This window comes from Lutra lutra, chromosome 13, assembly GCF_902655055.1.
Source record: "Lutra lutra chromosome 13, mLutLut1.2, whole genome shotgun sequence".
NCBI lineage: Eukaryota > Metazoa > Chordata > Mammalia > Carnivora > Mustelidae > Lutra > Lutra lutra.
Genome location: NC_062290.1, coordinates 33,331,715 through 33,908,430, shown reverse-complemented (window position 1 = coordinate 33,908,430; position 576,716 = coordinate 33,331,715). Strand labels below are relative to the sequence as shown.

The 576,716-nt window shown below is 38.5% G+C and overlaps 1 protein-coding gene, 2 long non-coding RNA genes and 1 pseudogene across 16 annotated transcripts; 3 read left to right on the top strand and 1 right to left on the bottom strand.

The window, feature by feature from the left end:
• The first annotated feature begins 40,386 nt into the window (after positions 1-40,386).
• Positions 40,387-53,409, top strand: LOC125083147 (uncharacterized). Its single transcript, XR_007122182.1, has 4 exons — positions 40,387-40,551; positions 44,242-44,243; positions 52,276-52,417; positions 52,808-53,409. It is a non-coding gene; the product is annotated as an uncharacterized LOC125083147 (long non-coding RNA).
• A 36,244-nt stretch (positions 53,410-89,653) lies between these two features.
• KDM4C (lysine demethylase 4C) lies at positions 89,654-559,768 on the bottom strand. Of its 14 annotated transcripts, none has more exons than XM_047699136.1 (25): positions 559,649-559,768; positions 526,720-526,880; positions 519,789-519,964; positions 500,175-500,289; positions 466,356-466,549; positions 452,357-452,406; positions 429,773-429,876; positions 425,533-425,670; positions 293,539-293,732; positions 290,372-290,610; positions 287,987-288,300; positions 284,395-284,515; positions 256,975-256,981; positions 255,333-255,519; positions 253,067-253,280; positions 251,069-251,145; positions 228,385-228,440; positions 226,065-226,173; positions 214,842-214,952; positions 153,770-153,955; positions 134,677-134,727; positions 132,207-132,377; positions 98,744-98,863; positions 95,442-95,534; positions 89,654-90,731 (listed from the first exon to the last, which is right to left on the bottom strand). In XM_047699136.1, the coding sequence occupies exons 2-25, from the start codon at positions 526,861-526,863 to the stop codon at positions 90,555-90,557; spliced, it is 3,348 nt and encodes a 1,115-aa protein (XP_047555092.1). In that variant the 5' UTR covers positions 526,864-526,880; positions 559,649-559,768; the 3' UTR covers positions 89,654-90,554. The 14 variants fall into 14 exon arrangements, 13 of the variants coding, with proteins under 13 accessions (XP_047555092.1, XP_047555094.1, XP_047555091.1 ...); XM_047699138.1 differs by lacking the exon at positions 214,842-214,952 and adding an exon at positions 150,773-150,820; XM_047699135.1 differs by lacking the exon at positions 256,975-256,981 and adding an exon at positions 150,773-150,820 and having other exon boundaries at positions 255,333-255,514; positions 284,407-284,515.
• Positions 309,708-312,573, top strand: LOC125083148 (uncharacterized). Its single transcript, XR_007122183.1, has 3 exons — positions 309,708-309,784; positions 310,345-310,353; positions 312,483-312,573. It is a non-coding gene; the product is annotated as an uncharacterized LOC125083148 (long non-coding RNA).
• LOC125083146 (40S ribosomal protein SA-like) lies at positions 514,462-515,356 on the top strand (annotated as a pseudogene).
• Positions 559,769-576,716: the final 16,948 nt, after the last annotated feature.

The following is a 576,716-nucleotide window of genomic DNA, read 5'->3' as shown; positions in this document are numbered from 1 at the left end:
AACATGGCAGGACTCCGACTACCAGGTGTCAGAGTGGGGCCTGGGGCTGCAGGTTGAGGCAAAATATGCTTCTGCCCTTCCCAATCCCTAAGTGCCCTTCCTGACTTCCCTTCACCTGAGCTTCCTTTAGCCTCTTCATTGCCCTGAGCTCTAGGGAAACAGAAGCCAGACACAAAAGGCCAGCTATTGTGTGATTCCATTTATATGAATTATCCACAATAGGCAAACCCACAGAGACCAAAAGCTGATTATAGGTTGCCAGGACCTGGGGGAAAAGGAGAATGGGGATGGACTGCTTAATAGGTACAGTGTTTCCATCTGAGGTAAGGAGAAAGTTCTGGAATTAAAATAGAAATGATAGTTGCACATAATTGTGAAGGTACTAAATGCCACCAAATTTTGCACTTTAAAATGGTTAGAATATAAGTTTTATGTTATGCATATTTTACTACAATTTTTTTTCTTTTTTTTTTTAAAGATTTTATTTATTTATTTGACAGAGAGAGATCACAAGTAGACAGAAAGGCAGGCAGAGAGAGAAAGAGAGAGAGGGAAGCAGGCTCCCTGCTGAGCAGAGAGCCCGATGCGGGACTCGATCCCAGGACCCCGAGATCATGACCTGAGCCGAAGGCAGCGGCTTAACCCACTGAGCCACCCAGGCGCCCCTACAATTTTTTTAAATATGATTGAAAGTTATAATGGAGGAAGGAAAAGGATGGATTTCCTTACTCCTGAGGCCCCAGAAGACAAAACTGAGACCAATAAGACAGTTTTCTGGAAGCAGATTTCGGCTCATAGTATAAGTAGAGAAGAAAAGTACCATTTAGAATAGGCCTACTGTGAGCCAGGCACCCCTGAGACCTCATTTCTTTGAAGCCCACAACTCTGGGGGCTTGTCCCAATTCTAAAGCTAAGGAAATGATGGCTCCAGGAGCATTTTCCCAAGGACACGGATCTAATAAAAGGTGGAAGTAACTTTGAACCTAGGCTTTCCTACTCTGCAAGCCATGCCTTTTTTAATACATTGGTGCTCTGCAACTAATCTTTTTACCAAAGTACCCCTAATGTTCCTTAGGACAAGTGAAATCATGCATCAGAGTGAATGGGCAGACCCCAAAGGAGTTGCTGAGTGTAAGCCTCATGTCTTAGCTTACAAATTCGTATAAATTTCACATGCCTACTCTATTATTTTATATGAGGGTTTTTCTTAAATATTTAAATAAGTTTCTGACTAAATTTGCTAGTGAAAGCATCACTCTGGAAAAATGGTCTGTGTTTATCTTAGAGACTCCCATCCCCCTTCACATACCTCAGAGGTCAGCTTATTCCTTTGAGAAGCTGGTACCAAACTGGCTGCTTTTCTAGACAGAAAGGGTAAGGAGAAGGGAGAAGTAGGGAGGCGGGGAGGGACAGTCCTTCATTCCTTCTCCTGATGACAATTGGATTTTGCTACCTTTAGGGATGTTGTAACTTCAGCTGTTTACAGAGAAATGAAAAGCAAGAGGTCTTATTATTTCTTCTCAAATCACCCCATTTGGATAGCTACTTACCTGATTGTACATGAAGTCAGTGTCCAGCTAAAAGGCATTTCTGGTGGGAGACTCAATAAAGCATGACACTAGACTTGCAGGAGTTACATACAAGAGTGGACTTCACCACTGCTTACTTCTCCTGGGAGAGTCGATGACATTGACTTGAATGATTTTAAATAATGACTGAGGCTGGATAGGGAAAGAAATTTCACAGGCTTCAAGAAAGTGAAAAGAACACTAAACTGACAGCCAAGAAAATTCTGCCCAGCACTGTCCCTGACTCAGCTGATTAAATAGGACAAGGCAGTCTCCCTTTTTAAGCCTTACTTATCTATACTTATCTTCCTCTTCCCATCTAGAATGCAATTTATATGAGGCAAGTATATTTAGTCTGGAACATTGGTAACAAATGACAGAAATCAAACATAGCCTAACCTCAGTAAGAAATGACTATATTGGCTCTGTTATGAGAGCAGTGAGATAGCCCACAGGATAGAAGTAGCAGTCTGGCTTTGGAAAGGAATCTAGAGCTGCTGTCTGGGGACTTCTGAAGAAATCTCCCTCTTGAGCTAAATATTACCCAGATTTGCCAGTCACCATCTTTGGCCCCATTAGACTAAATAACACTAAAAGAGAGCTCATTAGTCAAAAAGAGTTGATAAATGACAAATTCAGAAAAACCTAATATGAGTTATAGTTCCTGGTGATTTTCAAAGTTCGATTCAAACTGTGACAGAAGTCTTTAGAATAGCATCACTGCACGAGGTCTCATCTATCAAAAAATAGAGTAACATGGACAAAGATTGGGGTTGGGGTAGGGAATTTAAGTCATCAAAATTATTCAGAGTAATCAAATCAATCATGCGTGACACTGTAAGTTGCCTCCCTTTCTCCTTGTTGGTGAATGCAGAATTTTTTTTGGCTCTAGTCTTTTAAAGGAAGGTTTTATTTATTTACTTATTTTTTTAATTATGTCTAGTTAGCCAACATACAGTACGTCATTAGTTTTTGATGTAGTGTTCAACAGTTCATTAGTTGTGTGTAATAGCCAGTGGTGAGTCTAGACTTTGTTCAGACATTTACCCTTCCATGTGATCATGGAAAGGAGTGATTCACAATGGATTTATAGGCTTAATACAATTATGGTAATTCTATTCTCCCTCGATATTTGATCCAATCCTGGTCTCTGGGGTGGGAAGGGACATGGAAAAGGTTCTCTCTGCTAATGAAAAGAAGATCATCAAGGGATAATCCCTTCATTGTCTAGACATTGGTAGGTATATGAGATGCCTGGAACTGAGGCAGCCATTTGGTAAATAAGAGAATATTGGCCTAAATACCTAGTTTATATGCCAAACATAACATGTAAAAATTCTACCTCTCCACCCGGGTCCTGACTGATATCTGTGAGGTGGAGAATCATTCTGGAACTGTTCTGTTTTGTTTGTTTGTTTGTTTATAAGAGGGAGAGAGGTGTGGGGGTAGGGCCAGAGAAAAACGGAGAAAGAAAATCTTAAGCAGGCTCCATGCCCAGCACAGAGCCCACCATGGGGCTTGATTACACAACCCTGAGATGATGACCTGAGCCAAAACCAAGAGTTGGACACTTAGCTGACTAAGCTAACCAGGTGCCCTTCTGTTTTAATAATAATAATAATACAATCATATTCTTCTTGGCTTTGTTATCATTGCTATCCCCTCAGTTAATATAACAGCAAAACACTGAACTGGCTCCCTGACTTTTACTCTTCCCTGCCTATAATTATTCTCTGTAAAGTAGCCAAACTAGTGCTTTCTAAATTCAAATTTTTAAAAATTTTTATTTATTTATTTATTTATTTATTTATTTATTTATTTATTTGAGAGAGAGAGAGAACATAAGTCAGGGAGGGGAGGGGCAGAGAAAAGGGTGAAGTAGACTTCTCACTGAGCAGGGAGCCTGACACCAGGCTGGATCCCAGGACTCTAAGAACATGACCTGAGCTAAAAGCATATGCTTAACCGATTGAGCCTCCCAGATGTCCCTAAATTCAAGTTTAATAATGCTATTCAGATGCTTGAAATTCTCCAAAGTCTTTCCTAAGCACCTAGATAAAATCTCATCACCAGGTCAAGGACCGTAAGCCTTATACAGTCTCCAATCTCATTTTACTCCACTTTCTGCTTTCTACTTCCCTTGTTTCTACCATCACTTTTTTTTTCTGCCTTTAACACCCTAAGCTTTTTCTCATCAGGAATTTTGTTCTGGCTTTTTATTCTGCTGGGCTTCTTGATCTCCAGATCTTCACATGGTTAGTTGTTTCTTGTCCTTCAGACATCAACTCAAGTATCAATACTCGATGAAGTTTTCCCTGAACACTCAGGCAAAATTAGCTATCTCCCATACATTGATTCAGGCTTTATCACATCACCTTCAGTGTTATTTCTTCATAGCACTTATGCTATTTGCAGTTATCCTGGTTACTTATTTGCTTACTAATCTGTTTTTATTCCCTCTCCCTAGCACAGAAGAACAAAAAAAAAAAAAAAAAAAAAAAAAAAAAAACAAGGACTTTGTCTTATTCCCCATAATTTCACCTACCCTTAGAAAAATGTCTCTAACATCATCAATTCTCAATAATAATTGTTGAATGAATGAAAGGAAGGAATGAAACAAAAAAGAAAAAGAAGGGAAGGAAGGAAGGAGCTAGAGAGAGGAAGGTAGGAAGGAAGGTAGGTAGGTCTGTAGAGCCAAGCAGGCTATGAGTACCATAGTTTCAGGGCCTGAAATTAGGGATTTAAAAGATCTCCAGATTTAAAACACACTGACCTCTAATTTATTTCATCAGAATAAGTCCTTGTCTACACAACCAGAGCAATGAAAGGGCCTATATGTGCATATATGGCTTTATTTTGGGAGAGGAGAGACAGTAGACTTTAGCTACCCACTTTGCTTTGGAAGCATCTCAGGCTAACTATTGGCCAATGTCTTTCCATCATTCCAGAGTATGCTCTGTTGTCTATCAAAGTCTTTTTCCCCTCGGCCATCAGGGAAAGATGGCTGCTTCTATCATAAAGGCAGCCTCTATTTCCTCTATTCAGATAGTTATTCAACCATATGAGCAGCCATTGTGATCACAACACCAATACACATAGTGGATGAACCACAGTCAGACTGGCAGTACAATGGCACAAGAGAGGAAGACCTACTTTGGTGAGGAGAGGTCTGTCATCTTCCATATAAAGGGACAGTAACTTATAAGGAGAAAAACATGTTCTTGGCTCCAGATTAGTCTTTGGTGGTGTATTTTTGAGGAATAATTATATTGGTGTGTTTCCCTTCCCCTAATAAGTTCATTTACAAAAATATTGAGCATGCATTACACATCAACATAAATAATTCCCCCCATATCTTTGTCCTCCAAATTTTTCAGTTAATTAAACTAATTTGTCTGTTTTTGTGAGTTGGAAACTCTTACTGTCATCCTTTCCAATCACTACTTATTTAAATTTCATCCTTGGCCAGTTTCATGATAATGTTTATCTGCTCCAGAGGATTTGAAATGAGAGTAACACACAGGAATCCCATTTAAATTCTTTCTTGAAGCTGAAAAAAGCCAAGAATCAACTGGCCAGTTAGATAACACAATTTCCCTTGTAGGATATTTGCTTAAGATAGCTGGGAGCTAATTTAATTCCAGAGTTGCTTATTTACAGTTTTCTGTGAGGGATTCCCTGCAGTTAAGAGTGAACTGAGTAAAGATTCTGAAGAAACATTCTTCGAGACCATTCTCTAAAGCAGGTTAAATACGTTATTTCTAAAGAAAATAAAAAGCAGTACAATTTGCTGTCAACATTCCACTCTGGACAATTCCCAAGTAGAAAGACATCTCAAGACCACTTAGATTCATGTTTGGCATTTCATTAATTCATTTGGAAAGAAATGACTCTATGATCTTGACTCTTTGAAGTGTTCGCTTCAAATGCTCAATCTGTGCTGGACTGCCATAAAGAGCAGAAGAGAACCATCCAGAAGACCTACGGAGAGGAAGATCAATGTTCTACATTGTTTTGTTTTTCTGTTGAGCTTTCAGTTCCCTAGCCATGCCTGCACAGTATACCCCTGCCTACCTCACCTTTTCAGCTTCTCTTGAGCCTCACTTCTCCATAGCTCTCAACCACCCACCTAACCCAATTCCCTCAACCCCTCCTCATACATCCCACTCCCATCCAGCCACCCTGATGCCTTTCAGGTCCTTCACCAAGCTCATTCTAGCTCAGGCTCAGATTTCAACCCAAAGCCACTTCTCTGAGCTGCCTTCCCCAATATTCCCCATCTACCTCAGGTTCCCTGTACTCACCTGCAGAGCTCTCCTGTCTCCTTATTGCCACTTAGCACCATCCTGACTGATTAGTTATCTATGAAGGATCTTGCTTAAAGGAAGCCTCCTTCTCCTTCTAGGTTGTAAGTTGCACAAATAGCAAAGACTGGGTCATTATTGTTCACTGCTATGGCCAATTCTTAGCACAGGGACTAGCACATAGAAGGTGTTAAATAGGTACTTGTTGACTCAATAACAAGTTGAAAGATGTTGAGTAATTCCCTTAAACTCAATGATCCCTTCCATGTCAAAGATTATATGATTCTATAACTCTGTGCAACACAGAAATACAACACCTGGAACAAGCCAACACCTGAATGAGGGATCAAGGAAATTGGCCTGGTAAGGAGGTAAAGGTGAGTGGGGAGCAAACAATCAGCTTTAGCAGCTACTGTTTCCCGGTACTGCGTTGTTTTGGGATAGCTTATCTCAACCCATTATCACAAAAATCCTTCAGCTTAGCTCATCACTTATGCCATTATGAAGATTAGAAAATTGAGGCCAAACAGATAGTAACAGGTGAGGCTGCTTGAATCCAAAACTTGATCATTTGCAGTATACTCAAATTTAGATCTGAGCTTTTAGTTTAAGAGAAGGAGAAGTGGTATAGAGACTGAAAAGAAAGTGACAGAGTGGGAAGACTTCTGTTTTGTTTTGTTTTGGTTTGGTTTGGTTTTTCCCAATCGCTATACTTTGCCTGTTCTCTCATATTACACAGCTCCACACCCACTCCTTCCCAAACACACACGCATACATAAACACACACTTAACACTGCAGATCTCCCTCTGAGAAGGTCATTTCCTGAATTCTTGGTGCTCACCTCCATAGCTGACTTGGTGCAACTCTAACCAGAAACTTTGGTCCTCTCTCTTCATTGTTACCCCTTCTCCACGTTTTTCTTGGGTCTCTTTTCAAGCTTTGCATGATTTAACACTCATTTGTGTGCCTGTTAAGTCATTATCCCCATTTCATGTTCTGAACAGAATTGCACTTTTAATAAATTATAACAATCCGCTCAATTGAGTTTGAGGATAAGCCTCGCTTTTTGTTCCCACAAAGCCATCTTTGTTCTCACCTCCTGGAAGAGAGATGGACACAGTGTTCTACCCCTGCCAAAAATAATTCAAGCACAAACAAGACACCACAGAAAAGCAGACAGCACTCAGTGTTGCTGAAACAAGCCCAGGGAACCTGGAGGGGGATGAGAATAAGGAGGTTAATGCTACCTTGATGTAGGAGCTGGGGCCAGATTCAAGGTCTTCTACTGTTTCCAGCCCCTCCAGACTGTGGTTTTAAGGATCTCTTCCTAGAGGTGAGTCTATGAGCTCCTTTCCCTTGAGCCCTAGAAGTCTTCACTTTTTTCTTCCTTCTTTGTTTATTGGGTTTGTTGAGCTATATCTACTCTACCCATAGGGCAAGGTAACTTTGCTAAGGGTTCCAGACCATATCTAGGACAGGACATGTAAACCTCCAACACAAACTCAGAAATGAAAGCAGTGGACGTTGAGGTCCAGTTCTCCACAGGAGAAAGTTCACCCTTTCAGCCAGAACCACCATCTTCCAGTAATTCACCAAAATGACCAACACCAAGGGAAATAGGAAAGACACCCCCATTGTGCTCTCTAGGCCTTTTAGAAGCCATGGCTTTGTTCCTTCTGCCACATACAGCTGAACCTGGAGGAAACACGATCCTATACACATCAAGGGGAGAGGCTTCGTCAGAAAGGAGTGTTCCCACAAATGTTACCACAGCAAAACAGGAAGTGTCTACAATGTTGCCCAGCATGCTGCTGACATGTTGGGCAAATTTCTTGCCAAGAGAATTAGTCAATGTATTGAGCAAATTCAGCCCTCTAGGAGCCCAGATATGTTCTTGCAACACGTGAAAGAAAATGACCAGAAAAAGAAGAAAGCCAAAAGGAAGCCAAAGAGAAAGGCGTTTGGGTTCAAGTGAAGCATGGGCCTGCTCTACACTTTTGTGAGAACTGATAGAGAGAGGCCTGAGCTGCTGAAACCCCTTCCTATGAATTCATGATGAGCATAAGAAAAAATAAAAGACTCCTGGACTGTGAAAAAAAATTTCTGGAAAAAAATTCTTAAACAAGTTTACTAAAATTATAGCAGATACATTTGTATTAATATTTGTATTAAATTCCTAATTTAATTTAATTTAATTAATTCTCTTTTAAGATAGATAATATATTTTTACAAATTAAAAAGATAGATGCTAAGTGTCCATTTCTGGTAATGCATGTCTGAGGATCATCCACCAGACCAAACATACAAAAGTGTCAGAGTCACCAAAATCTGACAGAAATTGGAGAGGTGTTACACTGGGAAGAATGGACTGACCCTGGGTAAGGTTTTTTTAATACAGTCTTGTGGGAAGGCAGTCCCCAGTAAATGTTGCAGAGTGGCAGGGTTCTTGTCTCACAGAGTCAAAGAATGAACCTCCTGGACAAAAAGGTGAAGTGAAGTGGAAGTTTATTAAGGGAAGGTGAGAACAGAAAAGGAAAAAAAAAAAAAAAAAAAAAAGCTCTCCAGAGTGAGAGGAGTCCTGAATGGGTTGCCACTGTGGACTTTTATGGTTGGTCCTATATGGAAATCTGACCAGGGAACTTGGTAAATTTCATGTCAGTAACATGATAGATTTGTAAGTATTATGAGAATATCCTGTCTCTATTTAGGATGAACACAGTGTTCTTGTAAATATCATGAGGATAAACAAGGTATTCCCTTCTCTCAAGTTATTTCTTCACAGCTGAGACTTCTGTGAGCCTGATTTCATAGGCCCGGGTGTGAGCCTAGTCAAGTAGCCCCCTACCTGTCTCTCCCTATCTAGCCTCAACTGTCCCTTACTCATAACCACCACTTGGGGTGCTGAATTTGGGGCTACTACAACTGAAAAGTGAAGAGGCAGACAGGAAGATGAGAAGTCTAGGGAGGACCCAGTGGCTGGATCATCTTAACGCTCCTTCATTCACTGCTCTGGCTCCTAGGCTGGGAGGACCCAAAAGCTAAGATTGCTCACTGGAACACCTCTACGTGACCACTCTGCATGGCTTGGCTTTCTCAAAGCATTGAGGACTCAAGGCTATTGGCCTTCTTACATGAAGATTTGGATTCCAAGCAAAAACTTACAGCTAAAAGTCAGAAGCTGCATTGTTTTTCATAACCTAACTCAAACTCACATACCATTTTATCTGTTCCATTATATTGGTTACAAGTGAATCACAAACCCCCAAAATTCAAGGGGAGGGAAATTTTACTTCATGCTTGATGGAGTGTGGTAAAGTTCTAGAAAAAACATACCTTAAGACCATTTTGGGAAAATACAGTCTGTCACAAAAATCAATGACTTAAGATTCCACCATGAGAAGTCAAAAGGGAAAAGCAAAATAAACCCAAAGGACATAGGAGAAAATAAAAGATAAAAGCAATTGTAAATAAATAAAATAACATAAAAACCAAAAAGCCAAAGCTTGACTGTTTGGAAAACCATTATAAAACTCAAAATCTCCAACATGACCAGCTAAGAGAAAAAGAGAGAAAACAGAAATTACTAGTTCCAAGAATGAAGGTGAAAGAAGGGATATCATTATTGATTCTACAGACATTAAAAGGACAAAAAGGGAAATTATGAACAAGTTAAAATATTTTCTACAACTTAGTTGAAAGTACAAATTCCTTGAGAAATACATCTTACTAAAATGATGCAAAATAGGAAATATGAACAGTCTCCTACATATCTGTTAAAGAAATTGAATCTATTATCAAAAACTTTCCCACAAAGAAACCTCCAGGCCCAAATGATTTTACTGATGAGTTTTAATAAAGATTCATAGAAGAATTAACATAAATGTTAACACAAACTCTTTAAGAAAATAGAAAGTAATAGATTGCTTCTCAATGCATGTATGAGGTTTATGTAACCTTGATATAAAGTTTGATAAAGAAATTCCAAAAAAAATTACAAAATAATATCTCTCACAAACATAGAAAAAAAACTCCAATGAAATATTAATAAGTCAAATACAGCAATATTTAAAAATGGGAATATATGTCATGATTAATTAGAGTTTATCTCAGATATGCAAGAATGGTCTAACATTGGAAAATCAATGTAATTCATCATATAAACAGATTAAGGGAGAAAAACTCTTATCCTTTCAACAGACACACAAAAAGCATTTGATAAAATTTAGTGCCCATTATGCTAGAATCTCTCAGCAAATTAAGAACAGAAGGGAACTACCTCTACCTAATAAAGGGCATCTAAGAAAAAAAAAAAACCTTTATCATTATACTAAATGTTAAAATATTAAATACCCATATGATCGGGAAAAAGTCATTTTTATTACTTCTTTCAAGTATTGTCCTGGAGATCCTAGCTAGCATAGTAGGCAAGAAAACAGGAAAGCATAATGATGAAAAGGATTAGAAAAGAAGTAAAACTGTCTCTAATCGCAGATGACATCATTCTTCACTTAGAAAACTTTGTTTTTTGATGTTCTACACATCAACATCAGAACTACTAAGAGAATTTTTCAGGGTCAACATACAAAAATCAATTATATTTTCATACATTGATAGCAAATAAATGGAAAATAAACAATTTTAAAAGTCTATTTAAGTTAGCTTCAAGAGTCATAGAATACTGAGGAATAAATGTATCAAAATATGTGTAAGACATAAAAACTGCAAACTATTACTGAAAGGAACTAAGGAGAAAGACACTAATAATGTGGAAAGTTTTATAATATTTAGAAAAACATGTTAAAAATATATCATGTTCATTGATCAGAAGTCTGCATTGTTATGGTGCCATTTCTTCCAAAATCCCAGTAAAAATTCCAATCTTTTCTGTAGAAATTAACACACTGGTTCTAAATTGTATATGGAAATACAAAGTACCTAAACTAGCCAAGACAATCTTGCAAAGAGGAACAACTTTAATAGTATTTACACTGACCAACTTCAAGATTTATTCCAAAGCTATCATAATCAAGATAGTATAGTAGTGGCATACAAATAAAAAATAGATCAATGCCAGACACTCATAAAATCATTTGATTCTCAACCAAAGAACCAAACAATCAATGGGGAAGGAAAGTTTTTTTTAACAAATGGCCCTGGCAGAGGACATGAACAGACATTTCTGCAAAGAAGACATCCAGATGGCCAACAGACACATGAAAAAATGCTCCACATCACTCGGCATCAGGGAAATACAAATCAAAACCACAATGAGATACCACCTCACACCAGTCAGAATGGCTAAAAATTAACAAGTCAAGAAATGACAGATGTTGGCGAGGATACAAAGAAAGGGGAACCCTCCTACACTGTTGGTGGGAATGCAAGCTGGTGCAACCACTCTGGAAAACAGTGTGGAGGTTCCTCAAAAAATTGAAAATAGAGCTACCCTATGACCCAGCGATTGCACTACTGGGTATATATCCTAAAGATACAAACGTGGTACTCTGAAGGGGCACATGCACCGCAATGTTTATAGCAGCCATGTCCACAATAGCCAAACTATGGAAAGAACCTAGATGTCCATCCACAGATGAATGGATAAAGAAGATGTGGTATATATATACAATAGAATACTATGCAGCCATCAAAAGAAATGAAATCTTGCCATTTGTGACGACGTGGATGGAAGTAGAGGGTATCATGCTTAGCGAAATAAGTCAATCAGAGAAAGACAACTATCATGTGATCTCCCTGATATGAGGAAGTGGAGATGCAATGTGGGGGGGTTGGGGGGTAGGAAAAGAAAAAATGAAAGAAGATGGGATCTGGAGGGAGAGAAACCATAAAAGACTCAATCTCAAAAAACAGACTGAGGGTTGCTGGGGGGAAGGGGGATGGGAAAGGGTGGTGGAGATATGGACATTGGGGAGGGTATGTGCTATGATGAGTGCTGCGAAATGTGTAAATCTGGTGATTCACAGACCTGTACCCCTGGGGATAAATACATTATATGTTTATTAAAAAAATTAAAAATAAAATTAAATTTTAAAAAAATGGCCCTGGAACAATTGGATATCCATATGGGAGAAAAATATATTAGACTCAACCACTTCTACACACCATCCATAAAAGTTCATTTAAAAGAGATGATAAATCCAAACACAAATGCTAAAACTATAAATTTTCTATAAGTAAAAAGGAGAATATCTTCACAAATCATGGCTAGGCAAAGATTTCTTAAACAGGAAAGAAAGCAATAGCCATAAAGGAAAAATGATAAGTTAGACTTCATCCAAATTAAAAATGTCTGCTCATCAAAGTCAATGTTACAAAAATGAATAGGTAAGCCACAGACTGGGAAAAAGTCATTTCAGAGCATATGTCAAACAAAGGACTTACATCTAGAATATATGAAGTACTCTTTGACCTTAATAATAAAAAGACAATGCAATTTTTCAAAGTGGAGGAAGCATAAGAAATAAAGATTAAATTTAGTATGGGACCCTAGATAGAATCTGGAAAAGAAAAAGGACAATAATAGAGAAACTGATCTATTTGAATCAAGTCTATAGTTTAATTAGCTGTACTGTGCCATTCATTTCCTGGTTGTGATAATTACACAGTGATTTCATGTGATGTTAACCAGTAGGAGAAGCTAGATGAAACATAGAGAGGAACTCCGTACTATTTTTGCAACTTTCCTGTAGGTCTAAAATTAGTTCAAAATAAAAAGTTTTTTTTAAATGGATAAATGATTTGAACAAACACTTCCCAAAAGAAGATATATGAATGGCCAATAGCACATGAAAAAGCGCTCAAGTAACTACCAGTTAGAAAAAGGTAAATTAAAACCACAATTCTAATTCACAACCAAGAGAATAACTAAAATGAAAAAGATTGATAACACTCAGAGGTGGCAAAGATGCAGAGGATTTGCACACACAACACTCACACATGTTGGTGAAAGCATAAAAATGTCAAATCACTTGAGGAAAGGTCTACAGTTTTTATAAAACAAAACATACACCTACCCTATCACCCAGTAATTTTATTCCTACATATTCATCTACCCAAATGAAAGCATATAGCCACAAAACGATCTGCACTGGAATGTTCACAAGAGTTTTATTTGCAGTAGTTCCAGACTGGACACATTTCAGGTGTCCATCAGCAGGAGAAGAGCTAGACACAGTGTTATAGTCATATACTGTAAGACTACTCGTAAATGAAAAGGAACAGACCTACGAATACACTCAACAGTGTGGATGAATCTCAAAAACATTATGCTGAGTGAAACAAGTCCTGTACAAGAGAATAAAAACTACATCAACATATTTACATTAAGTTTTAAAGCAGGAAAAATTAACCTATAGAAAAAACAAAATCAGAACAGTGGTTGCTTCTGGGGGTTGTGGCAATGGTCATCAATGAAGGAGGTGCATGAGAAATTTTCTGGGTAATGACAATGTTATATTTCTTGATGGGGGTTTTGGGTTATCGCACTGTATGCATTTATGTTGGTTCACAAATTGGTCCCCAGACATGGAGGGCAGGGAGAGACCAATGAAAGAGGTAAACCAGTCCAGATTGGTAGGTTGCAGGTGTAACAAACAAGGAAGTATACTTAAGAGTAAGAGTCTTGTCTTGCGCTGCCACAAGAGAAGTAGCTCTCTTCACCCACTTGCTAGAATCTTAAAAATTTATGTCTAAGCCTTAACTGGGTTCAGTCATACTTACTGTATGGGTGGCCTCAGCAATACCTTACTCTCTCATGGCTCCCACTGTGGAAAAGAGTGGGTGGAACATACATTCCAAAGACAAGGGAAGAGGGTAAGGTCCCTCTAATTTCCCAGGTCCTGGCAGGTCAGTCAGAAGTCCTGTTCTCTCAATGACCTTCTCCCTCAATTTGTCAAAACTTACCAAAAGATACACTTAAACTTTGTATACTTCATTGCATGTAAATTTCACTTTAAAAAAAAAAAAGGGAAAAAAAAAAAAAAAGAACCACACCAGTCAGAATGGCTAAAATTAACAAGTCGGGAAACCACAGATGTTGGCAAGGATGCAGAGAAAGGGGAACCCTCCTACACTGTTGGTGTGAATGCAAGCTGGTGTAGCCATTCTGGAAAACAGTATGGAGGTTCCTCAAAAAGTTGAAAATAGAGCTACCCTACAACCTAGCAATTGCAGATACAAATGCAGTGATCTGAAGGGGCACATGCACCTGAATGTTTATAGCAGCAATGTCCACAATAGTCAAATTATGGAAAGAACCTAGATGTCCATCAACAGATGAATGTATGAAGAAGATATGGTATATATACTATGGAATACTATGCAGCCATCAAAAGACCCTGAAATCTGGCCATTTGCAATGACATAGATGGAACTAGAAGTTATTATGCTAAACAAAATAAGTCAGTCAGAGAAAGACAATTATCATATGATCTCTCTGATATGAGGAATTTGAGAGGCAGGTTGGGGGGATGATGGGGGGAAGGGAGAGAAAAAAATGAAACAAGATAGGACCGGGGAGGGACACAAACTGTAAGAGACTCTTCATCTCAGGAAACAAACTGAGGGTTGCTGAAGGGTGGTGGGGGAGGGATGGGGTGGCTCAGTTATGGACATTGGGGTGGGTATGTGCTATGGTGAGTGCTGTGAGTTGCATAAGACTGATGATTCACAGACCTGTACCCCTACAGCAAATAATACATTATATGTTAATAAAAATTTTTTAAAAGAACTATAAACAGTGAACTCTAGTTAATGATAGTCCTGCTAAAGTTTAAGAATGAAGTATACTGATACATTTATTCTACTTTGAAATGCATTTTGAAATGAACTGATAGATGGGGGGTAGGTAAATAGATATGTGAAAAAACAAATACGAAAAGTACATTTTTAAAAAAATTTTGTTTATTTATTTGACAGAGAGTGAGAGAGAACACAAACAGGTGTAGCAGCAGGCATAGGGAGAGGGAGAAGCAGGCACCCTGCCAAGCAAGGAGCCCAACATGGGGTTTGACCCCAGAACCCTGGGATCATGACCCGAGCCGAAGGCAGTTACCCAACCAACTGAGCCACCCAGGCACCCCCAAAAAGTACATTTTTAAATCGAGATTGTGGTCCATTGTATAATTCTTTCAATTTTTCTGAATGTTTGAAATTTTCACTGCTGGAAGAAAAAAGATTAAGGCAGAATTTTTTTTAATCTTGAGCATTTTTTCATTTTTTATTTAAATTCAACTAGCCAACATATAGTACGTCATTAGTTTCAGATGTAGCATTCAATAATTTATCAGTTGCATATAACACCCAGTGCTCATCACATCACAAATTTATTTTTTTAATATGAAATCATTTTGCAGTTCAGACAGTGTAACACAAGTTTGAAGTTAATGATAACTTCATTATATAATAAGTATTTCTTTGCATAACCATCGCTTTGCATGCTGTGTCAGTATCACTTCATTGATAAACAGTAATAACTAACTTACTGAGTTTTCTCTGCATACCTGCATTATTCTAAGTACATAGGATGGGTTACCTCATTTAATCTTCACAGCAACCAGTCTCACCACTAACCCATATGGCAACATATTGCAACTTAGAAAACAGCATTCCTTCCTTGAGATATTTTACTGCAGTCTGCCAGAAAATTGTCATTAGAACTCCACACATCTACAGTGGCTCCAAGCCGAATGATGTCCCTGATGTTGAGCAATGCATGGCAGCTTACACAGTAGTAACTGGTGGCCCTGAGAAGAACCCTGTGAAGTACAATTCCTATCACCAGGGTTAATATTTAGCCAATGCCACGAACAGAGCAATACAGGTTGCTTAAAATATTGAAATATTTACTGGTGGTAAAAACTTTAAACTTGAGACCAACCATGTGTCTGTGCCTGCTCTGATCCTGTGGGCTCATTACTTAGGACCCTCTTGATTCCCCATGTTCAACAACTAAAGGATTAGCAGAACAGAGGGCTCCAGATCCTTGCTCCAGAGCCATGGCCAATGTCTACTGTGATTGCTCTAATTGTTCAGTACCTGTAAAGATTATTAAAGTTTAACAGTATGCTTGATTATCCCCAGCTTATGCTTATGGCTCAGGAAACTGTGACCCACAAAGATAAATTATGAGAGCTTTCAAAGGTAACAAGCTGTAAAAAAGAGTATTGAGGGGCGCCTGGGTGGCTCAGCGGGTTAAAGCCTCTGCCTTCGGCTCAGGTCATGATCCCAGGGTCCTGGGATCGAGCTCCACATCGGGCTTTCTGCTCAGCAGGGAGCCTGCTTCCCTTCCTCTCTCTGCCTGCCTCTCTGCCTGCCTCTCTGCCTGCCTGTGATCTCTGTCAAATAAATAAATAAAATCTTTAAAAAAAAAAAAAGACATTTGAACTCAGTAGTCGGACCACAGTTGGCTACCATACTTCATGGCCTCAATCACAAAACTTTCACTGAGAGGTTCCCCCCAAATTGCCTTCCTTACTTACCTTCATCAGCCCTGGCGGCCAGTTCCATGGACTATCCTAAAACAGATTGGCTTTCAGGTGACTCTAACTAGAAGAAATGCCAACAAGAGGTGCTAAGTGGACAGTCTGCTCTCAGGAGGCCTTTGGGCAGAAATGCTGGTACGTGAGTCTGGGTGCACTGAGGCCACATGCACAGCTCAGGCTCTCTCTCTGACCAAGGAAGGCTGGAATACATGCTTGCTGATTCCAATTTAACCTGCAATGGATCTGCAGCAACTTCCAGATGCCTAGGGTACATGTTGCTGTTGACAGTGTTTATTTTTTTTTATTATGTTAGTCACTATACAGTACTTCATTAGTTTTTAGTGTAGTGTTCCATGATTCATTGCTTGCATATAACACTCAGTGCTCATTGCAATATGTGCCCTATTTAATACCCATCACTGGGCTAACTCATGTGACTTTGCCTCCCAAGAGCTCTGGGGTCCTCAAATAAAAAAAGACCCCAGTAGCCCTTTGCAATCTGTCTCTTTCCTGGGAGTGGGCGGGTCTAATGAGTCTTATTCTAGCTTTTCCTCACATTAATTAAAGCCAGATCTGTCTAACAGGAGAATACAGGTGTGATTGCTTCCCTCAGGAATTGCGCACTAAGCTGTAGGTGATAATTAACACAGAAGGAACAAGAATAACCAATACAAAGGTCTTTCTTATCCTTCCCAAAACAAGACTAGGTCAATTATTTTTAGAATAATCTTTGTACTGGTTACTATTTCTTTTTAACCCACATACCATGCACCTTTCTTAGAGTAACTGGTCACAAAGATGGTCTTGGGATCATCAGAATAGACCAATCAAAATCCTTCCTTGAGATCTTTTCCTTCTGTGATTACAAAGCCAAAGGGTGTAAGTCCAAAGTTTATACAGGTCATATTCCAACTCTACCCACTGGCCCTTTAGTGTGCTCTAGAAGTGAAGAAAAACAAGCTCGGCAGAGAGAGAGACAAAGCCAGAAATAAAGACAGGAAAACAGAGAGCCCTAGAGCTTTCAACTTCCTTACTTGGAGTAACTCCAGGAGTCCAAGCTCCTGAACTTCCCACAATTTGACTATGAGAATCTATACAACCTCTTTTGGCTTAAGTAAGTTGAGTTGGGTTTCTATCATTACACTCAAAAGAATTTTGACTAATTGCATCACACTCCTCTAGGCATTCAGAATCCATCTGTGAATGCGGCAGGGGTGGGAGGATTAATTCCTAGTAGCATTTAGAGTAGAATCGGGCCTTGAAAGATAATAGAATTTAGGTAAGCAAATTGGGGCAGGAGCAATCTACATCAATTGGAGCAATGCAGCCTTGACAGTAATAAAAATAATTCAGCAGCTACCACAATGCCTAGTGAATAGAAAATTCGGGGGGCAGGGATGCCTGGGTGGCTGGGTCAGTTAAACGTCTGCCTTTGGCTCAGGTCACCATCCCAGGGCCCTGGAATTGAGCCCCATGTCAGGCTCCCTGCTCAGTGGGGAGTCTGCTTCTCACACTTCCTCTCTATATGTTCTTCTTCCCTTGCTCATGTTCTTTCTCTCTGTCTCCAATAAATAGAATATTTCTAAAAAATAAAAATAAAATAAAATAAGAAAGCTAATAGGGCTATACAATTATATGAAATAATCCGCATAAAAGACACAATAGGCCTTTATTCTACTGGGGGGGCACAAATGTTAAAATTAACAATTTTTTTCAGCAATATAAAAAATAAAGCTGAAGTTTGCCATCTTACAGAGAAATCTAACATCCTCTGTCTGAGTAATCTGTACATTCATCCTCCAACCATTTTCATTGTTATGCCTATGAATAAATGGATAACTTCATGAAAACAAGAAGTAGTTGAAGAGTTCTAACCAGGTGTGGAACAGAACAAAAACTATAGTCAATGAAAATCTATCTGCTCTGCCCAGTGGGTAGGTTAGTTAAGATGAGTGGATACCTGTAGAATGTTAGTCGGGGTTGGAGGGGGTGATCCAAACCCATTAGCAATGCAACCAGAGAGGAAAGGATGAAGGCAGGACATATTTGAAAGAAAAAGAAAAAAAAATTATTGATTGTGTATGAAGGATAAAAGAGAAGAGAATTGGAAAGATCTTGAGCCATTATATATGATATTTTCCTCAGAATGTCAGTATCTTGTTCCAGTTGCATCTTCCAAATAAGAGAAATGGTAAATAACATTCTCTTCTGAAATTCTCCAGAAGTCAGCCACCCTGAACTTTGGTGCTAAAACAACTGTCATTGTGAAGGGCTTTGTCTGGCCTTGTGTTCATAAAAGAGGAGAAGAGATGAGAATTACTGCTTGGAGCTCCTTTGCTGTTACCCACAGCCTGGCAGTAATTTATCATGTGTGCACAGCTGCCAGCTGGGTTGTTTGTCTTTGGTATAAACCTCCTATCTCCTATCTCCCACACTGGACCATACAGAACCTCAAAAACTTCCCTTCTGTGGGGCAAAATATGTTTATGCTCACTAACCGACAGAATTTAAAAAAAAATCCCAAGTTGCTATAGGAAAAATACCTACCTTCTTTTGGACAAGCCCCGCCCCTGCCCCGCCAACACCTGACCAATACCCCCTATACCCATTGAGGTCTGGATTGTTGCCTGTGGCAAAAACTGCTGGGAGTTGACCCAATATCCCTCTCCTCCTGCCATGCTGCCCTTACTCGGTAATAGAATATGTGTGTATTAGAATATGTGTGTATTAGTAATAGAATATGTGTGGCCTAACTAAAAGATTACATTTCTCAACCTCCCTTGGAGCTGGCTCCATGGTGGGTATGGTCTTTTTGCTCTTCCCTCTGTTCTACCTTCTGAAAGTCAGAGAAGAGGACCGGAGTTTCAAAAACTTTCTTAGACTATGAGATGACATTGAGACTGGCAACCACATGCTAACAAGATAGGGCAGAAAAGTAAGGGGCCCAAGTCCCTGAAGACAGACCCATTGCCATGACAACTTGGGACTGCCTATCATTGGGTGTCTATTATCAAACATTCAGGCTAACTGCATCTGACCCTGTTGAGATGACCACTTCATAGATTTGGAAACTGAGTCTCAGAGAGTTTTAAGAGATCTACCCAAAGTCTTGTGTCCTATCAGTGACCTGAAACCAGTCCCTGATTGTTCAATGCTTCTACATCAGAAGGACTTAGAGAAAAGTCCTACAGGTAGCTTTCTGCTGCAGAACACTATGGATAAGCTTTGGTTTAGTTTTTCCCTCTCACCATGCCCTGAGTTTCCTCTAGAGAAGTCTTACCACCACACACAGGTGCTTCCCAGCAAACATCAAATATTTGTTCTGCCCTATGAGAAAGGAACTCATAAACTGTGTCACCAAAAGGTGAGAAACCATGAACCAGTGTTCTGGCCATAAAGTTCTGTGGGTAAGCTTCAAAAACCATGGCAGACCTTCTCCATCCACACCAGAAAAAAATGGAAAGTCTGATCAGTCTTCTCAGAAGGAAAAAGAAGAGATGTCATCACTAGAGTTTGTAACTGTCCCATTGACAGGGCTCTGAGGGCCTTTCACTTGTTCTAAGAAAAAGCCACAGCAACAACAAATTGAATGCTACACACCCACTGGTCCATCCAAAAACAAGGACTGCAGCCTATGGTCAAAATCCCAGATACTAATATATTCAGCCTTACTAAGGGAATATCTCCATCTTTAAACCTTTATTGTATTATTTTGTATAATTCTTTCTACTTGTTTTTTGTGATTATAAAACAATTATCAAAACAACTTATATTTGTGGGGTTTTTTTTCTCTTCTGTCTTCTCCCTTGACCCCATGTTTTCCTCTCCCTTAAATTCATTCATTTAAAAAAAATCTGTTGGAGACATATATGTTAAAAAGGAGAAGGAGAAAAAAGAGAAGGGGAAGGAGGAAGAAGAGAAAGGGGGAGAGAATAAGGAAGAGGAGCAGGAAGAGGGAAAGGAAAAATCCTCCCATTTGTGCCAGCAGTTGTAGAAGATCTGAGAATTGACCCTATTTGCAAACTAACCAGTTAGGCTGCCACCTTTTCATGGATGCTGATAGAAGACACAAGATTTGTAGGTCAGAGACAAAGGATTTTATTATTCAATGTAAGCGGCATGAGCTCCATGTTTGCATTGACTCCGCTTAACCTCCAAGTCTCATGAGATTTAGAATAGCCCAGATGGCTCTTGTGCCTGCAGTGGGTTTGCATCATAGCTCAGGAACCCTAATCTTAGAAAACCCCCAATCTTATAATGGGGCTAATAGCAAACCTGCCTAACCTTTGCCCAGAGGGAGACATTTTTCTTATACTGATCAAGAAGCAATGCTACCTTCTGCCCCAGAAGGAGATACTGTATTTTCTGAGGCTGTTTGCTATACAAATATTCTTGAAAAGATCATCCAGCACAAAAGCTATCAGAAGACATGCAGAAACATAAAGAACCCATGAAGAATGATCTCCCAACACTCTTCACTCTCTCATGAAACCATATTTCTTTGCTTCTTTTAATGCTAATTTCAGCTTGGAAGTAAAACCAGAGTGATTTTTTGATGAAAATCTGCCTCTCCACAAAATTGTAAGTTTGCAAAAGTTGTTGACACTTGCTACTTTTGTTCCATGAAGCTCAGCTCCTAGTAAGTGTCTAGCACACTGTAGGAACTCAACAAATCAATGAATAGCCTAGCTAGGGGCAGCTGGCAAAATGCAGAGTGCCCAGTTTGATGTTCATCTGTGACATAAAGCTAACAGGGCTTAAAGCGTGCATAGGAAATTTGCATCATTATCTGGCAATGTCTGCACAATCCTGCCTTTTTCCCTTGCTTTTTTGCATTCTTTCCATCAATGTATCAAAGCACAAAATCATCTTTTTTGAGGGTTACATAGGAAACTTACTCATCTTTAATTTGAGCAAACCATCATCTAATTAAACAATTTAGATTGAATATGCTGATACAGTTCTTTTTTAAAAAAAGAATAATTACAAAGGGACTTCAAGAGGATAATTACAAATGGGAAATATTGAAACTGAAAGAAATTTCTATTTTCTTTAATTACTGAAACCCCCTCCTAACAAGATCCTGAAATAATCTATATTTAAGTATTATATGCCATGAGGTCTCTCCAGGCATCAGGGAAAATATAATTAAGTTATTGGTGAGGCATTGCCCCCATTCCCTGTCCAGGCATGCAAATTTGGGATCTTCTGGGCTTCAAAATGTTACTCAAACTATTCTATGAGAATTAGTCCTCAACTGGGATCTCTGGAGGGAATGGCTGGACCCTTTGACCACTGCAATCAGCAACACAATTGCTCTGCCTTTTTTTAATAAGCTGAAAAAATTCCCAGTCTTTTGACTGGGGGTAAAATTTCTAGAGCATTACTTCTACTCAGTCCCTAGGATTTCCTCAGGAAGTGCACTGGGGAAATGGTCTTTCTAGAAATCTAACTCAGTCTTATACATCAACTTTCTCAAAGTACAATCTGGGGCTCCTAGGGCTTCCCTAGTGGCTGCAAACACATAAAAATACAAGTCATTTGTTTAGATATCAGAATGCTGCTCAATTCAAGAAACTTCCAATATTTACCTGCATCAGAGGGCTTCCTAACAATAATCCACTGAGGGGCACCTGGGTGGCTCAATCATTAAGCATCTGCTTTCAGTTCAGGTCATGATCTTAGGGTCCTGGGATCGAGCCCCATGGTGGGCTCCCTCCTTGGCGGGGAGTCTGTTTCTCCCTCTACATCTATCTCTGCCACTCCTCCAGTTTGTGCTCTCTCTGTCAAATAAATAAGCCTTAAAAAATAATTTTTAAAAATCCACAGAATGAGTTACTGAGGGTGACTAAAGTTTGGTATTCACAAATTTAAATTAGCAGATCACCACAGTTTATAAAACACACTAAGTCAGCACTCTGAGAAGTGTGGCTGCCACGCAACACTTGGAAATGTCACAAAGACTACTGCGCAATCAGTGATGAGCATGCTGTGGTATTGTTGCCAAGGGAACTAGGGAGACCCCAGGCCCAGAGGCCTCAACCCAGCCCACTGCAAAGATATCGTTGAAGGCTCTTGATCTCACCATGAGAAAAAATTCAAGGATAGTCACAACACACACACACACACAGCTTATAAGCAACACAAGCAGGAAAGATTATGAAAGTAGAACTACACTCTCTAGATGTGAGAGCTGGTAAACTTAAGAGAGAGCTTTCTCACCCTGGGGTTTCCATTTCTATGTTTCATTGACAGTTTTTAACTAGGAGATGGAATTTCATCACTTGGAACAGGGAGTCTTGGGAGCAGGGTTTTGTGCCTTTTCTTCCTTTTTTGCAGGGGTTTCCTGTCATGGCACTTGCCATCTTGGGCCTGTCGGATTTGATCTGACTTGTTGTGGAATGCTGCCAAAGACAGGTCTCTGACTTTTCAGATAGCTGGACATGACTTCCTCTTTGCTGACCCACAGAGATACTGTTAGAACCTAACTGCCTTCAACAGTATCAGGCATCATCAATAATGTTTTTAGTTCTAGCAGAGTATGATTATTAGGAGGAGTCAATGAACCTGGATTTGAAATCTTATCTCTCCTATACTAACTGTGTAACCTTATCAAGGGACTTATCTTCTCTCTGTGTCTTCATTTCCTGTGTGTAAAGTGGAGATGATAATAATAATAATTCCCACCTCATGGGTTTTGGGTGAAGTAAGACATAAAACATGCAAAATGCTCAGCACAATGACTAGTGATAATACTTGATAAATGAAATTGTAAATATATGACTTTTTCAGTTGCCAATGTTCTTATGCCATTCATTATTTTAATGACATTACTATAAGGTGTGGCTTTTTTTCATGCTTGTGTTGTATAGTCACAGTATTATTGCCATTTTGCTTTTAAATACTTGCTGTGTTGTTACATCTTAGTCTGGCCCATTGGTTTTACCAAGTTCACTTTCCACTGGGAAGAGAGAAAAGGTGGGATAGAGGGGCTCTGAAGGCCGCTGATGCAAAGGTACCACCCCTGTCCCATCTGCCCCACACTGGTGAGCAGCACTGAGATGCCTGTGGTCTCCTACTGTGGGCCCCAGAGGCCAGCGCAGTAGAGGGAGCAGGCAGAGCACAAAGGTGACAGGCCAGCAGCATGTACTCACAGCATAAGTCATACACTCTGTCCTTCGGACTTGGAACCAAATGCCAGACAGATGTCAGCACTGGGGGGACCCAGAGGAAGGTCCTGATAAAGCCAGAGGAATCAGTATGACTTGGGCTTCAGAAAGATTCTGAAAAAATCATTCCTTTTTATTTTTGTTCAGGAAGATTCACTGACACAGCTTTTCTTTAATTCCACTGTCATTCAAATTACCAGCTTAAAATTTGGGTTCATAAGGAATAACATGGAGGACATTAGCAGAAGGAAAGGAAAAGTGAATTGGGGGAACTCAGAGGGGAGGGGGAGATGAAGGATGAAAGACTGTGGACTCTGAGAAACAAACAGGGTTTTAGAGGGGAGGGCGGTGGGGGATGGGTGAGCCTAGTGGTGGGTATTAAGGAGGGCACAGATTGCATGGAGCACTGTGTGTTGTACACAAACAATGAATCTTGGAACACTACATCCAAAACTAATGATGTATTTTATGGTGATTAACATAACACAATGAAAAATTTAAAAAAAAAAAAGAAAACTTGGGTTTGGAAAGGAAAAAGTCCTTTGGTTTCCTTTCCTGTCACTTCCTCATGAAGAACTCATGAAGATAAGCTGGAGGCACCATAGCTTTCAAGTTCAGGAAGACCTGGTTTCAATACTAACTGCTACTCTCTTGTTATGAAACCTAAGGCAAGTCACTTTGCCTTACTATGCCTCCATTTCCTCATCTGCAAAAAGAGGAAAATAAAGCCTGAACCACAGGATTGTCATGAGGATTCAATAGAATCATGCACATGAAAGCAACTAGCCAACACCTTGCTGGCCCATTAGAAATTTTTATGCACATACAACATGCATGTATATAACACTCACACTATGTCCTATCAGTTTCATCTGATCATGTGACTCAAACTGGCTCATTCAGAGCTGATCAAGCCCAACCTGGAATAGTGTCCCAGATTCCCAAGATGCTGAAAGACAGTTGAAACCATGAATGAGAGCCTCCAGAACCACATTCTTCCCTCTTACACAGAGCCATGCTAAGGTGATGAGGCTGACTGTTCAGTCAGCATAGAGCTGACCCAGGTGATGAATGGCAATTCTCAACAGTCCCTGGGAGGCTGCACATTGTCCTAGTCTTGCCACCCCCATGCCAAGTACTTCTCTTCTTTCATGATGGCTTTGATACCATTGAGCTCATCCTTTGGAATACTCCCAGGGGCAATAAACTTCTATCCTTCTTGAGTGAGTATGACTTTTACAATTGTTTATGTTGAGATAACTGTTGATTCACATGCAGTTATAAGAAATAATGCAGAGATACTCTGTCTACACTTTACCCAGTTTCTCATCAATGGTAACATCTTAAAATATCATAACACAACATCACAACCAGGATATTGACTTTGATACATTCAAAGTACAAAACATTTCCATCAGCATAAGGATGCCTCATGGGGCGCTTTTATGGCCAAACCTAACTCCCTCCTATACCCACCCTCTCCTTAACCCCTGACAACCACTAATTGGTTATCCATTTATATAATTTCAAGAATATTATATATACAGATGCATATAATATGTAACCTTTAATATTGGCTTTTTCACTCTGCAAAATTCCCTAGAGATTTACCCAACTTATTGCATGTATCAATAGTTTACTCTTTTTCTGCTGAATAATATACTTTTTTTTGAATTTTATTTTTTATAAACATATATTTTTATCCCCAGGGGTACAGGTCTGTGAATCGCCAGGTTTACACACTTCACAGCACTCACCATAGCACATACGCTCCCCAATGTCCATAATCCCAACCCCCCTCCCCCCATTAACCCTCAGTTTATTTTGTGAGATTAAGAGTCACTTATGGTTTGTCTCCCTCCCAATCCCATCTTGTTTCATTTACTCTTCTCCTACCCTCTTAACCCCCCATGTTGCATCTCCTCTCCCTCATATCAGGGAGATCATGTGATAGTTGCCTTTCTCCGATTGACTTATTTCGCTAAGCATGATACCCTCTAGATCCATCCACGTCATCACAAAGGGCAAGATTTCATTTCTTTTGATGGCTGCATAGTATTCCATTGTGTATATATACCACATCTTCTTTATCTATTCGTCTGTAGATGGACATCTAGATTCTTTCCATAGTTAGGCTATTGTGGACATGGCGGCTATACACATTCGGGTGCACGTACCCCTTCAGATCACTACGTTTGTATCTTTAGGGTAAATACCCAGTACTGCAATTGCTGGGTCATAAGGTAGTTCTATTTTCAACATTTTGAGGAACCTCCATACTGTTTTCCAGAGTGGTTGCACCAGCTTGCATTCCCACCAACAGTGTAGGAGGGTTCCCCTTTCTCCGCATCCTCGCCAGCATCTGTCATTTCCTGACTTGTTAATTTTAGCCATTCTGACTGGTGTGAGGTGATATCTCATTGTGGTTTTGATTTGTATTTCCCTGATGCCGAGTGATGTGGAGCACTTTTTCATGTGTCTGTTGGCCATCTGGATGTCTTCTTTGCAGAAATATCTGTTCATGTATTCTGCCCATTTCTTGATTGGATTATTTGTTCTTTGGGTGTTGAGTTTGCTGAGTTCTTTATAGATTTTGGACACTAGCCCTTTATCTGATATGTCATTTGCAAATATCTTCTCCCATTCTGTCAGTTGTCTTTTGGTTTTGTTCACTGTTTCCTTTGCTGTGCAAAAGCTTTTGATCTTGATAAAATCCCAATAGTACATTTTTGCCCTTGCTTCCCTTGCCTTTGGCGATGTTCCTAGGAAGATGTTGCTCTGGCTGAGGTCGAAGAGGTTGCTGCCTGTGTTCTCCTCAAGGATTTTGATGGATTCCTTTCTCACATTGAGATCCTTCATCCATTTTGAGTCTATTTTCATGTGTGGTGTAAGGAAATGATCCAATTTCATTTTTCTGCATGTGGCTGTCCAATTTTCCCAACACCATTTGTTGAAGAGGCTGTCTTTTTTCCATTGGACATTCTTTCCTGCTTTGTCGAAGATTAGTTGACCATAGAGTTGAGAGTCTATTTCTGGGCTCTCTATTCTGTTCCATTGATCTATGTGTCTGTTTTTGTGCCAGTACCATGCTGTCTTGATGATCACAGCTTTGTAATAGAGCGTGAAGTCCGGAATTGTGATGCCACCAACTTTGGCTTTCTTTTTCAATATTGCTTTGGCTATTCGAGGTCTTTTCTGGTTCCATATAAATTTTAGGATTATTTGTTCCATTTCTTTGAAAAAAATGGATGGTACTTTGATAGGAATTGCATTAAATGTGTCGATTGCTCTAGGTAGCATAGACATTTTCACAATATTTATTCTTCCAATCCAGGAGCATGGAACATTTTTCCATTTTTTTGTGTCTTCCTCAATTTCTTTCATGAGTACTTTATAGTTTTCTGAGTATAGATTCTTAGTCTCTTTGGTTAGGTTTATTCCTAGGTATCTTATAGTTTTGGGTGCAATTGTAAATGGGATTGAGGCCTTAATTTCTCTTTCTTCTGTCTTGTTGTTGGTGTAGAGAAATGCAACTGATTTCTGTGCATTGATTTTATATCCTGATACTTTACTGAATTCCTGTACAAGTTCTAGCAGTTTTGGAGTGGAGTCTTTTGGGTTTTCCACATATAGTATCATATCATCTGCGAAGAGTGATAGTTTGACTTCTTCTTTGCCGATTTGGATGCCTTCAATTTCCTTTTGTTGTCTGATTGCTGAGGCTAGGACTTCTAGTACTATGTTGAATAGCATGGTGATTCCCTGTCGTGTTCCTGTCGTGTTCCTGACCTTAGCGGAAAAGCTTTCAGTTTTTCTCCATTGAGAATGATATTTGCGGTGGGTTTTTCATAGATGGTTTTGATAATATTGAGGTATGTGCCCTCTATCCCTACACTTTGAAGAGTTTTGATCAGGAAGGGATGCTGTACTTTGTCAAATGCTTTTTCAGCATCTATGGAGAGTATCATATGGTTCTTGTTCTTTCTTTTATTAATGTGTTGTATCACATTGATTGATTTGCGGACGTTGAACCACCCTTGCAGCCCTGGAATAAATCCCACTTGGTCGTGGTGAATAATCCTTTTAATGTACTGTTGAATCCTATTGGCTAGTATTTTGGTGAGAATTTTTGCATCTGTGTTCATCAAGGATATTGGTCTGTAGTTCTCTTTTTTGATGGGATCCTTGTCTGGTTTTGGGATCAAGGTGGTGCTGGCCTCCTAAAATGAGTTTGGAAGTTTTCCTTCCATTTCTATTTTTTGGAAGTTTCAGGAGAATACTTTTTGGTATTTCTTTAAATACCAAAATGTTTTTCTTTAAATGTTTGGTAGAATTCCCCTGGGAAGCCATCTGGCCCTGGGCTTTTGTTTGTTTGGAGTTTTTTGATGACTGTTTCAATCTCCTTACTGGTTATGGATCTGTTCAGGCTTTCTATTTCTTCCTGGTTCAGTTGTGGTAGTTTATTTGTCTCTAGGAATGCATCCATTTCTTCCAGATTGTCAAATTTGTTGGCGTAGAGTTGCTCATAGTATGTTCTTATAATTGTCTGTATTACTTTGGTGTTCGTTGTGATCTCTCCTCTTTCATTCATGATTTTATTTATTTGGGTCCTTTCTCTTTTCTTTTTGATAAGTCTGGCCAGGGGTTTATCAATCTTATTAATTCTTTCAAAGAACCAGCTCCTAGTTTCGTTGATTTGTTCTATTGTTTTTTTTTTTTTGTTTTCTTTTTTTTTTTTTTTGGTTTCTATTTCATTGATTTCTGCTCTGATAGTTATGATTTCTCTTCTCCTGATGGGTTTAGGCTTTCTTTCTTGTTCTTTCTCCAGCTCTTAAGGTGTAGAGTTAGGTCGTGTACCTGAGACCTTTCTTGTTTCTTGAGAAAGGCTTGTACCGCTGTATATTTTGCTCTCGTGACTGCCTTTGTTGTGTCCCACAGATTTTGAACTGTTGTGTTTCCATGAATTTTTTCAATTCTTCTTTAATTTCCTGGTTGACCCATTCATTCTTTAGAAGGATGCTGTTTAGTCTCCATGTATTTGGGTTCTATCCAAATTTCCTCTTGTGATTGAATTCTAGCTTCAGAGCATTGTGGTCTGAAAATATGCAGGGAATGATCCCAATCTTTTGATACCAGTTGAGGCCTGATTTAGGACCAAGGATGTGATCTATTCTGGAGAATGTTCCATGTGCACTAGAGAAGAATGTGTATTCTGTTGCTTTGGGATGAAATGTTCTGAATATATCTGTGATGACCATCTGGTCCAGTGTGTCATTTAAGGCCTTTATTTCCTTGTTGATCTTTTGCTTGGATGATCTGTCCATTTCAGTGAGGGGAGTGTTAAAGACCCCTACTATTATTGTATTATTGTTGAAGTGTTTCTTTGATTTTGTTATTAATTGGTTTATATAATTGGCTACTCCCACGTTAGGGGCATAGATATTTAAAATTGTTAGATCTTCTTGTTGGACAGATCCTTTGAGGATGATACAGTGTCCTTTCTCATTCTTATTATAGTCTTTGGCTTAAAATCTAATTGATCTGATATAAGGATTGCCACTCCTGCTTTCTTCTGATGTCCATTATCCTGGTAAATTCTTTTCCACCCCCTCACTTTAAATCTGGAGGTGTCTTCGGGTTTAAAATGAGTTTCTTGTAGGCAACATATAGATGGGTTTTGTTTTTTATCCATTCTGATACCCTGTGTCTTTTGATTGGGGCATTTAGCCCATTAACATTCAGGGTAACTATTGAGAGATATGAATTTAGTGCGATTGTATTGCCTATAAGGTGACTGTTATTGTATATTGTCTCTGTTCCTTTCTGATCTACTACTTTTAGGCTCTCTCTTTGCTTAGAGGACCCCTTCCTGTAGAGCTGGTTTGGTGTTTGCAAATTCTTTCAGATTTTGTTTGTCCTGGAAGCTTTTAATCTCTCCTTCTATTTTCAATGATAGCCTAGCTGGATATAGTATTCTTGGCTGCATGCTTTTCTCGTTTAGTGCTCTGAATATATCATGCCAGCTCTTTCTGGCCTGCCAGGTCTCTGTGGATAAGTCTGCTGCCAATCTAATATTTTTACCATTGTATGTTACAGACTTCTTTTCCCGGGCTGCTTTCAGGATCTTCTCTTTGTCACTAAGACTTGTAAATTTTACTATTAGGGGACAGGGTGTGGACCCATTCTTATTGATTTTGAGTGGGGTTCTCTGCACCTCCTGGATTTTGATGCTTGTTCCCTTTGCCATATTGGGGAAATTCTCTCCAATAATTCTCTCCAATATACCTTCTGCTCCCCTCTCTGTTTCCTCTTCTTCTGGAATCCCAATTATTCTAATGTTGTTTTGTCTTATGGTGTCACTTATCTCTCAAATTCTCCCCTTTTGGTCCAGTAGCTGTTTGTCCCTCTTTTGCTCAGCTTCTTTATTCTCTGTCATTTGGTCTTCTATATTGCTAATTCTTTCTTCTGCCTCATTTATCCTAGCAGTCAGAGCCTCCATTTTTTATTGCACCTCATTAATAGCTTTTTTGATTTCAACTTGGTTAGATTTTAGTTCTTTTATTTTTCCAGAAAGGGCTTTTATATCTCCCGAGAGGGTTTCTCTAATATCTTCCATGCCTTTTTCGAGCCCAGCTAGAACCTTGAGAATCGTCATTCCAAACTCTAGATCTGACATATAACCAATGTCTGTATTGATTAGGTCCCTAGCCTTTGGTACTGCCTCTTGTTCATTTTTTTGTGCTGAATTTTTCCGCCTTGTCATTTTGTCCAGTTAAGAGTATATGAAGGAGCAAGTAAAATACTAAAAGGGTGGCAACAACCCCAGGAAAATATGCTTTAGCCAAATCAGAAGAGATCCCAAATCGTGAGGGGGGAGAAAGGGGATAAAAAGAGGTTCAGAAATAAAAACAATTAATAAAAGAAAACCAATAAAGAAAAAATATAAAAAGGAAAAAAAATATATATATATATTAGATAAACTAGTTAAAAAACGTTAAAAAAGAAAAGGGTAAAAGTTAAAAAATTTAGCAGAAGAAGAAAAAAAAATTGAAAAAGAAAAAATAATTAAATTAACTGCAAGGCTAAAGAATAATGGGGAGAAAGCCAGGAGTTCCATGCTTTGCTTTGTCCTCCTCTGGAATTCCGCTGCTCTCCTTGGTATTGAAACTGCACTCCTTGGTAGGTGAACTTGGTCCTGGCTGGGTTTCTTGTTGATCTTCTGGGGGAGGGGCCTGTTGTAGTGATTCTCAAGTGTCTTTGCCCCAGGCGGAGTTGCACCGCCCTTACCCGGGGCCACGCTGAGTAATCTGCTCATGTTTGCTTTCCAGAGCTTTTGTTCCCTGAGCGCTTTCCGTAGAGTTCCGGAGGACGGGAATGAAGATGGCGGCCTCCCGGCCTCCGGCCCGGAGGAGCCGAGAGCCCGGGGCCCCACTCCTCAGTGCACCCTCAGAGAACAGTCCCCAATTACTCCCGTCACCCTGGCCTCCAGCCGCGCTCCAAGCTTGCCGAGCCTGCGACGGGTTCAAGGTAACCCCGAGCTTAGAGATTACTCCTCAGCTCTGTCTCTGTAGCCAGCTTCCCCGTTCTAATACCTGCAAGCTCTGCGACACTCAGACACCCCCAATCCTTCTGTGACCCTGCGGGACCTGAGGCCAGGCTGACCCCATGTGGGCTTCACCCCAGTTAAGCCTCTGGAGCGGTGTCCCTCAGCGGAACAGACTTTTAAAAGTCCTGATTTTGTGCTCCGTTGCTCCGCTGCTTGCCGCAAGATGGCCCCTCCCCCTGCGGTCTATCTTCCCGTCGCTTTGGATTCACTTCTCCGCCAGTCCTACCTTTCAGAAAGTGGTTGATTTTCTGTTTCTAGAGTTGCTGTTCTTCTTCTCTTTGATCTCCCATTGGATTTGTAGGTGTTTGCAAATCTTTAGATAAGCTATCTAGCTGATCTCCCGCTACCTGAAGTAGTCTCAGCCTGCTACTTCTCCTCCATCTTGACTCCTGCTATCCTGCTGAATAATATTCTATTAAAGGGTTGTACCACAGTGTCTTTAACCATTCAGCTATTGAAGGACATCTGGGTAATTTCTAGTTATTGGCTATTATGAATAAAACTGCAACTAACATTCATGTACAGATTTTTGTGGGAACATAAGTTATGATTTCTCTGGGAAAAATCCACAAAAGTGCAAATGCTAGGTTGTATGGTAGTTATACATTTAGTTGCATTAAAAACTGCCAAGTGGTTTTCCAGAATGACTGTATCATTTTACATTCCCATCAGCAATGTATTAGTGATCCAGTTTCCATGCATCCCCCCAGTCACTACATTTTATTTTAGCCTTTATGATAGGTGTGTAGTGATATCTCACTGTGGTTTTAATTTGAATTTCCCTAATGGCTAATGATCTTGAGCATCTCTTCATTTGTTTATTGCCATCTGTATATCTTCTTCAGTGAAATGTCTATTCATGTCTTTTGCTCATTTTCTAAATGGATTGTTTGGGATATTTTATTGCATATAAATTTTTATTAAGTAATTTGAGCTAAGTGTTATGAATGCCTTGAGTAGTATCGTTTTTTTGCTGCACCAAACACACCAGTAGCTACATACACACTATATATAAACTCATACAAACAACCGAAAATGTATCTATAAATCAATGAGCCTCCTTTTCTTGTAAAGACCTCAAAAGGGCTCAGAGAAGTTGCCAAAACATACTGCTGAGGTTCTCAACCTGTTATAATCATGGATCTCTCTGTGAATCTGATCAATATAAAAACCCTCTCACCACCAAAACACAAAAATGTGTGAAATTTTACTTTTAATTTTATGGGATTTCTGGGGCCACTGAAGCCAGCAATGAAATCCAGGTTAAGAAAATCTAATTAAGCATTATGCCTAAGTGGTTGACTAGAAGTGGCTCTGAAGAACTCCACACTCACTTAGAAATTAGAGCTTCAGTGCAAGTTTAAAACTGCCAGCAGTGGACATCAGTTTCCTGTGAGTCGAAATTATGTTGTTGCTCATTACTGAGATGCTCAGGCCTGCCTCCATATCTATCTGACTCAGAAAGTCTGACAGGGAGCCCCGAAGTCTGTATTTCTTCCAGCTTGCAGGCTGGGGCTGGGAAGCTCAGTGGGATTTGGCAAACTTCAGTATCCACCATCCTTCCCTAATAACAGACATTTTCCTTTTACTTAAAGTACTCGGGGAAGGAGATTATACAATCTCCAGAGTGTAATTCCCTTTCAGTGAGAAAGGAATTTTTCCTTTAGACTCTGACCTAAATATGTTCAGGATGTCCCTCATTTCCTATTCTCAGGACAAATGCATCTTTAAAGTGCCACCAAGGACAGTTTCAAGTTCTGAAGTCTGGTTTGGAGACAGCTCTCTAGGCTTCACTCTCCTGAACCAAATCCCTGCAAGGGGCTTCTAACATTCCCCATCATGTTCATTTTCCAAAGTGAGCATTTGGTTTCTCTCTGCTGTATCCTGTTCTGTAAAATCCCACCCACCAGTTATAACACCATACTGAATAACTCTCAGGCTACCTACAGAAATCTGCTGACTCACCTCAGATAGGTATCAGTGAGGTGTACTGGTTTACTTGCACAGAGCTGTGGGGTGCATTAGATTGGGATCCACAGTCACCCATGACTTCTAAAGATCAAATCCCAGCTGATCTCAAATCCCAGTTCTTCCTTAACTAGCTGGGCATCATTAGGTATATTGCTTAACCTCTCTGGGCTTATTTCCTTATTTAAATGAGAACAATGTAATACCACCATCCTCACACAGAAAGTTGAGAAGATTGGATGAGATAGTATATACACAGTTCCTAGCATAAACAGGACACTGGGTAAGTATTAGCTCCCCTTATTCTCCATGGACATTGACTTAATGATATATTTTCACCTGAAGTAAGGTTGCCCTAAACTCTGGGTGGGTTCACCTGCCCCTCTGCTTCTCTCCCAAGGAGACCTCTTGCTCAACATACCTCTTTTTACTTTTCTAGGATACCCTGCAATACAAGGCTGGACCCTCTTCACCCTTAGTGTTGAACTGTGAACCTCCCATGCACAGATCAGGTGGGACTTTTGGAAAAAGGACAGAGAACAGAGCTTGTAGGCTGTAAGTCAGGGAGCAAGCTGGTGCATTCACAACTTAATCATGCCACTCCTCCAAATTGACAACATCTGCTGTCCCTTTGGCCCAAAGGGAGCTATTTCCCCTGACAGCCACCAAAGTAGAATCTTGAAAGAAGGAAACCAGACTATTTCAGAAAGCAGATATTACTCACACATGTGGATCCCCCAGGCACCAAAGAATGCTCCAGCCACAGCTCACCCCCACTCCCCTGTTCACATGTCATGCGCTGCTCCAGCAATATTATTCTCCTTGACTTAAATGCAGAATAAATATTTCCTCTCCACTGCTCACATGCATAACTCTTTACTGGGTGCAAGGACTTCACATTCAGCAGCATCCTTGACATCTCTCAAATGGCAAGTCCCTGAGGAGACGAGGTATTAAAGCCTTGGACTCCAGTGCTAGACTACTTGAATCAAAACCCAGCTCTGCATCTCTCTAATTAGGTGACTTTGGGCAAGTCACTTAACCTCCCTATACCTCAGTCTCCTCATCTGTAAAGCAGAAATGATACTTACCTCATAGGTTTATTGTCAGGATTAAGTGGTTAATATGGCCAAGCACTTAGAATACTGCCTAGTGTCTAATAAAACACTATATGCATAGTAGCTTTATTACCAGGAACTTGACACCCACAGGAAGGGCTGATGATGACAAGGACAATAACAGGACTAGGCTCTCTGTGGTCCCAACCACTGCTTCCTGTGCTGCTGCAGCTGCTGATTCTGATTCATCGTATTCCAGGCCGGGCACTCTGAAGGTTCTGGGAAAATGATCTCCTCTCCCCACCCACCTGATGCAATCTATCTTCAGTGAGCAGAGAACTTAGGGGTCGCATCATTTTTGCAGACTGTGGAATGATTTAAAGACCCAAAGGCCGTGACATTTCTCTTCTAGGTCCTGCTTTGGTGTTCTCCTAAGGGTGTGGGCATGGTTTATCCCTGCCCATTAGCAGTTGCCCATTTAAAGCACTTCTATATCTGGGGCTACCCCCTCTCCATTTTGCAGCCTGCCAATGTGGCAGAGAAGAGTTCAAGCTCAGAAGCAAGATTGCAGAAGTTCAAACCCTGATTGTGTAGCCTCTTCTCTGTGCCTCAGTCTCTGCCTCTGAAAAATGCGTGCACACAATATTGCCTCCATCATAGGGTGGTTAGGAAAACCAAATGAAACAGTCCATATAAACACTGCAGGTAAATCACAGTGCCTGGCACATGGGGGGATACTCAACAAATGTTGGCTTTATTGCTTCCTCAATTCTCCCATCCTCACTCAGTCCCAGCTACATTCTTACAGCATGGGAGCCCCTTGATTTTGATGCCAGTATGAGGCAGGATCATCACTCCATACCCACTCCCCCAACATACACACACACACATACACACATGCTGCCTCGGACACCCTTTAGAGGCTAGATGACTCCAAGCAGAGATGATCATGAATGGGGTGCTAAGGAAGCCCAGCACTCCTTTTTCTGCTCATAAGTGACTGTTTGAAGCTGGTATTTCTGGGGCAGTGGAGGAGTAGCTGGTCCCTTGCTGAATGGGCTCTCATGATAGGGTCTGTATCTCACATCCCCCTCACAGGGGTCCACAGTGCACTGTGACTTAGATCAGCTGTTGTTTTCCAATTTCTTCAGTTGCCCACCTGCTGTCTAAGCTAATTTAATAGCCTCCATAGCACTGGGGAGCCAGATGTTCAGATGTTCACAGGAATGGGGAGGATGCTCTGAGACAACCCAAGTGAGGAAAGTTAGCACTGGTACAGCCATACATCCAGGCATTAAATAAAATAAGCACATAGATTGCAAACCCTAGAGGTTCTTCCACTAACATCCAATTAGCAAATGTGTCCCTATAGGGAATATCTGTCTTTCCATGTCTTCCTATGAAGTGATCCATAACATTAGTGAGGGAATTCAATCCCTTGCTCTCTGTGCCCTGGTGGTCAGAGTTCTGTGTTTTTGACTGGGAACTGGAGGGTGTGAGGGATGAGTGTGGGTGTGTGTATGCATGCACATGTTCCTGTTGGGGGAGGATTGGTAACAGGGAGTTTTAATAAAAGATGCATTAAAAAATAGTAACTCTCCCCTCTAAGCACTCAGCAGTATCCCTTTCAGCAGTCCATGAAGATATTTACCCAGGACTCTGTCTCCCTGAATTTGAGGATATAGGACAAATGATGTGGAGGAACTTTAAATTGGCTGCTCTGGTCATGACAAATCTGTCCTGCCAGTGACATGGATTCAGTTTTGCTCCAATTGTCTCCACTGTGCAAATATGCATTAGACTTGGGCTCTACTTTATATTTCTCTGTGACTTTTCTAGAGTCCTTTAGTCACAGGCACATTAGGCTTGGTTTTCCCGTGTGGAATACTGTGCCTATAGGTCCCCTCATCTTTGTTCTGACTAGAGGAACTTTAAACCTAGCTCTTCTACTCATTACCTCCCCTCTGAATCCATGGCCATGACCATTTCTTCCTCCTTGTGGGGCTACTTGCTTGCCTTGCTTGTTTGACTCTCTTCTGTGCATGCCTCATCTCGCGTGTCAGACTGAGTTCCCAGGAGGGAAAGGCTGTGTCCTCACTCTTATTTCTCTCCCAGCATCAGCACAGACCAGGACACTGAGAAGGTGTTCAGTGAATTTAGTGCATTGACCAGTTTCTGTTTCTCTTGTCCCAGTGCTTTTATTTCCAGAAAAGTCACTACGATTTCTCTCCATTAGGGACCTGAAAACACATCTGTCTGTCTTGACATAGTACTCCATTGCAATATACTTCTGTGACCTACCCACCCACCCAGTCATCCCACTTAGAAATTAGGCCTCATCCTTGAGGTCTCCTGATGATTCAGAATAGCCTGGGTTGTGCTGTGATGACAAACCAAAATGGCCTAATCAGAATGATTTAGTTTTCATTTATACTACGTGTCCATCATGGATCAGCAAAGGTTGATATATATTTCATATATCACTCCTAATTATAGCCCATGGGATAGAATTAGTCACAGACCCCACCTAATTTCAAGGAAACTGGAGAATGTAGGAACAAGACAGAAGTTGAGTGACAATATTATCTGCAATATTTCCCTCTGCCCCCAGCTACCCACCTCTGATCTATCTTTCATCTCAATGCATATCCACTCTACCTTCCCCATTTCTAGAAAATTATGTCCATTTCTTCCCATCCCCAAAGACAATGCTTTTTTCAAGATACCTTCATTGCCTTCGGTGTTGACCCCAACCCTAAGCTCCTCTGCTCAGAGCAGACATAAGATTCTTAAAACACAAATCTAAAAAGAGACAGACTCTATACATAGAGAGCAAAGTGGTGGTTACCAGAGGGGAGGTATATGGGAGATGGGTGGAATAGGTGGAGGGGATTAACAGTACACTTATCCTGATGAGCACTAAGTAATGTATAGAATTGTTGAATCCCTATATTGTACACCTGAAACTAATATAACACTGTATGTTGACTACACTGGAATTAAAATTAAACACACACACACAAGTCTAATGATGTCAACCTTCACTTACAACATTTAAATAGAGCCCTTTACCTACAGGATACCCAGTCAGCACAACCCATGGGCCCATCCCACAGTTGCTCTGTCTACCTATTCAGGCTTAACTCCTCACACCACACAAGGTCAAGACCAGGCTGAAATCCAGTCCAACCCATGTGCTAAGCCTTGATCTCTGGTGATGGGCTGTATCTCCTTTGCAGAAAAGGTGTCCCTTTTTCCCTGTGCATCTATTTCTAATTCAGACAGATGTAATGTATGCTGACAAGCTGCATTTGCCCAGAGAGCAGCACATTGTTCTGTCCTACACGAAGGAATTGGCTAACAACATAAACTACTAACAGTTCCCCAAATTCAGCACCCCATTCATTACCTCCAAGCATTGACACAAACTAGCACTCTGCCAGGAATGACCACCCAGCCCACTACACTCCATACTGCAGGCCTCGTGTGATCTTTATCCTTGAGGACCCTTCTGACATGACTTCAAATATTCCCAGTCAGAGGTAATCATTTCCTTGGTTTTAATTTGGATTCCTCCAAAAACAAGTCCCAAGACAATGATTCAGCCCTGGTGGTTTATGTGGATCCCAACAAGCATAAATAAAGAATGGTGAGAGTGAGATTGGTTAAATGAGTAAGTTATTACCATGGACAACTATGGCTTATTCCCATGGAGAAACCTCTGAGGAGCCATGAAGAATATGATTACCAAATAATATGGAAGCCAGAGTATTTACCCACTGACTCCTGTTCCTCATGGCCTAAGGTATGTCTTTGAGAGCATTAAATCTCTTGCATATCTTGGATCTCCTGAATGCACTGAGCAAGCTCCATGTTACTGGAAAAAGGCATCAGGCAGAGAGTAAGGCATCCGAGGCAGCCCTTGGCTTGGTCTTCAGGGTTCTCAGCCCCACACTCTGAGGCATTCTTTTCCACCAGAAACGGCTTGAGTAGCTTTCTTGGAGGACTTCCAGCCTCCTTCCTTCTTGCTTCCAGTTTAAAGAGCCCTCTTCTCATTTCAAATTATCTCTATTCATTTCAAGTTAATACATTTCTTTTAAAAATATATGTTTCTTGGGGCACCTGGCTGGCTCAGTCAGTAGAGCAAGCAACTATTGATCTTGCAGTTGTGAGTTCAAGCCCCACATTGGTCATAGAGCCTACTTTAGAAATAAATAAATGAAAAAAATTTTTTAAATATGTTCCTTATGTGTCAAATGATATTCCACTCTATTGAACAAATGCCATATTCAAATTTCTTTCTATAATAAACCCTTTTCTACCCTGTAACAAGCTGCTATAGGATAAAGCTCATAAAAATCTTAGAAGCTGTCTCCAGCCAAGAACACATAAAAGGGATGCCATTAACATCTATGAGACTATAAGACACACTTTAAGTGCTTCTTTTAAAAAAGAAAAAAAGATTTTATTTCTTTTACAGTTGAGAGAGAGGGCCAACTCACAAGCAGACGGAACAGCAGGAAGAGGGAGAGGGAGAAGGAAGCAGGCTCCCCTTCAAGCAGGAAGCCCAACGCAGGACCCTGGGATTGTGACCAGAGCTGAAGGCAAAAGGCTTAACCAACTCAACCGCCCAGGTGCCCCCACCTTTAAGTACTTCTAAGTTCTTAACATCAGGTTTTAGAATCACACCCTTGACTGTATTGTTAACCTAAGACAACGTTTTACTGCCCTAAGTTTGTTCCTTTCCCTAAGACCATTTCTTACTTTGAGGTCCTTCTGCAGACTTGGTTAGATCCTCTGTATTTCTTCTAAATTCTGCTGAAAAAATGTAACAATTCCCTCTTTACCTTATCATACACTGCTAAAATAAGCCAGTTGGCAAATTCAGTATTCTTCCTAGATCTCCTTAGCCAAATCTACTATTTCATTAGATATATTTTGTGTTTTCCAATTACTGCAAACAACATTGCCAACTTCTCACCAGTACACACCATGGGTTGTTTTTTCTCTATTCCCCAATATCCACTTCCTGACTGTCCTTCAAACTTTCTCCTTGAGACCCTTTGAGCCTCTGACAGTCCCAAAATCAATGTCACACAAATGATGTGGAATAAGAGCTTGACATTACAGATTAGACCTTAAGCAACTGTGGGAGAAACCAGTGAATTACATGTCCAGAAGGGGATAGGAGGGTCAGAGAAAATCACTCACAGAGACTGCAAGAATCTGGTGGAAAAGCCAATGGAAGGCTGTATATCTGGGGGTCTGGAGTTGCTGTAGGTCAGCAGGGCCAGCAGGCTGAAAAGCTGGACATGAAATGGGGAGAGACAGGAAAACTTGCAACCCATACGGACAAACCTGAACCCATGAGACAAACTAAACCCACCTGTGTCTTTCATCACCTCTACCTCAAAGATATGTTTCCCTTACCACAAAGATGTGAATATATCTGGTTCAGGAGACTAAAAGACAAGATTCTGCAAGTGCCAGATCTGCAGGCTCAGCTGCTGTCCCACGCCAGCGAGGCAAGCAACAGATCATGACAGCACACACCACCCCAGAGCACACCTGCTGCTGTTCAGTCCTGCCTTCCAAATCCCATGCAAATTTCTCTTGTCCTCAGCCCTAACCCACAACCCACAACCCATAACCATGCCAGGAAGGAAACCGAGAACCACAGATACAGCTCAGCTAAGTCAACAAAGTATAAAAGCACCACAGACGCTCTTAGCACATGGATCCTGTCTTAAAGAAAACACTTGATAAATGTTAAATATTTACTCGTATTCTTACTACCTAGCCCAAAGTTCAACATATAGCAGGTGCTCCAGTGATGTTTGTTCAACAGAAACTTGATTTAAATACCAAATTGATAGCTACTACTATAAAACATGTCTTTCTTTCAGTAAAGAGATAAAAATCTTCGGCACCAACCTAATATTTTATTAACTTCCCTCTTCGTGGGACAGTTTATTGTTTAAAACTAAAGTCATCTGCATACTACTTACTCCCCCAAATAGCAGCATTAAAATTCATTAAAACTTAGCAGTAAGAAGGATGACCTCATGGTGTTACCATTTTCAATGGGGCCTGAATGAGAGGGCAGGATCCATGCTTGAACACTTTCTCTTCATTAGCACTTCTGTTCCTGCATTCAGCTCTGAGCCCCACCTCTCTGGCCCTACTCAGACAAGGGGAACAGAGTGATGAGGTGATAATGAGGAGAAAATGTCCCACCCTGTTCTGGGCCTGGCTAGTTCAAAGCAGGACCACAGGGACAAGACTGTACCTGGCTGTTTTAAGAGCTTTCTTCATTTGGGAAGCAGCATGATGAAAATTCATCATCATAATGGAGAGGAGGCTGCGGCAGCAGTGAAGGTAGGTAAGAGTGTAGATAACAATGTGCTAAAGTAGGCTCACTGGATAAACTCAGATTCTTGCTAAGATAGGTCCTTTAGAAAATCCTAGCATTCTCTCTGCTGCTCAACAACACTGAGTACATGACTATATTGGAAGGAAGGAAGGAAGGAAGGAAGGAAGGAAGGAAGGAAGGAAGGAAGGAACAGAGGAAGGGAGAGAGTAAAGGAATGAATGGAGGAAGGAAGGAAGGGAGCAAGAGAAGAAAGGAAGGGAAGGGAAGGAAGGAAAGAAAACACAGAAGGAAAAGGCTTTCTCCAGGACACAACAGGTGAAAAGAGATCTTTTCATACCCTAAGCCATAAAAAGGCCCCAGTCTCATGTGACTTATTTAAACTCTGTTCCAAACCATGTTTTTTGCTGTTTTTGTTGTTGTTTTTTGACTGATTATTTTTTTGTGAGAAACTTCACAATTGTTCTTTGACAGCACTGATTCTCCAAGGAATGTAGAATGTCTACAATATGCAAGTGTCTCCCTAGACTCCCAGACCTAGGCTTGAGAGAAAAGCAACACATGAAAAAACACTTGCTCTTTCCAAGGTGGCTCCCCCTAACAATCCAAGGGTTTTGCTAGTGCAAAGGAGGGGAGAACAAAATTTCGGTATGGGAATAGCAGTCTGCTGTAGCCCTGAGAAACAGTTTCAGAAAAACTCCCTCTTGTCTTTCAGATGGAAGAGATCCCCCTCCACCTATAGTGCCTCTAGGCCAGTTTGATTCCATTCTCTATCCCTCCTGCCCCCCATATTTACTTCCCTTTCCTACTACTCTCCTTCTCTCTTCCCACTGACTTCTAGCCCCATCTGCCCCTCTGTCTCCAAGGTGTTTCTATCTTATTTGGTCTCTGAGCAATCAAAACATTATCATGATCCAATTTTTTAGATGAAGAAACTAAGGCCCAGAAAAGATAGATGACTTACCCAAGGTCACTCATTTAATTTGCAACAGAAGCAAAACTAGAGAAAAACCAGGACTTTAGACTTTAGATTCTTCAGACTCTTCTTCTAACTCTTCTGAAAGACCCTTACCCACTCTAATGAGTCTGTATGTGAGGTTGCATGTTAAAGGAAGGACAAACCTTTTCACTTACCCACAGTTTAGCATTGAACATGCTTTGAACATATTCTTCCAACACCATAAGTGCATGTGTCTCTAGGTTATAAGTTAAACTGCTGAAGAGCTGTGTTCCTATGGATGGTCCACAGCACACCCCAATCCTGAAGCTCTAGCAGAGTTCCCATGTATCTCTAAAGGGAGCTTTTTTTTTTTTTCTGTTTTGACAGATAGTGTATCTATTGTGAGCAGTTCACTAATTAATTTTTTCACTGACTTTTGGCATCTACCGTATCCAAGATTCAATGTCAGTTATACAGAAGAAAGAAAATGGATGCTGAGATATGGTCTGGTCTTTGAGTCTACAATATACTTAGGAAGACGTCTGAGTAGACATTCATTAGGCCAAGTCATAATAGAAAGGATGCTCTCAATGCAGAGAAGATTTCAGATGACAAAGCAATATTTCTGCAGTGAGTCATTAGTAAAATCTTCATTGAAGAAATGTAATCTGAATAGAGTCCTGAATGATGAGCAAGATTCTGGTAGACAGAAATATAAGATCCCTGCAAGCAGAAAAAATAGTATAAGTAGTGGCCAGAGTTAAAAAAAAAAAATCAAAGAGAAGAACAAACATTGCAAACTGGTAGTGGTGTTAAAATATTGGGAATACAGTAGAAAAGTAGAACCAGAAAGTGAAAAACCTTCAATACGAGAGTCTGAGGTCTGGAATTTTTCCCATAGACAATAGTAAGACATTAAAGGTTCCTGAATAGTGTGAAGGAACTATCAGAGCAAGGTAAAAGCCACTATCTAGGATCCTGGGCCTGAAACATTCTACCTCATGTACTCAGAAACCTGGAACTCATCAGTGTACCAGAGTGAACTAGAATTAGGAAAACCAGAATGCCCTTTATTATTTACAGTAAAAAAAAAGAAATGTCTACCCAAGTAAATCAAGATTTTCAGGTGCAAACAAACAGAACTAACTCTAGCTAGTTAAAACAAAAAGTCAAATGGTTACAGGTATTGTGAAATTCACAAAATTTTGAGAAACTCAGAACCAGTGAATCAAGCTAAGAGACTCTATTGCCAAGACCAGAACCTAAATGTCATACCCCGTTGGTGGTGTGGATGCAGCAGCCAAGTTCACTCAGTACACACAGAGCAGGGGGCACTGAGAATGGCACGCCAACCAGAGAATTTTACTGCTAGGAGCTTTGCTGCTGTTACTACTCCTAAAAAGCCCAATCACCTCCTGCCATTCTATCTAGAAAAGTAGATTCTGAATGTGATCTTCCTCTTATGTGGCCCCTTTCCTGGTGGAACTTGATTGAATGTGGCTTAGGACACAAGTATGGCTTGGAATGCAACTTTTCCTACCTCTGATGAAGTTTTAGACTATCAGTGAGGTCCAGTGGGGTGGAGTCTGGAGCCAATGTACAAGAAAGAATTCTTGAGACATCTTCTTTTTGTTTGTTTTTTAAATTTTTTTTTATTTTTTATAAACATATATTTTTATCCCCAGGGGTACAGTTCTGTGAATCGCCAGGTTTACACACTTCACAGCACTCACTATAGCACATACCCTCCCCAATGTCCATAACCCTACCCCCCTTCTCCCAACCCCCCTCCCCCCAGCAAGCCTCAGTTTGTTTTGTGAGATTAAGAGTCACTTATGGTTTGTCTCCCTCCCAATCCCATCTTGTTTCATTTATTATTCTCCTACCCCCCTTAACCCCCCATGTTGCATATCCACTTCCTCATGTCAGGGAGATCATATGATAGTTGTTTTCTCTGATTGACTTATTTCACTAAGCATGATACCCTCTAGTTCCATCCACATCGTCGCAAATGGCAAGATTTCATTTCGTTTAATGGTTGCATAATATTCCATTGTGTATATATACCACATCTTCTTTATCCATTCACCTGTTGATGGACATCTAGGTTCTTTCCATAGTTTGGCTATTGTAGACATTGCTACTATAAACATTCGGGTGCATGTGCCCCTTCGGATCACTACGTTTGTATCTTTAGGGTAAATACCCAGCAGTGCAATTGCTGGGTCATAAGGTAGTTCTATTTTCAACATTTTGAGGAACCTCCATGCTGTTTTCCAGAGTGCTTACACCAGCTTGCATTCCCACCAACAGTGTAGGTGTTCCCCTTTCTCCGCATCCTCGCCAGCATCTGTCATTTCCTGACTTGTTAATTTTAGCCATTCTGACTGGTGTGAGGTGATATCTCATTGTGGTTTTGATTTATATTTCCCTGATGCCGAGGGATGTGGAGCACTTTTTCATGTGTCTGTTGGCCATCTGGATGTCTTCTTTGCAGAAATGTCTGTTGATGTCTTCTACCCATTTCTTGATTGGATTATTTGTTCTTTGGGTGTTGAGTTTGCTAAGTTCTTTATAGATTTTGGACACTAGCCCTTTATCTGATATGTCATTTGCAAATATCTTCTCCCATTCTGTCAGTTGTCTTTTGGTTTTGTTAACTGTTTCCTTTGCTGTGCAAAAGCTTTTGATCTTGATGAAATCCCAATAGTTCATTTTTGCCCTTGCTTCCCTTGCCTTTGGCAATGTTCCTAGGAAGATGTTGCTGTGGCTGAGGTCAAAGAGGTTGCTGCCTGTGTTCTCCTCAAGGATTTTGATGGATTCCTTTCTCACATTGAGGTCCTTCATCCATTTTGAGTCTATTTTCATGTGTGGTGTAAGGAAATGATCCAATTTCATTTTTCTGCATGTGGCTGTCCAATTTTCCCAACACCATTTATCAAAGAGGCTGTCTTTTTTCCATTGGACATTCTTCCTGCTTTGTCGAAGATTAGTTGACCATAGAGTTGAGGGTCTATTTCTGGCCTCTCTATTCTGTTCCATTGATCTATGTGTCTGTTTTTGTGCCAGTTCCATGCTGTCTTGATGATCAAAGCTTTGTAATAGAGCGTGAAGTCCGGAATTGTGATGCCACCAACTTTGGCTTTCTTTTTCAATATTCCTTTGGCTATTCGAGGTCTTTTCTGGTTCCATATAAATTTTAGGATTATTTGTTCCATTTCTTTGAAAAAAATGGATGGTACTTTGATAGGAATTGCATTAAATGTGTCGATTGCTCTAGGTAGCATAGACATTTTCACAATATTTATTCTTCCAGTCCAGGAGCATGGAACATTTTTCCATTTCTTTGTGTCTTCCTCAATTTCTTTCATGAGTACTTTATAGTTTTCTGAGTATAGATTCTTAGCCTCTTTGGTTAGGTTTATTCCTAGGTATCTTATAGTTTTGGGTGCAATTGTAAATGGGATTGAGGCCTTAATTTCTCTTTCTTCTGTCTTGTTGTTGGTGTAGAGAAATGCAACTGATTTCTGTGCATTGATTTTATATCCTGATACTTTACTGAATTCCTGTACAAGTTCTAGCAGTTTTGGAGTGGAGTCTTTTGGGTTTTCCACATATAGTATCATATCATCTGCGAAGAGTGATAGTTTGACTTCTTCTTTGCCGATTTGGATGCCTTCAATTTCCTTTTGTTGTCTGATTGCTGAGGCTAGGACTTCTAGTACTATGTTGAATAGCATGGTGATTCCCTGTCGTGTTCCTGTCGTGTTCCTGACCTTAGCGGAAAAGCTTTCAGTTTTTCTCCATTGAGAATGATATTTGCGGTGGGTTTTTCATAGATGGTTTTGATAATATTGAGGTATGTGCCCTCTATCCCTACACTTTGAAGAGTTTTGATCAGGAAGGGATGCTGTACTTTGTCAAATGCTTTTTCAGCATCTATGGAGAGTATCATATGGTTCTTGTTCTTTCTTTTATTAATGTGTTGTATCACATTGATTGATTTGCGGACGTTGAACCACCCTTGCAGCCCTGGAATAAATCCCACTTGGTCGTGGTGAATAATCCTTTTAATGTACTGTTGAATCCTATTGGCTAGTATTTTGGTGAGAATTTTTGCATCTGTGTTCATCAAGGATATTGGTCTGTAGTTCTCTTTTTTGATGGGATCCTTGTCTGGTTTTGGGATCAAGGTGGTGCTGGCCTCCTAAAATGAGTTTGGAAGTTTTCCTTCCATTTCTATTTTTTGGAAGTTTCAGGAGAATACTTTTTGGTATTTCTTTAAATACCAAAATGTTTTTCTTTAAATGTTTGGTAGAATTCCCCTGGGAAGCCATCTGGCCCTGGGCTTTTGTTTGTTTGGAGTTTTTTGATGACTGTTTCAATCTCCTTACTGGTTATGGATCTGTTCAGGCTTTCTATTTCTTCCTGGTTCAGTTGTGGTAGTTTATTTGTCTCTAGGAATGCATCCATTTCTTCCAGATTGTCAAATTTGTTGGCGTAGAGTTGCTCATAGTATGTTCTTATAATTGTCTGTATTACTTTGGTGTTCGTTGTGATCTCTCCTCTTTCATTCATGATTTTATTTATTTGGGTCCTTTCTCTTTTCTTTTTGATAAGTCTGGCCAGGGGTTTATCAATCTTATTAATTCTTTCAAAGAACCAGCTCCTAGTTTCGTTGATTTGTTCTACTGTTTTTTTGGTTTCTATTTCATTGATTTCTGCTCTGATCTTTATGATTTCTCTTCTCCTGCTGGGTTTAGGGTTTCTTTCTTGTTCTTTCTCCAGCTCCTTTAGGTGTAGAGTTAGGTTGTGTACCTGAGACCTTTCTTGTTTCTTGAGAAAGGCTTGTACCGCTATATATTTTGCTCTCAGGACTGCCTTTGTTGTGTCCCACAGATTTTGAACCGTTGTGTTTTCATTATCATTTGTTTCTATGAATTTTTCCAATTCTTCTTTAATTTCCTGGTTGACCCATTCATTCTTTAGAAGGATGCTGTTTAGTCTCCATGTATTTGGGTTCTATCCAAATTTCCTCTTGTGATTGAATTCTAGCTTCAGAGCATTGTGGTCTGAAAATATGCAGGGAATGATTCCAATCTTTTGATAACGGTTGAGACCTGATTTAGGACCGAGGATGTGATCTATTCTGGAGAATGTTCCATGTGCACTAGAGAAGAATGTGTATTCTGTTGCTTTGGGATGAAATGTTCTGAATATATCTGTGATGACCATCTGGTCCAGTGTGTCATTTAAGGCCTTTATTTCCTTGTTGATCTTTTGCTTGGATGATCTGTCCATTTCAGTGAGGGGAGTGTTAAAGACCCCTACTATTATTGTATTATTGTTGAAGTGTTTCTTTGATTTTGTTATTAATTGGTTTATATAATTGGCTACTCCCACGTTAGGGGCATAGATATTTAAAATTGTTAGATCTTCTTGTTGGACAGATCCTTTGAGGATGATACAGTGTCCTTTCTCATTCTTATTATAGTCTTTGGCTTAAAATCTAATTGATCTGATATAAGGATTGCCACTCCTGCTTTCTTCTGATGTCCATTATCCTGGTAAATTCTTTTCCACCCCCTCACTTTAAATCTGGAGGTGTCTTCGGGTTTAAAATGAGTTTCTTGTAGGCAACATATAGATGGGTTTTGTTTTTTATCCATTCTGATACCCTGTGTCTTTTGATTGGGGCATTTAGCCCATTAACATTCAGGGTAACTATTGAGAGATATGAATTTAGTGCGATTGTATTGCCTATAAGGTGACTGTTATTGTATATTGTCTCTGTTCCTTTCTGATCTACTACTTTTAGGCTCTCTCTTTGCTTAGAGGACCCCTTCCTGTAGAGCTGGTTTGGTGTTTGCAAATTCTTTCAGATTTTGTTTGTCCTGGAAGCTTTTAATCTCTCCTTCTATTTTCAATGATAGCCTAGCTGGATATAGTATTCTTGGCTGCATGCTTTTCTCGTTTAGTGCTCTGAATATATCATGCCAGCTCTTTCTGGCCTGCCAGGTCTCTGTGGATAAGTCTGCTGCCAATCTAATATTTTTACCATTGTATGTTACAGACTTCTTTTCCCAGGCTGCTTTCAGGACTTTCTCTTTGTCACTAAGACTTGTAAACTTTACTATTAGGGGACGGGGTGTGGACCCATTCTTATTGATTTTGAGGGGTGTTCTCTGCACCTCCTGGATTTTGATGCTTGTTCCCTTTGCCATATTGGGGAAATTCTCTCCAATAATTCTCTCCAATATACCTTCTGCTCCCCTCTCTGTTTCCTCTTCTTCTGGAATCCCAATTATTCTAATGTTGTTTTGTCTTATGGTGTCACTTATATCTCGAATTCTCCCCTCATGGTCCAGTAGCTTTCCCTCTTTTGCTCAGCTTCTTTATTCTCTGTCATTTGGTCTTCTATATTGCTAATTCTTTCTTCTGCCTCATTTATCCTAGCAGTCAGAGCCTCCATTTTTTATTGCACCTCATTAATAGCTTTTTTGTTTTCAACTTGGTTACATTTTAGTTCTTTTATTTCTCTAGAAAGGGCTTTTATATCTCCCGAGAGTTTTTCTCTAATATCTTCCATGCCTTTTTCGAGCCCAGCTAGAACCTTGAGAATCGTTATTCTGAACTCTAGATCTGACATATTACCAATGTCTGTATTGATTAGGTCCCTAGCCTTCGGTACTGCCTCTTGTTCTTTTTTTTGTGGTGAATTTTTCGTCTTGTCATTTTGTCCAGATAAGCGTATATAAAGGAGCAAGTAAAATACTAAAAGGATGGCAAGGGCCCCAGGAAAATATGCTTTAAGCAAATCAGAAGAGATCCCAACTCGTGAGGGGGGAGAAAGGGGATAAAAAGAGGTTCAGAAAGAATTAAAAAAAAGAAACAATTAAAAAAAGAAAACGAATAAAGAAAAAATATAAAAAAGAAATATATATATATTAGATAAACTAGTTTAAAAATGTTAAAGAAAAAAAAAGGGTAAAAGTTAAAAAAAATTTAGCAGAAGAAGAGAGAAAAAAATTGAAAAAGAATAAAAATTAAATTAACTGCAAGACTAAAGAATCATGGGGAGAAAGCCATGAGTTCCATGGTTTGCTTTCTCCTCCCTTGGAATTCTGCTGCTCTCCTTGGTATTGAAACTGCACTCCTTACTATGTGAACTTGGTCCTGGCTGGATTTCTTGTTGATCTTCTGGGGGAGGGGCCTGTTGTAGTGATTCTCAAGTGTCTTTGCCCCAGGCGGAATTGTACCGCCCTTACCAGGGGCTGGGCTGAGTAATCCGATCACGTTTGCTTTCAGGAGCTTTTGTTCCCTGAGCGCTTTCCGTAGAGTTCTGGAGGACGGGAATGAAGATGGCGGCCTCCCTGTCTCCGGCCCGGAGGAGCCGAGAGCCCGGGGACCCACTCCTCAGTGTACCCTCAGAGAACAGCGCCCATTTACTCCCGTCTCCCTGGCCTCTGGCCGCGCTCCGAGCTGACCGAGACTGCGACGGGTTCAAGGTAACCCCGAGCTTAGAGATTACTCCTCGGCTCTGTCTCTGTAGCCGGCTTCCCCGTTCTAATACCTGCAAGCTCTGCGACACTCAGACACCCCCGATCCTTCTGTGACCCTGCGGGACCTGAGGCCACGCTGACCCCACTTGGGCTTCACCCTGTCTTAGCCTCTGGAGCGATGTCTCTCAGCAGAACAGACTTTTAAATGTCCTGACTTTGTGCTTCGTTGCTCTGCCACTTGCCGGGAGCCGGCCCCTCCCCCCGCAGTCTATCTTCCCGTCGCTTTGGATTCACTTCTCCGCCAGTCCTACCTTGCAGAAGGAGGTCGATTTTCTGTTTCTAGAATTGCTGTTCTCTTCTCTTTGATCTCCCGTTGGATTTGTAGGTGTTTGCAATCTGTATATAAGCTATCTAGCTGATCTTCTGCTACCTGAAGTAGTCTCAGCCTTCTACTTCTCTGCCATCTTGACTCCTACCCTTGAGACATCTTTTGTGCAAATAGTAACTTATTAAAGCAGGGGGACATGACTCGTGGGCAGAAAGAGCTGCTGCCACTGGTTTGTGAGGGGTGGCAGGTATGATGGGGTTGGGGAGGTAAGGAAAAAGGGAGGTTTCAATAGAACTTTCATATGCTAAAGAGGACCTATAAGATACCAGATGCCTTGAGGCCTTGTCATTGTCAAGGTTTTTCCCTTCAGCAAGGTATTAACATTAAGATACTTGGGAGATTCCTAAAGAATGTCACCTGTGTCCCACCCAGGAGTGCAGTGGGGGAAGGTTGCAGGGTGTCAGCTTTTGCTTTGTCTTCAGCCAGCCTTTTGTTCTCTCATCACCTCTACTGTTGGAAGGAGCAAATCTTAATGAGAAAAATCACCAAAATGTAAGAAGGGGAAGTCCAAAAGATGTAGGATGGCATTGATTTTGATGATTGTCCTCTGCACAGCATGATCTGGAAATAGGTTTATCTTGTCATACCATCAGAAACTTCTTGTTTGGGGCCCCTGGGTGGCTCAGTCTTTAAGTGTCTGCCTTTAGCTTAGGTCTTGATCCCAGTGTCCTGTGATGGAGCCCCGTATCCGGCTTCCCCTGCTCTGTGGGGAGCCTGCTTCCCCCTCTCCCTCCACCTGCCACTCCCTTTGCTTGGGCTCTCTCTGTGTCAAATAAATAAAATCTTTTAAAAAAGAAAGAAAGTTCTTGTTCAACATGAAGTTAGAGAAAAAGAACTCCTATGTATGACTTGAATTTTTTCCTTGCTCTAATAACCTGTTGAATTCAGTGCCACAATTCATTCATCCAATAATGAACATTCACTCATTTGGTTTGCCCCACACCACATGAACTCCCCAGAGCTCTAAGGAGGGACACTACCATCCTCCCTTTGTCAGCCTTCTTTAGGGACTTTAGCTTTTCTTCCTTTTTTCTTCCCTTCCTAGTCTACCTCCCAGGTCATGTCTGTTCTTTTATTTGCAATCCACAGAGCTAGTATAATCTTTCTGAACTTGGCCTGAAGAGAAAAAAAAAGCATTTTTCCTATTAGCATATATATCTCTAGGGCAAAGAACTTGAAATCACCTTCCACATGCCAGAGTGAGTCCAGCTTTGACTTCTCTCCCAAAGCACCAGTAATAACTCCGACTCCCTGCAAAAGCTATAACTTTAATAAAAAACAGGTCACACATCAGACACCAGTATTGCCAGAACATGCAAACACACACGTACTCTCTGTCACTGATAACTCATAAAAGAAAATGAAATTTCCAACAGTATCCCTTCCCACCAGTTTCCCCCAAGGAATTCCCAGGGGAGAGGGGAAGGAGAGGGTTCTTAAATGCCCTCAACCTTCCCAACACAATGCGCAATGTCATGGGTATAATTCTGATCCCTGGAGAGTAACTGGGACGCACAATCTTTGTGTCTTTACTGAAACACAGTTGAAGGATAGGTGATGAGGCTGGTAGAAAAGGTACATATTTGAGGTCCTGCTTTTGTCTTTACTGACTGTATGACATAAGGTCTCTTCCTGCTCAGTCTCAGTTTCCTCCTCTATAAAATGGGCATGAGATCCCTAGCTCACAGAGTTGTTCTGAGACATAAATAAAGAGATCTAAGCAAATGGTATCTTGTACTATCCTTGCTGTTGGTGATGTTTTACCACCATCCCCTTTATTATGAACCAAAGAATCCTATTAGCTCAGAGTTGAAAACAGAGAGATCCTTATGCCCATCCTGTGGGTTCATCTCTGATAGAAAAGCCACTTCTTTGTCATTTGGGTAATGGAAGCATTCAAATTCTATTGAACATAATGACTAGCCTGCAAGTGGACAGGTGACAACTCACAGAGGGAAAGGCAAGCACTCTTAGGAGGCCTGTGTGCAGGCTTGACCCCTTCTCACCCTTCCTCACTCACACTCATTGCCTCCCCCAGCCTCTCCTTACCCAGAGACTTGCTTTCTCATTATGAGCCGTCTGGAAGTGGAGGGGACTCTCCCTCACTCTCTGCAGAAAACAGTGACTGTACTTACGCATTACCCCCACGGAAAGTGAAACTGCATGGCTGGGAGAATCCCATCATCACTCCACCCCCTAATGAGAGAGATTGTTTGCAGGCAGATGAAATTAAATTGTAAGCTCTATTGACTTCAACAACAAGTGCCATTTGGGCAAACCCAAAGGGGGCCATTGAACTGTCAAAAAGTTTTAACTCTTCCTGACACCACAGCGTTGGGTAATAGCCTCCCTCCAGTTCTGCTGCCAGAAACTTCGCCACTGGAGATCCATTCCACTATGTTCTTGCCCTGAAATCCTTTTAAAAATGTTAATCCTCAGGGAGAGGAAACAGACAAGTCAATCATGCTAAGGTGGCTGTGTAGAACCTGAGTCCCGATCCTAGCTGTTCCTTGGCCAAGTTTCTTCTCTGGAAAATGAGGAATGCTGAGAATTATAGCCATATCTAAGACTTTGGGGAAGATTAAATGAGAAGTTATAGGGAAGATACTTAGCACAGGACCTAGTGCAATGTGAGTGTTGCACAATTCATTCATCATATAAGGAATTTCTTGAGCTTCCTCTCTCACAAACACTCTTGTGCTTAGAAAAATGCAGACCCATGAAACTCGCCCAGAAGATCCCACAGCAGGAGGTCGGGGCTGGGCCTGTGATTGCAGGCCTTTAACAACCCTCCGGCTAGTTTGTAGTCAGACCATCCTCCTCAGAATCCACCCCACCCCCACCACAGGGCCAATCCTAGGGTCTGGCTGATAGAGGTTACATCTCCCCTCTCTCCCCACAGGAAGAGCCTGAGGAGGACGCTGAGTGGCTAAAGGAGTGAACACTAAAGAAGGTCAGGGAAAGGAGTGATAAACCTTCTCCAAGCCGAAATGAGCGATTTGTAATTTGCCTCCTCCAGGCTGAGGCCTTGCTTAAGGAGATGGGTGAGTAGGGATTGAGAGTTAACTTGGGGGAAGAACTGAGAGAACAAATAACAGTCTATACAAAAGAAAGCGTTTTTAGAAAACCATTGTGCGAATCCCAGACACCAGCCACAGGCCCTGAAATTCCAGTTTAAAGCAATTCAGTTCCTGTTCCATTCAGCAGGCAATGAATTGCAAGCATTTGCACTTCTGTGGTACCTTTCACGACAGAGCTTCAAAGCCCTTTTCAAACACAAATCTGTTCAGCTTCATAACCTCTCTGAGAGATTTGGCAAAGGGATAGTGGGGATCACTTCCCTCCCTACCTTAAGGGCAGCCTTTTGGGTGGTGGGAGACAGAAGGTAGGAGGCAAAGGCAGTTTAACTGTCACTTAACCAGGCATCTTGACAGCTCACAGGAGAAGGAGCCACTTGGGATCAGACATTTCTGGGACACCATCTGAGGCACGGAATTGCAGAATTACCTGGATATCCACCTCTTCCTCTTCGGCTTTTGCATCTTCTCTGTGTATCCTAAACAGTGTCTGTTGATTTGGCAGACACTGAGAGTTCCTACCCAATGTCATCCTCACTTCCTCCTTGTAACCAAACCCCAAGTTTTTCTGGGGTGACATAGCCCAAGGGGGTAGACTATGATTCATTTAAGCCAAATTAACAATCCTCTTCCCATTTTTCTCAGCCTTCCTTGCCGCTGTGAAAGACTGTGTAACTTAGGTTTGGCCAGTGAGATGTAAAGGGAAATACTGCTGAGGTTCTGTTTGTCAGAATTTGCTATGCAGCAGTAACAAATTACCCCATCTCAGTGACTTAACACAACAAAACTTTATTCTTCTTTCACGTTATAATTGCAATGCAATCAGTGGGGACACTATTCCACACTCACCAGGGAGCCCAGGCTTATGAAGTCTTTGGCATTTTAGAATGGAACAATCTAAATCTGGGGTCTCTAAAGTCCCCGTGAAAGAGACAGAAAATGTTGGATTTAAGAATATTGGGTCTGGGTGGCTCAGTGGGTTAAGGTCTCTGCCTTCAGCTCAGGTCATGATCCCAGGGTCCTGGGATCGAGCCCCGCATCAGGCTCTCTGCTCAATGGGAAACCTGCTTCCGCCTCTCTCTCTGCCTGCCTCTCTGCCTACTTGTGATCTCTGTCTGTCAAATAAATAGAATAGAATAGAATAGAATACTGGGTCTCAAATTCCTATGCTTAGTAATGACACATGTCACTTTCACAGTCACACAGAGTCATGTCATGGTCATGGGACACTAATCTAACAGGCTTGAAAGTGCAGGATTACACATAGAATGGTGAGTGACACTGCCACAAAGGTGACCTCACGACAAAGATGATGTCTCCTGATACTTCACAAACCCTCATATGCCATTCTTATAGGAAGCCCACCTTACAGATGGTGATCATTTGAAGCTAAAAGTGCCTAACCAAGCTAGTTTTCTGTCAGCCCAGCAGCTATACATCTACAGAGTATCCTACAGTTGTGCTAGTAATACTGGGAATCATAACAAAAATGGCATTGTGGGAAATGGGCTAGTCATTTCTTTACTCAACAAGAAAGGCACATCATTCCCATGCCTGACTCTGTGCTAGGCGCTGGAGGCTCAGAGTAAATAAAACGGGGTCTGTTCTTCCATGAAAGTATCATGGGATTATGGAGAAACCAGGAAGGACTTGCAAAAATCAGCTGCTGATGTTACGCATTCTAAGCAAACACCGAAAATTAATTTTATTCACAGCACAACTCCAGACCAGAGACCTGCTCAATAAGAATTTGTGGGAAGGGGGCAGGGGATGGAATTAATGGCCACTTTAATGGCAACTTTAGAGGCTATTTCAAGGAATTGAAGTCTTTGACAAAAAGGGACAATCAAAGAGAAAAAATACTGGCATTTTGGTCATCATCAAGTACCCAGTTATCTGGAATCATAAAACAGAGAAAACCTGCTTTGAATACTTGTTGCCAAGTTCACCTCCCTCATGGGAGCACTTAAAAGGCCCCCCGTGGAGCCATACCCTCTTTCAGTTCCTACAGATGCCCTCCTCGTGGGCCCTGCCAATCATCTCAGTCACCAATGTGTCTTCCTTAATCTGAGCTGTGACTTGATATGTCAGGAGTGTGAAGAACAATTATCCACTTGAGTATTACATAACTTCAGAAGTCTCTTGAGATGAAATGTATGCAAATGATAGTGTCTATTATTGGTCTGATAACCATTCTTTAATTCTAACTTAAAAGAGAAGAGATTTCCAGACTTCGTGATGCATTTGATCCAATGAAACATTCAAATAACTTTATATCACTTGAGTGGTAATTTATCTTCTCTGCCTGGAGCAGCAAGAGGTTTCAGTTCAGTAATAATGAATTTATGTCATTTCTCCCAAGTTGGTTTCTTTCAGTTGGAGCACAGCTATTCAAATCTGTACAGTCTTTTTAGCGTGGACTTGCTCTGGGCATGAAGCTGTTCAAAAGATCCCGAGATGAAGGTTGCCACCTAACCTGATAATTTTTGTGTCCAGGTTAGAAGTCACAGTTCACAAGAAAGGAAGCCATTCCTTGATCAGGGATACGCAGCAAGAGAAAACAATGTGAGGGAGAAAGGAGAGACAAACAGGAGAGATGATGGGGGCCCTGAAAAGCACAAGCCATAAGTTGACAGGCCATGCTGTGCTTTCGGAAGACGGAACCCTCCCTGTTAAAGCCACCACCTAGGCATCTTTCATTCCTCATCACATTCCCCTGGATATCTCTGCTCTTCCCTGACTTGCTTTCAACCACAATGCCTCCCAGAATCTGAGCCTCCATCAAAGCCAGTCCAGAGAAGGCTGGAGTCACGTGGCACCTGGTGAGATAATGCCTGTTTTATTTGAATACGGAGGAAACTGTGTTAATAAATGCCCATGACATTTAATGATGTGGCTTTCATTTTGAACACATCATTGCTCGATATTGAATCCATCCATTTTGATAATAAACACCAGGGCCACGGAACTCTCGCTTTTCACCCGCAAATAAATAAATAATAGGGACTTGCTCTGTGTGTTGGGAATGAGGGAGGATTGCAACTCCCCTGCATGCGTTTGCATCTTATGAACTCTATTCAGCCGCATGGCCTCCCATTCGTCTCTCTGGAAATCCAATTTCCCTCTTGCAGCTTCGTCTGCCAGTTTTCTAATTTTCACATCAAACTGCATATTACTCATTGTCAGGCTGGTTGTTCTGGAAGAATCGTTAGTCTTAAACCCTTTACCAGTATTTTCAGTCCTGCCGCAGATGGTTGCCAGGCATCATGTTTTCCAAAAGAGCACTAACCACCCGCAAAGAGCTCAAAATTTCAAACCTGCATTCTCTTGGCCCAGGCCAGGGCCAGTGAGAATAATACTCTCTGAAAGTTAAATCCAAATTCTTTAATACAGCAAAACGGCCCCTTGCAGTGTACCCAGGAATGTGTGATTCATTTTTTCATCTAGCACTTAGCACGCAATAGACCTTTAATAAATCACTGATTTAAAAAAAAATGAATAACAACTAAATGAATGGTATGTTTTGTTTTGTTTTTTAAGATTTTATTCATTTATTTGACAGAGAGAGACACAGAGAGAGGGAGCACAAGCAGGGAGAGTGGGAGAGGGAGAGGGAGAAGCAAGCTCCCCGCTGAGCAGGAAGCCTGGGCTCCATCCCAGGACCTGGGGATCATGACCTGAGCTGAAGGCAGATGCTTAATAGCTGAGCCACCCAGGGGCCCCTGGATGGTGTGTTTTATACAAACGCACTTCTACAAGATTACATAGATATATGTTACACACATACCAAATCAAACTTTATTGCATCTAGTACAAGTTAATCTTTATCTAGTGTATTTATGCTAACAAAAATAAACTTTCTCTTTATTTTAAAAAGATCACTAATTATACTTTAAATGGTAGCTTTAATTGATATAATTAATTTGTCATGAACTAATTCTTAACAACGTACCACCTTGGACCCACCCCAGATCTGTAGCTTCCAAATCTGTGCATTTGGTTCTAAGGTTCTGTTCACCCCATTTCCAAATTCTCAGGCTGATGGAAGGGTATAACACATTTCCTTTTTTAGGGCTGGGGTCCATCATGGAAAAAGATATCTCAGGTTCACTGCAGCCAGAATAAAGAGGTTTGACTGGAAATCCGACTCCCTGGGGGTCATTTGAATACTCTCATGGTCTCCAAATGTGTGCCATTGCTGCCACATTCAGAGGATGAGCAGGCACCCAGAGGAAACCGCCTTTCTAGAAACCCCGTTCCACGGACATCTCTCCTGTTCCTGGAAAATTCCTCCAGGCTCTTGTAGATGGTTGCCAGGTGTAAGCACTAATGGACCAGAGAAAATGTTGACTTTTCCTTACAGTTTTCCAGGAGATGAACTATGAAACAAGTGCTTTCTTCCTTAACAGAATCAAACCTCAAAAACCTGAGGTTCATAACAGGTAAATGCAATTCCTTACCCTGAATGCTATACTGGAGGGGGAAAAAATGCTACAAAGGAAATCCACTGATGTCCTGATATGAACTAAAGTTGAAATTTGTTGTGAAAAGAGAAAATCCAAATTCTTAGGAAGACTGTACATGTACATGTACTATTCTAATGCCCAGAGCTTTGATACATATTGACTAAATAGATTTAGCCCAAGGGCCACAGTATGCTGACCCCTGAACCAGATAATTGGGTGTATGGGATCTGGCTTTCTCCCATCCAGTTGGGGTCCCCTGGAGGGAAGTGTCCCTGCTGAGCACCTGCAGCAGACTTTACCTGTAACCCCTGCCACTCTGGAACTCCCTCAGCACTATCCAACTACAGTGACTGACATCAGTAATCTCCACTCCCTTCAGGAGAAATCACAGTGGGAAGTCCTCTAGTTCACAGGCTTCTGCAAGTCGCCTAGAAAACGCAGATGACAATCTCTACCTTCATGTGGGAGACAGAAAGGGATATCATTACAAATGCCAATCAGGAAAGGAAAGGGGGGGAAGTTGCCCCTCCATGCACACACAGGAGAAGCCCACGCCTCAGAAATCATAATCCAAAACTGCACCATGAATATTTTGCTTTATTTAAAGAAAAAAAAAAAAGTAAGTTTCTACTTGGGTCCATTGTCCAATCTGAAAATGACCATAGAAGAAAGGTACCACATCAAGAAATGGAGAGTAAGAGAAACAGTGGAGATGGGTAAGGATGGGAAGAAGGGTAGGGAGAGAAGAAACCCAGCTGAAGTTAAAATGCCTTTTGCTGCTGCAGAGTCGTCACTGGATTGTTGCCCTCGCATGCCCCTGCTGGTACCTTGATGCTCACAGTCATCTGGCTTCTGCCCTGTCTCATTACACTTCCTGCATTGTGTTATGGGTTCCCGTGGAGAAAACAATGCACCTGCCCCTCCACAAGCTGTCAGAAGTCCCCAGAGAGGGGTATAGAGTTGGAGCTCAGCCAAACCCCTTAGCTAACACAGAGCCTCCACCTGCCCCAGTTCAGCTGTCTATCCTGTCCCAGAGCACAGAGCACATCCTTAAGCTAATGGTGCTGGCCCAGGGCCCCAGGACCTCTGCTTCTTGAGAGTCAATTTTATTTGGAAGATAATGAATCCCCAGGCAATGCAAAGAAGCAAACAAGCAAGCAAAGAAACAAACAAAAAGGTTGGAGCATTTAGTGTGGCTGAATTTGGGGTGGTGCTGGGGTAGGTGAAAGCATCCAGGTGGAGGTTAGACACTTGGCAGTTCCCTCTGATCACATGCTCTCACTCACTCTTGCCTTTGTCTTTTGGATTCCACCCAGGAGAATTGAAAGAGCACCTACTGTGGGCTTGGCAGACACAGAGGTGAATAGGACAGGTGTGGCCCTCCCCTGTGGAGCCCATCTTCAGTGTGGGATCTAAACAGTAAACAAGCAGTGCATCAGACAGAGCCGTGGTTCCCAAACCGAGTGAACATCTCGGGGGCTTATTATAGTCCAGGTTTCGGGGCCAACCCAGAGTGTCTAATTCAGGAGGTGTGAGGGCAGCCTGTGAATCTGCATTTCTAACAAATGCCCAGGTTTTGTGAATGCTACCTGAGGACCAGACTTTAGAACCATCACATTATAGCATGACTAGTGTCATGCAGGTGAAAGTACAGGGTGTGATGGGAGCATGTAAAAAAGCATTCTATCCAGGCTCAGTCAAGGGAAGCATCCGTGGGCATAAGCCAGGTGAACTGTGCTCCGGGCAGAGGGAAAAGCCATGCAAAAGAGTAACTGGAGTCTTGAAGGGAAGCTAAAATCCATTCACTGTGGCTGTCATGTAGAGGCCATCCAGGGCCACGTTGAGAACCATGTTAAGGAAGCAGTATCTTCTTTGGATTTACCCACATACCTAGTGGAAGCACATTGTAAAACTAGGAAAAGTAAACATCCATTTCTGTGTAAGCACAGAGGTTTCATTGCAAATACATAGATAAATAAATAAATAATAAAAATAAAACGAAAACTCTCCGACTCGGGCATTGTGCCTGTTTCCTTCCTAAGATTCAAAATGTGGCACCAAATTGCTCTCCCTTTTAAAATGAGACAGACTACTGTTTCCCCTCTAACAAACAGAAAGTAATGTTACACCATTTTTGAGGTTGGATCCCAAAAAGGATAGCTTCTTCCTAGGTTTCTCTTTCTCTTGAATCACTCACTACAAAGGAAGCCAACTGCCGTGTTGTAAGGACCCCATGCAACCTGTAGAGAGGCCCCCTCTTGAGAAACTGAGACCTACCACATGCAGCCATCTCCAACTTGCTAACGACATGAGTGGCTACCTTGGAGGTGATCCTCTAGTTCCAGTCGAACCTTCAGATGATAGCTGCCCTGGCTGACAGCTTGACTACAAGCTCATGAAAGATTTAAGTCAGCACCAAGATACCCCCAAAATCCTGAACCATGCAAATGTAAGGATAATAAATGTTTACTGCCACTTTAAGTCCCTAAGTTTTAGAGTAACATGCAACAATAGATAAACTAATAAAGATAACCCCTGTAGTCATATCAAAAAATATCAAAAATCTAGAAATAAATCTAACAAAACATGTCTAAGAACACTGCAAGGAAAATTAAAATCATTAAGAGATATTAAAATATCTAAGTGAATGGAGAGAAGTATATCACATTCATAAATATGAAAACAATACTGTCAAGATGTTGATTCTTCTCAAATTTGTCCATAGATTTAATACAGTTCCAGTTAAGCCCAGCAATGTTTGTCACAGAGCTTGATAAGCTGACTGTAATGTTTATATGGAAGAATAAGGCCCAAGAGTCATCAGAACCTTTTTGAAGAAGCAAAGCAAAGAAAGAGTCTTCTCCCAGCATCTATCAAGACTGAATAGGTACCTGGCTTAAAGCCAGTATGATCCGAGAGCATCTCAAGGATTCAACCAGGAATTCCAAGCTCTGTCTACAGAATGTGAATCTGAAAGGACCTAGGCTTGGTGGCTGGTGGCAGCCATTTTAGGACTCTAAGAACCTAACTGAGAATGCCCTCAACAGAGGAAAATGTGGGCCCAAAAATGAGGGAAAAAAGCAGTCATTTAAAACTGCTCCTAAAGCAGTTCTACCTCTAGATTTTCGGTTATATAAATGAAAAATTCCCTTTTGGCTTTGGAAGCTTGGATTGTCTTCTAGCAGTTCCAACTGGTAATATTCTGACTGATAGTCTCACCCACTTGTCTCCTTGTCAAACAATCTGAAATTCTACCATTCCTTAGCATTGCTAAGGCAGCCATCTTCAAACCACTGTCCGTGGGCCACATCTGGCCCATGGTCTATTTCTGTAGATACAGCTGCGTTGGAACACAGCCATCCTCATTCATTCACGCACTGCACGGTGCTTGCGTGCTAAAATGGCAGAGTCGAGCACTTGCGACAGTTCACATGGCCCACAGGGTCTCTGATCTTTACTACCTGGTCGTTCTGAAGTCCTGCTCAATACATTACATGAGAATCATCCTGCCTATTTAAATTTACTCTTCCCAGTCCCACATTCTGAAGAGCTTGAGAGGACTTTAAAATATAAGGAAAGAAAGGTTTCCTGAGGGTGACTATGGAAACATCTCTCGTAATCTTTTCAAATGAGTGTCTGTTCCTGTGGACTAATTTGACAGTTGTCCTGTGTCCCTGGATCCCCACTCATCCTCCACTGCCTGCTTGCCCCCCCCGCCCCAGCATCCCCTCCACCCGCCCCCCACACACACTTTTCCTAATTGGGAGGTACTGCTCATTTCCCCAGAGTCTAATGACTGTGGAGCAGTGAAGGTCACTAACAGGGCTGAGAAAGCAATTTATCAGCCTTACCATCCATCCCACTGAGAATTGCCCAGAGTGGTGGAGGAGGCAGCTCCGTACATTGTGTGGCTCAGGGATGACCAGACAGAGCTTCAAGATCAAATAGCTCGTTCTCATCCTTTGAGGCAGAACCGCTTCAAGGAGGCCAGCTTCCTGGGTCAGTGAGATCCTGAGGTGCCCACATCTGCCCAGTGTATAAATGATGTGTGCTGAGGAAAAGCCCACGGCTAAAGATGCCTTCCCTTTTCCAGGGCAGAGGCAGCTATGCACCCCAACCATTGCTCCCTCCTCTACCATCCAGCACAGGCTTTTAAATCTGACAGTACCAGGGAATTTCATGTTCTCGAGATGGACTTTTATGCAGAGAAAAGGATATTCAGAAGTTACTTAAGTTTTTGTGAAATAATATTAAATTTATTCAAGTAAATTGAACGTAATCCTTCCTTAGGCTTTTATGTTTAACTTATAAACTTTATTATTTTATATATAGTTCCAGGAAATCTGACAGTCACCTTTAGGGGCCTTTGGTTAAACCTGATCCCATTTACAAACTTAATTAAGCATAATTTTAAATAACATTTATATATTTAATATATTCTATTCTATTTTGTTAAATTATTCTTTATTTTTGTTAAAGTAACTCATGCACATAATTCACAGTCAAATAATACAAATATGCTTGTAACAAAAAAAATGGTTCCCTTGACCCCCCACCCTGAAACCCCCTCTGCTTTTCCAGAGATCAGCTACTCTTCTTTTTTTTTTTTTTTAAGAAATTTTATTTATTTGACACAGAAAGAGAGAGAGAAAGAGACTATAGGCAGGCGGGGGGGGGGGGAGTGGGAGTTCCCCGCTGAGCAGGGAACCCGATGCGGACTAGATCCCAGGACCCTGAAACCATGACCTGAGCAGAAGGCAGACTCTTTAACCAACTGAGATACCCAGGCGCCCTATTTTTTTTCTTTTTAAGATCAACTACTCTTGACCCCTTCAGCCATTTCTTTTGGAATATTCACCTCTCCATATATCTAAATATATATATCTATATACTGCTAACTTTGGTAGCGCAATTTGACCCGTTTCTCCTGATCTACAGTAACAGATGAGGACTTTGCTTTCTCATGCCACCTTCCCCCTTTGCTTCTCCAGACCACTGTTTCACTACAGTGATATCAAGATCTTTGTTTAAGCAATTCTCAGTGGTCACATTATTTGTCTATGTAAACATTATTCTAAGCTGAGCTTTGTAGGGCACTACAATTGTTTTATTTCTTATTTTTTGCTTTCCCTGAACTTCACAATTGCTTGCCTTTTAAAAAAAAAATTGCTTAGTTTTTTGTTTGTGCATTTTGTTAATTCTACCATAATTTCTACAAATATCTCAATACTGTATTTCATAAATTTTATCATGTCAGGTCTAACACTGACTTACTGCCTTTTTTTTCCCCTTTGAAACCTCCCTCCCAGAGAATTTCATTCTCCTTCAACCTGGGCTGGTTTAGGTCAGCCACATAGTAACACCCATGACTTCTCTTTACTGTCATCCCAGGAATTCCCTTTGTCTTCTCATGGGTAGGAAGCCTGTTTCCTGGAACTCAAGTCTTCCTTCTTCTTGAAAGAAACAGGATCTCATGTCCTGAATCTCATGTCTCCCTCTATCCCCTATTCCGCTGGAGTACATCCTTTACTAGTTTAGCAGATTTAGAAAGAGGGTATGCTGGCCAGTGATGTGCTGATGTCAGTTTGTCTACTGCTTGGGATATCCCTCCTGCATGGTGTTCCCAGCATCTCCCTTCACTGCCATCCTGATGATTCCCTCCACTGTGTCTTGTGCTGGACCACGGTTTTCTGTCCCTGTACAAGTTATTATGTAAGTTATCTATTATATAGAACACTTCAGAATTATTTCTTCCGGGGCGCCTGGGTGGCTCAGTGGGTTAAGCCGCTGCCTTTGGCTCAGGTCATGATCTCGGGGTCCTGGGATCGAGTCCCACATCGGGCTCTCTGCTCAGCAGGGAGCCTGCTTCCCTTCCTCTCTCTCTGCCTGCCTCTCTGCCTGCTTGTGATCTCTCTCTGTCAAAAAAAAAAAAAAAAAAGAATTATTTCTTCCTATTTAAATCCTAATCATCCTCAAATGTCCAACATTCTAATACAGAGCTGAGTGACCTACTTTCTTACCCTAAATGAAAATCAGAATATAGGACCCACCTTGATGGGGTGGACTAATTCCCTTACTTCAATGCTCACACACATCCTCCACTAGCTTCCTAAGAATGTGTGCTTAGGAACTAAATGTGTAGATATTTCTGTGTCTGAAAATATCACCTTTCTTCCTTCACATTTAATTTTGGTTAATCTTGATAGAAAATTCTAAATTGGAAATTATTTTGAAGTCATTGTTTAGTTGTCTTCTAGCTTCTATTATAGATGTTGCAAAGTTTCATTCCACTTCAGTTATTAATTCTTACTATTATTTCTTGAAACCCTATTTTTTTATTTCTAGCAGCTATGTATCTGTACAATTCTGATAATCTATAGTGTTGTGATTCCATGTAGATAATTTTCATTGATCCTGCTGGGAACCTGATGAGCCCTTTTAATCCAGAAACTCCTATCTACAGATCTGGGAAATTTTCTTAATCATATGTTTCATGATTAATTCAGCTGTTTTTCTTTTCATTTCTTTCCTTCTAGAACTTTTGTTATTTGGATGTTGGTTGTCCTATTGTTTTCCCCTTCCCCATTATTTTGTTTATCACCTTCATTTCCTAATCCTTTTGATTTCTTTCGTGCTATCAAGTTTTTCATTTCCGAGAGCTCTGTTTTATTCCCTGAATGTTCCTTTTATCCCACCTTGTTCTTTTTTCATGGATGCAGTATCTGTGCTTTTTTCTGATTATTGTAACAATTATGTTTTTTAAGTTTTTTATCCCTGTGTAGTCTCTGCACCATCCCACTGGCTGGTTTCTTTGTGTTGGTCTCTGTTTTTCATATTAGAGCCATTTCTTAAATGTCTGGCAAACCCTGTCTGTCTGTTCATGTCTGAAAGTAAGTAAAGAGCAGATTGAAGTCCTGAGCATATGAGTGAGGACCTGTTGACTCTGAGTTTCCCTTAGGTGGGTTTGTGTGGGCCACACATCAGAAATCTCTGATGCCACCATCCCAAGGTCTTTATTCTTGGATTGGTCAGATTTCCCAGAGTATACACTTCCAATGGCGAGAAGCTTAGCTTTTAGTGATTCTTGGAGTTGAGTGGGAGAGAAAGACTGGGGTGGGAGTGGGGAGGTATGGGGTGCTGTGGGGGGTCATGTGCATATATTCATTTACTCTTTCTTCAGTACACTCATGCTGTCACCTCCAGCTTGGTGTTCTCCAATCCAGAGTCCCTCTGATTCTTCTCAGAGTAGAAACTCTGTGTGTATTGTGCCAGGGAGAGGCATTTACCTGGAGGCTTGTGATCCCTGACTACTTTCAACCAAGGCTTCTTTTTTGGCCACTACCCCCCACCTTCCTCCCCAGTTTCAGCTCTAAGTCTTTTGAGGGTTCTGTGGTTTAGATCAGGATATTCTTGGCTTTTTTTCATTTCAGGCTTAAGATTCAGATTTCTAGCTTATGCTAAGTAAATTAACAGTCATCTGTCTGCTTTTCAGCTTCCAAAATTTATTGCCATTGTTCCTTGCTTTTTCTCCCCATCCTTGTGGGCTTCTATTGAAAAAAACAAACAAAACAAACAAACAAACAAACAACAAAAAAAACCCTTTGCTATAGTTTTATTAGGACTTCAGAAGAGAAGTTATATGGGGTGTTAGATCCACCATCATTACCATCCTGTAGCCTTTTTAAGTATACCAATTGTCTGATTTAGCTTATAAAACTAAGTGCTTAACCCTTGCAAAGCTATCAAATTAAGTCTTAATTTTTACATGTTGCAATATTATTTATAAAATAACTTCAACTTAAAATCATAAATTTAAATAAGTTAACTGAAATATACATATTAAATTAGAATTACCACACAGGTCTTTATTCTAATAGACTAGGTTATTTTTAAATTTTGTAAATGATAAAATTTTCACAGATCCCTTAATGCAAAAATATTAATAATGTATATTTAGTTTTCTTTAAAAATTCTACTGTTAATTATATATCTGAAGTTAAAAGATGCTCATTTTGTAATTCCAAACAATTTTGGGATTATCTTCTCAAGTACTTTCAGAGTTGGCTTTTTTTTTTTTTTTTTTGCTGTGATTCATTAACTACAGAAGAGGTTCCTTGTGAGATGACGACTGAATTTTTGCCACAGCATTGATGGGACACATAGATTCCCATGTGTCTCTGGCAGGGATCATTTCTCAATTCTTCCATCTCCTTGGGCAAAATTTGCCATATCTATCATATTTTTTTTTATTTTGCATTTCTTTGGCTTTTAAAATATTTAAATTGTTTTTATGTGTATCCCTAAACACCTTTGAACTGGAGGAAATCCTATAGTCTTTTTGTCTTTGCACAATTAGGGCTAAGCCTCTTCTAGGGAGTAAAATGACCTCCAATTACCCTTTTGATTCCCTCATTGGCTGCAGCTTGTTATTCTGTAAACATAATTAAAGGCAAAAACTAGAGGAGCTAAGGCAAAAACGAAGATTCGATATAAAACAGTGTCCGAGAACATGTGATCTCTGTCTCATCCTTTCACATGTAACCCCAGGGGGCTTTATTACCGAATGTAAAATGTGCTTAGAGGTGTGTGAATCCACCAGGCTTCCCACTGGAGGATTGAGGGAACACAAGAAGGGAGATAAGTGCCTGTCTAATTGTCAGGCTGTGACTCAGTATAGACCAAATGCACTAATGGAGCCAAAAAGAGAGAAAATGGGCACTACCCCTCATGTCATCTTCATGGAAGCCCCACAGAAGCTCAACGGAAAATAGCTTTATGAAGGGTCAAAGGTGGTCAGCGATGAGCAAGGTTGGCTGTCAAGGCTGATTTTGAACACTGAAAATGTGCTAGCAATGTTTGCTAGAAGATCGAGGCCCCGGTGGGACACTGATACCAACTTTTATATGTACTGCAGAAAAAAAAGATCTGGCAAAACTAGCTTTAGTCTCTCTATGACAAGGCAATTTATGGAGTTGGTCAAAGTTATGACTATGAAATAATCAAACCCACAAACAATTCCATGGAAGGAATCCAATTCTGAGTTAACAGTTTGTCTACTGATGTCCACTCCTCTTCTAATGACCCAACGGCTGCCTCAGCACCTTTAATGTACGTCTTCTCTATGTAGTGCTTTTTTTTTCTCATAATTTTGGTTTATCCCAATTTCAGCTGGTTAATGATCCCTCATGTCTTGTGAGATGCGTACTTTCAGTCTCAGATCTTCTCCATTTCAACTTCCTAAGGGCAAAAACCTCACTGCCCTTGCTCTTTCCTGTCAGAGCAGAGTTTCTAGTACCACATTAAGTCATGGGCCACTGTTTTTAGCCAAGGTTTTATCTGCCTCCACTCCTGGCCCAGTAAGCTGTCACTGGCATGAGAACATGGTACTGAGTTAAAGCATGGTACTAATGTAGGGCTTTCTAATGTAGAAACTACTACTGTAGTGGTTTCTAATTAGAAACTACTAATGTAGTTTCTTTTAGAAAAATGGAAGGATATGATAGACACCATGATGGCTATTTCTGATCACATGGCTTGGAGGCCAAGGAAGGAAAAAAGCCTGCCCTCTCTCCTTCTCATCAAGAAAAGCATTCATAAGACTGAAAGATAAGATCTGTAGGAGTGTCTGTAGGTGAAAGGTTTTCTTTATCTGCTTTTACTTATGCCTAGGGAGAAACATTTAGGGTTCAAGGCTTGGAAAGAGATATCTTTTGGATTTGAAGACATTTGGCTAATCAGAGGTTTTGCCCAGTGACCTTTGTCCTCCTCGTTGCTGCTCTCATTTTTAAGGGCTTGGGATATTTTCTAGTTAGAATGACTCTGGAAATCCTATAGGTACAAGGATGGACCCCAGGTCAGGAAGAGGGAGCTTCCTGCTTAAGGCTTGTTCCAATTTTAAAGGAGAAAGAAGGAGCAATGCCTCCAGGTTTCTCTCTAAATTAATTTCACTGAGCTTCCCATGGTGGGATGTTGCAGGATTCGGGCCAGAAGTGTTGTCAGAATTAACAATTAAAATATTTTCTGGTGGGCTCTCTAGAAAGCCAGTAGGTGAACCATGAAGTACATCGTTGTGATTGACATGAACATGAGTTTTGACCAAGATAACTATCACCATAAATCTATGACTAGCAAATCACCCTTTGCTGTTTGAGCTCAAGGATGGCATAATGAGATTAGAATTTGTGTCCCCCCAAGTCTCTGGGCCAAGGCAAAAGAGTGCTCCTGGTACTGGCACTTGGCCCAAGGTGGGCACGTCGGGCTTCTGGTAAGCTCACTGCAGCTTTTCTTCCCTCCAGCAGATCCTAGTGCTCTCACTGATTGCTCCCAGAGCCTCATTGTTCTTTTACATAGATTTCCTCTATTACAAGGCCAGTGGAGAATAAAGGAGAGGGTCCCTCCCTTCTCTTCCTGCTCACTTTCATATGCTATGGAACATATGAAGTGGGGAAAGCCACAAGTTCCACTTGGAAGAACCAAGTCTCAGATGCCTATTAAGCATGCAAGCAGATATATGTTGAAACTGTAGATATCATTCTGAAATTTACAGTGTGTACATGATGTTTAAAACCATACACCTGAATGAGATTCCCTACAGAGAATACAGAAAAAAAAACAAAGAGACCTGGGAGCTGAACCCTAGAGTAAAGGAACATTAAAAAGTAAGGAAAATTAGGAGAATCTGCAAAATTGTCTAAGAGGCCACAGAAGTAAGGGGAAAGCCAGCAGGGTCTCCTGTCCCAGAAAGCAAGTAAGAAAAGTGTTATAAGCTGGTATGATCAGCTGTAACAGGCTGCTGAAAGGTTAAATAGGATGAGGTTAAATAAGACTGAACATTTGACTGACAAAGTAGCACCAAATAGTTTTGGTGGAACAATAGGAGAACAACATGATCTGAGTGAACTTAAGAAAGAATGAGTGGAAGGAAGTAGAGGCAAATATAAACAATTGTTTCAAAAAGTTTTGCAATGAGAGGAAGCAGAGAGATGACAAGGTAATGGGTAGGATATGGGGAAGTCAAGAAAGGTTGTACATTTTATTTTAGCTTTTGGATGAGTAATAGTATGGTAGGTTTTTGAGGTGATGGTTATAATCCAGTAGAGGGAAGGGATAATAATGAAGGAAAGAGGAGATAACAACTGGATCTATGCCCCGGATGATGAATGAATAGAATTTTGTGCACAAGCAGAGTGATAGGTCTTTGCTAGGATAATGGACATTTATTAATTGTAATAGAGGGGAACTTACAAAAATTTGTAATAGGCTGAAATTTGTAATTGGCTGTATTATAATGATACTACTTCACAAATAAACTTAGATCAGTACCATGGACTTATCATATTTCAGAGAATGCCTCTTCCATTATTTATTTATTTATTTATTTTTAAAATTTATTTGACAGGCAGAGATCACAAGTAGGCAGAGAGGCAGGCAGAGAGAGAGAGAGAGAGAGAGTGAAGCAGGCTCCCTGCCCAGCAGAGAACCCAATGCAGGACTCGATCCCAGGACCCCGAGATCATGACATGAGCCGAAGGCAGCTGCTTAACCCACTGAGCCACCCAGGCGCCCCCCATAATTCATTTTATCAATCCCCTCTTCTTGGACATGTATGTTGTTTCCAATTTTTCACTGTTAGAAACGATGACATGCCTCCTAATCTCCAGTACTCTGACTGTGTGCTGACTGCAGGTCACCCCAAGTCAGTTCTCAATGTGTAGCATCCCTGCCCAGGCACAATCCCACCTCTGAGACTGGAACTCTGCTCTACGTTCAAGATCCAGTGCATGGATGGCAAGAATTACTTGGTCCCCTACTAATCTTGTCATTTCCATCACCCTCAGCTTCCACCAGCCAGAGGGATATGCCCATTCTGTGGCAGGTAGGACACAGGAGAGTTGAAAACAGACACTGCTTCTCTCCCCTCTGGAATTCACAAGTGCTAAAAAATTTGGAAAGTGCCATGAGGCCATAGCCTCTAGCCCCAGAAGTTTTAAAAACATTTTTAGGCCTAGTTGTATTAAATATTTTCCTTTAAGAAACTGAGTTTTAGAGATGGAATATGTGAAGGCAGGGAAAACCTAATAGCTTGCTCTGAATTTCTCAGCAAAGCAAAAAGATAAGCTAAGAATTCCTCTCTGGCCTGTCTGACTCCAAGCATACCCTTCTCCTCCCTTTTCATTGCATGTGTCTCACAACCTCCCCTCCCTGCCCCCCATCACTAGTCTTTCTCAGGCTTCCCCAGACATAACAGCAAAGGAACCTCCCTCCTGGGATCCAAGTCCACTCTGAGCCAAAGCCTCAGGGGCTCTTTCAAGTCAAGGCCAGAGCCCTTCCAGTTTTATCTCCAATCTTTCCTTCATAAGCTCTGTGAAGCTACACAGGCCACTTCCTAGTCCCCTAATGTACCCTCCAATTTCCTGTCTCCTTTCCTTTCTTCATGTCCTTCTTGGTTCCATCTGCTGGGATCCTACACATTCTTTAAGGCCTGATTCATTTGTTACTTCCTCCAAGAAGGTTTTTTCAGTGTCATTAGCCTTCCCCACCTCAGAACTCCTAGAGTACTATATCTGTTCTTGTCTTATGAGCCGTAACACTTACCATCTTGTTTGGTGGTTGTTTTTCATATATCTTATCTCTTCTTCCACCAGACTAGAAACTCACAGAAGGAAGGGATCATATCTCAATCACCTAAGTAACTCTTATACTCCTGCCCAATATCAGGCACAAAATAAGTCCTTGTCATAGGTTTTAAGGATGGATGAATGGGTGAATGAATTCCCTACCTATTTCTGGCTTGATAACTTTTTTGATTAATGCATTTTGTTTTACTTAAATTTTAGAACCTGTCCTTAATGGTGTGGTTATACAGAGGTATCCCTAAGTGCCTGGAAATTCTTCATACAATGTCCCTCTTCCATTTCTGTTGCTGTTAGCAGCCCTTTTCCTCCAGCTCACCCCCATCCTATCCTCTTAATGTTCTGACTCTAGGTGTCCCATAATTATCTCACTCAAACATTCCTAGCTGAGAAGTCAGGTAATAAGTACTTAAAGTATAGTCTTTGCCAGGGGGATCTGAATTTTAATAGGACACTCCAGAGGCAGAAAGTATATAGGTTACTAGTAATGAAATTTTAGACACTATGATGGAGATGGGGAGAAAGCCTGTCTAATTGCCTGCTTCCTGGCTGGTAAGAGTGGCCCTGTCGCCAGACCCCCTGTGAGGGAGTAGGATTTAACATGAGGAGACCATATCACTACCTCCCACCCCTACCTTGACCCAGCAAATGAGGGCAGAACATCTCAGAGCTAATGTCTCTGCAGATAGATACCTTTGGCCATGCCACAGACCTCAGCTGGCATCTCCTTAGAGCTGCAGAGGTCACAGCCTCCAAAAGCAGTACCCTCAAGAGTTAAAGAACACTAGCTTGGCTCAGTCCCTGCTCTAACTGGATATCTAGAAGCCAAGAGCAGGGTTAGGGACCGTTTCCTGAGACCTAGTAGATAGGGCAGGCAGATACCCGTCTGCCCTCTGGACCCTGTCCCCAGAAGTAGGACCTCAAAGGGTCCTTCCTAGTTGAGTTTCCTGAGCTTGAGAGTGGGCAGGAAAAACAAGCTAGGAGACATGAGTTGGTCCTATCCTTAGCAACTGAGCCCCAGCCTATCCCCCGGGATGAAGTACCCCTTGCCTGAGTCAGCCTGGTCTTCCCTAGCATCACACTCTGGCAGTCAGGGTCCATCTTCTGAGCACCCGCTCTGCACTGATCTTTGGGTTCAGTAAGGCTTTAGGGGCTTCTTCACTTCAAGAAGGGCAGTAACTGCTAATGAACAGAATGCATGGGGCTGGATTCTAAATCTGATTCCATCATTACTAGCTATGTGACCTTGAACAAAAAAATTACTAGCTATGTGACCAACTTTCACTAGCCTTCACTTGCTATAAAATTATCCTAAAACAGTACTTATTTCACTGACTTAAGAAATGTAAGGCACCCAGTACAGTGCCTGGATTCATAATAGGAGTTCAAGTAATGTCAGCAGTTGTTAAGGAAATTACAGTCTGGCTCTGGGGACATTGAAAATGATACTTAGGCAACAGACACAGGGGAGAGAAGTGACATTCTTAACACTCGTATACAACCACTAACATCCCACTTTTGGATCTGTATCCCTACCATTGTCCGTGAGAGCAGACACCAGCCACTGATGACTGCTGTTCTTCTGTCCTGGAATTTAAGACCTTCCAAAGCAAGTTCTGATCTTGCCTTCAGTCTTCATCTCTCAACTCTCTTCCAACAACAGACACCTGGCCACACCTAACCACTCCCCCACTGTTATCTATCCTGTCCCTGAGTTCTTGGCTGTCAAAGTTGCCACTAGCTCCAACGTCCTCCACATCAATCAAGCCTAAATCCTAAAGCCACCTCCTCCAGGAAGTCTCTCCAACTTCCTAAGTGGAATACAACTTGTCTTCCTTTTAGCTTCTACAGCATATTTAAGGTTAGTGAATCCAGAAGGCTCCCTATTTTGTTAAGATTTCTTTTGAAGAATAAGCACATCGAAGTCTTAACAAATTTTCTACCAAGATTAGAATACTCTGAATATAATGATACACTGACAAGGGACACAGGACACAATTAAGCCTCCCCTGCTTAGTCATCAGACTCTGGGCCACATGCTTTGTTCCCAACAGCAGACGCAAGCCTTCAATGACTACTTCCAAGCTACCTATGGCTTTTCTTTTTCCTTCCCAATCCTTGGGGGAAGCAGAGATCCTTCTATCTAAACCTTAGATCACTTTCTTTGCTGGCAGCCCGGATATATCCCGGCTGTTGTCACACCCACCAGATGCTCCTCTCACTTTCCTGCTTTACTTTTCTGGCTGTAAAGCTGCTCCCAATGCCTGCTTCATTTGCTGTCCATACCAGTCTCCATGCTCCTCAGATATTTTAAACATATTCCTCTGTCTTTGATACTTAGTCAACCCCAGAACCAGACATCCCTGGGCACCGCTCAGATCAAGCCCTGCATCCAGGCTACGTTCACCCCTGTAAAGCTCTCTGCCTTGGGCTTTTGTCAAAGGAAGCACAGGCAACTTATCTCGATGGCTCCAGTGGCAGCATTATTGAGAGCCTTATCCCTACATCACTGCATATCTCCTATAAGAGCCCACATGAGATATTTCTTTAGAATTTACTGCTAAGAAAAGCTCTTCCGTCTTCCCTGAGGAACTTTCCATAATTCTCTCTGATCATAAAGACTATGTAACGGTTCATGCCCCAGTTTTGGTTTTTAGCTACCAGGAGCTTGGCAACAGATTTGAGGCCCTGCTGAAGGAACTTGGCTTTCTGTATAATTCCAGGGCTCCTTCCTCTAGGGTTACCTCTTGATGTCTAGAATGGTTCAGCCTGTTCTGCTTGAGTTCTTTGATTATTTTACTTTGAGCTTCCTTGGGTGCAGGTTCCATCTGTTCTCTCCATCACTGGCAGGTTTTTAGCCATCCCAATAGAATGGTACCCCACACAAAGTTTTTCCATCTTCTCTACCTCCTTGCTCCTGGACCTTTTTTGTTCTTAAGTTCTGTTCTTCTGGAAGGCAGTGTTGGAGTTCAGGGAGTTCTAGTATTTCAGATAAAAAGAGAGAATTGTGAAATTAGTTGCCTTTCCTCCTTTTAAAAGAAAAATCAGTTTTATTTTTATCAAATGTATACCTGACCATAGTTTAGAGGCAATAGGTCTGCCTGTTATTTAAAAATAAATAAATAAAAATAAAGCCAGCAATTATCTACTTCATTATTCTTTCCCCAAAGGCAATTATCTTTACCTCTTTTAATGGATTCTTTTGGTATTTCTTTAGATAATGTGCTTATAGATTATTTATACCATTTATATTATGGTTTTTCTTTGGTTTTTATTTCTAGGTATTGGCTTGCCACTGAGGAAGATGAGGATATAAATCTCACTGGGCACCACCACTACCACCAGCTCTCAGAAACCAACAGGAAATTTCGTGCCCCCCCCACCCTCGCTATTCCAAGTCCTATTGTGATTTTAATTAGATCACCTTCAGTTACATTATTATGATTATAAAAGCATGTAGTTGAGCCATGTAATACGCAAAAATCACTTTTCCTTTCCAGCCCAACTTTTTATTTTTCCTGAATTTAATATATATATTGTTTTACATTTGCCTGCTTTTTATGTACCTGATACTAATTCAACCCAAATCTGCCCTCCAGTTGTGTATCTCTCCTCAATACCTTCAAGCACCTTAAGGATCCTATTGTTTTCATCTTCTGGATGAAACCTCTCCCAGAGTCTTTTGAACTGCTCAAATCTAGATGGTCTTATCTCAAGATCTATGTAGCAGCAGTAGAAAGCCATAATAGCAAAGGGAAGAAACTGATATTTGAACCTGGTAAGAGCCATGGTACAAGGGTCAGCCAAAGAGAATCATGGTATTAGATGGAAGACAGCTTCTGACCAACTGAGGTCCAGCAGAGAGGAAGCATGGGGAATAAATATTATCACCTCAGTTTCTTCCTGCTTATCTCTTGCCAGCATCTCTAGTGGTCAAACCCACTTATAAATCCCCCAGCAAGTGAGCCCAGGTAATGTAGTATGGTAATGTAGATCAGTTTCCTGGGGTACCAAGAACAGACAGAAAATAGAACTGAAGAAGTAAACTAAGAATATCTAGCAAGCTATGTCTTTCTATTTTGGTTTACTCTGTTATTTTGGTAGACCCCATTCTCCAGTAACTTGATGAGAAACGGCACATGAGAGATAAATTACTTAGGTGTTTATAAATCTTGAAAACACCTTTATGTCTCAAGCTAAATTGATAGTTTGGCTGGATATAGAATTCAAGGTTGAAAATAATTTTGCCTCTCTATTCTCTCGTCCTCTAGATTTCATCATTGTCAAGAAGTTTCCTGCCAGTCTAAGAGTTTATTCTTTATATAAAATCTGGAAGCTTTAGGGTACCTGGGCGGCTCAGTCCATTAGGTGTCTGCCTCCAGCTCAGTTCATGATCCCAGGGTGCTGGGATTGACCCCAGGTTGGGCTTCCTCCTCATCAGGGAGTCTGCTTCTCTCTTTCCTTCTGCCCTCCCTGACACTTGTGTGCCCATGCTCTCTCTCCCAAATAAATAAATAAATAATTTTTTTTTTTTTAAGTCTGGAAGCTTACATGAATTCTTAGTTTTTCTACTTATGTTCTGAAATTCCAAAATGATGACTTTTGTATGGCTCTTTTTTCATTACTGAATACTGAACTTAGTTGATCTTTACCCTTTAGAACTTCTCTCTCTAACTTTGGGGGAATTCCTTGAATTATTCCCTTCATGATTTCTTCACTGTTTTCTCTTTCTGGAACCCCAATAATTTGTATCTTCAACCTCCAGGACTAGTTCATTATCTTTTTGTTTGCCTTTTCTCTTAGCTTTTACATTGTTTTGGTTTTTAGAGATTCACTTAACTTTATACCAATTTTCAAGTACTCATAGATTCTCTGAATGTTTCTTTTTGTAGTGTCTTGTTCTTGTTTTCCTGAAGCTCTTAATAGTAGGTAGGTTTAAAGGGTTTTTTGTTTGTTTTTAAATTTCTCTAAGTACAATTAATTTTCTCAAACTAGTTTTCTTGTTGGTTTTGTTTTGTCTATGATTTTCATATTAGATGCTCTAGTGATCCCTCACACACATACAGGTGAGATAGAAGCTCAGTGCACCTCGGAAGGGATTGGCAACTCTGGAATTTTCTGTTGGGTAAATGTCTTGGCCATTTTGTCAGGGACTTTTCTATTGTCAGAATCTTCAGATGTTTTCTTTTGGGCTAGATTCCATTCTCCTGCCTATAGACTATAAGCTTAGTTGCCAGTACATTGAAAACTAAGTAAGGGAAGAAAGCAGAGTCTCAGTTAATCTGTGATCCTTCATTTAATATTCTTGTTTCCAACATGGTTCTACTCTCAGTTGTGCCTGTCATTCTCTAGCCCAGTTCTCTGTCTTATATTTTGCAGAAATCATACCTTCAGTCTTCTCTTGGGGCAAAAAAATGCAGTCCTCCCAATACAAGGGATTGGAAAAGGTGTCCTTAAATAATCTTTGAACAATTTTCCCGTTTCCAGTTCTGTCTTCACCCCCACTTCCAGAAAAATGGAATCACTAATTCTGAAGCCTTTGGGGGAAAATGCTGGGGTGTCCACTGCATTGTTTCTTCATTTGTATTTAAATAATCTTTCAACAACTTTTTTAATTTTCAACCCTTCCCTCATGGCCATTTTTAGATGTATACAGAATCACTAATTCCTGAGCCTTGCAGGGACAGGAAGGTTCTGTGTGTTTAAGTGGCATTATTCCATGGCTTTCTGCCACTGCCAATTTAGGACTCAACTTCCTCAAGTCTACCAAATCTTTTTCCATCCTATGGCTATCTAGCTTTCATTTTTTAAAACACTGTCTTCTCTCTCATTTCTAGGTCCTTGTATTTTTATATTATTAAAAGTCAATTTATTATAACTTTACTAAGTAAGCTTAAGAATAGGGAAGAGAATAAATGCATGTACTCATTTCTCCCATCTTCATCTGGGAATCAAGCAACTATTTCCCCAATCCAACCCTCTACCCCACATCCCGGCCCTCAACTTTATTGTGGTATAACTGACAACGAAAATTGTAAGATAATTAAAATGTCCATCCTGTGATTTGATATACATATGTATAGTGAGTGGATCCTTACCATTTACTTAATTAACTCATCCATCACCTCACATATTGATCTTTCTATTTTTTATTTTTTGGTTGAGGACATTTAAGTTCTGTTCTCTTAACAAATTTCCATGATTTAACACATTTTTAGAATTATGATCACATTTTATATTAGATCCTCAAAACTTATTCATCTTGTAGCTAAAGTTTTTAACCTTTTAACCAACCTTTCCCTATTTCCCCCACACCCAAGCTATCACTCTGTTTCTAGGAGTTTTACTCTTTTTTTTTTTAAATTTATTTCACATATAAGTGATACTATGCAGTATCTACCTGGTTCATTTCACTACCTAGTTTATTTCTCTACCTGGTTTATTTCACTTAGAGTAATGCCTTTCAGTTTCATCTATGTTGTTGCAAATGGCAAACATTTCTTCTTTCTCGTGGATAAATAATATTCCATTGAATATACATTGCACATATTCAACTATTGATGGAAACTTAGGTTTTTCCATATCTTGGCTGGTAATTGCTTTTTGTTGATAGGGCCAAATAAACATAGTGTAAAGAGTTTAAATAAATGTGTCTTGCTTGTGCACTTTTTGTACATGGGGCAGAATGAGAGGAAGTAATATACAGTGGTATTTGTTTCATAAGATTTATCGCAAGTTCATTAAGAGAGCACAAATAGCATTACTCTAGAGTTCTACATCATATATTTGAATATTATTTTCCAGTTCTCAAAGCATTTCCCTGTATTTATCCTCTTTGATCCCTGAAACAACTCTAAGAAGTAGACAAGGCAGGTGTTACTATTCCCATTTTACAAAAGAGGAAAATGAAACTCGTAGATATCAAATGACTTATCCAGAAGAGTCCAGGTTAGTGGCAGAGATGAGACTCCAACACAGGCCTTAAAATGCCAAATCTAATGCTTTTCTTTAGGTCTGTATTTTCTCCAAGTGGTAAATTTCTGCTTTTATAACTGACCCAGGATGGTGTACAACCCAATAGGATTGCATCCGTCTCCCACATAGTCCCCAGACTGGCCCAGAATGGTCTGCATTGGTACCATCTGTGGAAGAGTAAATCGTCGTAAGATTTTTGGGCCCTAACTCCAAGAGATTCTGATATATAAAGTCTGGAGTGTGGACCAAGAATCTAGATGTTTTAAATAGCTCCCTAGATGACACTGGCATGTAGCTTGATTGAAAACCACTGCCCTGAAGGGCCTGGAAGTGGTCCAGAGTTGTCCCCCGTCTTCAAGTTGGGGATAATCAAATGCCAGTTCCTGGAATGTAACAATTTAACTGTCTAGACAGCAGCCATCCCAGCATGCCACAGTCTAAACTAATAGTTTCCTCCTTTCTGCTCCTCCCTATGGCCCTTGACAGAGCTCACTTCTGTCCTCATTACCTGGCTGCCCACTCACATCATGGAGACTCCCTTGCCATTTCCCTCGGCTGCTCCATTTCAGCTTGTGGGACTTTAGGGACTCAACTTCCTGAAAAAATTAAATTGAAAAACTTCCTCCCAGATAACTTAGGACCTCCTGTGGAATTTAGCTCACCTAGGAGCCAGAGGGAAAGAATAATAAGCAGTTGTATTCATTATCTAATTGGTGGCCCCAGAAATGTTATTCCTGGCTCTCAGGTGGCCTTCTAGCAGAAAAATAAACCACAAATACCTTTAGGTTAAAAAGGGAGCATCTTGGCATCATAATGCAGGTCTATATGTATATGAATGCACAGTAGTGCACAGTGGAGAAGGCCTCTTTTCTAGAACCTGAAGGTCCCTCAGCTGAAGAAGTTCAACGAATAGACAGGAAGAAAGAGAAGAGAGCTGTATAGCAAGAGCCCCAGCATTTTATTTACCACTGAGAATAAAAGAAGACTGAGCCATTTGGCAGGCCAATGGGAGAGACCAGCACACACATTTTAGCACGAGAGACAAGAGCCCTTCTGGGAAAGAACTGCCCTAAGGAAGGAGCTGATACATGAATTTGTAAACAATAACTCAGCCAGTGGAGGATAGAGATGACCGAGTGTTGGGTGAGGTCCTCACCAGATCAGACAGGCATGACCCAGAGTACCTACAAGTGCAGAGACCTCTTTTAAGAAGTTTCTTCTACATAAATCACTTTTGCTTGTAACACAAAACCTCAAACTCCTAGTCAAGCAAATGGCCTGGAGTGGAAACCTAACCTAAGAGTTAGGTTTAAAGAAGAATGTGAGGAAGACTGGTACAAGAGCTTTCAAATAGGGAAGGAGCAATTAAGCCAGTCTGATTCTTCAAGAAACTTATTTAATCAAGGCAACAAATATTTTTTGAGTACCAACTATGTGTAGACATTTTACTGGATTTTTTAAAAAGATTTTATGTAATCCTTACACTCAGTGTGGGGTTCGAATTTACAATCCTGAGATTAAGAGTCTCATGCTCCACTGACTGAGGCAGCCAATCATCCTGATGTTTTATCTTTAAATTGTATTGAATAAATGCTTCCACTGAATGTATTCTGTGCAAGACACTTAAATTTTATAAATATTTATTTAATTCTCCTAACAACCCTGCAAATTAGCTGCTATTAACATGCCTATTTTTGAAGGTTAAAAAAAAAATACCCTCAGTGTAGAGAAAGCCTAACTAACTTGCCCCTAGACTACACATTTTTTTGTGGTAGAGCCAGTCTTTTAAGTTCTGTGACTATATCAATAAACAAAAGAGACCAAAATTCATGTCCTCTTCAAATTTATTTCTACTAATGATTTTGGCCTGGACATTTGGAGAATCAGTGGTACTGGGAAGAGAAGCTAAAAAAATCAAATGGTGAAGGCCAGCAGCAAAAGCTATGTGGCAGCAGAAGCCTTAGAAGGAACTGTGAGGACGTGGTTGTGGATGATAGAAAAAATTAAAGAGCAATGAATTCAGGGTGAGGGCCCATTGGAATAAAGAGATCCCAAGAACTCTCTCATTCCCAGCCATGTTCGTATCCATGAGGCCCAGATTCTTGGCTATGTTTTGCATTCTCTTAACTCTGCAATAAAACCATCACAACTGAAGTAATCTGAGTGGATCTTTGCTCTTCACATTTTTAAGAGCTCCCAGCATTCATAGGTTAGGAGCCCTAACCCCTCACAAAAGCAAGGACTATAAGAAACAATACCCAAAAAAGGCAGTGTACACAACTCAGTCTCCTTGACAGGTTAAGCATATGAAGTTGCACTATGAGATGAGCACAGACACAGGAGACACCAGGACAGGATGACAAATCTTTCTGCTTCAGGGACGTGTCAGGGCTAGCAGAGTGATGTCACTGGGTGTCAACCTCAGCTTATAATGGTGGTGGCTGCCCTGGCTCTACAACTCCCAACCTCAGGCAGCAGTGGGGTCCCAGTATAACCTCACTACATCTCAGAGGTTACAACAGTAGTATCACTCACACTGATTTCTGGGCATAATGTGGGGGTAGCTTCAGCATTATCAACAGGACGTAGAAAAAAGTTCCTCTCCCTCAGCCTGGAGGGCAGTGACAGCTGAGCATGCTAACATTCTTTTTTTTTTTAAAGATTTTTTTTTATTTATTTATTTGACAGAGAGAGATCACAAGTAGACAGAGAGGCAGGCAGAGAGAGAGAGAGGGAAGCAGGCTCCCTGCCGAGCAGAGAGCCCGATGCGGGACTCGATCCCAGGACCCTGAGATCATGACCTGAGCCGAAGGCAGCGGCTTAACCCACTGAGCCACCCAGGCGCCCCAAGCATGCTAACATTCTTGAAGTCATATTGGAAAACACAGGAAAATGGCAGTTACCAGGTAGAAACCAAGAGGATTTATTTATGAGCACATCAAGATGCTCCTTGAGGACTCTCAGAAGTAATTGGGAAGCACTTGATAGGAGTCTGGAATATTGCAATAGCATTTTATACTTAAGACATAAGTATGCTGTTTTTTAGATTTTCACTGAAAACCCATTTAACAATTCAGGCTGATGAGACCAAGGTGAACAAGAATGATTCTTTTGATGTTCTATTGCCTCACCTTGGTCAATGCTGTGTTGTACAGGGAAGGTGATGTTTACTAAGACTGTGCCAAATCCCTCTGGTTATCATCCTCACCTCAGCTGTGTCTCAGGAAACCACATTCCAGAGCACTGAGTCAATACTCACACTGGTAGGGAACATTCCACAGGAAGCTTCAGCAATCTTGATGCAAGCAGAAGAGTTTTCTTGGCAAGGGCTGGCCCACTGGAATGCAGTCCATTAAGCAGGAAAGATGGCAGTAGTTGCAGAATCGTAAGCTCTTTAGAGCTGGAGGTCCATAGAAGTAGCCTAATTCCTTCACATCACAGATAGGGAAATTGATAGCAGTGTTTTGTGACTCTCTGCAGGAATTTCATGTGACCATGCCCTTCCCCCACATCAAGTTACCAACTCCTCCTGCTCTTTCCAAGATGAGGGCCAAGCCTCCCAAACACCTAAGAAAACTGGTTTTCTCATCTTACCTCCTCTTTCCAGTTGAGTAAGATAAAACTTGGAAAAGCTTATTGTTGACCAGAAACACTAACCTAAGTTAGGTGGACTATGTAGTTTTCAGCACATAAAGCAAGGACTCCGAGGTTGTAAGAATGAAAATGAAGATGCAGACCATGAGAATGGTGATGGTGGTGATGATAAAGACTAGGAACAGTTGGCAGCGCCCACTTGTTAAACTGGCCAATATGTTGATTACTTGATACATATTCTCTCACTGAATGCTTAACATCACTGTCAAGAAATAGGTATTATTATGCCTATTGTACTGATGGAGAAACTGAGGTCAACTGTGAAGAGACAAACACCAAGTCACAAAGTTATTAGTGGTAAAGGGGAGCTTTGCACTCAAATCTGCATGACTGTAAAGCCCATCCTTCCTTACTTTTTGTTAGATGTGGTCAATATCCACTTTTTCATCTCAAAGAGGGAGGGAGGGAGGTTAGGTGTGTAAGGAGGTAGGCCACACTGGGCTGGGAGAGTGTTTCTACCTTAATTCTTTGTAACTGATTCCCACTGGCCAATTCCCTTTGGCTCCTTGTCCTCACCTCCCCCCCCAACTCCACCTCCTTGAAGGTCACAGATTTTTTGTGTTGTCTGGGGGGAAAAATTGGCAACTCAAAGGTCTTATTAAATTACAAAAATATTAGTCTCTTATTCAATGGAGGGAGAAAATGTAGAGGCAGAAAGTGGCCTAGAGAATCAGTCTTGAGGAAAATCAAGTCAACCACATTTCCCATCCTATTCATTTTCTAACCCATTGAAATGGGATTCTAATTGCGTAAAACAACTAATTTTGTTCATTAAGGTTCAATTAAATTAATCTGAAATTCAGGATAATGGCATTGTTGAACAGCCATATTAAAGATGAAACATAATCTCTCTTGACTCCATTTCCTTTGACAAAATAAAGTTCAGCTACTAATGAGCTTGTGCTACAAGGTCTCTTTTATAAACGGCAACAAAGGGTGCAAATTTGTGAGCAGCGATTTTTATTATCATCAACAACCATTTCCTTTGTTATCAAAATATGCAGAAATTATTGTGTGTCCTTTTTTCTCATTCTGGCTTTGATGGGAGGAGGCATTAAATAAATAGCTTCATAATCATATCACACTGGAGTTACAGAGTGAGAGCCTGCAGGGGGTGGTCTCAAAGCTTTGAGGCAGGGCATTCTGTGGACTAGGCAGACATTTCAATTTTCAGCTTTTAAAGGCCTCAGAGAATCGTGTGCCCTCCCTCCCCCACCCCCAAAGTCCAAATCTCTGTTTCTGGGCAAACAAGAAGCATTTCTCCCTACCTAGGTAGCCTAGCCCATGGCTTTTTCTGACCTAAGGAAGAACCTGCTCTCTAGAGTCAGGGAAGCAATTGGCAGGCTGTCTAAGTAGTATGAGTCAGCCTCTGAGAATGAGCCTTCCCACCCTCTGGCGATACCAGGCCCTTTCCATTGGTAGCTACCAGAATGGCTCAGTGCCACCATTTCCCTCCTCAGGGCCGTGTTGTGTTCACAGTTAACTTCAGTTGGCAGAATGTCTACCCCTGGTGAGTAGTGCTGAGACTTTCAAGCCTGATAAGGTTAACTTACTATCCAAACCTAAGACAAATGCCATCAGTCCCCAGTGCAGTGACAGCATAAGTGAGTGGCATTCAACCAAGCAAGTGGCTGGCATTCAACCAAGCTTAGTGAGGGTGTTATGTGCAGGGGATCTCAGGGAATATGGAGATGAATAGGGGCTTATATAGCAGGGATGAACAGTGGGTGTAAAATAAGAGATCCACATCTTCATCCCAAATCCACAGGGCTAGATTTTGTGTGAGTTCAGAGTTTTCAGTATTTTAGAAAGGCAATTTTATACCTAATATCCCATATTACCTAACACCCAACATGACTATCCTATAGTGGTATGTTTGAAGGTTCATATTAAGTGAAATAAAGAATATAAAGAGACTCCTAGCAGTTCAGGTCAGGTCAGGTCAAGTTTCCTACTAAATGATTTAGGAGTTGAAAAAGAATCTTCTGGGAGCAAAAGAACAGCCACCAGGAGAAGAAAGGGCCCTGGGAGGGAAGGGGGTAATGAGATCATCCATAATATTCCTGCAAGGGGCCAAGTTGCCGTCAACTGGGAGAACTGACCTCTATGGAGGGCCTGAGGACATGCTGGGGTGTGAAAGTCCCATCAGTGAGTGTGGGGCCAGGGATTGATCGTTCTCCAAAGTCCTGTTACAAAAGGGCTGTGCTCTAGTATTCCCAGTAGCTGTTGGAGCCGAAGGCCACACTTCCTCACAGTTTCCTGGGCTCTACCTTCAAGGGCAGCTCTGTGGCCAGGATGTGCCTCCCCCCCATGCCTTTGTTACCAATATGTCTTCCACGAAGAAGACCCACCATGACCACCACCACACTCGCAAACCTGAACAAACCAATCTCTCAAGTCTTCATTTGGTCAAGTGTGTATAGTCTTCTCAAATGGGTGAGTATATTAAATAATATGTCCAGAAGAACTCTTCATACTCAAAATGTCGTCCCATGAAAATATTCTCTTTATGCCTCTCAGTTTCAGAAATGTTCTTTAAAACACCATAATATATGAAGACAGAATGAAAACCGTTTAAGTAATTCTGTAATTAGGGAGTAGTGGTGGCTGCAAAATATACTAAAACACACTAGATTGTACATTTTAAAAGGGTGAATTTTATGTTATATGTACTATCAATTTTTTAAAAAAATAGTTAAAAGAAAAAGCTTATTCAGTGAAATGAACTTCAGCTCCACTCCATTCTCATGACCATACCCTGAACTTTATCAACACTCAAATGTAGAAATTATCAATGAACCCCTCTTCCTCTGACCATTGGTTCTGATCTTGAAAACCTCCTCTCGTCCTTTCATCCTCTGCCCTGCAGTTTAACAGTTGTCTGTTTCACATTGATACTGCAACATACTACACAAACTTAGAGGCTTACAGCACCACCGTGAATTTTTTTAACTTTCTGGAGGCCAGAAATCTGACATGTTTCACTGGGCTAAAATTAAGGTGTCAACAGGGTTGGTTCCTTACAGAGGCTTTAGGGGAGAATCTATTTTGCCTTTTCCACCTCCTACTAGCCATCTACATTCTTTGGCTTCTGGCTTCTGTCTCTGTCTTCAAAGCAGATCATTTCACCCACTTCTTCAACACATCTGCTTTTCAGTCTCTGAACCTCCTGCCTCCCTCTTACAGGGACCCTTCTAATTATATCGGGCACATCCAGGTAATTTAGGATAATCGCCCCATCTCAAAATACTTTACTAGCAACTATGAAATCCCTTTTTACCATGTAAGGTAACATATTCACAGGTTTTGGGGATTAGACTGTGGACATCTTTGGTGGGGGATGGGGTATTAATCAGGATCTTATAGCCATCCGTTTCCTACATCCCTCTTTTCTCCCAGTCAATTCCCTTTTGAAATCAACTACCTTTCTTTTTCAACCAAGACTAATGGGGAGGAAGAAACTATTCTCTAGCATCTTTAATTCTCTCATACCCTTTTCCATACACCGAACCCACTAGAAATCCCCTTCCTGAAACAATTCTATTATTTCCTTTTCTGCTCTTATGATAAAGAATTCAGTCTCTGTGGATGAAATCTCCTTTTGGGTGTGTAAGACCAACCATTTCACCTCTGTTCTCAATCTCTTTTCCTTCTTTCAGGATTCTTCCATCAATTGTTCTCTTTAGATCTTCGATTTCTAGACCCTGCCATTAGCAATACATTTTTTTCTCTCATCCTAAAGAAAAAGTGAGGACTCTTCATTCTGGATAATGGGGAGAAGATTTAGTTCTCCGTACTTTTCCTGGCTAAGTTTAATTAAAAGTCATGGACATAATAGAACCACCATAAGAAGACTATGAAATGCTGAAAGAAGCAAGAAGACTTCTAGGAGCTTCAAGATTTAAGAACTACATAGGAATGTAGTTGAATAGCAATGTGTTTGAACAAGAATGTGTTCTCTGGAGTTTTCTTCTTATCTCCCATATATCCTGGATTTGGAGATGGAGAAGTCTGAAAACTGGATCTACCAAGAGGCATAGGGGTTAAAACCAAACCAAAACAAAAACACTTAAAACCTGCTCCCTATAGTCAAAGGACCTAGAAAGGAGCAGCATAGCAGGACAAAATCCTTTTTGACAATATTGTACCCCAGTCAAACATAATGAATGGTCCCTGCCTGTATAGTCTCAGGAGAGACCAAATGGAGAGTTTGGATTTCTGTCCCTCACATGATGGCAGCAAGAGAGCCGGGGTGGGACTCTCCCCTCACCCTCAGTGTTGTGCTGATGGAGACCGAATGAGGAATCTGGACTTCCACCTTCCATCCATCCTGAAGCCTGGATGTCCTGGGTGGCATTTCCCTCCCTGTCAGCATGCTATTAGTGGAGACTGAGTGGATTTTATGAATAGTATGAGGCAGTGTTCCTCACTTTTTCAACTAGAGAACGGAAGGGTAACTTTAGAGAACAGAGATCTACAGAAAGAAATTCTATAAATATGCACACGAATTTGGTGACTGACTCACACACGAAACTGATTTACATTAACTCACCAAAAAGTCTGAGAACTGAACTAAAGTGAGGAATAGTACCCTGGTTTACAGAGTGGACACTGAGTAGCACACAAAGCAGATCAGAAGAGTTCTGAAAACTAAACTGTCACTGGAACCACAGCCCACAAAAGTAGGCCACGACCTAAGCACTAAACCAAAACAGGGTGACTGCCATGACTAACAGCAAAAAGAATATAGATATAATCCAAAGTCTTCTAACATAATATTCAAAATGTCCAGGTTATAACTGAGTCATTTGCTATGACGAGAACCAGGAGAATTACTTGAATGAGAAAAGACAATCAACACACTGTAGTACCAAGATGAATCAGATGCTGGAATCATCTGACACAGATTTAAAGTAGCCATCAGTAAAAAATATATATATATATTAAAAAAAATAAAATAGGCATCAGAAAAACGCTTCCATGAATAATTAATCATGCTCTTGAACAAATGAAAAAATAGAAAATTTCAGTGAAGAAGTAGAAACTACAAAGAAGAACCAAATGAGAATTATAGAGCTGAAAAATACAATAACCAAAATTTAAAAATTCGTTCAGCGAGCTCAATAAAAGTTTGGAGATGACAGAGGATGGAATCAGTAAATTTGAGGACAGATCAATAGAACTTACCCAATCTGAACAGAGATAAAATAAACTTAAAAAAATCATTATTGGGGATACCTGGGTGGCTGAGTCAGTTAAGCATCTGCCTGTGGCTCAGGCCATGATCCGGGGTCCTGGAATCAAGCCCTACAGTGGGCTTCAGTGTGGAGTCTGCTTCTCCCTCTCCCAGGGCCCCTCCCCCAACTCATGCTCTCTTCTCTCTCAAAAAGTTTTCATTTCTTTAAAAAAAATTATCAGAAACCCATGTAACAACAATAACAAAATATCCAACCTTTCTGTCACTGAAGTCCCAGATGGAGATCTCGAAGAGTATGGAATTAAAGATATTCCAAGACATAATGGCTAAAAATTTCCCAAATTTGGTGAAAGGCCAAGAGGTTAAACAAATCCCAAATGAAATAAACCCAAAGAAATCAAAGTCAAGACACATTATTGTCAAGCTCCTGAAAACTAAAGACAAAATCTTGAAAGGAGAGAGAAGGGGAGGGGGTGTGATTGACGGAGGAAAGGAAGTGGGCAAGAGAGTGATGCCTAATAGGGAACACCGATTTTTTTTTTTAAGATTTATTTATGGGGGCACCTGGGTGGCTCAGTGGGTTGGGCCTCTGCCTTCGGCTTGGGTCATCATCTCAGGGTCTTGGGATTGAGCCTTGCATCAGGCTCTCTGCTTAGCAGGGGAGTCTGCTTCCCCTCTCTCTCTGCCTGCCTCTCTGCCTACTTGTGATCTCTGTGTGTCAAATAAATAAATTAAAAAAAAAAACTTTTAAAAAATTATTTATTTATTTACGAGAAAGAGAGCGAGAGCGCGCGCACGAGCACGCACGTGCGCTGGAGGGGGAACACAAGCAGTGGGAGAGGGAGAAGCAGGCTCCTCACCCCAGGACCAGGACCTGAGCTGGAAGGTGCCTACTGTCTGCATAAGGACTGAGCCACCAGACACCCCTAGGGAACACCGATTTGAATGTTAATAGATTTCTCATCTGAAATCACTTGAAATGCTCTCCCCAAGGTCACTGTTGGCCTGCTCAGAAACAACGACCTGATCTTGCTTGGACTCTGCAGCACTTTCTCTGTCAACCACTCCTCATTATTAGGAGCACTGTCTTCCCTTGCTGTCCCAGACATCAGAGCATCCTGGTTCTTCTTCCCTTTCAGTATTCAGGCCCAGGCTCTTCTTCTACCCATCTGTTTAGCTATCTCAGACTTCTGAGCTCTTCTCACAGGACATCCTCTCTCTGCCTTGCCCACCCTTCACCTAGATTTTATTTAAGTCAGGTTTACTGAGGTGATATTTATATCTAGTAAAATCCACCCATTTTAGTGTTCAGTTCTATGAATTCTGACAAACATATAGGCTGTTACCATCACCACAATCAAGAAAAATATTTCCACCCCCTAAAACTTCCTTCGTACCCCTTTGCTGTCCAACTCCCCCCGCCAAATTCTTGGCAAGCACTGATCTTTTTCTGTCCCCACAGTTTTGCTTTTGCCAGAAGGTAGATTCCATGTATTTTTAAAACATCTGCCAATAAAAATGATGCCTTCCTCATTTATACCTCTAGTGTTGATCTGTCTTTTGAGCTTCGGAGCTGTCTATCCAGTGTCTTTTGTTTGGGTTAGGTTTATAATACTTTTCTTCTTCATGCATCAAGGAGGTTAGGAGATTCAGAAGTTACTTAACCTCTCTAAGCCTTAGTTTCCCTCCATGAAAGCGGGTAATGGTACGTTGTTGATTTCTTGGGGAGGTTAAACAAGGTAAACAAATGCCATTAAGGAGCCTTCCAAGCTCAGGATTCACAATAGATACTCAAGACATCATTAATATCAGCGGCTCTTGAGGAAGTTCAATTTCTTCAAGGGTCCTGCACCTACTGAGGACGGAGTGTGAAGTTTCTGAGTTGTCAGCCCACTTGCTGGAGAGTTCAGGCTTCCTCAGAGGCCAGGAATCCTTCTCCCGACCAGTGAGTGCTCTATGTCTCTACAACATACTGCGTGAAAGAATGAGTAACATTTGCAGTGACTGCAAATCTGAATTCTCAGAGTTTATAGTACAATTGAGTTTTGCAACCAATTACAATTACTTTATGTAATGAGAATACCTCTACTTAGCTTCAAGTTTATGAGGCTGATCAATATCTGAAATAAAGTTTCATTTCAGATCCCTTTTACTTAAAGACAAAAAAAAAAAAAAAGTGCCCAGTGTTATTCTGCAGCATATACTACTCCAATATGATACTCATAAGACCTCCCAGTCATTTACAACACCATATGCACTTCAGCCTTGTTTCACATTGGATGGGTACAGGGAGAAGTGGCAGACCCATTCACTCCTACATCTTTTTGTATTCTGAGTCTACATGTTTTCATATACTATTAGCCAGTAGCAATTTATAATGTATTCCAAGAAGCCATGTGATATTCTAGTGGATGCTTCTTCTCAATTTCTCTAGATGAAATAAACAAAAGTACCATAATAAAAGTAAACTGACAAGAATCACACTGTTCTCATTTCAAACACACATAAAGGAACTAAAATGTTGTGAAATATACCAGGCAGTTTTTATTAATCCTCTAACCTCCAGAGAAAGGGCTGGCAATTAGATTTACATTAGAATTGTCACAGCTAGCAATTCTTTTAATACCAGAAGCTAGCCTTCAACTGATTTCATGTTACACATACACACTAAAAATGCAGTTAGTGTAACGCAAAGAAATTAAAATTACAATTGAAGTGTCACACAGTAAGTGAAAAAGCTTTAATAGTATGTCTGGTCATAGAGCTAATAATGACTTTATGCAGAACGCAGTGAAACAAAGGCGTCTTTCTCAAGAGCCAGAGTGCATCTGGGGCGAGTACTGTTTTGTTGAGGCGGCCATATAGAGCTGTAACTTGGTTATAGGAACATTAGTTAAGTGAGCCTATAGAAAAAAACAGCTGTATTTGAGATCACATAGGACTCTGCACATTTCCTCCCTGTGGCAGCCATTCAGAAATCTTGCTGACAGGCAAACTTGTATAGAACGAATGATCCTATTTAGATTAATTCTTCTTAATGTCTTACACAGGCTTACTCCCCTGGCATATTGTGGAGAAGACAGGTCAGTTCCATTCAAAACCTGGAGGTAGAAAACACAAGCTTGATTATTTGATAATATATATGATGATACTGATACGGAATGTGGAGTGCTCAATCCTGTAAAATTACAACTAGTGGGCTCTTCCCCAGCTCGGAGTTCAGGCATGGGGCACTCTGGAAAATGAGTACTCAGTGAGCAGGTGGTCTGGAGAACTGAACTTTTTTTTTTTTTTTAAGATTTTATTTATTTGACAGACAGAGATCACAAGTAGGCAGAGAGGCAGGCAGAGAGAGGAGGGAAACAGGCTCCCCGCTGAGCCCGACGTGGGGCTCGATCCCAGGACCCTGGGATCATGACCCGAGCTAAAGGCAGAGGCTTTAACCCACAGAGCCACCCAAGCACCCCTGGAGAACAATAATTAACTATGGTTCTGTTATTACAGTTTCAGTTCTTTACTCTCTCCACAGTAACATGATACATCCTCACTCTTTGCCATGAAACTCTGAAATGCCCTTGAATCCTTGGCTCTGGCCAATAGGATGTTAACCAGCACCACAGAGCAAACTGAAATGTGCCTACTCTGCTGGGCTCACTTGCTCTTCAGCCTCTGCCACTGACATGAGAAGAACATATCTGAGCTAGCTCACTGGGCCCAGTGGGACGATGGGAGACATGGGGAGCAGACCTGTGAGTTAGCCTAAGCCAAGGTCAGCACAGCTGCTAAGCCAAGCCAAGCCCAGCTTAGACCAGCCAACCTGGTCTTCCGATGGCTGGCCACTGAGATTTTGTAGTTGTTTGGAATGCAGCATGATGGTGACTCAAGTTAACTGAAGCAGTCACTAAGGACTCTGTGACCCTGAGCAATCTTTTCCTGCCTGTCCTCCACCGCTCATCTATAAAGTGAGGGTCCATACAGCCTTTTCTAAAGGTCACTGGGGACAAGAAACCTGGGATGAGAAAAGCTCTAGACTCTAGGTGCTCAGAGTTCTTCAAGCCTAGAATAAGCTGAGGGAAACACTTGAACTGACACTGTGGGCCGGCAGAGGAGCCTTTATGCCCAGTGACATGTCTGAAAGGTCTGGCAATGTGTCCGGTTATATAAAAAGTCTGTGAACGAAGAAGGGCCTGACAAACTTTTTACCCAGCTCCTAAAGAAAACTTGTTTTTCTGTTGATTTAAACATAAACCAAAAAGCAAGTCAGGAGACAGAATTGGAGAAAATGGAAATCTTTATTTTTAAACACTAGTACATTTTCAGGCTGTTTTAAAAAGGAAAAATCATATTAGTTGAAAACTATGCATCAAAGCATATTTATTTAAACTCTAATTTTACAAACACATAATGAAAGAAATATATTTTATAAATATCTACTCAGAATATTATGGAAAAAGTGTTTAAAAATAACAGCCCCAGATCTCCCTCTTTAAATATATAAAATTCCCATACAATTCATAAGAATTCTTTCTCAAGAGCCAAAAATTTCACAAAGGCCAACAACTCAGTTCTCATCAGACACAATCAAAAGTAATAGGGATATAAAAAAAATGTAAAAGTTCTGTACAAGGGAAATTACAGATCGCACACGGGTAAATCTCATTACCATACAGGCCATTTGTATTTTAAAAATGTTTTATAAAAACCACCATTTAAAACAAATAAGTGAGAGTCCTTCCCTGACTGTGGAAAATATATAAATTATTACCCTCTTACCTGGGTATCAAGGCTCCCACTTGCTGGGGTTGGGGAGAGAAGTCTCCATGTTTTTCCTGACTAAGGGCACAATTAGGCCACAAGTGAGGATCCACCTCCTTCCTCAGTGGCTTTTTTTGGTGGGTGATTCACTATTATTTCCTTTCACTTAGAAAAATTCTTTGGGATCATCGAAGATAACTGCTCACAAGTGAAAGCAAGACTAGGGGAGGACTTCAGATCGTCCAATTAATAACACTTATAATCTGTGGTCTGGGTGACCAAACTCTGGAAAGCCTAATTTTCCACTGTCAGAGACACAGCCTGTCACCTACCCCAGTGAGACACATCGCACAGCCCCAAGGTTGTCCCTTAATCTTTCTTTTTCTGGTCCACGTTGCTCTGTTGCTCGCAGCAGTGGATGCAGGTTATTGTCTCTTCTGACATTTTTTCTGAAAAGAGCTCTTCAAAAAAGTGCGATACACAGGATCATCCACATATTCATTCTTAAACCTGGAACTCAGCACCCTTTGTCTCTTTTTCTCCCCTTGGATTATGTCTGCTCCATAAAATGTGTCTTCAAATCGCATATCAGAGGCTGTGGACTAGAAAGAGCCAGTGTCACGCTGTGGAAAGCATGGCATTTGATCATGACAAGAATGGACAAAGACCTGATCTAGCCAGCTTGGAGTGGCATGCAGAGGCCAGGACACTAGCCCAGTATTTGCTCCATCCAGGCTCCTGCTTCCATGTAGCCCCAGCTTTCTTCAGGATCTCACACCCCCCAGGGACCTTCCCCCAGCAGAAGCAGAATTAAAGTCTTCTCATATAAATCTCCCTCACTTACCATTTCCCCTCTGGCTCTTGCCCAACCAGGATTTTGACAACTCGGTCAACAGTCATTTTTAACTCACCCTATTCCTATTTACCTCTGGGCCTCTGCCCATACAACTTCCCTGAAACTGTCCTTGCTCCAGCCCAGTTCCTATGATACTTTTCTATTCTGTCACCTAAGTATTGCTGGAATTGCTCTCTTCTCTGACACTTTATAAGCCCTTCCTCCTGCCTCTCTTCTTCTGGCTGCTCCTGTTGATGTCTCGGGGGTTTTCCTTTCTTAACTATCTGTTCAACTCTGATGCTCCTGATGTTTCGGATTTCTCCTCTCCACATATGCTCCTGAGCCCTCAAATCCACACTTCTGCTTCTTCTCCAAGGATGCTCATCTCTCTCACTCCACTTCAGACCTCCTTCTGTGCACAAGCCTGTATGTCCAACTGCCCAGCCAGCATCTCAGAGTACTGTTCCCAGAGGCACTTTAAATCAACCTGCCCTAAATTGAACTCAAAGTCTTCCCTCCCCGTTACTATCCTTCCGATACCCCATAAATGGCCTAACTATCCTACCCACAGAGACATAGCTACACTGATCAGAAACCTAACAGTCACTGTAAATGTCCCCCCATCCCCACCATGTCCTTACACCACCATCCCCTACATGTTCCTTATAGCCATCCATCCTTTTTTCTTTGTTCCTGCTGGCCCCATGGTACAGGCCTCACATCTCCTCCCTTAAACCACTGCAGCAAATGCTACACCTCCAGGCTATTTGCTACAGAACCACTAGAAGAAAGTGCTCTACAAACTATCTGATTATATGCATCCCTGCTTATCATCTTTCAATAGCTTTGCTGCTTTTTAAGATGGTATTCAAGCTCTCTAGACCTATATAACTTGGCAAAATCCTACCCCATATGCTGGTCAGATAGAATTATTTGCAGTTCCTGGCCACACCTTACTGGCTCATGCCTTTCTGTCATTAGATGTACTTTTTCCTTTGCATGGACACTATTCTGTTTTCTCTGACACAGGAAAACTTGAGGGCCCTTCTTTTGGTTCCTATAAGACTTTATGTACCAATACAGAATGAGATCAGTGGCAAAGATAAGGGGCAGTTAACTTTCTCTCCACTGGGGATTCCTGAATCCCTTGAGGGTGAGGATGCTATGGAGTGAGTACTGATCTTTACATGTCCTCCACACCAAGCAACATGCCCGGCCCTCAGTCACTGCTCAATTAAGTGTTAGCCAGGTAAAGGAATGTGGGTTTCTTCTGTTATGCTCAGGTAAAGCCCACATTAAGACACAATTTTTGCTTCCTAATTCTCTACTATTTTGTCTCCTAAAGTGCATTTCCAACTGGTTTTCATTGAAGTGGATCACTCCAGATGATGTCAAGGCACAGCGCATCTCACTGTCACTGAGGCCACCTCCTCTGGTTGGTGACAGAGACAGAATTCAGCTTTGAGAACTTGAAACACATGGTCAATCATGAAGAAGAGATAAACAATGGGGAAGTTACAAAGAAGCCTAAAAACTAAAAAATGGACCCAAGTACGTAGCAGGAATGTACCCTGCTAGCTCATGAGATGGTTATCCAGGGTAACAGGCTACCTGCATGGACCCCCAGACACTACCTTGCTTCACTCGGGAAGAAAATAACTAAAAGATTATGGGTTTGCTGGGCACCCTCTGCCGTTAGGAGAAAACATTTTTGTTTCATTCATTCTTGGCAAAGTACTTCCTCTGAGTAATCTTTCCCTTTTATAAGTGCTAAAAGTTACCAAAGGAGAAAATAAAACATCTATGAAAGTGTTGCCATTGTGTGAAAACAGCAAAAGGCAGCTTCTCAAATATAATAATAAAACCGATTTACCAGCAGCTCTACTTAATTATGCACCGTTGCCATGGTTATTCTGTGAGACAATAAAAGGTAACGGGGCCGTTTCTGAAGTTAGTGGGAAAGAACCCCCGCAAAATCACCGAGGTGGACTGCTGACTCTTTTGAAAAATTTCTTCCCAAGTCAGCATGTGTCTGGGTGAGCGGCAGTCATTAAAATATGAGGCCTCCTGTTTGGCAGTGAGGCTGCTAACCCACCCTCCTTTAAAAAAAAAACAAGAGATTTCTCTAATCATAAAATATCTTCCATCAATGAGATTTCCAATTAGATTTGTTTCACCAACTGGAAAAAAAAAAAAAAAAAAAACCAGCAGTCATAGATAGACCAACCAAGGGCCAGAGGGTTATATACAACCTGAAGGAAAGGCTGGACTGCTGTAACAGGAGCACATAAGTCTTCGATTTAATAAAAACCGAAGTGGCAAGCTGGATTTAGTGACTGTGAGCCTTTGTTCCTGAAGATATTTTCTACTAGGTTCAATTGTTTGACATACAGGTTACACTCAGATAATATATGTGATTTACATATTTTTTACAGACTTTTTAAAAAAAGATTTTATTTATTTATTTGAAAGACAAAGATCACAAGTAGTCAGAGAGGCAGGCAGAGAGAGAGGGGGAAGCAGGCTCCCCGCTGAGCTGAGAGCCCAGGCGCCCCTTTACTGACTTATTTTTAATTAAAAATGTTTCTGGGTCGCATTGGTGGCTCATCAGGTTAAGCCTCTGCCTTTGGCTCAGGTCATGATCTCAGGGTCCTAGGATCAAGCCCTGCATCAGGCTCTCTGCTCAGCAGGGAGCCTGCTTCCACCTCTCTACCTGCCTCTCTGCCTACTTGTGATCTCTTTCTCTGTCAAATAAAAGTAAAATATTAAAAAAAAATTTTTTTCCTCTGAAAATTAAAAAAAAAGTTGGATGTTGGTGTGACTGTTCAGAGAAATGGATCTTAGGACACTCAGGAGCTAGGTTCAAATAAAGCTGTGCAGGAAGGCAACCTGATATTGGAGACAAATCTATTATGGAACAAAGAGATTGTGATCTGAGCAGAAAGTAAAAAGTGTTCTTTTAATATGATTAAGAAATAGTATTTGAAATCTATAAGACCCAGCCAATGCTTAATCATACACGCATTAGAAAATCAAAGACCTGAGAGACTTAGGCCTACCTACTCCATTGCCCATCCTTCAGTCTCTAGGTGAATGAATGAAGGAAGGAAGGAAGGAAGGAAGGAAGGAAGGAGAGGAGCAATGAAGGGCAGGAAGAGGAGGGAGAATTTAGGGAAGACAGAGGCATAGCATGAGTGTTGCCATGTTTAGCATCTTGAAGAAGAAAGTTGGTTCTTAAGAGATTTTTAAGATACAGGGACAGAATTTTTAGATCTTTGTTAGGAATTAGCCAATGTCTTTACAATAGGAATATTTGATTTTTTATCTTTCCCTGCAGATTATCTGGTGGCTAATCTATTTTCAGGTCTGTGGTTCCCCTACATGTCACATTTCTCACTGGGTGGGCAGCAATGCTGTTACTGTCCCTCTGCTCTTCACTACTTCACTTTGAAAGACCTTCCTCTCAAGGATGTGGCTCAGAAAGTTAGTCGATACTTGGTGCAGTTACCCTGTCCCCAGGACCCTACCTGATAGGAAAAGGAGCTAAATATACAACCAAAGAATTAAGGAATCCAAGGATTTTCCAAATTAAGGTAACTCTATAACTGCAGAAAAAGTATTATCATAAGCATTCACTGAAAACTAAGCATGTTGTTTATTCTGGAAAAAAAAATTTTTTTTTTTCCATTTTAGTCAGAAAAATCCCATACATTCAAATTTTCCTATTCAGGATTTATCATTTTGCAGATGTAGTAGATGCAATTCTAATGAGTAAAATTGATTTCATTTCAGGGTCCACTAAATATTTTATGATGCAATAATGAAAACTAAGTTATTGTGAATTATATTTTTTAAAACTTCAGTTTTGAGTTATTTGTCCATGTTTATTTGTCTTTTAATGGCACGTATAAAGCCTGAAATTAAAAACATTCTCTTTTTTTTTTTTTAACAGCTTTAATATTCCCACACATAGTTTTTGGGCTTTTTTTATTCCTTTAGTTAAATAGTGAGAGCTTGGTTTAATTATGAACTGACACAAACATTAATGAGTTTCTGGAGAGATGTTAATCAATATATGATAAGGCTATAGAAAACCAAATATTCATTTATATTGTGTCCCCTTTAATCTACTACTGAAAACTTCCTGTAATGTTGCTTTTGCTGACAAGATTATAAATGCCTGGATGGTACCTTTGTATGTTCCTAGCGCCTTGCACAGAGTACGTATTCAACAACTATTCTGGTATGCCAATAAGTATTAGATCATTTGACCTCATTAGAAAGGAAAACAAGGAATCTGCACTGGTTTCCTGTTTGGGGCCAATTTGAGGTTTACCTAAGTAAGGGAAAAGTTGCACTAGCCTTCTTGAAAATCAATCCAAAGGCCTAAGTACGTTTCCTGCTGGGCTTGGGAAACAGAGGGATAGGATTCGAGATTCACATGGCAGATCCCTGAGGGGTATTTGCCAGCACTTACAAAACGAGCTTTCACTCTCTTGGGTAATTCTTCATCTAAAGTATAGATATCCTCTCTCTTCATTGCTATCTGGGATCCATCTTCAAATTCAACCTAGTGGGAAATAAGATATCTTGATATATATGTACACACACATACATATATACACACATTCATACATAAAAGTGTTCACCATTTTTTCCCAAGATTCCAATTAACTCCATAAAAAAAGGGAAAAAAAGGACTCAAGCAGAACAAACAAGAGAACCAGCCAACAGCTAAGGAGGAAGGAAAGCTCTTTGCCTTATCAAACTAAGAACAATATATGTTTTCAAACAGGTCAAAATTCTTAAAAAATAAGTGTCTTGGAGTATGTGATATGAAAACTTTATCCTCCCCCAAAGCAAAAACAAAGAAATACATAGCTGCTGCTCAAATGATTTCTCAGAACATGAGATTGTGGCCAATTTAGGATTAAGACTGGCTGGGCCTGTATGTATGGTTTATTTCTTTAAGAGGCTCTGATACTACATGAGGAAGAAAGGATGACATATTTACTCTTGTATAATAATCTTCCCAGATAAAGTAATTTCTCAAGTTTTAGAAAACTTTAACTTTCAAAACTCACTTTTGTCAAATTAAACCATTCAGCCAGGAAAATCCCAGGTTCTGAACCTCATAACATCTAAACCACAGCAATGTGTGAAAACTTTCATCTGAAATGAAAATTCAAAACTTTTTCTTCAAGCTAATCAAATGGCAGCAAATAATTTCATAACCAGTTTTTTCAACATTTTAGGAGATTTTGTCAGAGAAAAGTAAACGATACTGGCTAACAGAAACCTAGAATATTTGGGGGGAAATTCATCAAATGCCTGATTCAGGTAATTGTTCTTGGTTTAGGTTTAACACATGACCTCTACCAGGAGGAAACAACAAAAGGGATGCAATCAGGGCAGAAAATCTATTATGTTCTCTAATCCTGAACAATTTATGATATTTTTGAAGTCCCCAAGTTTTCTGTCTGAATTCTTTTACATGTAAGCTATAAAAATAGGCTTGTACTTCTGGTTAAAAGGTAAATGAAATCATGCAGCTATACTACATTAATAAAAAAAAAATCTGCTGGAGTTTAAAAAAAATAATACAATAAGGATAATATATATAAATAAATTTCTTATCCATGTACTGTTTACATTTGACTAAGCTGAAACAATAGGGTGGAATTAGGTCTCAGTCACAGGAGAGCTCCCCTGTTACCTCCCAGAAGGCTGAGATGAGGAGGCTTCTCTTCCTGGCCTTGTTCTAGTAGAATGGTTTCTTTAATATTTAATTAGGCCAAGGTGTCCTCTCATTTGTACAATTTGATAGCATAGCTAGAACTACTTGTGCCTAACTTTCTTCTGTTTTACATAATTTGAAAATTCTAGAGAGAGAAAAAGGCAAAGAAGTATAGTAAGATGACCAATCATTTCAGGACCAACAGGTCTGCTGGGATGCAGGACTTTTAGTGCTAAAATCAAGGACAGTCCCTAGCAAGCTGGGATGGTTGTTCACTCTAGTTGGGGCAGAGCTGAGAGTAAACTCTGGCCCATCCCTTTACCAGCTGTATGCTCTTCAACAAATTATTAAATTCATGTAACCTTTTTATCCTCATTTGTAAAATGGAGTCAAAAACATTTATCTTACAGGGCTACTGGGAGGGTCAAAAAATGCATACACTTAGGATATTTAGCACTGTGTAATAGGAATTTTTTTGGTTACATCTATTTTTATAAACGTCTTTCCTTATTCAATAATGAGATGGAATAATTAGACACAAAACACAAAATAATCTTAAAAGGGCCCTTGGTTTAATGAGGAACTTTAAACTGCTTGCACTTGAGAGACAACTTTAATATTAGCCTTTTCATTGAGTCTATAAATATGCTTGTAGTTCTATGTTGATAGGCCATCATAAATTCAACTGACATTAACACACCAATTACTAATTAGCCTGAATTTCAGCATGTCCTCACTATGATACTTTTCATGTAGCTAATAGCTTTGCTACATGTATAAGATGCTTCACTTTTGCATTTATTGTTTAATTAAATACAATTATTTCCTTTTGAATAATGTAGTAATGCTTCTTTTCTAGGAGTCTCCAGTATGATCAGTCTGTCTTCTGATTCTTGCCTAATTCTGGGCATTCTGACACACAGAAGCTCCAGCAACTTAATATTATGACAAAGGGGAAAATAGCTTTTACACACACATGCACACATGTGGGTGTGAGTACACATATACGGAACATGTATATAAATGCCCTCCCCTCCCTACTCACCTCGGGCTTTTCTAGACCTTAAAAAATGTCCAAGTTTCTCAAACCTCTTTGAACCCCTTTAATTACACCATGCTGTAGTTCTTGGTACAATGTCTTATAATGTGCTCTCCCACTAAGGCCCCTGTCCCTTACCAGTCTTTGAACAATTTCCCTGCTGAAACTGGCAGTCTTACCATTCTCAAGCTGTTTTTAACTAAATAGGCCTGAACCTTCTTAGTTTTTTCTTCTTTTACTTCAATCTTCCTGTTTTTACTCTGTTTAGCTTGAGAACAGTGATCTCTGCCATGGTGTTACTGAAAGCACTATGATATATTGATTCTAATAAATGTATTCCTTTTTAAAGCCTAAAGGAATATAAACGTACATCTGCCATCTGTGTTGTTTTCCTTGTTAGAGTTTAACTCATTTTCATTTCTGATAGGGATAAAATATTTTCATTATTTGATTGTATATATACTCTTTAGTAATATGTAGAGTTCCCTAGTGAACAAATATCCAACTGATTGCTGTACTTATCAGGAACTAAGCACTCGTTTAAGCTTAGGTGGCCACAACTGTGTCAATACATAATTGATTTAGGTTTGAGGAGACACCCAATGGGGGTATGTCTGTCAGGCAAAAGCCACCCATTCAGGGGCTGCTGGTTGATGAAGAGCCATCATTGTCTTGGCTTACGGTGAGATGAAGCAGCCAATTAGTCTCTCTCTGAATGATGTACACACAAGAAAGCAGCCTACCATCTAGTTGCTTATCTTTGTGGCCTAACTATATTCTTTACAATTAAACCATCCATTAAATGCTGTTAGTTTTCCAGAGTTGAACTTGATAATAAAACTCCAGTGTCTGGGTCATTAGACACCAAATCTTTGCCTCCTTTATAAAATATGAGGTGCTCCAAATTCATGTGGCTTATTGATCAGCAGCACAGTGGATATCCATCTGCCCTCTGGCTTCTCCTATTCATCTCAGCAAACATCTCACACGGGACAGCGCTCACCTGGTACATGTGGGCAACATTTGATCCCAGATATTTTGCCCCATAGAGTTTGCCATCAGGCCACTTGACTTGGACGACTTCTCCCTCAGCAGGAGGGCCCAGCTTCACACAGTCTCGGCTCTGTGGAAGAAATAGAGACAGGCTTTTCAAGGCAAGTGTCTAAGTGACTGCATTTAGAACTTAGCAAATGATGAACTCCTGGCAATTAAAAGGAGTTATTGCCTCTGTGTTTTATGGATTATGATCTTGCATGGGTGTTGAGGGGAAGAGATATGAGCCAAAGGAGTACTTAAAGATTTAGCCTACATCATAAAGTTGCAAAGGAGCTACCATAAGCCAAGCAGGAAAAAAACAGCAGCATTTACATTTGCTACTTGACAAAGACTCTTTCAGAAGGTAACTAAAATATGCATGGAAACTCCTTTAGCTAAAGAAGAGACCAGCTCATGATTTACAACACCTGACATTTATATAGCATTTTTGCAGTTAACCGACTGCTTTAACATACAACTCATCTGATCCCGAATAATCACTCCAAGAAGTAGGCAGAGATTATTAATTATCCCCATTTTACTGACAAGGAAACTGAGCCTCCAGGGGGGTTGTCAGCATCTCTGGAGGAGTGGAGCTGAATAGGAGAATAAGAGTTGGGACACACAGGTGGAAATGGGGCCAGGGAGGAACAGAGTAAGGTCTAAGCCAGCAGGCTGTGACAAAACAGCAAGGGAAAAGGAAAGCAAGAAGCACCAGCAACCTGGCAGGTGAGGCTAGGAGGGGTGTGTGCAGTTTGGCAGGCCTCTTTAGAAGATCCCTGCACCTCCCTGGAGGGGCCTGCTTCTGCCAGCCGCCCATTAAGTGACCACCCCTCTTCCTTCCACGGGCATCCATGGGTGGCACCCATAGCCAGTCTTTTCATCTCATGTCTTCTACTAACAGTGTCTCCTCCTAAGAGAGTAGTTTAGACCAAGCCCCTGTAGTCCATCCTGAAAGGTGCTTCGTTTTTTGGTGGGTAAAGGCAGTAACTGGTCTCATAAAATGTTTTCAAAGACACAGTTTGCAAACTCTTAAATTTGTATGTACTGGGTATGACATAGTAAAATTTTAATACAAATGAATTAAGTACTTGATCTCTTTGGTAAATTTTTTGCACATTTAGCAATTTGTGTTCTGCTAATACCGGTATTTTACTGATGAGGCCAATCTGACTGATGGAAATGCACACTTGACCAATCAAGCTATAAATGCAGACTGGGTATGGCTCTACGGTTTAAATGAGAGGCAAACACAGGAAATATTTAGTTGTCTATGACTAGAAATTCACCATCTATTACTTTTCATTATTAGTAGAAATTCTGTATTATAAAGGAGTGGCCATTTTATTGTCGTGTTTGTACTATACATGAGAGGCTCAGCTATGCATTTTGCTCACTGCAGACTCCCTTCCATTTAAAGCTATGGGCAAAGAAAAATTTGCACAGAGGCTCCATAGAATTGACAGTCTGGGGGCGTCTGGGTGGCTCAGTGGGTTAAAGCCTCTGCCTTCGGCTCAGGTCATGATCCCAGACTCCTGGGATGGAGCCCCGCATAGGGCTTTCTGCTCAGCAGGGAGCCTGCTTCCTACTCTCTCTCTCTCTGCCTGCCTCTCTGCCTACTTGTGATCTCTGTCTGCCAAATAAATAAATAAATAAATAAATCTTTAAAAAAAAAAAGAAAAAAAGAATTGACAGTCTGCATCTAATTTAGTTAAATAAAAGTAAGTTTCTCCTTGGCCTTCTGTGCTATTTGACCTCTGGACATGCAGAATCGAAAGGGTGGGCTGTAGAAATGTATTCCATATATGCCCCTGGGGTCATCATCTTACTTGGCATTTCCCTTCTGAAGATGTCCCTGGTACTAAGAATGCTGGAGCGTACAGCTTCTCTGTACGTACTATCCAGTCTCCTAGGCTGGGAAACTACGTCAGCTCTCGGATAACTAAGCTGAAACCTGGAAACTTTGGGGATAGGACTAGGAAGCAGGGAGGCAACACAAGAGTGTGTGTTTTCCCTCTTCTGAAGTTTTCTTCCACGTGGAGGCGCTCCACTGGGGTAATGTTCCTGGCTTCTATTTTTTTTTTTTTTAAGATTTTATTTATTTATTTGACAGACAGAGACCACAAGTAGGCAGAGAGGCAGGCAGAGAGAGAGAGAGTAGGAAGCAGGCTCCCTGCTGAGCAGAAAGCCCTATGCGGGGCTCCATCCCAAGAGTCTGGGATCATGACCTGAGCCGAAGGCAGAGGCTTTAACCCACTGAGCCACCCAGGCGCCCCATGTTCCTGGCTTCTTTACCACTCTCATTCATCCACTCCTCCAAGAGAATAAGCAGTGACTGAATTCTGTTGCTGAGTTCTGAAGGAGATGGCATTTTCCAAACTATGTACCACAGGGCCCTGGGGCAACCCAGCAAACTTGCTCTGTGGGATATTTTCAGGGGAAACACAATGACACTCATCAGACACCAAGTTTACCACTCCTACTCTTAACCTGTTTAGACCTAAGTTACTTTATAGATGGAACTGTGTAAAAAAGATGTGCTGAGATACCCAGGGGCTGGGAGCCAGTAAAGTTTGGTAACTGGCTTTATTCCTCATGTTCTCTTTCTCTTTGGAGCCACCCTGTGGACAGAGAACTCAAGTTCTGCACTGCTCCTTCCCTGTAGAGGAGCTGGCGGTACCCTTGTCACTAGGAGGCCTGTCTAATCCTCAGGTCCAGTATTAGGAACCCTATTTGCCCACAGACATAAACTACACACTACAACATCTGCTTTGTTAGTAATGAAGATCTTTTCAATCTCCAAATCCTGACTCCATTGTCTCTCTCTATTGCTTTTCCTTAGGCAAGATAATTCTATTTATTGGGCCCTTCAATTCCAAGAGAGGAAATTCAAGGCCTTGGGGGAACACAGAGGATGCACTCCTTAGGAGACTTAGGTCCTTACTTTTTTTCTTTTAATTACAATTTATTTATTTATTTATTGACAGAGAGAGATCACAAGCAGGCAGAGAGGCAGGCAGAGAGAAAGGAGGAAGCAGGTTCCCTGCTGAGCAGAGAGCCTGATGCAGGACTCGATCCCAGGACCCTGAGATCATGACCCAAGCCGAAGGCAGTGGCTTAACCCACTGAGCCACCCAGGCGCCCAGGTCCTTACTTTAAGACATCTAACCTTTGATAGAGATTGTCTAACCTTTAAAATAATTCTCCAAAACAAATCCTGGACCTGAAATTTTAAGTACCATATCATCAAAGGTGTGGCAATGGCCTTAGAAATGTGGCCTAAGCAAAGTATGAAGATATTTGAGCAATTTATCATAAAAATATAGCTTTATTAATAAACTAAACACATGCAACTTTACCAAGTGAGAAACAATTCTTTTTTTTTTTAAGGTGTTTGAAAATGAAATGTCTGAGATACAGTTTTATATCTGTCTGTCAATTTACCCTTTACTCATGAGCCTTAATTTGGCATTGACTGTGCCTGACCTCAGAGCAGCTTACAGCTCAGTCTCTACCCAACTTTGCTCTGTATCAGTCACAAAAAAATCACTTCATACTCTTTCATGTCAAAATCTAGGAAGGACACTTCAGTTTGCTTTCTCAGTCTTACCTTCAGAACTCTTTTTTTCTTTGGTCATAGTAAAGAAGAAAAAAGAAAAATAACCAACTACATAACAACACAAAATTGTTCTATGACTCTCCTTTTCTCATCCTCCATCAGGAGACATCCCTCTTAGCCTTGAGGGCTACCTTCTCATTCTCTGCCAGGTCACTTAGCTGGAAGTAGTTTTATTCTGATTTGCATAAAACTTCATTTAGTATTATTCACTCTTTATACCCCAGCTACTTTCCAAATGGATTTAAGGCAGCTCATAGTAAAACATAAAAAAATGTATTTCTGTGAAATCTAGTTTCTTCCATAGATGATCAACTCACTAGCTGTCTCAAAATTTTGAGTTTGCCAGAAACTTTCTATGACTACATGGAGTAAAAAGCATTCAAACAGGAATGGAAGTAGCATGTGGGCTGATGAAAAGAAGCTGAAAGGTTTGCTACTGAGGTCTTCCTGGTCCCTCCAAAGCAGGAGTCTCCCAAATTCTCACAATCATTAATCCAGTATATATTTACTGACCATCTGTGTGAGACACTGGAGGAGTGAACAATGTCTAGCTCCCCAAGCTAGAGACAGAGGGCATCTTGTCCACACCTGGAGGCCTGTCACACTGAACCCCATATCTGTATGGTGTGAGTGCCTCGGGTCCTTTAAGGGAGATCCATATGGAGTATGAGCTTTGGTTGCCATGATCACTGAGATAAATCACTAAGATTTACTGACTGAATAATCAGAGTAAGATTTCATATCTTTTTCATATCATTTCAAAAAAGTTTCTCTTAAAAATAAAAAGTCTGAAAAATAAAATCACGAGGGGATTTAGTTTGTGAAAAGCCCCAGTGAATGGTCGGCCCCCTCTCTTAAAGGCCTTCAGCTGGCTCACATCTCCCTGGGCGGTGCACAAGGAGCATAGCTCCTTAAAGTGTGGTCCAAACCACTGAGGCACACATTCAAAAAGAAGATTCCATCCTCTCTCCCCCCATAGCTCTATGGGACCCATGTGATTTTTTTTTTAAAGCATTCTGGTATTTGAGGTCTATTAAAGGATGTAAAGGATGTAAAATGCTAAAGAAGTCTTTCCTAATGCAGTTCTTAGTGTGTTGCTGGAGCAAGTAAACACCTTTGGGGGAAAATTATATGCATTAAAACCTTGATTAATGCATTTTTCCCAGTTGCTGTCTAGACCCTCAGAAGCAGTTTGGCTTCACCTGACATAAAAGCTGTTTACTGTTTGCCATACTGCCTCCAGGGATGTGTGAACTCCCTTAAAGCCTGCCAGAGCCCTGTCCACAGGGACACTGCTGTCTGGAGCTGCCGCTAAGCCTGCAGCTAGAGTCCTAAATAGATGATGTGAAAATTAAAGACAGAAATCATACTCACAGTCAAGGGCAGGCTTCTGGCTATGATTAAAGGGCTCTGATGAAAGGACTGGGATGGGTCATCAACCCAGGAGAAAGCACAGTGTCATATCACACTGCTGCCAAAGTCAGGGCTGACTCCCATGCTTGCTCCACCAACTACAGAGAAAAGCGTGACCACCAGGCTGATTATTGGAATTCTGAAGTCACTGCATTCTTGGGACTCTTACTGGGGCCTCTGCAAGGACCTCTACAACTGGCTGTGCTTGAATGCAGCCCGTTTTGCCATGTTCCCCCTGACCGAGTCCCACCTCTACTCCTAACAAGTGTAAACCACAGAGCAGGCAACCCTGTCAGTCCAGCTGTAGCACAGGAAGATGTGGTACTTGAACTCCCAGTGGTTAATGAGCATATAGTTTGGAACTTCTGACAGTCCCTCTTGGGGAAAGTGCTTAAGTGACGGGGAGCAAACTGATACCAGCAGCTGCTGGCACTTTGAGGGATAATCACCTGCTCATTAATGGACTCTGGCAGGGATTAACAAGACTGACTGATAGCCATGTACTAATTGTACTAGCTATCTATCATTTGTTTGGCTGCCCAGCATCTGAACCCTCATCTCCCCTTTGGATTCTCAGTGGGAGGCAGAACTGGCCGGCCATTACAGACACTGGAAAATGCCAGATACTCCCTTACCCAGCTTCCCTGGCAGCAGACATGGATGGGGCTGGCCAATCGGCTGCACCTGCTCAGAATGTAAACCCTATGATCAGAGACGCAGAGAAGCAACAGGGAGGAGAACACTCTCAGAGTGCAGCAGTGGCAGCCGTAACAGCAGCACCCATGCACCAAAGGCAGAGCCCAGGGCCAGGCTGACCACACAAGGGGAATCAGTTGTGTCCTTCCTGGACTGGGTCTGTGGCCTGGTCCTGCCCATGTTCCAACTGAGCAGCCTCCCTTGTTTTTGTCATTTCTCTGACCTTGTTCTTTGGCATACCTAGAGTCTGTGGATTTCCTAATAACTTTCCACTAAGTTTCTTTAGTGCTTCAATCAGTTACAGTCACTTTTTGTTGCTTATAGCTGACAACCCTAAATGGTAAGTAACTGCTGTTTATGATGGCAGATCACTCTCCTCACAAAGCAGAGATTATTACACCTTTCATTTAATGGTGGAATATAAAACTGGAGGGCTTCCCAGAGCACCCAGTCCTCATTCAAAGTGTTTACGAGGAAAGCCATCTTTCAAAAAGAGAAAGAATATATTCATAGACTACCTTCCTAATCATAAGTCTTGGCTCTAGGTCATTTGTGAGTGTCCCCAAGTTTTCATTAAACACAATCTGAAGATGTACTCTCTTTAGGGATATCCACAAGAATACACCCCAAGCCAAAAAGGTGAGTCACCAAGTATCTTGATCAATGGTAGTCTCTCAAGGGGACTCTTTTGAAGGAATGAACCATATTTGGAAGGGTTAAATCCTGGACTATTTGTTAAATAGAAGTCATATTTAATATTACCCTTCATGTGAAGATAACAAAGATAGAAAACATTTTAATATTATTTTTCTTAATAATTCTTTGTTCTGAGCATCTACTATAAATTCAGTAGGGGAAATTACAGAATTTTAAAACATAGAAAAAAAAAAAACATATTTTCATCACCTAGAAGTAAATGCTGTTACCACTCTGTCAGAATGGCTAAAATCAAAAACACAAGAGTAACAACCAGTGTTGGCAAGGATGTGGAGAAAAAGAACTCTCACATACTGTTGGTGCAAACTGGTAGAGCCATGGTGGCTTTGGAGATTCCTCCAAGGTTAAAAATAGAACTGTTCCCATATGATCCAGTAATTCCCTTACTGGGGATTTATCCAAAGAATATGTAAACACTAATTCAAAAGGATGTATGTACCCTGATGTTTACAGCACCATTCTTTATACTAGCCAAATTATGGAAGCAGCCCAAGTGTCCATTGACTACTGATGAATGGATAAAGAAGTAGAATATACATACAATGGAATATTATTCAGCTATATAAAAGAACTAAATCTTGCCATTTGCAAAAACATGGATGGAGCCAGAGAGTATAATGCTAAGCAAAACCAAAACAAAACAATAGAGAACGACATAACCATATGATTTCATTCATATGTGGAATTTAAGAAATAAACAATAAACAAAGGAAAAAAGATAAACCAAAAACATACTCTTAACTATAGAGAACAAACTGATGGTGACTAGAGGGGAGGCGGGTGGGGGATGGGTGAAATAAGTGAAGGGGATTAAGAATATACTTATCATGATAAGCACTTAGTAATGTGTAGAATTCAATCACACTATATTGTACACCTGAAACTAATTTAACACTGTATATTAACTATACTGGAATGAAAAAAATGATTAAAAAGTAAATACTGTTACCATTTGGTTTTATCTCTATGCTTCTATGTGTTTTTAAAAAAGATCTTCCTATACATAACATAATTTTTTTCACAGCTACAAACTTTATTTTCTTTCACATGGAGCACAACTGAGCTCTCCAAAGAGGCAGCCTTTTGTGAAGAGCTCAGTATTGCAGCTCATGCCCTGCTCCTTCACTCCTTCCACAGCATTTAGAGGGAAGAGGTCTTCCTTTTTATTGTGGTAAAATACACATAACATAAATTTTACTACTTTAATCATTGTTAAATACACATTTTGGTGGATTTATGTACATTCAAAATGTAGTACAACCCATCACCACCCTCCTCTCCAGAAATGTTTCATCATCCCAAACCAAAAGTCTATATCCATTAAACACAAACTCCTCATTCCCCTCTACTCCCAGCCCCTGGCAACCTCCACTCTACTTCCTGTCTCTATGAACTTGACTATTTCTAAGTACCTCATTATAAATGAAATCATATAATATTTGTCCATTCGTGTACATTTATGATTTTGTACCTTGCCATTTATCGCCTATAATTATGAGTATCTTCTTAGTTATTAATTATCTTTTTAAAACTCCATTTTACTGTGTGAATACATGCAACATTATGGCTATTTCACAACTAATTAAATCACTCTCCCACTGTAAGATATATAGGTCATTCCAATTTTCTCCTATCACCTATAATGCCATTATATACTTTTCTCCATGAATCTTTGTCCAAATTACTGACTATATTCTTCGAGTTTTAGAACAGGAATAGGTTGATAAAAAGGTACATAAACTATTTATAAAGTTAATTTCATTAAGCTTTGAAAAATTCAACATCAGACTCATTTCTCTAGTGCAATAAATCTTAACCACCACAGAAAATTCTGATTCAGTCAATCTAAGGTATGGTCCTAGCTAAATGCATTCCTGAACAATATGATGCTTGGCCATGTTGATAATTGCTGCTTGAGATTATCTCCAGAATACACTATACCTCTACGTATAAAGAAAAAACTAATTCCAAGCTGCTTCCTTTGCGTGTAGCTTTTCTACAGTGAGAGATATCTAACATACCTGAAAGAAAATCTGAAATACCCCTGCACTGAGGTATCTTATCTGTGCTCTGTTCCAGTTATAAAACACTGTCACTGTAGCCTGGGGGATAATGGGTTCAAGCCAACCTGCCTCCACAATGACACTCCTCATTCTGGGAAAACTCCAATTCTGATGTCCAGCTTTCCTTTTTAGTAGTTTTTTCTTTTGTAAGGGAAGCACAAACAAACACCCCTTCTCCACCCCCAAGATGCTCTGGTTGTCTCTGTTCAGCTGGGGCAATGCCTCATTATTCCCTCAAACAGCTAGATTCTTTCCCAGCAGTCACCCTTTGCCAATGCCCTGACACTTAACCACACCTGTCTTCTAAAACATAGTGTCTTCTCCACAGAGAGAGAAAAAAACAACACTGACACATATTTGGTGAATTCCTGAGGGCCAAGTTTAGCACACACTTACCCTTTTGCCAAAAGCCAAGAGCAGATACCATGCCCAGTAATACTGAGGTGCCAGAGACAGAGGTTGTTTTATGTTTCTAAATGTTACCACAGCATTAAGCCTCAGATAATATATTTCTAAAAGAAGTGACACTATTAGAAATAGATGAGATTCTGGCAAGCAAAGGCTTTAAAAGGCACAGAAAATACCAAGTTAGGCATTTTGTTTTGAAAATTATCTTTCTAGTTCTTTTAAGTGATACGGCATAAGAAAAGTCATTAACTAGAACCAGAGGTGACAGTGAGGGGCTGACCTAACAGAAATGGCATATGAAAGAGGGACACAGAGGCAGTTAATGGCAGGGCTCTGAAATGCTAACAAGGATTCTTGGTAGTGGAGAGGATTAATGAAATTGAAAGACTCATTTATGTACCATTCACTTACCATACTTACTCATTCACTTACCCACCTTTGAGAGAGTCCCACCCCCCCTTCCCAGCCTTTTCTCCCTCCCTCTGGCATATATTCTTCTCTGTGCCTGGTTCTGAGCTCCACCCTGGGAATACAGAGACAAAAAGAGTCCTTCTGAATTCTTTTCTCTCAAGGAATTCAAGTCCAGTTGGGCACTCAAATATTCCCATGAATATCTACAATATGAGGTACCGTATATAATAATAGGTAGGTGGCTGGAATGCGGGGACTCTGTCCACGACTCACCCTTCTGTGGCATCAACTGTATCAAGGACTTTCTCCTAGTGGTTAACCAAAATCCCCCACATCTCTCCCTCATAGTTAAGTCACCCTCCACATAAACTCAATTAATCAAAGAGCCCTGATTCAGGACTCTCCTGCACTCACTTGGCTAGGTAAATGTGAACACTTTGTAAGCTGTGGTGAGAGCAGATATGTAATCCTTAAAGACATATGTCAGACAGAGCAGCAAGCTGGTAGCTCCAGCAGCGCTTTTGGGGATCACTGTTGGAGGCTTTGGCACTAGCAGCTTGATTTTATTGGGGCACCCACAGTTGGTGAAGCAATCCCAGTGAATATGCTGAGCGGGGTGGCCAAGTCAGGAGGATGAAGCTGTAGCCCTGACCCCTTTCTCTACCTCTAGAGATTGTTCTGAAAGGACGTCACCAACGATTGCAGGGCCAATGCCCAGTCACACCAGGAACCCAAACAGGAAATTTTTCATGTTCATCTTCTAATGAGTATGGATGGAGCTACAGAGTATAATGCTAAGCAAAAAAACAAAACTAAACTAAATAAACAAAAACAGAGAAAGACATTACCATATGATTTCATTCGTATATGGAATTGAAGAAATAAAACAAATAAACAAAGGAAAAAAGATAAACCCAAAAACAGACTCTTAACTATAGAGAACAAACAGGTGGTGACCAGAGGGGAAGTGGGTGGGGGATGGGTGAAATAAGCCCAGAAACACAAAGTTCTTGGAAAAGGGAATCTGCATGTTTCAAGCTTTATAGTACTTCTTCTTAGATCTTCAGTAAAGTTTTGGAGGATATATCATTTGAACGTATTACTGGGAATCTTATGCTTAGGGACTTCTAACCAGTGGGTTAACTGAAAATTACTAGCCACCGCCACCACCAGTAACAATCAGAAACACAGTCACATCACTACTTGAGTGTTTATTATGTGCTGGGCACTATACTAACTGCTTTATACATTGTATTTCAACAATTTTGGGGCGCCTGGGTGGCTCAGCGGGTTAAGCCTCTGCCTTCAGCTCAGGTCATGATCTCAGGGTCCTGGGATCGAGTCCCGCATTGGGCTCTCTGCTCAGTGGGGAGCCTGCTTCCCTCACCCCCTGCCCCCGCCTATCTCTCTGCCTACTTGTGACCTCTCTCTCTGTCGAATAAATAAACAAAATCTTTAAAAAAGTTTTTTTTTCAACAATAGTCCTGGTATTTAGTATTACCTCCATGTTAGGGTTAAGGTAACTGGTGTCAACTCCCTTGCCCAGGCTTGCATAGCTGTCTCTACACATCAAGTTCTTGCCACCATGGAGGGACAGCCAACACCATTCTGGACTGGCTGCATCTTCATCCTGTTTTTCCTGCAGACACTAAGGCAGAAGCACACCAGGACTGGAACTCTTCATACTCAAATAAGGAGAAAACATTGCCATCTATAGGGCAGATCTTGTCTCCCTTTTTATAGTTGTGGCAAAGGCTAAGAAACATGAAGGGAACAAGATATTTTATTATGTCAATAAAAATTTATGCCGCAAAACAGACAGTTTTGAGGTGAATTTCTCGGTCATGGTTTCTAAAAATAAATATCAGTTCTTGGGGCACCTGGGTGGCTCAGGGGGTTAACCCTCTGCCTTCAGCTCAGGTCATGATCTCAGGGTCCTGGGATCAAGCCCTGCATGGGGCTCTCTGCTCAGCAGGGAGCCTGCTTCCCCTTCACTCTCTGCCTGCTGCTCTGCCTACTTATGATCTCTCTGTCAAATAAATAAAATCTTCTAAAAAAATAAAAATAAATATCAGTTCCAAAAGCTGGAAAAAGAGGAGAAAAGGAAAGATAGGGGTAAGTATTATGGGACAGGAAGACTTTCCTGTGCTCACATTGCCATAATAGGGGCTTTGCAGTCAGAAGAGCAGTGCCTGGGCAGCGCTGGCCTCTGTGGATTCGCATTCTGCTCCACAGTGTACGTTCTACTTCTCAAAGCAACTGACGCAGCACAGAGCACAGCTTCCAAGGTCTGGGGTCACATGCCTGGAGTCAAAGAAGTGACTGGACCCACGCTACTCTTAATGCACTGGTTTCCCCATCAATCAAATGCATATATTAACATGACCTTAAAGGATTGTTGGGAGAATTAGAGCTAAAATATATTTAAAAGGAGAGGAGAGGGGAAGAGAAAAGCACAGCACAAGTGACTGGCAGCTGGTGAGTTTCAAGTGAACTATGACTGGATTTAATTCATATCAACGAGGAACATCTGGAGGATGATAGCAAGAGGACAGAAAACCTTGGGAGCAGATGAACCTTAAGATTTAAAATTCTGAGAGAGGACGCACTAAGAAGCCAAGAACCTACTACAAAAGATGATCAGACAAGGTTATCCTAACTAAGGATCCAAGGGTCAGTAAGCAGATGTCATCTCCCATCTAGGTAAGAAGCACAATTATGTGCCCCAGGTAACCAGGCCAGTAAGTGGACAAGTGGGGCAGTCATTCACTCAACACCTAATTTTCAAGCATTTCTTATATTCTAAGAAAAACAGATGTGGCTTTCTATTTCATGCAGCTTGTTAGTGGAAGATACAGATATTGAAATAAAAAATAAAAAAGGTAAGTGTGAGAACTCCTCTGTCATAGAATTACAGTGCATAGTACTTTAACAGAATGATTATTAGCATACTATGTGGTTATCATATTCCAGAGAGCTTCAAGATGCCTCAAGAGATAAGAGAACTAAAATGAAAATTTGACACAAGAATCTGAAAGGATCCAGATAGAGAAAACCAGGGAAAATGAGTCACAAAATAAAGAGTTTCTTAGAATGGTTCAGATCTTTTTTAAAAATAATTTTATTATAAAAATAAAACATGCTGGAGGACATGGGGAGTTAGGAGAAGGCAGTTGGGGGAAATTGGAAGGGGGAGGTGAACAATGAGAGACTATGGACTCTGAAAAACAATCTGAAGGGTTTGAAGAGGTGGGGGGTGGAAGCTTGGGGGCACCAGGTGGTGGGTATTAGAGAGGGCACAGACTGCATGGAGCACTGGGTGTGGTACAAAAACAATGAATACTGTTATGCTGAAAATAAATTAAAAAAATGATTTAAAAAAATAAAAATAAAAAAATAAAACATGCTCATATGGAAACTATAAGAAGGTGATAAAACTGAAAATCATAATCACCTATGATTACATTCTCTAGAGATAATCAGTAACATTTCAATGCATTTCCTCTGAGGATTTTTCCTTTTGTACATTTATACTTTTATAAATAATTGGGATCATACTATATACACCAATTTTTTCATTTATTATATTGTACCATTAAATATCCTTTGAAAACATGATCTTTTTTTATTATGTTAGTCACCATATAGTACATCATTAGTTTTTGATGCAGTGTTCCATGAAAACATGATTTTTAATAGCTGTATAAGTAATTCACTTAATCTTCCTCCTAGCTGCATTGGTAAGTGTTCAATGGCTAGATGAAAAGAACAAGGAGTTGTCATGCTTGCATGGTCAGATTGGCTTTAAGGCACAGTGTTCTCACATCTAAGAGTAGGACACTGTCCAAAAAAATTTCATATTCAGGGGTGTCCTGAAGGAAGAGCACTCTGAAAACCACTTTCTCATTAGATCATTCATTCCTTCCCACAGCAAATAGGTGAGGCAGGAGGAAAATTTGGTTTGGATTTGAGAAGACTCAGGAGGAACCTGTGTCTCCACAAACGTGAAGAGCTGTGAGTAGGAGCTTATTCAGTTTTGTTCTAGAGGTCAAGAACAAGACTGGTTCTTTGGGTGGTTCAGAGGCAACATTTAGGCTCCACGCAAAGAAGCCAATGCCTCCTAATAATTACAGCAACAGATTGGTAGTGAACTCCCTGTCACTTGTAGTGACAAGTGACTCAACAATGGACTTGAGGACTGAATGACTCAATCTTCAACAATGGACTTGAGGATCACTCACCACAGCTATGATACAGGAGACTTCTGCAGTGGGTGGGAATTTGAGGGAGTCACAGAGTAAAGTCAGGGGAGGGAATGGGTGGTTTAAAGGCTGTGGCGGGAGGGGACTTACCGCTTAGCCTATCTTACATATGTAGAGGCCCTGAACTGTGCCAATGGTTACCAGAGCTTTTAGACAAGAGACTCCTGGCTAAGAGTCTCTCATTGAGCATCCTGTTCAAGCCTCACTGAAGTTACAGTGGATTAGGGTTAAGGTTCCTAAATTTCTCAAACTCTTCTCATGTGCCAGTCCTCCTTTATCAAAGTACTGGGAGTGGAGTATGCAAAGAATAGGAATAAGAATCAGGCACAGACGGACAGTTATTTCCTCTCTTGAACTGACCTCAGTCACTAGGTGGCTGTGCTCCTTCAGCTCTTTACAACATCGGCTTCTTCCATGGTCACAGAGACCGAGCATCTTTCTGGATCAATCCCCAAGGAAACCTATTCATAAAGCACAACCGCGTTCTCTGAGGGGCACACAAGGAGCTCTGTTTTAACCTAACCAGCTGTGTAACTTGCCGGGGGATGAAGGAAAAAGCCTAGAAATGATGAGACAGACAGGTGTGTGGAGAGCCTATTGCTGCGGAAATGGCTTTTACAAAGCTTCTGTGGTAAAATGTACAACTGCAGAAAAACATCATGGTGTGTAAAAATATGTCAAGGATTAATTACTCCTGGGCTGAGACCTAAGAATAGCTTGGTCGTCTAGTCACCAAATGATGTCGCAGTTTATAAATGTCATGCCATGTTGCAGTGTGTGGCTGTGTACCCAGATCAACAGCCACCTTCCAGCTCTCAGCTTCTGCCAAGCAGGCCCAGCATGTGCTCCTTCACAATGACCCCTTATGTGGTCATCAAGGCCTGGAATCCGGAATGGGGACTGTGTGTGCCAAAGAATGGACATAGATGCCAGGGTCACATTCTGATACTTACAGTCAGAAATGAGTCAGGATAACCCACGTGTTTTTTCCCCTGCCAGAGTCAGAAGAGGTGTAAGAGATCCCCCTAGGACAATGTCCCCATTTTAAAGAGAAATACGAACAGTGAAACGACTTGCATAGAGTCGCAACTCACCAAGAGATGGCTATCATTTAATTTAATTTTGCCTTTTACAGCCTAGCAGTGCAAGATTTTGAGCAAATGAGCAACATCTGGAGAGAGGATCCACATACAGGTTTAAACAGGAGAAATAGGAAGGGGTGAAGGCAAATGAAAGGATTTGTGAGAACAGGATTTGTAAAAAAAAAATGTCAGCCTGTATTATATTAAGTTCAGAAGCAGACAAGTCCTGAAGCATATGTATGTAGCAATGAAGAAATTCAGAATTTCCTCAAAGTTGCAAATGTGCCGGAGCACAGCAATAAAATGTGAGCAACCCCGATCTACATGTAAGCCACTTCTTCTATATGTTAATTTCATATGTCCTTCCTTTCAGATTTAATGCAAATGCATAAACTTAAACAATCATGTTCATAACAGACTCTCTTATGAAGAACAGGACGTGTGTAATTACTACCAACCTATTTCTGCAGAGACTAGTCTGCCACAAATGGCAGACAGATAAGTAAGATGGCTGAGGAGAGGATAATGAATCAATATATTTACTCAACACTATTACCCTTAAAGGGAAGTCAGAAATTTCAGAAACTCCCCAAATCATTCTTGTGTTGTCAAAAAGACTGTCAAATCAAAATAATCATAATGTGAAATTAGGGAGAATTTTGCTGTTTTTATGCTCCTAGACAAGAATGAAAATGATATGTAGATAACACACTATTGTCAGATTTATCCTAACAAGAGCTTTTAATCCAAAGACTTAAAAATACATTAGAGAAGAGCAGTGAATTTAGCTTGACGGATCACACTCAAGCCTGGAATGCTTGGTTCAGCATTCCATTGAGGATTCTGTTGTGCCCTCTTTCTGAGAGTTAACAAACTTTTGAAACGGGAACCTCTTTGTTCTTTTCATGTTGGTTATTAATCTTTATTTGAAGTCTGATTCTTGAAACATCTGACTTGCTTAATGAACACTGAGTCATCAGTCAATTAATATCTCAATTATGATAGGTCTTTTTTCAATCTCCCCCCCAAAAACACATGAAGTTTTGTTAGCATCCTCGTTACTTTCCTTGAAACATGTAGCCACAGTTTTGAATTGATGTAGATCTGTAAGTACTGGCAACTGTGAACCAAGAATATGCCAAAGGGAGGAGGACTAAGGGTACGGACATCTTAAAGACGGGGTCAGAGGATATGATGCCACCACCAGAACAGCTGAGCCCAGCTTTTATAGGTTAAACTAAGAGGGGAATAGGTGTGGGTAAAACCCCAGAAATGATACGGTGGAAAAAGTATATATGGAAGTAGAGGAAGAAAAAAGGGGATGGCTTTCTAGGAAATGGTTTTAACATCCCATCACTAATAACGAATTAGCAATAATGTTAATACTACATGGGATGCCAACTCCTGGCTTTAGCAAGTCAAATTGTGCCTAGTGCACTCAAACAAAAATCTGCATGGACATACGCACTTATAAACCTTGTATCTTCATTTTTTAAATCCTAGGAGGATATACAAAGCAGCAAGTGGGGCTGTACCCAGATGTGGGGTACTGCAAGGACTTGTACTTTTCTTTTCATAGCCTTCTGTATTTCTTGAATGTTAGTGAGTCATGGGTACATAATACAAAACACTGTGCATATGTGATTGTTAAATATTATCTGCTAATTCTTACTACTGCCAACCAAACACATTTTTTTCTATTAACGTAAATCACTGATCCTTTCCCTTTAAAGCAAGGTAAATGAATTTCCAAAATGAGGGATGTTCAAGATTCTGGAAGGCCACACCCTCCATCTCCTTCATAAATGAGAGCTCTTCTCAGGGCACATAGCAGATGCATCACCCTTACCCTGGTTCATAATGTGGAAGCTCTGGGGAAAAGAGGCGGCACAGGCACTGAAGGCAAAAGGAACTGAAAGTTCCAGAGTGGGAAGGAATCACCCAGGCTACATGCACAGAAAACAAGGGTTGGGGAAGCAAAATCAGGTAAATGAGTGCTGAAGACAGCTATGGATTAAAAGAAGTTAGGATGCACTGTACGGTGAGGCCAAAGTCTATATATGCACAGTTATGCTCAATTTAAATGTTTGTGTGTCAAGATGGAAGTTCCATAAAGGGTAAGTGTGGCTCATCAATTTTGGTGTTGTCGTGTTGAAGAATTACTTGGGCAAACATTCACTGTTTTATCAAATGGGTGAGAGAGAGGTAATTGTGTGTTTGTGTGTATGTGTGTGTTACAGAATGTTCTTTCAGAGATGAAAATGGAAGTGCCAGACCATGACATTTCTGAAATATGTCTGTTTTCACATTGTGGCATGGGGACTTTTCACTCAGCATCCCTTCAATTCTGAAGCAAACAAAAACCAAACAACAACAACAACAAAAATCAAACCTAAGCTTTGCAAACCAGGGGTCTTGGGATGACACTAAATGCAGTAACTGTTCGACATGGGAAAAGCAAGGAAGAAGGAAAGAAACTCCAATATGGCCAGGTTTGAACTCATAATCTTGGCCCTAAAACCTGGGCTTTTTCTAACATTCCTTCATTGATGGATGTGACCTTCCATTTGGCTAAGCAAGCCAGAACCCTGGGGATCACCTATGACTTTTTTCTTCCTCAGTCCCAGTATCAGGTCACCTTTGAGTCCTTTTCCAGTTCTTCCACTGCTCCTTAGTCCAGGCTGCAACATTTCTCCCCTGATCCACTGAAATGCTCTCCAAACTGGCTTCCCAGCATCTACTATGTCCCACTCTCCAATTCATCTTCTCTACTCAAGCCAAAGAAAATACTTCATAACAAATTTCCTCATGTTGAATTCTGCTTAAAAGCATCAATGGCTTCTCCCCATTCTTAGAATAAAGACCCAACCCTATAACATACTTTTCAAAATCTAACCTAGTCTGGTGCTTTCCTCCTTCTCTGGCCTCATAATTTACCTCTTTCAGCAACTTGAGCAGACCATCCTCCTTCCTGCGACAGCTTTTGTGCATGCTTTGTTTGGATACTCTACCTCTGTCCTTTGTCTACTTATTGATTGCTCATCTATATGAGGCATTTTTGGTTACATGTTCTTATAGGATTATATTCCTATCAACTCATGGCTCATTTCAATTTCAACTACATTTTTATTAGTGTGACTGTTGTATGTTACTCTTTCCCTGTACATGGTAAATTTGATAAGAGCAAAAACCATTTCAGTTTTATTTCTTACCATCATCATGTTTTCTGGGCCCAGCACAGTGGCTGGAATGTAATAGGAGCTGACTATAAATACATTTTTTTTAAAAGATTTTATTTATCTATTTGACAGACAGAGATCACAAGTAGGCAGAGATGCAGGCAGAGAGAGAGGAGAAGCAGGCTCCCTGCTGAGCAGAGAGCCCGATTCGGGGCTCGACCCCAGGACCCCGGGATCATGACCTGAGCCGAAGGCAGAGGCTTTAACCCACTGAGCCACCCAGGCGCCCCTGTAAGAGAATTTTTTTTTTTTTGTGAAGATTTTATTTATTTATTTGACAGGAAGAGATCACAAGTAGGCAGAGAGGCAGGCAGAGAGAGAGGAGGAAGCAGGCCCCCCGCTGAGCAGAGAGCCCTATGCGGGGCTCAATCCCTGGACTCTGGGATCATGACTTGAGCCTAAGGCAGAGGCTTTAACCCACTGAGCCACCCAGGCACCCCTATAAATACATTTTTATGGTAAGGCTACCACTTACTGAAGAGTAAGATACCCCTTCACTAGGGAATCCATAATGCACCTATGCAGTTATCCAGATGTGGCTAATCAAAGGCCTAGCCCTGCAGCAGTTTCTCCTCTACAAGAAGGGCCTCCTGGGGAAGCATCAGTCTTCCACATCCAAATAAGCCCCTCATGCCTAGACAAGAAAAGGGACTTGAGCACCAACACAACTGTTTCCCCATCCTCATTAGACTTCCCCTGGAGGGAACCCGCCTGTAGACATTGGTTAGATATTTACTCTTTCAACTTTAGACAAAGACAAAAACAAAGCATAACATGAAACAAAATTCCATAGAAACATAACTAATGACATGGGATAGAGTTTCAGTACAAATTTTAAAAAGGGGGTGGATTACTAATATTGAAATAAATTTTAAAATTAAGTGGAATGTTAAATTTCATATACAAATAAGAATTCCTTGCCTAGGAAGGGAATAAAGTACCTAGTAAGAAGAAGCCAAGTTATAAAGCCCACTATTAGTAGCCTTGTATAAGTCTTGTTGCATGATGAGATAATCTCCACAGGATAGGTCTTATCTCATTTCAGAATCTCACTGTCAATGGTGCTCATGTTTACTTTCTTTCAACTGCTCTCTTACAGTCCCTCTTTCAACAGATACTGCAGATACTGGCTGAGGAGAATGCAACCATCACAGCCTGACCTGTTTACTTGTTTTGTGCTAGTCACTACCTATGGCATAAATCAAGTAAACTGTTTTAGAAGATTAAATCTTTTACTCCCCACCAAAAAGAGGGTATCACAAACAAAGGAATCATTCAGTCAGATTATTCTTTTTTTTTTTTTTTTTTTGGTCAGATCATTTTAAATTAAAGGCTAAAAAGGGTAAAGGGTAAATATAAGCATGTTTTAAAAACAGTAGTCTATAAATATATCATTATAACTATCTTACTGGAAATATGCATAATTACAACCCTCTTCCCCTTTAACTGAGTTGTTAGCCATCAATCTGCAGAAGGCATCTTTTTCAGGCACCAATCACATCAGCATTAAGTACTGTTGGAAAACCCTGCTTGCATCTGAAAAACTATGTACAAAATATTATTCAGTGCATTATGCTATTATAAGATTTAGAAGGAGCGAAACATTCTTTATGTTTAATGGTACTGGATAAAACATCTGAACCACAGAAGACTTGCAAACATAATATCCTCTATCTTACAGAAGCCAAAAAATCAGATGGCACACGGCAGCTGATCTGCAGAAACACATGCAACCAACAAATATTACAGCCGGTTACAGCTTCCAAGTTCTCCACTCACTTCTTAGTGGAGAACATTCTCTAACTGAGGTTCGAGACTGAGGGAAACTGAAGGAAAAACACACTCTATTCTCTCTCCTTACCTCATTCTTGCTCTCCTTTTACCCACAGACTCTAACCTCAAAATATCATTTGGTTAGTAAAATAGAAGGCAAGATTTATTACTCGTTCTCTCTCACTCATGAAACTTGGCTAACCTCTTTCAACTAAGGTATGAAAAGGAAATAATAAAATGAAGCAGTGTCATTTCACCAATAAATAGATAGTAATGACTTCTAGATAAATATTGACTTATTATCAAACATAACTAAGTTTATTACCAAAATAATTTAAACCCCACGGTCAAATAGGAACATAAACTCTGGTGATATATGAGCTCAATATCTTCTGGGATGTGACCCCAATTTATGTGCTAGGTCCCAGTGTGTTAGCACCTGGGGTTGGCTAAAGGTGAAAGATAATGTAAAGGGGCTTATAAACAAGAATCTCCCTGTTGACTGTTTGCCTCAGGAAGCTCTCTGTGTTCACTATATATTTCAGAAATTGAAGAATGTTGTGCTCACAACTGTGCTACAGGAAGGGTCAATTCCAGAAAATTTAAGGCATATAAAACATGCATGATCATACCACACTCAGGGTCAGTATCAAGGTTTGAGATCAAAATAAAGTTTGAGCGAGGAAAGATTTTAAACTTTGAAACCTCTAATCATAAATAGCTAGTGCGCCATTTTCATTTAAAGGGGAATAGAGGGTCAATAATGAATGGTGACATTCTGATACTATGATGCGAAGCAACAATGTCAACTGTCCACAATTTATCAAAAGAAATGAAGAATTTTCATTATGTTTATATTTTCTATTAAATGGAAGTCGATTCAGCCCTACTTTAAGATTTAGAAATGATGTCACTAATATTCACAGTTTGGAGCTGAATTTTCATGGGGGAGCCTGTTAAGGCCACTAGAGATATCTCCCAATAGTCATGCTCTCTGGTAGACACAGGTAACAGCCACTGCATTAATGCCATGGGTCTCAGACCTCTTTTCACAGTACATAAAATTTACTTCATCTGAACCAGTGGTTTCAATTTTTTTCATGGCTATAGACTTCCTTCTTCAAAGAAATCATATATGGAAGCCCAAACACTAAAGGCTTGAGTTTTTACAAGGACTACTACTAGAGCACAGCCCCGCTATAAGGACTGAATATTCTTTACTTGGAAAGGACATGAAAGTTACAATACAAAAGTGACTCAAATTTAAAAACAATTCTTAACACTGACTATTGATTTTATAAAATAACATACTAATTATCTACGGTATGACTTAGAATAATAAATTAACACACAAAAATTAACTCAAAATGGATCATAGTTCTAAATACAAAACCTGAAACTATAAAATTTCTAGAAGAAAGCCTAAAAGAAAATCTTTGTGACCTTAAGTTAGCCAAAGAGTTCTTAAGACATGACACCAAAAGCATAATCCGTAAAGAACAAATTGATGTTAAATTGGGTTTTATCAAAATTTAAAACTTTGGCTCTGCAGACACTAGTAAGAAAGTAAAGCTAAGACACAAACTGGGAGAAAATATTTGTAAATCCTTTCTGACAAAAGATTTATATATAGAATATTTTTAAAAAGACTTACAATGCAGTAAAAAATATAAGTAAAATATTTGAATAGGCCTTTCAACAAAGATGATGTCTGAATGCCGAATAAGCACTTAAAATGATGCTCAAAAGTATTAGCCATCAAGGAAATACAAATTAAAATCACACTGAAATCCTACTATACACCCGCTAGAAGAGTTATTATCCAAAAGACTGATAATACCAGGCTTTGGTAAGGATGAAGAGAAACCATTACTTCACATATTTGCTGGTAGGAATATAAAACTGCACAGCCACTTTGGAAAATAGTTTGGCAGGTTCTTAAAAGCTGAACATATACTTACCATTAACTCAATAATCTTACTCCTAAATATTTATCACAGAGAAATGAAAACACACATCTACACAAAGACTTGAAAGCGAATGTTCATAGCAGCATTATTCATAATAGCTCCAAACTCAAAATTATCCAATGTCCATCCAATATCCATGTCCAATGTCCATCAACCAGCAAATGGATAAACAAAATAAATTATACTCATACAATGAAAAATTATTTAGAATAGGAGAAAAAGTGTAAAATATATAACAAACTCCCAAAACTGAAGTGGCCTTACTGATAAGTGGTGTCTCCATCAACCTGGTCTCTACCACTGTAATGTCTGCACAGCCACCTGACTTGAAAATTGAGGAGCTTCCCAGAATCCCACAGAATAGAATGTTTCTGGGAACAGCTTTTTTCTTAGTATTTCAGACCCACTTTGGTATTTTATTTTACCTCCAGGATACTCAGGATCACTTCTACATCTATGTTTATACATCTTTGAATCCTCCCATGGTGCCTACCACAGCGCTGAATAAGTAGGTAAAAAAGAATGAATGTTATAGGGACTCCTGGGTGGCTCTCAGTCAGTTAAGCATGTGCCTTTGGCTCAGGTCATGATCCCGGGGTCCTGGGATCGAGTCTCATATGGGGCTTCTTGTTCAGTAGGGAGCCTGCTTCTCCCTTTGTCTGCCACACCCCCTGCTTGTGCTCTCTCTCTCTGACAAATAAATAAATAATTGTTTAAAAAAATGACTGATTGGATATTCCCAAACGTAGGGTAGATTTGGTTCATGGCATCTGGCCACTCTTGGGCTTAAGCTCTATGCCAAGAAGAGATGGTGAAGTCCTGGATTAATAACATTGCCCTCAAGTTTAAGGTAGTTATTTTGATTTTGTTAGACTGGAGATGAGATGTTACATACCTTGAGCCCCCTTGGAAAAAAAAAAGGATGGAAAGGAAATACCAAGAACCTGTCTCCTGGGAGTAAGTTCCCAAACCAATCACCTTGAGATAATTACCAAAAGAGAAATGAGAGAAACACTGTCAAGTGAGGAAAGTATATATTTGAAGAAAAATGTAACTGACATTGTGCCTTCAGGGCAACTAGTTAATCTCCTACATGAGGTATCAGGGTGATGACAAACTTTTTTCTTCGGAGGATCACCAGTGCTAAATGGAAACTGTCAATATGATGCCTGCAGAATTGGAGTCAGTGAGATACATACAATTTATAAAAGCGAAAGGGAGTCCAACTCAAACAAGGGCTTCAACATTCCATTCACATGCCTAGGCTTTCATGCAAAAAGCCACATAAGAATTACACACAAGTGAATAAAATCGCAGGATCTGGTAATAAGTACCCCCACTAACGTGAGACTGTTCATGAAACCTATAAAGAGCAGTTACGGCCTCAGTGAAGGGCACACCGTTTAGAGAGCTGATTGACAGATGAAAGCTGACCTTAGTTAGGAGCCCCTGCCCAGAAACTGTACATTTAGTCTTCAAAGGCACAACCACACTCTATTACTCTGAATGGTCTTGAAATTCTTTTTTTTTTTTTTAATTTTTTTCAGCATAACAGTATTCATTATTTTTGCACCACACCCAGTGCTCCATGCAATCCGTGCCCTCTACAATACCCACCACCTGGTGCCCCCAACCTCCCACCCCCCACCCCTTCAAAATTCTCAGATCGTTTTTCAGAGTCCATAGTCTCTCATGGTTCACCTCCCCTTCCAATTTCCCTCAACTCCCTTCTCCTCTCCATCTCCCCTTGTCCTCCATGCTATTTGTTATGCTCCACAAATAAGTGAAACCATATGATAATTGACTCTCTCTGCTTGACTTATTTCACTCAGCATAATCTCTTCCAGTCCCGTCCATGTTGCTACAAAACTTGGGGATTCATCCTTTCTTTCTTTTTTTTTTTTTTTTTTTTTTTTTTTTTACAGCTTTATAAACATATATTTTTATCCCCAGGGGTACAGGTCTGCGAATCGCCAGGTTTACACACTTCACAACACTCACCATAGCACATACCCTCCCCGATATCCATAACCCCACCCCCTCTCCCAACCCCCTCCCCCCATCAACCCTCAGTTTGTTTTGTGAGATTAAGAGTCACTTATGGTTTGTCTCCCTCCCAATCCCATCTTGTTTCATTTACTCTTCTCCTACCCCCTCGACCCCCCATGTTGCATCTCCTCTCCCTCATATCAGGGAGATCATATGATAGTTGTCTTTCTCCGATTGACTTATTTCGCTAAGCATGATACTCTCTAGTTCCATCCACGTCGTCGCAAATGGCAAGATTTCATTTCTTTTGATGGCTGCATAGTATTCCATTGTGTATATATACCACATCTTCTTTATCCATTCGTCTGTAGATGGAACAAATAATCCTAAAATTTATATGGAACCAGAAAAGACCTCGAATAGCCAAAGGAATATTGAAAAAGAAAGCCAAAGTTGGTGGCATCACAATTCCGGACTTCAAGCTCTATTACAAAGCTGTCATCATCAAGACAGCATGGTACTGGCACAAAAACAGACACATAGATCAATGGAACAGAATAGAGAGCCCAGAAATGGACCCTCAACTCTATGGTCAACTCATCTTCGACAAAGCAGGAAAGAATGTCCAATGGAACAAAGACAGCCTCTTCAATAAATGGTGTTGGGAAAATTGGACAGCCACATGCAGAAAAATGAAATTGGATCATTTCCTTACACCACACACGAAAATAGAATCAAAATGGATGAAGGATCTCAATGTGAGAAAGGAATCCATCAAAATCCTCGAGGAGAACACAGGCAGCAACCTCTTCGACGTCAGCCGCAGCAACATCTTCCTAGAAACATCACCAAAGGCAAGGGAAGCAAGGGCAAAAAATGAACTTTTGGGATTTTATCAAGATCAAAAGCTTTTGCACAGCAAAGGAAACAGTTAAAAAACCAAAAGACAACTGACAGAATGGGAGAAGATATTTGCAAATGACATATCAGATAAAGGGCTAGTGTCCAAAATCTATAAAGAACTCAGCAAACTCAACACCCAAAGAACAAATAATCCAATCAAGAAATGGGCAGAGGACATGAACAGACATTTCTGCAAAGAAGACATCCAGATGGCCAACAGACACATGAAAAAGTGCTCCATATCACTCGGCATCAGGGAAATACAAATCAAAACCACCATGAGATATCACCTCACACCAGTCAGAACGGCTAAAATTAACAAGTCAGGAAATGACAGATGCTGGCGAGGATGCGGAGAAAGGGGAACCCTCCTACACTGTTGGTGGGAATGCAAGCTGGTGCAACCACTCTGGAAAACAGCATGGAGGTTCCTCAAAATGTTGAAAATAGAACTACCCTATGACCCTGCAATTGCACTGCTGGGTATTTACCCTAAAGATACAAACATAGTGATCCGAAGGGGCACATGCACCCGAATGTTTATAGCAGCAATGTCTACAATAGCCAAACTATGGAAAGAACCTAGATGTCCATCTACAGACGAATGTATAAAGATGATTATTTTTTCTAAATAAACTCCTGGCCAATATAGTAATATTCCCCTTCAGTTGGGTAGATTCTATTTATTTACCCATCAATTAATGAAGTATAATTTCTCCATTAGAAATCATGTTTATAAAGGTGCAGTAGTGTATTTCATAAACATTGAACCTCTTTATGTGTTGTTTACTGAAGGTGTTTGAAATATTCAGAAGAATATGAAGTACTAAGCTAATACCTGATTAACTAGTTATGGACATTAAATACTTAAAAAAATTACAAAAATTGTAAGAACCATATATATTTAAAAAAAAAGAACCATATATATTAAATCTATAAGATTTAATATATATATATATATATATATAACATATATATATGTTAAGATTTCCAAGGAAATGTGGTTACTTAAATTTAAAAAGGTTAGGATTTGACCTGTCAAATTTATGTAATATATAAACACTACAAGGGAATAATCTTTTGCACTTATTTTTTTATGCAAAAATTATTAAATTTATGAATAAATCTGTCAGTTGAATTTGAAGCCTTTGAAAAGTAAACTTTAAATCAAATAGCCTAAAATCTGGGAAACAAACTGAGGATTTTAGACGGGAGGGAGGACAGGGGTTGGGTTAGTCTGGTGATGGATATTAAGGAGGGCACATATTGCATGGAGCACTGGGTATTATACACAAACAATGAATCATGGACCACCACATCAAAAACTAATGATGTACTGTACGGTGACTAACATAATAAAAAAATTTAAAAACATTAAATAAAATTAAAAGTAATAACAGATATTCTTTTACATGATAAAAGGCTTCCCAAAAGAGTAAAAGTTAATGGGAATTTGGCAAAGCCTACACCTCACAGATTCTCAGCTCCACAGTCCAGAAAGAGAACCAAGGGCACCACTCCTGAGCAGTTAAATGCCATATAGGCCATACCTGCAGGAATCCTAAACTAACCAAAGTTCTCAGAGATATCTCTGGCAAATTTCCATCATTTCTAGAAGAACTAAGACTGTCAAAGGAAGAGGAAGGTAAGGAGCATCATTCTGGAGCAAACATAACCTAGATGGTCTGGGATGGGGTGAGATTTCCACCTTACTTGAAAATCCAGAGAACCTCAAAATCTAGGGGCCAATAAGAATTTGAAAAAGCTTCCCAGGATCTCATGGCATAGAATGTTTCTGGGAACAACTAAGAAGTTTATTCAACTCCCTCAAATATTCTCTTTTGCCTCTGGAACATTCAGAGTCACCCCTACACTTACTTTTGCTGAGTGGGGCCTTGTAGAATGCTGACTACTGAGCAGCTCCCATACTATGTCCATTAAAGGAGGTACAAGGTACTCTACCAGAGCTATGCTAAGTGACAGCAAGCAGAATTCCTAGAAAGGTACCCAAAAGCATGGAGGTAATAAGAATGGACTGCAGAGGGCCAACCTGCATTCTGGACCTAGCTGTATTACCACATAGCTTGAGAAGCTTGAACAAAGCTTTTTCAAAGCCTTTTTTTTGTGACCTGGCAAGTATCATGTCTGTGAAATGAGCATGAACTTACTTTGAAACAGGTTTTGTTATAAAAAGCCACTGAAATAACACTTTAAACACCCAGAAGAATACAAGCATAAATGCAGAGAATTAGGTTCTTTTATTATAAAGTCTGAAGATGCTAGGACTGCTTTACAGCAATGGGAATGGTAAGCTGGCTCTGAAATACTACATGTATGGGAATCCATTTAACTAATAAGTAGGAATAGAATTCTTTTTTTTTTTTCTTTAAAGATTTTATTTATTTATTTGACAAGAGACTGAAAGAGCCAGAGAGCACAAACCAGGGCTGGGGGGTGCGCGGGAGGAATAGAATTCTATTCCTACTAACATACTTTCCAACAAAACTTCATCAAGACCAGAAAAGGGCAGCATAAACTAGATGAGGAGTTTAAAGAAAAAAAAAAGTTCTACAGACTGAAGTTAATATCCTAAAAATTTGATTTTGTACCAACTCTGTGTCAGGTACTTAGCTTATTCAGTCCTTTCAATAATCCTAGTGGTAGAAATTATTATTCCCTTTTTAGTGGGGGAAAAACACTGAGGTTTGAAAGCTGAAGCAATTTGCCTATTACTGAGAAAAAAATAATTAGCTCTAAGAACTTCAGTTTATATGGTACCTCCCACAGAAACTAAAGGCCATGACAATTCATCCCAAGAATCCTGAAGAGTACAGTTCCTGTGCTTATTTTATATTTCAACAGAGGCTGAAAAATGTAGCAAGTCTTTATGGAAATTTCAGTGATGGACCCTTGTTGTCAAATTTCTAAATGGTCCTGTTTCTCTTCTCACACCCGGTGGTGAATGTTGTGTGTTCGTCCTAGAGCTATCCAGATCTCACCACACCATTCTCCTCCCTTGAAATGAGCTCTAAGTTCAGATAAAGGAAGCAGCCATCATTCTCATGTCCACATGGGCATGCTAGAAGATTCCAAGTTTTAGCAGCAGCTAAAAGCAGGCCCTGGAATCACTGTGCTCATTGCCTTCTCTCAGATGGGCAACTTTCATTCCCATCAAAATAGGAGGAGACAAAAAAATTCATCAGGAAGTGTGTTGCAATTTCACAGACTGACAGATGGAGGCATGTAGCAATACATCTTTTATTACTTCCCTTGACACCTACAGATTGCATACTGAGTTTAACTGGGCTGATACACACATTCTGCAGGTGTATTGTTGAGAGCAAAAATTTTGAACATTTTCTAGCTATCAAAGAAATAATGTACCTAGGTATGGGAAGAAATTTCCTGGTAGTCCAAAGAATGTTTCTCTCTCCAAATACTCTCTAGTTATGTAATCCTAACACTGGCATTTTAATGCCTGGTAAGTTTATTTTCAAACATGGATAGGCCAGCCTGCATTAGAGGTTTCACTTCTGCTGTGTTTATAAAACAATCTGTAATAAAGAATCTACAACTAAGGGACTGCAACTTTATTCACCAAAGCCCCAGGCTGCATAAGGGACTCTATTTATGTCATACATAAATATATAGCTTGGGATGATTGAACTTGATTTTTCTCAATTTGATTTTCAAAGTTAAAAAACTGAAATTGTGCTGTATCCTTACAGCTGTTCTAGGTAGCAAATACCCACAGCTTAGAGAAGCTAGCGCTCCACTAGCCAGTAACACTGATGTCATACTGCATTTGCTGAAAAAGCCTTCCCAGAAGCATTCACACCTGATAAGCATATTGTGTGGATTAGAGTTACAGAAAAACAGAAGAAAAATCATTTTCTAGCCCAGTGTCAGATGCCAGAGGTATATTAGTGAATGAAAACAAAACTTCTCTAAGGAGTGTGGAATGTATTTAGTATTTCAAAATTATTGTTCTGCCACCATCAGCAAGATGTGGAGACAGCAACAAACCTGATGACATTTTTTTTTTCTCATCTGATGATTAAACTCCCCATTAGGGTGCTAGGCAGGATCCCCATCTCCCAGAGGACAATTCTGGTGTATGGATATCAAAATTGGAAGTGGGGGGCACCTGAGTGGCTCAGTGAGTTAAGCCTCTGCCTTCCGCTCAGGTCATGATCCCAGGGTCCTGGGATCAAGCCCCACATCGGGCTCTCTGCTCAGCAGGGAGCCTGCTTGTGATCTCTCTCTGTCAAGTAAATAAATAAAATATTTAAAAAAGAAAACTGGAAGTGGGATGATTGCAGCAACTAAGGGCCTGAAAAATGGTGCTGTGAGTATAGTTGCATTATATGATATACAGGAATAAGTATAATTTATATGTGAATAGATTTATAACATAATTATACACATTATATCTTAAAACACAACATCAAATTCCCCATCTCAAACCAGTCTAGTTGACATACTACACTACAAAGGCATTTAATCATGCAGCTTTCCTCAATTTCAGTAAGAAACACAGAACCCAACCAATCCTTGATGATCTTTTAAATTTCAAAAGTTTGCCTTATAAAATCCAGGGAAAGCTAGATGATGACGAGGACAAAGTATATGGCTAACGGAGTGGATCCATAGTGTGCTATAAGCCAACCAAAACAATGTGGCTGCTTTATGGAAAAGGAAACTACACTCTGCCATAGAATCAGAGCTTCATGACAAGGTGAAGAAAAGAGTCTTTGGTCAAACATTATTCTGGGTGAGTCTCTAAAGGTATTTTGGGATCAGTTTAATATTTGAATTGATAGACTGAGTAAAGCCTTACACTTGAAATGAAACATCCGCTCTTCATGGATCTCACGCCTGCAGGCTCCCAGACTAAGACTACACCATCAGCTCTCCTGGGTTTTAGGCCTTTGGACTTGGACTTGAAACTAAATCATTGGCCCTCCTGGGTCTCAAGCTTGCCAACTGCAGGTCTTGGGATCTCCCAGCCTCCATAATCACGTAATGTCCCGTATCATCAATATGTTCAATTTAAGAAACAGATGAACACAGGGGAAAGGAAGGAAAAATAAAATAAGATAAAAACAGAGAGGGAGGCAAACCATAAGAGGCTCTTAACCATAGGGAACAAACAGGGTTGCAGGAGGGGTTGGGGTGGGGGTGGGGGATGGGGTAATTTGGTGATGGGCATTAAGGAGGCCACCTGATATAATGAGCAATGGGTATTATATACAACTGATGAATCACTAAATTCTACCCCTGAAATTAATAATACACTATATGTTAACTAAATTGAATTTAAATAAAAGTTTTTAAAAATTTCATATACATAACATATATACACACACAATCTTTATATATATAGCTTCTTTATATATACATAGTTTTAACATATTTATTATATTAAATACAAACACACAACCCCTATTTGTTCTGTTTCTCTGAAGAACCCTGACTAAAACAATGCTGGAAAAAACTCTTCCCTATAGAGCCACCAAAGTAGTAAAGCTGGGGATATCTCATTCCTCGCCAAGATAACAAAAATAAATAGGCCACAGCAGCCATCAAATGGTGATACTAATAGAAAGTATGTGATATTTGGGGCACCTGAGTGGCTCAGTCAGTTATGCTTATGGGTCTGCTTTCAGCTCAGGTCATGATCTCAGGGTCCTGGGATGGAGCCCAGCATCTGGCTCTCTGCTCAGCAGGGAGTCTGCTTCTCCTTCTCCCTCTGCCTGTCTCTCCACCTACTTGTGATCTCTCTCTCTCTGTCAAATAAATAAATAAAATCTTTTTAAAAAATTTTTTAAAAAAGTGATATTTGGAAATAAAACATGATTGAAATATTCCTACTTCTATAAGAGGCCTGCAACAAGGAACCAAAAATGCAAGTGAGCGGAAGGGGTATGGCAGAGTATTAAGGGAGACCCAATCAGACGAAAGAGAAGACCTGCTCTCAGATTATTATAATTTATTTTTCCCTGCAGAAATGATCATTCATACAAATTCAGGCACATGCACCTGCTGCCCCTCCCTCGAAGGCTCGAGTTGTGACCACACACACACACAACCTACTGCTAAACCTCAAATCCTTATCAAATGTGCCACATAATAGCTAATCAGGTTATAAAGAGTTTTGCTTCTTCATTCTTACTGACTTAAAAGCCAAGGTGCTCCTGAACAATTCTATGAATTTTAGGACCTGTGTTCTTCTCACAATGCCCACACATACTTAAAATCATCTTTGTATGGGGTTCACAGAGAGAGGAAACAGAAGGTGTCAAAGAAGAGATTTTTAGAATTTCAAAAAAACTTCCAGGATCACAGACATTCTTTTCCAATATACAAGCTAAAGACATTTTAGGAAAGCTTAAAACCAGCTGGGTATGGTGGAGACTTGTGAAGTGAAAGGGAATTTAGGATTCATTAAACACTACCATGGATAAAGACCTAACTATTTGGGTGCCTGGGTGGTTCAGTGGGTTGAGCTGCTGCCTTCGGCTCAGGTCATGATCCCAGGGTCCTGGGATCGAGTCCCACATCGGGCTCGTCAGGGAGCCTGCTTAAAAGAAAAAAAAAAAAAAAGAAGACCTAACTATTTGCTCAGAAGTCTCCCATCCCGCCCCACAACGCCCAGGAAAAACTCCTCAACTCTGCCAGCTCAGTGGTCACAGCCTGCACAAAAGAAGGCCAGTTCTTAAGTGAGCATGGACCTGGGCAGGGCTGAAAGCCAAGGCCTGGTCTCTTGCATCCTTCTCTGCTTTCCTCGCCCTTGCATATCCCCCCTCTTCCTTTCTTCCCGGGATTAAGAACAGAGGCTTCAGAGCCAGACTCTGGGTCTGAATACTCTCCCTGACACTGATTAGCTATGTGTGACCTTGGAGAAGTTATTTACCTCCTAATGCCTCAGTTTCCTCACAGCAAAATGTAAAAAATAGTAGTGACTAGCATGTGGGGTTGTGAGGATGAAATCAGTTCAAGCACAACAGACTCTTGATGAAGTACTGGCCCATGGTACCTGTCCATGTCAGCCTGACTAATCTTGTGGAGTCCATTCTTCTGGACCCAGCAGGTGGTAAGTTGATTTTGGTTCATTTATTGCATTTCTCACATGGTATAGAAAGTACCCATTTACCAGCCTGCCTCCCCTGAGACTGAGCAGGAATCACACGAATTCTCATTATCTTTTCCAGCACCTAGTGGTGGCACACAGCAGGCTCTCAGTAACTGTGGATTGAGTGCTTCAAGACATTAATTCTAGGGCGCCTGGGTCCTGGGTGGCCCAGTTGGTTAAGCATCTGCCTTCGGCTCAGGTCACGACCCCAGGGTCCCGGGATCAAGTCCCACATAGGGCTCCCCCTCCTCTGTGGGGAGCCTACTTCTGCCTCTCCCTCTGCCTGCCACTCGGCTTGCTTATGCTCTCTCTCTCCTCCTTCTGTGTCAAACAAATAAATAAAATCTTTAAAAAAAAAAAAAAAAAGAACTAATTCTAACCAGGAGAGCAAGACACCTAGGCTGCTGATTATGAATGGCAATGCAGTAAAGTGAAGCTCCAGGTAGAATTCTGCAATGAAACACAATTCATCCTTTGGCTGTATAATCAAATCCTCAGATTTCTTTATTTGTCTAAATTCATTTGCTTTAAAAATGTTTCAAATAAGGTCACTTTGTTTACATACTTGTGCCTCTTAATGGCATAGAAAAGTAAGCATAACAAAGCTGACTGAATCAATGTTACTTTTGCCCCAGGAGAACAAAATTCAAGAATATTCAAAATTCAAGAATTCAAAATTCAAGAAATATTTATGAGCAATCTCCTACAGTTACATTTAATTATCAATTGCACATAACACATAATTATTAAAGAGTAATTAAGAAATGTCCTTCCAAGTATAAACAAGAGCAAGCATCAACAGACCCAAGATAAAGCAGAGTTTACAACAACATTTTTGAGGCCTGGCTCTCCCCAAATGACATTTCTCTTAACTACAAAAGAGAACAAGATGACCACTAGAATAACCCTGGTCTCAGGTATGTGATTTGAGCTCGGTTTCAAAAAACCTTCTGTGGATAGTATTCTTCTTGTGAAACATCCTATTAAAAAGCAAGCCTGTGAGACACGTTCACTAGTTTCTCTAAGTCCCAAGGTGTTAATGGAGGGGACAGAAGAAGAAGTAGACAGACATGAATACGCACACACCTACTCCTCCTATCTAGACCAGACCAGTTAAGAAGATCAGTAAAAGTCACCGTCTCTTTCCTGTGTGACTTTTGTTATTCCCATATGACACATGCACAGAGGTTTCTGTTGAATCACAGATATCACTGTTGGGTCAGATTAATAAAAGCCATATTTTCCAGTTAAGCCTAAGGAAAAGGAGGTAATAAAAGAATTCAAATATGCTCATGCTCTGTAACAGAAAAGAATAGGTGAATTTGCATTTTATGTTTCCTGGACACATACACTTCTCATTTAATTAAAAGAATTTGGGAAGATGAGTCTAAGTTCATATGATGCCTATGAAGAACACTGAGAACCTCCTAGAAAATAATACTTCTTTGTAGTGCCAAAAAGCACACCTGGATCAAATATTAAGTGAAATGAGTTACTCCAAAAGCCAAAAGCAGGACAGCTGAAAAGTATGGCTGGTTTAGTTATACAAAAATGAACTGGGTATGGACATTGGGGAGGGTATGTGTGATGGTGAGTGCTGTGAAATGTGTGAGTCTGATGATTCACAGACCTGTACCCCTGGGGCAAATGTTAATAAGTTAAAAAGTTAATAAGTTAACTTATATTAATAAGAAAAAAAAGAAAAGAAAAAAAAATGAACTGGGGAGCAGGGACCCCAGGAATTTACTTACCACTATATCCTCAGGGAATGTGTCTCTGCTGAAGGAGCCATCGTCAAACACGACCTCATAGAAGGTCTGTGATGTCACAGCAATCACCCTGCAACTATAATAGCGGGTGTTCCGATGCTTTGTGATGACCGTCTGCCCCACAGAGATACTCTTCTCACCAGCCTTGGACTTCTAAAAGAAGAGGCACAGAAAAAGGAGAGAAAAAAAACAGGAGAAAGATAAAAGGTAGGGACAGAAAATAAAATATATATTTATTTAGGAAAAAAATTCACGTGCTCATGATATGTATTTTTAATTTTTAAACTTTTTATTGGGGAATAATTTCAAACTTAAAGGTTACAAGTATATGAGTAGTACACAAAGATACCTACATACTATTGACCCTTTACCCAGATTCATCTGTTATCTATCAATATTTTTAACATTTTGCCATTTCTTTTTTGCATACTCTATCTCTATTTTATATACATGATATTTATATATTAAAAATTGTGTGCATATATATATATATAGTCCACCCAGAACAATTTAAGAATAAGCTACATATATCATGGGCTTTTACTCCTAAATACATCAGTTGTGTATTTTCTAAAAATTAGGATTTCCCTTTACATAACCACAGTATTGTTATAGTTACTAACTTCAGTAAATCTAACATGGATACAATACTTTAATCAACAATGTATGTTCTAATTTTATCAACTGAGCCAATAATGATCTTCATGGTTTCTCCAACTCCCCCACCCCACCCCTGCTCTCAAGTGCAAGGTCCAATTAAGTCAGGTACTGCACTTTGCTTCTGCTTCTCTTTAGCCCCTTCTAATCTGGAACATTTCCACAGCCATTCTTTGTCTTTGTGATCATGAGTCCTACTTCTGAAGAATACAACACTCCCTCTCCCTCCTTTTTTAATTGAGCATTTGCCTGATGTTTCCTCATGATTAGGGTTAGTGTTCCTGATCAGAACACTACAAAGATAATGTCATATTCTTCTCAGGATATCACTTCTGGAGGCACATGTCTGTCTCTCTGCTCTCAATGGTGATCTTAATTTTGATCCTAAACAAACTGTAGTCCAATCTTTCCACATTACAATCACTGTTTTTTCCCTTACAACTAAGAAGCAATATGTGGGAGAAACTTTAATACCATGCAAATATACTGTTCCTATATATATCTGCTTAGGTTTAGCATCCATTGATGAGCTGTGCCTGATCCAATCTTTACTGTGATGGTGGCGATATGCTGTGTTCTGCTGCTCTGGCACTCCCTCCACATATACTAGCTGGCACTTGGCATCTGTAAAGCAGGAGTCTCCTACTCTCCCCACATCTTGCTCTTATGTGGGAGAGGAGAAGACAAGGTAGAAGCCTGTAGAAATGGCCTGGGGTCAGACTATGGGGGTGGGGTGGGGAAGGGAGAAGGGCAGTTCCTTTGCCATCCTAAGGAGTCAGGACATTATCCTATGGGTCTAAGGAAGGCACTGAGAGGTTTAAATATAGAAGAAAAGTGATCCAGGTTTATATGGCTATAGGTGAAGAAGGTGAGTGGGGAGCTTATTACATCTGGCCAGGTGGGAGATGAAACCTTGGAGTAAGGAACTAAGGACAAATGCTCATGATTTGGATGGAGGGGCGATGCCCACCCAACAAGCATGTTCCTACAGTCTCCTAGTTGTAGAGTGAGCTCTGACATCTAGTTTCTCACATGCCTAACAAAACAAAATCATTCCCCAGTGACTGCTGGGTTGTTTGGGGAATAATTAGGTGTATAACATCTAATAGTTATAGTCAGTTAGGTGTATAAACATCTCAATAAAAGACAAGAGTAAGTAAGTGCACTATGTTTGAAGTAGAAAACATTTGTTTTGTTTATAAGTTTTCTTTTTTAAGTTTTCTGTTTATTTGTTTTAGTAATTTCTACCCCCAACATGGGGCTTGAACTCATGACCCCAAGATCAAGAGTGGTATACTCTTCCAACTAAGCCATCCAGGTACCCGTGAAGAAGAAATCATTAATAGCTAGGCCACAGTATGTTATACGTGCTGAAATAATTACCTAGTTTCCTATTTCATTTCTTCACCCAACCCCCTCAAATATATCTAACCTTTCAAAGTAAGAAAACAACTCAAATGTAATAATGAAATGTGAATAAAAGCACAGTCTGTAGTGATATAACTCCAAAATTGGGCCCATGACTGTTCCTTAAGACTGTACCATTTACAGCTAACCGTAGGAGGCAAAATTTACAACCTGTGTGACCATACATAGTGGCCCTAAGTGTCAATGGCAGCACTTTCTGCAGATGTTGTCCCTCTCTGTCAAACTGACTTAAAAACACTCATGCTCAGGACTGCAAGTACTGTATTTCATTATGGCATTAGTTTCTTTGTGCATATTTTATTAGAATTGGAATTAACCCTGTAAGGAAACAATGGTTTGGATTTGAATTCTAAGCTCTGCTACTTACTAGCTGTGTGATCTTGTGATCTTGAACCTTTATCAGCCTCAGTTTGTTCATCTGTAGAAGGGATAATACTTACATTAAAGGTTTGCTATAAAAACAGGATAAAGTACATCAACTACCTAGACTCACGGGCAACTGGTTCTTAGCAACTGTTAACTGGTTTCATTTTTTTAAGTGGAGAACATACCTAGGATGCTAGCCCCAGGTTAATAAGCCACTCTTTTCTGCTGTCCCTCAGTAATTGGCATGTATGACTGCAGCACCCTGATTTCACATAACAAGGCTGAATCAAGCCCCAAACCATCACTGCCTTGCTCTTTACTTCATCTACTTCTGATTCTAAGTCTTGTCAAACGTGGCCACAAAGCTATGGTACTTAGGAAAGAAGGCATAAGGAGGCCTCCTCCCCTACCCCCAATGCTCAGAAAGCCTGTGTTTGCAACTCCCTTAAAACCCTGTCCAAATTACAGTTTCATTGACTATTCCTCCTACAGCAGAATAAAATCCATGCATCAGCACCAGGCATACATGCCTTTTTTTTTTTTTTCCTACAGTACCCACCACAGCATGTATAACACTACTGCTGCTGGATGAACAACAAATGAACGAATGAAAGAAAGAATAAATAATTTTTAAAAATGAATAAACTGTGAGAGTGGGTACAGATATATTTTCAAAATGGGAGAAGATTGATTCTAATTCATGGCCCAGAAAAGGGAAAGGAAAACAAAGGGGAGTTGTAGGAAGATGTTACTCTTTCTTGGGGTGGATAGGCATTTATGTGGGTGGGTGGGGAGAATAAAGGAGGTTTATGGTGAAATTCACAGGGTCTAGAAAGTGGAAGTGGTCAGTCAGGGAATGAGAAACACAATACAGATTGATAGAGAAAAGGTTGACTCTAGATTATAACCACCTTTTTCTTATATAGGACCTGAAATTTATGCAAACTAGCTGGCTGGGAAGATGGTCAACACACAAATTAAATGCCTTCATCTAAATAAAAATTTCCATGAGCTTTAGGTATGACATTTCATGGGAGTACTAAGGAAAACAGATTTTCCCCATAATGCTATTTTGATAGGCTTTCTGATTTATTTTTGCAGGGAAAATTTATTGACAAGCATACCCATAACTGATTATACATTCTCAAAAATATTTCCTGTCAGAAAAGTGCAAGAATCTATTGATGTTAACATTGTCATTTCTAGAAGACAGACGTTATGCAAGAGGTTCCATCAGATTATAGAAATGGCTGTTATTTTGAAGATTAGTACACAGGCTAAGGCTGTGGAAGTTAAATTTCCTTTAACATGCACTAAGCAGAAATGAAGAGTGGTTTAAGGGAGAAAAAAAGCACAACTTCTTTTAAAGAAGGCTAGAGCCACTTTGAAATGCTGCAGATGGGGAAAAAATGTTAAGTAGGAAAATGTTAACAGACATTTCACAAAAGCATGAGAGAGTTTTGGGGGCACAATTACATATGTAGAGTTACCAACACACATCCATATACCTGAGTTAATTAAATTCTCCCAATAACGCTGTGACATAGTTATTTTCATTAAATAGATGAAGAAGCTGAAGTACAGAGTCAAGGACTTTTCCAAGATCTCAGAGATGGTGAGAAGCTAACATGGGGCTCAGAGGCAGGCACTCTTCTATCTTGAGTGCCCTGGCCCTGGTATCATCAACCATCAGAATAAACGTTGACAAAAATCAGAGGAGAAATAAAACCTACCAGGAAGTGGACCTAATGGAATTCACACACTTGCCTAAAGAAGTTACATTTTTCTTTTCCTTTCTTTTCTGATTTACTGAGTACTTCCTTTGTTCTACATATGCACTGAGAAATTTCTCAGGTAAGAAATAATTTTATCTCCTCGGTATACTCAATTCAACTAGCAACTAGGATTTGGAGTCTATCTGGATATGAAAAATGTTGAATGTATAATTGCACATATAGTCCATTTTTCCATATGTACATGTAACACACATATACACACTGTGGTAAATTGCAAAAATACCCATAATCTTTACTCCTTCTTGTTTTTGCATCTGCTGCAATAAGACCTTGAAGCTCCTTCTATCAAGAGCTGGACTCCATTTCCTCACCCCTCAAATCTGGGTTCGTCTTGCAACCTGGCCTACCTAGGCCAAAAGAATACAACAGAAGTATGCCAATCCAATGCCTTTGCCCAAGAAGCCTTGCACCCTTCTGCTGTCATTTGAACAAACTCAATTATCCTACTGACAGATGAGAGATCACATGGGCCCGAAGTCACATCTGGGGCCCTAGACATGAACCCAGATAGAAAATGTAAGCAGTTCTACAGCTGACCATAGATGAATGAGGCAATCTGCTTGGAAGGAAAGAACCACCCAGCTGAGCCCAGCCTAAATGTATGACCTACAGAATCACCAGCTACAGTATTCTCATTATTCTAAGCCACTACAGTTTATTTGCTCTTTCTTGTACTTCTCTGTACTTTCTATTATGTGTTTAATTATTATTGAAAACAATAAGTGTAATAAAATATAAGAGTCCTTGCAAGTTTCTAAATTTTCTAAATAACAGGTCTACTTAACTGATGTGCTCAAAAAAAGCTGAAGTCAAATTATTTAATAAGAAAAGACAATGCTCTCCTTTATCTTTCACTTAAATAAGATAAAAGAAGGACCTAAAATGTACATTTTGTAAAGTAGAAGGACACATAAATTTAGTTAAAAAATTTCATCTGAGTTAACTTCTATTTCTTATATTTAGGCCAAATGTGATATAAAAAAAGGCATTTTTATTTTGTTCTTAGTAATCATTACTGATTCCTAAGACATATTGTTTCAGTAAAATGAACACATTTTGTTCTCAGGTTTGGGGTTCTATTTTAAAAAACCAAGAACAGCAACAAAATAAAAACAAAAACAAAACCCCTCAACAAATCTTTCTGGGACTCCTTGCTATACCTGTCTTTCCTATCATACTAAGTCACCTATAAGGGGCAGCACAAATAACAGGATCCAATTGTTTACATGTAGAAGAGTTCTCTCCCCACTATGTTGCTTTCAGATGTGGGCTTAGAAAGGAAACAGGCCCTTCTTACATAGCTCTCTAACTTTCCTAAGACTCTACTGATGTTGAAATAAATGGCCACACTTGGCCGGGGGGCGGGGGGAAGACTGCTAACTATCAATGATCACAACCTGAGTAAGGAGAAACAGATGTTCCTAATACCTGGATTGGCTCATCAAAGGCACACCAACATCCAATAAGCTAACTACAAAAAATTTAAAGAAAGAAAAAAATGAAAGAAAGAATAGGGAAAGAAAGGGACAAAACAGGATGAAAGAAATCACCATTACCTGACAAGTATACTATGGCCATAAATTCCAAGCCAAAGAGCCAAGAACCAGCTAGCAAGTGATGCAAAGAGGAAAAGCAATGCAAGGATGGACATAGAAAAAAGTGGCACTTAAGCAATTACTGAGTGCTCCTTACAAGTAAGACACCTTGCTAGGTGCTGAGGATTAAATAAAAGAATGAGAAAGTCCCTTCTCTCAAAAGCTGGTAGGAAAGAGAGACATAGTTGACTAAAATGCAAAGTATTAAGAATGCCCAGTTGAAGGCACGAAGGGACCCTTCACAGACTTCACTACAGGGAACTTCTGAACCAGGTCAGAGGGAGCCAGGAAGCACTCATGTACACACGTCAGGAAGGCAGTCTCAGAGTCCAGTGATTAATGCCATGAACTCCTACCATTGGCTACCTTGTGAGCCTGTGGGCACCTATTCAGAACGGTGGTTTTAAATGCATAAAACAAAACAATGAAAAATTATAGAAGAAACTAATTGAAATAATAGTGAAAAAACAAATTTGTGGTGCAATATCTTTGCTTCTTTAATAATGTATTAAATACTAATATCTAGTGGCAGGTCTAATAACTATTATTATCCTACTTTCAAAGTTGTGAAGAACATAAGCAATATTTTGAAATCTCTGTTACAATGGTAATGTGATTTCTACTGTGGACAGAGTTTCAGAAACTGCTAATGCCACCACTGCCTCAAAAGTGACAGACTTGTTAAATTCTAGCTAGAGTTGGTAGAATACAATTATAAATCTCTTCTCATCCGCTAACAGACAAATTTTCCTTGATATTAAAGTATAAAAAAGATTTTATCACCTGGAATATTTAAAGGCACTAACAACCTTATAAAAAATTACAACAATATTATTTATAGAATGGTGCTTGTATATACTGAAGATGAAAGGGCACAGTGAAATGAAACTCAAAGGAGGCATCCCTGTGAAATTACGGAGGCATTATGGCTAATTCTGGGGTGACCTAAAGTGACACAAGAACCTAACTTAAGTACTGAGGTTGGAACGTGCACTGCATTCTCCAATATCCTCTCTCCCCATTGGGTTTTTGAGAGCGGAGAGCAGTTAGTTCACATAAGACCTCTAAAGCAAAAGTTCAGGGAGGAGTCCTGTGTGGCAGAAGGAAGGAAGATTCCTATACTTTGCCAAGATGGATCTTCTCTGATCAGACCCAGCAAAGTCTCAGCTGCACATACACCTTGAAGAAGGGTCACCCACCATCTGACAAGATGAGTGATGGTCAGAAATGTCATCTTGTGAAAATCCCTTGTGGAGGCCAAGAAAAACAAGGCTGTACCCACCTCGAGTCTAGCCCTGACATAAGTATAGCCATCTTGGCAAAGCAAAAGCTGGCACCTTGCACCCCCTCTCCACCCGCTCCTCTCCCCTCGGTAATATGTGTGACATTCCTCAGCCACACCTGGCTGCCCTAAAAGAAAAACAAATAGTTAACTTGCAGAGATCACAATCCTGCAAGACAGGAGTCTCCCTTGGTTTACAAATGTCCTAGAGATTTAATAATAGCACATTTCCAGAGGCAAATAACTCAGTTCCCCAAGCCCTAATGTCGCCCTCCCCACCATAAAACTGAAGGAGGCTGAGGCAGAAGGAAATGGAAATAAAGTTAAATTTCTTCTAAACCCAAATCTCACTAACAAGGGCACTTGATAGGAGAAGTGTGAAACCTTATCTCTAAACCTCCAAGATAGTGTCAGCAATCATTCCCAAGCCTATGACCCACTGATATACATCTAAAGGGTCTCACGAGAAAATTTTTATTACTGGTAATGAATAACCTTTCTCCCAACAATAGCTAGCCCCTCAAGGTCCTGGAGACCTTGCTTCCAAAATTTCTTAGAGACTTACATCATCCCCTTTGTCCTCACCCATCCACGAGTTCACCCCTACTCTGCCTTTAAAAACTCTGACTGTAATCTGGTTCAGGGTCCAAGTCCCTACTCCCTGCGTCGGGTGTACTTGGGCCCAAGCTTAAGTTTGTCAAATAAACCCTCATGTAATTGCATCGGTGCTTGGCTCCTTGGTGGTCTCTCAGACGCGAAACTCGGGCATAACACCCTGACTGGGTTCTCCATCTATATAATAATGTTAAAAATAGTGTAAATCTGAATATAATCGTGTAGGCAGAGCCAGCAAAGCTGGAGAAGTAACTTCTCCAATGAATAGGCCAAAATGGACATTCCCATTTCCCTCCAGGAACTCCTTTACCTTCTCAACTTAATTATTTCTCCCTAATTCCTATGATTTAATAACCCATGAGATATTATTATTGTATTTTTTAAGAAACCATTTTATAAAAATCCCTAGAGGGATCTGAGTAAATAAATTAATACACACTATTCTTCTTTTACCAAACTCATGCAGTAGAAGTCACTCATATAAATTTACCTTGTATAATGAAAGTTTTCTTTATAAAATTACAGGCACTAGGTAAAAATCTTCTACCCAGAAAAACCTAAATCCCTCAGGCTTCATGAAGAAATAATTGCTCTAATGGCAGAAATGCACATGCAGACTCATAAAAATGTCACAAGTATTTAATTTTCTACATGTATGTTTGTTCACGTGTACTTTTATTTCTTGTGGGTTTTTCAGTACAAACATATAATACAGTGGGAAATGGTGGTAAGCAGTTTTCCAGAAGATTCAAGGTCTTATTCACTTTAATGTCTATAGAAGATACTGAGAAAAAACTAATTCTTTTACATTTGAGTCATTAGCTCACATCAGAGGTCTTGTTTGGTAGGTAAGTGAAGAGGACTGGGACAGAAGAAACATCTCTAGATGCTCACTCTGTTAATGTAGGAAACTCTCAACAGGTCGGCATCCCCTGCTTTTTATTCTGAATAGTAAACAACTTACTTCAAAAACAGCAGAGAGGAAAGTTCACATCAGTTAGACTGGTGGAGTTGGAGGAGTATGGAAGTCTCCCACTGCTAAGATGGAACTTGACACGAGCAACTCCTAAGTCATGTCCAAACTCATTAGTTGCTAGTGAACATGGGAGTCCCTGGATGCCTGCCCCAAGAAGCTCTACCTTGGGCTTTTACATTTCAGGGGCTCTTCAGGCTTCTTGGGTAGCAATAATAGAATGTGGAGAGAACTACAGGTACAACAAAATCTCAATCATTCACAGCAGGCTCTGTAGGTGTAGAAATTAACAAGCTGATTCTAAAATTTACATGAAAATGGAAAGAAACTAAAATACTCAAAGTAATCTTGGGGAAAAAAAAACAATGTTGGAGGAATTATAACTTGGAGGGAAGGAGAAGGAAAAGTAATGGCTCAACTATAAGGTAATACAACTTAAAAATTACCTCAGAGGGGGGCGCCTGGGTGGCTCAGTGGGTTAAGCCACTGCCTTTGGCTCAGGTCATGATCTCAGGGTGCTGGGATCGAGTCCCACATTGGGCTCTTTGCTCAGTGGGGAGCCTGCTTCCCCCCTCTCTCTCTGCCTTCCTCTCTGCCTACGTGTGATCTGTCTCTGTCAAATAAGTAAATAAAATCTCTTAAAAAAAAAAAAAAATTACCTCAGAGGGGCATTTTCAATAGAGAGAAGCAAGCAAGCATCTCTAAATGGTATTCTTTCCAAAAGGACTTCTGAATCTCAACTACAGTTGGGGAATGGGTTAAAAATAGCTAAAAATAGATGCCAAAAAAAAAAAAATGTTCTTATCAAGGAAATCCAAAGTAAATCAGACTAATTAAATGGTTTTATAGTTTTTCTGTGCCACCAAGAAGGAAACCCAGGTAAATAATGACACCATATAAACTAACCCAAGCCATAGTCTCCAGTTGGAAAAGTGACTACCAAAACAGTAATCTAAATGAAATGTCACATATGCTCTGACCCTGATGACCTGGTGAACCTCTCTGAAGTGCAATTTTATCATCTATAAAATGTGTACAATCATAATACCAGGGAGGTTGTGACTGTAAGGACCAAATGATATAATGTAGTTATGTATGAAAGGGCACAGTAAACTACAGAAGGCACTGTACAAATATTAGGTGTTACATTAAATTTTATTCACCTTATCTACTTTGATACACTGCTCCCAACAAAGGAGAATTGTCCCCCTGAATAGAAGAGAACATCATGGTGGGATAGGCAGTTGTGGTTCCATAAAGATACAGTAGTTATATGAGCATAAGCGAGGGGGAGGAAGAAAGGAAGAGAGAGGGGGAGCAAGAAAGGAGGGGAGAAAAGAGAAAGAAAGAAAGGGGGTGGGGGAGGGAAGAGAGAGAAAGACACAGCAAGTGAGAGAGTGAGAGATTAATCTAAAGTGAAGCTTCCTAGCCTTCTTTTGAAATTGCAGGAGAAATAGCCATAGGGACAGTTGAAGAAAAGTTGGTCAAAAGTTTTCTACTTGGGGCACCTGGGTGGCTCAGTGGGTTAAGCCGCTGCCTTCGGCTCGGGTCATGATCTCAGGGTCCTGGGATCGAGTCCCACATCGGGCTCTCTGCTCAGCAAGAAGCCTGCTTCCCTCTCTCTCTCTCTCTCTGCCTGCCTCTCCGTCTACTTGTGATCTCTCTCTGTCAAATAAATAAATTAAATCTTTAAAAAAAAAAAAAAAAAAAGTTTTCTACTGCCCATCACAACAGGAGAAGTGCAGAATCTGCCTAGCTACCTCACCAATGTTAATCAAAGAGGACAAACCCACAAAATCTTCCCATTATTAATCAAGAAAATATCCATCTACCTCTCTATCTAGTGTTAATTAAATGCATCTATGTGCCTAACACCATGCTTGAAAGAGAAATGTGTGGGGTGCCTGTGGACGCAGGAAGGGACGGCAAAAAAAACTGAGAGGTTCCAGAGCAGGAAACTTTCCTTTCCAGTTTCATGACCGTAGCCCCCATGTTCTCTTAAATATCACCTAAAGTTAATCTCTGTGGTCCCCACAGCCTTGGCAAAAGCTACTTCTCAGTATCTGGTAAGGGCACCAGTCTATTCCAAGCACATGACAGATATATATAATAACAGATATCAAGGTAAAATTAGAAAATATTGAATACAAGGGTTTGGAAATTTTGTATTTTCTTCTAATTCCTGAGAAATGTATGAGAAAAGGAGGGACAAACTTAACTAAAAGCCTTATCTAGTACTCAAGGAGGACAAACAAAATGGAAAGTAACTGATTGCAACTGATTAGGATATCTAATGCCCACAAAAATAGAGCATTTCATTCCTTTGCCTCCTGCCCCATTCAAAGGCTTCTGAATGCCAGATCAACTCAGTAACAGCTCAGAGAAAAATTAAAATAATGCTTTATTTAAAAATGTAGAAAGAGTAATGTCTTACATTTCTTCAGATACTGCCCTCTAAAATTTCACAGATCCACTACACATGGTGGGGGATAAACAGAGAGAATCCATGATATCTCACAAAGAAAACAAGCCAATTTCAGATAAAGAATGGTCAAGGAGGGGGCGTGCCTCAGTAGGTTGAGTATCTCACGCTTAGTTTCAGGTCAGGTTGCTATCTCAGGGTTGGGCTCTGTGCTCAGTGCAGAGTCTGCATGGGACTCACTCTCTCTTTCTCTCCCCAGTTGCTTGCTCACATATGCTCTCTCCCTCTCTCAACTAATAAAGTAAATGTTTAAAAAAAAAAAAAGGAAATAAAAGAAATGGTCAAGAAACCACCTAATTTTGCCTAGAAAGAAAAGAAGTGCTGATTTGCAGCTGTGAAATCATCAGACCCCAAGATGGCTACCAATATCCTGTGTAAAAGGACAAAGAAGCTGGATAACCCCAGGCTGAGTGGCTTCCTGCCAGGAGACCTCACAAGGGCTTTTTAGTTAATCCAGAGTTTTATATATCATGTTTGTTCAAAGTGGACACGTAATGTTGACCTAGAGAGTAGATTTTTAGATAGAAATGTTGGAACTCTTTTAATTGCCATTTCTACTGTTCATAGTAAATAGTCTTAAAAAGTTACATTTTCATTACATTTTGTCAGTATCTATGGATTTCATTACGACTATGACATCTAATTGCTGTTTTCTACATGAAGGAATAGAAAAACGCTGTCTCTTACGCTTTACAAGATGCGGGAATGTCAAATAACCCTTTCCTGTTGTCTGTCTGTTGACACATTCCATTTGTATTTCTCCACCACATCCGTGGTGCTTCACTCTAATGCCAATGTTAAAATATGGGATTAGTGTCACTACTTAATTTTCTTAACAAGCTATCAGACAATAATGCATGCTTCAATTATTTTCTTTTTAAAAAACAATTATAACTTGTTGAAAAGCTTAACATTTTCTGGGTACTGAGATATATCAATTTTGTGAAAATGTGAGCAAGCATTTTACATGGAAACACACCTTACCTATACTGAAAAATGAAACCAGGTAAGTGGTTCTTGGAAAGACTTGACTTCCGCAGTATCTGTAGTCCCTGAAGTTGGCAAGTATCAACTGTGCCATGTAAACATTCCTTCATGCAGTACAAGCGTGATGGGAATAACAGAGTCAAGGAGGAAACCAACAATGACAAGTTTCTCCTGGGGATTCTGCTGAGTCTGCTTTTGTGATAAAAACCAAACACCTGCACCAAGATGCATCTCTTTCTTGATTTTTTTTTAAATAAAATCAGGATTCATTTGTAGTTTTACAAGGCCAGAATAAAAAGTTCAGCAATACATTCTTTTCTGTGAAGCCACACATTATCACACATTTTGAGAGAGATGAATATAACCAAGGCTGTCAGATAAGAGATCTCCTGCTAATCAAGACTCTATAGAAAGTAACTATTAACACTCACCTTAAAAACACGTAAGGCCTCAGCCCCCCACATGGCTTCCAAATTATTTCAGGGGCTGCTCGGGCCCTCAGGAGCAAGTATTGCCTATATGCAAAATAAATAAGGTGTCCCACAAAATATATGTTCTAACATTTTTTCAGTGCATTTGGATATTTCCAGGAAAGACATTTGAGATACTGTTCTTTTATCCAACCAGATTAAAGGATCAGAAATAGAAGTCTGGAGAAAGGCTACTCTAGGGGAGGAGATATTTTTCTGAACCCCCTGGGACCTGACTCTGCTTTCTACTCCTGGATGATGATGTGGTTTGCTGACCCTGTATCTGATTCAAGAGATGATTGCTTGCAAGAATTTCCTTAAATGGAAGGGCCCAGACTCTCAAAAGTAAATTTTTTTCTAGAATGGACATGTAAATCCTTAATACAGAGCAAATGTATGGTCACAAAATATGACTTTTATTCAGACCCAACAGCAGCCAACTCCATGCAGACACTGCCACAACTCTGTAGCGCCTCATAGGGAACAATGTATAAGAGAAGCACCACTGGCATTCAGCCTCTGCTCTGCCTGCATGGTCTCCCCATTCTGATCAGTTTCTGTATCCCTGCTGATTAAAACTTGAATAGGCAATGGAGGCATCTGTTCTCTCTTCCCACAGATTAAAAATCCCTGAAGCACTTCAGTTAATATCAGAAATCTATCTAAAACGCCTGCAGATGATGCCTGAACTGCGGCTGGTGCAACGACCCTTCCCAAGTGGCCAGACTCGGAAAAAGATCTGGAAAAGGGGGAAGGACAGATGAATAAGCTGAAGATGGCTCAATTTGAGGCACAAGAGCCTCTGGCCCAGAGTCTATGACGTCCTGTGGGAAGCTTCTGGGGATAGTATCAGTGGAACCTCTCCTCTATGCCCCACAGCCAGGGCCAGTGACTAAATAGCAGGGCTGTTCTACCTTCTGCTGTGGGTTCACTCAAGCCCTTTTTCTCCTGACAAAAAAGCATGGCAGAGAGAAGCTCTACACTCACTGATCCCCACCCTTCCTGTGGAAATGGCTACAGAAGTAGAAGGAGGAAGCTAAATGTGGGGTATTGAATAGAGGGCAGAAAAGTATGAAATAGGACATACTTTGTTTTCTTTATAAAATTAAGAAAAATTATGTCTTCACTGGTTTTACCTGATAAAGTGAACAAGAGGACAATTCCTTCCAAAAGTAAATATTCTAAAATGTCTGTTCTAAATATTTCTTCTCCCAGGCAAACCTGGTGTTAACTTTCTCACCTGGCATACATGGATTGAGATCTCAACTAAACATTTCTATTGATGAAAGGGTAAGGGGTTTCTTTTATTTACTATATATTCAATTGAGGAAGACTGATCGGACTCGGGCCTGAATCACTGTAGTCTTTTTTTTAATCCTTGTTAAGAATTTTTTACTCCAGATCTTTTCTTGGGTTAGAATTCTGGTTTTTAATCTCAGTGCAAAGTCAGCAGGGCATGTGGAAAATAACTTATGTAGAATAAAAAACCATATACAAACACCAGATAATTATCCATAAGTCTGAGAAGAGTATGTCGGTCATAGCAAATGTAACTGAACAGAGAGGGAGTTAGCAATATCTAAACTCTAATAAGAAAAACAACACCCACCAAAACAATCCTACTGCCAACAAAACACAAAGACACCCAGATCTGGGGGATAGGAAGAGACCATTCAGATCATTGTTAGATGAGTGTTAGCTAAATTCTGGTTCTCTTCTTTAAAAGATTGGGAGAGAAACTAAAAGTGGACAGAGTTGAGCTACAGAACTGAGCTCCAGACTAAAGGAGGGAAAATAAAAAGGGAAAAGAAAGGATGGATTCAATCCATTGCTGAGTTTGATATGTCAACCCTGTTGGAGCCAAGGCAAACTCACTGGCATTAGAAGGGCACACTTAGAGCAGACAAAACTCATAGCTATAACCTCCTCTGTAAATTCTACCTGACTGCCTTTAATAGAGTTAGCAGCTTCCTTCTTTGAGTTCCCAGAACATCCTTATCTTTATTTAGCCTATCTTATTATGGTCATAGAGCATAGTAGCTAAGAGCCTAGGCACTGAATCAGGTTGCCTGGTTTTAACCATTCTTCCCTTTACTACCTATGTAATATATAAAGTTATAATTTAAGTACCCCTTGCCTCAGTTTCCTCAACTGTAAAAAGGGGTTAATAATAGTACTACTACAAATGGTACCTTGAAGATTAAATGACGTAATACTTGTAAAGCCTTTAGAACACAACTCATGTTGAAAAAATGTGTATCATTATTTTTTCAAAAAAGTACATCTGTGTACAAAAGGTGTGTGAATGAGGGCATGTCATGGGGAATGTTTAATGTTAGGCTAAGTTAAAAAAAAAAGTGTTTTTATTTCCAGGACACTCCATGGATCCCTATATATTGAATTGAACAGTTTCAAAGCAATCTAACTGAAGTTCTCCATAACTAACCTTTGTACCTAGATTATTTTTTATGAGCTGACTAGATAAATGCTAAGATAAGAAAAGAGAGGCGGGCAGTATGCATGGCCAATCTATTATCAAACAGTTTATTTCCAATACCAAAAGTCTTTAATAAGTGGTCTTACTTTCCTTGGGTTCCGTTCATTTAAATATCTTGGAATGGGGTCATAGTTTATGAGGTTTCTACCCTAATCTCATCCTTTCTTCGAAAAAGTTTAAAACATTTTCAAGTTTGGGGAACCATTCATTATCCTGAAATGATAATGAATGGAAGCTGAGAGTCAGAAGGTCACCCTCCAGAGAGTAACAGGCCCATGAGAAATTAAAAGAATTTTAGACAAAACATCAAAATTTTATATTTTTCTAATATCCTAAAAATGATGGTATCAATGGTATTATAATATTTAGTGCCCTATATTTTCATTGCTTTACTGTTCCTTAAAGGAAGATAAAGATTGTTTTTGTTTCTTTTTAGAAGAGAGGTACTTAGGTGATGATTGAAAGTGGGATATTCTAGACCTATAAACATTGAAACCAATCCCATGACACTTGATCCAGTGGTTCAAACAAAAAAAGAAAACAAAGATCCCTAAAATTTTTATCAGCAACATAATATAAACATGTGTGGTATGACAACCTATGCTGAGACATAAAAAGACCAGAAAATGGTAACAGGAGGAAGTGTATTAATAAGCCTTAGTATATAAATTAGAACAATATATAAATAAACTTATTAAAGGCAGAAAAAAATTGGACATATCAACATAAACTCTTGATCATTTGAAAAATAATTATTTTCCTGCTCTGTCACTAATGTGGCCCCGTGGCCAAAGCAGCTGGTGTTCACATGAAACAAAAACAAAAAACACCCTTCATTCCAAATTTGGTTTCTAATAGAGAGCAACTTTAAAAAAGAACATGGCTCCTTGATGGGTTGCTGATTCCATGCTCAAAACAAGGAAATCAAGATGATTTTGCCATTTCTTATTGAAATAAACAACAGTTTCAAAAATGTCTGCTAGTGGTTTTAAATTAGGAAAATAAAGTCACCTTGAAGAAGCTCCAAATGGTCAAAGTGTGACAGAAGCATCAAGAAGAAAATTACAGTCAATGGGTACCCATTGAATCTACAAAAGCTATAAACCAAAATGATGCTCAAAAGGGTCAAATAATATAAAGCACAGTAAAGCAAAGTCCTACCTACTGATGCGAATTAAATAAATGGTGCCTGATTATAAAAATATAATCCTATGGCCACCAATCAGGGGCCTGAGGGGTACCATATGGTAAAATGCAACATATGGTGAAATGTAATTCTGGTCTTCGATCCAAAGTTCCTATTGGAACTAAATGGATTAAAAATCATAAACCAGAGTCAGGGGTAGACTCCAGGAAAACAGATTTCTAGAATTGTAGAACACTGAAGGGAGATATTACTTAGGTACCCATCTGGGAACTGAGTTGACCCTCTTCTTCTAGTAGAATATGTGGTCTTATCGACCCTGATGCTGGCTTAAAAATAGGACTCCTTCATGTCTATAAACATTTTACTAAATGAAAGACATGGATAATCAGTTTTCCTGAGTGAGTCCCAAGTATAAACACGAGTGGGACAGTGATATATCTTTTGTTTCAGATCTGGCAGCACCTTACACACAGGCAACTGCATATGCGCATTAGGGAGAGTGAGCCCAGGGAAGCTTTGTTAGGATAGGTTGAATATACTTCCTCCCTTTCTAGTCAAACCATTTCTTCTACATTTCTATATCCTTGGCTAATTAAATGGAAATTTATAGTGGGAGCGTTTGTTGGGTCTCTCCCTATCCATCCACAATCAACCTGAAATCCTGCAGATTCATTATAATTAATGAATTCATATAAATGTGTTTCCAATTTCTCGAAGGTTTTTTTGTCATTATGTGTTTTTTTCAAAAACTGATACTTGAAGTATAATATGCTATACAGTATTCCCCTGTGACTAAGAACTATTCTAGGGTTTACAGTTTAGGACCTCTGATCATCCACTGTTCCACATGTAGGTGAGGTGAGAATTATTTTTACATACCAAGGGAAGATTTTTTTTTTTAGGTTAGTTTCGATAGGCATTTTCACCCTAATACCACCAAAGGTTAGTTATAGAGGAACAGATTAACCAGATATGCCATCTCGCTCTGAGCCCTTCACCAGATCCTGCACAACGTGGGTCCCTGTCCTGAGCCACACATAGTGATGGCACAGAAGGAGTTCTACTGAAGCTTGTCTGGGGAGCTGGCCTGGAGACCCAGGCTGAGAAAAAAAAAAGTAAGTGCCAAACAAAGTCTCAAGTTCTAGGACAAGGATGAGTGCCCAAGTAAGACGGAGGATTGCTAGAAGGGTAGAACAACAAAAACAAGAGGACCTTCCAGAGTAGGTGGTGCTAATAAAGAAGCCAACATAACCACTGCCTTCCATTATCCACATCAATAACACTGTCTTGAAATAAAGGGCACATTTGAAATATCTGACACAACTTTGACATAAAGATGCTCAACAAATACTAGTTCTTTTCTTTTCCACTAATCCCATTCATTAGCATTAGAAAATTATTGTAACAAATTTATACCAAGCAGCTTCTATGGATGGCCAAGTGCTAGTCGAAGAGAGAAAATATTAATTAATCCTAGCTTAAAAATCTAACTAAAATAATGACCTAGCTTAAAAAACTTAGTTAAGATAATATTGAATAAAATAATACACAAAAGAGTAGGAAAAAATTTGTCCACTAAGGTGTTTTCTCTATAAAAGTTCTTTTTTTGAATAGGTGACTGTTTCTATGTTAGTAGCCAAAACTTAGAAAATTATGAAAGAAATTTCTCAAATGTCACATTTTTCAAGAGGGGAAGGCACTGAGATAAAAATGATGTATCTCATATAAGATACTTTATTAAAAAGGGCTTTGTTCATTGCAATGAATGAATGCATAAAGTGCAAGTGATTTCAGTGTTCCAACACTGAGTATACTGAATATTCTAATCAAATATGAAGGTTTGTTGATATAATTTGCACCCCCAAAAAAGATCTGTGCATGCATCTTCTCACCTCCATTTTCCTCCATTATTCAGGTGTCTCTCCCATTGGACACCCCCTAGTTTACTCAGGTGTGAAGACACAGACCTTGTGGTAGCTTGCAGGAGGTATATAATTTATGAGTAGCTCATTATTTGCTCCCAATTTCAAAATCATTTTAGTATATATTGTGTTCTTTAGTTTTTCCCTTTCCTACAAACATCTGTGCAACATCCACATAAGTGGTTAGGAATACATCCAATGGAACCTTCCAAAATAGAGCCAGGAAAGAGGTCACACTGAATCATGGCAAAGGGTGGGTGGTCAAGTACCTCAACAGTATAACATAAACACACGTGCACACATACACATGCACACACAAATGAAATCTTACATTTGAAAGATAGCAGGTGCCAGTCAAAAAGTATGCTTGACAAAAACACTGAAAAATACATATAAAAATTTAGATTAAAATAACAGGGATTAGCTGTGCACTTTCTGTAACATATTAGTATCTTTAAGACTTTGGAAGCTACTCATTTTTTCAAATATTACTTTTTTTTTTTTTAAAGATCTATTTATTTCTTTGAGAGAGAGCGACAGAGACAGAGCATGTGGCCAGGAGAGACAGAGAGAAAGAATCCCAAGAAGACTCGTGCGAAGCCCATCTTGGGGCTCAATCTCACAACCTGAGCTGAAACCAAGAGTCAGATGTTTAACCAACTGTGTCATCCAAGCACCCCTTAAATACCACCTTTTCAATTAAAAGGATGCTTACTGTCTAATGGAAGAATGCATTATAATAAATCAGATGAGATTTTTAGACTATTATCCAGAATGAGTTTATGCTCAAAGCCCAGTAACATTGAAAATCTAGTATGTTTAGAATATTTTTGGCATTAAAGGAAGAGTAGAAGTTGCCTTAAATCAGTCCTTTGGGTGCAAAAAACCACAAATAATTGGGAGAAATAAAAGAATAAAGGAAACAAAAACCCTAAAGTGAGTAAAAATGTAGATCCTACTGAAGCAACTTCATTTCACCTAAATTATACAGGCATCCTCTATTCTGTAAAATGACTGGTAAGGCTGCCAGGTTTGCCTGAATTTTATTTTACAGTTTTCACTGCTATGATTCAGCAATTGCCCACTACACTACCCCCAAATAATCAGGTATGGTGAAAATATAGCCAAACTATAGTTCCAGCTTTTGAAAGCATAACCCCTGGCATATTCAGTTTATACAAAAAGAAATATTGGAACTAATTTGAACTTTTTTATGCTTGAAAAGTAAAGCATATTCAATGCAATAGGGGCAATTCATGATGCTCTTAACCAACATTACCAGCGTTTGAATTCCTTCTGGTTAGTTTTCAAACATTTTGGGGAAGAAGCCACACTTGAAGTCCAACTGAGGAATAATGGATAAGTAACAGCTATCAGGAATATATTTTGTAAATTCAGTATTCACAGTGCTTCCTGCTAGAGAATTTTGCAAAGGCAATTTATGAACACTAAAATTTTACCTTCATAAGGAAAATTACCATTTAATATAAATTATATGATGTTTCCCCATGTTTGATAAAGTGTACCGAACTTAAAGTAGATCCATAGAGGAGAGTGAGTAGATGTTCTTTTTGATCATCATTTATGAGACAATTAGTAACATAAACTTGACTGAACCACACATCATAGTTAGGAGGAATGACATCCTGATTAGACACATGGATCTCTTTAATAACAACTTTAATATAATTATCAGTAACCACAGAGCTTTGGAATATTAAAATAAGAATGTGTGATCCCAAGCAAAGCTTCAAATGAACACCTCTAGTTCCACTCAACATTTATTGAGTTTGGAATTCAACAAATAATAGAGAATGGGCTGGAAAAGCATTTACATTCCAGCACCTGTTGCTCATTAATGGAATCCACTTGGGCAAGGAACTGAACCTTTTAGTACTTAGGTTTCTTATCCGAGAAGCAGGGATAATACTAGTCATGTGGCCCAGTTCACAGAGAATTGTAGCACCAAAGCCAGCAACAGCAGCGGTAGTAAAACAGAGTATTAATACAACTTTCATTTTCTGAGGGCTTATTCTGTGGACTGAAAACAAGACAGTGAGATAGGCATGCCTTTGTTTGTAGACAAGGAAGCTGAGGCTCCGAGATTAGAACTTGCATAAGGTTGCACATGTGTTGCTGGCAAAGTCCAAGAGTGAGCACAAACTACTCTGACTCAGGAGGTCATGATCTGGTTCACATCTCAAAATGCGTTCCCATGTGTCATCTAATGAGGTAATGCTATTGACCACACATTGTAAATGGCAAAGCACCACAGTAATGCAATGTGTTATTACTGTGATTTTTTAAAAAGTTGTTAAAATGTATTTTCTGCTGAATATATAATACTATTCTTAGCAAAAGCCCATTAATTCAAGAAACTAAGGAAAAAGCATGAATGGATATGCAATTTGTCACCTAAAACACGGAAAGTAAAATAGATGTGACAGTTGGTGATGTCATCTCATACATTTGTGCATTTACACACAACTGTCCCAACCCACAAACATCAAGTATCTCCCAAGACACCAATGGAAATTGCTGGAATCATTAAAAAGTCAAGAGATTTGTTGTGTATGGTCATGGCTTCCCAAGCCCAGACTGACAACCTGGCAGGCTGCTCACAGGAGGTTATTAGACACATAGGACAAGTATGTTAGGCTGCAAATAGTCTGTGGCCAAGCCTCCCAGGGATAGCAAAGGGCAGAAAGTTAGCAAAGCTGTCTCTTGTTGGCAGCCAAAAACAATTACAGTGAACTGGAAAAGTAACAAAGGCATATCAACCATCTCCACACTGTCCTAATTTTTCTAAGCATTTAAAACAAATGAAAGATTCTGTTTGCCAACAACAGGTAAAACTAATTTATAGTTAAATTTACATGTTATTTACTTGCAAACACTCTACCCAGAAAAAAGTTTGGTCCTGAGTGAAACAGAAGAGGCAGAAAAAAGTGACCTCTATACTTCTCTTCTACATTTCTGCTTTTCTGCAATTGTCCTCACTTAGCTTATCCCACCTCAGGCAGCAAGGCCCCAGATATTTGTGACCACTTGCCCCCTTCCCTTTACTGTGGTACTGCTCTTTGTTTCTTCTAGAAGAGATAAAATAAAACCGAAAGGCCAGAATGTACAGGTATGAGGATCAGGACACTGATGGGTCCTAGGCAAATACTAGTAAATAATAACGTACAATCCCTGCCCCCGATGAACTCATAGCCAGGACACATCAACAATGAGTAACACTACCAACGAGAGCATGCTAGCCCTGGGAAGTGTACAGGAGGGAACTTATATTCAGTCTTGGCATCAGGGAAGGAAGGGAGGGCCTTACCACATTTGGGTTGACCTTATGTCGGAAGCATGTGATGTTCACCACGTATGGCCAATCATCAGGCTCCATTAGCACCCCAGCAGCATGAGCACATGTAACATGGAAGGAGGCTGGGCAGCGGCCATAGGAACACTGGATACAGGCCCCAGAGACCTTCTTAACCCGGTGTCTGCAGAAGATGCATTTCTGGAGGGTTAAAACAAAGAACATCAATTCAAACTGTAACTCAGACAATTTCCACACTTCATAGAATAATAGCTATTAGAGAAGCAGAAAACTGATTACGTCAACAAGTCTTGACCCTACTGGGGCCCTAGTGGTGAGAGCAACTGTGACAATATAAGTTGCATATTTTTAATGAAACACACTGATATGGTCACGTACTACCAAACATATGTTGAAATACTACCTATGGTTAGGAAATCCCTTCTGTATATGCTTCTCTGGGCACAGTGAGGAAAGACCCCAAGGGTACTCCTGTAAATCACCTGCAAATGCTCAAGTTGCTTTTTACCTCCTGCATGGCAGGACTCTTGGTACATCAAGAGATAGAATATGGGTTTGGAAGAGAGGTACCTACTCTCCTAAATTAGATGAGGTCTTTAGAAATAACCACAGCACAGAGGTGGTCTTAGTTTTCTGTTTACAAGGAACTGCAAAGTGTTAATGGTCCAATGTGGAAACTAGGGGCTCAAGTGTTTAATAATACAAATCTGAACCCTTCATGACTGACATAAAAATATGCTTCCCAAAGTGAGAAAATTGAAAATCACCCCAAAGGGCATAATTTTGTTGAGTAGCTATAGCTGACTATGCCTGGTGAAGAGAGAATGAAAATAAAAACAGCAATAATGATTACCACAATCTAAAAATTAAATTGCATACAATTAGCCCTAGACATTATCAGTGTATTTGTTATGAAAGACAGGAAAAATCGAACAGCTTCACTAAATGTATAATTAGTGAATACTTGATAGTTAGAAAAAATGGTTGTAGAACAACATAGGGTAGGTTCGGAAAGCAGAAGAAACAGAATGATAAAAAGCTTGACTTTTCTTTCCTAAGGATGAAAAACACCTGCAATCTGATCAAATATTGGTGCAGCTGCTCTTCTTTTATAGGTACATTTTCCTTCCCGGGACAGAAAAGGTACTTAAACTCAATGCCTTTTGGGGATAATATTTTATCACGGACCTGTAAGAATCAATGTGAACTTAACTTCTAACTCTTCTTCGCCCTCATATCAGATCAGCAATTTTAGTCTTATAGATTCTGCACCTTAATCTTGCCCTAATCTCTCCCTGCCCATCTATACCACCTGCCACTGCCTCTGCCCATGGTACCCAGCATAGTAATATCCTCCTAACTGGTCTTTATTTTATTCCATTTCCATTCATCTTCCCCAGGCCTGCCAGTATGAACTCTTTACAACATAAATCCAATGTCACCCCTGTTTAAATGTCCTTCATTGGCTTCTCCTTATTTCCAGAACATTCTAGAAAAAAAGGGACAGCATGAGACAGACGTGGAAAGCTTATAATAGGCCTTATAGTCCATCTGAGCAGTCTTATTTCTCACTAGTCTGCATAAGGATGCCACACTCTAGGCATTTATCTGTTCTCCCTATACATCTAGATTCAATGTACAATTAAGTATTTTTAAGTGGGACTTAAGGATGTGGCTTAGTTGATTAAGAAACTACATACACACACAACCACAGAACTGAAATAAGACCCATTATTATCGGAATAAAAGCATTACTTAATATCTTGGTGTCTTGGCAATTTTTTAAAAGACTTTATTTATTTATTTGAGAGAGAGAGGGAGTGCACAAGCAGGGGGAGGGGCAGAGAGAGAAGCAGACCCCCTGCTGAGTAGGGATGCCCAGAGGAGGCAGAGGAGGGGAAGGGGGAGTTCAATCCCTGGACCTGGGGATCATGACCTGAGCTAAAGGCAGCTGCTTAACTGACTGAGCACTCTTTGACAATTCTTATTATCAGTTTCAATACATTCTTGGTAATTCTTGGCATTCTAATATTTTTTGCCAGTTCCAATATTTTGAAATGTGATGGCAGGTATAATAGTGAAAACTCGTATCAGGGGCCTCAGGCATAATCAAACAATCTTTAAAGAGCCTAATCATACTACATGGAGGTCAGCATTTAACTACGTTAAGATATTGATAAATATGAGAGAAAAAAATGGTTTCCCATTTTCTTAACTAAATAGGATTTTTTTAAGAGTAAGCAAGAATGAAATTTGCTGTGGGTTTTTCATAGATAGATTTTATGAAGTTGAGGAATGTTCCTTCTATCCTTATACTTTGAAGAGTTTTAATCAGGAACGGATGCTGTATTTTGTCAAATGCTTTTTCTGCATCAACTGAGAAGACCACGTGGTTCTTCTCTCTTCTCTTATTGACTTGAAAAAAAAAAAAGACAAATCTTTCCAATTGGTATGGATATCAATATTGTTTATAAGGAAAAATGTCTTGAAAACAATTGTCAATTAGGACAATTTGGGTAGAGTGTGTACTGTCCAGTTCTCCATACATGGCATGAGACCTATTTTTTCTTTCAATGACTGCCTAGTATCTTATTGTATGTGTTTATATCTAAATGGTGCATCAGCCTTTCTTTTTTTCTCCCAACATTTCTTTTGTCTTAAACTAATCCTCTGTTAATATGTTTAGAGTATTTCCAGGATTTTTTTTTTTTTTTCTGTCTGTTTGGAGCTATTTCAAGCAATGTTAATTGTGTACATCTTTCTGTAGACCTCTTAGTTTACTTGTACAAGTCTACCCAGAATAAAATTTTAAGTAAAATTTTTTTAAAAAGTAGGAAAGAGTATTATGACTTAAGCTAGTTAATGAATTGGTAACTCCAGCCTCTTCCACCATTAACTGCCTCATTAAACAGAGGCCCTCCAGAAAAGGCAATAGAAACAGAGATAATACACTTAAACCCAGTGAGGATTCAATCCTTGGAATCCAGTAAGGGAAGGGCTCTCCTTTCCCAGAAGACGAGAAGTGGTCACTTCTAAGGATACAACCAGTATCCTTACAAATTCAACCTAACTGCAGACTACTATAATTTGATGTGTTGGAAGATATTTATTCATAGAACTGGGAAGTATGACTTAAACATCAACCAGGTTTTTGAGGAGATGGAGAAATACATAAAACCGAGTAGAGGAGCCATTCTGTATCTTTATAGTACAGTCTGCGATGTATTTCCAAACCCCATTTTCACTGGCTTGCTACTAAACCAGTTGTTCTGTACCTGGGATGAAACATCTCTGGCAATCTGACACCTACCCATGTCTGGGCTACAGAACTTAATTTAGCAGGGCAAAGACAAGGACAAATAGATAGTTCTTGAGGATGTTACAATGGAATAATCACTATAAAAGGCCAGCAAGAAAGTGCTTTGTGGAACCTGAATGACTAGTGGAATGAGTTATGCTTGGAGGCAAGACAGGGAAGAAAGCCTTCAGTAAACACACGGCTGACTGGATCAAGATGGTGGACTTAGCCTGTGCTACAACTTTCTCTACAACTAACCCTTAAGTAAAGATAAAGGAAAATAAAAAAAGACAAGATACTCACTGTTGGACAAGTCCATGGCCTATCCTGTCCCAATCATCATCAGCAGGTGAGGTAATCCTATCTGATCTGAATCGGAGTCCTATGATCTGACTCATCACTCACCAATAAGCCAAGCAGATTCTCATTTGGGCTGAGGAAAGAAAAAGTGCACCCTGGATGCACAACTAAAGTACAATCAGATACTTTAAAAATCACAAACATTGGGGGCACCTGGGTGGCTCAGTGGGTTAAAGCCTCTGCCTTCGGCTCAGACCATGATCTCAGGGTCCTGGGATCAAGCCCCGCATCCGGCTCTCTGCTTGCTGGGGAGCCTGCTCCCCCCTCTCTCTCTGCCTGCCTCTTGGCCTACTTGTGATCTCTGTCTGTCAAAAAAAATAAATAAAATCTTAAAAAAAAATCACAAACATTGGAGGGAAAACAAAAATAATTGAGAGATGCTATGCTTCTCAGTAGAAGAATATCTGACCTAAGGAGTCAGGTAGGTGGAAGCACAAGATGAGTTAAAAAGAGGTACAGTATATGATATGATAGAGATTCCAAAATATATCCCATCAATTAGGAAAAAAGTAACAATTACATAGCTAAGAAATTCAAAAAGTCAAAAAGAATCAAGATATGCTGAATATTGGATTTCATCCTATTAAAGATCAAATTAGTAACTGGAAGATGGAACCTACAGATTGTACAGAACACAGAAGAAGAAGAAAAAAGAAAATAAAACACAAATGCTAAGCAATATGGAAAAGAGATCCAGATGTTCTATTATCTTTCTAAAAGGCATCTTACAGGAATAAAAAAAGAAAATAACAGAAATTTTCCAGACCTGAAAAAAAGCCCAACAAGTAGGATTAGTTAAAAAAAAAAAAAAAATCACCTAGCAACATCTTAGACCTCAAAATAAAAAGAGAAAAATCCCAAAATCTTTCAGAGAAGAAAAGAGAAAAATCAGATTACCATCAGATCTCTAATGTGCAACAGTGAATGCTAACAGACAATGAAACAATATCTTCCGTTTCTGGAGGAAAATTAAATTTGGTCTATATTCAGCAGAATTATCATTCAAATGTGAGGGCAAACATAAAGACTTTTTTTTTTCTTTTTCATATACAAAGATACAAAGATGAGGAGTATATGTGAAGTGAAGAGCAACCAAAATGCTTAATATGTAGATAAGCCTAAATGAATATCAACTTTATAAATAATAATAGTAATGTCTTTTGGGTTTCAAATATAGAGAATATGAACAAATAACGACTGAAGCACATAAGGAAGAAGTGGTAAAAGACATTTAAAATGTTCTAAAGCTGTTGAACTGTCTGGGACAGGGGTAAAAGTATCAATTAACTAAGTGTGGAAAACAAAACAGAATAAGGAAAAATAAATTCAAACAAAGACAAGAAAGGAAGGAAACAGAAGCAGAACAAACAAGGAGCAAAGGGAAAGAACAGTGTAAGTTGGCAGAACTAAACCCAAATATGCCAGTATATTATGTATAAACAGACCAGGGATAGCAAAGTTTTTCTTAAAGTGCCAGATAGTAAGTATTTTAGGCTTGTATTGTATGGAGTCCCAGTTGCAACCACTCAACTCTGCCATTGTAGCACAAAAGCAGCCATAGATAATCTGAAAATAAAGACTGCTGTTGTGTTCCAATAAAACTTTATTTGTAACAACAAGCACATACTTTAGTTTGCTGATGACTGCTATAGGCCATGGGCACACATTTGAAATTATGGGTACATATTTGAAGTTAGTATGATAGAATTAGTATTTAAGAATGATCACTCTAACTCTAAATGATAAAGAACAAACTGAAGGTTGATGGAGGGAGGTGGCTGGGGGATGGACTAGATGGGTGATGGGTATTAAGGAGGGCACTTGTTATGATGAGCACTGGGTATTGTATGCAAGTGATGAATCACCAAATTCTACTCCAGAAACCAATATTGCACTGTATGTTTATTACCTAAATTTAGACTAAAATAAAATGATCACTCTATCAGCAAGATAGATCAAGGTAGGAAAACAAACTGTCAGGAAGCCATGTAAATAGGGAGGCACAGGATGATGAGGAGAGTTGGATTATGGAAATAGCTATTGGAAGGAAGGTAGATTTTTAGTTTTTTATTCTTTTTTTTTAAAGATTTTATTCATTTATTCAACAGAGAGAGAGAGATCACAAGTAGGAAGAGAGGCAGGCAAAGAGAGAGGGTGAAGCAGGCTCCCTGCTGTGCAAAGAGCCTGATGCGGGGCTCGATCCCAAGACCATGAGATCATGACCTGAGCCGAAGGCAGCAGCTTAACCCACTGAGCCACCCAGGCACCCCAAGTTTTTTATTCTTGTTGCCCTTTTTTGATAGAGATGTTATGCCTTCCTCTAAATAGAGCTGCTCACTTAAGATAGACTTGCCTTCTGTGGGAAAGAACCTCTCTAGTAGTGGCCTTAGTGTGAAAATGGATGGGGGTAGAGGCAACACCAATTCCAGAGGGACAGGGATAGTAGAGAACATGTGAAGAAAAAGATTATCAGGCATTTAAAAGCAGAAAGGGTTCAGAAAGATAGGGTCATTCTTCCTGCAATTCAAGAAAGTGCCAGTGTCCAACTGGGAAAAGGATGAGGAGCCAGTTGGTGGATGACAGTTAATGAAGGCTTTGAAAAGCCAAACAAGGCAGCCTGGAGGACCATTATTTCTGGTATTTTAGAGGTGGGGTTGCCATCCAGGGAGGCCAGTGCAGCACAGCAGGAAAACGCTAGCACAGATAACACCAGAGTGACTTTAAAGTGTCCTTTACCTCTGTGGTTTTCTAGGAAGGACACCTGGGATATAACAGCTGCTCAGTCGATGTTTGCTCAATTAAACTGAATACAAACAAGTAGATCAGGGTGAGACCTGCTCATGTTTCCTCAACAATTTAAAGAAAAAAAAAAAGGCCTTCATTATAGAACTATGCCACAGGAATATTAGAGCAGGCCAGAGTCACAGGGATTCCTGCTTAAAACATAGATTGCTCACCCCACCCCCAGAGTTTCAGTGTCCCTAGCCAGGGCCACTGAATTTGCATTTCTAACAAGTTCCCAGTGGTGCTGATACTGTTGATCCAGGGATCACACTTTGAGAACCAAGGGTTGAGGGTTAAAGAGTTAAAGGATGTTGATGCTTCTGAGAGCCTGTAGGCTAAGGCAATTCAGGAAGTACAATGATTTTTCATCTATTCTTCTGTGTCAAGGGCTAAGAGAATTCTCGGGCGAGTATGATTTATAGAGCACTATACTTTCTTGGGGGACTGGATTTCCATACTTATTCCAATAGCATAGGCCATTAAGGTTCCTAATGGATTGAGGAATTAATGAAGTATCTGGCAATGAGGCTTTGTGTATCATTAGATTCCTTGAGCACACAGCTTGGCAAAGGGCATCAAGAAATGATGAGCTGTGAAGGAGTTGGAAGTTCAAGGCACATCCCATCCCCCCTTTTTTTCTTTTAATATAATTTGTAGTATGATTTTACTGTTGTTTTCACAATGTTATGATTCTTTTTCCTTCCATAAATAGGTAATTCCAAAATAGGCACAATGCTTTTTAATTAGTGTTTCACTATAAGACAAGTAACAAGCTAATGATAATGATATATTAGCTAATTCCCTTTTCCTTTTGCTCTCCCAAGACACTTTTTACAAGCACCACACAGCAAACTAACATTCCCAACTCAAAGAGGGAATAATGTTAGACTCAATGGATAACACTATTGCTGAGGCTGAAACTTGCATTTTACTCTAAGACCTTAAACACAGGTTTTAAAGGAGAACCTTCCCATTCTCTTTCAATTCTACCTGTAAAATTTATGTTCTGTTCATCAGTATTCATTAAGTCAATCACTCAGGTGCCAATACTGGCCAGCACTAGAGGAATACTGAGATGAAGCAGTCGGAGTTGTTCAGCAGGAAGCTTACAGTGCAGGGGAGGAGACAGACATGTAAACACCTTAGGAGGAAAAGCACCTTAGAAGGAAAAGCAGGTGCAACAGCTGTCATTTGAGAGGAAGATTCAGAAGGAGCAGAGAGAGGAGTAGATTGATACCAAGAGAAATCAGTTTGCCCAGAGAGCTCAAGAGCAGCTGGGGGAGGAGGAGAAAGGGAACACAGGAAACCGAGATCCAACATGGACTGACACTACAGGGTTAGGCTGCTTTTGTGAGAGGCAGCAGTTAATATGCCAACTCATACCACTCACACCACACAATTGTCTGACCTCAGCCATTTAAGGATATTACAAATAGCAGACACTATGAAATGGTACAGTAAAAATTGTGAATACTCATGCGTCAGCTTATTACGTTTAAGTCCTGTGTTTCCCCACCCTCCTCAAGAAAAGTTATTTCTACACTTCAAGTTCAGAGCATTAAAATATATGGCTTATGGTGTCAAGTGTGTTGAATTAAATCCTTATTTATGATATGTATCAGAAGCCATTTATCTCATTGCTTATTGTTTGGTGAGATTCACCCCGCAAAAAATGAGAAGCTAAGAAAAAGTCAACTAGCAGGATAAAGAGGAAAGGGCACAGGAATGAGCTCAGCCAGGCCAAGAGACAGAGCCAGAAAAATGGGCAGAGGTGGTAGGGATCAAAGGATACACTTACTCAAAACAAGGCTAGATAGTCGTTGTTGGCCCTGAGAAATGTTAAATAAGAAGCACAAAAGAACTCTAGAACTGGAAAAGCCACTGCAGTTCAGACATAAACTGACAAATTAACAAGTGACTCTTAAAAAGTACTATGTCAACAGCCCAGTCACACTTTTATTTTGGATCAGGAGATACACCACCAGGAAGCTCATCAAATAGGAATCCTTCTGGAAGCACTTTTAATCCCAGCTCCAGAACACTGACCACATACAGCAGGTGCTCAATAACTACTTCCTGACTAAATGAATGACTGTTTCCTTATTATAGATCATATGTTAATTCATTCTTTCAGCCATTTCAATACCTATTAAATATCTTTCATATAACAGACATTTTGCAAAATGTGAAAGGAGATATAAAAATGAAAAAGATACTATCTGTGTATTCAACCAGATTAATCTGGCATATAAGAATAGCTGTGACAAAAGCTCTGCAGTGGTCATCACGATAATCAAGATGAAATGCTATTGGATTTGGAAGGAGAGAGGGCTGGAGAACCAAGGTGAGACCAACAGGTGTGCCTCCGCTGGTTACCTTCCTCCAACCTAGTACCTTCCATCATTCTTCTACTGAGGTGGTCTCAAAGAGGAGCAAAAGAGGATGAACTTCATGACAGCCACTCAAGGGACACCCCATACAGGACAAGAAAGCAAGTATGATTCTGCTTGGATGGTTAAGGTCATGTATCGGTAGAGCTCAGGCAGGTAACCTGGGCACCCCTCTGAAATGAGGGCACAAGTCACTGAGTCCAGGCACCACGAGGTCATTTCCATCAGGCTGGCTTCTGAAGTCAGAAGTTTCCTGTAATTTATTTCTTGGAGTTTGGAGGCAACGTGCTTCTGCACCAAGTCAGACACCGCCTTGGAGTGTGTTGGGGACACGCTACACACTGGCTGAGCCTGCAGCGGCAAGGATGAAGATCTGCCACATGGTTCAGAGAAACTGCTGGCAGGGTTTAGAGAACTCGGGAAGCTAGCAAGAGCAGGCGGATGCCTTGTACTCATCTTGGAAGGACCAGCAGGTCTAGCCAGTGCACATGTGGTAGGTCTAGCCAGTGCACATGTGGTAGCATTAAGAAAGAGGAAGGACAGCCTACAATAGATGTAACAAAGCTCAGAGGTGGAAAACATGAGGCAAAATTGACTGAAGAAGTGTGAGCAAACTAAGGAATGACAGGCTAGAAGGTGAAATTTCAGAAGGTTTCGGATGGTCCCTGACACAAATCTCACCTTCACTTGCCAAGATGAGAGACTGACAAAGGCTTAATAGTGGTGACTAATTTTTAGATGGAAACAGAACTGCTATTTTATTACAATTTTCTGAGTGACTTAAGTTTAAACCTTAGGCAACCAAGCAATTCTCCACAGCAGCCCACCCAGAATATCAGAATAACCCTGCACGCTTATTGTTCAGGCATGGCTCTTTGCTTGTCCATCTTCTGTTCCTCCAGGGTTGGACAAATTCTACTCATCTTGTTATCAAAGGTACCTCACACAGCGTACACAGTATCTGCGGAGTACCCTGACCAAACACCACACTTATCCTGACTTCCCTACATGTATTTCATTGTAGTTGGAAGCACGGACTGGGAAGTCAGACAGATCTGATTTTGAATGCTAGCTTGGCACAGGTACAACACAAGGGCAAGTCACAGGAGGATGAGAGGGTCTGAACAAACAAAAGTGGAGAGAAGGTACTGGGGGAAACAAGCTAACCTCAGAAAGCTTCCTGCCTTCCCTTCCTACCCTCCTTCAACAGAAAACAGAACTTCCCCTCTGCACTTACTACCTGGGCTGTGCAGAAAACCTAAACATAAAAGCAGCATTTGCAAATAAATTAAAGGCAACTTCACAATCTCCTGTTGAAAGAGGCACTTCACTGATAGAATAGAGGAGCATTTGCTGAATCACAAAATAGGCAGTTATCTATGCTGAGAAAAATCAATCACTTATCATTTCTACTTCTCTAACAGCCTGTTTGGGTTCCATCCTTCATTTCAAGTTTATTTCAAATTTAAAGGGCAAAAGGGGAGTACAATTACAGCATACAGAGAGCTTTAGAACACATCCTATTCTGAATACTTATTAAGTGTCCCTAAATATCTTTTAGCTGATGGGCGGGAAAAGCAAGCCTCCTAAATCACAAAATAAACATTCTCTAAATACTTCTGTATTTGCATTTTTATTTCTTTTTATGTTAATATTAAAGACCACCTGTTTCCTAGAGTAAATTTCATTATTTGAAATTATTGTTTACAAGAGATCAAGCAGAAATTCTTACTCTCCCTGAATAAAGCATTTACTTGAACTCAAAATTACTGAATTATTTAACTTAAAATTTTTTTTTTAAGATTTTATTTATTTATTTGTCAGAGAGAGAGGGAGAGAGAGCAAGCACAGGCAGACAGAATGGCAGGCAGAGGCAGAGGGAGAAGCAGGCTCCCCGATGAGCAAGGAGCCCGATGTGGGACTCGATCCCAGGACGCTGGGACCATGACCTGAGCCGAAGGCAGCTGCTTAACCAACTGAGCCACCCAGGCGTCCCTTAACTTAAAATTTTTTAAAAGACCCGCTGTCCTTTTGGTACGAGCAGGCCCTGCTTAAGTCACTGATACGTGCTCTCTACCCTCCTGAAAGAAACCCAGATTTGTAAAGTTAGTTATAACTTAGGTGGATTTCTAAACTCTATAGTTTTTACATCTCTCTGAATTAATGACCGAAGTGGCAGTATTTTAATCATTTAATTCTCAGTATTGAATTTAAAAAGAAATGCAATTTTCCTGTTTCACAAGATTTTGGAAGGTTAGCTCACAAAGCTTTCCATTGCTCCAAGGACAGCCCTCCCTCACCCCAAGAAACATTATTTATTATGAGTATCAGATATGATTTGGTACTGGCATTATCAAATCAAGGACTATAAAACATTTTCTATTTATTTCTGGCCTTGAGCATGAAGGCCTAAAGATATTTGACCAAAAATTAAATAAGACAAAGGCAGAGACTAATTATCCTTAGCAGTATTTGTTTTGGGACAGAGCAGATATCCAACCCCATCAAAGGCTGCAGTGTTGCTTTGTTTGATGTTTTTTTAGAGACGTGTGTATGGTTTCTTCAATCTCTGTTTTCTATGTATTCATTGAAATTTCATTCATTGGTGAGGTCTGCAATGGAACAATAAAAACTAATCTGCAATGAGGGAACTGGGTCCCACAAATCAGGTTCTAAGTATCTCTTTCTTATCCAACTTCCCACATGAGGTTTTTAACAGTTTAAACGAACATTTATATACACTCCTGCTGCATATACTTACTTCATTAATGGTACTTATTTGAGTGGTTGGGAAAAAGAAACATATAGAAGCCTCATCATTCTTCTTTAAGGCCTATACAAGGTGCTGTGCTGGGACATGCTTCCTGTTCCAAACACCCAAGGCTCTGGCATACATCTGACCCTTATTAGAGACTGTCACCCATGAAGTGTTCTATCTGTGGCCCCAAACTCTTTGCCTCTTATCTTTCAATTACACCAGTCTTAGACCACACTGAGAAAATTTATGCTTAAGTTAAAATACCCCAGGCATCATGTCTCCAAACAACCCTGAGGAGGCAATGATGAAAAGTTATAAAGTCAATGAATGCAGGGCAGATGTGTCCCAGTGACCTTTCAGAGGAAGAACCTCTCCAGCAGGACAACCGTGGTCCTGAAAAGAGCAGATTCAAGGAGTGAACACAGACTATCTAGTTCAGAGTCCATCCTGTCTTCTGTAGCCCCATAACCCACTGCCTTGCTCTGTTCAGGTTTCTACAATGGTTGCTTCAGGAGAAAAATCACCTAACAATAAGTTTGAGGTTTTGTCTTCTAGAATAGACAAATTTGGGATTTCCAATCTCAAGTGGCCCATAGGGTCACTTAGAAATTCTTTTTATCTTTCCCAATTTAGGAAGTGGACAAAAGGCAGCTAAATAGGCTCTCATCAAGTGTCTGGGACTGAATCCTAATGCTGCCCCCAATGTGGCATTTGGGTTACCAATCAGGGATATTGCTTCTGGATTATTTAGGTAGAGTTCCTTTGAGGGATAGTGAATAATCTATTTGTGGGTAATTTCTCTAAACTTAGTTGCTACATTGGGCAAATAAAGACAATAAAAGCAACTATTCCTCATGAAGGTGTTCTCAGGGTTAATGGAAATAACATATATAAAAAGTTTTGCACAGTACCTGAGACATAGTGAAAATTAAGCAATGTTGCCCCATCTGTTCCCAAACCTTACCTCTCTCCAACCCCAGCCCAATCCTTACATTCTAAAGACAACTGAACCTCTTCATTCACCCAGACAACAGGGACCATCGGGCATGACATTCCTCAACTCTCCTGCCTTCCCCTCCACCTTTGGATCCAAAATTCCAAAATATTTACATCCACAATTACTCAAAAATCAAGTAACTATGACTTTGTCACATCTTGTTGTGTGATACATTGGCAGTAAAGCACGTTACCATACCAGGAGTTAATTTTAAAACTATTTCAGTAAGTGTACTTTAGTATTATTGTATCCTGTATAATCCCGTATATTTTATTTTAAATACTTAAAAACATTTTTCTAAAAAGAGATCCATAAGCTCTACCAAAAACTGCCAAAGGAGCCCATGGAACTGCTGACACAAAACAATTAAAAATGTATACAATCGCTACGAACACAGTGATTACAACCATTCACACAAATGAACAGAATTTCAATGAATAAGCAAAAATGACGAATATCATGTTTAGGTTTGTGGAATCCTGCATTTTTCTTTTTCTTTTTTAAGGTTTTTGTTTTGTTTTTATAATAATGACAAAAAAAGGATAGGATATGAACCGTAATATCTTTAGAGCTATTTTTTCCTCTCCTATCATTTCAGAGTCAGAACTAGCCAACTTGCTCCCACAATGAACCAAAGACACCTTGTACTACCCTCAGTTTCCCTGTCGTTGCAACTAGCTATGAACAGGTCATAAGAAAGGTGTAGCTGCAGATATTCTTCATGAAAATGACAATACCTTAATCTACATTGTGTACAACGTTTTTCTTTTGTGAAAAATTGGGTGACCAACCTTAAACAGATATTAGACCAGCCCAGCAATGAACTCTACAGCCAAAGGGTTAGAACATTAACATCTTTAAAAGTTCATTTTGATTAAAAGTAAATATTTTTAAGATGCTAGGCCACTCTTAGTTATCCTTGGCATGACTCTTATAATGAGCATTTCATTCTCCTTCCATCTCTTAATGGATTTCTCAATATTTAAAAATTCCATTTTTGTGAGAACCTATCAAACAGAACAATGAATTACCCAAGCAGATGTGTGAAAGAACGTGTTCATACTCTAAAAGACACTTACTACTTATATTATGGTTCATTGGCAATCATAAAACTGAAGTGTGGTCTTTTATCATTCACATTACTTTCTTAAAACATGAAGATGATGCAGTCTGTCTGGGAATGCACATGCTTCCATTTCTCTCGTGTACACACCTATGTGGAAAGAGAGAGACCCTTTGCTCCTCTGTGCAAGAGGTCCGTCAAGCTTCAAAGTGGTAAAATATAAACTGCTTTGTCTCAACATATGTACATCTATGTTTTAGTGCTACAATTTTGAGGCCAAAGTGGTACTTTTCAGTGGTAAGTTACAAAGAAAAAACATTTTTCTTTGGAGTCCTTTTCATGGGCCCTGATCAGATTAATACAAAATGAGGAAAACAGAAGAGTTCAAGGACTCCCATTTTTGTTTTGTTTTTGTTTTTTTGTAATAAAGTAAGATTTGGGGCTCATAATGCTTGCTGGAATTTGAGCAATTTTCAGGCTAATGCAAACTTCTTACCTCTACCTGCCAGAGTAGAGGCACTGGCCCGGGATTGGAGTTTGAGTTCCAGCTCTCCCATTAAGGAGGAGTGATCTTGAGTGGGCTCCCCTGTGCCTCTAAGCCCCAGTTTCTACAGCTAAACTTGTCAGGATCTCTGCAGGGATTAATAGGATAATGGGTACAGAAGTGCCCTCTACACATAAAAGGTTACAAAATGCCCACTGTTACTATTTTCTTTAAAAGATGTATGGGAAGAAATAGAATGTGGTAATATGTTAGCTCCTTTCAGGTTGCCAAAGCAAAAGCCACAAGCACTTGGTATACGACACAAATGGGGCAGAAAATCAAATCACACTGTTTATCAAGGGAGTGTACCATCAAGGAACAAAAGACTATGATTTTTAAACAAATCTTCACAAAGAGTGTAGCAGCATTTGCTGAGCCTGAGGCTGGAGCCCCTATGGCAGAACAAGCATAAACAGCTCTTCTCGAACTAACTCATCTCTACCAAGTCCCCTTGTTGGGCCTGGCCTCACTCAGAGCTACATGATTTTTTTTCCGGCCAACATCTTGCCAGGTGTGAGTTGATATGTTCATTCTTCAGTCCCAGCTTCCCATTTCAATGGCAGGTGTGATGACCACAGCTTAACTCTTTATTACCAGTGTATGTTTTTCAGATTTATTTTTATGAACCAGAAGGAGAGGGGAGGCAACCCTTTACCAGATTTAGGGTTTGCATCTAGGACTTTGAAGTATTTTCATTTTTTTCTGCTACAGCCATGTTTAGAAAGTTATTTTTTAAAGCAGGGTTACTAAAATCATGTATCTACTTCAGTATGTATCTATCACTCATCAAAATATAAGAAGCTAGATATCTGGGCTCACAGACCCTTGTTCAAGAACAGGGAGTATGTATTCCTTCTTCTCTAGAAGGGAAAAACTCTTCCTTTAAATGATTTTAAGTTTTTCAGTTAAACAAAACAAAACATCTATATTATTAGGGTGGAAAAATTATCCTCTTCTATGATTAGACTTGTGTGAAGTTTGGCAAAGTGTCATACAGGGTTTTCCTATTTCTCTGATGTGGATTCAGGTTTGTATTAGGTTAAAGCCATTCCCACAAAAGTGACAGACTGAAAGCTTCTATTGAAAACCAGAAAGAGTTACCTATTCAGGTCCACTTGAAATATTCATGAACTCAGCAGAGAATTGGCTTAAAAGTAGAGCCCCCATGCAGTGGAAGTTTTTGGGTTTCCTCCCCCCAGGTTTTAGGCTTCATGATGGTCTTTTCACAACTTGGTCCACCTGCTCATAAGATGCTTCTATGCCCTACGAGGACTATATTTTACCTTGCAAACTTTTACCTCATGAACAAGAACAAGATACACAATTAATTTCTCCCCTGACCGGTAAAGTGTAATTATCAATAGCCATATATGAGAAATCATGACAGTGGGTTGATATTGTGGTATATGCCTATTTTTTGGAAAGTGGCAGTTGGGTACACTGGGCATATATAAAGGAAACATAAATTCTTACATGAATCAAATCTGTCAGTGGAAAGGGGATACACAACATACCTCAAAGTCATGTAAAAAATGGTGCTATTGTTCTGACTGGTCCACTATACTGCACCTTTTTGTAGAAAGACGGAACAGCCTCATAAAAAAAATCTAGCCTGTTCCAAAGCCATTCCTTCATTTGATCATACCAGACACTAATGCAAAGGAAGCTTAACCCTTCTGAAAACATTTTAAACCTGATCAAATTAAAAGCAGCACCAGAAGGATTATTATTTTTTTAAAGCAAGAACCCACAAGCAATTTTCTTGACTAGAGGAAAAAAATGCAAAAAAATCCTTTATCACAAAATAGCTTCTTGACTCTTTCCACCAATAAACCTTCCATCCATCCAAGAATGCCTATCCTCCTTGCTGATAACAAGCTGTGGAGATAAATATTTTATTTTTTCTATAAAACCCCAAATGATGTTTTCAAATAAAATAAAAATAAAACTACTACATGCCACTATCAAAATGGTCCTAGAAGAGGTAAATGTCATTTTAAAGGCTGTGTGTTAAAATATTTAGGAGAAAGAATGTACTTGTCAAAGTTCCCACAGAAAGCTCCGAAGAGGTTATAAGTGCATCTATCAAATTTTCATCTACCTTAAGGCTGACCTACTGGGAAGCCACAGAAAGCCTGGCCTTGTGTTATGAGGGAGCTGGAGGTTCAGAGTTCTGGACAGCAAAAAGGGTCACAGTCAAGTACAAAGATGGGGCTTGAGATAGATTCTGCCAAGATTCTCCAGGAAGGCACCAGCATTGGGTGGCAGGAATCGGCATTCTACTTTAAGCCACAGTTCAAACTACAGAACTGAATCCATCTGACCAGACCATCAACCTTCCTTGGGAGAATTCTGACCTCTCATGTCAAACCTAGCAAAGAAGTACCCGTCAAATATAAAAAAAGGCCAAGCCAGCAAAATACAGGAAGGATTTTTTTTTTTTAAATCTAATTTAAATAGCTTCCATACCCTACCCTTTGGGAATTATATTCAGTAACTTTCTTTTAACAAGGTAAATTTGGTTTTAAGGAGCTTATGGGAACATTTAACTTGGACTGGAAAGGTTATTTGCTCAGTGTTAGGCTAAAAGCCAAAATCCACTTTTAGCCAGAGATGATTTTAATATTATACCTCACAAGAGTATTGTCATGTGAGCAGGCTGCTGCGATAAGCAATGTAGTAAAGTTATGACTTCCCCCAAAGACGCATTAAAATGTATTATTAAGTAGAAAAAAGTTCAGAAAATCCAAAAGGAACCCGCCTGTACTATCTCAGAAACAGTAAAACTGGTCTCCAACTTATCACTTCTTTGCTCTGCCTCCTCTACATATACCAGTAAGTAAATACTGTGAAGAACTTGATCCTCATGCAAAAGAGGATGAAAATGCCTTACGGTTGCATGCCACTGTGATGTTCTGTATAAAATTTTTTCCTTTAAATGTGTTATGAAGGAATATATAACAAATTTGAGTAACTGTAAAAAATAATAAACCTGTGAAACTCCATATTTTTAAATTATTCAATTGGCAAAACATGTAAAATTATGAACATTATCTTGAAGACAAATAGAAACTTTTTCCAATTTTAATTTTTACAATTTCAAATTTTAATAACTCTAATATTTTTCTTCTTCCTTTCTGTTTTGGTTTTTAACTCATTAAAATTTCTCCCTTCACCAGTTCTTGAAAATGTTCTTCCACCTCTTCAATTAAAAAAAAAAAAGAAAGAAAGAAAGAAATGTAATGACTTCATTTAAGCCAAGCAAACGTGCTTCAGAAAGCTTGACCATATATCGACTTTCTTACCAGATCCTGCAAGAATGTGAGAGCACACTTGGAAAGGCAGTCCAAGCTGCTATGGAAACGACATTCTTTTTTCATAATAACAATACTCCTGGCTGAGGACTGCTGGCATGCAAGCTCCCAATCCAAGCCCATTGACAGCTTGTGGAGTGGACAGATGAGGCGTGGAAAATATTTCAAATTAGTTCATTTATCTTGTTGAGACACAGGAAATGGCAACAAATTTCTCACATAAAAGAAAGAACAGAGAAAGACAATGCACCTCTAGCAATGTGTAGCAAATTTAGCCCATTAAATCAAACCCTTCAGACTATTTCCTACTGCCTAATAATAGCCACATCTCATTTCCTGAGGAAATGTTTTATGATCAAAAGATCCAGAAGGATGGCTAGAAATCACTGACTGTGTACAATTATCTGATGGACTCAAATTCTGGAAGTCAAATATTTTCAATTCAATGTTATTTGACTGATCCCAGGTAGATCTTGGACCAATATTAATCCTGATTAATAAGTCTAAAAAATTGCAATAAAGAACTGAAAGTTCTTGAAGGAGAGCTCAAAAATGCCATTTGGGGGCGCCTGGGTGGCTCAGGTGTTAAGTGTCTGCCTTTGGCTCAGGTCATGATCCCACGGTCCTGGGATTGAGCCTTGCATTGGGCTCCCTACTTGGCGGGAAGTCTGCTTCTCCATCTCCCCCCTCCCTGCTTGTGTTCCCTCTCCAGCTGTGTCTTTCGCTATCAAATAAATAAATAAATAATTTCTTAAAATGCCATTTAGGATGAGTTATGTATGCAAAGATCATTTTTGGATAGGATGTGAACCTCCACTAAAGTGAATGGACAAAACAGCTTTGTTCTAGGTACCCATTCCATTCTTGACACATCAGGAACTTTTGGCTTCTTGTTTTCTTCCCACCTGAATGTCACGGCACCACCTGCACAGTGGTCTGTCACCGACAGCTTCATGAGTCCTTCCAAGAAGCAGCGACCTTTAAGCTTCACTTTAAGCTTCAGGCCTATAAGTAGAAGCAAGTGGACACAAGGGAGCCAAAGACGGGTCCTAGGATCCACTGGCAATCAGGGAATCATGTAAGGTAATTTCTGATTCATAAGTCTAAACAGGAGCTCAGAAATCTGTATTGATCATATGCACTCCTAAGCCAGAGTTGGAAATCACTGTAACATCCCAAACCTGCCTCCTTCACAAACTAAAAGCAGATAGAACTTTGAAAATCTATGTGCTCCCTTATACAATTTTGAGTAGACACATAAAATTTCTTATAACTTTAAATAATTATAAAAGTCATTAATTCTTGTGTATTAAACATTGACATTTAGAAACAAAATACATATCATGGGGTGCCTGGGTGGGTTAGTTGGTTAAGCATCTGACTTGGTTGTGGCTCAAGTCACAATCTCAGGGTCATGGGATCAAGCCCCATGTTGGGCTCCCTGCTCAAGCAAGGAGTCTGCTTGTCTCCCTCTCTTTCTGCCCCTTCCTCTGCTCATGTGCTCTCTCTCTGAGCTACCCTATGATCCTGCAATTACACTACTGGATATTTATCCCAAAGATACAGTTGTAGTGAAAAGACAGGCCACAAGCAAACCAGTGTTCATAGCAACAAGGTCCACAATAGCCAAACTGTGGAAAGGGATGAGATGTCCTTCAACAGACTAATGGATAAAGAAGATGTGGTCCATATATATAAAGGAATCAGAAAGGAAGAATACCCAGCTTTTGCATCAACATGGATGGGATTGGAGGACATTACGCTGAGTGAAATAAGTCAACCAGAGAAAGTCAATTATCACATGGTTTCACTTATTTGTGGAACATAAGGAATAGCATGGAGGACATTAGGAGAAGGAAGGGGAAAATGAAGAGGGGGAAATTGGAGCAGGAGATGAACCATGAGAGCCTATGGACTCTGGGAGACAAACTGAAGGTTTTAGAAGGGACAGGGGTGGGAGGATGGGTGAGCCCAGTGATGGGTATCAAGGAGGGCATGTATTGCATGGAGCACTGGCTATTATTTGCAATCATGAATCATGAAACACAACATCAAAAACTAATGATGTACTATATGGTGACTAACATAACATAATAAAAATAAATAATTTTTTAAAATTATCTCTAAATTAAAAAAATTATCTCTAGGGAGGAGTCAAGATGGCGGAGAAGTAGCAGGCTGAGACTACTTCGGGTAGCAGGAGATCAGCTAGATAGCTTATCTAAAGATTGCAAACACAAATCCAACGGGAGATCGAAGAGAAGAAGAACAGCAATTCTAGAAACAGAAAATCAACCACTTTCTGAAAGGTAGGACTGGCGGAGAAGTGAATCCAAAGCGACGAGAAGATAGACAACGGGGGGAAGGGCCGGCTCCCGGTAAGTGGCGGAGCAACAGAGCACAAAATCAGGACTTTTAAAAGTCTGTTCCGCTGAGGGACATCGCTCCAGAGGCTTAACCAGGGTGAAGCCCACACGGGGTCAGCGTGGCCTCAGGTCCTGCAGGGTTACAGAAGGATCAGGGGTGTCTGAGTGTCGCAGAGCTTACAGGTATTAGAACGGGGAAGCCGGCTACAAAGACAGAGCCGAGGAGTGAGATCTCAATTCAGGGTTACCTTAAACCGGTTGCAGGCTCAGTCAGCTCAGAGCGTGGCCAGAGGCCACGGTGACGGGAGTAATTGGGTGCTGTTCTCTGAGGGCGCACTGAGGAGTGGGGCCCCGGAATCTCGGCTCCTCTAGGACGGAGGGAGACTGGAAGGCCGCCATCTTCATTCCTGTCCTCCGGAACTCTACCGAAAGCGCGCTCAGGGAACAAAAGCGCCTGAAAGCAAACCCGAGTGAGTGGATTACTCAGCCCAGTCCCTGGTAAGGGCGGTGCAACTCTGCCTGGGGCAAAGACACTTGAGAATCACTACAACAAGCCCCTCCCCCAGAAGATCAACAAGAAATCCAGCCAGGACCAAGTTCAACTACCAAGGAGTGCAGTTTCAATACCAAGGAGAGCAGCGGAATTCCAGAGGAGGAGAAAGCAAAGCAAGGAACTCATGGCTTTCTCCCCATGATTCTTTAGCCTTGCAGTTAATTTAATTTTTTTTTCAACTTTTTTTTCTCTTCTTCTGCTAAATTTTTTTTAACTTTTACCCTTTTCTTTTTTAAAGTTTTTAAACTAGTTTATATAATATATATATTTTTTCCTTTTTATACTTTTCTTTATTTGTTTTCTTTTTTTAAATTGTTTCTTTTCTTTTTTTTCTTTCAGAACCTCTTTTTATCCCTTTTCTCCCCCCTCATGATTTGGGATCTCTTCTGATTTGGATAAAGCATATTTCCATGGGGTTGTTGCCACCCTTTTAGTATTTTACTTGCTCCTTCATATACTCTTATCTGGAAAAAATGACAAGGCGGAAAAATTCATCACAAAAAAAAAAGAACAAGAGGCAGTACCAAAGGCTAGGGACCTAATCAATACAGACATTGGTTATATGTCAGATCTAGAGTTCGGAATGACGATTCTCAAGGTTCTAGCAGGCTTGAAAAAGGCATGGAAGATATTAGAGAAACCTCTCGGGAGATATAAAAGCCCTTTCTGGAGAAATAAAAGAACTAAAATCTAACCAAGTTGAAATCAAAAAAGCTATTAATGAGGTGCAATCAAAAATGGAGGCTCTGACTGCTAGGATAAATGAGGCAGAAGAAAGAATTAGCGATATAGAAGACCAAATGACAGAGAATAAAGAAGCTGAGCAAAAGAGGGACAAACAACTACTGGAACACCAGGGCAGAATTCGAGAGATAAGTGACACCATAAGATGAAACAACATTAGAATAATTGAGATTCCAGAAGAAGAAGAAAGACAGAGGGGAGCAGAAGGTATATTGGAGAGAATTATTGGAGAGAAGTTCCCTAATATGGCAAAGGGAACAAGCATCAAAATCCAGGAGGTTCAGAGAATCCCCCTCAAAATCAATAAGAATGGGTCCACACCCCGTCACCTAATAGTAAAATTTACAAGTCTTAGTGACAAAGAGAAAATCATGAAAGCAGCCCAGGAAAAGAAGTCTGTAACATACAATGGTAAAAATATTAGATTGGCAGCAGACTTATCCACAGAGACCTGGCAGGCCAGAAAGAGCTGGCATGATATATTCAGAGTACTAAACGAGAAAAACATGCAGCCAAGAATACTATATCCAGCTAGGCTATCATTGAAAATAGAAGGGGAGATTAAAAGCTTCCAGGACAAACAAATCTGAAAGAATTTGCAAACACCAAACCAGCTCTACAGGAAATATTAAAAGGGGTCCTCTAAGCAAAGAGAGAGCCTAAAAGTAGTAGATCAGAAAGAAACAGAGACAATATACAATAACAGTCACCTTACAGGCAATACAATGGCACTAAATTCGTACCTCTCAATAGTTACCCTGAATGTTAATGGGCTAAATGCCCCAATCAAAATACACAGGGTATCAGAATGGATAAAAAAACAAAACCCATCTATATGTTGCCTACAAGAAACTCATCTTAAACCCGAAGACACCTCCAGGTTTAAAGTGAGGGGGTGGAAAAGAATTTACCATGCTAATGGACATCAGAAGAAAGCAGGAGTGGCAATCCTTTTTCAGATCAATTGGATTTTAAGCCAAAGACTATAATAAGAGATGAGGAAAGATACTATATCATCCTCAAAGGAGCTGTCAAACAAGAAGATCTAACAATTTTAAATATCTATGCCCCTAACGTGGGAGCAACCAACTATATAAACCAATTAATAACAAAATCAAAGAAACACATCAACAATAATACAATAATAGTAGGGGACTTTAACACTCCCTTCGCTGAAATGGACAGATCATCCAAGCAAAAGATCAACAAGGAAATAAAGGCCTTAAATGACACACTGGACCAGATGGTCATCACAGATATATTCAGAACATTTCATCCCAAAGCAACAGAATACACATTCTTCTCTAGTGCACATGGAACATTCTCCATAATAGATCACATTCTGGGTCCTAAATCAGGTCTCAACCAGTATCAAGAGATCGGGATCATTCCCTGCATATTTTCAGACCACAATGCTCTGAAGCTAGAACTCAATCACAAGAGGAAATTTGGAAAGAACCCAAATACATGGAGACAAAACAGCATCCTTCTAAAGAATGAATGGGTCAACCAGGAAATTAAAGAAGAATTGAAAAAATTTATGGAAACAAATGATAATGAAAACACAACGGTTCAGAATCTGTGGGACACAACAAAGGCAGTCCTGAGAGGAAAATATATAGTGGTACAAGCCTTTCTCAAGAAACAAGAAAGGTCTCAGGTACACAACCTAACCCTACACCTAAAGGAGCTGGAGAAAGAACAAGAAAGAAACCCTAAACCTGCAGGAGAAGAGAAATCATAAAGATCAGAGCAGAAATCGATGAAATAGAAACCAAAAAAACAATAGAACAAATCAACGAAACTAGGAGCTGGTTCTTTGAAAGAATTAATACTATTGATAAACGCCTGGCCAGACTTATCAAAAAGAAAAGAGAAAGGACCCAAATAAATAAAATCATGAATGAAAGAGGAGAGATCACAACGAACACGAAAGAAATACAGACAATTGTAAGAACATACTATGAGCAACTCTACGGCAACTAATTTGACAATCTGGAAGAAATGGATGCATTCCTAGAGACATATAAACTACCACAACTGAACCAGGAAGAAATAGAAAGCCTGAACAGACCCATAACCAGTAAGGAGATTGAAACCGTCATCAAAAATCTCCCAACAAACAGAAGCCCAGGGCCAGATGGCTTCCCGGGGGAATTCTACCAAACTTTTAAAGAAGAACTAATTCCTATTCTCCTGAAACTGTTCCAAAAAATAGAAATGGAAGGAAAACTTCCAAACTCATTTTAGGAGGCCAGCATCACCTTGATCCCAAAACCAGACAAGGATCCCATCAAAAAAGAGAACTACAGAGCAATATCCTTGATGAACTCAGATGCAAAAATTCTCACCAAAATACTAGCCAATAGGATTCAACAGTACATTAAAAGGATTATTCACCACGACCAAGTGGGATTTATTCCAGGGCTGCAAGGTTGGTTCAACATCTGCAAATCAATCAATGTGATACAACACATTAATAACAGAAAGAACAAGAACCATATGATACTCTCCATAGATGCTGAAAAAGCATTTGACAAAGTCCAGCATCCCTTCCTGATCAAAACTCTTCAAAGTGTAGGGATAGAGGGCACATACCTCAATATTATCAAAGCCATCTATGAAAAGCCCACCGCAAATATCATTCTCAATGGAGAAAAACTGAAAGCTTTTCCGCTAAGGTCAGGAACACGGCACGGATGTCCGTTATCACCACTGCTATTCAACATAGTACTAGAAGTCCTAGCCTCAGCAATCAGACAACAAAAGGAAATTGAAGGCATCCAAATCGGCAAAGAAGAAGTCAAACTATCACTCTTCGCAGATGATATGATACTATATGTGGAAAACCCAAAAGACTCCACTCCAAAACTGCTAGAACTTGTACAGGAATTCAGTAAAGTGTCAGGATATAAAATCAATGCACAGAAATCAGTTGCATTTCTCTACACCAACAACAAGACAGAAGAAAGAGAAATTAAGGCCTCAATCCCATTTACAATTGCACCCAAAACTATAAGATACCTAGGAATAAACCTAACCAAAGAGGCTAAGAATCTGTACTCAGAAAACTATAAAGTACTCATGAAAGAAATTGAGGAAGACACAAAGAAATGGAAAAATGTTCCATGCTCCTGGATTGGAAGAACAAATATTGTGAAAATGTCTATGCTACCTAAAGCAATCTACACATTTAATGCAATTCCTATCAAAGTACCATCCATTTTTTTCAAAGAAATGGAACAAATAATCCTAAAATTTATATGGAACCAGAAAAGACCTCAAATAGCCAAATGAATATTGAAAAAGAAAGCCAAAGTTGGTGGCATCACAATTCCAGACTTCAATCTCTATTACAAAGGTGTCATCATCAAGACAGCATGGTATTGGCACAAAAACAGACACATAGATCAATGGAACAGAATAGAGCCCAGAAATAGACCCTCAACTCTATGGTCAACTCATCTTCGACAAAGCAGGAAAGAATGTCCAATGGAAAAAAGACAGCCTCTTCAATAAATGGTGTTGGGAAAATTGGACAGCCACATGTAGAAAAATGAAACTGGACCATTTCCTTACACCACACTTGAAAATAGACTCAAAATGGATGAAAGACCTCAGTGTGAGAAAGGAATCCATCAAAATCCTTGAGGAGAACACAGGCAGCAACCTCTTCGACCTCAGCTGCAGCAACATCTTCCTAGGAACATCGCCAAAGGCAAGGGAAGCAAGGCAAAAATGAACTATTGGGATTTCTTCAAGGTCAAAAGTTTTTGTACAGCAAAGGAAACAGTTAACAAAACCAAAAGACAACTGACAGAATGGGAGAAGATATTTGCAAACGACATATCAGATAAAGGGCTAGTGTCCAAAATCTATAAAGAACTTAGCAAACTCAACACCAAAGAACAAATAATCCAATCAAGAAATGGGCAGAAGACATGAACAGACATTTCTGCAAAGAAAACATCCAGATGGCCAACAGACACATGAAAAAGTGCTCCACATCACTCGGCATCAGGGAAATACAAATCAAAACCACCATGAGATATCACCTCACACCAGTCAGAATGGCTAAAATTAACAAGTCAGGAAATGACAGATGCTGGCGAGGATGCGGAGAAAGGGGAACCCTCCTACACTGTTGGTGGGAATGCAAGCTGGTGTAACCACTCTGGAAAACAGCATGGAGGTTCCTCAAAATGTTGAAAATAGAACTACCTTATGACCCAGCAATTGCAATGCTGGGTATTTACCCTAAAGATACAAACGTAGTGATTTGAAGGGGCATGTGCACTCGAATGTTTATAGCAGCAATGTCCACAATAGCCAAACTATGGAAAGAACCTAGATGTCCATCAACAGATGAATGGATAAAGAAGATGTGGTATGTATATACAATGGAATACTATGCAGCCATCAAAAGAAATGAAATCTTGCCATTTGCGATGACGTGGATGGAACTAGAGGGTATCATGCTTAGCGAAATATGTCAATCGGAGAAAGACAACTATCATATGATCTCCCTGATATGAGGGAGAGGAGATGCAACATGGGGGGTTAAGGGGGTAGGAGAAGAGTAAATGAAACAAGATGGGATTGGGAGAGAGACAAACCATAAGTGACTCTTAATCTCACAAAACAAACTGAGGGTTGATCAGGTGAGGAGGATTGGGAGAGGAGGGGTGGGGTTATGGACATTGGGGAGGGTATGTGCTATGGTGAATGCTTTGAAGTGTATAAACCTGGCGATTCACAGACCTGTACCCCTGGGGATAAAAATATATTATATGTTTATAAAAAAGAAAATTTAAAAAATTTTAAAAAATTATCTCTAAATACCACAGTGATTTGATACCTCTACCATTCTTGAAGAAACATAAAAGAACAGGTGCTTCTTTAACAGGTTTTATAGCATTCCTTCTTCCCTTTCAGCTACTTGCCTATATTTTACTTTCTTTACAGAATTTTATCTGGTGATATTTTTGTGTTTAAAACCTCCTTTATTGGGGCGCCTGGGTGGCTCAGTGGGTTAAGCCGCTGCCTTCAGCTCAGGTCATGATCTCAGGGTCCTGGGATCGAGCCCCGCATCGGGCTCTCTGCTCAGCAGGGAGCCTGCTTCCTCCTCTCTCTACCTGCCTCTCTGCCTGCTTGTGATCTCTCTCTGTCAAATAAATAAATAAAATCTTAAAAAAAAATAAAATAAAACCTCCTTTATTGACCATTCTACCATAATCCTCTGTATAATAAAAATATGCAGATTAGTTCAAGTTTCAGTTAATTTTCCTCTGACAAGGTTCTAAGTTAAGAAAAAAACCTTCTGAGTTTAATAATTGCACTATAAAAAATTGTAACTAAAAGCTATGTATATAATAATGGTAATTATTTAAAATAGTAATTTTTTTGGAAATACATCTCTTTTTCTGTTTTTAAAGATTTTATTTATTTGACACAGAGAGAGAGATCACAAGTAGGCAGAGAGGCAGGCAGAGAGAGAGGGGGAAGCAGGCTCCCCGCCAAGCAGAGAGCCCAATGTAGGGTTTGATCCCAGGACCCTGAGATCATGACCTGAGCCAAAGGCAGAGGCTTTTAACCCACTGAGCCACCCAGGCGCCCCGGAAATACATCTCTTAACCAGATAAACAAAAGAAGATTTTTTTAAATTAGCTTATGAAAATATATTTCACACATTGCTAGAGTGAGACAAGTTTCAAGTGTCAATTTAACTGTATTTTTCTTCTTTAAAAAAAGCATTCACATCAACAAGTAGTATTGCTGGAGTTTTGTTGCAGCAATATCCCTCAATGCTTTTGAAATCCTTCCAAGTCAGATGCCCAGATGCATACCAGCCGCCATCTAGCACAATCTAGTAACTGACATCCTCTGGGTATTCCTTCAGTTTTGTCCAAAGTAAAGGAAAAGAACCATCTGAATAGCAAATAAATACACGTCACCCTGTCAGTACATTCATTACCTTTGCAACTTTACTTATTAAGACCAGTATTTTGTACCCTTCCTCTGCTTAGTATGCCAGAGGTCTTCCAACTTGGAAAAGGAACAAGATCCCACCATGCAATTAGAGATGGGGGTGAGTTAAGTGGGAGACTGACTGAAGGGCAAGAGGCCAGGAGACCCTGTAGACTGTAGGCCTGTTTGTAGGCAGATGAACTTTAGGGGAAAGTATGAATTATCCTTGTACCTGTCCTTATGAAGGTACTCAGGATAGGCGTTCCAGTTCGAAGGTACCTGCCAGGTGATCCTGTAGTCCATAATCCCAGGGGTCTCCTGGTGGCACCTACAGTTACCCAAGGCGAAGAGCACTCTGATAGCAGCTCAGACAGGAAACAGGGCTGAACAGGGTGGTGCCCAGCACAGTGCTGACTTCACAAGGACAGTGTGGCAGGTGGGGTGGGGGCCACTAGAACTGAGAGGATGGTGGGCATCTCTCTTAGAGCAACCTGTTACAGCATGGACTCTCCCAATTCCATCGTCTTCCCCAGCCTCAGGTTTCCAGAAAGATTCCATTGAGAACACAGCACAAAATGTGGATAATTATTCCCCTCTGTGACAGAAAGCATACTTACTCAACAGAGTAATACTATTCTGGTGCTACTGTTGTAGCAATCAATGTACCTAGGACTCACAACCAAAATCCTGTGTGGTCTAACTCAGAAATTCACAATTAGGGCTAGTGGAGTTTCAAAATACAGAAGTATCTACCAATTTTTAAAACTTCTCCTGCTTGTTCTGGGATTCAAATGTACTAGAGATAAACAAGTTTTTAAAATGAAAAATAATAAAAGAAAGAAAAAAGAAAAAATGAAGTTCTTCCACTGCATGCTCCATTCACTTAAGGAGGGGTTAACATATAAACTCAGTGGGGAGTACCGTTATCTATAAATGCTAAAATTATCTCACCATGCAGTCTGAGAAGAAAAACACAAGAGAAAAAAGTTTTTAAGAGCCCAAACTCCTATGAGCAGAGGACGGACATGGAACCATAACCCTAACTCCCACCTTTCTGCGTCTAGCAGGAGCTTTCACTATGATGCCACCCTTAAGCAAGATTAAATGTCATCTGGGGACCCAGAGCTGCTCAAGGGTCAGCCAGCATGACTCCACATTTTACAGCATAAAAGTCAGGTTAAGCATAAGACCAGAAAGAATCTATTCTTCTCTTCCTTTTGGTTGTTCCTCTTAGTTCTCTCTTTACAATTAGAGTTTGTTAGAAACAACTTTTGGCACAGCCTCATTGGCTCTTTGAAACAGGGAAGGAAAAGGCAAGAAAATCCTAGAATATTAATTTTGGAACTGAAAGGATCACTTACCTTAGAAATGAGGAAACTGAGGCCTGAAGAAGAGAAGTTTTTGTCCAGGATCACACAACCATGGCCAGGATGTCCATGAAGGCCCTGGTGCCCTCCTCTGCCACACTGCTCCAGGGCTCCTGCCTCACTCTATTTGGCCCCAGCCCCTCCACTCCTCCTGCCCTGCTGGCTTCTTTCAGTTCACTGATGTGCCTAGCTGCTCTCCCCCTTCAGGGCTCTTGAATACACCACTTCCTTTACCTGCATAACTCCCTCTAACTCCACCTTTATCATGGCTATACCTACCTGTCTTCTAGCTCTTAAATGTCATTCCTTCAGGCCCATCCGTTCTTGACCCTCCAAATTAGCTTAGTCTCCCTGATAGATATTCTTGTAGTACCGCACTCTTCATAATTAATCATTTTTTCACATATCTCTCTACCTAGACCTATGAACTCCAAGAACATTGGAACCAGTATGCATTCATCCATGTTTATAAGCCATTAAGTATTACCCCTTATAAGTAACTACTCAGGACCTAGAACATGGTAAGCACTCATTAAATATTTACAGATAAATTTAGTAAATATTTACTACATGTCAGATACTGCTTTGAAGATGTTATATATTCACTTAATCCTCTGAACTCCAAGGGACAGGCAACAACAGTATTTTGATTTTACAGATAAAGAAACTGAGGCACAGAGCATTTCAGAATCTTCACCAATATCACACAGTGCATAAGTGGAATGGTTATTTAAAATACACATAATGTGGGAGCCTGGGTGGCTCAGTGGGTTAAGCCGCTGCCTTCAGCTCAGGTCATGATCTCAGGGTCCTGGGATCGAGTCCCGCATCGGGCTCTCTGCTCAGCAGGGAGCCTGCTTCTCTCTCTCTCTCTCTCTCTCTGCCTGCCTCTCTGTCTACTTGTGATCTCTCTCTGTCAAATAAACAAATAAAATCTTTAAAAAAAATAAAAAATAAAATACACATAATGTGTACTGGGTAACATTTATGGTAGCAGCTTCATGAATGGCTAGGAGACCTGAATTAGGACATAATCAATTCTTGGAACAACTATTAAAGAACAAGTCCATTATGCTCTACTATAGGACATTATGGGAGCATTTTCCAAAAGCATATAATAACAGACTTTATATTATCATTTTTCATGCTCCAGTAGCAACAATCTCCAATACCTCAGTGGCTAACGACACAAGTTTGTTTCTTGCTCATGATGGATGTTGGTTGTGACTCTGCTCTGGGCCTTCTTTAATATGGGATCTAGGCTGAGGGAGCAAGTTCTATCAGAATCATGCCATTCTCCCAGATGCTGGCATCACGCAGGGTAAAGCTTCAGTTTAGTAGCACACAGGTCATTACCACTGACATTAAATTAAAAGCCCCATGCTCCTTATTTTCTTTCCCTACATTCCCCAGTACATTAGAAGAAACCAACTAACTCCATTAAGCTTATTTTCATTAAAATGCTCATGGCACTGAATACTTGGGTCACTTGGAGCATGTCTTCCCTAGGCACTTGATTATTGGGACCTAAAGGGGATGATCTGAGTAACTTTTTGCTATGGCTATACCATGGGCTGCCCAGTTGAATCCTTCCTGTAATTCTTTAAGGCTTTTTAGTCCTGTCTCTACACAATGCTTTTACTCATTCAACCCTCTCCCAGTTGAAAAACCCCTTACTGACCTGGACTCAGATTCCCATAGAGGTACAGTAGAAAGACCTCTCCTATCTTTCCTTTGAGAGAAGGGATGATAAGGAAGAGATATAATCTAACAATCTTAGTGTTTAAACAGTACTACTTTATCTCCTGAGTAACTTAACCTCCATTTGCCTTGGGCACTTTGCATGTGCTAATTCATGATTCCTTATGTCTCTGGATGTTAGAAATGATTATATCATTTTATAGGTAGCAAATAATAATAGACACCTAGAGGTTAAGTATCTTGCCTTAAGTCTCACAGACAGCAGCAGAACTAGGACAAGAAGATCCCTCCTGGTATTCTAACCTTTGCACAGAAATGTTAATCTAGACTTTCTAATGATTCTGAGCTAAAGTAAAGACACAGCCAGAGTAAATATCTCCAACCGCTTTCCATTGATATACATATATCCACACATACTAAATACATATATTTTTATGTGTGTGTGTGTATTATATAAATATATACATATAAACATACACACAAAACACTGACTCAGAATCGGGGGGAAATATTCTTGAACTGTTGAGTACTTGCAGGCTGGTGAACTGACAGAACTTCACTTATTTGATAAATAATTAATCTGTCCTCACTTCTTCAGGAAAATACACAATAGGGAACTGCAGGTCTCATCCCTGCTTGAGACTGAACTCTAACAATGGCAAGGAACATAAATATTAAATAAGGGAAAAGCCTGTAATGTTTAGTGCTATATTTTATCACTTCTCTTAAATCTGACAATTTCCTTTTATTGCATACAACTTGATCATTCATTCTGTTGAACAAAGACATAAGCCCCTATTGTCAGCTCTCTGTTTTGCTACTGCAAATGCTTGACAAAATTGCCCGTTTCATTTTTTATTCCCTATAGATCATCCTGCCCTCAAGGAAGTGGCTCTGAAGCAGTGTGAGATCTGGAGCAGAGTGTGACAACCCAGCAGTCTCGAGATGAAGTGTCAAGTCAGCAGACAATACTGGTTACAAGAGCAAAGCAGACTCTCACAGGAAAAGGACTGCCTGCAGTCCTCTGGAGGCATGCTGGGACTCACAGGCAGGAAGCAGTCAAAGCTCTGCCTCTGCAAATGGATATAAGAGAAGCACTATCCCTTCTATCATCAACCTCAGAGGCTTGAGGTTGCATCAAACTGCAAGGCTCTGAAAGAACCAGTGAGCATTTATGGAGTCACTCTAAATGGGATGCCTTTGCCCCTGGTGTCTTACCTTGATCACAGTATCAGTGACAATGCCTGACTGTGTCTCCTCTTAACTCTTCCTGAATCTTACCTCCTAGGGATCCTGAAATAAACACAGGTGAGCACACACTATTCCTAATGGAGTGTTCGTCTGAGTCCCTCTGTGCTATTCTAATGGACAAGGGTAGAGGGGAATCTTTTAACTGATCCATTCATTCATCACATAAACTTTTTCTGGGTATGGACTCATGCCCCACCTGAGGCTGTAGTGATGCAAAGACAAACAGGCTAAGTCTCTGCTCTGGAGGACAGACAGAAATTCCAGAGAAGGAAGTCTCTGGAGTATTTCTTTGATGATTCCATTCTCAGATCCACCATGATACCATTCACAGGGAGAAGGGTCAAGCCAAGTGAAAGGTACCTGATGTTTAAACATCATCTACCCAAATACCTTCCTAAAAAGTCTCTTTAGCCAGTAATTAGCTCTTTCACTCCTGCCCTTATCCAATCTCTAAACTGGATCAACATCTCTAAACGAGTGCAAAAAATTTGGAATATTCACCTTATCGAGTTTCTGAAGTAACACAAGCCATTCCTTATTAGTACTTGGCCTACCTTCTACTGATTGCCTCTCTGAACTCCTCTCCAGAACTTTAAACACTTGTTTTGCAGATACCGGAAACCTAAAGGATTTCTTCTATCAATATGGAATATTTCCATCATATTTCCTCATCAAATTTCCATCATATTTCCTCATGCAAAGCAATTATTCTACTTCCCAGATTTCCCCATTACCCCTGCAGGCTCTGGGCCGTGGAGTGTGTTCAATGTTTTTCAACAGAAATGTCACATGTGATTCTAGCATTTATGGTTGTCAACATCTTCAAAGTGGATGAATGCCAGGGACATACTCCTGGAGATACTTTCAGTCACTGGGGCAGTACCACCTGTGAGAGCTGATGATTTCCTCTGATCTTTTACATATCTGCATGGAGGATATATGCTCAGGTTTCCCTCTGTTGTTCCTTACTTGCAGTGAGTTTGGTGTGTTGTACGGGGCACAAGTAGGAATGTTTCCCTTAAAACCTTATTTAAAACCCTATAGGCATCAGCCTTCCCAAACCATAAATTTAGGGAATTGCATTCTGTTAGACTAAGTCCTTCCCTTAGCACTTTAGTCATCGAGTTATTCTTCAATATCTTCCCTACAATCATTTGGCCCAGGTCCCGAGGTCCATCCCATATCTATGTGTCTCTTCAGCACATAAAAAAGATTCAGGAAAGGAGAAGGAACAATAAAATTTCAGGTTTACTGGCAGCACTAAGTGAAGTAATCCCGCTACGCATACACTTTTCTTACAAGAAGATCACTTACTCAACCTTTCCATTCACCTGCCTGATGAGATCTACAAATATTTTAAGAGGGTAATTTGGAAGAGTTATATTAGCAGAAGTTGCTCAAGCTGTAGCATTAGTCTCTGTCGTTTGCTTTAGGTTTGCCCTGGACGTTTAGCTCATTTACACAAGTGAATAACTAACTGCCTATTTATTTATCAGGTCAACAAAGACTTGTTTAAACTACTTATTAGCAGTCATCCTTATATAGTAGTAGTCTTCAAATGTTTTTGCTTATATTTCCCCAAAAGACTTTTGCATATGTTAAAGTTAAACCTTATACATTTATTTGAGGATTAAAAAAATTAAGGGGTATTATTTTCCAACATAGAATTCCAAGTTATAATTATATATATGTTTTAGATATATTTTATCAAACTTTTGAGACTGCAGATTAAATATAATTTATGTTAAGTATCTGATATATATGTATATACATATATAACCCAATGGACAAAGGTAACCATCATTATCAAACCAATTGGCCAAAACTGTTTTATTTTCTCTCAGAATAAGTCGAATTCATTTTTAAAATAAAATAAATATATTAATATGTATTCCCTTATCAAGAATATCATTTCTAGATTCTAAGAGATAACAAAGAGTATATAGGGTAAAATATAGGCCTCCACTATATAATACCTTAAACCTAATAGAAATTCATTTCTGACTCACATAAAAGTATCAGACTGGCAAATAATTCAGTGGGGCAGAATTCCTCCACAGTCATTCAGAGACAAAAAGTGCTATCAATTCAACATTTAGGTTCTGGGGTCTCAATCTGGGTCAACTCCATTCCAGAAACCGTAAGGAAGAGAATATCTGGGGGCATTAAGAAGCCAAACCTGGGAGTGATATCCATCACTTTTGCTCCCATAGTAGCTTTAGCTGAGCTCCAACCTGCAAGGGAGACTGGATTATGTGGACCAAAGCTGTGGACCAAGGAAGAGAAGACCATGGGATTTAATTGGCAGCTAGTAGATAAAGTCAGGACTTTCTCAATAAATTAATGCCTAGATGAAATAATGTGCTATTTACTTCAGTATTTATCACCTAATCTGTCTTTGTCTTGCTCTCTTAAGACGACTATCCCTTTGTTTATCTACTTGAAAGTAATGCAATTATTCTATAAAGCAAAAACAGTAGGGGAAAAGAGAACCAGTAGCCCATTCCAACACTCATTCTCATACAGATCAATCTAAAGAGAGAGTACATACAAAAGTTGAGAGTCTGGTACTTACTTGACTCAGAACTATCACTGCACTGGACTGCTAAGACAGTCTTCATATAACTCTATGGCATGTGGACTACAGTTTTAGTCCCTGACATATAAAGTATCAGAAAACATACAGGATCACAGAATTCTTTACTTCTTGAGATATTTATTTATTTATTTATTGGCCAGGGGCAGGGGCGGGGGAGGGGGATCAAGAAAGTGAGAGAGTGAGAACACAAGCAGGCCTGGGATCATGACCCAAGTCGAAGGCAGATGCTTAACTGACTAAGCCACCCAGGGGCCCCTAGGATCACAGAATTCTAAAGTGCAAAGTACCAGTGCACTTTGCAAGAGGTGAAAAATGAGCTAAAGGGAAGATGTCCAAAGTAACTCTCACAGAGGTTAATGCACACAGTGGGGCCATTCTTTACTCTAGCAAACTCAATTTTGCCTTAGGTGTAAATGGGTATTTCTAGCTTTTTATCCCACATTGTGTAGAAAGGAGTTCACACAGCAGGCCTGGGACTGCTATTCACTGAAAATCCTGCTTAGAAGGTTGGCCCCTGGCAGTTGTGTGACAACTTGAATTTCAGGAGTTCTGCCCATTCTCTAATAAGAGTGACTGACTGTGCCTGTACTGTTTGTACAGTACAAACAGTATGGTTAATGCTTGCTTCCCTTCCAAGAGTCTGAAATTTTGGCTCATGCTAGGCAGAAAGGGTGCCATATACGTGATCAGTTCCAAGTAAAAACTGTAGGCACCAATTCTCTGACAAGCTTCTCTGGTTGGCAACATTTCACAGGTACTGTCACAACTGGTTCCAGGGGCCATAAGGAGTGCTGTGTGACCCCCCACTAGAAGAGGACTCTGGAAGCTTGCCCCTGGTTTCCTCCAGAACTTCTCCCCAATCCTTTTTTGCTTGGCTGACTATGCTTTCTATCTTTTCATTGTAATCACAGCTGTGAGCACAACTATGTGCTGGGTCTTATGAGTCCTCCCAGTGCATCACTGAACTTGGGGGTGGTTTGGGGACTTCTAACACAGAGGTAAATTATGTTTGACAAACAAGAATAGGCTAATTTCAGGAAATTAAGAAACATAGAAATTAAGTAAAATTAAGTAAAAATAGAAATTTTAGTACATTTTGAATTCAAGTTCTTTTTTGGGATATGGAACCTCTAGAAAACACTGAAGGCAATTTATATTCAATTTAATTAAGCTACATACTTTTTAAATGACAGACAATAATGAAAAACATAAAAAATATTGATCCTGGTCTTAGCTAGCAAATAAAACAAGAATTCCCCGAAAATTACTACCGAAGACATCAAAAGGGAACCTTCCATGTTGAAAGGAACCATTAATAAGAAGATGAATATGGAATTGTGAACATTATTAAGAAAAAAATGTGTCCAGCATTGAAAGAAAAAAAAAATTACTCAGAGTAATTGTGCTAAAAACCAAAGGGAAGAAACCAGTGGACATTACCATGGCTACAGTTTGTCCCATATCCCTCCTACTGAGGTCATAAAACAAAAAATCATACAAAAGGCCAAGGTATTTAAATAACATTTTCTCCAATTTTATAAGCTTTATCTTTTTTCCTCTGATTTTACAAGCAATATAAAATTTCTTATAGAAAAAGTGCAAATGGGTACCTGAGTGGCTCAGAGGGTTAAGCCTCTGCCTTAGGCTCAGGTCATGATCCTAGGGTCCTGGGATGGAGTCCCGCATCGGGCTCTCTGCTCACCAGGGAGCCTATTCCCCTCCCCTCCACCACCTGCCTGCCTTTCTGCCTACTTGTGATCTCTCTCTGTCAAATAAATAAGTAAAAATCTTAAAAAAAATAAAAATAAAAACTGCAAATTACAAGAAAGTACATCTAAAAAAAAAAAATTTTTTTTTTTTTTAATTACTCAACATACAGGGCACCTGGATGGCTCAGTTGTTTAAGTGTGTGCTTTTGGCTCAGGTCATGATCCCAGGGTCTTGGGCTCAAGCCCCTCGTCAGGCTCCCTGCTCAGTGGGAAGTCTGCTTCTCCCTTCTCCCTCTGTCCCCACTCATGCTCTCTCTCTCACAAATAAAATCTTTAAAAAAACAAAACAAAACCCAATATATCCTGTCATCCAGAGGCAACTACAATATGGCATTTAGAGTCTTTTCACTGTTCATTTAAGAAAAAAATTAGGAATATTCTGCATTTCTAATGTCTCTTAAACTTCTTTTCTCATCAAAATGCAGTTTATACACAAAAATAAAACTAAAAATGGAAGAAGGACCTAAATGTGAGACCTGAAACCATAAAAGTCCTAAAAGAGAACACAGACAGTAACCTCTTTGACATCAGCCATTGCAACTTTTTTCTAGATATGTCTCCTCAGGCAAGGAAACAAAAGCAAAACTAAACTATTGGGACTACATCAAAATAAAAACATTTTGCACAGTGAAGGAAACCACCAACAGAACTAAAAGGCATCCTATGGAATGGGAGAAGATTTTTTGTGAATGATATATCTGATAACGGGTTAATATCCAAAATATGTAAACCTCAGGGAGCCTGCTTCCCTTCTTCTCTCTGCCTGCCTCTCCTCCTACTTGTAATCTCTGTCTGTCAAACTAAAAAAAAAAAAAAAAAAAAAAAAAAGTATATAACTTAACATGAAAAAACCACAAGCAATCCAATTAAAAAACAAGCAGAGGAACTGAATATACATTTTTTCCAAAAAAGACATACACATGTCCAACAAACACATGAAAAAATGCTCACCATCACTTATCACCAGGGAAATACAAATCCAAAACCACAATGAGATATCAATTCACCCTGTCAGAATGGCTAAAATCAAAAAGACAATAAATAACAAGTGTTGGCAAGGATGTGGAGGAAAAGGGACTCTCGGGTACTTCTGGTGGAAATGTAAATTGATGAAGCCACTGTGGAAAACAGTAAGGAATTTCCTCAAAAAACTAAGCATAGATACACCTTACAAACCAAAATTCCACTAGTTGGTATTTGCCCAAAGAAAATGAAAACACAAATTTGAAGTTATATGCCCATATGTTTACTGTAGCATTATTTATAATAGCCAACCTGTGTCCATCAGTAGATGAATGGATAAAGATGTGGTACATATATGCAATAGGGTATTATTCAGCCATAAAAAAGAATGAGATTTGTCATTTGCAATTACATGGATAGACTTAGAGGGTATTATGCTAATTGAAACAAATAAGTCAGAGAAAGACAAACACTGTATAATTTCATTTACATGCGGAATCTAAAAATCAAAACAAATGATTAAACAAACAAAAGGCAGAATTAGACCTACATATACAGAGAAAAAAAGGATGTTTTACTGGGGGGATGGGCAAAATGGGTGAACAGAATGGGAGATACAGGCTACCAGTTATGGAATGAATGGAATGAATACATGATAGGAATAAAAGGCACAGCATAGGGAATATAGTCAATGATATTATAATAGCATTGTATGGTTACAGATGGTAGCTACACTTGTGGTGAGCATAGCATAATGTATACAAAATGTTGAGTTCATATATTGTACATCCGAAACTAATATAATATTATGTGTCAACGATACTCAAATAAGCAAAAGAAAAACATTTATCTCCCAGACAGAACTTGAATGAGTGACAGTTTCACCAAAACTCAAAATATGTTCAGTTGCTTTGATGTGCTACAGGAAGGCAGGATTCAGGCTGAGATACAAAGTACATTCCCCAGGAAACAAGCCTCTGGGTATGTGAAATGCTGTAGAATTAACAGTGTTACTTCTGAGATTCCTATTAAAATCACTCCATGCTATGGGAGGTGATCCCAGGATGTACCAAAATCATTAATTCCATGTACCTTGGAAAGATTTTGATTCCAATCATCATTTTTGAGGCTGTCATCAGATATATGTTGGACTCAATTACCAAAGGAAAGGGAGATTCCAGGTTAGTATAGTACACTAGGCAAAAGAAGTAGCTTTATCCACAGAGTAGGTCAACAAACAAAAATAACTGAGCACAAAGTCCTAAGATTCCAGGAGAAAATGACAGGTGACATATTATCTTAGAAAAAATCCATGGATTGACTCAAGCAGGAGCTTAGGCTGCTGTGACCCCATCCTAGAGATTATGCTGGCTATTCCCATCTAAGATGAGAAATAGCATCTTAAACAAGATTTGGGGTGCATGCCAGTGCAACTTTCCTACTGAACTGCCATTTTCACAGTGAGCCTTCAGTATTATTTTTATTTTTCAGTATCTAGACTCCTTAATGTGCCCTAAAAAATTCAAAGTATCATAAGTTTCAAAAGCCCAATATGCTACACATTAATGAATATTAGTCTACTTAGCAAGAGCTTTAGAATAATACATATGGATTTAATCCCAGTTCAACTACTTCCTACACATATATCATAAAAGAATTATTATATATCTCAATTTCCTTAAAATCAACTGTTTCTAGTAAAAATGAGTTAGAATAAAGCCTAGCATAAAGCCTGAAAGCAAGAACTTGTGCAATTTGTTGTTTTTACTGATGTTTCATTATAGTAGGATGCCTTACAACAGGGTCTGGCAAAGGGGGAACAGAAATAATGAATGGATACAGAAATGTCAAGGACCACAAGGATGATGCTTGTGATGGCACTGGGCAAAGTACCCAGTGCAGGGTACACATGCCCTAATTATCATTTTTCCCCAAAAGCTATGCTGCTACTATTCCTTTCCATGAGGGGGAACAAGTGAGGATTGACTCATTTAAGAATACTAACCAGACAAATCATAGCACCCAAGATCTAAGAAAAATCTCCTCCTGGGGCGCCTGGGTGGCTCAGTGGGTTAAAGCCTCTGCCTTCGGCTCAGGTCATGATCCCAAGGTCCTGGGATTGAGCCCCGCATCGTGCTCTCTGATCAGCGGGGAGCCTGCTTCCTCCTCTCTCTCTGCCTGCCTCTCTGCCTCCTTGTGATTTCGGTCTGTCAAATAAATAAATAAATCTTTAAAAAAAAATCTCCTCCAAATAAAAATCTTTAAAAATAACTAAATAAAGTGTACAAGAGAAGGGGTCTCTCTTTTCTCTACCAGCTGGCTTGTCCTTCCTGATAAGTATGATCAAACTGATGATACGGGTTTGTTAAATAAAAAAGAAGGCATTTAAAACTCAGCATAAACAGAAAGAATTACAACTAATTTATTACACACAAAGAGGTAGTAAGCTCTGGGATCTGTTTTGGGGGAACCCTGGCAAAATACCCAAATGCAGAATTGTTTCACTAACAGTCTCCTCACTGCCTATCATGTCACCATCACAACTGGGGTGCTTTCTTCTGGGGTCCACTTGGGGAGAAAATTATTTCATATCCCTTCTTTTGCTTGAAAAGAGGGTAATCTGTTCATTGCCTCACAAATACAAAGAAGGGAGACCTGCATTTTCAAGGGTGGAAATCATCTATTCACTATATACAGTAGAAGATATTGTCAGATGTCCCAAGACCTCTGGAAACCCCCAAATTCATGAAAACCCATTAAACACATACCTTTCCATGTAAAAGATGTATTCTGATGGATAGAAGAAACAAGGTTATGTTCACATGTCAATGCTGGTTGTGTACACATGTCAAAACTAGGGTCACTGGCTAATGCCTTATACAGCAGCCACAAAAGACTCAGCAAGACTACTAATTAAAGGGATTTGGGCTTTTAGGGTTACTCACAAATAATAAAAATTGCAAAGAGTGGATGAAAGAGATGAAATGTTTGTGTCCAATTTAATATGTACCAGGAATGCTTTAAAAGTATCTGCATTTGTTTCAACATAAAGGAAATAATGTGAGCTTGACATGCATAAATTAATCTCAGGAAACAAACAGGATTGCTGGAGGGGAGGGAGGTGGGAGGGATGAGGTGGCTGCGTGATGGACATTGGAGAGGGTATGTGCTATGGTGAGAAAAAAAAGAATTAAAAAAAAGATAAAGATGAAAATAATAAATTAAAAAATAGTAAATATTATCTTTAAATGAAAGTAAACAAAACAAAAAAAAACCCAACCACAATGGTCAAATCTTAATTGTACATAACTTTCTGTTAACCAAAGTTTTCACTCTGGTTGAGTTCCAAGAACAGCTTATATAAAAATTGCTTATATATGTAAAAGATTCAGATGTTAGGAAATAAACCCAATAATGACATACCTTTCTTCTCTATAAAGTGAGCTCCCAAACAGTCTTTTCACATGAGGGCAAGATTCCTTTGGAGTTTTTCAGATAGTAAATCCCTGTCCAGAACTGTCTTTTTTAAAAGCTGTCAATGTTAAAATGCTGTTTCTGGTTAACAAAACCCATGTGCCCACATCACCATGAGTTCGAGTTCTGAGACACCTGCCACTAGCGGAGTTTATTTAGATGATAGATTTACGTGTGTCTATGAACCTCTCTGAGGCTTTAGCTGTCTCTGACATACCAACTGTTTGTCGAAGCTTTCCAAGAGATCTGACAACAGGCGAGAGTGAAATGGAGTTTGATGGGCACTGCAAGTCTAATGACACTATGTACGAATATTTTTAAACTTAAGAATACTTTTGATTTTCTGGCAACCTATTTCTCCCAAGGACTTAAATAACATAGACATAATTTTATACTACTATATATTTAATGTCCTCTGAAATGGAAAACAAAACAGAATAAAACAAAAACTAGGTTATATACCTGAACTGAGATGACCGTCTTCATGGAAAATACTGGAAACATTTAACTTCAACACATCAGTGCTTGTTTTAAACCTTTAAAAAGATCAAGGAGCTACCTAACTCAGTGGAGAATACAGCCTAGATAACACGGGATTTGGGTCAGGAGGTAAGATTTAGCACAGCTCTTTGATTTCTATCTATATAACATAACCACTTTAAACCTCTGATTTCTTATTTTTAAATAAGAGTCAAAACCATCACTTCATGGTTGTTAGTTACTGAAACTTACTCACTGCCAGCCAATGTGCCAATATAACAAATATTTCATTTACTCCTCCATGAGATGATAGTTGATGAAGCAGTGGAAACTAAGATTAATACCTTTCTTACAAATGATTTTGGGAGTAGGATTTTAGCTCTGGAAGTAACTACCTGAGGTGAGAACTTTCTGAATGGAGGGAGATCTATGTGAAAAGCCTTCTGAAAGTCCAGTGTTGTCAGGAAGGAGAGTAAACATTGAGTTTGGGGTGGAATGTGAGCAGTCATGGACTTTACCTCTGACTCCCCAAAACCTTTCCCTTTCTACTTTCATCTCCATTCTTTCATTTCCTCTCCTATTTTTCTTCACATTTTCCTTCTTATGCCACTGAGTTATCATCAGTTTTGTTAGTCGTTTCTGTAGCCAATCTAGTAATATATTTTTTAATTATTTTATTTATTTTCAGAGAGAGAAAGAGAGCACAAGCAGGCAAAGTGGCAGGCAGAGGCAGAGAGAGAAGCCAGTTCCCCAATGAGCAAGGAACCCGATGTGGGACTTGATCCCAGAACCCTGGGATCATGACCTGAGCCGAAAGCAGTGGCTTAACCAACTGAGCCACTCAGGTGTCCCTAAATGTTTTATTGTTTTTAAGTAGTATCTATACCCTACATGGGATTTGAACATACAACCCCAAGATCAAGAGCTGCATACTCTTCCAACTGAGCCAGCCAGGTACCCCTTCAATTTGGTAATATTAAAGGTAAAGTTTTACACTTAATTTTTATTCTTGGCTGTGGTTTCTCTAGACAGTAGGTAGGGAGAGTAGGAATCTCATTCAATCATTCATGTACATCATTAATAGAATGACAAGACATTTGGCAGATCTTAAAAAAAATCATAGTTACTCCCGCCATTTACCCATGCTCACTGAATTTCTTCATTTTGACATTTAGAATGGTGGGCAGAAATCCCATGGTGTTAACACCCACCATGGACCTTACAATTTTAAAATTACAATGTAATTAACTGTAGTAAAATTTATCCTTCATGTGCACACTTCTATAAATTTTGACAGAAAAATTCAGTCATGCAACACCCTCCACAATTAAGGTATACAACAGTTCTACCAATTCCCTTGGGTCCTTCTGTAGTCAACCACTCTACCCCTACACAGTTTTTGCACTAATCTGTTTTTTGTCTTTATAGTTGTGTGGGTGATGGAGGGTAGGGGGTTGTTTTGTTTTGCTTTGGACTGGTTTTTTTGTTTTTGTTTTTGTTTTGTTTTGCCAGAATGTAATATAAATGGAATTATACAGTATGGAGTCTTTGAGTCAGGTTTCTTTCACTTAGCATACTGCATTTAAGATTCATCCACATTGATGGTATGAGTAGCTTGTTTCTTTTTAGTGCTGAGTGTTATTACATTGTACGGATATGCCAGGGTTTGTTAAGTTATTCACCAGCTGAAAACAATTGGGCTGTTTCCAGATTTTGGTGATTATGAATAAAGTCACTATAAATGTGTGAACATAAAATTTCATTTCCTGTTCTTTTAAGATTTATTTATTTTTGAAAGAGCGAATGAGCAAGCACGGGAAGTGGGGAGGGGCCAAGGGAGAGAGAGAGTCCCAAGCAGACTCTGCACTGAGTGCAGCTCCCAATGCAAGGCTTGATCCTACGATTCTGAGATCATGACCTGAGCCAAAACCTAGAGTCGGCCACCCAAGTGCCCCCAAATTTCATATTTTTTTTAAAGATTTTTATTTATTTATTTGACAGAGAGAGAACACAAGTAGGCAGAGAGGCAGGCAGAGAGAGAGAGAGGAAGGCAGAGAGAGAGAGGAAGGGAAGCAGGTCCCTGCTGAGCAGAGCGCCCGATGCGGGGCTCGATCCCAGGACCCCGGGATCATGACCTGAGCTGAAGGCAGAGGCTCAACCCACTGAGCCACCCAGGTGCCCCCCAAATTTCATATTTTTAAGATAAACTCCTAGAAGTGGGATTGCTGGGCAGCATGGTAAATTGCATATTTAGCTTAATTTGCGAGCCTTTATTCCAGCAGAGCTGTACCATTTTGCACTCCCACCAGCTGTGTGAGTTCTAGTTGCTACACGTTGGCATCACCACTTGTATTGTCAGTTATATTGATTTTAACTATTCCACAGATAGGTAGTGGCATCGCATTGTGGTTTTACTTGCTTTAGCTATGGCTAAGGACATTAAGTATCTTGTCGTGCTTAGGCGCTATCCATATTTGTCCTCTGGTGAACTGTAAGATCAAATTTTTGCCCAATTTTTATAGTGTTTTATGTCAAGTGTCAAGAGTTATTTTTACTTTCACAAATGCTATAAGCCAAATACATTGCTAATATTTTTGTTTGATCTTCCAAAAGGAGGATCAGAGAAGTGCATTTCCTTGTAATAAAGTTATAGCTATACACATGATAAACCTACACAGAACTAATAAGCACATACCAATTTCCTGGTTTTGATACTGTGCTATAGTTACATAAGATGTAACCAAAGAAGGACAGTGCAAGAAGGGCATAGAAGAATATGCCATCTTTACAACTTCCTGTGAATCTGTAATTATTTAAAAATAAAGAGTTTATTTTAAAAAATTAAACATTTGCAAACTTTACTGGTACTTAATCATTTTTAATGTTTTATGTACGAGAAAATGTGTTCCAATTCTCACCAGGACCAGTAAGTACTACCTTTAGTATAATTCAGGTAACTGAATTATATTAAAAAAGAAAAAAAGGGGCAAGGAGTCAAGATGACGGAGAAGTAGCAGGCTGAGATGACATCAGGTAGAAGGAGAACAGCTAGATAGCTTATCAAACCACTGCGAACACCTACAAATCCGACAGGAGATCAAAGAGAAGAAGAGCAACAATTCTAGAAACAGAAAATCGAACACTTTCTGAAAGGTAGGACCAGCGGAGAAGTGAATCCAAAGCTACAGAAAGATAGACCGCAGGGGAAGGGGCCAGTTCCCGGCAAGCAGCGGAAAAAGGGAGCATAAAATCAGGACTTTTAAAAGTCTGCTCCACTGAGGTACATCGCTCCAGAGGCTAAACCGGGATGAAGCCCACGCGGGGTCAGTGTGGCCCCAAGTCCCGCGGGGTCACAGAAGGATGGGGGTGTCTGAGTGCCACAGAGCTCGCAGGTATTAAAGTAGGGAAGCCAGCTACAGAGACAGAGCCGAGGAGTGAGCTCGCAACTCGGGGTTACCTTGAACCGGAATCTGTGGAAAAGACCCCGGCTCTGTGAATGGGGTCCCCACAAGATCCGGGGAGACACCCCAGAAGAGCTCAGGGATCTGCAGGATTCAGAGACTACAGGTGGAGCTGTGTGCGAGAGACAGAGACACTTGGTCACAGGCTGGGTGAGCTTGGAGCATGGCTGGAGGCCAGGGAGACGGAAGTGATTGAGTGCTTTTCACTGAGGGTGCTCTAAGGAGTGGGGCGCCGAGCTCTCGGCTCCTCCGGGCCGGAGACCAGGAGGCCGCCATTTTCATTCCCGCCCTCCGGGACTCTATGGAAAGCGTTCAGGGAACAAAAGCACCAAAAGAGAACCCGAGTGGATAACTTAGCCCGGCCCCTGGTAAGGGTGGTGCAATTCTGCCTCGGGAAAAGACACTTGAGAATCACTACAACAGGCCCCTACCCCAAAAGATCAACAAGAAATCCAGCCAAGACCAAGTTCACTTACCTAGGAGAAAAGCGGAATTCGAGAGGAGGAGAAAGCAAAGCATGGAAGTCATGCCTTTCTCCCCATGATTCTTTAGTCTTGCAGTTAATTAATTTTTTTTAATTTTATTTTTTTCTTCTGCTAAATTGTTTTTCACTTTTACCCTTTCCTCTTTTAACGTTTTTTAACTAGTTTATCTTAACAATACCTTTCATAAAAAAATAATAACCTTTTTTGAACCTTCATTATTATAGTCATATTTTATCCTTCACTGTGTCTAACTTTATTTTTTGTATACACATAGGGCATTTTCTATTAAAAAATTTGGGATACTTCTTCTAATAGATCAAAATATAGCCTAAATCTAGCTCCGAGCTTGTTCTAGCCTCCAGCCCAAGCAAATTCTCTCCACTTTATTATTCTTTTTTTTTAAATTTTATTTTTTATAAACATATATTTTTATCCCCAGGGGTACAGGTCTGTGAATCACCAGGTTTACACACTTCACAGCACTCACCCTAGCACATACCCTCCCCAATATCCATAACCCCACCCCCCTCTCCCAACCCCCCGTCCCCCCAGCAACCCTCAGTTTGTTTTGTGAGATTAAGAGTCACTTATGGTTTGTCTCCCTCCCAATCCCATCTTGTTTCATTTACTCTTCTCCTACCTCCTTAAGCCCCCATGTTGCATCTCCTCTCCCTCATATCAGGGAGATCATATGATAGTTGTCTTTCTCCGACTGAATTATTTCGCTAAGCATGATACCCTCTAGTTCTATCCACGTCATCACAAAGGGCAAGATTTCATTTCTTTTGATGGCTGCATTATTCCATTGTGTATATATACCACTTCTTCTTTATCCATTCGTCTGTTGATGGACATCTAGGTTCTTTCCATAGTTTGGCTATTGTAGACATGGCTGCTATAAACATTCGGGTGCACGTGCCCCTTCGGATCACTACGTTTGTATCTTTAGGGTAAATACCCAGCAGTACAATTGCTGGGTCATAGGGTAGTTCTATTTTCAACATTTTGAGGAACCTCCATGCTGTTTTCCAGAGTGGTTACACCAGCTTGCATTCCCACCAACAGTGTAGGAGGGTTCCCCTTTCTCCGCATCCTCGCCAGCATCTGTCATTTCCTGACTTGTTAATTTTAGCCATTCTGACTGGTGTGAGGTGATATCTCATTGTGGTTTTGATTTGTATTTCCCTGATGCCGAGTGATGTGGAGCACTGTTTCATGTGTCTGTTGGTCATCTGGATGTCTTCTTTGCAAAAATGTCGGTTCATGTCTTCTGCCCATTTCTTGATTGGATTATTTGTTCTTTGGGTGTTGAGTTTGCTAAGTTCTTTATACATTTCGGACACTAGACCTTTATCTGATATGTCGTTTGCAAATATCGTCTCCCATTCTGTCAGTTGTCTTTTGGTTTTGTTAACTGTTTCCTTTGCTGTGCAAAAGCTTTTGATCTTGATAAAATCCCAAAAGTTCATTTTTGCCCTTGCTTCCCTTGCCTTTGGTGATGTTCCTAGGAAGATGTTGCTGCGGCTGAGGTTGAAGAGGTTGCTGCCTGTGTTCTCCTCAAGGATTTTGATGGATTCCTTTCTCACATTGAGGTCCTTCATCCATTTTGAGTCTATTTTCATGTGTGGTGTAAGGAAATGATCCAATTTCATTTTTCTGCATGTGGCTGTCCAATTTTCCCAACACCATTTGTTGAAGAGGCTGTCTTTTTTCCATTGGACATTCTTTCCTGCTTTGCCGAAGATGAGTTGACCATAGAGTTGAGAGTCGATTTCTGGGCTCTCTATTCTGTTCCATTGATCTATGTGTCTGTTTTTGTGCCAGTACCATGCTGTCTTGATGATGACAGCTTTGTAATAGAGCTTGAAGTCCGGAATTGTGATGCCACCAACTTAGGCTTTCTTTTTCAATATTGCTTTGGCTATTCGAGGTCTTTTCTGGTTCCATATAAATTTTAGGATTATTTGTTCCATTTCTTTGAAAAAAATGGATGGTATTTTGATATGAATTGCAAAAATTTGTAGATTGCTTTAGGTAGCATAGACATTTTCACAATATTTATTCTTCCAATCCAGGAGCATGGAACATTTTTCCATTTCTTTGTGTCTTCCTCAATTTCTTTCATGAGTACTTTATAGTTTTCTGAGTATAGATTCTTAGCCTCTTTGCTTAGGTTTATTCCTAGGTATCTTATAGTTTTGGGTGCAATTGTAAATCGGATTGACTCCTTCATTTCTCTTTCTTCTGTCTTGTTGTTGGTGTAGAAAAATGCAACTGATTTCTGTGCATTGATTTTATATCCTGACACTTTACTGAATTCCTGTACAAGTTCTAGCAGTTTTGGAGTGGAGTCTTTTGGGTTTTCCACATATAGTATCATATCATCTGCGAAGAGTGATAGTTTGACTTCTTCTTTGCTGATTTGGATGCCTTCAATTTCCTTTTGTTGTCTGATTGCTGAGGCTAGGACTTCTAGTACAATGTTGAATAGCACTGGTGATAACGGACATCCCTGCTGTGTTCCTAACCATAGCGGAAAAACTTTCAGTTTTTCTCCATTGAGAATGATATTTGCGGTGGGCTTTTCATAGATGGCTTTGATAATATTGAGGTATGTGCCCTCTATCCCTACACTTTGAAGAGTTTTGATCAGGAAGGGATGCTGGACTTTGTCAAATGCTTTTTCAGCATCTATGGAGAGTATCATATGGTTCTTGTTCTTTCTGTTATTAATGTGTTGTATCACAATGATTGATTTGCAGATGTTGAACCAACCTTGCAGCCCTGGAATAAATCCCACTTGGTCGTGGTGAATAATCCTTTTAATGTACTGTTGAATCCTATTGGCTAGTATTTTGGTGAGAATTTTTGCATCTGAGTTCATCAAGGATATTGCTCTGTAGTTCTCTTTTTTGATGGGATCCTTGTCTGGTTTTGGGATCAAGGTGATGCTGGCCTCCTAAAATGAGTTTGGAAGTTTTCCTTCCATTTCTATTTTTTGGAACAGTTTCAGGAGAATAGGAATTAGTTCTTCTTTAAAAGTTTGGTAGAATTCCCCCGGGAAGCCATCTGGCCCTGGGCTTCTGTTTGTTGGGAGATTTTTGATGACGGTTTCAATCTCCTTACTGGTTATGGGTCTGTTCAGGCTTTCTATTTCTTCCTGGTTCAGTTGTGGTAGTTTATATGTCTCTAGGAATGCATCCATTTCTTCCAGATTGTCAAATTAGTTGCCGTAGAGTTGCTCATAGTATGTTCTTACAATTGTCTGTATTTCTTTCGTGTTCGTTGTGATCTCTCCTCTTTCATTCATGATTTTATTTATTTGGGTCCTTTCTCTTTTCTTTTTGATAAGTCTGGCCAGGCGTTTATCAATAGTATTAATTCTTTCAAAGAACCAGCTCCTAGTTTCGTTGATTTGTTCTATTGTTTTTTTGGTTTCTATTTCATCGATTTCTGCTCTGATCTTTATGATTTCTCTTCTCCTGCTGGGTTTAGGGTTTCTTTCTTGTTCTTTCTCCAGCTCCTTTAGGTGTAGGGTTAGGTTGTGTACCTGAGACCTTTCTTGTTTCTTGAGAAAGGCTTGTACCACTATATATTTTCCTCTCAGGACTGCCTTTGTTGTGTCCCACAGATTCTGAACCGTTGTGTTTTCATTATCATTTGTTTCCATAAATTTTTTCAATTCTTCTTTAATTTCCTGGTTGACCCATTCATTCTTTAGAAGGATGCTGTTTTGTCTCCATGTATTTGGGTTCTTTCCAAATTTCCTCTTGTGATTGAGTTCTAGCTTCAGAGCATTGTGGTCTGAAAATATGCAGGGAATGATCCCAATCTCTTGATACTGGTTGAGACCTGATTTAGGACCCAGAATGTGATCTATTATGGAGAATGTTCCATGTGCACTAGAGAAGAATGTGTATTCTGTTGCTTTGGGATGAAATGTTCTGAATATATCTGTGATGTCCATCTGGTCCAGTGTGTCATTTAAGGCCTATATTTCCTTGTTGATCTTTTCCTTGGATGATCTGTCCATTTCAGTGAGGGGGGTGGTAAATTTCCCTACTATTATTGTATTATTGTTGATGTGTTTCTTTGATTTTGTTATTAATTGGTTTATATAGTTGGTTGCTCCCATGTTAGGGGCATAGATATTTAAAATTGTTCAATCTTCTTGTGGGACCGATCCTTTGAGTATGATATAGTGTCCTTTCTCATCTCTTATATTAGTCATTGGCTTAAAGTCTAATTGACCTGATATAAGGTTTGCCACCCCAGCTTTTTCTAATGTCCATTAGCATGGTAAATCGTTTTCCACCCCCTCACTTTAAATCTGTAGGTGTCTTCGGCTCTAAAATGAGTTTCTTGTAGGCAGCATATTGATGGGTGTTGTTTTTTTATCCATTCTGAAACCCTGTGTCTTTGATTGGGGTATTGAGCCCATTTACATTCAGGGTAACTATTGAGTGATATGAAATTAGTGCCATTGTATTGCCTGTAGGGTGACTGTTACTGTATATTTTCTCTGTTCCTTTCTGATCTACTACTTTTAGGGTCTCTCTTTCCTTAGAGGACCCCTTTCAATATTTCCTGTAGAGCTGGTTTGGTATTTGCAAATTCTTTCAGTTTTTGTTTGTCCTGGAAGTTTTTAATCTCTCCTTCTATTTTCAATGATAGCCTAGCTGGATATAGTATTCTTGGCTACATGTTTTTCTCATTTAGTGCTCTGAATGTATCATGCCAGCTCTTTCTGGCCTGCCAGGTCTCTGTGGATAAGTCTGCTGCCAATCTAATATTTTTACCATTGTATGTTACAGACTTCTTTTCCCCGGCTGCTTTCAGGATATTGTCTTTGTCACTTAAGACTTGTTAATTTTATTATTAGGTGACGGGGTGTTGACCTATTCTTGTTGATTTTGAGGTGGGTTCTCTGCACCTCCTGGATTTTGAGGCTTGTTCCCTTTGCAATATTAGGGAAATTCTCTACAATAATTCTCTCCAACATTCCTTCTGCTCCCCTCCCTCTTTCTTCTTTTTCTGGAATCCCAATTATTCTAATTTTGTTTCTTCTTGTGGCATCACTTATTTCTCGAATTCTCCCCTCGTGGTCCAGTATTTGTCTCTCTTTTTCTCAGCTTCTTTATTCTCTGTCATTTGGTCTTCTATATCACTAATTCTCTCCTCTGCATCGTTTATCCTAGCAGTAAGAGCCTCCACTTTTGATTGCACCTCATTAATAGCTTTTTCGATTTCAACTTGGTTAGATTTTAGTTCTTTTTTTCTCCAGAAAGGGCTTTTATCTCTCCAGAGAGGTTTTCTCTAATATCTTCCATGCCTTTTTCAAGCCCAGCTAGAACTTTGAGAATCGTCATTCTGAACTCCAGATTTGTCATATTACCAGTGTCCGTATTGATTAGGTCTCTAGCCTTTGGTACTGCTTCTTGTTCTTTTTTTTTGTGGTGAGTATTTCTGCCTTTTCATTTTTTCCAGATAAGAACATATGAAGGAGCAAATAAAATACTAAAAGTGTGGCAAGGACCCCAGGAAAATGTGCCCTAACCAAATTAAAAGAGACCCCAAATTGTGGGGGATAAAGGGGTTAGAAAGAAGTTCTGAAAAAAAAAATTAAAAAAAGAAAACCAACAAAGAAAAATATTTAAAGAAAAAATATATATATATATATATTAGACTGGTGACTGGAACAGGGTCACCCACTTAATTTTGGGAGTATGTTGGTCTCTTAGAAGAAACTACCTCCCAAAATTTTAAAGAATGAAAAACATATATAGGGGTAAACACAATGAAGGGATGGAATATGGTGATAAAGATGAAAAAAAATTTTTTTTAATTTCTAAAAAAGTTGATAAAGTAAGTTGGTTGGGAGAATAAAGAATAATAAAGTGGAGGTGGGAGGAGTCAAGATGGCGGAGAAGTAGCAGGCTGAGACTACTTCAGGTAGCGGGAGATCAGCTAGATAGCTTATCTAAAGATTGCAAACACCTACAAATCCAACGGGAGATTGAAGAGAAGAAGAACAGCAATTCTAGAAACAGAAAATCAACCACTTTCTGAAAGGATAAATGAAGCAGAAGAAAGAATTAGTGATATAGAAGACCAAATGACAGAGAATAAAGAAGCTGAGCAAAAGAGGGACAAACAGCTACTGGACCACGAGGGGAGAATTCGAGAGATAAGTGACACCATAAGACAAAACAACATTAGAATAATTGGGATTCCAGAAGAAAAGGAAACAGAGAGGGGAGCAGAAGGTATATTGGAGAGAATTATCGAAGAGTATTTCCCCAATATGGCAAAGGGAACAAGCATCAAAATCCAGGAGGTTCAGAGAACCCCCCTCAAAATCAATAAGAATAGGTCCACACCCCATCACCTAATAGTAAAATTTACAAGTCTTAGTGACAAAGAGAAGATCCTGAAAGCAGCCAGGGAAAAGAAGTCTGTAACATACAATGGTAAAAATATTATTTTGGCAGCAGACTTATCCACAGAGACCTGGCAGGCCAAAAAGAGCTGGGATGATATATTCAGAGCACTAAACGAGAAAAACATGCAGCCAAGAATACTATATCCAGCTAGGCTATCATTGAAAATAGGAGAGATTAAAAACTTCCAGGACAAACAAAAACTGAAAGAATTTGCAAATACCAAACCAGCTCTACAGGAAATATTGAAAGGGGTCCTCTAAGGAAAGAGAGACCCTAAAAGTAGTAGATCAGAAAGAAACAGAGACAATATATAATAAAAGTCACCTTACAGGCAATACAATGGCACTAAATTCATATCTCTCAATAGTTACCCTGAATATTAATGGGCTAAATGCCCCAATCAAAAGACACAGGGTATCAGAATGGATAAAAAAACAAAACACATCTATATGTTGCCTACAAGAAACTCATCTTAAACCTGAAGACACCTCCAGATTTAAAGTGAGGGGGTGGAAAAGAATTTACCATGCTAATGGACATCAGAAGAAAGCAGGAGTGGCAATCCTTATATCAGATCAATTGGATTTTAAGCCAAAGATATAATAAAATTAGAGGAAGGACACTATATCATACTCAAAGGAACTGTCCAACAAGAAGATCTAACAATTTTAAATATCTATGCCCCTAACGTGGGAGCAGCCAACTATATAAACCAATTAATAACAAAATCAAAGAAACACATCGACAATAATACAATAATAGTAGGGGACTTTAACACTCCCCTCACTGAAATGGTCAGATCATCCAAACAAACAATTGATAAGGAAATAAAGGCCTTAAATGACATATTGGACCAGATGGACATCACAGAAATATTCAGAACATTCCATCCCAAAGCAACAGAATACACATTCTTCTCTAGTGCACATGGAACATTCTCCAGAACAGATCACATCTGGGTCCTAAATCAGGTCTCAACCAGTATCAAGAGATCGGGATCATTCCCTGCATATTTTCAGACCACAATGCTCTGAAGCTAGAATTCAATCACAAGAGGAAATTTGGAAAGAACCCAAATACATGGAGACTAAACAGCATCCATCTAAAGAATGAACGGGTCAACCAGGAAATTAAAGAAGAATTGAAAAATTCATGGAAACAAATGATAATGAAAACACAACGGTTCAAAATCTGAAGGACACAGCAAAGGTAGTCCTGAGAAGAAAATATATAGCGGTACAAGCCTTTCTCAAGAAGCAAGAAAGGTCTCAAGTACACAACCTAACCCTATACCTAAAGGAGCTGGAGAAAGAACAAGAAAGAAACCCTAAACCCAGCAGGAGAAGACAAATCATAAAGATTTGAGCAGAAAAATGAAATAGAAACCAAACCAAACCAAAACAAAACAAAAACAAAACTCAATAGAACAAATCAACGAAATTAGGAGCTGACTCTTTTGAAAGAATAAGATTGATAAACCCCTAGCCAAACTTATCAAAAAGAAAAGAGAAAGGACCCAAATAAATAAAATCATGAATGAAAGAGGAGAGATCACAACCAACACCAAAGAAATACAAACAATTATAAACACATACTATGAGCAACTCTACGCCAACAAATTTGACAATCTGGAAGAAATGGATGCATTCCTAGAGACATATAAACTACTACAATTGAACCAGGAAGAAATAGAAAACCTGTCAGACCCACAACAAGTAAGGAGATTGAAACAGTCATCAAAAATCTCCAAACAAACAAAAGCCCAGGGCCAGACGGCTTCCCAGGGGAATTCTACCAAACGTTTAAAGAAGAATTAATTCCTATTCTCCTGAAACTGTTCCAAAAAATAGAAATGGAAGGAAAACTTCCAAACTCATTTTAGGAGGCCAGCATCACCTTGATCCCAAACCAGACAAGGATCCCATCAGAAAAGAGAACTACAGACCAATATCCTTGATGAACACAGATGTGAAAATTCTCACCAAAATACTAGCCAGTAGGATCCAACAGTACATTAAAAGGATTTATTCACCATGATCAGGTGGATTTATTCCAGGGCTGCAAGGTTGGTTCAACATCTGCAAATCAATCACTGTGATACAATACTTTAATAAAAGAAAGATCAAGAACTATATGATATTCTCAATAGATGATGAAAAAGCATTTGACGGAGTACAGCATCCCTTCCTGATCAAAACTCTTCAAAGTGTAGGGATAGAGGGCACTTACCTCAATATTATCAAAGCCATCTATGAAAAACCCACCACAAATTTCATTCTCAATGGAGAAAAACTGAGAGCTTTTCCGCTAAGGTCAGGAACATGGCAGGGATGTCCGTTATCACCACTGCTATTCAACATAGTACTAGAAATCCCAGCCTCAGCATTCAGACAACAAAAAGAAATTAAAGGCATCAAAATCAGCAAAGAAGTCAAACTATCACTCTTTGCAGATGATATGATACTATATGTGGAAAACCGAAAAGACTCCACTCCAACACTGCTAGAACTTGTACAGGAATTCAGTAAAGTGTCAGGATATAAAATCAGTGCACAGAAATCAGTTGCATTTCTTTACATCAACAACAAGACTGAAGAAAGAGAAATTAAAGAGTCCACCCCATTTACAATTGCACCCAAAACCATAAGATACCTAGGAATAAACCTAACCAAAGAGGCAAGAATCTATACTCAGAAAACTATACAGGACTCATGAAAGAAATTGAGGAAGACACAAGAAATGGGAAAATGTTCCATGCTCCGGGATTGGAAGAACAAATATTGTGAAAATGTCTATGCTACCTAAAGCAATCTACACATTTAATGCAATTCCTATCAAAATACCATCCATTTTTTTCAAAGAAGTGGAACAAATAATCCTAAAATTTATATGGAACCAGAAAAGACCTCGAATAGCCAAAGCAATATTGAAAAAGAAAGCCAAAGTTGGTGGCATCACAATTCCGGACTTCAAGCTCTATTACAAGCTGTCATCATCAAAACAGCATGGTATTGGCACAAAAACACACACATAGATCAATGGAACAGAATAGAGAGCCCAGAAATAAACCTTCAACTCTGTGGTCAACTAATCTTCAACAAAGCAGGAAAGAATGTTCAATGGAAAAAAGACAGCCTCTTCAACAAATGGTGTTGGGAAAATTGGACAGCCAGATGCAGAAAAATGAAACTGGACCATTTCCTTACAACACACAAGAAAATAGACTCAAAATGGATGAAGGACCTCAATGTGAGAAAGGAATCCATCAAAATCCTTGAGGAGAACACAGGCAGCAACCTCTTCGACTCTTCCTCTTTGATGTCTTCCTAGGAACGTCGCCAAAGGCAAGGGAAGCAAGGGCAAAATTGAACTATTGGGATTTCATCAAGATCAAAAGCTTTTGCACAGCAAAGGAAACAGTGAACAAAACCAAAAGACAACTGACAGAATGGGAGAAGATATTTGCAAACGACATATCAGATAAAGGGCTAGTGTCCAAAATCTATAAAGAACTTAGCAAACTCAACACCCAAAGAACAAATAATCCAATCAAGAAATGGGCAGAAGACATGAACAGACATTTCTGCAAAGAAGACATCGGATGGCCAACAGACACATGAAAAAGTGCTCCACAGCCCTCGGCATCAGGGAAATACAAATCAAAACCACAATGAGATATCACCTCACACCAGTCAGAATGGCTAAAATTAACAAGTCAGGAAATGACAGATGCTGGCGAGGATGCGGAGAAAGGGGAACACCTACACTGTTGGTGGGAATGCAAGCTGGTGTAACCACTCTGGAAAACAGCATGGAGGTTCCTCAAAATGTTGAAAATAGAACTACCCTATGACCCAGCAATTGCACTACTGCTATTTACCCCAAAGATACAAATGTAGTGATCCAAAGGGGCACGTGCACCCGAATGTTTATAGCAGCCATGTCTACAATAGCCAAACTATGGAAAGAACCTAGATGTCCATCAACAGATGAATGGATAAAGAAGATGTGGTATATATATATATATATATATATATATATATATACACACACACACACAGACACACACACATATACACAATGGAATACTATGCAGCCATCAAAAGAAATGAAATCTTGCCATTTGGATGGAACTAGAGGTTATTATGCTTAGTGAAATAAGTCAATCAGAGAAAGACAACTATCATATGATCTTCCTCATATGAGGAAGTGGAGATGCAATGTGGGGGTTTTGGGGGTCGGAAAAGAATACATGAAACAAGATGGGATTGGGAGGGAGACAAATCATAAGAGACTCTTAATCTCACAAAACAAACTGAGGGTTGCTGGGGGTTGGGGGGTTGGGAGAGGGTGGTGGGGTTATGGACACTGGGGAGAGTATGTCCTATGGTAAGTGCTGTGAAGTGTGTAAACCTGGAGATTCACAGACCTGTCCCCCTGGGTCTAATAATACATTATATGTTTATAAAAAAAATTTTAAAAATCTAAAAATTAAAAAAAAATCCTTCAAAAATGCAGACTGAAAAATTTCAAAATGGGTGAGATAAGCAAAGGCATGTGAAATGTTAGGGATACTGGTAGGTTCACAGACCATAGGAAAGGAACAACACAACTACCTTGAAGACTGACATTTTTATAAAACAATTACATTTTTATAAAACAGGTTTACATGCATGTGTTTGATTATCATGTATATGCTGGAGAACAGTCTGGCAAATTAAGTTAAACATGCAATTTACCATCTTGCCCAGCAATGTTATTCCTAGGAATATACCTAAAAGAAATGAAATTTGGGGCACTTGCGTGGCACAGTCAGTTGGCCAAATCTAGGTTTCAACTCAGGTCATGATCTCAGGGTTGTGGGATCAAGCCCTGCGTGGGGCTCTGTGCTCAATGTGGAGTCTGCTTGGGACTCTGTCTATATATGGCTATCATATACATAGTATGCTATTGAAATACACTCTTAATGATAACACAGGATGGAAAAATGCTGCATTCTTCCAGGCTGTTTTCTCCATAGAAAAAAGTCAAGAATCATTACTTCAATATATGGAACATCACCACTTCTGTGAAGTGCCATGGAGCTGAAGACGACCTTCATTTGTGTATTTTATACACTTACATTTTTTTTTTAATCTTCGATGAGAAACACATTACTTTTATAACTAAAACAGTAAGTCCTTAAAGAAAGGACCAAGAGCCATACATGATCTATATATTAAAAATTCTAACATTAAATTAAAAAATCAAAGCTAAATGGTACAGTTTAGCCTTATTGGCTACAGAGATGTCCTGCACCTGTGTGTCTCAGGCCGATAACCTGAACTCTGAGTTTAGCTTGTCATTTTCTTGAAACATCTCTGAGAGAAACAGAATGTGATTAAGGATGAACACATCATGCTAGCTTGTTTGCTTTCCCCAGTGCAGGTGGACTGTCACCCTCTGCATGCAAAGCAAGTTGAGGTTAAAAGGCTGTCAAGCCTTATCTATGCAGAATGTACATTGCAGTGGTGTCATGTGCCGGAGCTCTGGGGCAGGGAGCCCCAAATCAGTGTGTGGCAAAGAGCAGAGATGCGTAATGCTGTCACAGACAGGAAAAGAAGACTCAGTAAGTTCTAAGGCTATCACTAAGATAAATGGAATTTTGAAATTAAATGGTGATTGCCCCTGTCAAATTGAGAAGCCTGAAAATGCACATATATTAACCATTGGACCAGCCAGGAAAAGGGGTGATTTTCATGTTGTTGGCTTCTTCATTTTCACCTTATAAAAAAGGATTCTTAGAAAAACAGTACTGAAGAGTTAGAAATATTAATTGTTTTGTTGTGTCTAAAAACATTTGGGTCATTAATCTCCCTCTTAGTTCTAAGCTGACCTGCCCACTAAAATTCTTATTTGGAAAGGGGTAATACTAAAGGATAATTTTCTCTGAATGGCCTCTTCCCAGAGAAATTTTAAAGCAAATTTCTACAGCAGTACTGAGTTCATGCCTTTTACTGTGCAGTATAAAAGAAATAACAACAAAATCCCTCAATTCTTTAAAAATGAAACCAGAAAAGACCCCAAATTGCTAAGGAAATGTTGAAAAAGAAAAACAAAACTGCGGGCATCATGTTGCCTGATTTCAAGCTTTACTACAAAGCTGTGATCACCAAGACAGCATGGTACTGGCACAAAAACAGACTCATAGACCAGTGGAACAGAGTAGAGAGCCCAGATATGGACCCTCAACTCTGTGGTCAAATAATCTTTGACAGGGCGCCTGGGTGGCTCAGTGGGTTGGGCCGCTGCCTTCGGCTCAAGTCATGATCTCGGGGTCCTGGGATCGAGTCTCGCATCGGGTTCTCTGCTCAGCGGAGATCCTGCTTCCCTCTCTCTCTCTGCCTGCCTCTCCATCTACTTGTGATCTCTCTCTGTCAAATAAATAAATAAAATCTTTAAAAAAAATAATAATCTTTGACAAAGGAGAAAAAAATATCCAGTGGAAAAAAGACAGTTTCTTCAATAAATGGTGCTGGGAAAATTGGGCAGCTATGTGTAGAAGAATGAAATTCGACCATTCTCTTACACCATAGACAAAGATAAACTCGAAATGGGTAAAATACCTCAATGTGAGGCAGGAATCCATCAGAATCCTAGAGGAAAACATAGGCAGTAACCTCTTTGATATCAGCCACAGCAACTTCTTTCAAGATATGTCTCCAAAGGCAAAGGAAACAGAAGTGAAAATGAACTTCTGGGACTTCATCAAGATCAAAAACTTCTGCACAGCAAGGGAAACAGTCAACAAAACACAGAGGCAACCCACGGAATGGGAGAAGATATTTGCAAATGACACTACAGACAAAGGGCTGATAACCAAGATCTCTAAAGAACTCCTCAAACTCAACATACACAAAACAGATAATTATTGTCAAAAAAAATGGGCAGAAGACATTGAGCAGACACTTCTCCAAAGAAGACATACAAATGGCTAACAGGCACATGAAAAAATGTTCATCATCATTAGCCATCAGGGAGATTCAAATCAAAACCACATTGAGATACCACCTGACACCAGTTAGAATGGCCAAAATTAACAAGACGGTAAACAACATGTGTTGGAGAGGATGTGGAGAAAGGGAAACCCTCTTACACTGTTGGTGGGATTTCAAGTTGGTGCAACCTCTTTGGAAAACAGTGTGGAGATTCCTCAAAAAATTAAAAATAGAGCAAGCCTACGACCCTGCAGTTGCACTACTGGTTATTTACCACAAAGACACAGATGTAGTAAACAGAAGGGCCAGGTGTACCCCAATGTTTGTAGTAGCAATGGCCACAGTCACCAAACTGTGGAAAGAACCAAGATGCCCTTCAATGGACAAATGGATAAAGAAGATGGATGAATACCCAACTTTTGTATCAACATGGACAGGACTGGAAGAGATTATGCTGAGTGAAATAAGTCAAGCAGAGAGAGTCAAGTATCATATGGTTTCACTTACTTGTGGAGCATAAGGAATAACATGGAAGACACTGGGTGAAGGAAAGGAGAAGTGAGTTGGGGGAAATAGGAGGGGGAGACAAACTATGAGAGACTGGGGACTCTGAGAAACCGACTGAGGGTTTTGGAGGGGAGAGGAGTGGGGTTTGGGAGAAGCCTAGTGGTGGGTATTATGGAGGGCACATATCGCATGGAGCACTGGGTGTGGTGCATAAACAGTGAATTTTGGAACACTGAAAAGTAATGAAATAAAATAAAATGGGAAAAAACAAACAAAACAAAAAACAATAATTCCAAAACATGGTGGTATTTGAAACAGTCCATATTATAAATAATTTTTCATTATTATGAATGTTTTATTATTCATATTTCATTGTGCTGTGAGCTATGACTAATCTGAAATTTTATAATAACAAGCCACTATTTTAAAATTAAGCTTTTAAAGATGTTTATTATTTCTAAAATTATCTCACATATCTGAAAGATGTATACATTTTTTAATATTTTTATCTATTTGTTAGAAATTATCTACATGAGATAAACACCCTGACATTAGAAAATAGAAGAGCCTATTTCAACCCCTCTGTGAAGAAATACCTTAAACCAATGCTCTACTCTAGCCCTTCCCTTCTGCCTTTCAAAATGACCCAAAGAACAAACCATATCCTTGGAAGTTCTACTTCTAAATCCTTCCAGAATATAAATCCCAAAAGAGGAATGACTCTATCCATCTCATGCACCCTGTCATCAAGCACCAAATGCAATGCATGATCAGTTCCGTTAAGTATTTATTGACTAAAAGATTGAAAAACAAATGAAAGAAAAACTCTTCATTCCACAATTTTCCTCAAAACCTTGAAAATGACAGGCTGGAATTCCCAAATTATATAATAAAAGGCAATTTTATTATATTTCAAGATATGCTTTGTAGTAGAAATTATTCTAAGTTGATTCCCACAACAGTAAAGAAATCTATTATTCTTCCATTGCCCCCAAATCAAGAGCTGTCAAATATAAAGCTGTGATATCATTAAAACTAAGAAAAGACAGCTGAATGAATCTGTGAGTCATGATTTGTTTTTTGGTTTTTTTAACTATAGCTGCTGACTTATTACATTTCACACCACTTAGAGTTTTAGAATTAAATATAGGTCAACAATCACTAAACACATCAACAAGTGACACTCATTGAAATAAATCACACCAAATGGCCAGCATATTATAAGCTAGTGTGATACTACCCTGGTTTCATAAATAAAAAATGAGAATTAAACTTTCATAGTAAAATATTTCACCAGACTAGATTGCAAATTTTGACATAGTCAATTTATCACTGTAAAAATCAGAGGAGGCTCACTTGGCTCTGGTCAGAAAGCTCATTAGTTTATCAAAATTATACTCTTGCCAGAGTGTCACGATTATTTTTACTGAAAAAAATCTGCTATTTAGTGAAAAGACTTCACAATATTTTCTTGCTTTGTCTATAAAGAGAAAGTGTTTTAAAACCAATTTATTTTTAAATCAATTAGGAACAACAGATGGCTCTAGGAAAATATTGTTTAAGTGTTAATTAACCTTAAGCACTACTCCTTATAATGAAAAGTGGTCAATTTATTTGACTACTTTTATCATTTATTTAATGCAAAATATTTTGTTTTTAAAGAAAAATAAAGCATATTTTATATTCTGAATGAAAAAAATCATGATTTAAAATTTTATCCTAAAGGCAGTTTTATCTCAAAAATTATTGATGAAAAGATGATTTTAAACTAAAATTAACTGAAATTGTAACAAGAAGCAATCCTGACATAAATACCTTATCATGGGTTTGAGCAACCCCGTGTGATTTTTACAGCAAATCCTTTTTCATATTGTGGCCACACATCTTGGCAACAAATCCCAGAGTAGACTATGTTTCTACTGGTTGCAGGACACATTTATTTTTCATGAGAACACTATACTTTCTTTCTTGTTCATCTTTTTGCAAGTCAGACTACTTCATTTCTATAGGTTAGGTTTTCATTTTCAATATATTTCTTCTTCTTGCCCTAAGAGAGAATCTAAATAAAACTTGTGGTACTGATACCACCTTGCTTGACTGTTACACTTCAAACAAGAGTTTGGAGTGGCAGATATGATATTATTGTGAACCAAATGCACATCCAGACAAAGCCCAGTTGCTCACTACCACCTGAATGACTGACCAGTAATAGTCACTGACTGTCACATGCCTCTAGCCCTAACAATCTAGGAGCAAGCTGTTAAATAGCTACATAACCATAAGAGGTAGGATTCTGGCACATCTCTCTCCTGAGCCACACCAGATGAACTACAAGAACTTATGTGCAAAATGTACTTCCCCCTAAACTTTGTGGTGGTAAGCCCTATGCACAGCATGACCTCTACCCAAGCTACTTATGCCAGAACCAAGCTTCTTCCACACCTAGCTTACCCTGCCTCTGGTGAGTTTACTTCTCTCCATCCCCAGGTTCATGCCAAAATCACTGAAACTCCAGTCCTCCTCTCTTGAATACATTCTCCACTCCAGAAGCAAAATGCCTTTCTGAAATAAGAATATGATCTTACTATTATACTTCATAATTAAATACAAAATCCTCTAGGATAGCACTGTCCACTAGAAATACAATATAAGCCACACATGCAATTTTTATTATTATAGGAGCAATATTAAAAAACAGGTAAGAGGGAGACGCCTGGGTGGCTCAGTTGGTTGGACGACTGCCTTCGGCTCAGGTCATGATCCTGGAGTCCCGGGATCGAGCCCCGCATCAGGCTCCCAGCTCCACGGGGAGTCTGCTTCTCTCTCTGACCTTCTCCTAGCTCATGCTCTCTCTCACTGTCTCTCTCTCAAATAAATAAATAAAATCTTAAAAAAAAAAAAAACAGGTAAGAGAGGAAAGAATGGGAAAAAGAATGGGAAATTATCGTTCAATGAGTAAGCTTAGTTTAAGGAAGATGAAAGAATTCTAAAGATACAGGGGCGTGAGATATAAACTCATTTAATGCCATAGAACTATACACCTAAAAATGATTAAAATGAAAAGTTTATGTTATGTGTATTTTATAATTAAAAAAAGAATCAGGAGGCACCTGGGTGGCTCAGATGGTTAAGTATCGACCTTTAGCTCAGCTCAGGATCTCCAGGTCCTGGGATCGAGCCCTCTGTCAGGCTCCCTGCTCAGCGGGGAGTCTGCTTCTCTCGCTGCCTCTACCTCTCCCTCCTGCTTGTGTCTGCTCTCTCTCTCTCTTAAGTGAATAAATTAAATCTTTAAGAAAGAAAGAAAAAAAGAGAAAGAAAAAAAGAAAGAAAGGGAGAGAGGGAAGGAATCAGGTGAAATTAATTTTAAGAATATATCTTAACTCAAGAAATCCAAAATATTATCATTTTGACATGTAACCAATATAAAAATTAATGAGATATCTTGCATTCTTTTTTTCATACTAAGTCTTTGAAATCTGCTGTGTATTTGCACTTATAGCACATCTCAATTATGATACTAAATTTTCAAGGGTATTTGAAATGTGCACCTACCAAAATTATAGTTGTGTTTCATGTGTTTATGCTGCCTCCAGTTTTTAAATTTAGCTTATTTAAAATTAAATAAAATTTAAAATAAAAGGGGAGTGCGAAATTTTAGTTCTGCCAACATTAGCCCTTTGCCTACTTGCTTCAAGCTACGTAAAGGAATGGAAATTAATTGGGAGGTGTCTAAGTCAGGGTTCACTTGGAGAAGCAGAACTGCTGTGAGGACCATGAAACAGAGGCATATTTCAGGGCTAGGTATTACACAGGCCCTGCATGCTATTGCTCAGTATCTGTGGTTAGGCCTAAACTTCTGGAGGATCAGCTGGACTAGCAGTGGGAGGTATGTGGATGTGAGTGAGAACAAGAAAAGCCCCAAAATTGTTTAAATTCAGTTCTTTGATAACACTAACCACATTTCACGTGCTCAACAGCCATAAGTGGTTGCCATGCTGGACAGCACAGTTCTATCTCACCTGAGGCTTCTTCTCTCAAGATTCATCCTTCCCTCTCTATACTTCATGCTCCACCTGTACTGAAATTTCATTTCCCAGACTTCACAATTTCCTCCCACTTCTAGGCTACTAAGCATACTGACCTTTCCTCCAGCTAGCTCTTCTCATCTTTCATGTCTCAGATTAAGCATTATTAAGCAATGCTTCTTTTAGGAAGTTTTTCTCCACCTCTATATTACCAACCCTAATACCTCAAATCTAGTAAGGTCCTTCACTGAATTCCAGATTTCACTACAATAGATCTTCACATACTGCTTTGCAATTGCTTGCCTAATGTTCAATGACTTCTATTATTCTGTAAAATCTATAAAAATTGAAATGAAATAAAAACTATCACCTAACCACATAGCAAATCCTAAATAAATATCTATTGAGTAAACATGAGAGATCACCAGGAATCTACTCCCTCTAGAGCAGAAATATTTATCTGCTTTGTTCCTGATTGGTCAAAAGGCAGCTCACAGAGATTTATGAGTCATTAGCCATAAGCAATGACTTACTTTGAAGGCAACTGTATTCCAGTATTCCATTATTCTTACTTTATCCTCACAACCACCCCAGTTTATAGATGAGGTTCAGAGAAGTTAATCTGCATGGCAAGCATGCCTAAGTGGAGGACACTGGACTCAAATAGTCTTAATCTCAATGTAACAGAGATTTAGAATTGCATGATCCAAACAGTAATACAGATGAAAGCTAAGACTCTTTCATATTTAAATCAGTAAGTCCAAACTATGACTGACTAAAACTGTGCTGATACCTGTATGTATAAGCTCATGTTAGAAAATGACATCACTGGGCACCTGGGTAGCTCAGGGGGTTAAGCCTCTGCCTTTGGCTCAAGTCATGATCTCAGGGTCCTGGGATGGAGCCCTGCATCGGGCTCTCTGCTCAGCGGGGAGCCTGCTTCCCCTCCTCTCTCCTCTGCCTACCTCTCTGCCTACTTGTGATCTCTGTCAAATAAATAAATAAAATCTTTAAGAAAAAAAAAAAGAAAATGACATCACTAAATTGAGAGAATATGCCTAAAATAAACCAGGGTTATATGTTAAATAACTTATTTTTGTGGATTTTTAAGAATGCCTCTTTGAGGGAATAATTAATACTTTGAGGGATGTAATTAATACTAAAATATTAGAACAACAAATAATAATGAATCCACTGTTTTACAATAATGACTATATCTCTCTCAAAAATTATAACCTCCCTGCTGTCATTCACTGTTGACCCAGGAAAATTCTGTGATTTGTTTAGAGCCATATAGCAGCTGCCTCTGTTTGGCATGTGTTTGTTCAAATTGGCCCAGTCGATGTTGGAGTGAAGGGGGTGGTCCCATCTCTGGAAACCCAACACCAGCTCACTAATTCAATTAAAAGATCTGTCACTACAAAGCAGGAAAGAATGTCCACTGGAAAAAAGACAGCCTCTTCAATAAATGGTGTTGGGAAAATTGGACAGCCACATGCAGAAAAATGAAATTGGATCATTTCCTTATACCACACACGAAAATAGACTCAAAATGGATGAAGGATCTCAATGTGAGAAAGGAATCCATCAAAATCCTCGAGGAGAACACAGGCAGCAACCTCTTCGACCTCAGCCACAGCAACATCTTCCTAGGAACATCACCAAAGGCAAGGGAAGCAAGGGCAAAAATGAACTTTTGGGATTTTATCAAGATCAAAAGCTTTTGCACAGCAAAGGAAACAGTTAACAAAACCAAAAGACAACTGACAGAATGGGAGAAGATATTTGCAAATGACATATCAGATAAAGGGCTAGTGTCTAAAATCTATAAAGAACTTAGCAAACTCAACACCCAAAGAACAAATAATCCAATCAAGAAATGGGCAGAGGACATGAACAGACATTTCTGCAAAGAAGACATCCAGATGGCCAACAGACAGATGAAAAAGTGCTCCATATCACTCGGCATCAGGGAAATACAAATCAAAACCACCATGAGATATCACCTCACACCAGTCAGAATGGCTAAAATTAACAAGTCAGGAAATGACAGATGCTGGCGAGGATGCGGAGAAAGGGGAACCCTCCTACACTGTTGGTGGGAATGCAAGCTGGTGCAACCACTCTGGAAAACAGCATGGAGGTTCCTCAAAAAGTTGAAAATAGAACTACCCTATGACCCTGCAATTGCACTGCTGGGTATTTACCCTAAAGATACAAACGTAGTGATCCGAAGGGGCACGTGCACCCGAATGTTTATAGCAGCAATGTCTACAATAGCCAAACTATGGAAAGAACCTAGATGTCCATCTACAGACGAATGGATAAAGAAGATGTGGTATATATACACAATGGAATACTATGCAGCCATCAAAAGAAATGAAATCTTGCCATTTGCGACGACGTGGATGGAACTAGAGGGTATCCTGCTTAGCGAAATAAGTCAATCGGAGAAAGACAACTATCATATGATCTCCCTGATATGAGGGAGAGGAGATGCAACATGGGGGGTTGAGGGGGTAGGAGAAGAGTAAATGAAACAAGATGGGATTGGGAGGGAGACAAACCATAAGTGACTCTTAATCTCACAAAACAAACTGAGGGTTGATGGGGGGAGGGGGTTGGGAGAGGGGGGTGGGGTTATGGATATTGGGGAGGGTATGTGCTATGGTGAGTGCTGTGAAGTGTGTAAACCTGGTGATTCGCAGACCTGTACCCCTGGGGATAAAAATATATGTTTATAAAGCTGTAAAAAAAAAAAAAAAAAGAAAAAAGAAAGGATGAATACCCAAGTTTTGTAGCAACATGGACGGGACTGGAAGAGATTATGCTGAGTGAAATAAGTCAAGGAGAGAGAGTCAATTATCATATGGTTTCACTTATTTGTGGAGCATAACAAATAGCATGGAGGACAAGGGGAGATGGAGAGGAGAAGGGAGTTGAGGGAAATTGGAAGGGGAGGTGAACCATGAGAGACTATGGACTCTGAAAAACGATCTGAGAATTTTGAAGGGGTGGGGGGTGGGAGGTTGGGGGCACCAGGTGGTGGGTATTGTAGAGGGCACGGATTGCATGGAGCACTGGGTGTGGTGCAAAAATAATGAATACTGTTATGCTGAAAAAATTTTAAAAAATTAAAAAAAAAAAAAGATCTGTCACTAATCACTACTCACACAGACAAGATCGGAAAAAAAATCAACCATTCAGCAATGCAAGCTAAAAAATAAGATTACTCTCTTACAATACTCTTAAATCATGACTTACATGAAGTTGTACTTATCTAATAATGTTTTAAGAATTAGTCCCCAGGAAAAATGACTTCAAAACTAAAAATTTAAAGATTCCAATCAATTTCCTTTTGCCTCCGAGTTTTCTTTCAGCAGATAAAGAAAATCCATAGTAACAAGATAACATTTCATGCATTTACACATTTTCTCCTATAGATGTCTACAGCCTTCAGAAAGTATATTATTTGTAGTCATGCCTATCTGACATTTTCCATTTTACTCAAAAGATTTTATGGTTTGGTATTACAGCAATATACAAATTTGACAGCTTGCAATAGGATCTAGTCCCTGTAGCAAATCATTCTGACAGTTAAGAACTATTCAGCTACTAATATACATTTTTTTACACTAAACTTATTTAAAATTCTTACAAAGTTGAGGATACAATGTATGTTGAAATTCTGAAGAACGGTCTTAATGATATTATAAATTTCATACTGAAGTTATTAAATAATAGAGCTGAACACACTACACCATTATTTCATTTGTAGTATAACTTATTCCTCCTTCAGTAGTTCACTTTATTAAGGCAAATTTTTCCTCAACTGCATTTAAACAATAAAGTCACTCATCATGGTCAATGTTTAGTATTTTCTTAGAATTCCTCTTGGTCTTTAAAAATAACTGAAGATGTGAATAAAACAGTACATGCGTTAATGTGGAACATAATGACATTTTTTGATTGCCTTTCCAATGCATTTTTTTCCTTTTAAAGTGATGAAAGATAATCAATTACGTTTTTACATTTCCCGAAATGCATTAACAAAGGCTCTGTCAAATATACTCATGATTCCTCTAGAAAGAAGGCAAAGCCGATCTCTAACATTGCTGTAACATTAACTAAATAGGGCTGAGGGTGATCTTACAGCACGTGAGGCAGACCCCATCTCTATCTCTCAGTAATTCTATTTTTAGTATTCAATACATCTGATAATGTAAGCCAGTTAACAAGAGAACAAGTGCCTTATTCTAAGAAATAGGAAGTCTGGATGTATTTTTTTTTTCCTTTGATTCAACTTTCAGCTGGAATACCTCAGTGAAACCACTTTATTTTCAGAATTGATGTACCTTTCAAAACTATAATCTCTGGCTTTCAAGTTCACTATTATTTGCCTTCAGGTACAAATTTTAAAGTGTATAGAGGCTTCTAAGGAGAATAGCTGGTCTCAGCCAGATACTGAAAGGCTTGTAGCTCAGTCATCATTGCAGTGTAAATTCTTTTTCAAAATAATGTTCTTCACTCAGGGAACATTTGTGCCTGCGCTTGGTTCACTCGTCAAATATATATCAGTGGTCACTGAAGGCCTGGGGGCAACTTCAGCTATTCTAAAATTCATTTCTTCCTCTATTTGGTTGCAAAAATAGGATTTCAAATGTAAAAATCTTAGGGATATCCACACATATAGAAACCAAAGGCACTATGCTGTGCCACTGTAAGGATGGTTGTGTGGTCACTAACATTTCTATGCAATGACAGCTATCAAGATAAACATCATATGCTTTGACATGTATAATTTAATATTTAAGTATTCTTACAACATTTCTATTTGAGAACTTCCTCTCCAAAGAGAAAAATTTTTTAAACTAATGGCTGCATTGATGGCCTGCTCCAATTTTCCAAGATTTCTTAGAATCCATAAGCTTGCCTTGCTGTTTTATTTATATCAATTCCACAGATATTTAATTAATTTAATCTTCAAGAAGTGAATGATATATGTAATAGACATTTATGGTAAGTGCATAACAAACACCAGAACTTCATGCTGTTTTACTCCTTTTGTTAGGTTCTTAAAATGTTCTTACCTTAAATTTTATAATCAAATTTAAAGATTTTTTGGTGATCTGCTTCCAAATGATAACATTGATACTGAAGATTATTTCAGCAGACAATACTGTCTTCTGTGTGATTCTACTATAAAAAGAATATATTGTTTGTCCTCTCTAAATTTCTGTCCTTAACCCCTCTTCCTGATAATTTTTACCTATATTTTTTCCATCGTGAAAATAAAAAAGAAAAGACATTCTAATTTCATGTGTGTTTTATCTCTATTTCCTTTTCTTGTATTCTCAACTTTGAACAATTTGCTCCTTTTCCAGAGATACAATTATGACCAGGGCTAACTAATTATATTAGTACAGAGAACAAGATGGAAGGGATTAGGAAAAAAAAAATGATTGAGTAAATTCTAAAATCTGTATGATGTGAAGTCAGGTTTCTTTGTTGTTGTTGGTTTTGTCTTCAGGTATTCCCATCGCCTATGACTTCAAACAAACCCCTAGCCTGGCTATCCCTGAGCATAGGATCAAGTGGTAGGTTAGGAATGTCTTCAGCATCCTACTCATCCTGTGTCCTACCAGACACCAATGCTCTGATGTTCACTGGATAGTGGAGAAGGTATTGGAAAATTTTGTTTAGCTTTTAAAAATTAATGTATTTTATTAAAGTATTTAAAATTATCAACCACACAAAATAAAATACATTGTCTTGAAAAGAAGTCTAGTGTCATCATTGTTGTCCATTTAATTATCTAATGAGCAGAGACCACACCTGTGATGTTACCAAACAAGGTAGCTGGATGAGATAAAGGTTCTTCATAAAAGCATTTTAAGATCAACATAATCCACTGATGAGCACTGGAATTTCCATTTGCTGCCTCTTTTTTTTTTTTTTAAATGGTCATTATAAGTAAGAGGGAAAAATCTACTAAAGTAAATAAATCTTCTTATATCCTCTACAAAAAAAAAAAAATCTTCCTACACAAATAATTGAACAGAAAGGTATTTCAAAAGCTGCAAGTTGAACCAATGAATAAATAAAAGGCTAACAACAGTATTACCAAAACATTCAAATACCTCTGCATAAACTCCAGTATTCCATGTTCTAGAAAGACTAATAATAATGATTATTTTTAAAAATATACAGCTTTTATACTTCAGAAGACATTTTAAACTTGTTTGCCATCAGCTGTTCTTTAAGCCTCTTGCAGTTACTAGCTGTTACTAGTGTTGCTTATTACTTATACAGAAAAACACTAACTTGCCCCAAGGGAAAACTGTTCTTTTCCTATGACTAAATGAAAACTGAACTAAAAAATTGCCTTCTGGAATTCAGCATTTTGAATGCACAGCCAGTAGCAAGCACTTTCCCTTTCTTGGTGCCATCTCTCCATCTCTCTCTCTCTCTCTCTGTCTGTCTGTCTCTCTCTCACACACACACACACACACACACACACACATACACACACACACACACACACACACACACACACAGGACTCTGAAGAGGCCCTTGTTAGGGAGGTGATTTAAGGGCAATGGGATGAAAAACTGGTACAGCAGCACCACCTAGTGGGCATGGGGCAGAGGCTCAGAGTCCCCCTTCTGCTTCATTGGTCAATGCTTGCTTTGGGAACCACTTACAAAGACTTGTGCGTAAGTTTACCACAATTTTTTAAGAGGAAACCATAAAAAGGCAAAAGCCTTTTTATGTGATCAAACTTGTGTGATCAAACTCTCCAGCGACAGTAATTTTAAGTCAGAAGCAGAAATAATAAGTAACAATTTGCTGCCTTTTATTCCATATTTACTCAAAATTACTGTGTGTGTGTGTGCATGTGTACACACACACCCCACTTGATTACAATTCAAGGTTGTTCAATTTTTATAAGAACAAGAAATGTTAAAATAATCAAATTATATAATAATGATACGTAGTAAATACACACCTGTTGCTGAGTTTATTTGCAAATAAATTCAATTTGCCAAAAAAAATTCTGATTACTTTTAAAAACAATTAAGAATTTCTGTTCTCTCACAGCCTCCAACTTATTTCTTTCAACTAAGATATTCTGTCTGAAAATGACAAAAGTTAAAATATGCTCTTTATATATATGACTTCCCTATAGACATAGGGTCTTCAAATGGAAATGGAAATGATATTGTCTCCCAAAAATGATCTGGCATTGTCTGTTCGGTCAGGGATGCTGCAATCTACAATGCACATGACAGTCACCCAGAACAAAAAATTGTCTAAAAGGTCAATAGAGCCTAAGTTGAGAACATCCACCTAGACTGTAAGATGCTAAAAGACAGGAACAATGTCTTATTTAAAAATGTATACGAAGTACTGGCAAGGTAAGGTAATAATGGTTTGGTGAAATAAACTGATAGTTACATCTAACATTGGCCATGTACCAATAGATTATGTAAACTTTAACACAATATTAATGTCAGGAAAGCATACTCTTGACTGTACATATAGGGCAGAGCATCCCACACCATAGTCTGATCACTAAATGAGAAAACTGATCACAGATGCTATCTGATGGGAGATTCACCACAGTGATGGTGCTTTCTTGACAATTCTTGGTAAAAAAGTCATCTAAACTTTTGGTTGTTGCCTACTTTCAAACTGTAACAGAATTTCTGAGTTTTTTTTCCCCCCAAAATGAAGTCTCTCTTTGTATTTTCCCACTTAACCACTGTGAGCATTTTGATAAGTACCACTTGATAAATACCAAGAAACTCTCCATGCATATAAAACTATTAAAAACAGAAAAAAATCTGATCTATAGCCTGCTAATTTCACCCAAATATGTGAATAAACAGCTCTACACTGCCACTAGAAGTAGACTTTGGGTGATCTTAAATTCAGTAAAAACATATGCTTTTCAAGGAATCAATTGTTTAAAGAACATGTGATATATACAATCAAGATGAGGCATAGCACCAAGAAGAAAACAGTAAGCTTTGCCACTTCAGATAATTTCTGAATGGCATGGAAACAATCTCATGTTGTCCTTCCTGCTGTTTCCTTAAAACCCCTTTGGGACTGGTGTAACAATAAATCAGCATTCACGTACTAGATTAGCCAGGATATAGCTCCTTAAAGGAAAGCATCAAGACCATTAAACTGGTAACAGAAGTCATCTTTCAGGATAGAGAACCAAAGACATTGTTAAATGCACTGTTGGAATTTTTGCAAATACATACTACTTGTAAACTAGAAAAAAATTAAGATATAAGGCATTTGTTTATATTTGTCATACCAAACATTAAATTCTTCAACATGTGCAGAACTCAACATTTTTAAAATATCCTACCTCATAGTCTTAATTCTGGCAAACATTTTTTGTTTGATTCTCATTGGTATGTGTTTGTGTTTTTTTAACTGGTGACCAAGATGCAAGATTTCAAACTTTCCTATGGAAGTCCAGGAGCTGAAGAACTTTTTGCTCTCTTCTGAATCACTGTGAGCTTTAAAGCCATTTAAATGACTCATTTCATTCACAAAACTTCCATTACCACATCCTGAGCACCTTGGTGCTATCACTCAAACCTGCCAATGATAATCATCAGGTCTGTAAAGGACCACATATTTTCTAGTAATGTGAAATTCTTGATGCACCTATAATGGAAAACAACAGTGTATACTTTTCCATCTCTGAGAATAAAAGACTGTAAATTCTAGGTGCCTGTGACAGAGGTCCAGAGACAATATGCCCAGCTCCCGGATGGGGAAGAGACTGGTAGAAAGTTATAGCTACAGTGCCCCAAATATTCTACAGTGGAAAGACCTCAAGTTAAAAATAACAAGTACTGAAGAAATTTTAGGGAATTAAGTCCACATGTAAAACACACTCCAGTATTTTAAAATCATGCAATGTAATGTTAGAGAAAATTATTATTTAAATATGAAATCTAAGGGCCTAAACTAATGCTTTCTTGGCTCACACTTTAACAGAACTCCAGTTGAAGAATGAAAGGCCTATCCTTGGAATGAAAAATATTCCTAACAAAGAAAAGCATTAGGAAGATTTTTATGAAAGTTTCTAAACCAGTCAGAAGGTAATCAGCCAAAGAGTTTGGCAAATTTAATGACCTGTATCTATTCATAAATGAAAAAAAATTCCTTGGTAATAATAAAAGTTTTTCTATTTATCTACAAATCTTAGTTAAGAAATGATGGAATCAGGTTAGGTGAATCTGCTAAGTCAAGAACAACCAAAGAGAGGCCAGAGAGAAAAACTAAACAATTTAAATACAGACAGACAGGTCAGGTATATTACTAACAAACCTCACCAGACGACCTATGCTTTGAAAATTCACACTATCCAGAAAAAGTAGTACTCCTTTGCCTCATTTCAAACAGAAGTGAGGAAGGTTATATCATACCTACAATATAACAGGAAAAGAATATGTACAGATAAGTACATTTAGGCTAAAGGAAGAAAAAAGGTAGAATAATGAAATGACGCTAAGAGAAAAATTATCTTGAGAATGTGACATTAAAACAAATATTCAGAACTTGAAATTAACACTAACTTATGAGGTTTTTAAAAAAAAAAGCAGCTTTGCCACTCACCAATTTTAACCTCTGTAAAGGGATTCTGCCTACATCTATCTGTGTCCTTTCTGGGACATTAGTGAATCGAACTTCTGGGACCGCAACAGCACACATGACATGGGCCCACCTACAGGAAAGGAGACATGAAACATGAAAAAAAGTTCCCTAAACTTAGATACTGTATAGTTCAGCTAGGCAGTGGCAATTCTCACAGAGAGTAAATACACAGACAAGAAAGAAAGCCAAAAGCCTAAATCCGTCACAAACAGACTCTGAATTTTAAACCTCTTGGGTGATACTTGGAAAGATTCAATATCGCACCTGCCTACCACTCCAACATGAAGAATGGAGTGAAGACCAAAGACTCGATACTATCAATATACGGTATTTTTCCACACTGGCTCTATAAAATACTGAAATGTAGGTTTCCTATTTCATTTGGTACTGAAATACAACAGGTGTTTAATATACTTAAGCTAATTAATATGTAGCAAAAGATTAGTTCAATTAATAAAAAGAATGAAGTGGGTATAGCATATAATCTTTTTACATAATACAAGAGTCGCCAAAAACTAGAACAAACAGTAAAGTCGTCTAAAAGAATTAACATTGATTAAGTCTTCAATTAAATTGTTTTTCATTGCAATCCTACTATAACCAAAAGAACCCAGAGATAAGGAGGAATGAAATTTAGCTGGTTTTCTCATTTCTTACTTAAAGCTGAATTCTGAATTACCCAGAAAAATGACATCCCCATTAACACTATTTAGTTTATCATAAATGGCATGCCCCAAGTAAATATAAAGACTCTTAAGGTTTAAAGACATCTTAAAGGAATTATCATATCCATAAGCCTATTTTTACGTCGAAAAGAATGTCACTCAGACAACATGAGACTCCATCCTGCCTTCAAAGAGCACAGGAAGAGAGGACAAGTGTCAACCCCATCAGGGCATTCTTTTAAATCTAATAAATACTATAATCCTATAGTAAACACTATTCCTTTCCTTCCTAGCCCAAGGGTAGAAAGAGAAGTTCTTACCACCTCTGTCTGCACAGGAACCACCTAAAGCAGCTCACAGTCTACATGACCTGTGCAATATCCTAGACCTCGCAACACTTTTTAGTATAAGTGCCAATCACATTAACTAGGGCTGTGAAAAAGGAAGATCCATAGTTAAGTAAAAATTAGTCTATTAGATTACACTTTATCAACACAGGAATGATAAATGCCTTCACTTTTCCTTGTAAGCAATTTGAAACATGTGCACATGCACACAGTTATGTTAATTTGATCATTACATTATATACCAGGGGTCCCAACTCCAGCACCTGCAGGGCTAGCCAGGAGGTAAGCAAATATACTGGTAAATCATGATAATGTGGGGATCATCTGTCCCATCTAGGCTAGGTCCTCATCCCAACATGTTATTGTCAAAAAGAGATGCACAATTATTTTTCAAGTACAGATAAAAATTTTTGTATAAAAAAATTTTGTATAAATCTCTCAACTTTTAATTTGTATCAAATTTATAAAATGGTGTTTCAGTCAACTAAAACATATCTTGGAGCTGGATTTGGCCCTTAAATGCCAACTTACCATCTCTGCCTCTATCATTTCTACATTTTCCTATTTCCAAAGGGATATTTAAATGCTTTGGCCTCATTTTAAATACTAAAATTGGGTCATGAAAATAAAATTCATGCAAAAATGTATTTCAACAACCACATTAAAAACCAGATTACCTTTATGTTCACTTCTGACTCTCTTTCAAGATTCTCTTCATATTCTTCAACTGTCTCCCTTTAAATCGTAAAATCAACATTTTTCCTCCCTATGTTTCTATTTTAAGAACATACACTTTCTTGTTAGTTTGCGGGTTTTAATAGTAAGTTGTTTTGTTTTAATGTTATGACTATGATTGATTTTATTTATCTGAAGGTAACAAATTTCACTGTTTTTTGAGCCACATTGTTTTTATTAGACTAATAGGATTCATCACATTAAACACTAGGATTCCAATGGCACCTAGATGATATGGGGTGCCTTCACCTTCAAACCGCCATTAGTAAAAGAGGGGTGTCAAAGACATGGACGGAAGCAAGGCTTAGACCACCTTCAACCCAGAGAGGTAAACGAGCTGTCAGTAACAGACTCTGTCAGTAACAGTCTCTGAAGACATCCACTGTAATCCCAACCTCAGATCTGGACAACAAAAGCTTTGAAACACTGTCTTCAATAATGAGAGGTAATACAGCAAACTGTCCACACAGAGGTTCAACACTCCAGAGAGGAGAAGGAAACAATAAAATTGAACACAATTAACACATTACTTACTTGTTGTTTTTTGTTTCTTTAAGAGCACCCCCTCTCAAATTGCAAAGACAACACTCCTAGGAGAAAAAAAAAAAACAAAAAACACACAATTATCAGACTCATTTAACAGACATCATTACTATTTATCTAAATATTATCTAAATATCCCCATAAATTCTAATTTTTTATTTTAAAAGTAAAGCCATCAGGAACTTCATAAAGGTCTATCTCTGAGCAATTCAAGAAAGGAAAAGAAAAAGAAGGGAGGGAAAGTGAGAGTACGCATAAAAATATTCTTGATATACATATATCCTAGAGGGAATGATCATTACCCTGGTATCATGTTCACTTGCCATCTCCAGAGGAGAGATATGACACAGAGCACTTGGTAGCCTGGAGAGTATTTACTAGAATTCTAGAACAGAGATACATATATGACTGAATTCTCTTGTGCTCAGGGAAACCATTCATGTATACAGAATAGCTACAAAATAGAGTATTGGTGGGGTTCATTCTGCAACTAACGACTGGCAGGAACCTCTTTTTGAAAGATATTCTTTTTTTTTTTTAAATAAAGATTTTATTTATTTATTTGACAGAGAGAGAGAGAGATCACAAGTAGGCAGAGAGGCAGGCAGAGAGAGGTAGGGGTCGGGGAAACAGGCTCCCTGCTGAGCAGAGAGCCCGATGTGGGGCTCGATCCCAGGACCCTGGGATCATGCCTGAGCTGAAGGCAGAGGCTTAACCCACTGAGCCACCCAGGTTCCCCTTGAAAGATATTCTTTTCATAAAAATATCATTTAGGCCTTTCTGTCGGTGGGCAAACGGTGTTGGAAAAACTGTACTAATAAACCCAGGCTATCCACCCCCAGAAAAAGGTACCATGAAATGTTTTCCTTTCTTCTCCCCACATAAGTTTATATTTTGGGCATTTCTGTGTATGTCTTAGATTGGCACAGACTGTTGCACTCCAAGATGACTGACTCACTTTACCACAAATACAGAATTTAATTATCATTTCTCACTACAATTCTATGAAAAGTCCATCAAAAAACAAGATCAGAAAGCAATGCAATGCCTTTTGCTGACCTAGAATTTTTAAATTAAATACCTATATTTTTTTTTATTTTTAACCTTACTTTTACTTTCAATGTTAATAGAAGTCCAATTTATTACATTAATAATTTTTTTTAAGTAACTATACGTTATTTTGGGGTTTTTTCCCCCTCTCCAAGCAATACATATAAAATTTCTTTATCTGCTCTCCAAGGTGATCTTCTTTAAAGTTTTGCCTAACTTCATGAAGAATCCCTTTAATTTATCTACTGTTAATAATGGGGTGTCAAACTCTATAGCTTTAATTTTTCTGCGGAGAGCAATACCAAAACAACTGAGGAGAATAAATATACCAGCATAATTCCTAACAGGCAGCAAAAAAAAAACAAACAACCAGAAATGTTCAATAGTTTTATGTGTCTGGAAACTCTGCACATTTATTTGAAATTTCCTGGGTTATTATTAAAAGTTAGAGTAGCAAAAGCTGCCCTGTGTTTGTATATACATCTGAATCCATTATAAGCCCAGCTCATGGAGATAACTTGATGGATTTTCTCTGTAACAAAGCCAGATTCCAGAGCCCCTTGACATAATAGTTTTGATGAAGCACACAAATGAGAGTCTAAGTTCAGTCCAAATATTAAAAATGAGAAATTCAGTAATTCAAGTTATTCAAAAATATCCAAATTATTTAAGAACAATTTCACAAAACATGACTGATTTTAAGAGTTTTCCATGGGGCACCTGGGCGGCTCAGTGGGTTAAAGCCTCTGCCTTCGGTTCGGGTCATGATCCCAGGGTCCTGGGATCGAGCCCCACATCGGGCTCTCTGCTTAGCAGGGAGCCTGCTTCTTCCTCTCTCTCTCTGCCTGCTTCTCTGTCTACTTGTGATCTCTGTCTGTCAAATAAATAAATCTTAAAAAAAAAGAGTTTTCCAGTAGTTTATCATAATTTCTGCAGAGAGAGAGAAAATGAAAATAAAACATGAGGTAAAGTATTTTCATTGACTATAAAAGGATGTCAGTATCGAAGTGAGAATGCAGCAAAGGAGAGCCGTGGATGGCGAGGAGCTCAGACACTAAGAGCATTAGATGCCTGATTAATGAAACCAGGAGTGAGAAGAAGCCTAAAGGGACAAGCTAGCAGAGTTAAATACAGCAAAGCAGCATGGAAGCGGCTTGAAAGGACCTGAGGAGGATCATTAAAAGGTACATGTGCTGCACAGCACCACCACAATGGGAGGAGACAATCCTCTCAAATAGAATACACAGACTCAAGATTTTAAGGGAGGTTGAGAAGATTCCACTTGCCATAATATGAAACTGCTTTTTTTCTGGGATTACCAGTGACCTCCATGTCACAGAAGCTAATGGATAATTCCAAGTCTTTGGTTCACCTGACCTATAAGTGGCATTCAGCATTGTTGATCATGCCTGACAGTTTCCACCTGTGGCTTCTATGACCCGTCATGCCCCTCACTGTCCTCCACCTCTTTTTTATCCTCTGCTTGTTTTAACAGGTATCTCTTTCTTATCCACACCTGCTTGTGGGGCATTTGACTCTCAAAAGGCCAGTGAGTGACTCAATACATTAATTTCTGACTGACATTCAATAGGCATCTCTAACGCACATGCAAAAATGAACCATGTCTCTCCTTCTCAAGCCTGTACTTCCCCACTGTTTCCTATCAGTATCATCAAGCATCCTTTCTAGCTCATGCTGGGAGATAAAATTTCCCTGTCATACTAGATCCAATTAATTGAGTACAATCCCATGTCCAAATCTTCTTTCTTCTCTCCATCATCAATGCTGCCACATTAGTGGATGGCCCCAGCATCCTTCAGCAGACCTAAACTACTGTAACAGCCACCCTAGGTCAACCTAGAACACACCTGCATGGGTTTTAATGCTTCTCAGTACTTAACGTGGTCCCAAAAGGCCAAGATCATTAGGCTTGGACCTTGTTCAGATTCACACTGTACTATTCTCCATGCATAGACACCCTGTGCCCCCAGATACATCGGACATACCCTACACCATTCGTTATTTATTATGCTGAACATATCCTTGACATCTCAGCCTAAATGCTGACTCATCAGAGAAGGCTTTCCTAATCCCCTGGCCCAGTTACTTCTCATTCATTACTCTTCTTAACTATTTGTGGAATTCTTTTTGCTGTCCTGAATAAACTGTAAGCTTGATGAGTGCTATGGAAATACTTGTCAAGTTACTCTTTCTCTACTGTGATACCCAATAGAGAATACATCCTCCACATGAATTTGTTACATAAATGAGAAAATGGTAAAACAGGGCAAAGTGAAAATCTTGAAAACTACCAAAGGATTAAAAAATTGCAAAGATCATTTTCACATACTGGGACACTAAGGAAAGGAAGTTGCAGACTCTGGTGACTTAACAGGGAGTTAAAAAAACAATGATTTGACATGGAGCTATTTTTGCCATAATTTACTTGAAAGGTCATACTTCCTAGTAAAAGACAAAAAATATTCATGACCAAGCAGTTACTTATATGATTTACATGATATATATGATATCATGGTTTCTGTTCAATTCACTCAATTTCGAAAAAGTAAGTGGGAAAGAAAAAAGTCATGTTCAGTTATGTCACTGTTTTGAGTCACCATCCCTCCTCTCATGGGTTGATCTGTCATAAGCACAAACATGTCAACCTGTCAATTCATTCATTTGTAAATGAACTTGCACTAAATGCCTCTGCTTATAACCAACCCAATAAAAGCAATATTACATAGGAAACTTTTTAACATTTCTTTCCTTTCTTAAATAGTACCTTATTGTCAGGCAACAGAATTGATAATTCTAAAATTTAAAAGGTTAATCCTTACCTGAAAGGTACCCCAACTTTTCTTTTTTTTTTTTTTTTTATTTATTTATTTGACAGGTAGAGACCAGAAGTGGGCAGAGAGGCATGCAGGAAGAGAGAGAGGGGGAAGCAGGTTCCTGCGAGCAGAGAGCCTGATGCAGGGCTCGATCCCAAGACCCTGAGATCATGACCTGAGCTGAAGGCAGAGGCTTTAACCCACTGAGCCACCCAGGCGCTCCACCCCAACTTTTCTTAAGAATCCATATAATGCATGATATACATAAAGGTTGATACCTACCAAATACACTAATTGTACTAGTATTGGTCATCTTCTAATTCACTGAAAAAATTGAACAAGAATATAGGGGTGATAGAGCCCCTTCAGGACACTGATTTATTAAATTGGTTATCAATAATAAATATTTTCTCTTAGAAGAATAAAAGCTATATTAAAGGCCTAATTCATTCTGGATACCCTGCCAGAAGCATCATATAATTTACCTGCCTTCCTTAACATGAACTTATTAGTTAATTTATATTCTACTTCACTCATGAGGAAACTAAGATTGAAATTAAGAGATTAAGTAACTTTTCTAAAATCATCCAATCCCGGAGCTATCAAGCTTCGTCTGTAAATGGCCAGATATTTACTAGTTTAGGCTTTGCACTACACAGTTGTTGCAACTAAACTCTGACATTGTAGGACGACACGTAAATGAATGGGTGTAGCTATATTCCAATAACAAGATTATTCACAAAAACAGGCAGTGAACAGGATTTGGCCCACAGGCTATAGTTTTCCAACCCTTAACCTACCAACAAAAGTAGTAATTGCAGTTCAAGTACAGGTCTGCCTGAGCACAAGTCCATGCTCCTTCTCACCAGAATGTAATGATGAAGGGTATAAACAAGACCCCATTTCCTCATTTCTATAAATGACTAAGAATTCATTTTTTTAAAAGATTTTATTTATTTATTTGACAGACAGAGATCACAAGTAGGCAGAGAGAGACGGAGAAGCAGGCTCCCTGCTGAGCAGAGAGCCCGATGCAGGTATCGATCCAAGAACCCTGAGATCATGACTTGAGCCGAAGGCAGAGGCTTTAACCCACTGAGCCACCCAGGCACCCAAGAATTCATTTTTTAATTAATCCCCTCAAAAGAACCCATATCTTTAAAAAAATGTGTTATAGGCAGCATATATTATATAACTATTTGTGTTTCCATTTGTTTCATTCACCAAGCTAATAAAACTTCTCACTGGTATCAGATCATTAAAATTATCTCCACTTCTTCCTTCAAAGAATGATACCATTTTAGGCAAAAAATAACATTTTAGTTTGTCTGTGCAGTCTAACCTCAGGCTACATGAATCCAACTTAACTCATAGGAACAACAGTGACATTAGAGAACCAGGCTTTATCCTGATATTTAATAAAGTACAGATGGTCAAGGATCAAAATCATAGTTTGGCTATGCCTCAGATATCTTACCTATAAAGGGAGAAAAATACTACTTCCCTAAATGAGTTAGTAAATGTAAAGCATTCCAGAAACACAATACAAGAACAGTGGTTAGATATGTGAAAAGTTAACTGATTCTAAACAACTTATGCATAACGTCACCAGTGAACAATCTGGGTGTAGTGGTTTAGCAGAGAATGAAATAGAGATCTGTCAATAACTCCCTTGAGGTGTAAAAAACAAGCAGCAGACCTGGAGAGAGGAAAAAAAAAAAAACAAAAATCAAAAAACAAAAAAACAAAAAACAAAAAACAAAAAACAAAAAAAATGCTCCAGGAACCTCAAATCCAGGCAGCTAGACTCTAAAGCAAGAAGAGATCTTCTATAATTCTAAAAGCTGCCAACTCAGCTGTGAAAAGCAGGCAGATGCGATAGTTTCCACAGTGCTCAGAGAACAGATACTGCTGAAGAGAAAATCCTGATCTTATCTTCAAAACATCCAAAACTAGAGTGGACTGAGTCAAACTAAAGCGGCAACAAAGCCCAGACCCAGCTCAACTACAAATCAGACTGAACTCACTCCTGCTCTAGAAACCTGACAAACAAAGGACCATGCCCTTTCTGAAAATAAGATTACCTTCATTTGCTACAAAACAAAATATCCAGCACACAATTAAAAAAAATCCCAAGGTACACTAAAAAACAAGAAAATATGATTTATGATTAAGAAAGTTAAGAATCAATAAAATCAGACACAAAAATGAACAAGATACTGGAAAGATCAGATGGAGAGTTTAAAATTGCTATGTTCCAAATGCTAAAGGAGCTAATGAAAAAGATAACATATGAAGAGATAGAATATTTTAACAAAGTCATGGGAATTATTAAAAAATCAAATGTAAATGGTAGAAACAAAAAAATGTGACATTGATAATGTTGAATTCAATATATTTCAAAGCAGACTGGAACTGTGAGGATAAAACTTCAATGACTTTAAAGACATGAATAGGAAACAGAAGGAATGAAAGCAGCTATGAGAATGAAGAGAGACCTAAGGGAAAATAACCTGTTCAATTTCTGTATAATTGTAGTCTGAGAAGGAGAAGAAGGAGAGAGTGGATGAGAAAAATAATTGGAAGAGAAAATGGCAGAGAACTTTCCAAAAGCAGTGGTGGGGGGGAACAAACCAAAACCAAAAAAACCACCATTGTCAACCCAGGGTGCCTGGGCAGCACAGTCAGTTAAGCATCAACCTCTTGATTTCAGCTCAGGTCATGATCTCAGGGTTGTGAGATCAAACCCTGCATCAGACTCTGCAATAAGTGTGGAGCCTGTTTACTAGTCTCTCCTTCTTCTGCCCCTCCCCACTCTCTTAGGAAAAAAAAAAAAGTCAACCCACAGTCCAAGATGCCCAATAAACCCCAGCAGATAAATACAAAGTAAACACATCTAAATATATAAGTCAAAATTGTGAAAACCAAATATAAAGAACATACTTAAAAGCAGAGAAAAAAAACACATTCAGTAAAAAACTAACCAGAAGCAAATGCCAATGGAACAATATCTACCAAAAACTGAAAGAAAAAAGCTGGCAACCTGGACTTCATTTCCAAGGAAAACATTCTTTGAAAATGAAGACAAAATAAAAACAATCTCATAGAGACAAAAATCTAAAAGAATAAAGGAAAATGATATCAGTCTGAACCATGGATTGGCACAAAGGAATGAAGAACAGTGAAAAAGAGTAAATACATGGGTAAATATAAAATAAATTTTTTGTATCTTCAAAAAACACACACATCCGAAGAGAGAATGAGAGCAAGAGACAAAGAGAAAGAGACTATAAGTTTCCTAAAAAGCCCTGACTGTTTCAAACTAAAATAATACTACTACAGAGTATAATGTATGTAATGGTAAATGTAAGATAAGACCAGAAAGAGAGAGAGAGATTTAATGAAATCACACTGTTGTAAGGTTCTTCCATTGTTCATAAAGTAGGATGATATTGCTGGAAGGGGGGTCTAGCACCTATCAAAAAGGTCTCAAAAAATTCCCAAATATTAAGTTCTAAGGAATATAAGCTGACAATCAAAACTCCAAAAACATGCAAGAAAATATGATTCTCTGAGAAGAAAAAACATAATGTAAAACTAGATAGATGAATAATATCTTAGGCACAAGATGTAAATAAGCCCTTTCATATGTTTTAAAATTAAATGTATTATAAATATAAGTAAGAGAATTATAAACAAAGGACAAATCAGATTTTTAAGAACAACAATATAAAAATTCTATAACCAAAAAAAATAGAAATGGAAAAATTAAAGAATATGTCAAATAGATCACTCTTAATTGAATAGAAAATTAGCAAAAAAAAAAAAAAAAAAAAAGAGGGGTGCCTCGGTGGCTTAGTTGGGTAAGAATCTGCCTTTGGCTCAGGTTATGATCCTAGGGTCCTGTGACCAAGCCCCATATGGGGCTCCTTGCTCAGCAGGGAACCTGTATCTCTCTCTTTCTCCCTCTGCAGCCCCCCTGCTTGTACCCCCTCATGCACTCTCTCCTGCTCCCTCTCTCTCAAATAAATAAAATCTTAAAAAAAAAAAGAAAAGCTAAATAACCAAAAATTAATACAAACTATTCAATAATGTATTCAACTGAACACTGAAAATGTTGGGCAGAGCCAGAGAGAGAGTGTATGTGCCTCTGAATCATAAAAATAAATTCCAATTGATTTATAGATCTAAACTCAAAAATAAAACAGAACTATGTTAAGTATTAAAATAAATTTTAGGCAAATATACTGATGAATTTAGGATAAATATGACTTCTTAATATAATATTTAAAAGATAAAAGCCATGCTGGATGGACTAATAAATTTTTATTATATCAACATTTTAACATTCTTAAGGATAAAATACTGTATAAATTAACAGAAGATGATAAGACAAGAAAATATTTCCAATATAAAACAAAGACTGCTATTCAGAAAAGTATTTTTTTAAAAACCCACACTTTTGAAGAATAGGCAAAAGATTGATTCAAAGACTCTTCATTGCCAATAAACACATGAAAGACACAAAACTTCAAGAATAAAAGGTGAAAAATGAAATAATGAGGTATCTCTTTCAGATTATTAAATTAGAAAAAATATATGGTCTTCGGGTATGTGAGATGTTATTGTGGCTCTGGAGAGGAATTTGGCATTATCAAAATTTTAAATGCACGTGAAGTATGACTCAGCAATTCTATTTCTTAGAATCTCAGATAACTTGTATCTGTACAGAAGGAAGGATGTACAATCATCTCATTTCTGTTTGTAACAGAGAAAACAGTTACCTCTGGGAGCAACAGGAATTATCTGTTGCTTAAATTCTATTTGTAAACTCTGGATTTTTTAATAAGAATAGAGTCAAGATTGAAATTTAAAATAGTAATGAAAAAGATCTAGTAGGTCCATAAATACTGAGTTATAAAGAATTATACATTGTATTACTAAGTGAAAACATTACAGCCTATTAAACTGTGATACCATTTGGCTCCCCCAGGAACAGCAAGCCATTACATTCATGTATGTACAGAAAGGATCTGCAAGGACAATTGAATAAACAGTATCATTAGTTTTCTATAAAAGAGAATTGAGAATTCAAGAGTGTTAAGAATGGGAGACTGTTGGGGCACCTGGGTGGCTCAGTGGGTTAAAGCCTCTGCCTTCAGCCCAGGTCATGGTCTCAGGGTCCTGTGATCGAGCCCCACATTGGGCTCTCTGCTCAGCAGGGAGCCTGCTTCCTCCTCTCTCTGCCTGCCTCTCTGCCTACTTGTGATCTCTGTCAGAGATAAATAAAATTAAAAAAAAAAAAAAAAGAATGGGAGACTGTCTTAACAATGTTTAGTACTCTGTGGAAAGAGCCAAGATGCCCTTCAACAGATGAATGGATAAAGATGTGGTCCATATACATAATGGAATGTTACTCAGCCATCAGAAAAGGATGAATACCCAACTTTTGCATCAACATGGATGGGACTGCTAGAGATTATGCTAAGTGAAATAAGTCAACCAGAGAAAGTCAATTATCATATGGTTTCATTTATTTGGGGGAATAAAAGGAATATCATGGAAGACATTAGGAGAAGGAAGATAAAAATGAAGTGGGGGGGAATTGGAATAGGAGACGAACCATGAGAGACTACGGACTCTGGGCAACAAACTGAGGGTTTTAGAATGGAGGGAGATCAGGGGGGATGGGTGAGCCTGGTGATGGGTATTAAGGAGAGCATGGATTGCATGGAGCACTGGGTATTATACACAAACAATGAATCATGGAACACTACATCAAAAACTTATGATGTACTGTATGGTGACCAACATAACATAATAAAAAAATAAGAAGAATAAAAAAAGGAAAAAAGAAAACCCACAGACAAGGAAATTAAATCATTTTCTATTAAATATGTGTAATTTAAAATTAATGTTTAACTGTGGAGGGTTAGCCCATTTTCTTTACTTAAATGAAAATTTTAAATGAGCACTATGAATTCTTCTGGAGTCTTTCAGTGTATCAAAACCCCTTTGTAATCTAACCTCTGGAGACACCCAAAGAGAACAAAATAAATAAATAAAATTCAACAGTCAGGGCTCATTGCCAGCTTCGTTTTATCTCATGTTTAATGAGCATGCCTTTTCCAAGAACAATAACACCCCAGTGTAAAATGACTCACCATTCTAAAGATTTAGATATATTGCTAGTGAACCAATGTCTCCTAAAACAAAACTAACAAATACTAAAATGCCTGTCACAACATGATTATTCTATAAGATAGCTTTTATGCTTGTCTCCCAAGTACAGCATTAAAGGAGCCATTCTGTTGTACTTACCCACCCCCCTCCTCCCCACAGCGGGGCAGCTAAAAGCTGAATGAAAAAATATAAATTAGATCATATATTGAACATTGTACCTTTCCTGCTTAGGTCCCTTTCCCTCACCTAATACCATTTACAAAACTCCCCTTCTAGCATTACCAAGTATTTTTAAAATTTGGTTTCATAAAAAATCACCACTGCAATGAACCACAAGTATACCAATTTACAATGTGGAATGATTTCTTTATGGCTCAGTTATTAAACCGTGAAAAAGAGTGCTTGTAATCAAAGTGCTGACACAACATTAACAACAGTGGTGAGAAGGACATTGTTATAATACAGCTAGCTATTGCACCTGTTTGTTATTTGTGGTGGAGAGAAATCATGTTCCAGTGGCTCTTCTATATAACATCAGTTAAAGAAATGCCAATACCAACATTCTCAAGCCACCTCATAGGAAGCTCTCATTTTAGCTGACATATCCGTAAGTACCACTAAAGCCAATTTTCAGTGCTATAGAAAATTATGAAATTGAAGTATTTACTTATCTGCCATGTTCATAACAGAAATGCAAAACCATAAAATAGGGCTGTCTGGGCTTGGAAAACAAAGAGTAATTAACCACATTAACAGAAAGATAGCTTACAAAGTGCTGATCAACAAAACATGGAAGAAACCATTTCTGGAGATGTGGCTCATTTATCAGGGTTGAGGAGGGAACAGGATCTCACATAAGGACAGGGCTGGCATGAATTCTGAGTGATTAGGAAACTAAATGACAGGTTTCCTGCAGTCATCTTTTGAGTGGATATTCCACAGGCTCCAGTGAATTTCATACTAGCAAGTGAATTCTCCAATTTAAATGCCCACATCAATTTTGTACTGTAAGTAAAACCACAAATATTGGTTAATCATCATGTTCCAGGCACTGGGCAATTTCAATGAATCACAAAGATCCAGCCCTCAATGAAGTTACCTTCTGCTGGGATAGCAGACAAACTAAACCAGGAGACTATTTAAGTGGTAGAGGATGTCAAGTACTATGGGAGTGGGCCATGGAATAATCTACAGAAAGTGATGCCAGCAGATTCTGGCCTTTTCTAATAGGAAGGGGGATCAGAAATTTAAGAGGAGGAATAAGACTTCATAGGCCATGAAAAAAGTCAACAACTTTATTCTGACTGAGACAGTGAGGTTCGAACACAGCAAGAACATAATTTGACCTATATTTTAACTGGATCATTCCAATGGCTGTGTTGACAACAGACGATAAAGGTTCAAGAGGAGAAATAAAAAATGCCAAGTGAAATAAGTCAGTTGGAGAAAGACAAATACCATATGATTTCATTCATATGTGGAATTTAAGAAACAAAACAAATAAACAAAGGAATAAAAAAGAGAGACAAGCCAAAAAACAAACTCTTAACTATAGAGAACAAACTGATGGTTACCAGGGGTAGGGGGTAAATAGGTGATGGAGATGCACTTGTTATGATGGGCACTGAGGAATGCATAGAATTGCTGAATCACTATATTGTACACCTGACACTAATGAACACTGTATGTTAACTATACTGGAATTGAAATTAAAAAAAAACTTTTTTAAAAAAAGGTAGAAACAAAAAGAGGACAGTCAGGCATGTGAAAGGAGACACTGTTCATGAAGTTGGCCATAGTGCTCCACAACCTAGGAGACAGGCTGAGCTAGACACTGATAAATACAGGCCATCAATGACTAGCTGCTGTTTAAAAGCATCAAAGCTATGACATGGATGAGATTACCAAATGGGTTAATACAGAGAAGAGGCCCAGGTTTGAGTTCTGGGGAATGAAAAGAAATGACAGTAAAGAAAGAGGAGAAGCAGGAGCGTATGGGGTTCTGGGAGCCAAGAAAAAACAGTGCTTTAAACGGGAGACAGTGATCAACTGACAGGCACAGAAATTCTATAAAACATGGACAAAGCCTGTGACTAGAATAAGTTTAAGAGAAGTGGTGGGGGTGGAGAAGAACTTGAAGAATAGATACATGAATTAATAAAGACAATTCTTTTAAAGAATGTTACTATACAAAGAGGAATGGAGAAATAGGGTGGAGCTGGTAAGGAAGAAGGATCAAGAGAGGTTTTATCGGTTTATTTGAAAATAGAAGGAATTGCAGCTTATTGGATGATAATGAGAATCACCTAGAGAGGGGAAATCTGCTGGTATGGGAAAGAAAGGGATGAATCATTGGAACTATGATCCTGTGTATAATAAGAGAGGGGGTAGCCAAAGGTAGGAGCAGAGATATTGTGGATATGATGCAGATGGAAACTTGAAGATCTCCACTGATGGTTTCCTGTTGCTCAGTGAAATATGAAGTAAGTTCACAAAGTCAGAGTAAGGATGGGGGAGAAGAATGGAAGCTTCAGGTGACAGAGCTATGAAACAGTCAACCTGGACAGTGGTAGAGGGACTGCATGATGGGAATGCAGCATGAATTACTCGCATCCCTGAGGACACACCAACAGTTACAAGCTGAAAGCAAGAGCAATCTGCATAGTGGATGTTTCTCCACAGCCATATTCAGCTATAGGAATGCAGGTGCAGAGCTGATACATAATGGGATTTACCAGGATTGAGTTGTATGGACAGTAACAAAGTAAGCAAGTGGAAGGAGAGCTGGAAGTGTGCTCAAGGAAACATATTAGCTAAAAACAATAGTAAGGGCAAGAGCGGAGGGAGAGACTGAAAAGCTGGAGCAATACTGGGAGTCACAGTGGGGTAAAGGATTCCTGGATTCCAGGAACTAGAGACTGTGAGCTAGTAAGAAAGAAAAAATAGCAGTCTGAGAAAGATGCATCATACTTCAGACTGGGCAAGGACACTGCCAGTTAAGAGTGAAAACGAATGAATGACCCTTTCAAAAGGCTTTCTACTGAATACTGTATTAGTTCTATATTACTGCAGTAACAAATTACCTCAAACTTCATCACTTAAAATAACACCAATTTATACAGTTCATTAGGTCAGAAGTCCAAAATGGGTCTCACTAAAATCAAAGGCTAAAATCAAGGTGTCAGTGAAGTCATTCATTTCTGGAGGCTCTCTAGCTTTTCTTTGCTCTGACTCTAGCTGTAAGGGGTTGCCTGCATGTCTTGGCTCATGGCCCTCCTCCATTTGCAAAGCCTGCAACAGCAGGTCAAGAGTTTTTCACTTTACCTCATTCTGACCTTCTCTTCTGCCACCCTTTTCCATAGCCAAGGACCCCTGAGTCTACATTGGGTAAACCCAGATATCATAAAGTGATTAGCAACCTTAATTTCATCTACTACCATAATTCTGTTTTTTATGCAACATTGACAAACACACTCATAGGTTCCAGGGATCAGAACATGGACATCTTGGGGAGCGGGTGTGCACTTACTGCATTATAACTATTTAAATGTCATCATACAACCATTTGTATGAATGGAATATAACAGAAGAATATAAAGCCATACATACTCTGTTTATTTCAAATTCAATTTTTCCCTGGATTTATCTTCCTAATAGCACTGCTTACACCAATATAAAAATTAATTTGAGATTTGCAGAGTATCTATCTGATACAGGGTAGCAAGGCAAGCACATGAGCAGTGGCAAGAAGCACCTCTATAATTTAAGACTGGTCAGAGATCATCTACATGAAGCTTAATGCATTTACATAACCATATTTCCAGGAACCTGAGCAAAGTACTTCAAGTTGAACATATACCTTACTTTGTTAAAACAGTACAACATTTGGCTTTCAAGTAAAAACCCGGCTGGTTTATTCTTTCTTCCCAGCATCACCTTCTATAACAAATAGGAAAGTACTTGATTTCTTCATCCTGCCACTGGATTAATTTTTGCTATTCATGAGAAGTGCCTGCACTGCACTTCACCCCCATCCCCAGGGTTCCCTTTCCTCATTGCTAAGGAGATGTGTCTTGTAGCCTGGTGACCTCCAGGCATGCACATCCTGGTGTGTAGTACAGTATGTTATGTTCTCCATAATGTCAGTCATTATTCTTCCTGACTTCACTTGTGCTCTCTGGTTGAAGCACTTAAGATTAATGAGGCATTTGTTCTCAATCAAGAAGCTATTTATGAATATAGTTCCACTTACAATAAGTTGTGTAGACTTCTCTTTCTCTCTGTTACCAAGTGGAGGGAGGGAGGAAGAAGAAAGTAAAGAAAAAAAAATGATTTGGGACTTTTTAGCCTGTAAGCAGTTCCCTAACTGGAAGGCTTCCACATTGTCAGGATAATTGATATCCTCAAATGTGCTGTTCTATTTGGTTAAATTTAAAATAATTATTACCACCCTGGCCTTCGTGAGCCAAGGTTTAAGGCTGCAGCTATTTAGAACACTCTGCCTCTTCAGGAAGCAAGAGGTAACTGTGAAGCCAAATGTATTTCCTCAAATGGGAGAGTGTGGTCCCAGCTAGTGGCTTACAGGGACACCTCAATGGAGAGGAGTAATTACATAAGCAACCACTTGACTACAAACCGCCACCACGCACTTGTGAATGCCCTGCCTTTAACAAGAACAGAGCCTTTCTTTTTCTACTAGTTTCACTGTATATGAGGATCAAAGTCAGCCTTTCAGGCTGACTGCCTCCTATCACCTGGTCTTAAGTGTCTCAAGGAATTAAAAAAAAAAAAAATACAGCATAAAACACATCACAGGGCACAGCAGCGCCACCATGACCACTCAAGGCCATAAGCCAAACTGATCTAAAAATCAATGGCTCTGATCTACAAAGCCACTTCAGAGCTCTTCGTAAAAGAAAAATGTCAATGCTATTGTCAGTTGAGAAACTGACGATTCAGAAGATTATCCAGTTCTGGGGAAGGTCCTCTGGGCAGAAACTAGAGTAAATATGAAAGGGTAAAGAAACTGCTCTACTCAACCACTCAGTAATGCTAATTAACCTACATTAAAGTAGATAACAAATTCTAGTATAATTACGCTAGAAGTTAGTGCTGGATTGACTTTCAATGGAAACAAAAATCATTTAAAAACCTTGTCAGGGGCGCCTGGGTGGCTCAGTGGGTTAAGCCGCTGCCTTCGGCTCAGGTCATGATCTCGGGGTCCTGGGATCGAGCCCCGCATCGGGCTCTCTGCTCAGCAGGGAGCCTGCTTCCTCCTCTCTCTCTGCCTGCCTCTCTGCCTACTTGTGATCTCTCTCTGTCAAATAAATAAATAAAATCTTAAAAAAAAAAAAAAAAAAAAAACCTTGTTCAAAAACTGGCCAGTTGCTTAGCCTTCTTCCCACTCTAAAAACAAGAAACTGAGATAAATGAGTCTGGGCCTGGAAATCTGAAGACCAGTGTACTGCCATGAATCCAGGCTCTCTTACCATATTGTAGGGGAATCAGGGAGCAAAAGACTGACTCTCTAAAACCCTGGTACATTATCTGTAAAAGAAGATTTCTGACAGAGATAAAGAATTCTTTAGTCCTTATCAGTGTTACATTTTATGGAGGCTGTATGCTGCTTATATTAGTTTATATTTAAATCAATTGTTATTCTGAATTTGTAAGTCAAAAGCTGAAAAATAAAACTTTTCTAAATAAAAGACTTCAAAGAGTATAATGATTGGCAATTTCTAAAATTGGTTATCAGTACAATTATTTTTATCTGGGGAACTAAAGAGGGTAAGGGTTGTGTTATGTGGCAAAGGTAACATAAACCTTAAACATACAGATTTTCTTTAATAATCTCCAGCCTAAGAGAACTCTTTATTATGGAGAGAGGGAAAGCACTACCTTGAAATTCAACAGAGCTAAGTTAGAGTTGCTTCATAACAGAGGCACCTCCATCTACAAGACCCAGTCTCAATGCAAAGCGGGAACCAAAGACTACCCAATAAACCACCTTCCCAATCATCAGACAGAGTACAGAGAAAGTTACACAGGTTGGTACTTAACTGTTCTCAAAGATCTGACAAGCTACCACTTCCAAGAGGTCAATCATTTTTACCTGAGACCTAAAAGCTGACAGACTAAGGTACACACCAAATCAGGAGTTCAGACAAATGCATTCCAACAAATGACTTAGATTCTTCCAGTCTACAAGCTTTAGCAACACCATGGGAGTGAGTTTTGTAAAGACCACCTCAGGAATTTCTAGAATTTAACTTTGTGACTATGATTTATGCAGAAAAAAAGAGTTCATTTTCTTTCAGAAGTCAAATAAAATAGCTATTTTCAGCCTCAGAGGGCATGAATGGCAACCACTACCTAATCTATAGATATCACTTACTTATTGTCAAGCAGTAAAAAAATAAAACACCAAAATGTTTTCTTTTAATCACTGCAATTCCATATTCCATTCTTTATAAGAGGAAAGGAAATGCAAATCCCGAATTATCATTAAGGAATAACTTGTTCATATCTATGTTACTCCATTAAAAAAAAAAAAAAAAAAACCAAGAAAAATAAAGGGCATAGTGAATAAATGTAAAAACATATTTCATGTTTGGGTTTTGATTTCCTGAAACCATTTTGGGGGAAAAAATGTTGTTATTACAGATATGTCACACATATATAATACAACTTTATTATTCTACATAGTACAATAAATGCTATTCAATAGATGTGTGCAATTACCTAGTTTATACATTTCATTATACAAAATGAAAATTCCAACCTATAAAGTGTTTTTTTTCAATTTTTCATTACAAAATCTGCTTTTCCATACAATGGTAAATATTTGCCCAAGAATATAATATACAGCTATTTTTTTAATACTGTATTACTTGTAAGCAAAAATACTGAAACAAATTCTCCTAAATTAAGTGTAATGGGATATACTGAAATAAAAAAGAATTTAGATAATGTATATTGTCATGCATTCCCAAGTAGCAAGTAGATAAAGTTATAGTAAGACCTTGAGGTCACTGGTTTGTTAAAAATTTTCTTTAGCTCATAAAAATGACACTGATCTGGCCGATAATTATCAGTGCCACTTGTATTCTTATACTTTTCTGTTATTCAACACCTCTGACTAGTTTAAGAAGTGCATGATAAATTTAGTATGCTTGAAGGTCCCCAATTCTTAAGGAAAGCTAATTAAAGCAAAATGGAAATACAAAGCAACACAGAATCAAGGGCTTTTAGGGTCAGAAGAGATCTTAGATATAATCTCTAACAGAGCCTTCTCATTATATTGCTTTTAAATCTTTCTTTAATTTGGATTTTGTTTAGATTTTAAGTATGTGAGCTACTGTGTTTACCTGCCCGAGAATTATCTAAGGTAATAAAAAGCTCCATAGAAAGACCTAGCACAATGTGTCTATGATACACAATTTATTTGAAATTGGTCACACTGACAATGGAAAAGTACAGCACAGGCTTAATGCTGCCAAGGACAGAAGACTGGCAACTCATGATTTGTCAAAGTCATAAATCTGAGTATGATGTGACTTTCCATGATAAGTTACCAATCCTTACACGCAGTTTTCACCACCACTTATGGCACTAAAACAAAACTTCACAGCCCCTATCCCCTGAAAGGTCCCTGAAGAAATATCCAAATTACCTAGACAGAAAAAAATCACCAGACACCTACATTATCCTTAAATTTTAAGAAAAGAAAATCTTATCCATATTCCCTTTTAACCTCCTTAACCTGATGATATTTATTTTACCCTTTGGAATTCTATATTATAAATTCTTCAAAAGATAATATAGAAAATCCTATTTTTACTCTACATAATATAAAGCATATCAATTATTATTATTATTATTATTTTTAATAGTAGTAAGTATTCAGGTTACTGGCCCATTCCAGACATCTAACAAACATCTTTCTTCATAATAAGAAGTGTATCCTTAAAGAAATAGTCAGGTATTTCACAGAAATACCCAGAATGGAAAAATTTTTTTTCAGTGTAGGGATAAAAAAGAAAAGGTGGGAAAAAAAATTTCAAAGAAAGCAATACATATTCTATGTTTTTACAGTGAGAATACTAGCATTTTTAATTAGTAGTGACTTGTAGTCATTATACAGTGGAAAGATGCAGATTAGAGAAAACTATAGCAAATTAGATCAAAAGTGATTAGACTCACATTAAAAATCAAAATAAGAAAAACATGGTAGAATCAGAGTATTGACAGTCTATATTGGTAATGTTTGGCATGTGCTCTCAAGGCATACGGTAACAGAGTAAAAACTGCTCCAAAATCCATTTTATAAATAGTCACAAAAAGGTCGAAAACAAATAGCTGAAAATAAAATAATCCAATAGAGCTGAGTTATAAGCCATAAACTCGAACATAGCTTTCAGTTAGTTGCATCTATTCACCTGAGCTGTACTGAAATAGGAAAATCGGCACAAAGCAGTAACATTTAAAAGAATGATGGGATGTACAACTTAAATCTCAGGATCGACCGGTATTTGGGGGGTTCTTTATTTCATTTCATTTGAATTTGGATATAAAGCCAGGATCCTAGAATCTAAGTTGGGGTACAATCCAAAATTTCTAACTTATCTCTTCCCCCAACCCATTCAATTAAAGCTGCAAAGAAGCTGAGGCTTCTTCTTTCTTGTTTTAACAGACACAAATGGATAAAGTAAAGAAACAATAGCAAAAGGAAACACAGTGAGCACTGAGCGAGACTCTGGAAACAGTGAGAGCACTGAAGGCCACAAAGGTCTGGCCCATATCTCTGGGATCACAACCTTCTTACTTTATGTTTCACCCCTTCAGAAATGATCCAACACCGCACCGGTGATAAGGTGCTACAGAGGTAAATGAGACAAAGCTCCGGCCTCTGGTTACTTAAAAACTATCACAACAGTTGGGGCCAGAGTGATGTCCCTTGTTAGAATTGGTAAATCAAAAGACAGCTGGTCAGCATTGATTCCAGCTTTGCATGCATCCTCAGTTACCTTGCCAGGGCTGACAGTGACAAACCGACTACTTTCCATCATTAGATGAAATAATACCTACAGCGCCTTTGCTTCTAAAATTTAAATTATTGATGCTTACCTCCATGATACGTTACTATTATAGTCTCGTTTTCCCCCCAGCTTTACTTAAATATAATTGATATTTTAACATCTAAGTTTAAAATGTGTAACATAAAATGTACAACATGATGATTTAATTTATGTATGTATACTGAGAAATATTACCAAAATAAGATTAGGTAGCACATCCATCACCTCACATAATTTCTTTTACTTATTTATTTTTTGTGGCAAGAACTTTAAAGATCTTAGCAATTTTCAAGTACAGTACTATACAATAGAGTATTTCTAACTATAGTTGTTACTATGCTGTATATTAGATTCCCAAAATGTATTCATTTTAAAACTTGAAGTCTGTACCCTTAACCACCTTTACCTATTTCCCCCATGTCCTGCTCCCAACAATCAACAATTAACTTTCTGCTCCCATGAGTTCAGTGTGTTAAGATTACACATATAAAATAGAGTACACAGTATTGTCTTTCCCTGACTTATTTCACTTAGAATAGTGCTCTCAAGGTCATTTATGTTGTTGCAAATGGCAGGATTTCCTTCTTTTTTATAGCTGAATATGAAATTCCAGTGTGTATCTTCATATACATATAAATACACACCTCATTTTCTTTACCCATTCATCCACCAGTGGGAAGTCTTTAAAATGGATCTTTAAAGAAGAGAACCACCACACTCAAGTCTCACATATACCTTAAAAAGATAAATATAAGGTATTTCAGGCTACCCTCTTCTAACCCTCCAGGTGTGCAAAGTACTCACCATAAAATGAAACAGAATTAGCTAGAACAGTCACATCTGTTGTATTAATATATATCCCAAGCAAAATATGCTATCGGAATATTTTGCATTCGCAATGAATAAGAAGTCTTACATTTACAAATACATTTAAAAAGAAAATCCCAGGAAATAATTAGGAATTAGAATTCATGATGTACAAACCATCAATCAAATGTTACCTGACCTCCCTTGCACTGTTAGATTTCCATTAGCTCCTTTGGAGCCTCCACTGAAAGGAGTTCCAAGACTTCTCTAGAATCTAAAACTGACAATGTGAGACTGATTCCTGAAGAAGTCTAAGGATACTTTTAAAATGCAATCATCCAATCATTAAGCATCTGCCTTCAGCCCAGGTCATGATCCCAAGGTCCTGGGATGGAGCCCTGCATCAGGTTCCCTGCTCAGTGGGAAACCTGCTTCTCCCTCTCCCACTCCCCCTGCTTGTGTTCCCTCTCTTGCTGTCTCTCTCTCTCTGTAAATTAAATAAATAAATAATTTTTTAAAAAATGCAATCATGGGGTGCCTGGGTGGCTCAGTGGGTTAAAGCCTCTGCCTTCAGCTCAGGTCATGGTCTCAAGATCCTGGGATCAAGCCCCGCATCGGGCTCTCTGCCTAGTGGGGAGCCTGCTTCCTCCTCTCTCTCTCTCTGCCTGCCTCTCTGTCTACTTGTGATCTCTGTATGTCAAATAAAAAATAATAATAATAATAATAATAATGCAATCATTCCAGCCACAAAATCCAAAGAATCATATTTGTCTACTAAAAATTAATATTGTAGCACTCACAGCCACACTGAATAAGGGAATTAAAACCAAAACATTGATATTATCACTTACTTCTCTGCAATGCTAAATTGCAACTCACTGATCTCTCAGGAGAAAAAAAATAGGATCTGAGCTTCATAGACAAAGTCCATTCAAATGGATAAGTTGAAAAAACAATTGGTGCACTATGAATTCAGATCATTTCAACTTAGAAATAAGGTATTACGTGGGTCTAAAAAAATTATTGTAAAATTGTATTCAAGCGTTTTCATTTCTTTTGCAAAGAGATTTACATGGTATCAATAATGAAACACAAAAGATATTTTCTGAGGGTATGAGGGATTAAGACTAATAGGAGGTTTAAATCAGTTCTAAAGGGTTATTAATCTAGTATTTCCTTCTTAAAACATGCTAAAGGAGAACAGTATAAACTATCACAAGCAGCATTAGAATCAGGGTGGACAGCCTCGGCCTGGTCCTGGCTCTGCCACACAAAGGACAATGGTACCTTGGGTAAACAGGAGTGCTCAGGGTGTAAACACATAAGTCAAGCAGTAATTGTAGATGGAATAAAGAATTCTTCATGCCTTGGTGAACTGGATTAGAATATCTCTAATCTTGAAACCTATACTTCAGGGTGAATGAGAGGACATCACTGGCTAGACTGATTCTACAAAACTTTAATTTGGCTCATAAAACAATATAAGACCTGCATGGTAAATAAGAACTGAATATACTTATTACTTCAAGACTTCCAGGCTGATTTTAAGATACTCTGTATTTATATAATTTTTGTTAATATAATGATCACATCGAAGGAAATACAAAAATGTTTTCTGGGACCCCTAATGAAAGAATTCTTAAATTGGAGATATTACCTCTAACACCAAACAGATCAGATTATTTGGGCTATAAAGAATGTCCATACTTTCCCTCATTTTCCCTTAGTACCTAAAGTGAATGCCAGCAAAAAAATCATTCAGAAGGACATTTTCAGACATCTTTAATTTACAGTCACCATATGTCTCTTTCAACACTGAGAGCTAAACATTTGTATCATGACATAAATTTTTATCATGCAAGGCTCCTCCTCCCTTTATCGTCCCTCAGGATTTTAACTCTGGTTGCAAAGAAATTTAATTCATTGTCATTAGAGATCATTGAGAAACAAAGTAAATGCTACTATTACAATTGAAATCACCTGCTCTGAGATTAAGAGTGAGGGATACAATGTTAAGATCTAATAGGTCCTAACTTTCAAAAATGATCTGATGCTTCTTGAAAGAGAATTTTTTTAAGAAATATCAAAGTAGCACATAATTAAATGGAAAAATAGGTGACATGGTGAGTTACTATAACTTAATGCTTGGATGTAGCTAAAGTTTCAACAGGGTTCATTAGGAAAAACAAGGTAGATGAGGAGGAATCTGTGTTCCCTAAGCAGGGTATCATTTGTTGTTGAAAGAATCTGTCCCAAGTTTACAGTAACGCCTGGCAAGATCCCAAAGTTTCTTGAAGTATGAATGAATGAATGAATAAGTGGGGAAAGACCTCATACCAGTGGAAAAGTTATGTATGAGCATGGTTTTGTCAGGGGTCAGGGAGGATCCTCACCTTGAGTGTGACTTAGAATATTTATTTTCAAAAACTACAAAATAGACCTAGGCAGGAAAATGAAGGAATATTTTAGACTTGCTCTGATAAACTGGCAGTCTCTGTAGGCTCCTGAGTAGAGGAGTGACACTTAGATATTTATTTAATATTTATATGATGAATAGAGCCATTAGATAGGATGATTTGAAAAGAGAAGATCAGAAAAATATTAAGTATAGAAGTAAGTGCACACAAAACCATGCATACAGCCTTACCTTACTGCTAGATTAAATGTCTTCACAGTGCAGAGAGTGAGCAGAGGGGTTAAAATATATTAAAATAGGCCACTTACTGCTGTCCATGCATTTCTTTTGCAACGGGCACATAGCCATCCATTACAGATCTCGTGAGAAGGGATACCATAGCAACCTATAAAATAATAGTATGGATCCATGAATTAGGTCTTTTGCATTTTGGTAGTATTATATATTTTAGCACTGAAAAAATAAAATCAGAACAACTGCCCACCATAATAGCATTTTTTAAAAATTTTATTTTATCTTATTTTTTTCCAGTGTTCCAAAGTTCATTGTTTATGCACCATACCCAGTGCCATAATAGCATTTTTGATTCTCATTGCTTAAAACAAAGCAGAAGCAAGGCTGTCTTCAAAGATACTTTTGGTTCTCATGCCTTGTAAAAGGATATCAGTCTCAGGAAACATGAGAATATGGGTCTCAATCAGTACTAATGCTCACAATAATTATCTGATAATTCTTGAATGGGCAAAATAATTAAATTTCTAATTTGTTGGGCCTTGTCCTTTACTCATACAAAATGTATTTCAAAATAAGCTGCAATTCATGAAAGAAAATTTAGGGAAGCTTTAAAATAATATAATAAATCAACTTTGACATATTTTACAAATTAATATAATTTAAAATTACATTTCAAAAATTATGCTTAATTAGCTTTAATCTCAGTGATAGGGACAGAGGATGCACAATTCACAGTTAGTGAAGCGGTATCTTCAGTTCTATTTGTCTATTCAATACATGCCTGACTCAAAATAACTATGTAAGGCAATAGCTGATGATCCAGATATAAGCAGCAATTATACAGTACCAACAAACATTTGTCACTCTGACTGCCTTTCAAAGGGCTTTGAAAGATTTAAAGAAGTAATTTTTAATATCAAATTTCTATAACATTTAAGTGAAAGAGAAAATAACAGAAATATAATTACCAAAGAAAAGCCTATCATAGTTAGCCAAGACTATAAAATGTTTAGTTCAAGCACATGTTTATGAAATACTACAGTTAAATTGTATAGCTTGTACATTCAGGAATCAAAATTAAATCCCAGTTTTCTTGGGAAATGATGCATTGACTGTTATAAACTTATAAAAATGTGAGGGTGAACATGTATATATGTGTGTGTGTGTTACAGATTGATATAAGTAAAGAAGGTTGCTATATTTCAAACACATAATGTTAAATCTCCTGGGGAAGCTGACAGTATCTAATCAATCAATAAATGATAGACACCAAGACTATTTCAACCCTAATGTTAGATTGGTAAATATAACTGGGGTAAATATAGAAGGTAATGCCTCTATTATAACCATTCGTGCTACAGAGACCATACATAACTATGTTAGCATGACATATGATTTGGCAAGATCTGGAATATTAAAATGCTTTAAAATAGACTTGCAGTAAAAAATAGCTACCTTTTCACATTTTAGAGGAGTTACATGGCAGGCAAATAAAAAATTATGTATTTGCCATGTATCCCATGATGTGAAATTACCAAATTATGGCAGGTATGGACCATCTCAGGACCATCTCAGTCCCAGGGAAAAACAAATGTAATGACTGGTCTCCCCTTGGAAGGCAACACAGATTTCCTTACCCTCCCAAAGAATAAAAATTAAACTCTATAATTAAATTTAACAATAATTCCCCAAATCACTGAAAAAACAGTCATGTCTCCTTAAAAAGTACAAAGAAAAATAATCATGAATTAATATCAGAGGTTAAAATTAAGTTTTTACAAACTATCTCTTAAAATAAGTAAAATTCAAATTTGCAAAAGGAGCCTCAAAATGTCCCCACATCTGTACAACAAACAAAACAAAATTGCTCTCCACTGATACTGTACAAAACTGTAGAAAAAGGGATTATTATACTTATACTTTTATCAGAAGAAATGTGAGAAAGAATGATCTAACCATTAAGAATGCCAATAGTTCAATTCAATAGATTTGGCAGGGGACAAAAGGGTGAGAAACAAAGATTATGTAAAGCACTGAAAAGCCAGTGATTGATCAATGAGAGATTCATTTACTTGCATGAACCCGTACACAGCACTTTGCACAGGAAATCAGAAGACTTGTTCCATCCTCTTCCAGAAAGGCATTAGGCGGAGAATATTCTATATTTTCTTCACTATAAATAAAACACATCTCTGGAATGAGGGGCTTAGTCTTTCCTCCCGGAGTAACCACTTCATCTAATTTTGTCTCCCATCTTGAATCATTTTCTTCATTGCTGCTATCTGGCTGAAAAACACAATATTCCCACATGAGTGAAAAACATGCAAAAAAGTTCATCATTTGTTCTGGTCACTCAAATCCACTAATAGCTGTTCCATTCACTAAGTTCCAGCTTCTGTTCTTCCTGTTGTTTTCCTTGATATAACTATTAGCTTTTTATCAATGTTCCTCTTCGGGCTCCCATCCAGAAGCTAAGCTGTAGAAACAGGAGGACATTCTGTATATCTGCTTGTACGAAAAAGTTGATAACCTGCTAAAACTACATTCTTACATAAATAGTTCAGGAAAAGCATCAATTTTTCTGAGGAATTTTTATTTCTTTATTTACACTAAGTTAGCCGACTTGATTTCATTTACTAAAAATTTTACCTGGTTATACTTGAAGGAGTATTTTCAAAAACCTCAGTTTTAATCTTTGCAACAGTTTTTAGAGAATTTTTGAAGGTTTTGCTTCACCACAAAGTTTCAAAACCTCAAAACAGAAAGATCTGGCAAATGTCACTAAATAAGGAAATATAATGTGCAAAATAAAATTGTCATCCTTTACCAAAATATATGAAAAACATTTAGTGCTTAATTAAAACTCTAATTAATGAACTATCTTATCTCCAGAGATCTTATATTAAAAAGTTTCCCTAGGAGCACCTGGGTGGCTCAGTGGGTTAAAGCCTCTGCCTTCTGCTCAGGTCATGATCCCAGGGTCCTGGGATCGAGCCCCACGTCGGGCTCTCTGCTCCGCAGGGAGCCTGCTTCCTCCCCTCTCTCTCTCTGCCTGCCTCTCTGCCTACTTGTGACTTCTCTCTCTCTGTCAAATAAATAAAATCTTTAAAAAAAAAAAAAAGTTTCCCTATATCTTATAAGTTTAGTGAGAATTTCTTTAATTATTGGGGAAATACACAGGCAAAATATGATATACAAATAAGAGTCAATAAAAAGTTAAATTTTTCCAAGAAAACACAGACATTCAATGACTAAACAGAAAATAGTTTCTCAGTCACAAGGGCCCATCAAAGACAAGTGAGTTAAGTTTACTTCCTCTATTTTCAAAGCTAAAATGTGGCATATCACCCAATTTCATGCCCTGAAATATCTGAACAAAAAAGCACTTACTTTACACGAACTCTAAAAGAGAAGCAATCTTAAAATACTTCTGATTCCATTATTGAGACTATAACTCAGGACACAATGCTCACATCAATATGCTTTATAAAAATATTGTATCTTAAAGTAGGTCACAAAGTTCCACCCATACTAGATTCCTGAAGATCACTTTGAGTTTGTGTTAGAAAATGTGACCCTCAGTGAGCTAAAATGCCATCAGGATGACATATGGAATAACGCTGATGACAATACTACGTACAGCTAGCTGATGAGGGTGAACTGAACAATCCAGTTTGTATTGAGTCCTGCTGTATCTTACACATGTTCCATGTGGGAAGATAAAGAGAGACATTTTTTTTTTTTAAAGATTTTATTTATTCATTTGACAGAGAGAGATCACAAGCAGGCAGAGAGGCAGGCAGAGAGAGAGGAGGAAGCAGGCTCCCTGCTGAGCAGAGAGCCCGATGCGGGGCTCGATCCCAGGACCCTGAGATCATGACCTGAGCCGAAGGCAGCGGCTCAACCCACTGAGCCACCCAGGCGCCCCAAAGAGAGATATTTTAAATGTAGGCCCAGAGTTGACAATTATTGAGAGCGATATTTTCAAACACAAAACAGACTAAGGCCAAGTTCCCTCTTTGCAAAACTTCTACTATTGTTAAGCTTTAAGTTCTGCGTTTCTTTCTGAAAAAGGTTGGAACTGCTCCTTGACTGAAATGAACCAAGACTGACAAATGAATCACTTATTTTAAAATGATAAAGCACCACCAGAAGTGGCTTTCTAGTAACACTCAAAAATTCTGTTTGCTATTCTGTAACAGCCATGTAGCTACGTAAGTACTGATGTCTCCCTTTCCATGTACACACATACCTTAAAATGATTCACCTGTGTTTCTACAGTCATACAGAAAGCGCAGCAGTAAAGAAACCTGGCAGTGACCCTGCCACCATTATTACCTTGTAGTAGGGCATGAGGAGAGCACAGATGGCACAGTGTGGCTCCATTTTGGCCATGGCTGTATTATACTCCTGTTCAGCCACAAAGTTTGGGGACTTTGTCTGCCAGAGGTGGACCAAAGGCTTCGCCCAAGACTCTGTTTCTTCCACTTCCTCCTCTACTGATGGAACCTCAGGCAATTCTTCAAAACAAGGCATGTAAAAACAGTGAGCATGGGACCCAGAGAAAAACAACCCTGGTTATAAGAGAAGCAAACATTCCAAAGTATCATTGATATTAATGTCAGACAGGAAACCTATTTTATCTTTCAAATACATTCTGAGAGAAGCAGAGCAAAAAGAATGTCCTTTTTATCCTCTTCATCTTCAAGAGCTAGGTCAGATCTGATGGCCAGACCATGAGCCTCCTTTTGAAACCCTCCCCATCCCTGCCAGGAATAACTCCCTCCTGCAATTTCACTACTTCTGTATTTCTACTGCTACCACTAACATCTCCCATGGTAAAACAGCTTATATCTGTGAAATTTCCTTCCAATTAGCAGAGGAATTCGCTGGCCCAATAACTGCCTTACCAATATTTTTAGTTTCCTCACCTAATACTACATATGGCTTAATAAAAATGTATTAATTGAACTTCATTTAATTAACTTTTGGGTTCAAGAATTCATGACAAATAACATTTACAGAGTACCTATCATGTGCCAAGCAATACACTGCCATTACATAAATATGAAAAATAATTTTTATTCAACTCTTACTTGTTAAGATAATACTCCCAGAGGGTCAAATCTCTTAAACATGTATATCTATTAACATGCAAGAGGCAGAGATCTACTCCACAAAAATATTACTTTACAACATTTTATAGAAGGCCAGAAAAATACAGAAAGACATAACAGGTTAAAAGAAAAAAAAAATCTTAATGCCTATAGTAGCGGACAGTATATCAGAAGAGGTGACAGCAATCACAGCTACATCTAGTACTTAACATCTACAGCTGTGACACATTCTAAAACTCCTCACTACTAGCTGTCATAGTCTAACAAATAAATACTGTGGAGCAATGTCCTCAAGTACCAAGCACAGGTGTTTCTGTGAATCAGTGTGCTCCAGCCCTTACCTTGTTGACTTACCTGTTTTAAAAAAGTCAAAACAGATTTGCTGAGATGGAAAAATAAGAAGAGCTAAATGAAGCTGAAAAGAACTCAAAAGACATCTGAGTGAAATGCCAACTGAGTGAAAGGTAATGTTCCTGCTTCCATGTTGGCAGTGGTGGTATTATTATTATTATTACTATTATCAATAATGGAAAATGCTTAGTACTCAGCCAGGCAGTGTTTAAAAACAAAAGGTAAGAACCTTAGCCTATATTTGCAAGGAAGTAATCTACCACTAAACAAACGCACACTGCTTCCCCCTCAGTCTCCCTACAATACAGAATAGAAGGCTACCTATGAAGACTTAGATTTGACAAATGAAAGACAGGAGTTGAAGAGCTGACCGGGAATTTGAAATACCATTAAGTCCTTAACTCACAAGCTAACCTCTCCCACATACATACTAAAAATGGATCTAAACAAAAAGAAATCCTTTAGGTTTGAACAGCTACTCCCTCTTCCTGACATATAATCGATTTATCATATCACTTGCTTTATTATAAAAGGTTAAAACACACAAGATAAATGAACCCTTTGGTTGGTCATAAGTTAATGTGGGTAGTTCTCAAAACATTTTTAGGAATACAGGAAATACTATTTAGTTCTGAAATCCCTAACAACAAAAAAGTAAAGGAGGGCAAATACTTCCACTTCCAATATACAGAAGAGGAAAATATTTTTTCTATTGCAGCTTTTAAATGTTTTGACATTTGGCATAACTATGCCTAGGAATTTCCTCTCTTCCTCCCTTTCTTCAACTAGAGTTGACTAATGAACCTCTAAATGCATCACTGTACTTTCATTAGTACACAATTATCTCACAACACGATGTATTTTAAAACATGCCATGTAATAGAAATAGATTCTTACATTTTTTAACCATCAAATTAGTTCAGGGTGCCTGGGTGGCTCAGTCAGTTAAGCATCCAACTCTGCTTTCAGCTCAGATCATAATCTTGGGCTTGTGAGGTCCAGTCCCGCATCAGGCTCTAGGCTGCACACAGAGCCTGCTTAAGATTCTCTCTGCCCCTCCCCACCCTTTCTCTTCCCATAAATGAATGAATGAATGGATAGACGAATGAATATATATTCATATATGAATGAATGAATGAATATATATTAATAGATATATTTGAATTTTCATGAAAGTGAACAGAGAAAGCCTGTCACTTTAATAAAAAAAAAAAAAAACATTCAGAGTATTTGTTGACAGTGGCAAATCAAGCTTACAATTAACTTAGAATTCTGGAAAATATTTTTCCACTATTGTAACCTTGACAGCTTCCCAATATTTAAAGCTGTTTCTGATGGGACTGAAGTGATAATATCAAATATAATTTTTAAATATTATATAAAGAGACCTATACAATTCGGGTATGTTTACAAATGCATAATGTTCTAAAATCATGCATGTGTAGAAGAGTTGCTCAAAGTGCAAGACAGACCAGTGAATCTTGAGCTTACTAGAGTACAAAGAGTTCATTGATGTGATTTCAGATTCCACATTGCATCTTTAATCTTTAAAAAACTAACACATGCCGACTTTGGTGTAGTGTCAAAGGAGAATACCTATAATTATCTGAAAAGATTATTAAAATATTTTACCCCTTCCAAGAACATATCTATGTGAAGCTGGACTTTCTTCACATACTTCAACCAGAACATAATGCAGCACACTGAATGTAGAAACAGATATAAGAATCCAATTATTTTCATTAAATCTAATATTAAATACCTTTGGGGAAAAAAATGTGAAACAATGCCACTCCTCTCTTTGTTTTTTATGATTGGAGATTTTTTTTTTATGAAAAAAATTATAACTATTTATGAATTTATTATTGCTACTTTTAAATGAACTAATACTTTTAAAATGTTTCCTATTCTAACTTCCAGTCAATAAGTATTGATAAGGTGAACCCATAGAAAGGGAAGGGAAAAAGAAAAAGAAGGGAAAGGACATGATAAGATCAAATGAAACCTCTTTGGGGTCATCAAAACATTTAAGGGCATGGGGTTCCTGAGAACAAAAAGGTTGAGAATCATTAACCCACACATGACTATATAACATTCATCAAAAATATTAGTACCACAGAGTTACTGTTGAACAAATACAGCCATAACAAAGCTAGTGCAGACTCTGTTCTCACAGCCAGGCAAGAATTTTGTAAACTGCTTTCCTTAATCAATTTGTGAAACTTACACAAAAAGAAAACAAGTCAATACTGGAAAAAGGCATACTTTCCTCTCAGTTCCTTCATTAAGGTCTGTAAGTTTTGTTAGCTATAGTAGGAAACAAATTCTATGTCAATAGAACTTCATTTTCTTTTTTCTTGGTGAGTCATGAAGGCAATCTAAACTCACAAAAATGAGCTGGTGCATTCATGAAGGCAATCTAAACTCACAAAAATGTTCCCATTACTCTATAGTGAATAAAATACAGTTAAGAAAAGCAGGAGCATAACACAAAGTAGTTCCTTAAATTTACATAAGCTCTTATATAGAATTCGTAGAAGCAGGTTATAACACAGCTCTAGACACCATGTTCTCAGGAACTTTGTCCTGAATAAGGAAATGTAAGCAATGGCTTAGGTGGCCTCCAATGAAGGATGTCCAGCTCCCTAACGACCACTACTATAATGGGGAATGGGGAACAGACATACTACCTTGGATAAATATACTGAAGTAACCTGTTGAAAATGTTACTGCCATAACAAACAAACCTCAACAAATTAAAAAAGACTGAAGTTATACCACACATCTTTTCTGATCACAATGCTATAAAAATAGAAATCAACCCCAATAAAAAGTCTGGAAAGACCACAAATACATAGAAGTTAAGTTAACCAGGTAACAAAAAGAGAACTAAAACAGTACATAGAAACATATCAATATGAAAACATAACAGTCCAAAACATTCAGGATGCAACAAAAGCAGTTCTAAGGGGGATTTATAGCAATACAGGCCTACCTCAAGAAGTAAGAAAAAATCTCAAATAAACCACTTAACCTTATACCTAAAGGACCTAGAAAAAGAATAACAAAAACCTAAAACCAGCAGAAGGAAGGAAATAATAAAGATTAGAGTGGAAGTAAATTATATAGAAACTAAAAATATAGTAGAACAGATCAATGAAACCAGGAACTGGTTCGTTAACAAAATTATAATAAAACTGATAAACCTCTAGCCTGACTTATCAAGAAAAAAAGAGAGAGGGGACCCAAATAAAGAAGATCACAGATGAGAGAGGAGAAATAACAACCAACACCACAGAAATACAAACAATTATAAGAGAATATTGTGAAAAACTATATGCCCACAAATTGGACAACTTAGAAGAAATGGATAAATTCCTAAAAACGTATAAACTACCAACACTGAAACAGGAAGAAATAGACAATTTGAACAGACTGATTACCAGCAAAGAAATTGAATCAGTAGTCAAAAAACTCCCAATAACAAAAGTCTAGGTCCAGTGACTTCACAGCCAAATTCTACCAAACATTTAAAAAACAGTTAAGATGGGTAAGGAGGGCACATGTTCTGATGAGCACTGGGTGTTATATGCAACTAATGAATCACTGAACACTACAGTGTTGGCTAACTGAACATAATAAAACTGAATATAATAAAAAGAAATTTAATTATTAATCAATATTAATTAATTTAATTATTAATTAATATCTATTAATTTAATATTTATAGTTAATAATAATTAATGACAATTTAATAGTCAATATCTATTCTTCCCAAACTATTCCAAAAATAGAAGAGGAAGGAAAACTTTCCAAATTCATTCTATGAGGCCAGCATTACCCTGATACCAAACTACATAAAGACACGAGAAAAAAAAGAGAACTATAGGCCAATATCTCTGATGAACATGGATGCAAAAGTTCCCAACAAAACACTAGCAAACAGGATCCAACAATACATTTAAAAACCATTCACCAGGGGCGCCTGGGTGGCTCAGTGGGTTAAGCCGCTGCCTTCGGCTCAGGTCATGATCTCAGGGTCCTGGGATCGAGCCCCGCATCGGGCTCTCTGCTCAGCAGGGAGCCTGCTTCCTCCTCTCTCTCTGCCTGCCTCTCTGCCTGCTTGTGCTCTCTCTCTGTCAAATAAATAAATAAATAAAAAATCTTTAAAAAAAAAAAAAAACATTCACCACAACCAAGTGGGATTTATTCCTGGGTTGCAAGCGTGGTTCAATATTCACAAATCAATCAGTGTGATACATCACATCAATAAGAGAAAGAGTAAGAACCATATGATCATTTCAACAAACACTGAAAAAGTATTTGACAAAGTACAACATCCGTTCATGTTAAAAACCCTCAACAAAGTAGGTTTAGAAGGAACATACCTCAACATAATAAAGGCCATCTATGAAAAAACCACAACCAACATCATTCTCAATGGGGAAAAATGGAGAGCCTTTTCCCTAACGTCAGGAACAAGACAAGGAAGTCCAGTTTCAGCCCTTTGTTCAACATAGTATTGGAAGTTCTGGTCACAGCAATCAGACAACAAAAGCAAGTAAATAAAACATACCAAAATTGGCAAGGAAGAAGTCAAACTTTTACTATTGGCAGATATGATACTCGATGTAGAAAGCCCAAAAGACTTCATCAAAAAACTGCTAGAACTGATAAATTCTATAGAGCCAGAGGATACAAAATCAATGTAGAGAAATCTGTTGCATTTCTATAAACCAATAATGAAGCAGCAGAAAGAAAAATTAAGAAAACAATGTCATTTATAATTAGAGCAAAAAAAAAAAAAAATAGATACCTAGGAATAAACCTAACCAAAGAGGTGAAACACTAGTACTCTGAAAAGTATAAAACACTGAGGAAAGAAACTGAAGATGACACAAAAAAATGGAAAGATATTTCCTGCTTATGGACTGGAAAAACAAGTATTGTTAAATTGTCTATACTACCCAAAACACTTTACACATTTAATGCAATCCTTATCAAAACACCAACAGCATTTTTCATAGACCTAGAACAAACAATCCTAAAATGTGTATGAAAGCACAAAAGACCTCAAATGACCAAAGCAATCTTGAAAAAGACAATGAACGAAACTAAGAAGGAAGAAAGAAAGAAAGAAAGAAAGAAAGAAAGAAAGAAAGAAAGAAAGAAAGAAGAAAGAAAGAAAGGGAAAGAAAGAAAGAGGGAGGGAAGGAGGGAGGAAGGAAGGAGGGAGGGAAGGAAAGAAAAAGAAAGGAAAACCTGGAGGCATCACAATTCTAGACTTCAAGTCATATTACAAAGTTGTAGTAATCAAAACAGTATGGTACTGCCACAAAAAAATAGATATGGAGATCAAAAGAACAGAGTAGAAAGCCCAGAAATAAATCCACAATTATACAGTCAATTAATGTTAGACAAAGCAGGAAAGAATATCCAATGGGAAAAAGACAGTCTCTTCAAAGAATGGTGCTGGAAAACTGGACAGCAACATTCAAAAGAATGAATCACTTTCTTACACCATACACAAAAATAAATTGAAAATGATTAAATTCCTAAATGTGAGACCCAATATCATAAAAATCCTATAGCACAGGTAGTAACTTCTCTGACATCAACCATAGCAATGTGTTTCTAGATAGGTCCCCTAAGGAAAGAGAAATGAAAGCAAAAATAAACTATTGGTGCTACACAAAATAAAAAGCTTCTGCACAGCAAATAATCAATAAAACTAAAAGGTAACCTATAGATTGGGAAAAGATATCTGCAAATGACATATCTGATAAAGTATTAGTAACCAAAATATATAAAGATCATATAAAACTCAACACCCAAAACACAAATAATCCAACTTAAAAAAAAAAAAGTGGGCAGAAGACATGAACAGACATTTCTCTAAAGAAGACATCCAGATGGCCAACAGACACAGGAAAGGATGTTCATAATCATTTACTATCAGGGAAATGCAATAAAACTACACTGATGTGTCTCACACTTGTCAGTGGTTATAATAAAAAACACAAGAAATAGCAAGGATGTGGAGGAAAAGGAACCCTCATGTACTACTGGTGAGAAGGCAAAGTGGTCAAGCCACTTGGAAAACAAAAAGGGATTCCTCAAAAAGATAAAAATAGAACTACCCTAAGATCCAGCAATCATACTACTAGGTATTTACCCAAAGGATACAAAAATACTGATTCAAAAGGACATATGTATCCCGATGTTAATAAATAGCAGCATTATGAACAATAGCCATATTATGGAAAGAGCACAAATGTCATCAACTGATGAACGGACAAAGAAGTTGTAGTATATAAATACACACAATGGACTATTATGCAGCCATTAAAAAACTGGAATCTTGGGGAGGAGTCAAGATGGCGGAGAAGTAGCAGGCTGAGACTACATCAGGTAGCAGGAGATCAGCTAGATAGCTTATCTAAAGATAGCAAACACATACAAATCCAACGGGAGATCGAAGAGAAAAAGAAAAGCAATTCTAGAAACAGAAAATCAACCACTTTCTAAAGGTAGGACTGGCAGAGAAGTGAATCCAAAGCGACGGGAAGATAGACTGAAGGGGAGGGGCCGGCTCCCGGCAAGCGGCAGAGCAACGGAGCACAAAATCAGGACTTTCAAAAGTCTGTTCCGCTTAGGGACATCGTTCCAGAGGCTAAACGGGGGTGAAGCCCATGCAGGGTCAGCATGGCCCCAGGTCCCGCAGAATCACAGAAGGACTGGGGGTGTCTGAGTGTCACAGAGCTTGCAGGTATTAGAGCGGGAAAGCTGGCTACAGAGACAGAGCTGAGGAGTGAGCTCTCAGCTCAGGGTTACCTTGAACGGGTCGCAGGCTGGGTGAGCTTGGAGCGCAGCCGAAGGCCAGGGATATGGCAGTGATTGGGCATTATTCTCTGAGGGTGCACTGAGGAGTGGGGCCCCGAGCTCTCAGCTCCTCCGGGCTGGAGACTGGAAGGCTGCCATCTTCATTCCCGTCCTCCGGAACACTACAGAGAGCATTCAGGGAACAAAAGCTCCCGAAAGCAAACCTGAGCTGATTACTCAGCCCAGCCCCTGGTAAGGGCAGTACAATTCCGCCTGGGGGAAGGACACTTGAGAATCACTCCAACAGGCCCCTCCCTGATAAGCAAGAAATCCTGCCGGGACCAAGTTCACCTACCAAGGAGTGCAGGTTCAATACCAAGGAGAGCAGCGGAATTACAGAGGAGGAGAAGGCAAAGCACAGAACTCATGTCTTTCTCCCCATGATTCATTAGTCTTGCAGTTAATTTAATTTTTTTTTCAATTATTTTCGCTTCCCCTGCTAAAATGTTTTTTTAACTTTTACCCTTTTCTTTTTTAACGTTTTTTAACTAGTTTATCTAATATATATATATTTTCTTTTTTATATTTTTTCATTATTTGTTTTCTTTTTTTTTTTAATTGTTTCTTTTTTTTTTTCTGAACCTCTTTTTATCCCCTTTCTCCCCCCTCACAATTTGGGATCTCTTCTGATTTATTTAAAGCATATTTTCCTGGGGTTGTTGCCACCCTTCTAGTATTTCACTGGCTCCTTCATATACTCTTATCTGGACAAAATGACAAGGCGGAAAAATTCACCACAAAAAAAAAGAACAAGAGGCAGTACCAAAGGCTAGGGACCTAATCAATACAGACATTGGTTCTATGTCAGATCTAGAGTTCAGAATGACAATTCTCAAGGTTCTAGCCGGGCTCAAAAAAGGCATGGAAGATACTAGAGAAACCCTCTCGGGAGATATAAAAGCCCTTTCTGGAGAAATAAAAGAACTAAAATCTAACCAAGTTGAAGTCGAAAAAGCTATTAATGAGGTGCAATCAAAAACGGAGGCTCTCACTGCTAGGATAAATGAGGCAGAAGAAAGAATTAGTGATAAAGAAGACCAAATGACAGAGAATAAAGAAGCTGAGAAAAGGAGGGACAAACAGCTAATAGACCACGAGGGGAGAATTCGAGGGATGAGTGACACCATAAGACGAAATAACATTAGAATAATTGGAATTCCAGAAGAAGAAGAAAGAGAGAGGGGAGCAGAAGGTATATTGGAGAGAATTATGGGAGAGAATTTCCCTAATATGGTAAAGGGAACAAGCCTCAAAGTCCAGGAGGTTCAAAGAACCCCCCTCAAAATCAACAAGAATAGGTCCACACCCCGTCACCTTATAGTAAAATTTACAAGTCTTAGTGACAAAGAGAAAATCCTGAAAGCAGCCCAGGAAAAGATGCCTGTAACATACAATGGTAAAAATATTATTTTGGCAGCGGACTTATCCACAGAGACCTGGCAGGCCAAAAAGAGCTGGCATGATATATTCAGAGCACTAAACGAGAAAAACATGCAGCCAAGAATACTATATCCAGCTAGGCTATCATTGAAAATAGAAGGAGAGATAAAAAGCTTCCAGGACAAACAAAAACTGAAAGAATCTGCAAACACCAAACCAGCTCTACAGGAAATATTGAAAGGGGTCCTCTAAGCAAAGACAGAGCCTAAAAGTAGTAGATCAGAAAGGACCAGAGACAATATACAGTAACAATCACCTTACAGGCAATACAATCGCACTAAATTCGTATCTCTCAATAGTTAACCTGAATGTTAATGGGCTAAATGCCCCAATCAAAAGACACAGGGTATCAGAATGGATAAAAAAACAAAATCTATCTATATGTTGCCTATAAGAAACTCATTTTAGAACCAAAGACACCTCCAGATTTAAAGTGAGGAGGTGGAAAACAATTTACCATGCTAATGGACATCAGAAAAAAGCAGGGGTGGTAATCCTTATATCAGATCAATTAGATTTTAAGCCAAGGACTATAATAAGAGATGAGAAAGGACACTATATCATACTCAAAGGGTCTGTCCAATAAGAAGATCTAACAATTTTAAATATCTATGCCCCTAACATGGGAGCAGCCAACTATATAAACCAACTAATAACAAAATCAAAGAAACACATCAGCAATAATACAATAATAGTAGGGGACCTTAACACTCCCCTCATTGAAATGGACAGATCATCCAAGCAAACGATCAACAAGGAAATAAAGGCCTTAAATGACACACTGGACCAGATGGACATCACAGATATATTCAGAACATTTCATCCCAAAGCAACAGAATACACATTCTTCTCTAGTGCACATGGAACATTCTCCAGAACAGATCACATCCTGGGTCCTAAATCAGGTCTCAACCGGTATCAAAAGATTGGAATCATTCCCTGCATATTTTCAGACCACAATGCTCTGAAGCTAGAACTCAATCACAAGAGGAAATTTGGAAAGAACTCAAATACATGGAGACTAAACAGCATCCTTCTAAAGAATGAATGGGTCAACCAGGAAATTAAAGAAGAATTGAAAAATTCATGGAAACAAATGATAATGAAAACACAACGGTTCAAAATCTGAAGGACACAGCAAAGGTAGTCCTGAGAAGAAAATATATAGCGGTACAAGCCTTTCTCAAGAAGCAAGAAAGGTCTCAAGTACACAACCTAACCCTACACCTAAAGGAGCTGGAGAAAGAACAAGAAAGAAACCCTAAACCCAGCAGGAGAAGACAAATCATAAAGATCAGAGCAGGAATCAATGAAATAGAAACCCAAAAAAATGACAGAACAAATCAACGAAACTAGGAGCTGGTTCTCTGAAAGAATTAATAAGATTGATAAACACCTGGCCAGACCTATCAAAAAGAAAAGGGAAAGGACCCAAATAAATAAAATCATGAATGAAAGAGGAGAGATCACAACTAACACCAAAGAAATACAGACAATTATAAGAACATACTATGAACAACTCTACACCAACAAATTTGACAATCTGGAAGAAATGGAGGCATTTCTAGAGACATATAAACTACCACAACTGAACCAGGAAGAAACAGAAAACCTGAACAGACCCATAACCAGTAAGGAGATTGAAACAGTCATCAAAAATCTCCATACAAACAAAACCCCAGGGCCAGACGGCTTCCTGGGGGAATTCTAAAAAACATTTAAAGAAGAACTAATTCCTATTCTCCTGAGACTGTTCCAAAAAAATAGAAACAGAAGGAAAACTTCCAAACTCATTTTAGGAGGCCAGCATCACCTTGATCCCAAAACCAGACAAGGATCCCATCAAAAAAGAGAACTACAGACCAATATCCTTGATGAACACAGATGCAAAAATTCTCACCAAAATACTAGCCAATAGGATTCAGCAGTACATTAAAAGGATTATTCACCACGACCAAGTGGGATTTATTCCAGGGCTGCAAGGTTGGTTCAACATCTGCAAATCAATCACTATGATACAATACATTAATAAAGGAAAGAACAAGAACTATATGATACTCTCAATAGATGCTGAAAAAGCATTTGACAAAGTACAGCATCCCTTCCTGATCAAAACTCTTCAAAGTGTAGGGATAGAGGGGACATACCTCAGTATTATCAAAGCCATCTATGAAAAGCCCACCACAAATATCATTCTCAATGGAGAAAAACTGAAAGCTTTCCCGCTAAGGTCAGGAACACGACAGGGATGTCCGTTATCACCACTGCTATTCAACATAGTACTAGAAGTCCTAGCCTCAGCAATCAGACAACAAAAGGAAATTAAAAGCATCCAAATCAGCAAAGAAGAAGTCAAACTATCACTCTTTGCAGATGATATGATACTATATGTGGAAAACCCAAAAGACTCCACTCCAAAACTGCTAGAACTTGTACAATTCAGTAAAGTGTCAGGATATAAAATCAATGCACAGAAATCAGATGCATTTCTCTACACCAACAACGAGACAGAAGAAAGAGAAATTAAGGAGTCCATCCCATTTACAATTGCACCCAAAACTATAAGATACCTAGGAATAAACCTAACCAAAGAGGCTAAGAATCTATACTCAGAAAACTATAAAGTACTCATGAAAGAAACTGAGGAAGACACAAAGAAATGGAAAAATGCTTTATGCTCCTGGATTGGATGAACAAATATTGTGAAAATGTCTATGCTACCTAAAGCAATCGACACATTTAATGCAATTCCTATCAAAGTACCATCCATTTTTTTCAAAGAAATGGAACAAATAATCCTAAAATTTATATGGAACCAGAAAAGACCTCGAATAGCCAAAGCAATATTGAAAAAGAAAGCCAAAGTTGGTGGCATCACAATTCTGGACTTCAAGCTCTATTACAAAGCTGTCATCATCAAGACAGTATGGTACTGGCACAAAAACACACACATAGATCAATGGAACACAATAGAAAGCCCAGTAATAGACCCTCAACTCTATGGTCAACTAACCTTTGACAAAGCAGGAAAGAATGTTCAATGGAAAAAAGACAGCCTCTCCAATAAATGGTGTTAAGAAAATTGGACAGCCACATGCAGAAAAATGCAACTGGACCATTTCCTTACAACACACAAGAAAATAGACTCAAAAGAGATAAAGGACGTCAATGTGAGAAAGGAATCCATCAAAATCCTTGAGGAGAACACAGGCAGCAACCTCTTCGACCTCAGCCGCAGCAATGTCTTCCTAGGAACATCGCCAAAGGCAAGGGAAGCAAGGGGAAAAATGAACTATTGGGATTTCTTCAAGATCAAAAGCTTTTGTACAGCAAAGGAAACAGTTAACAAAACCAAAAGACAACTGACAGAATGGGAGAAGAAACTTGCAAACGACATATCAGATAAAGGGCTAGTGTCCAAAATCTATAAAGAACTTAGCAAACTCAACACCCAAAGAACAAATAATCCAATCAAGAAATGGGCAGAAGACATGAACAGACATTTCTGCAAAGAAGACATCCAGATGGCCAACAGACACATGAAAAAGTGCTCCACATCCCTCAGCATCAGGGAAATACAAATCAAAACCACAATGAGATATCACCTCACACCAGTCAGAATGGCTAAAATTAACAAGTCAGGAAATGACAGATGCTGGCGAGGATGCGGAGAAAGGGGAACCCTCCTACACTGTTGGTGGGAATGCAAGCTGGTGCAACCACTCTGGAAAACAGCATGGAGGTTCCTCAAAATGTTGAAAATAGAACTACCTTATGACCCAGCAATTGCACTGCTGGGTATTTACCCTAAAGATACAAACGTAGTGATCCGAAGGGGCACGTGCACCCGAATGTTTATAGCAGCAATGTCCACAATAGCCAAACTATGGAAAGAACCTAGATGTCCATCAACAGATGAATGGATAAAGAAGATGTGGTATATATACACAATGGAATACTATGCAGCCATCAAAAGAAATGAAATCTTGCCATTTGGATGGAACTAGAGGGTATCACGCTTAGTGAAATAAGTCAATCAGAGAAAGACAACTATCATATGATCTCCCTGATATGAGGGAGAGGAGATGCAACATGGGGGGTTAAGGAGGTAGGAGAAGAGTAAATGAAACAAGATGGGATTGGGAGGGAGACAAACCATAAGTGACTCTTAATCTCACCAAACAAACTGAGGGTTGCTGGGGGAAGGGGGGTTGGGAGAGGGGGGTAGAGTTATGGACACTGGGGAGGGTATGTGCTATGGTGAGTGCTGTGAAGTGTGTAAACCTGGCGATTCACAGACCTGTCCCCCTGGGGATAAAAATACATTATATATTTATAAAAAATAAATTAAAAAATAATATTAATAAATAAATAAATACTTTTAAAAAAAGGAATCTTGCCATTTGCACCAATGTGGATGGAGCTAAAGTGTATTATATTAAGCAAAATAAGTCAGAGAAAGACAAATACCTAATGGTTTCACTCATATATGGAATTTAAAAAACAAAGGAGCAAAAGAGAAAAAAAGGAGAGACAGAGGCAAACCAAGAAACAGACTCTTATTTATAGAGAAGAAAATGATGGTTCCCAGGGAGGATGGGTCAAATGAGTGATAGGGATTAAGGAGTGCACTTGTTATGATGAGCACCTGGTGATGTATGGAAGTGTTGAATCTCTATACTGTACATTTGAAACCAACACAACAACAGTATGCTAACTAACTGGAATTAAAAACTTACAAAATTAAAAATTAGGGGCACCTGGTTGGCTCAGTCAGTGTAGCATGCAAGTCTTGATTTTGGGGTCATGAGTTCAAGCCCCATGTTGGGTACAGGAATTACCCAATATCGGTAATGTTTTTAAAAATTTAAAATCAAAAAATGAAAAAATAAAATTTTTCTGACTTATACCTAAGAAACCAAACTAAACCTCTAATTCTGAATATTTCTGGCAGAAATAAAAGCTTGTGGAGAAATATAGTAGAGATAGATATGCACACAGAACATAAGAATAGTGCTCAAGAAGAATTAAGAGGTAAACCAAGAGTATTTGATTTACATATGTGACAGCACTAAGAGACAACTACACTTCTGCCACTTAGATAAAATCACAATAAGCAGCCTCTCATAGGCAGCTTGCTTACAGCTCACCCCACCCTTCATCAATGTATCTTAAAAACATCTTCAAAATAATCCTCCATGTTTGCTGTTAAAATCATACTTGCTGTGATACTGTGATATAAAAAGAAACATATTTGGTCTTTGATCCAGTTCCTGACAGAAAGCTTCCAAAATTTTAGGAATTTTCTAAATGATATGGGTGAGAAGAGCACCACTGGATGAAATATTTGGTCTCAGTCCCTAGTTCCTGACATAAGAGCTTCTAAGACTCCTGGAATCTTACAATTGATAAAAGTGTCTTGCATGCTAATAAGAAGACTGACTGGTAGCTGGGGGCCCCCAGATAGCTCCAAGATGGGGGGAAGGTTACTAGAAAGCCCAAAGAATAATTAGAGGGTGGGCATTTCAGCCCCAACTCTGACCTTGGTGAAGGGGAGAGGGGCTGGAGATTAAGTTAAATTGCCAATTGATGATGTTTTATTCAACCATGTGGACAATCAAGCCCCCATAAAAGTCATACATGCAAAATGGACTAAGTTCCTAAAAATAAGAATCAAAACCATAAAAGTCCTAGAGGAAAGCACAGGCAGTAATTTCTTTGACATTGGCGTAGCAACATTTTTCTAGATAGGTGTCCTGAGGCAAGGGAAACAAAAGCAAAAAATAAACTATTAGAACTCCATCAAAATAAAAAGCTTCTACCCAGCAAAAGAAACAATCAACAAAACTAAAAGAATGAATGAAAGTATTTGCTGAATGAAAGAAGTATTTGCAAATGACATCTGATAAAGAGTTAGCATCCAAAATAAAGAACTTATAAAACACACATAACCCATAACACAATTAACACATATAATCCTATTGAACACCCATAACACAAATAATCCAATTAAAAAATGGGCAGAACACATAAACAGACATTTCTCCAAGGAAGACATCCAGATGGTCAACAGACACAGGAAAAGATTCTCAACATCACTTATCATCAGGGAAATGCAAATAAAAAGTACAATGAACTATCACCTCACACCTGCCAGAATGGCTAAAATCAAAAACCCAAGAAACAAGTGTTGGTGAGGATGTGGAAAAAGGAACCCTCACACACTGCTGGTGGGAATCAAACTAATGCAGCCACTCTAGGAAAACAGTATAGAGATTTCTCAAAAAATTAAAAATAGAATTAACACATGATCCAGTAATTCTACTACTGAATATTTACCCAAAGGATATGAAAACACTAATTTGAAAAGATATATGCCCCTATGTTTATTGCAGCACTATTTACAATAGCCAAAATATGGAAGAAGGACAAGCGTCCATGGATAGATGAATGGATAAAGAAGTTGTATACACACACACACACACACACACACACACACACACACACACACACAATGGAATACTACTCAGTCATTAAAAAAAGAGAATGAAATCTTGCCATTTGCGATGACATGGATGGATCTAGAGAATATAACGGTAAGTGAAATAAGTCAGTTAGAGAAAGACAAATACCATATGATTTCACTCATACATGAAGTTTAGGAAACAAAACCAATGAAAAAGGGAAATAAAAACAAACCAAGAAACAGAATCTTACCTACAGAGAACAAACTGATGATTATCAGAGGGGAGGGAGGGAGGTGGGAAAATGTGTGAAATAGGTGAAGGGGATTAAGAGTACACTTATCATGATGAGCACTCAGTAATGTACAGAATTACCGCATCACTATATCATACACCTGAAACTAATATAACACTGTACATTAGCTATACTTGAATTCAAAAACAAAAACAAAACCTTGAACAACAGGGTTCAGAGAGCTTCAGGGCATGAAGGCATGAATGTTCTGCACTTATTCCCCCACCCCATACCTTGCCTTATACACTCCTTCTTTTTGGCTGTTCCTGAGTTGTAAACCAGTAAACGTCAAGTGTTTCCCTGAGTTCTGTAAGCCATTCCAGCAAATGATCAAACCTGAGAAGGGAGTTACAGGAAACCCCAGACTTTAGAGCACACTGATCAGGAGTAAAGACTTGAAATTGGTGTCTAAAGTGGAGGCATCTTGTGGCACTGAGCCCTTAATTTGTGGGGGCTGTGTTGACTCTGAGTTGTTAGTATCAAAAATGAACTAAATTGTAGTACACCCAATTGGTGTTCGGGGAGTTAAGGAAATCACCTCACTGGGAAAAATGACCCACACATTTGCTGTCAGAAGTATTTGCACTTGGAGTACTGGCCCTCTCCTCTAGACCATAAACAATGTTTTTCAAAGATTGAATCCAGTCACAAAGGGATAACTAGAATGTGTCTTGTCAGTATGTAACTATAAAGTCTGAGGGCCAATAGCACATCTGATGCTGGCTATTTATTCATTTGCAAAATGAGCATAAGATTTTCTAAATTACAAGGTTCCCCAAAAGGTTATATGAAATACCAGCCACAATACTGGTGCTACCCATTACTATGGAAAACCTAGGGCTTCAACAGATGATGGTTCCTTTCCTTCTAGGTCTCCAGCATTTACTCATGAATCTGCATAATCTTTGCAAACATCATCCAGAAAATTATCTAAAATATATGCCCTAAATATTAAATTTTAACATGACAAGACAAATTGGAACAGGAAGGGCCAATCTACATAGGTACCCAATTACCTTCATTATATAAACATTTCTATCAAAAGATCCATGTTTTCAGAGAAAAAAAAGCCTTTATTCTGCCATTCATTCAAAAACATCACTAAATATTATCTATGATAATAAAAAAGATTAATCTCCTTTACAAAAAGTACCCTCCCAAAAGTGCTCATTTAGAAATATATAAATAAATTATGGCGTGGCCATATTATGTCACCATTAGAAAGGATGTTTTGTGGGTTTTTTTTTTGTTTTTAACTAGGCTCCATGCCTAGCATGCAGCGCAATGCAAGGCTTGAACTCACAGCCCTGAGATCGAGACCTGAGCTAAGATCAAGAGTCAGGCCTTTAACCAACTGAACCACCCAGGTACCCCTAAAAAGGGTAAAGAGCATTATTGAAATATAATAAATATGAATACATATGTAACATAATATTAAAGGAATATTCCATTAATAAATTTAAAATATACATACAAAACTATATGATGTCAATTCTGTGAAATACATTTAAAAGTGTGGAATAAAGGAAAGGGGGTTTGTAAGTTTTTGTAGTTAAAAAATATGCAACTTTTAACGTTAAAAAAAAACCCTGTAGTCAAAATAAGATTAGGTAGCTCCTATGAACTGGGGAAAACAGTTTTAAAGCAGATGTATGTCAGATTTATTCACTCCTCCGTACCGTCTTTTCAAACAAATTATGCTTACTAGGTGCAAGTAGATTTCTCAACAGAAAAACATTTGGGCCATTGTTGAAGGGCTATTGCCAGGACTTACTGATGGAATCCAACAGATGGGAAAAGCCATCTACTCTACTACAGTATGATTGTCCCTTTACCAGTCACCACAAGCATTCTGCTGCTAGGGCTATGTGCCAGTGCTGTGTTTTGGCTGGTAGAGCATTATTCTCTGCTATGAAGAGCAGAGCAGCATCTGTTATCTTTCAGGTACTTGAGCAAAATCTCAGTCCTGGGAGGCATTATATATGGTTTCAAATGTCCTGGAAGAAGTTGTTGGGGGAGGAGGCTGAGGGGAGAGGAACAAGGGCATAAATGAACTACTCAAACAAACAAATTCAAAGTTGGGAACTTTATTGTTCCTATACAGACTACTTAATAATCTGTATACAAACTGAATTTTAATGATTCTATGAATTGCTGAGTTTCAAAGGTTTGTAAAGGTGTGTTCAAAAGTACAAAACAGAAAAAAAATTATAGGACTTTAAGGTATGGTTTTACTAGGAAGTATTGACATTGAGGAAAAATTAAATTATATATTAAGGGAAAATGAAATCCCCTAAAATGCTAATATAATAATGGATAACAGAGAATTGTTTTATTTCTAATGCATTTCTTTTAAAAAAAAAATTATTTCTTTATTTTAGAAGAGAGAGAAGGAGAACATGGGGTGGGGGAGGAGAGGAGGGAGAGGGAGAGAAACTCAAGCAGACTCCCACTGAGCACACAACTTGCCACATGAGATCATGACCTGAGCTGAAACCAAACAGTCACACACTTAACTAAATGAGCCACTCAGGCACCTGAGCTCTAAAGCACTTCTGAAACTAAATGGATAGACATATAGTCTTACTCTTTATATATAACATTACAATAACAGAGATGTCAAAAGCATTTCAAAAGAATGCATTCCAACTCGTTCAATATACTGTTTTAAACAACAGATACGGGGGGCATCTGGTGGAGCAGTTGGTTGAGAATCCAACTCTTGGTTTCAGCTCAGGCCATGGTCTCAGGGTCGTGGGATTGTGCCCTGTATCAGGTTCTATACTTGGTGCAAAGTCTGCTTGAGATTCTTTCTCAATATCTCCCTCTGCCCTTTCCCCTCAATTCTTTCAAATAAATGAAAGGAAGGAAGGAAGGAAGGAAGGAAGGAAGGAAGGAAAAAGTAAAAGGGAAAAGAAAGGAAAGGAAAGGAAAAAGAAAAAGAAAAGAAAAGGAAGGAAAGGAAAGAAAAGGAAAGGAAAGGGAAGAGAAGAGAAAGATTTCAAAGTATATTCTTTCAAAATTCCTATTACACAAAAATGTGCTGATAGTTATAGTACATCTGAGGAGGTGGGTTTCATGGACAACTTTGGCATTACCAATGTTACTTAACTAAAGAATGTTAGCTCATATTTCATATATGTACAAATTCTTAAAATACACATGGACAGGAAAAGGGACTGTGTTCACTCTGTTCACTTCAGCTTCTTTTATCAGGACAGGAACTCTAATCAGGGGTTCCTAAGGTGATAAGGTAAAAAGAATATAAACTTGAAACTAGATAGGACTTAAATCCTGTTCTCTACCAACCACCAGCCTTGTGGCCTTGGACAAATGAAATAACTCAGTTTCCTCAATAGGAACAATGACAATAATACTATCTACCTTCAAGAACAGTAAATATAAATTACTAATAATGTATACAATAGCAAGAAATCAGCATGGTCAATTCTCTCATTGTTGTAGGAATAGGGAGAAGAAAACTCCTAAAGGAAAGCTGGCCTATCTTTGGAAAACTAGCTAGCAACATGGTAGCAAAAGGAGCTTATTATGAGCATCAAATCAAGGACAGGTAAAAGAGTGAGAATATGAAACTCACAGTGTGCTAGGCAATATGACAGATGCTGAAAATTGGAAATAAAAATAAATAGTTCTTTGCTTTCAAAGAGTTCAAAATTTCCCACGGGAGAAACCTCCAATTTCCAACTATTTCATTAACAGCATCTATAAGACAAAGTCAAAAAGTGGCTGAACAAGATCTCTAAGCAAAGAATGTTAGCATGTTATAATATATATTGTAAGGGCCTATTTAGCCAGAGCGGCCCCACCTTGGTTGAACAGCCATTTTGTTGTTTGCACACTTATTCTTGATCTTCATACATAGTTTCACAACCAAACAAAAGGTGGAAATAAAAATGCAAAAAACATGGTACAAAATATGGCTAATTCAATGGCCTATTGGGTTCAGACATTTGTCTCCAGGGAAAAGGGATTGTGTACAAGTATAAGGAAATGTAGAGTAATAGATTAAGCTGTATGAAATTGCAGTTTCTGTGGAGAAAAAAATCAAATATCAGCAATTTCATACATTTCAACCTAATACAGTAATTTATTTTTCCAAGAATGGAATGAACCACATAATTATAGTATCAAAAGCTATCTCTCAGATATTTCTGCCAAACTTTAAGAGTAATGATACATACATGAATTCAAAAGAATCAAAGTCTTGAGTATCATTTTACAAACCCAATGCTTTTAGCACACTCAGATGCTTAGTCATAAGGCTTCATGCCAACCACTGTTTAGGAAAAAAAAAAAAAAGAATATTTCCAGTACATATACATATATATATATTATATATATAGGCTTTATTAAGAGTTTTCTATGAAAACAAAAAAGTTCTAAGACTGATACTAAAAAGTACAGAAAGCAACCATGTAAGTTAAAAGCTAACATTTTTCCCTGTGATTCAATCAAACCCTTATGAAGCCACTAGCATAATAAGAGCAAGGTGTTTTTGATTTTTATTCCCCATATTGCCATAAAAGTCAATGCCATTGGGGCTTTCGATAGAATTTACTGACAGAGAAATCAAGCTAAACTGAGAATGTCCGACAATTATTACACAGCTGAGTGCTAGATAAAATATCCATTAAATCTGAGTGCCAACAACATTTAATGTTTTATGTCCACATAATGCAGGAAAACACTGGCTGTGACCTATCAACAAACATTCCAAGCCAATCTACATAGTAATCTGCTGAATGTGCTGTTTTATTGCTTAAACAGACAAAAATACAACTGTGCTTATCATGAAAGTATAATATTACCTCAAGCTAATAAGAATTGATGGAACAAAGAGAAGAGATCATTATGTAAAAATTAATAACATTTGAGAATGACATGCAACAGCCATAAGACAGCATTCTTTTTTTTTAAATTGTAGGGAACTTTTTACAGAGGGGAAACACTGTCGATGGAGGGATGTTTCTATACTTCACTATTTTGCTTTTCAATGAAAGGCTAACAGGGAGCAAGAGACTACTTTATACCCTCTCCTATTATCATTCAAGTTTAAATGAAACTTCAGGGTTTGAAAGAAACTTTGGGACAATTAATGAGATGAGGAATCATGATGAGCCTTAAAGAGATTACATGATTTTGTTCTCCAAGGCCACACAGCCATTAACAGCCAAGGAAAAACTAGAACAAGGCGTCTGGTTGCCACCATAAACAGTCATGTACTCATTACAATCTGGCAAAACAGACAAACAAATGGGTGCTTTCAATATTTAAAATAAAATTGTTGGGGCGCCTGGGTGGCTCAGTGGGTTGAGCCGCTGCCTTCGGCTCAGGTCATGATCCCAGGTCCTGGGTTCGAGCCCCACATCGGGCTTTCTGCTCAGCGGGGAGCCTGCTTCCTCCTCTCTCTCTGCCTGCCTCTCTGCCTACTTGTGATTTCTCTCTGTCAAATAAATAAATAAAATCTTTAAAAAAAAAATAAAATTGTTATCTACTTTAATACTTAAATAATATTTATAAAGTTTGAATAGATAAAAGACATCACTATTATATTTGGTCAGCATATCCACTTAATCCTTAAAATAAGAGAAATAAAATGAAGACTAGAACATCTACACAAATTCTGTTAGAAAGGAGCGAGTTACAGCATGCCATGGACTGACAGGCATAATTCTCCCCTAAAACAACTATCTACCAAAGTTAAAGTGAAACAGCCAATTTTTAATCATGTCCTTTTGTTAGAAGGACAACTGCAAAGTGCCCAGGAGCCAGCTTGTACACTAGTAGTACTTACAATGACTGAATGACGCAGGCTAAATTTCAGAAAATACTATAGAAAGTATCAGGCAATCCCAGAAGAAAACAAAAATCTCTAATAAAGTGAATCAGTAGGTAGTTCCAGTTCCCCACATGGGAAAATGTGCTTCAGACCAATTCAGAATGTGATTGCATTATAAACATGAGCATTGTAACAAAAGGAATGTGAAACAGAGAAAATCATTTGGAAAAGTAATCAACTTTTGTCAGACTTGCATTCCTGAGATTCTCCTTACTTAATTATACTTAAATGTATACATTTTATTCTTTAAAATAACTAAAAACCTAGGTTAAATGGGTTAAATAATGGTCAAACACCAAGAATAATCTCTAATTAAAGCAGCAATTTCCATCTCTTCTATCTCTATATTTAAATATTTAATCCTTTGCTAAATGAATTATAATATTAATAGAGACAGACTGTCTAAAAAAATAAATTGCTGTAACATTGCCTGAAATACACTCTTAATCTAACCCTAAAGGCATGCAGACATTACAAAGATAGGGATCTGGTATCTGTAATTTCAAAAAGATGTTTAGCAGCTCATTACCGTACTGCACTTGCTGAACTGATGATTTATAAAGTTATACAGACAGTTCAGATTAGATAAAATTAGAGCCATAGCAGGGCTTTAATCTGACCTGAGTCAGATTGAATCTTGTCAATTTTCAAACTTGTAGGTGGGGTCACCTTTGCAGTTGGGTAAACATGGTAAAGATGGGTATCTGTGTCTTTCAATCTTTCTGTATAATTATTCTAGAAATCATAAAATTACAGTTGAAGAATTAGAAATAAAAATTTGGTCCACTGGGGATGAGCTCAACATATCACCACATTTCATTTCAGGGTATTTAAAATGCCAAAAATCCATTCCTGAGCCTGTGAATTAGAACTCCCAATAATTTCTGGCCAATTCTTACATTTCACCCAAGAAGAAACTGAGGCCAATCTCAGTCAAAAAACTGATAAGGGGGGCGCCTGGGTGGCTCAGTGGGTTAAGCCGCTGCCTTCGGCTCAGGTCATGATCTCAGAGTCCTGGAATCGAGCCCCGCATCGGGCTCTCTGCTCGGCAGGGAGCCTGCTTCCTCCTCTCTCTCTGCCTGCCTCTCTGCCTACTTGTGATCTCTCTGTCAAATAAATAAATAAAATAAAATAAAATAAACTGATAAGGAGGGAGGAGGGTGGGACGCCTGGTGGCTCAGTAGGTTAAGCATCTGACTCCTGATTTTGGCTCAGGTCATGTTCTCAGGGTCCTGGGATCAAGCCCCATGCTGGGCTCCCTGCTCAGTGGGGAATTTGCTTATCCCTCTCCCTCTCCTTCTGCCTCTCTCCTGGCTCAGGCTCTGTTTCTCTCTCAAATAAATAAGTAAAATCTTTAAAAAAAAAAACAAACAAACAAACAAAAAACCTGATAAGGGCCAACTAGGCCAGGACTTTAGTCAATCTATGTTCCAGTAATAAACCAGATTCCACTTTAGAGGGGATTCAAAATTTTTGTTAATTGCTTCTGCTAGATGCCTTAGAAACATTAACAGCTGGGATCTACTTTTACTCTAAATTTCTGACTTGAGATACTTGGCCAGTCCTATGGTTAAGAATTTTAAGGGTGACTTTCTCTTTTTTTTTTCAATTTTTTTTTTTTTATTTTTTTCAGCATAACAGTATTCATTATTTTTGCACCACACCCAGTGCTCCATGCAATCCATGCCCTCTACAATACCCACCACCTGGTGCCCCCAACCTCCCACCCCCCACCCCTTCAAAATTCTCAGATCGTTTTTCAGAGTCCATAGTCTCTCATGGTTCACCTCCCCTTCCAATTTCCCTCAACTCCCTTCTCCTCTACATCTCAAGGGTGACTTTCTCTTATTAACCTATCTCCTTTTCCCATTCAAGCCTAGACCCAGGTGGCAAGCCCTCTTGTCCTCTACCTATGGTCAGTTTTGGTTGTTTTTCCCCAGCACACCGTTAACAGAGGGTAGAGACTTTTAAGAGTCCATCTTTGTGTGTCAGAGGGAATCCTAAAGGTCTTAACTCTGATTTCTAAGCTTCCACTCTACTCCCAGCATATTCACCCCAAACAGACACAGCATTAGCTCTCCCCTACCAATCCGATGTCATTTCTCTCCACATATGGGACTCGACTGCAGGACTCTGGGATCATGACCCAAGTTGAAGGCAGTCACTTAACCAAACTGAGTCACCTAGGTGCCCTCCATGTCTCTTTAAAATACATTTTTGCCCATATTTTTAAAAATGAGATCAAATATGAAAAATTACCAATATTGCAAAATTGAGCACCTGATAACAATCTTATATATTTTCTTACAAACTTTCTACTTACTTTTCAAAGTCTCCAGCAAAACTCCACTTGACAGCATCAGTATGTCAACTCCCACTGCCACCAACAACAGTGGAGATCGCTGTGTAAAGTATTACTGCATCAGCCACTACCATGTTCATGATGCCTCCCGTGTGCTTATGGGGCTGTCCTGAATGCACACTTGCTTGAGAAACATTAACCTTATCAATTCACCAAGGGAGTTAGGTGCACAGTAAGTACAAAAGCAGTGAACGTCTTGGAAGTCCACAGTGGGAAAAGCTGGAAAATTTACATTGGAAACACATGTAAATTTAAAAGAAATGCACACATATATGCAGGATGATAGCTTCAGAGAAGAAAGAATGAATCATGAGGGTTCAGGCAGTGAGGCTGTCAAAATTCATGTCCAGAATATCAGTATAAGAGGAAGTCTGGAGTCTGTGCCAGCATGATTAAAGCACTGCTGATGAAAACCCTAGTCAGCAAAAGCATGAGGAATTCAACATTTTTGAATCTGAACGACATCAAACTAGGAAGGAAGGCAACAAATACAAATACACACTGCAGTGCTAGCCAAGCCACTGTCCCAGTGGGATGTCATTATTCTGGGGGCCCTCAGGTCTCCAAGGCTTTGGCTATGTCTGCAATGTGGCAGCTTCATTTTAACTTTGAGCATGTCCTAGGATTTGGCACAGTGGTAAAGAAGATTCTGATACAGTCGGAATACAAAACTGGGTTAGCTGATACATATATATATTTCTCCAGCTAACTAAAACTGCATGTTTTCCTATACATTTATGCATACAGAGAATATTTCCTGGACAAGAACTTGCATTTTCCTTAACATGAAAGCATATATCATATTAAAGTATTTGACTGATGGCTGATTTCAAAGTTACTGATGACCAGCACTTTCCTGCTTTTGGATCCATGGATGATTTAAGCCACAGTGGTTAACCTTGGACTAGGAAGGGAAGGCAAGATGAAAGGAGTGGGAGTAGGGAGACAGACAAATGATGAGCACAATATAAAGTGACAAGTGGCATTCTAAAGCTAAATAAGTATGCGTATAACAGGACAGCAGAGGTAGGAAAGGAGAAGTGGTAAGCAGAGGATTCAAGAAGGAAAGGGTAGCACAAGTAAAGTAATAATTGGGGGAAGTGCATGGAAGTAAAAAGCAGTAGATTACATTCAGAAGGAAAAAAAAGTTGTCTGAATGGATGAAAAGGAGGATTTGTGGAGGGTAGTTGAGAAGAATGAAGCTAGAGAACAAAGCTGGTACTGGATCATGACGGCCTTAATGTCACTCATCCTGTATCAAAGCTGAAATATTAGGGGAAATATGTGAGAACCTTTGAGCCCCCATCTTCACCAATGAAGGAAAAAGAAATACTGTGGCAGACTTCTGAGCCTGCCAACCCTAGCTGGTTCATCCCCTCACTCTCAGTACCTTCTGTGGCCTGGCAAGAGTGTTGTTCTTGGAGCCTGTCTGTTCACCCATGCCACACACACACACATACACTCTCCTTCCTACAGACACTCAACCACAAAGCATTGAAATTGGAGAAGAGGAATATGCCATTATGTTGACATATCACAAGAAGTGGACAGGTACATATAAAGAATGCCTCAAAAATAAAATGATCCACCTAACCTTCTCTTTCAAGTTTATGTTCTAATCCAACATTTGTATAATTATTTTAATGAACAGAAAAAATACAGAATATTAATCCATGTTTCAGGATCACCTTGTACAGCTGCCCAGCTTAAGGAAAAATATAACTGAAAAACATTTCAGTTAAAAGAAAACCAGAGGCAGCTTAGTCATTTCTTTTCAATTATAAATAATAAAATATTCAGTATACATTTAATATTGTTTTCACTAAAAACAAAACAAAAACAAAGAAGAATTAGATAATAGTTTTTATATAAAGATACTATATTCTAACATCATTCTTTTCTTATGTATACCATGTTTGCTCTACCACCAACAACCAGTGTTTTGCTGGTTGAGCTGAGAGTCAGGAAATCCTTACAGATTCTATAATTACTGGATCTGCCACTAACCATAATGGTCTCTATAGTTTCAGGTCATTTGAATATCAAAGAGCCACTTCACTGTACTTTTGAGAAGAGCAACTTAGGGGTAACTCTTATCTCCTGGCTGCACACAAATTCCCAGAGATGCTGGATCAATATTTTTTTCTTTTTGCTATTTTTCTGTTAAGGAGTCAAATTCCAACTTCAACAGAGAAATGCTCGTTCACCAGCAGAAGACTAAACTGTTGTTTAGAGACACAACTTCTCACATGCTCTAATCTAGTTAATGCTCCTGACTGAAATATAACTACTTGTATATGAGGAATGCAAAAGGAGCCTAGTAGTTTGGGTAGAAAAATTCCCAAAAGAAGCTAGATTTGGAGTTGTTGCTCCCGATGAGCACTAATCCCACTGTTCATCATTTTCTAGTAATAATGATGTTCATTCACTTCCAACTGTTATAAATACAGTTGACCCTTGAACAACTTGGGGGTTAGGGTGGCCAAACCCCCACGCAGTTGAAAACCCACATATAACTTTGAACTTCACCAAAACTTAACTACTAATAGCCCACTATTGACCAGAACCCTTACCAATAACATAAAGAGTCGATCAACATGTGTTTTGCATATTATATGCATTAAATATGGTATTCTTACTATAAAGTAAGCTAGAAAAAGGAAAATTTTATTTTTAATATATTTTTTAAAGAATATATTTATTTTCTTTGTCAGATAGAGAGTATAAGCAGGGGAGCGGCAGGCAGAGGAAGAAGCATGTAGAGTGGAAGAAGCAGCTGGGCAAGGAGACTGATGCGGGACTCGACCGCAGTACCCTGGAATCATGACCTCAGTGGAAGGAAGATGCTTAACTGACTGAGCCACCCAGGCTCCCCGAAAAGAAAATTTTATTAAGAAAATCACAGAGAAGAGAAAATACTTTTTACAATACCGTACTGTATTTATAAAAAAATTCACTTATAAGTGGACCCACACAATTCAAACCTGTGTTGTTCAAAGGTCAAATATAATTTACTTCAGGATGCAGAACATTCCCCATTGTTAGTATGGAAAGTTGTAAAAATATTTAGTCATCACTAAAATTCTCTGATTTTTTTATTTTCGATTCTCCAAAATCCTCAGAGGACCCTTTTACTATGTCCTTAACATATTAAAATACAGAGTGTATGACTGCAAAAGCTACAATTACCCTAATGTTTCAGCAAGACATTTAGCCTTAAATCCTTGAGATGATTTTGTTAAACCAATTCACTTAAAAATTTTGTAAAACATACTGATTGACATCAGAACTGTTCTCCATGGGAAACTCTGGGCCAATTTATGATGGCCCACATCAAAATAAACTACTGGGGGGAAAAAAGGACACAGGAGAAAGTAGTTTTCCTTACATGTTACTATAATCCATTCCCTTCCGAAAAGCTACACAATGATGGAGAAGCGTAATTAAAATTCAAAAGTAATGCACACTAAGCAGTAATTACCTTATACAGAATTGTCCTTTATTTTGACACTAAGGGGAAAATGGTTTGTGCTGGGTACAATAAAGAGGAGAAAGAAGAAATGAACATGATGACATATGGAAATAAACATGAATATGGTTCACTACTTGTATTACTAGAGACAGAATTCCACCTTTGGCTGGTGTTCTGGAAATTGCTACAGTAGTTATCCCATCCCTACACTGATGATCTTTTTTCCTAACTAACCATGGGATATAAAAGAAGACAGTGAGCAAAGAAGAAAACAATCTGTTACAGATGTCTACTCTGATGACTGTATTCAAACCAAACAAGAGGCCTAATCCCAAGGTTCACATTACTCCATTGACAGCATCTTCACAGGCACATGACCTTAACAGTTTGCACCAGTAAAGGACAATACTTTGAAGAATGGCTTTTTATAGAAAAACTGTTTAAACTGATCTTTTTAGAGAAGGAAAAAATAAGCACCCCCAATGCTATGAGACACTTGCAAGGAAGAAATAGCTAGTCAGTGATCTGATTTTTAATCAAAGGCAACAAAAAGACATTTTTGGAAAAAGAGAGAAAGAGAGGTGAAAAGGGTAGCAGGGTAAAACAAAAGATAAATATTACACCCAGGAATAGTAACTGGTTGTAAATGAAACTACTTCACATCAAGCAAAGTCAGTAAAATCCAGTTAAGGAGAAAAGTTGTTTCACCACATACCAGGCATAACAGGAAATGGAGGTATTGCACATAGTTTCTTACTCAAGATGGTGTGAATAATTTTAAAGGACTCAAGTTAAAAATAAAGACAATGCAAAGAAATCTATAGCATGGTAACTTCATGATTTGACACCTTTAGAGAAGTGATTCTCAACTTCCTCTAGAGTATCTTAAGGTGAATGTCAGAAAAGACCAATTTTATCCCATCATATGAAATGGGAAAACTTTGACTAGAAACATAGCTAGCTTATATGATGCAAGGATTTACCCTTAAAATCCAAATTCCTTTTGCCTGTTAACTATTTCTTACAACCTCCTTATGGTATGCATGTCTTTGCAACTCGGTCAAATTTTCTATCAAGCAATTTTTAGATAAGTTTATTAAAACAAAAAGAATGAATGTTGACTATCATTCAGTATACAAAGAATAAACACTGCAAAATCACAAGCTCACCTTCATCACTTGTTGCCTGCTGCTTCACCAGAGTCAGTGGGGATCTTGCTGGAGGCTTACTCAGTGGATGGCGCCAACTTTTAGCAGTTTTGGTTTCTCCCTCTATTCTCTGGTCACAGAACAAAAATGGAGAAGAAACACAGTTAAAGACTTGCTTTGAATAAAAAACTATGGCTAAAATGATTTATTACAATTTAATTATAAAGAATTCTTTTACTTATTTACCTCCTTGGGAATTAATCCTTAAAAAAAAAAATCTTAAACCTGTAAGTCAAAAAAAATAGGAATCCATTCTATTAGTTATTTTACCAAGAGATCAACTAACTATCCTTCCACTGCATATTAAAACACTATCTGTGGTGCAGAGTAGGCTTATCAAACTTGGAACTAACACAGCAGTTAGCAAGTTTTCAAAATTTCTACCAAACTAATCTAAATTTAGGACTACATATTCATAACTATATAGAACTGTGGCACTTGGTCACCTCTATGCTGGCCACATGTGAAAATCTGAGAGGTCATTTTGCTTTCTATGTTTAATCAGTGAGCCAAAGTGAGCCTGTATACTTTCTCCGATTCAGAAATGAATCCCCACTTCTCTGAGGATCAACTAAGAAATTTAAAGATTTTTTTTTAAATATAGTACATTACTGTCATCTTGAAAGCACTTAAATTTTATAAAGAATTTTTTGTCTTGTTCTCTCCAAACTCTATTTTCCTTTCAAAGGTATATGAGAAGGCCATCCACACCCTGACATCTTCGGATAGAACCTACTTTCAAATTTACTTGCCCAGGCACTCAAAAAACAAACAACCCCCCCCCCCAGAATTTAAGGGGGTAGGTATACAGAGAAAGTGTTTGAAACTAATGGGTTTGCATCAACAATTGACTAGGAAAGAAAAGAGTCTCAGAAATGTACCTGTAAGCGGAAGAAGCAGTGGCTGGAAGTAGAGAAATTCACTGGCTTCTGACACCAAAACAGGATTATGAGAAAATATGTGACAACATTCTAATCAAAGCTGGGAGTAAGGAAAGGATGTCAAAATAATACAAGGCACACCTGGGTGACTCAGTCAGTTAAGTGTCTCGTTCTTGACTGCAGCTCAGGTCATGATCTCAGGATCATGAGTTCGAGCCCCATATCAGGTTCTGTACTGGGCATGGAACTTGCTTAAGATTCTCTCTCTCCCTCTCCCACTACACCTCAAAAAAATAATATAAATGGGATATATCTGTGGTTCATACTAGCTAAAAATCAATATGAAATACTTATCAAGTCCTCACTTTCTGCCACATTGTTGTAAGAACCGAGCTACAGCAGGAAAAACTACACCAGGTCTCAGCTTTCAAGGAATGTGCATTAAAGAGGAGGAAGGCACAGAGACAATAAACAACTAAATAGTTATGTTCACTAGGTACTATTAAGAAATATGCAAACGGGGCACCTAAGTGGCGTAGTCAATTAAGCCTCCAACTCTGGGTTTCAGCTCAAGTCATGATCTCAGGGTTGTGAGACTGAGCCCTGCATTGGGCTCTGTGCTCAGCATGGAGTCTGCTTGAATTCTCTTTCCCTCTCCCTCTGCCCCTCCCACTCATGCATGTGCAACTCTCTCTTTCTCAAATAAATAAATAAATCAGGTTGTTTGGGAGGAAAAAAGGAAATATGCAATAAAGAAAAAAAGGGCAGAACAAAGGAACAGAAAGCGATGGGAAGGAGCTCTTTTACATGGGGTCATCAGAGAAGGCCTTTCTGACAAGGAGACATTTTAGTGGAATCTTGAGTGCCCTGAGGGAACTCTGTGGACTAGAGGACCATTTAGAGCAGCTGGAACAGCATGTAAGGTATGAACATACTCAGTGTATTCCAGGAAAAGTATGGAACCCAGTTATAGACAGATAGACAGACACTGTTCAAAAGTAACATATTTCCTGGAAAGACTGACTAAAGCTGACTGCTGCAAGCATATACACAGCATTACGCTTAGTACTAAGAAACACTGGTCAAAACCATATAAGAACAATGGGTACTGTACTGCTTAGAATGGCTGCCTGACACCATGCTGTGAAAAAAGAATATCACACAGTTGATTCTGAGAAGGAGCAAATCAAGTCACTCAGGCCTCAACAGCGGTGTTTGCTTTCCAATGCAGGCAGTCTTTGTTCAGTAAAATGATAAGGATAAGGTTAAAGGCAGGGAGGGTAGAATCACCTCCATTGAAAACAAGGATATAGAAAAGTTATTTTCAGTTCCACTCTAAAGAATATGAGTAAACTTAATAAAACAGGCATTTGACTCATTCACCATTCCACAAAGAATCACAGTATCTGCTCAGTTGTGTTTAATCCCCATGTGAAGTTAAGTTATAAATTTTGCTTATTATTATGTGAATACTATTTTCAAATTTCCCTTAGCAACCATTTCAAATAAATTAGACCATATTTTTCTATTTCTCTTATGTTTTTGATAAATATTTAATAGTTCACTAGGATACACAATCATGCATAAGATGGTAAAAGTTACGGAGTCAAATTAGCAAATTATATTTTATTTTATGTTTTAAAACTACTAAGAACTGACTATTCTAAGCTGATTTCCTTATCTAATCTTCCTTGTTACTCAAAGATGTGAAAATGCCTGTAGTGAGACGAAATGAGCAAGAGCAGTAAGAAGTGGGTCTGTTCGGTGGCTAGCTCAATTTATCACCTCCAACAATTGATACTCTCCTTATTTGTGCCCTTGAGGTACCTCATCAAGTTGTATAGGTCAATACAGGGTAATGAATTCTGACAACCACTACACACAACTGGAGCTTGTCTGGTCCATTCATAATCTTAGGATTAAACAACAGTTTATACTGAAAGCATATACTATAAATGCATAAGAACATATGAGACATATTTATAGTTTCTCTATAAATGCAAAGAGTTAGAATGGGGTACCTGGCAATCAAGAGAAGTCTTGAGTTTTCTGAAAGGCAAAAGGCCTGTTTCTGGCACTGGGTGGGACCAGAAAGGGTCCTAGAATCAGAGCCCAAGAGGAGACAAGGGAAAGCCATGACCAGGTGAGTTAAAATAGAGGTTGTGGGAAGCCTGGGACCCAGAGGTTTAACTGATGGCAGGAGGAGGTCAGAGTTCTACAGGTGAACCTTTTCCAGTATGGTTAATATTACAGGTAACAGAACCATTCTGTAATAGATGTCGGTATCATTATGAAATCCTACTATAGTTTTCCAAGAAGGTACTATTGGGGGAAAATGGGGACACAAAATCTTTCTGTATTATTTCTTACAACTGCATATGAACCCATAATTATCTCAAAGTTCAATTTTAGAAAAAGTTAAAGAAAAAGAAAATTAAACTATAGCATGTAGCCAAAAATTTCATGCTCTCTGAATTATCACCATGTGAACCAGAGTTCACAAAAGGCTTACCTCCAGTTATCGAGGGAAATATGATTAAGACCTGTTAATGGGAAATGTTATTTCTACCCTAAAGCAAGATTTCAATGCACAGCATGTTTTCTCCAGAAAGTACTCTCACTACACAATAAATATAGTAAAAACAGACATTGCTACATACACCAGGGACTTCGAGGCCATTTCTCTCTCCACTGGAGACGGCTGGCGCTTCCCCAGGTTCGAGGCCATTCCTGTGGCTCTCCACATCACTCTCTTCTCCCTCTGTCAACACACTGTTACTCTCTGCCACTGAAGAACACGACTCAGGTGACTTTGGCCATGGAAGCTTGGGTGAGTCTGATTCCTTGGATGTCAGATTGCCACTAGATATAGAATCATCAACTTCACTGGGATTTGAAGATAAAATTACACCATAGGCTTGGTCATCCTTAGTTTTTATTTCCTCTGTTATAGATGTGCTTAAGCAACTGTTTCCTGGGGAGTGAAACAAAAGACTGTTAGTAAATCTTACACTGCATTACTACTCAATAATAATTCTCAACTAAATTTCTGTTTTTCAACTTCTACTCTAAACTCTCACAGACATGAATGGGAACAGTCACCATAGCATCAGGAAGCCTTCATATTTATTAGTTTGGAAAAGAATATACTTACCGACAAAATTAGAGCTTAAAAAGAGGTTACACTTTGACCAATGTCAAAAGTCAATGCAATAATAATTACCCAAAGCAATAGCAATTTGAAATCTTTCTAAAAATAGGAATTATATTCCAGTAAGTGATGCTAAGAGCTGCTACTAATTAAACATTCCAGCTCAGAGGATGTATGGAAGAAATACATGTAAGGCTGTGTTAGATCCAAATAAAAAGTATGTCATACACTAAACCTGTATTGCATGCTGACTGAAAATAAAGGGAAAGGTTATCATGAGCTCATCTCTTCCACTGCCATCTCTATTCACTCTTCTAATTCCCTTACAAACACTCATAGGCATCATTTCACCTATCATATATTGGCTTTGATGCTAAACACACCCAAGTTTTGTACCTAAGTGGTCTGCAAGGTCTCAAACCCTTGAAGTCAAAATACAAGGAACCATGTATCAATAGAACTAATAAAACTGGGTGCCATTGGCCTAAACCACCCAGTAATCTATTAAGTAGTTAAGTAAATCCAGTGTAATTAAAAACTATGGTAAGGAACTATTGAAAAAAATCCAGGGGTGCCTGAGTCAGTTAAGCGTCTGCCTTCAGCTCAGGTGGTGATCGTGGGGTCCTGAGATGAAGGCCACAGAGGGCTCCCTGCTATGTACAGTTTAACTGTGTTCTTTGCATTGCTTGCTATTCCTTTCTCTACCTTCTCCACTCTTGCAATTTTCTATCCATTCATCACAAATTAATTCAGATATCACCTAGTCCATGAAACCTTGCCCAGGACAGCCTCTGGACTGTTTGGAGTTTTTTCCTTGGTATATCAGTAATACCCCGGGACATCTCTATTATGGTACTTACCACACTGGATTGTAACTGTATGTTTGCCTAGCTCTCCAATAAAGTATGAAGTCCCTAAAAGAAAGTCTATTATTTAAACTCTATTTAAACACAGATATCTCAAGAGCAAAAAGTAATGAAAGTGAAGACATAGGAGAGAATCAAATTAGGACTATGAAAAGGACTTTTTCTTTTACTCTAAGTGGAATAAGATTAAGAAGGAGGTAGGGACAAGACTTCACCTACATCTTTTAAAAGGATCACTCTGCCATATGGAGAAGTGACTAGCATGGGTGAGTAGGGTAGACCCTGGAAAAACAGAAAAGAAGCAATTTCTGCCAACAGTTCAGTCAAGAGATAAAAGCACCTTGAACAAGGAGGAACCAGGGGTAAATGGCCAGATTTGGGGGAGTCCCACAGTTGAAAGACAAACTGGATGAGCAGTATGAGAAATCACCAATAAGCTCAATTAGTAAAAGGACAAAAACTCTGACAAATATTAAAGAGGTAAAACATTACAGCAATTTCAGAGACATATACTATAAAAAGGAAGAAAGCAAACTAGTTGAAACTTACAGGTCATGACTTTAGTACAGAGAAACAGCAAGGGAACTATACACATACCATTTCACAAAACTGAATGATTGTTATTATTCTTTTCTAAAACCTTAATCTTTATTTTCCTCTTAAAATTAAGTTGAAAGCTAAGAATCTGCAAAGCATTATCTATAATTGGTTTTTACTGTTCCATGTGAATTTAATAGAAGCTTTCCAAAAATGTACTGTATATTATAAATTGAGTTGTACCCCTCCCCCAAAAGTTTTCATTTTAGAATATTTTTTTTTATTAAACCAAATAGGCACTGCTGGCTGTCTCCTAATTCCATCACACATAACTGATGCTCCCGACTTCTACAACATTCACTTGGCCTCCTTACTGTTACTTCATAGCTTTAGACGCCTTGCTGGTAAAGCTATGTGCAAAGGTAAGATACGTGTCATAGAACACAGAGTTAAGACATCAGCTTACATGTGAAACATAGTCAGTTTCTCACCTGGGAGTTTGACATTATCTGATGAATTCTGATCTAGATGCTTTCTGCTAGGAGAAGCCTCTTCTTCTGAAGGTAGTTCTGTGTTCCCCATCTTCATTGCTTTTTCTGGTTTTCCATTGACCTTGAGACCTTCTGGGTCTGGGTCAGGGTTAAGGCCCTCTGCCCCATCAACTGCAGGTGACACTTCTTCATTTCCCTCATTCTTAAGCCTCTTAGAGTGAGAACCAGTGCACTGGAAACTATTAAAACAAGAGAAGCTGTGGTCAGAGCAGGACATTTGCAATTACAAATGTTATTTTCACTTACCGAAAGTAGTGAACAAACTGATAGCTTTCTAATTATTATGGAAAAATAATCTTCGCAATTAATAAATTAAATCTGAAATTGAAATCTCAGCAGTTTTAATAACAATTTACTAAAAATTAAAATTAAAACAACTGTAAGTAACTGGTTATTAAATATTATTGGGGAATATTGCTAAAATTTTATAACAATATTAAAAGAAGTCTGAAAATAAAAAAGTGAAAAATTATGACATGGGGGATAATAAAGTCATAAATGTTTTTTAGGTAATAAAGAAAGGAAAAGGAAAAGAGGAGATTTCTACAAGCTGTTGTTAAAGTCTGTGTATTTTACTTACATTCTAAGTTTCATTTAATTCTGAGTATGCATGAAAATCATCAAAATTAAATGCCAAATCATTATTAGCTAAAGGAATGAGAAGAGGAGACAGGCTAACTAATTGTATTTAACATATCTACTTCTTGTTTTCAGAGTAGACACTATTTTAATTTTTTTCTCAGTATTTTTGAGGAGGTCACTTGATGACTTTTGTATAACACACAACATTTCCAACACTTTCCTTTAAGAATTACAACTCAAATCTAAGCAACGTGTATTTCCATGTCCAAACACACACACACGCGCGCGCACGCACACACACACACACACACACACACACACACACACCACTGTTCACTACTGGAAGTCAGGGAAGGCAGGTTTCTGAGGTGAAGGTGGTAGCCAAGGATAACCTATGTAAATTGGCTTTGGCTGCTATTGGCAGTACTACTATCATCATCACCATTATTGCATTGGCCAGGTGGGAAATCTTTACATTGTAAATAGCATAGCACATGTAAAACAAGATGGCTGATTTCTCTTTGAGATTTCAATGAATCATTCACTTCATTACATTTCCTAGATAGGGTATTACTTAAGAGAGAGCAGCAAATGCCATGATCAAGTCACAAGCCTGGGCATAATGGGCAACATGAGGCCATCTAACTGAGTGAGCAAAGTCCATTGATTATTTTAACCTACTAAAAGGCATTTCAAATCTGTTCAATGTCATAGATCTATGTTCTCTGTCAACACTAAAGGGTCACTGTTTTTAGTAACTAGGAGACCAGATCATGCACCTAATTAAAGTATTGTATTTTCTGTCCATTAAAGAACAATTCTCAAGATGTTCTATTGGTATTTCTTCTGGACTCAGATTGTCTACTGCCTCCTCACCTTTTTGGCATTGACTCTCTAAATCAGTATTTCCCTAACTTTTTTTAATACAACCAATCCGTTATAAGTTACACATTTTAGATAGTGACACAACACACTCATACACACATGTTCACATATCAGGAATTAATACTCGCCCTTACCACAGAACAGAACTGCAATACTTTTTATTCTATTTTGCATCCTAATTTTAAAATGTTGTAACTAGCCTACTGAATTTATTTGAAAACTAACAGTTTGAAAATCACTGCTGTAAACTATAGGGTAAAATAAGAACACCTGAGTTTTAGTTCTGCTACTAATTCCACGCCTCAGGTATTTATTTCTCTTATAAAATGCCGAAGTGTGACTCCATGTTCTTAAGTTTCCTCTCCACTCACTACCATTTTAAAATAGCAGAATATAAATATCAGAGTAAGAAAATAAACATCAGAAGTATGGCCAAAGATTTAAAATCACACTGTTATTTAGTTAATGGCCCAAAAAAACCCCAAAAACAAAAAGTAGAAATATGCTATTGACCCAAACACAGGGGATTAAATATATACAGGCATTGAGTATTATGTTGTACGAAATCATTTAATTACATGAAGAACACTCACAAAACTGGTCATCAAAGAGTTAACAGAGAATGCCCATTTTTGGAAAAGTATATTATGTAATATAATAAGCACATATGTAAAGGGTATCCACCAAATTTTAACACTGGATGGTGATGTTACACGTGATTTGCGATTCCTCCACTATTCTTTTCCTTATTTTACAAATATTCTCCATTGCCAAATATTAGTTTTATAATATGAAAGAAAAACAATGAGTAATATTGGAGAATAAACGTATAATATAAACCTGGAAAATATAAGAGCCTAAAAACTTTGCCTAAGGACCTGACAGCAACATAACAACATGCTCCATCAATGGGTTTTAAAATAGGAAGATGCCCACAGATGACCTAAAAAACTTCTGAAATGGCTCTGGCCACAAAAATGGAATATAGAATAAAGTTCACATGGACAACCATGTTAAACAAATACCACATGCTCTGCTTTACACCTTGTAAAAGAATAAAACCAAGTGTATACATTGTAGCAAAATATAGGTATCCTGATGAGTAAAGTATCTCGAGTGAAGAATGAAGAAATGAAGAAAACAACTAAAGTCAGAAAATCAGTAGCTAAATGAAAAGGTTCAACATCAAGTTATTAAGTTGATAAAAATATGGAGATGAATACAGAGCACTAATTCAACCTTAATGTACATTAGTAAGGGGTCTAGGAGGCCCCAGGACTGTTCTTTTTGGCATGTATAGCATGTCAGGAATATTCTCAAGCACATTATATACCCCTTCCTATATTTTACTTATTATACTTCTTAAGAATTATAAATTATAAATTATATAATTATAAGAATTATAAATACTTTGCCTCAGTTTTTACTATATTTTACTTATTATACTTAAGAATTATAAATTATAATTTATATAATTATAAGAATTATAAATACTTTGCCTCAGTTTTTTTCAGTAAGATATTAAGTAAATTTATGATGATAAACAGAAGAAAGCAAATGAATAGTTTCTGAGAACATCAAATTCAATGACCCATTTTTATTGAGTAGGTACAAGTGGGATGGGGGGAAGAAATCATTACCTCCTAGATGCTTTTCTTACTTTCCTCCTCCTCTGCAGCCATGCTTTTACTTCAGGTGTGGATTCTGGAGTAGGCTTTGTGTGATCAATGGTGTATATATCCTTTCCTTGCTTCCAAAGCTGATATCTGTCTGGCTGAAATTTCCTCACAAAGATATCCATTGAGATTTTCACCATGTCTTTCCTGCAGGTGCACTGAAACAACAGGGTTGGTGTGCTTTAAACATTGTACTGGCTACATAAGGTCAAACTAAGTTATACTTTGAATGTACCTTACTTGAATACTCACTACAAACTTGAGGATAATGTTTTACATTTTCAAATATGCAGTGAGTGATAAATTCAATTTTTTTCTGAATAGAGATGACAACCTATACCTTCACATTTACAAATGATAAAATGCAGTATATGGTTCATCGAGAACTTACTGCAAAAACAACTAAAAGGAAAGCACACTTTTTTAAAAATATATTTTATTGTTTATTTGAGAAAGAGACATCAAGAGAGAGCAAGAGTGAGGAGGTTAGAGGGAGAAGCAAACTCCCCATGGAGCTGGGAGCCCGAAACGGGACTCGATCCCAGGACTCAAGGATCATGACCTGAGCTGAAGGCAGTCGCTTAACCAACTGAGCCACCCAGGCGTCCGGAAAGCACACTTTTATAAGATTGCCTGCAGCAGAAGAATTATCTTTTCATCATGAATATGGACTGAATGCTGAAAGGCCCATAAAACTGAAAACCTGGATTGCAATGAATAAAAATAGCCAATGTATATTTGTTTAGAAAAATTCAACCAATAGATTGAGAGAAATTTTCTTCAAGCTATATTTTAATCACATGTATGTTTATTAATAAATATACTCTCACAGATTAATCAACAATTAGAGCAAATGACTGGCTTCTCTTCTATGTCCTATCCATAAGACCCCCACCATCATCACTTTAAATATATAACTAAGAAGAAGAAATAGTGTTAAGGGGAAAAGTTCAAAGAAAAGATTATTTCAAATCTACTAAGACTTTGATTATCATGAATACATAGTCAGCAGTTCCACCTTATAAAACAAGTTTCCTATAAAGACTTCAACAGGTTAAATTGTGTCTAGGCCAACATTCCATGTAACAGGGCAGTTATCATGCAAACAATCCCTAACACACTTAACAACAGACTGGTTGACTTAACAACAGCCTTGAAACAATAAGTCTCTCAATATTTTGGTGATAAGATTATCATCTCCATCCAAATTAATTTCAAAGCTCAATAATCTCCAAACTGCATTATCTATCCCTAGAGTTCAAATCTTGACAGGTGTAATGCTTTAAAAGTTCAGAAAACACCTTATACTCAACATGCCTAAAATAATTTCTTCAACTGCAAACAAACATTGTTATGATATCATTATTCTTCCATTCTTCTACATTCATAGTCAACATTTCCCAATCCCTCCCTTCTAGTCTACTCCTAAAAATCCTGTCGTCACCGATAAGAAGTCCTTCCTTTAAAATGTCTCCTGCATGAAGTCCTTATACCAGGATCCTTCCATCTTCACTTTCAGAAGTGAAAGTTATGCTTTCACTTTTATGTTATGCTAGAACTCTAGCATAACAAAGCAAACTCATTTCTCTACCTGCAGTCACTCCTAGCACCAATTCATCTTTACAGCTGTCACTTTAAGCCTCAAATATCTTATAACCTTTCCTTTCTAAGTTCAATAAGCTATAATCTATGCTGCTCTGCTATTAGAGTAAAATCTAGACCCCTGAGTCCAGCATTCAAGGGATCCAAGATTTGACTCTACCAGTGAGATTTCCGAGTTTCTCTCCCATTATCACTCCTTTTCAACCCAAGGAGCATAATCACCAGAAGCCAAATGTGCAGATGCTTCCTTAACTCAGTACTTCTGCTCCTACCAAAATGCCTTCCTGATCACTGTTCTGTTATTACAAAAAAAAAAAAATTATCTTAAACACTGTATATTACACCAACTATTCCTCTGAATGCAGTACTGTTTATCTACAGCTCTGCTTTCTATTATTAGTTAAGTATAGAAAGAGTTCTACAACATCTTGCTATAATTATCTTGGCCTATAAATACAGAAAAGGGAAATGTGAGAAATTTTAGGATATTTTGGTTTAAGATGCAATTTTCCCCCTAAAGGAAGAAACAGAAACTGGATTTATCAGCAGAAACTTTCCTATTTCCTAAAGTTTTACCAATATTTGCTTCATGAAGAAAAATAAGGGAGTGAACAATATAGACACAATTAGTTTCTTTGGCAAGGGAGAATTTGTCATACCTATCTTACTTTCCCATTCCCCCCTCACAGAAGTCAGATTTTGTGAACATGCAGCAAGATCTACCACTCAATTGACTGCTTGATTCACTACAAAGGATTAAGTCCTATCTCCAAATTAAAATACTCAGGAAGAAAGAGTCAAAAATATCCAAAATAATGCAAGGAACAACATCAGAGTCAAAAATAGTAAAATTCAGCAGCACAGAGAAATCTACTTTTTTTTTTTTTAAAGAAATCTAGTCTTGTTAGTATTGACAAATAGTAACACTCATCTAAACCCTTCAGGAAGTTAAATGAGGTTATTTTAAGAGAATGCACTACATAAATTCGTTAGTACGAAAGAATGACAATAACAATCCCATTTGGAAATTAAGAAACTTTCAGTCTACATACTAATACAAAGAACAATAATAAGCAATAGATAATACTTTTTGAGCAAACTATTTGTGATATTAAGTCAAAATACTAATAAGAATGGCTATTCTTGCTGCTCCTTTTAAGAACATACACATATGGGTTTAAAAATGCTAAGCCCAAATTTAAAGAGAATTGTCAGGAGTCCGAATGCATTGAATTCTTCCATATTTCACTACCCTAAGACTTATTATATAGAATCACGAATATTTGTTCCTATCTTGCAGGAAGTCAAATTCATATATTATTGATACTGAATCTACTTTAAAGATGAAAATGCCTTAAAAATCAGCAACTTTCTAAGACAGAAAATACTAAATTAGTTGTCTCAATTGCAGAACTGGAATTTTCACATAACCACAATAAATGATTAATAAAATAAGAAGTTAATACTAAAACACCCAAACTGAGGTATTACTTTTTTTTTTAAAGATTTTATTTATTTATTTGACAGATGGATAACACAAGTAGGCAGAGAAGCAGGCAGAGAGAGAGGAGGAAGCAGGCTCCCCAATGAGCAGAGAGCCCAATGCGGGGCTCGATCCCAGGACCCTGGGATCATGACCTGAGCCGAAAGCAGAGGCTTTAACCCACTGAGCCACCCAGGCGCCCCCCGAGGTATTACTTTTAACATATTTTCTTCATGACACACAGGATGGCTACTTAATTATGATAAAAATACTTTCATGTGCAAATATCTGATAAGGAAGGCTTTGAAGGTATGAAAAAATGTGTGAGATGATTCTGCTTTTCATTCTGTTTATTAACAATTAAATGATAAGTAGGAAGGACCTAAGAAAAGAATGCCTTAAAATAAGACAAGTCTAGTAGCAACTTGATGTGGCTGTTATGGTTATTATGAGGGTATTACAGGTTGAATTGTGACCCCGTCAAAAGGTATGGTGCTGTGCTCACCCCAAGTATATCAGAATGTCACTTGTTAATGCAGAAGTAATGACTTAAGGTCATACCAGAGTAAGGTGGGCTTTAATCCAAAAGGATTGATATCCATATCAGAAAAGAAGAGACAAAGACACACAGGGGAGAAGGCCATATGAAGACAGATGCACAGATTTGAGGAATATGTCTATAAGGCAAAGACCACCAAGGACCAAGTTCCACTACCAGGAAGAGGCAGGGAAGGATCTCAGAGGGAGGAAAGTCTTATTGGCACCTTGATTTTGGATTTCCAGCATCCATTACCGTGAGACAATATACTTCTGTTGTTTTTAAACCATCCAGTTTGTGGTGCTTTGTTACAGCCGTTCTCAGAAATGAATATAGCCTTAGAAAACTAATAAATTTTTGGTATTGCCAAGTGCATTAATGCTATAACAAATACCTTAAAAAGATGGAAGTGGTTCTGGATAAGAAAAGAGTAAAGAAACTTTCTGTCATCATAAGCAATACATACATAGTCATGAACAGAATGTCACTAGACCTGTGAACTTTGTGAAAGTGTTTGTTAAAAAGGTGTTTTTGCCAAGATCTTGGATGACAATGAGGAACATGGTATTGAACGCTGGAAGGAAGGTGATCCCTGTTATAAAGTAGCAGAACTGGGTTCTTCTGCTGGGTGGCAGGTAAAACTTGAAAGTGATGAGCTTGAATATGTAGTTGAGGATATTTCCAAGGAAAGTATGGAAGGTGCAGGCTATTTTCTTTGTTATTTATCATAAAATAGGAGGGAAGAAATAAACTGATGAAGGAAATGCTAAGCAAAAAGAAAAATCTCAGCCTATCCATTTAAGTGTGCTCTGGAGACTGGGCCAATGGTTTGGTGGGACAAACATCTGCTAAGGAGATTTGGCATGTGAATCAGGGATGAACTCAACCATATCAGCAGAAGCCAGAACTCGGGATGTAGTTATCCTGGAAAGAAATATGGAGGACCTTCCTGTCTGATGGCTTGGATAGCCATGATTGCACAGAAAGCCAACACAGTTTTTGAGATCTTTATACTGGCAAAATGCTGCTAGCTTGGATGGAAAGGGATACAGAGACAGAATAAAATGAAGGAAGAAAGACTCCAAGAGCAAAGTTACAGTAAAGAGAACTGAGCCAGGGGAGACAAGATGGTGGGGAACTAGGAGGAGGCCCTGTTTCAACCTGTAGCTAAAGAGATCTGATTACCTATCAAAGAACTCTGATCACCCATGAAATCAGCCTGAGATTAGAATTATACACGTCTGGATCTCTACAGGGGCAGAAGACGCAAGTGGGCAGGTAAACCGGAGTGGCAACATCAGACTGATATTGGAAGATAAACAAAATGGGGGAGGGAGCCACCAGAAGCCACCCATTGGAAAGTAATACTCCAATACAAGAGTGCCCTGCGACTGGGGACCAGCATTAACTTGGAGTCTGGTTGAAAGCACTCAAAAAGAGCAAAGGATCATGGGGGGAAATTGTAGGAATCCGGGCAGTTAGGGACAAGGGCTTAAGTCCCCGGACCGAGAACAGACACCCCTGGTGCTGAGCCAGAGAGAGCACAGCGAAGAAACCAGGTCTTGGTCCCTGAGCTGTGAGCGCACCTGAGAGTGCCTGGGTGGCAGCTCCTGTGAGGGGCTGGGAGCCTCGCCAGCCTGCAGAACCACAGCCTTTTTGCACTCTCCACGCTCGCGCTCTGTGCCCTGCTATCAGAGTCTGAGTCTCGCCCCACACCTTCCCCTGAGAGAGGTTTGTGCAGGCACCAGCCCGGAGCTCCAGGACCCGGAAAGACCAGGCACTCCCAGCCCCGGCCAGCGGGAAAATCTCAGTGAGCGATTGCTGCGTGGGACCTCTCTGGTGGTCTGGAGCTGCCCAGACAGCTGCTGCTGTCGTGGTTTTGGGTACAAGCAGGAGTTCCTGCATCCCCAGGGACCGCTACTGGGAACGTGCACTGCCAATGGCCAAGGGGGAATTTATGTGCTCTGGAGCACCCAGAGGGAAACAGACTGAGGCTTCTCGCTGAGAGGGAGGTCTGGGTGCAGTCTGCTTTCCTCTAAACCTCTAAAAACCATCAAAAGCTGTCAAGGCGAAAGAAAACAAAGAAACCTCCAGAGAAAAAAAGCCTGAAAAACCGGCTTCCTCAGAGCCCACCCCCTTGAGGAGGGCAGGAGGACTTAACTCAGGAAACACTGCCTGAAAACACACGGCAGGCCCCTCCCCAAGAAAGCGGGGGGGGGGGGGGCAGGGGGGGTGCAGGGCGGGGGAGAAGACAAGAGAACAACCATCACACTTCATAGATACAAACTTATTTTTAATTCGTTCCCACTATTCTGGTTCATTTTTTTATAGATAATATTTAACATATTTACTATCACAGTGAGATGTCCAGTACATCAAATTCCATAATAATCTTTTAACCTGAACTTTTTGATACATATACCCATGTTTTTCTTTTGCTTTTCTATTTTTTAATATTTTTAAATTTTATTTTAGTTGAGTTTATTCTTTTTTTTATTTTAATTTTTTAATATTCATATAGAGTTAAACTTCAAGGTAATCCCCTTTCCCCAATCAATGCGACCAATTGATAGATAGATAGATAAACCAATTTTTAATCCCCCTTTATCTTAGGAAAGTTGAGACCTTTAACAAAGATATCAAGATACATCCAGGAAGAATCAAAATAACCTTCCTTGCCCACACTGAGAATTTATAACCAATCTCCCATCTTTTTCTTCCTACAGTGTTTCTGTGTATTTGTGTTTGTCCTGGTAGCATATAAATCTTATACTTGGGGTTCTTTTTGATGAGGTTCTTTTTTTGTTTTGCTTTTATATATATATATTTTTTCTCTTGTTATCTACTTTTAGCAGTCTTTTTTGTTTGACTGTTTTTGTTTGTATACTTCATAAATCTTACCTTGGGGCCCATTTAGGCTGGACCCTCTCTTCTATTTTATCTTTCTTTTTTTCCTGTCTCTCTCTCTTTTTTTCTCTTTTTCTTTTTTCATTCGTTTGGGTGACTCTTGATTGCTCACAAATGTTCCAGGGTGCACCTTGACTGCACCATGGTCGATACATTCAGCTACATCCATTCAGCCATCTCTCACCAAAATGACTAGGAGGAGGAATGCCCAACAGAGGAAAAATTCAGAGGCTGGGCCTTCTGCAAGAGAGCTAATGGCTATCGACATACACAATATGTCAGAAAGGGAATTCAATCTAACAATTATCCAGGCAATTGCTAAATTGGAGAAAGCCATGGATGACAAAATGGAAATGATTAGGCGGAACTGAAAGCCACCAGGGATGATGTTCACAATGTTCTCAATGAGTTCCAATCTAATCTAAATTCTCTAAAAGCTAGGGTAACTGAGACAGAAGATAGAATTACTGATCTGGAGGACAAACAGATAGAAAGGATCAGGAGGAAGCCTGGAACAAACAGCTTAGAAGCCACGAAAACAGAATTAGGGAAATAAATGACGCCATAAAATGTTCCAATGTCAGAATTATTGGAATCCCTGAAGGGGAGGAAAAAGAAAGAAGTCTAGAAGATATAATGGAACAAATTCTCCGTGAAAATTTTCCCAATCTCACAAATGGAACCAGTGTTCATGTACTAGAGGCAGAACGGTCTCCCCCTAAGATTATCGAATCTCAAAAGTCCTCAAGACACCTGATAGTAAGAATGAGGAATCATAATTGTAGACAGGCTCTCTTGAAAGCAGTTAGGACAAAGAAGCTCCTTACATATAGAGGAAAGCCCATCAGAATAATGTCAGACCTGTCCACAGAAACCTGGCAAGCCAGAAGGGCTGGCAAGATATATTCAGGGCACTAAATGAGAAGAACATGCAGCCAAGAATACTTTATCCAGCAAGACTGACATTCAAAATGAATGGAGAGATAAAGAGTTTCCAAGACCGGCAAGGCTTAAAAGACTATGCAACCACCAAGCCGACACTGCAGGAAATATTAAGGGGAGTACTATAAAAGAGGAAAAATCTTAAGAATAGCATTGAATAGAAATATAGAAACAATCTACAGAAAGAAAGACTTCAAAGGTAACACGATGTCAATAAAAACGTATTTATCAATAATCACTCTCAATGTGAATGGCCTAAATGCGCCCATAAAATGACACAGGGTTGCAGATTGGATAAAACAACAGGACCCATCCATATGTTGTCTACAAGAGACCCATTTAGAACCAAAGGATACACCCAGACTGAAAGTGAAGTGATGGAGAAGCATCTTTCATGCCAATGGGCCTCAAAAGAAGGCCGGGGTAGTGATTCTCATATCAGATAAATTAGATTTTAAACTAACAACTATAGTCAGAGATACAGAAGGACACTACATAATTATTAAAGGGACTATCCACCAAGATGATATAAGTATTGTAAATATCTATGCCCCTTTTTTGGGAGCAGCCAGTTACATAAGAAATCTATTAATCAAGATAAAAAGTCATATTCATATGAATACATTAATAGTAGGAGATCTTAACACGCCTCTCTCAGTAATACACAGATCATCCAAGCAGAAAATCAATAAAGAAACAAGAGCATTGAATGGCACATTGGACCAGATGGACCTCATAGATCTATACAGAACATTCCTCCCTAAAACAACAGAATACTCATTCTTCTCAAGTGCACATGGAATCTTCTCCAGAACAGACCACATGCTGGGTCACAAATCAAGGCTCAACTGATACCAAAAGAGTGAGATGATTCCCTGCATATTCTCAGATCACAATGCTTTGAAACTGGAGCTCAATCATAAGGAAAAGTATGGAAGGAATTCAAACACCTGGAAGCTAAAGACCACCCTGCTTAAGAATGCTTGGATCAACCAGGAGATCAAAGAAGAACTTAAACAATTCATGGAAACCAATGAGAATGAAGACACTTCAAACCGAAACCGATGGCATACAGCAAAGGCGGTCCTTAGAGGGAAATACATAGCCATCCAAACCTCCCTCAAAAAAAGTGAAAGATCCAGAATATACCAGCTGTGTCTACACCTTAAAGAGCTGGAGAATCAACAACAAATCAAACCAACTCCACACATAAGAAGGGAAATAATCAAGATTAGAGAAGAGATCAATGAGGTAGAAACTAGAGATACAGTAGAACGTATCAATGAAACTAGAAGCTGGTTTTTGAAAAAATCTATAAGATCAATAAACCATTGGCCACACTAATCCAAAAGAAAAGAGAGAAAGCTCAAATTAATAAAATTATGTATGAAAAGGGAGAGATCACAATTAACACCAAGGAAATAGAAACAATCATCAGAAGTTATTATTAACAGTTATATACCAATAAGTTAAGCAATCTAGATGAAATGGATGCATTCCTGGAAAACTATAAACTCCCAAAATTGAACCAGGAAGAAACTGACAACCTGAATAGACCAATATCTAGTAACAAGATTGAAACAGTGATCAAAAACCTCCCAAAAAACAAGAGCCCCGGACCTGACGGATCCCCTGGGGAATTCTACCAAATTTTCAAAGAAGAAATAACACCTATTCTCCTGAAGCTGTTTCAAAAAATTGAAGCAGAAGGAAAATTTCCAGACTCTTTTTATAAAGCCAGCATTACACTGATCCCCAAACCAGGCAAAGACCCTACCAAAAAGGAGAATTTCAGACCAATATCACTGATGAATATGGATGTTAAGATTCTCAACAGGATCCTAGCAAACAGGATCCAACAGCACATTAAAAAGATTATCTACCATAACCAGGTGGGATTCATCCCTAGGTCACAAGGATGGTTCAACATTTGCAAATCAATCAATGTGTTAGAACAAATCAATAAGAGAAGAGAGAACCACATGGTCCTCTAAATTGATGCAGAAAAAGCATTTGACAAAATCCAGCATCCATTCCTGATTAAAACGTTTCAAAGTATAGGGACAGAGGGAACATTCCTGAACTTCATAAAATCTATCTATGAAAAACCCATAGCAAATAACATCCTCAATGAGAAAAAGCTCACAGCCTTCCCGTTGAGATCAGGAACACGACAAGGATGCCCACTCTCACCACTCTTGTTCAACATAGTATTACAAGTCCTAGCAACAGCAATCAGACAACAAAGAGAAATAAAAGGTATCCAAATTGGCAATGAAGAAGTCAAACTCTCTCTCTTCACAGATGACATGATTCTTTATATGGAAAACCCAAAAGACTCCACCCCTAAACTACTAGAACTCATACAGCAATTCAGTAACGTGACAGGAAACAAAGTCAATGTACAGAAATCAGTGGCTTTCTTATACACTAACAATGAAAATTCAGAAAGGGAAATTAGAGAATCAATTCCATTTACTATAGCACCAAGAACCATAAGATACCTGGGAATAAACCTAACCAAAGAGGTAAAGGATCTGTACTAGAGGAACTACAGAGCACTCATGAAAGAAATTGAAGAAGACACAAAAAGATGGAAGACCATTCCATGCTCTTGGATCGGAAGAATAAACATTGTTAAAATGTCTATACTGCCAAGAGCAATCTATACTTTTAATGCCATTCTGATCAAAATTCCACCGGTATTTTTCAAAGAGCTGGAAAAAATAATCCTAAAATTTGTATGGAATCAGAAGAGACCCTGAATTGCTACAGAAATGTTGAAAAAGAAAAACAAAACTGGGGGCATCATGTTACCTGATTTCAAGTTTTACTACAAAGCTGTGATCACCAAGACAGCATGGTTCTGGCATAAAAACAGACACATAGACCAGTGGAACAGAGTATAGAGCCCAGATATGGACCCTCAACTGTATGGTCAAATCATCTTCGACAAAGCAGAAAAAAGTATATAGTGGAAAAAAGACTGTCTTTTCAATAAATGGTGCTGGGAAAATTGGACAGCTATGTGTAGAAGAATGAAATTCAACCATTCTCTTACACCACACACAACTATAAACTCAAAATGGGTAAAAGACCTGAACGTGAGGCAGGAATCCATCAGAATCCTGGAGGAGAACATAGGCTGTAACCTCTTCAATATCAGCCACAACAACTTCTTTTAAGATATGTCTCCAGAGGCAAAGGAAACAAAAGCGAAAATGAATTTTTGGGACTTCATCAAGATCAAAAGCTTCTGCACAGCAAAGGAAACAGTCAACAAAACCAAGAGGCAACCCACGGGATGGGAGAAGATATTTGCAAATGACAGTACAGGCAAAAGGCTGAAATCCAGAATCTATAAAGAACTTCTCAAACTCAACACACACAAAACATAATCATGTCAAAAAATAGGGCAGAAAACATGAACAGACACTTCTCCAATGAAGACATACAAATGACTATTATACACATGAAAAAATGTTCATCATCACTAGCCATCAGGGAGATTCAAATTAAAACCACATTGAGATACCATCTGACACCAGTTAGAATGGCCAAAATTAGCAAGACAGGAAACAACGTGTGTTGGAGAGGATGTGGAGAATGGAGAACCCTCCTACACTGTTGGTGGGAATGCAAGTTGGTGTAGCCACTTTGGAGAACAGTGTGGAGATTCCTCAAGAAATTAAAAATAGAGCTTCTCTATGACCCTGCAATTGCACTACTGGGTATTTACCCCAAAAATACAGATGTAGTGAAAAGAAGGGCCATCTGTACCCCAATGTTTATAGCAGCAATGGCCATGATCACCAAACTGTGGAAAGAACCAAGATGCCCTTCAACAGATGAATGGATAAGGGAGATGTGGTCCATATACACTATGGAGTATTATGCCTCCATCAGAATGGATGGTTACCCAACTTTTGTATCAACATGGATGGGACTGGAAGAGATTATGCTGAGTGAAATAAGTCAAGCAGAGAAAGTCAAGTATCATATGGTTTCACTTATTTGTGGAGCATAACAAATAACATGGAGGACATAAGGAGATGGAGAGGAGAAGGGAGTTGAGGGAAATTGGAAGGGGAGGTGAACCATGAGAGACTATGGACTCTGAAAAACTGAGTGTTTTGAAGGGGCGGGGAGTGGGAGGTTGGGGGAGCCAGGTGGTGGGTATTATGGAGGGCACGTACTGCATGGAGTACTGGGTGTGGTGCATAAACAATGAATTCTGTTACAGTGAAAAGAAATAAATAAAAATTAAAATTAAAAAAATTTTTTTAAAAAGAGAACTGAGCCAATGGGATTTCCTCAGGCTGTCAGAGAAGCCCTAACAAACTAATATACCATGGGTATGGAAAGATAATTGAGGGAGTAAATCAACCAGAAAACACATTCATGTTAAATTGTTCTAAACAACAAAAACCCAACCAAAATGGCTATCTATCCAATGATATAAAAGATAATATGCAAATTATTCCTTTAAATACATTAAATTATCCATTTAAAATTCTATTTGGGATTATGTCTTGGAAGATGAGAAAAAGAAAAAAAATGCTTTCAAGCTATTGAGGAACTATAAGATCATAGTATGATGCAGCATAGTATGGTACTTAAAAATCTGAATTCAAACCTCACCTTCACTACAGAGTAGCTGTGTAACCTTAATCAAGTTATTGAGCCTCTCTGTGCCTCCGTTTCCTCAGCTGAAAAACGGCATAATCATGTTAACTACCTCAGGGGGCTAATACAAAGATTAAACTTTTCATATTTGTAAAACAGAAACTGCTAAAAATGTTACATCAGTGCCTATTAAAAAAAATAGGATAAATCTTACACAAATAGCTTTATACTGGTCTGACCACAAGAAAACAGGAGTTCCTAGTATTATTAAATTTTGCCTTACTGAGAAAGTTCAATCAACTGAGGAAATAAGAACAAGGCAACAAAGTCTAACAAATGGTCTTAAGTGTCAAGGAGAAGTGCACAGTGGTTTTGAAGAATCTAGAGCAAACTGGTTAACTGAGAGATAATGTAAGAAGACAGGTCATCATCTTGGAAGGGACCAGTGCAGTACACACCCAGCTCTTGGCTAGGTCACTTACTGCATTCACATTAAACTCCTTGGCTTTCCATCTTCAAGAAATCACTGCAACTGTAGGCCCAGTAGAAGTCATGCATTTATGAGAGGAAATGCCATGATATAAATGTATCCTGCCAGGTGCCAAGGTGGGTGCCATAACGCAGAATAAGATGGAAGTAGAGGTTGAAGTCATGTTAATTCTCCACTGTAACTACAACAAAGGGGAGAGCCTCTTTTCAATATAAGAGTTTTATATTACATGGATTCATGTATATAGTCTTAAGAGACAGAAGATAATATCCACTTGAATCTCAGGATTAAAAAAATAAAGGGATATGTTCTCTTATTTCTCATATACAATATTCCATTGGATGTCAACTACAAAGTATCAGTATCACAAAATAGTGAAAGTAAATGCTTAAAATTTAAAGAGGATTACTCTCTTTCTTAGAAATTATTAATTTCCCAATAAAGTATCCCCAGTATCATAAAATAGTGAAAGTAAATGCTTAAAATTTAAAGAGAATTACTCTCTTTCTTAGAAATTATTAATTTCCCAACAATTATGAAAAAGACCCAGTACATCAGATTTATGAATTAGGACAATCAAAAAGTGGGGAGGAGCCAATGATGGCAACTCTTGTTTCAAAGATTTATATGTGACCAAATGAAATACATATTGTCTTTTTCTGATGACACAGGAATTCTTAGTGTGTCTTTAACCTAAGAACTCTATCCTTTGTAATAAGAATACTAGAGGGTATTATGCTAAGTGAAATAAGTAAATCAGAGAAAGACAATTATCATAAGATCTCTCTGAGGAATTTGAGAGGCAGGGCATATAGTCATGGGGGTTAGGGAGGGAAAAAATGAAACAAGATGGGATTGGGAGGGAGTCAAACCATAAGAGACTCAAGCTCATGAAACAAACTGAGGGTTGCTGGGAGGCTGGGGTTGGGGGGAGGGATAGGTTGGAACTGGTGATGGAAAATGGGGAAGGTATGCGCTATGGTGAGTGCTATGAAATGTGTAAGCCTGATGATCCACATACCTGTACCGCTGGGATAAATAACATATTATATGTTAATTTAAAATAATAAATAAATAAATTAATTAATATTAAAAAAATACTAAGATATTACATACTGTCTTTTCTCATAATCATTATAAATTGTATTTAACAATAAAAATGACTCACTCCGTTTTCCTCTTCCAGGGATGGCATCTATAGGTATTCAGAATGCTCCAGCATTTGACATACTGTCATAGGCTGTCCTACATACAGCTTCTAACAAAGCCAAGATGTCCCAAACCCCTGGCAATAGAATTGGTTACCTTTATACCAAGAAAGTTTGGAGACACCAAAATCCTCATGAGGCATCTGCACAGACTGACTTTGAGGAGTTACTGCTATGAGATCTGAAGTTTTAATGAAGTTGTCTAAAATGAAAAAACATGTCGGCAGGGCACATGGTTGTTCTATGTTGCTTAGAGTGTCCAGGACAGGATCAAGCATGCTTTCCTTGTTGAAGAGCAGAAAACCATTGTGAAGTGTTAAAGACACAGAGTCAGAAAGCAAAAAAAAAAAAATTGAAGCTTTCTTAAAAATGAAGCATTTTTAAAAATGAAGTTTTTAAGTAATAAAAAATTAAGAGGCCAAAAGAAGACTAATTTTAAAAACACAGGCAAACATATTAATTCTTGTTTCCTTCAGAAATTAAAATCAATAATTGGAAAAGGTAGTTTTTTTTAACATGCTATGTTTATGTCAAAATCTAGTCCCCCTAAAAAATTATTATCAAAAGTTAACAGTTAATTATTTCTAAGGCACAAATTGCCAGATAAGAAATCTAGTAACCCCTTAACCCATTCCAACAGATAGCAAAAATGTCTTACATCTCCAAATATATAAGCTATAAGAATAATGTACATAAAATGTAAAAATGCCAGATATTCAATGGAATCACTGCCATCGGCTTTGAGAGCCCAAAAGTTTGTACGTTACAAGCTGTCCTTCGAAAGAGTATTTCATTAATAAAGAACAAAGGGAAGAGAGAGATTTTCCAGTTCACTGTTTTCTAACAACCTACGTTTTTTAGCTTTGAAGTAAGAATTAAGAAAAATATGTTATTAACATAATTAGACAAAGTTACTCATTATTTCTACATTAGGTAGCAAAGATATTGCTAAGTATGAGGCATAGCAACCTCTTATTTAACCAAAATGTGACTGATGGTGATAACTAATTAAGACCCAAGTCAGTAACTAAACCTGAAATGTAATTTTATTCTAAATTATCAAACTACTTTTTATAGTAACAGATAATTTAGTCCTCACTAAGTTCAGATACTTCACTAAAAAAATGTGTAGACAATTCTAGGGGTAGAGCAGCAAGAGAAATCTTAACTACAGAGTTTGGGTATTAAACTGACAAGGCTGTAATAAGTCCTTCTTAACTGTGGTTTGTGACCAGCTGATGTACAACCTACCAGGGTTGCTTCTCTTTCATTCTTTCCCATTCTTAGAGCTTTTAATCTATTTTCTTATTTTTTTAACTTTAATTTTATTTTTTTTCAGTGTTCCAAAATTCATTGTTTATGCACCACACCCAGTGCTCCATGCAATTCGTGCCCTCCATAATACCCAACACCAGGCTCACCCAACCCCCCACCATGCTCCCCTCCAAAACACTCAGTTGGTTTCTCAGAGTCCCCAGTCTCTCATGGTTTGTCTCCCCTCTGATTTCCCCATCTCAATTCTCATCTCCATCTCCCAATGTCCTTCATGTTATTCCTTATGCTCTACAAGTAAGTGAAACCATGATACTTGACTCTCTCTGCTTGACTTATTTCACTCAGCATAATCTCTTCCAGTCCCATCCATGTTGATACAAAAGTTGAGTAACCATCCTTTCTGATGGAGGCATAATACTCCAGTGTATATATGGACCGTATCTTCTTTATCCATTCATCCATTGAAGGGCATCCTGGTTCTTTCCACAGTTTGGCAACTGTGGCCATTGCTGCTATGAACACTGCAGTACAGATGGCCCTTCTTTTCACTACATCTGTATCTTTGGAGTAAATACCCAGTAGTGCAATTGCAGGGTCATAGGCTAGCTCTAGTTTTATATTTTTGAGGAATATCCACACTGTTTTCCAAAGTGGCTGCACCAACTTACATTCCCACCAACATTGTAAGAGGATTCTCCTTTCTCCACATCCTCTCTAACACATGTTGTTTACTGTCTTGTTAATTTTGGCCATTCTAACTGGTGTCAGGTAGTATCTCAATGTGGTTTTGATTTGAATCTTCCTGATGGCTAGTGATGATGAACATTTTTTCATATGCCTGTTAGCCATTCATATATCTTCTTTGGAGAAGTGTCTGCTCAATGTTTTCTGACCATTTTTTTGACGTGATTATCTGTTTTGTGTGTGTTGAGTTTGAGGAGATCATTACAGATCTTGGTTATCAGCCCTTTGTCTGTAGTGTCATTTGCGAATATCTTCTCCCATTCCGTGGGTTGCCTCTGTGTTTTGTTGGCTGTTTCCTTTGCTGTGCAGAAGCTCTTGATCTTGATGAAGTCCCAAAAGTTCATTTTCGCTTTTGTTTCCTTTGCCTTTGGAGACATATCTTGAAAGAAGTTGCTGTGGCCGATATCAAAGAGGTTACTGCCTACGTTCTCCTCTAGGATTTTGATAGATTCCTGCCCACATTGAGGTCTTTTATCCATTTCGAGTTTATAGTTGTGTGTGGTGTAAGAGAATGGTCAAGTTTCATTCTTCTACACATAGCTGCCCAATTGTCCCAGCACCATTTATTGAAGAGACTGTCTTTTTTCCACTGGATATTTTTTCCTGCTTTGTCGAAGATGATTTGACCATACAGTTGAGGGTCCATATCTGGGCTCTCTACTCTGTACCACTGGTCTATGTGTCTGTTTTGTGCCAGTACCATGCTGTCTTGGTGATCACAGCTTTGTAGTAAAGCTCAAAATCAGGCAATGTGGCATTTTATCTATCTTCAACTTAGTTACAATCAAACCCTAAACAGTCTTCTTTCTCTAAACATGTAAATAATAACTTGCTGGCAAATTTGATAGCATTAAAACAAACTATGTTATTAATAATCTACCAGCACACCTAACTTTTTTTTTTTGAAGATTTTATTTATTTATTTGACAGACAGAGAGCACAAGTAGACAGAGAGGCAGGCAGGGTGGGGGGGAGAAGCAGGCTTCCTGCTGAGCAGAGAGCCCAGGACCCCAGGATCATGACCTGAGCTGAAGGCAGAGGCTTTAACCCATTGAGCCACCCAGGCACCCCTACACCTGACTTTCTATCTTCATCTCACATCTACATAAACATCCACCTAATCAATCAATATAAATGGAATTTTCCACCCATCATATCAAACTTACAGAAAAGAAAAGGTACAGCTCTTCATAAACTCAACATAGTTAATTCATTAAATCTGTAGTGTTCCAAGATTCCCAAGATATTCTCTGCTACATTTACACCTATTTATTTCTCATTCTATGAATGAAGAAAAATATTTTGCAAAATGCACCCAGATTACAGTTAAGATTTCTGATCAATATTTTCTGGCATTATGTTTCAATGGAAAAGCCACATACTTTTTATGAAATTTAATCAATTATTTTAACAGAAATGTGGCCTCAACTAAAGGGATATTAAGAAACAGTAAACAAAGACAATCTTAGAAAACAGATGCATTATGTAGTTACTGAAGCCAGCATTTACTGACAGGATATCATTCTACTATTTGTAGAAGTATAGAAACTAAGAAGATACTACAAAAATTGCTGAAGGGGCTTTTGTTCTTTACCTGTTCAATAGATGCAAACAATGCATAAAAATATTTAATGTGCTATGAATATGGGGGTGTATGTATCCCTTTCAAATAGCATTTTTATATTCTTTCAGTAAATATCAAGTAGTACAATTGCTAGGTCCTAGGGTAATTCTATTTTTAACTTTTTGAGGAACCTCCATACTGTTTTCCACAGTGTCTGCACCAGTTTACTTTCCCACCAACAACATAAAAGTGTTCCCCTTTCTCCACATCCTCGCAAACACCTGTTTTATTTCATATTGTCCATTTCAGACATTCTGACAAGTGTGAGGTAATATCTCTTTATAGTTTTGTTATTTTAATTCAATTAATTAACATACAGTGTATTATTAGTTTCAGAGGTAGAATTCAGTGATTCATCAGTTACATAATACCCAGTGTTCATTACATCATGTGCCTCCTTAATGCCTATCACCCAGTTACCTCATCTATAACCACCCTCTCCCCTGCAGCAATCCTCAGTTTTTGTTTCCTACGATTAAGAGGCTCTTAGGGTTTGTCTCCCTCTGGTTTTGTCTTGTTTTATTTATTTCCTCCCTTCCCTAGCTCCTCTTTTTGTTTCTTAAATTCCACGTATCAGTGAGATCTATGATAATTGTCTTTCTCTGATTGACTTATTTCCCTTAGCATAATCCCTTTAGTTCCAACCCTGTCATTGCAAATGTTAAGATTTCATTTTTTGACAGCTGAATAGTATGCCTGTGTGTGTGTGCGCGCACGCGTGTGTGTGTGTGTGTGTGTGTGTGCATGCGCGCGTGTGCCTGTGTGTGTGTGTGAACACCACTTCTTCACCTGTTCATCTCTTAATGGATATCTGGGCTCTTTCTCTACTTTGGCTATTGTGGACATTGCTGCTAGAAATAAAGGGATGCAGATGCCCCTTCAAATCACTACATTTGTATTTTGGGGGTAAATACCTAGTAGTGCAATTGCTGGGTCATAGAGTAGCTCTATTTTCAACTTTTTGAGGACCATCCATACTGTTTTCCAGAGTGGCTAAAACAATTTCCATTCTCACCAACACTCCGGGGGTTTCCCCTTTCTCACATCCTTGCCAACATCTGTTATTTCCTGACTTGTTAATTTCAGCCATTCTGACCAGTGTGAGGCAGTATCTCACTGTGGTTTTGATTTGTATTTCCCTGATGACAAATAATGTGGAGCCCTTTTTCATGTGTCGGATGGCCATTGGTATGTCTTCACTGGAGAAGTATCTGCTCATGTATTCTGCCCATTTCTTGATTGGATTATTTGTTCTTTGGATGCTGAGTTTCATTAAGTGCCTTAGAGAGTTTTGGATACTAGGATTTTACCTGATAAAGACATTTGCAAATATCTTCTCCCATTCTGTCAACTGTCTTTTTGTTTCATTGATTATTTCCTTTGCTGTGTAAGAGCTTTTTAATCTTGAAGTCCCAATGGTTCATTTTTGCCTTTGGAGACATGTCTAGCAAGCAGTTGCTGCAGCTGAGGTGACAGAGGTGGCTACCTGTGTTTCCTCTACCATTTTGAAGGATTCTTGTCTCACATTTAGGCCTTTCATCCATTTTGAGTCTATTTTTGTGCATGGTGTAAGGAAATTGTCCAGTTTCACTCTTCTGCATGTGGCTGTCCTATTTTCCCAACACCATTTGTTGAAGAGACTGTATTTTTTCCATTGGATATTCTTTCCTGCTTTGTTGAAGATTAGTTGACCACAGAGTTAAGAGTCCATTTCTGAGTTCTCTATTCTGTTCCATTGACCTTTCTGTCTCTTTTTGTATTGTCTTGATGATTACAGCTTTGTAATATAGTTGAAGTTTGGAATTGGATGTCACCAGCTTTGGTTTTCTTTTTCAACATTCCTCTGGCTACTTGGGGTCTTTTCTGGTTCCATACCAATTTTAGGATTATTTGTTCCAGCACTGTGAAAAAAAAAAAAAACTTGATGATATTTTGATAGGTGTTGCACTGAATGTATAGACTGCTCTGGGAAGCAGAGACATTTTAACAATATTTGTTCTTCCAATCCATGAGCATGGAAAGTTTTTCCATTTCTTTGTGTCTTCCTCAATTGCTTTCATGAGTGTTCTATAGTTTTCTGAATATAGATTCTTTGCCCCTTTGCTCAGATTTATTCCTAGGTATCTTGTGGTTTGGGGTGCAACTGTAAATGGGATCGACTCCTTAATTTCTCTTTCTTCTGTCTCATTTTTGGTGTATAGAAATGCAACTGATTTCATATCCTCTCACTTTGCTGAATTCCTATATGAGTTCTACCAATTTTGGGGTGAAGTCTTTTGGATTTTCCATATGGAGTGTCATGTTATCTGCAAAGAGTGAGACTTCAATTTCTTTGCCAGTTCAGATGTCTTTTATTTCTTTTTGTTGTCTGATTGCTGAGGCTAGGACTTCTAAGTATTATGCTGAACAACAGAGGTGAGAGTGGACATTCCTGATGTATTCCTAACCTTAGGGGAAATGCTCTCAGTTTTTCCCTATTGAGTATGGTATTTTTTGTGGCCTTTTATGTTACTGAGGTGTGTTCCCTCTATCCCTACACTGTGAAGAGTTCTAATCAAGAAAGGATGCTGTACTTTGTCAATGTTTTTTCTGCATCTATTGAGAGAATCATATGGTTCTTGTCCTTTCTTTTATTAATGTAGAATATCACATTGATCTGCAGATGTTGAACCGCCCTTGAAGCCCAGAATAAATCCCACTTGGTGGTGGTGAGTAATCCTTTTAATGTACTATTGGATGCTATTAGCTAGTATCTTCAAGGGTATTTTTGTACCTGTGTTCATCAGGGATATTGGTCTGTAAATCTCCCTTTTGGTGGGGTCTTTGCTTTTGGGATCAAAGCAATGCCAGCCTCCTAAGAGTTTGGAAGTTTTCCTTCCATTTCTGGTTTGTTTGCTTGTGTTTTGTTTTGTTTTGTTTTGTTTGAAACACCTTCATGAGAATAGGTATGAATTCTTCTTTAAATGTTTGGTACAATTGCCCTGGGAAGCCCCAGACTCTTGTTTCTTGGGAGATTCTGATTACTGTTTCAATTTCCTTGTTGGTTATGGGTCTGTTCAGGTTTTCTATTTCTTCCCGGTTCAGTTTTGGTAGTTTATATCTCTCTAGGAATGCACCCATTTATTCCAGATTGCCTAATTTGCTGGCATATAGTTGCTCATAATATGTTCTTATCATTGCTTGTATTTCTTCAGTGTTGGATGGGATCTCTTCTCTTTCATTCATGATATATTTGGGTTCTTACTCTTTTCTTCTTCATAAGTCTGGCCAGGGGTTTATCAATCTTCTTAATTCTGTCAAAGAACGAGCTCCTAGTTTCACTGACCTGTTCTACTCTTCTTTTGGTTTCTATTTCATTGATTTCTGCTCTAATCTTTATTAATTCTCTTTTCCTGATGGGCTCAGGCTTTATTTGCTGTTCTTTCTCCAGCTCATTCAGGTGTAAGTTATGCTGCATATTTGAGACCTTTCTTGTTTCTTGAGAAAGGCTTATAGTGAGAAATACTTCCCTTTTAGGATGGCCTTTGCTGCATCCTAAAGGTTTTTAGTTATGTTTTCATTTTCATTTGTTTCCATGAATTTTTTTAATCGTTATTTAATTTACTGGTTGACCCATTCATTCCTTAGTAGGATGTTCTTTAGCCTTCATGTATTTGAGTTCTTTCCAAATTTTCTCTTGTGATTGAGTTCTAGTTTCAAAGCAGTGTGGTCTGAGAATGCAGGCAAGGCATGATGCCATCTTTTGCTACCAGCTGAGACCTAATTTGTGACTCAATATGTGCTCTATTCTGGAGAAAGTTCCATGTGCACTTGAGAATAATGTGTATTGTGGAATGCTCTGAATATACCTGAGAAGTTCATCTGGTCCACTGTGTCATTCAAAACCCCTATTTCCTTGTTGATCTTCTGCTTAGATGATTTGTCCATTACTCTGAGTCCCTTACTATTATTGTATTATTATCAATGTATTTCTTTAATTTTGTTATTAATTGGTTTATATAATTGGCTGTTCCCATGTTAGGGGCATAAATATTTACAACTGTTAGATCTTCTTGTTAGACAGACCCTTTAATTATGATATAGTGTCCTTCCTCATCTTTTATTACAGACTTTTGTTTAGATTTTAAAACCAAATGGGGAGTAATCCCTACCCCAGCTTTCTTTTGATGTCCATTAGAATGATAAATGGCTCTCTGCCCCCTCACTTTAAACCTGGCAGTGTCTTTGGGTCTAAAATGAGTCTCTTGCAGACCACGAAACAGGGTCCTGCTATTTGATCCAATCTAATACCCTGTGTTTGTTTGTTTTTTTTCTTTTTTTGGTTGGAGCATTTAGCCCAATTACATTCAGAGTAACTACTGAAAGATATGAATGTAGTGTCATTGTATTACTTGTAAAGTCACTGTTTCTTTATATTGTCTCACTTCCTGTCTGGTCCATGTTACTTTTGGGCTCTCTCTACGCTTTAAGAATTCCCTTTAATATTTTTTGCAGAGCTGGTTTAGTGATCACAAAATCTTTTAGTTTATGTTGATCCTGGAAGCTTTTTATCTTTCCTTCTATTTTGAATAACAGCCTTGTTGGATAAAGTATACTTGGTTGCATACCTTTCTCATTTAGCACCCTGAATATATCAAGTCAATCCTTTCTGGTCTACCAAGTCTCTGTGGATAGGTCTGCTGCCAGTCTAATGTTTCTATGCATTAAGATTAAGGACCTCTCCTCCCAAGCTGCTTTCAGGATTTTCTCTTTGTCTCTGAAATTTTCAAGGTATTGACATATTTTTACTAGTTTGGGGGCATGGGGTTCTCTGTGCCTCCTGGACTTGAATGCCTGTTTCTTTCCCCAGATTAGGGAAATTCTCAGCTATAATTTGCTCCAATATACCTTCTGCCCTTCTCTTTCTCTCTTTCCTCTTCTTGGGGATCTCAATTATTCTAATATTGTTCCATTGTCCCTCAAATTCTCCCCTAGTGATGCAGTTGGTTATCTCTCTTTTTCCCAGCTTCTTTATTCTCCATCATTTGGTTTCTATATCACTCATTCTCTCTTCTGCCTCATTTATCCTAGCAGTTAGAACCTCCATTTTTTACTGCATCTCATTAATAGCCTTTTTGATTTCAACTTGACTGTATTTTATTCCTTTTATTTCTCCAGAAAGGGATTCTCTAGTGTCTTCTAGGCTTTTATGCTTTTATCAAGCCCAGCTAGTATCTTTATATCATTACTATGAACTCTAGTTCTGTCATCTTACTTTTTTTTTAATTAATTTATTTATTTGACAGACAGAGATCACAAGTAGACAGAGAGTCAGGCAGAGAGAGAGGGGGAAGCAGGCTCCCTGCTGAGCAGAGAGCCCGATGTGGGACTTGATCCCAGGACCCTGAGATCATGACCTGAGCCGAAGGCAGCGGCCCAACCCACTGAGCCACCCAGGCGCCCTGTCATCTTACTTTTATATTCATACTGACTAAGTCCCTGGCAGTAGTATTGCCTCCTGTTCTCTTTTTTGAGGTAAGTTTTTCCATAGTGTCATTCTTGTAGAAAGTGGTCGCTTTTCTATTTGTAGAATAGCAGCAATTCTTTTCTTAGATCTCTGGTTGAGTTTTCAGGTGTTCAGAATGATTTGAGAGCTAGGGGGCTCAATTCCTGGGACCAGACGAAACAAACGTCTCCTACTCCTCTGCCATTTTGGACTCTCCTCTTTTTATAGTTTTGATTTTCACTTCCCTGATGATCAGTGATGTTGAGCATCTTTTCATGTGTTTGTTGGTCATCTGTATGTCTTCTTTGGGAAAATGTCTATTCATGTCTTCTGCTGATTTTTTAATTGGATTATCATTTTTGGGGTGTTTGGTTTTATAAGCTCTTTATATATTTTGGATACTAATCCTTTACAGGATATGTCATTTGAAAATAACTTTTCCTATTCTTTAGTTCTGTTGATTGTTTCCTTTGCTGTGCAAAAGCTTTTTATTATGATGAAGTCCCCATAATTTATCTTTGTTTTTGTTTCCCTTGCCTCAGGAGACATATCTAGAAAGATGTTATGGCTGATGTCAGAGAAATTACTGTCTGTGCTATCTTCTAGGATTTTTATGGGCTCAGGTCTCATATTTATGTCTTTAATCCATTTTGAGCTTATAGGAGCATTATCTACAATAGCCAAATTACAGAAACAGCCTAAGTGCCCACTGACTGATGAATGGACAAAATAAGTGGTATATAAATAAGTGAGATATAGATGTAGATATAGATATATCACTCAGTCATTAAAAACAAATGAAATCATGCCATTTGCAAAGACCTATATGGAGCTCAAGAATATCATGCTAAATGAAATGTCAGTCACAGAAAGACAAATATCATATGACATCACTCATATGCAGAATTTAAGAAACAAAAGAAACAAAGGAAAAAATAAAAGAGAGACAGATAGGCAAACCAAGAAACAGACCCTTAACTATAGAGAACAAACTATGATTACCATAGGGGAGGTGAGTAAAAGAATGGGTGAAATAGGTGATTAAGAAGAACCAGGTATTGTATGTAAGTGATGAATCACTATATTGTACCCCTGAAACTAATATTATACTGTATGCTAACTGGCATTTAAATAAAAACTTTTTTAAATAAGTATTTAATATGTTGATTAACTGTAAAAATATAAAGGGATCTATTCATATTGAAATTCCTCACAAAAAATTCCAAAAGATGAGAATATTCTTCTATAGAATATAGAATATCATCAAAATTTTCATTACCAGTTACAAATCGAACAAAAATTCAGCTTCTTTGAAATACTCCAAACAGACCAGCATTTCTTCATGAGTTCAAAACTAAGTGTACATTAGAAAAATGAAAATTTAGAATCAATATAATGAATGTAAATTAATCTAATATACATTAAGCTAAAGAAATCAGACATTAAAAACTCTGTACGGGTTATTCTACCAGAGTAATGAATATGACTATGTTTAATATGATTAGTAAGCAGTAGTCACATTGCTTTATATGCCTGCTGAAACTTGTACTGACTATAGCTCTTCTGTTTATTAGTTAGGTAAAAGCGAATTGACTTCTTCATATAAAAATGTTTTCCTACCACTCTCATAGGAGTTTAAAAATCAAAAAGTATGTAAATATACTTGATCAACTAAGCTCTTTCCATGTGATTATAATTGTGGTCTCCCTGACTCGTTACTCCAGGGCAGGGCGGGGAACCTGAAGTAAATTCAAAATGCTGTGATAAGGCAGAGAAATTTTTTTAAAGATTTTCCTTATTTCAGAGACAGAGAGAGTTTGAGCATGGGGGAGGGCAGAGAGAGAAGGAGAAGCAGACTCCCCACTGAACAGGGAGCCTGACACTGGGCTTGATCCCAGGACCAGGAGATCATGATCTGAGTAGAAGGCAGACACTTAGCCAACCGAGCCACTGAGGTGCCCTAAGTAAAGAATTTTTTTAAAGTTTTAGTCTGTACTCAAATAGTTATATTTTACAGAATTGATTTTCCAAGATGTTAGAATCATAAGATTCTTCAAAGAGCTTAACCAAAAGCTAAAAAAAATTTCAAGAAACTGACCTAATAGTAGAATAGAAAAACTCTGTTCCTGCAGATTCCTATCTATTGCATACACTATACACCCATCACTGTATACCCAAATGGACCCTTCACCCATTGGTCACATATATCAATTATAACATTGATTTATTTAATCTATGTCCTTATTCAATTATTACTCATTTTTACATGTACCTTCTGACCCAAATAATTTTGGGAGAAAATTATTATGATTACCTGAATAATTTTTAAGAATTATTTAATTAGAGGGAACAGTTTTAAAATATTTAGATCTAATTAAGATGAAAAATAATATTTGAATATTGCTTTTTTTCCCCCCTGGGTTACATTTTATATAGTAATATCAGCCAAAGACGGATGATAGTCTTTCACCAGAGTACATGGAAAAGTAAACTATATAATTACATTTACACTGACTGAGCAGAGTGAATAAAGAAACACAATTCTAAGATCAATATTAATCAACAAAGTCAGTACATAAAGAGTGCAAAGGCCATTTCCTTTGTCCTTATATTCACTCATGAAGCAAGGTCTGCATGAGGCCTAACCATCCCTTGTTCCCCCCAGACTGGTCTACAGAACTCACAGAACCATGATATTGTCAAGGTGCACAATATACTTGAAGGCTTCAGTGGTCCCAGAAAACACACCCATAGAAAATTTCCAAATGTTTTGTTCTCACAGATGTAAAGAAGAGAGTAGCTTTAAAAGTTCCCTAGAGACCAAAAAGATATTTCACAGTCATAGTAAAAAATAAAAATATATATGATATGGGAACCAAAGTTCTTATTCTAATTTTAATAAATCATTATTGTGAATTGATTCAAATACTTTTGCCTCCCCACCATTCTATTTTAAACATTAAAATATACACTGCATTTACTGTCTTACTGAGAAATGCATTCTAGGTACCTGGAAGGCCAAATATTCAAAATACCTGAAAATATTTCAATAAATTACCTGTTTGTTTTTTTTTTTAACATATGAGAAACAGAAGCTCAGAGAATTTAAATTAGCATGGCAATGTCACATGGCTAACAAGTAATACAGCCTCTGCCTGATTCAAACCTAGAACAATTTCCATACTCTACTGCAGAAATTCCAAAATCAAACCATTGGGATACATGTTAAATAGGCTTTAATTTAAATGTAGGACATATTTCTCCATCTCAAACTTCTTTTTCTATGACCCCAAACCAAGTTGAAATTATAGTTGAGAACAAATGTCTGGGTCTCATTATTTTTGCTTTTTATGCATGTTATCATGCTGTGTTGACAGAGTTTATCCAGTCTAGCTTAAAATCTTCCAAAATACATTTCCTCCACTCCCTCTACTACTAATAGGTTCAGATTAATTTCTTCTGAATATTTTCAGGCTTCACCATGCCAAGATATGTCTCCCTTATAAAGGAAGGCAATTATAAAGCAATTTAAGGTATGGGACTAGAAACTTTATCTTTCTGTCCCATGGGAACACTGTTCAAACAGACCAAGAAAAACTATGCAAAAGAAGGGGAATGGATTCAAATAGTTTGCTCCAGGGGTCTCCAAAAGATTCTGTAGAAATTATTTTTAGAATTTCTGCTTCTTAACACTTACCTGAGTATCTGATATAAAGGCTATGGAAGTTCAGAGTTACAGATATTAAACAATCCACTCCTGCTGTGCCATGTAAAACACAGCATGAAATTGAACTCTTTAGCATTACGGAATAGATGAAGTTATTTTGTTCTGAATTCATGCACTGCATTTCACATTTTTTATGGATGATAAATTTGGGCAAGATCAGATAAGAATAGGAATGGCTCTGTAGACTCTTAGGGATCTAAGTGTTTTATGAATATAAATATTTGCTCATAAAAGTCTATAAAATCACATACCTGAGCCACAAGAAATGGCATGGAAGTATACAACATATAATCCTTCTCTTATAATGCTTAGATATTTTTACTTCCACTTTTGAGAGTCTTTCAGATATTTCTTTCTACATGACTAATTAGACATAATTAAAAGATAATCCTACACCTGGAATGAACCTTAAAAAGTAAATCATCTTCTCCAATCATCATAATTCATGGACAAGAAACTAAGCAAAAAAAATGCTAAGTGACTTGCTGGATGTCACAAGGATAGTGAATTCAAAAAGGTTCAAATGATGTAAGATTCATCCTCCCTACCAGCCTCCTTGAGATTTTCAATTTCCCATTCACTGAGCAACCACTGAGTACATAGGAATATACTGAGTAATGCAAGGGGCTGAACACAGAACTAGCCATTTTCCAGGGCTTGCAAAAGAATGCTGGCCATGTTCAAAACCAACCACCTAACTCATACAGAAGATGTTCACCTCATCTCACCTTCTGCAGAACTGGAGATGAAGGCAGCATCCCCTAATCTTCTTCCATATTTTTTGTACAGTTCAAACAACTAACATCAATGTAGGAAAGTATTAATGAAGAAATACTATTTTTTATAAAGGGGAAGGGAGAGGAGTAAATGAGGAAAAAATTTAATGGAATGTCTGTACATTCATAATATAGTCCCCATAATAGAAGCCCTGAATAGTATTTAGTCAGAGTACCCTTGCTTGGTAAAAATAAAAATAACCTGCTAACAGCTTTCAAATAAATTCTGGATTACCATATTTTTAAATTCTATATGTCGTACTGAATTTTGAATGCAAGTCTCAGGAAAAATAAAACCTTTATTTATTTAACAACCATGTTATAAACACTATCCCACACTCAGTGCACTCTGATCACGTGTCTCTTGCCACCTAAAAATCTTTGGTACTATTTCCAAACCAGGAAAAAACCTGATGAAAGCTAACTAGACCAAAAAGTTAATGCTTTTGGGGAGAACTGTAATTTATTTTAGGCTTCCTAATGTTAACAATATGGTCAAAAATTTAATACCAAATATTAAAAAGAAATAATTTTGTTGGAAATAAGATTTTTAAAATTTAAAATTTTTAAATTCACTGACAACACATTTTCTTTCAGTGACACTTCTTTAGAAAACTACATAGTGAGGCGCCTGGGTGGCTCAGTGGGTTAGGCCTCTGCCTTCAGCTCAGGTCATGATCTCAGGGTCCTGAGATCGAGCCCCGCATCAGGCTCTCTGCTCAGCGGGGAGCCTGCTTCCTCCTCTCTCTCTGCCTACTTGTGATCTCTGTCTGTCAAATAAATAAATAAAATCTTAAAAAAAAAAGAAAAGAAAACTACATAGTAACACTGTAAGTAAATAATTCAGCATTTCACTTTATCTGGTAATTTCTGTGTTTCCACTCAAGTGTGAGACTATGTTGGCACAGTTATTATCTTTTCTCTGTTATTAATTTTGTGAAATTATTTAAAGCAGAAAATATAGTAAATATATTCAACATGAGCCAGAAGGAAAGCAAAGAGAGGACAGAAAACACAAAACGGATTTTAAGTGTTTCTTCAATTTCTCCCTGGCCAAACTTAGAACACCATCAATAGGATAATATATGGAGCAAGATTTCTTATAAGATGATATTCATTATTATTTTATGGAACTGAAATGGGAAAAATGGGACTTAAATCAAATTATGGTCAACAGGGATCCAACATGAAGAACTAATCTCCATGACTCTTAGTTAGCTGACTTCAGACTCAGGAAGAGAAAAACAAAGTTGCATTAAAGCAATCCATGACATGTTACAAATAAATCATGCCAACAATCTGGCAACACATAACAAAACTTTTAAATAGGTAATAATTTTTAAAATATGAATAATCTGTGACCAATAACATAACTGGAAATTTATCATAAGGAACTAATGATTAATTAATGTACCAGCATATACTTAAGAATGTTCACCTTAGCAGTGTTATCAAAAATCTAAAAAATGAAAAAAAACACTTTCTGAAACAACAGAATACTCCTTAAAAGAAATCTTTCTATAATTTATGGGAAGATACTTAATCCCATGGAAAAGCAGTACTATTAGGTGAAGAAAACAGGTTTTACATACTTATGATCAAATATTAATATCTATCTATCTATCTATCTATTTACCTGTAATAAACATACATATGTGAGAAACTTACTAGTATATTTCTTTATCTGATTGGGGGAGCAGCATGGGCACAGACATAGTGGGTACAACTAGAAGTGTGCACAGCAGGAGGAGGTTGCTGGACTAAAGCCCAACACTTGGAGTAGAAATATCCATAAATAGATGGATCCCTTTCTTGTCTTGTTTTTTCTTTCTTTTTTTTTTTAAAGATTTTATTTATTTATTTGTCAGAGAGAGAGAGAGAGAGCAAGCACAGGCAGACAGAATGGCAGGCAGAGGCAGAGGGAGAAGCAGGCTCCCTGATGAGCAAGGAGCCCGACGTGGGACTCGATCCCAGGACGCTGGGATCATGACCTGAGCCGAAGGCAGCTGCTTAACCAACTGAGCCACCCAGGCGTCCCTTGTTTTTTCTTTTTAGATGGATCCCTCTCTAAAGTGACATAAAGTTTCTTCCTCACTCTTGATCTCTGTATTTCTCTCAAACCCAAAGGGTTTCATTTCCTAGCACCTTGGTCTTTTCCTTCCAACAATCTGCAATCATGTGTTTGAGTGATTAGTTAACATCTGTTTCCCACACTAGAACCACACTAGAACTGTGAGGGCCAGCTTCAGATCTGTTTTAGCACTGTATATCCACCACCAACACATAGTTCATGCTCTATAAATATTAGTAGAATGATTACCAAATCACTAGAGTATTGACAGTATAATACAAGAAACAAGACAAAAATTAAAATTAAAATCTAATGTTAACCTCATTATATTTGATTTAATGATTTGCTTCATTTCTATTTATATAATGTACTTTAAAATTGAATTACCTGATCAGTATATTGAACCTGTGATTAGAAGACCTTAAATTATTTCATTAGTAAATATGGGGACTCTGCCTTAATTAATGAGAAACATGTCATAAATGTTTAAAAAGCATTTTTTTTCCAGGAAATGACATGTAGCTACAAACTACAAGTCAGAGTTCTAACTCTATGTCTAAGAAATTGATTAATTCAAATAAAATATAAAATTGTCATTGCTGTAATGAATCATTAACAAGCTGCGGACAAGAGAATTCTTTCACTACCCCAGGGGCAATGGGTCCACAGATAAAATCTAGAAAGTGGTTTGGTGGAATACACTCTATTTTTACTCTGTAGAAATTCATTAATCAGACTAAATGTAAAAGCAGGCTACATAAGAAATGCAATTTTAATGATGTACATTTCCTCATATTCATATGTACTCATACTATATTTAAATCCAAACTGGACTGAGTCCAAAAAGTAATCATAAATACAGCCTATATCTACCTCATGTTCTGCCAGGCCTTGAAAGATCACTTGAAAATAACTCTATTCAACTGCATTTCTGGTGCCAAGAAAAGGCTCCACATTTGTACAGCTTATATAATAATCATACTAAAGATTAACCTATACGTGTAATACATGTAATAAGAAATTCCCTTACTTCCTCACATGTGCCTGCCTATAACCATCCATCAACTGTCAACAAATAAAAAAGCAGGAATGTTTTGTCTTCACTAGTGAATAAATACAAGCTGTAGTAACTACTTATTAAATCAAAATGCAAAAATCTTTCCTTACAGATTCAGAGTGATCCTATAGTTGAAAACAAATGACAGGGTTAGTGCAGGAATTCACTATTTTGATTCTGGTTCACTTTGTGTCCCAAGAGCTATTGCTGACGTATGCTGGGAGGGCCAGGTAGGGGTCAGGAGGACTTTTTACAGCAATGAACAATTATCACACACGAGGTCTGCTCACCCTTTGCCTATTTACTTTGTTCAAGAAAATAGGAATAAGTTGAAAATGGCTTCCCACTATTCTAATTCTGTTTGGGAAATCCATTTTGCTGCTAAATTACCACACCTGAGCCATATAACCCCTGGCCCAAGACTGTAAAAGGCAATCCTTCCTTTCACAGTACAGAAAATCATGAAGACTATCCCACCTCAGACTTTTATTTCCCCACTCTGTAAAATGTATATTGAAAAGAAAACCAACATAAGGCCCAGTTCTTTAATCAAATATTAAATTACACCCATTTTCAATTCAGTTTAATACTGTGCTGCTGCAATTATGTCCACAATAACAAGCTATGGCTGCATTCATTCTACAAACATTTTGAGGCTAACAGAAGCAAAGAGGTACAACTACAGTAACTGAACATCATAAACAGCAACATGAAAAAGGGCAAAAATCTGAAAAAAAGTTTTCAACTTTCACCACTGGTTAAGTTTTGTGGAACTTATTAACAGGGTTGTTTTTTACTTATTTTTTTTTTAATTTCTTTTCAACATAACAGAATTCATTGTTTTTGCACCACACCCAGTGCTCCACGCAATACGTGCCCTCCTTAATACCCACCACCTGCTTCCCCCAACCTCCCACCCCCGCCCTTTTAAAACACTCAGATTGTTTTTCAGAGTCCATAGTCTCTCATGGTTCACCTCCCCTTCCAATTTCCCTCAACTCCCATCTCCTCTACATCTCCCTATGTCCTCCATGTTATTTGTTATGCTCCACAAATAAGTGAAACCATATGATACTTGACTCTCTCTGCTTGACTTATTTCACTCAGCATAATCTCTTCCAGTCCCATCCATGTTGCTACAAAAGTTGGGTATTCATCCTTTCTGATGGAGGCATAATACTCCATAGTGTATATGGATGAATGGATAAGGAAGATGCGGTCCATATACTTATTTTTTTCCAAAAAAAAAAAAATTTACTGTAATTGGTATGGCAGAATTAAATCATTAAGTTTTATTGCATTTGTCATTCCTAAGACTTCTCTTCATGAGGATATTTTGACTAAAAGAACACACCTTGATTTCCCCTCCAAGGGTAGGCCATGTTTTTTTAGGTGATGCTAGATTGGCCTACCAAGCTTTCCATCTTAATGGCAATAGTGATTAGTTTAGGGATAGGCACCTATGACCCAAACAAAGTCAATGGGATTCACCTTATTAGCCTAGAAAAGCCAACAGCCTTCTTTCCTGCATCACAGGAGCAACTGCCTGAGAAGGAAGCCAAGTGTGATAGAAGAACCAGAGATAAGACAGTATGATCAGAACCACTAATATAGACAGATCAATAGACAGATAGACAATAAATATCTAATATATATATCTGAAGATATTCATCAAGGATATCTTGGAGGTAGCCCTTTTTTTTTTTCTGCACCAGTAAGAGTTGAAAGGACACAACTTTTGAGAATGTTTACCCATTAAAAGCTTTTTAGGACAGAATATGCACACTTAATCTATACTAAACGGAAATATTAAAATCCTCTATAAGTATAAAAAGGATTTTTAAATTCAGTTCTCTATAAACTATTACTGGAAATGCATCTATAGTTGAAAATAAAGCATACCATTTACATTTGACTTAGAAAAAAAAATTTTTATAGTCAGAATGTGATGGAATGGGTTATCAGGTAAGGTAGACATATACTGTGAACCAACACAGATACAAAAGTTAAATTAATAAGACAATTAGCAGGGCGCCTGGGTGGCTCAGTGGGTTAAAGCCTCTGCCTTCAGCTCGAGTCATGATCTCAGGGTCTTGGGATGGAGTCCCACATTGAGCGCTCTGCTCAGCAGGGAGCCTGCTTCCTCCTCTCTCTCTCTCTCTGCCTACTTATGATCTCTGTCTGTCAAATAAATAAAATAAAATCTTTAAAAAAAAATTCTTTAAAAAAGAAAAGACAATTAGTAACAGAACATTATATGTAAGAGTTTGCCAAAACAGAAAACCATTTTGGATTTTCATTTTTACATATATTCAAAACAATTAAGGTCAATTAACATATTTAGAGTATTAGACCTAAAGGTAAACAGATACATTAACTCCATGTTTTTAATCTGGAAACTTGATTTTCATATAGCTGTTAAAATCAGTTAAGGTTTTAAATGCCAGTCACATCACACAAAAAAGCATTCAGTAAGAAAAGTATATAAATGTATACATTCATTTCAGTCTCTGTATCATCAAGAAAGAAACATCAATGGGGCGCCTGGGTGGCTTAGAAAAAAAAAAAGAAAGAAACATCAAAAAAGCAATTAACTATTGACTAAGCCAATACAAATTACATATTCCAATGTCCCAGAAACAATACAAACATTTTAAACACCCAATGTTAAATACATTGCTTTAAAAGCCTAATCAAAAAAACCATCTCACTTTACTACTCAGATCTAAATGTTAATGTTATTTATTTATATTTAGAGATTTTATTTATTTATTTGACAGAGAGAGATCACAAGTAGACAGAGAGGCAGGCAGAGAGGGGGGCGGAACCAGGCTCCCTGCTCAGAAGAGAGCCCGATGCGGGCCTGGATCCCAGGTCCCTGAGATCATGACCTGAGCCAAAGGCAGAGACTTATCCACTGAGCCACCCCAGTGCCCTAAATGCTAATTTTAAATAAAATGTCAGAAATATGGCAACCTGTAACCACAGAGATATAAAATCACTAAGTGCCTGAAAATGAATGACATATATCAAAAGATAATATTAAGTTATTGGCATTGAACTACAAAGGTTATTAGAATCTCAATTTTAATAAAGAATGCTGACTTTATTTTGGATTATTTCCAGCAGTTCAAACAAAGTAAATGTGTTATCTTTTTTTTTAATATTCAACTATTCTTTTCATTTTTTTTTAATGAAATAGTTTAACTTAATTATTATTTGGTAGCAGTAATATCCAAGAATATTGTCAATCATCGGCCAGAGGTTCTTCCTCTAAAAAGGCCTAAATGAGCAGAACATGAAATTGCTACAGTGGAGGCAGCATAAAGAATTTTCTAATGAAGAGTGATTAAATGGTACCCATGATTTCCTTCGCCCAGTGGCAAGTTATTCATGGTATTTTTTCATTTATTTTTTTTACTAAAAAGAGCACTTTGATTCTCTGCTAAAGACAGGCCATGATTTTTAGGTGACACTAAAACAGTCAACCAAATATTGCCTCCAATGTCAACAGTGATTGGTTCAGCAATGAGCACATGACCCATAAACTCATCCTATGACACCAACATTGCCTTGATTCCAAAACCAGACAAAAACAGCACTAAAAAAGGAGAATTACAGGCCAAAATCCCTGATGAACATGGATGCAAAAATTCTCAACAAGATACTAGCAAATCAAATCCAACAGTACATTAAAAGAATTATTCATTACAATCAAATGGGAGTTATTCCTAGGCTGCAGGGGTGATTCAATATTCACAAATCAATCAACATGATATGCCACATTAATGAAAGAAAGGATAAGAACCATATGATCCTCCCAACAGATGCAGAAAAAGCGTTTGACAAAATACACCATCCATTCTTGATTAAAATCAACAAAATAGATATATATGGAACATATCTTAACATCCTAACAGCCACATATGAAAGACCCACAGTTAATATCATCCTCAATGGGGAAAAACAGAGCTTTTTCTCTGTGATCAGAAACACAACAGGGATGTCCACTCTCACCATTACCATTTAACATAGTATTGGAAGTCTTAGTTTCAGCAATCAGACAACAAAAGGAAATTAAAAGTATCCAAATTGACAAGGAAGAAGTCCAACTTTTGCTATCTGCAGACAACATGATACTCTATGTAGAAAACCCAAAAGACCCCACCAAAAAAATCTCTAGCACTATACATGAATTCAGCAAAGTTGCAGGATATAAAAGTTAACATACAGAAATCTGTTGCATTTCTATACACCAACAATGAAGCAGCAGAAAAAGAAATCAAGCAATTGATCTCATTTACAGCTGTACCAAAAACAGTAAGATACCTAGGAAAAAACTAACCAAAGAGGTAAAAGAACTGTACTCTGAGAACTATAGAACACTTAATGAAAGAAACTGAAGAGGACACAAAGAAATGGGAAAATATTCTATGCTCATGGATTGGAAGAACAAACATTGTTAAAATGTCTATATTACATAATCCCTACCAAAATACCAATAGCATTTTTCACAGAGCTAGAACGACTAATCCTAAAATCTGTATGGAACCACAAAAGACCCCAAATAGCCAAAGTGATTTTGAAAAAGAAAAGCAAAGTTGGAGGCAACACAATTCTGCCCTTCAAGCTACATTCCAAAGCTGTAGTTACCAAGAGAGTGTGGTACTGGCACCAAAAACAAACACATAAATCAATGGAAAAGAACAGAAAACCCAGAAAGGGACCCACAACTATATGCTAAACTAGTCTGTACAAAGCAGGAAAGAATATCTGATGAAAAAAAGACCATGTCTTCAATAAAAGAAGACATGCTGGGAAAACTGGACAGCAATATGCAAAAGAATGAAACTGGACCACTTTCTTACAACATACACAAAAATAAATTCCAAATGGATGAAAGACCTAAATGTGAGACGGGAAACCATCAAAACCCTAGAGAAGAACACAGGAAGTAACCTCTCCGACCTCGGCCTTAGCAACTTCTTACTAAACACGTCTCCAAGGGAAACAAAAGCAAAAATGAACAATTGGGATACCATCAAGATAAAAGCTTTTGCACAGCAAAGGAAAAAAAAAACAAAAAACTAAAAAGGCAGCCTATGGAATGAGAGAAGATGTTTGCAAATGATATATCTGATAAAGGGTTAGTATCCAAAATCAATAAAGAACTTACCAAACTCAACACCCCAAAAAAACAAAAAAATCCAGTTAAGAAATGGACAGAAGACATGAATAGACATTTTTCCAAAGAAGATATCTAGATGCCTGACAGACACATGAAAAAGATGCTCAACATCACTCATCATCAAGGGAATACAAATCAAAACCATGGTGAGATTATTACCTCACACCTGTTAGAATGGCTAAAATTAACAATACAAGAAAAACAGGTGTTGGAAAGGATGTGGAGAAAGAGGCACCCTCTTACACTGTGGTGGGAATGTAAACCGGCACAGCCACTCTGGAGAACTGTATGGAGGTTCCTCAAAAAGTTGAAAATAGAGTTACCCTATGACCAAGTAATTGCACTTCTAGTGTTCTACTATCTTTTACCCGAAGGACACAAAAATACATATTTGAAGGCACACATACATCCTGATGTTTATATAGCAGCATCATCAACAACACCCAAGCTATGTGAAGAGCTCAAATGTCCACTTTCCCTTGACTGATGAATGGATAAAAAAGATGTGGTAGTGTACACACACACACACACACACGCAATGGAGTATTAGTCATCAAAAAGAATGAATTCTTGCCATTTGCAACAAGAGGGTATTATGCTAAACAAAATATAAGTATCAGTCAGAGAAAGACAAATGCCATACAATTTCATTCACATGTGGAATTTAGGAAACAAAACAGATGAACATATTGGAAGGGGGGGGAGAAAAAGAGGGAAGAAAACCATAAGAAACTCTTAACAATAAAGAACAAACTGAAGGTTAATGGAAGGAGGTGGGTGAAAGATGGGCTAGACACGTGAAGGGTATTAAGGAGGGCACTTGTTATGATGAGCACTGGGTATTATATGTAAGTGATGAATCACTAAATTCTACTCCTAAAACCAGTATTATACTATATGTTAGCTAACTAGAATTTAAACAAATATTTAGAGAAAAAAGATATTCTCCTATATTTTCTTCTAAAAGCTCTATATTTTAGTTTTCTCTTTCATGTCTAGGATCCATCTTAGTTAGGAGTTCTAGATGGTAGGGATCAAGGTTCACTTTTTCCCAAATACTGAAGACTCTTCTCCTGAAGGTACTGCTTTGGTGCTACTGAGAAAAATTAAATGCCATATATGTGTGAGTCTATTTAGGGTTCTTTCCTCTTTTCTATTGAAGAAGATCTAGATCTACATTGAGAACTTGAGCTACATGTAGATATATTCTTCATAAACAGTCATATCCTCTATAAATAGGAACAATTTTCTTTCCTTTTTTTTTTTTAATGCCCATTATTTCTTTTCCTTGACTTAGTGCAGTGGCTATAATCTTCATAAAATGTTCAGCAGAAATGAAAGTGAAAATTTTCATCAAAGTGAAAATTCTTGCTTTGATGTATATCTTTGGGAAGAAATGCACAGTATTTCACCATTTAGTATGATATATTTATTGTAGGTTTCTTATACTTAGTTTACTGACAAAGTTCCCTCTGAGAGATTTTACCTTAAATGGCTGTTGCTTCTTCTGCATTTATTAAAATGATCATATGGTTTTTACCCTTTATTCTGTTAACATGGTAAATTGAACTGATTGGTTTTTCAAATGTGAAACCAAACTTATTATGATAGTTAATTTTACATGTCAGCCTGACCATGGAGTCCCCAGACATTTGGTCAGACATTATTCTGGGTCTGTTAAGAATGTTTCTAGATGAGAATAACATTTGAATTCATAGACTAAATAAAGCAGACTGCCATCTGTAAGTTGGGCATGCCCTATCCATTCAGTTGAAGGCCTGAATAGAACAAAAAGTCTCACCCTCTCAGGAGTAAGAAGGGACTTCTCCTGTCTAGCTATTGAGGTGGAACATCAGTTTATTCCTGACTCTAAACTAGAACTGAAACATCAGCTATTGTTGGGTGTCCAGCTTGCTGACTACACTTCCAGACTTCTCAGCCTCCAATATTGATGAGCTGATATCTTATAATAAATCTCTACACATATACACCCTTTAGGTTCTGGAGGAACCTGACTAATACACTTGTATTCTGGAGGTAAATGCCACTGAGTCATCAATTATCCTTGTTTTACCACAGTTCAGCTGTAAAATGTATCTCTATTAAAGAACATGAAATGGATGTGTGATTCTAGGTATTTCCCTACAAGTTGCCTTATGATTCCTATGCTTGCACAGTGAAAACCACCCTTACATTTTACTTCCTAACAATATTCTCTCATTAAAATGATGTAACTCCCAAGTGTAGTAATGGAGATAGAAGCCATATAAAGAAATCTCTTAGAAATTCCCATGTTTCTGGACACCTGGGTGACTCAGTCAGGTAAGCGACTGCCTTCAGCTCAGGCCATGATCCCAGCATCCGGGATAGGGTTCTGCATCGGGTGCCTTGCTCAGCAGGAAGTCTGCTTCTCCCTCTGCCTCTGCCTTCCACTCTGCCTGCTTGTGCTCCCTATCTCTCTCTCTGACAAATATATGAATAAAACCTTAAAAAAAAAAAAAAAAGAAATTCCCACTTTTCTAACATTGGCATTAAGAAACAGAGACCAAGGGACACTTGGGTGGCTCAGAGGGTTAAAGCCTCTGCCTTCAGCTCAGGTCATGAGCTGCCTCTCTGCCTACTTGTGATCTCTGTCTGTCAAATAAATAAATAAAATCTTAAAAAAAAAGAAAAGAAAAGAAAAAAGAAACAGAGACCAAAAGATATAAAATGTGGATAGATATAAAATGATTATTTAGGAGATAAAATCAGGCAGAAGTTATATTAAATAAGCCAGTCTTCAATGATGTGAAGAAAATCTGAACTAAAACATTTCTTGTGTCATAAACAAAACTAAATAAGATTCTCTTAGTCAATAAAATATCAACAGAGTTATATTCCTAGTGTTTAAAAATTTAAATCATTAGCTCCAACAGATTGCAATGAAGTTCCTTTTTAATCATTTCCCAAACTTTCAAATATTCCTCTGGACATAGAAAGAGCTCATCTAGGAATAGTTGAAAAAGTGATAGCAAGAAAAAGTAAGATTTAAAAAAAGGAATAGGAGTATCTCAGGGAAAGGAGGACAGTGGAAGTACCATCAACTAGAAGAATGTACAAACAGCTACTTAGGGAGACAAGGAAGACTGAGAGGTGACAAATGGATTGCTGCTCTGGAAGAATGTGTGGGAGGATAGACAACATGCTACATTACAGGGAAAAGAACAGATCTCATAAATTTAAAAGCAATGAAATCATCACTATCAACTCAGAATTTGTTATTCTTCTCTACTGTTATTCCTATAAGACATCATGTAACTTCCTATGTATCATTACATTTCCTGGAAACATCCTCATCCTATACCAACCATCTTTATCGAGCTAACATCCTTCATATTTCACTTTAAATGCATAGAGACTAGGTCAGCTCCCCCTACTACTAACAATCTGGTGCCATGAATATGTGGCACAAATAATGGTTGCAATTAAGTACTTAGTTGTATAATTATTAATTATTATAAAATTCCAGTTGCTAAGTCTTATTTGTGAGAGGACAAAGATTGTGATTATCCTGTTCATCACTGCAACTCTCAACCAAAGTGGTCAATAAATACTTTTTGAATGAATAAATTGAATGACAAAAAAAATGCATCATTTGCTATATTTCAATAATAAATTATTAACACTAAAGAAAGCATCTGTCTGCATTTATTTATTTGTCACTTCCATGGTGTAATAGGAAGCTGGTATAATTATCATCCCCATATTAAAAAAAAAAAATGAGAAAACCAATGTACAGAAAACTTAAAGTAGCTTGGCCAAGGTCCCTCCCTCATGGAGCGAAGATTCAAACCCAGGCAGCCTGGTTCTATATTCATTACTAGTTAATTATCAAAATAATGCCCAAAAACAGCTACTGAGAATAAGTATCCTATAAAACATTTAAAGGTCTAGGATTTCATATTTTAGTTCTGCAATTCTCACATATGAATAGTGAATTAAGGAAAATCTCAGTAACTGCTTCTTGATGCTGAGCTCTTTTTTAGTAACTGAAAACACTACATAAAATTTTAAGGAGAAATAAAGTTTTCATACTACCTACCACTTTTACATATTGCTATCCTGATACCCAGAGAATGTGCTGAAGTAGAAATGAACAAATCCATGTCAAGATTAAGGTAGTCGGGGGGCGCCTGGGTGGCTCAGTGGGTTAAAGCCTCTGCCTTTGGCTCAGGTCATGATCCCAGGGTCCTGGGATCGAGCCCCGCATCGGGCTCTCTGCTCGGCAGGGAGCCTGCTTCCTCTTCTCTCTCTCTCTCTGCCTGCCTCTCTGCCTACTTGTGATCTCTATCTGTCAAATAAAATAAATAAAACCTTTAAAAAAAAAAAAAAAAAGATTAAGGTAGTCGGTAAAGCAAATGTCCTTTTTTCTTCCCTTACTGGAACAAAGAAATCAGCATCCTAACCGAATCTACCATGTTGACTACAAAAGATTAACTATGTAAAAACATCAATGCTAAAATCATTTAGAGGATGTATTTCCTTTAGTAAATCAAACTCATTAAAATGACCACTGTGCATACTTTGTTTCGAAAAGAAACCATAAAGTATCACCTTCATATGACCCAATTATGTGATTAATATTAAGTTGAAAACTTCAACTATCCTTAACTTATCTGAATTTTAATGGATTTAGAGCCAAAGTTCAGTTTGTATTTCTGAACACTAGAAAACTGGAAAAGTTATCTATTTTTGGTCTTCAAATACATTAGATACAACTTTTTCTTACCCTAGTGCTAACTAGATAAAACACTACTACAGAAAGGGGAATTTGTGCTTGCTATACTATAAATATTTCTAATTCAGGATGTTGATGTAGGCTCACTCAAGTTTTTACTGGGTACAAAACATTTATATATATGCCTAATAATCTTCAGTTCTTTTCTAGTTTTTCTCTGCCAATTTATTTCATTTTTTTCCATACCACATGCATAGCTCATCCTGTATCTCACCATCAGTCCATGTTCCCCCACCACTGACCTAAGTAAGTAACAGAGTGAATGCTAGCAAACATAACCTAGCCAACAGATGATTTTTAAATGAACTTAAGAATGCCCACAATCATTCCATGGTCTTTGATTAATGCATATACTCATTCAGGAATGCACAGAAACTGCACTGATGACATCCTTCAAACGTTATGGACTAGTAAGGGGAAAAGCTTAAAAAGATAGTAATTTTAGGGCACCAAGATGGCTCAGTCAGTTGAGCATCTGACTCCTGATTTTGGCTCAGGTTATGATCTCAGGGTCATGAGACTGAGGCCCACATCAGGCTCCACACTCAGTGGGGTGTCTACTTGAGATTCTCCTTCTCCCACTTCCCCTCCCCATCCTCACTCTCTCTCCCCCACCTCTAAAATAAATTTTTAAAATGTTTTTTGTTTTTTGTTTTTAAATGATGGTAATTTCTACATAGGAGAAGCAATAAAATGGAAAAATAACTGTGGCTATAAATGGATGACAGAAAAGTAACATTAAATACCATTAAAGATTAGTTGGTTTTTACTTTTGTTTTTCTTTAGGGGAGTACACACTTTTACTTGCACATTACACCCACAAGTTTGAATTGTGATAATAAAGATTACTTCTATAAATAATTTCGAACTTAAGTCACAGTCTAAAATAAAAGAAGAACTGTTTTATGAATTACCAATGACTTATACCATATTCTTTCTATTGAGAAATAGTTAAAAATGTGACTTTCTATACATACAGAAATTTTATAAATTTTTTTCTTCTGACAGTTTGTACAATCAATTTCTCTCTGATAGAAAGTAGAAGGATAAATTTCAGTAGCTGATGTGCTAAACTTGTAAGCAGACCACCTGATTCTTCTCTCTATGCTGGTACAGAATCTTCAATTCATCAGCTCCTGTTCAGTACTATACATATGTAGCAACATGATGGCAGGACTGTACTATGTAATTACTGCTAGATAATTATAAAACCATCCTTTGATATTTTGTGGCTATTCGGCATTAGCAATATTTAACTTTAAAGAAGAAAAAGAAACAAAGAATTTTACATACTGCCGTTAGCAAACCAAAAATGTTTCAAATGTTTGAAAAATAGTAATTCTGATAGAACGTAAATAAATTTGCTGAGTAAGGTAAGAGACACTGTAATGTGGTCTGGTGTCAGCCTAAGAGAAAGACAGTGAATTTGAGAGTGTTCTGAAAGCTACCTCTGAAAGCTACTATTTTCTTACACAGCACCCTTTGTGACTCATGCTTAGTTCATTCTACTGTGTGTATTTAGAACTCACTCCTCTGTATGCTTGCCTGTCTCCCCTACGGGTAGCGCCGGTAAGCAAAAGTGGTTCTCAGTTATAGGGCATTTGCCCCCCAAGGAATATCTGAGAATGCCTGGAGACATTCTGGTTGTCCAGTGGGCAGAGGCCAAGAAGCTGCTAAAAATGACAGTAGTGCTGAGGTCAAGAAATCTTGCACTAGTCTGGACTACCAGAGGACAGGGACTGTCCACTACTTGCAGCACTGTGCTCAACCCTACCCCCAGGCACATGGTGGGCACTCAAATAGGGGACAAATTGTTGTATGTGTACATGAAAATTCATGTCACTGTGAATTTTTAAACCATCGTTTTTTATATGACACTGTTTTTTAAAGAGTTTCCTTTTCTTCCTGCTACTGCCTCTGAGCTATTATGCAATGAGACAGGGAACATATCTGTGATTAATGTCAAAACTGCAGTTCTACCCTGGAACAGAGAGGTAATGGGGGAAGGCACACCGGCCAAGATTCCAGTTCCTCCATGCGACACAGGAAAGTTCTTAACCTGACAAGGACATCTAGCGACTTGAACCAGATGACCTCTCAGACCTCTGATTGAAAGGATTACTTTAATCATTTTTACATCTAAGAACATTCACCTCATGTAATAACTTTCCATATGGGCTACCCAGCTTTTATTATGGCAGTCCAGGCCCTGCAGTATTTTAAACCTTGGGCTCAGCTGCTGTCAAGTCTGCAGGAACCATAATCTTTAGGTCAAGCTTTTATTTCACTATAAAAGGCTTTAAATATGAACATGCCTGGTGATAAATTAGGGTGACAGGCATTTCCTTTTATTATGATTCAAAGGAAGACATATATATCTATCACGTTGTTTGGTGTAAACAACTTATGAGTGCAGTAATAATTCATATAGCCTAACTAGACTACAATTTCACAGAATTAACATACCATGGCTATAAATTACAAGTCACTTACATTTCTTGGAGTTGTCTTATGAACTCTAATAGGAACTCATAAATTGAAACAAATCTAGAGAATGACAGTAGCTGTGCACTTCTTCAGTAAATCTGACCAGTGTAAAAACCCAAGAAATGGCTTTTCTAGTTGTTCAGAGTAAATTTGTGGCTGTGTTATCTGGTGGCACTATGTTACAATAACTACAAACAAGATAAAGTCAGAGTGCTTAAAGTTCATTAGGCAGGTAAAATTTCAAAAATAACAGTACAGGGCATATTCTCTAGGAACCCATGACTGATATCATCGTCTAAAATGCAAAAGAAAATGACAACAATGCAATGAGACAGACCAAACACTGTAAAGAGAGAGGGGGCAACTGACACCCTCTCCTCCATCTGTGGCCACATGAGGAGAAGGGACCCAAGACTGGAGGGTGAGACCCTGCAGGCATTTTCAAAAACTATAAAGCCAGGAAGAAAGCTTGGGTGCTCTCCAGCTCTCCTCTTCTCACCTGTTTCTTTTAGAGAAAGTATCTGGGGGTAGAGCTATCTCAGGTCAAGTTATTTGGTCCTTGGGTTCCTGGATAATTCTGAAAAGGGATGAAAAAGCATGAGAATGACTATGAATTATTTATTCCAGGTGTTACGCTTTGAAAGGGAAGCATAAAAAGGATCTTATGATTTCCCTCTAGGACTCTATAATACCTTCTACAAAACTATTTTCTTCCTCTCTAGTGATGTTACCATATGAAAGAAACCATAAACTTTTATAACTGAACTATTCAAGGGAAGAAATGATACCTTGCTCAGAGCTATATTATTATTTGTCCTTAGCTATTGTCCCAATTATTAAGTGATTTCCACTGAAAATACTCTTTTGGTAGTCCTTTGTAATTGTGTTATTGTTGTTAATTGTTTGGCAAAGTGGGGAGTTGACAAGGAGAGGACAGAACTGGATCAGTTTGGAAACATCTAGTTGGAAAAAAAAACTCTTCTTTGCCCGGCAATGAAAAGAGAATCTATAACCAATTAAAAAAGGAAAAGGCAGGGGCACCTGGGTGGCTCAGTGGTTTAAAGCCTCTGCCTTCGGGTCATGATCCCAGGGAACTGGGATCAAGCCTGGCATCGGGCTCTCTGCTTGGCAGGGAGCCTGCTTCCTCCTCTCTCTCTGCCTGCCTCTCTGCCTACTTGTGATCTCTGTCTGTCAAATAAATAAATAAAATCAAAAAAAAAAAAAAAAAAGGAAAAGGCAGCTTTGCCACAGCAAAACCCCAAATGTTGCTTACAAAATCAGGACTAGCTGGACTAGCTGAACGCAACCAATGCTCGCCTATCCACAATCATTGTTGCCCTTGGACAAGTAATACACTTGGAGGTCAGACCATCTGATAACCCAACATCTCTGTGGCCCTCAAACATGGATTCTGTAGCTTTCTAGTGATATTTTTATTATTACAACCATAAACATATGTACTGTCTACACTTTACTATAGAGGAATGTGAGGTTCAGAAGGGCTAGATGGTTTGTATAAGGTTGTCTAGTCATTAAGGAGCAGAGCCCATGTGTAGACTGAACTCTCTGACTCCAAAACTGAGCACATACCACCCTGTCATCATGTCACCTCACCTGACATAGCTCCACTGTAACATGGACACCCTGGTTCCATTTCCCACAGAGTAAAACCGTGCCTCTGTTATAGAATATCTATCACACCACACATTGAGTTTGTGAGAATGAATACCCATTCACAGAGGGATGCATGAAGAGATCATCTGCAATACAAAACCCTTCTGGGAAGGAACCATGGTTCTTATGCACAGAAGAATGAAATGGCCTTCTGAGAAACAGTAGTCTCCGTGTTATATCTCTTATCATGGTGTTGGGTTTAAGACCCACAAATATTCTTTAGTGACGTGGCTGCCACCACTGCTGCTGCTGCCATTACTGCAGAGAAAAAAGTTTTTCCCTGATTTCATTATGGTTTTGACAAGCTCTAGATTGTCCAAAATGCAGTCCTTTTGTGCCTGGAAGGAATAAGGTCCCAAAAGAATGGCTACAATGAAGAATGGGGAAGCAAATGCCAAAAATCTCCATGAAAATTAGGACATAGATTTCCGTCTTGCAAATACTCATTTTGTAAAGAAAATGAATGGTAGATTTAGTCTGAAATATTTATAATAAAATATATTAAATGATTTGTGATAGAAAAAAATAACAAAAAGTGATGACTGGTGGTATTTTGCAGAGCAATATCTTTTTAAGCAGATGTGTGCCAGAGAGAATGTGCACTTGCGATTTCAGGGCATTACAAATAAAAAAGCCTATACCAAATTCATTATTTTTTAAGTCTAGATGCTGCAACCTGAAAAATATCACAAACAAGAGGTCGTGCTTCATGCTAATCAGCCCTTCTATTAAGTGAGTTAGGAAAGCTGGCAGGTCCCTCACCTGTCTTTTTTTTTTTTTTTTTTTTTTTTTTTTTTTTTTTTTAAAGATTTTATTTATTTATTTGTCAGAGAGAGAGAGAGGGAGAGAGAGCGAACACAGGCAGACAGAGTGGCAGGCAGAGGCAGAGGGAGAAGCAGGCTCCCCACAGAACAAGGAGCCTGATGTGGGACTCGATCCCAGGACGCTGGGATCATGACCTGAGCCGAAGGCAGCTGCTTAACCAACTGAGCCACCCAGGCGTCCCACACCTGTCTTAACCAAGTATGAAAGTGCAACATGTACTCAGTGTGAGAAAGAGCACAACTTAAACCAGCCTAGCCCTTAAGATACCATCTCAAAACTACAGTCACGCCTGAGGTTGCTGGAAATGGTTGTGGTACTAGGGACACTGCCTCAGAGCACTACAGAGCTCCCAATGAGGTCTGCAGCCAAGAAAGGGACACCACTTCATATGCTCCAGTAAAGGGAAGAAACATATCTTTGCAACCAACAGGCAGGTCAGCAGGTTCTCCACCTAAACCTATGTAGACATTTGAAAATGCCAGGTTCCTGAGCTTGGTCAGATCTCACAGACCAAGGGGTCAGCAATCTTTCTCTAAAAAATTCCAGATAGTAAATATTCCAGGTTCTGGGAACCATATGATCTTTGTCACAACTACTCAAGTCTACCATTGTAGTATAAAAGCAGCCATAGATAACACATAAACAAATATACACAGCTGTATCCTAACACAACTTTATTTACAAAAATGGCAGGAGCCATAGCTTGCCAACCCCTGACTTAGAAAAACAGGTGAGGTGGCATTTGACTCTTTGACTCGGCGGTCCAACACAAAATTAAAATCAGGAGTTACCAGCACCCACATCACCATTTTTGAAAGAACTAAAGGAGGCTCTGGAAATAAGGCACAGTCGGAAGTGCTACAACTCTGATATCTCCAACCCAAACTCAGAGCAACTGGCTGCAATGTGCCACATTATTCACATTATAAAGACTGAGAATAATTTTGTGTTAGATAAAAATATCACTGTATCCCTCCTGAGGTTAACCTTGACTTGCCATGGAAATTAAAGTTAATACATCAAGTTTTAAGACAGTTTGCTATAAAGAGAGTATTTTTCCCTACAACTGAGTCAATTGATTTGGTACTGTTGGTAAGGTAAATGCAGAAAAAAAGCCAAAATATTATAACTGCTTTACAAAACAAAAAGAGGAAAACAAAAATTTTTCAAGTGCTAAATTTTAAAAACCATTGTGCCACTAATTAGAAGCTGGCCGCACTCTCCTTTGCAGGAGACATACTTGATAAGACTGTAGCACAAATTCCATGCAAATCTGCCAGCAAAAGAATGGGAAAGCTGACTGGTTAAGTGAATACAGATCAAAGACATCCCGCTCAACTCTTGGAGACCAAGCCTTTACACTCAGCTCTGTGGAACCTGAATCATGGCCCATTGCCCTCCATGTAAAAGAAAGGGAAAACCAAGGACAAGCAACAAAATGGTGGACAGTTTTGCCTCCATTCAGAGATGAAAAATAAAAATGTCCCAACTTACACAATGGTGCATTGAACATTTCGTCTTTCTGTGCTTTATCCCACCCAAATAACTGAATGATTACTTGTCTCATCACTGACTGAAAATTATCCTCTTAAAACTCTTGTGTCCATTCCTCCTACCCCATAGAGGAATTTCTGCTAAAATATAGGGAGACAACCAGACATAAGCTCTACACTAGAAATCCAGAGGTTTCCACTACCCAGTTACCAGCACGGCCCTTTTAAGCCTGCATGCACTCGATCTGTTTCTGAACAGGAGGCCCAATCACCCAGCACCGAACTTCCATACGTGTATGTTTGTTCACACTAGCAAATTAAGCATTCCCAGTCCGCAAGAGAAATTCCCTAACACCTCCTGAGTTAACTAGAGATGAAAGCAAAATAAAATTAGGACCAGATGCCAGCTTTCAATTCTCAAGTTGCCATACTCTGTCCCTTGCCAACTTAACCCAAAAGTAAAGGGAAGAAGAATTTTCTGATTTCCCCAGGTTCTAAAACCCATGAAACAGGAAGAAGGCATAACCATTCTGACCACTTAAAGATTGTGAATGAACTGACAATAGTTACTGGCTCTGATTCTCCTTCTTTTGGGCTTAGGTAATCTTTAAAAATTACTTAGAATGGTAAATCATTTAAAGTAGACATTTTTCACCTTGTAGAAATTGCTGTTTACAATCTAATAAAAAGCTATGGACCCAAACTCCAGAAAAGTACACACACAGACATTTATAAGAATTTTTCATATGATTTTATAGGGCTCACATATCATTAAGTCCTCTCTTTAGACCCCAAGTTAAGTACCCCTGAAAAGAAGGATAAAAGATCATATCCTATATATTTTGTCTATCTTACTTGGCAAGTAAGTGTAGCTACCAGAATAATTCATTATCACATAATATCTTTAATTTTATTCAGTATATGTGCAGGAATTCTGCAGAGTTTAAAGAAAGCATGGAGATAAATAAAAGCACAGCCCCACTTCCCTAGGAACATAAAAACAAATGTAGTCCACTAAAAAGAGATTGAAATGAAGGCCCAGGAAAAGCCCTACTACATGGGGAAGGGTGCTTTTGCTATTTAAAGTAGACACTGATATTAGTTCATAACCAAAAGAAAATAAAGGGATTGAAGGCAAGGAGAGAACAATTCCTTTAGAAGTGGTGTTGCCTGGTCAGCTCAATATGAAAATAGAATGAGGTATAGTGCTTAGGTAAGAAAAGAACACTGAGGGTCTCTGTGGAAAATACTGCCTGCAGACCACCTAACAGCTATGCCTGAAAGTATATGGTGCCCATACCAGGAGCAAGGTGAGATGGAGGTACACTAGGAAAATCAATGTGTTTACTATCACCCAGAACTAATTCTATAGCAGCACTTAAAAGCTCTCAGTTCTCTCAACGTTTACTAATCATATCTGAGGATCAGTAAGCAAAGGTCAGCATGAATCAGCAAAATGTATAACATCATACACTGAGACTTTTATTTGAAACAAAAGGTTGCTCTCTTAAATACATATTGTTTTCAAAAAGAGCTATCAAAATCAATTTTGTATTTCTTACTCCAATAAAAGAAAGCTTGATAGTCTAGGTAGCTTAGGACTGTCTCCAGAGCAATTTGAAAAACAAAGGGATTTGATTCGATTATTCTTTGGAAGGATTGAGTGCTTCTCTTGAAAATGAATGCAAATAGCCAAGTTAATTCAAACCATAGGTCAAAGCAGAATAAATCATGTTTAAATCTCTCAATTTTATCTTCAAAAAGTAAAGGCAGGAAATTTTACTCCATTGTGGTTCAAAACGGCTGAGTAAGCTAAAGTGATTAAATAAACAGACTATTATGTGTCATCAGTTCGATCAAGTGAGAACACTCTGGCTGTCAACTCTTAGTGAAAGGAGGATGTTTGATGCTTTTCATAATAAATATCCATTCATAAAATGTGCTGAAATGAACAAAAAAGATCTATTGCCAATTCCAGCTATTTCACAGAGAAAAGTTGGCAAGAAATTTCCTAACATCTAAAATAGAAAAGAATCAATTAATCATGAAAATGGCTCCAGTAATATGCTACATTTTGTTACATATTATCACATTCATCCCCATGCCTTAAACCATTTATAAAAAGACATCATATAAAAATGCAAGTACTTGTCACCTCAGGAAGCAAAAATTTTAAAAAATACATATTCGGTCCCCACCCTAACTACAAAGTTAAAACACGCTTATTTGGAGTAATGTTGAAAAATAACAAAGGATACCATCAAGAAAATAATAACCACCTAGGAAGAACCCCATTTAATGTACTTCTTGTACACTCATCATCTAAATGCACTTCTGTCACGGGAACAGTACTTCACATGATGTCTGCCTTGGCACACACTGAACAACAAGGTCCCATAGCACTAAGTATTCACCTAACAACACTGTTGAATGATTCCACATTCAAGTATTCTTCTTCTATGTAACTGCACCATGATTTATGTCACTAATCGTCTACTGCTAGACATTGTCAGCTGTCAGGTTGTTTTGTTTTGCTGTTTTAAATAATGTTATGTTGAACATCTTTACAAATAAAATCTTGCATATATCTGTACCTATTTCTTCATATCTATCTTCTTAGCTCCGATTCTTAGAAGTAAAATGCCAAATCATAGAATACACACATTTTTAGAGTTTTTCAGACATTTTCTCAAATTTCCTTTCATTAGATTAGACCAATTTACAGTGTCACTAGCAATACATGTCTTAAGCCAAATCAGGTTCATCTTTATAAATAGTTATATTTCTTAAAATATGAACTAAATAGCATCATAAAATCATATTACCCTACTCGTACTATTAAAAGGATAAAGAGGAAGAAACAACTAAATGTGCTTAAAATGATAAAACGTTTCAATTTTCATAAATTGTGTAATAACAAAAATTTAAATAACATTGCTGGTTATTGCTTTTATGACTCTATAGCCAACTTACATACAAAGTACATGCAAAGTACTGAATCCAAGGGGTGCCTGGGTGGCTCGTCAGCTAAACATCTGCCTTTAGCTCAGGTCCTGATCCCAGGGTCCTGGCATTGAGCCTTGTGTCCACTCCCTGCTAAGCGGGGAGTTGGCTCGTCCCTCTCCCTTTGCCCCTCCTGCTGCTCATGCTCTCTCTCTCTTGCTGACTCTATCAAAATAAAAAAAAAAAAATCTTTTAAAAAAAGTACTAAATTTAGGCCGCACTGCCCCACCGTCTGGCCCCGCGGACCCACGAACCAACAGATCCACGCACGCACGAAAATCTGCCCCGCTCCTGAGAGCACCATGTCTGGTTCCTCCCCCGTTGCTGCTATGAAGAAAGAGGTTCAACAGCTCCGGCTGGAAGCCGGGCTCAACCGCTTGAAGGTTTCCCAGGCAGCTGCAGATCTGAAACAATTCTGTCTGCAGAATGCCCAACATGAGCCCCTGCTAACTGGTGTATCTTCAAGTACGAATCCATTCAGACCCCAGAAGTCTGTTCCTTTTTGTAGTAAAATGAATCTTTGGATGGTTTTCTAGACCACTTTTCATGAACCAGTGACTATTCAAAGGAGAACTAAATTTGAAGCCTGTACAAAAGCTTATCCCTGTAACACGTGCCATACTATATAAACTTTTACTTTTGTCAGTCCTTAACATCTACCTCTCTGAATTCTCATAAATTTCTATTTCATAAGGGTAATTGTTTTATATACACTGGCAGCAGCATACAATAAAATACTTAGTATAAAAGTTTTAAAAAAAAGTACTAAATTTAACTAAATCACACAAATGTTATTTTATTTGTAAATGAATTTGTCACTACACTGCATGCTTATTTTACTCTTAAATGTATAAAATATGTGAATGACAGTCAAATTCTTAATGCAGTGTTTTGTCAATGTTATTTCTAAATTGTATACTTATACTTCACTGCCCCCATTAAAATGACCTGTAGCACTCAACTAAAATGGTCAATTCTGGTTTTAAGAGATACTTAACAGCCTCCACCATAAATAGGCATTGTTGACCCCACCCAGTTCCCAAGACATTCCTCAAGTTCTTAGAAACCCAACTCCCAGTAACAAATGAAATGAAACCAGTGATGCCCATATCTCATAGTATGTACCAATCAATCCCCCCATGAGCAGCAACTGAAGATAATTAGATCATGGCTAGAAGAAATTAATGTTGGAGTTCTGAGTCCAAAAGAAAAGATTCACTATAGGGTTTCAATTTACAGCCCAAAGGCATATATATATAGATGGCTTTGGAATTGTCATAAATGAACTATCAAAAAATATGAACCCTAAAAGCTACAAAAAGCCCAAAATACTGAAGACCTGATGGAGAATTGCACATTAAATGAAATACAATATTTGGAGAGAATAAAAAGATAAAAAGCTTCTTTTGTCCCATCAACCCATTAATGCAAAAATTGAATATAGGGTCTTAAAATCTAAAAAGAAGAATAGCAATTTATCACATTTAATCCCTTTTCATCAAAACAACAACAAAAAAGAGTGAGGAAAGAAAAAAAGGGAAAATTAATATATATCGTCGTCTTTTTTATAACCATTTGCCTTTCTACAAATTCTACTTGTGTAAATGTACGTGTATGTGTGCCTACACACATATTTGACCCACAGAATAATTCTACTGTTTACATTATCAAATAATCAACTGTAAGAAATTACTATTACTGCTGCATCTCTTCTAAGGAGTTAGCTGAGCTAATGAATGCCATCTATAATGGCTACAGAATTCAGGCAGTTTTGCAAAGTTAGTCATATTAAAAAGAAATAAATTTCTGTTACAAAACAGTTAACTTTCTTTAATGCAGTTAACTGGTAACTCTTAAGATTACAAATTCAAAAGACTGATACTACAATTAATACCCAATAAACTTATTTCCTTCCAGAGGTAACCATAAAAATGGGGATTTATTTTATAAAGCTAAAACTCAACTGAATGAGAAATGCTATAGCACCTCTCCTAGAGAAAAAATAGGAAAACAAATTATATTTGGAAACATAAAAATCTGTAAGTCTATAATGAATAAGTAACAAACATGGGATGGAGAGACCAATAAAAACAGTGAAAACCTCCACACAAATGCAAATGATTATAAAACTGTACAGCAGTGGTTGTAAGTCCTGACACATACATAATTTCCTAACAAGTTTGTAAAAAGTACCAATAAACAGTCCACACGCCCAGAGATTCAGACTTACTCATTCTTGGTCGGAGTCCCAAGACGGATTCTAACAAACCACCATATTAGAAGATGATAAATAGGTTAGAGATAACCTGATTTAAAAACTATTTTAAAACACAATTTCAAGTAAACAATTTGAAACAAGAAGACATTAAAAAAATTAAGTTTGCAGGGCACCTGTGTGGCACAATCGGTTAAGTGCCTGACCCTTGGTTTTGGCTCAGGTTGTAATTTCAGAGTCCTGAGACAGAGCCTGTGTTGAAATCCCAAGAGTCCGCTTAAGACTCTCTCTCACTCTCTCTCGATAAGTCATACCATAAAGCAAAATAATTATTAGAATAATTGGGATCCTAGAAGAAGAAAAAAGACGGGAGTGGGGGGGGCAGAAGATATACTGGAGCAAATTATAGCAGAGAAATTCCCTAACTTGGGGAAGGAAACAAGCATCAAAATCTAGGAGGCACAGAGAAACTCCTCAAAATCAATAAATTAAGTCAACACCCTAACATCTAACAGTAAAACTGACAAATCGCAGAGATAGAGAGAAAATCCTAAAAGCAGCTCAGAACAAGAGGTCTGTATCCTACAATGGTAGAAACATTACATTGGCAGCAGTCCTATCCACAGAGACCTGGCAGACCAGAAAGGATTGGCATAATCTATTCAGGGTACTAAACAAGAAAATTATGCAGCCAAGAACGGTTCATCCAGCTAGGCTGTCACTGAAAATAGAGGGAGTGATAAAAAGCTTCCAGGACAAATAGAAACTAAAAGAATTTGTGATCACCAAAGCAGCCCTACAAAATACTGTAAAAAAAAAAAAAAAAAAACAAAAAAAAAACAAAACTCTCTCTTTCTTGAATAAGTAAAATCTTTTTAAAAAAATTTAAGTTTGCTCTCTGCCTCACACCATACAATGAACAATTTTAGAAAAAAATTATAAAATTAATAAATGATAATCTAAATGACTGTGGCTATAGTATTCTAGGTAAGGAAAGTCTCTTTGAGCATATAACACCAAATGTTGAACATACAGGTTTAAAAGAAAACTGGCACATATGACTATCCCTAATTAAATACAAAGCTCATATAACATAGCAAGAAAACACTAATGAGAAAATAGATTGTAAAGGACAAACAGGAGGAATTTTTTTAAAACATAAAATGATGAATAAACATGAAATGTTCAATCTCTTGCAGAACTCAAAGAAATGCAAATGGAAGCAATTTCCATTTTTCCTCACTAAAATTAGAAAAAAAATAATGTTCGTATCTAGAGCTATTTACGGAGAAATAAGCATACAGAAAATCAGTTGCAGAAATTATAAATTGACATTCTTGAGAGAAAATTGGCCCAAGACAGTGAAAATAAACATCTTCCAGAGACTGTCCTGGGAAAGACCTAGAAATGCAGTCACATGGTTATATGTTTTTTAATTTACAATAGTAAAGGATTTTCATTTGATTCTGTTGAAGGCACTGACCACCTCCACTGAATTTTCCTTCCCCTTACTTTACATTACATAAGGTGGCATTAGAGCAGCTGCTAGAAAACTGGGATCTGGCCAAGAAGCTGCCAAGTTGGGATGCATTTAATATGCAATGAGAGGTAAAATCTTAAATAAAAGTAATGACAAGGCTGTAGGATAACATGGTAATCCAATTAATAAGAAAAAATGAAAAAGACAGGTTTTCTGTCTGGACATGAAAATACTGACATTAACAACAACAAAAAGTAAAACTCAGAATGTACTACTTCAGTGACATACTGGTTAATGAGCACCACCAATTCAAAAAATATATATTCATATGTATTCACTGTATGTACATGCACATTCATAAACACACTCACATAAACACTTTGGAAGCCTGGAAATATTACAGCTTGCATATGAAAGAAAAATGAAAGAGGTTTATCCCAAATCTGGACATCAAAGCTAAAAATCTGCATGCCATTACAATGAGTTGTGACAATTAAAAGAAATATATTTTTTTTTTAAGATTTATTCATTTAGGGGTGCCTGGGTGGCTCAGTCATTGGGCATCTGCCTTCAACTCAGGTCATGATCCCAGCATCCTAAAATCGAGCCCCGCAGCGGGCTCCATACTTGGCGGGAAGCCTGCTTCTCCCTCTCTCACTCCCCCTGCTGGTGTTCCCTTTCTCACTGTGTCTCTCTTTGTCAAATGAACAAAGTCTTTAAAAAAAAAAAGATTGATTCATTTATTTTAGAGAGAAAGAGAGCACATGCCGGGAAGGGGTAGAGTGAAAGGGAGAATCTCAAGCAGACTCCAGGCTGAGCATGGAACCTAATATGGGGTTCTAGTTTATCCTGAGATCATGCCCTGAGCCAAAGCCAAGAGTCAGATGCTTAACCAACTAGATCAACCAGAAGTCCCTAAAAGAAATGTTTTAAAACTAAATAACAGAAAAAAATTTAAACAATGCTGCAGCAAAGAAATGAATCATCTTTCTATACTCCCTAAAAAATGTTACAAAATTACTGGGATATGAAGTAGAGATCAATAATAGGCAGCCAAAAAAAGTAGGAAAATGTTATAGAAGGGTATCATGCACCCCTCTATATAATTAATAAAAAATAAAGGCAAAATATAGTATTAAATGATGTTAACAGATCCTACTTTGCATAATCTATTGCTTTAAATTTTAAAATATAGTAAGTTTTTAAAATACAGATTTTATTTCTTTAAGTATAGACTGTTAAAATTGTTATACCTATGATATTAATTACAGTTACCTCCTAATTCTCCAATCATTAGTAACAACATGCACCCCTGGTTATAGGAGCAACATAGTAAAATCATGTTCATCCAATGACAAATAAGTAGACATAATTCATTTGTACTAAGAAATTCACAAAAAGTTATGTCATGTTCATTTACCAAGTGAATTGTCATTCTAATTATGTAAATTTTTTGCCATTAATACTAACAGAAATGACATATCTCCATCAAACAAAATATCTTAAAATCTGTGGGTTCCACATGTGCTGCTGCTGCTTCTGACTTATCTGACATTAAGTGCATTTAGATACTCTACTCCCCTACATGACCAAGGAAACCTCCTTTTCAATGTACTTTAACATCTCTGAAAGCAAATATAAGAACACATTTTGCCTCATTCAAGACCACAACATGTAAAAGTTCATTTTTGCTATCTTCAAGAAATATTAGTAAGTATCTTAAATTAAAACTCAAACTTTATTTAATAAAACATCATTAGATTTAAGCCATATTGAAAATCTGAAAAGATAATTAAACATATGCTATCATTCCCAAGAATTATTCAAAATCATCTAATTTCAGATTCTCAGATTATAAATTTAATAAGCACATAATTAATCTTAGCAAGTAAATCCTCCTTAAAAGGTGACGCCTGTTGTTAAAATTGTTAGCTAATTTACTTTTTTTTTATTAACATATAATGTATTATTTGCTTCAGGGGTACAGGTCTATGTCATCAGTCTCATACAATTCACAGCACTCACCATAGTACATACCCTCCCAAATGTCCATAACCCAGCCACCCTATCCCTCCCCACCACCCCCCAGCAATCCTAAGTTTACTTCCTGAGATTGAGTCTCTTATGGTTTGTCTCCCTCCCCAGCCCATCTTGTTTAATTTATTCCTTCCCTGCCCCCAACAACCCCCCACCCTGCCTTTCAAATTTCTCCAATCAGAGAGATCATATGATAATTGTCTTTCTCTGACTGACTTATTTCGCTTAGCATGATACCCTCTAGTTCCATCCACGTCATTGCAAATGGCAAGATTTCATTTCTTTTGATGGCTGCATAGTATTCCATTGTATATATATATACCACATCTTCTTTATCCATTCATCTGTGGATGGACATCTAGGTTCTTTCCATAGTTTGGCTATTGTGGACATTGCTGCTATAAACATTCAGGTGCATGTGCCCCTTCGGAACACTACATTTGTAACTTTAGGGCAAGTACCCAGTAGTGCGATTGCTGGGTTATAGGGTCAGCTAATTTACTCTTACACTATTTTCTTTTTTTTTTTTTAAAGATTTTATTTATTTATTTGACAGAGAGAGATCACAAGTAGACAGAAAGGCAGGCAGAGAGAGAGAGAGAGGGAAGCAGGCTTCTTGCTGAGCAGAGAGCCCGACGTGGGACTCGATCCCAGGACCCTGAGATCATGACCTGAGCCGAAGGCAGCGGCTTAACCCACTGAGCCACCCAGGCGCCCCACACTATTTTCTTTTTAATCATGAGTTCAAGAAAGAAACCCACAGGCAAATAAATAGCAATACAAAATACACCAATGGTACTTTTGGATAGTTTGTAATCCCAAAATCACTTTGAGTTTATGCTGCCCCAAATAATATTTATATATTATTTTCACAGAGTGTCAGGTAAAAATGGTTTAAATATTTACAAGGAAGGCTGGACTAATTCTAACTAATAAAAGAGAAATTAGATAGACCTTTTATTGTTCACCTAAATGAGCTGACTAAAAAAGAAGAAAGCTGGGGTGCCTGGGTGGCTCAGTTGGTTAGGTGGCTGCCTCCGGCTCGGGTCATGATCCTCAAGTTCCAGGATCTAGTCCCACGTCGGGCTCCCTGCTTGGCGGAGGGTCTGCTTCTCCCTCTGACCTCTCCCCTCTCATGCGCTCTCTCTCTCTCTCTCATTCTCTCTCTCTCAAATAAATAAATAAAATCTTTAAAAAAACAAAAATAAATTAAATAAATAAATAAATATAAAAATTAAAAAGAGAGAGCTTGTGTGTGGGTGTGTGTAAACTGAAAATGAGAGACCAGAAAAGGCTACTCAGGGATCAGGATGGAGCAAGACAAAATAAGACATCACTGCACAACTGTACTAAAACATGGACAAAAATAAGAACACTATACAAACTACAATAACCTAATATAATAACCTCAGTTCCAGTTAACATGAGTACAATGCTGCTTCTTTACCAATTACAGCTTTGACCTACTCTATTCCTCTTGCCCTATAAATTATTAAGACAACAGATCATAAAATTGCCCCCACTTTCTGCCAGTATCTAATCCCAACCAAAACATTCTTCCATTGAACTCTCCCAAATCACCTAAACAACCCCAAATCCAATAGTAAGTCTTTACTAAGTATACATAATTCCCCATGCTGTGATGTTGCCTCTGTTGCAAAGAGGCAAAAGATTCTATTTTATTTGACTGTAAGCTTGTTCCTATGGTCTGGTTTAGAGGGCATCTACAGAAAATATATTGAAGTTAATTTTCTTATCCAAAAGTAACCCGTATGTTTTAGATGGGAAAAAAATGAACAGAATTTTCACAATGACAATGAGTGCCAAAATACTTTGGTAACTTTCATATATTTGATTATACCCTAATATAGGCTAAAAAGCAAAACAGACATGAGCCAAACTCTAAAGAATCACCATTCCATCACTGATGTGCATGAAATCCTGCAAATGAGGGGCGCCTGGGTGGCTCAGTGGGTTAAACCTCTGCCTTCGGCTCAGGTCATGATCTCAGGGTCCTGGGATTGAGCCCCGCATCCGGCTCTCTGCTCGGCGGGGAGCCTGCTTCCCCCTCTCTCTCTGCCTGCCTGCCTACTTGTGATCTCTCTCTCTCTGTCAAATAAATAAATAAAATCTTTTAAAAAAAAAAATTATAGGGCGCCTGGGTGGCTCAGTGGGTTAAGCCGCTGCCTTCGGCTCAGGTCATGATCTCAGAGTCCTGGGATCGAGTCCCGCATCGGGCTCTCTGCTCAGCAGGGAGCCTGCTTCCCTCTCTCTCTCTCTCTCTCTCTCTCTCTCTGCCTGCCTCTCCGTCTACTTGTGATCTCTCTCTGTCAAATAAATAAATAAAATCTTTAAAAAAAAACTTGTCTTTCCATTAACTTTAAAAAAAAATAAAAAATAAAATAAAATAAAAATTAAAAAAAATTATAAAAGAAAAAATGCTGCAAATGAAAATCAATTTGTAGAAGGAAGTTTAACACACTGAATTCCAAATTCCTTTAAAGGCTTAAAACTATCACTGCAATATTAACCACTTCCTGGTACCACCCAGGCCTTCTGAATCTGCTATAAATTCAAATGTAAAGATGTAAATTCAGAATACAGAGTCAATTCAATAACACCCTCTGTCTGCAGGTAATTTAATTTCATTTTAGAGAATGCTTTAAACATCACAATTCAACAAAATAGAGCTTTAAAACTGTGCCATTTTTTCTGATATATGTAAATTTAAGCTAACCTGAAAGAATACATTGTAACATTTTACATCTAAGCCAGGAATGACTGAAAATTAGCAAGGGTTAGGTAAAAATCAAGTTTAGACTTTAACACTGCCAAGTACAGGTAACTGGATCTCAAACTTTAGAAAGTATGAGGAAACACCTGGGAAGTTTGTTAAAAAGCACATTTTCTCTCAAGTATTCTCAAGAATCTGGTTCAATGAGTCCTAAAATGAGGACCAGAAATCTTCACTTTTTACAAGTATTTCAGCTGGTTCTATTACAGAATGCCATATTTTCACATACTGCACTGAAATACCCTTTAGAAGAAGACCAAAGTGTTTCTACTGGGACAGGTAATTATGTGCAACTCTTTAGTACTATCCTATTTTAGCAAAGAAAGAACGAATTTTTTTTTTTAAAGATTTTATTTATTTGTCAGAGCAAGCACAGGCAGACAGAGAGGCAGGCAGAGGCAGAGGGAGAAGCAGGCTCCCGCTGAGCAAGGAGCTGGATGTGGGACTCGATCCCAGGACGCTGGGATCATGACCTGAGCCAAAGGCAGCTGCCCAACCAACTGAGCCACCCAGGCACCCCCAAGAACGAAATTTTTAAAACAAATTTTTTTCAAATAATGGTGACTTTAAAATGTTTTCAAATTTCTAAAGTAAATTTACTTCTCTTAGTATTTATGCTCTAAAAATGTAACTTTTCCTCTGATTAAAGGAAATCATGTTGGATTGTTTCAAACTTGGACTATAGAGATAAGCACAAAAGATTAAAAATCTCCTGGGGCACTTGGGTGGCTCAGTCAGTTAAGTGCCTGCTCAAGTCATGATCTCAGGATCCTGGGATCGAACCCTGTGTAGGGCTCCCTGCTCAGTGGGGAACCTGCTTCTCCCTCTCCCTCTGCGCACCCCCCCCAACTTGTACGTTCTCTCTCTCGCTCTCTCTCTCAAATAAATAAAATCATTTTAAAAAAGGATTAAAAATCTCCTGAAATTCTATCACAGAGGTAACTACTTCTTAGTATTTTAGAATATCTTTTTTCCCCTATATTTATATGTTCCTCACCTGGAACTTTTTATTTCACTATATAGAATAACAGGGTAAAATTGTCAAAAGAAAGGTAGATTGTCACTAGATGTAGGCCTTCATTTACAAAAGTACATAATCATATTAATAACAAAATCCACAGGGGCGCCTGGGTGGCTCAGTGGGTTATAAAGCCTCTGCCTTCGGCTCAGGTCATGATCCCAGGGTCCTGAGATCGAGCCCCACATCGGGCTCTCTGCTTAGCAGGGAGCCTGCTTCCTCCTCTCTCTCTCTCTCTCTGCCTGCCTCTCTGCCTACTTGTGATCTCTATCTGTCAAATAAATAAATAAAATCTTTAAAAAGAATAACAAAATCCACAGACCTAAAACAAAGGAAAAAGTAGCAATTAGTTCATAAGCCCTAAGGAAAGAAATACCATAACTGAGGGAAAGCACAATGAGGCATAGCTTATGCTACACATGCCCATGCCTTCTTGGGAGAAGTGATATTCAATGAAGTTCAGGACACATGAAATATAAATGGATACTGTCTTATGTATAAGAAGTAGACACAAGATTCTGTACCTAACACCTATATTACAAAAGTTTTAATGGCTGTAGGAATAACTACAAAAGGGGAAGAAAAAAAAAAGCTCTAAGGACTAAAAAAAAAGAGAAAGATAAATAAAGCCAACAGACATAATAAAAAAGGGAAAAGAAAACTAAATGCAGATATATTTTTGATGAATTACAAAAAACTAGTTTCATCATTTAGAATTAGTTCACTTGGGGCGCTTGGGTGGCTCAGTGGGTTAATCCTCTGCCTTCGGCTCAGGTCATGATCTCAGGGTTCTGGGATCGAGCCCCGCATTGGGCTCTCTGCTCGGCAGGGAGCCTGCTTCCTCCTCTCTCTCTGCCTGCCTCTCTGCCTACTTGTGATCTCTATCTGTCAAATAAATAAATAAAATCTTTAAAAAAAAAAAAAAGAATTAGTTCACTATTTCCCTGAATCTTTAAGGTAATTATATTTTCCCTCAAACACAACATGGCCAAACCTATTCTAAAGGAGATAAAGTATATACATTCAGAATAAATACTCTGCAAGTTAATATCCACAATCCCTTCAAAAAAGGACTTCAAAAAGGACTACATGTCACCTGGACTCAAATCTGTAAAGGAACAGGGGTCATGCAGGTGAAGAGCAACATTGTGCCAAGCCCACTCCAACACAGATAAGGAGAGCTCAGGAAGGAGGTCAGTGTGCAAGTCAGGAAGGCAAATCCATCAGCAGCATCGAAACAAAAAAAACAAGCTATAATGCATACATACTAATATTTAACTTCATTATAATGAGTTCTCCTTCCAGAAATTCTAACGGAAGATAATTAGAATTTTCATCTCAGTTTCCTTGGAACTTAGAAAGCTTTATTACGCACACAAATATCTTGTGCATACAGGTGTTCAGTAGAGGCTTGCTTGCTTATTTATTTGTATTTTACTTTCAGCAGAATTAACATATAGCTTTAAATTAGTTTCAGGTGTACAATACAGTGATTCAACAATTCTAAACACTCAGTGCTCACTGTGGTACATGTACTCTTAATCCCCCCACTCAGTTCCCCTCTGGTAGCTATCAGTTTTTCTCTCTATTTAAGAGTCTGTTTCTTGGTTTGTCTCATTTTATCCATTTATTTCTTAAATTCTATATATCAACAAAATCCTGTTATCTTTCTCTGACTTATTTCACTTAGCACTATACTCTCTAGATACATCCATGTTGTTGCAAATGGCAAGATTTCATTCCTTTTAATGGCTGAGTAATATTCCATTTTATATGTACATCCATATGTACATCCATATGTATATACCACTTCTTCTTTATCCACTCATCAATTAATGGATACCTGTGCTGCTTCCATAATTTGGCTATTGAAAATAGTGTTGCTATAAACAAAGGAACATGTGTTTTCAAATTTGTGTTTTCATATTTTTTAGGTAAGTACCTAGTATTGAAATGACTGGATCATATGGTAGGTCTATTTTTAATTTTTTTTTTTTAAAGATTTTATTTATTTATTTGACAGAGAGAGATCACAAGCAGGCAGAGAGGCAGGCAGAGAGAGAGGAGGAAGCAGGCTCCCTGCCGAGCAGAGAGCCCGATGCGGGGCTCGATCCCAGGACCCTGAGATCATGACCTGAGCCGAAGGCAGTGGCTTAACCCACTGAGCCACCCAGGCGCCCCTATTTTTAATTTTTTGAGAAACCTCCCTACTGTTTTCCTAGAGTGGCTACACCAGTTTTCATTCCCACCAACCACCCATGAGGGCTCCTTTTCTCCAGGTCCTTGCCAACATTTGTTGTTTCCTGTGTAGACTTTTTCAGTTTAAACCTGATTAGTATCAATTGCTTAAAACATAGAGAACCAATTTTCAAAGAATCAGATTAAAATAACAGTAATTAAACAAAACAAAAAATAAAAAGGAAACAAATAAACAAAAAAAAATCCATATTTAACTATCTAGTTGACTGAAGGAGCACCAAAGTTGGAAGGGAGCAATTCAAATAGCAACAGAACCAGGCAGGTCACACGAATAAAGGCAGTGCACCCAGGGCACCCGTAAAATAACTGGGCAGGCACAGGGAGAAGTAGGCCTCAAAGTACCTCTATGTCTGACTAGAGAAGAGCAAGCTGAGAACTGAGGAACTGGAGAGAGCTTGCATGGTCTGAAGGAGACAACCTCTGCTTACCTCCCAGCAAATACTGCCCCTCAGGGAATGTCACAGCAGTGTTTTCAAAATCATCCTGGCTTTCAAGTGAACCTATGACTCCAGAGTTTTATGTAAAATCTTCTGATATTTAAACATTGACAATTTATGTAATTCAAACATTTCTAAAACACTGTGAACCTCTATTGTACATGTACACATTTAGTCATGGCCTACAGGCTGTTAGGTACTGATTGCTGGCCTTCTGGTGAGTCTGCTGTGGTTTCAACTTGAGAATGACCATGGCAAGGAAAAGATAGCCATCTCTGGCTCTGCTGCCATAAGGATGAATATGAGGTGATATATCTGATAAGTTATTCCATTTCTCTCTCTTGCTTCTCTTAGCTAGGAGTACATTCTGCTTTCCTGCTAACACCCAAGGGCAAAACAAAATTAGATTATTGTCCCATGAAATATATGTAGTATTTTTTTAAGTTTCTGTATTCTATTCTATATTCTATACATGAATATGTTCCATTAATCTCACAATAAATTTGTTTTACATAATTAACGCTATTGTACCTTTGTTTCTAAAAATAAATGCTTTTGAAAATAATCTTTTAAATATAATATTAAGACATGGGAAGCAGAGAAAGCTATTCTGGAAGACAGCAGGAAGGACAATCTTACAGAAAGAAGCAAATGCAAAATTAACTACCACAAAACAAAACAAAATAAGACAAAATCAATTTCAAATAGCAGAAATTGCAAATAGAATGAAGAAAATGCATCCAGTATCTTATGCTGGACCCATGGTGCACCAAAACAGTAAAATTTTACGCATCTTAATTTTGAAATATATAGACAAAGGATCCTGCCTTTAGGGATCTGTCCACAGAAAAGGAAATTATATCCAACTTATATTTTAAGATAAAATTCATAGAAATATAGTAACTTCATTCTTCATCAGTCTCATCTAAAATAGGAATGCATTTTCTTAGCTGTCTATTACACCATTCATCAGAGAAAGAATAAAATTTATATTCACATTGTCATTAGATTAGTTCTTTCCATCATGTCCTACAAATTACTGATCACTGTCTAGCAGAGAAAGGAAAAGCACTTCCATCCTCACTATATCATATTAATTAATGAATTAATTATACTACAATTAGACTAACTCAACATAAGAAACTTTTATTATGAGATTAAAATCTTAAATCATATACTGAACAGCAAACATATACAAAGCAATAGTCTAATTTCTATGAGGAAATAACATGTGCCATCTGAGGAAAGAAACCTACTGTTAATGAACATGTACAGGAATGGTTTCAGAGCTGAAGACCATTTGGAGACTGAGTCTGGATGTGCTTATAGACAGAGAATAAGCCCCACAGGTGAAGACCAAGAAAATGGAGTGGGGAAGGGCAATGAGGATATATGACTGAATTTGGAAAGGAGTAGAGATCTCCTCTCAGGCATGAATGAGGGTATCAGTCTGAATAGGATAAATATTCTGAGGTTTCAAAATCAAGTAAAAGTTAGAGTATTATATAAAGCTCATGCAATGAAGAGAGCCAAAGAGAAACTAAAATGATCATAAAGTAATTAATTTCTAGAAAAGTGGTAGTTATAAATTTAGTGATGTATGGATATTTATTTATGTGCCTAGAAAAAATGAATATTTTATTTAAACAAGATGCTGGTGAAATATATAAAAGAAATGAAAACTTAAGTATTTAAATGTTGGCTATACTTTCCCCCCATTATTTCAACATAATTATGAAATTTTAAAGGTGAAATGATTTAAAGACTATTTCTGCCATGTGGATGATTTTAAGTCTCTCATAATCAAGTATTTATTTGCATTAGTATTAATCCTCAAGCATTTGGGTCCTATTTTTGTTGGGGTGGAACTGAAAATTGTCATGATTCCCACAAAGGCTTTTAAAAAGTTGTACTCATCTTGTTCTCCATAGATGAGACAATGATGGGTAGTAACTGCTCACATTTTGAAGCTCAAATGATATTCAGATTGAGAACTGTTATCTCTAGGTGACAGGAACAAGAAATGTAGTTTCTAACCATAGGATAAAACCTAAATCTCTTCCTCAGAGTTACTGTGTGTGTGTGTGTGTGTGTGTGTGTGTGTGAGAGAGAGAGAGAGAGAGAGAGAGAGAGAAAGAAAGAGAGAGTGTGTGAGCGCATGGTCAGGAGATGATGGGAGTCACTTGACTATCACATAATATTCAAATATACCTTTAAAAATATAATTGGTGTTTAAAACATCAAGGAAAACTCATCTATTAAACACACATTGAAGTCTATGCATCAACTTTAAAATATCTATTCTATTTCTAGGAAATTATACTCAATGTAATCAGGTATAAATAAATTTAACATCAACACCCTCTAAAGAATGTTTATAATAAAACTAACATCATTGAATTTGACATAAGAATGAAAGAAACTAATGGCAGAACTGAAAAATATAACACAATTTTACTTTGAGTAACAGGTTTATGTATTCTAATTAAATGAAACATGAAAAAGTTAATTTCAATGAAATAGCCACCATTTTATTATTGGTATATCTGAAAAATAAAAGCTTCTATAAGGGGCATCTGGGTGACTCATTCGGTAAGTGTCTGCCTTCAGCTCAGGTGGTGATCCCAGAGAGCTAGGATTGAGTCCCGCATCGGGCTCCCTGCTCGGTGGGGAGTCTGCTTCTCCCTACCCCTCTGCCTACCAGTCTCCCTGCTTGTGCTCTCTCTCTCTCTGTCAAATAAATAAACAAAATACTTTTTTAAGTCTATATAAGAAAAACAAGTTTAACTATCTTTCTTCTTTCCTCAGACTCTCCTTCTTCTCAAAATTTATGAAAGCACAAGTTGTGTGGGGCACCTCGGTGGCTCAATCAGTTAAACATTCAACTGTTGATTTCAGTCCAGGTCATGATTTCAGGGTCTCATCAGGCTCCTCCCTCAACCTGGAGTGGGCTTGAGATTCTCTCTGTCCCCCCTGCCCTGCACTCCTGCATGTTTTCTCTCTCTGTGTGTCTCTCAAATAAATAACACTTAAAAAAAAAAAAAAAAGCACAAGTTTTGTAGAAGTAAAACCATTCCGAATACATGATAGAAGACTGACAAACTCCTAAGCCACACAGCTCTTCAAAAGGCTCTGCAGTGCTGTGATGATTTGTAGTTTTCTGGTTTCCCAAGGGGAAGCTATAAAAATCAGGGACACTGAAGACAGTGCCTGCTGAAACACCGAACAGATGGCTTAGTCAACTAAAAAACCAGCAGTTTTGGAAGCCTGTTCTCATTTAAAGTACCTTCCAAAAACAGCTTGGTGTGGTTGGTTTCAATTTTCTCTTTCTTTGACATTGTTAAGCTATCTTTCCAGCCTTTAGATAGAGGGAACAAAGAAAATATTAACTTCCTTTATAAGAGAACAAAAGACTTACTGTTTCATTTTGTTCTCCTGAAAAACTTTTAGACCTGAGTTTTACTCACTTAGAAAAAATCATAACCTTTCTTTTCCAGCTACAGTATTCTCTAGACAATCATAAACAACTCTGAAAATGGGTGTTATGGCATGGAAGTAAAGAAATAAAATAAATATATTTATTAAATATATACCAAATATATAAATATTATATATATTCAGTATATTGATATATCAATATACATTTGAACCTTGAACAATGGGTCTGAACTGGACAATTCCACTTATATGTGGATTTTTTTCAGTAAATACAGTGTGGTACAATAAATGTATTTTCTCTTATGATTTTAATATTTTCTTTTCTATAGTTTATTATAAGAATACTATAATACATATAACATATGAAGTATGTATTATTTGGTGTTACTGGTAATGCTTCAACATTAGGCTATTAGTAGTCAAGTTTTTGAGGAGTCAAAAAATTGTATGTGGACTTTCAACTGCTCGGGACCTCTAACCCCCATGTTGCTCAAGGGTCAACTGTATATTAAATTATGTATACGTACACACATACATCATTCAAGCAAACACGGAAACCTCTGGCTACACCTTTGGTGGAGGAGATCACACACACAAGATTCTGTTCTATGTAGATTATATTAGCAATTAGTAAACGTGTTGAAAGAAATAGACTAACATAAATTTGAAACATTTATTCTTTGGCAGAGAAGGAAAAAAAGAGAAGGAAGCTGCTCCCAAGACTTAGGAGATGATGCACTATTCTGTGGGGAGGAGTTTCAGTGTGGGACATCTATGTAGGCACAACAGGTAAGAAATGCTCGTTCTGCTACGAGAAATGATACACAGTACTACAGCAAAGATTGTTTTTAGTCACAAGAATAAACCTACTATGTTACAAATAAGAAGACTAAGTATTTGGCATTATCCCCAAAGCAAAACCTGACTTCACTAAGTAACCTGGTAAAGTAAATAAATACCCTCCTCAGGGGTGTATTGCTATGTAAAATATAAAGAATTTCTTAGGCACCATTCAACTATTTACCTTTCCACCAATGAAAGGCCATTTATTTTTAAAAGCTGATTAGTATTTTTTGTTTTTAGAGTTTCAAACTTTCTCTGAAACTCAACTAAACACACATGCGCGTGAGCGCGTGTGCGCGCACACACACACACGCACACATTAAAGGGAAATATAAAAATCTATGTACAGATTGCCATTTGCACCTTCCTTAGAAAACAAAACATCCTGATCCCATCCTTTTTGCTGTTTTTAGGGAGTCCTTCCTCCTCACCTCCCATTAAAATCTCAGGGTCTTGTACTCCTCCTCCATGACAACACCTAAATTTGAACTGTCATATTGAGATTCAAAATAAACACAAACACATAAAACACACAAAAAAACTGATCTTCAATTGCTAATGTATAATTTCTAAGTCAAACAAATACATCTTAACATTTAATACATTTAGAAGCACAAAATCAGGATTACAGTCTTCCACTTAAATTCTATTTTTCTGATCAATGTTAAACCATAAAAGCACATGAAGTTTACAGTGTGAGGTACAAAGATTATCTCCCTAAAAGGTATTTTGAACAAGGAGGCTAGCAAGAGCCTTTTAATAAGAAGAAATTACAGATGGGGGCGCCTGGGTGTCTGTTAAGTGTCTCCCTTCGGCTCAGGTCAAGATCCCAGGGTCCTGGGATCGAGCTCCCCATCAGGCTCCCTGCTCAGAAGGAAGCCTGCTTCTCCCTTTGCCACTTCCCCTGCTTGTGTTACCTCTCTTGCTGTGTCTGTCAAATAAATAAATAAAATCTTAAAAAAAAAAAATTACAGATGTTACTCCTTTTGCAGGAGTAACTTTAACTGATGATGATGATGATGATTTTTTTAAAACCTGGAATGTTTCTTTTTAAAGCCTAGAAAACTTTTAGTTTCTTTTTTAAAACCCCCCCAAAGCTAGGTAGTTAAGAGATCTTTAAGTCTTATAAATACAATGAACATCAATAAACTTTCCATTCTATTCTTTCCTATTGATTATAATAATAAATTAGTTACAGTATTCAGCTTTTTCTATTTCTCCAATGAAAGTAGCTATGATCAGGGTGCCTGGATGGCTCAGTCGGTGGGGTGTCTGCCCCTGACCCAGGTCATGATTCCAGAGTCCTATAATAGAGGGAACATGTTTCTCCTTCTCCCTCTGCCAGCTGCTCCCCTTACTTGTATGTGTGCTCTCTCTCTCTGTGTCAAATAAATAAAATCTTAAAAAAAAAAAAAAAAAGCAGCTATGACCACTATAGACTCTACATAGCAAAATGGCCAAATATTTTAAGTAACTGTATAGATCTGGGTCTAGAATCAGTACCTGAAATCAGGTCAATAATAATAGTCATTTAATCAAAATTTCTTCATTCCTATCTGCTGCACACTGTGCTAAAATCCTTACATAGGTACTTCCCACAAAAACTCTATACAACAGGTATTATTACCTCAGAAAAGGAAACTAAAGGTAAGTACCTGAATAAGGGCACACAGTGATTAGTTTGCAGAAATGGGAGTTGCTCCCAAGCATTTGCTCATAACCACTACACTCTGTACCTTCCAAAATACCACTCCCCCACAAAGATTTCTATGAACTGGCTCCCAGAGATTAGACCCTCCCATTCTCTAAATAGTCTGGACAAGGGTCATTCTCATTCATCAGAAGGCTTGATGTTCAACCTAAACCAGTCAACTACTGCACCAGGAACAACGCAAGAAAATGCACCAGAATGGGCTGAGCAATTTCAGCTGGGAAATGTTAGTTTAACTTAAGATGTTATTATCTCAACATCTCAAAAGAAATGGTGACATCATGAAATAAAAAGTCAAAATATTAAATATCTAGTGGTAATGTCTTTTTCTCAAGCCCTGTTACCTATGGATAAATGTATCTATGCACTGATTTACTTAGCAAATCAAAATCAAGTGAAGTATTACTGCTTATATGTACATATGCAAGCACATACCCACAAATCTCCATTTTTATAGCATATACAGTCTTAAAAATAGATATAAAGTTACATAATTGAGAGGGAATCTTTCTAACTTAAGTAAAATCACCAATTTAGTGAGTGATGTTTTAAAAGAAAACACAAAAACATATATCTGGATGGCCTGAAATCACAAGGTATCTTTTTCTTATGTTGCTAGTTTATTGGTTTATTTCCTTTCTCTCTAGGATTTGAATAAATGCATGTGTTGGAGCTATCTTCTGTATCTAATCCAGTTTTCATTTCAAAGCCAAAATAAATTTAGTTTTTAAAATCTAAATAAAATATGTGAAATCTTAAACATAAGTATGCCTATCTGCCTATGTACTTCAATAGGTTTTATTAAACAAGAAGCTGAGACTTTTAAATTATTACTATTTACTCTTTGTTCATCCACTTTTCATAAAATTCAATGTTTTTTTTCCATTTTCCATTTAGTTTATTTCTTTTCAGTGTTCCTAAATATATTTTTTATGCACCACACCCAGTGCTCCATGTAATATGTGCCCTCCATAATACCCACCACCAGACTCACCCAACCCCCCACCCCCCCCAAAACCCTCAGTTGGTTTCTCAGAGTCCACAGTCTGTCATGATTTGTCTCCCCCTCCAATTTCCCCCAACTCACTTCTCTTCTCCATCTTACAATGTCCTCCATGTTATTCCTTATATTCCACAAGTAAGTGAAACCATATGATAACTGACTCTCTCTGCTTGACTTATTTCACTCAGCAGTGAACAGCAGGGACTCTTCCAGTCCCATTTATGTTGATACAAAAGTTGGGTAACCATCCTTTCTGATGGAGGCATAATACTCCAGTGTATATATGGACCATATCTTCTTTATCCATTCATCCATTGAAGGGCATCCTGGTTCTTTCCACAGTTTGGTGACTGTGGCCATTGCTGCTATGAACACTGCAGTACAGATGGCCCTTCTTTTCACTACGTCTGTATCTTTGGGGTAAATATCCAGTAGTGCAATTGCAGGGTCATAGGGAAGCTCTATTTTTATATTTTTGAGGAATATCCACACTGTTTTCCAAAGTGGCTGCACCAACTTGTATTCCCACCAACAGTGGAAGAGGGTTCCCCTTTCTCCACATCCTCTCTAATACATGTTGTTTACTGTCTTGTTAATTTTGGCCATTTTAACTGGTGTCAGGTGGTATCTCAATGTGGTTTTGATTTGATTCTTCCTGATGGCTAATGATGATGAACACTTTTTCATGTGCCTGTTAGCCATTTGTATGTCTTCTTTGGAGAAGTGTCTGCTCATGTCTTCTGCCCATTTTTTGACATGATTATCTGTTTTGTGTGTTGAGTTTGAGGAGTTCTTTAGAGATCTTGGATATCAGCCTTTTGTCTGTAGTATCATTTACAAATATCTTCTCCCATTCCGTGGGTTGCCTCTTTGTTTCATTGACTCTTTCCTTTGCTGTGCAGAAGCTTTTGATCTTGATGAAGTCCCAAAAGTTCATTTTCACTTTTGTTTCCTTTGTCTTTGGAGACATATCTTGAAAGAAGTTGCTGTGGCCGATATCAAAGAGGTTACTGCCTATGTTCTCCTCTAGGGTTCTGATGGATTCTTGCCTCACATTGAGGTCTTTTATCCATTTCGAGTTTATCTATGTTTTTGGTATAAGAGAATGGCTGAGTTTCATTCTTCTACACATAGCTGTCCAATTTTCCCAGCACCATTTATTGAAGAGACAGTCTTTTTTCCACTGTATATTTTTTCCTGCTTTGTCGAAGATGATTTGACCATAGAGTTGAGGGTCCATATCTGGGCTCTCTACTCTGTTCCACTGGTCTATGAGTATGTTTTTGTGCCAGTACCATGCTGTCTTGATGATCACAGCTTTGTAGTAAAGCTTGAAATCAGGTAACATGATGCCCCCAGTTTTGTCTTTTTCAACATTTCCTTAGCAATTCGGGGTATCTTCTGGTTCCATACAAATTTAAGATTGTTTGTTCCAGCACATGGAAAAACGCCAGTGGAATTTTGATCAGGATGGCATTGAAAGTATAGATTACTCTAGGCAGTATAGACATTTCAACAATGTTTATTCTTCCAATCCATGAGCATGGAATGGTCTTCCATCTTTTTGTGTGTTCTTCAATTTCTCTCATGAGTGTTCTGTAGTTCCTCGAGTACAGATCCTTTACCTCTTTAGTCAGGTTTATTCCCAGGTGTGTTATGGTTCTTGGTGCTATAGTAAATGGAATCGATTCTCTAATTTCCCTTTCTATATTTTTATTGTTAACGTATAAGAAAGCAACTAATTTCTGTACATTGATTTTGTATTCTGCCACACTACTGAATTGCTATATGAGTTCTAGTAGATTAGGGGTGGAGTCTTTTGGGTTTTCCACGTAAAGTATCATGTTATATGCAAAGAGAGAGAGTTTGACTTCTTCACTGCCAATTTGAATACCTTTTATTTCTTTTTGTTGTCTGATTGCTGTTGCTAGGACTATGTTGAACAAAAGTGGCGAGGGTGGGCGTCCTTGTCCTGTTCCTGATCTCAAAGGGAAGGCTGTCAGCTTTTCCCCATTGAGGATGATATTCGCTGTGGGTTTTTCATAGTTAGATTTTATGAAGTTGAGGAATGTTCCCTCTATCCCTATACTTTGAAGTGTTTTAAAGATTTTTTTTTTTAATTTATTTGTGAGAGAGAGAGAGAGATCGAGAGCACACAGACAGGCAGAGTGGCAGGCAGAGGCAAGGGGAGAAGCAAGCTTCCTGCAGAACCCAATGCGGGACTTGATCCCTGGATGCTGGGATCATGACCTGAGCCAAAGGCAGCCACTTAACCAGCTGAGCAACCCAGGTGTCCCTACTTTGAAGCGTTTGTCAGGAACGGATGCCATATCTTGACAAATGCTCCCATAAAATGGCACAGGGTTGCAGATTGGATAAAATGACAGGACCCATTGTATAGAAGAGACACATTTTGAACCTAAAGATATATCCAGACTGAAAGTGATGGGATGGAGAAGCAATTTTCATGCCAATGGGCCTCAAAAGAAAGCTGGAGTAGTGATTCTCATATCAGATAAATTAGATTTTAAACTAAAGACTGTAGTCAGAGATAAAGAAGGACACTACATCATTCTTAAAGAATCTATCCACCAAGAAGATCTAACAATTGTAAATATTTATGCCCCCAATATGGGAGCAGCCAACTACATAAGACAACTGTTAATCAAGATAAAGAGCCATAGTGATATGAATACACTAATAGTAGGGTATCTTAACACACCACTCTCAGTAACAGACAGATCATCCAAGCAGAAAATCAATAAAGAAACAAGAGCATTGAATGACACATTGGACCAGATGGACCTCATAGATATATACAGAACTTTCCACCCTAAAATAACAGAATACTCATTCTTCTCAAGTGCACATGGAACCTTCTCAAGAATAGACCACATACTGGGTCACAAATCAGGACTCAACCAATACCGAAAGAATGAAATGATTCCCTGCGTTTCTCAGACCACAAAGCTTTGAAACTGGAACTCAACCACAAGAAAAAGTATGGAAGGAATTCAAACACTTGGAAGCTAAAGACCACCCTGCTTAAGAATGTTTGGATCAACCAGGAAATCAAAGAAGAACTTAAACAATTCATGGAAACCAATGAGAATGAAGACACTTTGGTCCAAAATCTATGGGATACAGTAAAGGCGGTCCTAAGGGGGGAATACATAGCCATCCAAGCCTCACTCAAAAAAATTGAGAAATCCAGAATACATCAGCTCTCTTTACACTTTAAAGAACCGGAGAATCAACAACAAATTAAGCCAACCCCACGAACAAGAAAGGAAATAATCAAGATTAGAACAGAGATCAATGAGATAGAAACCAGAGATACAGTAGAACACATCAATGAAACTAGAAGCTGGTTTTTTTGAAAGAATCAATAAGATCGATAAACTGCTGGCCAAACTAATCCAAAAGAGGAGAGAGAAGACCCAAATTAATAAAATTATGAATGAAAGGGGAGAGATCACGACTAACACCAAGAAAATAGAAACAGTTATCAGAAATTATTATCAATAGCTATATGCCAATAAATTAAGCAACCTAGATGAAATAGATGCATTCCTGGAAACAAATAAACTTCCAAAACTGAAACAGGAAGAAATTGACAACCTGAATAGACCAATATCTAGTAACGAGGTTGAAGCAGTGATCAAAAACCTCCCAAAAAACAAGAGCCCAGGATCTGATGAATTCCCTGGAGAATTCTACCAAACATTCAAAGAAGAAATCATACCTATTCTCCTGAAGCTGTTTCAAAAAACAGAAACAGAAGGAAAACTTCCAGACTCTTTTTATGAAGCCAGCATTACCCTGATTCCCAAACCAGGCAAAGACCCCATCAAAAAGGAGAACTTCAGACCAATATCCCTGATGAATACGGATGCCAAGAATCTCAATAAGATCCTAGCTAATAGGATCCAACAGTACATTAAAAAATTATCTACCATGACCAGGTGGGATTTATTCCTGGGATGCAAGGGTGGTTCAACATTCGCAAATCAATCAATGTGATAGAACAAATCAATAAGAGAAGAGACAAGAACCACATGGTCCTCTCAACTGATGCGGAAATTCAAGCTTTAAATCAGGAATATAGATTCCTTATGGCAGGAATCAAGACATTTCTGTCCAGTAAGTAATTATCTGCAAGAAGTTATGCTGTTCAGTGACAAAAGAAGTAACACAAATGAGAGAGAGATACATTAATGCAATATATTTAATGGCCCTTTTATAATCTCTTTTGTTTTATACCATACTTTCTAAAAAAAAAAAAAAAAAAAGTCCTGGATGATTTTCAGAATAAAAAAACATAGTTACAAAAAACTGGACAAGTAGGAATATAGGCACACTTCAAATATTTAAAATGTTATTTTTAAAAATCCTGAATATTAACAATTAGCCTCAACTTGGTCATAAAATACTAAGTTTTAGAAAAGTATCAAGTCATATTCAATTATAGTTCTCTATAAAAATTAGAGGAGGATATATACCAGTACTGAAATTAAATTTTAGAAAAAATTATCTATCTGGCTTTAACACTGAGTTTTACAATAGGGAAAATCTGGAAAAATTCTAATTCAAAGGACCATTCATTCTAAAAACAAACATGCAAAATTCCTTGCCATCACTTCCATCTTTACCTTTCTGCCAAACTTTTGTGTTCTTGACTAAAATGTTTCTCTTGAGATTTATACATTGCCTTACATGTATATTAAAATTATACATAAGTAAATATTAAACAAATTACCATCAAGTTCAAATTCACTGAAAGCGAATTTATTTCCCCTGTTTAAAAATTATTATTAACATAGCATTCTTTTTAAATTTTTGCCTGGAACTTTAGCCAAAAGTTATTTGTAGAACCAGGTTCAAGAGGAAAAACACTGTTGATAAGAATCACTTTTTTTCCATAAGGAAAAATATATAAGATATATATATATTCTTATATAATATAAAAGAATATGGTCCAAGCCACTCCTTTCTTAAATCTGTTTCATTTCAACCATTGATCTACTAGACTCCTCCCCCAGCAGTGCATGCAGCAGATAACTAGGATCTGCTTCAAATAGGTACTGCTGGTATTTATCTTTCCCTAAGGCACTACCTGCAGAATTAAAGAAACCAAGGGATTTAGAACCTCCTCGCATAATTACCTGTCAGAATCTACTAAAGGCTTTCTGAAGTTAACATCTTAATGTCTAATGTTCCCATAGAAGAATTCCAGAATGTGTTTTAGAAAAGCTGATTCAATTTATGCTGGTAGTCTATCCTATGCCTTTTAAATATAGTATTAGTAGATGAGATTCACATTTCTTATGGAATTAAAATACTTTGAAATTTTACTACTGAAGATGTAGGTAAATGAACTACACATCCTGTACAATAAGGAAAAAAACCCAAGAATAAAATAAACTGTATTTTCCTTAAATTAGCTCTTCAGCTAATGGAAAAATTAATAGAAGTCTGGATGAAGGGTGGTTACAAAGTGTGGTAGTACAGTTAATACCATCACCACACAATTGACATTTGGGGGGACAGATAATACTTTGATGTAGGGTACTGTCTGTGCATCTTATGATGCTTAGCAGCACCCATGGCCTCATTTCACTAGATGCCAATGACATTTCCCGCACTCGTGACATTCAAAAATGTCCCTAGACATTGTTAAATGCCCTCTAGAGACAAAATCATTTCAGGATTCAGAATGGATGATTTAGCAGAAATGGCCACAAACAGGTCACAGTTTGGATCTGCTCCTTTGGGTGTGCATCAACCATGGAAACACATTTCACCTCTTTGTCTCATTTTCCTTCTGCCTCAAATAAGTGATGTAAGGGTTAAATGAGAGGTCTGAAAAGTGAGAACAGCAACTGACAGGACTGTATACATTGTAGTATCTCTCTCTATAGACTCTTTGTGCCACTTTTTCTAAGTATTTTTCATAATTTCAGTAAACATACAGTGTTCAATCAGTTTCAGGTATATAATATACTAATTCAATAACTCCCTACATCACCTAGTCCTCATCACAAGTGCACTCCTTAATCCCCATCAGCTATTTCCCCATCCTCCCACTCACCTCCCCTCTGGTAATCATCACTTTGTTCTCTAGAGTTAACAGTCTGTATCTTGGTTTGTCTCTCTCTCTTCCCCCCCCCCACCACTTCCCTCACTTGTTTTGTTTCTTAAAATCTACATGTGAGTTAAATCATATAGTATTTGTCTTTCTCTGCCATATTTCACTGGGCATACTATACTCTGGATCTACCATGTTGTTGAAAAAAATTCTTTGTTACAGTGCAGCAATATTCCTCTGTGTGTGTGTGTGTGTGTGTGTGTATCACCTCTTCTTTATCCGTTTATCAATGGACATCTAGGCTGCTTCCACAATTTGGCTACTTTTTAATGTTATGTTCAACATAATTTGGCTATTGTAAATAATCCTACCATAAACATACTGATGTATGTATCACTTTGAATCCATATTTTTGTATTCTTTTGGTAAAGACCAAGTAGTGCAATTGCTAGTTCATAGGTTAGTTCTATTTTTAATCTTTTGCGGAACCTCCACACTCTTTTACACAGTGGCTGCACCAGTTTGCAATCCCACCAACAATGTAAGAGGGTTCTCCTTTCTCTGCATCCTTGCCAACATCTGTTCTTTCCTGTGTTGTTCATTTTAGCCATTCTGACAGGTGTGAGGTGGTATCTCATTGTAGTTTTGATTTGTATTTTCCTGATGGTAAGTGAAGATAAGCATCTTTTCATGTGTCTATATGTCTTCTTTGGAGAAATGTCTGTTCATGTCTTCTGCCCATTTTTAATTGGATTAGTTGGTTTTGGGGTATTGCGTTTTAGAAGTTCTTTACATATTTTGGATACTAACCCTTTATCGGATATGTCACTTGCAAACATCTTCTCCCATTCTACAGGTTGCCTTTTAGTTTGGTTGAGTGTTTCCTCACTGTACAAAAACTTTTTATTTTGATGTAATCCCAATAGTTTATTTGTACTTTTGTTTCGCTTGCCTCAGGAGACATATCTAGAAAAAAGTTGTTACAGTTGATGTCAAAAAAGTTATTGCCTACGTTCTCTTCTTGGTTTTTTATGGGTTCAATTCTCACATGTAGGTATCTAATCCATTTTGTATTTATTTTTGTATATGATATAAGAAAGTGGTCCAGTTTTATTCTTTTGTATGCTGCTGTCCAATTTTCCCAATACCACTTGTTTCTTTGGGGTTTTTAAAACTTTTTTTATTTTTAAAGATTTCATTTATTTGATGGAGAGAGAGCACAGGCAGGGGGAGCTGCAGAGGGAGAGGAGAAAGTAGACTCTCTTGAGCAGGGAGCCCGATGCAGGGCTTGATTCCAAGACCCTAGGATCTGACCTGAGCTGAAGGCAGACACCCAACCGACTGAGCCACCCAGGCATCCCCCCACCCCAGTACTACTTGAAGAGACTTTTTCCCATTGGATATGCTTTCGTGCTTTGTCAAGCATTATTTGACCATATAATTGTGATTTCTGGGTTTTCTATTCTATTCTATTTATATCTGTGTCAATTTTTGTGCCAATACCATACTGTTTTGATTACCACAGCTTTGTAATATAACTTGAAATCCAGAATTGTGCTGCCTCCAGCTTTGCTTTGTCTTTTCATGACTGCTTTGGCTCTTTGCAGTCTTTTGTGGTTCCATACACATTTTAGGATTATTTGTTCCAGCTCTGTGAAAAATGCTCTTGGTATTTTGATAGGGATTGCATTAAATGATTGCTTTGGATACTATAGACATTTTAACAATATTTTGTTCTTCTAATCCACAAGCATGGAATATCACTCCATTTCTTTATGTCATCATCAATTTCTTTTCAACAGTGTTTATTACAGTTTTCAGAGTACAGATCTTTTACCTCTCTGCTTAGGTTTATTCCTAATTATCTTATTATTTTTGGTACAATTCTAAATGGGATTGTTTTCTTAATTTCCTTCTGCTACTTCATTATTAACTGTATAGAAATATAACAGATCTTCTGTATCCTGATTGTGTCCTGAGACTTACTGAATTCATCTATCAGTTCTAGCACTTTTTGGTGAAGTTTATAGGGTTTTTGATATATAGTATCATGTCATCTGCCCACAGTGCAAGTTTGATTTCTTCCTTGCCAATTTTGATGCCTTTTCTTTTCGTCATGTGATTGCTGTGGCTAGGGCTTCCAGTACTATGTTGAATAAAAGGGATGAGACTGGACATCCTTGTCTTGTTCCTGATCTTAGGGAAAAGGTTCTCCATTTTTCCCCACTGAGAATGATGTTAGCTGTGGGTTTTTCATAGATGGCCTTTATTATTTGGAGGTATGTTCCTTCTAAATCTACTTTATTGAGGGTTTTATCATGAATGGATGTTTGTCAAATACTTTTCCTGTGTCTTTAAATAAACATATGGTTCCTATCTTTCTTTATTGATGTGATGTATCATGTTGATTGATCTGTGAATACTGAACCACTGTTGCAACCTAGGAATAAATCCCATTTGATTGTGATGAATGATTTTTTAAATGTATTTATTAGATCTTGTTTACTACTATTTTGTTGAGGATTTTGTATCTATGTTCAACAGAGACACTGGCCTATAGTTCTCTTTTTTTCTGGTGTCTTTATCTGATTTGGATATCAGGGTAATGCTGGCCTCATAGAATGAATTTGGGTGTTTTCCTCCCTCTTCTATTTTTTGGAATAGTTTGAGTAGAATAGGTATTAACTCTTTTTTAAATGTTTGGCAGAATTCCCCTGGAAAGCCATCTGACCCTGACTTTTGTTTGTTGGGAGTTTTTGGATTACTGATTCAATTTCTTTGCTGGTTATTGGTCTCTTCAAATTTTTTATTTCTTCCTGTTTCAGTTTTGGTAGTTTATATGTTTCTAGGAATTTATATATTTCTTCTAGCTGGTCTAATTTGTTGGCATATAGTTTTTCATAATATTCTCTCTTATAATTCTCTTATAATTATTTGTATTTCTGTGGTGTAGGTTGTTTTATCTCTTCTCTAATTTGTAATTTTATTTATTTGGATCCTTTCTCTTTTTTTCTTGGTAAGTCTGGCTGGAGGTTTACCAGTTTTACTGATTTTTTTCTCAATGAGCCAGCTCCTGGTTCCATTGATCTGTTCTAGTGTAATTTTGGTTTTTGTATCATTTATTTCCACTCTAATCTTTATTATTTCTCTCCTCCTGCTGCTTTTAGTTTTTTTGTTATTTTTCTAAGTCCTTTACGTCGTGTAAGGATAGGTTGTTTGACATTTTTCTTGCTTCTTGAGAAAGGCCTATATTGCTATAAAATTCTCTCTTAGAACTGCTTTTGCTATATCCCAAAGGTTTTGGACCATTGTGTTTCACTTTCACCTGTTTCCATGTACTTTTCTATTTCTTCTTTTATTTCTTGGTTGACACATTCACTGCTTAGTACCATGTTATTCAACCTCCATACATCTATGGTCTTTCCAGAACTTTTTCTTGTGACTGACTTCTAGTTTTGTAACATTGTGGTCAGAAAAGAAGCATAAGGGGTGCCTGGGTGGCTCAGTGGGTTAAAGCCTCTGCCTTTGCCTTGGGTCATGATCTCAGGGTTCTAGGATTGAGCCCCACATCAGGCTCTCTGCTCAGCGGGGAGCCTGCTTCCCCCTCTCTCTCTCTGCCTGCCTCTGCTTACCTGTGATCTCTGTCTGTCAAATAAATAAATAAAATCTTTAAAAAAAAAAAAAAGAAAAGAAGCATAGTAGGATTTCAATTTTTTTGAATTTTTGAGGCGTGTTTTGTGACCTAGTATGTGATCTACTCTGGAGACTATTCCATGTGAACTTGAGAAGAATGTGTATTCTGCTGTTTTAAGATGGGATGCTCTGAATATATCTGTTAAGTCCATCTGGTCCAATGTGTCATTCAAAGCCGTTGTCTCTTTGTTGATTTTCTATTTAGATGATTAGTCCATTAATGTAAGTCAGGTGTTAAACTCCCCTGCTATTATTGTATTATTATCAATTAGTTCCTTTGTGTTTGTCATTAATTGTTTTATGTATTCGGGAGCTCCTATGTTGGGTGTGTAAGTATTTATAATTGTTTTATCTTCTTGTTGGATTGTCCCCTTACTATGATATAGTGCCCTTCTTTGTCTCTTGTTACAGTTTTCATTTTAAAAGTCTAGTTTGTATGATATAAATATTGCTATCTCAGGTTTCTTTGACATCATTTGCATGACAGATGTTTCTCCATCCTCTCACTTTCTTTCTTTTTTAAAAAGATTTATTTATTTATTTTATAGAGAAAGAAAGCATGAGCTTGGCAGGGGAGTAGAGGGAGAGAGAATCCTAAGCAGACTCCATGATGAACATGGAGCCTGACAAGAGGCTCGACATCACAAACTAAGCTGAAACCAAGAGATGCTTAACCAACTGTGTCACCCAGGTGCCCCTCCACCCCCTCACTTTCAATCTGCAGGTGTGTTTTCGTCTTAAATGAGTCTCTTATAGGCAGCATATAGATGTGTCTTGTTTGGTTTTGTTTTAATTTACTCTGTCACACTATGTCTTTTGATTGGAGCCTTTAGTCCATTTTCATTCAAAGTAATTATTGATAGACACATATTTATTGTCATTTTATTACTTGTTTTGTGGTTGTTTCTGACAATATTCTCTGATCTTTTCTTGTCTTTCTCTCTTTCATGGTTTGCTGATTTTCTTTAGTAATATATATATATATATATATATTGATTTCTTTCTCTTTATTCTTTGCATATTAGTGGTTTTTGATATATGGTTACCATTAGGTTTGTAGAATAACTTCTTCTGCATTTGGCAGTCTATACTAAGTTGATGGTCATTTAAGTTTGAACCCACTGACTTAGGAGTGTCTCCAATGTGTGCCACGTGTGCTCTGTTGTTTTGTCCTGGTATCTTTATCCTTCAGGCCTGTTTGCCTATTGTGGGCAGTGTTTGGTCCCTGGCCTGAATGTGACATGTTTTAACTAGGTGTGCTCTGGTCTGCTTGTGAAATGAGACTTGTCGCCATCTCCATTGAAACTGATGCTCCACAAATGTCTCAGGTTGTGAGACAGGGTTTTGGTGGGGATTTGGGCTGTTCTTCTGGGGGAGGGGATCTGCTGCACTGGGACTGAGGCAAGTTGTCAGGGAAGGGAGGCACCACCAAAGTGGGGGTGGGGTGGGGTACGGTATGGTATGCTTGGTATAAGATAGCAAGTGTCAGTGCTATGTTGGTTCCATTCACAGCCGTGTGTCTATGCTAAGGGGTGAGGAAGGGAAATGGCACTTGCTCATTCCTTTGCTCCTGGAGAGGTCTCTCTATGAACAATGCCTCTCTGGGACACACTCTGAGATAAGCAAATAACCTCCCTACTGTGTGACCCATGAGCTCTTCAGATCACTATTTTCACACTGTATGTCCATGGGTTGTTTGCTTAACTTCTTTCCAAGAGCAGCCCCAATGCCCTCCAAGGCTCTTCCCAAGCCAAGCCCAGACCTTTAGCCTCACTGGTTGCCAGAACTCACAAAATTCAGCCTCCCTCACCTTCTAATCCAATTACTACTGGGATTCGTTTTCCCCATGCACTGCCCTGTGTGCTAGTCTGTCTCTCACCCTTCTCTGTAACTGTTGCTCCCTCCCTACCCTGATGGCCACAATCCATTTCTCTTCCAAATCACATCTCCACACTTCTTACCTTCTTAATGTGTCCTTGCCTCTACCTTTAGTTGTGGAGTTTTCTTCTGTCGTATTTAGGGTGATTTGATAGTTATCTAGTTGTATTTGCAGAATGAGGTGAGCAGTCCTCCTACTCTGCTACCATCAAGCCCCTCCTCTCCCCAAATGTACACTTTTTCAACAAACTTTTTCCTGAGTGCCCTAGACTAAGAGATTAAAAAAGCAAGGGATGGGGCATTGCTAGGGCCAGTATTGTATGCCATAATAATATGATCCCAAATCTTATTCCCCAAAGTCTATGCACAAGAGAACCAGGATGGCCCACTTGGTCACTGAAACCATCATGTACTTTCCCCTCTCTGTACTCTGGCTGCAGCTTTTGTCTGATGGACAACATGACCCCACCACTTGAATAGCTACATACCTGTAAGAATCCAGAATCCTTCATGAAGTATTTTCCTAGTGGCATCCAACCATCCCTCTTACCCAACCCCAAACACCATGGCAGAGTCTCTCTCATATTACTCCTACTCTTCTTCAGGGCACGACTGATTTATTGATGGCTACACACATGGGAATTCATTTCCCTGCTAAACCTCAGGTACTTTTTCTGTCCTCATGCATCTCTGTCTAGCCTGCAGTGTTAAGCCAGGGACCTGGTCACATTATGACTTAAGATTTCTTTGTAACTGTTAGTACCTTTAGAGAGTTAATAGTCCATTTTCTTATAAGCTGATATAATTCTCACATATAGCTCCAGAGTAAACATTTTTCCCAGATAAGACTTACATTAAGATATGAGCAGTGCTTACTGACATCCACAGCCCCAAGAAGGCTAATATTCAAGAATAGTATTCACTGATATGGAGGATATTCTTATTAAACATAAATATTTACTTGAGGGCCATTTACTGGGTACATAGAAGTATCTTTATTAACTAATGAAGTATATTTCTTAATAAAGCACTAATTACTATGACCTTGAACTTTAAATCTTACAACTCTATTTGTGTGTTTCACTAATTGTTAACCAGTATTTTTCTCATGAAAATTATTTTGTTCAATATATACTGTTTCAAGCAACTATAAACCTACTATATGCGATGATGGTAGTTTCAGCCTGGAGGTGGCAAGAAGGAGGGTAGGGCATGTCCTATATGGAAAAAAGTAAGTATCCAATGATGCCTGCTGCACTCATTACAGGGATCAAGGCCTAAAGGGTTTGTAGGGAGATGCGGGGGAGGGGAGACAAAGTAATCCAAACATCTGCAGAGTCAGGAAACCGTAATTGCCGGTGTTATCCTGAAGGATTCTGGCATAAGACAGTAGTCACAGGCAAAGACAAGATTACAGTAGTGCATCTCAATATGCATTCAGAGGACTACAGGGATCAGAATACTCTTAAGATGCTTGCTATGAAATACAGCTACAGAGGAGTAGAGGCCTGCTTCTACATTTTTTTATAGGAATTCCAGATTTCTTCTGTACATGAAAGTGGAAGAACTACTAGATCAGGTTTATCACCTTTTCAGAACAAAGGGATACTAGCTGCTTAAGACATACAAGTAATTACACTGTGTAGAGCCCTTTAAAATATATTTTTAAGTAAATGCCACAACATAAATAGCTGCTTTATTTTCTATTTTCTTTATTCTCTGTATTAGGTACTCAATAAAAAAATGAAAGGGTCTATATAAAAAGATTACAGAGAAATTTACAGAAACAATTCATGTAGACAATTCTGTAAATACTGACAGAATGGGGCAGAAGTTATTCTCAGGATGTGAAAATTCAATACACATATCCCAAAATCCTTACCTCTGGCTGCCCTAGAGTATTTCCCATCAGTAGCTATATCTGACCCATAGGAGATCCCAAGAACTGCTGACTCTGAATAATTGTACTTCTGTGAGGAGTCTCGGAAAACAGATATTCTAGCACAGCACCAAGGAAAATGTCTTTCTCCTCTGACAAACTGAAACCAATTAAGTCAAAAGCATCACATTGATCCAATTATACCAGGAAGAGTTAAAATGAGACTAATATCCCCAAGACCCTCAAGACTCATTAAGAGTAGGTAACATTCTTCAGGAGCCAGTAAAATTAATGACATTTCAAAAATGAGACCCTTATGAGCCACTAAAGAAAGAAGTGGCAGAGGGTTGTAGAAATCAAGTGATGTTAATCCTTAAAAACTAAAGAAAACATTTGAAAGAAAAATCTCTATAATTTCTTTAAAATAGTAAAGACGGACTTCTTACATATTTTCTGGCACCCACAAAATATCCTTCCTTCTTACTTATCTCAAATTTGGTTTGCAAATCTGACTAAGATACCAGCTGGTTAACTTCAAAACAGGTAACTCACGGGTTTCAGTTTCTTTCTCCATAAAATGGAGCTGCTAAAAAGAGTCAACTCAATAGAGAGGACAAAGTTCCTGGACCAATGATTGGGGCACAGTAGCCAAAGTAGCTACTTAACTAAACGAACAGCCTCTACACCTTAATTTCTATCCTATTTTATAGCTTACATACACTATCTCCTTACTGAACTGTTGAAAGGGGTGGAGGGGGTGTCAAACAGGATAACATGTACGCTGCTTTGTGAAAAGTAAAGCATTACACTCAAATGTTAGCTGTTATTAACTTGGAAATGGAAGAATAAACACAATTAAAAGAGATCTGACACCCAGGATAGGTAAGTAAATAGTAAAAGGGCATTTAGTTTCTTTAAATGAGTTCAAGTCTCTTTCATTCCTTCAATATTTATTGAACAAAAGGCAAGGGCCAAGCATTTGTCTTCAATGACCTACAAGGGATATTAGACATAAGCAAACACAAGAAAGAAAAGTCTAAGCACTGTAATTAAGGTAAAGTTAACTAGGGATTTCATAGTAGACAGAGATTACTTCAAGCTTAGGGTAAGCAGATAAATCTTCACAAAAACGAAGCAGCTGAAATGGCCTTGAAGTATGTAGAGTTTGGATAAAGAACATATTTCAGGTAAGAGCACAAGGCAAAGCAGGGAGATGAAGAAGCACAGGTGTGGGGTATAAGGTAATTCATTTCTGCTAAAGCACAGGGTATAGGCAGTGCTGGGCCAACAGCCTGGAAAACAGGCTACAGACAAGCCGTAGAGGGCCCTGCATGTGTGTCTCAGGAAACAGAGACTTAAAGAATCCTGGCAGCTATGCTTCCTTGCTTAAAATCCTTTCATGAAGGAATTTCAGAGTTTTGTATTCTCAGAGTAATCTGACATATTTTAAGAGGGAGGCTAGAGCCAAGGGTAACCATCAACCTCCAAGGTGGTTAAAAGGTGAATGTTTGAAAAAGAAATGGGTAGGAACAATGCAATAAGTAAAGTGACTAATCATGGGGTATAATGAAAGAGGCACCATTAACACAGCAAAAGACTCCAGCTTTTATCTGCTACAAAGATGTAGTATCCTTAATGGAAAAACAGCACATGGGTGAGTGAAGTATAAATGGTATTCCAGGATACTTAAGTAATGCACAAGATGATCACAGAAATACTGACTACAATCTTGGGGAAATAAACTACGACACCCAAGTCCACACTGTGAGAGGAGTCATGAAAAGTAAAGCCAAGCAGCCAGCACCTACTATCTCAGCATTTTTGTGGGCACAGGACATACAGCACAAACAAGACAAACGAAAGCGCCTGCTCACAAGGGACTTACCTTCTAGTAAATGTAAGACAAATAACTAAATCAATAAAGACCTTAAAGATAAAGAATAGGGCCAAGGGCAGACCTCTGTGACCTTCTAATACTCAGAGGCCTGATAAAGGAGGATGAGAAATAGCCAGAGAGGAGAAAGAAAACCAGGTGAGTATGGTGTTATATGGAGACTAAAGAAGCTCATGTTTCAAGGATGGAGATGTTACATAAAATGAGGATGGGAACTGACTAATGGCTTTGGCCCAGAGAAGACCTTGATGGAAGCTATGCTAAAGCCCAGTGTGTGAGTGTGTTAAAGCATCAGTGTGAGGTGAGGAAATAGAGAAGTAAGTATGATGACTCTTTCCAAGAGTCTGAGGGTGTAGTAGCCAAGATGAGGTAGCTTTTCAAAATGGGAAGAGTGGCCCCATGCTACTGAAAAGTCAAGTAAGATGAGAACAAAGGTTAATCCTGAGTTTGGGTAAGGTATAGGCCAATCACTCAAGCAGTTTTAGTGGAGTAGTCAGACAAAGTAACAATCAGAATGCCTTGAGAGGACCATCCCACAGAGAAGATGGAGGGCCACCTCAAAGGGAAAGTTCTTGCTTTGAGGGTAAGTCTGATACATCTCATATTCTAATTAATGAATTTGCCATCAGTTCCTCTGTCACCATTACCTGAGAGCCTAGGTAAAAATGGTCAGGTGTGTTCTTAAGTATAAAGCCTGAAGAGTGTATTTTCCTCAAATGGTAATGGTAAAAATTCTACACTGACCTTACTGAGAAACTAGTTACCCAATATATTTCCCACCAATTGCATAAGTAACAACTAAGGAAAATGAAGACACATATATTTAATTGCACATACCAATAATATTGGCATGTTTATAAATATAAAATTGGGCAGGGGCGCCTGGGTGGCTCAGTGGGTTAAAGCCTCTGCCTTCAGCTCAGGTCTGATCCCAGGGTCCTGGGATCAAGTCCAGCATCGGGCTCTCTGCTCAGCAGGGAGCCTGCTGCCCCCTCTCTCTGCCTGCCTCTTTGCCTGCTTGTGATCTCTGTCTGTCAAATAAATACAATCTTTAAAATAAATAAATTAAATAAAATGAAATAAAATTGGGCAACAATTAAGAGGCAACAATACAACTGAGAATTACCAGATCATCTAAAAAGCATTTATGGGGGCGCCTGGGTAGCTCAGTGGGTTAAAGCCTCTGCCTTTGGCTCAGGTCATGATCCCAGGGTCCTGGGATCGAGCCCCACATCCGGCTCTCTGCTTAGCAGGGAGCCTGCTTCCTCCTCTCTCTCTCTGCCTGCCTCTCTGCCTACTGGTGATCTCTGTCTGTCAAATAAATAAAATCTTAAAAAAAAAAAAAGTCTTCAAAAAGCATTTGTGATGCTAACTACAAATTCTAAAACCCTATAATATAGTTCCTCAGTAAGTCATAACATTAAGAGCACTGTCTAATAATTTGAAAACTACTGAACATATCCCAATTGCTTTACAATTCTAAATAGCTATTTCCCTAGTCTATATCTGAGATAAACAATGTTTGGAGGCATTTGATTTGTTTTTCCCAGCATGTGTTCTTAGCACCAGGCCTTATTCACCCTAGATTGCAGAATGAGATATAAAGGAGGGTAGAAGTTAATACTGGAAAGATCCTGTGGCTTCTCATTGAGAGGCAGATAATCAGTTTCATATTGTAACAATATGCTATGAGCCACTCATGAAATAATTCTGATTATGCAAAAATTGACTATAGCTACAAAATCTAACCAAAGCAAAAAATGAAAACACACACTTAGAGAATAAGATTCCACCTTTCACCTTATATTTCCCTTCCCTTCATTTTCATTTTGATCCTTCTTTTGCTGATTTTCTCTCTACATCTCCTTCTCTAATACCACCTCATACTTGTTTCATTTGTGAACCCCCCCTTATATTTGCTCATTTAATTCTCATATCAACACATTTTACACACATTCAGATATTAAGTGATGAGAAAATTAAAGCTGAAAGGCATGAGTGGACCTATCAAATTCTGACAAGATCAGTTTTATTTTGCCACTACCACCACAGATGCCTCTCCCAGTTGAAGTCTATCACTTTGAGAAGTATTTTCTTGTAAGACCCAATACCTAATACCCACTTGCCATCACAGAGGATAAGTTGCTCACACAAAGGAGAAACCCGGCTTATCAACGAACCACCATCAGAGAAAAAGACTTTATTTTTACTAACACCAGCTGGTCACAAGGTCATTTTTAAGAGCAAAATGAAGACATGCTGCCCATACAGTTGCTCTAACCACAAGATTTTATCATTCGCAATGGCTGTTCATAGAAAGTTTTCATTGTAATCCACTGAAGGGGAATTCAGGGTCCATTAAGGATCCATCTGCAAAGTTCCACTTCAGTGACTGATAATCCCAGTACTCTAGGCTGACTGCAGCTCCACATAAAAAATAAAAAAATAAAAAAAAACCACCAAAACAAAAAACAGTGCCTTTCCACATCCCAATGCCTTTTTATAAAATATAAACCTTAAATTTCTCAAGAAATGGTAATACATCATTTCAGCTACCATAAAATCAAAAGCAAAAACAAAACCTGACTTTGAACTTGAATTGTAATTGAAGAAATCTTGAATCCCAAAGAGATTTGAATCTCAATAAAAAAATAAATAATTCACATGTTAACTGGGGGCTGGGGAGAAAGGAAACTACAATGATCTACTGTAAAAATTTCTTTAAAAACATGTTTTATAACAGCAATTTTCCAAACAGGGAAGGAGCCCATGATAAACCATCATTTCACTATATCAGGTGAAGAGAGTTCTGGAATTGAGCTTATCCTAGACAAAGAAAGCGAGTTAGCCCAAATTATTGAAGTTTGTATCTCTTTTATCTGATCCACATATTTTTCTATGGTAACCACATCATACAGTAACATTTATATCATAATTATTCCATCAGAAACCCTTCCACGGCCATCATGTGAGATGTGTCATCAACAGTGACAGCCCTGCGATGTTGACATATGACCATAACAAGTCCCAGGGAAGCACAACTCAGGCATCCACAGAGGAGTTTAGAGAAGAAACAATGAATGGTCTGTGATCAAGAACCCCTACTCCACAAGCTTCAAAAGGAATACTGAGCCCTCAAGAAAAGTCTTAGAGAGTTAAATAGTAAAAAGAATCCAGGATTCCTTGAATGCTCATTGTCATATGCCTTGTTCATTTCAGAACTTCAAAAGCAGCCCAGCCAAGACTCGCTAACACAAAACATGGTACCAAAATATGTTTTTAAAGAGAAAGAACTAATGCCAAACACATTAGTATGAGTTGAAGGCCTTATTCTGATCAACAAAATTCTCTACCACCCATAATTTTAAAAAATTGATACAGTACACAACCTACTTGTATCTATATCAATGGCAAAGAGAATCTAGAGACCAAAAGAAAAATTAGTTTAAAAAATATATATTTTCAGTTTTTATATTTAACAAAAAACCCTCTCACAAAATCCAAAAGAGTTTTCTGGGTCAACATAGTATGAATTGGCCCCAGCAGAAAACAGGTGAAATGTTAAACAGTGGAATAATTTGAGAAGGACTGAATTAAGGGACAGAACAGGTATAGGCAGGGCATAGAAAAACAGAAGAGACAGAGTAGGACCTGGGGCCAGATAACAGCAGAGTTTTCACTAAAGCTAAGTCTGAAATGCCTTGAGAAGACAGTAATTGCCCGAATCTGAAGGAGACTACCTGGGAGGCTGGTCTAAAGCAACTGCTGTCACTGGGCCCTCATTCTCCTCCCATCACCATCTCAGCCCTACTACCTTCCTGCCTCCTCCTTGGTGCAGACAATTGGGCTTAATGTTCGAGAAGCAGAGGGGTAGTAAAGGAATCAGAGAGGTGAGGAGTACCTGTGTCTGGAGATGACAAAGAGCAATCATGTAGCACTTGTGCACCTAGTAAGATCTTTAAATATTAATATACATGAAATGGGAAGTCATGAAAAAGAGATTTTAAGCAGAAAGGTGTACAATCTGAAAAAAGGTTTTAAAGGTGTCCCTCTGGCCTCTAAATTAAGAATTGACAGGAAAAGGGAGACTTTGAGAGTCACTGGGACAATTCAGGCCAGTGATAACAGTGGTTGCACCAGAGTAGTAGTGGCTAGAGTGGTGAGAAGTGGTCACTTTCCCATAGATTTGGAAGGTGGAGATAATGGATTAAAGAGAAAGAGAGATATCACTGAAGACTCCAAAGTTTTGGGTCTAAACAACCAGGGGAATGGAGTTGTAATTAAAATAGATGTAGAAACTGGTAAGAGCAGTTACTGGACTTAAGTCTGTGAAGCCTATTAGACATCCAAATGGAGTTATCAGCCTGGATCATTTGGCAGAAGTTTGAGGGTTCAGAGGAAAGGTCTAGAATAAAGATATAAATTTAGTAGTCAGAAGAAATCAAGATATGGATGATATTTAAAACTGCAAGACTGAATTCAATCATAAGGGTGCAAATGTAGACAGAAGAGAGGAACCTAAGAACTGAGCCCTAGAGTTCTTCAATGTAATGATGTTTCAGGGATAGAAGAAAGCACCAAAAGAGACTGAGAAGGAAAAATTGGGTAACATGGAAGGAAATCAGAAATGTGCAGTGTTCTGAGAAACCAAGGAAAGAAGATCTTCAAGGAGAATGAAATGCAGTTGTATCAAATGCTGCTAATAGGTCAGGTGAGATGAGAATTAAAAAATAATTCAATTTATCAACACTGGGTTATCAGTGATTTTGACAAAAGCAGTTCTGGGAGCATAGAGAGGGTCAAAGACTGTGGCAGTTAAAGAGATACTAGAAAAAAGGGAAGCAAAAAAAGGGGGGGGTTATAAGCATGATGAGAAGGGGGATTACGAGAATCTTTCAGATAGGAGAAATAACAGCTTATAGGAAGATAAGAATGATCCAGTAAGGAAGGAAAACCTGACAATGCTGGAAGAAGACTGAGGAACTGGTAAAGCAGTGTTCTTGAAGGTGCAAGGGGGACTGGAGTTATGTGCACAAGTGGCCTCAAGTAGAAGCAAAAACAATTTATCCAGAGTGACAGAACAGGAGATTTGAGTATATGGGCTTTGGTGCTGTTGGGAATCTGTGAAGTTCTCTTATTTTCTCACTGAAATGAGAAGAAAGGCATGTAACAGAGAATGAGGATGGAGACAAGAAAGGGATCTAGAGGATGTGGCTGGACTGCTGGGCATAATACAATGTCTACCTGAGGTCTTGGATCTGGAAAGAGTAGTTGGGATAGTTGTGTGCTTGTCCCCAGCCACAGTAAGGCTACACAGGGACAAGCATGGAGAGCAGGGAGATAGGTGAGCAGAACCAGATGCAGGTGTGACAAGTAAGAGATGGGCTATGGTGTGAAGAGAAAGATGAAAATGATAGGATATAATTTGCTGGAGAAGAAGTGAGAGCATGAGGGGGATGAGCAACCATGAAAAGTATGATCAATGGCTTTTTAGTTCCTGCTTGAGTTCAAGGGTGTACTGGGATTAAGGTAGTAGAAGGAATGAGCTGAAGAGACAAGGAGTCACCTCGTCACAGAATGAGATTTCTGAAACTGGAATTAAGAAGACAGTGCACATATTAAGACCACAAGAATGACTGACCTAGACAGGGTGGAGACAAGATCACTGGAAGAAAGAAGTCAAGGCAGGAGCCACCCAGCAATGATTTCAGGTGCCTCCACTTCATGCCTAATCTCTCATATCCCCAAGTCACTTCAGTCAATGAAAATAACTCATATTACTGTAAATGATTTAACTCTCTTGCATTAAACAAACAAACAAAAGGCTTGATGACCTAACTAATCACTAATGGGTAAAATATGAATACTCTAATTATATCATATCCCAAAAATCAAAGAGACAAATAAATGGAACTGGGATGTTTCCAATGTAATGCACAATCATATGTCCACACACCAAGCATAGGAAAACATGCTGCTTTACAGTCATTTGGCCAAAAAGGAAAATATTCAAGGTGATCAAAATTTCTTAAAAATACAGACTTATTTACTTTTAATTAAAGAATAGTTGGCAAACAATATTACATTAGTTTCAGATACTCAACAGTGATTTAAACTCTATATATTATGCTATGCTAGCCACAAACCTAACTACCATCTGTCACCATACAATGCCATGACAACACCATTGATTATATTCCCTATGCTGTTCCTTTCATCCCCGTGACTCATTCAATTCATAAATGGAAGCCTGTATCTCCCATTCCCCTTCACCCTTTTGCCCATATCCCTAAACCCCTCCGGTCTGGCAACCACTAGTTTGTTCTCTGAATTTATGAGTCTGCCCCTAAATGCAGTCTTACTTTAGAAGACACAGTCTTCTTAATAAGCATGCAATAGTCAATGCTTAAAATAAAATGAAACATCCTGCTAAAAGCTCTTCAAGGGACAGATCTGGTTTTATTCATACTTCATCCCCACATATAAATTACCTTGCATGTGACTGGAACTTAATATGTATTTGCTGAATAAATGTCAAAAAAAGTTTAGTCAAAAGAACTACCCAAAAAAGAAAAATGCTCTTATTAAAATTGTAAATGTAACTATTATTGTATTTTCACCATTGTGTTTTATAAAGAGTTCATATTGAAACTTTTCTCAAAAATGTTCAATGGCTCCCCATCACAAAAAATTAAATGGTCCAAATTTTTCTGTGTAACATTCAAGGTATTTCATAGCTTGGCTATACCCACCATTCTAAAAGTACTTCATTTCAAACCACAAAGAGACAACTATCAAAAACATCCTGTCGGGCGCCTGGGTGGCTCAGTGGGTTAAGCCGCTGCCTTCGGCTCAGGTCATGATCTCAGGGTCCTGGGATCGAGGCCCGCATCGGGCTCTCTGCTCAGCAGGGAGCCTGCTTCCCTCTCTCTCTCTCTCTGCCTGCCTCTCCATCTACTTGTGATCTCTCTCTGTCAAATAAATAAATAAAATCTTTAAAAAAAAAAAAAAAAAAACATCCTGTCATGACTTTACTCAAGCTGCAGATTTCCTCTTTTACCCTTAAACTTCTGAACCACCAATACTAGAATAATCTCATCCAATCTCCACCAGCTCAAATATTAACTCTCTCACAAAGTATTTCAGATACTGTTATGCTGGAATTAAACCCTCCCCATCCAGTATTCCCGTATTACTTTGTGCCTTTGTTAGCATTAATCAGTGATAAACAGCTCAGCCTGGTGCATATTCAAATACTAAAAACTGTTTTTTGTGGCTTCTCACACCCAGCATAGATCCTGTCACTACCATAAGCTGATAATGTTAGCTTTATTAACCAACAGCTTACAGTGGAATCTGAACATGTTTATCTGGCCCTCTCCTTGTTCTTCAAGAGCTATACCTTGAATACAATGTATACCCACCAAGATTAAAGCCAAAATAATGCCCAAGGAAGATATGTAAGTTGCTGTACCATTCAAGGAAAGAAAAACAAAATCAAGAGGTCTTTTTATTCTTGTGACAGACCAATGGATTTCTTCCCACACAGTTTTTCCTCTTAAAAAGTTAAAAACAATACGGGATGCCTGGGAGGCTCAGTTAATTAAGCTCCCAGCTCAGTTTCAGCTCAGGTCATGATCTCATGGGTGGTGGGATGGAGCCCCTCTTGGGGCTCTGCGCTCACTGGGGGGTCTGCTTACAGATTCTCTCCCTCTGCTCATACCCCATTCACATGCTTGCTTGCACATTCTCTTTCTCTCTCTCAAATAAATAAATCTCTGAAAAAGTTAAAAAAACAATCGAATCTTTGCAATCAAATAGCATAAAAAATGCCAAGTACTATGAGGACAATGACTTCTCAATGACTGCGCTATAACAATCATTTTCTATCTCTTTTGAATTGAAAGAGAATTTAACCCCAATCTCAAAGTGGCAAGCATCTCCAATTCTTCATCATGGCAGTAGCTAAAGGAGTACACTAAATAAACATGACTACTTCAAAGGAAGGTCAATTTCTTTTGTTTCCTATCCCTTTTTACATGCAATCCCCTAATCCCCTCATGAAGATTTGAAGACCCTAATACATGCTCATAGGCAGATGACAGAACAACTGTTTTGCAAAATCTAAACAATAGGAACAGATAATGTGCTTCTTGCCACAAGAGAAAATAAGAGATGATATATTCTAGGAAATCAATATGATGATGTATCCTAAAAGCAGTAAAGAAAGCTTATAACTTTCCTAAACTAAAAAGCACCTCATAAAAAAATTCTATCATTCTAGATGCTTTCAGAATGTTAATTTTGAAAACAGAGTTTAATTAACTCCAGAATTCCATATTTGTGGTCCATTCTCATCAGTAACAATCCTTACAACACAGAAAAATAAGTTAAGTAGCAAAATCAAAAAGACACAAAGAAATCTGAATAAATCTTTTTTTTTTTTTAGTTAAAGGGCAGTCAAAAATTAGTCCAATACCTCTGCATTCCCTGTTATAAATACTAATTTTACCAAAAGTATGCAGCACACTGTAAGGGGGGCAGGAAATAACATACTCTTTTCTCACATTCTTAGACAAACCTATTTAGAATAGGAAATAAGAAGTGTCATAAAAAGATCGGAACAGGGCTCTGAACTGCAAATAAAGACAATGTAACAAAATTCAAATGGAATAGGAGAAAGTGTGGATGAAAGAGTTCTTAGCATCCTGACCTTTAATTTATTACCTATACACAATTATCATGTTATCTTTTTTCTCTACAGTTAACAAGTTAATATGTTTCAATTAAAACTGCACAAAACTGACATCAGTTGGCCTCAAGGGATGTCAAATACAGCTGTTTGTTTTTAATAGTAACCTTGGGAATTTTCAATTCTGCATATATATGTTATCATAATATAGTAAAAGTTGCCCAATTTTTCCCAAGTGTTAGCTTCACTGATAAGAAGGAAGGAAAGGAAAAAGAGAAGAAAGGAAGGCAGGCAGTAGGCAAGCAAACAGGTTGTCAGGGCACCTATGAAGCTGAGATAGCACCCCCAAAGAAGCCTCTGCCTAGCCATGAAGGAAGGGGAAGTCTGCTGACACACCTCTTCAAAAGGAAGTGCCAAATAACATTCCTTTACCTGCCTCTAACCAATCCCACTGGAAAGCACTTTGAACACGAAATGTAATTCATCCACAGCTGGCCCAAAGCATGGACTGAAAAAGAATATACTTCATAAAAATCCATTTTGTAAACGAGCCTAAGTGCATCAGATTCCAAAACTGTTGCATTACATTACCAAAAAAAAGTGTGTTTCACCATATGCTTTAAGAATACCTAAACAGGGGCGCCTGGGTGGCTCAGTGGGTTAAAGCCGCTGCCTTCGGCTCAGGTCATGATCCCAGGGTCCTGGGATCGAGCCCCACATCGGGCTCTCTGCTCAGCGGGGAGCCTGCTTCCCTTCCTTTCTCTCTGCCTGCCTCTCTGCCTACTTGTGATCTGTCTGTCAAATAAATAGATAAAATCTTTAAAAAAAAAAAAAAAGAATACCTAAACAGTTGGGTTGTTTTGTTTTGTTTTAAGTTTTAAACAAATTTGCATGCATTTATATTTTAATACTAGTGAAACATTTTCATGCAAGAATTTTTATTTTTCCATTCATATCCCTGAGCAGCTAACTTTAAAAGAATACAATCAAACTGTATTACCTAGTAAGAAATCTGAACATTTACTTTTCCTAGTATGAGTGCTGGTCTTTTGTTTATTTGAAAAGAGAAGTGGGGCGCCTGGATGGCTGTTAAGTTGAGCATCTGACTCTTGATTTTGGCTCAGGTCATGATCTCAGGGTCATGAGATTAAGCCCAGTGACAGGCTCTGAGCTCAGTGCAGGGTCCACTTAAGATTCTCTCTCCCTCTCCCTCTGCTCATCCTCCCGCTGATCAGCGTGCTAGAAAGAGAAAAGAGAGAGGAAGGAAGAAAGGAAGGAAAAGAAAAGAGGGAGGGAAAGAGACAGATAGAAAGAGAGAGGAAGGGAGGAAGGAAGGAAGAAAAAACCTTAAGAAAAAAAAAAGAAAACAGAGAAGTGAAACTGTCAGTTACTGAACTAAGGTTCTATCGCAAGCATTTCAATCTTCACATTCCATTCCTTTTCAGAGGAAGTACTGAAATAACCAGTATTGTGTTTGCTTTTTATGGTTTTATTGTTTTGTTAAATTTCTCAGTATACTAAAAATATCCACTGAATTGCAACAAATAGAAAAGCTATCATATGAAAAAAACTCCAAGAATAGAACTTCGTAATTCTTAAAACACCAACAGTAAAAATGTTAGTAAGAAAATGTATTCTTTCCTTCTTATTTCTATATCTAAGTTAGTACAAAAAGAAAGGTAAAAATCCCACTGCAACTCACAGGGAATACACATACATACCTTTGAGGGCAACTAGCAGTTCAGAAGGTACTACTATATGTTACCCTGGTTAGAATCAAGTTAATGGGGAAAGAAATACTTCCTCCCATAAGCAAAAATGTCTTTGGAGTATGGCAAAGCAAAAATTAGTCAACACACAAAGCTGTGAGTATATACATTCAGTCTCTCATTATATACCACTGATAACCAATCTTGTATAGAAGTTTTCTGAACCTTCAACCTACTCCATTCACATACATTAAAGTGCATTTCTATTTTGATCTGTTGTACTTGGCCATAGTATCTGTGTTCCTTCTGCAGTGAATTCTGATACGGGAAACAAAGGCAGAAGAAAAATTATTAAATTTCCTTACTACCCAGAACCCACTGACAAGTCCTTGAAACAGAGTGACATTCTTCTAGGGACTCAACTACCTTGATGTTAATACTTTGTGAAGGGCAAACTGTAACCTTAGCCCAACCCAAAGAATGCTGTAAGTCTACTTTAACATATAAAAATTCCTTTAGAAATTGCCTTTAAACTCCCAAGATATATGTTGGCAATCATCACCCAAGCATATGGCCCACCGATACACATCTGAAGGGTCTCATGACTAAGGTTTGATTAGATGGTAATAAATGACCTGTACCCCACAATAGCTAGCCCCCTCAAGGTCCTGGAAACCTTGCTTCAAAAATTCCTTAGAGACTTAGTGTTATCCCTCACCCCCTCCCAACCTGAAAGTATATAATGGGCCACTCCGTATAACCCCATTGCAGCTCCTTCTGCCCACAAGTCCTGTCACCATACTTTAATAAAACAACCTTTTTGCACCAAAGTCTCAAGAATTCTTTCTTGGCCATTGGCTTCAAATCCAAACATCTTTTCTACATCAAATTCCAGGACTGTGTGGGCTCCTATAACTCTGCCTCAGAGAACAGCAGCTCATAGGGCACTGCAAGGTATGAGCATACAGCACCACCTGTTCTCTTGTAATCTGTAGAATAACCCCGGAAGACAAATAGGAGGCCTGTTAACCTGCACATGAGGGGTCACGAATGCTGCCTGCCATAGCTGAGCCCTGCCATATACAGTGTTCATCAAACGGGGAAGAGGCACCACAATTCCCAGAAAAGGGCTATAAAGAAGTGAGGGATGGCAGGAAGGGAAGAGTTGAGGTGGAATAGGAGGGGGAATAAGGCTCACAGATTCCAGGAAAGCACTGTGCAGGCCACTCCTTGCTCGACCTGAACCTTGAGAAAACCTATTCCCACAAGTCACCCTTTACCTGCCCATTCTGTCCCAACTTCCTGGGGAAAACCTTGCAAAAAGAAAGATCAGCTGGCAAAGAATTCCAGAACTACGTTCCCACCTTATTCATTCACAGACTTTTAAACTTGGAACCTGATCCAGAGCCCCAGACAAAAGCTGGGAAGAGGCACTGAAGAAGAGTCACATCACCTAAGAGCCCAGAGTTGGACAGGGGTTGAGTTGGGTTGAGGTTTCCTCTCTCCAGGATCAGTGTCCAGGAGGTGCACCTGCCCTTAGCCCTAGGTCATGTAGATTCAAAAATACACCTTTTAAATATCTCAAAGAAAGCTCCACAACAACAAAAAACTTAATTAAGATTCCAAATATAATAAATTACTTTAGAGATTTATCAAATCCCTGTTTTTGCTTGAAATATGAACATTTGTATACAATTGCTAACATTATTAAACATGCAGATTTATCTAGCACAGGTAGGAAGTAAAATGTACCATAAGGAGGATAGGTATGAGTTTACTTTCTTAATCAGGATATGCAATATATCAAAATCATTAACTTAACAGCTCACAGTTATCACTATAAATATTAGATACAGTTATATGCACTCAGGGATTATTGATATTTACACTCCTCTTTGAAGCTGAAAACAAGCAGTTTGGCCAAAGTCTCAGATCTAGCCAATCATGTATACCCTGATTTATCAAATTCTTCCTCTCGGATATTTTCCTAAACTACTGCTCTTGTCTTTTTGCCTCCATTTTAAAAGCACTTCACTAGTAGATTTACACTTAATTTGAAGTAAATTCAGTACTTTGAAATCTATAACTACAAGAAAAATACAATGAGACAGTTCTTTTTAAAAACAAACTTTTAGGGGCACCTGGGTGGCTCAATGGTTAAAGCCTCTGCCTTCAGCTCAGGTCATGATCTCAGGGTCCTGGGATGGAGCCCCACATCGGGCTCTCTGCTCACAGCAGGGAGCCTGCCTCCTCCTCCTCTCTCTCTCTGCCTGCCTCTCTGCCTACTCATGATCTGTCTGTCAAATTAAAAAAAAAAAAAATCTTAAAAAAAAAAAAACTTTTAATCTTTTAACTGCACATGTAACAGTTGCTGTAGAAATATAACAATAAAATTGCAATCCCATCAAAGATGATGATGTTAAATAATGAACACCCCTCTATTATTTATAATACATGTGTACATTCTTTCCTTTTTTAAGTAGCCTCCATACCCAGCACAGAGCCCAATGTGGGGGGCTTCAACTCACAACCCTGAGTTCAAGACCCACACTGAGATCAAGAGCCAGACAACCAACTGAGCCACCCAGGTGCCAACACAAGTGTACTAAAAAGGAAAATATCCTATTTTGTAATCTACTTTTAATCCTTGACAGTATGTTACAAATGCCTATCTATCAATAATTACACACCCACATCATTTTTCACACTGCTCAGCACATCATGGATGGATGTGCCATAAATTAGTCAACCATCCCTCAGTGTTGGATATTTATTTACTTACTATCATTTTTTCAGTTTCATAATCAACACTATAAGGATTATCCAAATAGGTACATTCTGGTGCAACTTTCTCTTTTTCCACAGGACATATTCCCAGATGTGGAAAGCGGGATCACAGAACACACTTATTTCCAAAGCTGACAGCCTGGGCATACTGTAGGTTGTATTAATTTGCAAAGGCATTAACAACACTGGATGTTTTCTTTTGTCTCCTTTGCCAGTGAGAGGTTAGAAACAACATTCATCTTTCTGCATTTCTATGACTACTAATAAGATTAGATTATGTGATTACTAGCTACTGTATTTTTTCTTTGATGAATTGCCTTTTACCTAGTGGGTTCTGTTTTGGTTTGGTTTGGGGTTTTTTTGTTTGTTTGCTTGTTTTTGAGAGAGAGAGAGAGCACGTGCACACACAGGCATGTAGGCATTCTAGCTAGTGGAGGAGGGTCAGAGAGAGGTGAGAGAGCGAATGCCAAGCAGACTCTACCTCTCCCCCGTACCCCCGCCACAGCTCAATCCCACAACACCTGATCATGACCCAAGTGGGAAGCCCAACTGATTGGGCCACCCAGGTGCCCCCAATTCTTCCACTTTAAATGTGGACTGACCCTCAACTGCACCTAATATTTCTCCTCTATAAAATGGGAGTAGTAATACTATGTCTCTTACACAACAGTTGTAAAACTTAGATGAATTTGTGTAAGTTTTATACCTGACACAAAGTAAAGACTTAGTGAATTTTAGCTAAGATAATTATTAATAAATTAAGATTGAGAGGTTTCTGGGGTACCTGGGTGACACAATCAGTTGAGCATCCAACTTTTGGTTTGGCTTGTGTCCTAATCTCAGGGTCCTGGGATCAAGCCCCATCTCCAGCTCATGGTTCAGTGTTGTTGCCTTGAGCTCCCCACTCCCTCATGCTCTCTAAAATAAATGAATCTTTAAAAAAAAAAATTGAGGAGGGACACCTGGGTGGCTCAGTCATTAAGCGTCTGCCTTCAGCTCAGGTCACGATCCCAGGGTCCTGGGATCAAGGCCCCACATCAGGCTCCCTGCTTAGCAGGAAGCCTGCTTCTCCCTCTCCAGCTCCCCCTGCTTATGTTCCCTCTCTCTCTGTGTCTCTCTGTGTCAAATAAATAAATAAAATCTTTTAAAAAAAAATTGAGTAGTTCTTTTCTTCTTTAAAGATTTTATTTATTTATTTGTTTGTTTATTTATTTATTTATTTTAGAGCAGGAGCACCAGCCACATTGTGGGGAGCAGTGAGGGGCAGAGGGCAAGGGAGACAGACAGGAAAGGAGAAGAAAAGTCTCAAAACAGACTCTGCACTCAGCTCAGAGCCCCACAAGGGGCAGATCCCACGACCTTGAGAACAGAACCTGAGCTAAACCAATATCTAGTAACACTTAAGTGACTGAGCCACCCAGGAACCCACAGAGGTTCTTTATATATTCGAGTGGCGTTGCTTCTCAAACCTGACCACTAAAGCACACCTAATGGCAAAGAAACACTCATAGCCCCCATAGCATCTAAAAAAAAAAAAAAAAAAAAAAAAACCCAGCATCTCAGATGTGCCAAATTTCCTTAAAATTTCCAGTTTTGTTTTAAATATTCTTATAAATTTTACATTCTGCCCCAAATTATATCAATATTTGACTAAATATGTTTTCAGTTCATTTGCTATTAAGTAATATTTAGGAATTACAACTACAGCTTAAGGAGTTTACATAGTACAAGTACAGCTTAATATTAACCCACTATCTCCTATGTAATGTAAGTGGTATACAGTACTTGTTTATTTAGTTTGTAATTTTTCAAATCTCACGGTCTCTTCCTTCATGGAATCCACCAATGGATCCCGCTTGGAAAGTCCTCCCAAACCCAAGGATCAGAAAAATATTCTCCCACATTTTATTTCAATACATTTAACATGAACAACTTCAGTCATATAAAATTTTGTTTCGATGTGACAGGAATCTCAATTTATTTCCGCTTAGCTGCCACGCATCTTCACCCTCTTTTGCTCTGTCAAAATTCCCTAAAATAATGAAGCTTTCAAGATGTAAGCACATATTTAGATACTTGCTTCATTAAATGATTAACTGCTATATTAAAAATACAAATAAAAGCATACTTTTGAGTTTTAATTTTTTTAAGATTTTATTTTTAAGTAATATCTACATCTGACAGGGACTCAAACTCAAAACCCCAAGTAGAGTCTCATGCTCTACCTACTGAGCCAGCCAGGCACCCCTGAGTTTTAATTTTTTATTTTTTTTTCTGAAATGATTTTTATTTTATTCCAAATCCTTTCTTTTCTATTCCAATTTATGTTGCTATTTCATCTTATATAATTTTCCAAAGTCTTTTACCTCATTTTTATTTACATGTTTACATTTTTAATTATAATTGTATATATTTAAGGTATTTTATTTTTTATATAAAAAAATTGAAGAGCATTCTATAATTTTGGGTACAGCATTTAATAGAAGAAATCTTTGAAACACCTGGCAGTATTAAAGATCCATCTACATCTTTGGTGATTTTTCATGGCCATTACTGAATAGTTTGAGTTTGTAAAATAAAATTTCTATCCCCAATACACATCAGTGCCAGTTGATGTGCTAGATCAGATAGTTATGACATGGCCAGATTAATGAACTGCTGCAGTAAAGCAATGTGTTGAACTCTCAAGCCTTTCTGGTCTACATTAGAGAGAGCAAGTGCTGATCTTTGCAGCTCCCTGTCCCTTCTTTCTGTATCTGCATATGCAAATCTGTTCTCTTAGCCACAGCCACAGAATTAAGGACATCCCCTTCCACAAATGCAAAGCTAGAGTCGAAGAAGAGCTAACACTTTTCCTTTGTGTGTACCTATCCATCAAATTCAAGAATTATATTCTTTACTTTCATATATGTTGAAGTAGCTTTTTGCATTTTCAAAATGTCTCATGTTCTTGCTTTATTTTATGAAGAAGGAGGTCAATTAATTTAAAAAAAAAAAAAAACAAGGGATATTTTAGAACAGCTATCTCAGCATTTGAACTTTTCTCCCAGTAGTACAGTTTCTGTCTCCCTGTATGATTTACTCAATTAAAATTTATTCCAGAACTATAGTCCTTTAGCATGCTCTGGACACAGCCCAGATGGAAACCAAAGAATAAATATTTTGACCTATTTAAAGTCCCTCTGAACCCAGATGTAAGAATGCACTCCCCCAGTGGGTACCCACCACAGTTTTATTCTGAAGGACAGTTAATAGCATGGCTGGCATGTATGTCAGTGGTAGCTGCCCAATAATGATAGGATATCAGATCTGCCCCAGAAGTGTCATCATGGAACAAAGAGTCTTGGCTTACAACTAGTTCCTGGGGCACAGCTGGGAAGCAAAATACAGGAAGGCACTGACATACTGCCATAGCACAATTTCACATGATGGGGACCCCAAGTTGATTTTAAAAGTTTAATAAATGTCAACACTTCATGAGAAAGAAAAGAAACACTTATTACATGACATGTAGAAGTTACTATTTCAGTAACTTATAATAATTACCTCATTTAGTCCTTACAACTAAACTATACTATAGTATTATTATACCAACTTACAGAAATCTTGCCTAAAATGATACTATCTATAAATGACCAACCCAACTCAAGCTCAAGCAGTCTAAATTAAATGTCTTCTCTTTACAAATTAATGCCACTTAATGTCCCCAACTAAGCTCTTTACCTTCACCTTCCAAAAGCTTAACAAAGAGCAAGTTCTGCAGGTCTGAGTTATCTCAAGGGAGTATCTGTCCTAAATGTTTGATAGAAGCTTCCATTTCTAAAAAGACTACTTCTTCACCTAGGAGGACCACGGATGTATTCTGCCCCCTTTTCCTTGTAAATAAAAGCATGACATGATGGGATCTCGGTTGGGTCCTTCCACTGAAACCCTTTCCCAGCTACACCTCGTTCAAGTCCACCTCATTCTGGAAGAAATGAGACCTGTAGGGTCTTGCACACACTGCTACTTGTCAGCTTGTAAGTTTCCCTCAGTAAATTTTATTTTATTTTTGTACTGTGTGTATAAACACACACTGCTCCTTTGCACAGCAGCTGCACTATACAACATGAAGGGACCAAACCCATGAACAGCCCGCAATAGACTTGGGCGCATATAAATTTATTTCACAAAGAAAAGCACTTCAGGAGGCGCCTGGGTGGCTCAGTGGGTTAAGCTGCTGCCTTCGGCTCAGGTCATGATCTCAGGGTCCTGGGATCGAGTTCCGCATCGGGCTCTCTCCTCAGCGGGGAGCCTGCTTCCCTCTCTCTCTCTCTCTCTGCCTGCCTCTCTGTGTACTTGTGATCTCTCTCTGTCAAATAAATAAATAAAATCTTTAAAAAAAAAAAGAAAAGCACTTCAATTTGATGACATTTTAGGCTAAATGCTCACACTTCTTCCACATAAAATGAACATTTCTTTTAAGAAACAACTAATCTAGAAGGATTATAAAAAATAGTACGAATATCCCTTACTACACTAAGTTACATTCATTTTTATCACCTTCTATTCCATATGAAACATATCAATTACAAATTTGTAATCAATTAATACCTTTAAGGTCTTCATATGTCAAATTGGGTCAAATGCTCTTAGGGAAACTCACTCTTATCAAGACTTTGCAGGAAAAAAAAATTTGTGAAGAGACACTGCCCTCTGCTGGTTAATGATACACACTGTCCATAAATCTTTAATTTGAGAACAAAAGTAATGAAATGCATTAATATTTAAGTACCATGGTCCATAAAACCATTTACAGAGTCTAATAGTGAGTTTTGATTATATGAGAATGATAAACACATGTACACATTGTACATGTCTTAGCAAGAGCCAATATACAATTTCAGGCTCTTCTACTACAACAAATACAAAACATTATAATCAATCTGCAAATAGTTTCAAAGCAAATTTCCATTTTCATTCTTTCAGCAATTTTTTAAATAATGTATATCAATGCTATTTATTTGCATTTTAGGATCAATGATGAATGTCACCTTAGAAATCAATTAGTAACTACAGAATAAAGTTTTAAGGCCTTAAAAGTACTATAAACATGTACAGACACATATTTATCACCCTCCCCTACAGTGAAATTTTGGTACAAACTAAGTATCTTGAAGTTGATAAATGCCTATAAGACACATGTGAACATTAGTTTAGACCTCTCTATATAAACACTACTGAAAACTATAAAGATAACTTTATTGAATTCTAAGTAGTACAGAATAATAATACATGAAAACAGCCTTGTAAAAAAAAAAAATCCAACAACAGAAATGCATAAAAGGTGAGGGTCCCTGTATTATACACCTCAAATTCACTCCAGTGGCTATAGGCCAACATAATTAATTAACCCTTTGTATCCTTCATTTTGTTTTTCTATTTACATATTTTAAGATAGTTTTTAAAAAAGATTGTTTCACACTATACAAGACACTTAATCACCTTGATTTTCACTTTACAATAGATTTTTAAGATCTTTGTCAGAACAGTACATAAAGATTTAACCCACTGGTTTTAACAGCTATACAACAGAGATGTTCAAAAAAAATTTGGTCCACCCTCTCTACTGTTAGTAACGATATTTTCACACTAGTGAAATAAGAGGAGTGCTATAAGTATCCTTGTTTAACTGGCTGCAAGAATGATTTCTAGGATTCCTAACCTTTATCATAAATCTCATACTGTCTCCATGAAATAAAATACACACATTATATAAACAAATACTATGCAGTGTAGTTTTTATGTTTGCCAAACTAACACTTAGAAGCAACATTATATTAAAACTCAATGAGTCTACAACTGTACACAATAACTATATAAAAATAGGTAATTTTTCAGTGACTTAAAGAGAAACCATTAAAAACCAAAAGCTAAACCTATACAGAGGGGAAAATGCACATCATATATTTGTGAAAAATATTATGTATTCATATGTTTTTGACTATTTAAAAATATTCAGCCTCCAACCACCAAAAGCTCACAAAAATAGTGAGCATGTAACACACTTACAACCATACAGTATTCCATTGATCTTTCCTTTTTATATGACTCTTACTTTATACCACAGTTAAAAATCCCCAACTGAAAATACAAATAACTCTATAAATAGCACATTTCCTTGAAGTTCAACCTTCCTCATTTGTGTTCAGTAATCCATACAACTCTATGATTAGTTCTGCTGTGCGCTTAAACCATAAGATAAAAATGGCATAAAACAGGCTAGCTTTGCCAAACTAACACTTAGAAGCAACATTATATTAAAACTAAAATTAATACAACATTATATTAAAACCCCCTTTCACTTAGCTATAAATTTACTCTGAAGGTTTATTAATGAACAGCACAATCACAAACACCCTAGCTGTCATCAGATCCCTTTCTGTTAAATTTACTGAAGCATATACTCTACTGTCTGCACCTCTCCATACACATGCTTTGTAAAACCACAGATCTGCAGATTGGAACTGGTTTTTAATAAGTTTTCCCCACTTGCAAACTGCCCAGTCCCAAAAGTCTATCATCCTCTGTTAAATGTATAGCTCAGTACTTGAATGAATATTTAATCTACGGTTATACCTTGACTTTCTGTTGAATGCCCATTTCCCTCTGTGTCCTATTTCTATTTCCCCAAAACTATAGTTTCCTCGCCCTTTGGTTTTCCAGCTTTTGACTATGTGTTTGGCATGGGTTTGTTTTCATAGTTATCACATCTTGGAATAGCAGCAAAGAAACACTTTCTCTGCCTTTGCTTCAGAGATAAACCCATTAAAGCAGAAGGCCCAGAGCTGCTAATTTACCCCCTGAGGACCACTTTCTCCACAGACCCTACTGAGTAATTGAGACAACAGGAAGCTGGGAGCTGGACACCTGACATTCACTGAAAATAAGTTCCTTCCATAATTGTGTTTGTTTGGCTTTATCCTGTAGCATTTCCATAAATAAGAAGCATCATTTATTTACTTCAAAGCTGAATAATTATAAAGTCTCAGAAAATACATCTAATTCAATCTGCTATGGTGTCAATCAGTTACAGAAGTTAAATGGAGAAAATAAAGTGGGGTATAGAGGGACCAGAGGCTCTCTTAAAATGAAATAAACCCAAACAACACTAAATAAGTGTACAAAAACTAAACTCTATCTATTGAAAGTCTAGGTTTATAAACTGCCCAACCTCAGAGTGTTTCTTTGAGACACAGTGATTTGCACAGCCCAAATTTTCTTTGTAAGTAACCACATCAGTTACTCAGTAGAGTATCAACTTCAGACTCTCCACTTCACAAAGAGTGGATACTTTTGTAAAACGGATTTGCACTTCCAGTTCCTTTTCTTCATTTTTGCATAAGCTATCTGACTAGCAAGATCACCAATATGAACAAAAAGTAAAGCATAACAGGAACTGAACAAGAATCTGTGCTCAGCACTAACATTTTTCAGTCCAGTGCTGAGTGGCTGCATAAATCAGAGACTGATTTAGCTTTGCCACAGACACCGTTCATCTCAATAGCACCAGCAAACACATCTGTACAGTAATTGGATGAAAATGTACCATGAACTGTTCATAAAGAATCTATACTACAGAAATGCCTTCTAAGATGCATTCCACTGACGTTTACACTATAGTGTAAACCTATGCACAAATCTAAGAACAGCAGTTTATCTAGTAAGATATCTTGGTCATGCTTACTCAAACTATACATTTTAGGGCTTAGGATTCAGCATTAATTACGAAGGTCATGGGTATAGGCAGCACCAAAACTCAGGAAACATTCTTTCTAATCAAATGTGAAATATTAAAGCATGAAACACATTTTCTAAAACTTATAAGCATGTACCTAAGTGAATGTCATTTTAGAGAAATAATCTAATATTTCAGAACTTCCAACATTCAACATCAAGTAACTTACCAGAGCCACTTATGGAGACAATCTGTAACAGAGAAGAATTTCACACAGAGGAGCTGAGGAGGGTTTGGAATACTGCTTTCTTAGAAATCTTTTCCCTCATCAATTCCTTCAATCCCTTGCCAAGACAGCCTCCAATGTGTGTCCTTACTGGCAGATTATTGCTGCATTTTGTTCCTCAAATCAACTCTAGCATACCCCCAAATTAGAAAAGTTTGCATTAGACTTTTTAAATATAGATGGTATATGCTCTTTGGTTCTTGGATTTTAAGAATGACATAAAATTAAGGGGTATTTTAAGCACCCTCTGCTCTCTTGCAACAATGGGCAATAATTTCCTAGTTGTCTTACTTTGTGTGCATGTTTTAAATCTAGAGTATCTTTTATGATTATTGCAGTTGGTATTTTCTTATTTTATGTAGCCTTTTTTTTTTTTTAAGTTTTTAAAAATTTATGTGACACAGAGAGAGAGACATCACAAGCAGGGGTAGCAGCAGAGGGAGAGGGAGAAGCAGGCTCTCTGCTAAGCAGGGAGCCCGAAGCAGAGCTTGATCCCAAAAGTCCCTGGGATCATGACCTGAGCTGAAGGCAGATGCTTAACCAACTGAGCCACCCAGGCATCCCATTATGCAGCCCATCTTGCCTATATGTGTATTTACAAACCAGGCTGGATTTTATCCCCACTTTGTGTCATTCCTATTTCAATTTCCCATTATCACAGAACTGTTGACAAAAGTCATCTAGTTACTTTTTCCTATCATGTATTCCAAATTCACTGGAATAATCCCTTATGAGGACAAAGAAATGCAATTCCAAAGAAACTTATTAAAATTTACATGACCAATCCAACCCTTCAAATATGAGAGCACAGTTAAAAATGTTGTTATTCGATAAGACAAAAACAATGATGGCATTAACTACCTTACAGTATGAACTGTGGTGGAATAAACTGAGATAGTGGGTGCAGGCAGGGGCCATCAACAAAGACAAGACTGGAAACGTGCAAGTGCACCAGGTCCACATAGCCATCTGCTCTGCATGGAGGGAATGAAATAGAGCAATGAACTAAGGCATTTATTTTCAAAGTCCTAATTTGTTAACAAGACCTGTGCAATGAACTCTCATGTACTACTATGGTTCTATGATGCCCCTCCAAAAAAAAAATCCACCACAAACCACCTGCCATACTCTATGGGGACAAGTTAGAAGATTTTCCTAATAAATGTCTATACTTTAAAAATGTTTTACTTGCAATAGAAAGAAACATTAAAAGGGAAAATGTTAAAAGGAAAGATATTAGAAAATAATGTTTACAATATTAATCAACTTTGTGTGGACTTTTAAGAAGATAAAGACTTACACTGATATTCTTGAAGAGATATGCAAGTTATTACAGGCTTTACTTTAGGGAAGGGATTGGAAAGCGTGTCATTAAATATTTTTCCGTAATCTACTTTTTTTAAAATATATGGACATATATTCATTTTTCTTTTATTTTTATATATCTTAACAATGAGTATTTGGATAATGATATTAAGAGCCATAGTGATTTCCTTTCAAATAATTTTCTGTAAAATTAAAAGGATTTTAGTACATGGACACACCATAATTTACTCAATGATTCCCATTTATCATTGGACATTTTAGTTATAATTCAATTTTTGCTGACAGAATTGGACTACAACAATCACTTCTGTCAATGAAATTTTGTCTGCATTTCTGATTATTTCCTAGGAGTGGAAGAATGGGATAAGGGCATGGAGATGTCAAGGGCTATTAATGCATACTACCTACTTCCACCTAACAAATGCAGAGTGCCCACTCTAGCAACTACATTCTCAAGAGCAATGGGAATTTTCCTTTAATCTTTACTAATATGATAAGAAAAAGAAATCCTTCACTATTACTTGGAATAATACTAAGGTTTGGGGCACCTGGTGGCTCAGTGGGTTGAGCCTCTGCCTTCGGCTCGGGTCATGATCTCGGGGTTCTGGGATTGAGCCCCGCGTCGGGCTCTCTCCTGGGCGGGGAGCCTGCTTCCCCCTCTCTCTCTCTGCCTGCCTCTCTGCCTACTTGTGATCTCTGTCTGTCAAATAAATAAAATCTTAAAAAAAATTTAAAAATAATACTAAGGTTTGAACAATCTTTCAATTTTATTTACCTGCAAAGAAACAGGTTTTCATGCTATTCTAAGAATTATCAGAACAGTCCAAATTTTAAAAAATTAACACTTACAGGATGACTCAGAATATACATTCCCTAAAACTGGAAATACTCTACCAAGAGTCACTAGAATTATTACTTGTTAAGAAAATTTTAAATTATACAATACCTGTTACGAAAATTTAAAAAGTTGCTGGAAACTACCTACTTTTGTATCTTAACTCAAATAAAACCCTGGAGTATATGAAAACCATATGTGGATGACAGGAGTCAAACTGAGCAGGAATCTCTAATATCCATGATGGTTTTCTTCCCAGGGATTTACAACACATGGTTTTTCAGATTCAACACAGGGCCCAAGAGCTACAGTATGCTTTTGAAGACATAAGCAACAGTCTATCCAAATACCTCTCCTTAGCACTCTGGCCCACAGAACCCTAAGCACTGCTGGGTGATATCACTTCTTTTCATATTGCCCTCATGCTGGCAGAAAGAGTGAACGAATATGAGATATAAGTAGAAATATATAAAGCAATCCATCCGCCCAGCCTGCTGTTAGCACTTATCCTGAAAGTACTATCCCCACAGCCACAATTTCTCAGTGCCTCAGATCTGAACTCTGCCAGCCTTCTCCAAATTAGTATCAGGGAGTTCCCTGACTTAGAAGTTTTAAAAATGTTTTCAATGAGAGAGGCATGGTGCTACATGACTGCACCAGCTACAGCTGCCATCCTCACCACAGGCTGATGAGGGGAGGGTTAAAGCCTTCCTCACAGGTAGGAAAAATGCAGCTCACAGAGATAGGTTACAGAGCTGCCCAGCACAGAAACAGAATTCTAACACGGGTCTGTGTAATTGGGTTGGTTTTTGTTTACCTGCACTCAAATATGCAATCAAAACTCCTGTTAAGGAAAGAAGCACCGCAGAGATGGAGCAATGAACACTTGAATCTCCGACTGACAAAGTTATGAAAAATAAAACATTGGCCTGCTTTCTCTAGACTTTGGTTTTAAAGAGAACCGTTTCAGCTCTCTAATCTGGTGTCCAAAGCATGGACTTTAAGCTAGGCCTAGTCCCCTTTATGACTGCAGGTTGCAGACTTCAGTGCTTCCTTGTGCCCATCTAGAGAGATGAGCCTCCCAACACATGTAGGCAAGATGGCGTTTTTCCCCGATCTTCACCAACCCAATCATCCTTTCTGTTGGGCCAGGAACTGGCCCACTAAACTGACCCATCATCACTGGAAAAAGAAACCGATTCCCTTAGACCAGTCACAACCACCACTGAGCCAAGGTCAATTCCTCAAACTGGAATTCTGGAAGAAAGACACATATTTACCTAGTACATATCTACCTAGTACTCACCACAACTTTTCAAGGCTCCTTACATATTTAATTGTATTTATATCTCAAAACAACTATAAAGAGGTTATAATCTCCATTTTACATATGAGAAAAGGGAGATTTGGACAGGTTAGTTAAGTACTTACTCCAATCACACAGCTAGTAAAAGGAAAAGTCTGAATTTCAGTCAGTCCGACAAATCCTTGAACTTGTACCCCCTCACCACTACACAATAATGTTTCCCTTCTACATAACGAAAGTAAAGCTCTGCACAATTACATACAGAGCCTGAGAGAGATTCAAGACAAAGTATATTACTACCCAGAGGCTCTACCACATCCACACATTGTGTCATTCCCTTGAGTGTGACTTAGATAGCAATCCTATGTGATCACAGAGGATTTGCTTGAGCTCTATTTTTTTTTTGTAATTTTATTTTTTTCAGTGTTTCAAGACTCATTGTTATGCACCACACCCAGTTTGAGCTCTATTTTTAATTAAGCATACTGAAAGGAGATGTAAGACATAATTAATTTTATAAAACTTTGATATTACAATGGAAGTTAAAACATGCTAATTTTTTTTTCCTTAAAATGTTTTTCTAGTCTTTTCCTAAAAGATTATAAAATAACAGCAATAATAATGAAATATATGTACATATGCAACTCTCATCTCTGTCCCCCCAAAAAAGTGATATGTATGATTACACAACAGACAATTCTCCACTATTAAGATTTTGTTTCTTCACATTTTTTTAGTTCTTCATATTTTTTTTAAAGATTTTATTTATTTATTTGACAGAGATCACAAGTAGGCAGAGAGGCAGGCAGGCAGAGAGAGAGGAGGAAGCAGGCTCCCCGCCAAGCAGAGAGCCTGATGTGGGGCTCCAGGACCCTGGGATCATGACCTGAGCTGAAGGCAGAAGCTTTAACACACTGAGCCACGCAGGCGCTCCATAGTTCTTCATATTTTTAAAATGACATTATAACTCTGAGTTGAAATTTCCCCTACTTAACCATTTATTCATTGCTCATACTCAAGTATAATAAAAATCAGAATATTAAACAATAATAAGAGCTACATAAAACCGTTATAAAAACTGCACTCAAGAAGCAACAAGGCATACAAGTATTGATATTGTCCTCAGTTAAAGACAGCACATGGAAAAATGCAAACTGATCAATACAAATAAAAGAGTAAATATAACACCTGGAAGAATTAGCTGTAAGCACAAAATTTGTAGATATTGCCACAGAGAATTTATTGGTGCTCTAAGCTATCGTAGAAAATCATCCCTCCATGGAATCCAGAGTGTCCAGAAGACACTCTTGTTCTGCCTTCCTCATTTTAGAAAGAGGCAAAAACTATTAACAGCCATAGTTTATAGAGGATAAAATTATAGTAAATTAAAAATAACAGGTATGGCTAAATGAGGGAGAGAACTAGGTACTAGGCTTCTATATTATATGAGACTTTTTCAGGGTCTGCCTAACTGGGAACACCTTTCCTCTTTGAATTGGCTAACATTCTGATTCTTCTTTTTTTTTTTTTTTTTTTAAAGATTTTATTTATTTATTTGACAGAGAGAAATCACAAGTAGGCAGAGAGGCAGACAGAGAGAGAGAGGGAAGCAGGCTCCCTGCTGAACAGAAAGCCCGATGCGGGGCTCGAACCCAGGACCTGGGATCATGACCTGAGCTGAAGGCAGCGGCTTAACCCACTGAGCCACCCAGGCGCCCCCATTCTGATTCTTCTAATTACAAAGGTGTAGAACTATTAAAACAGTAATAGAGAGTAATCATGGGTTTCATCACCTATTCTTTATTTCCTTTGATATTTAAATATCAAAATCTTGTTCAGCAATATGCCTTCATTATTTTGAGCTTTTGGCCTGAGTATGGTCCCTGGCTCTGGCAGAGAGTGCTCGCTCTTTGGGGAAACAGCCCTAGTGGGTAATTTCCAGGCTATAGTTATAACAGCAGTCCTAAAAAGAGGTATGTTCTATCACCTTGCTCAGAGCACAGGAAGGATAGATTACGGATCCACTGATTAAGGTTTAATTATAGCCACTGACCTCAGTGAAATCCCATTAAAACTTTTTTTTTTTAAAGATTTTTATTTATTTATTTGACAGACAGAGATCACAATAGGCAGAGAGGCAGGCAGAGAGAGAGGAGGAAGCAGGCTCCCTGCTGAGCAGAGAGCCCGATGCGGGGCTCGATCCCAGGACCCTGAGATCATGATCTGAGCTGAAGGCAGAGGCTTTAACCCACTGAGCCACCCAGGCACCCCTAAAACTTTCTTTTGATTCAAAACAGTCTTATCAAATGATAAGTAAGTAAGACTCCTATACCAAAGCTACAAATCAGGCATCTGCACATGTTGCTCTTGTTTCATTAGCAGAGAAGGTTATCTCAAAGGAAAGGGAACAATGACTTTGGTTGGTATGCCTTATTTAAGAAGCCCTAATTTAGGGGGATGCCTGAGTGGCTCAGCCGGTTAAGTGTCCAGCCTTGGCTCAGGTCATGACCTCAGGGTCCTGGGATTGAACCATGGGTCCTTGCTCAGTGGGAGTCTGCTTGCCTCTCTCCCTTTCCTTTTGCAGCCTCACCCCAACTCATGCTCACAGGCACACTTTCTCTTTCTCGTTCTCTCAAATAAATAAAATCTTTAAAAAAAAAAAAAAAAAGTCATGCTTAGCTCATCATCCACCAAGAAAGAAAAATCAGTATGTAGCTGGGCCAAGGGTTCAGATCTCACTTGAAGAATTTTTCCCAAGTATTCCTCTAAGTAGCTTTTTCTTTAAGTTACCACATTTTATCAAAAGACTTCATAGATCCTTTTAGATAGCTACTATGTAAGAGAAAACAATCAGAAACCGAACCATAAAGTTATGAAGTGAATCAAACGGCCAGCAAGAGGATCAACTGCTGGGAAGCAGCGGTGTCCATATTCAAATCCAGCCCCACAAGCTACAAACGGTGTTCCTCTTACCCCTGGTCATTTACTCACTGGTCATACTAAAGTACTGATAGAGGCTGCCTCCTAGCTCATGTGTGATCATATGCTTAACAACAGCTTTTGACAGCTTTTGAAGGAAGTTAGGAACTGAACCACTATTTTAACATGACAGTCTCAGCAAGGCAGAATGATACTCCCAAAGAAAATCAGCTTATCGGTGATAGAGGGAGAACTGACTGTACTCACAGGGTCCAATTTTTTTGTTTTCTTGCATTGTCCCCAAACTTTGCAAACCATTTCCTCTTCTGCCGTGATATCTTACGCTTTACCATGTAAGTTGATATGATGAGTTAAGTAGTGAAAGTGGATTTCAGATTCAGACTGGAAAGCTACAAGTTCTTGAGGAAGATTTTTAAATGTAGTAAATTTATATATTACATTTGTAATTATTCTGTTCTTTGTAACACAGCAGTCAGTGAATGTTAGCTGAAAATGTAAAAAAGAGAACACTATTTATGTAAGAAGAAAGCAATAAAATATAGGCAAGATTCCTAGGTTTGAATCCTGGTTCTGATGTTTTTAACTAAATGGCCTTGGGCAAGAAGTCATTTAATCATTCAATAAACTATTTCTTGTGCATCTATTACGTGCTGGGTAAAGAACACTAAATGATACTAATAATATTATTAATACTAATGATTTTTCTTCCTAAGATTTTATTCATTTATTTGACAGACAGAGATCACAAGTAGGCAGAGAGGCAGGTGGGGTGGGGGAAGCAGGGTCCCCACTGTGCAGAGAGCCCAATGCGGGGCTCGATCCCAAGACCCTGGGATCATGACCCAAGCCACAGGCAGAGGCTTTAACCCACTGAGCCACCCAGGCGCCCCGATACTAATGATTTTTTAAATCCCTACTCTTACAGATCTCTCAACCTACTGCAAGGGAGACAAACAAATTAGGACATTATCAGCAGTATGCCAGACAGTAGTAAGAAGAAAAATAAGCTTAAAGGGGTACAAAGATTATGGGAGGAGGGAGCAGGAAAAAGTTGTTTCCATATTATTTTAAATAGAGTATCTCTTTGATAATTTATATTCACCTTTGATAACCCAAATATACTATTGTATGATTATATTATTATAAGAGATTAAGAGTTTTCTTTATTTTTATACTATTTTTCCATAATGAAAAAAAAATAGGAGAAAAACTAAGAAGGAATATTTTTTAAAAAAGGATCCCCTAAACAATTACAAATCCAGTACATCAGACAAAAAGCTGATAGTTAACCTTAGAAATTGCTATATAGGGGCACCTGGGTGGCTCAGTCGTTGGGCGTCTGCCTTCGGCTCAGGTCATGATCCCGGGGTTCTGGGATTGAGCCCCGCATCGGGCTCCCGGCTTGGTGGGAAGCCTGCTTCTCCCTCTCTCACTCCCCCTGCTTGTGTTCCCTCTCTCGCTGTGTCTCTCTGTCAAATAAATAAATATTTAAAAAAAAAAAAGAAATTGCTATATGCATCGCTATATACAAAAGCTATATACTTTTACCTTTAACTCGTCCTCCTCTAGAAGATCTTTTCCAACACTCTCTTACCCAATTCTACATGTGCCCAAAATACCTATTAATTCTCAAAGAAAAAGGGCTATTAATAATATACTTGAAAGCTGTTACACATCTCCAACTTACAAATGGATTCTATATTGATGGTTTAAAACCTAAAATACCTTTTAGTAGAGAAAAAATATTATATGATGTTGAAGGACCTCAATCCAAACAACAAATGTCTATTAAATTCCCTAAAGACCCGTGGCTTTCAACTCAAAGCATCCACCAGATTCAGCTATGGGGATTTTTAAAATTCAAACACTTATAACCCCTTACCAGAGATCATTATCTTACTGGTCTGGGTGAGGCCAGGGTTCTGTACTTTTAAAGCCCCACAAGGTTGAGGACAGCTTCTGGAGACTCTTAGCTCCAAAAGACAGATCACATCTGTCTTATTTTACTTCTTTAACCACAGCATAGAGCCCAGCACGAATAGAGCCTAAACATGCCATTAACTTCCCCAGCCTTCTTTACAGTTACAGCTAGCCACGGAATATAAAGGAAGTTTTCAGGTGGATTTAAGGAAAGTTTTTCCTCCCAAACAGAGGAAGGTGGGTGAGCCACCTTCTTGTACTATCTCCTTTCTTCCTGTCCTTGGAGAGAACATGCCTGGAGTAAGCACTTGTGAACACTCTCCCACTAAGGCCAGTAGGACAGAAGGATAGGAAGAGAAGGGGACCTCATGACACTGCTGAGCAGTTATACCAACCCTGGGACCCCAACCTCTGAATCCCTCAAGTGCCAAACACCTATATGGAACAGAGCCTTTTGTAGAATTTTTTACTATATATTTACTATTATAAACACTGAATAAATATGGAAAAAGTAAAAGAGATGGTTAAGAAAAAAATCCCAAAGTTTCAAAAGTCCTGCAATAGAATTTGGTTCTTAATAATCATAAAAACAGGTAGGTGTGCCCTCAATTTCGTTCTAACTCCCCAATTAGGGTGCAAGTTCCCCTTCACAACTGACACAGTAGACAGGATCATTCTAAATCCTCAAGAATCTTAAAAGTAATTCCACAAATCTCATAGCAGACTGGCACCTACTTAATCCACCGTAATCAGGGAGATGAGTCCAAAAGGAAATAGCACACTAGGGGGTCAACCTTCTGCCTCTGATCCCAGCCCCACCATGCTCATTTTATGCATCACTCCTCTTCCCCTTTCTCCTCCATTTGAAAAAGGGGTTGATAGAGGGCAGAAGGCATCGGATTATCTATGAACTGACACTATCACAGAAATGGCAAGAAATAAAATGAATAAAGTGCCCTGGACAAGGCCCAGCATATCATGAACAACCAATCTCACCAATCATTACTATCAAACTCATATGAAAGTAGAATTTTTTTTAAGATTTTATTTATTTATTTGACAGACAGAGATCACAAGTAGGCAGAGAGGAAGGCAGAGAGAGAGGAAGGGAAGCAGGCTCCCTGCTGAGCAGAGAGCCCCATGTGGGGCTCGATCCCAGGACCCTGGGATCATGACCTGAGCCGAAGGCAGAGGCTTAACCCACTGAGCCACCCAGGCGCCCCTGAAAGTAGAATAATTTAAAAACAACAACAAAAAAAATTTTTTTAATAATTTTTAAAAAATAATTTAAAAAATAATTTTTTCTCAGTAGAGTATGTAAGTTATTCAAAGAAGCCAATTTACTTTTTCTTTTTTTTCAAAGATTTTATTTATTTGAGAGAGAGAACCTGAGTGAGAGAAAGAAAGTGAGTAAGAGAGAGAGCACAAGCTGAGGGCAGAGACAGAGGGAGAAGCAGACTCCCTGCAGGGATCCTGATGCAGGGACTTGATTCCATGATACCTGGTATCATAACTTGAGCTGAAGGCAGATGCTTAACCAACTGAGCCACCCAGGAGCCAGCCAACTTACTTTTTCTTAAAGTACTGACTTAAACTAAAGCCTCAAAAACAGCCTCAAAAATCAGGAAGCATTGATTTCAGTTTAGCAACAAAACATTAGGTCATAAACCGTGTAACACAAATCCCAAAATTCGGCAAATTTAAGTTAGCAATAAATAAAATCAGGCTCCCTAGCTCTGAGGGCTTGAGGTCCAGATATCTCTCCTGCAGATACAATATTTACTAATCAAATGGCTTTCTACTATACAACTTGGCATCTCAGATTTTCTGAATCCCACAATTCAATACTTTATCAGAATAAAATGAGGATATAATATGAATATTTTCTTTCTTAATACCTCTTCCACATATATAAATACTAACTCCCCAGTCAGAGTACAAGCTCCAAAGGACTTAACTTCATATGATTTTGTTTCTCTACCTGGTATTTTATACTCTATGTTATACCACCAGTGACCAGGAAATAGAAACAAAGTAGAGGTAAAAAAAGAAAATGAGAATATAAAATCTCTGTGCTCCTAAAGTTCATATTATATAGGCCACATCAGACATTCAAAACTAGAATGCAGGACTATTAGTCTACATTTCCTTTTCTTCACATGCTTTAAGAATACAGAAATTCTGTGATCTAAAGCATATTAAAATATAACATAGGGACTCACCACGGAAATGATTCCTGATTGTTTTTAAAAAGACTGCCCAAGATTCAAGATTTTTTTGGAAGGGTGCTAACTGATTTAAAAATAAAAAATCCAATTCTAGAAAAGGATTAAAATATAAAATGGAATGAAGCTATACCACAGCTCTTGTATATAAAACAATTTAATAATTGAAATCCACTCCAGATTAAAGGGAAATTCGTTTCAAAATTCTATCTTTTTAAACTTGTTCAAACACTTAAGGATTCAAATGAAATCCTTATGTTATGAAACGCTCCTAAAGTTCATGAGAGAACATTCCCAGCTCTGCAGTATAATTTTTCAACTTTTTGGCATATCATCTTAATAGATTATCACTTAAAATAAAATTAATGCAAAATAAGAGGTATCATTTTGGAGCCCCCAACTATTACCTTTCCTTCCAAAAAGATAACATGATTTATCGTGCCATAGATAAGTCTCTCATACTGCACACATGGTCATAAATACACTACTTTTTATGGTGTAGGCTAGATATCACTGTCCCCAACACAATGATTCTTTTTTACTCAAGAAAATCAGTACAGTAAATAACTTTTCTTCCCTTCGAGACAATCACAGTGCTTGAGGCTGCTGCAACACAAAAACAAAATATCTTCACAAATGTCTCCAAACAGTCAAGCTGAAAATCTAAGCCAAAGTTTCATTTAACAGCCTGTCAGTTTTTTGATGTGAAGCTAATGAATACAGTGGCAAACAAATCCATCAAACCTAACATCAAAACAACTGCACTTCATCCTACCAAACAGAAAAATGAAATACAACCTGCAGGCCAGCTCTTTGATCCAGCCTAGCCAGGAAGCAGACCTGTGAGTGCCATCACAGCTGCTACACCAAAGTAATCATGGACTTCATTCCACCACAGAAGGAGAGAAGGCTCCAGAAATGGAAAACATTCATCTCAAATATTCATCAATATCTTATTTCAACTGCTAAAGTGTTGCATAGTTTTACATCTCTACCAGAAAAAAAATACAGCATTTCATTCTAGATTACTCAAGTTCAAAACTATAAAGATGCCTAAAATAAATAACTAGATAGTATGTTCTATTCATACTACAGTATGAACAGTATGAAAACCTCCATTTGAAAATGGAGGTTTATTAAAAGCCCTTCTGTTCTTTATGAAAGCTCCTTGAAGACAAAGAAAACACATCTTTCTTCTTTGTAAAAGCACAGGCACAATTCCTGTTGCAAAGGAGGAACTCACTGAGCACTCTCTGAAGCTGAACTCTGCCTAACTCAGTAGGCAAATGGGCACGTAGCTATCTAGAACATTCCTCTCGATTTTTCTTCAGTGAAAACTTTACCTCTGATCAATGTAATGGGGGAAATTACATAACCCCCTTCTTAGGTAGGTGAGTTCTCTTAAAGGCAAGGCCTTTCTGTTCTAGAGTATAATTTTCTGAATAAAAATCACCAATTCCAATATTACCAGTGACCCTGGGGTTATCTTTTCAAACCCAATGTTTTGGGTTTTGTTTTGTTTTTGTTTTGTTTTAAACAAAAAACTGAGTTTTGGAGGAGGAGGGGCAAGATGGCGGAGAAGTAGGAGACCCTGTTTGAACCGGTCCCCTAAAGTGAGCTAATTATCTACCAGAACACTCTGAACACCCATGAAATCAGCCTGAGATGTAAGATTATACACTTCTGGATCTCTATGGGGGCAGAAGATATTAGTGGAGAGGTAAAGCGGAGTGGGAATGCTTGGACTGATGTCGGAGGATAAACAGAAGGGTGAAGGAGCCACCCACTGGAAAGTAATACCCCAATAAAAAAGTTCTCTGTGGTTGGGGACAAGCATTAATTTGAAGTCTGGTTGAAGGTACTCAAAAAGAGCAAAAGAGCTTAAGGGGCAACTGGTAGAATCGGGCAGTCAGGGGCCTAAGCCCACGGACCCAGGATGACCACTGCCGGCGATCACCTGTGCCAGAGAGTGTGGCAGAGCCTCCATGGTCCCTGAGCGCACCACTGCTGGGCTGGAAACACTCCGACCCTCGACCCTCGTGTGAGACAGTCTGGTATGGGGACCAGCCAGCACTCGCTACGTCCACAGACTTCTGCACTCCCCTGAACTCACCAAACTGTGAGGGAGTTGTGGGTGCACTCCCCCCAAACCTAAGGGAGCTTGGTGTGTGCACTAGCCAGCTGTCTCTAGGACTAGCTGAGGATCTGGTCGGTCCCAGTCTGCACTTGAGAGAACCCGCTAATCTCTGGTCCGGATCCCTAGGCAGTGGCAGCCTTCTGCAACCTGCCCAACAATGATGTCTGGACCCCAGACAACAGTCCCAGCAAAGGCAGACACAGGAAGCAGGCTCCCTGGACCAATACTGCTTGAGGTTTTAGTGGCACCGGAGTGCAGAGACAACGGGCACCTCCTGTGACCACTGAGATGGTGGCTGGGGGCGCTCACCGCCTGTGGGAGGTTGTGCGGTTCAGCAGACATTGCAGAGGGGGCGTCTGTGTGTTCTGGACCACCGAGAGGGGAGCAGTCGGAGGTTCCCCTCTAAGGCGGAGGTCTGGTTGCAGTATGCTTTCCACTAAACCTCAAAAAGCCACCAAAGAACAAAAACCTCTACAGAATAAAAGCCTGAAAAACCGGTTTCCACAGAGCCCAGCCACTTGATAGGGGGCAGGACAACTCAACCCAAGCAACACTGACTGAAAAACAATGCGGCAGGCCCCTCCTCCAGAAAGCAGGCCAAAAGAACAAGAGGACAACCTCCACAGGGTCCCCATAAAACAGTAAAATCCTAACATGAGGGGAAAATAATATATTAAGCACCTGGTATTGTCCTAAAACCTGTATATTTCATAGGTACAACTTTTTTTTTAATTTGTTCTCAGAATCCTTGTTCTTTTTAACTTTTTTAACCTACTTACCATTACAACTAGAGGTTTAATACAACATATTCCATAATAACCTTTTAACTTGAACTTTTTTCTTACATAGACCTGTTTTTCTTTTCTATTTTTTTAATATACATATAGATATAAGCTTCAAGGCAACCCTCTTTCCCTAATCAATACTACCCCTGTACATAAATCAGTTTTAATTTCCCTTTATCTCGGTAAAGTTGAGTCCTTTAACAAAGATACCAAGATACACCAAGAAGAATCAAAATAACCTTCCTCACCCACCTCAAGGATTTATAACCACCCTCCCATCTTCTTCTTGTTAGTGTTTCTGTGTATTTGTTTTTGCTGGTATTATAGAAATCTTATCCTTGGGATTCATTTGGGCTGGGTTCTGGTTTTTTTTTTTTTTTCCTTGTCATTTACATTTGTTGGTCTTTTTGTTTGTCCATTTTGTTTATATACCTCATAAATCTTACTTTTAGGGCTCATTCTGCTGTGTTTTCTCTTTTCTCTCTCTCTCTCTTTTTCTCTTTTTTCTTTCTTTTTGTTGGTGACTTCCAATTGCTCCTAAACATTTCAGGGTGCACCCTGCCTGGATCATGGTTGATATATTCAGCTATACATCCCTTCAACCACCTCTCACCAAAATGAATAGGAGGAAGAACACCCAACAGAGGGAAAATTCAGAGACTGTGCCCTCTCCATCAGAACTATTGAATATGGACATAAATAGTATGTCGGAAAGGGAATACAGGGTAACAATTATACAGGCAATGGCTAGGTTGGAGTAAACCATAGTGACAACATAGAATCTCAAAGGGCAGAAGTGAGAACTGCCCAGGAAAAAGTTAAAAATGTAATAAATGAGACCCAATCTAATCTAAATACTCTAACAGCTAGGGTAACTGAGGCAGAAGATGGAATTAGTGATCTAGAGGACAAAATGATAGAGAAAAAGGATCAGGAGGAGGTATGGAACAAATAGCTTAGAAGCCATGAAAACAGAACTAGGGAAATAAATGATGCCATGAAACATTCCCATGTCAAAATTATTGGGATCCCTGAGGGGCTGGAAAAAGAACTAGAAGATAATAGCTGAACAACTACTGGATGAAAATTTTTCCAGTCTGAGAAATGGATCAAGCGTTCATGTCCTAGAGGCAGAAAGAACACCGACCAAGAACACCTGCATCAAGGCACCAAATTATGAATCTCATGAATCATAATTTTGACAGGAGCTTCTGAGGGCAGCTAGGAGGAAGAGATTCCTTATGTACAGAGGAAGGTCCATCAGAATAACATCAGACCTGTCCACAGAAACCTGGCAAGCCAGAAAGGGCTGGAAAGACATATTCAGGACACTAAATGAGAAGAACATGCAGCCAAGAATACTTTATCCAGCAAGGCTGACATTCAAAATGGATGAAGAAATAAAGAGCTTCCAAGACTGGCAAGGTTTAAAAGAGTATGTGACCACCAAGCTGGTACTAAAGAAATATTAAGGGGGGGTTCTATAAAAGAAGGAAGAACCCAAGCGTGACATAGACCAGAAATTTACAGAGACAATCTATACAAACAAGGACTTCACAGGCAACATGATGTCAATAAAAACGTATCTTTCAATAATCACTCTCAACGTGAAGAGCCTAAATGCTCCCATAAAATGGCAGAGGGTTGCAGATTGGATAAAATGACAGAACCCATCCATATGCTGTCTACAAGAGAAACATTGGGAACCTAAAGATACATCCACACTGAAAGTGAAGGGATGGAAAAGCATCTTTCATGCCAATGGGCCTCAAAAGAAAGCTGGGATAGCGATTCTCATATCAGATAAATTAGATTTTAAACTAAAGACTGTAGTCGGAGATACAGAAGGATACCGCATCATTCTTAAAGGGTCTATCCATCAAGAAGATCTAACAATTGTAAATATTTATGCCCCTCGTATGGGAGCAGCCAACTACATAAGACAACTGTTAATCAAGATAAAGAGCCATAGTGATATGAATATATTAACAGTAGGAGATTTTTTTTTTTAAACAGTAGGGAATCTTTACACACCACTCTCAGTAACAGACAGATCATCCAAGCAGAAAATCAATCAAGAAACAAGAGCATTGGGCGCCTGGGTAGCTCAGTGGGTTAAGCCTCTGCCTTCAGCTCAGGTCATGATCCCGGGATCCTGGGATCGAGTCCTGCATCGGGCTCTCTGCTCATCAGAGAGCCTGCTTCCCCCTCTCTCTCTGCCTGCCTCTCTGCCTACTTGTGATTCCTCTGTGTGTGTGTGTCAAATAAATAAATAAAATCTTCAAAAAAAAAAAAAAAAAAAAGAAAGAAAGAAAGAAAGAAACAAGAGCTTTGAATGACTCTTAGACCGGATGGACCTCATAGATATATACAGAATGTTCCACTCTAAAACAACGGAATACTCATTCTTCTCAAGCACACATGGAACTTTCTCCAGAATAGAGCACATACTGGGTCACATATCAAGGCTCAACTGATACCAAAAGATTGAGATTATTCCCTGCATATTCTGAAATCACAATGTTTTGAAACTGGAAATCAACCACAAGAGAAAGTTTGGAAGGAATTCAAACACTTGGAAGCTAAAAAGACCATCCTGCTTAAGAATGTTTAGATCATGATATGGTGAATGCTGTGAACTGTGTAAGCCTGACGATTCACAGACCTGTATCCCTGGGGCAAATAATACATTACATGTTAATAAAAATAAATAACAAAAAGAAGAAATGAAAAAGGAAAAAAAAAGAATGTTTGGAACAATCAGGAAATCAAAGAACTTAAAACAATTCATGGAAACCAATGACAATGAAGACACATTAGTCCAAAACAAATGGGATATAGCAAAGGGGGTCCCCAGCAGGAAATACACAGCCATCCAAGTCTCACTCAGAAAACTGAAAAATTCAGAATACACCAGTTCTCTTTACACCTTAAAGAACTGGAAAACCAACAAAAAATTAAGCCAACGCCACGCACAGAAGGAAAATAATCAAGATTAGAACAGAAATCAATGAGATAGAAACCAGAGATACAGTTGAACATATCAACAAAACTAGAAGCTGATTTTTTTTTTAAGATTTTATTTATTTATTTGTCAGAGAGAGAGAGAGAGTGCGAGCACAGGCCGACAGTGTGTCAGGCAGAGTCAGAGGGAGAAGCAGGCTCCCTGCGGAGCAAGGAGCCTGACGCGGGACTCGATCTCAGGACACTGGGATCATGACCTGAGCCAAAGGCAGCTGCCCAACCAACTGAGCCACCCAGGTGTCCCAAAGCTGGTTTTTTTGAAAGAATCAATAAGATCGATAAACTGCTGGCCAAACTAATCCAAAAGAGGAGAGAGAGGACCCAAATTAATAAAATTATGATGAAAGGGGAGAGATCATGACTAACACCAAGGAAATAGAAACAGTTATAATAACAGAAACAATAGAAACAATATAATAGAAACAATAGAAATAGAAACAGTTATAATAACAGAAATTATTATCAATAACTATATGCCAATGAGTTAAGCAACCTAGATGAAATGGATGGATTCCTGGAAACCTATTAACTTCCAAGACTGAAAGAGGAAGAAATTGACAACCTGAATAGACCAATATCTAGTAATGAGATTGAAGCAATGATCAAAAACCTCCCAAAAAACAAGAGCGCGGGACCTGATGCATTCCCTGGGGAATTCTACCAAACATTCAAAGAAGAAATAATACCTATTCTCCTGAAGCTATTTCAAGAATAGAAACAGAAGGAAAGCTTCCAGACTCTTTCTATGAGGCCAGCATTACACTAATCCCCAAACTAGGCAAAGACCCCGTCAAAAAGGAGAATTTCAGACCAATGTCCCTGATGAATATGGATACCAAGATTCTCAACAAGATCCTAGCTGATAGGATCCAACAGTACATTAAAAAGATTATCCACCATGACCAGGTGGGATTTATCCCTTGGATGCAAGTGTGGTTCAATATTCACAAATCAATCAATACGATAGAACAAATCAATAAGAGAAGAGACAAGAACCGCATGGTCCTTTGAATTGATGCAGAAAAAACATTTGACAAGATACAGCATCTGTTCCTGATTAAAATGCTTCAAAGTATAGGGATAGAGGGAACATTCCTCAACTTCATAAAATCTATCTATGAAAATCCCACAGCGAATATCATTCTCAATGGGGAAAAGCTGGCAGATATCCAAGATCTATAGAGAACTTCTCAAACTCAACACCCAAAAAACAAATAATCAAGTTAAAAAATGGACAGAAGACATGAACAGACACTTCTCCAAAGAAGACATACAAATGGCTAACAGACACATGAAAAAATGTTCATCATCATTAGCCATCAGGGAGATTCAAATCAAAACCACATTGAGATACCACCTGACACCAGTGAGAATGGCCAAAATTAACAAGACAATAAACAACAAGTGTTGGAGAGGATGTGGAGAAAGGGGAACCCTCTTACACTGCTGGTGGGAATGCAAGCCGGTGCAGCCACTTTGGAAAACAGTGTGGAGATTCCTCAAAAAATTAAAAATACAGCAAGCCTATGACCCTGCAATTCCACTACTGGGTATTTACCTCAAAGACACAGAGGCAGTGAACAGAAGGGCCACCTGTACCCCAATGTTTGTAGCAGCAATGGCCATACTCACCAAACTGTGGGAAGAACCAAGATGCCCTTCAACAGACAAATGGATAAAGAAGATATGGTCCATATATACAATGGAGTATTATGCCTCCATCAGAAAGGATGAATATCCAACTTTTATATCAACATGTACAGGACTGGAGGAGATTATGCTGAGTGAAATAAATCAAGCAGAGAGAGTCAATTATCATATGGTTTCACTTACTTGTGGAGCGTAAGGAATAACACAGAGGACACTGAGTGAAGGAGAGGAGAAGTGAGTTGGGGGAAATCAGAGGGGAAGACAAACCATGAGAGACTGTGGACTCTGAGAAACCAACTGAGGGTTTTGGAGGGGAGGGGAGTGGATGGTTGGGAGGGCCTGGTGGTGGGTATTAAGGAGGGCACGTATTGCATGGAGCACTGGGTGTGGTGCATAAACAATGAAGCTTGGAACATTGAAAAAATAAAATAAATTTTTTTAAAAATAGGGCTTTGTAAAGCTCTTTTCTAAGTCATCAAATTAAGAAATATTGGTTTGTAATATATAGAATATAACCAGTACAGACCCACATGCTATACCACATTAATTCTGTCCCACAAAGAGACTCTGTCTTGGAAGCTTTTATGTATTCTTACCCATGTGACAAGTAAAGGAGATCTCATTTCCCCTAGTCCTTCAACTATGAAAAAACCATGCCATTATTTTTAAAATTATCTGCCCCCCTCAAAAGCACAACTCATCCCTTGTGAATAATAACTATTTCTTTTTTTTTTTAATTAGAGGCTTAAAATATATTTTTTCAAGTACATGTGTTTGTAGGTACCCTAATCTCAAATAACCATAAAAACATAAAGTCATAAAACTTTGGGTACTTGAAGGGGAAATATTTATAGATAGATAGGACTTACAGGACCCCTCAGATGCTACTATACACAAATATAAAACTAGCCCTGAGTATAATAATAGCTATCATTTAGAATAAACTAGATAAAGCAAATAATTCAGTAGGCAAAACTTCATTAGTTTAAGAATTAACTTAGACATCCTCAAAGCTAAAAGTTTATTTGGTTTTTTCTTTTTTTTTTAAGATTTTTTAATTATTTGACAGACAGATCACAAGTAGGCAGAGAGGCAGGCAGAGAGAAAGAGGAGGAGGCAGGCTCCCTGCTGAGCAGAGAGCCCAATGTGAGGCTCAATCCCAGGACCCTGAGATCATGACCTGAGCCAAAGGCAGAGGCTTTAACCCACTGAGCCACCCAGGCACCCCTGTTTGGTTTTTTCTAGGATTTATTTGTTTGTCAGAGAGAGAGAGAGCAAAAGCAGGGGGAGCAGCAAGCAGAAGGAGAAGCAGACTCCCTGCTGAGCAAGGCGCCTAATGTGGGACTCCATCCCAGGACCCTAGGATCATGACGAAGGCAGATGCTTAACTGACTGAGCCACCCAGGCATCCCAAAGCTAAAAGTCTTCTAGGTACAGTTCATAACTAATCCATTATACATTTGTTCCCAGCAAAACACAAAAATTAACTGTCTAATTCACAAATTTTCCCAAGATTAAAAACTACACACGCACATGCATGCACACATGCACACAATACAGTATTCATATTGCTGTGTAAAGAAATAGACTTGGAGATCAATAAAAATGTGCCCAAAAAATTACAAAGACACCAAAATATGCACAAAAATGCCATCATAGCACCCTACAATATAAGAGAACTTATTTAATGAGACTAATCAAGAAAATATTAAAATTGAGGGATATAAAAAAATAAAATAAAATAAAATAAAATTGAGGGATATGATTTAAAAAAGCATAAGTATGTTTTAGTGAAACATTCAAAACTGTATCCGTTATAAATTTAGTTTCCAGTTCCTGTATAAAATAACTGAAATTAGTTACATCTACTCACAGAAGACTCTTAATATATCACCATGTCAATTATTGACTGGGACTCTCTGTGGTAGAGAGTATACTGCCCTAACCTTCCCATCCCCACCAACAAAGATTCCATGTCTCAATCCCTGCAATTTGTGAATATGTCATCTTATATGACAAAAGAGATTTTGCTCGCTCTGAAATGTAGGAGACCACATGGAAAGACCTGAGAGATACCTCTAGGAGCAAAGACCTAGATAACAGGCAGCAAGAAAATGGGAACTCAGTCCTACAACCTCAAGAAACTGCATTCAGTCAACAACCTGACTGAGCAAGGAAATGGATTCTTCAACAGCATCTTCAGTAAGAAATGCAGCCCTGCAAAAATTCTGATTTTTGCTTGGTGAGACTAATATCAAACTTATAACCTATAGAACCATGGTAAGTGAGTATTGTTTTAAACCAGTACTTTTATGGTAGTTTGCTCCAATAGCAATAGAAAACAAATACATTCTCAGAGGAGGAGAACCACATCATCAAAAGTAAGGGAAAGGTAGAGGCAACACCTAAAAACATCTCAAACACATGCAATTAAAACAATTTTTAACCAACTAGCCAAAACTGCATCATAGTCATTGAACAATTTTGTACCTAGCAAAATACCAGAACCAAGACAGTCATATTCTTTAACTAAATTGAATGATAAAAATCAACACAGCATGAGTGCATATCCACATACCTAAGATTTTTCTCCCCTCATAATAAGTCTATGGGGTGGAGAGGTATTTCTAATTTATAGAGGAAGAAACTAACAAAATAAATAAATGACTGTCCTAATGATATGTGGTTAGCTAGAAGAAAAATGGGACCTTAGACCCCTGCCTCCTCCACTATGGTGTTCTACTTCTTAGACCCACAATCCTAGGCTCTGTCTGCTGTGATTTCAGAAAGGACCACTACCCAACCTCCCTCCCTTGGTCATACTCCAGTCCCATTCCACAAGCACAAAGAAATGTGGAATCCCACCAAGAACATTTTAGCTTTGGGGAGAAGCTATTCTCCCCAGGGTACCAATACCATGAACTAGATCTGAAACCCACAGTAAACAAGCACCAATTTTTCTGGTAACTGAACAGCTGTGATAGCTGACTTCTATGTCAATGATTAAAGATACAAACCATAAAATAACACACCTTGCTAGAACTACGGGTCTATGCCTCCATTTCAATGCAGATACAAGCATTACCTTTCTGTGAAAGCACTGTAAGTAGCTGGCCAAGACACATACTCTGAGTTTTCTATTTTTTTTTTAATTTTTTTATTTTTTTCAGCATAACAGTATTCATTATTTTTGCACCACACCCAGTGCTCCATGCAATCCGTGCCCTCTACAATACCCACCACCTGGTGCCCCCAACCTCCCACCCCCCACCCCTTCAAAATTCTCAGATCGTTTTTCAGAGTCCATAGTCTCTCATGGTTCACCTCCCCTTCCAATTTCCCTCAACTCCCTTCTCCTCTCCATCTCCCCTTGTCCTCCATGCTATTTGTTATGCTCCACAAATAAGTGAAACCATATGATAATTGACTCTCTCTGCTTGACTTATTTCACTCAGCATAATCTCTTCCAGTCCCGTCCATGTTGCTACAAAACTTGGGGATTCATCCTTTCTTTTTTCTTTTTTTCTTTTTCCTTTTTACAGCTTTATAAACATATATTTTTATCCCCAGGGGTATAGGTCTGCGAATCGCCAGGTTTACACACTTCACAACACTCACCATAGCACATACCCTCCCCAATATCCATAACCCCACCCCCTCTCCCAACCCCCTCCCCCCATCAACCCTCAGTTTGTTTTGTGAGATTAAGAGTCACTTATGGTTTGTCTCCCTCCCAATCCCATCTTGTTTCATTTACTCTTCTCCTACCCCCTCAACCCCCCATGTTGCATCTCCTCTCCCTCATATCAGGGAGATCATATGATAGTTGTCTTTCTCCGATTGACTTATTTCGCTAAGCAGGATACCCTCTAGTTCCATCCACGTCGTCGCAAATGGCAAGATTTCATTTCTTTTGATGGCTGCATAGTATTCCATTGTGTATATATACCACATCTTCTTTATCTATTCGTCTGTAGATGGACATCTAGGTTCTTTCCATAGTTTGGCTATTGTAGACATTGCTGCTATAAACATTCGGGTGCACGTGCCCCTTCGGATCACTACGTTTGTATCTTTAGGGTAAATACCCAGCAGTGCAATTGCAGGGTCATAGGGTAGTTCTATTTTCAACATTTTGAGGAACCTCCATGCTGTTTTCCAGAGTGGTTGCACCAGCTTGCATTCCCACCAACAGTGTAGGAGGGTTCCCCTTTCTCCGCATCCTCGCCAGCATCTGTCATTTCCTGACTTGTTCATTTTAGCCATTCTGACTGGTGTGAGGTGATATCTCATGGTGGTTTTGATTTGTATTTCCCTGATGCCAAGTGATGTGGAGCACTTTTTCATGTGTCTGTTGGCCATCTGGATGTCTTCTTTGCAGAAATGTCTGTTCATGTCCTCTGCCCATTTCTTGATTGGATTATTTGTTCTTTGGGTGTTGAGTTTGCTAAGTTCTTTATAGATTTTGGACACTAGCCCTTTATCTGATATGTCATTTGCAAATATCTTCTCCCATTCTGTCAGTTGTCTTTTAGTTTTGTTCACTGTTTCCTTTGCTGTGCAAAAGCTTTTGATCTTGATAAAATCCCAAAAGTTCATTTTTGCCCTTGCTTCCCTTGCCTTTGGTGATGTTCCTAGGAAGATGTTGCTGCGGCTGACGTCGAAGAGGTTGCTGCCTGTGTTCTCCTCAAGGATTTTGATGGATTCCTTTCTCACATTGAGATCCTTCATCCATTTTGAGTCTATTTTCGTGTGTGGTGTAAGGAAATGATCCAATTTCATTTTTCTGCATGTGGCTGTCCAATTTTCCCAACACCATTTATTGAAGAGGCTGTCTTTGTTCCATTGGACATTCTTTCCTGCTTTGTCGAAGATGAGTTGACCATAGAGTTGAGGGTCCATTTCTGGGCTCTCTATTCTGTTCCATTGATCTATGTGTCTGTTTTTGTGCCAGTACCATGCTGTCTTGATGATGACAGCTTTGTAATAGAGCTTGAAGTCCGGAATTGTGATGCCACCAACTTTGGCTTTCTTTTTCAATATTCCCTTGGCTATTCGAGGTCTTTTCTGGTTCCATATAAATTTTAGGATTATTTGTTCCATTTCTTTGAAAAAAATGGATGGTATTTTGATAGGAATTGCCTTAAATGTGTAGATTGCTTTAGGTAGCATAGACATTTTCACAATATTTATTCTTCCAATCCAGGAGCATGGAACATTTTTCCATTTCTTTGTGTCTTCCTCAATTTCTTTCATGAGTACTTTATAGTTTTCTGAGTATAGATTCTTAGTCTCTTTGGTTAGGTTTATTCCTAGGTATCTTATAGTTTTGGGTGCAATTGTAAATGGGATGGACTCCTTAATTTCTCTTTCTTCTGTCTTGTCGTTGGTGTAGAGAAATGCAACTGATTTCTGTGCATTGATTTTATATCCTGACACTTTACTGAATTCCTGTACAAGTTCTAGCAGTTTTGGAGTGGAGTCTTTTGGGTTTTCCACATATAGTATCATATCATCTGCAAAGAGTGATAGTTTGACTTCTTCTTTGCCGATTTGGATGCCTTTAATTTCCTTTTGTCGTCTGATTGCTGAGGCTAGGACTTCTAGTACTATGTTGAATAGCAGTGGTGATAACGGACATCCCTGCCGTGTTCCTGACCTTAGCGGAAAAGCTTTCAGTTTTTCTCCATTGAGAATGATATTTGCCGTGGGTTTTTCATAGATGGCTTTGATAATATTGAGGTATGTGCCGTTTATCCCTACACTTTGAAGAGTTTTGAACAGGAAGGGATGCTGTACTTTGTCAAATGCTTTTTCAGCATCTATGGAGAGTATCATATGGTTCTTGTTCTTTCTTTTATTAATGTGTTGTATCACATTGATTGATTTGTGGATGTTGAACCAACCTTGCAGCCCTGGAATAAATCCCACTTGGTCGTGGTGAATAATCCTTTTAATGTACTGTTGAATCCTATTGGCTAGTATTTTGGCGAGAATTTTTGCATCTGTGTTCATCAAGGATATTGGTCTGTAGTTCTCTTTTTTGTTGGGATCCTTGTCTGGTTTTGGGATCAAGGTGATGCTGGCCTCATAAAATGAGTTTGGAAGTTTTCCTTCTATTTCTATTTTTTGGAACAGTTTCAGGAGATGGCGGCCTCCCGGACTCCGGCCCGGAGGAGCCAAGAGCCCGGGTCCCCACTCCTCAGTGCGCCCTCAGAGAACAGCGCCCAATGACTCCCGTCACCCTGGCCTCCGGCCGCACTCCGAGCTGACCAAGCCTGCGACCAGTTCAAGGCAACCCCGAGCTGAGAGTCACTCCTCGGCTCTGTCTCTGTAGCCGGCTTCCCCCTTCTAATACCAGTAAGCTCTGCGACACTCAGAAACCCCCAATCCTTCTGCGACCCTGCGGGACCTGAGGCCACGCTGACCCCGCGGGACCTGAGGCCACGCTGACCCCGCCTGGGCTTCACCCCAGTTAAGCCTCTGGAGCGATGTCCCTCAGCGGAACAGACTTTTAAAAGTCCTGATTTTGCTCCGTTGCTCCGCTGCTCGCTGGGAGCCGGCTCCTCCCCCTGCGGTCTATCTTCCCGTCGCTTTGGATTCACTTCTCCGCCAGTCCTACCTTGCAGAAAGTGGTTGATTTTCTGTTTCTGGAATTGCTGTTCTTCTTCTCTTCAATCTCCCGTTGGATTTGTAGGTGTTTGCAATCTTTAGATAAGCTATTTAGCTGATCTCCCACTACCCGAAGTAGTCTCAGCTGCTACTTCTCCGCCATCTTGACTCCTCCCCCCCGAGTTTTCTATTTTTTTATTAGTTTATTATAATATGAAGAATGTGTAATGGGAAGAAGTAGTTCAGTTCTGTTCCTTTCTAAATTACCCCTCATAAACAGAAATTACTCAAAACAGAAAAAGTGTTCTAACAGCAGGAGGTTTCTTTTTTTCGCAAGTTCACACAAATGCTTCCTAAGCTGTCAAAGGGCTATAGTTTCTTTTTAATATACTATGTAATTCTCTAAATACACATCTAAACTAAACCTAGTGTTCTCTTCACTGAATATATTTCTATCCAAGTTCACCCAGTGGTTCTATATGCAAGTTTTATCAATGTAGAATGAATAATACTCATACTGTGGCCGAGAGACAGCCATATAAGTTGTATGTGTCACGTTCCACTAAATCTGTGTCAATTTTACATACTCTGTAAAATATACAGTTTCATTTAGAAGCTCCCCTCTGCCAGCCTGTACTTCTGCCTTCAAAGCCACAGGAAAGAAAGCAACCTAATGGAAGCTACCACCTCATTGAAGATGTCTTCTATTTAACACCACAGGGGGAGATTAATTAAATTAAATAGAAGTTATGCCCTGTGAATGAAAATACACAGTGTGTGAACTAAATTAAATATAACTGAGCAGGAGATGCAAAATTTTATACCAAATTTAACATAAAGATATATTTCTTGTTAAAGTATATTCTATATTACTTTCAAGAAATTCATGTTTGTACTAAAGGCAATTTTAATCATTTCTTCTTACTATCCTCCCTCAACCTCTTACTACAGTTTTAACAGAAACTCTCCTCTGTAAGTAGTTGTTTTCTAAGCCATGGACTAAACTCAATTTGGACAGAGCCAAGTCTACCTAACGTGGAGCCACAGGGAGCCACTAAAAAATCTCACAAAAATACAATTGGTGGCTTTAAGAAAGAAAGCAAACATCAGCTACATAAAAATTACCTCTGCTCCACATTAATCTCAAAACAGAGAACTATAGCTACAAATGATAATATAGCCCATATAAAATAAATATACCTGGTCTGAAATAAATTATCATGATAAGCACACAACATCAATGAAGGAAAAAAACTGCTGCATGTGATCTTAGAGTTTCCTGCTACAATAACCAGAATACACATTTAATTTATGCTTTATTTTTGAGGCATAACTTACCAATTTAGCAACTTTCCCATAGTCAATCCATCGAACTGTAGCAAAATTTGTAGATTCTGCACAGTTGAAACCATGATTAAACCCAGCATGGTAGCCATATGGAAAAGTGATCATAAATTCTCCAGCCTCCTGAGTGATCTGTAGAGTAGAAAACATATAATATTTTCTAATTATAAGACTTTCTAAGTTGCAAATACAATTAAAATATATTTCCAATAAAGAAAAGAAAAAAATGCCATGATATCAGAGCTATCTAATATAAAAGAAGTAGCCACAGATCTTTACCCAATCCATTAACAGTTAATCAGGAAACATTAAAGACTTTTCTAAACAGGGTATGACCCTGTTTACGGCAATGTTGTTCAATCATTCAATCCATAATCAAAGATATTATATTTTATATGAAGATGTTTTTAAGTTATCCAAGTAAATTTGTTTTAGCACTCAACCTGCATATTTTAATACTTTAAAAATTCATATTACTGTAGTTCTGTAATGGGACCTATTTTGACTCTTTTTTTTTTTTGAAGTTACAGCTATAGAAACTCTAATAATGCACCCTCAACAGGGTTTACTATGAATTTTGTTGCTAAAGAGATGGCAGTATTCACCAAATTATTCTTTCATAATACTCAGAAAATATACAATTAACTATATTCCATTTAATAGTAAAGTTTCTATCAAAGAACTCAAATATGTATGTGTGAGTGCATCTTTAAATATAATTAAAGAACTTGGGTAAACCAGTCAGAGCTTAAAAGCAAACATGAGAAATACATTTATTCTATTCCTATTTTTTAGGTTAAAGAAATCTGGCTTTTTATAACCACCAAAACACACAAATCACACCATGAGCTATAGAAAAATAGTAATGCAAAATTTTTCTGCTCTTTTTTTAAAAATTTACCTATACTATGATGGATTATCAAATGTATTACCTATGGTTCATTTTGTCACCATGGTTCAATTCAGTCCTAAAATGCTGAGAAATGAATCTGGTAGTACGTATGTGTATGTAGACATATAGGAGACATACTGTATAAATACAGATGCACACAAGGCAATTCAGTTGCCATTTTAGGTATACAAAAATGTTGTATGTAGAAGTATTTTCTTTTACAACAAATCTGAAATTTATCTTATCGCCCTCTGGCCTGTGACAGCCCAGAAGGTGTTCTACTACAATGAGCAGCACTCTGCTGCCACCTGGCAAGCAAAGAACGACTCCTCAGTGTTCAACATGGTTCCAGATCCATCATTCTGAGCCACATGACAACAGAGCCTGGTTCTCTCCTTTCCTGGTCTAACTGAATTCCATTAATTATAACCGGGCTTGGAAACTAGGCACTTCCCTGTACTATGTGATAAAACAAAACTCAAGCTGGTCAACTATTTCTAACCCTACACATATGGGTGAAGAGGGTAGGGTTGCTGCCACTGGGATAAAGTAACTACCTTCACTGCTCCATTGAATCCCACCCACAATCCTTTTCTACTCTACCTAGAAAACTCTATTCTTGCCATGTTGAAAAAGAGTACCTGTTCCCATTGAAAGGGACTCTAAATTTTATGCTTCTATATAATTTCCAGAAACAGTGAGTCTCAGTTAGCCAAAATGTTTTTTGGCTTATTTTACTGCCTCTGTGTAATATGTACATAAGAAAGCACAGTGACAGAAAAGAACAAGTCCCTTTCATTAAAAGACTAAACAATCATCACAATTCCATATCATAAAAGAAGTTGGAAAGGAAAGTACACATAATCTAAAAGCAGATATTATGAGTTTATTAAACATATATATACATGTATGTGTGTGTGTGTATAAAATTGCAAATACATTGAAAGAAAAAGGAAAATAATGTTACTTTGACTGTGAAATGATTGCCTAAAAAGAGGGTCAAAATGAGGAGAAAGAAGGCTATGCAAAGCCCTTTTATAGATCATCTCTTTTCATCCTCATAATAGTCCTATTAAGTCCTATTAAGTCCTATTAAGTCCTATTAAGTTCTCCAGCTAAAGTAACTGAAGCTCAGAAAAATTATGTAATTTCCCCAAGTGACAGAAACAGGAATGAACTTGGGAAGTTTAATTCAGAAGCCTACACTACTCTGTCCCATGTTACATTATCATCATCAGAGAATAAGTTCCTCGAGGAGTACAGAGTCATCACATATTCTTCATCAACATGGAAGGGGAAATGGCAGTATTTCACATAAAAAACTGCAAATGTCAATCAGATGGTGAGGCACTGGTGTCTTCAGGAGCCATGAAATGTCCCAACCTCAAGAGATCAAAGGAGAACCTGTCATCTGGTGATTTACCAAGTAGTACTGAAAAGCCACAGCCCAGAAAGGGGTGCAGGGCACCTGCTTCCTTCTCCCCAGAGCTTGAAAAGGAGCTACAAGCTCTAAAGGCCTCCAATCCTGGGGAAATGAACCAATCCCACACTCTATTTCACATGACCCTCTCTTCAAAGACCAGCTTGATCAGTATCCATCACCAGCCCTAAAATCATTAAGGATTTTCTGTTCTTGGGAGACTGATCCATTCATTCTCCTCTCTCTTCTAAATTTCCAACTTAAATAGAACTATCTAATTAAGTTAATGCCAACCACCTAAAAGAAAGACTCAATGATGATGTGTCTGAGACTGAAAAGCCCAGTGCCTAGAGGTATCTGTAAGTAAGACAGAACCTCACAGTGGCAGTGGCCCATCTGGGGGACACAGCCCCTGACCTCTGTACCTGTGACAGTGCTGTAGTCCATCACCAGCTTCTCTCCACACACAGGCACATTCCCCACAGTATACATCTCAAAGACCTGCTTTTTGTCAAGGCTAAGACTATGCGAGTAAAACATTGGTGAGAGCATCCCTGTCACACAAGACAAATATGTCTCATCTCATGCATGAATACAGCATAGACAGTTTGTGAGTGAGCAGCAACCACCTCCAAGTTGGAGAATGACTCCTCATCCTTACAAAAATTCTACACTGAACAAAGCTGGGGGTGGGGGGATGTGCTTTCAGGGCTGGGGATTAAGAAGAGGTAAAGATTTAGTCACAAGTGAAAAACTTCTAAAGTGAAAAACATGTACTGAGTCTTACAGAACTTAATCTTCAGAAATATTTCAAAGAAGCAACTTCTGATTATTAAATCATCAGGCAATTTTATTCATAATGAACTCTCAATTGTTTTATGTCTGAATATGTTTAGAAGCAACATACTGGTATCATAATCATAGACTCTAACCAACCAAACTAACGATAATTGTTCTGAGTTCTTTTTTCATAAGATTTATATTTACGTAAGAGAGAGAGCATACCTGTGCACACAAGTGAGGGGAGGGGAAGAGGGACAAGAAGACTCCCTCCTGAGTGCCTAGCCCATGGGAGGGCTCCATCCCAGGTCTCTGAGATTATGACCTAAGCCATAGTCAGATGCTTAACTGAGCCACCCAGGTGCCTCTGTTCTGAGTTCTTTTTAAAAAATAGATCACACATACATAAACTATGTTGTTCATATAAAAGACTTTAATGTAGAAGTGCTACATCTTATTTTGTTGAATGTCCTGCATTTTATTTTTAGTATTATTATAAGTGAACTATAACCAGCATGAAATTATAGTAAATGTACCCTGAAATAAAAGTAATTTAATGGGGGGTGCCTGGGTGGCTCAGTGGGTTAAGCCTCTGCCTTCAGCTCAGGTCATGATCTCAGGGTCCTGGAATCGAGCCTCGCATCAGGCTTTCTGCTCAGCAGGGAGCCTGCTTCCCTCTCTCTCTGCCTGCCTCTCTGCTTACTTGTGATCTCTCTTTCAAATAAATAAATAAAATCTTTTAAAAAAAAAAAAAGGTAATTTAATGGGGCACCTGGCTGGTTCAGTGGGTTAAGCCGCTGCCTTCGGCTTAGGTCATGATCTCAGGGTCCTGGGATCGAACCCCACATCGGGCTGTCTGCTCAGCAGGGAGCCTGCTTCCCCCTCTCTCTCTGCCTGCCTATCTGCCTACTTGTGATCTCTCTCTGTCAAATAAATAAATAAAATCTTTTAAAAAAAAAAAAGTCATTTCAAATTAGTACTCAGATAAATAATTGTTATATTGTAAAACATGAATCTGAATTTTTCTCCCCACATCCTAAAAACCCTATTTGAAGTCAAGGATATATTAGTTTGTGTTAAATCTGTCTTACATATAAATACTATACATACAAAATGAATGTTAAAAAATAATACTAATTTACCTTATCAAAGGGAATACCATATTTCTTCAATACTGACGGAGATATCAGTGTCATCTTGTGGCGAAGAAATGCATCACACCCTTGAGAACTGCTTGGGAAAAAACCTAAATGGAAACAATGAATATAAGTAGTGATTTGCCAATTATGATAAAATTTCAGATAGATTTTTTTAAAGCTTATGTTCTAGTATTCTCACAGAAAGTTCTATGCAAACATACACCAACTCCATCAAAAAAACCCTGGTACTAAAAATTAGAGTCAGAATTCTTAAAAGCTAAAGGATACATCTTTATATCACTAAAGGCTGACCTTCCTTACAAAAAGAGCTACCAAGAATTGTTTTCATAAGATATAAAATTACTAAGCCTTACAAATTTCAACTTACAAATTTTAATTCAACCTAATATCTGGTAAATGGAGAAAATAATAAAGATGGTTAGGAAAAGTTAATACACATTTTAATATAGAAATCTCTCATTTTAAGAAAGACTCCTAGAGGTGATCGTTCCAAATGCCTGGCAAGAGAAGAAACAGCAGTTCCCCACCTTTCTGTGTTTCTTTCTGATCAATTTAATACAGTTAACTGCTACTTCAGATGATGCTGCTATTAAAGACAGGAGTACATATATCCCTTAAATTGGTATTTTTGTGTTCTTTGGGTAAATTTCACTCATACATGGAATTTAAGAAACAAAACAAGCTAGCAAATAGGAAAAACGACAAAGAGAGGCAAACCAAGAAACAGACTCTTAAATATAGAAAGTAAACTAATGGTTACCAAAAGGGAGGTGGGTGAGGGGAATAGGTGAAATGTGTGATGGGGATTAAGAAGTGCACTTGTTGTGGGGCGCCTGGGTGGCTCCGTGGGTTAAAGCCTCTGCCTTCGGCTCGGGTCACGATCCCAGGGTCCTGGGATCGAGCCCCGCATCGGGCTCTCTGCTCGCCGGGAGCCTGCTTCCTCCTCTCTCTCTGCCTGCTTCTCTGCCTACTTGTGATCTCTGTCAAATAAATAATAAAATCTTTAAAAATAAAAAAAAAAGAAGTGCACTTGTTGTGATGAGCACCGGTGGAAGTACTGAATCACTATATCATACACCTGAAACTAATATTACACTGCATGTTAACTAACTGGAATTTAAATTAAAAGGTTAGCTGCTACCAATTTCTTGAACCAAATTCCCAGACAGCTCCGGTCAAATGCTTGGAAACCTGTCCCACCAGTCTGTGTGGGAGCAGTGTTTTGAGCAGTCCTTTAAATGAGGAAGCTTAAGATGCAGCAACCCTTTTGCTCAATAGTATATCAAGGACTAAAACATAGTCGTTTTTCTCCACCACTGACTTCATCCCTGCAGTTTTTGTCTGAGACAGACTCATTAATTCAGCCACGCAAGCTACAGGAAAATGAACATGCATGATGCCCTGCTCTTCTCCTTACTTACTCAGAGAGAAACACTACCAACGCAAAGCAAGTGGGAAAGCAAGAAGGGGAAGTGGGAAAGCAAGAAGGGAAAGAGACACAGGGAAAAGACAGAGAAGAATCCTAGAGAGAGAACCCAGAAAGAAAACAGAACTCACCAGGAAGACAAGGTGATGCACATGAATAAAGTGGGAAGATGCACAGAAGCTGTTTAACTCCTCCACTGCCAAAATGAAGACAAAGCCACTAGAAATGTTACTTATCTAACTCTATAACTCACTACATGCAAATAGCTCAAGCATGTGACCAATTTGACAAAAGGATTACCAGTATTCATTAACTATGAACAATTTTAACCTCATAGAAGTGTTTCACAAGAATATTTTTAAAGTAAATCGAAACCACAATGAGATACCATTCTAACACCAGTCAGAATGGCTAAAACTAACATGACAGGGAACAACAAATGCTGCCAAGGCTGTGGAGAAAGGGGAAGCCTCTTACACTGTTGGCAGGAATGCAACTGGTGCAGCCACTCTAGAGAACAGTATGGAGGCTCCTCAAGAAGTTAAGAGTAGAGCTATCTTACAACCCAGCAATTGCACTACTGGGTATTTATCTAAAGGATACCAACATAGTAATCCCAAGGGGCACCTAAACCTCAATGTTCATAGCAGCAATGTCCACAATAGCCAAAATGTGGAAGGAGCCAAGATGCCCTTCAATAGTTGAAGAGGTAAAGAAGATGTGGTTCATATATACAATGAAATATTATTCAACCATCAGAAAGGATGAATACCTACCATTTATATCCATCACATGGATGGAACTGGAGGGTATAATGCTAAGTGAAATAAGTCAATCAGAGAGACAGTTATCATATGATTTCACTCATATGTGGAATATAAGGAACAGCGCAGAGGATCATAGGTGAAAGGAGGGAAAACTGAATGGGAAGAAATCAGAGAGGAAGACAAACCATGAGTGACTCTTGAGTCCGGGGGAAACAAACTGAGGGTTGTGGAAAGGGAGGTAGGTGGGGGGATGGAGTAATTGGATGATTGGCATTAAGGAGGGCATGTGATATGATGAGCACTGGGTGTTATACGCAATTAATGAATCATTGAACACTACATCAAAAACTAATTATGTACTGTAAGTTGGCTAATTGAATTTAAATTAAAAAAAAAAAAGAGGGGTGCCTGGGTGGCTCAATGGGTTAAGCCTCTACCTTCAGCTTTGGTCATGATCTCAGGGTCCTAGGATCGGGCCCTGCATTAGGCTCCCTGCTCAGCAGGGAGCCTGCTTCCCCACTCTCTGCCTGCCTCTTGTCTACTTGTGATCTCTTTCTGTTAAATAATTAAATAAAATCTTAAATAAATGAAAAAGAAAAAATATAAATAAATAGGACTTATTGATGCCACCATGGAGTATGTGATCATCAGAAGGAAACAGATCAACTAGCCAGGAAAGAGCCATTAGGGTATAAGGAACCACCTGTAAAAGGTAGGATGTTCTGCTTAAGCATCTGCATCTGAATTTTTTAAATAAGCTGGAAATTTTAAAAGTATATGGCAAAGAAAATAACAGAAATACTATCATTCCAGGGGCTCAGTCGGTTAAGCATCTGACTCTTGATTTCACTCAGGTCATGATCTCATGGTTGTGAGAGTGGGCTCCATGCTGGACATAGAGCCTGCTTAAGATTCTCTCTCTCCCTCTCCCACTGCCCCTCTCGCCCCTCACTCTGCCTCCACAGTCACGCGCACTCTCTGTCTCTCTAAAAAAGAAAAAAGAAAAGAAAAAGAAATACTACCATTCCCTACAATACCAATAGGAATAAAAGGAATCATTTTGTCCTATATGGTCACTTGAGGCAGCCCTCTGTATATGGTTAATATATACTATATATAAATAGAAAATAAAACATTATACCAAATAAACAACCCTATGAAAAAAAAATGCAGATTTCAGTTAATGGAGAGAAAATACCACACTAATGTAATGGCCATATCTACACAATAAGACATGCTGAGTCTTACACCACAGACAGTAAAGCACAGGAGGGTGGTCCCCAAACACACAACCTATGGAAACATTTTTAATACTACAATTCAAATGGATTTATCAAACTTCTGAAATCTGTAACTCTGTGCATCCTAAATGAATTCACTTTTAAATTAAAATCAATGAAGAAAGAGGAGTCTATTCAATTTTCTTTTGATACAGATTTGTAATCAGGACCTGAACAATATGGTGACTGGTCATAAGTTAATTTAAATTGGAAAACCACTGAAGTAAGGTAATTTGCAGCGTATTAAAAACTTTGGCTTAGAATTTGTATTTACAACAGGCCATCAGAATTATATTTTACATTACTGGAAAACACCTCATAATCAGCACAAATTATGCTCAAGCATGTGCCTCAAAATGAGTTTTACCTCAAAATATCTGCAGGAATACATGGTTCATATTCACCTCACCCCACAGTCTATGAAAAGTATTTTATCAACATATAAACAACCCAGTATAGCCAGAATACTATTAGATACAAAATGATAGTATTTTCAAAAACTCAGAATTATGCTGGCTGAAGAAATGTTGGTGTATTTAATAATAAGTAAAATAAAAAAACAACTTTGGGGTCACTTGCATAAAGAAACAACAGTAATGTGGATAGAAAAGATAATATTTAAGTAAAAATTCAACTTAAGACAAAGTTTTTGAAGAGTCACCAAGAAAAGAAAAAAGATAGTATGTGTTAAAACTTCTGCAAACAAGTTCTTCAAAATATGCCTCTCAGAATCATTTTTTCTACTCTAATATTTGCTTTCTTGACATTCTCTTTTATAAGTTTTGAATAATTTATTTAGATTAAGTACTCTCTGGAAGTTATATTTTAATGTTACTACTGTAACAGTCCATAAAATTTTCCAGTTTACCAGTCACACAGTGCAACTATCTGCTCTTCCACAATATTGGAAATCAAGAAGTTCCAATAAAGAAAAAGTTTTAGGGGCGCCTGGGTGGCTCAGTGGGTTAAAAGCCTCTGCCTTCAGCTCGGGTCATGATCTCAGGGTCCTGGGATCGAACCCCACATCGCACTCTCTGCTCAGCAGGGAGCCTGCTTCCCCCTCTCTCTCCACCTGCCTCTCTGCCTACTTGCGATCTCTGTCAAATAAATAAAATCTTTTAAAAAAATTAAAATAAAGAAAAAGTTTTACATTGAACCTTCAATCATCTAGTTGTGGAAATAGCAGCTAGCATCCCACTGCCACACCTCACACTCCATGGTCTCTAACTAATATGCTATATGTAGAACACACAGAATAAACCTGACTCATAATTCTGTAGGATCTACTCTTGTCACGTTAGGTCACTTGTTTTATTCTTACATAAAAACAAACACATTAAGGGAACAAGATACAAAATCTGCATGAGTGCTGTAGGGAGATGGGTTTCAGTCTCTTTTTTTTAAAGATTTTATTTATTTGAGAAAGAGCATGCAAGCACATGTGAGGGGGTGGTACAGAGAGGGGAGGGAGAAGCAGACTCCCCACAGAGCAGGGAGCCCCACGTGGAGCTTGATCCCAGGACCCCAAGATCATGACCTGAGCCAAAGGGAGATGTTTAACCAACTGAGCCACCAAGGCACCCAAAGAATCTTCTTCTATAGGGATATTTTGATAGGAGCATTTGAGAGTCAGACTACAAGGTGCAAACTATGCTATGGGATTCCATATAAATCTTACTAAATCCCCTCTTACTGGTGCTTAACACACATGCTTATTTGAGCACCAACCTTCCTCTCTCCTTTAACACCCTTGACAAACACACACTTCTTCACTGGTATAAATTGGAGAGCTAAGTTTTAGACCAAAGAGCTAATTGTTGGAAATATTTTTTTATTATCTCTATAAGTTTTATTTCTTTTCTTGTTTTACTGATTTTTTATTGTATTATGTTAGTCACCATACAATACATCATTAGTTTTTGATGTAGTGTTCCAAGATTCATTGTGTTCCATGCAATACATGCCCTCCTTAATACCCATCACCAGGCTCACCCATCCTCCCCTCTAAAACCCTCAGTTTGTTTCTCAGAGCCCACAGTCTCTCATGGTTCATCTCCTCCTCTGATTCCCCCCCCTTCACTTTTCCTTTCCTTCTACTGTCTTCCATGTTATTCCTTATGTTCCACAAGGAAGTAAAACCATATGATAATTGACATTCTCTGCTTGACTTATTTCACTCAGCATAATCTCCTCCAGCCCCATCCGTGTTGATGCAACAGTTGGGTGTTCATCCTTTCTGATGGCTGAGTAATATTGCATTGCATATACGGGCCATATCTTCTTTATCCATTCGTCTGTTGAACAGCATCTTGGCTCTTTCCACAGTCTGGCTACTGTGGACATTGCTGCTATGAACACTAGAATACATATGGCCCATCTTTTCACTACATCTGTATCTTTTTTTTTTTTTTTAAAGATTTCACCCATTCATTTGACAGAGACCACAAGCAGGCAGAGAGGCAGGCAGAGAGAGAGGAGGAAGCAGGCTCCCTGCTGAGCAGAGAGCCCGATGCGGGGCTCGATCCCAGGACCCTGAGATCATGACCTGAGCCGAAGGCAGCGGCTTAACCCACTGAGCCACCCAGGCGCCCCACTACATCTGTATCTTTAGGGTAAATACCCAGTAGTGCAATTTCAGGGCCACAGGGTAGATACATTTTAATTTTTTTAAAAGATTTTATTTATTTATTTGACAGAGAAAGAGAGATCACAAGTAAGCACAGAGACAGGCACAGAGAGAGGGAGAAGCAGGCTCCCTGCTGAGCAGAGAGCCCGATGCAGGGCTCGATCCCAGGACCCTGGAACCACAACCTGAGCCCAAGACAGAGGCTTAACCCACTGAGCCACACAGGCACCCTATTTTTAATTTTCTGAAGAATCTCCACACTGTTTTCCAAAGTGGCTACACCAACTTCCATTCCCACCAACAGTGTAAGAGGGTTCCCCTTTCTCCACATCCTCTTCAACACATGTTCTTTACTGTCTTGTTAATTTTGGCCATTCTAACTGGTGTAAGGTGTCATCTCAATGCAGTTTTATTTGAATCTCCCTGATGGCTAATGATGATGAACATTTTTTCATGCGCCTGTTAGCAATTTTAAGTCTTCTTTGGACAAGGGTCTGTTCATTTCTTCTGCAGATTTTTTGATGTGATTATCTGTTGTGTGTGTTCAGTTTAAGGAGTTCATTATAGATCTTGGATATCAGCCCTTTGTCTGTAATGTCATTTGTCAATATCTCTTCCCAATCCGTGGGTTACTCTTTGTTTTGTTGACTGTTCCCTTTGCTGTGCAGAAGCTTTTGATCTTGATGAAATCCCTAAAGTTCATTTTTGCTTTTGTTTCGTTTGCCTTTGGAGACAGATCTTGAAAGAAGTTGCTGTGGCCAATGTCAAAGAGGTTACTGCCTATGTTCTCCTCTAGGATTTTGATAGACTCCTGCCTCACGTTGAGGTTTTTTATCCATTTTGAGTTTATCATTGTGTATGAGTGTAAGAGAATGGTCAAGTTTCATTCTTCTGTACATAGCTGTCCAATTGTCCCAGCACCATTTATTGAAGAGACTGTCCTTTCTCCACTAGATATTTTTTCCTGCTTTGTCAAAGATTATTCGACCATAGAGTTGAGAGTCTATATCTGGGCTCTCTACTCTGTTCCACTGGTCTATGTGTCTGTTTTAGTGCCAGTACCATGCTATCTGAGTGATCACAGCTTTGTAATAAAGCTTAAAATCAGGCAACATGATGCCCCCAGTTTTGTTTTTCTTTTTCAACATTTCCTTGGCAATATGGGGTGATTTCTGGTTCCATACAAATTTTAGGACTGTTTGTTCCAGTACTTTGAAAAACGCCAGATGGCGCTGAAAGGATAGATTGCTCTAGGCAGCACAGATTTTTAACAATGTTTATTCTTCGAATCCATGATCATGGAATGCTTTTCCATCTTTTTGTGTCTTCTTCAACTTCATGAGTGTTCTGTAGTTCATTGAGTATAGATCCTTTACCTCTTATTCCTAGGTATCTTATGGTTTTTGGTGCTGTTTTAAATGGAAATGATTCTCTAATTTCCCTTTCTACAGTTTCATTGTTAGTGTGTATAAGAAAGCATCTGGTTTCTGTACATTGATTTTGTATCCTGCCACATTGCTGAATTGCTGTATGAGTTCTAGTAGACTAGGGTGCAGTCTTTTGGATTTTCCACATAAAGTATTATGTCATCTGTGAAGAGACAGAGTTTGATTTCTTCTTAGCCAAAGTGGACACCTTTTATTTCTTTTTGTTGTCTGATTGCTGTTGCGAGGACTTCTAGTACTATGCTGAACAGCAGTAGTGGCAGTGGGCATCCTTGTCGTGATCCTAATCTCAATGCAAAGGCTCTCAGCTTTTCCCCATTGAGAATGATATTCGCTGTGGGATTTTCATAGATAGATTTTATGAAGTTGAGGAATGTTCCCTCTATCCCTATACTTTGAAGCATTTTAATCAGGAACAGATGCTGTATCTTGTCAAATGTTTTTTCTGCATCAATTCAAAGGACCATGCGGTTCTTGTCTCTTCTCTTATTGATTTGTTCTATCGTATTGATTGATTTGTGAATATTGAACCACACTTGCATCCAAGGGATAAATCCCACCTGGTCATGGTGGATAATCTTTTTAATGTACTGTTGGATCCTATCAGCTAGGATCTTGTTGAGAATCTTGGTATCCATATTCATCAGGGACATTGGTCTGAAATTCTCCTTTTTGACGGGGTCTTTGCCTAGTTTGGGGATTAGTGTAATGCTGGCCTCATAGAAAGAGTCTGGAGCTTTCCTTCTGTTTCTATTCTTGAAATAGCTTTAGGAGAATAGGTATTATTTCTTCTTTGAGTGTTTGGTAGAATTCCCCAGGGAATGCATCAGGTCCCGCGCTCTTGTTTTTTGGGAGGTTTTTGATCACTGCTCCAATCTCATTACTAGATATTGGTCTATTCAGGTTGTCAATTTCTTCCTCTTTCAGTCTTGGAAGTTAATGGGTTTCCAGGAATCCATCCATTTCATCTAGGTTGCTTAACTCATTGGCATATATTATTAATAATAATTTCTGATAACTGTTTCTATTTCCTTGGTGTTAGTCATGATCTCTCCCCTTTCATCATAATTTTATTAATTTGGGTCCTCTCTCTCCTCTTTTGGATTAGTTTGGCCAGCAGCTTATTGATCTTATTGATTCTTTCAAAAAAAAACCAGCTTCTAGTTTCGTTGATGTGTTCTACTGTATCTCTGGTTTCTAACTCATTGATCTCTGCTCTAATCTTAATTATTTCCCTTCTTGTGCACAGGGTAGGCCTTATTTGTTGTTGATTCTCCAGTTCTTTAAGGTGTAAAGAGAGTTTGTGTATTTGGGATTTTTCAATGGTTTTGAGTGAGGCTTGGATGGCTATGTATTTCCACTTTAGGTATGCCTTTGCTGTATCCCATAGGTTTTGGACTGAAGTGTCTTCATTGTCATTGGTTTCCATGAATTGTTTAAGTTCTTCTTTGATTTCCTGGTTGATCCAAAAGTTCTTGAGCAGGACTTTCACTTCCAAGTGTTTGAATTCCTTCCAAACGTTTTCTTGTGATTGAGTTTGTTTCAAAGCACTTTAGTCTGAGAATATGCAAAGAATAATCTCAATCTTTTTGTATCAGTTGAGACCTGATTTGTGACCCATTAGGTGGTCTATTCTGGAGAAAGTTCCATGTGCACTTGAGAAGAATGAGTATTCCATTGTTTTAGGGTGAAATGTTCTATATATATCTATGAAGTCCAAGTGTCATTCAAAGCTCTTGTTTGTTTTTTACTGCTTAGCTCATCTGTCTACTGCTGAGAGTGGTGTGTTAAGATCCCCTACAATTAATGTATTCTTATCAATGTCTCTTTGTTTTTATTAACAGTTGGCTTATGTAGTTGGCTGCTCCCATGTTGGGGGCATAAATATTTACAACTTTAGATCTTCTTGGTGGATAGACCCTTTAAGAATGATGTAGTGTCCTTCTGTATCTCTGACTATATCTTTAACTTAAAATCTAATTTGTCCAATATGAGTCGCTACCCCAGCTTTCTTTTGAGGTCCATTGGCATGAAAGATGTTACTCTATCCCTTCACTTTTAGTCTGGATGTATCTTTAGGTTCAAAATGCATCTCTTGTAGACAGCATACAGATGGATCCTGTCTTTTTATTCAATCATCATACCTGTGCTGTTTTATGGCAGCATTTACGCTGTTCACGTTGAGAGTGATTATTGAAAGATATGTTTTTATTGTCATCATGTTGCCTGTGAGGACCTTGTTTCTATAGATTGTCTCTGTAAGTTTTTGTTCTATATCACTCTTGAAGTTTTTCTTCTTTTATAGAACTGCCCCTCCAATATTTCATGTAGGGTCAGGTTGGTGGTTACATATTCTTTTAGTCTTTGCCAGTCTTGGAAGCTCTTTCAGTCTCCATCCATTCTGAATGTCAGCCTTGTCATATGAAGTATTCTTGGCTGCATGTTCTTCTCATTCAGTGCCATGAATATGTCTTTCCAGCCCTTTCTGGCTTGCCAGGTTTCTGTGGACAAGTCTGATGTTATTCTGATGTTCCTCCCTTTGTACATAAGGTATCTCTTTCCCCTAGCTGCCCATAAGACATTTTCTCTGATTTTATGATTCATGAATTTCACAATCACATGCCAGTAGGTCTCTCTACCCTTGTTGATCTTGGGTGAGTGTCCTCTCTGCCTCTAGGACACAAACAGTTGTTCCATTCTCCAGATTAGGGAAATTCTCAGCTAGGATTTGCTCAACTATATCTCCTAGTCTTCTCTCTATTTCCACCCTCTCAGGCATCCCAGTAATTCTGGCATTAGAATGTTTCTGGCATCATTTATTTCTCTAATTCATGTTTCATGGCTTCTAAACTGTTTGTTTCAGGCCTCCTCCTGATCCTTCTTTTCTATCAGTTTGTCTTTGAGATCACTAATTCGATCTTCTGCCTCATTTGCCTTAGCTGTTAGAGTATTTAGATTTGATAGAATCTCATTGATAGCATTTTTAAGTTCTGCCAGATCAGCTCTCACTTCTGCCCTTAGAGATTCTATGCTGCCACTAATGGTTTTCTCCAATCTAGCCATTGTCTGCATAACTGTTACCCTGAATTCTATTTCCAACATCTTGCTTATGTCCATATCCAATAGTTCTGTGGCAGAGGTCACAGTCTCTGAATTTTCCCTCTGTTAGGTGTTCCTCCTCCTAGTCATTTTGGTGATAGGTGGTTGAGGGGATGTATAGCTGAAAATATCAACCATGATCCAGGCAAGTTGCAACCTGGAAAATTTCAGAGCAATCAGAAGTCACCACCAAAGGAAAAAAAAAAAAAAAAAGCCAAAAGGAGCCCCAAGGGTAAGATTTATAAAGTACAAAAACAAGAATGAACAAACAAAAAAAAATGACAAAAGAAAAAAAAAAAAAAAGAAAATGAACCCCAAGAATAAGACTTATAAAGTACAAAAACAAAGAGCAACAAAAAAAGAAGAAAATTTAAAAACACAAAATAAAAAAGGGGGATGACGGGAAGGTGGTTATAATCCCTCGATGTGGGGGAGGAAGGGTACTTCAGTTCTTCCTGGGTGTGTCTTATTATCTTTGTTAGAGGACTTAACTTTCCAGGGATACAGGGAAATTAAAACTGGTGTATATATAGAGATAGTACTGAATAGGGAAAAAAGGACTACATTGACACTTTTATCTATATATCTATATCTATATCCTTATAAAAGAAAAAGAAAAAAATGTGTATGTATGAAAAAAGTTCAAGTTATAAAGTTACTATGTAATATGTTGTATTAAACATCTAGTTGAAATGGTAAGTAGGTAAAAAAAAATAAAGAAAAATAATCATGAGAATGAATTTAAAAAGAGAGAGAAAAAAGTTATATCTAAGAAATATACAGGCCGTGAGGCAATACTGGCAGCTTAATATATTGTCTTCCCCTGATGTTGGGGTTTTAATAGTTTTATGGAAACCCTGTTGTGATTGTCCTCTTTTGCCTTCCACTTGTCTTCTGTGGGAGGGACCTGCCTCATTGTTTTTCCATCAGTCCTGCTTGGGTGGAGTTGCCCTGCTCCCTATCAAAGGGCTGGTCTCCATGGAAACCGGTTTTCCGGCTTTTGTTCTCTGGAGGTTTTTGTTCTCTGGCAGCTTTTCCTGCCTTTAAGGAGGGTCAGAGCAAAGTAAACTGGCTGCACCCAGACTTCCACCTCAGAGGGAAGCCACAGCCTGCTCCTTTCTGAGTGGAACACCTCCTCTCTCAAAACACACAGACTCCCCACTCTGCAAACTCTGTTGAACAATGCAGTCTCCCACAGGTGGTACGCACCCCCAGCCACCATCTCAGTAGTCAGTCACCTGAGGCCCCGTTTGTCCCTGTACCACCGTGCCACCAAAACCATGAGCAATACTGTTCCAGGCAAGCCCGGTCCCAGCAGCTGCCAGTCCCAAACCACTGACTCAAGTCCCCGGCGGGTCCTCTCATCCACGTCTGAGGCAGAGGCGTCTGTGGTGGCCACGGCAGCTGCCAGGCCCAGGGACCACTGACTCAAGCCCATGCCATATGCCCTCATCCCTATGATGGTGGAGGCTGTGGAAGTGGCTGTGGTGGCCGCAGCAGCCACTAGCCCCAGGGACTGCTGACTGTGGCCTACACCGATGAGCAGTGGCTGCAGCTCTCCTGGGACTGTGGGCATAGGTCTGCACCTGTGGCCACCAGGTCCCAACAATTGTCCCTTAATTCCCTTTGTTCTGTTACAGTGCTGTTATCAGTTCCTTCCGGTCTCGCAGCCACCAGTCCCCAAGCTATTGCTGGTCCCCAAGCTCAGGGCACTTTAACATTGTGGCACTTTAACATTACTTTCCAATGGGTTGCTTCTGTTGGCTCCGTCCCCCTTCTGTTTATCCTCCGACATCTGTCCACACACTCCCAACTCCTTTGTACCTCTCCATTGGTGATCCTCTGCCCCCATAGAGATCCAGAAGTGTGTAATCTTACATCTCGGGCTGATTTCATGGATGTTCAGAGTGCTCTGGTAGATATCTAGCTCAATTCAGCAGATCAGTTGAAATAGGGTCTCCTACTCCTCCACCATCTTGCTCCTCCTCCTGAAACATTTAAAACCACCCTCACTTTGTCCACATGGCCAGCAAAACAAGAGAGAATAATAGCTGTTAAGAACTTGCTGAGCCTTGCTGAGACATGGATTCCAAAGACAAATCCAACACTCAGGTAGCTCTGACTAGTCATGTGATCTCTCAGCTCCTCAGTTTCCTCATCCATAGAGTTATCTTCCTTCCTGGATTGTCTTTTTCCAGCTTTACTGAGCTATAATTGGCATGTAACATTGTGTGAGTTTAAGGTATACAGAGAAAGAATTTGATTCATGTACACATTATGAAATGATTACCATAATAAGTTTACTTAACATCCATCACCTCAAACAGAATTTTTTGTGTGTATGATAAGAACTTTTAAAATCTATTCTCTTGGCAACCTTCACATATACAATACAGTTTTAACTATAGCCACCATACTATACAGTCCATCCCTAGAACTTACCCTTCTTAAAACTGTAAGTTTGTACCTTTTGACCACCATTACCCATTTCCTCCCCACCTTGCCCACCACCTCTGGCAACCGCTAATTTGTTCTTTGTATCTATATGTTCAGTTTTTTTAGATTTTACACATGAGATCATACAGTATTTGTCTTTCTGTCTGACTTGTTTCACTTAGTATAATGTACTCAAGATTCATCCATGTTGGTACAAATGGGAGAATTTCCTTCTTATGGCTGAATAATATTCTATTGTCTTCATATATAACACATTTGCTTTATCCATTCAAATGTCAACAGACACTTTAGTTGTTTCTATGTCCTGCTTACTGTGAATAACACTGCAATGAACATGAGAGTGCAGATATCTCTTCCAGACAATGATTTAATTCCCCTTTGATATATATCCAGAAGAGGAATTGTCAGATCATACAGTAGTTATATATTTAATTTTCTGAAGAAACTCCATACTTTTTTCCATAGTAGCTGTCCTCACTGGATCATTATGGGAATCCAACAAGATAATGCTCAAAAAACTTATCCATAGTTAAAAGGTGGAAGCAACCTAAATGTCCATCAACTGATAAATGGATGAACAAAATGTGATATATATCTACACAATGTAATATTACTCAGCCATAAAAAAGAATGAACCACTGATACATACTTTAAAGTGGAAAAGATGAGAAGTAAAAGAAGACAGACATAAAACATCACATATTGCATAATTCCATGTATACTAAAATTACTGGATTAGTAAATTCCTAGACAGAAAGCACACTAGCAATTGTGAGGGATTAGGGAGAAACAGGAAAGAAAAGGCAGGGACCAATTAATAGATAGAAGGTTTCCATTTAGGGTGATGAAATTCTCTTGGAACTGGATAGAGGTGATGATTGCATAATAAGAACATACTAAATGTCACTGAATTGTACACTTCAAAATGGTTAATAGTTTATGTTATGTGAATTTTATCTTGATTTAAAAAACAAACTGTTGGTATACTTGACACAGAGTAAATTTCAGTAAATAGTAACCATTCTTTTTATCCCTATTACTCACTTCTACCCTACTGACTCCAGCCCTCATGTTAGTTCAACAAATCTACCTTCTCCACTACCTCTGCAGCCTGCTAGCTAAGAAGAGGGAATCACAATTCCAAGAGACCTAGAGAACTGACTGGGGTGCTATCATGAAAAGTCAATGGGTACTAAGCCTTAAAACCTGCATCACTCCCTTCGGCCCTTTAACCTAAACCTAACCGTTCCAGTCACAAAGTAACAAACATCCCCCTCAAAAAGGAGTTCTAATCGTCAAGCACAACCTGAGTTAAACTATACAGGTTTATTTTTAACCTTGTATTCACCTGTAGATTCTTCCATCTGCTCTCTAACACTGTTGTTTTAAAATTAAATATCAAAACTCAGGTCTGGATTCCAAATGACCACTCACAATTGGGCTTCAATGTAAAAACCCTGTAGGCTAGAAAGACCAAACTGAGAAGATAATCACTTCTTTTACACTCTAAGCAATGGATACTGGTAAGGACACCACTTTACAACTTATTCCCTCCATACAACTCTTCCCTACAAGTGACACATTAGGGCTTCTGTGACAGGTAAATCAATAAACTCCCAATGAAATGGTATGTGATTTGGAGGTAGGAAACTGAAAGAATAGTTTGGAAAAACAACCTATGTTTCCACTAAACTGTTAAATAGTAAGAATACATAACCTGTTTTAAATAAATATTCAAAATAATAAAAATTAATGTTTTTAAAAAATAAATATTTATTTTGAATATTCAATATTTAAATAAATATTCCAAACATTTAAGTAAATATTCACAAACAAATATTCAATATTAAATAAATATTCATATTAGAACATACTGCAATCCTGCATAGTCTCCAAGGAGCAAAAGAGTTTAATTGTATGTTTTAAGAGGAAACCAAGAGAAAGGAAGAGCAATAACAAAACTTTTAATAGGTTTCTTCTGTAACTTGATTATTTATTTATTTATTTATTTATGTATTTTGATTGTGAAGTGAACTATGTTCTCTTTTTTTTAAATTATAGAAACTGTCGGGACGCCTGGGTGGCTCAGTTGGTTAAGCCGCTGCCTTCGGCTCAGGTCATGATCCCAGTGTCCTGGGATCGAGTCCCACATCGGGCTCCTTGTTCTGTGGGGAGCCTGCTTCTCCCTCTGCCTCTGGCTGTGCTCACTTGTGCGCTCTCTCTCTCTCTCTCTGACAAACAAATAAATAAAATCTTTAAAAAAAATAAATAAATAAATAAATTATAGAAACTGTCAAACATAAAGTAAAAGAGTATAATAAACCTCCATGTACATACACGCCACCCATCTTCAACAATCATCAGCTCATGGTCCATCTTGTTTCTTCTATATTGCCACCCATTTTCTCCATTCTGTATTATTTTGAGGCAGAGCCCACACATTACATAATTTCATATAGAAATATAACTTGATTTTTAGAGTCTATACCTCATTTATACTATCTACAAAGATAGGACACTGCTAGGTGCCAATTCCTTAGGAAACTAAAGATAATATTTTTGTTTACTTTTTAAGATATCATATAGTGGTAAGCAAGGAGGATAGTCTTTGGAACCATTATTCCAATACAAGCAAAATGAAACAGGGTGAAAAGCTAGCATTATAAAATGCATGTACTCCAGAGATCCCAAAGGAGCCTCGAAGCCCTAAAAGTATCCCATAATAACCTTTGCTAAGACTATAAAGTACTGCAAGGAGTTGTATAGCACGGAAAGTGCAGAAACCCATAAGTGTTCTCAAGGACCAGGTGCAACCTGTGAATACAGGTTCATGTCCTGTGTACAATGGAAAAGTGATCATACATGAGAAGCATTATTCTAAGTGAAAAAAGACACAAAAGTTTACATACTATAAAATTCTATTTTTATGACATTCTAGGGACAAAAATCAGATTTAGTGGTTGCCAAAGGCTGTGGGGAGGGATTAACTGAGAAACCGCACAAGGAAATCTTTTCGAGGAATTGGAAATGTTCTATATTTTGATGATGGTGGTAGTTCCACCACAGTACATATTTGTCGAAACTCACTGAACTGTATATTTAAAGGGAGTGGCTTTTATTGTAAGTATATTATACTTTAATTAATCTGACCTCCCATAATAATAATTAAATTTTTAAATTGTTTTAGAAATAAAGGAGATATACTCTAAAAATATGTGTTCTTTCCTTCAGATGAAAATTTTTGCAAACTGTCAACTGGTTTACATTTTCCAGTATATTAGCTGTTACTAAGGAATTCCTTTTATTTTTTTATTTTTTTAAGTAGGCTCCATCCCCATTGTGGACCCCAAGGCAGGGCTTGAACTCACAACCCTGAGATCAAGACCTGAGCTGAGATCAAGAGTTCAGACGCTTAACAGACCGAGCCACCCAGGCGCCCCACTAAAAACTCCCTTTAAATCCTAATCTCACATGACAAATATGACAAACACGAACACATGTTGTTGCTATTAAATCACCAAAGTTGCAGCGTTGAAAAAAGGTTACGAATCAAAGTTTAGTAGCTTTTTCTATGGATCTGTAAACACTATTTTGGAGAAGCTTATATTAGTTATTAGTCATTTAGGAAAGAAATGAAGAAGGGAAGAAAGGAATGAGGAAAGATGAAGAAATCAGACATGTAGAATACATCTCCACATTAGCAACAGAAAATTTCATTCAAATATAATTGAAATTTACCCAAGAATACTTTGATACAGTTTTTATAATGGTTTTTGTTATATTCATATAACTGACAGGCTTAAAAATATATTGCAAACATACAAACAAATGGTAAGGAAAAGAACACAGAAAAAGGATATGGAAGGATTGCTTCTGTGGGAAATGTTTTTAGATAGATATATTGAATTTACACATGAAATTTCTTAACAACCTTGTTAATGAAAAGAACCAATGAGTATGTGGGAAGAAACCTGGTAATTTTTACCCACACCCCTACGTATGACATCAACTTCACAGGTTTAAGTTTTAGCTGATGTTTCTGTGCGTTCTACCGCTCATTGTACAATTAGTTACTCAGGAGTGGGTAGAAAATTATCACATTGCAAGCTTCACTCAGCTCTAAATGTCCACAATCTACCAAAACAGGCTTCACTCTGTTCCAAGTGTCCCATGATCCATCAACATCCATAATAGGAGAGACAGAGCTCCATGGAGCACTCCAGAGGAGCACCAGGAAATGTACACTGATCGCAATCTTGAGAAGGATGGTGGTTCCCCTAAACAAGTGCCTTATTCTATCTCCTGAACACAGTACACTACGTAATGATCAAGCTTTTTCCATTTCATTTCCACACAGGCATAGATCAAGGACTCCCCAGGCCAAGTACTTTGGGCTCAAACAGGTCGAGGTGAAGCTATTCACAATCTTCCTGGCTCAGCTTCCACCCAAAGAATCAAAGTAGTCTTAATTTCCCTCCATAGTAATTACCCCCTGCTAGCTGATAGTCCCGTCCTGAATTTTCCCTTCCCAATCTCTGCTGTCACTTCTCAGAATTGTCTTTCACCCTACATTAGAATTACACTAGCTTGCTGTATGTTATGTATTATTGACCAATGCCTAAAATCCTAGAACATAGCCAGACATAAAATATTCAGATATATTTAAACACAGACCGTGACATCTGACATCAAATTATGAGGAAAGTAAGCTTAGGGACTGTTGAATCATTCTTAATACAACTCAACTGATAGAAAGATGAAAATAACATACCCTGACACACCATACATTGATCTCCATACCTAGGGCATGAGTTAGGGACGAAGGCAGAGAATATATCACTGAATTTCTTCATTTTTTATGGCTTAGGGGACTCCTTAAAATTGATTATTTATAATCAAGGGTATTTTTATTTATTAGCCTTTCACAGCCAGGCATTTTAATATAATAGTTACAGACCATCAGCTAAATGAATGTTTAAGGGAATAAAGTATTTATCATTTGGAGAGCAGATAAAAGTACATTTTCTTAATTCCAAGACGAGGTATGAGAATGGGTCAAGTTAGAATCAGTTCATAAAATTAACATGACTTGTTATTTATTGTTGCTCTTCTAGTCTCTTGACAGCAGGTTCACAATCTCTATTAGGTCAAACCCTCTGAAGGGATCTGAAGATTGCTTCCCAGAAATACACACATGTGACCAATTTCGAGTATAATTTCATAAAGTCCACAGACTGCCTACATCCCTCCCACAGATACTTGTCCACCTTCTAGAAAAGGGATCCCTACAAATTAGGCTAAGACTCTCCATTTCACAGGCTTAAATTCAAGACTACTAGTCATTAAAACATACATACCCCAAAACCATTAAAAAAAAATTAATCCTTCATAATAATGACTCTTCTGTTCCTCCTTCCTGAATGTGGTTTTAAAATAAGTCACAACTAAAATACCTGCTAAGAAGAAGACATCCAAATGGCCAACAGATAGATGAAAAAGTGCTCAACATCACTCAGCATCAGGGAAATACAAATCAAATTGGAAGGGGAGGTGAACCATGAGAGACTATGGACTCTGAAAAACAATCTGAGGGTTTTGAAGGGGCCGGGGGGGTGGGAGGTTGGGGGAACCAGGTGGTGGGTATTGGAGAGGGCACGGATTGCATGGAGCACTGGGTGTGGTGCAAAAACAATGAATACTGTTACACTGAAAATAAATTTAAAAAATTTAAAAAAAAATATTTTCATACATTGTATAATTTTTGACCTTTAAAGCAAATTGAAGGCAGATGGAATAAAAATTTTGAGTGGTAAACTGAAGGCAAAAAAAAAAAAACAAACAAACAAAAACAAAAAACCACCAGAGTGAGATACCATCTCACACACCAGTCGGAATGGCTAAAATTAACAGGTTAGGAAATGACACATGCAGAGAAAGGGGAGCCCTCCTACACTGTTGGTGGGAATGCAAGCTGGTTCAGCCACTTTGGAAAACAGTATGGAGGTTCCTCAGAAAGTTGAAAATAGAGCTACCCTCTGACCCAGCAATTGCGCTACTGGGTATTTACCCCAAAGATACAAATGTAGTGATCAGAAGGGGCACATGTATCCCAATGTTTATAGCAGCAATGTCCACAATAGCCAAACTATGGAAAGAACCTAGATGTCCATCAACAGAAGAATGGATAAAGATGTGCATATATATACAATGGAATGCAGCCATCAAAAGAAACAAAATCTTGCCATTTGCAACGACGTGGATGGAACTAGAGGGTATCATGTTAAGCAAAATAAGTCAGAGAAAGACACTTATTCATATGATCTCTCTGATATGAGGAATTTGTGAGGCAGGGCAGGGGGTTGTGGAGGGTAGGGAGGGAAAAAATGAAACAAGGTGGGACCAGGAGGGAGACAAACCATAAAAGACTCTTAATCTCAGGAAACAAACTGAAGGTTGTTGGGGTTGGGGGGTAGGGATAGTATGGCTGGGTTATGGACATTGGGGACGGTATGTGCTATGGTGAGTGCTGTGAAATGTGTAACCCTGATGATTCACAGACCTGTACCCCTGGGGCAAATAACACATCATACGTTAATGGAAAAAAATAAAATAATAAAATAAAATAAAATACCTGCTCTGTAAGTATAAGAATTCACTTTCCTTACTGCCATCTGAAAAAAGATTCCTACTGATCATTCACACTTCCAAAGTCAGTTGCACAAAGCCCTAACTCATATTTTCTTTTCCCAGTAACCAAAATTTTGACCACAGTAAATCATCTTCAATTTTTTTAATATTGGCTGGCATTTTATCCATAATAAAAGACTAATGGAATACAGCCCTTTGTAAAAAAATTTAGTCATTCCCAATTTACTTCAATCCATACTTTGCTTAACTCAATAGAACAGCAAAGATATTGTCTTATTTCTAAAACAGATGAGATTTAGACATTCTAAAAAGTGAAAATGTTCAAAACTGTCATTCATGATTTAATATTATACCTCTATTCTCCCCTATACTTTCCATTCAATTGTATCAAACCAAAAATTAGAAAGAATGTAATAGCATTATAGGCAAACATAACAAGTATAAAAATTGCAACAATTCACTTGAGTATTTATTACACTTACATCTACACAATATTGGAAAAAAAAAACTATATAAATGAGAAAGCAGCTGAAGGGCAAAATCAAACTCCTGGCTTTATTAGACGCAGGCTTAATGTCTTTGAGATAAAATATTTGTAGGTGCCACAGTGAATCAAGATTTCAATAGAAACCAAAGATGAAAGCATTCATGCATAAAAGGCAAGGGTGATAATTATGATGTGCAGACAAGATAATGGAAAATATCCTTGGCTGCTTTTCATTTTCTGTATCAAGTGCTGCCTTGACCTAGACATTCTATAATGTTCCATCACACTTACTGCATTATTTTATCATTTTAATTATTTAGCAGAATGTAATTAATTTGGTTGGCATATGCTCAGTTAGGATGGGAATCCTCTGTCTCATTGGGTCTTTTCCCTGTCTCATTTCTCAAAATAATCCTGCAAAACAGGTTTGAATAAATGTGCAATTGATTCAAAGTTCTTGTACATCCTTCAAGTTTATTAACCTCTTACTGATTAAACAAATGATACCCATTTTCCTAGAATGTCATTTTCAGATAGTTTATGTCAAAGCTTTTGCAGACAATTTATAGTAGAAATTTTAGTGTGTGACTCCATACTGTAAAGTTTACATTGGCTCCAGGTCTCTGGTGGTGAGGCAGATAGAAAATGGTTGAATAATTATTATAGAGAAGAGTATAGTTCAGCATACAGATTTAGCACAAAGTTCACTGCCTGTGTATTTAAGGGTTATGGTAATCATTTTCTCAGCCGCACTCTAATCTATTCTTCAGAACCAGGGTTCATCCACCTTAATATTCATGAAGATAGTCCCTAACAAAATTCAAGATTACAATTACATTGCTATTATTACTACAATGTATTACATTATAAAAACACTAAGGCTTTATAGTTATTAGCCTGCCAAAATTATAATAATGCTTCTGACAAATGTGATACTGTAAGTGTTCCTTCTAATACTCTTCTATAATTTGGGGGAAAGTAACTTTTAGATAGCATTAACAATTTCTGTTCAGAACTGTCAAGTCAATAAAAGGGATTTTTCAGTGTCCCTATTTGATTATTAAATGAAAGCATATGTAAGACAGGAACAAAAATCCTTTCCCACTAAAAGGCAAACTAAACACACCAATAAAACAGATCAGAACCTGAATAAAAGGACAATGGTCACTGAGGATTTGATCCTGGATAAAAAGCAAAACAACTTACACTCAAATGCAACTCCACCTTCCCCTAGAAATAAGTCACTACCAGCCTACCTCTTCCTTGGTAAAGGTGACTAGCAAAACAGATGACGTTGGCAGGGGGTGAATCAGATTCTCCTCCCTTATATAAACAGGTATGGCAAGGTTTTCTTCTGTGTCTTAAAGACAGAAAAGAGGGGCACCTGGGTAGCTCAGTGGATTAAGTATCTGCCTTCGGCTCAAGTCATGAACCCAGGGTCCTGGGATTATGCCCCCACACTGGGATCCCTGCTTAGTGGGGAGCCTGCTTCTCCTTCTCCCTGCTGCTCCCCCTGCTTGTGTGCACATGCTCGCTCACTCGCTCTCTCTCTCTCTCTCTGTCTCTCTCTCTGTCAAATAAATAAGTAAAATCTTTAAGGGAAAAAAAAGAAAGAAAGAAAAGAGGAAAGCACTTTCTGCAGATACAAGTGGGTACAGAATGAACCCATTAATAGAGTTTTTCATTCTGGCCCTTATGAAGATAGACAAAGCCACAAAAAATAAAAATTCAAGTTCCAGTAAGGTATGTTTAAATTTGCCTGTCTAAGAAGGCATACATGCTCATGCTTATCTGGTTATCTGGGAACAGTCATCTTAATACTTCCATAATAGCAATCCCAAACCCAGGGGGCCAAACCAGGAGTCAGAAGGAGATATAACACAACCTTAGTGAAATAATAGGACAACATGAAGGGTATGCATAAAATACCTGCACCCTGAGATGCAGCATCAGTACTCTTTGGAATTTATCTCGAGTATAACTTAAAAGAAAGAAAAATATTATTAGCAAAATAATGTTAAGAAAATGTTTTATATATATGTACATACACATATATATATGTTACATAAAAGAGAAAAAATTAGAAATAATCAAAATAGGTTAAGTGCATCACTTGATGAAATACTAAGCAGCCAACTAAAATAATCATGAAGATTATACAACAGGGAAAAATAGTCACATGACAATGAAAAAAAATTAATTGTTCAATTAGGAAAACATTAAAAACTCATTAACTTGGAAAGAGTAAAACTAACGGTAACATCCTATACCGTAAAAATACCACAATAACAAAGTATCTATCCAGATGAGAAACACAGAAAGCAAGTTTACCTTGAGCTAGTCTTTCAAGTCGTTTTCCATGTTCCGGGGGTATTGCATACCTAAAATTTTAAAAACATAAATAAAAATTTTAGGTTTATAACTGCTCAGCTAGTATCCTTAGATAGTGTCATTTAAAAAAAAAAAAAAAAAGCCAAATTCCACTTGGACGAAATGAATGGAGATTAGAAAACCAATCGCAGAGTCATATACCTGGGAAACTAGACAGAAGAAAAATAAACTGTAAACCACCTATTTCACTGTCCAACCTCAGCATCCCAACCACATTTTTACTCATTAGGAAACAAAGTCCCAAGACTAGTAAACAACTTGGACAAGGGAGGCAGCTAGCCACAGCAGGGAGACTAGAACCTCTTTTCTAACACTCACAGCATTCCAGAAGTTTGGCATGTTTTTAAGAAAACCAAGGTAGTTGCACTTTCTTTTAAACCTTTTAAAATGTTTTTATTGACAAGCAGGACAGAACACAAAATTATTATGGCAATATTCATATTTCCACCAAACCGTTCTAAGAACATTATACTTTCCAAATAGATTTTATTTTTTTTAAAGATTTATTTACTTACATTAGAGACAGAGAGAGAGAGAGCGAGCACAAGCCGGGGAAGGGGCAGAGGGAGAAGGAGAAAATCCTCAAGCAGACTCTCAACTGGGCAGAGCCTGGCACACCTAAGATGAAATCAAGAGTCAGAAGCTTAACCGACAGAACCACCCAGGCATCTCTCAAACAGATTTTAAATAAAAAATTACCAGCAATAAAAAAACACTGTTTATTGATTTTTATGATTTTATGACTTTTAAAATCTTGATTATAGAAAAAAATTTTCACCCTTGAACAAAAATACTCATTTCTAGTTCCCAGTATTTTCAAAAGTGAAAAACTTGAACTTATCCACTGTGAACTTACTAACAAATTTTAAAACAATCATCTCACAGGCTGCCTGGGTGGCTCTGCCTGGAGCCCACTTAAGATTCTCTCAGAGAGTGAGGTGCCTGGGTGGGTCAGTGGGTTAAAGCCTCTGCTTCAGCTCAGGTCATGATCCCAGGGTCCTGGGATTGAGCCAGGGAGCCTGCTTCCTCCTCTCTCTCTGCCTGCCTCTCTGCCTACTTGTGATCTCTGTCAAATAAATAAATAAAATCTTTAAAAAAAAAAAAAAGATTCTTTCTCAGGGATCCCTCTCCTTTTGCCCCACCATTCCCGCTCACTCACTCTCTCAAAATAAATAAATAAATAAATAAACAATAAAAACAAAACAAAACAAAAAAACTCCCAATTTATTACATAAATAATAAATATTATAAGCAGTTTAATGAGGAAATTTAAGGATATTAAAAATAAAGTGATCATTTCATGTTTTAAGTAAAAATGATGTTATTGTTAAGACCTACATTTACTGTTTACTAGCTCAATATATATTAAGTACAAGTTAATTTTTACTAAAATAATTTTTCTCATTTTACTTAACACCACACTTGGTTGCATTTAATGCCATTGATAACACATGCAAAACTTAATTGGATCCAATATAACTAGGCAATTTTCTAAAAGAAAATTCAACCATATATCCTGTTCCCTAAGGCACTGTTAATGAAATTATTCCAACTGAATTGGGAAGATAAAATTTTAGCATAACTCAGTAACAATCATCCAATTTATTTATACACTGGCCACTTCTTACCTGTTTTTAATCCCAGTTTACATCACCAAATATACCCAGAAAAGGGGAAAAAAATCTATATATGCCCCAGATAAGATGGTCATGTCCCATGTCACACACACACACACACATATACACACATACATGCTTGCATACATGTGATGGCTATATGCTAGCCCACAAATGGTTGGACACAGATGGGGATATACATTGAGATTCACTTTTCTGAAAATTGGCATCAAAGTTAAAGCTCATTAATCTGAGGTTCAATCATATATTCAAAGAAAATATAAACCTATATATAAATTATAAATATACACATAAGTATAAACATACATATAAGGATAAAAATATATTAGACATAGTCTTTCAGTTAGTCCACAAAACAACTCTGTGAGAAAATCACACAGCTATCTTCTTCTTACTGTAAAGTCATCTTCTAAAGGGGTACTTATGAAACTTCTCGAGCCTAATCACCAGAAAGATTTTCTGCATACATTACACATATAACAAAAATTCTTTAAATTGGACCCATGACCATAATACACTAAGTGTGTGTCCCCTTGATGCAACTCACCCTTTAAGCCACTTAGGTGTAAAATGACCATTAAAGGTATGCTCCCCACTCTCTTCCAAAATACCTTCTACAGTGTGCTAAGAGTCATCTCTGCAAACTGCAGTGAATCATGACAAAGCCCTGGACCTTCAATGGCTGACTCTAACCTGAAGGACAGAAGCCAAACTTCTCTGAAGGGCACACAGGCCTGCTGCAATCTTGGCAACTTTTCTGATGTCCCTATCAAACTTGCTCTTTGGCTTTAACAAATCACTTGAAGTTCTTTCTGGTGCCCTTGCTACTTCACACCTCCACAATTTTCCATCCCCTATTTCTTGGCTTTACATGACCTCAATTTTGTCTACTCAATAAAAACACACATTCCGGGCACCTGGGTGGCTCAGTTGGTTAATCAACTGCCTTCAGCTCAGGTCATGATCCCAGAGTCCCGAGATCGAGTCCCGCATCCAACTCCCAGCTCCATGGGGAGTCTGCTTCTCCCTCTGACCTTCTCTCCTCCCATACTCTCTCTCTCTCACTTTCTCTCAAATAAATAAATTAAATAAAACACACACACACACACGCACCTTCTTCCAAGCTCGGCTTGAGTCACCCCCAAGGAGAGCTTCCCCTCCCTCTTTCGCTGCATCACCCATCGGAATACAAGCCTCCACCATGGCGCTCAGAATTTAATTTTTTTTTTTACCTTTTTTGCCTCCCTCCTCTCCTCTCAACTAGACTACTATCATAACTGAACTCTGCCTGGATCTCTCTGGGCAGCTAAAGTGTTCAAAACACTATCATATAATAAGAACCTTAATTCCTTACTACTTTCAAGGACACCCCCCCATACACACACAAACAATCTAGTCTTAGCCTTAAATATCAACAGTCTGCTTTCAGTAGACTAGACTATGAATTATTCTGTTACTCTCTCCTCACCTCAAATAGGCCCCTCCATTATACTTCAAATCCCAAACCTTCAAGCCCAAATTGCACCTCCTTGAAGCTTTCATTGACCATTATAAATCTTAGCAATCTCACCCTTCTCTTTCTCCCAGTACCCTCCTGTTATATTTTTCATATAGTATTTACCATCTACTACTTTCCAAAGCTAGATGTTGTTCAGTGTGCATAAATCTGAGTTCTATGAGGGAAAGAGCTTACCACAACCCAGAAATTGAATTACCTTTTTAACATACCTTGTATAGTACCCAGTTGATAGCCAGGCACTCTACTATCTACCACGATTGCTTGGTTATACAGCTAATATTTAATTCTTTGAGGATATGAAAGTGACTTGCCCTTCTTTGTATTCTTTGAAACCCACCAAATAAGACGCCTCAAGTACATACTGGTTTGGTGCAATTATTAATTGTTCATTTAACCATTAGTACAGTGTTTTTGTTTCAGATATAATGAATACTGCCAACAATTCTGCTAATATTTAGAAACTATGAATCACTAATGAACTATGAACACTCTAATTAGATATTTACAGGGTAATGTTTTATTTAAAACCAGAAGCTTTTATGAATTCAACAACAACAGCAAAAAAGAGCTAATTTGAAAGCCAAGGTAAACGTTAACAATCCCTCCAAGCACATCTTTTGGTGGTTTACTCAAAGAAGAGACCTAAAGTGATGTTTTCCTGATAGGTGTAATACAAACACTACCTTGAATGAATAATATTTTTCAAAATGTAACAGATCCATTTCTCTGATACAGGTTTTCTATATGAAGTGGTCTACTGTATTTCTCTTTTCAAGATATGCTCAGTCCATAAGTCCATTAGAAGCTCATTTATCAGCACTTCTCAAAAGGAAATTCCTACTTTTTAGATCACTCCCTGAAAGTCTCCCTAGCTTGGTGGGGAGTGGTTGCATCGCTGGGGCTGCCACTAATATGCTTAGAAATAAATGTTCTCAGCTTCCCCACCCCCTCCACCCACACCTCTGTCACTGGGCTGTCTGACATAGGCAGCTGCCTGAGTCCCTCTGTCACTCTCATTAACGGATGCTGCTGGTGCCTCCTGCTGGCTCAACTTACTACCCTGTAACATCCAGGGCAGTCTTACCAGTCCAGAGCACAGAGGGCAGGACCTCTTCCAGGTCCATGCCATGTTCAAGTAGATCAGTCCTGAAAAAGGTCTGCTCTTTACTCCCTTCCCTTAACTAGACTGTGTGTGAAACAGCCCTTTCCTCCTCTTGTGTTTACATTTCTTCTTCTTGATGTTTCCTCTTGCAGTCATCTCCCGAAGAGAATCAAGCTCACATTCCCAAGGACAGTTTTCTGACAGACGAGTCTAAACTGACCCTCCCCCACTTTTACCTGACTTGGTCTCTATTGTTACTAAGGGACTGAAAGCTCAGTGAAAAGATTAACTGACCAATAAATAGTGTAACATCATCACAACTACCATTTATTGAGTACCTACAATATACCAAACCTCGTGCTAAGATCCTATAATCCAAGTTCTACTACTACTACCACCTCCATTTTACTGATGAGGAAACCAAGGCTTAGAATTTACTTAAGCAAGAAGGATAATACAGGTGGCACCCAACACCAGACCAATATGGCTCCAAAGCCCAAAATGTGCTTTCCACCCCCTTATTCCATTCCTGTTTCCTTACCAATCACCACAAAGATGTCAACTGGAAGGAAGTGAAAGGGGCTAATAAGCACCCCTCTCCCCATAGACAATGATCACTGCAATCACTGGAGAGTAATCTAACTTTTGGAAGAAAAAGTCTTCTGTCTGCTGCTAACAGAACAAAGTTCCAATATTCACACAGAATACTTACTTCTCCCAGCTACTCTTCCTACCTTCATCCACTTTTAAAACTCACAATTGGAAAAAAAAAAAAAAAATCACTAACCTCTCCAGATAAAATTACAGTGTGCATCAAGCAAAAGACAACAGCATTTTAAATAAAATGTAGATATGAAAAATAAAGCCAGTAAACCACTACTAAAGTTTCCCTTTGGTTCTTGTTACAAAAACTTGATGAATCAAAAAGTACCTATTTATATTTCACAAAACTCAATATTTCTGAAGTGGTTAATTTACAATATGCTTTTTAATCAAGGCATATTTCTAACTGTGTCAAAAAGAAGTCTGAACAACTGTGGATTTTACAGGTGTGATTATGTTAACATTTTCACATTACTGATGATATTAACATGTTTTAATATTGTGCATTTATTAAAGTATAAGCATTCATATTTTAAATTACAAAGTCTCATTAGTTAACTGCAGAAAATGTAAGACTGCTTATATTCATTTCCAGTTCTTAAAAACAGACGTGAGAGAAACAGCGATGCTGTGGTAGGTGCCAGGCTCCCCCTTCCAGATGAGGCCCTCACTGCATTCTCCAAAGGAAGGCTTCTCACCCCACCTCACACCCACTCAACATCATGTTCCCTCCCTGAAGATCATGGCAGTGGTGGCCCATGTACAATGAATGATACATACATGTATAAAAGCCTGATCCCCTTGCCTCAACCTGGAGCAATTCGGAAGGCATTGCCAGTTCCAGCTGCCTATGGGATCTGCCCATGGCTCTACTGCAGTTTAACTTCCCCCTACTGCCCAGTTCTGCCTTCCATCCCCTCACAGGTGTTGTCCAAGACACCTCTGGCACACAAATCTGAGTTTCAGTGTAGGCTTCCTGAGCTACAATGAACATGTCTTTAAGTACGTGTCACTTAAAGCTAGGCGTCTAAAAGCATGGCCTAATGAACAAGTTATCTGAGCTGAAGCCTTACAAGACTAGACAAAAAAAACCCTGAGCAAAGGAATTCAGCCAGAGCTTAGCCCCACACTTACGGCATCTTATGGCCTATTTCCTAAAGAACAATTAAATGAAAAAGAGAAACTCTACAAGCCACATCTGCAGACAGTCATAAGTCAGGAAACTGCAGGAAAAAAAAAATCCTAATGAGGAAATTTCATTGAATAACTGAGCATTAAAAATATAAGCAGCTCTTTTCCATCTAGGATTCAAAATACAGTTCAATATCCATATACATGTAAATTAATATCCACAGCAATCATAAAAACCAAGTTATTTTTTGTCCGGAATCATTATAAAACTTAGTAAAAACAGTAACTGCACAAAACTTGATTTTCAAGAAAGAATATATTTCGTGTTACTTAATCCACTGAACATTTTCTAAGTAAGATCTAAGTGTGTCTTACACATTACTAATAGGTTTTTTCCCCCTGAAATGAAAAAGATACTATGAATTATTAGTTGATACCAACTATACGTAACATTAAAGAAGTCTTTGTTCCTTAATACTGATCTCTCCAAAACACTCAATAGATAACACAGTAAACAGTAAAGGGATTTTTCCAGGACTAGAGGATCAAATAACTGATTTTCAAACTGTTTTCCACGCCCGCCCCTTGTCTCCTCCCCACCTCCCCCTTCCTGGGTCCAGTGTTTCTTGATGAAAGTGCTTCAGGAAAGGAGTTACTGAGGGACAGTATCCCACCAAACACATTTCAGCCAGGTCAGCTCTTCCTTTATTTTCAGTTTTATATATTGACCTTCTAAAGAAATTTTCACTTACAGAAAGTCTGAAAACTTCTGTGCTTTCTTGAAGTGATTAACATGGTTCCTGGCACACGAAAAAAGACTTCACTAAGGGGTATCTAGGTGGCTCAGTCAGTTAAGTATTTGATTTTTTTTTTTTTTTTTTTTTTTAAGTATCTGATTCTTGATTTCAGCTCAGGTCATGATCTCAGGGTCCTCGGATTGAGCCCCGCATCAGGCCCCACAGTCAGGGGGAGTCTGCTTGAGATTCTCTTCCTTCTGCTCCCCTCCAACCACGTGTGTGTGCTCACTCGCTCTCTCACTCTCTCTAATAAATAAATAAATCTTTAAAAAAAAGAAAAAAAAGGACTTCACTAAATGGAATGGAGTCACCAAAAACAAAACATACTTCACCACCCTAGTCAAACCCTACTCCTTGAAAAATAAACTTACAAAGAATGAATAAATTTGAGATCCTAGAAGTAGGACATAAATCTCTTTGCAAGCCTACCTGTAGATGTGCAATCTCACACACATATACACAAAGCCATCTTCCTATATGCTCAAATCAAAGAATAATTTTTGCAAAACAACCAAGTAATATGTATTTTCTATAAAGCTCTATCTAAACAGTAAGATTAAAACAGTCTGAAAAGGAAGGAAGAAATATGGGGAAAAAAGATAAGCTAGGCAAAGTAATTTGTGAACTATGACATTTGCCATGGTAATTTGTGAAACTAACAGGACTAATGCTTGTTTTCCATTAACTCCAAAGTAAATACATTTGCATTAACCTTCTGATTTTTCCCTAAGAGTTATGGATTTGATTCAGCAATTTCTTTTCATTTGAAGGGGGCTCTCTTGTTCTTGTTAAGTGATGGTGGTGGCTTCCCGTGAAAGAACAGCAGCAAGTAGATAAGAGGCATCCCGGAGGAATTCACAAGCCCCTGCTATGCTTTCCAGGGATCAAGAGTACACAATATAAGTTTAGAGTTCCTGTGTGAGAACCCACGCTTACCACTGGTTAGTAACAAGGCATTACATCACATCACTTCAGGGAAAAGAGGGAGATTTGCTTTGAAAATCACAAACACTAGAGCTCACCGATGCTTCTTTTAGGGAACTCCGCTGATCAGGGGTCTATGAGACTCCATGGATTGCAAGCATGTGGATGTGTGCCAGTATGGTGGTGTTTACTCCCAAGTCAGGCTCAGGTCTAAATAAACTATGATCCACTCTACCAATAAAAATTTTTGCTCTCACTTACCATTGTATTTTCTTCTTTTTATACCCAGTAGCTGAGTACAAAATGAATACCTTACTTCTTAACTATCTTCCCAATTTCTTAAAATTTTTGCAATAATATCTTAAAAACTATACATACATACATATGCCTAAAAATAATCAGAAAAACTTGTGCAATTAATTTCACTAATAGTTGGTTAAGGTATTTATACAAATCTATCTTTCCTATTTAGAGAGTAGTAATAGTAATTAGGAATAGTAATTAAAACCAGAAAGAAACTACTTAATTCCAAGAGTATTTTCTCTGTATAAACCATCAAAAGGATAAAGCTTTTATCATTATCTAATTAGTCTTAATATTTGCAGTTAGAATATATTGAGTCTAAACTTACTATGTAGACAAGCAGGAGTTAGTACCATGGGTTGTTAATTCAATGTATCATTAAATATTATCAAGCTGGGGCGCCTGGGTGGCTCAGTGGGTTAAAGCCTCTTCCTTCAGCTCGGGTCATGATCCCAGGGTCCTGGGATCGAGTCCCGCATAGGCTCTCTGCTCAGCAGGGAGCCTGCTTCCTCCTCTCTCTCTGCCTGCCTCTCTGCCTACTTGTGATCTCTGTCAAATAAATAAATAAATCTTTAAAAAATATATATATATATATATATATTATCAAGCTATCCAATCCCTGAAGCCATGTTCTGCATTCGGTGTTTAAAGAAATAACCTCAATAAGAAATTCCTCAGTAAGACTGTTTATTTAACAAATATTGAGTACCTACTACGTGCTACAATCATGTCAGATACTGTGCCAGGCATGGGAGATATGCTAATGAACTAGGGTCCCCTGATCTAGGAGCTCAGACTTTGATAAAGAAGATATATATTAAACATACATGGGTTGATTTGATGCCAACTTGTTTGTTCTTTTAAAGAGAACTGAATTCTAAAAGTCAACAATAATTGAATACTTATTTATTAGTAAACAGCGTCTCCTCTATCCAGGAAGAAAGGAAGAAGAAAAAGAGCAAGGGGTAAGACAGAGGGGAGTGAATGGAGAGAGGGAAATATTCAGAGAAAGGGTGAGACAAATACCCAATTAAGAGCACCTGATCTCTGGACTGAGCCATGCTTCTAGCTTATCCCAACCATATACACTAGCAGATATCCTTTTGCTTAAACTAGGTTTGTGTCATTTAGAACCAAGAATTCTTATTAATATATGATCTATGTGGTCTTAGATAGGACATGCAATATGTATTTAACTGAAATTTATGAAGTATTATTGACTGAGCACTTACGATATATCAGGAGCTGTGGCACATGCTTTATACACTGTATTTTAGTTCATCCACACAAGTGCCTTAGAACCTTCTGAGTGTTTTAGGAGAGGAAATTGAGGCATGGAGGTTATATAATAATTGCCCAGGTCACATGCTCAGTAAAAAGTAATGTCAGAACTCAAAACACAAGACTCAGGTACAAAAACCCCATGCTCTTCACACAACACTGAACAGATGATCTAATGAAAAAGCATCAAACTAAGTTTAAACTATCTATCCTGAATAATCTGATACTTCTTAATGCTACATGGTACTTTTACAAAACCTCACAGTTGAATAAAATTTAACGAAGTCCAAAATACTACAGCCCATTCTTAATTTTTCTAAAAACATCCAGGAGAAGCTTCTTGCCTGATTTTAGACATTTTCATAGCTTAAGACAAGTCCTCTCAAGTCTGACCTTTCTCATTCTCTAGAGAGTAAATCTGGAAGTCTCTTATTCACTGTGTTTGGACACAGGATTTGAGGAACCATCTAAATTCTACATCTCCCAGCAATTAACCACTATCACATATGACATCTGAAAGGGAGAATTATATTTTACTTAGCCTTGAAACCCCTACTCTATTATATAGAGATATATCTTGCCAAGTTCAGGCTTAGTCATTACTAAGACCTAAAAATGATTTATTTTCATAAGGTTATTAAAACAATAGTAATAGGAAATATTTGTATAGTACTTTACAGTTTACAATGCACTTTTACAGAAAGTATATCCCTGGAACCTCCTAGCAGTTTTATAAGGAGACAGAGAATAAATCACGCCTCCATTCGGCAGTTAAAGAAATTCATGATGAAAGAAGCACAGTTATTTGCCCGAGTCATTCAACCGGTAAGTGACAGACTGAGATTTTAAAACAGGCCTTCTGGCTCCAAAGTCAATGTCCATTCCAAGAAAATAAATACTTTACCAATGACTGCTAAAGCACTTTTCCATCTGCTTATTTAAAGCATTATTTCTCCCCTAAACCTTTATGCCAGAAATGTTTAAATAAATCATCTCTTCTAAATTCTCTTCACTACAACCCTGGTTCATGAACACTTACTCAGCAAAATCTGCCACACTCAGTACCCAGAAAAGTATCTCTCAAGGCTTCTACCTGGATCTGTGCATCTACAGCTACTCAGAAATCCCAGGAAAATGAGTGTTCTTAATAACTATACTTTAGAAAAAAATCTTTATTAAATGTTCTATATAGTTCCTTGTTTGCCCTTAAACAAACTGTTGCAAAACAATACTCTCCTGATACAAACAAGAATTATGTACAGAGCCTCGGTCCTATAGCCAGGCCTTGTGTTAAGTGCTGATGATTCAAAGGCAGATACAGACCCCAACTTCAAGGCAGCACAGGAAAGGGTGAGGAGGTAGTCAAAAGCACCTGGTACAAAAACAAATATCTAAAGAAGGGGCAGCAGATGGTCCAGAAAGCCTCTGGGCAAAAAAGAAGAGATATGCAGGCAGAAAACAGCAGAGAACACTGTAAACACGGAATTAAGGAGGAAATCTTAGGCAGTTTTGCAACAATCACATCCAAAAGCTGATGGCTTAAGGGTAGAATTGAAGAAGTCAAAATTCACCACCAGCCTATAAGGCTAGAAGGAAAAGACACATTGCTAGGTTCAGAGATGTCAAGCACAGGTGAGAGCAACCCCAGAGAAAAGTAAACGCAACTATGCCACATACAACTCAACAAGAAGAAGACAGCAGAAAAGGAAACCAGTGCACGTACATGCATGCACATAGAGAACCTTATGTCACCTCCTCATCTTCTCATTTTCTAGATAGGGTAAGCCTTGAGCTGGGCTCCTTGCTCAGTGTGGAGTCAACAGGAGATTATCTCCCTCTCCCTCGTCCTCCCCTTCTGCTCCTCTTACCCGCAACCACCCCACACCCCTCTCTAAAATAAATGAAATCTTTCAAAATAAACAAACAAAGGAGTATAGTTATCTGTCCAAAGCCACAAACGTTAGTAGTAGAATAAGGAACAGAGCCAAGATTGCTGGTCCCTTGAATCTAAGCTCTGCCAACAGACACTGCCAACCTCCCATATTTATATAAATTTGTACTGCTTCTACTACCTTTCAAAGCTCACTTAAAATATATCATGATGAGTATTAAAATGAATTTTAGTGATAAGAGAATTTACCTCAAAATTATTTATGCTGAACTAATATAATCTTTCATAAATCTACGTGGAAATATCCTTAGAGTCATTTATATCATTCTTTTTCTACAGTAGTTATCTTAGAAAGTGGAATGTAGATTAGTGGTCATAACTCACTGCTGGGTTTTATTATTTTATCATTATAAATAATGGTCAAGGTTAAAGATAATAGTGATATTATAAATCTACCTTTAATGCATATAATGAAGTCTATATGTCTATAGTAACTAATAGAGCAATTACAGAAAATATAGATGCTAGCAGAAAGAAATTCTTTGAAAATGGACATAATTATTCTCATTCATTAACAGTGGTACTCTTTCACTAAGCCACAAGACTCTAGAATTAGTCTTCTCCCTGACCAGAATACTCTCCCCTAAGTGATACTTAGGAGATAACATAATTCTGTTCAGGAAGTATGGGGGAGAGGATCATCTTTCTTGATAAGAAAGCAGAGATATCATCAAAACTCCTCTAATAGTGGGGGGTGAGGGAATAAAATAAACTCCTCTAATACTATAATTTCAAATTATTGTCCTGGACATTCTCATTAGCTGACTTCTAAAACATCCCCAGAAAAATTTTGTTACTAACTTTTCAGATTTCTTAAGGAAAATAAAGTATATAGCTGCCTATACACTAAATTTTACCAACATGGGTTGGATTTGCCCATTTCATTTAATTTTGTTCACACTGAAAGTGAATATCAGAAAGAGCATGGAGGTAATTATGCAGCTGAGAGACTGCCCAGGTGCCTAGGAATTGCTTAAAATATTTCTCTAAGTCTCTCAAAGTTAAGTCCCAAAAGTATTAAAGGATGACATTCCAACAGATATTATGGTGGTGTTGAAGAAACATGATAAAGACCCACATGGCCTTAAGCATGTGCTCAAAACTGGCCCTCAGTATACACCTATGTAATGAACAGTCCCATCATACCAGGCTGTCACAAAAGCCTCTCTGGGCCCTAGACCACCTACTAAAAATGTTTTTGTTTTTTGTTTTTTTTTTTAAAGATTTTATTTATTTATTTGACAGAGAGAGATCACAAGTAGGCAGAGAGGCAGGCAGAGAGAGAGGAAGGGAAGCAGGCTCCCCGCTGAGCAGAGCCCGATGCGGGACTCGATCCCAGAACCCTGAGATCATGACCTGAGCAGAAGGCAGCAGCTTAACCCACTGAGCCACCCAGGCGCCCCTAAAAATGTTTTATTTAAAATACTTAAAATTTTTATTTATTCCATTTAGAGAGCAGATTGCTAAGGATTTATGAAATGAAACATGCAAGTAAAACACATTTAATATATGTTAAACAGCTTCCCCCTTTTTTTAGATCATAAAACTCCATAAGAAATCAGAACTGCCAGGATTTTTCTTGTATGCCCTAGGAACTTTGCTCTTCTACCTAAAACTTGCCTTCCAACTAAATGTTATTTGTGATTATTAGGAACTTTTGCTATATCTGAATTATTTGAAGAAAATTCACAACTTCATACTCAACACATGAAAAAAAACTCAAGGGCAAGTAATAATGGCAAAATGGAGGTGGAAATTATCCCCAAATTATTGCATCTCAATACCTAATCAGCAGGAGAACTTGGAAAGAGGCCATTATCTTTAACTTGGAGGCAGGAAAGCTACTGGGTTCACACAAGCACCTGAAGAGCAACCTATCATGTTCACATCCATCTGAAACATCATCTTTCCTGGATTGGTCAAGGTCATACCTCATATGCTTCTGTCTGTATTTTCCTGCATATATGTGTATTATAGAAAACAGAATTAATATTTAAATTTCCCTAAAACTAAAACCCACAAAAACAAGTTCAAAACATGAAACTGGCTAACCACAAAGGATCCCGGGAAAAGTGACAAACTAGCAATTATGTATGTGTACTAACAAGTACATAAGAATATACTACATGATGTATTTTACAAAGCAGCACATCTTTAAGTCATTGCTCAGATAGACAAGGGAAGAGGCTCACAAACACAGGAAACTGCAAGTTAAAAACACTTATTAACAATAACATTCTTTTCCCCTGCCCATCACCCAAAGAGCAAGAGCAGGCCTCTTGATTGATCCCTCCTTTCCTACTCTTATCATTTATTTAGAAGAAGCTGGACCAGAATATCATTACTGTTACCTAATACCCAACATCAATGAAGTCACCTTTCACTCTTAACTATTTCCAGCATACCTTCCAACAAATGCTCAGAGAAGTAAAAATGCCTAACAAATTCTTTTATCAATCCATGCCCCACAAAATGATCTGCAAGCCACCTTAGATACACCAGTCACCACTAGCTTTACGGTTTTGAGCAAAACCATGAGCAAAATGGAACACAATCAATTATTACACTCAAAAACTTTCAATTCACATAAATCTGAATTCACCAGATAAGGGAAGAAAATCCTCTTCAGTAGATTCATATTGCCCAAATTTCAAAACTCTTAAGCAAATGAATATTAAACATGTAACTTGCCAAGACTTGGGCTCTCCAAAGTGGAGATAATTAATGCTGTAGAGGTCCATATCCTCGGTGTGCCATGCGAATGTGGTTTTCCACATGCCAAAATAGAGATAAGGGGTATTTACACCCTCTATAGAAATACCGCACTCTTCCTCAACCACATCCAAGACTGTATTTAGGCGAGCTATGTTCCATTCATCCACACCCTGGAACCAGGAGAGAGAAAAGAAAAAAATCAAACATTAATAAGCTAATAAAGATAACATTTACTATCAAACTTTCATGTGCCAAAATTATCACACTGTGTATTTTAATTCACTGAGAAATGAAAAATAGAGCAATCATTATTCAGGTGATATATCAATTATTAATTATCCAAGATTATTACTGGCATAATGTAGTTCTATATGAACATAAGTATGAAAGTATAGCAAAAAAACTTCCTGATTCCAAATGGAAGTATAAGTTAAATCCCCACCCCTCACCTGTTGTTTGTAAAAAGTCACTGATTCAAAGAACATGACTTGAAGTGAGCTTTTCCATCTTTGGCATACATGCCTTTTATTTGAGAAAGGAGGTAGCTTTTTGCTTTTTAATTTATTTGTACATTATTTTAGAAGTCATGTTCAACATCAGACATTATCTCAAGATACCAATGGCAAAATATTTCTTTTGGGCTCCCACTCTCATCCCTATTCATTTCATTTTAGCACGTGATACATCATTTCCTAAAAATTCCACCTCTAATTATGAGGAAAACTCAGCATTCTTCTAAACCAGAGATTGTTGTGCTTTTACTGTTCCTTCAACTAAATATTAACTTCTTATGTTGATGGGAAGTTTTAAACACAGAATAACTGATTAAAAAATACTTATCCAAACTTTAATAAAATTGCTGAAAAAATCTAGTTTTATAGCAATAATGGTGATGATAGAGAGGAAAGGATAGAATCACTGATACTAGAGTTATGGTATAGGAAAAGATTCTGGTTTTATTAGAACTTACCAATTACTCAATTATAACTCATAACTGCTTAAGATCTTTAAAAAACTGTGTATTTTTCCTTTTATAAGAAATACATGCCTTTCTCATAATGAAACATAAAGATTAGAGATTGGGCCCATTCTATGCAATCATGAGGAAACTGCAATCCCTTTAAATCCAATTCAGTCTCCTCGTGGTGCTATTAAAGAAGTTCATTAAATGTGTTCCTCTATACTGACAAGACCTTCTCCAATGACTATGCCAATGACCACATAGACTACCACATCTAACATTTCCCTTATACACTAAAAACTTCCAGGGTTGTTCTGTTTTTATACAGGTCTGTAGACAATTCTCTAATCAGTGTACTAACTTTACTTCCTCATCCTTTGGGTTAGGAAAGTTATTGATGCAGCAGTTACTAAAGCTCTGCCTCAGGTAACATAATTAAAAGTCCCAGGGAAAATAATTTAATTCCCAAATTCCCCTAAGCAGCCACTCTATCTACAACTTAAACCCCACAGTGGGAAGTGTGCATTTAGAAATTGGTCAAAGTATCTATTTAGAGAAGATTCCAACTTATGAGACCTCATAAAAATTAAATCAAATTCTATAAAATGTTTTATCACACTCTATTTATAGTGATGCAGTCTCTCAACTCTAGTCCAATCAGACCTCAGTCCAATCACTCTAATAATAGAGTCCTATTTGAAAGTCATCACTGAGGCAATGAATCTAAAGTAATAAATGAGCACCGTATTAGAGGAATCATTTTTAAAACTGAATGAGCTTGAAAATTTAAGAACAAACTATTCCTCTGAAATTCCTAAGATTCTTTTCTTTATTTCTAACTGATATTATTTTTCAGGAATAACTGAGGCTGAATCCTTTGACATCCCTTGACCTGCAGCTCAAAGGGGAAGAAAGTAAAGAAGAAAGAATACTGAAAGAAGACCTAGATTATAGCCCCAGCTCTGCCACTGACCAGGGCAAAAATCACTGAGACTTTCTGAGCTTTCAGTCTGTCTTCATGAAAACATGAGAGCTACAGCATCTTCCTAGAGTTGCTAAGAGTACTGAATAGACTAACAGACACAAAATCTTTGGAAAATAACACCTACTATTTCTTAGAACCTATGAAATAGACATCTCCACTATTCTCTAATAAGTCTGACTAGAAAACCTCCCCAAACAATGAGATAAGTGATAATAAAGTCCTGTGAAATTCTTTCCATTAATGGTTCTTTCCATTAATGGGCAAGTAACATATTTGCAGTACTTTCTTCTGGACAGAGCCACAGTTGCCATGATGCTGAAATTCAATTTCTTTTATTAAAATAAAAAGTCATATCATTTCAACTAAAGAGGTTATATTAAGAGTAACTGGCATAACAGAGACTAAGAATAAATCTTACTGCTTCAAAATTCCTTCTCCAATTTGTGTCCTCTACTACTGACTGAACTACCTAACAGCTACCAAGGACAGACTCTGCTCAAACACTGAAGAGTCCAGGTTGTCCTCAGAGAGTTAGAAAAGGAGTACACCTAGTTTGTCATTTAGACAAACTGTTATACCATACTCTACTCCATTACACTACACATACCCACATACTATACCTATTCAAAACAATCCTGTAAAATATGTAACACTATACCCAAATGAGCAAATGGAAAAACTAATACTCCTAGCTAGTAGTAGGTAGCAAAGATAAACCTAAATCTGCTTCCTGACCTAAACTCCATGCTTCCAGTTCTGATCATCTTAAAATAAAACGTGTCATCCTCTTCTCTCAGCCTCCTCAACAAAGATCCAAGGAGCTAAAATTTAGGACAGGCAAACCCATAAAGTTCCCAAATTCTTCCTACCCACAGGGAGAGACATCCTACACACACACTGGCAAAGCTTAAAATGCAAGCCTGCTTCACTTTTGTGGAGGTGGTAACAGAACTCATTTAGTGTAAAAGCAATCTCAAAAGACGCTAGCTACAAACAAGCCCCACATGACAGGATGGAATTTGTCAAACTATTCAAAGTTTACAGCCACTGAGTCTGAGCAGAAAGTCTGCACACCAGTCCAAGTTCATAGCCAAATGCTTTTTCTCAGATTCCATCCCCTCAAATAAAGCTCTCCCACACATCTTTCAAGAGATGCTTGAGCATCTGTTTTGTATATTTGTAATTCACCTGACTTCCACTAGGCAGACATTACCTGCCAGGTCCCACTCCCTTCACTCCAATCACCCATTTGGCATTCTGGGCCTGTCCCGCTCCATTTGTCTATTTACCCTGTATCTGTCAGGTTTTCTGAAATAACTCACAATTGGCCCATGATTTGTGCAGATACGCATAACTGAGAAGTTTATGAAGGATTTCTCCTTTCAATCTCTGTATCTTCCACCTATCAGGAATCTGATGGCAGTTTGAAAGAACTCTTAAGTCTTCATTACCATAACCAGAGCCAGGTGCTGTCTGAAGACCAGGCTTTGGATTTCACAGAGGGAGTAACATCAGAACAGGAACAATACATTTATATAACTCCAGAAAGACAGTACCAAGTTTGAGTTCCTGGCCCTTGTGCTCTAGGCCTGTGTCCCTGAAATAGGCCATAGCCGGGGCAATAAGCAACCTCTCCTCAGGACTGTGCACCTCTGTGACTCCCCCTACAGTGACTGCACTCAGTCACTAGAAGACTGAAGGATGACATAGCATCAACATATCATGTTAGAAACCTCACCAATAATAAGCCATTCCCACCTAACACAGAGAAATAATGAAAAACTCATAGAAAACCAGTTTTTTCCCAAAATATTTCCAGTCGGACATTAGTCCTATCAGCAGATATAGTCAAACTTTAGCTTCTATTTCTCCTCCTCTTAGAGAGTCATAGAGCTGACAGGTACTCCAAAGGATGTGAGGGGTCCTTTATAAGAAAGTCTGTTTAACTCTGCTTAACTCCAAATTTACCAAATATCACTTAACCATGGAAGCTTGTTTATATAATACATTAAAATTCCATAAAATCATGCTGTGTAGGGGGTGCCTGGGTGGCTCAGTGGGTTAAGGCCTCTGCCTTCAGCTCAGGTCATGGTCTCAGGGTCCTGGGATCAAGCCCTGCATTGGGCTCCCTGCTTGGCAAGGAGCCCGCTCCCCACCCCCACCCCTGTCTACTTGTGATCTCTGTCTGTTAAATAAATAAATTAAAAATCTTAAAAAAAAAAATCATGCTATGTGGGACAGCATATTCAGGGAAGGATTATAGTAAACTGCTCCTTAAATGTCTCAGCCCAAAGAACTCAGTAGTAAAAGAGAAAATAATTTGAGCCACAACTGCGATGGCATTTTAGACCCCAGGGTATGTGATGGGTGGCTGGAATATGGTTCCATCTATTGTCATAACACGCATATGTAATTTGATTGTGCCACGTAAAAATACATAGAGAGAATGTAAATTTAATGCATTTAAAACCTTCTCAAAAAGGTATTTCTAAATGAAGACAAAGAGATTAAAACTAGGAAGGAAAGACAGAAGACATGACCAAATTTTTAAAACTATCAAACATACTGATGACCAGAGAATGGGTTTAAAAAAAAAAAAAAAGTACATAAAAATGAAGGCACAGGGCCACCCGGGTGGCTCAGTCAATTAAGCATCTGCCTTTAGCTCAGTTCATGATCTCAGGGTGCTGGGATGGAGCCTGGCATCTGGCTCCCTGCTAAACAAGGAGTCTGCTTCTCCTTCTGCCTACCCCTGCCCCCGACCCACTTGTGCTCTTTCTCTCTCTCAAATAAAATCTTTTTTTTTTTAATTTTTATTTATTTCTGAGAGAGAGAGAGAGAGAGGGAGCACAAACACAGGGAAGGGCAGAGGGAGAATCAAATTCCTGCTAAGCAGGCAGCCCCATGCAGGACTCCATCCCAGGATCCTGGGATAATGACTTGAGCCGAAGGCAGATGCTTAACCAACTGAGCCATCAAGGCAAACCTCAAGTAAATAAAATCTTTAGGAAAGAAAAATAAAGGCACATCCACCAAAGCCTACATAAAGGTTGTTCTAAATCAAAAAACAAATTAGTAAACTTACGAAAATCAAGGTTACACACTCTTTTTCTGCCCTCACCAAGCAAATAGCAAAATGGAATAAAGAATTTCTATCTCAAAGAATGACACGATCTCAGAAAAGCAACATGCTGCACATGGGTCAAAAGTTCTCTAATCAAATGCTGGCTCCAGCACTTAGCAGGGTTATAGGATCTGATGGTTTCTCAATGGTCATTTGTAGCAGAGCAGCCAGCTGGGCCCTGACAAGAGTGTGACCACTTTGAAACAGCCACAGTAAAGGTCCAGTGTTTAATGGAACTACTTTCAAAAATTATATCCTTGTCAACAGCATATATCCCAAATTATATCCTTGTCAACAGAAGTATCCCAAAAATACATAAATCCAGACTTGCCTACCTTACAGGAAAACTGCAAAGGTAAGATTACAAAATACATATGAAAAAAAATTTTTTTTTATTTCCTTTCTAACTAAATTTTTCTTTCAGAAACATGGGAAGGGGTTTCAGGACCACAGCTTGTTTGAGTGGTATACCCTGGGGTTCAGGGCCCACCTCACCTCAAAGATAATTGTCGCAGCATGTTCCAAAGAGCACAGCACGAAGCGAAGAGCTAGGTGATAAAGCAGGAGTTACAAATTCAGGTGCTCAAAGAGCACAGCAGGTAACATCAGTGAGTGAAGCAGCCAGGTATAAGTCAAAGCGGGGTGGGGGAGACCATTTGGAGACCTTACTCATTTCCGAAATGGGGAGACCTACCCATTTGGAGACATCTACTATCCTTTCTAACAAGGACAGCCATTACTGAGCTCCTGTCTATTGCTGTCACTAGAAAAGCTGCCAGATCTTCTGACGAGCCCTAAATTCAAATGTTATGGGATATGAACCAACTTTTAAAACCATGTGCATCAAAAAAAATACTACTGTGGCCACTTCTGCAAAAATACAGTAGGCATTAAAGAGTTCACACTTATTGCAGTAATTTATATGTGATGAAGAAGAAAGAAGTTTTGGATATAGGCTATAAATACAAAGTTAGTAACTGTGAGCTTGGGACAGAGACACTGCTCAAGATTTTTAAAACTAATCATACATTTGCCCGACACTAAATAACAACGTCAGGTATTCTACAAAACTGTCCAGTAACCAGAGTGAGAATGTGCAAGTGGCATGACAGGAATCTACTCTCCATATACACATTGTCCTCCCATTCCATCACTGTGTAGAAATCCAATATGCTAATGAACAGAAAAACACAAAGTAAAATGGGAAAATGTAAAGCCTGAGTAATTATGAAAACTGAATAACCAACTGCAGATAAATGGAAGGAAGCACATAGGTTTAGACAAAACAGTCCTGAACAAAGCTATTTAACTTCTTCAGACAAGCCTCTGTGAAGCAATAGCCAGGATAAGAGTGAAAAGAGGGCAGAAGAAAGCTGTGCAAGAAATAAGCCACACCACGCATACCTGCCAAGTGACAGGCAGTGACAACACGCATACCTGCCAAGTGACAATTCTGTGAGCTGTACTGCACCAAGGTCAACCTGACTACACATTCTGCTTTGTCCACAAAGTAGAAGAGTTAAAATCACTTGCCTGTAAGTATGAAAAATTGCTACAATATCAACAACAATCATGTGAAAAAAGCCCTGGATGACCACTGAAACACTTCCAACTGAAGACTCAAACCAATGAAGAATTTCTTCACTCTATTTTACGTATTTCAGGGACTGCTTTTTCATTTGCTTTACATAAAATCTGGGTGGCTATAGAACAATAACTGATAAATTGACACACTCACTATTATTAATTATATTTTCATGGCACCTTTCATACAGTAGGAGAGTCTATATGGTTCTTGTTTTCCAAAATTAGTTCTAAACACTGACCTGCCAATCTCTCACTTAGGCTTTCCACATCTTCATTGCCATCACTTTATTATATTCTATCCTCAACACTGTCAACATCCAAACACATGCTTCTCTCCCCACCCCCCATATCCTGCCATCATCTTCAGCACCTTCAATGTTATACCCACGGGGCTACTTTCCAAACAATGTCATGAGCCCTCAATCTCATACCCATGCACATGCCCAGTTCTGAAACAAAGTGATGTATGCAAAAAATCTTTTAAAAAATTAGTAAACAAACCTTAAAAAAAAAGAAAAATTACATTTTCTTTATATCTGATATCCACAAAAAAACTAGTGCAAGTACTTGGCAATTATTTTATTAACACAGAGACCTAAAATGCACTGAGATAATCCCCATGCTAGCAAAGCGAACTCGTTTTACAGATGGAGGTAAGATGCTCAGCAAATTAATAGCAATTTAACTCCTTGTTTAATATTAGAGCAGTCTCCTCAGTAGCAAATACACTGTCTGTCCAGCAAATCAGAATTCTTTGTAATCAATCCCTTCAGAAATACTGGAATTGGTTCCATTTTTAAACTCAGTATTATAATATGGCATTTCTCATTAGCACATAATGTGCACTATGCAGTATTTTAAAAATTTTTTAGGTATTTTTACCTAAACAGATTAAACAAAAATACTAATTTTTAAGTATTCTTTTTAAAGGATTCTGTTTTCCTCATTTGGCTTTTACCATTCCTTTTAATGACCCTGTCACAGCGAAGCCAACACCTAACAAAAGACCATGCACCAATCTCCACTAATTCACTGGGAACTTAGAGCTAGGCTAATGTAAATTACTGCCACTAATTCACATGCCTTTAACAAGCCCTTAAAGTCTCAAAGGTAATGCACACAGAGAAAGAAAAATAAAACTTGGTCAGTGCTTTAAAGACTTCAAAATTCAATCCATTTTACACTGTGTGAAAATTGTACCTTTCCATAACTAAAATGAAAGCTCTGGTCCACATTTTAAAATAGACTGAGGATTTCCTACAGATCTTTACACAGTAAGAATAAAATCAGACCCACATGAAATTCATTTTGCTTCAAAGTTCACTACAACATGTACCATGATAGTCCTTTTTGTTTCTTTCTTTCCATAAAAATATCTCACATTCTCTGAACTTTCTAGTTTTAAAACAGACCTCCTTTTCTCAAAAAGTTAAAGACAGAATTACCCTATGATCTAGCAATTGCCTTCTAGGTATTTATCCAATATAAAAATACTAATTCAAAGGGATCCATGCACCCTGACGTTTAGAAAAGGGTTATCTACAATAGTCAAATTATGGAAACAGCCCAAGTTCCATCAAGTGATGAATGGATAAAAGAAGATGTAGTATGGGATGCCTAGGTGGCTCAGTCAGTTGAGTGTCTGCTTTCAGCCCAGGTCATCATCCCAGGGTCCTGGGATCGAGTCCCACATGGGGCTCTCTGCTCCTCGGAGAACCTGCTTCTCCCTCTACCTGCCACTCTTCCTGCTTGTGCTCTCTCTCTGGAAAATAAATAAATAAAATCCTTAAAAAACAAGAAGAAGACGACGACGATGATGTGGTATATATATAGAATGGGATATTACTCAGCCACAAAAAAGAATGAAATCTTGCCATTTGCAATGACATGAGTGGGATTAATGAGCATAATGCTAAGTGAAATAAGTCAGTCAGTCAGCAAAGAAAAATACCACATGATTTTCTCATATGTGGAATTTAAGAAACAAAACAAATGAGCAAATGGAGGGGGAAAAAAAGAGAGAAAGAGAGGGGCACACCAAAAAACAGACTCAACTACAGAGAACAAACTGATGGTTACCAGAGGAGAGGTGGGTAGGGAAATGGGTAAAATAGATGAAGGGGATTAAGGAGTGCACTTGCTGTGATGAGCACCAGGTGTTGTATGGAAGTGTTGACTCACTATATCGTATACCTGAAACTAATATTATACTGTACGTTAACTAACTGGAATTTAAATAATTTTTTAAAATTTTTAAATAAAATAAAAATAAAACAGACCTCTTTTCCCCTTTACATTTTTATATACCAAAATACTTACAATTTTATAGCAGTGCCTTTTCTTTCTAAAAATCTGGACAATAACCAACCTAGAACAAGTTTTTAAAGAAACAAAATTCTTCAACGAAAGTACCATAAAAAAAGACAAACTGTTCACCTTAAAAAGGTAATTATGAGTATGAAAAGAAGAAGAACAGAAAATAAAAAGGTAGAACTGCCCAGTCAAATAAAAAAAAAACTGTAGAGAGCTTGGGATGCCTGTATGTAGTCTGCACTATTAAGGGTTTCAGGTTATGTTAATGTGTCCCTGGTTCCAGGCAGAAGCAATCCCAGCGCTCCTGGGAGAAAAGCTCCCTCCATTTAGACCTATAAATTTTTCACAAATTAAGATCAAGTCAAAGCATATAACCAAAGATCACCATACACACAGGGAGGCAAGGCAACACTGGACAAAGCTAGCTGACAAAGCATTTAGAACCATCCCCCAGCAAGGGCTGCTGACATTAGAATTAGCAGAGAGACAATAAAGAACATGATTTAAAGAAATAAAATATAGAATCACAAAAACAAGCTCATAAAATAAACTATTTAGAATGACCTGTCAGATATGGAGGAAGGGGTGGACTTCTAGAAAGGAAATACATCATCATTAAATTAAAAACTCAATTAAAGGGTTAAACAAGAGAGGTATTTAAGCAGAAGATAAAATTTAAGGCCTTACCATACAGTGCAATACAGAAGGATGATGAGATAGATAATCTGAAAGTGAAGCAATACTTAGAACAATAGTATGTCTCAGGAGAAATAAAAATTCTAAAACCAAATTAAATGAAAAAGGCTGATTAAAATCAATTACATTAAAATTAAAATCTTCGTTCATTAAAGACACTGTAAATAAACCTACCTCTAAAAATTCTTATGTCAACTTTAGTTAACCTTAAATATGCTGAACTTTCTACAAAACAGGTATCTCAGACCTTTACTAATGCTGCAGCTTTTGTTTTCCAAATGGCCAAAATAACAAAACGGCTATTATATTTATGGATTAAAAACTGCTTATTAAGGGGTGCCTAGGTGGCTCAGTGGGTTAAAGCCTCTGACTTCGGCTCAGGTCGTGATCCCAGGGTTCTGGGATCAAGCCCCGCATTGGGCTCTCTGCTCAGCCAGGAGCCTGCTTCCCTTCCTCTCTCTCTGCCTGTCTCTCTGCCTACCTGTGATTTCTGTCTGTCAAATAAATAAATAAAATCTTTAGAAAAAACTGCTTATTAAGTCTTTATTATTACACCTATTCTTGAAAACTATAATATTCTATGTGGCCAAATATGTGAGCTTATTCTAGACTTACTTCAATGTTCTTCATTTTTAACTCTTCACAGACATGTTGAAAGTAAAAATAGTATTTTGTCTGTATTCCTTTTCAAGTATTTCTAGGTAAGGGATTAAAAAAATGAACCACATTTCTGAAGTAATAAAATATGAAATCGGTCAATCCAAGGTCAGAAATGATTAATTTTTTTGCTATATACCTTTATTCATTATTTTGTGATCAAAAGTTACTAAGTGATCAAGAGGAGTCAAGATGGCGGAGAAGTAGCAGGCTGAGACTACATCAGGTAGCAGGAGATCGGGTAGATAGCATATCTAAAGATTGCAAACACCTACAAATCCAACGGGAGATCGAAGAGAAGAAGAACAGCAATTCTAGAAACAGAAAATCAACCACTTTCTGAAAGGTAGGACTGGCAGAGAAGTGAATCCAAAGCGACGGGAAGATAGACCGCAGGGGGAGGGGCCGGCTCCCGGCAAGCAGCGGAGCAACGGAGCACTAAATCAGGACTTTCAAAAGTCTGTTCTGCTGAGGGACATCTCTCCAGAGGCTAAACCGGGGTGAAACCCACGCAGGGTCAGCGTGGCCCCAGGTCCCGCAGGGCCACAGAAAGATCGGGGAAGTCTGAGTGTTGCAGAGCTTCCAGGTATTAGAACGGGGAAGCCGGCTACAGAGACTGAGCCGAGGAGTGAGCTCTCAGCTCGGGGTTACCTTGAACTGGTTGCAGGCTCGGTCAGCTCGAAGCGCGGCTGGAGGCCAGGGAGACAGGAGTAATAGGGCGCTGTTCTCTGAGGGCACACTGAGGAGTGGGGCTCCGAGCTCTCGGCTCCTCCGGGCCGGAGACTGGGAGGCCGCCATCTTCATTTCCGTCCTCTGGAACTCTACGGAAAGCATTCAGGGAACAAAAGCTCCTGAAAGCAAACCTGAGCTGATTACTCAGCCCGGCCCCTGGTAAGGACAGTGCAATTCCGCCTGGGGCAAAGAACCTTGAGAATCACTCCAACAGGCCCCTCCCCCAGAAGATCAACAAGAAATCCAGCCAGGACCAAGTTCAGCTACCAAGGAGTGCAGGTTCAATACCAAGGAGAGCAGCAGAATTCCAGAGGAGGAGAAAGCAAAGCATGGAACTCATGACTTTCTCCCCATGATTCTTTAGTCTTGCAGTTAATTTATTTTTTTTTCTTTTTTTATCTTTTTTTTTTCAATTTTTTTTCTTCTTCTACTAAATTTTTTTTAACTTTTACCCTTTTCTTTTTTAAAGTTTTTTAACTAGTTTATCTAATATATATATACTTTTTTCTTTTTTATATTTTTTCTGTATTCGTTTTCTTTTTTTAATTTTTTTTTTTCCCTGAACCTCTTTTTATCCCCTTTCTCCACCCCACGATTTGGGATCTCTTCTGATTTGGTGAAAGTGTATTTTCCTGGATTCTTTGCCACCGTTTTAGTATTTTACTTGCTCCTTCATATACTCTTCTCTGGACAAAATGACAAGGTGGAAAAATTCACCACAAAAAAAAGAACAAGAGGCAGTAGTACTGAAGGCTAGGGACCTAATCAATACAGACATTGGTAATATGTCAGATCTAGAGCTCAGAATGATGATTCTCAAGGTTCTAGCCAGGCTCGAAAAAGAAGAAGATATTAGAAAAACCTTCTCGGGAGCTATAAAAACCCTTTCTGGAGAAATAAAAGAACTAAAATCTAACCAAGTTGAAATCAAAAAAGCTATTAATGAGGTGCAATCAAAAATGGAGGCTCTCACTGCTAGGATAAAAGAAGCAGAAGAAAGAATTAGCAATATAGAAGAACAAATGACAGAGAATAAAGAAGCTGAGCAAAAGAGGCACAGCTACTGGACCACGAGGGCAGAATTCCAGAGATAAGTGACACCATAAGACGAAACAACATTAGAATAATTGGGATTCCAGAAGAAGAAGAAGGAGAGAGGGGAGCAGCAGGTATATTGGAGAGAATTATGTGAGAGAATTTCCCTAATATGGCAAAGGGAACAAGCATCAAAATCCAGGAAGTGCAGAGAAGCCCCCTCAAAATCAACAAGAATAGGTCCACACCCTGTCACCTAATAATAAAATTTACAAGTCTTAGTGACAAAGAGAAAATCCTGAAAGCAGCCCGGGAAAAGAAGTCTGTAACATACAATGGTAAAAATATTAGATTGGCAGCAGACTTATCCAAAGAGACCTGGCAGGCCAGAAAGAGCTGGCATGATATATTCAAGGCACTAAATGAGAAAAACATGAAGGCAAGAGTACTATATCCAGCTAAGCTATCATTGAAAATAGAAGGAGAGATTAAAAGCTTCCAGGACAAACAAATACTGAAAGAATTTGCAAACACCAAACCAGCTCTACAGGAAATATTGAAAGGGGTCCTCTAAGCAAAGAGAGACCCTAAAAGTAGTAGATCAGAAAGAAACAGAGACAATATACAGTAACAGTCACCTTACAGGCAATACAATGGCACTAAATTCGTATCTCTAAATAGTTACCCTGAATGTTAATGGGCTAAATGCCCCAATCAAAAGACACAGGGTATCAGAATGGATAAAAAAACAAAACCCATCTATATGTTGCCTACAAGAAACTCATTTTAGACACAAAGACACCTCCAGATTTAAAGTGAGGGGGTGGAAAACAATTGACCATGCTAATGGACATCAGAAGAAAACAGGGGTGGCAATCCTTATATCAGATCAATTAGATTTTAAGCCAAGGACTATAATAACAGATGAGGAAGGACACTATATCATACTCAAAGGATCTGTCCAACAAGAAGATCTAACAATTTTAAATATCTATGCCCCTAATGTGGGAGCAACCAACTATATAAGCCAATTAATAACAAAATCAAAGAAATACATTGACAATGATACAATAATAGTAGGGGATTTAAACACTCCCCTCACTGAAATGGACAGATCATCCAAGCAAATGATGGACAAGGAAATAAAGGCCTTAAATGACACACTGGACCAGATGGACATCACAGATATATTCAGAACTTTTCATCCCAAAGCAACAGAATACACATTCTTCTCTAGTGCACATGGAACATTCTCCAGAATAGATCACATCCTCGGTCCTAAATCAGGTCTCAACCAGTATCAAAAGACTGATATTTTCAGACCACAATGCTCTGAAGCTAGAACTCAATCACAAGAGGAAATTTGGAAAGAACCCAAATACATGGAGACTAAAGAGCATCCTTCTAAAGAATGAATGGGTCAACCAGGAAATTAAAGAAGAATTGAAAAAATTCATGGAAACAAATGATAACGAAAACACAACGGTTCAGAATCTGTGGGACACAACAAAGGCAGTCCTGAGAGGAAAATATATAGCGGTACAAGCCTTTCTCAAGAAACAAGAAAGGTCTCAGGTACACAACCTAACTCTACACCTAAAGGAGCTGGAGAAAGAACAAGAAAGAAACCCTAAACCCAGCAGGAGAAGAGAAATCATAAAGATCAGAGCAGAAATCAATGAAATAGAAACCAAAAAAACAATAGAACAAATCAACGAAACTAGGAGCTGGTTCTTTGAAAGAATGAATAAGATTGATAAACCCCTGGCCAGACTTATCAAAAAGAAAAGAGAGGGGCGCCTGGGTGGCTCAGTGGGTTAAAGCTTCTGCCTTCAGCTCAGGTCATGATCCCAGGGTCCTGGGATCGAGCCCCGCATCGGGCTTTCTGCTCAGCGGGGAGCATGCTCTCTCTCTCTCTCTGCCTGCCTCTCTGCCTACTTGTGATCTCTATCTGTCAAATAAATAAATAAAATCTTTAAAAAAAAGAGAGAGAGAGAAAGGACCCAAATAAATAAAATCATGAATGAAAGAGGAGAGATCACAACGAACACCAAAGAAATACAGACAATAATAAGAACATACTATGAGCAACTCTACGCCAACAAATTTGACAATCTGGAAGAAATGGATGCATTCCTAGAGATATATAAACTACCACAACTGAACCAGGAAGAAATAGAAAACCTGAACAGACCCATAACCAGTAAGGAGATTGAAACAGTCATCAAAAATCTCCAAACATACTAAGGCCCAGGGCCAGACGACTTCCCAGGGGAATTCTACCAACATTTAAAGAAGAACTAATTCCTATTCTCCTGAAACTGTTCCAAAAAATAGAAATGGAAGGAAAACTTCCAAACTCATTTTAGGAGGCCAACATCACCTTGATCCCAAAACCAGACAAGGATCCCATCAAAAAAGAGAACTACAGACCAATATCCTTGATGAACACAGATGCGAAATTTCTCACCAAAATACTAGCCAATAGGATCCAACAGTACATTAAAAGGATTATTCACCACGACCAAGTGGGATTTATTCCTGGGCTGCAAGGTTGGTTCAACATCCACAAATCAATCAATGTGATACAACACATTAATAAAAGAAAGAACAAGAACCATATGATACTCTCCATAGATGCTGAAAAAGCATTTGACAAAGTACAGCATCCTTTCCTGATCAAAACTCTTCAAAGTGTAGGGATAGAGGGCACATACCTCAATATTATCAAAGCCATCTATGAAAAACCCACCGCAAATATCATTCTCAATGGAGAAAAACTGACAGCTTTTCCGCTCAGGTCAGGAACATGGCAGGGATGTCCATTATCACCACTGCTATTCAACATAGTACTAGAAGTCCTAGCCTCAGCAATCAGACAACAAAAATAAATTAAAGGCATCCAAATCGGCTAAGAAGAAGTCAAATCTCAGTCTTTGCAAATGATATGATACTTTATGTGGAAAACCCAAACTACTCCACCCCAAAATTGGCAGAACTCATACAAGAATTCAGTAAAAAGTGTCAGGATATAAAAGCAATGCACAGAAATCATTTGCATTTCTATAGCCCAACAACAAAACAGAATAAAGAGAAATTAAGGAGTCATTCCCATTTACAATTGCACCCAAAACCATAAGATACCTAAGAACAAATCTAACCAAAGAGAAAAAGAATCCGTACTCAAAAAATTATAAAATACTCATGAAAGAAATTGAGGAAGACAAAAAGAAATGGAAAAACGTTCTATTCTATGCTCATGGATTGGAAGAACAAATATTGTGAAAATGTCTATGCTACCTAGAGCAATATATACATTTAATGCAATCCCTATCAAAATACCATCAACTTTTTTCAAAGAAATGGAACAAATAATCCTAAAATTTGTATGGAACCAGAAAAACCCCAAATAGCCAGAGGAATGTTGAAAAAGAAAACCAAAGCTGGTAGCATCACAATTCCAGACTTCAAGCTCTATTACAAAAGTGATTACAAGTAATCATCAAGATAGTATGGTTCTGGCATAAAAACAGACACACAGATCAATGGAACAGAATAGAGAGCCCAGAAATGGATCCTCAACTCTATGATCAACTAATCTTAGACAAAGCAAGTAACAATATCCAATGGAAAAAAGATAGCCTCTTAGACAAATGGTGTTGGGAAAATTGGACAGCCACATGCAGAAGAATGAAACTGGACCATTTCCTTACACCACACACAAAAATAGATTCAAAATGGGTGAAAGACCTCAATGTGAAAAAGAAGAACACAGGCAGCAACCTCTTCTGCCTCATCAACTTCTCCCTAGACACATCACCAAAGGCAAGGGAAGCAAGGGCAAAAATGAACTAGTGGGATTTCATGAAGATAAAAAAACTTTTGCACAGCAAAGGAAACAGTCAACAAAACCAAAAGACAACTGACAGAATGGGAGAAGATATTTGCAAATGACATATCAAATAAAGGGCTAGTATCCAAAATGTATAAGACTTATCAAACTCAAAACCCAAAGAACAAATAATCCAATCAGAAAATGGACAGAAGAAATGAAGAGACATTTCAGCAAAGACATCCAAATGCCCAAGAGACACATGAAAAAGTGCTCAACATCACTCAGCATCAGGGAAATCCAAATCAAATACACAGTGAGATACCACCTCAAACTACTCAGAATGGCTAAAATTAACGAGTCAGGAAACAACAGGTGTTAGCAAAGATGCAGAGAAAGGGGAACCCTCCTATACTGTTGGTGGGAAAGCAAGCCAGTGTAAGCACTCTGGAAAACAGTATGGAGGTTTCTCAAAAAGTTGAAAATAGAGCTACCCCCTACAACCCAGCAATTGCACTTCCGGGTATTTACCCCAAAGATACAAATGTAGTGATCCAAAGGGTCATGTGCACCCCAGTGTTTATAACAGCAATGTCCACAGTAGCCAAACTATGGAAAAAGCCTAGATGTCTATCAATATGATGGATAAAGAAGGTATATATCTACAATGGAGTATTATGCAGCCATCAGAAAGAAACAACAATGAAATCTTACTATTTGTTATGACATCAATGGAACTGGAGGGTATTATGCTCAGCAAAATAAGTCAGAGAGGGACAATTATATGATCTTACTGATTTGAGGAATTTGAAAAACAAGACAGAGGATCAAAGAAGAAGGAAGGGAAAAATGAAACAAGAGGAAAACAACCTTAAGAGATTCTTGGTCTCAGGAAACAAACTGAGGGTTGCTGGAGTGGAGGGATGGGGGTGGGAGGGATGGGGTGGCCAGTTGATGGATATTGGGGAGGGTATGTGCAAAGGTGAGTATTGTGAATTGTGTAAGATTGATGAATCACAGACCTGTACCACTAAAACAAATAATACCTTATAAGTTAATTTAAAAGAAAAGATTGTATACTGCTGCAGGAACATAAATTGATATAAATTCTTTGAAAAACTAGTCAACAGTATGTGAGAAAGTTGAACACTCTATGCACAGGCACTTCCATTCCTAGGTAACTGCTTTAGGGAAACCTTTGTACATGTGCACCAGGAACCATGCATATGAATATGACCATAGCAACAATATTTATTTATATTTCATTATTTTTATTATAGATGGTAAACATACAGTGTTTAATATTCGTTTGTGGTATATAATATAGTGATTCAATAATTCCATACACTGCTCAGTGCTCATCAAGGTAAGTGTATTCTTAGTCCCCTTCAGCTATTGCACTCGGAAATGTTTATTACTAAAAGAAAAGAAACAGAAAGAAAATGTCCCTTGGCAAGATAATAAAAAATAAAACATATATTCACCACTTGGAATATTATACAGCACTGAAAATTATTGGACACTAGTTCACACAGTAATATGAATAAACCTGGGAAGCCAGGTTGGGTGAAAAAAATCAAAGTCTCAAAGACTACATAAGGAGATATTATGCATTAAGGTCAAAAGAGTCCAAACTAAATAAGTTTTTAAAGAGCAGATGCATCTCTGAGAAAACTATATTTTTAACAGGCAAAAAGTCAAACACAAAATTCAGGCCACCCTTGGGTGGTGGGGTAAGGTAGCAAGGAAGGGCCGCAGAAAGAGTTGTCCATGGGCAGTATGTTAACATTCTAGCTGCTGGACTGCATAGTGGGTTTGAGGTATACAGTATATCATTGTGCTTTAAAACTTAAATACCTTGCACACAGAAATCAGATTTACATTCCAAAAATATGATAAAGAAAAAATCATGATACAGTAGGTATTCCTGATTCACACTCCATAGCACCAATTCTGTCACGGCTGTGACAAGATGATGGTCTGTTTATTAAAAACAACAGTGGGGGCGCCTGGGTGGCTCAGTGGGTTAAAGCCTCTGCCTTCGGCTCAGGTCGTGATCCCTAGGTCCTGGGATCGAGCCCCGCATTGGGCTCTCTGCTCGGCGGGGAGCCTGCTTCCTCCTCTCTCTCTGCCTGCCTCTCTGCCTACTTGTGATCTCTGTCAAATAAATAAATAAAATCTTAAAAAAAAGGGGGGGGGTATTTTTTAAAGCAGTAATCCCTAAACAAATACCCTTCATGGTTCTGTCAGTCTTTGACAGATGATTAGAAAGTATAAATTGCTGGGCTAGACTCATGCATAAATGACAACTGCAGAACAGAATAGAATTCTTCCCAATCCTACTGGAATCAGCTACTCAGTATCTCATTACAGACTCAATATCTTTGTCTTACTTTGCTATAATATTGCTACCAACAGCAGCTAACATTTATTCAATATACACTGTGCAGCAGACCATGAGGTGTTTCATTTGTCATGTCATTTTTATCCTATGAGGTAGATACTAAAAGCATCTATCATCAGTGCCATTTTATAGATGAGGAAACTGCATCAAAGAGAGAGCACATAACTTACCTAACATCTTACAGTTCATAGTCATAGAGCTGCATTCAAGAGCTAGAATGAAAACTTTAACCCATGCTAGCTCAATTAGTCTGAAGCCACATGGCCAAATAATGAGCCAGAAAGTCAACTCTAAACTGCCTAGCTTTAGATAATCAAGAAGGCGAAAACCCTATCCTCTATCCTCTATCCCTAATAACTGGAAAGGAAAGTTAGTAATTTGGTGATGATGCTTTTTCTTTTTATTCTTTTAAAGGACTACCTATCAAGAAGATGATTTAGAAATACTGTCTTGGGCCAAGAGCAGGACTAATAGATTTACTTAAAGATCTGCATTCTATTAAGAAAAATCACAGAAATTGGGATGCCTGGGTGGCTCAGTTGGTTAAGCGCTGCCTTCAGCTCGGGTCATGATCCCAGCATCCTGGGATCGAGTTTCACATCGGGCTCTTTGCTCGGCAGGGAGCCTGCTTCTCCCTCTGCCTCTGCCTGCTACTCTGTCTGCCTGTGCTCACTCTCTCTCTCTCTCTCTCTCTCTGACAAATAAATAAATAAAATCTTTTAAAAAATCACAGAAATAATAAACACAGTTCTCAAATTTATTTTACACATCTACACACGGCCGTGGCAGAAAATACTAAAGGGAACCTGAACCATATGAGGCCTTGTTCTCCTTTAAAGAAGATCAAATATCTCCGCATTTAATAAAACAGTAAAATTCCATACTCAGACCCTGAATATACTTTTAATATAGTAAATCAAAAAAAAAAATTTGCTAATGTATTCATACTTTCTAGATTAAGAAACCCCTTGTGTTATTCAACTTTTCAAAGTGTATTATACTGCACTGTAACACAGTATTTCAATATCATTGCATCTTATAATAAATTTTTATGACGGAAAATGCCTAAGTACTTAGCATCTATTTTCACCATCTTTACTACTTACTACTAATTCCAATAAAATCTCAATTTAGATAAAGAATTTATCTGTCTCTCCCAGTTCTTTGTTTCCCAGTTCTATTTTTTCTTTTGCGTATCCCAATTGTTTTTTTCCGCCTTGCTTCATTTCTCTGTTGCTGTAATTTCCCACTTAAAGCACTTTTAGATTTAACACTCTCCTAACACTTGGCAGAGGGCTGAACTCAAGTTTCCCTTTAATTATTCATAAAATAAAAACAATCTAAGGTATTTCCAATGATCTCATCTTCATTCTTCACACTGTAAAGTTTTGGATCATATACAAAGGCTCAACAGTATGCCTTCAGTGAAAATGGGAGAACAAGAATTATTCTGAATATAAAACTACATTTTCTCACTGTAAAACATTTGGAGACTAAACTCATTTATAAACCTGCAAATAAGAGAAAACCATTATATAATCTTGGTTATATTTTTCTCTAAGAAGAAATATTTTAAATTAGAACATAATTAGAATCAGACTCCTGATTTTAGTGGCTCTAATTCTGTTCCAGTGACCCCAAATGCCCACTGACAGGTGGTGACTCACTTTGAGGAACCCATTCTAGAAAGCTAGTATGTGGGATCAGCTCCTCAACATCCCCATTTCAGCCAGACTAGCTGCTCTCTACCCATGTCAACTGAATGATTTATCAAGGGAATTCTACACATTCTACTGGAAACCCAATGTGGGCATTTCAAGATCCTAGAGATACATCTTTTTTTTAATTTTATTTAAATTCAATTTAGTTAACATATAGTGTATTGTTAGTTTCAGGGGTAGAATTTAGTGATTCATCAGTTCCATAAACACCCAGTGCTCATTACATCAAATGCCCTCCTTAATGCCCATCACCGAACCACGCCATTCTCCCCTCCAGCAACCCTCAGCTTGTTTCCTACACTTATCAGTCTCTTACAGTTTGCCTCCGTCTGTTTTCATCTTATTTTTCCTTCCCTTCCACTATGTTCATCTGTTTTTTTTTTCTTAAATTCCACACAGGAGTGAAATTATATGGTATATGTCTTTGTCTGACTGACTTATTTTCCTTAGCATAATACCCTCTACTTACATCCACGTCATTGCAAATGGCACAATTTCATTTGTTTTCAAGGCTGAGTAATATTCGTGTGTGTGTGTGTGTGTGTAGCCACTTCTTTATCTATTCATCTGTCAACGGACATTTGGGCTCTTTCCATAGTTTGGCCACTGTGGACACTGCTGCTATACATATTGGGGTGCATGTGCCCCTCTGAATCATTATGTTTGTATCCTGTTAATAAATACCTAGAAGTGCAATTGCTGGGTCATGGGGTAGTTAGTTCTACTTTTAACTTTTTGAGGAACTTCTATACTGTTTTCAAGAGTGGCAGTACCAGTGTGGATTCCCACCAACAGTTCCCCTTTCTCTACATCCTCACCAACAACTGTTGTTTCCTGAATTGTTCATTTTAGCCATTCTGACCAGTGTGAGGTGGTATCTCATTGTGGTTTTGATCTGTATTCCCCTGATGCCAAATGATGGTGAGCATTTTTTTCACGTGTATATTAGCTATTTGTATGTCTTCTTTGGAGAAGTGTCTGTTCATGTCTTATACCCATTTCTTGACTGGATTTTTTTTGGTTTTTGGAGGCTGGGTTTGATAAGTTCTTTATAGATTTTGGATACCAGCCTTTATCTAATATATGATTTCTGACTATCTTCTCCCATTCATTACATTGTCTTTTAGTTTTATAATTGCTCCTTTGCTGTGTAAAAAGTTTTTTATCCTAATGAAGTCCCAATAGTTCCTTTTTGCTTTTGTTTCTCTTGCTTCTGGAGACAAGTCTAGCAAAAAGTTGCTGCACCAAGATCAAAGAGGTTGCTGCCTGTGTTCTCCTCTAAGATTTTGATGGATTCCTGTCTCCCACTTAGGTCTTTCATCCATTTTGAGTTTACTTTTGTGTATGGTGTAAGAAAGTGGTCTAGTGTCATTCTCCTGCACGTGACTGTCCAATTTTCCCAATGCCATATATTGAAGAGGTTGTCTTTTTGGATCCTTGTCCATTGGATATTCTTTCTGTTTTGTCAACGATCAGTTGACCATAGAGCTGAGGGTCCATTTCTGGGTTCTCTATTCTGTTCCACTGAACTATGTTTCAGTTTTTGTACCAGAACCATACTGTCCTGATGATTACAGCTTTGAAATACAGCCTAGAGTCTGGAATTGTGATGCCTCCAGCTTTTCTTTTCTTTTTTTTTTTTTTTCCTTTTCTTTTTTAAATTTTATTTATTTATATGACAGAGAGAGAGCATGCATGCACAAGCACAAAAGTGAGCAGAGGGAAAGGGAGAAATAGACTCCCCACTAAGCAGGGAGCCTGACGTGGGCCTTGATCCCAGGACACTGAGTGACAGGCAGATACTTAACCAAGTGAACCACCCACACACCCTTGCTTTTCTTTTTCAACATTATTTTGGTTATTTGGGGTCTTTTCTGGTTCCATACACATTTTAGATTTGTTCCAGCTCTGTTAAAATTTTGATAGGGATTGCACTGAATGTGTAGATTGCTTTGGGTAACACAGACATTTTAACAATATATTTTCTTCCAACCCATGAGCATGGAATGTTTTTTCATTTCTTTGTGTCTTCCTCAATTTCTTTCATAAGTGTTCTACAGTTTTCAGAATACAGATCTTTTACCTCTTTGGTTAGGTTAATTTCTAGATATCTAATGGTTTTTGGAAATAGTAAATGGAATTGAATCCTTGATTTCGTCTTCAGCTGCTTCACTGTTTATATATAGAAATGCAACTGATTTCTGTGCACTGATTTTATATCTTGCAACTTTGCTGAATTCCTGTATCAGTTCTAGCAATTTTTGGATGAAGTCTTTTGGGGTTTCTAGATAGAGTATCATGTCATTTGCATAGAGAAAGTTTGACTTCTTCTTCACCAATTTGGATTCCTTTTATTTCTTTTTGCTTTCTGATTGCTATGACTAGGACTTTCAGTGCTATGTTGAACAAGAGTTGTGAGAGTGGATATCCCTGTCATATTCCTGACCTTATGAGAAAAGCTCTCAGGTTTTCCCCATTGAGGATGCTATTCACTGTGGGTCTTTTCATATGAGGCTTTTATGATGTTGAGGTATGTTCCCTCTATCCCTACATGGTTGAGGATTTTTATCAAGAAAGACTGCTGTGTTTTGTCAAATGCTTTATCTGCATCTATTGAGAGGATCATACAGTTCTTTTCCTTCCTTTTGTTAATGTGGTGTATTACACTGATTGATTTGTAGGTGATGAGTCACCCTTGCAACCAGGAATAAATCCCTTGCTCATGGTGAATAATCCTTTTAATGTACTTGGATCCTATTAGCTAGTATCTTGGTGTGAATTTTTGCATACATGTTCATCAAGGATATTGGTCTGTAATTCTTTTTGGTGGGGGTCTTTGGTTTGGGGATCAAGATAATGCTGGCCTCATAAAATGAATCTGCAAGTTTTCCTTACATTTCTATTTTTTTGGAATAATTTCAGAAGAACAGGCATTAATTCTTCTTTAAATGTTGGTAGAATTCCCCTGCAAAACCATCTGGCCCTGGACTCTTTTATTTGTTGGGAGATTTCTGATTACCGCTTCAATTTCCTTGATGGTTATGGGTCTGTTCAGGTTTTCTACTTCTTCCTGTTTCAGTTTTCGTATTTATTGTCTCTAGGAACGCATCCATTTCTTCCAGATTGTCTAATTTGTTGGCATATAATTGCTCATAATATTCTCTTATAATTGTTTGTAGGTCTTTGGTGTTGGTTGTGATCTCTCCTCTTTTATTCATGATTTTATTTAGTTGGGTCCTTTCTCTTCTCTTCTTGATAAGTCTGGCTAGGGGGTTATCAATCTTATTAATTCTTTCTAAGAACCAGCTCCTAGTTTCATCAATCTATAATACTGTTTTTGGGGGCGCCTGGGTGGCTCAGTGGGTTAAAGCCTCTGCCTTCGGCTCAGGTCATGATCCCAGGGTTCTGGGATCGAGCCCCGCATCGGGCTCTCTGCTCAGCAGGGAGCCTGCTTCCTCCTCTCTCTCTCTCTGCCTGCTTCTCTGCCTGCTTGTGATCTCTGTCTGTCAAATAAATAAACAAAATCTTTAAAAAAAATAATAATAATACTGTTTTTGTTTTTTAATTTCTATATCACTGACTTCTGCTCTTCTGCTGGTTTTGCTTTATTTGCTGTTCTTTTTCCAGATCCCTTAGGTGTAATGTTAGGTTGTGTATGTGAGACTTTTCTTGTTTCTTGAGGAAGGCCTATCTTGCTATATACGTCCATTCTGGAACCACCTTTGCTGCATCTACCTTGGGGATACATCTATACACAGTTACTCTGGTTTATTCACTCACCACTGAATTATGAACATTTTCCTAACATCTATTCTAGTGTATGTATTACTTCACGTCTACAACAGTTTGTATCATTATTTTCCTTTGTAACACATACACTATTTTACAGTCTTTGCTGTAATTTAAAAAAAAAAAAACTGGAAAATAATTTTGGTACATAAACATTGACCCGTATTTCTGATCATTTCTAAAACAGACTCTAGAAGCCAAAGGTGTGGATCAACAGTTCCTTTTTCACAGTAGAATTACATGATTCTTTCTATTTATAAAATCTCTCTTAAAAAAAAAAAAAAAACTGCTCCATGTCTTTAAAAGCCATAACAAAGATGAAATCTAGATTATATTCACCCTCATTTTTTTGAAAATGGGCAATAGTGGGACCAAGGTAGGGATGGAGCTTCAAATGGACATGTCTTATCAAAGAACTTTTATGAACTTGCAGGCAAGGCCAGGACTGCAATGGCAACAGAAGAAGCTTGCTTCTGATGATACTAAACATCCAGTGAAGACCCTGGAAGATATTAACGCAAGAAGGGAAGAGGACCAGAGTACACAACTCAGTTCAAAGTTCTAATTATCCTTCCTGGCGACAGTGTAGAATAGTAGAAAGAGAAGAGGAAAAGGGGCCTCCCAACTCTGTCACTAAGTGGGTGTCATCTTGGATAAATCCTATTTCAATGTGAGGATCTTCATCTAAAAATGTATTGGCTACATCAGATGGTTTCCAAGACACCCTCCAGGTGAGATCATCAATGATTCTATGATCACCATTCAGCAATAAAACTCTGGTTTTTCACCTCTGGCCTTCATGTCCTGGCCCCTTCAGTAATTCCTATTGTTGCTTTCCTAATTCTTTCCCAAGAGGTATCTCCCCCTCTGGGCGTACTGATCATCTAGTATCCAGAGAACACTTAGTATCCTCACCCCTCACCATGGCTCATATGTCTGATGGCCACTATACCTTTAATTCTCACCATAATCTCGGGGATTGTGTCAGTCTCCAGGAAATTTAACCTTTTTATACTCTTAAGGTGCATAGTATTCATGCCAGCCTTGGAGCACCAAGTTTGCACTATATGTATTATTTATCCCTTGGGTAAACCTTTCATGACTCTTCAGCTAACTAGTAAGCACCTTGTACTGGCAAAGACCTGCTATCCTGACACTTCTCACACTTCCACAAACCACTCAGCAGCATGGGACTCTACACACACTTCTGATTATCAGTTTAGCACTGTATTGTACCTTAATTGTGAAGTTTAACAGTTGAGACATAAAGAGAAGTTAAACAAAAATTACTAATTCTATCTAAATCCTATCAAACCCAAAATAATTTTCAACATAAGATCAAACAGTTTTTCCCATGAACATGCTGAGGTCAGTAGCTGCTTATCTCAAAGTGGCAGCCTAGCCTGTCCTGGGGCAATTGCATTCTTCGCAAAGTTCTTCCAGAGACAAAATAGATGTTCCCACAGTAATCCCACCTAAACCATCTCACATGCAATACACCTGAGGGCAGTGGCCATTCTGAGGTCATCCTGCATCTGGGCTTTACATGTCTTCCTTTGTCAGTTCCTCTATAATCCTGGCATGCTGTTCTAGCAATAGCCCTCTAAAAACACAGCTTCCAGAACTGATGGAACATTTTAGATGAAATATGACTACTGAATTGGAAGAACCATCATCTCCCCTGTTTGATGGCATAATATGAGATCACTCACTGAAGGTCAGCCACAATATGCTGGCAGAAATTGAGTTTTGACTAACTCAAAACCTCATTTCAGAAAACCAAAATCTGAAAGTCAAAATTCTACACACCAATATCTTTTTCTTTGCACCAAAAAATGTCTGGAATGATGACATTTTACCTTGGATGTGAAAATTACACACATAGTGTTCTGCCTTCAAATTGTTTCTTATTTCAAGAGAAATGATATACTGACATGACACAAATAAAAAATGGAAAGGAACTGCGTTAGTGACTCAATTTAAACTGTTTAACCTCACTGGGAAACCCTCTGTCTTAGATAAATTTGTTGTTCAATTGCACCACCTGGTGGATAAAGGTATTTAAACTCCCCCATTGTGAGAAGAAAAAATATATATCATTTATAAGGCTAAAGATACCACTAAAACTAAAATCTTAGTATGAAAAGATTCCCATGCTTTACCCAAAAGCTTTCTTATAGAGAGGCTCTTGATAAAATTAAAATACCACAAAAAATCTGGAGCTCGTAAAACTTCACTATTAAAGAATCCAGTTCACCTTCAAGAAATGTTGTTCAGGGGCACCTGGGTGGCTCAGTGGGTTAAAGCCTCTGCCTTCGGCTCAGGTCATGATCCCAGGGTCCTGGGATCGAGCCCTGCATCGGACTCTCTGTTCAGCGGGGAGCCTGCTTCTCCTCTCTCTCTCTGCCTGCCTCTCTGCCTCCTTGTGATCTCTGTCTATCAAATAAAATAAATAAAAATCTTTAAAAAAAAAAATGTTGTTCATCATGAAAAAACATTTTTAATCTGGGAAGAACCTCAGAGAGCAGTTAATTGACTTCCCTTTACAGATGAATACTCCAAGGCAAAGACAGGGCTTTCTTGAAAGTCACAGCTAGGGATAGAAGGCATTGATTATATATGTAAATAGATCAAATATTCTGTATTGTTTAATATGGCCTTCTATTTCAAGAGGCTATGTGGGAAAGGCAGGAAATAAGTCAGTCAGTGTCTGCCGCAAAGTGCCACTCTTATGGGTTGACAATAATCTGGCCACCCCACTATGGACTATGGCCTACCCCAACTGATCTCTGTAACACCAGGAATTGTCATACCGTCCCTGCCTCTACAACCTGCCTGTATCCCTCTTCACCTTAGATTTAAACTCCTCTCCCCCTCCCCCAGAGAAAACCATCCTACCAATAAAAATAAGACAGATAAACACCCAGGTAACAATATTTAGAAAATATATCTATCTCATGGATAATCCTTTTTTCACTTAAGAATCCACAAAAATGACACAAGGAATGAAAAAACAAATAAGACGGATAAGATAAATGTTAAATCACCCTGTTGAAGAACATCTATCAACAGGGGGAAGTGTTCACAATGTGTTAAAATAGGAGAGGAAAAGAAAAGCCAAATACGTTCACTACAATACCATATTTGTAAAAAACAAACAAATAAAAAACAAGCAAAACAGTTCTCAAGCATTGAGTAGAGAAAAAACATTGGAAAGAAATACACTAAATATTGTTGACAGCTAGTGTCTTTGCCAGGATTTATGAGTGATTTCAATTTTTCTTCTCTTACACAATGCTTTCCAAATTTTTTATCCTTAACATTTATATCAATAAAAAGGTACTTTTACCTTAAACATTTATGTATTTATACTCACATACCATAAAGAAAATTGGCAAAAGAAACTGGAAAGAGGACCCCAAATACATATCCATCTACCCAGTACGTAAATGGTAGGGAAAAAATTTTTTCTAGCTCTCAAGAAGAAATATATAGTATAAGACACTGTATTTTTGTCTTAAGGCTTACCACAGTTTTTCAAAATGTTTTGAATTTTCTATCAATTGTATATTAAGAAATACCTGGATAACTAGCAAATTAACATTGACAAATAATCTCAGAAATATAATTTCTCTAAAATATTTTATATATTTTAAGACTTAAGGACTTGAGTTCACATCCTACATCCATTTTCTGCTTGTAATATTTTGCCTAAATTATATGACAGACTATATGGCATGATGTTCCCCAAAGAATTCCACGGCTTCCATGATGAGAACCACTGTCTCCTAATGTGATTCAGTCTTTGACGTATATATCAGGAATGCAGAAGGTCAGTAACAAGAATGCTACATTGTTATTTTGTTTAAAATCCCTGCATCATCTATGTAGACTGCATTCAGAGAAGTAATCTTTTGCTAAATATCTTAAGGTAACAATTTTTCAAGTGTTGTCTGAGGACCACGGGAAAACACCCAGCTCCCATTAGGGTCCATGGCATCAAAACTGTCTCCACAATTATACCAACACATTATTTGCTTTACGCTCTAACAGTAGGGTCAAGTTTTCTAGAGGCTATATGACATCACCACAGACTAAATGCAGAAGCAAATATATGAATCCAGAGGTCTTCTTTGAAGCTAGACATTAGAGATTTGAAAAATGTAAAATAATGCCACCCCTTTCACCAAATTTTTTGTTTCAGAAAGTAGTCATTTTTTAATAAAATGTGTATGTTATTATATAACAGGTTATTCTTAATGAATTAAAATACTTTTAAATAATCTCTGTTTCAGTTTTAATTTCTAATAAAACAAACAAGGATAGATATAACCTATAAGAGAAAAGCTCTTTGAGGTCCACAATAAATTATTAGAAGTATAAAGGAGTCCTGAGACCGAAAAGTTTGGGTATTCATGTTCAGAAAAATCACACTCTGGGAAAGATTACTCTAACTGTACCTCTTCTTTCTCTTCAAAGCACTTTTCAATTGCAGTGACCAGTCCACCTTAAAGACCATTATCTGACCACAGTTCCTAAAGCATGATTGTGATCCTTCACTTCTCTACTAAAATGATCTCAAACAATTCAAAATGTACAGAGTGATAACCAAAAACATATAAGAAACTCCATGGTTTGTCCTCAGACTATTTTTTAGAAGACATACACTCATCAATTCTACAATTATTTCACTGCATTTTTTACAGCAGACACTATGATAGAAGCTGGGACTGAAGAGTCTATGAGAAATAACACCTGCCATCACTGTTAGTGACTAAGCATCTACTAAGGAAGAAATATTCACATAAATAGAGATATCCTTAATTTTCTATACTCTTTTTCCAAATTTGCTGTAATTATATGTTTTTTACCCAAAATTCACTATCCACATCAAAAACTCTCTAAAATGACTCTGAATGTCTACCAACAGAATCATTTTGGTTGTACACAAATCTAGGTAAGGGAATGTGGATAACAGCTCAGTTGTATCTCAACTGTTCTCCCTAAAGGATTATGCCAATCGTGCCTTGTGCCCATATTAAATGTACCTCTGAGAACCAATGCTATCATTATTCCATCATTTGTAATGAAAATATCCTGAGAAAGTAGACATGTGCAACAAAAGAGCATAAGAAACTTATAAAAGCCCACATGTCAGAAAGAGTTGGAAGTAATGGTGCATACTGAGGGAAGGAAGCACATAACACATTATCGCCATATGTCCCTATCTATTAAACACAGCAGTGTTGGAAAGCTTAACTGTAGTTACCCAAGCCAACACAATATCTGAGAAACTAAAGAAATTCCTTGTACAGTGGACTGAGCTCCACTCGCAGTGCAGGAGACCACTGAGTACCAGGCTGGTAGAGGGGAAGGTGGTGGACACTTTCAAAGACCTAGAAGCATCTGCAAGTGTGGGGAGAGGGAAAACATGATTTACTGAAGAAACTAAATCTCAAAGCAAGTCTGAGAGATTTATGAGCAGTGATATATGGCACAAGCTGAAGGTCATGGGTGAAGCAGTTTCCCCTCACAGTGAGATGGGCTATCTTCCTCCAGAGAACTGCAAAAAACTGCCATTAAAAATGATGACACACAAAGGAAACTGACAGTCTTAATGCAATACCATCTCACAGGCTTATTTCAAAACAAAGAAGTACCTGGACGTAAAGCATCCAAAGAAGGCTAACTTGCTCTTAAGTGAGAACTAGGACGGTGTGGATAAGCTAAGGTCCTTGCTGGTACACTACTCTGACAACATCGGCTCAAAGGGGCCACTGCAGACTGTACTGCCTGTGATGATATGAGATATCCGAATCAGAAAGCCTGGGCTGTGGAGGAGGTGGGTGAGGCTTAGGAGCAGAACTCTCTCTCACCATTTAACAAAGGGAAAATCTTGCAAAGAAGACTCTCTTGAAAACAGACAATAATCTTGGGAATCCTTCTGGTGTAACAAGTTATGAAGATAATAGCCAGCTTAAAGGATATGGAACTCCATTTAAACCTCCATTTAATAAACCATTATCATCATTAAGACATTATACTATATGACAGGTGTTGCTAGAAACGCAGCCATAAATAGCACACAGAACACAAGACTGACTGCCTTACTCTCACTGTTCTAGTATAAATAATGTTGATGCCTGTGCTTCACAATCTGTCTTCAAAGGTCTGTGGAAGTACACTCAGCTACTGCCTATCTCAGAAATGTCCTAGCTTCTGCCTTTCCTACAAATACCTGTTGACTTGCATGTCCCCTAGCCAAGTTGCATCATCCCACACAGTTACAGGACATTTTCTCCCTGTTCCTCTTCACCCTTTATGTCTCTTCTTTTCTGTGTTTGTTTCCCGAAGTAACTCATGCTTCTTTTAACAGAAAGCTAACATTTTAAATGTATAGTTAGCAAAGGCTAGTTAAAACTTTCTTTATAATGGACGAGCCCAGGGAACCAGGCTCAGTTGGTTAAGTGTCTACCTCGGCTCAGGTAGTGATCTCAGAATCCAGGGATCCAGCCCCACATCGGGCTCTCTGCTCTACGGGACGCCTGCTTCTCCCTCTTCCTCTGCCCCCTGGCTCATGCTCTCTCTTTATCAAATAAAAAATTCTTTAACTTAATTAATTAAATGATTAAAGTTAAAATATATATACATACATATGTGTGTATGCATATATATATATATATATATATATATATATATCACATATAATGGACAAGTTCTTAGTGAAGCATAACAACAACAAAAATTCAGATCTTAGGACTCTTAAGCTTATGTTACTGTTACCAAGGAGTCATCTAGGGCCACCCTAGAACACAGGTTGTTCTACTTCTAACTTCAGGAACATCTTAAATTACAGAAAATTCCTGACATAATTAAACACCTCAATTTCACTGTCTCGAGGTATCAGTGTAGTCAATATATATGAATCCCATTCTCCTAAGAACATTCAGAATTTTATTTTATTTATATCCCATCTATCTCAAAAAGGTTTTGAGCTTCCTTCCCTGAGTATATAAGTATGCCTAATTATGTATTAGGGATTGGTAAACCTTTTCTGCAAAGGGCAGACAATAAATATTTTAGCTTTTTTGGGCCATACAATCTCTGTCACAACTACTTAACTCTGCCACTGTGGTGGAAAAAAAAACCATAATATGTAAATGAATTAATTAGGTTATGCTCCAATAAAACTTTATTTATAAAGACAGACAGACTCTGACTGCAACCCCTGCTCTGCATCATGTCACCACATGCCTTTGATAGTCTTGGTATTTCAATTTTAAAAATAGTAACTTGTTTAAGTCATATGACTGTTACCACTGCCACAGGCTACTGCCCATGGTACAGACTGATACTCTTTTCATATATCCTAATATAATCAAGCTCTGAAAGAAATGGCAGAATGAAAGAGGAGCCAAGACTTGTGCCCTGGGATCTCCAAGCCCTTTTCCCTTTACTATTAGGGCTGACGGTTCTCAACTAGTCCCTCACCCCTAATTCCTATTTTGTATCCAAGCCTGATCATCACTAAAATGGCACCTATCTCATTGCCTCTGAAAAGATTTGCCTGGTGTTGCAAGACAAACATGTGAGCAGGAAGGGCCACTATAGCACCACAGGTCTGAGCCCATATCCACAGCTCTGTCTGCAGCCTGGGGCAGATCCCTTCCCCTTAGAACCCATTATTCCAGACCAGCCTCACCCTCCTCAAGCTGTTGCTCAGAAAAAAGCCTCAGAATTCAGTAAAAATACAGAGACTATTATGTGTGATCTTACCCTCAAATTTGTCTAGCTCCTGTCCCATCCTCCTTTCTACCTCCTTTACCTGACTTGGAACTTACTCATCTAGGTCCAGTTCAGACCCATCACTGCCAAGGCTGCTCTAAGTGTCTCTCCTCCCAGCTCCCTAGAACACTATACTTGCCCTTATGGCCAAGCTTATTACACTTTATTGCCCCTCTAAGCTTATGAATTGAGAATGAGGATCCTTATTCATCTCTGCACCCTGCACAAATTGTTCCTCTTACCTCCCCATACCCCCTCCAAGAACTTCCAGCCTCATTAAAAAAAAAAAAAAAAAAAAAAAAGACATGGTTTTTTTATCATTCTACTAAAATTAAAGGAAATGGCCATAACTAGAAATTAGGGGGGAAGTGAACTACAATTTGATGACTATTAATTCCTTCCAAAATAATGCCATGAACCATAACAAACCAGTTCCCAATACAATTTAAGTATTGAGCCAAACAGTTAATTCAAGGACACAAAAGTAAAGAGCAAAACAATACATGGGCTTTTTCAATGCACATTCATTGTGATGATTTCAAACACTGCTGACAGTCATGGGTTATTAGTACACTCACTCTTCATCACTCTCTTTAATGCACTCTCTCTCTTGTTACTCTCCATCTACCTCAAGGGGGCAAAAACAAGTTGTTTTTCATTTGTTTGAATTAAGGTGTTGGGAGTGTGATTGCGTTTGTTTACCAGTAGCAGTTTACAACATCTCACTTGTCTCTCTTTATGCTACAAAAGCTTTGAAAATGTCACCTCAACTCTGGAGCTACTAAATGTTCCTGCTGAGCCACATAAATTCCATAAAATACTATTATGCCTTGTAGGTCCTACCAAAATGACAGATTCCTGACTTTAGAATGTGGAAATGATGAGGATGTTTACAGACCAGTGGATTTTGTTCATTGGATTTTAATAAGTAACATTACTCAAATCTGAATTCTAAAGTCAATGTTCCCTTAAAACAATGCCAATATGTAACTGGTTTTCAAACACAAGTAGTACATTGATAAGCACAGCAAACCAAAGTCCATCAATCTCTTCTGTGCCATCAACAATTATCGCATTTTACTATCAAATAGGGAAAACTAGTTCAGGGCATTTTTTATGTTAATTGTTCTGGAAACTGTCCCAAATACGCTACTTCTAACTCTTAATTATATATGCAAAAATTAACAAAGAGGTCAATGATCCCAAAGGGTGGTTAGAAAAAAAAATACCTTAAACTGGGTTTTATTTTATTTTAGAGCACTAAGACAAGCAAACTCTCAGTCTAGAATCTGGATGATTTCTCAGTTCAATCTTCCTCTTAGAAGCCTAAAAACTTACCAGTATTATACAGAAGAAACCAGAGAGATGGCATAAAATAAATCATTAGTTCAGGGGAAATTTATGATTGACAACAACCTAGTTTCACACATTTCTACAACTATGAGATTAACTATATACAACTGCTTTCTTAAGACTGGTATGGAAGATATCAGAGCGCCTGGGTAGCTTAGTTGGTTGAGTGTGCAACTCTTGATTTTGGCTCAGGACATGATCTCAGGTCCTGAGATCTAGTCCCCAACCCCCATGGGCTCCATGCTCAGCAGGGAGTCCACTTGGGATTCTCTCTCTCCCCCTCCCTCTGCCCCTCCCCTCCCTATGCATGCATGTGAGCTCTAAATAAATAAATAAATAAATAAATCCTTTTTTTTTTTTAAGAAATATATAAATAAAAATTTTCACAATTTGTGGGAAAAAGGAGAATAAGTCTATTCAAATATAACTTTTTAAAATGACTAGGAGAAAACTACTAGAAGAATGCATATTAAAATACTGTTTTTTGCCTTAAGTTGGTAGTATTATGGATAATATTTCCTGTTTCCCAATTATCTTTATAATGTGTTTTGCTCGAAAAAATTTTAGTATATTTTAAAGATTAGCCGGATAACCATTTAATAAATTGCTGTTGAACAATTTCAGGTATTTGTACCATTCACTGGTTTCAATCTGAAAAATACCAGCAACAGAAATCCTACAGGTATGTCTTGATTACCTCTTATCCTATGAGGAATCATGGATCACACACAGCACAACAAAGAAGTACTTTTCTAGTACCTAGAACAGTAACAAAAATGGGAAATCTGCCATTTACAAAACCCACTACAGTATAAATATACCTCATCATATATGCTCCCATTAATGTCTGCGCCGTAGATAGGTGCCACAAAAGTTAAGTTCTTCCAATACTTGCGCTCCAAATCTTCATAATCCAAGTATCTTGGAGTACAGTACCTGCAAAAGGTAAATGAAAAGAGTATAAACCAATGTGACAGTATAAGATTTTCCCCACCCACATCACTTAAATTACTTTCTAAACAAAATTGTATTAAAATGAAAACAATGTAGCAACTCATGTTGTCAAATCTAACAAGTAAATACACAAATGTATTTATCACGGATCTCTGGATACTCTAAATACTCCCAAATAACTCTATGCAGTGACTTCATTTATTTTACTAATAAGGAAAATATTTTCAAGAGCATAGCAAATATAGAAGGAGAATAGTTAAAAATTCACCATCTTACATCCACAAATCAATCAATGTGATACAATACTTTAATAAAAGAAAGAACAAGAACCATATGATACTCTCAATAGATGCTGAAAAAGCATTTAACAAAGTACAGCATCCTTTCCTGATCAAAACTCTTCAAAGTGTAGGGATAGACGGCACATACCTCAATATCATCAAACCCATCTACGAAAAACCCACCGCAAATATCATCCTCAATGGAGAAAAACTGAAAGCTTTTCCGCTAAGGTCAGGAAATATGGCAGGGATGTCTGTTATCACCACTGGTATTCAACATAGTACTAGAAGTCCTAGCCTCAGCAATCAGACAACAAAAGGAAATTAGGGCGCCTGGGTGGCTCAGTGGGTTAAGCCGCTGCCTTCGGCTCAGGTCATGATCCCAGGTCCTGGGTTCGAGCCCCACATCGGGCTTTCTGCTCAGCAGGGAGCCTGCTTCCTCCTCTCTCTCTCTGCCTGCCTCTCTGCTTACTTGTGATTTCTCTCTGTCAAATAAATAAATAAAATCTTTAAAAAAAAAAAAAAGTAAATTAAAGGCATCCAAATTGGCAAGGAAGAAGTCAAACTATCACTCTTTGCAGATGATATGATACTATATGTGGAAAACCCAAAAGACTCCACTCTAAATCTGCTAGAACTTGTACAGGAATTCAGTAAAGTGTCAGGATATAAAAGCAATGCACAGAAATCAGTTGCATTTCCTTACAGCAACAAGATAGAAGAAAGAGAAATCAAGGAGTCAATCCCATTTACAATTGCACCCAAAACCATAAGATACGTAGGAATAAACCTAACCAAAGAGGCTAAGAATCTATACTCAGAAAACTATAGAGTACTCATGAAAGAAATTGAGGAAGACACAAAGAAATGGAAAAATGTTCCATGCTCATGGACTGGAAGAACAAATATTGTGAAAATGTCTATGCTACCTAAAGTACTCTACACGTTAAGGCAATCCCTATCAAAATCCCATCCATTTTTTTTAAAGAAATGGAACAAATAATCCTAAAATTTATATGGAACCAGAAAAGGCCTCGAAGAGCCAGAGGAATATTTGAAAAAGAAAGCCAAAGTTGGTGGTATCACAATTCCAGACTTCAAACTCTATTACAAAGCTGTCATCATCAAGACAGCATGGTACTGGCACAAAACAGACACATAGATCAATGGAACAGAATAGAGAGCCCAGAAATAGACCCTCAACTCTATGGTCAACTCATCTTCGACAAAGCAGGAAAGAATGTCCAATGGAAAGACAGTCTCTTCAACAAATGGTGTTGGGAAAATTGGACAGCCACATGCAGAAAAATGAAACTGGACCATTTCCTTACACCATACACGAAAATAGACTCAAAATGGATGAAGGAACTCAATGTGAGAAAGGAATCCATCAAAATCCTTGAGGAGAACACAGGCAGCAACCTCTTCGACCTCAGCCACAGCAACTTTTTCCTAGGAACATCTCCAAAGGCAAGGGAAGCTAGGGCAAAAATGAACTATTGGGATTTCATCAAGATCAAAAGCTTTGCCCAACAAAGGAAACAGTTAACAAAACCAAAAGACAACTGACAGAATGGGAGAAGATATTTGCAAATGACATATCAGATAAAGGGCTAGTATCCAAAATCTAGAAAGAACTTATCAAACTCACACCCAAGGAACAAATAATCCAATCAAGAAATGGGCAGAGGACATGAACAGACATTTCTGCAAAGAAAACATCCAAATGGCCAACAGATACACGAAAAAGTACTCCACATCACTCGGCATCAGGGAAATACAAATCAAAACTGCAATGAGATACCACCTCATACCAGTCAGAATGGCTAAAATTAACAAGTCAGGAAATGACAGATGCTGGTGAGGATACAGAGAAAGGGGAACCCTCCTACACTGTTGGTGGGAATGCAAGCTGGTGCACCCACTCTAGAAAACAGCATGAAGGTTCCTCAAAAAGTTGAAAATAGAGCTACCCTATGACTCAGCAATTGCACTACTTCGTATTTACCCTAAAGATACAAATGTAGTGATCCGAAGGGACACTCAAATGTTTATAGCAGCAATGTCCACAATAGCCAAACTATGGAAGGAACCTAGATGTCCATCAACAGATGAATGGATAAAGAAGATGTGGTATATATATACAATGGAATACTATGCAGCCATCAAAAGAAATGAAATCTTGCCATTTGAGACGACGTGGATGGAACTAGAACGTATTATACTTAGCAAAATAAGTCAATCAAAGAAAGACAATTATCATATGATCTCCCTGATCTGAGGAAGTTGAGAAGCAACATAGGAAGTTTGAGGGGTAGGAAAAGAATAAATGAAACAAGATGGGATCAAGAGGGAGACAAACCATAAGAGACTTTTAATCTCACAAAACAAACTGAGGGTTGCCAGGGGGAGGTGGATAGGGAGAGGGTGGTGGGTTATGAACACTGGGGAAGGTATGTGCTATGGTGATTGCTGTGAAGTGTGTAAACATGGCAATTCACAGATCTGTACCCCTGGGCTAATAACACATGTCAATAAAAAATTAAAAAATTATATTAAAAAAAAATTATCAACCAAAAAAAAAAAAACTCACCATTTTACCTTTCAAATTATTTTCTAAAATCTTTAACCAATTATTCTATACTAGTAAATTTTACAGACTTACATGCAAAAGATAAAACATCTATAGGAAAATTGACAAAAAATAATTTCACTCAAAGTCCAGGAAAGCAGGAAAAGCCAAAACTAGAAGCAATCAACATGATCATTAGCAGCAGAATGACCTGAGGAAAAGTCCAGGAAACCAAAATAAGATACTTTACCAATATTAGATTGGCAAATGTTTAATATATTAATGGTAGGAAAGAATGAGACCTCTCTTACACAGCTGGAGTAAAAGTATAAAGTAGTACAAACTTTCCAGAATATAATTTTTTACACATATCAAAACCTTTAAAAAAAATGCATATCTTCAACCCTAAAATCCAACTCTGGAAATTCATTCTTACAATGATACATGACCTGGGGTGTTTGCTCCAGCAATAACTGAAAACTCAAACTAATGTTGCCCTACAACAAGGGCTAAGTTAAATAAAATACAGAATACAAAATAAGATAGATCTTTCTACATATTGACATTAGTATTTTTCCACAATGAATTAAGTAGATTACAGAATGGTGAATATACATGTAAAAAAATCTAAAATTGTATTCAAAAGGACAAAAAGAAATTTATACCATATTATTAATATTAATAGTTATCTTTTACATTGAAATTACAGAAAAGCACTTATTTCTCTGTGTTATTTGGACTGGGAACAAATAATCTTATATTAATATGCATACACACAAAAATACCAGTATTTCTACATGAAAAAAGAAATCAACAAACCAAGAAAGGAATGATACAGGTTTTTTAGCAGCAAAAAGAGTGTTTAGCAGCAGTAGCAATCCCCATAAAGCCTACTGACATTTTACTATAGATTTAATAACTGTAGAACAATCAAAATCAATATCCACTCTACTAGGACCCCAAATTAGTTACCTAAGCAGTAAGCAAGAAAACCAAACAAATTAACAACTTTATTTGAAATATAAAAAAACTTGCTGATTTACCCAAAACAGTAGGATCTCAACAGGAAAGCCAAAATTTAAAAAGATGGGAATGAAAGCATCATTTACTCCACAGCATTCTACCACTTTAATTAGTAGGTTCCAATAGTAATAAGAATTGTAGGCAAGCTAACTAGAAGCCAGGCTCAGGTGACCAAAAAAGGTAACAGAGATACTGTTTATTATATCTTACAGAGAAATTTGTTGGATTTCTTTGGATACCAAAGTCTTAAACTGTTTTTCACTATAACAGACCTGAAGAATCTATCACTATATACCACTCAATCATGGATCCATCTTTAACTATCTATAACTCTAAAATAAAAAAGACACATATGGTTTAGTATTAGCTACTGAGTTAAATTCTAAAATCTGTGAATATAGTATTTGTTGACTGAATGAATAATGATTCTAAACTTGAAAAAAGTGACTGGTTCACTCAGTTGGTGCCCAATTCTAATGAAACTTGGCTACAGATTCCATCCTTAATAGACTGTCAAACAATTACAACTGTCCCACAAATCCAGTATCAATTTGCTCAAAACCAATCCACCATTCCTTTTTTCCAGAACCTTTTATTCACTATATAGCAATTTTTAAAGATGGGTCTCTAGGACCAGCCTGCCTAGAGCTTTGAATCCATCTTTTGCCATGTGTAAGCTATGTAATCCTGGGCAAGGGACTAATTTTCTCTGGACCTCAGTTATCCCTCTATAAAACGAGGATAGTAACAATTGAATTATTGTGAGGACTCCATTGCATAATTATATAAAGCACATAGCTCCATGCCTAGAAGAAAGTATAGATCAGTAATGTAAGTGATACAAGAGAGTATATTACCTCCATAAAGTTTTATAGTAGAACTATCTTGGAGGTCTCTAGATTTTCTTTGAACTGAGTTGTGTTATTAACCAAATGAGTATGTTATCCTGTTTACTATTTACACCAAGCACATGATGCACTGTGCACCTATGCAAAGGCATATACTGAATCAAAGTAAACAGATGAACAAAGGAAAAAGAAAAAAAACAGGAGACTGCCCCCTGCTTCCCATGAAAATTAACTCCATCTCAGGACCATCCTATAACCATAATGAACACCATTTGCCCAAGTATAACTGTAAGTGAACAAGCAAAAGCCTTGGATTGAGGCTTAGAAACCCATTTCACTGGCATTTGAAACAAATTTCCCACATGAAACTGGCAGAGGAAATATAAAAAGAACTTTCAAAAGTATCTTTTTTCCTAGGAATCTTCATTTTATTTTTTCTTTCTTTCCAAATTTTTATTAAAATTCTAGTTAGATTACATATAGAGTAATACTGGTTTCGGGAGTAGAATTTAGTAATTCATCACTTACATACAACACCCAGTGTTCATCATAACAAATGCCCTCCTTAATACCCATCACCCATCTAGCCCATCCTCCACCCACCTCCCTCCATCAACCCTCAGTTTGTTCTCTAACGTTAAGAGTCTCTTATGGTTTGCTTCCCACTTTTTTTTCCCTACGCATATGTTCATCTGTTTTGTTTCCTAAATCTCACGTATGAATGAAATCATATGGCGTTTGTCTTAGCATAATACACTCTAGCTCCATCCACATCATTGCAAATGGCAAGACACTTTTGATGTAATATTCATGTGTGTGTCTGTGTGTGAGTGTGTGTACACACCACTTCTTCTTTTTCCATTCATCAGTCAATGGACATTTGGGCTCTCTCCACAGTTTGGCTATTGTTGATAATGCTGTTATAAACATCAGTGTATATGTACCACTTCAAATCTGTATTTTTGTATTCTTTGGGTAAATAACTAGTAGTTCAACTGCTGGATCATAGGGTAGTTCTATTTTTAACATTTAAGAATTTTTTATTTTTAGAAAGAGAGAGGGTGCATGTGCATGGAAGGGAGGGGCAGGGGGAGAGGGAGGAAGAATCTTAAGCAGGCTCCATACTCAGCCCAGAGACCAACATGGTGCTCTCTCTCACAACCATTAGATCACGACCTGAGCAGAAATCAAGAGCTGGAGGCTTAACCGACTGAGACACCCAGGTGCCCCCTATTTTTAACTTTTAGATGAGAGTAAAAATTGAACAGCTATAAGAACAAAACAAGTGCCTAGTAAAATAAATTCCCTCTAAAAAGAAAATTGATACTACACTAGAATAATCACATGGGCTAGAGATGATGATCCAAGTGTCTCTATGACAAGAAAAAAAGGTCTTCAAGGCTCTGTTCTCATCAATATTTTGAATTACCATGTATTATTAACAATGATCATCTGGGAGCCAAACTTATATATTTCTACAATGTTTGAATTTTCAAATAAACATGTATTACTTTTGTAACTGATAAAAGCATTTCTGACCATTCTTCAAAATTCATCTCAATGGCACGTACAAAACAAAATTACTCCTTTCCTGATTATCAACCACAGAAGTCTTATTTTCTTTTGAAACCCCACTGTACTTTGTACCTCTCCTATGGTAATTATAATAATTATTAAAGGTACTAATAAGCATTTTCTAGCAAGTATAATCTGATTACTTTCAAATCCAAATTGTCTCCCCGAAATATCAAAGTAGCCAAGCAGATGTTCCACTATATGAACTAATCTATTTAATTAACACTTTAAGAATGACTCTGGAGGAGCGCATGGGTGAATCAGTCATTAAGCATCTGCCTTTGGCTCAGGTCATGATCCCAGGGTCCTGGGATCAAGTTCCGCATGGGGCTCCCTACTCAGTGGGGAGCCTGCTTCTCCCTCTCCCACTCTCCCTGCTTGTGCTCCCTCTCTTGCTGTGTCTCTCTGTCAATTAAATAAAATCTTTTTTAAAAATTTTTTAAATGACTCTGGAAATGGGTGCTAGAAGATAAACAACACAATACAACACACCATTTATACTTTTAAAAAGCTGGATAAGTCTGCTTCCACAATCCTGTTTCAATAGCATTACACTATAGTGTAATGTACATTATATATATAATGTTATACATTATATATACATTATGTATATATATATACATTATTATATATATAATGTACATTACAGTAAATGGCTAAAAGAGTCCTTGAAAATTCTGAATGCAAACCAGCCCAGTCTATGATAAAAGTTTCACATTCTCAATTAATGAGATCTTAAACAATGAGATTTACTAGTGCCTACCAAAAATTCAAAAGAAGGGACTCACATGAAATATAAAACTTTCAGGATGAGTCCAAGATGGCAGAAGAGTAAAAGACCAAAACTTCAGCTAGGTAGCTATCAAACCATTCTGAACACCTACAAATTCAACTGGAGATCAAAGAAAAGAAGAGCAGCAACTCTATTGACAGAAAAGCGACCACTTTCTGCAGGGTAGGATGTGAGGAGAAGAAAATCCAAGGCAATAAATGGGAAGATAGATTGCAGAGGAGGAGGGATCCTCCATCAGCCAGCTACTGGCAAGTGACAGAGCAGAGGAGCACAAAATCAGAACTTTTAGAAGTCTGCTCCAGTCAGGGATGTCATTCTGGTGGCTAACAGGCAGGGGGTGGAAGGGAGTGGAATCCTTCTTGGGACAGTGTGGTCTCAGGACTCTCGGGGTCACAGGAAGACGAAGGCTACCTGAGTGTGGCAGAACTCCCAGGTATCAGAGCGGTGAAGATGGCTGCAAAGAGTGATCCAAGGAGTGGGCTCTCAGTGCAGAGTTGCCATAAACTGTGTTACACAGCACAGTCCAGCCACTGTTCTTCAAGCAGGGGCCCAACAAGAGGCAGATCCAGAGAGAACCCCCACAGCACAGGAGCGCGCTACAGGAATCTGCGGATTTAGAGACTCTAAACAGGGCCATGTGCCAAAGATAAAAACACATGGTCACAGGCCAGGGGAGCACAGAGTGTGGCCAGAAACCAGGGAGACAGGAGTGATTGAATGCTTTCTCTGAGGGCTCATTGAGGAGGGGAAACCCAAGCACTCGGCCCCTCCAGGGGCTGAGATTGGGAGGTTGCCATTTTCATTCTTGTCCTCTAAAGTTGCATGGAAAGCCTTCAGGGAACAAAAACTACCCAGAGCAAAGCCCCACAGATTACTTAGTCTGGCCCCCAGCAAGTGTGGTGTAACTCCCCCTGCGGCAAAGACATTTGAGAATCGCTGAATAGGCCCCTCCCCAAGAAGACCATCAAGAACATCCAGCCAAGAACAAGTTTACAAATCTATGAGAACTGTAAAATTCCAGAGCTAAGGGAATACAGTACATACAATTCATGGCTTTTTTCCCATGATTCTTTAGTCTTTCAACTTTAATTTTTCTTAATGTTCTTTATTTTTCCTTTTTTTCCCTTTTTCTTTTTGAATTTTTCTTCTTTTTTCGATTTCAACGAACTTCTTATCAATTCCTTATTTAAAATATTTCTTTAATTTTCAATTTTACAGTCATATTCTATCCCTTCACTGTATTTAACCTTACTCTGTGTGTGTGTGTGTGTGTGTGTGTGTGTGTGTATTTTTCTTTCTTTAAAATTTTGGGGTGCCATTTCTTCTAACAGAACAAAATACACAAATTTAGTATATGGCTCTGTTCTATTCACCAGCCTGATATATTCTTTTTTCTTTTTCCCACAGATTCGGGTCTCCCCTTATTTGTTTATTGTATATTACTCTGGGGTCATGTTACCCTTCTAGTATTTTGTTTTCTCATTCATATATTCTTCCCTGGACAAAATGACAAAATGGAGAAACTCACCTCACAAAAAAGAACAAGAGGGGCAGTACCAAATGCCAGGGGCCAAATCAATATGGACATTAGCAACATATCAGAACAGGAGTTCAGAATAACAATTATAAAGATACCAGATGGGCTTGAAAAAAACATAGAAGACACCAGAGGATCTCTTTCTAAAGAAATAAAACCTAACCAAGTTGAAATCAAAAAAGATATTAATGAGATGAATCAAAAATGGAGGCTCTAACTGCTAGGATAAATGAGGCAGAAGAGAGAATTGGTGATATAGAAGGCCAAATGATGGAAAATAAAGAAGCTGAGAAAAAGAGAGATAAACAACTACTGGATCACAAGGGGAGAATTTAAGAGATAAGTAATACCATAAACCAAAACAATATTAGAATAATTGGGATTCCAGGGGCACCTGGGTGGCTTCAGTGGGTTAAGCCTCTGCCTTTGGCTCGGGTCATGGTCTCAGGGTCCTGGGATCGAGTCCCACATTGGATTCTCTGCTTAGCAGGGAGCCTGCTTCGCCCTCTCTCTCTGTCTGCCTCTCTGCCTACTTATAATTTCTCTGTGTGTCAAATAAATAAAATCTTAAAAAAAAAAAAAAAGAATAATTGGGATTCCAGAAGAAGAAGAAAGAGAGAGGGGGGCAGAAGGCATATTGGAGCAAATTGCAGTGGAGAACTTCCCTATCTAGGGAAGGAAGCAGGCATCAAAACCCAGGAGGCACAGAGAACCCCCCCTCAAAATCAATAAAAATAGGTCAACACCCTGACATCTAACAGTAAAACTTACAAGTCTCAGAAAAAAAGAGAAAATCCTAAATGCAGCATGGGACAAAAGGGCTGTAATTACAATGGTAGAAATATTAGATTGGCAGTAGACCTATCCACAGAGACCTGGCAGACCAGAAAGAACTGGCATGATATATTCAGAACACTAAATGAGAAAAAATGCAGCCAAGAACACTATATCCAACTAGGCCATCTTGAAAACAGAAGGAGAGATTAAAAGCTTTCAGGGCAAACAAAAACTAAAAGAATTTGCAACCACCAAACCAGCCCTACCGGAAATATTGAAAGGGGTCCTCTAAGCAAAGAGAGAGCCTAAAAGTAACATAGACCAGAAAGCAAGAGAGAAAATACACAGTAACAGTCACCTTACAGACAGTACAATTGCACTAAATTCATATCTTCCAATAGTTACCCTGAATGTAAATGGACTAAATGCCCCAATCAAAAGACACAGGGTACCAGACTGGATAAAAAAGCAGGACCCATCCATATGCTGTCTGCAAGAGGCTCATTTTAGAGCCAAAGACACCTCCAGATTTAAAGTGACGGGGGTGGAAAACCATTTACCATGCTAATGGACATCAAAAGAAAGCTGGGGGGCAGGGGGCAATCCTTGTATCAGACAATTTAGATTTTAAGCCAGAGACATAATAAGAGATGAGGAAAGACACCATATCATACTTAAAGGGTCTGTCCAACAAGAAGATCTAACAATTTTAAAGATCTATGCCCCTAACATGGGAGCAGTCAATTATATAAGTCAATTAATAACAACTTCAAAGAAATACATCAACAATAATATAATAATAGTAGGGGACTTTAACACCCCCCCCCAACTAAAATGGACAGATCATCTAAGCAAAAGATCAACAAGGAAATAAAGGCTTTAAATGGCACACTGGGGGCACCTGGGTGGCTCAATGGGTTGGGCCTCTGCCTTCGGCTCAGGTCATGATCTCAGGGTCCTGGGATCGAGCCCCACGTCAGGCTATCTGCTCAGCAGGAGCCTGCTTCCCTCTCTCTCTCTGCCTGCCTCTCTGCCTACTTGTGATCTCTCTCTTTGTCAAATAAATAAATAAAATCTTTTTTAAAAAATGACACACTGGATCAGATGGACAGCACAGATATATTCAGAACATTCCATCCAAAAGCAACAGAATATACATTCTTCTCTAGTGCACATGGAACATTCTCCAGAATAGATCATATCCTGGGTCACAAGTCAGGTCTCAAATGGTACCAAAAGACTGGGATCATTTCCTGAATATTTTTGGACCACAATGCTTTGAAATGTGAACTCAATCACAAGACAAAAGTTAGAAAGAACTCAAATACATGGAGGCTAAAGAGCATCTTACTAAAGAATGAATGGGTCGACCAGGAAATTAATGAAGAATTTTAAAAATTCATGGAAACCAATGATAATGAAAACATAACTGTTCAAAATCTCTGGAATACAGCAAAGACAGTCCAAAGAGGACTTGTATAGCAATGCAAGACCTTTTCAAAAAACAAGGAATGTTTCAAATACATTACCTAACCCTACACCTAAAGGAGCTGGAGAAAGAACAGCAAATAAGGCCTAAACCCAGCAGGGGAAGAGAAATAATAAAGATTAGAGCAGAAATCAATGAAATAGAAACCAAAAGAAGAGTAGGACCAAATAAACTAGGGCTGGTTCTTTGAAAGAATTAGTAAGATTGATAAACCCCTAGTGAGATTTATCGAAAAGAAAAAAGGACCCAAAGTATTAAAATTATCAACGAAAGAAGAGAGATCACAACCAACACCAAAGAAATACAATCAATTATAAGAACATATTTTGAGCAACTATACACCAGCAAATTAGGCAATCTGGAAGAAAGGGATGCATTTCTAGAGACCTATAAACTACCAAAACTGAACCAGGAAGAAACAGAAAACATGAACAGACCCATAAACAGTAAGGAAATTGAAGCAGTAATCAAAAATCTCACAACAAACAAGAGCCCAGGGCCAGATGGTTTCCCAGGGGAATTCTACCAACATTTAAAGAAGAACTAATTCCTATTCTCCCGAAACTGTTCCAAAAAATAGAAATGGAAGGAATACTGCCAAACTCATTTTACGAGGCCAGCATTACCTTGATCCCAAAACCAAAGACACCATCAAAAAGGAGAATTACAGACCAATGTCCTGATGAACATGGATGCAAAAATGCTCACCAAAAAACTAGCCAATAAAATCCGACAGTACATTAAAAGGATTATTCACCAGGACCCACAGGGATTTATTCTTGGGCTGCAAGGCTGGTTCAACACCCGCAATCAATGTGATACAATAAATTAATAAAAGAACAAGAACCATATGATACTCTCAACAGATGCAGAAAAAAGCATTTAACAAAGTACAGCATCCTTTCTTGATTAAAACTCTTCACACTATAGGCACAGAGGATACAAAATCAATATCATCAAAGCTATGAAAAACCCACACTGAATATCATTCTCAATAAGGAAACCTGAGAGCTTTTCCTAATGTCCATTATCACTGCTGCTATTCAATATACTAGCAGTCCTAGCCTCAGCAATCAGACAACAAAAAGAAATAAAAGGCATCCATATGGGCAAAGACAAAGTTAAACTCTTACTCTCTGTAGATGATATGATACTTTATGTGGAAAACCCAAACTATTCCACCCCAAAATTGGTAGAATTCATACAAGAATTCAATAAAGTGGCAGGATATAAAATCAATGCACAGAAATCAGCTGCATTTCTATAGCCCAACAACAAGACAGAAGAAAGAAAAATTAAGGAGTCAATCTCACTTACAGTTATACCCCAAACTATAAGATACCAAGGAATAAATCTAACCAAGGAGGCAAAGAATCTGTACTTAGCAAACTATAGAACTCTCACAAAAGAAACTGAGAAAGACACAAAGAAATGGAAAAACATTCTACACTCATGGATTGGAAGAACAAGTATTGTTAATATGTCTATGCTACCTAGAGCAATCTACACATTTAATGCAATCCCTATCAAAATACCATCAACTTTTTTCACAGAAATGGAACAAATAATCCTAAAATTTGCATGGAACCAGAAAAGACTCCCAAATAGCCAGAAGAATGTTGAAAAAGAAAAACAAATCTTGCGGCATCACAATTCCAGACTTCAACCTCTACTTCAAAGCTGTAATGATCAAGAAAGTATGGTACTGGTGCAAAAACAGACACATAGATCAATGGAACAGAATAGAGAGTCCAGAAATAGACCCTCAACTCTATGGTCAACTAATCTTCCACAAAGCAAGAAAGAATATCCAATGGAAAAAAAAAGATCAGTCTCTTCAACAAATGGTGTTAGGAAAATTGGACAGCCACATGCAGAAGAATGAAACTGGACCAAAAATAGACTCAAAATGGACGAAAGACCTCAATGTGAGACAGGAATCCACCAAAATCCATGAGGAGAACACAGGGAACAACCTCTTTGACTTCAGCTGCAGCAACTTCTTCCTAGACACATCACCAAAGGCAAGGAACAAGGGCAAAAATGAACTACCGGTGTGCTCTCTCTCTCTCTCTGTGTCAAATAAATAAATAAAATCTTTTAAAAAATAAACTACTGGCACTTCATCAAGATCAAAAGCTTTTGCACAGCAAAGGAAACAGTTAACAAAACCAAAAGACAACAACCAACAGAATGGGAGAAAATATTTACAAATGACATACCAGATGTCAAAGGACTAGTATCCAAAATCTATAAAGAACTTATCAAACTCAACACCCGAGGAACAAATAATCCAATCAAGAAATGGGCAGAAGACATGAACAGACATTTCTGCAAAGAAGACATCCAGATGGCCAACAGACACATGAAAAAGTACTCACCGTCACTCAGCTTCAGGGAAATACAAATCAAAACCACAATGAGATACCACCTCACACCAGTCAGAATGGCTAAAATTAATAAGTCAGGAAATGACAGATGCTGGTGAGGATGCAGACAAAGGGGAACTCTCCTACAGTGTTGGTGGGAACATAAGCTGGTGCAGCCACTCTGGAAAACAGCATGGAGTTTCCTCAAAAAGTTGAAAATAGAGCTACCCTATGACCCAGCAACTGCACTACTGGGTATTTACCCCAAAAATACAAATGTATTGATACAAAGGGGCACCTGCAGCCCAATGTTGACAGCAGCAATGTCCACAATAGCCAAACAATGGAAAGAGCCCAGATGTCCATCGACAGATTAATGGATAAAGAAGAGTGGTACACACACACACACAATGGAATATTATGCAGCCATTGAAAAATGAAATCTTGCCATTTGCAACAACATGGATGGAACTAGAGGGTATTATGCTAAGCAAAATAAGTCAATCAGAGAAAGACAATTACCACAATTACTCACTGATATGTGAAATTTGAGAAACAAGACAGAGGATCATAGGGGGAGAGAGGAAAAAATGAAACAAGACAAAACCAGAGAGGGAGACAAACCATAAGAGATTCTTAATCTCAGGAAACAGAATGAGGGTTGCTGGACTGGAGGTGGTTGGGAGGAATGGGATGGCTGGGTGACGGACATTAGGGAGGGCATGCATTGTGGTGAGCGCTATGTATTGTGTAAGACTGATGAATCATAGACCTACAACCCGGAACAAATAATACATTACATGTTAATAATTTTTTTAAAAAGAGCCTTTTCCATGCTACCCAGGAAAGGGTTCATATGGTGTTGTTTTGCCTTCCTGCCGCAACTTAAAGGGAAATTTTCACAATGTCTGGAGCCCTTGATGTTCTGCAAATGAAGGAGGAGGATGTCCTCAAATTCCTTGCAGCAGGAACCCACTTAGGGGGCACCAACCTTGACATCCAAATGAACAGTACATCTACAAAAGGAAAAGTGATGGCATCTATATCATAAAACTGAAGAGAACCTGGGAGAAGTTTCTGCTGGCAGCTCGTGCCGCTGTTGCCACCGAAAACCCAGCTGATGTCAGTGTCATATCGTCCAGGAATACTGGCTAGGGAGCTGTGCTCAAATTTGCTGCTGCTACTGGAGCCACTCCTATTGCCAGCCGCTTCACTCCCGAAACCTTCCCTAACCAGACCAGCCAGGCTTCCAAGAGCTTCCAAGAGACTTCTGGTGGTTACTGATCCCAGGGCTGAAGACCAGCCTCTTACAGAACTGTCATATGTTAACCTACCTACCATCACTCTGCGTAACACAGACTCTCCTCTGTGTTGTGTAGACGTTGCCATCTCTTGCAACAAGGGAGCTCACTCAGTGGGTCTGAGGTGGTGGATGCTGCCAGGGAAGTTCTGCACATGCGTGGCACCATTTCCCATGAACACCCATGGGAGGTCATCCCTGATCTCTACTTCCACAGAGATTCTGAAGAGAATGAAAAGAGCAGGCCACTATGGAAAAGGCTGTGACCAAGGAGGAATTTCAGAGTAAATGGACTGCTCCAGGTCCTAGATTCACTGCTACTCCACCTGAAGTCACAGACTACTCTGAAGGCAAATAGGCGCTCTCTGTTCTTATTTAGCAGTTCCCTACTGAAGATGGAATGCTCAGTCTGCTACTGAAGACTGGTCTGCAGCTCCCACTGCTCAGGTCACTGAATGGGTACGAACACCACTGAGTGGTCTTAAGCTTCTCTTCCAGAAAGGCAAACAAAATGGAAATAAAGTTGACGGTAAATAAATAGTTTATAAAAGTGAAAAATATATACATATAAAACTTCCAATTCCTTTGGAATAGACACAATACTCCATAGCTGAAACTTTACACACAGAATTAAGAGTCTTCAACCATCAAGTACTGACTATGTCAAATATAAATTTAAAATTTTAAAAACATATCAACTAAAACAGCATGGAGGTTCCTCAAAATGTTGAAAATAGAACTACCCTATGACCCTGCAATTGCACTGCTGGGTATTTACCCTAAAGATACAAACGTAGTGATCCGAAGGGGCACGTGCACCCGAATGTTTATAGCAACAATGTCTACAATAGCCAAACTATGGAAAGAACCTAGATGTCCATCTACAGACGAATGGATAAAGAAGATGTGGTATATATACACAATGGAATACTATGCAGCCATCAAAAGAAATGAAATCTTGCCATTTGCGACGACGTGGATGGAACTAGAGGGTATCCTGCTTAGCGAAATAAGTCAATCGGAGAAAGACAACTATCATATGATCTCCCTGATATGAGGGAGAGGAGATGCAACATGGGGGGTTGAGGGGGTAGGAGAAGAGTAAATGAAACAAGATGGGATTGGGAGGGAGACAAACCATAAGTGACTCTTAATCTCACAAAACAAACGGAGGGTTGATGGGGGGAGGGGGTTGGGAGAGGGGGGTGGGGTTATGGATATTGGGGAGGGTATGTGCTATGGTGAGTGCTGTGAAGTGTGTAAACCTGGCGATTCGCAGACCTGTACCCCTGGGGATAAAAATATATGTTTATAAAGCTGTAAAAAAAAAAAAGAAAGAAAAAAGAAAGGATGAATACCCAAGTTTTGTAGCAACATGGACGGGACTGGAAGAGATTATGCTGAGTGAAATAAGTCAAGCAGAGAGAGTCAATTATCATATGGCTTCACTTATTTGTGGAGGATAACAAATAGCATGGAGGACAAGGGGAGATGGAGAGGAGAAGGGAGTTGAGGGAAATTGGAAGGGGAGGTGAACCATGAGAGACTATGGACTCTGAAAAACGATCTGAGAATTTTGAAGGGGTGGGGGGTGGGAGGTTGGGGGCACCAGGTGGTGGGTACTGTAGAGGGCACGGATTGCATGGAGCACTGGGTGTGGTGCAAAAATAATGAATACTGTTATGCTGAAAAAATAAAAAATTAAAAAAAAAAATAAATAAAAACATATCAACTAAATTCATCCAAAGATCTTACCCAGAGAATTTAGATGGTGATGTTTTTTGATCAGCACATTGGCTGATTTGGGGTTTTAGTTTTTTTTTTTTTCCTAATTAATGTTTTGGACTTGGGCCTTAACTACCATATCAAAAACATTTTTTAAAAAAGGTAATTTATGGGATGCCTGGGTGGCTCAGTTGGTTAAGCCGCTGCCTTTGGCTCAGGTCATGATCCCAGCGTCCTGGGATCGAGTCCCACATTGGGCTCCTTGCTCTGCAGGGAGCCTGCTTCTCCCTCTGCCTCTGCCTGCTACTCTGTCTGCCTGTGCTCACTCTCTCTCTGACAAATAAATAAAATCTTTTTTTTTTTTTTTTTAAAAAAGGTAATTTAAAGGGATGTCTGGGTGGCTCAATCAGTTAAGCATCTGACTCTTGGTTTTGGCTTAAGTCATGAGCTTGGGGTCCTCAGATCAAGCCCCGTGTCTAGCTCTGCATTCAGTGGGGAGTCTGCTTCTCTCCCTCTCTCCCTCTCTCTGCCCCTGCCCCAACTCATGCATACATGCTCGCTCTCACTCTCTCTAAAATAACTAAATAAATCTTTAAAAAGAAAGGTAATTTATAATAACAACTGTGATGGTCTCTATTCTTTTTTAAAGATTTTATTCATTTGTCAGACAGAGAGCGAGAGCACAAGCAGAGGGAGTGGCAGGAAGAGGGAGAAGTAGGCTCCCCACCAAGCAGAAAGCCCGACACAGGGGTTGATCCCAGGACCCCAGGATCACGACCTGAGCCGAAGGTAGACGTTCAACCAACTGAGCCACCCAGGCCTTCCATGTGATAGTTTCTAAATATATTCACAAATTCTTTAATACTCCTCCCTTCAAAAAGTGGAGCTTAATTCTTATCCCCCTGACTATGGGCTGCCCTTTGCAACTAGCTTGTAACAAATGGAATATGGCAGAAGAGACGGTCAAAAACAGATCATAAAGAGATATTGTGGCTTCCATCTTGGTTACTCTCTAGGATCACTTGCTCTGGAAGAAGCAGGTTGCCACAATATGAGAAGCAATCCATGAGGCAAGGAACTCGGGACTCTAGCCAACAGCCACATATGGGGAACTATCTTAGAAAAGGATCTTCCAGTCACAGTCAAGCCTTCAGATGGCAGCAGCCCCACCTGACATCTTGACAGCAACCTTATGAGAGGCCCTGAGCCACAGCCACCCAGCTAAGTCACTCCCAGATTCCTGACATACAGAAACTGAAATATTAAATAAATGCTTGGTGATTTAAGCTATAATGTTTGGGGTAATTTGTTACACAGCAATAGGTATAATTACAATAAGGCTAATACAATAATGGTAGCCCTTCAAATCATTCAAGGATTTCCTTTTCAAATTACTCATCTTCCAAATATGTTATTTATCATTTGAGACTTAAACACTGTCAGGGGTATTGTGTGCTGTGCAGCACTGGAGGCTGGCAAAACCAAAGGTGTAAAGGGCAGAGGAAAAAGCTCACCAATCTGACAGGTTCTTTCCCAAGCCCCAAGGACAGAATGGGACTTGGGGACCAGTGAGCACACCGAAGGTTCAAGAAGAGCCTCTGCTGCCTGCGGTGTCTCACCCTGCCCCATGCCAGGCACAGCTGCCCTGCCCCCAGCTGCATCAAGTGGAGGAGGCAAAGGGAGAGGAGGGTGGCATCACCAGCCCAGGCCATACCCTCTATGCCCAGGGGATGAAGACCTTACTACCATGAACAGCCACTGTCTCCACAGAAGGCCATCAGATCAGCTGCTGAAGCACTGGGGTCCTTATGATCCATGTGCATGCTGCGATCCACGACTGCATTGGGTGCTGGGTGGCTATGTCATCAATGGGCACACCAAGGCCATGGTGGTGTCTTACTCAGGCAATAGGCTGGGGTACGTAAGGCATACGGTCAATCCCCACAGCAATGGACACTGTATCACCTACTATATTACCTAAATCAGAACTGGGACATTAAGGTGCATGGCAGCCTGCTGCCGATCTCCCCAGAAGACTGGCCAATAGCAACCAACATCAAGCCACTCCTTGATGGGCTGCTCATTTTCTGGACTGATCAGTGGAACCTCCATGAGGTGGAACCAGCCTATGCCACCAGGTATGCCATCACTATCTGGTATTTTGATGCCAAGGAGTGGACAGCAACCAAAGACAAGTTATCAGCTAGCATCCAAAAAGAAAGGTGTCCAAGTACCTGTTACAGCCAACTACACCCACATTGTGACCAGCCCCAGAGTTGCAAGAACAGATAGCCTGCACTGATTTCAGGAGAGCCTCTGGCCCCGTGCTGCTGGCCCAACAACCCACCAGACTCAGTGCCTGCTCCTTTTCTGCCACTACTGCTGCTTCCAGCTTTGCCTCTGTCCTGACTAGTATAGAGGGCTCAGCCTGACACTGAGGACCAAGGAGGGGAGAGACCTCTCCTGTCCTGTGATGGGAGCTGGGATTATGCCTTGAGAAGGAGCCAGGATTGGGAGCTACCATCAGTGGAGCTGGGGGCCTATCGTTTACCCCGTCGGGTTCTGTTCCTCTCAGGTATGGAGAGCTGGAAAGAGCCGCTGCCACCTCCCACCAGGATGCAGGCTTGGAGGTTGAGATGTCATGGCCTCTGGCTCGTAAAGCATTGTTGGTAGAGTATCCCCAAGCCCCTTACTCCTCCAGCCCAAAATGTGAAGTGACTCTCCAACCCCTATGGCCACGGCACCTTTTGGACTACACTGTCACTGCATGGCAGGATAAAAGGTGCTGAGGAGCATGGGTGTTAAAAGTCCTATCAGCCAAGAAAAAAAAAGTTTACCCCAGAGCTGGAAAAAAAAAAAAAAAAAAAGACTTAAACTTTGTGTACAAAGAAAATTTGTCAAACAAATGTGAATCATGTGTAAAATCAAAAATACTCATGGCAACTAAAAGATAGAAAAAAACCATTTACAGATATGACTAAGATGATAAAACGAGAAATAATTTCCTTAGCAGTAAGCTAAATATAAGCACGCAACCACATGAAGAACAGAAAACAGAAACTCTTAAATGTAAACTGAAAGAAGATGTGCAGGAGACTCTTACTTCTCATCACAAGCTCCTCTGTCTACTTGATTTCTTACCATGTTCATGTATATCTTCAAAAGCAAAAACAGCAAAATGTATGCACTCACTTGCCACTGTTAGCCAGCTGCCTGAACTCCTTCACTGTCATGGCTTTTTTCTGGATGTTGTATTGAGTGAAGAGTCCCGACTGCCCAGTGACCATCTGCTGAATCGGTGCTGGAATAAGCAAATTATCAATGTCATCATAGCACTGCCGTGGCTTCCATTCCCGAGGAGGAATCACCTAAAAATAAAATAATAAAATAAAATATTATCCAGAAAATATTCCAGGTAGTCATTTAGCTTTGATATTCCAACAGAAGAGAAGTGAAGAATTTCTCAGCATTTCTATAACAAATGTGTAGAAGAACTATGAAGATTCAGAGTAAGGGAAATGCCTTGCATTCTCCTAAATATTCACCTTACTGATTTGATTTTTTTTTAACAACAAAATTTATTGAGCATTATTCCAAACAGTACTTTTATTAACTTATTTTTTAGCTGATACTAGTAACCTCTCAATTTTAAAAGTAAAATTGAAAGACACACAAAATAACTTGAAATTCAATCATGCTTATATTAATACAATAAAAAAATAAACAAATATATGTTTAGTCAGTATTTTTTTTTTAAAATACCTCTCACACAACATGGCAAATCGCAGAGTGGTGTGCTAGTAAATGTTTAACAATCAGTTTTCTGGGAAGGTGGAGAAAACCTTGAATTTGTAGCTCTCGCCTATTTCCATGATGTAACTATACCCATCACGGCTAATTTGAGTTTACCAACATGTCATCATTGAACAGGAAGTCGAAAAGAGACATACATTATCAATGCTTTTGTTCCTGTATGAGGTTGTTCAGCACACCACTCTTTTCCAACAGTATTTATTTTTTTTTAAAGATTTTATTTATTTACTTGACAGAGATCACAAGTAGGCAGAGAGGCAGGCAGAGAGAGAGGGGAACCAGGCTCCCCACTGAGCAAAGAGCCTGATGCGGGGCCTGGATCCCAGGACCCTGAGATCATGACCTGAGCCAAAGGCAGAGGCTTAACCCCCTGAGCCACCCATGTGCCCAATTTTCCAACAGTATTTAAACAATTATTAACAGTGAAAAGATCAATAAACAGTAAGACCAAAAACATATACGCTTATGATTAAAAATTAGAAGGGACAAAGTTATTAAGTCATGATTTACAGCTGGAATATATTCACCTTTAGAAACTGTTTCAATTTCTTAAGAAAAACTTTAAAAAATTAATTGCAAAATATAGATAGCACACATCAATAAATGCATGATTACAAATATGTAACTGTGAATTATAAAGCTACACCAGAGTACCTCTATGTGCCCTCCAAACACATTTATCTCTTGCCCAATCACAGCATTTATGGTATGCATTTCCCTGCTAGGGTTTATATGGTTTTATTGGGTGCCTGGGTATGCATCCCTATCACCGGTTTTTTAAATGAATGGAAAAATAATCATCCATATATACATATCTTCTTTGAGGTTTATCTTTTGTGTTTCACTCAGTATTTTTCTGAGATTCAAATATGATGGTCTATATAGCTGAAGTTCACTGATATTCACTCCTACTGTACTCCCTATACAAATATTTATTCATAAATGGGGAACCATTTAGTGCTAACTTGTTTTTTTCTGATTATTTTGTTTGTTATTTCTCATTATTCTGTGATTTTGCAAATAACACTGCTATTAATATTGTTGTGTGCATTTTCTGCTGCATATAAGCACACCGTTCTCTAAAATAAACACATATCTACGGACACTCCCAACAGTGAAATTATTGGGATGCTGGATATGTATAGATCAAATTTAACAGTTATTACTAAATGTTTGTCAAAGTGGTTGTACCATTTCACATTCCCACCAGCAATGTATGCAGTCTTTTTCTTTGGCTCCCCATATTCATCATTACTTTGTATTGTCGATCATTTAAATTTTAGCCTTTCCTAGAGGTTGTGTAATGATAGTCAAGTGTAGATTGAAAGAATATGAAAAAAAGTGAGCTGTCAAGTCTAAAGTTAATTTAATTTTCATCAGCAATATGGAGATATTTCACATTTTACTTCCACCAAGGTATGTTAGTTTAAAATGAGAATAGATACAATCATATTATATGCTGTTGAAAACACAGAGTCAATACTTTAAAAGAATTTGGATAATTGTAACAAATGCATATGGATAAACACACCAAATTGTCTTCAGGACATATTGAAAGGGGAAAAGGTTGTAAATAGTAACTTGCTCTTCATCAGAAATAAGTGCAAATAATCCAAAAAATTGAAACATGGATTGATTCAGGCCGTTGTTTAGAAACAAATATATCTATAATCAAAATTAATATTATATTTCGAGTTGAATATTTTCCTATCTGTGAAAAAAGTTTTGTAGCAATTTTCTTTTCTAAATTTAGAAAAGCAATGAATGTAACAAATTTATGAAAATTAAACATTATCTTTATATTTCATGTATGTGTTCATTTACTTTTGATAAAAGTGTTCAGACAGAACTTTAAAAATTTGTAAGTTCAGGTCTATAATAAAAATCTTATTTTTGGACTGTAATTTTAAATCTCAGATTTTCTTACATAGGAAATAGAAACACAAGATACATAGGACTTTAAAAGATTCCAAAATTAAACTTTTACATACAATGACTCTTTAACTGAAGGAAACCCATTCCTCCTAAAGTTTACCTTCCTATTATATCAAAATAAAAACAAACATTTTATTTTACATCACCATTTCCCCAATCCCAGCCTGCGCCCTATACCCAAAAGAAAATTTCTGACTGAAACCTGTATTTGCCCTACTTATCTTGAAATAAGTTGCTATTATCACCATCTAAATACTGAGGAAGAAGGAATAAGAGGAAGAGCAGTGCATCTTGTAATCTTTCTTCACACCTTGAGGACATAGATCACTGTCTATACTCTCCAGGTTATTCACAAAACTATGTAACGTGCATAACCTATGGCCCAGGACAGTCTATGTCCAGATTACTGTCATGTAATAATTTCACCCACTTCATATGTAATAAAGTTTCCTCATAATCTTTCTTCACGGAAACAATGCAAATTTTACATTTAAAGAGACTGTGATCTTCACCTTGCCAACTTTATTTACAACTACCTTTTAGATAGAAAGTTTGGGGTCAAATCTCTCACTATGGAAATAAAAGTTAAATCTAAAGTATAAATCTTTAAAAATGTTGATAAAAGAAAAACCAAGACAGACTACAATCTAAGGCCAAAGTCACTACTACTGGAACTACTCAACCCTCTTCTCCAAATCATAAATTAAGACCAATTCATTAAATGGTGCATTAACAAAGAGTCTCATGGGTGGCTCTGTCCCCAGGGCTTACTCTCAAAGCAAACTAGCAGCATTAATACAGTTTTGATTTTGACAACTTGCTTTGGTGCAATTTTAGACATTTGCTCTTGCTGCAAATTCCAGGAAAAAAAGGCAAGTAGGTGAAACTGACTTTATGTGACTTAGTGTGAAAGGTAACAAAAATGGCGCAAAAAACCCACAAAAAACAAAAGAAAACAAAACAAACAAAAACAACAACAACAACAAAACCAGTTCATTGTACTCCTGGTAGAAGCAAAAGAAAATTATCACAAGACTGAATAAATGAGTATCTCCAACTTTGTCAATAAATCTCATTCAAAAAAAAAAAGTCTGGGGCACCTGGGTGGCTCAGTAGGTTAAAGCCTCTGCCTTCAGCTCAGGTCATGATCCCAGGGTCCTGGGATAGAGCCCTGCATCCGGCTCTCTGCTCTGCAGGGAGCCTGCCTTCCCCTCTCTCTCTGCCTGCCTCTCTGCCTACTTGTGATTTCTGTCTGTCAAATTAATAAATAAAATCTTAAAAAAAAAAAAAGTCTAGACTCAGGTGTGTTTTGTTCAACATTCAGAAAACTAACTGTGGTTCTCATTAACTTCATTCTGTTACAGAATGCCAGCAGTGGCACAGGTGTACCCTTGGGAGGATGTGTGCTGCTTTCCCTTCTCATGTTACTAAACGTGACACCCTACCACAGCACACTCCATAATCTCAGTGGAACATAGTAAAATCTATGTTTTCAAGGAACAAAAGTGGAGAAGAGCAAGACAAAGGGCTGCATTCAAAGCCCAGAGAAGGGGACAACCAGTTACCCCCAACTTTCCTCCACTCAAATAAAGCCCAAATCCTTGCTACCCCACTGCTAGTTTATGATCAAAATTACATGTGTTAGATAATCCTGAAATGATAGTCTCTTCAACTCAAAAATGATTTTTCTCAAAGGGGGCAGCAGGGGGATGGTTTTCCTCCAGATCAAAGATACTGAAGTACTGAGGTTCCAAAAGTGGGTTCTTTAAGAACTCAATAAATAGGGGCGCCTAGGTGGCTCAGTGGGTTAGGGCCTCTGCCTTCGGCTCGGGTCATGGTCCCAGGGTCCTGGGATCGAGCCCCGCATCGGGCTCTCTGCTCAGCGGGGAGCCTGCTTCCTCCTCTCTCTCTGCCTGCCTCTCTGCCTCCTTGTGATTTCTGTCTGTCAAATTGATAAATAAATCTTAAAAAAAAAAAAAAAAAGAACTCAATAAGTAAGTTAAACTAAGGATCCCTCATCTGAGAAATTCATTATAAACCTCTTAACTTTTCTCTTTGTTTCCTCTTTTATCTTCCTTTTCTGTCACTTACCCACCCCTAATAAACTTTCACTCAACTTAATATCCCCCAAATTTTAAACCCTTCCTAGGCGCGACTTGAACCATACACAACAAAATGACAGACCTCAGGGGACAGATAACAGCACAGTCAAATTGGGTTATAAGATGCAGGAGGACTTGAATACTAAAACACCCCTGCAGTTCTGGGACTTCTCTCCTCTGATATCTGCTCTTAATGCTACTGGACATCCTGCTGGATGTGGGAATTCCACGAAGAACCCATGACCCAGCCACAGTCGAGCAGGCTCTGGCAGGGCTCAGGATTCATGAGGTAATGCTGACAAATCTACAGAAACCCAGATTACAAGCTTAACGTTTAGAATAATAAAATGAAGTAAGTACAATAAAACATTCTCTTCTGAGGGGACTTTTTTCCGTCCCTCACCCCTTAGCCTCTTACGAAGTAAATTTTTAATTGAGATATATTTCCAGGGACGCCTGGATGGCTCAGTTGGTTAAGCGTCCAACTCCTGATTTCAGCTCAGGTCATGATAATCAGGGTCATGGGATGGAGCCCCTTGTCAGACTCTGCACTCAGCATGGAGTCTGCTTGTTCCTCTCCCTCTCCTCCCCTCATTCACACGCTATTTCTGAAATGAGTAAATAAAATCTTCTTTAAAAATTTTAAAAAGAAATATATTTCCATTATACAAGGAATACTAATCCATCTCAGGTTGTGATCAAAGGATGAATTATATAGATTATCTCTCTTTCAAAGTTCTAACTTTGGATCTATGGGTGCAAACCCACAGTGTAATCTTCAGCGCCTTACTATGACCCTCAGCATATCACAACAACCCCTGACAAGACTCCCCATTTCCATTCTGTCAGCACTCTTCTCAGTCTATCCACTCTGTCTCCCCGCAATATTCATTCTTCATGTAGGAGCCATTGTGACACTTTCAAAATAATGTCACTGGGATGCCTGGATGGCTCAGTTGGTTAAACGACCAATTCTTGATTTCAGCTCAAGTCATGATCTTAAGGTCCTGGGATAGAGAATGCCCTGTGGCTCCTTGCTCAGCAGGGAGTTGCTTAAGGATTCTCTCCCCTGCCCCTGGCCACCTTCCCCCTCCACCACCGCTGACTCATGTGCACCTGCACACTCTCTCAAATACATAGCTTTCAAAAAAACAGAACAAAACAAAACAAAATAATGTCACAAAAATAACAAACACAAAAATAGCCATCATGTCTTTCTCTCATCTGCTTTAAGCCCATAAATGATTCCCACCGCACTTCAAATAAAACCCCCAAGGCTTACTAAGCCCAAGCAAGCCCAGGATGATCTGGCCCCTTCCAGGGCTCTTACCTTACTTACCAACGTCTTCCTCTGCTCACTGAGCCCCAAATTCACAGACCACCTTCCTATTCCTCCCACACATGAAGCTCAAGTCAGCCTTCAGGCCTCTGGACTTACTATTCTCTCTGTCCCCACATCTTGAAAAAGTTGGTTTCTTTATATTCTTTGGGCCTCTGCTTAAATGTCCTTATCTCACCACCCTAAGAAGCTATCTCCAGAATATAAATTCAACAGGGGCAGAAATGTGGTCTTTACTATCCCATCTCCCAGGACATGGCAGTACCTGGTATGTAGTAGGCACTCTCCACATTTGATAAGCAAGTAACTGAAAAGAAAACAGAATACACAAATCTACAGAGAAAGAAAATAGATTAGTGGTCACGTACAGCTGAGGGGATAGCAGGGAACAGAAAATGACTGCCAACGAGTACCAGTGAACTGTACATTTTAAGTGGCCAAATTGTATGGTATGTGAATTATATTTCAGTAAATCTGTTATATTTGTAAAAGGGGAAAGAGAGAAAGAAACAATTAGAAGGAAAAGAGGAGGGAGAGAGAGAGGAAAGGGAGGGGAGGAGTTAAGCTTCAGGTTAATAACTGTCCTCTATGAGAAAGTGATGAAAGCTATGAATACTCTCACCTCTCTCTGGAGACCATACATGGATCTCTTTAGTTTCTAGAAGCCACACGTGTTTAAAAAAAAAAGAAAGAGGAGAAGAAGAAGAAGAAGAAGAAGAGGAAGAAGAAGCCCTAGAACACAACCTAGCATAAATAGTTAAAAGAAAAAATAAGACAATTATTCTTTGAAGGTAATAAATGCTCTGCATGAATTAATGAAAACAAATTTTGCGAATATTCTCTGGAATAAACCATTTCCCATATTATGAAGACTAAGAGCAAAAACGAAAGGCCAAGTGATTGTTCTTGGTTTAAAGGATGTGAGGATAATCACCTTTGCAAGACCTGCTCGATGGGCTCCTTTAGACTCCATGTATGCGAGGTATTTGTTGAACTCCCGGAACTCCTCCATGGAGGGTCTGAAGGTCATGATCTTACAGCTGGGGTTCAAAGGACTCTCCACCTCGGCCACCTCCATGATGGCTGGGGCAATCTCTGCAGAGGAGATGATGCAGTCATCAGCACTGAATTACTGTGTGCTTAAGGCTGGTGATCATTTCTCCCAAACAGCATGTAAGCACCCCAGTCCCAGCAGAAACTCTTCTCTTTTAGTTACTTACCATTCTCATTAACACCCCATTAGGGAGACTTCCTCATCTCTCCCAAACTCTTGGGAAAAGAACCTGTTTTTAGCCATTCCTCCTCCCAAGTTCCTATTCCTGCATTCAAACACTGTCCTGATTATATTGCTCACCTCTTCAAAATCCTTCCTAGTGAGAATGAATTTTCTAACTTTCCAAGTTTACAAAAGGTATTGTTCCTATGTACCAGTTCTGAAACAGACTCTCTCACACACACAACTGTATAAAGGCCTAACCTTTGATGAATAGTGAATGGACAATGCCCAACATCCCCAGCACAGGATTTTTAAGTGTCCTAATATGCTTTCCTATAATAATTTACAAACTACCCATTCAGCAAAACTACCAAGTACCAGGCTAAAATACTAGAGATAGAAAAAAGGGTAAGATTTGTCTTCACCATCCAAAGTCACTATCTAGAGGTGGAACAGACTTCAATACAAAACTGTACACAGGCAGGGGTAATTAACTCCACCTAAATTACTCAGAAATGACTTCAGAGTTAAGACTTAGTAGAAGGTATAGGGGTTTGCCAGATAAGAGAAAGAGCATTCTGAGCAGTGAAAATATCTGGAAGTATTGTTGAAGACAGAATTTAGTTTGCCTAGAGCTCAGAAAGGAAGGATTACAGGATATCAAAGTAGAAAAACAGGCAAAAATATGAACTAAATCTTGCTGACAATAACCAGGATGATTCCCTCAATATGTACTGAACACTTCAGACATACAGAATGAAAAAATTAGTAAGAAGCACTGGCCTGCCTGCCCCAGAAAGGAGTCCTATCCCCATCCCACTTCTAGAACCAATAATGTACCTGGTATCTGACAATCCAAACAACAAATAGTCTCAGAACAAAGCTCTCCTTTTTTTTTTTAATAAATTTAATTTGCCCGACAAAAAGAAAAATTGGGAAGAGATGGAATACATAAAGATGAAAACATGCTATGGGATAGATAATAAGAGGTTAAAATGGATCAGGGCTACAGATAAAGACATGATCATCATTCATAAACGTTTAAATAAGCATTCTCTCACAAAGTACATGTAAGAAGAATCAAATTAATCCTGCCACCCACTAGGAATTTAAATATAAAGGAAAAAAATCTGCATGGATATAGATAAGTTAATACATGACATAAAATATTCTATAGATACATTTTTTTTTTTAATTTAAATTCAATTAGCCAGGGAACCTGGGTGTCTCAGTCATTAAGTGTCTGCCTTTGACTCAGGTCAGGATCCCAGGGTCCTGGGATTGAGCCCTGCATCGGGCTCCCTGCTCAGCGGGGAAACTGCTTCTCCCTCTCCCTCTCCCCTGGCTTGTGTTCCCTCTCTAGGCGTCTCTCTCTCTGTCAAATAAATAAAATATTTTAAAAATAATTAAATAAAAATAAATAAAGTCAATTAGCCGACATATATTACATCACTAGTGTCAGATGTAGTGTTCAGTGATTCATTAGGTGAGTATAACACCCAGTGGGGTAACTGGGTCATGGACATTAAAGAGCACAAGGGTTGTGATAAGCACTGGGTGTTATTCTGTATTCTCTTTGCCTCAGGGAGGAAGCATGCAAAAGAAAAAACCTTCCAGGCCACCTCCCCACCCACTTCCCTTCACACCTACATAACAGATGTGCATGCCCAATACTGGGCTGCAGGATGAAAGTCTAACCTCTATACAAGACACACATAATCCTTTAGAAGCACCTAGATCAAACCTTTACCTAACTATCATGGCCTTGTCTACCACTACAGTCTGCATTATATTTTAAGCTCCAACAACGCTCACTGATTTGTGCTTCTCGAAACAAGCAGAACCCTCTGTGCCTCTGCCTAAATCATTCCCTCCTATCAGGGCAGCCTTTAACTGTCTCCTCACCTGGCAAACTCCTGGCCACTGTTAAGATTCTCAATCCTGGGGTGCCTGGGTGGCTCAGTGGGTTAAGCCGCTGCCTTCAGCTCAGGTCATGATCTCAGGGTCCTGGGATCGAGCCCTGCATCTGGCTCTCTGCTCGGCAGGGAGCCTGCTTCCTCCTCTCTCTCTGCCTGCCTCTCTGCCTGCTTGTGATCTCTCTCTGTCAAATAAATAAATAAAATCTTTAAAAAAAAAAAAAGATTCTCAATCCTACCCAAGTAGGCCTAGGTGAACCAGCCTGTGTGTTTTGACTTCCCTCCCTGCATTCCTCATAGTAGTTGCCTATCACAGTGGTTGGCACTTCTGACCATACACTGAACTCTAAACTCAAGGGAAAAGCAGGCTGTCTCTGTAAACCCTAACTTCCAGTCTGAGATCCAGCCTGGTTTGTAACATCTGCTATAATAACTATTTGCTAACTGAATAAAGAAATAAATACCAAAATGTTGAAATATTTACACAAAATGATACCAAATGCAGGAAAAAGGAAAGCACTGATCTCACACACAGAGAAGTTACTTAGAAAACAGACTCATTGCTTGACAGGTAAAGAATAATCTGAGCAGTGAGAAAGGAGAAGAAGCTCCCAGACTACCTTTGTAGAAACATTTGGTACCTGGAAGGCAGCTTTACTTTTACCCTGGCCAAAGAACAAGGGTGTCATGCATAGCTCTCCCACAGAGGAAAAAACCACTAAAAAAGAAACTCAAAATCCATCCAGTCTCTCGAAGAACCATTACTGAATGCCTAACTGCTGAGTAGGCATTCAGGAGGAAATGAAGAGAAACCCTAACAGGAGGGGAGTGAAGCAAACAATAAATAAGTCAGAAGCACGCTGAAGAAGAAACCAAGGAGTAGCTATTTTATATAGGTTAAGTGAGGAAGCATTTCAGACGCCTGAAGGAGGGAAAAAATCATGCAGATAACTGGAAGAAAAGCATTTTGGACTAAAGCAACAGCAAGGAGTGTCTTGGGCTCTTCGAGGAATAGGAAGGATGTAAGTGTGACTGGAAGTCATAAAGCAAGAGAGTGGAGAGAGGGAAAATGGAGAAAAGGAGTTTGGGGGAAATAATCTGGGACTCTTCCCCTTCTTATACATTCTCATTCTTGATACTTTCAAGAAGATGACAGTGTTTTCTAAGGTAACTCTTCCAGAGGATTTTAAGCAGAGCACTGAGCAGGCTCATCATTCTGACTATAGTATCAAAGACAAGGTTGGAAGCACAGAGACAATTTACACCAATCCAGGCAAAATAAAATGGTGACTTGGACCAGAAGTGGGCAGTGAGAAGTGGTCAGATTGCAGATATATTCAGAACAAAATTTCCTGATAGAAGTGAGAGAAATGTGCAAGTCAAGATTTCTGGTCTAAAATACAGAACAATGGCTCTGACAAGAAACTGACGCAATGAGACTGTTAAGATATGCAGCAAATTAGTAGCAATCAGAATTAAATATCTGCCCTTGACCTAGTTTGCTAACTTGTCTGTGAAACATACTTTGCCTCCTCCTCCTGTCACTATTCGCTGATAACACAAACCGAGTTCTACCTACAAATCAGGTACATACACTAAAGACCTAGTTAATTTATGTTTCAGACCCTTTTCAATCTTAAAGTTAATATATGATCACTATAAAATTTGAAATATGCTAAAATTTCTAAAAATTTAATGTTAATCCCACAACCCAAATCTTTGCCAACATGACAGGCAAAAAAAAAAAAAAAAAAGTCTATTGTTAAGTTTCTTTTTTTTGGACATTAATAACCGTTTTCATTTTATTTTTGGGTTGCCTCCTTATGTTCTCTACCCTTAAACGGTAGTTTATAAGTTCACTATTCCTTGAGTTTTTCCTAATCCACATTTATCACTATTAAGCCTAATCACGGTGCTACAATCAAATTCCCAGTCACCCTTCTTTCTTTTACCTTTAGTTCTCTGAAGCAGAAGAGTAGGTTCAAAATGCTCTTGCAGTGTTTCCTACTCAGAGAAAGACTTATACTTTGGGGAAAATATACCTGTGATTTTCAGCTGGAGGTGATGTAATTAATAATAATTTTTTTAATGCCACATCTCTTACAGACAGTCCCCAAGTGAGTGACAACAGCTGATGACAACTTTATTGTTTTGCTTCTAGAGAGCGAGTCGTCAATCTTTTTTCAGACCACCTAAACCAAACAGCCAAATTTATAGTAAGCACCCTAAGAATTTTTTCTTAATTAAAGATCTTTTCAGCAAGTGAAGGAAAGTGTAACACTAATTCATACTTATAGAACTCTCCCAAGCTTCTGTTCTGAAAAGTTGTACTTTATCATGAAGGAAAAACATGTGCTCTTCTTATCTTAATCATATCTCTTTATTTGGAATAGAAAAGAAACTGAAGTAATGCTTTGCTGCTAAATGTAAATCTATATCCTATATAACTTTCCTGTGTACACCTATATTTCCAAATTGTGTTCTCTTATTTAAGTAATTTCTGCGGAAAATGTAAAAATACATGATTCTCATCTTAGGATTACTCATTTCTTAGACAATGCCTGCCTCAGAACTGGTATGCACTGCTTATGGCCTCTGAAGAGAACACTTAAGGATCAACTATAAAGTACAACCCTGGGATATAAAGCACTCACCATTTAAGCAGATAATATATTAAGCTAAAAAGAAAATGAACCAAGGCACGATTACTAGCTATGCCAGTGTTAGATGAGAACATTCCCCCCATGATTCCTCATGTGGACCCGCTGGAATCCTGGAGGCCGTCCTTTCCAGTCCTCACTCACTCCTACTTCCCCTACAGTGAGATTTTAGAAGAAACTGTCCAGCCAAGGCCCAGATGTTACAGATATGACTACCTTGCTCTACTTTCAGTAGAGCCAAGTGCCACGTCCACCAGAGCGAGGGCTTGGACTTTGCCTGAGGTAGCTGGAAAGCTGGCATTTCCATTCCAACACTGTAATTCACCCAGTTTGGTCTCACAGTGAGTCAATAAGCTTCTTCTTACATAGTGCTCAGTCAGGCGTTGTTATGAGTTTAATTGTGTCCCCCAAAAAGATGTGTTAAAACCTAGGCCTTAATACAGGTGAATATGACCTTATTTGGAAGCACAGGTTTTGCAGATGTAAGCAAGTAAGATGAGATCATGTTCAACACCTCATCTAATATGACTGGTGTCCTTATAAAAGGAGAAGAGTCAGAAAAAGAGGGAAGAATAATGTGAAGATGGAGGCAGGCAGACGAAGTCACACAGCTGCAAACCAAGGAATGTCAGCCAATACACAAGGCTAAGACAAAGGCACAGATCTTCCCCCGGATCCTTCAGAGAAAGCATGGCCATGCTGACACTTTGATTTTGGCTTTCTATCCTCTAGCACTGTGAGAAGATAAATTTCTCTCATTTTAAGCCATCCAAGTTTGTGGTTAGTCATTATGGCAGCCCTAACAAACTAATACAGGCATCAGGGATCAGACTGATGGGACCCTGGTAGACTGCCACATTCTCCAACCCCAGCTTCACCAATACTAAAGCCTGTAATACTCTGACCTTCCATCTGACTCCATCTTTCTCAAATGGGTGGGAAAGTGGCGGAACACTCTAAAAATGCCACATTCGCCATTAGCATGTCTATCCAGAAACTGAACCACAACAGGGTCATCTGGCTTTAAAGCCTGCCCTTTTCTGTCATCCCAGGACTTCACAGGCCTGGAGCCCTAAAATGAAAAGGAAGACAGCAAAGAAAAGCCCTCAGCCTATTAATCATTTTTTGCCTGAGCTAGACTCATTCCTCTCCCAAAAACCCAGGCAGCTCTTCTTGAATCATCTTGGTCCCATTCAACCTTGCTTCACCAGCCTACAGAGACCAGAAGTAAAAATGGGAAGGTGGACTCAGGGAGATAGTTCTGGGACAGAAGAGCCAAGGCAACAAATGAATCTGTACAAAACTTTCTTTTATTGCACAGATAATATATGGGTCCCAGGAGAAGGTTTCTAAAGAGAGATGATCCAAGTAAACATCTAAATTCTCTCCAGCAATCTGTACCGGCCAAATCATAATCCTGATCACACCCCTCTTACACCCTTAGTGGATGGGAACAGGCAAAAAGTCATCCTCCTGGGCAAACTGAGCAAGGCTTGTCCTCTTGATCACCAAAGATCTGGCAAGATTAACAGATACTGGAGCACTGAGGCTGTCATCTCCTCAGACTTAAGTATGCAATAGAGTGTGTTGGAACCATTAAAGCTGCCAAGTATTCACTCTTGGCCCCACCTGGCAAGACATTCCTTTCCGGGGTCAGACTATAGCCAGGTCTAGACTTCAGTGGGTCAGGAGAAGAAATTTTCCTTTCATGAAATGCTCACTATGTAATTAATTCTAGTTGCAAACCCCAAACTTCTCAGCACTAAATCTTACAGCATATAACATCTAATTTATATGTCCCCTTCAGACTTGCAACAATTTTTCAAATGCACTGAGTCAGATATTAATTACATATGTCATTTCTTGGTTTTCCTTTCTCTATCTCTTAAACTTCCATAGTATCCATCAATAGGGGTCTGGCTGAATCAGTGTATTACTTCTGACAACACAGTATAGGCAACATAAAAAGAATGAGAGAGATCTCTAAGTAAACATCTGGAGTGATTTCCAAATTACACTGTTAAATTAAAAAAGTGCAGAACAGTTTATAATCTACTTTTTGTATAGGAAGCAAGATCAAACCCATAAAAATGGTTACCTAAAGGGAAAAGAAGACACAGGTAAGGAAGCAAAACTTCTGTGAGTATAGCCCTACATATAGTTTTAACTCTGAAATCATATAAATAATTTACAAAATTAAAAAGAAAAAAAAGACCTCAAAACTGAAAAACAAGCTAATTACATAATAAGTCAGTGGCATAAGTAAACAAGGAAAAGAACTGCTTAAGTAACTGTGAGTCAAAGTGTTTAGGCTATAGATTCTAACAGAATATATTTGGGGATATAGAACAATTTTTAAAGATATATATAAATTGTATTTATTTGTCAAATTGTTAGTAGTAATATTATTGGTATTGGGTCTTTTTTAACTATTACAAGTATACTATAAGATACAGCAAATAAGTAATAATGCTAATGTCATTGGGGATCAAGATTTTCATTATAAAGAGATACCAATATAAAATTCTTGATTAAAAACTTAATCTTTCACTAGAATTGAAACAGCAATATGAACTCAAGATTTTTTTCTCTCAAAATATTTATCTCCTAGTACTGCCCACTTAAAAAGGCATGGAAATAATGACAAGACAGTAGCAAAAACTACACTTTGCACAAAAATTATGGCCTCTAAATACCATATCTCAATGAAAAGAACCAGGGGTCTTTGTAGAAAAGGCTGGTTCCAAGTTTGGGACAAGAAATATATAAGATGTGTCTAGAACGTGTTTGTGCCAGAAAGAAAGCAAGCTATCAAAGACTACTGAGGATACATATCACTTCAAAATTAACATCACTACTAAGAAAATTAGATATTATGTGCCTCCTGATAAGATGTACTAAGAAGGATACATCTACTTATATGGCTATTCTACCAAAAGTAAATAATTTATATCTAATCATGAGGAAACATCAGGAAAGGCCAAATTAAGTGATATTCTTACAAATAAGAGGTTATACTCTTCAAAAATGTGAAGGTCATAAAAGACAAAAGATTAAAAAGTAGTTCCAGATTTTAAAAAGACAAATGAAAGATGTGATCCTTGGATCCTGGACCAAAAAACAATTTTTTTCTCTTTTCCTATGCTACAAAGAATATCATTGGGATAAATGGTGAATCTGAAAAACGATCTGATCAGATAATAGTGTTGTGTCAAATTAATTTTCTGATCTTGATAACTATACTGTGGTTAGAGAATGCTCTTGTTTTTAGGAACATAAAATGATGTGTTTACAGATAGAGGGGCATTACATATATAAGTTACTTTCAAATGGTTAAGAAAACATTATGCACATGCACACACACACACACACACACACACACCAAAGAATAAATAAATAATAAGCATAGAGAAACTATAACATTTAGGAAATCTGTATGAAGTGTATGGGGAACATCCTGTTCTCTTTTTGGCAAATTTTCTGTAAGTCTGAATTTATTTCCAAATAAATCAAGAAAACAAAAACAACTAATGGGAGTCACATCAAAAGGACATGGGAACTTTGGAGAAAACAGTCACAGTGGCCCCAGGCAGGTGTCAGAGTCTGAGTGGATGAAGAGAACATCCTGCAAGCACAGCAGCAGCAACACTAGGAGACTGGATACATACTGGCCTATAACAGGAGCCAAGTTTTCCCCATTGGAGAAGGGAATTTACAGATATGGAGGGGGAGGAAATTAGAACTGACCTTTGGTAATAGATTAGAATTTGGGAGCACAGGTATAAGCTCGCAGTGTGTATGTATGTACGTGGGTAGATATGTGAATGTATATACCTACATGTCCATGGATATGTACAGATACTTCCTTAGCTCTGCCCACTGAGAGTTCTTGGGAGCTGTAATACTACAGTAACAATGAGCTCTCAAATCTTGGTTTCTAAATACCACCATCCACTGAAAGGAACCAGGGCTTCTTGGACTGATTCCAGGGCTGGTGAGAGAAAGTACAAGGTAAGCCAAGAACATCTTGTTGTATGCCAGAAAGTAAGGAAACACTCAAAAAACAAAAGGGAACATGTCTAAAGGACATAAAAGCCAACTTGAAAGGGCTTCCATTGGCTAAATCTGGGGGAAACTGAGCATCAAAATAAAGGATAATAATCAATATAATCAATAAAATAAAATAAGAAACTATGAGTCCACAGTGAAGTAAATACAATAAAAAAGTTATTAAATCTGTAAGTATATGATATTCCTTTTTTAAAAAAGCATCATTCACCATTAGAATATATCAACATACTACTCTAAAAATGTATAAATAAAGAGAAGGAAACAAGCACTTATCTTGCTTTTTCTGGAACAACTGCTATTTTAGGGTAAGTAAAGAACTGATAGCAGAAAGTTCTTCTTTACAGAAAAATTCCAACTAGTAAATGTAGTAAAAATGACAGAATTATATCATCACCATTTTTTTTACAATCCCTAATAAATAATCTAGGGAAACATCATCCCTGGCTGCTAAAATCATGAGATGACAAGTTAACAGGAAGCTTTATAATGGAGCAATCAGGCTCAGGCTCATTAATCATTAGAATAGACAGACATGACTTGAAGCAATGGAAAATACATAGCATCACCTATTAATTGTTTTTACCTTAAAAAAGTAAATCTGAATCTAAACCAACCCATTAAACCATTGAATCTTATCACCAGTTGTCAGGAAATAAGGAACAAAGTAAATACCACCACAGGAAAATAATGTGCCAAATCTGGAATATGAGACAGCCTTCATTCCAAATGCCAATCGAAAAGAAGGAGAGTAAGGTAAGGGTTGGGAGCAAGGGACTGTTACAGAATAAAAAGGACATCATACATATGAACAAAAACTATATGCATCAACAACTGGTCACCAGAAATTTTTACAGAAAAGCAATAGAATAATGTAACAAAGCAGGAAAAAATAAGATTAAAAAAAGCAAAAACAAAGAGGGTGCCTTGCTGGCTCAGTCAGTGGAACATACAGCTCTCGATCTTGGGGTCGGTCCTGAGTTCAAGCCCCATGTTGGGCGTAGAGCTTAATTAAATTAAAAAAGAATATTATAAATGAGCAGTACAGTAACTAGAATAAAGAGTCTTCAATATGTTTTATATGTATGTATACATATAACTATATTATTATAAACCTGAGAATGTATGTCCTCATTTAAAGATTTTATTTATTCATTAAGGAGGCCACAAGTGCACAAGCTTGAACAGGGGGACGGGCAGAAGGGGAAGGAGAAGGCTAAGGAGAGATTCTCAAGTAGACTCCCTACTCAGCAGGGAGCCCCACCCAGGGCTTCATCTCAGGACCCTGAGATCATGACCTGAGTAGAAACCAAGCGTCAACTCAGCTTAATCAACTGAGACACCCAGGTGCAGGGAGAACATCCTCATTTAAAAGGCATGAACTAGAACATTGAAACTTTTAGAGTCAATGCTTAAGACTTTTTCTAACTGCCTGCCTTATTATTTTCAACTTGCAAAGTTCAATAGCAGAATGTCAGAGTTCTTTTAAGAACAGTCAGATTCCACTAAATAGACAACTATTAGAAAATGGGGGTGGGGGGGCGCCTGGGTGGCTCAGTGGGTTAAAGTCTCTGCCTTCAGCTCAGGTCATGATCCCAGGGTCCTGGGATCGAGCCCCACATTGGGCTCTCTTCTCGACGGGGAGCCTGCTTGCCTCTCTGTCTCTGCCTGCCTCTCTCTCTGTCTCTGCCTGCCTCTCTGCCTACTTGTGATCTTTGTCTGTCAAATGGATAAATAAAATCTTTAAAATAAAAAAAGCTTTAAAAAAAGGAAAAGAAAATGGGGGTGAAAGACGGGGAGACAGACTCTCACTCAGTCATATCATGTGCAACACAATAACCACCTAATTGTTAGAAATCCTACTATCCTTTGCCCTTGGGATAAAGTTTCCATTCATCTCTACTAATAACATGATCACAATCATATTGATTTAAGAGTCCATGCCCAAATCCTTGGGCTGAAGCACTAAACAAAAAATCACTATAGCCACTGATAGTTACTTAGCTTTCCAGCACTTAAACTAAATTTACATCATAATGGTAATCTCAACCAAAGTGAATAACATTTTATTAAAAATTACTCTTGGGGGGGCGCCTGGGTGGCTCAGTGGGTTAAGCCGCTGCCTTCGGCTCAGGTCATGATCCCAGGTCCTGGGTTCGAGCCCCACATCGGGCTTTCTGCTCGGCAGGGAGCCTGCTTCCTCCTCTCTCTCTGCCTGCCTCTCTGCTTACTTGTGATTTCTCTCTGTCAAATAAATAAATAAAATCTTTAAAAAAAAATAATAAATAAATAAATAAAATAAAATAAAAAATTACTCTTGGGGTGCCTAGGTGGCTCAGTTGGTTAAGCGTCTGACTCTTGACTTCAGCTCAGGTCAGGAACTTAGGGTCCTGAGATTAAGCCCTTTGTTGGGCTCTGTGATCAGCAGGGAGTCTGCTGGGAATTTTTTTTCTCTCTCTCTCTGCCCCCCTCCGCTCACTCTCTCTCTCTCTCCCTCTCTCTAAAATAAATAAATCTTTAAAAACAATTACTATTACAACAGGAGTTGAAGAAAATCACCTTGTATATTTCTCTCAACTATCCCACTTAAGCAGCCAGGTAGAGGAAATATCATACCTTAGAGCCAGATGGAACTGAGTTGTTGTCTTTTTTAGTAGGCACCATGCCCAACGTGGGGCTTGAACTCATTACCCTCAGATTGAAAGTTACATGCTGTATAGACTGAGGCAGCCAGGTGCCCCCAGAATTGATTCTAATCCCTCCTATCTATCTCCCCCACTTAATGAGTGACCTCTAGAAAGTTACTTGAACTAGACCTCTATTTCCCCATCAGTATAATGGGATACCACTCCTCCCCCTACAGCATTGTGATAGGGACTCAGTAAGTAGCTAAATATAAGAGACTAGTACATTGTCAGGCTATATAGCAAGCACACAGATGTTGGCTTAAAAAAAAAACTATTCAAATTAAATCCCTTCTATTACCTTCTTCCCCACTGCTTATGCACATGCTCAAATCTCTCCCATGTAATTTTTTAAAAGATTGTATGTGTTTATTTGAGAGAGAGAGCACAAGCCTGTGTACATGCAGATGCGGAGGGGACAGAGGGAGAGAGAATCTGACCCGTCACAACCTGAGCTGAAACTAAGAGTCGGCTGCCAGACCCACTAAGTCACCAGGTGCCCCTCCTATGTGATTTTTAAAGGTTCTCTGTACACATTCTCCCCCCACCCAGAAAGACTCCAGCTACAGCATTCTCTCTCCAACCCCTCATAGACAAACCTCAACAAAGAACAGCCCACACTCATTTTGTCCACTTCATCTATTCTATCATTGACATCTCCACCCACAAGTGATTTCAGCAAATCACTCTGGAAAAGTCTGCCAGTGACTCTCTAACTGCTTTATACTATATGTTGTCTTTAGTCCTCTTATCAGTCTCTTTGCAGCATTTAAAACTGGATAAGCCGTCCCTTAGTACAGCTTCTGCAGACTGGGGAGAGGAGAGAGGGGAGGTGGGAGGACAACAACACACATACACCATCCTCCACTCACTCTATTTCAGTTAACTCTACCCTCCACCCTGAACTTCATTCTGTGCTCCTCCAGAGCTAAACCCTTCAGTACTGATATACTACAAGATTATTGCTATAGTTGTCTTTCCTTTCCACCAGACACAGACACCATGGGAAATTTCATCCAACTATCCTTACCAATGGCTCAGAAATACAAAACAAGGACCTCTCTCCTGTAAATCCAAGTCCAATAAATCTAAGCACCTACTAGGCAGAGCCATTTGGAGATGATCCTCAAACTCAACAGAGACAAAACTGAATCCAAAAGTTAATAGGGATAAAAAGGAACCTTTGCTCCAAAATCTGCTTCTCTACCCAACAGTCCCAATCCTGGTTCATTCAATCCATCCATGGTCCTGCACCAATCCTCAAAGAGCTTACAAGTGCAAGAGAAAACAAGTATACAGATGGCTCTAATACCACAGGCCAGGTACTGCAAAAAACGGAAGCACACACCACCACCATGGCCTTTAGAACAAGAACAGAAGAATCCAACCCTTTAACAGGGTAAAGGGTAGAAGGGGAAGCAGAAAAGGAGAGCACCCCCTACACAGGCCCTGACCTCCACTATACGGCCTGCATCAGAATCCCAGGAGCCATCCTCAGCCCTGCCTCACCACATCTGTGTGGGTACCAATTATGGTCTATGTGACCTCCTGAACATCTTTTATATCCGTTCTCTAGTATTTCCAAAGTTACTATCTTAAATCAAGCTTTTCTCCTTTCTTTCCTAAACCACTCCTGTAGTCTTTGCTCATTTACTCACCTTTTTTTTTTTTTTTTTTTTAAGATTTTATTTATTTATTTGACAGAGAGAGATCACAAGCAGGCAGAGAGGCAGGCAGAGAGAGAGGAGGAAGCAGGCTCCCTGCTGAGCAGAGAGCCCGATGCGGGGCTCGATCCCAGGACCCTGAGATCATGACCTGAGCCGAAGGCAGCGGCTTAACCCACTGAGCCACCCAGGCGCCCCTCATTTACTCACCTTTAGTTCAACTCCCTCAATTCTCTTCTATACATCCACAAAAACACAAAACTTTCCTTTTTTTAAGGAGGTTTTATTTATTTATTTGAGAAAGAGAGAGAAAGAGCAAGCACACCAGGCAGGGGAGCGGCAGAAGGAGCGGAAGCAGTAGACTCCCTGCTGAACAGGAAGCCTGCCTTGGGAATCAATCCCAGGACCCAGAGATCATGACCCGAGCCAAAGGCAGACCCTAAACCAAATGAGCCACCCAAGAGTCCCCAGAAAAAACTCTCTTGAAACAAAATGGATCATGCCATCTTTATTTTATTATTTTTTTTAAGATTTTCTATTTATCTATTTGAGAGAGAGAGACCGAGCGAGCATGAGCATGAGGCAGGGCAAAGAAAGAGGGAGAAGAGACTCCCCACTAAGCAGGGAGCTGGATGGAGGGCTCGATCCCAGGACCCCAAGAACATGACCTGAGCCAAAGGCAGATGCTTAACCAACTGAGCCACCTATACCATGAACCCATACCATCCTTATTTATTTTTTTTTATTTTTTTTTTAAGATTTTATTTATTTATTTGACAGAGAGATCATAGGCAGAGAGGCAGGCAGAGAGAGAGGAGGATGCAGGCTCCCTGCTGAGGAGAGAGCCCGATGCGGGGCTCGATCCCAGGACTCTGAGATCATGACCTGAGCCAAAGGCAGCGGCTTAACCCACTGAGCCACCCAGGCGCCCCATTTTTTTTTTTTTAAAGATTTTGCCATCCTTATTTAAATCCCTTAGTAGCTCAGTACTATTTCAGCATGGAAGCTACCTCCATGATCTAGCTCCTCCTTCTCCCCCCAGCCTCAAAGATCCCTTTGACCTGCCTGAAACCTTTGCTTCATTCTAACAAAAGTTCCCAATTGGTGCCAAGCTATTTCCCTCCTTCAGTGTACTGTACAGACTTATATGTCACATGTATGATACTACTGAGTACTTCCTGTGAGTTACATATCTACAAAGTACACCCTCTTATTTAAACCTAATAGCTCAAAATAAACAAATAAACCTAATAGCTCCATTGAAAATGACCATAAATATCTTTATGTCACCAATAATGAAGACTAAAATGCTTGTACAGGGACCTATAGCAAGAGCTAAGGACAAGATCTGAACCTAATCTGAGATTCTAACACTCATATTTGTAACTACTGCACTATTTTCTTTGCCTTTCCTCAGTAAGTTCTAGCAAAACCCATCTTTCAAAGTTTATCTCACATGTAGACTGCATTATGAAGCCTTTCCTGGCAACACTCCCTACAACTAACAGTGTCATTTCTTTAACGTTCTCCTCACCCTCTTTCCATATATACAGTCATCCCTCATTATTCCTGGATTCAGCATTGGCAAATTCACCTATTTCTAAAATTTATTTTTAACCCCCAAACCAATAATGGTGGCATGTGTATGGTCATTCACAGACATGCACAGTGTTAAAATACTTGAATCACCCAACAGGCACATCCCTTCAGCAGAGGTCAAACAAGGCAAAAATATACCTTTGCAGTCTATTTAGTGCCAGTGGTTTTTGCATTTTTGTGCTCCTACTGGTGATTTAGCTGCTTAAAACAGCCCCCAAGTTCCTAAGTACAAGAAAGCTATGATGTTCCCGATCACAAACACACTTTGTGACATAACTTTAGGCATCAGTTATAACTGCTGGCACGAGTTCAGTGTAAATGAATCAATAATTATATATTAAACAAGGTATCTTTAAAACAGAAACACACAGGGGCACCTGGTGGCTCAGTGGGTTAAAGCCTCTGCCTTCGGCTTAGGTCATGATCTCAGGGTCCTGAGATCGAGCCCCGCATCAGACTCTCTGCTCGGAGGGGAGCCTGCTTCCTCCTCTCTCTCTATCTGCCTCTCTGCCTACTTGTGATCTGTCTGTCAAATAAATAAATAAAAATCTTTAAAAAAACAAACAAAAAAAAAAACCCAGAAACACACATAAGGGGGGCCTGGGTGGCTCAGTGGGTTAAGCCTCTGCTTTCAGCTCAGGTCATGATCTCAGCGTCCTGGGATTGAGCCCTGCATGGGCTCTCTGCTCAGCAGGGAGCCTGCTTCCCCTTCCCCCTCTGCCCGCCTCTCTGCCTACTTCTGATCTCTCCCTCTCTCTCTGTCAAATACATAAATAAAAAAATCTTTAAAAAAAATAAATACACATAAAACAAGGTGATACATAGATCATTTGAAAAACTGTGTGATCAAAGCCTCATAGGCACCTAATCCTACATCTCCCTTCAGAGCAATGGTTCAGTATTCACTAATTCAGTATTCACTAATTCAGTATTCTCAGTGACTTTACGGAACATAACTACCACAAATACTGAGAATCAATTATATCTTAGCCCTTGTAATGAGACCATTCACAAAAAGCCCCCACCCCTCAGCCCATGGAAACCATCTTCCTCCCCACCTCAAGAATTTCTCCCACTGACACCCAGGAGTCCAGGCAGTCAATGCTTCATATGGGCAATTGACCTACACTTTCCACTAGCTCAATCACTCCCCCCAGGAACTCAGAATTGGAGAACAGATGAAGCCCTGAAGGGCTGGGGCAGCCAAGGTCCTCCTTTTGCATAAACAGAAAATGGCTGAAGGAAGGACATTAACAGATAGAAGTATCATACAGAGAATACAGAGCCTGAGAGAGAGAGATGATTTGAAAGGGAAAAGGAAAGGAGGGGAAAAAAAAAAAAAAAAAAAAACAAGCCTCAGTCATGCTAAGCATAATGCAAGTCATAAGGTAAACAACTGAAGAGTCTGCATCTTTAAGAGACTAGATAGTCTGAAGAACTGAAAGCTAGGGGCGCCTGGGTGGCTCAGTGGGTTAAGCCGCTGCCTTGGGCTCAGGTCATGATCTCAGGATCCTGGGATCAAGCCCCGCATCGGGCTCTCTGCTCAGCAAGGAGCCTGCTTCCTCCTGTCTCTCTGCCTGCCTCTCTGTCTGCTTGTGATCTCTGTCTGTCAAATAAATAAATAAAATTAAAAAAAAAAAAAAAAAGAACTGAAAGCTACACTGCAACAGGCGTTCCAGACATGATTTAAATTTTTCCAATGAAGAATGAAGAGACTTGAATTCAGAAGTAGGCAGAGTGTGGAAAGAATTGGCGACCACAAGGTATTTTTCTTGCTGGAACGGAGCTAGCACAGGTAACTTAGCTCTTTTTTTTTTTTTTTAATTTCTTTTTTTTTTTTTTAAGATTTTATTTATTTATTTGACAGAGAGAGATCACAAGTAGACAGAGAGGCAGGCAGAGAGAGAGGGGGAAGCAGGCTCCCTGCCGAGCAGAGAGCCCGATGCAGGACTCAATCCCAGGACCCTGAGATCACGACCTGAGCCGAAGGCAGCGGCTTAACCCACTGAGCCACCCAGGCGCCCGGTAACTTAGCTCTTAAGAATAGTCCTAGCACAATTCCTGATCTCTGTATGAAAACTAAGATGGCATGTTCATGGAACAAACAAATGCAGCAGCAACTTCCTGCTCCCCAGATTTCTGCCACGGTGCTATGATCCCAGACTATGATTCTTCAGTTTCCCATTTGTAGCAGAAATGGCAGCTCTCTGGGCAGCACCTCCAGCAGTGGTGTTCTGGGAGACATCCCATGGGCTGAGTCCCTCAGGACCCAGCCAAGAGCCTGCTCTCCAACCTTCAACAACTACAGGATCAAATCCCTTTTTGCTTAAGTTAAGCAAGGCAATAGCCATAACCTGTAATTGAATCATGGCTGATGAAATTATCAAATATAAACCAATAATAATGATGAATGGAAAAGAAACCTGATATACAAATACCAGTAAATCAAATGAAGGTTTTATTCATACCTGTTTGCCTTTTGAGTAATCCTTTCTAACCACCAGTTCCTTGGTGCATCTTCATAAAATTAACTTGAATGATTCAAAATTCATTTTGTAATATTGAGTAGAAATTACTAACTGAGCCATTAAACAAACTAGCTAGCCACCCAGAGCTACTTACTCTTACTGGCCTACTATAGGAGAAGCTCCCAATAACCTACTTAACAGATTTACCAGATAAGGGATACATACTATATATTCTCTCTGAAAAACACCACTGCTACAAAAAATACAACACAGTGGAGACTAGCAGACTCTGTTTATTATGTCTAAGTACCAGTTAAACTACAAGCTTAGCAATCAAGTGTTTATTTGCAATCCAGTTTATGCCAATTTTGCCAATTATCTGATATAATTAAATAGATGAAGTGTGAATACAACAGTGTTATTGTTTCTATAAGATTTAAGTTGAATCTTTTGGAAAGATCCAGTAAAATGAAATGACATTTTTAAGGTGAGGGGGGAAAGAGGGATGTCAAATAAAGTGTGGGAACTGCAACATAAAAGATTAGGGGATAGAGGGATTTGTAAAATCTAGGATTCCAGCTTATATTACTTCAAGTGTTTAACTCTCACTCTACTTAAAAATAAATAAATAAATAAATAAATAAATAAATAAATAAAAAACCACCAGAAACTGAAAGTGGTAGCTGCTGTATTGTAGATGTGGTTTATGCCAAAGAGGAAATGCAGGACTCTAATCTTTATTCAGAGAAAAGGGCTCTGCCCTACAACAAAAGATAGGCAAATGATTGTGTAAGTTGTTTTTTTTTTTAAGATTTTATTTATTTATTTTACAGACAGAGATCACAAGTAGGCAGAGAGGCAGCCAGAGAGAGGGGAAGGGAAGCAGGCTTCCTGCCAAGCAGATAGCCCGATGCGGGGCTCGATCCCAGGACCCTGGGATCATGACCTGAGCCAAAGACAGAGGCTCAACCCACTGAGCCACCCAGGTGCCCCTAAAATAAATATTTTTAAAAAGTTATGAAAAATTTAAAAATCATTTTTAAAACATGCAAATTTGTATCTGATTGAGATTCACGACCTTTATGAAAAGAGCTAAGAAGAGAAACTACAGAATTTTCTAAAATTTGAGTTATAAAAGAAAACTTCATTCCCTGTTAATGCCAACTTTAGGAAAATCACAGAACTATACTAAAATATGGGTCCAGACAGGAGCAAAAAATTATGCAATCAATGCCAACTAACATTTCTGCATGAATAGGGAAAAAAAAAAAGACTGTCCTCCTATGACTGTGAATTTAGAAACCTCATTTGTTTTCTAAATCCCTATTATTATGCAGGGTGATTGATAAGGACACTCAAAACAGCCAAACTTGCATTGCATATTAATTGTGAGTTCCTACCAAGAAGTCTGCCAGGCTTGGACTGTCTCCTCTGTCAGAAGACCTGGGAAAGAGGAAATGCTCCTTGGCACAGGCAAGACCTACCGGAATCTCCAGGTTCCAATACCCAGACTCCAGCCACCTATTGCAGCATAATGACAACCACAGGCCTGCGTCATCCACTGCGCACCCCAGGCCCCGTGGAAGGCTTGCTGGCCAGCCCCTCACCTGGACTTTCGGACTGTACCACCTGCCCCATCCCTGGAACAGATAAGCTAGTGCCTGCGATGGAACCCGTATCAACTACCATCAGCTTTACAGTGAAGCCCATTTCACATTTACAACTGAGATTACCTACACATCTATCAGAAAAACTCATGAGAAGCCAGGTAAGTCACTTATTACTGTTTTCAAGCATAAGATGTCTAAAATTTGAAATATTTTGAAAACATATTTAAATTTAATTTTGTATGAAAACTTTGAAGTTATTTCTAAAGATTCATAATCACATAAGCCATACATAGTATCAACTATACTGAGAGGGAAGAAAAAAGGGTTGGAAAATAGACAGAATAATCTGACAGTCCTTGCTTATTCCATTATTAATGAGTGCAAGGAACACTATTTTAAAGAACTGTGACAATTTGCACATTTTTTGGTAACTATCTATCCAAAAAAACAAGCTTGCCGGAAAAGGATTTACTATATTCTCATCCCGTATGCAATGTTGGCATAGTACCTTGCATTGGTATTTGTAAGTCATTTATTCTTTTAATCTTAATACCAATACAGGGTTTCTTTAACATTCGAACTGCATCTATAAACACATGAAAGTATTTTCAACATTTCTTTAGATGAGTTTAACTTTCTTTGAAATCTCAAATACTTAACCAAACTGTAATAATCACAAATATAATCATGATACGAACACAAAGGAAAATCATTATGTTACCCCATGCTTCTCCTTGATTTAAATTATGATTTTAATAAATATAAGACCAAACCCTCATTAATGTTCATGAAAATAAACTCATCACATTTTGTTTGTTTGATTCATAACTTTTCTTTGTTGTTTACAGCCTGGTCTTTTGCAGAGTAGTATGGGCCATCTGCACAAACTCTTTCAACAGTATTATACTAAAGATGATCCTCACTGACAACTCTTTGAACACTGAAATCTTATTAAATGAATCTTTTTTAAAAACTGCATCTGTTTTGGTTCTTTACTGTGCTGTAACATACGATACTTCATTTTCATTCTTACTAGTTTTCTGTGCTATTAGCCCACTGTGATTATTCCCATTTGAGAGATGATGAAACTAAAGCTCAGAAATGGAAATCACTCCCCTAAAGTCAAACAGCAAGTAGATGCCATGAACTGACCGCACATTTCATATACCCAGACCCCAAATATAAATGACCTCTTTGCTAGGCTCTTCAGCTACCATAATAAAGCAAACCAAAAGCCCACTAAATAAAGAATAAACTTGCAGTACCAAGCCCAGATGGTTTCACAGAATTATGGTCAATGTTTAAGAAACATAATCCAATGTTATTTAAGCTATTTCTGAGCACAAGGGGGAAAAAAAAAAGCTCTAAAGTCCTTTAAGAAGCATGCCTAAATGGGTAACAAAACTTGAAAAACGGCTCAAGAAAACTGCAGAACAATTTTAAGAGTATTGACGAAAAAAAATTTTTTTAAAGATTTTATTTATTTATTTGACAGAGATCACAAGTAGGCAGAGAGGCAGGAAGAGAGAGACGTGGAGGCAGGCTCCCTGCTGAGCAGAGAGCCCAATGTGGGGCTTGATCCCAGAACCCTGGGATCATGACCTAAGCTGAAGGCAGAGGCTTAACCCACTGAGCCACCAAGGTGCCCCACGAAAATTATTTTTTAAAATGAGGAAGCAGGCAACCCTCTCAGGCCCCCTTACTCTTCAGGTGCTTTGTACTATTGCTCACTATCACTCAACAAACTTTGCTTTGCAGCCCACTACAAAAAAAAAAAAAGAGGAAGCAAAATCCAAAAGCACATTAAAATAATAACCATGGGCGCCTGGGTGGCTCAGTTGGTTGGGCGACTGCCTTCAGCTCAGCTCATGATCCTGGAGTCCTGGAATCAAGTCCCGCATCAGGCTCCCTGCTCAACAGGGAGTCTGCTTCTCCCTCTGACCCTCCCCTTTCTCATGCTCTCTTTCTCTTTCATTCTCTCTTTCTCAAATAAATAAAATCTTTAAAAAAATAAAAAATAAAATAAATAATAAGTCATGACTAAAAACTCATTCCAGAGTACAAGAATGCACCAATACTAGTATATTTGTTATATAATTTTTGTGTGTGTGCATGTATATGTATGGATTAATATACATAAATGTGTATCTGAACAGACACATATTCTCTAGCTTGGTTCATTGAGAAGGCACGGGAGCAACATCCCAATATCCATAACCACCTAGATCCTGGCTTCTAAATATTTGGGGTAAGAAAAGTTCAAGATGAGCCTGCATATCTCACTGTGCCCAAAAGGGAGGGAATGCTCAAAGAATGATAGAACATGTCAAAAGCACACAGAACCAAACATAAAGGATTCCCATTGACCAAACCTATGACAATTTAAGTGTCAATATAAATAACAATATTAACAGATTATAACTCATTGAATAGAACAGGAAACCATAAATCCTAATTGATAAAGATAAATTTAAATTAAAACTTAAGCAAGTATTTACATAGTTTTTCAAAACAAAACAAAACAAAAAAATAGAGTAGAGAAGCACAGAAGAGTCTAGCGTAGATCTTAAGCAATCAAAGTGAACATTACCAATACCAAAACAAAATGAAATTGTGTACCACCTGATAAGATGTAATAAAAAGAATAGAGTTCCGGGCGCCTGGGTGGCTCAGTGGGTTAAAACCTCTGCCTTTGGCTCGGGTCATGGTCTCAGGGTCCTGGAATCGAGCCCCACATTGGGCTCTCTGCTCAGCAGGGAGCCTGCTTCCTTCCTCTCTCCCTGCCTGCTTGAGATCTCTGTCTGTTAAATGAATAAATAAAATCTTAAAAAAAAATAGAGTTCTACCTCTGTGATATTCCTGCCAATGATGCCTCAAGATTCTAGTCACAAGAAAACATTAGAAAACAAAAATTAAGGGAGAGTCTATAAAATAACTGGTCTGTAATTCTCAAAGCTATCAATATTATGAAAATCAAGTGGGACAACTGGGTAGTTCAGTGGTTAAGCATCTGCCTTTGGATGATCCTGGGGTCCGAGGATGGAGTCCTGCATTGGGCTCCTTGCTCAGCAGGGAGCCTGCTCCTCCCTCTGCATGCCACTCCCCCTGCTTGTGCGTGCACGCTCTCTCTCAAGTAATGAAAATATTTGAAAAGAAAAAAGAAAAAGAGGGGTGCCTGGGTGGCTCAGTGGGTTAAAGCCTCTGCCTTCAGCTTGGGTCCTGATCCCGGCCGGGGTCCTGGGATCGAGCCCCACATCGGGCTCTCTGCTCAGCAGGGAATCTGCTTCTCTGCCTGCCTCTCTGCCTACTTGTGATCTCTGTCTGTCAAATAAATAAATAAAATCTTTAAAAAAAAAAAAGAAAGAAAGAAAGGAAGAAAGAAAGAAAGAAAAAGGGAATCAAGGAAAGACTAAAGACTACTTGAGAATGAAGGGATGCTTAAAAGACCTCAGAACAAGAAAATGTAATTCATCATTCTGGAATGGATACTTTTGCTACAAGAAACAGCACTATTACAATAGTGATATATTTTTAAAAAAAAATCTAAAGATTGGGTGAAAGTACTTATCGGTGGTAACTTCTTGATTTTGATGGAAATATTGTGGTTTTATAGGAAACTGCCTTTTTGGAAATATCCACTGAAATACTGAGAAGCAATAAAGCATGAAGTTCTTTGTACTGCAACTGCATTTTTCTAAAACTGCAACATTTCTAAAAGTTTGAGATTGTCCAAAGTAAGGTAAGAAAATTATTTTTAAAATTAAATAAAAAGGAATAAAATTTAAGAAAATATGTAAGATCTGTGTAAAGATATTTTTTAAATGTCCTTTCTAAGGACTTAAAAGAACATTTAAATGGAAAGGCATACCATATTTCTGGGCAAGAAAAGTCAGCATCTGAAAGGTATTTCTCTAAGTAAGTCCAAAAATGAAAGACATTCCTAATAAAACTATCAATAGCTTCCTGGAACTTGACAAATTGATTCTAAAGTTAAATATAATGAGGGAAAATAAACAAGAACAGCCTGAAAAGTCCCAAAAACATGTTTATAAAGCTTCAACAATTAAAACACTGAGGTAAAAATAAAAAAAATAAATAAATAAAACACTGAGGTAATGGTACATAAATAGACCATTATATAGAAACAGAATCAAGCTAAATGACTTTTAATATTGCACTGGTTAAATAAATTATGGTAGATGCATAAAATGTAATTACTGTGGGATCATTTTAAAAATGAGCTCTACATATATTCGTATTTTTAAAATCACATTCAAGGGAAGCCTGGGTGGCTTCATCGCTAGGCCTTCAGCTCAGGTGGGTCATGATCCTGGGGTCCTGGGATTGAACCCTACACCCAGGCTCCCTGCTCCGTGGGGAGCCTGCTCCTCCCTCTCTCTCTGCCTGCTCCTCTGCCTACTTGTGCGCGCGCTCTCTATCAAATAAATAAATAAAATCTTTTTTTAAAAATCACATTCAAGTTACAGTATTAAATGAAAAAATATTCAGAACAAGTATAGACACCACGATTTGTATTAAAAAATGTATACATATACAAGCTTTATAGAATATCCTATATAGAATATGTAAAATATCTCTGAAAAGCCCTAAAAGAAACTGTTTAATAGTAGTTAACCAAAATGAAGAAACTGGCTGTCTGATGGCAAAAGTGAGAATATGCAATTTTTACCTATTTATATCTTCTCTTTTTTTAAGATGTACTTATTTATTTGAGAGGGAGCATACATTGGGGAGGTGGGGGGAGCCTCAGAGGGGAAGAATCTCAAGCAGTCTCCCCACTAAGTGAGCACAGAGCCAGATGCAGGGCTTGATGTCATGACCCTGAGATCATGACTTAAGCCAAAAGCAAAAGTCCGACACTTAACCCACTGAGTCACCCAAGCACTCCCCCATTTATAGCTTCTAAACTGTATACGTTGTTGTATACTTTGCATTGCCCATTTAAAATAATATTTTAATATACATTTATACTATAATGATTTTAATAATTTACCTATCTCAGGTCCAAATTCCTCCTACTAATGCAAGCTTCCCTGAATGTTGAGAGTTCTCAGTAAAGTGTCCAAATATCAAGGTGATAGTTCCTTTTGAAAGTTAAATTAAAAACAAAATGGGTGAGATAAGCAGCCTGGGGGGGGGGACTGTACCATCAGACCTCCCCTCAAAGGGACACCTGTGTGCTTTCTAAGTATCTGATGCATTTCCAAAACACAACAGAAGCAACAAGGCTAATGTTGAATCAGAGAGAAATACCCTTAGGACTGGTATTTAAACAAATGTCTGAGAAACTAGTTAGAAGATGGAGATAAAGACAGAGCCAAAATAAAGAATTTGACTTCTTTGACCTCATTCAACAGGAGAAAATGTACCTACAGGAAGAATATTCTGATGAGAAAGGTGAATACTCTCAAGGGTCAGAGAAGCCCCACAGGTAAAAACTAGTTTAGATTACTCCCCAATGGGGGCACCTGGGTGGCTCAATCATTAAGTGTCTGCCTTTGGCTCTGGTCATGATCCCAGGGTCCTGATATAGAGCCCTGCATCGGGCTCCCTGCATCGTGCTCCCTGCTCCGTGGGGAGCCTGCTTCTCCCTCCCCCACTCCCCCGGCTTATGCTCCCTACCTCACTGTCTTTCTCTCTCTGTGTCAAATAAAGAAATGAAAATACAAAATAATAATAATAAAAAAAAGATTACTCCTCAACACTACCCATGTCCATCTGCTGGGATCTGCCTGTCACTAAATGATGTGTTTTCCCAAGAAGCAAGACTTCCTAGAAAGAGCCCTGAAGAATGGACAACCATGCTTTGTATCCAGGTCCTAGTTCTTATGAGTCTAATTATGGAGTGACACTGAGAACATTAGTCCTTTAATGCCTGACATGGTCTAGATCAACTGGGAAAGTTCAGATTTCTGAAATTCCCATGCTAAAAATGAGAAGAGAACTATGAAATCTCCTAAAAGTACTATCACTCACACACACAAACACACACATCCCCCCGCCAAAAGTCCTATCTGTCCAACAAATTGTCCATACTTAGACATTTCTAATTTCTAAAGTTTCCAATTCCTTCTCTAGAAAATAGTAAATCAATAGTTGGTATAACTATTTTGTATGGCTATCAAATACATTTCCAAATGCATAATTTACTAAGGTTTGAATGCTAAAATACTGAACAATTTCAAATATAGGTTTCGAAAAATTTACTGATGCATGATGATTATACATTTAAACTATCACTACAGAGGTGCCTGGGTGGTTGTCTTTAAGCCTCTGCTCAGGTCATGATCCCAAGGTACTGGGATAGAGCCCCTCATTGGGCTTCCTGCTCGGCAGGAAGCCTGGTTCTCCCACTCCCACTCCCCATGCTTGTGTTCCTTCTCACTGTCTGTTAGATTAATAAATTTTTTTTTTAATTTTTTTTTAAAGATTTTATTTATTTGTCAGAGAGAGAGGGAGAGAGAACGAGCACAGGCAGACAGAATGGCAGGCAGAGGCAGAGGGAGAAGCAGGCTCCCCACCAAGCAAGGAGCCCGATGTGGGACTCGATCCCAGGACGTTGGGATCATGACCTGAGCCGAAGGCAGCTGCTTAACCAACTGAGCCACCCAGGCGTCCCAGATTAATAAATTTTTTAAAAATCTTTAAAAAGGGGCACCTGGGTGGCTCAGTGGGTTAAGCCTCTGCCTTTGCCTTGGGTCATGATCTCAGGGTTCTAGGATTGAGCCCCACATCGGGCTCTCTGCTCAGCGGGGAGCCTGCTTCCCTCTCTCTCCCTGACTGCTTCTCTGCCTGCCTGTGATCTCTCTCTCTGTCAAATAAATAAATAAAATCTTTAAAAAAATTTTTTTAATCTTAAAAAAAAATAAACGATCACTATATGTTTCCTTCAATTTTGTTTATTAGGTCCCACTATAATTCAACAAAGTTAACAGAAAGAAGACATCCCTGCATAATCCCTAATTCATCCAAAATCCTTTCCATCCCTTTAAATCATGCCACACAACAGGATGTAATAAGGGATATTAGGATTTTCCAAATTATCATGCTATGGGCAACCGTCAGTTAAACATTCATTATCAACATGCATAAGTAGGGCATGAAAAGATACAGTTCTATTTCAGCAATAAAGATGAAAAACAAGGTAAGCTTTAATAATGTAGACAGGGAAGAAAAAAAAAAAAAAACAGACCAGGAGAGGAAACATGGATCACTGTGCAGTGGAAGACTATGAAGATTGTGAAGGTGAAATGCACATCCCAATTTGACAGGGGTCCCCAAAACACAGCCACTAGAAATCTGGGCTCTATCCAGCATTTAATAAAGGTATTATTTTTCCTATTTTCAGTACCTAAATTGATGTTCAGGAAATTTGCTTTTCAACTAGTATCCCTAATTATAAATGCAACAATGCTCATTCTAAAAAATCTCTAAGAAGGAAAATAAAAATTACCAGTAATTTCACCATCAAATTAGCATTCTGGTGTATTTTCTCTAACGTATGTACATTTATAAAAACACAATGAAACACAACTAGGGTCGTGTGATGTATAAAATTTTGTATAATTTTCTTTCATTAAACATAGGTTTGGGATAATTCTAACATTTTAAAATATTTATCCAAGATACAAATATCACATCACAGTGTGCAGTTAAATAGCCCTTATGCTAGATATTTAGGTTATTTCTACTATTTTGTTAGCAAAATAGATAAGAGATCAGTATTTCATTGATGGAGACCAAAGAGCCCCAAGCCTTCCTTGCAGATGTTCTGGTTAAGTGAATAAATGAGAACCACAGCTCTAGTGATCAGCTCTTATCTACTGAACATGACATGACATCCTTACCAAACCAGGCTCCTTAGTTCAGCCCTTCACAAACACTTGTTTGCCTTGATCCCTTTGTTACCATTTTTGGAATTTTGTTTGGTTTGAAACAAACTGAGAAAATAAAAGTGATTAGAGGCCAGCCTTAAAATCCAGTGACTTACCACACCTGCAGTGAGCTTTGCCAAATAGGGTAGAAGAGTATTGGCTACCTGTAGCCCAGAGAAACCTAGAGGACAAGATCTAAGGTAGAGTCTGACTTGGATTTTTCTCAACCTGACCTTAAGCAACTCTCCTTTGAGACCAGGCCAGAATTCCTAAGCAGAACTAGCTTTCAGGGATATAATAGGAAAGGTATAGGATAGCTATACTCACTTGGACTTCGATTCAGACAAGAATTAGAAAATAGCAATTGTGTTTCAAAAGGGGGGGGGGGAGGACTTAATGCAAACGAAGCATTTTCCTCATGTGTTGTTCATACTGCAGCCTGCAATCCTACCCAATTTGATGGATTATATCGATATTTTTATAATATGTGATATGGAACAAGACAGAAAATATCAGAGTACAGCACAGTGTACAAAGCAGTATCCTGGACTTATAGAAGTGAATGAAAATACTTGGGTCCCTGCCCTTGTAGAATTCTTACAGTCTAGAAACTATCAAATAATCACATAAATAAAGAGCAACAGTGTAACTAAATATTCACGCTCAAAACAATCCTTTTCTTGAAATGTTGGGAATCACTGATCTATTGTATTCATTGCTATATGCTTAAGTGTTGTGGGAGGAAACAACTAGGGAATTAAGATAGATTATCATTAGGAAAGCTGATTTAGATTGGAGGAGAGGTGCATGTGACAGGTCAGGATTCTTTAAGCAAGTACATTCAAGCAGAGACTGGAATGATGTACCAAAAAGAAAGTGGGAAGAAAGTCTGACAGAAAACAGCACCTTCAGCAAGGGCCTGTACACTTTAAGAAAAAGAAAAGCCAATGGGCAGAGAGGAAAACTAAAACCATCTAGATAAGGTTTGGAGGTTGCTTCCTTCAGACAGGAATAGATAATGCAGGAATTTTAAGTCTCCCCAGAGCAATGAGAATGATCCAATTTGCATTTTAAAAGATCATGAATGGAGCAGAAATAGGAAGGAGTCTGGAGTGGCTACTGAGATGATGCCAAGCAGAGACTAGAGGACTGATCTAATATATATTTTGGAAGCAGAAATGATAAGGTTTGGCGACAGTCTGGATGTAACGAGGGCTAAGAAACCATGAGATACCTGGGATAACTCACAGGTTCCCCCAAGTGAGCAGTGAAATGGGATGAGATCCATGAGAAACCCAGAGAAGCAGTGCTGAGAGGAAAGATCCCAGTTCACCTAGTTACAGTTAACAAGTAGAGATGCAAATTAATAACTATTACTGGATGGAGATCTAAAAAAAGAAGTCAGCATCAAAAGGGTTTTATGACACATGATTCTGCTCTGTAAGTATTTACCCTCAATAATAAATAACACAAATGCAAAAAAATCTAAAATAAATTTTAAAGATTCTATGGAGCAACAGCTTATAAATACCATAGTAGCTGAAGCCACAGTGTATCTGAAAATGTAGAGCAACAGTGTAACAAAACATTCATACTCAAAATAATCTTCCAGGAAATGGTAGAGAATCACTTGTCTATTGTGTTCATTTGCTGTATGCTCCACATCTAACATAGCACATGACACACAGTAGGTGTTAAAATACTTACTGAAGAAATATACCCACTATTAGGCAGAATAAACTACCCAGCAAAAATAAGTGCAAATAACAAGTAAATGTGCAAGGAAAAGCTCTGTACTATGAAGCATACAAATGTGATAGAACAAAGACATTTCTCAGGGAAAAAGGAAAATGAGTTATTTACACTATCATAGCCTAATAGTATCAAAGCTAGATTCTGTTCCTAAAAATCAGCTTAATTTCAATACTAGAAATTCCATCCCTAGACAACCAATGGTAAAATATGCTCACCATTCCCTATCATCCCTAGATATGAGAAAGAATTAAAATGTCATAAAAGTTTGATATTTAAAGCTATAGTAAAATCTCATCTAGGTTACTAAAACAAGAGATTAGAAGGAATTTTATTAAAATAAAAATGGCAATTACTGATGATTTTTCTTTATTCTCTTGTTCACAAAAGTCATACCGATACATAGAGAATTCAGAAAATGCACACAGTCACAAACGAGAAAAATTACCCATACGTTCATCACCCAGAAGTAATTAACCACTTAAAACATTTTGCACAGAACTTTTTCTGTGCATACATGGTGGTGGAGAGTAAACAGTAATCCACAACTAATCATATAATTGTATAAGACTATGAAGGAGATTACAAAATGCTGCTATAGCTAGTGTACAGTATAGAGGGAAGACCAACTTGAAGAAGTAACAACTGAGCTAAGTAAGCTATCTGAAGGATGAGATGGAATTAACCAGAAAAGAAGAACAGGTCAGGGTAGCAGTCAAGGTAGAGGGAACAAGAATGTGAGCAAGGTACCAGCCCCACCTAGCCAGGAAATGGGGGGGGGGGGGGGGATTTGGCTGGGCAAAGCCTTACTGAGAGAGCTGAAAGGACTTGATTCTCAGGGAAAGAAGGATTGGATTGTTCCAAAGGGCATGGAGGGTGGGGAAATGAGAATCTTTGAGGGTGTGCAATACAATATTTTAAAGATAATAACACAATATTTTAAAATTTATATTTTAGTTTCCACAAAACCTTCTAGATTGATAGCAAGTGAAGAAAAACAGTGACTTTAACTCTTGCACAACTCCCAAAAAATTCATATTAGAAATGGAGGTGGGCAGAGGAATGAGTGTGTGTGTGTGTGCGTGTGTGTGTATAAAATATAAAATATATATAATAAATTTATATTACTTTAAAAGACCAAAAGACCGGGGGCGCCTGGGTGGCTCAGCGGGTTAAGCCGCTGCCTTAGGCTCAGGTCATGATCTCGGAGTCCTGGGATCAAGTCCCGCATCGGGCTCTCTGCTCAGCAGGGAGCCTGCTTCCTCCTGTCTCTCTGCCTGCCTCTCTGCCTGCTTGTGATCTCTCTCTGTCAAATAAATAAATAAAATCTTTAAAAGACCGAAAGGCCGGCATTAGACACTGAGTTTAATGATAGTATGGAATATACCTGTTTTATCATCTCTAATAAATATATAACAAATTAGTATCAAGGGAATAATCATTTGCTGTATGAAGAAAAACTGGCTAACATAAAGGGATGATCTTAAAGACACCCAGACAAGAAAAAAAATCACTATCCATAGGACAAAGCCCCACACAGAGACTTCTGGCCTCCAGAGAAAAGGACCTGGTGGTGGAGCAGAGTAGGTCCCTCAAAGGCCTGGAGAGAGTATCCCTCATCCATCTATTCACTCAAGAAAAAGATTTAACCCAGCAATTCTTACTAGGCATATATCCAAGAGTAAAGAAAATCACACATACATACTAAAACTAGTTTGTGAATGTTCATAGCACATTATTCATAAAAGCCAAAAAGTTGGGGCGCCTGGGTGGCTCAGCGGGTTAAAGCCTCTGCCTTCGGCTCAGGTCATGATCCCAGGGTCCTAGAATCGAGCCCCACATCGGGCTCTCTGCTCGGCGGGGAGCCTGCTTCCCCCTCTCTCTCTCTGCCTGTCTCTCTGCCTACTTGTGATCTCTGTCTGTCAAATAAATAAATAAAATCTTTAAAAAAAAAAAAATTTAAAAGCCAAAAAGTACAAACAACTCAAATGCCCATCAACTAATGAATAAACAAAAAGTGATATATCCATAAAATGGAATACAAATCAGCCATAAAAAGGAATAAAGTACTGATAGATGCTACATGATGGATGAACATTGAAAACATTATGCTAAGTGAAAGACTCTAGTCAAAAAAACCCACTTATTGTATGGTTATACTTACATGAAATGTCCAAAACAGGTAAATTCATTGAGACAGAAAGCAGATTAGTCACTGGTTGGGGCCAAAGGAGATAGGAGCTGAAGAGAAAGGGACAATAACTGCTAATTGGAACAGGGTTTCTTTGGAGGTGATAAAAAAAGTTCTAATATTGATTCTGATGACAGTTGCACAATTCCATGCAATACTAAAACCACTGGATTGTAAACTTTAAATAGGTGGATTATATGGTATGTGAGTTATATCTTAATAAAATTGTTACTTAAAAAGAAAGAGGATATTTTATTTTAGCACCCCCAGGAATTATGGTAAATTGCTAGAAATATAGCAAATATAGCAAAGGAAATATAGCAAAGGAAAAAAAAAAAAAGAACCTGTTCTCAAAGCCCTAACATTCTAAGGGGGGGGGGGGGGACACCAGTCAAGATACAAAGACAAAACAATGAGAAAAAGAAAGAAAAAAAATCACAGACTACCCAAGTTTAGTTAGGCACCTAATAACTTAGGCCTGGGTGGTTCTGGTGTCAAGAAGAGAACTCAAAATACCAGATTTTCATCCTTTATTTGAAATTTAAATCTAAGTAACTTATTAAAAATAATGTACCTATTCAGCTTATTAAAATCTTCATTCTTATAGAAAAGTTAATAATGGATTTTTTAAAAGCATTTGTGCACCTACAAGGTTTAAAACATATTTTTAATTTTAGACAAGCAACCAATTAAAATCTGTTAATAAAACGAAACAAATCTCCAATTTAAATTGTATTGTACCACCAAGTTCGTGGAGTGTTGTAAAGATTGTATGAAAACTTTTCATAATGCCTTAAATTGGGAGAAAGAGGGCCTAAAAAAACGAATAGCCGTGTAATACATTCCAAAACAAAGCATGGGGGGGTTGGGAGGAGACCAGCAAGGCAGAATCTGAGTAATGATCATAAAGGAGAACTAAGTGTTTCATGGCAAAAATGGACCTTTAAGAATTAAAGCCACTAATTTCCAGCCACAACACTTAGAAATTATATTAGCAACTGTTACCATAGAAACGGTGAAGCCGAATTTCCCAAGATGAAAAATAAAAATTCCAGCACATTCAAGGGAGTGAAATAGGTCAAAACTTGGTCCGAACGTAGGTGGAACTGAGCCTACCATAAACTTAGCACCGAGATAGGGTGAACCAACGCCAACTTCTAACCCACATTTCCAAAGCAGGTCTTGATAAACCGCCTCGAGGGTAATTTACCAAGTTTAAAAAAAAAAAAAAAAAAAAAAAAAAAGTTTGTCCTCTCCACTCCTGGAGTAGAAACCTTACAAAACCTTCCTGAGCATCGCCCACAACCAAAGCCAGCCCTTGCAGACCTGCACGGGGCAGTGTAGGGCAAGGCTGGCTCCGAGTTCACCCGGAAAGCATCTGAATCTAGCCCCGTTGGTTTCATTGGCTCGCCTGGAGGAAAAACCCAAGCTTGAACCCAGAGCTTCAGCCTGCCTGACTCCCCCCTCGACATCCCCACCCTTCCCACGTCCCGCGCGTGCCTGGCATTCCACTCGGAGCGATCCAACTCATTTATTAAGCTCCCACTGTCTACACCGCATCGTGGTTTCAGGCACTGCAAGAAGAGATGGTCCCTTGCCGAAAAAAACAAAAGAGCAGCAAGGAGGCTGCGGACGAACCCGGGGAGGGGCTGCCTGCCTGTGGCGAGATGTTCTGGAGAGGAGCCCCTGCTTTCACCCCCCGGGTCGTGACAGTTCCAGAGAAGAGATGGCACCGAGAGCGAAGCAGGCCGTACCTCCCTGGAGTCCCCCGCAGACCAGGCTGGAAGGGGAATGGAAAGGAGTCGGCATCCCTGGACCACCCGCGCGCTCCTCTGCCCGAAGGAGGGGGACCCAGACTTCGACCCCTGGGAGAAGGGCGAGCGCGGGGACCGAACCCCCAAGTGGGCCGGAGCGGACTGTCACTGGCTCCCGCCTCCCTCCGCTGCGACTATGGCCGGCCACTCTCTCCCCAGCATGACATCGGCGGCGGTCGTGGACCCACCGTCTCCAGCGCCTCGTCTCCGCTGCCCCGACCGCCGGCACCCCCAGCGGCTCGGAGCAGAGGGGGGCAGTGCCGAGAAGACCGCCCGATCCCCTCCCCCCACCATCCCTGTCGCCCGGAGTCCGGAAAAGCGGTTACCTGGCGCGCGGGGTGGACCGGGATACGACCCAGAGGAGGAAGATGAGGAGGAAGAGGGTGGCCTACGGCCCAGGGAGATTTGGGAAATTTGGAAGACTTGTTCCGCACTGGGTGACAGCTGTTCGCTGCGCACGCGCACCGGACTCCAGACGCCTGATCACTCCGCCGCTCCTCACCCTCCCGTCGAGAGGATGGGAGGCAGCGGCGAAGGCGCGCGCACAGAGCCTGCCGGCTCTCCCTACGCGAGGGCGCGCGCGGTGTCACGTGACCACTGGGGCCCGACACTCAGTAGGTCACGTGAACTTCCAAACAGTTTAAAGATGCCTGGCACCTTCTTGCTTTGGGATTAGTCTTCCTCGCTGTTCTTAATGTAGATTTGCTGTGGTGCATCTTGTTCTCTGGGGAGGGGTATGCCCACTTTTTCCCAGACGGGAAGACACTAAAGAAGGAAGGAACAGGTGCACAGAACCTTGCCCGGAAGTGCCTACCGGGTTCCCGCAGGGCTGGACCTGAGGGAGTCCACGCGCCACACGTCGTCCTGGGCCGCTACGCGGGCCTATGGCGGCCTCCGGCGAGCGAACGTCAGAGTGGCGTTGCCATGGGTGGGGCTTCGGAATGCTCTGCGGAGCCTGGCTAGGATGTCGGAGCTCGCTGCTGGGCAGTACTGACAGCGTCTTACTCACCGGGGCTCCTGCGCCTCCCAACAACAATGGGAGATCCCGAGTGTGCCAAGGGGTCCACCGACACCTTTTAACAAGCAACTCCCAAGCAAAAGTCCGTGTTCTTTGACTAGAAGAGCGAAACTGTTCCATACTCCCAAGCACCTAGGTGGAGCCCATCCAGGTGTGCGCTGGAGCTGAGGGGAACCAAGCGTGGCCACAATAGGAATCAAGGGGAAGCTCTCAAAAAACTAGGGATTGGCAGCAGTTTGGCCTGAACTGTAGTAACAGGAAGTGCAAGTGTCTCCGGATCCCTGAACGTACTTAAGTTAGCTTGCTACTTCTTGTTACTACGGTGCTGTAACTCCGCCTTCCAAGGTGTCAGAAGGAACCGCATAGACCTTTTAAGCCTTTGTACTGCCAAAGACAGATGGTTAACACCAGATGTTTTGCAAAGCTCAACAATTTTTAACTTCCTGCAGAGTACCCAGCTGGGTCCCTTGTAGCGTTTCCCCTAACGCCCTCTTAACTAAGACTAGGCAGATCATTACACTCCTGAGCACCCGTGGACTGTCTAATATGCTGAGGTTCCTATTACAATCCACTGATTTCTCCTTTTTAAAGTATCTCAGCAGGTCCACGTACCACACCCTTGAAGTCTTTTCTCCCTGGGAAGAGCATATCGAGGTCAGATGAAATGTGATTAATTAAGTAAGGCTAGTGTGATTATTGGGCCACCACATTTATTTAGTTATTAAATTAGAAACAAGGTTTATGCTCTATTACCCATATACACGTCTGAACTTGCTTAATACATATACTCAACTAGGAATTCTCCAAATGTGTATACTATGAGGATTCCAACCGTACTTATAAGTCAGTTGGATATGCTAAAACAATAAATATATAACCCAGCATTTATTTAGAGCTTACTATGAGCTTGACACTGTTTTAAGTGCCTCACAAATATTAACTAAATTTATCCTTATAGTAATTCAATGGGGAGTTATTGTTATTATCTCCTTATTTTAGATACTAAAACTGAAATATACAGGTTAAGAAACTTGTCAAATAGCTACTAAAATCCAGGGTACTTAGGAAGCCATATGCTGTATCAGACTGGCAACCTGGTACACCAGAATAAAAAGTCTGGAAATCTGAATTCCAGTCCCTTTACAGTTTGCGGATGTATGCTGTTAAACAAATAACATTTGTGAAACACAGTAAATCAAATTTGGGGGCTTTTTTAAACTGAAAAATTAGAGTAAAATACTAGCCTTGCTGACTTCAAGCATATTGAACATCAAGGAAGATAATGCCAAAACACTTCAAAACCTGGAAAGCACTGTTAATTTATTAGAGACAGTTTTGGGAATTGAACTGAAAATCAAATGGATTTATGGCACTGTTGAGTCCCTAAAGTATCAAATATCTGTATATTGTGAATTACAATAATAATTAACATTCTAGCCATATAGTAGATTAACTTATTTAGATCCAGTTAAAAACTCCAATTGCAATAAGATGGGAGTTGTATACAAAGATTTCCCTTGAAGCTTATATGTTATGTGAACTACTATTTAGATCACTTCAGAGATAATAGTTGTAAACTTCTTTATGTATAATGCAGCAAACTGATACACTACAAAATTATATCTAATTTTGAATATATTGAAGTCCATTCAACTTCTGTAAATGTAAGGAATTAAATAATAGTAATGCTCATTAACATTTATATTTACCCTATCACATATGTATGTTATTTATACAGGTATAATACAAATCACAACCAATAATTAGATATTTAGATGATGTTTTAAAGAGTCATGGTGAACAGGAAAGGAAGTAGCTAAAAAAATCAGAAACCTTGGTGTCTGTTCTTCTCTATGTCCTGTGCTGTGAGTTTAGGCCAATTTATCTCTTACCTGGATTATTATATAATGGGTTAATATTAAATAATTCTGCTAATGCTATCTCTACCTCCAGTGCTTTTCACCTACCCCTTTCCCTTCCAACTCATCTTCTATAGTGCAAGTCAAAATTATCCTCCTAATGTAAAAATGGAATCATGATTCTATCCAACTGAATCACTTCATTAATTCCTCATTATTATAAAAGATTTTTAGACTTGGCTGAGAAGAGTATGGTGGCCAAGGGTATGCAGATAGACTTTGAAGTGACTCAGGCCTCCTATGTAAGCACAATATTCGATCAGTTTGGATACCATTATATTTGTGTTTGTTTTAATATAAGAAAAATACCTAAAATTACTTGGCAGTTAAGTTATTTAATTTTCCTACCAAAGATTTGAATAAAATTAAAGGGGAGATATGTCTACTTCTCCCTGAGTCATTGCCCTAAATTTGCACGTGTATGTGTTTGGGAGGGTGGGTGTCAGGGGAACAGGTGAGGTAGTTTATGGTTTTCACATCAAGGAAAACATTGGAAATGATTTATGATACATGAATCATAACACCATTTGAAAACTATTCATTTTTAACAAATAAAAGTAAAACAATAAACATAAGCTGAAGATGCAAACTCTGCATAATAGTTGTTAGTTTCAATCCTCATTTTTATTATTGCCATTTATTATTATTTATACTATGTTTTATGGGTAGTGATACAGATATGAACAGGACAGATGTGAAGTTGCCTTCATTGAGCACACAGTTAAGCCAAAATGAGAACCAACAATACACAACTAAAACATGGCTAAAAATAAAAAGACAGAAACAAACATTGGTGATGACGTGGAGAAACAGAAACATCAATGGAAATACAGAAAAATTATATGCATCAAAGACATATAGAGGAAATTTGTAGCAGCATTAATTGTGAAGTCCTAAATTGGAAACAACCCAAATAGCCATCAATAGAATGAAGATATAAATGTTGGTATATTTATACAATGGAAACAATGAAAATAAAAAACTAGTGCTATCTAAAATTGTATGGCTAGAATGCCTGGGTGGCTCAGTTGGTTAAGCAGCTGCCTTCAGCTCAGTTCATGATCCCAGGGTCCTGGGATCCTGGAATAGAGTCCCACATTGAGCTAGCTCCCTGCTCAGCAGGGAGTCAGCTTCCCCTCTAACCTTCCCCGCTGTTGATGCTCACTTGCTCGCTCTCTCTGTCTGTCTCTCTCAAATAAATAAATAAAATCTTTTTAAAATAGAACGGCTAAATATCACAAATACAGTGTTAAGTGAAAGAAGCTAGACACAAAAGAACACATGCTGTATGATTCCATTTATATAACATTTAATGATAGATAAAATTATCATATGATGTTAAAAGTCAAAGTAATGGCTACATTTGAGGAGGAGAAAGGGGGCAGAGCAACTGGGAGGGAAAAGATGGGGACCCTCTGGGATGTTCGTTATGCTCTACTTTTTTTACCTTGATGATAATACTTGTGATAATTCATCAAGCTGTATACTTATGATGTGTGCACTTTTCTCTTTTATGTGTGGCATTTAAAAAACTTTTCAGGGGCACCTAGGTGGCTCAGTGGGTTAAAGCCTCTGCCTTCGGCTCGGGTCATAATCCCAGGGTCCTGGGACTGAGACCCGCATCAGGCTCTCTGCTCGGCAGGGAGCCTGCTTCCTCCTCTCTCTCTGCCTGCCTCTCTGCCTACTTGTGATCTCTATCAAATAAATAAATAAACAATCTTTAAAAATAAGAAAAAAAAAATAAAATAATTTTTAAAAAACTTTTCAAACATTAGCATGTTAATTTTTGTATTTTTTTATATCAACTTTCTTACTCACCTTTTGACAAATGGACCACCCAGGTTTATTTAACTTGATAAACCAAAAGGTAAAACTTCCAAACCTTCCCCCCCTCCTTTTCCATAACAATTTTTGTAGTATTAGAAGTGGAAAACTTGAAGACAAAAACAAGTGGATGGGAAACCGAGCTCCTTTTTTCCTTTTGGTCGTATTGACCCATAAGATTTTAAGTAACTGAAAAAAAAAAAGAAGAAGAAGAAGAAAAGAGAAGAGAAAAGAAAAAGAAAAAAAAGAATGAATTTCTGTAATTGAAAGGGGTTTTTTCTCTTTTTAAAAAATCTTTATTTCTTTCAGGCAGGCATTTTCCTTTTTTTAATCAGAGTTGTCAGTAACTCAGAAAGAAATGTAACACTCCATTACAATAATTTTATTAGGATAAGTAATTTTTTAGCTTTTCCAGCCATGTTACAAACATACTAATATTTCAAATCCTTTTCAGCTGGAGGCAATTGTTATATTAAAATTGAAAAATATAAAGCAGATGATTTTGTAAATATTTTCTTCACCTTAGTTTGCTGAAATCATTTCAAATAGTAAAGAAGGCAGCAGGTCCATTTATAACAATTTATGACAGCATATGATAATGCCATCTGTGTGTTAACCAATGATGTTAATGTGTAGACCAGAGGGTTTACTGGAGAGATGCAGTGGCTACACGTGGAAGCCCCAGGACAAAATTATCTGGAGTAATAAGTAACTTATCACATACTTAACCATTAAATGCCTTATAATTTCCAGTGTATTGAATCAGTGGATTCCAGAGTATTAAACCAATCTATAAAGAAAACCTATTAATTATCTCATTCAACTTTTATTAGAATGTGCTAGGAGATATTCTCATATATTCTCATATGAATTATAGAAAGAAAAGTGTTTATTTGGCAGAGAAATAATTGTGACTTCATCCCATTCATAATCAAAACAAATTCTAATGGTTTTTTAATGCATGCATATACTTTGTTACATTTTTTCAAAGGTTAATTCTTACTTCCCATAAAAAATTGATTTGGGGTCTTCAGCAAGTTAATCTTAAATGAAAGACAGGTGGCTCTTGTTTAGGTGTTTAACTATCTTTTAAGTACTTACTACCACTTCAGAAAATTGGCATTACCTGCTCAAATTGAACATACGCATACCCTGTGACCTACTGTTTTCCCTTCTAGGTATATACCTAACAGAAATGCATGTATATATGCATCAAAATACATATTAAAAGCAGCATTCTTTGAAATTACAAAAACATATTACCAAAGATAAAAGGTGGAAGTCAATGTTTATAGCTTTAAAACCATGGAACAAGGCCATTATTTCAGGTAGAGGCCAGGTATATTTATCTCAGGCCTGCAGTGGAGGCCTTCCATGAATAAGGATTGAAGTAAAGTTTTATGCTCACGAAGTGGAAGAAAGGTGGTTCAAACTGACCAGGAGGAGACAGAAGTCCTGCTGGTAGTAGTTTGTGATGGGCATACCTGAGAAGGGTTGGGATTAGTAACCAGAGTCTACCAAGCTAACCATTGTGAGGGATGAGGAGCAATTTTTTTGGACACTGATTAATACTACATCAGGGTTCCGGAAGCACATCATTTCCATTAATAGTCATAGGGTACCCGTAATTTCACAAGATATCCTTCATCACCAAGGGGTACTACACCCCTCCACCCTTAAGCAATGAGCTTAAAAGATCCCTTCACTAAGGGAGACATGAGCTATTGTATTGCTATTTTTTATAAAGTCTCTCATTACAATAGAAAACAAAGCACTTGACATCTTGGGAATGAAATTAATGTATTAGTTGGAAAGAGACCATAAAATGTTTTCTTGGAGTGGCTTTAACAATCCTTGACTTCCAGAGTATTACCAACTTCTTTTTACTTATTCCTTTATTAATTTCTGTCTGGCTTGCTTCATCTCTCCAGCAATAGCTCTTTGAATCACAAACAAGGATCCTTTATCATGGGTATTCTTGTGCAGAATAAAATGTTGTCATATATTTTCATATCCTACAGTTCACCTCTATTTTATTGATTTACTGATTTTAATATTTTCCTTTCTCTGTACCTGACTACTCCTAATCCTTCTTTTCCGCTCACTTCCTTCCAGTAAGGTATTCTGTCTGATGAGTGAGTTCACTTCTCAGCTTTGCAATACATTTTCTAAGGGTCTTGCACTCACTGTAACTAACAAGTACTGTGTGCCACCTTCCTTAAGTTCTCTTTCAATCATGCATAATTGACATCTATCACTCACCTAAAGTTGTAAATGGTTTCTCTCCTTGAACTAAAGTTAATGCAGCTTAGGCCTTTGTCATTTCCATTCCCTGTTGTGATAAAATGCAAAATATGATTGCAAATTCCTCCCATGATCCTACGCAATATGACTTTACTCTTCCTCCTATCAAGAGGTTGTTTATTTCCTAGAATCTGGGCTGATCTTGTGACCTGCTTTGGTCAACAGATTGTGGCAGGAATGATGTTATGTGACTTCCAAAGCCAGGTCTTAAGAGACACCGCAGCTATTTTTAGCCCTGAGTCTAATCCCAGGACCCTGGGATCAAGACCTGAGCCGAAAGCAGATGCCTAATGACTGAGCCACCCAGACACCCCTAAAACTATTTTCTTAATAATACTAAGATTTTACTTGCCTTTTCCACTATTATTAACTCTCATTCACAGGGGAATTTTCTGAGGCTACAGTTAGGAGTGATTTCACTTCAATTCACTTGGGAAGGCTAATAGAATGTGTGTTTTTATATTACCATGTTTAAAATATTTGTCTTAAAATCTAATATAAATATTGATGAATATACTCACAAAGATAGTTTTCAAGAGTGTTAAGAGGCTCCTGTGACAAATACTTTGAATGCCACATGAGTAACAAACATAGAGTAAGAAAGACTAATTTTCCTTAACTCTCAGCTCAGGATATTCCTTTAACAATAGATCCCTCCTTGAGGTGCCCACCTTTCCTTCCTTTGTGTGTTTTTAAGGTCCAGAATTGCTGCTGCCAGCAGTCCCCAGAGTAGGCTGCTCCAGGCACACCAGTGGGGTCAAAGGAAAAGGGGCAGTGAGGGGCAAGTGCAGGAAAAGGAGGGGCCTGGTCTCTCTGCCCTGGGCTAGGGCCACAGGGCCCCTCCACCCCTATCCTCCCCTATCTTCCTGGGCATTACCACCTCTCTGCCTCCTCCCTGCTGCTGTCTCAGGGTCTCAAGGACTCTCCTGCTAACCCTCCTTCATGGACAATAGGGATTGCCTTGCAGGGGTGGGTAATGATGCAGTGTGTCTGCTTATTTTTAGTAAAATAAAAACTGAGAAGTTGCTTTTTTAATTGCAGGAGTTTCAGTGGTAACTCCAAATAAGCATTCCAAAAATGATCTCAAATTCTGCACAACTGAGGACTCTGGGGGAAAACAGGATTGAAGTACACCACTTAGAACCTATCCAGAGCACTAACAATCGGGCTGCTTGCACAGTTAAAATTCCTCTGGAGTTTGTGGCTGGCTGGCACCTTTAGTGGATCTGGAATCTCTTAGTGGATCTCTGATAAAATAACTAACCCACCCATTTTTTTTTTCCAACAAAAAGAGGGCTTCTGTAGAATTTTCAGCTTTTTCTTAAAGTCTTCTTACATTATAAGGTTTTCCTTTAATTGCTCCCGAATATTAACAAGCAAAGAAAAATTCCACTTGAACACTATTATTATACTGGCATGGGCCTATTTATCAATGACCTATGATCTAATCCTTGCTAAAGAAACAAAGTACACACACACACACAATAAGAAAAGAAACAAAGCACAGTTATAGCAGAAGAGACTGACACTTGACAGTTTGCTTTCTTCCATTTTCCTGCACTCCTCTTCCCCAGATCTTTTGCCAAATATTCTCTATTCATTTCTCACTTTGCAAAAGTTAAGCTGCTCCTAGTCTTTCAAGGAGGTCACATGTGGACTAGATCCTGAGTTCTTCTATGTTTCAAAATAAGTTTTTCCAAAGACTGTCCTTACTGAGACTGCAGAAGTAGGCCTGCTTCCTCACTCCCCCTCCTAGAGGTGACATAATCCATTAGGTGAAGCCACTCTTTTAGTGGTCAGACTTGGAGAGGATTTCATGTTAATGAGTCTCTTAGCTACTAGGTCCACCCCCAGTAGTCATAAGAACAAAGATTGGCCACAGAGTCCATATAGAATACAGAAAATCTTGTATTTTCTCTTGGTCTAGCTTCCTGTTGGTAAAAAGTGCAAACAACAAAATAAAATAACTGTAAGAGTAAAGATGAAAACTCTAGGTAATCCTTGTCACCAATTAACTCAGTAAACAGATATAAAATGAATAGTCAAGATGCCCATGATAATTGTATATGAGGTAGGTATGGCTTGCCTGCACAAAGTACCACAGTCATGCCATTGAAAAGGCAGGAGCGCCCACCACTGACAGAACCATTTCTGTCGACCTAATTTCATTAGCTATACTTTTCATAAGAGGATTAATTATCTAGCAGCTGTATTGTTTAGTCCTCTTGATCCCTTGTTATTTTCATATTGGGTAATCCTTTGTCAGCACCATTTTTTCTACAAGAATGTTTCTTGATGAAAGCTATATCCATGTTAGACGCTATTTCAGCTTCACTAGTCTTTTTCAGATCTGGATGTAGCACAGGCTCAATAAAACCACTAGGCTATATGTTCCAAAAAGGCTAACATCATGAAAGACTAAGAAAGATTGAAAAAGTGTTCCAAATGGGTGGCTCAGTGGGTTAAGCATCTGGGATCAAGCCCCGAGTCAGGCTCCCTGCTCAGGGGGCTAAGGGGGAGCCTGCTTCTCCCTCTCCCTCTGCCCCTCCCCCAATTCATGTTCTCGCTCTTACTCTCTCTCAAATAAATAAATAAATAAAATCTTTAGGGGCGCCTGGGTGGCACAGTGGGTTAAAGCCTCTGCTTTCGGCTCAGGTCATGATCTCAGGGTCCTGGGATCGAGCCCCACATTGGGCTGTCTGCTTAGCAGGGAGCCTGCTTCCTCCTCTCTCTCTCTCTCTGCCTGCCTCTCTGCCTACTTGTGATCTCTGTCTGCCAAATAAATAAATAAAATCTTTAAATAAATAAATAAATAAATAAAAATAAAATCTAAAAAAAAAAAACAAACCTGGAGGGGCAGCACCTGGGTGGCTCAGTGGGTTGAGCAGCTGACTGGTGATTTTGGCTTAGGTTATGATCTCATGGGTCGTGAGACTGAGCTCTGCGTCAGGCTCCCTGCTCAGTGGGGACTCTGCTTGAGATTCTCTCTCCCTCCGACTCTGCCCCTCTTCCTGCTCATGCATTCGCTCTCTCTAAAATAAATGAATAAAAAATCTTAAAAATAAATAAAAATTACAAAAATAAAAGAACTGGAAAAAAACACCTAAAAAGATATATACCAATTTACATTCCAAATATCTTTTCTAGAAGGCCCTTTAGTTATACGTATCAATATCCCTAAAAATGTGCATTGCCTTTAAACCAGCAATTCTACCTTAGGCATTTTTTGTAAGGAATCAAGGTAAGAGTCAATTATGTGTATGAGACCTTATCCTTCCATTATTTTAATAGCTAAACATTTTTTGAAGATTTATTTTTTATAAAGATTTTATTTATTTATTTGACAGAGAGAGAGAGAGATCACAAGTAGGCAGAGAGGCAGGCACAGAGAGAGGGGGAAGCAGGCACCCTGCTGAGCAGAGAGCCCGACGAGGGGCTCAATCCCAGGACCCTGAGACCATGACCCAAGCTGAAAGCAGAGGCCCAACCCACTGAGCCACCCAGGTGCCCCTGAAGATTTATTTTAGAAAGAGTTTGCACATGCACGCACACACACACACACACACACACAAGCAGCGGGGAAAGCCAGAGGGAGAGGGACAGGGAGAGACAGAATCCTCAAGCAGACTCCCTGCTGATTGCGGAGCCCAATACAGGACTCAGTCTCAGGACCCTCAGAGACCCTAAGTCGAAATCAAGAGTTGGCTGCTTAACTGAGTGAGCCACCCAGGTGCTCCAATAGCTAAAATATTTGAACACTAAATGTTCATCGTTTTGTTCTGACTAAATATAGAATTCCATGCAGCCATTACAATTTTGCTAAAAAAAAAAAAAAAGCTTGCTGTAATGTATAATATTTAGTGTCACAAAAACACTAGCCAATATACTACTATGTTAAAGAAAAAGTAACAAAGCAATATCTGTGTTTCAACCTTTATTTGAAATTTGTACATATTTACAAAGAACAAAATTTTAGAAACACAAATACCCAAATTTTAACAATGGTTCTTCTCATATGTTAGGATTACAGAGATTTATGTTTCATTTTAAATTTGTGCTTTTCCATCTGCCTTCAGCTCAGGTCATGATCCAGGGGTTCTGAGATTGAGCCCCACATCAGGCTCCCTGCTCAGAAAAGAGTCTACTTGTTTCTGTCCCTCCTCTCACTTGTGCTCACTCTCTTTCTCTCTCTCAAATAAATAAAATCCTTCAAAAATAAATATTAAAAATGTGTTTTTATTTTTCAAAATCTCTGAATTCCATATATATTACTACGGTGATTAGAAAAAAATTATCCCCGGGGTGCCTGGGTGGCTCAGTGGGTTAAGCCTCTGCCTTCGGCTCAGGTCAAGATCTCAGGGTCCTGGGATCAAGCCCCGCATCGGGCTCTCTGCTCAGCGGGGAGCCTGCTTCTCCCCCTCTCTCTCTGCCTGCCTCTCTGCCTGCTTGTGATCTCTCTCTCTCTCTGTCAAATAAATAAATAAATAAATCTTTAAAAAAAAAAAGAAAAAAAATTATCCCCATGATGCTCTATGATATGGGAGTTTGTATGATGGTTTCATACTTCACACAGTTAATGATATAGGGTTGCTTTAGGAGAAAAACTATTAACATTGTTGGTCATTTCATGTAGTAATGGATGTTTAACAAATATGCATAAGTTCATTTGTATAAAAAAAGACACAGTGAGTTCAGGTTCAGGGTAAAAAGGAGTAAGCACACTCTACTATGTTTCCTCCATTGATCTAACTGAAAAAACGTAGGTAGAATGTATGGAATAGTCTGAGGACTATGAAAAGTAAATAATACCAAATAATACCAGGAATTGGGAAAGAACAGAAATCAGTACCAAAGAACTGAGTTGAGTTTGCTATCACCTGCCCCTCCCGGCCCCCACAATTACATCCCCTGCAACCTAGTCTCAACACAGCCCAAAACTAGGAAAGATATGTCTATGTGGACAGAGATAGCTCTAGAAGTCCTCTAGTTTCAGCTAGTGAAGAAGGAAAGAACTCTCTTAACAATGACAATTTGCAAAAGGCACCTAAAACCCTGAGAGAGGTGAAACTTGCTCTCCAATTGGATGATATGTGGTCCGAATAGATTGGAAAAAATCACTGTTGCTTTTTCCTTTCTCTCTCTCTCCCTCTCTCTCTCTTGCCAGCAGCTGATTTTGGATAGCTCAGGGAAAGTATGCAGGAAGAGTAAGGTAAATAAAGCCCTGCTTTCTGGTGAGAGGACCACAATGGGATCTAGGCAACTGAAAAATACTGAACAGATCACAGAAGAGGAGAATTTTGGAAAAATGACCCCCAAAAGTGTTTCTGAACTCTTGAGCTCACCCTGGGCTGTACATGAATGGATCTGACTCTAAATGGCATTGCAAAATCTTTGACAACTAAAGCAAGTAACAGTTTTCTGCCTGTGCTTCATACTGGTCACATGCAGGACAGATCCACATTGCATTGCAAAGACTTTGAAAATGTAACTGACCTAGAAACTATAACTCACAGGTGCACCTGGCTGGCTCAGCTGGTAGAGCATGCAACTCTGGATCTCAGAGTTGTGAGTTCAAACCCCACGTTGGGTATAGAACTTACTTAAATAAATAAAATTTAAAACTAAATTAAGGGGCGCCTGGGTGGCTCAGTGGGTTAAAGCCTCTGCCTTCAGCTCAGGTCATGATCCCAGGGTCCTGGGATCGAGCCCCGCGTCGGGCTCTCTGCCCCGCGGGGAGCCTGCTTCCTCCCCCTCTCTCTCTGTTTGCCTCTCTGCCTACTTGTAATTTCTCTCTCTCTCTGTCAAATAAATAAAATCTTTAAAAAAAATTTAAAACTAAATTAAATTAAACATTTAAAAAAGAGAGAGAGAGAGAAACTACAACTCACAGAAGGCTAAACTGAACTTGCAGTCTGAGCCAAACTGGGTAAATTGTCCACTAAAACAAAAATATCAACATGTAGAATTGAAATAAGATACAAAGTCTCAATGTTATATTTCAAATGTCTAGGATACAAACTAAATTTACTTGACATATGAAGAACCATGAAAATCTCAGTTTACATGGGAAACAACAACAAATATATACCAAAACTGAGATTACACAGATGTTGGAGTTACCTGACAAAGATTCTAAAGAAGCTATCATTAAAAAGTTTGCCAATAAGTAAGGGCAAACACTATTGAAATGAATTGAAAGGGAGAAACTCTTAGCAAAGAAACAGAAGATATAAAAAGACACTAAATAAAAATTGGGGGGAGGAGGATTTGGGAAGAGGGTGAAGGAACTGGGGATATGTTGTTGGTCAAAGGGTGCAAACTTACAATCACAAGCTCAGTAAGTTCTGGGGATCTAATACACAGTATTGTGGTTGTAGTTAACAATACTATGCTATATACTTGAAAAAGTTGCTAAGAGACTAGATCTTAAATGTTCTCACCACAAAAAAAGAAGTGATAATTATGTTGCATAATGGAGCTGTTCGCTAATACTATGGTGGTAATCGTATTGCAATGTATACACTACCAAGTCAACACATTATATACCTTAAACTTACACAATGTTATATGTCACTTACATCTCAAAAAAGAAAAAGAAAGATGAAGAGGATAAGTTTTAGCAGGTTCTCCTGTGAAGTAGTCATTTCCCAGCCACCCTCATAACCAGAGAGCAACAGCCCAACCATTCAAATATTAGAGAATTATAATTTATCAAAAGGGTAAGAAATTAAGGCTCCTGATGATGTATAATGAAATTTGAAGTAAAACTGAAACATATTCCCCCTAAGTTTAAACTGCCCTAATGAGATACTTATATTTAAACATCTCAGAAGAGAGATTTAAACTTTAAGAAGAAAGATACACGGATAGACATTTCAGAAGAGGTAAAAAATTACAGAAAGTAGAGGGAACTTGGGGTAAATTCTTTACTGGATGTGATATTTCACTTAAGCACAGCCTTTGCCATAGCTAATGCCAGCTGTGGCTGGCAGACAACTGTGCACCTGCCCAGCTGGGGTAGTGGAAATGGGTCATGAGACATAGGGAAAAAGAGAAACTGACATGTTAGTTAGTTACTCATAGAAAAAAGTTACTAGTTACTAGTTACTCATAGAAAAAAACAAATATTCTAAGATAGTACCATTCTTTAAGCAAATTAGGCAAAATGTTAATTAAAAAAAAAAGAAACGTGAGAACTGAAAATATGATAACTAAACAAACAAAAACACCTTACAGAAGAATATAAATGATGTGGGAAAGAGTCAATGAACTTAAGGATAGATGAATAGAATTTACACAAATTGAACAACAGAGAAAAAAGAGGTCCCTTCTCAGCAAAAAATGAACAGAACCTCATAGGTCTATGAACAGTACCCAAAGGACTAACATTCATGACTAACATTCATGTCATTGGAGTTTTAGAAAAAGAGAAAAACTGCCTTACTGTTTATAAGTATAAAAATTTACAAAATTTGGCAAAAGACAGTAACCTAAAGATTCAACGAGGTCAGTAAACCCTAAATAAAAAAACACAAATGAACGTGAATTTAAATTAAAATTGCTGAAAACTAAAGATAGTTTGAAAAATAGTCAGGGGCTAACAATGCATTGCTAACAGATAAAGATTCAAATAACTGTGGAGGCAAGTATAAGATTTTAAAGTGGCAAAAAGAAAAAAAAAACAGAAGAGATGTCAACTCAGAAACCTATATCAAGTGAAAGCATCCTTCAGAAATACAGATGAAATACAGATTTACTCAGATAAACGGAAACCAAGAGAATTTGTTGCACAAAAAAACCGCTCTAAAAAATTTTTTTAAGAAAAAGAGAGAGCTTGCGCAAGGGAGGGGGTAACAGAGGGAGAGGAAGGGAGAGAATCTCAAGCAGGTTCCATGCACAGTACAGAGCATGACAATTCAGGACTTAATCTCATGACCCTGAAATCACGACCTGAGCTGAAAGCAAGTCACTTGCTTAACTGATTGACCACCCGGGTATCTCTTCTCTAAACAATTTTTTAAAAGATTTATTTATTTATCAGAGAGAGAGAGACAACAAGCGGGGGGAGTAGCAGGCAGAAGGAGAAGCAGGCTCCCTGATGAGCAGAACTTGATTCCAGGATCCTGGGACCACAACCTGAGCCAAAGACAGACGCCCAACCAACTGAGCTACCCAGGTATTCCTCTAAATAATTTCTAAGGGAAGTTCAAACATAAGGAAAATAATATCAGATGGAAACAGGGAACATCAGAAAGGAAGGAAGAATAATATAAGTGTGAACTGAATAGATTATTATTTTCTTGATATCTTTAAAATATGTTTGATGGCTGAAAGCAATAATTAAAACATTGTCTTCTGAGTTAGTTGTCTTCTGTATATAGATGTAATATGTAAATAACTATAACATGAAAGAGGAAAGGTAAAAGAATATAAATGATGGGTCCATTTGCAATGATAAAATGCTGATTCTAAGGAAACTGAAAAGTGAAATACGTACATCATAATCTCTGAAGTAACAACTTCATAAAACTGTATGAAAAGATAAAGCTGAAAATGCAATCAATGTATAATGGAATACCAAAAACTGTTCTCATTTTCTAAATGATAGTTGGAAAGGAATGAGACAGGAATGAGAAACAGAGAAAATAAATAGAGGACAAATAATAAAATGATAAGGAATTGAGGAGCGCCTGGGTGGCTCACTCAGTTAAACAGCTGCCCTTAGCTCGGGTCATGATCTCAGGAGCCTGGAATCGAGTCTGGAATCTGTCTCCCTGCTGGGCGGGAAGTCCGCTTGTCCCTCTCCATCTGCCTGCCATTCCCCTTGCTTGTGTGTTCTCACTCTGTCAAATAAATGAATAAAATCTTAAAAAAAAATAAGGAATTGAAATTTAAATATCAATAATTATATGACTCCAAGTGCTCCAGACATATCAATGAAAAGATACAGGCTGTCATAATGGATTAAAAAAAATCACCGAACTATAGGCTGTCTACTAGAAAGTCACTTCACATATAATGATATAGGTATGTTAAAATTTAAAGGGTAGAAAAAAATGTAAACACTAATACAAAACAAAGCTAGAATAGCTATATTCGTGTCAAAAGTAGACTTCAGAGCAAAGAAAATTACCAGGTGGGTATATTAGTTGCCTCTTGCTTTATAACAAATTATCTCCAGAATCAGTGGCTTAAACATATTTATTGTCTCACAGTTTCTGTTGGTCAGGAATCTCAACAGCTAAATTCTGTGCTTCAGGGTCTCTCACAAGGCTGCAATCAAAGGTCAGCTAGGCCTGTGGTCTCATTTGAAGTCTTAACCAAAGAAGGATCTGCTTCCAAACTCACTCATGATATTGTTAGCGGGATTCAGTTGTTCCCAGGCTGTTAGACTGAGGGTCTCAATTCCTCACTGGCTGTTTGCCAGGGGCCAGCCACCCGCTGTTCCTTGCCATATGAGCCTTTCCATAAGGTTGCTCACAACATGGTATCATCAGACTAAGTGCACAAAACAAAAGCAAAAACAAAAAACAAAAAATCCAGAGAGAAAGTGCAAGCAAGAAAAAAGTCACAATATTTTATAAAACTAATATTGGAAGTGATCGCCCATTATTTTTGCCATACTCTGTTCCCAAGAAATGAGTCACCAGGTCCAGCCTATATTCAAGGGGTGGGGATTACATAAGGGTGCAAGTAACAGGAGGTGGGAATCATTAGAGTGATTTCAGAAGCTCGGTACCACTGAAAAAACATGACATAATAATAAAAGACTCAATTAATCAAGAAAACATAAACAGCCCTAAATCTGGGTAAACCTAACAACAGAGCTTCAAAATATATGAAGTAAGAACTGACAAAACTGAAAGGAAAAATAGAAAAATCCACAACTATAGTTGAAAGTGTCAACATTCCTATCTTATTGATTGATAGAACCAGTAGACAGATATTCAGCAAGGATACTAAAGAAATGAACATTATTAACCTGGATATAATTGACACTTACAGAATACTCCAGCCATCAACAGCAGAGTATACTTTCTTTTGAAGTGTAAGTGAAACATCCATCAAGAGAGACATAAAATTTGTGATAAAACAAATTTGTATGCATGTGTGTGATAAAACAAATATTAATAAATTTCCCCCACACCTTCCCTGCCCCCAAATCTTAATAAAATTAAAGGAATTAGAATCATTCAAAGTATGTTCTCTGGCCATAACAGAATTAAACTAGAAATTGGTAACAGAAAGAGAACAGAAAAATCTCTAAACACTGGGATATTAAACAACATACTTCTTTTTTTTTTTAATAATTTTTCTTTTTAGAATTTA

Bases quoted from the DNA above. Each gene is read 5' to 3' on its own strand.
- KDM4C (XM_047699135.1), bottom strand. From the start codon at position 526,863: ATGGAGGTGGCCGAGGTGGAGAGTCCTTTGAACCCCAGCTGTAAGATC. The intron at 425,671-429,772 runs GTAAATTAGTAT...TCTACTCTACAG, and splicing joins ATGGTATTCCCTTTGATAAG to ATCACTCAGGAGGCTGGAGA. The intron at 228,441-251,068 runs GTAAGTGGCCTA...TTTTTCTCCTAG, and splicing joins AAAGAAATGCATGGACAGCA to GAGTGTTGTCTTTGCAATTT.